The following is a 576716-nucleotide window of genomic DNA, read 5'->3' as shown; positions in this document are numbered from 1 at the left end:
TTGAAAATTCCAATCTGTCTTGACGCCCTGGAGTAATCGACCTTGTCTCACGTAGAACTTAGATAAGGTGCACATTAACACCCTGTAGGACATCAATTGAAAACTTCATGCAGTATCAACGTCCTGGAATAATTTGGACTCGTGTCATGTAATCAATTCATATAAACGCCCTGTTCGATATCTATTTTCCTTGTCTTACGACCTTGTCCAATGACCTTGGCTTACGTAAATCAGGTGCAACCTAATGCCCTGTATCCATTGAAAATTCCAAGCTGTATCAATGCCCTGGAGTAATTTGAGCTTATTTTATGTAGATCAGGTACATCGCAACGCCCTGTAGGACATCAATTAAAAATTCCAAGCTTTTGCAACGCCCTTGAGTAATTTGGCCTTATTTCACTTAGTTCAGAAACATCTTAACACTTTGTATAACATCAATCGACCAAGCTATATCAATGGTCTGAAGTAATTCTGTTTTATTCCATATAGATCTTTGCAAGATCTGGAGGATATTCACGCCCTGTTTAAAATCAATAGAAATTTCTTAGTAGTATCAACGCCTTGGAGTAGTTTGACTTTATCCTTTGAAGATCAGGTGCATCTCAACGCTCAACGTTAGTTCAGGAGCATCTTAACGCCCTTTGGAACATCAATTGAATATTCCAAACTGTATTACCGCCCTGGAGTAATTTGACCTTATTCTATGTAGATCTCAATGCTCTGTAGGTCATTACTTGAAAATTCCAAGCTCTATCAACATCCTGCAGTAATTTAACTTAAGTCCACATTAATGAATTGAATCGTAACGCCATGTAAAAATCAATCAAATTTTTCATTCTGTATCAACGCCCTGAAGTGATAATACTTTGTTTCACGTAGATCAGCTGCATCTTAACGCCCTGTAAAAAAAAACAATTAAATTTTGTTTGCTCTATGACCTTAACTAACGTATATCAAGTGGAGAGTAGTATTTGGTACTTTAGTTGCGTTGTCTGCTCTTGCGAGAACGAGCGATGCAATCAAGTTCACTGTTGATTGTGTATGCTGAGCAATTTATTTATTATATTGGTGAGTTCTTTCCGTTTTATTACGTTGTTTATAATATCTTTATTTTGTCTCATATTATATTTCCATACTATTTGTCAAACGATTTTGCTACTCTTCCTCGAATGTCGCTTCTGCGAATGACAGTTCCCCGAATGATCCTTTTCCTCGAATCCCATTTTTCCGAATGACCTGTCACTTCGAGAAGTGATGCAGTTCATGAAGGTGCAAGAATAGTTCTCAGTGACAGAGTGCTACCAGATGACTGGTTCGTTCACTACTCTGAAATGTAGGAAGTTGTGAAACGCGATATTCGGAGAACAGACATTCAAGGGACTGACGTTCGAGGAAACGACATTTGGGGAATCAATATGTAGGGCAAAGTAGCACAATCCCTTAATTAAATGGGCTGTATGCACTTTATTTCAAATATTCGGTATTATTAAAGAAATTGTTGGTTAAATTATCTTGAGAGATCCTTCGATAACAGCACGTGATTATTAAGAGGCCCAAGACCACTGTCGAAGTTTGATGAAACATGTTAATGTTTAAAGCTGAAAAAAATTTCAACTTATATGTTCTTAAGACAGTCAGTTCATACCCTTGTTTATTTTGGACCAATAATTTTCAAGTGAACTTTCATAATCAAGTATGCAAAAAGAGCAGCATTTTCGTGTTATTAAATTTGATAAAATTTTGTAATTGATACTTGACAATTCCAAGATTCACAAATATATCCAACGTAAAACTACAAAAGATAAAACCACAGCGAAATATATTGAAATCCAGAGCAATTGTTGATTTATTTTTCATTTTAATATCACTTCAAGAGCGATATTTTATTTTAATTTAAGCCAGCCGTAGCGGTAAACGCGCAGCTATTCAGCAAGACCAAGCAATTTTCCAATTATGTTTGCTATAAAATCCAATAATTCGAACAATAACGTTCATTTTTGTTATTGGATTCAAACTATTAATTATATTCGCGAGCTCTGATAGAATTTTGGTTGAAATGGATTCAGTTTACAGAAATCATAAATAGATTTTAACCCTTTTGAGTTCAGAAAATTATTGTGTAGTAACTCCAAAACTTTTTCATAATTATATTTTTAATCAATAAACCAAATTTTCATTCTAAACAACAGATAAATGTTAAGTTTTAACTTGTCTGTAAAAAGAATTTGAACTACGAACTTCGTTTTACAACAAAGTACCCTACACTACGCTGTACATAAGGACTGTTCATTTTATAAAGTGGACACCTTGTGCATGCTGTATCTTTCTTATTAATCAATGAAATTTCAATCGGTTTTTGCACATCGTTCGACCAGTATTGTACAATGTTGTGATAATAAAAATTCTCCAAAATAATTGAATAATGGAACAACGATTAGATCGGTCGATTTTTTGAGGTTATCAAAATCAATGATTGTAAGAAATTGGCTGGAAAATTCGATAATTTATATTTTCTATTTTCAAAAAAAGGCTTGTTCTTCGAAAGCATCATCAATCAGAAGCCTGATGGAAAAAATCAAGTTATTTTTGGAGCAACAATTTTACAGATATAATAAAATCAATTGTCCCGTATATTTTTAAAGATTTTTATTTTAAATTTGATGGGAATTGATATGAGTAGAATTTTTTTGTGTAAAAGTACGTCCTGACGGAAGTCCTAGTATAGTATTAATATGAAAAATAACTTACGCCTTCATAGAGTTACTTATCTAGTCCCCACGTCACATTCAAAGCACATCAGAAACACAATTGCTTTATTCTTAGAAGACCAATCAAAGTACATTGACAATCATCAAAACTGGCAACACTGCTGTAATGAAATCGGTTTTATTTTCCACATATTATTTTCATAATATGTTATTCTGAGATTACCAGTTGAAAAATTCGGAGAAAACTGTTTACAATTTGCTGTAGATCGATAAATATGCGTACATGATTTTAAAAGTATGAGACTTTTTAGTAAAACTACCATAAACAGTAAAATTTATACTTAAGACTGTGATTTAATCTCACGATTTAGCTTTCGTTTATACTAATATAGTTTCTTTAGTAATCCAAACTAGTTTTGAACACGCTTTTTACTGTTCTCTTTTGCTGGGAGTGAAAGGATGGTGTATCAGCAAATTTGGCCATAAATGGGTAAATCACTAAAGTTACCTAATGTCATAGAATGGTGGAATATAATTGATATTTTTAAAGCTTTACCTTTAGTAGAAAGGATACAAACATACAATTTGTTCATAAAAATAAGGATTTTTGTTTTGAGAAAAATAATGTTAAACTTTGACGGACAGCTTTTTTTAAGAGTTTTTGGAAAAACTATTTAGCTCTTCAACCAAAAGCATTTTCACAGATTTAATATTTTTATAGCATTTCAGAATAATAGGTCAACGATAAACAAAAAAAACTGATTACGATTTTATCAATAAATAAAAAAGATATAGCATAAACAAAGTGTCCACTTTATAAAATGAACAGTCCTTACCTCCACATAATTGATGTTATTTCAATTTTCAATAATCTTTGAATTCATATTCAATTTATACTCAAAATAGGACCCTATTTTTCAGTTTATTGATTATATGAGAAAAATATAAAATAACTGGAATGAGCAGAGAGCACTGATATACTTTTTACTAGAATATATCCTGTTGTTTTCATAATTTCAAAACACGTATGTGTTGCGGTTACGGCAATAATATATATTCTATAAATCTCTTCAATCTTGTTTGGTAGTAAAATGTAAAATAATAATAATAATTACGCGATGTTTTGATATGAACATTAACTATGGATAATGTACATTCATTCAGTAGCCAAACTGAGAGAAATAAATTAAATTTAAATTTTTCACAATTTTGTTTAAAAAGCGAAATGCAATGACAATATATTGTTTTAAAAGTAAAATGCCGAACATAAGAAAAAAATTAAATTTGAGGCGGACACAAAAGGTTTTCAAATAAACGGTTCGATGAGGTTTTTGGATTTGCACTCGATAATCCGTATTACATTGAGTGATAGGTTCTAAAAGACTGAGTTTATTTCATGGATTGAGATTAATTTTAAAGTAAACATCGTAATAGTCTTAGTTGTTAGACTCTAATAAATAGTCACAGGCATTGTTATGGTAGTTTCAATTGGTACAAAGAGTAAATAATTTTCACTTTTTACATTAGCAAATTTATCTACTGAATCATTTTAAGTCCATGTACTTGATATCTTCGTTCCTTATTTTAATAGAAATGGAATAAAAACTAAATACAGTCGCCTCTCCACATCTCGATATCGAAGGGACCATCGAGATAGGGAGAGATCGAGACAAAGAACACATTTTTGATGAATACTAGATTGAAAAACACTCCGTTGCCAAGAAAGTAATACACAAACAAACGTCATTTGGCGCTCCTAATTTGTTTTGAATTCCAAAACTTTGGTCTAGTAACCTTCGATATTGGTCATATCGACATACGGAGAGAAAATTGAGAACGAAAAATGAACAGAAACACATCGAGATATGGAGATATCGAGATAAGGAGGATATCGAGATATGGAGAGTGAAAATGTATGCAGACTGAAGGGACTTATGAAATCATCGACATAGGGAGAGATATCGAGATGTGGAGAGTCGACTGTACGTGCAAAAGCATATTAGTTTTCGTTTGTTAGGAATGTATATTGAAGTATTTGTGATATTTGTAATTTTTATATATATTAAATGTTGCTAAGGGTTTTTGGATTTCCGTTTATGATCTGTACAGACTAAAAGTCGAAACCCCATAGCAAATATAACCTCCGTCATAGTTGATCCCTATATACTAAAATATGTGTGATATTTCTTATGAGAAAACATCATAACGCCTGGAAACAGAAGCGCCCTCTGGGCTATAGTAACGCCCCCTTAAAAAAGGGACGACTAAGAAGCTCAAATTTTACGACGACAGGGCTGATCAACGAGAGTATACGAACCGGGACAATCGGCGAACACCACAGTGACGAAAAAGGACTAGCGATTGGAAGCTCGGTACGTGGAACTGTAAATCTCTCAACTTCATTGGAAGCACACGCATACTCGCCGACGTGCTGAAGGACTGCGGATTCGGCATCGTAGCGTTGCAGGAAGTGTGTTGGAAGGGATCAATGCACAGTGGTTTAAAACCCAAAAAACACGATCATCAGCTTTTTCAGTATCAAAGAGTGAAAATATTGCCATACTATATTCGGCAAAGTTACTGCATATGTTAAGCAGCAACTTTTGACATTTACAAATTTTTGACTTATTTACTCATAAGTTATATAAAATTTTTATTTTCTCTGTTTGTCATTAAAAGCATTTGGTGTCGTCGACAAAGTTGTTGGAATTGTTAAATGAAGAAAAGTTGTCGAAGACATTTTAACTCTATCTATTAAAATAAACGATGTATAGCAAATTTCATATAAAAACCACTTCAAAAGTACAAATACTCACTTAACTTTTTTCGTAGCGATTTTCATGGCTCACAATGTTCTAGGACTATGTTTATATTTTCAAAATACAAAACTTTGTTGAACATACCAAGACAATATCTTTATTTTTTCTTTGAGTTATAAGCATTTTATTGGGGAAAATTCACCTTTTTTATACTAATATATCTCGAAAAGTTGCAAAAAGTTGCAAACAAAATTACATGCATTAGAAAGGCCAACATCTGTACTTTGTTTTCCAGGTGGACTCACCCGTGTCTTCGCGTGTCTTTGTCACCTATGAATCAACTAAAGTGGGTTATATTGCTTTATATTTGCTGCAATCTGAACCGCTGTTTATCATTGTAATTAATGAACCTACAGCCTGCTTTGATTGCTCAGGAGCTATTTGACAAGGTGATTTCTGCAATCATTGAAAGCAATAAAATGCTATCTAAAAGGACATATTCTGCTAGCACATGATGTCATTACTGAAATACCATAAATAAGCATAAGCATAGCATAAGCATAGATGACCGTACAATTCGTAGTTGCTACTCCGTGATTGACCAGAACAATCGAAGTTGCACAGGGAATTAATGAATGGGGCTTGGGATTAGCTTACCATTCTTCAATGTGCACAAATCGAGAGCTCAAATTTAAAAGTCAATAACGGCGCCGGCCACGTCCTTACGGTCATCGGGGAAGGGAAGGAATGTTAGTGTGACTACCGTTGTTACTAGAGACCGAGATCACCTCTGCATCTCCACGGTTGTCATGGAGAGGATATTGGGTTAGTGGGATAAGGTAAAGATCTGGGAGTCACCAATGTTTGGTGATGCGATCCATGATATAATCACGCCTAACCGGATTCGCGAAATAATTCGATAATCGCATTAAACGCCGAACAAGTGTTCGTCACTCGCCCACGCAAGAGCAAGCGACGCGATCAATAGATCAAACACTACTAGCGATCCACGGCGCTTTTTCATTTCTCTGAGCGAACGACGCGCGACAAGTTTGATCCTGCCCCCATCGCCCGCCCCCGCAGGAGCAAGCGTCAAGGTCGAAGGATCAAACACTACTAACGAACCGATCACTTTTTCACCGCTTCACTACCGACGCGCGACATGTTTGATCCTGCCCCCATCACCCGCTCCCGCAGGAGCAAGTGTCAAGGTCGAAGGATCAAACACTACTAACGAACCGATCACTTTTCCACCGCTTCACTACCGACGCGCGACATGTTTGATCCTGCCCTCATCACCCACTCCCGCAGGAGCAAGTGTCAAGGTCGAAGGATCAAACACTACTAACGAACCGATCACTTTTCCACCGCTTCACTACCGACGCGCGACATGTTTGATCCTGCCCTCATCACCCACTCCCGCAGGAGCAAGTGTCAAGGTCGAAGGATCAAACACTACTAACGAACCGATCACTTTTCCACCGCTTCACTACCGACGCGCGACATGTTTGATCCTGCCCCCATCACCCGCTCCCGCAGGAGCAAGTGTCAAGGTCGAAGGATCAAACACTACTAACGAACCGATCACTTTTCCATCGCTTCACTACCGACGCGTGACATGTTTGATCCTGCCCTCATCACCCGCTCCCGCAGGAGCAAGTGTCAAGGTCGAAGGATCAAACACTACTAACGAACCGATCACTTTTCCACCGCTTCACTACCGACGCGCGACATGTTTGATCCTGCCCTCATCACCCGCTCCCGCAGGAGCAAGTGTCAAGGTCGAAGGATCAAACACTACTAACGAACCGATCACTTTTCCACCGCTTCACTACCGACGCGTGACATGTTTGATCCTGCCCTCATCACCCGCTCCCGCAGGAGCAAGTGTCAAGGTCGAAGGATCAAACACTACTAACGAACCGATCACTTTTCCACCGCTTCACTACCGACGCGTGACATGTTTGATCCTGCCCTCATCACCCGCTCCCGCAGGAGCAAGTGTCAAGGTCGAAGGATCAAACACTACTCGTCATTACTGAAATACCATAAATTTCCAAAAAAGTTATCTATTGTCTATTAGTATTTCGTTACGATTTGAAATTATCTCCACCATTTAGTTTATTTGGAGTTGTTCCACTAACATTCTTTTTCAATTAACAAGTCCGCTTATTTGCCATCCTACTTTTTAAAAATGTTACAATTAATACCGCAGCAAGCTTTAAACGGACACAATTAATATCCTTTGATCAGGTTTCAGATATTAAAAAATGACGTATTTCAGTGCCACTGAACTGTCTTTTAATGCTCATATAAGACATCGACAGAACCCAACCACATAAACTTCAGTAAAACCAACCACAAAAACTTCTGTAACGTGTGCTACAACAATGCTTACTAATTCTGCAAAACACATACCCCGTTGACTCCATACTTCCTTCAATTTAGAAGTTTGGAAGAATTGGCATAGCGTACATGGTCGTTGGAAGTTCTAAAACCCTATTTTATATTAAAAAAAAACAGACAAATAGTAGGAAATGCAAGAGTTTATCTTCTCAATCGCATGCTAGAGTCGTCGGATCTGGTGATGGTGACGAGCTTAAGAAAAGTGACATTGAAGTTTTCTTAGCTTTTAGTATCGAATAAAGTGTACATGAAGAAACTTGATTATTCAGGTGAGGAGGGAGCTGAGTGAATCAAATTTGGATGTTTATATTTAGTAGGTACACTTGAGTAAGAATAATTAATTGAATAATATGAATTTGTTTCGGCGATTGCATAGTACACATCGACACGTAAAGAAATTGTGCGGTAAGAACTACCATTAGAGGGGGATCACTTGAGCTCTCGCACCAGCAATTTTCCAGACTAGAAAAGCGCTTGATTTTACCATGTCTGTAGTCGAAATCAGATTGATGGAATTTATTCCTGTCAAATATACCAGTTTACTATTTACGTAGTATATTGTTCTGAAATACCATGGTCGTTTAAGGAATGGGCATAGTCAGCTATAATAGTAATATTTACCAAACATTTTTTTTCCCGTGTACATATGTAACGAATAAACTACCAAGATGAACAAAATAATAACTTTTTGTTCGAAACCCTCGAACTGTATGACGAGTTAAAGCTTTGAATGATGGTTATCTCAATTATGCGTAATTAAGCGCTAGTTATAAATAGTGCTCAGATACACATAATCAATACTTATAAATACAAATATTCAAATTTTCAACTGGTAGAAAAGTGGAAAAGACACGCGAAGACACGGATGAGTCCACTTGGAAAACATAGTACAGATGTTGGCCTTTCTAATGCATGTAATTTTGTTTGCAACTTTTTGCAACTTTTCGAGATATATTAGTGTAAAAAAGGTGAATTTCCCACAATAAAATGCTTTTAACTCATAGAAAAAATAAAGATATTGTCTTGGTATGTTCAGCAATGTTTTGTATTTTGAAAATATAAACATAGTCCTAGAACATTGTAAGCCATGAAAATCGCTACGAAAAAAGTTAAGTGAGTATTGGTACTTTTGAAGTGGTTTTTATATGAAAATCGCTATACATCGTTTATTTTAATAGATAGAGTTAAAGTGTCTTCGACAACTTTTCTTCATTTAACAATTCCAACAACTTTGTCGACGACACCAAATGTTTTTAACGACAAACAGAGAAAATAAAAATTTTATATAACTTATGAGTAAATTAGTCAAATATTTGTAAATGTCAAAAGTTGCTGCTTAACATATGCATTAACTTTGCCGAATATAGTATGGCAATATTTTCACTCTTTGATACTGAAAAAGCTGATGATCGTGTTTTTTGAGTTTTAAACCACTGTGCAATGGTGCGAACGTTTAGTGGTAACCATACTATCTACCAGAGCTGGGAACAGCTTTTATAGTGATGGGTGATATGCAGAGGCGCGTGATCGGGTGGTGCCCGATCAATGAGAGAATGTGCAAATTGAGGATCAATGGCCGATTCTTCAACTTCAGCATAATAAACGTGAACAGCCCTCACTGCGGAAGCACTGATGATAATAAAAACGCTTTTTACGCGCAGTTCGAACGCGAGTACGACAGCTGCCCAAGCCATGACGTCAAAATCATCATAGGAGATTTAAACGCTCAAGTTGGCCAGGAGGAGGAGTTCAGACCGACTAATGGAAAGTTCAGCGCCCACCGGCTGACGAACGAAAAAGGCCTACGACTAATTGATTTTGCCGCCTCCAAGAATATGGCCATTCGTAGCACCTACTTCCAGCACAGCCTTCCATACCGATACACCTGGAGATCACCACAGCAGACAGAATCACAAATCGACCACGTTCTGATTGATGGTCGGCACTTCTCCGACATTATCGACGTCAGGACGCTAACATCGACTCTGACCACTATCTGGTGATGGTCAAACTGCGCCCAAAACTCTCCGTCGTTAACAACGACGGCCGCCCCGGTATGACCTATTGCGGCTCAAGCAACCGGATGTCGCAGCGGCATACGCGCAGCACCTCGAGGCTGCATTACCGGAAGAGGGTGAGCTGGATGAAGCCCCTCTTGAGAACTGCTGAAGAACAGAAAAAGTAACCATCAACGATGCAACAATGCGTCGGGTACGTGAGACGGAGTCGACGGAACGGTTGGTTCGACGAGGAGTGCCAGGAGGTTTTGGAGGAGAAGAATGCAGCGCGGGCGGTCATGCTGCAGCAAGGGACCCGGCAGAACGTGGAACGCTATAGACGGAAACGGCAACAGCAGACCCGCCTCTTTCGGGAGAAAAAAACGCCGCCTGGAGGAGATGGAACAGCTGTGCCGGTCTCAAGAAACGCGTAAGTTCTATCAAAAGCTCAACGCATCCCGCAACGGCTTCGTGTCGCGAGCCGAAATGTGCTGTAATAAGGATGGGAGCATTCTGACGGACGAGCGTGAGGTGATCGAAAGGTGGAAACAGCACTTCGACGAACACCTGAATGGTGCTGAGAGCACAGGCAATAAAGGACGGGACAACGGAGGAAATGCCTTCGTCAGTACTGCGGAAGATGGAAACCAACCAGCCCCCACTTTGAGGGAGGTTAAAGATGCCATTCACCAGCTCAAGAACAATAAAACTGCTGGTAAGGATGGTATCGGAGCTGAACTCATAAAGATGGGCCCGGATATACTGGCCATTTGTTTGCACCGGCTGATAGGCACAATCTGGGAAACAGAACAGCTACCGGAGGAGTGGAAGGAAGGGGTAATATGCCCCATCTACAAGAAAGGCGACAAGTTAGATTGTGAGAACTTTCGAGCGATCAGCATTCTAAATGCGGCCTACAAAGTATTATCCAAGATCATCTTCCGTAGTCTGTTACCTATAGTAAACGAGTTCGTGGGAAGTTATCAAGCCGGCCGGTCGACAACGAACCAGATCTTAACTGTACGGCAATTCCTCCAAAAATGTCGTGAATACCAGGTCCCAACGCATCACCTTTTCATCGATTTCAAGGCGGCATACGACAGTATCGACCGCGTAGAGCTATGTAAAATCATGGACGAGAAAAGATTTCCCGGGAATCTCACGAGACTGATAAGAGTGACGATGGAAGGTGTGCAAAATTGTGTGAAGGTTTCAGGCGTTCAATATTGCGCTAGAAGGTGTTTTGCGGAGAGTCAGGCTCATACGATTTTTACGAGATACAGTCAATTTGTTTGCTTCGCGGATGATATGGACATCGTCGGCCGAACATTTGAAAAGGTGGCAGAACTGTACACCCGCCTGAAACGCGAGGCAGCAAAAGTTTGACTGGTGGTGAATACGACCAAGACAAAGTACATGCTAGCTGGTGGGGCCGAGCGCGACAGGGCTCGCCTAGGTAGCAGTATAATATCGATACGTTCGAGGTGGTCGACGAGTTCGTCTACCTTGGATCCTTGCTGACGGCTGAAAATAACGTTAGCCGTGAAATACGGAGGCGCATCATCAGTAGAAGTCGGGCCTACTATGGCCTCCAGAAGAAGCTGCGGTCAAAAAAGATTCACACCCGCACCAAATGTACCATGTACAAAACGCTCATAAGGCCGGTAGTCCTCTACGGGCACGAAACGTGGACGATGCTCGAGGAGGACATGCAAGCACTTGGAGTCTTCGAACGTCGGGTGCTTAAGACGATCTTCGGCGGTGTGCAGGAGAACGGTGTGTGGCGGCGAAGAATGAACCACGAGCTCGGCCAACTTTACGGCGAACCCAGTATCCAGAAGGTTGCCAAAGCTGTAAGGATACGATGGGCAGGATATATTACAAGAATTCCGAACAACAACCCTGCAAAGATGGTGTTCGATTCGGATTCGGTTGGCACAAGAAAGCGTGAAGCGCAGCGAGCTAGGTGGCCGGATCAAGTGCGTATCGATTTGGCGAGCGTGGGGCAGAACCGAGGATGGAGAGATGCGGCCACGGACCGAGTATTGTGGCGTGAAATATTTGATTCAGTTTTAGGGGCTCCTGGGGTAATATGCACTGCCGGGGCAAAACGCACCTTGTCAATTTCTCTGAAATAAACGAGTTTTGAGAGAAAAACCCTATGCGGATTGATGAAACGTTGCAAATTGTTGACACCCTGGGAATTTGGTTCATTTTAAACTACTTAACAGGGAGATAGAACAATAAAATCGAAAATCACGATTCTGATGTAACTTCTCCGATCATTTCACTTGTTGTTTCTTGGATCGCAGTTGCAAAGGTTTTATGTTCTGTAAGTCGATACCTCTTAAACTCGATGACCCCTTCAATATCGAGTTAAGTAGAGTTGACCGTATTTAATGTTGTGGTGTGTCATACACAGTCAGTGACAAAAGTTAGTAATCAAATGTTGTTTTTCCATACAAAATGCCCAAGTTTAGGGATCTGTGTCTCATCTTCTGGTTGGCTGAATTTACTGAAATTTGAATGAGGAACTACAAATAACATGAAGTTTCGTATATACTGAGCTCACTGAACTACAGTCATTCTCCGAGGAGTTTCAGGGGGTTGGTCAAAAAGAAAAGTAAGTAACCGAGAGATTTTTCGATTTAATTTAAAAACGATAAGTTTTAGTTGGTTAGTTTCTTCGGCAAAGTTGTTCACTTTCGAAAGTTATACAAACTTGCAAAGCACACCAACCACTTACAGCTCACCTTTTTAATTAAATCGAAAAATCTCTCGGTTACTTACTTTTCTCTTTGACTAACCCTCTGAAACTCCTCGGAAAGTGACTGAAATTTGGTGAGCTCAGTATACACAAAACTTTATTTTTTGTTATTTTTGTTAGAGATTGAGTTGAGATACAGATTCCTAAACTTGCGCATTTTGTACTGTGATTGACCATCGAACTATTCGCTTTTTACAATGGCTATAAAACGACAAGGGGTGATTTGACTTTGACATTTCTTGCCAACGTTTTTATAGTTTAGTCTTGATAGGCCATGATCTGAGTTTATTTATTGAACTGAGAAAAAAAATTCTCAATATTTGTTATGATTTTCTCCGTATTAGCACTTAACAATTAGGTTTAATTTTTAACTATGTATTTAAAGATTTTTATATCTTTTTTTTGTGTTTTAGGTGTCCAGATGGTGAAATATTTTCAGCAGAGGTTCAAAAGTTTACGAAAATGTGTGACTTGCCGCATTAAAAGTTGAATGATTATCTGGAATTGGGAGACAGTTGTAGAAGACTCATATGAGCTGAATTTGTCGGAGCATCCCTTTCAACTCTCATAAACAATTCCAAAAAGGATTATCTAGTCTACGAATTTTTAGTTCCAGTCATATGTTGCGATGATATTGACAAAAGATCAAACATAATTTTAGGAGGATAGTCACCTGACCAAACAGTAGAGACTTCGAAATATAGAGACAAATTATTTTTTAGACAGAATATCATTACAAATTTGTTTTTATTTCTGTGGATGCCCTATAAAATTTATTGAACATTTTAGCCTCAGGATCACCTACGAAACCCTTAAGGAGCTGTGGATTTTAGGGAGGTCTGAGATAACCAGACCTAACACACTTTAAGCTTCTGAGCGATTGAATAAAATTTGGCCCAGCGATGCTCTTTAAATCCTTTAGATCTTTTTCATAATCATCGGAAGGTTGAAAAAAGATTAACGGCTTGCCTTCCAGTCCGCAAAATTGGTGATTTTAAAAACGTTTGAGCATATAATTTGAAGTTCTGGTTACTAATATCGGACCAGTAACCGAAGCTAAAATATACAGATAAAAGATTGGGGTGATTCGTAATTATGGCAAGCTAAGCATAAAAAGCTGGATTGGCGGGATTAAAGATTGATAAAAGTAGTAAAAATCTTCCAAAGATCACGGTAAAGTATCTTATCAAATTGAAGAGTTTCTGGCGCAACTTTAACAGATTTTTTAAATGACTGTTAGTTGGCTTGTAAAAGCCCATGTGCTTTTTTTTTCAATAATCAAGTCAACTGGAGATTTTGATGCTTTGTAGATAATTAACCTATCTTAGGCAAATTTCTTGATGAAAACTTTGTGGATTCAAACAAAACCCTTGGGGATGATAAATTTTCCTAATTTTGTACAAATCTTTTGGAAAGATTCTCTTATAAATCTACATAATACACCTGTGAATAATTTTGACCAATACCTGGCGCCACTTCTTGCTGGAGCAAAAATTTTGTTTGATTTTGACAAATTATATCTAAAAAGTGCCTTATCGGATTCTTGTGAAAACGTACGATAGACAGATGATCTTAGCAAAATTCTTGAATTATATTTGAATCACAAACGTGACATTTGGATGTGCCTTCTAAGGAAGTGGTACTTTTAAGATACAAGGATATTTCATAATGAGATCTCTGGATGGCTTCAATGAACTTTCATTTCGAGAACATCAATTTTTATGGGTCCGCGGGATGATTGCAAAACTTCAAAGGGCTTCAAAAAGCAGTTTTGTGAAACACTCCACTTCCCATAACTCACGATTGAAATTTTTGTGCGAGATTGTCAATCACGCAACTCAGCAGTTAAAAAATCATGGATGAGTTATCTCATCTGATTCATTGTCTCGAATTTAGACAGTTTACTTATACAAAGAATGATTGCTTGTTATTCTGGTAGATTTAAACTTATCTTTTTTATTCAGGTATCAAATATAGGCTCAAGTGCCATCTCCTTCGCTATCCTGACCTTCTGTGCCTGTGTTCTGTGCGCTATTCAGGTGTTCGTCGTAGTGCTGCTAATACCTTTTGATCACCTCGTGTCCGTCCATCAAATGCTGCATGTACGCATTGGTGACATCCGGTTGTTTCAGCCGCCGTAGGTTGTACGAAGCAGGCGTCGGTACCGTACATCGTTAATGACGGATAGTTTTGGGCGCAGTTTCACCATCACCAGGTAGTGATCGGAGTCAATGTTAGCGCCACGATAGGTTCTAACGTCGGTTATGTCGGAGAAGTGCTGTACATCGATCAAAGCGTAATCGATTTGTGATTCTGTTTGGTGAGGTGATCTTCTGGTGTACCCATACGGAAGAGTGTGCTGGAAATAGGTGCTACGAACGGCCATATTCTTGGAGGCGGTGAAATCTATAAGGCGTAGACCATTCTCGTTCGTCAGCTGGTGGGAGCTAAACTTTCCAATCGTCTTTCTGAACTCCTCATCCTGGCCAACCCCTTCGTAACGCTTTTTATATTCTACAATTTTGGTATGGGCCGTAACATGGTGAGGACACCCACTCACTCCCTTCAGCGTTATGAACTTTGTGAATAAACCCTTTGAAGTTTAAGCGGTGCCGTGTTATTTACGTGACCATGGCAACGAGTGAATTCGGCACCGATCAAACGTCAAATTAGTGAACTCGTGCATCGGTCCATAGTTCATCTACTAATGTTATTTTTTTTTTTATTTTTACTAACGAGATTTTTAGCCCTGGGCTAGTTCATCTCGGGACCAAAGGCTTTACTTCCCTTCCGAAGGAAGTCGTCTCTATAACTTTTTACGTCATAAGTGACTATGTCGGAGATGGGATTCGATCCCAGATCCTCGGCGTCAGAGACTAATGTTATTTGAGGAGTTTTTCCAGTCACTCTGAAAAATCTCCACAAGAATCGTTATTCCATTATGTTTTATATTTTTTTTCCATTTTAGCTAGTATTTCTTTTTTGACAATGTAAAATATTTTCGCTGAAACGATTTTAGATTTTTTTCAGCCCTCCGTCAGCCTAACTTTCATTGATAATCTTTTTGAAGTTCCCACCAACAATTCAGAATTAATATAATATTTGTATATATAATTATAGAAGCCAAGCTTGGCACCAATTGAGTAAATCCATATGAATAAAAATGGAATGGTGTTCGTATGTTACGAGTTGACTTCCGAAGGGGTCAACGGTTATTTATAATTCTTTCACAGGCGCGTTCGTAAAAGATTTTGACGTGTTCAAGAGTATGAACAGTTGAGTAAATTCTCCGAGAAAATCCAAGAAACTGAAGAAAACAAAAAACCATGAGATAAGCCTTTGATGTTAAGCTGTTAATTAAAGAAAGTGTAATTCTGTCGAAAGAATTCCTACCAGTTGGTTGGATGACCTCATGCCTCCAGTCCACCAGGAAGGGCAAAGACTGGAGTGCACCAATTATAGAGAGATTATCTTGCTGAATTCGGCGTTCAAAATACAGTCACGCAACCTAAAAACGCTCGAGGAGTCTTCTGTCGCGAATACCAAGCTGGATTTCATGAGATCCGCTTGATGACGGTCCGGATGTTCTTCTTGCGGATGATTTTTGATAAATTACGTTAGAACAACTTGTAGACTGATCATCTGTTTATCTATTGTTGTCTTGGTTCAGTGTATATAAAAGAGCTGTGGTAGATAACGTCTGCATCTGTTTTTCGGGGAAACTAATTAGACTGATATTCAGAGTTGATTGATGTCACCATCAATGCTCAAAATTTGCTGATTTGTACAGGCTGACTGTGATACAAATCGGATCATTCCATATCACATCAACATCATGCTGTCTACTCCATCACCAGTGCATTGATGGCGATAGACTATGGATATCACTGATGGGTTAAGTTTAGTTTTAAATTAAGCAGATAAAATGACAATTTATCAGTACGATATTTTTGACAGTGTTGCAGATAGATTGAAACTATGTGTTGGTCAATGAAAAACATTACAGTCGCCTTTCCACATCTCGATATCGAAGGGACCATCGAGATAGGGAGAGATCGAGACAAAGAACTTTTTTCTTTATGAATACTAGATTGACAAACATTCCGTTGCCAAGAAAGTAATACACAAACAGACGTCTTTTTGCGCTCCCATTTTGTTTTGAATCCCAAAACTTTGGTCTAGTAACCTTCGATATTGGTCATATCGACATACCGTGGTGAATCAAAATCCGGATGGTATCAATATCCGGGCACTCGAATATTATTCATCAATTAAAGGCATAGTTGAATATTAAACTGCTTGAATATATTCATAATTTCAACTTGTAATAATGCTCATCATTTTACTATCGTTTATAATCTAGTTACCATTGCTAAATAAATAATATAAATAAATACAAAAATGTTCCTCCAGTTGAACGTCATTCTTCTACAGTGCAAGTTTATGTGCTTATAACTCACGCAAATATTCCAGGGCGTGTAATTGATGATAACTAATTTAAATTATATGTTGTGGCAGCTTTTCCATCATAAGAACGAATGAAGTGATAAATTTACAAACTGACAACACAACTGCCGTGAAAAAAATGTGGTAATTTACATTAATTGGCGTTAAAACCTGCTGTCCGGAATTATGTGCTAGTGATTTCAAATCCGGACAACGTACTGAAACCGTATGTTCTGTCTACGTGTGTGAATATTTGTAAAATAGCTGTATGTGGAAACTTGAAAAATAGTTATTCAAAGTATTATGAATCATCAGAATACTGTTTAATGCTCAAATAAACTTCGTGAATGTAGTTTCGTGGTTGCAGCTTGTACAAGCTACCATCAATCGGATACCGTCATTTTTATGAGAGGTAATTACGACCTAAATTCGCTTACACATAGCTCCATAAAATATTCTAGAGCCCATACATAGTTGAAATTCTTATGACTATTATATTCAATTGAATTGAGATATGTTTTTTGAATTTATTCACGAGTGTTCAATGGTAAAATGCTGCTGTCCGGATTTTGATTCAGTGATGTCCGGATTTAAAGCCAAAGCTTACTTCAGATGTCCGGATTTAGAGACAAGACATACTAAAATGTTTAATCGAATTTCATTACATTATAGTAGTTTTTACCATGAAATTCACCATTACTCCCAAGATATGATGTAAGACTGTTAGTAGCATAATTGTACTTAAACAAAATGTAAAGAAAACCTTATGAAAATAGTGTTTGAACATTTGGTCTTGCATAAGCGTCCGGGTATTGATGCATCACGGTACGGAGAGATAATTGAGAACGGAAAATCGACAGAAACACATCGAGATATACCGTGATGAATCAAAATCCGGACGGTACCAATTTCCGGACACTCTGGTAATATTCATTGATTAAAGCTAGATTTGAATGCAAATATGTTTGGGTTTTATTCAAATTATTTACTTTTACCATTGTAGAACATTGTACTATCATTTTAAATCTAGTTACCACTGCCAAAAAATTGATAAAAATAATAACAAATTAGTAGTTCCGGTGGAACGTCATTTCGTCGCGGTCCATGTAGAGTCAGGTTCGAAAATCGCGCAAGCAAAAACACGAACAATGTTTTGTTGCAGAAAAAGTGTGTGGGTCTTTTTTTATGCAGTGTTTTGAGCAAAATTGTTTACATGAAGCTTTTTTGACAGTTTGGTGACACGATTGTTGAAGATTAGGATGCAAATATGCATTTTACGGTGTGTTGAAAGATTGTCCGGGATTACGAGTCAGTGGTTTTAAATCCGGACATCAATTGGAAAGCCTAATTTCAACTAGTGAAAGTGATTTTTTGATGAGAAAATTAAAGAAGAATTGTAAAGCAATAAATAATAAGCGGTGTGAGTTATCGGAATACGATAAAATGTGAGATAAATTGTGTAAATCTTTCGTGATTGACACTCAAACCGCATGTACGTCAGTGCGAGTTGCAAGCGCTCCAGTTCAGGTAACCAAAACATTATTATTGCTTACGTGCAACATTGTAAGGGAAGTTCTAACATCAATTCTGTCGAAAAGCGATATTTTATGAGTTTGACATGATTTTCATAAGTGATATTCATGTTTTAACACAGATGTCCGGATTTTGATTCAACAGTGTCCGGATATAAAAACATCTTTTGCATCCGGTGTCCGGATTTAAAGACAAGGTGAGCATCAATATTTTAATAATTTTCTTGATAAAATCATGGTTGATACCGGATATTTCATCACTTTTACGAAGATTTGATTTGTAAGAATGTGTTGAACAATTACATTTTAAAAATATTTCAACAAAACATACATAAATAAGAGTTTAAACATGTGTACCGTCTTAAGCGTCCGGGTATTGATTCACCACGGTAGAGATATCGAGATAAGGATGATATCGAGATATGGAGAGTGAAAATATATGCAGACTGAAGGGACTTATAAAATCATCGGCATAGGGAGAGATATCGAGATGTAGAACATCGAGATGTGGAGAGTCGACTGTAATAGCATGGATAATGACCACGTGATCACTCATTCTGCAGTGAGATATCGCATCACTGCTGTTGCTTGTCAAATCAAAGTGATATTGATAGCTCGCAAGTGATATTGATAGTTTTAGTCCATCAGCCATCAGCTGATATGTTTGATATTAAGCAACTCTGCTGATATGTGCATACTGGATGGCTCAAAATTGAATTTTCGGATTGCAGATGACCATGAGTGCAGTGAAATGACGTGTTAGGGCTAAAATTAAAACCTTTAACAGATTAGGTTACAAGCTCAGGTATCGTACTTAATTTGTAGTTTAAATAAAATTTTCAATGAAAAAGTATTGTTAGAATGCGCTAATGAGTTTGATCTAATAAATTAATGGAAATAAAATGTATATGTATTGTAGTAGAATAAAATAAATATAATAAATAAATGTATATGTATTGTAGTAGAAATGTTTCACCCTTTATCTATTCCATCTAAACGCAAAAGCACATTCCCGGTGCATCATCAAATAGCACAACCGCCTTCCCGCCGAGCCATTTTTCCCGCTGCCCGTTCCATTTGTCAACTGTCCCAGTTAGCAGCAGCTGAACGCCACACCGCCGCGCCGACCGGGAGAAAACTAATCTCACTTCCTCTGCGTTCGCATGGCTCAAAAGTTGGTCACCACGGCCAACAGTTCAACGAACCCAAATGGGCACAGCGCCACAGCGATCCACATAATCCCGGGAGTCATCTCTTCGGTTATACAAGAAAACTTGTAATCGTACTGCCTTTCCGCGGAGTAGCAATGGCATTAAGGTGAAGATGAATCGAAGCCAAACCTCAAATTTTCAAGAGCACGGATCTGGAGAACCAAACATACGTTTAAGCTGAAAACTTAATCGATTGGTCACTCGCTGGTGGTGACCAATCGATTAAGTTTTCAGCTCAAACGGGTTTTCGGTTCTCCAGATCCGTGCTCTTGAAAATTTGAGGTTTGGCTTCGATTCTTCTTCACCTTAATCATGCCTTCTACCTTCTTTTCTTTCTCCCTCTCACTACGCTGGGGCTGCCTTCCCGCGCCGCCACGCTGCTCCCTTCCACCTCAAGCCATGGGCGTAGCCAGGATTCTCCTAGAGGAAGGGCGAGCGAGCTCTAATCTTTTCAGCAAATTTACATGAAGCGTTAAACTATGAAAAAAATGTCTACCTTATTTTCCTACCGTTGAAGCAAATTGAAGTTTTTAACGGCTCACTGTGTAGGCTGAGTATCGATTCTATTTAAGAGCGTGAATAATTCCAATGCAATTTTGCCCTGATCGGCTGTTGCACAGCCGGGATCATGCAGAATTCCTTGATGTACCCGACCGTTTGGTAAAATAAGTTTACCATGCAGTTCCTCCAAGACAGTTTCTCGAACACAGATTTCATAAACATTTCATCCAGTAAAAACTCCTGAATTTATCCAGATACCCCTTAACGAGCTTTTCGTCGTATTCCCGCAACACTCAGCCACTCGCCCTCTCTGGCCCCGCCCATGCCGCTGACGTAGCAGCAATAGCAGCAACATCGTTTTCCCACAACCTGTGCAATGGCGCTCCCGAAGCTTCCTCAGCGCTGCAGCAGAGCATTATCACCATTCCAATCTGCCTCCGGGAACGAACGAACTTTTCTTTCATCGGCGTTTTCGAGGTTAAGTGAGGTGTTTGTCCCAGATGTTGTTGTTTTGCAAAGTAGCTCAAAAGCAACTTCCACAACAATGAAAGCCCGCGCGTTCGAAAAGAAAGTTGGTCCCAAAAAACAAACTCGGAACGAGAGCTCTGAAATGCATTGCGTTCTTCAACCGATCGATCATCTTCATCGCCATGTGTGTGCGCGGCGGCGATGGAATTTGAAACGAATCTGGGCCTTCGGAGATTGGCCACGCTCGAAAGTGTATTTCTATCTGTTTCACTTTTCTCCACCCATCGCGGCAATTTTGGGTCAAAGTTCCATCATCTGCGGCGCGGTTGCAGCGATCGGAGAAGAGTCATCGCACTAGCCCCATCAGAAGTTTGTTGTGGTAGGTGGTGGGAATGACCCATCTCAACACAAGATGACGACGACGACGACGGGACATTCTATCGTTATCGCTTCACATTGCGCTTGTGTCGGGAACGATGTACTACCGTTCGATGCATAATTGTCCCATGTTTCAGAATATGCTACAGAGAAAAAGTATATCCCTTCTTCTTCTTGGCATAACGTCCTCACTGGGACAGAGCTTGCTTCTCAGCTTAGTGGACACTTCCACAGTTATTAACTGAGAGCTTTCTTTGCCATAGTTGCCATTTTTGCATTCGTATATCGTGTGGCAGGTACGAAGATGCTCTATGCCCTGGAAATCGAGAAAATTTCCTTTACGAAAAGATCCTCGACCAGCGGGATTCGAACCCACGACCCTCAGCATGGTCATGCTGAATAGCTGCGCGTTTACCGCTACGGCTATCTGGGCCCCACAACAACATGGCCTTCTAATGTATAAATAAATCTAAGGAGATTAAAAATCCATACTTGTACAGCATGTTTTACTTTGTCTCCATGGACATTACCATACGCCTAAGAAAGACCCTTAAGTGTGTCCTGCATGTAGGGCGGTGCCTTTTCTCAGTTGTAGCACCAAATTTTGACCAACTACTATTAGAGAAAACTTTAAAGTAGATGGAGTATGGTTTCTTTTGATGTTAAAGCATTATTTCCTAGTGTGCCAGTTAAAGAAGCCATAAACCTTTTGGAAGAATGGCTACTTAACCAACACAATGAGTCAAATTGGAAAAACAAAGTTCGGTATTACATCAAATTAACCCGACTTTGTATGGAAGAGAATTATTTTAGCTTCCGTGGTAATTTTTATAAACAGACAAAAGGTGCACCTATGGGTAATCCATTGTCTCCGTTTTTGAGCGAGTTGTTTATGGCCAATTTTGAAAGCATCTTGAAAAAGAAAGATTTGTTACTACAGCGGTGGTGGAGATATGTAGATGATGTGTTTAGCATTATCAAAAAGGATTATTTGCCAAACATTTTAGAAGTAATTAACAGTATCCACAAATATATAAAATTTACTCATGAAGAGAAAAAGGATAATAAACTACCTTTTTTGAATTTGCTAATTACTAGGGAATCGTTTCACTTTGAATTTGAAATTTACCGGAAACCAACTAATACTATGCGAGTTATTCCGAGTACTTCCAACCACACTTATCAACATAAAATGGCGGCTTTTCATCATATGATACATAGAATGCAAACCCTTCCTTTAAGTGAAACTGGAAAATTAAAAGAACTGGATTATATTTTTGAGACGGCTAGGCTTAACGGATATAGGAATAGTACAATACAAGCAGTAGTAGATAAGTGGGCAAGGGATAAATATAGGAAAAGTATGACAACACTTACTGCCGATAAAGAGGATTTAAAAAGAGTAGCGGTGAATTTTGATACCAAGATTACACAGCCTTTAGCTAAGAAATTTCGAAAATATGGTGTAGATTTGGTTTTCAGCAGTAGGAGTAGTCAGCTTAAATCTAGATTAGGATCAACAAAGGATAAAATTAATAAACTGAATAGAGCAGGAGTATATAAAATTTCATGCCCCCATTGTAATAAAATCTATATAGGACAAACAAAACGAACACTAGAAATAAGATTCAAAGAACATATTGCTGAGGTAAAAAAAGCGGGCAAGGAATTAGAAAAGGGATTAGCGTATGATTTTAAATCAAAAGTGGCTGAACATGTTTTCCAGGATGGACATCAAATGACAAGCGATAACATAGACATCGTACGAAGCGTATCTTCATCTTTCTTCAAACTAGACTTCGCTGAAAGTTTAGAAATTTACAAACAAAAGCCTTCACTACTTCTTAATAGGGATCAAGGAAACGGACAGTCAAGGCTGTTTAAGTTTGTACCTAAGAAATATAAACGAGCTTGAATACATAGGTAGATAGTTAGGGATTTGTTTAATTATTATTATCCCCCTTTTCAATTTTTGACCAAGACATGGCAGGTATACTCCTGTCGAAATTTTTCCTAGGTAGGTACTTATCTGGTGTTAGTATTTAAGGTAGAGAGATGCGACGATTTCTTCAGTGGATACGAGTAACTGACACTGAAGAAGACTGCAAGTGGTAGTCGAAATACGCGTATCTGTCAAAGATAAGCATTTAGGAGCGGAATTAAAAGGTACACGGTACTCCATCTACTTTAAAGTTTCTCTATTTGAGATTCTGCTCAGAGGATTCGAACATTCATTAAAGAGGGACAACTACTATTGTTTTAATCATTCATAAGATGTTGATGATAATGACCGAAACTTAGTCCTTTTTCCCTAGTAGGTAATTCTCTCTACAGCTCTCTCATTCATTGCTTGTACCAGAGTGGTTAAGTTCATCTTGATTAAAAGTTTGATGATTATTAGCTTAGCTTACCTTAGACTGACTACACATATCAATGGTTGCTATTCCGTGATTGATCGAAGTCAGTGAAAATGCACAAAGAATCAACTATAAGATCGGCTGGGGTTGGCCATAATCTTCTCCATTGTGCATAATTCAGTACCTCTGTTTATACATGGTCAATAACGGCGCCGGTCACGTCCTTGCAGTCAGGTGGGCTTGGGGGAAGGAATGTTAGTGTGTAACCTTTGCTATTTGGAGACCGTGTTTGCCTCTGCATCTCCACAAAGGTTACTGGGAGGGATGTTTGTTAATGGGAAGGATCGTTGGGTCACAGGATTCACTTTGATAAGCGATTAGACCATGATAAATAATGATTTGTGAGACATAAACATGCTCATATGTAAATATAATATTTTCATTTGATATGAACAATATCTATGTAGAGAAAAATTATGCCGACACTTGAGATGACGAACCTTTCAAAGTTTGTTGAATAAAGTGAACCTATCGGAAGTTTACACTTGAAGTGTCGAACCATTCAAAGTTTTTTTTTAATTACAAAAATAAAGATAAAAAGAAGAAGGTGTTTTGAATAAAAAAAATTAGAAATAAATAATTTATGAATCAGAGTTTATGTCGACACTCACAGTGACGAACCATTCTTTTATTTTTTTTTTTTTTTTTTGAAAAATCATATTTACGTCTCACCGTTGTGACGATTAAAGGTGCATTCATACATATTTTATAGATTAGAAACAGTAGCATGAAACGAACTCACCAATTGATCTGTCATCCTTGAGCAGCAACAATCCACTTTCAGCTTCACTCGTTTGTTCGGCTATATAAAAGCAGTCAGGGAAAATAGGCGCGCGACCCGTGAGGGAAAACAACTGACGACTGCTCGGGCTTTCTTGACGCACTGCCCAGGAGCAAGCGTCAACGTCGAAAGATCAAAAAGAACTAATCGAAAGCGGCACTTTTTTTTAAATTTCTTTATTAGTATCATTTTAAACATTACATTCATTTCTTATATCTAGGTGTTCTGTGTTATTAGACAACACTATCATCCTAATTTGGTAAAACAAATTTAAGATTTAATTAACATTTTGTTAACAACATATTACATTTCATTTGCCGTAGCAGTTCACATTTTTTACAGGTGAGTTGATTTCACCTGCTTATAATAGAAAAAAAAAGCTTTTAATATACGTTTTTTAATATACTTAACCTAACTTAACCTAAACATATAACGCATTAATCGTGGCAATAGAAGATTGTAACGATTTTTGCCTGAAAATATTTATTATTTTATTTGACATTTGTTCCAATGTTTCAACATTGGATATTCTATGTAACTCATTGGTACTATACCAGGGAGGAAGTCTCAGAATCATTTTCAAAATTTTATTTTGAATTCTCTGCAGAGCTTTCTTCCTGGTATTACAACAGCTAGTCCATATTGGTACAGCATACAACATGGCTGGCCTGAAAATTTGTTTGAATATCAAAAGCTTGTTCTTAAGACAAAGTTTTGATTTTCTATTAATAAGGGGATAGAGACATTTTACATATTTATTAAATTTGGCTTGAATGCCCTCAATGTGATTTTTGAAAGTTAAATTCTTATCTAGCATGAGCCCTAGATACTTAACTTCATCTGACCAATTTATTGGAACCCCTCTCATCGTGACAACATGTCTACTTGAAGGTTTCAAATAAAGAGCTTTTGGTTTATGTGGAATAATATTCCCAGTTGAGTTTTGGAAGCATTAGGAGAAATCTTCCATTTTTGCAAGTATGAAGAAAAATATCCAAACGTTTATGCAATCGACTACAGATGACACGCAGGCTTCGTCCTTTGGTGGAGAGGCCTGTGTCATCCGCAAACAAAAATTTTTGACATCCCTGAGGTAACTCAGATAAGTCAGATGTGAAAATATTGTATAATATTGGTCCCAAAATGCTGCCTTGGGGAACACCAGCTCTCTTCAGATCTGGAGTTCTGATAATTAACCTGAAGTGTACGATTTGACAGATAACTTTGAATTATTCTAACAATGTATGTTGGAAAATTAAAGTTTTTTAATTTTACAATCAAACCTTCATGCCAAACACTGTCGAATGCTTTTTCTATGTCTAGAAGAGCAAGACCAGTAGAATAGCCTTCAGATTTGTTGGAACGGATCAAATTTGTTACACGTAAAAGTTGATGAGTGGTCGAATGTCCATGGCGGAATCCGAACTGTTCATTGGCAAAAATTGAATTTTCGTTGATGTGGGCCATCATTCTGTTCAAAATAACCTTTTCAAAAAGTTTACTGATGGAGGAAAGCAAACTGATTGGACGATAGCTAGAAGCTTCTGCAGGATTTTTGTCTGGTTTTAAAATTGGAACAACCTTAGCATTTTTCCATTTGTCAGGAAAATATGCTAATTGAAAACATTTGTAAAATATATCAACTAAAAATGATCAGCTACTTTCTTGGAAGTTTCTTGATGAGGATGTAGAAAATTCCATCATCGTCAGGAGCTTTCATATTTTTGAATTTTTTAATAATTTCTCACTTCTTCCAAATCAGTGTCCCAGGCATTTTCGAAAACGTTCTCTTGATTGAGAATATTTTCGAACTCCTGAGTAACTTCATTTTCAATTGGACTAGTAAGTCCTAAATTAAAATTGTGCACACTTTCAAACTGCATAGCAAGTTTTTGAGCTTTTTCGCAATTAGTTAGTAATAATTTATTTTCCTCTTTCAATGCCGATATTGGCTTCTGAGGTTTTTTCAAGATTTTAGATAATTTCCAAAAGGGCTTAGAGCCAGGGTCCAATTGAGAAATTTTATTTTCAAAATTTTTGTTTCTTAATTTCTGCAAATCCTGCCATATAATTTTCATAGCAGGATCGCGAGTGCGTTGAAATTGCCTTCTCCTCACGTTTTTAAGACGGATCAAGAGTTTAAGATCATCGTCTATAATCACGGATTCAAATTTTGGAAATGCAATGCTCCGGGCTTCAACAATGGAATTTGTTAAAGTTTCAAGAGCATTGTCAATATCAAGTTCAGTTTCTTAAGAAATGTTAACATCAAGATTAGAGTCAACATACGTTTTATATATATTCCAGTCGGCTCGTAAATAATTGAAATTGGAGCTGATAGGATTAAGAATCGCTTCATGGGATATTTGAAATGTAACAGGGACATGATCAGAATCAAAATCAGCATGAGTAATCAGTTGGCTACAAAGATGACAAGAGTCGGTTAAGACCAAATCAATCGTATATGGATTTCTAGAAGAGGAAAAACATGTGGGGCTATCAGGGTATTGAATTGAGAAATATCCTGAAGAGCACTCATCAAATAAAATTCTGCCGTTGGAATTACTTTGAGAATTATTCCATGACCGATGTTTGGCATTAAAGTCACCAATGACAAAAAAAATGACTTATTGCGAGTCAATTTACGCAAGTCAGTTTGGAGCAAATTAACTTGCTGTCCAGAGCATTGAAAAGGCAAATAGGCAGCTATGAAAGTATATTTACCAAACTGTGTTTCAACAGAAACACCTAAAGTTTCAAAAACTTTAGTTTCAAATGATGAAAACAGTTGATGTTTTATACGCATATGAATGATGATTGCAACTCCTCCGCATGCCCCATCAAGTCGATCATTACGATAAACAAAATGCACGTTATTAACCGTAAGAAAATTAAACAACTCGTCCTCTTTACCATTCAGAGAACGAGCATTCCAATTTAAAATATTTAAATTATTATTTGGATCCATTAGAAAAACGTAATCCAATAACAATTTGATTTGTAAATTTTACACCTACTTGGACTGCTTCAGTCATAGTGGAGGCTTTGAACATTGCATCAATCATTAGATTCAATTGTTCAGTTAGAAAATTAAAATCAGAGGCAGACATGTCATGTGATTTCCTATTAGAATTTCCGGTAGACGAAGAAGCGGAGTTACCTGTGGTGGAAGGGTTTTTTTTTCCATTTGATTTGAAACAAGTAGAATGGGTACCCATGGATCGAGCAGGGGAGGAGTTCGAATTTCCTGCTACGATATCGGCAAAGGATTTACCGTGGGTAGATACATTCGAAATAGAAAGATTCGAACGGCTACCCGACGGATTAAAATTTGTTTGTGAATGAGCATGATTATGATCTTCCTGATGGGTATGATTCATGATCAAGCGATCGTTAACTGAAAAATGAGCGTTGTTCGATACTCTATCAGGCAAATTACGGAAACGACCGTTATCGTAACGGATATTATCTTTCATCTGCCTGGCACGAGCCTCAATGACCCTTTTGCGTGAAGGGCATTCCCAAAAGTTAGCTTTATGAGGGCCCTTGCAATTGGCGCATTCAAACTTTCTGGTATCTTCTTTCACAGGACAGACGTCCTTAGCGTGAGAAGAACCTCCGCAAATCATGCATTTAGCATCCATGCGACAATTTTTTGTATCATGACCCCACTTTTGGCACCGACGGCACTGAGTGGGGTTCTGGTAATTTCCTCCAGGTTTCTGCAAATGTTTCCACGTCACACGGACATCGAACATAAGTTTTGCTTTTTCTAAAGCTTCAATATTATTGAGTTCTTTTTTGTTAAAGTGAACTAAATAATATTCTTGAGAAAGCCCTTTCCGAACAATGCCAAATTGGGTTCTCTTTTTCATAATGATTACTTGGACTGGGGAAAATCCAAGTAAATCTTTTATTCCATTTTTGATCTCTTCAGGTGACTTATAGTCACTTGAGAGACCTTTCAAGACAACTTTGAACAAACGTTCAGTTTTGTCGTCATAAGTAAAAAATGTGTGCTTCTTCTCTTCAAGATGTCTGAGAAGAAGTTCACGATCTTTGAGAGTTTCCGGCAAAACGCGACAGTCTCCTTTCTTTGCGATTTGAAAGGAAACCTTGATTCCCCTAATGGAGTTCAAGATCTGCCTAAATCCCCCAAATTCGGAACAACTGACCACGATAAGCGGCACTCTTTGCTTCCTCACTTGAATCAAAGAGCCTGGGCTAGAGGCTGTTTCGATTTGGTGTTCGGAAAATTTGTCTAGAGCATCGAACTGATTGCTCATTTTGATACAATTATTCATTTCACCCTTGGAAGAAAGTTCGCATTCCGGGGAAGCGTCCTTTCTTCCATTCTTGCCACGTGTAGTGACAGTTTTAAAACCCACTTTTTTGAAAGGAAGTAATGAATTCAGAGATTTCACCCTTCCTTTTGTTAGTTGTTGATACCGTAACCCGGGGTATCATTGATCAGCGGGGTAACATTGATCGGAGCGACTCATCTCGTAAAAAGTTCGTATTATCATTTATTGATGGAACATTTCTAAATCATGAATGGTGCTTCTTTTTTATATACATGAGCTAATGAAAGTGAACATTTTTGCGAAAATCGCGTTTACCTTACGCGGAAATTTATTAACTTTTCGAAACAATGATTTCAATTAGTAAGGATGACACTACCGAAGATTCATATCTCACATTCGTTCTGCAAACGTTATGAGCAAGGAAAATGCGGTTCTTACTAAAAATGGCATCGCCGAAAACGATTCCCTTGTCAAAACTTTCATAATTCTGCTCAATAAGGCATCATTAACGAATTACTGTTAAGAACATAGAATTCCATTAGAAAATTGCCTACCTTTAGGCGTATTCCGTAGTTCGAGGTGTTTTTAATTTTAAAATAACTCAAAAAGTAAATGACTTGTAAGCGTTTGGCCTTCATATTCGGCTTCGGGGGCCTTGATTCAAGAAAGTAACGACATTTTCAATATTACCGAACGTTGTTTACATAGGTGATCAATGTTACCCCATATCAGCTAAATAAAAAAATCGCCTAAAACATTTTTTTAAACATGATTAAATCTTTCAAAAAAACAAATACAATATATAGTCACGAGCTATGGGTGGCAGTACTTGTTTTGAAAATATAAAATTTGCAACATTTGCATTTTCAAACGAAACATTCAAGAAATATTCAAAAAAATGATCAATGTTACCCCGGATTACGGTACCATGTTTAGTTAATAAACGAGAAAGACGTGACCTTCGAGAGGTTTTTTCCCTAGACGGTGTCCAAGAAGGATTACCACCGCTAGCTTTCGCCAACGGATTCAACGAAAAATCGAAGGCACGGGTCCAAACAAGGATCGTAAAGGGATCAATAGTAGAAAAAATAGTACTGAAAAGTACTGTTTTAGTAGCAGTGAAAAGTACCGTTTTTTAATTTTAGCACTGAAAAGTACTGTTTATGTAGCACTGAAAATTACTGTTTTATTGCTTTAGGTAGTTTTTAAGAAAACTTCCAAGAGCAGAGAGAATTCGTGTACGCACAGCACGAAGGTACGATGCGCACTGTCCGAAAGCGGCACTTTTTCACATGTTCACATGTTTGATCCTGCCCTCATCGCCGGCACCCGCAGGAGCAAGCGTCAAGGTCGAAGGATTAAACACAACTCTTGATTAAACGTTTGATGATTATTAATGATAAACCATGCTTAAAGCTTTTCAATTTGAATTGTTTTCTTTAATAATGAGCAAAGCCAATCATTTGAATGTTTATGGGTCTTTCGTTGCATACGTCAAGGCGTGTAAGCAGCATCCATTCATTACGTAGCGCTAAGATTCGAAAGGAAACCCTGACGTTTCCATTTTTTTTTTTTCAAAAAGATTTCATTAGGAAGTTCTTACCAAATGTTCGAACTGATTTCGCCCAAAATTTCCCCCAGAATTCTTTCGAAAAATTTAATATCTAATACTTCAATGATACCCTCGAGAATGAATTTAAGTACTTGGTTTGCAAAATTCATGTAGCTCAATATGTCGAAAGCTTGGTTTCAGAACAAATTTAGTGCTTCACTTTCACTTTGGAGAAATTTTTAGAGTATGAATAAGCAACTAATTGAATTGAAACACTTTAATTACCATAAAAAATACTTGGAATTACTAGTAGGGCGAGAATATTCCATTAAACTCTAATATGTATCATGATAATATTATCACAATATATAATCATTATATTAGGATTTACCGGGATTTGCTCGCCTTACTAATGATTCTTACTATACTCTTTTTTCATTTATAAAGTGTAGTGTAGAAAATTCAACTAGTTTTTCACCAATATGTTGACTACTTTCCTCTGGAAATGGACAAGCCACAACACAGCATGCTATTCAATAAGTTATTCAATAACGCTTGAAACATCCGTTTAAAATTATAAACGAATTCATAATTTTAATGTGTCGCAAGTACGTTTCACAAAGCCAATATATTGGCCACTAATTCCAGGAAACTGGATCTTGAACCAGAGCAATTAATCACGATTTGTGGTTAAAAACAGTGATAAATTTATTTGCCATTACGAAGTACAAAAGATATTTTATATACATAGGATTTTTTGTTAAAAATTAGTATTATTCATCATTATCTTGTCTAAGTGTAAATCTGTTGTTTGTATACTTAAAGCTGTTTGCTGCATATTTTGGGCATTAAATCATTAGTTAAAAACAATAATCAAATTACTTGAGATGCCTTAAACGCTTTTAGGTATCAAACTCTTCAAAATTTATTGGATTTCTTATTATTAAAAAAAAATTCAATCAAAATCAGCCCTTAGCATGATTTTTCGTTAAGTCATCAATTTTTTAATCAATTAACGCTCCTGTCTTGAGCCATCCTTCTTTAGACTCGGTCTGCAAAACAATGAAACTTGATAAACGGTTAGGTCATAAGTTTTAAGACTTGATATGAAAGTGGCTAATAAATCTTAGGGAGGCTACTCCAGCACTCCTTGCAATTATATATGGAAATAATGTTGTTCTGAAATCGTTAACCGCAATACCAAAATCAAGCAGCAATTCTGAATTTACGTAATTTCGTTAAAAAACGACTGCAAAACATTATATGTATTGAAATTGAAAATTTCGATAAAATTTGACATCAGGCACGCAAGGGTTAATCATAATCATTCATCATAATTACTAAGTATACTGAGTTTAATCATTAAAAAATTGACTCAATAAAACGTTAGTACTATGATTATACTTTGTCATACCATTGTTCATGTTTCAAACCGTTTCTCAACTAAACAGTGATACAAACATGACAGATAGATGGACACATGTTATGACAGACATTATTGACTAACAGACGAACAGATAAGCAAAGTACATGACAATGAACTAACTATCATGTAACGAAATTTAAGTTTTCCTATAAAAAAAAGGCAAAACACAGTTACCGAAACGTGGGACAGTAGAAAGACTGTCTAAATTAAGGATTGTAGACTGCAAGCCAGAAATTTCTTCAATATTTATAATTATTTTACGCATAATTCATTTAGACTTGGACTTAATCTTTAAAATTTAGCTTTAAAACATGGGTAATCCTTAATGACATACTTACTTGATACTTGATGGGCTACAATTCGCTAAGATGAATCATGCGCCGAATGGATGAGCCTTCTCCACTGGGCTCGGTCCTGGGCCAATCGCTTCCAGTCGCCCTGAACGTTAAGTGCGCTTAAGTCCTCCTCAACCGCAAAAAGCCATCGTGTGCGCGGCCTGCCACGAAGTCGGCGGTCTCGTCCGGGTTCTCTGTTGAATATAATCTTTGTTTGTCGTTCTTCTACGGGCAACGTGACCAGCCCAACGCAGCCTGCCGTGTTTTATGCGCTTGACAATATACACCTCTTTATACACTTGATTCATGCGATGCCGCCAGATGCCGTTTTCTAGTTTACCGCCGAGTATTGTTCGCAGCACTTTACGTTCAAACACCCCGAAAGCTCTCCGGTCGACTTCCTTCAATGTCCATGATTCATGGCCATATAGAACAACCGGAAGGATCAGTGTCTTGTATAACGCGAGTTTTGTTTTCGTTTGCAGGCTACGGAACTTCAGCTGGTTACGGACAGACATTTCCAAACACTGCACTGCACGACGAGCTTTTCTGTAACACACCACCAGGCGTACAAAATACAGCACTCAACCACAGACAAACAGACGTAACACTGACGAAATTTCCATCGACCACTCATTTAACGATCATTTCAAATTCTTTATGTTACAAATCTCACAACCAGAGGCGCGCGCATCGTTTTTCTTCGCGTTTGACGTTTCACACTAACGCCGTCTGCCGGTCTTGTTGCACGAAACACCTTTTCGTGCAACATGCTCACCAGATGATGATGGTGTAAACTGGGCGAAGGATTTTGAATAAATTTGTTCTAAGTGTTACGTCTGTTTGTCTGTGACTCAACTCTCGTGCATATGAACGAACACGAGACGCAGCAAGCGAGCAACCGGTGTCAGTGCTCGTGTTCATATTTGCCACCGTGCTTCATAATTCGGATAGCACCGAAGCCGAGTGTTACTGATTTTAGAAAACACTCGTGCTGTTTAACGCTCGGTGCTGCGCATTTCTAGTCGATGCTGAGTGGTGCTGGAAGGTGATTAATTTAGGTATAGAATGCGAAGGTTTTTACACAAAACCTACTGTTGGTAGGTAATCGAATCTTATAAATCGCGTTGTTCCATCTAAGATTATGATACATTTTGTTATTTTGTTATGCGTAGTCTTTATTTCGCATTGGGTAATTGATGTACGGTTTTATGGAGTTAGAAGGTCATTCAGTTCAAAGGTTCATTCAAGTTTAGATCACGGCTTGGTATACATTTATCATTGGATTAAATATGGACAATTCATCGACCACAACATTGATTTTTCGTATGGCCTTACTTGTAATGATCAATTTTTTTTTCATCGTTACCCTCTTTGCATTATAAAAAAAATTATGAAACTGATCCACTTTCGAAACATATTTTAGCATTTTACAATAGAGGGTCACCAATTCTTGTTTCATATGCAAAAAACATTGCGGAATTTTATTTTATTTCACAAAATTATAAGTGAAAAAGAGGATCAATGAAGAGATTCGATAGTCAGATAAGCTCTTATTAGAACAACATTTTCACATTGATTGTCTATTTCTTATATTAAAAGTTGATCAACAGGAGTAAAACAATGATTTTGTATTGAGAAAGTTATTGCACATGAATGGTAGATTTAGGTTTACTGTAAGTCAACTAACCAGGACAGATGATGCTGATTAGTTCAATTTGTGAGCCGCTTCTTATCTATATTCTTATTATTATTTTTATTATTTTTTCTCTCAAAAACTGTCAGGATTCTCATTGAATCTAGGACCTAACCTTTATAGAAAACATGGTCAGGATTCCGACAAAATGTAGTCAGTGTTCTCAACGAATCTTCAGCATTATTTGCATAGAGTTCAAGAAAATATTTTTCAAATCTTGGGCTTGACTCTGACTCATGAAGCATATTTTAAAGAATCCTGTGCAAGATGATCATAGATTCTAAGAAGGATTCTGCCTTTTTTAAAATTTCTTGAATACACATTTTTCATTGACTGACATTTGTTTGAAATGTTTGCTTTGATCGTGCTTTAAAATCAAATGAGAATGAATCCTGCAATGCTTGAAAATGACTCATGGAAAAGTTTTTTTTCCAAACATTACTAGTTGAACAAATATGCATTCAATCTTCTACTTTTATTGCCAATAATGATGACCGAAATAAATCAAAACATTTAGATCTTTGTTCATTTTAACATTGTAAATGTTTCAATAACTCTTTTAAGAAAATAATTTCAATACATCCAACTGAACGACATTATTTCATCCTATTTAACAAAAAAAAATGACGTGGTCTATATTAGTCGTGTACTGAATACACGTAGCACGAATAAAACACGTTTTTTGTACACAGCGTGAACGTGGAGCTTCTAGGGGTGGATTTGAGCACGACCGCTAAAAAATATTACCGCGCCGTAATAATACAACACTCAAAAAACCTCGTTCGTCATACCGTTTTGACTCATATTCCGAACACTTAAGGTCAGCAGTGACTTCAAATGCATCTGATAAGCATAAATTAGGCGATATTTGTGAAAATTTAAATTTCTTCACTATGTCTAACCCTTAGCTGTTGGGTGTACTGAAAAAAGTATTTATTTAGACTTGTTTACTATTGTTTTTACGTTAAAGTATGGAACAACATTTTGATTCAAATACCGAACACTGTGTTCATTCTGTCTCATATTCCGAACACCTTGTCTCAAATTCCGAACAGCACGAATAAATCTTATTCAAATGAATTATTTCGCAAATAAATTTATCTGAGCTAGTCTTACTGGTCTTGAACTAGAGAATCATCAATACTCCAGAGCTATACAATAGATTTGAAGACGTTAAAATTTAATTGCAATTGACAGCCATTTCGTAGTGATTTGATGACATATTTCAGCGAAACATTTCAACCAAGTCGCCATACAAAAACCGAGTGTTCGGAATATGAGTCTGTTCGGAATTTGAGACAAAACGGTACGTAGCTCGAGCGAAATGGATCAAACCCGGCCATGCGTTGTCATATGATTTCCTAAAACGGGAACCCAATAATTGCACAGCAATGAACTGGTTGGAGTGCTTTGCCGAATGAAGAAACGAACCGGCGTGCTTTCGATATTCGTCAACACTCGGGTTCGGTGCTGGTGACGAACGCAAACACCGACACCGTGGTTTGCTTGTTGCTTTGTGTGTTCATATGCAGCACTACACCAGAGTGTTGAAATCGAAGCACGCGTTGCTATGGTAGGGGAATTAGGGGCATAATGGACACGTTAAGTAAATGTTCGTTTTAAGACACTTAAATGGCAATGTTTTTAATTTACCCCCGGCTAGTTTTCAAGTTTGATGTTAGTACGACGTGCCACATTCATTCATAGTGATAAAAATCATATCATATGTCAGAAAAGCGAGATAGAAAAATGGGTCGAAAACAAGGCTGGTAAAAAGGTATCGGGGCGAAATGAACACCTGTATGAAATTTAGTTATTCCAACAAATTCAATGACTGTCAATCATTCCGATATGCAAAAGGACTCTCCCTCAATCATAATAGCTAAAAAGAACCTTTCTGGGTTCGTTACTTTGCTCAAAAATTAGATTCTTCCACCAATTTGGAACTGAGAAAAATTTTAAGTCAAATTTTAAAGAACAATTGAAGCAAAAAATATTTTTTTTTACCGTCAAGCATTTCAAATGCACTACAGATTTCATGCAGTGAATGAACTTTTGATGAAATATGTGTGTTATCAGATATTGAGAGGGTGTCCATTTCGCCCCGTATGTTCATTATGCCCCTAATCCCCCTAATCGATATACTCGCCACCCGTGCAGAACGGTTCGGTGTTTTTGCCATGTCTTGTTACGGAGCCCATAGAAAGCCCGACTCGCAGCTGCAATAGGGTGCCGGTGCCATTAGTGAACTACCTAAGCTATAAAAAATCATATCAAGATAACGACAAGCCTTAACTGAGATCTTTTGGCGTTAACAGAAAGATTTCAACCTCTACTATATGGGAAAAATATAAAAAGAGTGATAAAACTATTTTTTTAACATAAAATCGCTTGAGCCACTATTGGTACACGTGTTCCAGTAGTTGCGCTAGTGCTCCAATAGTAGACGTTCGGGAATGATACAAGGAATTTTGAACAAAATGATAAATTTTTACATAGGTTTAACATTTTTCCCTCGGAACAGCAACAAATATCTTTCGAATGAAGCATTAAGATCATCTCTAGGACTTTTCTTCATTTTTATACATCCATTTTAAAAACTGCTTCCATCCGTTGATCCACTACTGGAACACGACGGCAACTACTGGTGCAAGGGAGCAAATTTTTTGCGTAAACTTAATAATTTATATGATTTTTTGATAAAATAAAAAGCTGAAATTTGGCAAATCGAGTAAACTAGAGGTGATCTATCCATAAAAAATAGCACATGTCGTTTTTATCGAAAAATATACGTTTTATTCCATAGTCCAATCTACTGGTACATTACAACCATTGGTACCGGCACCCTACGTCTTTTCTCCTCGAGGGTAACATCATTATCGCATGTCACTAGTGTTCCAAGATACACAAATTCTTCCACCACTTCAAACTTTTCACCACCTAGCACCATTTCGCTACCACAAACACGTCCGGACCCACGTTGACCACCAGCTATCATGTACTTCGTTTTTGTGGTGTTGATCGTGAGCCCAATCCTCGCTGTCTCCCTCTTGAAAGGCACGAACGCCTCTTCCACTGCCCGACGGTCAATCCCGATGATGTCGATATCGTCTACAAAGCCAAGGAGCATATGAGAACGTGTGATATTGGTGCCGCTTCTCTGCACACCGGCTCTCCTGATAGCACCTTCGAGCGCTATGTTGAACAGCAAGTTAGAAAGAGCATCACCCTGTTTCAATCCATCTAAGGTTACGAACAATGACGAAATGTCGTCAACCACCCGAACACTTGATTTCGATCCATCAAGCGTTGCACGAATCAGTCTAATCAGCTTCGCCGGAAAGCCATGTTCGGACATAATTTGCCACAACTCGTTTCTCTTCACTGAATCGTACGCTGCTTTAAAATCTACAAACAGATGATGAGTCTGCAAGTTGTACTCCCGGAATTTATCTAGGATTTGACGCAGGGTAAACATTTGATCCGTTGTTGATCGGCCCTCTCGAAAACCAGCTTAGTATTCGCCGACAAAGGACTCCTCATACGGTCTCAATCTGTTGAACAGAATTCCAGACATGATTTTGTACGCCGAATTAAAGAGTGTTATCTCTCGGTAATTGGCGCACTCCAGTCGATGCCCTTTCTTGTACAGAGGGGAAATAAGACCTTCCAACCAACTAGTAGGCATTTGTTCTTCCTCCCATATCCTCAATATGATACGGTGAAGGAGTTCGTGCAGCTGCTCACTTCCGTGTTTGAGAAGTTCGGCCGGGAGCTCGTCCTTCCCAGCAGCCTTGTTGTTCTTCAGCCCATTGATAGCTTTTTTTACCTCATCTAGCATTGGAGGTTCCACAGCCTGTCCATCGTCATCGATTTGAATTCTGCTACCAGATCCACTTCCATTATCTCCGTTCAACAATGACTCGAAGTACTCTTTCCACCTGGCGGCCACCATTGTTCTGTCCGTCAGCAAGTTTCCTTCGCGGTCGTTGCACATGGTGGGAAACGGCGCTGTTTTTCTCCGCACACCATTTACGGACTCGTAGAACCGTCGCATGTTGTTCTGTTCCATAGCTTCTTGCGCCTGAGCAATTACTGCCTCTTCATGCTCCTTATTCTTTCTGCGATGGATCCGTTTTTCGGCTGCCCTTGCTTCCTTGTACCGCTCTCTGTTCTGACGGGTACCAGACTCCAGCATCCGACTTCTAGCCAAGTTCTTCTCGTTTGTCATTCTCTGGCACTCCTCGTCGAACCAACCGTTCTTTGGTCTCTGTTGAGCAGTGACAAAAGGGCGCCTATATTTTCAACTTTGGAAAACTATTCAGGTAGAAATCTTCGTCTTATTTTTCTTGGTTCTCACTGGGACAAATCAAGGCTCCCCCAGATCTAAGCGACTTTTTACGCTGCATGCACTGTATGGTAAGCGCGTCTAAGCCACAGCGACGCGATTACGCAGCGATTCGCGTCGTGTCAGTCAATATGGTTCCATAGAAGAGTGCTTGCAGCGACACAACAACGAAATCGCGACAATTTTTTGTCGCTGTCGCCGTAAAAAGTCTCGTAGATTTGGGGAGCCTTCGTGCTTTTCAGCTTGATGCTCAATGAACACTTTCACAGTTAATAACTGAGAGCTTTCTCAGTTCTTCTCTTTACCTAACTGGCAATTTTTGCATTTGTGTGACAAGCTCTATGATACTTTATGCCAAGGAAAGTCAAGAAAATGTCCATAATGATTCTGGGCCGTCCGGAAATCGATCCTTAACACCTCTTGTATGGCATTGCTTACTTGCTTCGGACGATACCACTTGCTGAAAAAAGCTTTTATTTCCATCACATTCAAGGCAAACGGTACTGTAACAGGGAAACGGGCCTAGTGTAGTGATTAGAACACATATATTTCATGTCAAGAACCTGGTATTGAATCCCATCCCCTCGAGAAAGTCATTTATGATCGTAAGGTTATAGAAACCACTTCTTTCCGAAGGGAAGTAAAACCGTTGGTCCCGAAATGAACTTAGCCCACGGCTAAAAACCTCGTAATTAATATTAAAACCAACACTCTTATTCCATACTACAAGTAGTAGCGAGAGAGATATACGAAGAAATTTAACAATGAGATTTTTTGATTTGGTATGCTTTTTATAGGGTTTCTGCACACGCCTTAATTTTGGTATTGTTTTCCAAAGGTATAGGGTAGATGTACCAATAGTGGAGGTACTGAGCACGATTGAACTTCGTTTAACGGCGTAAATTCAAGAAGCGCAATTAATGTACAAGCTAATGTTGTAACGGGAAGTAATGATCATTGACCTAATGAGAAAAATTATTTCATCGCAGTAACCCACGGCATGTCAATGAAAAATGATACCTCCACTTTTGGTACACTGTTCCTTTAGTTGCGGTATATTTTTAATTTGTGTTCCTTTAGTTGCGGTTTCCGTTGTTTTATTATGGAATCCTCCACTATAGAAACACTTTACCGCAACTATTGGTACAAATAAGCAAAGTTTTAGCAATTTTAGAGATATTTCATCAGTTTTAAAGCGATTTGTATGCTCTTTTTAACTATTCCGTGTATCAACAAGCCAATACGTCGATTGGCAGTGTCGGTGCTGTGGCTAATGGAATAAAATCAGTGAAAACGGCACTACCGCAACTATAGCAACACATGATAATCAGTCAAAAATGCTAAAAAGTAAAATGTGTCAATTATGCTCATAACTGCAGTGCGGTGGTCGAACTCGCACAGGAGTGAATAATCGTGCAATAAGGCGGCAATCGGGGTAAATCTACAAAAGGGCGACCGGACAGCAGGACGACTGCGGCGGCGGCGGCGGCGTCTTCTTTCCCGGCTGCGATGTCAGCATTTTGAGGTCATTATCACTGTTATCTACACGTTTCGTATTATTGTTTGCATCAGAGTGCAAACACAGAGTGCAATGAGCAGCGGGATCAGCTTCGGCGGTGACGACGAACTACTTCTTCGTACGTAAATACCGTTGAGAATTCTTTCGAAAAATCTGGAAATAGGACCGTTTCGCTACCGAGTATCATCGGTGCCACACGATATACTAATGCTAAAATGGCAATTTTGACAAACAAAGCTCTCGGTTAATAATTGTGGGAGTTCTTTTAGAAAAAGTAGTAAAATAAAAAGAAAAACAAAAGGAGGACGAATAAGAGGAAGAAGAACAAGAATCTATCAGCTTCAGAATCGTCAGTTCGTTATTGACTCCAAAATTGACCAAGCTAGTGCGAAAGCTATTTTCGAACCACTGCACCTTCATTAGAAGAATTAGAAATCTTTTTTTTTTATTAGTATCATTCCAAACATTACATTCATTATTTCTTATATCTAGGTGTTCTGTGTTATTAGGCAACACTATCATCCTAATTTGGCAAAACAAATCTAAGATTTTATTAACATTTGTTAACAACATATTACATTTCATTTGCCGTAGCAGTTCAGATTTTTTACAGGTGAGTTGATTTCACCTGCTCATAAGCGAAAAACAAAAGGTTTTGAATAAACTTAACCTAACTTAACCTAAACATATAACGCATTAATCGTGGCAATAGAAGATTGTAACGATTTTTGCCTGAAATTATTAATTATTTTATTTGACATTTGTTCCAATGTTTCAACATTGGATATTCTATGTAACTCATTGGTACTATACCAGGGAGGAAGCCTCAGAATCATTTTCAAAATGTTATTTTGAATTCTCTGCAGAGCTTTCTTCCTGGTATTACAACAGCTAGTCCATATTGGTACAGCATACAACATGGCTGGCCTGAAAATTTGTTTGAATATCAAAAGCTTGTTCATAAGACAAAGTTTTGATTTTCTATTAATGAGTGGATAGAGACATTTTACATATTTGTTACATTTGGCTTGAATGCCCTCAATGTGATTTTTGAAAGTTAATTTCTTATCTAGCATGAGCCCTAGATACTTAACTTCATCTGACCAATTTATTGGAACCCCTCTCATCGTGACAACATGTCTACTTGAAGGTTTCGAATAAAGAGCTTTTGGTTTATGTGGGAATATTATTAGTTGAGTTTTGGAAGCATTAGGAGAAATCTTCCATTTTTGCAAGTATGAAGAAAAAATATCCAAACTTTTTTGCAATCGACTACAGATGACACGCAGGCTTCGTCCTTTGTCGGAGAGGCCTGTGTCATCCGCAAACAAAGATTTTTGACATCCCTGAGGTAACTCAGGTACAACCCGGGAGCATCATGACAGCTGCAGTACAACGTCAATGTACCGAAAAATTTTGGTCCGTGGTACTGTCATACTCAACGAAATCATGGAGTGCGCTCAAAATAGGGCGTAGATTAGAATTACACTTGATGAAAACAAAAAAAAGTTTTCAATTTTTGTTTGGCATGTGTAATATCATTATAAACCAGTGGTCACCAAGTTGCGACCATCGGGAAGATTTTGTACGGTCTGCGAGCGAGTTTTCAATAGTGATGTGAAGTGGTCCGCATGCTGTTCCTTAAAGTAACCGATCCTATGATTTTGAAATTATTTTTGAATACCTAGTCATTCAAACCAAAGCAAATTAGTCCGCGTTTTTCTTTGTTAGATATTTATTATTATCAATCATTTATGGGAAATTGACTGTAGTTATCAGCTTGAAATCAGTCTGAGATCATTTCCGGCTTTTTATGAGTCGTTTGATATTGAACGGACCCAAGCCAAACGTCAAACCCTACCAGAAAGTGAGCTAACTTTTCGTGGCCATCACCGCTCGTAAAAAGCTGGATAGTTCATTCCGGCTTATTTGATTGAATAAAAGTGCCGCAAGCACAAAATTGCATGCAAAATTTCGAATAGAAAATATCAAGGAATGAAAAAAGTGTTGATTTTGAGAAGAAAAATGAAAATGTGCATAATACAAACTATAATAATGACGTTTCTGCTTATTCTACCTAGCGCCGCAATACGGACGATCGTTTTCAAATAAGTCTATATTGATGTTTATTAAATCTGGAATCGAAATTTCAGCATGCCAAAAGGTTTTAACATCAATTCAAATTTCCAGATTGCTAGGCTACGCATTTTGTTGGCATTCCTATGTTTTATGGACCTTAAAATTAAAGGAGGTATCCTACTCAGACAACCAGAAGTCGCATACAAGTTCACGTAATAACTCGTTTATTCATATGAATTACATCAAACCCGCAAAACACGTTGGATAAAATCGTCAGATTGATGAGTTTCCTCGCATAAAACGCTTTTTTTCTGAGTTCATTTGTACATTTTGTTACATCCCGTACACTCGTACAAGGCTGTCAATTCAACAAGTGTTACCATAAGTTAAGTCGCATAAGATCACAGGTTAGTTCGGTAGAAAATTTGTTCACTCGCACTGTATGCTATTATTCATCACATAGTATATGCACGTATATCGCCTCCACTTTTGTATGTAGAATGCCTTTTCGCGACATCTTATCAGTGAAATTTTGCACATAAAAAGCCTCCAAGTGATTTCGTTATACGTACATTTTGGTTGTCTGGGTAGTCTTGTAAGAGTTCCCGAAACCTTCCGAAATTTAAATTTAAATTAATGGTAATTCAATTTAAATTAATGTTAATCTAAATGGCCCTGAGAAAAGTTTTAAAGAACTCATCCAACTGTTCATAGAAACAATCGATGTGAGTAATTTTTATACGGTTTTGAGTAAATTAGTCACAAACTGTTATAAAATAAATCCCCTTTTTAACAATTTTTCGCTGTGTACAATATACATCCCTTCAATTTTGCATGCAATCAAATTGCGTTCAAAAACTAGGTAGTTTTTATTATTTCTCACAAGAATAAACATGAGAAAAATGATGCACCGTTTCATTCAATAAAGTACTCAAGACGTTTTTGTACCAGTGTAGAATCGACTCGTGGTTAAATCACTAATTTGTCTTTCCAAATAACGGAACGATGTCGTTGTGTTATGTTGTGAATCCTGGAATTCAACGATCTAAAAGTGAAAACACGAGACGAGTTGACCTAAAGTGGATTTCGACCGAGAAACACATAGGATTGTTAGAATAAGTTTATTCACTTTTCTAACTTGTCTGTTTGAATAAGTTCTCGAGAATTTTATACAATACAAGTCAGACATAGCGTGACAAGCTTCACAAGGTGAGGTCTCATGCATAAATTGTGACAAGTTGTCGTTAAAGTCCCAATAGGGTCCTAAAGCCCTGTCCCAATTTTAGTGCCAAACGCTTAAGTTTAGGTCAAAAATATATGTTTACTCAATTTTCTAATGTTTTCTAATGGTTTAAGTCCAAAAAACATTTTTTAAGTTTTTTTTTTTTAATTTTCTCACACCCCTTGGTTTAAACTCAAATTTTGGGTGTATTTTGTTTTCCGTGTCCCTTTCTAAATGTCAGAAAAGAACAACCCCGGTGTTAAAAAGTTGAACCCCTGTGGTATTTTTGTCGACTAAGCGAACGTCAAACATGATCTTAAGTGTCAAGGTTCATTTATGGATCCAATTTTTAAATTAAAGTTTCCATTAGTATATATCCGTTATTTGAGCGGGAAAAAATGCTAAAGTAGTTGCAGTAACATGCTCTTTCGTGTTATTAAATGAAAACAAGATTTCATTAAACATTATAGGACCCTATTTAGCGTGACACAATTTGTGTACCAAGCCTTTTTTAGCACATCAAGAGTATCCACAAATTCAGTTAGGCTGTATTGTAAGTATAACGCAGAATCGGGAAAAAACTAATCATCTAATTGCGGCCGATAATTTTACTCCGTCAAGCCATGAAACATGTTCGTTAAAAACAATTTACAGTCATCTCTCCCTTACTCGATATTGAAGGGACCATCGAATTAGGGAGGTATCGAGTTAAAGAACACAAAAGCAGTGCAACTGCGTTCCAAGGGACCATCGAGTTAGCCATGAAAACCAACTTTTACTATGGTTCTCTAATTCGATATCGAGATACGGAATATCGAGTAAGGGAGAGTTAACTGTACTACTTATTATCACTTTATAGAACAATACTCCTCATGAAATTATTTCCCAAAAATATAATACCAATAAGTCATTCAATCCTTACCGAATGAATTGATGCACCAAAGAACTAATGGTGCTGAAACTTGATGATTTTATTAAATTTATTTTCGTTGGAAGAAGAAAATATCGGACTCGCCCTTATTCAATATCATTCCATTCGTTGTTTTGCTTCCGTCAACAACGAAACAAAATCCCGATCTGCCATAGTGAAAAATCGTGCCGGCAGCGGTGGATGGCCCCATTGTTTACGTTGAAAGTACACGGAGAAAATGAAGTACTCAAAAGTGAGTTCATTCCACTCAATTCCGGGGGTTCGTGCGTTAACCCAATTTTGAGTTGATGGGGTAGAAGTTGTTTTCATTTGCAGCCATGCGAAAAAATACCTACTGGCTAAGTTCTTTCCACTCAACCGGCAGATCAAATAACTCAACTTCCAGTACTATGCCACTTACTCAAATTTGAGGTAACGCACAAAGGTTCGGTTTTTGGGTTGTTTGGCTCTTCGCTCTCTGACAACAATAGAAGGAGCGAATGAAATAGGGAGAGAAAAATAACTCAAAAGTAAGTTAAAAAAATACTCAAATATGGGTTTTCCGTTTTCTCCGTGTAGGTACGTGAAAATTGCGTTATCTGTCACTTCGCGGGGGGGGTTGCTCAGGTAAGTCAGAAGTGAAAATATTGTATAATATTGGTCCCAAAATACTGCCTTGAGGAACACCAGCTCTTACAGGAAGTCTTTCAGATCTGGAGTTCTGATAATTAACCTAAAGTGTACGATTTGACAGATAACTTTGAATTATTCTAACAATGTATGTTGGAAAATTAAAGTTTTTCAATTTTACGATCAAACCTTCATGCCAAACACTGTCGAATGCTTTTTCTATGTCTAGAAGAGCAAGACCAGTAGAGTAGCCTTCAGATTTGTTGGAACGGATCAAATTTGTTACACGTAAAAGTTGATGAGTGGTCGAATGTCCATGGCGGAATCCGAACTGTTCATTGGCAAAAATTGAATTTTCGTTGAAGTGGGCCATCATTCTGTTCAAAATAACCTTTTCAAAAAGTTTACTGATGGAGGAAAGCAAACTGATTGGACGATAGCTAGAAGCTTCTGCAGGATTTTTGTCTGGTTTTAAAATTGGAACAACCTTAGCATTTTTCCATTTGTCAGGAAAATATGCTAATTGATAACATTTGTTGAATATATCAACTAAAAATGATAAGCTACTTTCTGGAAGTTTCTTGATGAGGATGTCGAAAATTCCATCATCGCCAGGAGCTTTCATATTTTTGAATTTTTTAATAATAGTTCTCACATCTTCCAAATCAGTCTCCCAGGCATTTTCGAAAACGTTCTCTTGATTGAGAATAGTTTCGAACTCCTGAGTAACTTGATTTTCAATTGGACTAGTAAGTCCTAAATTAAAATTGTGCGCACTTTCAAACTGCATAGCAAGTTTTTGAGCTTTTTCACAATTAGTTAGTAATAATTTGTTTTCCTCTTTCAATGCCGGTATTGGCTTCTGACTTTTTTTCAAGATTTTAGATAATTTCCAAAAGGGCTTAGAGCCAGGGTCCAATTGAGAAATTTTATTTTCAAAATTTTTGTTTCTTAAATCTGCAAAACGTTTCTTGATTTCTTTCTGCAAATCCTGCCATATAATTTTCATAGCAGGATCACGAGTGCGTTGAAATTGCCTTCTCCTCACAGAATTAGAAATCTTCATCTCACAGTAATGCTCGTAGTAGATGGATGATAATTTATGCATGCACACTCGACCTATTACCGAACACTTGTTTTGTGGGCGACAAAACACTCAGGTAAACATAAATAAACACCTGCAAGTGTTTCGCACATTGCAACGTCAACAAAACATCGGCCCATCTCGATGTTTGCTTGTGGTTGCATTAGCTAATGCAAAGATTCTAGTCCCATCTCATTGTGGCGAAGGAGAAGTGGACCGACTTGCAGCAACCTGTAGCCCATAAAGTGTGGTTAGAATCAAATATTGACACATGGGAAGGTCGGTTACTGAACCATCGTCGTAAATCACAAAGGTATGCACACTAATCTGGTTGCGATGCCTCTGCGATGGGAGTTGATCACTGGCATAATTACTTCGCTAGAATTCCTATCAGAATCTCATTTGGCATCCGAGGGGGAATCGACCGAAGAACGCACAACAAACTTTGCCATTTAGCGGAGAAGCCGGTATTGGTATCAAAGCGCGGTTAGGCTCATTTGTTCAGGTTAATTTACATACAAGCCAGAATGGTGTTTCACCCTCCACCCCATCAACCACAAGCACCCGGTCAATATCGACCTGCAATCAACCCTCTCCGAGGTGGTGGAGGGTGGAAGAAGCCAATCAAGAAGAACAGCTAAAGGGGTTGATCACCACTGATGAAGACCGAAGATGGGTTCAGCCAGTCAATCAACCCGCTGCGAGAATTCCTTGTGCTCGATATTCTTGTTCTCCAATGAACCGGAATGGGGTAAATCGACCACCAACCTTATAACGGAGGTAATTAAATACCCAAAATGACGCATCCGCACATTGCTTTTTCAAAGAACGTAATAGCTTCGATCGGAATTCTTGTTTGCCCTAAGAATGAGTCACATTCCTTACTTTAACCTTCGCTCGCAACGATACCTTCTCCCCTTCAACCCATAAACTCCTGAATTATGTCACATTTATAGTACAGCCGTGACAACTCAATATACTATGAGAAAGTATCAACCTGCTAATTGCTGGGAATGATTTCAAAATAGTTCACTGGGCGTGAACGGGTTAAACCGCCTCACGCGCGTTCATAATTCTTTTCAACAAGTTCTATATGCGCAAAAACTACAAATGTTTCTTCTCTCCCCTTCGTATCTTTCACAATAAGTCCTGCCAAATTATCATCTCGTGTTCTCAGAACCTTCCACACCGCCTCGTTTCTTCTTTCCCACCGCCATTCTCTTCAAAACCATTCAATAACCGCGCCGGAAGGAGCGGCCCCCCTCTTATGTGGTGCGTTGTTTTGATACGATTCGTGAAGACGAACGCACGGCCTGGCCTGAGAGGGGCTCAATCATCTTCGACCACGTGCTTTTTCGGGGCCCACGTCAAATCGAGTTCTTGGCGCGAACGTTCTTGTTTTTACCTGCGCAAGCCAATTCACATTCTTCGGGCTCTAGAAGTTTATCTGGAGCAGGGATGCCAGGTTGGAAGATATGTTTTCCATTGGAAGATAATTAAGAGGAGCGGAAAACTTTTTCTCAAGTTCACTGGCTTAAACATTATTATTGAGTAGGCGATTGCAGCAACTCCTGTACAAGATTGGTTCCTTTCATGATCCTTCTACAGATTTTAAGAATGCATCAAATAGTTTGTACGAAGGTTTCTATAAACATTTTTAGATGGAGGATTCAGAAGTTATCCTGGGGATGCTCTCAGGGCTCCTACATGGTATTCGCTGAAATTTTTTTTCTGAAAATTTTGAAACTTGTCTAGAATTTAATAAAAAATATCCGGAAATGCAATTATCCTGAAATGAGTTCCATAAAGATAATTGTTTTCAAGCAAGTCAACCTTGGAATAATTTTAATTTTAAATTTACCATAAAATATACTAAATATCTGTCACAGGTATTATACAACACTCAGCCTGCAAAATCTCATATAAACTTTTCTTATTGTTGAAATGCTTTGAGAAATGCATTTATATTTTATATCTGTCTTTCGAGAACAAGTAGAGTTTATTAAGGAAGCCTTAGATGACATTTATAGAAAAAGTCAAATCATATAAGGTGCCGTCCATTAACCATTTAATCTTTTATGGAGGAAGGCATAGAGGTCCAGCCAAAGATCACGACCCATACAAATTTTAAGGTGTTCTTATGGACAAACAAACACTGGGAGAAAAGGTTCGGTGCCTTGAAACAAAAAACGAAATCGACGGTTCCTAATGTATTCTGACGCATTGACCAAATTCTTAGGAGGAAAACGCTATGATTAGATATGTTATTCAGGTCGGACTCGATTATCCGGGATTCGATTATCCGTAATTTTAGACTCGATTATCCAAAATGTATTTTTTTTATGTTCTTTTTTTTAATTTTTATGCATAAATCTGAGATAATTTGTTATTGCAATATGAAATATGAATGGTTTTGCAGTTTTGAACGTATTTAAGAAATAAAGGGTTGAAAAAGTGTTTTTTTTTTGTGTATTCTGATCAAAAAATTTTTTCTTGTAGAAAAAAATTCTGGATACGCCACCGCATCATATAATTAAAACAACAAAAAAGATAATATTTCAGTCGAAGATTTCAATTTTTTTTCTTAGTGATTCGATTATCTGGAGGATTCGATTATCCGGAGTGAAAAAAAAAGATACTCCAGATAATCGAGTCCGACCTGTATTATGTGTTATTATCAACCTTGGCCCAAGCTGTTGGAAAAAATAAATATTTTGTTGTTTTCATAGATTATACTGCTTTCTTTCAAAGATTGGCTGTTCTTTCTGATTGCGTTTAAAGAAGGGTCATTTTAACTAGTGTTATTTCTTTTATATTCTCAAAAAAAAAATAATGTTATTTGTAATGATGCTTTCATAGCATATTATGTCTTCTTTCAAATATTGACTGTTCTTCTTAGGTTTCTTATCTTCGTCCAATGAAGAATAATAAAACATGATTACAAAAAAGAAGTCTACTTCTGTTTTATACAGTTCTTTAGAAGATTTGCAACAAAACGTAATACCTACAAAATATCAAAGCCAGTGTGCACTAGGGTGACCCACATTGATCAGACTACAAAAGTCTTATGTTACATCCTCCAAATTTGTTTAGCTTCTGGAGGTCCCAGAAGCTACTTACTGTGAAATTTTGAGCGGAATCCATCGACTCTAAGGAGGGGCTAAACGGATTCCATTCTAATTTTCAGAGGAGCTTCTGGGGGTACAAATGATTTCCAATTAGGACGTAACTAACTTGAGATTTTTTCAAGTTGATTTTTCCAAATAAATATGGACCATCCTAATAGAAACATTATCATCGTCTTGTATTATTTCCATTTAAATGCTGTTGTAGGGGAAAAGTTCTAATATTGTACCAATTTTCGTTTTTTTTTTATACAAAGTAGGCCAAAATCGAATGGATGGGCCCTACACTATCGGTTTACCAGTTACCTGGCTTTAAGCAGTCTTAAAACTTTTTTTTTCTGAGGTGTGGCTATCTGGGGAACGTTCTGTTCTGAGGAATGAATTTATGGGCAATGGGTTTCTGGAAAACGTCGTACAATCTATTCAGATTCGCTCAAGAATACTCTTAGAGTAAATTAACAGTTAAGAAAATTCCAATAAAGCTCTCCTAAACAAAATGAATATGAAATTCTTGAATAAATTCCCAAAGCAACCGAAGGATATTTTTTGATGAATTGTTTGTTGTTTGGTAGAACTATAAAGGGCGAACACGAAATTATTGCGACACCGAAAATGCCATGTCAATTTCCATATAATGTTTAGAATCAAACCAAAATTTTAGGGTAGTTTTATACATATACATCGATTCGGACCACTACCTAGTGACGGTCAAAGTGCGCCAAACGACTCTCCGTTGGACAATTTGGAACGACTCAAGCTACCCAAAGTCGCAACTGATTACGCGCAAAGCCTTGAAGCAGCGTTGCCAGAAGAGGGAGAGCTCACCGAAGCCCCTCTTAAGGACTGCTGGAGTAGTCTCAAAGCAGCCATTAACAACGCAGCGGCAGGTGCCATTGAGTGATTCCAAGCAAGAGCACCAAAATTTGGTAAATTTTTTAATTCATTTTTTTCTATTGAGCTGAAACTTTGCACAGTTTTCCAAATCCATCTAAATCGTCATTTTCCGATATCAAATCTTCAAGTTGAGTCACGACTGAGTTTTCAAAAGGGTGTATGTGAAAATGGTTCAAAAATATTCAAAAAGCTGCACAGCAAAAACGGTTCGTTCGATTGTTAGACAACTAAAGAAACAAAGTTAGACAACTAAATAAAGATTCCAAAAAAAATACACACAGTAAAAAATTTTTTTTTTTTGCATTAAAAAACATAATTTTTGACACAAAAACTCAAATATCTCAAAACCCTATCGGAATACCAACATAATTTTTAGAGGGAAAACGGTCCATTATATTAGCTATCTACCATAAAAATTTGGTGATGGTAAACCAATAAACAAAAAAGTAATGACATTTCAAACATGTCACAATTTTCACATTTAGTAGAAAAAAAAAATTTTCGGTGTAAATTATTACGGGAACCGCAGTTTGTTGCTGATTTTATTGTTAAGGGCCTTGCGTGAATTAAACAAGTCGTTTTCATGTATTCATTAGTATTATGTATATTATATGTATAAATATTATGTATATGTATAAATATTATATGTATATGTATTTATCTATAAATTAAAATGAATTAACAGATTACACGAAAATAAAATTTTTTCAGGATATTTTTTTTTAGAGTATGATCGATGAGTTTCTAAATGTTATATATAAACTTTAAAAGTTTTGGATTTGGGTATGCGTTATGAGATCATGAAAACATTTTAATAATACTTATTTATTTATTTATTGTTATTCAATTTTTTTACAATATCGAACACTTTTGCATCATTATCAGTACAGTTCGAGTATAGTTTTGCTTTAATTTTATTTTCTGACAATGGAATGAAACATTGAAATTTTTGGGTTCCTTGGATCGTTTTCGCGTTATTATATTGCTCGCTGAGCTCTGATGCCGTTAATTCGTACTCTTCAGTAGTAGTAAAACAAAATGATAATTTTGTTAAATCTTCTTCTTTTCTGCGATTCGCCCAATCAAATAGTTCTTTTGCAGTTTTAATTGGATGCTCACGTTCTTTGGCTAAACTTGCTCTTGTGGCCATGCGCTTTATGGTTCCTCCAATAGCATCACAAGGACCTTTGCCATGTGACGTAGCAAAGAAATTCCATTCTGCATCAATTCCGTACTTTGATTTAAATTGACATAGGCTCGAAAAATTCTTACGGTTTTTGTACTGCGATGCTGCTCCATCAGACATGAAATATATCTTTCTGATTTCTTTATCCTTATCAACGCGTAAAAAGTTAATCATTTTGGCAATGAACAAATTTACAGATACTGAGTCGTGTCTTAAAACTTCGGAAATTACAATAAAACTAAAATGTTCAATTTGTGTACTTCCATTGAAATAAATAACGAATGGATGAATTGTAGCTTGTTGTACGTTCCAGTGATGGGACTGCACTTCATCTTGCAATACAAAGCTATAGTTTTCAGAAAAATCACAAATGACTAAAAATTCACCATCTTGTAATGTATTTTTCGTATTTTTTAAAAAGCGGGATTGCTCTGTTTTAATAAAGTCGTGAGGAATTAAACTTTCTAATTTCAAGCAAAAAAATGACACAAACTCATCTACAGGTTTTACAATAGTTTCTAGGTCACACCTATCCGTGGTCACCCATTGCTCAAATGATAACTGATCAATATAATTTTCTTCAAACTCAGCGAATAAAGTATTTTCCAATGATGAAGAATCTGGACAATCCGAACAAGATCGTAGATAGCAATTTGATGTTGTATTTTCACACAAAAGACTACCAGTTAACATTTTAATATCCTTTGATAAATTGATTCTTTTCAAACTATGTAAGATTAGGTTAATATTTTCGTGTGTTGTGCACACACAAACATTATGTGTTCCTGAATTGGATAGAAGCTTGCATTGCCTTGGACGAAGGCTTGCAAATGAGGAAAAACCTACCTTAATATTTTCGTTAATTTCCTTGAAGCGTGTATACGCTTCTTTCAAAGTAGTCATCATTAATCGTTTTTGGATTGCTTGACGCTTTCCATCTCTTTTTACAGATACATAATCTTTTTGGCCAGGCATAGCTCTACTTACTTCATCGTCTTCAAAATATTGAATTATTGTTTCTTTTGTCTCATCTGTTAATGAAGTACTCGACCTAGCATTTTTGGTTGCAAGACAGTTATTTTTGAATTGTTTTGCCTCTTTTGCTGTATTTCTATTGGTTTTGAACTCATCAATGGCGTCTTGAATAGACCACGAGCTTGGCAGCATCGACAAAATCAATAATTTTTCTTTCCTTGTCGTGGCTAGATTCGAGAAACTTTCCTTCATATTCATAATTACCTCATCGTAGTCTGTATTTTCCACATCCTCAGGTCCTAATTTGAAGAGGTTTCTTCGTACAGCTTCGTTGATTTCACGGTATTTTTTCTCGGGATAATTGACGTAACCCATCTTCGTCCATTTAATCGGAGTCACTTTTGTTCCAGCTATCCCTTCGTTGAAGCGTTCGATGTTGACCTTCTGGATGCACTCATCTTCTGATTGATTTGTTGAAACAGATGTCGCTGATGGTACCGTGGCAAGACTATCTGCACTTGGTACTTCTGGTAACTCCTCAGTTGTTGTCGGTGCATCTAGTAATTCCTCAGTTGTTGTTGTTTTCGAACTTCCTGTAACCTGATCCACCGATGATGTACAGATTGCCCGTTTGTCAACGTTTAAACGCAGGACGTACAAATGCGTAAATTTGTATTCAATGTAGACATTGGAGCATAACCAGCCGCTTTCAGTTTATCTATGGTGCTTTCGGTGAGATTTCGTAGCTCTTTCGAACACTTTTTTTCTGCAAACGGCCTGCAACAGTTGAGAAAGCGACTACTCATGTTGCTCGAAAGATTTTAATAAACAAAATCACTTTTAAGTTTTTACTGACTAGTTTGGTGTCGTTTGCTTGACTGAAGAAAAATTTTACAATTAAATCTTTTATAACCATAGTGATAGTATATTTTTAGCTTTTTCGTGAGTATGTTCATGGTATGTACCTATCATGTTTTTGATGTTGTTGAAGTTACTCGCTTTCTCCCAAATATGATTAACAAAGTCTATTCTCTACCAAGGCGAGTCTATACCCAGGTGTAATCAGATTTTAACTTTGTGGAGAAAACCAGCGCCGAGAAAACCGACCTGCTTTACGTATACTAGATCACCTGAGTATAGACCCGCCTTGTTCTCTACGAGGTAAACTTTTTGCAGGTAAACTAGTCGTATACCTGTATAGAATACTTTTTTTGTAGCTTTTGTCTTCAATATTAGATTTCTTATAGGTTTCTTTTATCAAAAGGTTTCAACACTATTGAGAGAATTTTTCTTCAGTTACGTACAATAAAAAATATGACACTATCAAGACTTTAGATCACAACACTGGATCGCGTCTAACTTTCTAATACAGTCACCCCACAGTTATGGATAGCACACAGATATGGATCAAAGTTGGTTTAAAACGGGAATATCTCATCAAAAAGAGTTGCAATTACGCAGAACACATTTTATTTACGTAAACCATAAATCTGTACAGCATCGCAATCAATTATAATATACTTAAGCATATTTTTTGCGTCCAAAGGAAATAAAATGTGAATCGTATTCCCAGAAGCATTGATTCATAACTGTGGGGCATTGAAAACCATACTACAGTTATGAATCAAAGATAAGACGATTCCGAAACAAACGCCAGAACGTATGCTTTCACTAGCACACCATTCGTTTACTTTGCAGATAAATTGCTGTTATAGTGTTCTGATCCATAATATGAGAAGATTTGATCCATAATAGGGATCCTCCTCTTCCACTGATCCACATCTGTGGGGTGGACATCGTTTGAAATTTCTATCAAAATCGACACTTTTTCGAAAATAACCGGGAATTTTGAGGTGTATTCTCAAAAACAACTATATTCCGCAGTGCCAGGCAGGTAATTTTCTTTTGTACAGCGTCACCATTTTTTTTAATCATAATTTGTTCTGAAAAATGACCCTTAGTTTATCCATAACCATAGATGCTATAATAGTTATGAATAATTAAATAAAATATCATGAAAACAACTTGTTAACCTCATGTGCTACCCTTAACAAAAAATTCAGCAACAAACTGCGGTCCTAAAAAAATTAAACAATGAAATAAAAAAAATTTTTCACCAAGTGTCAAATTTGTGAAATATTTGAAATGTCATAACTTTTTTGTTTATTGGCTTACCATCACCAAATTTTTATGGTAGATAGCTAATATAATGGACCGTTTTCCCTCAAAAAATTACGTTGGTATTCCGATAGGGTTTTGAGATATTTGAGTTTTTGTGACAAAAATGATGTTTTTTAATGCAAAAAAAAATTTACTGTGTGTATTTTTTTTTGGAATCTTTATTTGGTTGTCTAACTTTGTTTCTTTAGTTGTCTAACAATCGAACGAACCGTTTTTGCTGTGCAGCTTTTTGAATATTTTTGAACCATTTTCACATACACCCTTTTGAAAAGTTAGTCGTGACTCAACTTGAAGATTTGATATCGGAAAATGACGATTTAGATGGAACCGAAAAACTGTGCAAAGTTTCAGATATTTTTGAAGTGGTCGATCAGAATCAACTTGCATGCCTCCGTGGAATCCCTCCATTGGGTTCGTGGAAGGAAATCGACGGAACGGTTGGATCGACGAGGAGTGTCAGACGGTTTTGGACGAGAAGAATGCGATTATGTTGCAGCAAGGCACCCGTCAAAACGTGTAACGATACAAACAGAAGTGGAGACAGCAAACCCATCTATTCCGGGATAAAAAGCGCCGCCTGGAAGAGTTGGAGTGCAAAGAGATGGAGCAGCTGTATCGTTCTCAAGAAACACGTATGTTCTACAACAAACTCAATGCATCCCGCAAAGGCTTTGTGCCGCGAGCCGAAATGTGCCGGGATAAGGATGGAAGTATCCTGACGGACGAACGTGAGGCGATCGAAAGGTGGAAGCAGCACTACGATGAACACCTAAACGGCGCAGAGGAGGAAGATCAAGACAACAGGAGGAATGGCTTCATTAGTACGGCGGATGAGGGAGACGTGCCAACTCCCACAATAGTTGAAGTTAAGGATGCTATTAAACAGTTCAACAAAGCAGCTGAAAAGGAGGGTATTGGAGCGGAACTTATCAAAATGGGCCCGGACAGTTTGGCCACTTGTCTGCACCGATTGATAGCCAGAATCTGGGATACAGAGCAGCTACCGGAGGAGTGGAAGTAGCGAATAATATACCCAATATACAAAAAGGGTGACAAGTTAGAATGTGACAACTATCGAGCACTTACCATTCTTAAAGCAGCCTATAGAGTACTTTCCCAGATCATCTTCTGTAGTCTATCGCCACTGGCAAGTAGATTTGTGGGAAGTTATCAAGCCGGTTTTGTGGACGGGCAATCGACGACAGACCAAATTTTTATGTTGCGGCAGATCCTCCTGTCGCGAACATCAAGTCCCTACGCACCACCTATTCATCGATTTCAAATCGGCCATCGATGATAGATTATGGACGAGAATGGTTTTCCGGGAAACTGACTAGACTGATCAAGGCAACGATGGATAGCGTACAGTGCTGTGTGAAGATATCGGGTGCATTATCGGACCCGTTTGAAACACGCAAAGGACTTCGACAAGGCGATGGTCTTTCCTGCCTCCTGTTCAATATTGCGCTAGAAGGTGTTATGAAACGGGCGGGCTTCAACATGCGGGGCGCGATCTTCAATAAATCCAGCCAGTTCATCTGTTTTGCTGACGACGTGGACATTGTCGGATGAATGTTCCAAGTGGTTTCTGAACAGTATACCAGGCTGAAACGTGAAGCAGACCGGGTTGGATTGAAGTTAAATACGTCGAAGATGAAATATCTGCTAGCTGGAGGAACCGAGCGCGATAGAGCTCGCTGACGCGTGATGATCGACGGGGATGGGTTCGAGATGGTGGACGAATTTGTCTACCTCAGATAATTGATAACGTCGGATAACAACTGCAGCAAAGGAGGGGGGGAATAGGCTCAAGCGTTATGACTCATACAAAAAGTTGAAAATTTTCATACAAAGAGCGTTACGGAGGGGAGGAAGGGGGTCGAAAATTTCTTCGGAGCAAGTTTCACAGAAGGGTTCGTCCATTTTCAACTTACTCATTCTATTTACTATTTCCGCTTTTTGGAGCTTCAATAGATTTCGATGGCCTACATATCTGTAGCGCTTGTGCCACAAATCCTGCTTGCTGACTCCATCCGGTTGTCAAGACGGTACCAACGATTTCCACATCTTTTTCTGCAGCTTGCACTTGTACTAGTTGCCTTTAAGATTTCGGACATGTTGACTGCTTATGGCCAAAGGCTTCGTAACCATAGCACTTTCCAGCAAATCTCGGTTAAGCTTCACGGATGCCTTTCTTTTGCTTCTCGGTCCTTGCTGCCAGTACCGTCTCGTCGGAGCGACCGTTTCGCTTCTGTTTTTCAGCCAACAAACAACTTTTCACTGTTGCCAGGGTGAGCTATTTTTCTTCAAAATTTCTAGGACAAAAATGTTTATCTTCACTTTACTATTGAAAAAACAAACTAGTGCAGAACTAGGACAGGACGTGACAGCTCAACAAGGACTGCCCCGTTGTTTTTCAATCGATAACCTTGACGATACAAAAGCCAGTGCTACCAGTATCCTTTTTAAGCAAATCAGTTGAACAAAATCAAGTATCAAGGCTCACAATTTGGTTGTTTCTTGCATGCTTCATTCATTTAGCGCAATAGCGAATGCTAGTTTCTTTTTTAAAGTAGGTTAGATTCAAAACCGGCGTTATTTTTAGAGAAAATTGATACAATTTCTATTATACTGCACTCAATTAAGTATTTTTGATTTATTTTAGTATTGTAGTAGCACATGCGGTAAACCAAACATCGAATATAGATTGATTTGTAGCAAAAAGATTTCATGAAACATTTTCAAACTTCCAATAAAACTCTAACTTATGAACTAGCAACACGGCCGGGCTAGCAACAAAGTGCCCTGTTGCAATCCAACTCAACGATGTGGAAGTAGGCCTTTGCCAAAACGACCAATCAGAAGTGGTCTTTTTTGACAGGCAAATGGTTTCAAATTTGCACTTGTACCTGACAAGTCCTGTCCTAGCAAAATTTTAAATTGCCGTAGTGACGACGTCGTACGACGCTGGCAACACGATAAACAGTTGGCTCACCTGGTCCATCACCAGCGAACATCACAAAGCCAGCTTTATTCGCGCTGCTAGCCATCGTTTCCGGATTCTTCATAAAGTAAAGGGCTGTTTCTAAAAAAACAAACGGTTCCAACTGCCAAGAGGGTTTCAGATCCAAACAATTTTCCTATATTTGGTCTTCAGGGGTTAAAGTGAGACTGGGTCCATAACCTAAAACAATATATAGCTTCTAGGAAGGTTTATTGAGGAATGAACATTTTACAATGGACCAATGCACGAGTTCACTAAATTGACGTTTGAGCGGTGCCGAATTCACCCATTGCCATGGTCACGTAAATAACACGGCACCGCTCAAACGTCAAATAATGAACTCGTGCATTGATCCATTGGAACTTATATAGGTTGTCAGAACAAATCAACTGCTATTACGATGGGAGCTTTCTTAGTGTAGATCAATTGCTACTACGACAAGCTTCTTCAATTGAACCCGTTTCTCGTCTTTTTTTTTTCTCGCAGCAGAAATATTTGAACATTGAACTTGGAAAGTCAATGAAAAGGTTACTAGAAAAATGCTTGCAAAATTACTGGAATAGTACCAGAAGAATAAATAATGGCACATTAGAATACTGTTGAAAGGTTGTAAGGTCTCTGCAAGAATTCAAAAAATAGTAAAACTGCTAGAGATTTTTCGGAAGTAGTTCTTGAAGAAATCTCTAAAGAAATTTCTGAAGAAGTTCTTGGAGAAATACTAAGAGAATAGTTCGATCAATTGCAAGAAGTACATTTAAAAAAGAGAAAATTCTAAATAAATTTCTTTTAGGAGTGCTTTGAGGAATCCATTAACCGATTCTATGACATTTGTTCGAATAACACTTAGTAGAATGATTTTAAGTAGAAAGTACGTTTGGTCGAACGGACATTTGGTCGAAAAAAAATGTTTTAAGAAGTATATGACTTTTGGTCGAAAGGAAATTTAGTCGAATATAGATTATACAGCGTAACAAAAATGACATTTTTAGGATTAAATTATTTGTCTCTAGTAGATTTGGGGTCGCTGAATCTGGTGCCGTTTTCACAAATGTCCTTGCACGTCACAATTTTTAGCTACAGGTCGCCAAAGTTGTATAAAACACTGCACTGGTTTAATTGATGTTTACTTCTTCTTCTTCTGCTTCTTCTTTCTTCTTATTCTTCTTCTTCTTCTTGATATTAGGTCCTGCTTCTCAGCTTAATGGTTCAATGAGCCCTTCAACAGTTATTAACTGAGAGCTTTCTTTGCCAAACTTCCCATTTTCGCATTTGTATATCGTGTGGTACGATGATACTCTTATGCCCAAGGATGTCAAGGAAATGTCCATTACGAAAAGATCCTGGATCGACCGGGAATTCAACCCAGACACCTTCAGCATGGCTTTGCTTTGTAGCCGTGGACTCTTACCACTCGGCTAAGGAGGGCCGGTTTTATCATGCTCATTTTTCGACAAAATCTGAAATCCATAACATTCCTGATCATTCCAAAATTGAAAGTAATTGTAGGTTGCATAATTAATCCATCATAGAGAACAAGATGGTCTGGAGATTTCATTGTCTGAAACTGGTTGGGCAAGGGCAATCAAAATTGAATATATATTTTTTTTACGTTATGGAATATGTGAATGATTCCCAACCCCCATGATAGATAAACAAGTGTTTTCTACTGTTTCAAATGCACCAGACGTAGACAACCGGCTAGAGTATTGTTGAATACTAAAAATATTCAAACATCGAAAAGTAGATATTGCTGTTTGCATTTGAGACGCAAATCTTCCCTAATCTTCTTCCAAATGCGGTAACATAAAACAATCGAAGGACACTTAGCAACGATTGTATAAATCATCGCCGCCTTATTTGAAGATAAATTGGCCACTTCCCTTAGTGCCATTACCACGAATGATCAAACCCCGAATGGGTCATTACACCGAACGCCATTTCGTCGAAATCATAAGGTAATCTTTCATTAATTACACCATGCAAGGTTCGACCATTTCCAACCCCACTTCCGTCCCCTGAGGCATACTTTTTTGTACGAAGACTCCAAAAATTTCGTTTGGATCGCCATCCATCGCGGAAACACCCTCTTCTCTCTAGAAAGGTTACGTAATTTACGGACGTTCCCTAATATTACGGTATTGATGCGGAATAGAAGTTTAACAAATATTATATATTATTTTGTTCTGACTAGAGGGTGTCCTTCTGAGACGACTTTACTATACTGCCATTTCGAGACTAGTGCAGATAGGAATCTTATTTTCACACATTATATTCTTGCATTTATCAAGAGCTGATTTTGAGCGATTTTTTTCTCAATCTATTTGTCGATGTTGTTACATTTCTAGAAGCTCTTATTATTAGTTTTGCACAAATTGCCTTATATCTGAGCGACTTTATTGTAAGAAATTTGTGCTTGATTTTTTTGAAAATTATAAACTCAGGTATATGAAATTTAAATCCAAATTCAAAATCTGATGTCAGCTGTGGTACATTTTTAAGGACCTTATATATATACTAAAAAACATGTAAAAATCTAACATTTTTGTTGCTTTTTCAAAAATATAGATATTTGACATGAGTTGATCTGAAAAGAATAATTTTTATTCATATTGGTATCACCTGAAAACTATGATTTCGTGAAGCTATCTTATGTGAAGAGAAAAATTAGTAATTTTTTAGAAGTTTAACATTTTGTCAAATATTTTCTAGCAAAGCCAATCTAAGATACAATGTACTTGAATCCACCACATTGAAGGATTTTGATAAAAACATACATTACTAGACACGGGACTATTTCATACCTGCAAATACGCGAAATACCAATGTCCAGCCATTTACCACCCTAACTGGCATAACAACTTGGAAGAATAGCTGGCATATTGAAGAAGGTAAACTCCCTGATGAAATTTTCACTATTAGAATTTTGTGCATCGTTGGTAACCATCAGCTCACATCAGAGATGTTACGTTGGACCACTCTTATATTACAGTACCGTTCACAATATATCGATAAAAATTGAATTCAAAAGTATTTCAGAAATTCCTGCAAGGTTAACAAAAATAATTTCTTGGTGAAATTTCTAAAATATTTTCACGCAGATATTTCCAGAATATCATTCAAAAGATTCATCAGAAATTCCGTAAATAATTAACAGATTATGTTGTACAGAAATGCCTGTGGAATATATAGGATATCAGAAAAAAATATAATATTGATTTACTAGAGAAATTTCTTGAGAAATTGAATAAATAAATAACTACAGGTCGGACTCGATTATCCGGAGACTCGATTTTCCGGTGACTCGATTATCCGGGATTCGATTATCCGGAATTTTAGACTCGATTATCCGGAATTTATTTTTTGATGTTCTTGTTTTTCAATTTTTATGCATAAATTTGAGATAATTCGGTATTGAAATGTACAATATGAAAGGTTTTGCAGTTTTGAACCTATTTAAGAAAAGGGGATTTGAAAAAGTGTTTTTTTGTGTATGCTGGTCAAAAAAAATTGTTTCTTGTAAAGACCCCTGGTGATCCAAGAAATAATTTCTGGCTACGCCACCGCATCGTATAAATAAAACAACAAAAAAAAATATTTAAAATCTCTTATCGAAGATTTTTTTTTTTTTTTCTTATTGATTCGATTATCCGGAGTGAAAAAAAATCCATACTCCGGATAATTGAGTCCGACCTTTGTCTCCAAAAGCGCTTGAGAAATTTTTAGAAGAACAAACAAAATCACTTGAGAAAACTGTGAAAAATTTTAGAATAATAGAAGGTGTTTCGTTTAGAATTCCTGAATTAAGATTAACAAAAAAAGCTTTATTTTCTGGATCGACCCAAAACTTGGACTGTATTTAAATCTCACTCAGTAATCTAGTCAGAAAACCAAGCCCTTTTTGATTAATCATGTCGCAGAATGCATCGATTTCGACACAAGTGTTGAGCTGAGACGAGACTCGCGAAGACGGTCTTCTTTTTCTGTGATTGCTGAATTTTTTTCTTATCCCACTTTGTGTTTATACCAATTATGTGCATGCTGTTCAAATCCTCACATGAACCTCTCAGCAAAAAAAGATTGAGTTTGCATCACATCGAATCATAAATAGCCGTTTAAGTAAAATTTCATGCCAGCAAGCGTAGCAGACATTAGAAATAATTAATTTTCTGCTTAGATTTATCAGCAACTTTGGAAAAAACTGCTCCATCGACTGAGGTTTTCAATAACAGTTTACTTTGAACACAATACTTTTCACTTTTTCAACCATAAAAAAGGTGGGCTGCATTTGACGTTTCGTGAGGGGCATATGACGTTGATATTTTTCCTCTTTTCGAGTCTCTCTCAGGTGTTGAGTAGTCAAGTTAGGGAAGACACTGGAAGATATTTTCAGAGCAATTGGGTCCTAAAATGTTTAATGAATTCTCGTTTTTATTCAATAATACGAAAGAGCATGTTCTTGCAACTACTTTAGCAAGTTTTCCCGCTCAAATAACGGCTATTTCATTTTTTAACTTCAATTTTAAAAATGGTTCCTGTGGAATTCAGAAAATAAACCCGTAGATGATTGCCCAACGATGCCAATACTCACTATACGATGCAGATCGGCACGTCTTGTCGGGTCGGTAGTCCACAGGAGAAAGAGGACGAATTGTGCTACTGCGTGCATACGTTAGTGGTATGCGTGTTGGCAGTGCATGCCGACTCGGTTGGATAAACGTCAACTGGCAGCAAACCGAGCGGTACATTGTATAGCATACTATCTCCCATAATAGGGTATCCCACATCCCACTCCTTCTCTAAAAACATGCAATCCCGGGGAAACAACTTCAATTTGGCTAATAAAACCAAAATTTGAAACAACAAAAAAATTGCAAAAACCGAGAATGGAACCAATAACCTTGCGATTGATAGGCCCGTGCGTACACCACGCGCCTATCGACAACTTGGAATGCTGCTAAAACCATACATAGAGCGTTACTATTGCAATAATCGTTCCATCATTCATAAGGTAAAATTTCTAAAGTCCAGTTGACTGTGTGTATATGTTTTATAGATGTGTTTGTAGAAGCTCTGTAGCTCTTTCCGTCAGGTAGACTTAGGATTACTAGAAATGTTATTGTATAGAGCACATACTCAACACTAAAGCTTCTCTGCTTAAGTAACGTTGCAGCGCTTCCAAAAACAGATACCAGTAATTATCGAAATATTATCTATCAAATACACTCCTTCCAGCATTTCAGACTTATACTACTTTCCGCTTTTATTATTCTTGTCAACTCTTCAAAACTCGATAAACGTCGTTTGAAAAACTGCCAATGCGAGCAGCATAGAATATATTGTGTATTGCGATGATAGATGGCAGATTACACGAAGTCACAAATCAACCTAACTTTGCCTTCTTTTCACTCAAATCGGATCTACCGTGGGATAACCTAAATTTGGCCTATTCCATGGACATTAGATGCTGGGCCGGTGCATCTCTCTCTGTTTTTGACAACATTGCTGTTGCAAGAGAGGCAAAACAACACAACAGCGGATAAAAAAACAAATGCAATTTACTTAAATTTGAATTACAAGAACGATTTTTTCGTTTGATAGTCTGATTTCTCCGTGTAGGAAAGTTGCATATTGCACTTTCACATATACTCAGAAATGGATCACACCTTCACGTGCACATTTACCTGAGAAATTGCATACACGGAGACGGAATTCAACTCAATTTTGGGTTGTTTCAACGCAATTCCGTAGTTGAGCCCAATAACTCAATTTTGGCTAAATTTCCAAGATCCCCACTAGGTAGTTTGGCTTTAATTCCATTAGAAAAATATACTCAATTTTGGGTTGATTTAACGCAAAATTGAGTTCTTTCCACCCAAACATAAGAAAAGTTGCATTTACCCAAATTTGGCTTATTGGGCCAAAGTACCCGCATTGGGTAGATGCAGCTCTCTCTATTTTTGACAACATGCGTGTGGGAGAAAGAGAAACCGAGAGATTTTGGGTTGAAACTATAATTGATAAGTATATCAATTATAAATTTTGGGTAACGTAAACTCAAAAATTAGGTAAAAATATTTCTCCGTGTAGATTTTTCGAACCATAAGCCGAATAACATATGAAGATATGAATATAACATTGCCACAATTGATTATAGTCATTGAAGCTTTATCAAGTGACACAGTTACCTTATCAAATGATTTTCAACACATTTTTTTATAATCCAGGATTTAACGAACAGACTAGCAAAACAAACCCTGCCGAAAGCATACACGGAGCCACCAATCACTCCTCATCAAGCAAACTCTCCCTTTGTTTTTGATATTGCTACAACGTAGACAAAACTCGTTGACGTGAAACGATCTCATAGCATAAAGGTCTACAAGCAAACTGCCATGAACACCAACACACGATCCATCTCATTGACACAATTTAATTCAGTCTCGGGCCGAGACTCTCGGCTGCCGTTGTCCGACAACTTTGCCATCTTCAATATAACCATTTAGTCCTTACGCCTAAGTCATTTCGATTCCGCAATCTGCCCAAAATATTTTATTTCACCGACGTCAATATTTTGAAAACCATCCATAGTGGTTGTGTACATGTATGCGACCATGGTTATGGCGCTCAATGGTATAGGTGCCATGGTTGCGAAAGCCAGAGGAAAACAATATGCACTCTGTCTCGAAAACACCCAGAATTTGGGTGTTAATTTTTCGAACTGGGTAATATTTCCGTATTCGTTTTGACGAGTCTGGAAAACTAGTGCAAGTTTCTCTGGGGAAAACAAAAACAAATTGTGTATGACGAGTGTATGCGAGTGTTCCTGAACTCAAATATCACTAAGCTCTATAGGATTCCCACGTCCGAAAACTTCTCCACATATACACGCTTCTTCCCGTTTTTAAACGGTGCAATTAAGTTGCTTACGATGTGCAGCCTTAACCTACTTGAACAGCCTCTTATTCCACAGAACATCCGCTCTCGTGGATAACACAAAATCTCCACTGAGCATCCCGACACGTGGCAGATTCTTAATATAATGAAGTATTTTTCCGAGCGTCCCATCTCGTGAATCAAGCATTTCTAAATCTCTACTAGGCATCCCGCCTTGAGGTAGACTTTCCTTCTAGTCTTATGAACGTCCCATTTCGTGGCAGATTTCGAAATGCATTTCATTGAGTGTCCCACCTCGTGAACGAAGCACTTGAAATCTTCCACTGAGCATCCCACTCCGCGGTTGACTTTTTCTGTATTCCACCGAGCGTCCCGTCTCGTGAAAATTTCTTAGTCTGCATTATTCACCGAGCGTCCCGACTCGTGACAGTTTCCCTTATCTGCGATATTCACCGAGCGTCCCGTCTCGTGAAAGAAGCATTGAAGAACATAATTTTCATCAGCTTTAAAATTCCTAACAGCTACACGCCGTCTATCAAACAACACCGCTCTATTCGTAGGGAAAAAATATGCACGCTATCATCACTTGGCGCTCATCTTGCGCAAACAGAACAAAGCAAACACTTGAGCTTATTTTGTTTCGATGCAAAACACCAAGAAAAAAATAAATTGAACATTTTATCAAATGCGGCAAATATTTCCTACTTTTTCCATCGACGCCAGCCGCCACTGTCAAATATTCCACGCACACTTGCAGCACACAGTACTTTTTTCCGATTCTATTTTTTTTTTACCCAAGCCGGACATGTTGAGCAATCCTCAAATTGTTTATCCTCTCGATTCGCTTTAAATTATTAGCAGCAAACAATTTGCTGCTAACCTGGCAGGATCGCCATTGTGGAATTCAGAAAATAAACCCGTAGATGATTGCCCAACGATGCCAATACTCACTATACGATGCAGATCGGCACGTCTTGTCGGGTCGGTAGTCCACAGGAGAAAGAGGACGAATTGTGCTACTGCGTGCATACGTTAGTGGTATGCGTGTTGGCAGTGCATGCCGACTCGGTTGGATAAACGTCAACTGGCAGCAAACCGAGCGGTACATTGTATAGCATACTATCTCCCATAATAGGGTATCCCACAGTTCCAAATATCAACCTTGACACTTGTGATCTTGTTTGACATTCACTTTTTCGACAAAAATGCCACAGGGCATATCGTTTTAACACTGGGGTTGTTCCTATCTGACATTTCGGAAGGGACACGGAATACAAAATATACCCAGAATTCGAGTTTAAACCAAGGGGTGTGACAAAATCTCAAAAATCATAAAAAAAAATGTTTTTTGTACTTAAACCAATGTAAATCATTTGAAAATTGAGTAAACATGTGTTTCTGCCCTAAACTTAAGCGTTTGGTAATAAAATTGAGACAAGACTTTAGGACCCTATTGGGAAACACTCTAAAAACAATAACCTGGCATCCCTGCTCCAAAGGGGTGTTTTGAATATTTTGGCGCTACGAGTTCATTGATACCCATCACGCGGTGCCTCCCCTCGTATTCGGAGTACACTGAGAAAAATCTACACGTCAAGGTCGTGTGTTTTACTTATAGATTTGCGCAATGAGGAAAACCACATGATTTGAGTGTGGTAGCCATATGGATTTCATCATTGATTTCACGGTATAATAACATGTGTATCAACATTAGGTTGTCATGTGAAACAAACATGAATTTCCAAATATTAAATCATGAAACCCAACTGATTTGCTTATTGAATTCGAAATGTAGTAGCTTTAGATAGTCATGTGTGATAGACCATAAATGTCATGGGGCTGAAAGAAGAAATTTGGTAGAAAAACTTTTGCTCCCCAAAATATGGATCCGAGGCTCCTCTGCTTGTCGCAAGCTCTCTTGATATTTTTTTCAAACCCGTGAGCCAGCAACAAGCGGGGCGCCGCAAATCCATAATTTGGGAAGCTAGGGATAAGCATATTCCATTTTTTTCGAAACTGAAAGCCAGGAAAATCTGTTAGTGGAATCCGATTTTTCTACTAAACTATACATTATAATCAATGTTTTCTTATAGAAAGGTAGAATTCTCGTACATCGGTCAACTTCACTAATAAAAGAAAAATCGAATTCACAAATTTTCATCTAACACTTTCAGCTTCAATATTTGCTTCTTCTCTTTGGAAGCATGATGATGACTGTCGTTCGACACAAAGTCCAACCGAAATTCAGTTCACTATGCATCCCATGGGTTGATCACAAACAATTTAGAAGTTTTGAACATGGAAATCGATAGCATAGCTCATGGATTTCATCATAACAATCTCATTGCGCAAATCAATGAATCGACCAACTTGAACATGATGATTATGACACAAGATAACCATAAGCAAAACACACTGAATCCGTGTTGGAGTGATGATCTATGCGTCCATAGGTTGACACATACGAATCTGAAGAGAAAGCTTCGGGAACTTATGTGGAAAAAATATGGAATCCCTGTTGTCGGTTGATGAATCAATCCATGAAGCAAAACACAGGAATTTAATGTGTAACACACACGAAGTTTGCAAGAAAATCATAGCAAATCGATATGGACGTTCATGAATCGATCCATAATTTTAAACACACAGATCGAGCGTGTGGATTTTTATCAGTGTAGAAAAACACGCTCAAGGTCACGGCTATAAATCAATGACTCTTGCGCTGGATGGCGAAGGGGTGGGAACCAGAGGGGGCTTCCTAATCCTAAGACTTCTGAAACCCGGACCGGGAGGGGATGGTGATTAGATCAGTGTGATCGACCCATCACCATCATGGGCCGGAAAGCTGCCACCAGGGTGGGCAGGAAGGTAATGTTGGCAGAAGCGCGAGAATGACGAAGGGGACGATTATCATATTTTTTGCTGGTTCTTGAAGGAAGACATTTGTTGGAATTCTAAAAATTTGTTTTCGAATTTCGGGGTATGGGAAGAGCGTAAGAACAAGAAGAAGTGAACGCCATGGGAGGGATGGATTGTGGGTAAGGCGAGCTGCCGATTACGCGGGCTTTCAATCTTGAAATAGCAGGTAAATAATTGTGCTGGGTAAACGTTTTCTTATGCCTGACTGAGGAGCAATTTGGGCGCACGTTGCGATCGCTCAACGACCAGATCGGTGGTTATGAAGCATTCGAATGTAAACAAATAAACAAAAGCAACATTGTTATGCTGACCGACTGTGCTCATAGAGTTTCGTTCAAAGGTCACATATTTTGGTTGAGCAGCACGGAATAGAATAGAATTTTTGTATAGATCCCTGATTTTTTTTCTTCAGAATATAGCCTTTGTTTTCAAGAAAAGCGTGCTGTATTTTTGAAAAAAAAATTGAGCGAAGAAAATCAGCAAATGTTTAATTTTTGTACATTACTTATCTAAATTCCATGTCGACTCATGTAGTCTGATGGCTTAATTATATCGCCATTACTGGATATCGACTCATGAAAAGTGAGTACTGAAAATCAATCTAGGTTATTCGCAGAATTTACGGAAAATTTTCCAAGACTAAGGACTTTGCAAATCCCAGAACAAGACCTTCTATCAGGAACTGTATTGTCAAATACTTTGTTTTTGTTTTGTATTAAGTCCAGTGAATCAATTGTCACCCAACACGCAGCAACAAAGACATTGTCACCTCCTGCTCTTGTTGCAACAATTTTGTTCCGCAACATGAGATTATCATCACTTGAACAGAATATGAAAAAGATCGATCACCACGTGCGCAGAGATTGTGTGGGCTTCGCATTGCAATTTTCGAAAACTTTCTCCGTGTTGGTAAACATTGACACATTATCAAACAGCATCCATAAAACAAATGTTTAAAATAACTGATTAATCGCGTGTTGAAAAGGTTGCAACAATGTTGCGCTCTGTGATTGTCATGACAATTTTGCTTCTTATTGTGTCCTTATCCGCAACAGTTGCGACAAACGGTTGTGAACGAGCTTGCTTTGTTGTTTGTTTTTTGTCTATTTTGATGATAATTTGATTCACTGATTGAGTCTTTGTTTTCGAATTTCTCTCATTGATTTGGTTTAAATTAAAGGTAACATACCTAAATCTTTTGTGATATTTTATTTTTGATGTTCTTTTAAAGTTGCACTTACGAAATTTTGATGAAAAAAAGAATTTTACTCAAAGGAAAAGAAAATCAATTTGTATTGAAAAAAAAGTAGTGACAAAAAATGGTCTGGGGGTGTTTTTCATGGGGTGGTGTAGGAAGCCTCGTGAAAATCGACGGAATAATGACGGCAGATTCCTACATTAACATCTTGCGGGAAAATCTGGAGGTTTCGTTGATCCAGACGGGCCTTGAAGACAAATTCATATTTCTCTAGAACAACGACCCGAAGCATACTGGAAAGAAGACCAAGTCTTTCTTCCGGTCTTGTCGGATTAAACCGTTGTAATGGCCTCCACAAAGCCCAGACCTGAACCCCATCGAGAATTTGTGGGCGATTCTCGAAAAAACTGGTGTTATCAACAAAAATAATTATTTTGAAGCCTTGGAGCGCGCCTGGGAAGAACTAGATCCACAACACCTACAAAACCTGGTGAAAAGCATGCCGAGGCGCCTCCAGCAAGACCTAAAGGCCAAAGGAGAACACATTAACTATTAAATTTCTTTTTTATTTTTCTTAAATCATCTCTTCTGGGGCCAAGAAGGAAGTGGGCACTTTTTTTTCTCACTATTTTTTTTTCAATACAAATTGATTTTCTTTTTCTTTGATTAAAATTCGTTTTTTTATCAAAATTTCGTAAGTGCACCTTTAAGAGAACATCAAAAATAAAATATCAATAAATATTTAAGTGTGTTAACTTTAATTTGAACCAAATCAATTAGAGAAATTCGAATACTGATAAGGTGTGCACTTTATTTTGTCTATCAGTGTATTGTTATTTAGGTTGTTTTCTGTACTCTATATGCATATTAGGCTTTTATACTCTAAGAATCAGTCTCTGCAGTATAAATATGTAGTAAATAAAAAAATATAGAGATGATCTACATCTGGCACGGTAAATGGCTGGGCATGGCATACTATTGGTACCTCGCGTACCTGCAACAATAAAATAGACCCCTTTGTGTGGTCCTTAGCCTCCTGCCCAGGCATTGCAGAATCCGCTCTCATTTGAGTATGAGCCTCTGTACGTGCCATAAATTCTTTTGTTCTCATGACTTTTACTGTGCGCCGTGTGTTCGTGCTGTCTCGTTCTCTCTCACGGGCAACTTGAAAACAGAGCGCACAGTAAAAGTCAAACGTTTTATAGCATGCATAGGCTCATGAAGCACGATCAAAGCAAGCAAAGAAAAACATCCCATTTGTTGCGATCCACGATCGTCAATATATCGCAAGTTGTAACAAGTCTGATAAATGGAAGCAGCAAACGCGAGCCCCAAAGAGAGAGTGATTATAAAATCCATTTTTCTCGCTTGTTTACCGTGGGGGTAGGTGTTTTTCTTTACTGGCACGATAAACAATCCACGAACTTCCAATAGCAACAAATTTGGATGTAACGACAAACAAAAAATCAAGGCATAGCTGTGTTTGAACAATCAAAAGCTCTAACGATGAATATTGACGAAGAACATGTTATAACAAAAAAAAACATAAAACATCTAGGTTTGTATCGTAGGCTTCCATGTTTCATTAATCCTATTTGCGAATTTCCTAATTTTATTCCCTTGGGCCATGTAGATGCACGCAATGATTTTGTTTTCAGGCTCATTTTCAATATTACTTTGTATGATACAAAGTCCAACGTGCAAGTGTTCCTACTTCTAGATATAAGTTTCACTACATCGGTACAACACGAAAATGGTACATCTAGAGAACTTGATACCATCATAATTACATCGTCCTCCGTGGTACACTTTTATCGATGTTCGTCAGACACAGTTAGGAACTTTCATTTGTAGATGATCGCGGGAGCAAAAGCACAGACTGCTCTTGTTTGCATTTAGTAGAGATGTCTTCGTCAGTTTCATGAGTTCCATCTAGCAGAACACGCGATGGTACGGGCGTTGTGGCAGCAACATCTGGCTTGTCCGTCACTTATGCTCGGTTACAGACACTTTCCGATGTTTTAAGCATACGTATGCACACTATTTGACGACAAAAACCGATGGAGTAAAGCAGCGCGACTGAACAATACAGACGAAATGAGTGATATGAATAAAAAACGTTGAACTTTACTACACGTAGCATCTACTCAAAAACAAAATCCACAAAGTTTACTACACTTTTGGTATGAATAAAAAACTTTTCGAACATGTCGTACCGTAATTTCGGGTGAAATTGATCATTTTTCACGGTTTTTCTTGTCTAATTTCTAGAATGTTGGCAATGCCAAATAACTGAATGCAGAAAAACAAGTACGAAGGTGAGCCTCATTGGCTCAAGTACCGAAATTTTCTAACAAAAATAATTCTAGTGCTAAAAATATCTCTAAAATAAAAAAATCGGGTGTTGTCATTTCGGGGTGAAATTGATCACTTATCAATGCGATTATTGTTTGTTTTCAAAACAACTCTACATAATCAATTTGAGCTCCCTGAATCTGAATATGCTTGCTAAATTCTTAGCAATACAATATTTATAGAAATAATAAATAGTTAAATTTCAAGAATAACGCAGAAAACGCCTAAATGTATGCAATTTTCTATGGAATTTCATGATATCTAACAGAAATTTAATTATTTCAACTAAATAAGCGAATTGGTACGAGTTTTGGTTATGAAATCTGGTTTGAGGATATATCGTAAGTATCCTCACAAACTTTCAGGATTATACCATTTTCAAATCCTTGTCTAGAGCTAGAAGTTAATTGATGTTTGTCAATACTGCACCGTACACGATTTTGGAATTTTGCATTATTTTCATAGAAATGCACATTCTTCAACGCAAAAAACTTCACAACGCAAAATTTGACAATACTTACGACAAACAACGTTTATTCACTGAAGGTTACATTGATATTTGTGCTCCATCAGGAAGAAATAAAATCGAGTGACACGGTGATCAATTTCACCCTACTGATCAATTTCACCCGAATTTACGGTACTTACTACTTTCGAACATGAGCAGAAGCGTTGGGTAAATTTGACCAGAACATCGATGCTACTGAATCGATTCGAATTCAATATGGTGAATCGGTTCATCGATCAATCGAATCATTTTAATCGATGTTTTTGAATCGATTCAATTCTCAGGCTCATATAAAAATTTACAAAAAACAAGCTCTCAAAATTAGACCAAATGCAATTGTATTTGTATATATAATTCTTTCAATTAAATAACGATAAATAACTAAAAAATATACATTCAACGCTTTAAAACTAGGCTTGTGATTCATCAACTCATTCAAAAATTCTAATCAATTTCATGCTTGTGAATCGAAACAAAAATCGAATGAAGAAAATCGATTCACTCGATTTTGAGTGATCCTAACATCGATTCAAAAGATCGATTAATCGGAACGGAAAAATCGATGTTCGGAACATCAATTCAAAATCGCCCATCGCTAATGAGCAGTGACTGAAGCTGCACGATAAGAAATTTCCATTCAGAGAGCAGAGTGATTCTGCACGTAAAAAAACAATCTATTCAGAGTGACGCTTAAAATTAATACAATCATGCATATGAAGGAAATGCATGGAATCTAATCGATTACGCGACAATTTTCACAAAATCATGAAAGTGCTGTAATTTGACAAGATTTGTAGTGTAATTTTGCTATTAGTCTGGTATTCTCTTCATGTCTATGATTTTATGATGATGGTACATCAAAGAATTTTCCGGGTGGTTTTCGGTCTTCGCCAACGCCAGTGATTGATGATTTTTTTAATATTGGCTAAACATCTATGCAGAGATCTTGAGATTACAGCTATCAAATTAGGAACCACATATTTTCTAGCACCAGCACTGAGATTCTGGTGAAATTGCAGTAGAATTTGGATGCTCCCCGTGTGTTTTCTTAACAACATGTTGAATTCCGGAAGTTCTAAGTGTTTCTGTGATATTCTCGTTATATTGGTGGGTTTCTGATAGTATCCTTGAAATTTCTAGAACTTAGAATGTAGAGATTTGTTATGAGAATTGTAGTGATTCCATTGGTAGTCGTTAGAATTCAATGATCTCCCCTAAAATACCAGGATTCCTGTGAAATTATTAAAATTCTTATCGTTTTTTCTTATCGTCAAAAGGTTTATATTAAAGCTTTGCTTTGAAATTCCAAGGAAACTGGAGATCAACGGAATCTTAAAGCTTTTTACAATAATTACAAAGATTGATTTTCAGATTTACAAATATTCACTCAATAATTTGCAGGAATCCCACCGCAATCTCATAGATTCTTACAGAAATACCGTCTCAAAAATACCCACAGAATTCCAAGAGATAAATATCCGGAATCCCATTCCCACCCCAATTCTGAAGTTTTTACCAGATCTCTAATGTTTCCTAGAATGGTATTTAAACTTCCAGAATTATCATAAAAAATCCGACATCTCTACCGGAATCCCAAAGTTCCTACAATAATTCCGGAATTCCAAAGGAAATCTGAGAATCTAAGATGTCAGAAGTTACACGTAAAATTCAGAATAACATTATAAATATCTGAATTCCTACCGAAATCCTAAAATTCCTAGAAAATAACATAACTATCGTAATGCCAGAATTCACAAGAATATAACAAATTGCTACTGCCGGTAATCTTACCGGAATTTCAGAATTGGGGGGGGGGGGGGGTGAATGTTTTCGTAACCTCAGAATTCCTAAACAAAACTCAAAAATATCAAAACTCATATCGTTTTCCCATGATTTTTACTCAAAAGTAAATTATTCCATTCAATTCCGCAATCTTAAAGCATGTGTAGCAACCTCTGAAGCTAATTACCAGTAGTTTTGTAGTAAATGCTACCTTTATTCATAGCAATGCGTTGTTTGTAGTATGTTCGAAAGGTGTAGAAAGGAAAATGACGCAAACATGTTCCACTCGTGTTCCACATATAGCTTTTACTACCGAGAATGTAGTAAACTCAGCTTTACTACATTTTATTCATACGGCCCAATGAAAGCTGTTAGGAGCGGCTCACAACAGCGTCTGTTCCCCGTGTCTTGAGCAGCTGATCATCATCCGAGTGCCAGAGAAGGCCTCTAAGCTAATCTACGCACTATGGTCCTCCGAACATTTAGGGGGAACGATCCTCCTGACTGTGAAATGGTGAGCCGACAACTAGGAAGGAGCGTCCAGCATAGCTCTGGTCCTCACAAGTCCCTACCTTACGCTTCCACGGGTCAAACGATGACAAAGACCGCCAATTAAGGGTTGCGTACTTAGATTGTAGTGCAGTCTGGGCACAGGCATCGCTAAATCTTTCACGATTCTTAAATATAAGGTTTTAGCCTTCATTTGGCGTGTTCCCCAAAAAATTCACCAAGGGATCCCGAAAAAAAATTTTATTATAAATTTCTGTTCTTTACACACTAAGCTCTTACGGTGAATTTCACCGTAATCTCAACAGCTGAACAGTTCGGTGAAATAAAACACCGTAATTCCGTCGAAATTTTACGGATTCCGGTGATTTTTCACCGAATACTGTAAAAATTTACCGTACTCCGTTAATTTATTTCACCGAACTGTTCAGCTGTTGAGATTTTTACAGGAATCCGTAAAATAATTTAAGTGTGTAGAGTACATCATTTTCAAATGTAATCATTGTGAAAGATAGTTAGTCTGCAAAAAGAAACAAATATGCTCGCCCTATACCCCAAGCTTTAGCAAAAAGCTTCAAAAATTCTCTTTAAACATATTATTGAGGTACCTCGCAGTAAGTGACAATCCAAAGTATTGAAATTATTTTGAGGTTTGAACATAGAAATTAAAAAAAATAACAAGAGTATAATGGACGATATTTCCTTTTCAATCAAATTTAAAAAAATAATTCCATGCCATCGTGAAAGTGTATTTCTGACAACATAACAGCAAAAACGCAATAACAGCAGTAATTAAAACACACATCTAAATTAGTAAATCAAACAGCTTTGTGTATCATATTAATTGTGAAATGATGAAAATATCAACACAGCAGCATGCTTTATTGATGTGTAAAAATGATTTAAAAGATCTCTAAGTATTTCATATCAGGTCGTTTGCTGACATCTCAGTAAAAGTAACGTTCGAAGTCAGCGGTGCCCAAATGTTCGGCTTTAAATAAACTTAATAAGATAATAATAAACTTACTAACATATCAGCTAAAGACCGCTCGGCTGTGCGAATCTTGATAAAAGAATGAACATTAGTTAAACTTAACTGAGTGTGTACATTTACTGCACGAATAAGTGCCCTTCTTCTTCTTCTTCTTGCTGGCGTTACGTCCCCACTGGGACAGAGCCTGCTTCTCAGCTTAGTGTTCTTATGAGCACTTCCACAGTTATTCACTGAGAGCTTACTATGCCAATGACCATTTTTGCATGTGTATATCGTGTGGCAGGTACGAAGATACTCTATGCCCTGGGAAGTCGAGAAAATTTCCAACCCGAAAAGATCCTCGACCGGTGGGATTCGAACCCACGACCCTCAGCTTGGTCATGCTGAATAGCTGCGTGTTTACCGCTACGGCTATCTGGGGCCCCGGAATAAGTGCCCTATGGCTTATTATATCCACAAATTCACATAGGACAGTTGTCCATTACAACATGTAACCTTATATATCTTTGTTTTATCAGTTTTGATTTGAAATTTACGCTACCATCGAGCTTGATAGAAAAAAAATGCCTTTCACCATGGTTACGTTTGAAAATAATGTATTTTAAGAAACAAAATTTAAAATAAAAAAAAATGTTCGAGATCCCTCGGTGGATTTTTATGGGGAACATGTCAAATGAAAGCTTAAAAACTATCCGTCATCAATGATGTATGGTACCGACGCCCGCCCCGGTACAATCTCAAGCGGCTGAAACAACCGGATGTCGCCAATGCGTACGCGCAGCATCTTGAGGCAGCGTTGCCGGATGAAGGCGAGCTCGATAGGGCCCCTCTTGAGGACTGCTGGAGGACAGTCAAAGCAGCCACTAACGACGCTGCTGAAAGCATTGTCGGATATGTGGAACGGAGCTCAAGAAACGATTGGTTTGACGAGGAGTGCCAGGAGGTTTTAGAGGTACGTGGCAAAACGTGGAACGATACAGACTGAAGCGGAAACAGCAAACTCGCCTATTCCGGGACAAAAAGCGCCGCCTGGAAGAAGTGGAATGCCAAGAAATGGAGTTGCTGTACCGTTCTCAAGAAACGCGGAAGTTCTATCAGAAGCTCAACACATCCCGCAAAACCGCGAGCTGAGATGTGCCTGGATAAGGATGGGAGCATCTTGACGGACGGACGCGAGGTGATCGAAAGGTGGAAGCAGCACTACGATGAACACCTGAATGGCGCAGAGAACACAGGCATAGAAGGTCAGAACAGCGAAGGCGATGGCTACGTCAGCTCAGTGGACAACGGAAACCAACCAGCTCCCACGATGGGGGAAGTTAAGGATGCCATTCAACAGCTCAAGAACAACAAGGCCACTGGAAAGGATGGTATCGGAGCTGAACTCATCAAGATGGGCCCGGACAGGTTGGCCGCTTGTCTGCATCGGCTGATACTCAGAATCTGGGAAACGGTACAGCTACCGGAGGAGTGGAAGCAAGGTGTTATATGCCCTATCTCAAAAAAGGGCGACAAACTGGAGTGTGAGAATTATCGTGCAATCACCATCCTAAACGTCGCCTACGAAGTGCTATCCCAGATTCTCTTCCGTGGTCTATCACCTATAGCAAACGAGTTCGTGGGAAGTTATCAAGCAGGTTTCATCGACGGCCGCTCGACAACGGACCATATCTTTACCGTGCGGCAAATCCTCCAGAAATGCCGTGAGTACCAGGTCGCTACGCACCATTTGTTCATCGATTTCAAGGCGGCATACGATAGTATCGACCGCATAGAGCTATGGAAAATCATGGACGAGAACAGCTTTCCCGGGAAGCTCACAAGATTGATCAGAGCAACGATGGACGGTGTGCAAAACTGCGTGAAGATCTCGGGCGAACACTTCAGTTCGTTCGAGTCTCGGCGGGGACTACGACAGGGCGACGGACTTTCGTGCCTGTTGTTCAATATTGCGCTTGAAGGTGTCATGCGGAGAGCCGGACTTAACAGTCGAGGCACGATTTTCACGAGATACGGCCAATTTGTTTGCTTCACGGACGACATGGACATTATTGGGAGAAATTTTGAAACGGTGGCAGATTTGTTCACCCGCCTGAAACGCGAAGCAACAAGAGTCGGGCTAATGGTGAATGCGTCGAAAACAAAGTACATGCTGGTTGGCGGAACTGAGCGCGACAGGGCCCGCCTAGGAAGCAGTGTTACGATAGACGGGGATACCTTCGAGGTGGTGGACGAGTTCGTCTACCTCGGATCCTTGTTGACGGCTGACAACAATGTTAGTCGGGAAATACGAAGGCGCATCATCAGCGGAAGTCGTGCCTACTATGGTCTCCAGAAGAAACTGCGGTCAAGAAAGATTCACCCCCGCACCAAATGCACGATGTACAAAACTATCATAAGACCGGTAGTCCTCTATGGGCATGAGGCGTGGACTATGCTCGAGGAGGACTTGCAAGCTCTTGGGTTTTCGAACGCCGAGTGCTAAGGACGATCTTCGGCGACGTGCAGGAGAACGGCGTGTGGCGGCGAAGGATGAACCACGAGCTCGCTCAACTCTACGGCGAACCCAGTATCCAGAAGGTGGCCAAAGCTGGAAGGATACGATTGGCAGGACATGTTGCAAGAATGCCGGACACCAACCCTGCAAAGATGGTGTTCGCTTCGGATCCAGTTAGTACAAGAAGGCGTGCAGCACAGCGAGCTAGGTGGACGGATCAAGTGCGTATCGATCTGGCGAGCGTGTGGCAGAACCGAGGATGGAGAGATGCGGCCAGGAACCGAGTTTTGTGACGTGAAATTGTTGATTTAGTGTTATCTGTATAGAAGTTAACTAAATAAATGAAATGAATGATCAACATCTGCCAATGTCAAGTAAAGCGTTGGTTGGCACTCTTCATAAGCCAGCAACTTATCCTTGCGGCGATTGATCTCAAGACGCGGTGCGCCGACTTAAAGCTACACTGACCACGGAACGAATTTTGTTGGCGCCAGTCGGGAGTTAGCTAATCAAATAGCGGTAATGTACCAATAATTATCTGAGACGTTTGAAGATGCTAACACTCGCTGGTTCTTCATCCTGTTGATGAGTTTATGCAAATTAAAATTCTCTGTCCAAGAAAAATAAAACCGATTTACAAACGGCATGTTTCAATCCAATCCCATCCCCAAAACACCTTTATGCACCCCTTAAGTTTCACGCCGGCCATTTAAATCGCAAATGATCAAACCGCAATCTCCTCAGTCATCCCAAACAGGTCCGAGACCTTGAATTAAACAGATCTGATTGGGTGAATCGCCTTTTCTCTCTCTCCATCCCCCGTTCCACCGTCTTCTCACACGGAGGCGTCTCAACAGTTCGCCCACTCGCATCAACTCCCATCGGAAAGCGTAGCAAAAAAAAATGCACCCCTCGAGTCGGGCTATTCTTAATTTTCGATACTTTTCGCTTTATGAATGCACCACGGACCGTTTCAAGACGCAGACAATGCTGTCTCGAAAAAGTCAGAGTGCGTGATTCCAAAATGTTGCCGTCGAAGGTCTTCCAGTCCTCCAAGCGAGCTGAAAAGGGTTAACAACAATCGTCGAAAATCTCGATAATTTACCGCTACAGTTCTACGTTACGCTATGGAGGAGTCCACCGGTGGGTAGACTCGAAAAGGTCAGTCCCAAGAATTCGAGAGGGAGGCTGGCGCAACCTTTTACCACATTTGGGCCATGAGCCTCCCTTGATGACCACGTGACTGTCCCCCCCGGTTGGCATACAAAAGCCGAACTCGTCTACTGGACAACGCACTTCAGCTTGGACAGATACCGGCACCGTTTTTACGTGAAGGAAGCCGGTCTCTAGAGTGAATCATAAATAACAACCGCAAGGCAACGTGAAAGCCCAGCAGCTGCGTCGGCTTCTAGGGGAAGGCGGGGTAAGACGGTGAAAATGTATTTTTGACGTAGGACTACGTCTTTGTTTTCTATATTGGGGTGCACTTTAAAAGTACGGAAAATGAGACATGGTACGAAATTAGGGGAGATTTTGAACGTTAATAACTCAGTTGTTTATGAACCAATTATTACGATTTTAGTATTATTCGATCAGAAATGTATCTACGCATCGTTAGTAATATATCCGATAAGTGAATTTTGTTGTTTAACTATTGAAAATTTGATAAATGTTGACCCCTTTCTTATCCAACCAATCACGTTCGAGCATTTTTCGACGGTATCGCTCGTATCGCTTCCCACTATAAAAGCAAACGGGTCCCTGCTTCTTCCCTCAGTCTTTTTTTTGCGGTCGGACTGTGAACACGATCGGGCGAGTCATTCTCGCTTTGCTTTTGCACCCGCGTCACAGTTCAATTTGTGTTATCGAAAGAGGAAGACGCAAGATTGATTTGCGGCGGCGATGACGATGGCTTGGGCGCTTCTCCGAGCGGCGGACTACTGCCGCTCGGAGAAGCGTCCAAGCCATCGTCATCGCCGCCGCAAATTTCTTCGCGCTCCCAGATTTCGACTCGTGATAAATAAAGGCTAATCGAGCATCGGACTAGTGAAATCGTTCAAGATTTCAAGAGTGAGCATCGTTTCCAGATTTCGACTTGTGCCCGGGGATCCAATACCCGTTGCTGTTGTGCGCCATCCACGTCACGAACCATTCAACTGGTTCGTCGTATAAGCAAATTCCCCGTTTGACCATGGCAATCAACTGATAACATCCCGTAGTGCTATTTATCTGTAACCGTATCGAGGCTAAGAAAGCCATCGGCCCTTGTCAGGGCTATCAAATTTGTGGAAAAGAGTTGAAGGAATAATATTTCCGACCTTATTACATCTTATATTCCTCAATCAATCTCGCAGCTTCGTACAAAATTTAATTTGTCATGAATAATTGATGGCAAGACAATTTGAGACTATTCGTGGACGCTGCTGCTGTGCCGTCGGGGTGAGTGCTCAACATTTCACAACGATTGTAAACTAGAGTGGCATTTCCGACAGTGTCATCGATTTGCCATATTTTATGGGAGCACTTCGATTATGATAACAAAATTGCGACATGTTTAGAATGCTTTTGAAAAGAAATTCTTATTGAACAAGTTTCATAATTTTGGCACCATGGATCAGAAATTTACCTTCATATTAAAGAAAACTATTGATTATCAATAGCTAACTATAGAATATTTAGTAAATGTCAAGCATTCCTATTCATGTTTGATCAATCTCTCACGCATTATCTTTTTTCGCAATTTTCAAGTAATTCTTAGCCCAACACATTATTGGCACATACCCATTTTCCAGATCGGTCGACTAGAAGAGAAGAGCACGAATGGGAGGAGCATCATCTGCTTATCTAAGGGTTTAAAGCATGCTTCCTTCGCCGGATTAGGTTTCATTCCATTTTCGCTTTCGAGCTGGTAAGAGCTCCTCCGAACCTGCTTAGCGAGGAGCACCTCGTAACCTTGATTTTATGACTCAAAAGGCGAAACGAGAACCTAACCAACGTAAATGGTTACTCGTAGACAGTGACTTAAGCGCCACCTTCGGAAGAAGGGTCACTGTCACCGTTGAAATCCGGCTAGAGACTTTTCAAACAGGGCGGGTAGGTTTTCCCAAATACGTAGTAAACCTCAACCAATCGAATTCAAGTCAACCAATCAATTATACTCATCGAAACCTAATCGAACCATAATAATTAGCAACTATAAACGACTACTCGAAACTGCTAGATGATGAAATTCGAGTTAATGATGGAGACGCCTGGTCTTTCACGGTTGTTCGAAAGTAGACCGCTAAGTAGATGTAATTCAATTCAACATACTTACTTTTATCAAACCTAATTCTAAAAATATATCCAAAATAAATCAAATAGTTCTAACGAATTCATGTTCTAATGATTTAATTTCCGAAAGAGTGTGAAACAAAACTTATGAACTATTGGTACCTAACAACTATCTTTTTACAATATTTACAGGCCTTTTGAGCTCAAATCATGGAGTGCACTTAGGACAAGCTTACTTGGTCGCCAGAGGGCGTATGGCTCAGATGTCCAACGTAGGAAGCGCTTCAGGGACGGTGAGGGCTTGAAATACGGTCTTGGTTCCTATCGCCGTAGTCTAGGATGGCCGCACAGCGTATTCACGGGTTGTTTGGCGTCCCGGAATTATCATGCGGTGGAGTAGCTGCTTGCCACCTAGCGGCGACCGAGTGTCCCGACGGTATGGATCTTGGCAATCCAGTCCAAACACCCACGTTGAATGGGGTTGTCTCCTGTTCAACGTAAACTTGTAATGTCCGAGCACTCTTATCACTTTTTCAATAAAGTTCTTACCTTATAGTCCAACCGATTTTGCCTGACACTCTTATTTTGACGTGAATGAACCACAAACCGAAAAACTAGCCAAATAGATCTAAATTGGAAACTAATTAGAACTAGGTTTACTTTACTTTAATTATATTCGACTCACTGCACCGTATTTCAGATGTCACACGCGTGTACTTTGCTGTCGACACTTAGAACCACCTTTACTCAACAACGGTTTCCACCAGAATAAACTCAAATTTCATCGACAAGTCAATCCAACCCCCTTTAGGTGGAGCCAATGCCTATTGTTTTAATTATCTTAATTTTGATTGGTTCGATTTTGGTTTCCGGTTTTCTATTCAGATTGGTGTTGAATTTTCATTGGTGGAAAAGGGTTTCCTGTTTAAGGATTTCAAATTTCTCAAATTGTCGAGCTGAACTCGAGTCGAGCTGAGTGAAGTGCGCCTTTAGGTATGCAATCTGCAATCGTTTGAGTGATAGTTCTCAAACTCACCAGTAGGGAACCTATTCACATTGAACGGCAAGTTCAACATATGAGCCACATAATTAAGGACGGTATGCATCGTCTTGTCCGATATAACGGACAAATATAAAACACATATATTTTTGTTTTTAACATATAAACTGTGTTTACATTTATTACACAAATTCAACTCATGTAACGAAGACAATCGTTACAGCCGTTGAGCTGTTGATCAGCATCTGGTTTATGATATTTCGGCTCGTGATAAACTCATCTGTGGTGCAGTCAAAAATCAAGCCCGTTAGGCATAATTACTACTATTATTAGACAAATTGAGCGTTTGGCTTGTGGTATCGCTCAAGATTTCAAACTTAAGCTACGTTTTCAGATTTCGACTTCAGCCGTGTGATCTAATACCTGTTGCTGATGTGTGCCATCCACACCACGAAACATTCAACTGGTTCGTCTTATAAGCAGATAACTTTTACAAATTTCTACTCTTGCGTTGGGGATTCTTCGTTTAACCATGGCAATCAACTAATTAACCATGGCAATCAACTAATAACATCCTGTAGTGCGATTCATCTATGACAGCAACCGAGCTAACAAAGCCTTTGGCTCTCTTCAGTGCCACCAAACGTGTGTAAGAGAGTTAACAGAGTAATATTTCCGACTTTATGAAACAATATGAAGTCAAAACGAGCAACAAGAACGACATCAAATTCAGTTAAATTAATCATCGTGGTCCTACGTCACCAGTTCGTACAACCCCATAGGGATGTACCCTTATAGTTTTTTCTCGAAAGTTCACCCATTAGTTTGTTAAAGTAAAGCACCCCGGGGCAAGGGGAATCCGCGGAAAGTGGGACCTTCCGACATAGCTCATATAGTGAAAGTTTTTCAAAAGGATATTCTTCCAGAAAGTTGATGAATTGTGACAGGTTTCACGTATTGCATTAGCTCGCAAAAAATAATTGTGTTATCCGAATGAATGAGCTACAGTTTTATGTATTATTACAAGCTATTTATGATAAACACATTTTTGTAGGTCCCACTTACCCCGTAGTACCTCAGGCTATATGCTTCAATAAACAACAAGCTGCGTCGAGAAAAGGTTTATTGATTCTTGATCTTGGAAAATACATTTAATTGGTACTTCGGACGGTGGTCTTACCCCGTCTTCCCCTACGACTGTGGGCTGCGAATTTTGCGAACCTACGCAGCTGAAATCGCTTGAGAACCATCCCCTAAAGTACAACCCTGGCAACTGCGACCGAAAACCATAAGACGCGAATGGGTTTTGTGTTTTTTTTGTGCTCCATGCCATTTATTATGCTGCGTGAGTCGCTCATCGGACATCGAGCTCTGAGAGTGAAATAGGGCCAATGTCATTGGACACCGTACGATTCCTCCGGCACTTGTTGTGGGAGGGGTGTGGGGTAGAAGTACAACAGTACTACTCATCGCCACAGAGTTGTGGGGGCTGTGCTGGGGGAGGGTTACTGACGACGATGACTACAGTTGGGCCGGTGTGACCCACACAGAGAGTCGCGCCGATATTTACGTCATCCTATTATTTATAGATTTATTGATTATTTTTGCGCGTTTGCAGCCGGTGACCGGTTACGATTACTCCTTGAGTGGAAAAAGAGAATAAGACAACTTCGTGGGAATGGAAGAAGTTTATCTAAGCGCCATCAGCATACGCAAATGAGAGCCCTAATTGATCAATCCTTAATTGATGCTGATATTGAATGACTACAGTTATCCTTTTCCATAGGGCCGTCTATATACCACGTGAGCTTAAAACTCTGATTTTGGTCCCAAACTTTTAAATATGCTAACAAAATCTACAACTGGAACGTTCTGCGATGCTGAAAAGGCGTAGGAAGCTGAATCCTATCATTTTGAATCACATCGGCAGTGGGTTTTTTGAACGCTACAGAGTTTAAATTAGGCCACAATATGCGTCGTACTAAAGCGCTTCTTATTGCAAAGTTTCGAACAACTTGGCCGTTTTTTTTTTTGACGAATAAATTGAGCATTTGGTGTAGTACCTACCTTGATACCTTGATGGCTACAGCGTAGCGTCACGTCATTGCCGGGCGTATAGTAGAGCTCCATCTTCGTCGGTCTTGGGCGAAACTTCTCCAGTTGCCCCGATCATTTAGGGTCGCCAGGTCCTCTTCCACTGCGTACAGCCAGCGTACTCGTGGTCTTCCCCGAAGCCGCCGACCTCTACCTGGTTCCCTGCTGATTATTATGTTTGCAATTCTTTCTTCCGACATCCGCACTAAGTGACCAGCCCACTGAAGTCTGCCGTATTTTACACGATTGATAATATTCTCATCTTTGTACACTTGATACAACTCGTGATTCATGCGTCTGCGCCACACACCATTTTCGAGTTTCCCACCGAGTATTATCCGCAGTACTTTACGCTCGAAAACACCGAGAGCTTTCCGGTCTAACTCTTTCAACGTCCACGCTTCGTGCCCGAAGAGAGCCACCGGAAGAATCAATGTTTTATACAGGGCGAATTTTGTTTCGGTTTGCAAGCTGCGGGACCTAAGCTGGTTACGTAGTCCGTAAAAGGCCCTATTCGCAGCCGCAAAACGTCTTTTCACTTCGCGGGAAACGTCGTTGTCACATGTCACAAGTGTTCCAAGATCCACAACTTCAAACACATCCCCATCAAACACTACCGCAGCACCTACACTACCATGCCTGATTCTATCTCTACCTGCAACCATGTACTTCGTTTTGGTAGAAGTAATGGTCAGGCCTTTCCTTGCTGTCTCCCTCTTCAAAGGCACGAAGGCCTCTTCCACTGACCTGCGATCAATTCCAATTAGGTCAATATCATCCGCAATGCCAAGGAGCATGTGCGACCTTATGATAATAGTGCCATTTCTCTGCACGCCAGATCTCCTAATAGCACCCTCCAGTGCAACAGTAAATTGAACAGTAAATTCAAAAGTGCGTCTCCCTGCTTCAATCCGTCTAACGTCACGAACGAGGTTGACACCTCGTCTACGATCCGAACACTTGATTTCGAACCATCCAGCCTAGCACGTATCAGCCTAATTAGTTTCGCCGGAAAACCATTTTCAGACATTATCTGCCAAAGCTCATTTCTTTTCACTGAGTCGTACGCCGCCTTGAAATCAATAAACAGATGGTGAGTCTGCAAGTTATACTCCCGGAATTTGTCTAGGATCATTAGCAAGCTAAACATCTGGTCCGTTGTCGAACGGCCCTCACGAAAACCAGCTTGGTATTCGCCGACGAAGGACTCCTCGAGCGGTCGCAGTCTGTTGAACAGGATGGGCAACATGCGTTTGTACGCCGAATTCAGCAGGGCAATTCCTCAGTAATTGGCACACTCCAGTCTGTGCTCTTTCTTGTAGATAGGGCGGATGAGGCCATCCAACCAGCCGGCGGGCAATTCTTCGTCCTCCCATATCTTCAGAAGTACTCGGTGGATCGACTGGTAAAGCTGCTCGCTTCCGTGCTTGAGAATTTCGACCGGGACCTCGTCCTTCCCAGCAGCCTTACAGTTCTTCAGCTCGCTGATAGTCTTTTTAACCTCTCCTATGGTCGGTGGGTCCACAACTTGATTCCACCGTTCAACAATTATTGAAAGTGCTCCTTCCTCCTGGCAGAGACCGCCGTTTTATTGGTCAGCAAATTCCCTTCTCGATCATTGCACATGGCGGGCACTGGTACGGTATTGTGCCGCGCACCATTGACCGTTGCATAGAATCTCCGCATATCATTCCGGTTCATGCTTTCTTGGGCGTCAGCTACCACACTTTCTTCGTGCTGCCTTTTCTTTCTGCGGTGGATTCGCTTTTCGTCGGCTCTCGCTGCCTTGTTCCGCTCTCTGTTCTGTCGGGTACCGGCCACAAGCATACGGCTTCTGGCGACATTCTTCATGTCTGTCACTCACTGGCACTCTTCATCGAACCAGTGGTTTTGTCTTCGTCGTTGAACAGTGCCGATCACTTCCCGCGCCGTTGTTGTCACAGCTTCGTGGATAGGGTCCCACAGGCTGTCGACGTCTCCAGCAACGTTGACTCTTCCCAACTTCTCGTCTAGTTGCTGACGGTACTGCGCAGCTACCCCATCAGTCGACAAGCGTTGTATATTGAAGCGTAGCGGTCTGTGTGTTGCGGAACTCGTGACGCTGGATAACCGCGCCCGAATTTTAGCTACAACGAGATAATGATTCGAGTCGATATTAGGGCCTCGGAAGGTCCTGACATCAATGACATCTGAGAAATGTCGCCCATCAACCAGCACGTGGTCTATTTGGGATCAGGTATCGCCACTCGGGTTTCGCCAAGTGTGTTTGCGGATATTCTTTCGTGCGAAGTAGGTACTGCTGATTGCCATCCCTCTAGCAGCAGCGAAGGTTACTAGCCGCAGGCCATTATCATTGGTAACGGAATGAAGGCTTTCCGTTCCAATGACGGGTCGCCCAGACAACCAGAATGTACGCATAACGAAATCACCTTTTGCGTTATGCGATGTTTATATGCGCAAAGTTTCACGTAAAAGATGTTGCGTAAAGGCCTTATACGTACAAAAGTGGAGGCGATATACGTGCATATTTTATATGATGAAAAATAACATGCAATGCGAGTGTGTAAATTTTATTGCGAGTAAGTCTGTACTCTTATGCGACTTAATTTGTGATAACAAAATAGATTTGACAGCTGCTACGGATTGATCCAACTTACTTTGTACGAGTATACGGAACAAAACAAAATGTACGTATGAACTCATAAAATAGCGTTTTATGCGAGGAAACTCATCGGTCGAAAGATTTCATCCACCATGTAGTGCGAGTGTGATGAAATTTATGTAACTAAACGACTTTGTTCGTTAACTGTTATGCGACTTCTGGTTGTCTGGGCGGAAGAAATCTTCTTTCCCGATCTGCGCATTTGCGTCGCCGATAACTATCTTGACGTCTTGTTTTGGGCACTCTCCGTAGGCCTTATCCAGGCTCTCATACAATTCATCCTTCATGTCATCGGGCTTATCGTTCGTTGGCGCATATATGCTGATCAGACTGTAGTTGAAGAACTTACCCTTCATTCTCAACACACAGATGCGGTCGCTTACCGGTTTCCACCGAATAATTCGCTTCATCTGCTTCCCAATCACTATGAAGCCAACTCCACGTTCTGCTCTGTCGCCACCGCTGTAGTAGATGTGGTACTTGAATGTAGTGTTGGCGATGGGGTCCACCGCTCGGAATTCGCGTTCTCCGGTTCTCGGCCAGCGTATTTCCTGGATAGCTGCCACGTTCACGCCGACATTCCGCAGTTCACGAGCCAGGAGCCCAACACGCGCGGGTTTATTCAAAGTTCTCACGTTCCAAGATCCAACTGTCCAATCGTTGTCCTTTATTCGTTGCCGGGTTTGTTGCCGTAAAATCAATCCGTTTGCTCTACTCGACAGATTGATGAGCTTCCTCACATAAAACACTTCTTTTCTGAGTTCATTTGTACATTTTGTTTCGTCCCGTACACTCGTACAAAGTAAATCGAATCAATCCGTAGCAGCTGTCAAATCGACATTTGTTATCATAAGTTAAGTCGCATAAGATCACAGGTTAGTTCGGTGGAATATTTATACACTCGCATTGTATGCTATTATTCATCACATAATATATGCACGCATATCGCCTCCACTTTTGTACGTAGAAGGCCTTTTCGCGACATCTAATAAGTGAAATGTTGCACATACAAAGCCTCCAGGTGATTTCATTATACGTACATTTTGGTTGTCTAGGTAGTATACAAATGAATGTACAGTGATCAATGATGTTCACAATAGAAGGTTTAATTGGGCCTTCCTTAGCCGAGCGGTTAGAGTCCGCGGCTACAAAACCAAGCCATGCTGAAGATGTCTGGGTTCGATTCCCGGTCAGTCCAGGACCTTTTCGTGATGGAAATTTTCTTGACTTCCCTGGGCATAGAGTATCATCGTACCTGCCACACGATATACAAATGCGAAAATGGCAACTGTGGCAAACAAAGCTCTCAGTTAATAACTGTGGAAGTGTTCATAGGAAAACTAAGCTGAGGAGCAGGCTCTGTCCCAAAGAGGACGTTAATGCCAAGAAGAAGAAAAAGTATAAAAATATCTGGGAAAATTTCTGGAAGAAGCCCTGTATGAAGTATTTTAGAGGAATCTCTGAAAGATTTCTTGGAGTAATCGTTGAAGGAATCCCTGCAAGAGTATCTAGAGAAATTCCTGGAGTAATGGAATTGTATAGGAGATTGTCTAGAACATACGGTTGCGATCGAAAATTCTTCCTAAAACAAAACATTAGAGAAATTCATAAAGAAATGACTGGGATATTTCTTTAACGAATCACTGGAGACATTGCTACTGTAGAGATTTGGAGGAATTTATGGAAAAAATCCTGAAGGAATATCCGAATAAATCTCTGGCAAATCCTTGGAAGCATAACTCCAGAAATTTCACAATATATCTCTAGGAGAATTCTTGAAGGAATACCTGGAATTTTTTATGCGTAATGGGGACTGTTCACCTGAAAATCAAAGTAATCGCCTATTTAGATGCGTGGGAAATATCTTACAAGAAATGGTCAAGAAAATCATTTTTTTCATCGCAGTACGCAGTAGAGCAAAAATCTTATTTCAAATGGGGCTCGCTGTAGGAAATTTCTTGACCATTTCCGTCAAAGAGTTTTTACTTTTCATGAGCGAAACATAATAAGCTTTCAGTTAAAAGGAATTTTTAACGTATTTGGTGGAACTGTAGTACCTGGGAAAATTCCTGATGGTGTTCTGTATGAATACTTGGATGAATTTCAGATAGAGATATCGCAATAATTGAAACAGAAATCACTGGCGGATTTTTAGTAAACGTCCTGAATGAATGTCTGGAGAATCATTTGAAGGAATTTGAAAGAGCTTCTGTAAAAATCGCTGGAGAAATAATTAGAAAATAATATAAAAGAATTACAAAAAAATTGAGAGAATTCAGAGAAGACAAAGAATTCCAAAAACAGTCACTAGAAAAATTTCTTAAACATTTCCTGAAAGAATTTTGCCATTTCAATTTTTGTAAAAATATTCAGATGAGAATAAGTAATAATTTGTAGAGGAAACTCTTAAGAAATTTTACAAGAAATTTCTTGAAGAAAATCTTTGGAGGAATTTTGAGAATAATAAATAAAGTCAAGTTAAGAAACTCGAAGACATTAAAAAGCAAACCCATGGAACATTCCAGAAAAAGCCGTAGAATGTGAGAATTCTTTATGAAAAATGTTTAACTGGAAAACGTTTCTACAATCTTAATATCGAAATTATTTTGTTATGTTTGGTTGGATAAAAGAAGTTATAGAATTTATCAGAGGAATTACAGGAGGAATATCTGAAAAAATCGAAGGGATCTCTGAAGGATTACCTTGGATAAATTATTGTAGGAAATCTTGTATGCATCTTTAGAGGCATCTTTGGAGGAAACCTGGAAAATTTCTTCACTGCAGACATTTTGCTGGAAGAATCCCTAGAGGGCTTCGTGGCCTTGCGGTTTGCGGCGTCAGTCGTCTAGGCGTATTGTGCCACGGGGTGTGAGTTCGTTTCCCCCTCCAGTCGGTGAAAACTTTTCGTCAAACGAAAAAATTATCGCTGGGCTACTGGGTGTTTCATGTTGTCTGTTGTTCAATGTTAGTGATCGTTCAGTCTGTGCAGCTGAAGACGGTTTAAATTGTCTTTTATGCTATAATTTGACTTCATCTTTTTTTTTCACGTGGAAGTACAGAAAAATATTCATTCAGAAATTTATCACAGGATACTTTCAAAAATTCTTTATAATATTCCTTAAACTCGTCCAATGTTTTTAAAGGGTTATTCCTTCAAGATTTTTCCCGGCTTTCTTTCAGGAATCCTTCCATTTAGAAATTTCATTATAAATCGCACCAGGGATTTTTCTTCAATGCTTTTAGAGTAATTCATTCAAGTCTCGGCAAACAATTTTTACTAGATTAACTCCAGAAATTCATTATGGATCCTTTCGTGAATGCTTCCAAAGAATACCCCTCCACCCTTGATTTCGTTTGAAAATTGAATTGATAATCAAAAAAAAAATCATTGCGTCCCAGCTGGGATAGAGCCTGCTTCTTAGCAATTTTATGAAATATATCATCAAGCATTTCTCCTAGTACTATTCCAAAATACGGTAGGTGTAAAATTCGATTCCAATCATAGATATATCAGAAATAGGTAGCTAGTAGCGATGTAGAAGAAAAAACTAATAATTTATTGCTCATTTTAATTGAAGTTTAACATTGTTTGTTCATCACTAGTTAGGAGAATATTTGCGCTTATTCGACGAGTGGCGTGAGGTGAGAACTCTCGATCTCGTATAGCAAGGTGACAATACTCGACTCTTGTGAAGTGACTCGCCGTGCAAATCAATTATCATTTTCACTCGAGTCGAGTATTGTCGCTTTGCTATACAACACCGGCAACTCTCACCTCACGTCACTCATAATATAAAGCCATCAGTTTCAATATAAATAATATATTTTTTTTTCGCCTTTCCTTGTGCATTGGGGTCATTTTTGGCCAATCGGTACGGTAAATAAGCTGTAACTTTGTAGAGAAAAGAGATATAAATCTGAAATTTTCTGACTTCTCCTAACTTTTGAAAACGAACATTTTCGTGCTAAAAGAAGCTTTCAGCGACCTCTAGGAGCAGCGCTACAAAAAAAGTGACACATTATGCATTAAGGGTCAAAAATGACCCATGACTTTAAAACGCTCTCAAAAATCCATTTTTAAACCGATTTTCGTTCATTTAGCTTTATATGAAATTTATGGAACTCTAGAATGGAACTCTGGAAATTGTTTGTCAGTATGGCCATTTTGGGCACAAGGGCACAAGGGAACCTGGAACCTGTTTCAGAAGGAACTGGCGTATATCATATTCAGCAGTTCATACACATGCATATAACGACGGTTCAAATTTCATGGTTTTTCATTCCGATTTACAAGAGCACCAAGAGGACCAACATTTAGATTTGACCTGTATTTCGGAGTATTCCGGAACCGGTTCCGCTAGGGTGTGATGTGGACATTTTCAGACCATCATATAGTACCATCATGCGACGGCTCAAAATACATGATTTTTCATCCAGATGTAAATGGACACCATGCCATATACCTGGCGTTACGCACCTAGTGGAACAGAGCCTGCTTCTCAGCATTAACGGAGAGGTTTGCCATCTGACTATTTTTGCCAATGTATATCGCTTGGCAAGCACGATGATATTGTATGCCTGGGAAGTCGAAAAAATTTCCAACCCGGAAAGATCCTCGTTCGGTGGGAATCGAACCCATGCCCCTTAGTTTGGTCTAGCTGAGAAGCTGCGTGTTTACCGCTGGGCTTCCCAAACATAAAAGTATTATATTAGAATATCATTTCCGTTACGGCCAAATTAGAAAAAAATGATTATACAGTCAACTCAGCATAGGGTAGAAGTACCAATTATGGCTATAGCACCAATTATGGCAATAGTGGGAACAAAAAGAAATTTTTCTTATTGTTTCACTAGAATATAACGACTAATATTCACAGGAATGATAAATCTATTTGTATTTGATGGTAACTAAACCTTGATGAGATCATTCGTGCAATAAGCTTCGAGAAATGAACATTTGAAAATTTTGCCTCACACATACAACACCTTCTTAGCAGTTTGTTAAAGAACACCCGTTACGAAATTCATGTTTTCATCCGGAAAAACTGCTTCAGCCGATAAACGTATGTTGCCTAGTGAAAACAAATGAATAGATTTAGCTGGTGAGCAATCAAATCTACTGTTTTAAGTTGGAAATCGTGTTATTTCCACTATGTCGATAACTGGTACAAAGAGTGTATGAGAGCCCAATTATGGCTATACTTTGGAGGTGGTTTGTTTACATTTTTTGATCAGTGAAATAAAAGAAGTAAAGCTATTTTACGGGTGACTTCCACGACGGGACGGTTCGGTAAGGCATTATCTTCATATTTTGAACTCAATTACTAAGATTTTTTAATCACACGTTCGAAAACGTTCGTAAGCGGAAGATGCTAATTTCATGGTAGAAAGGGGTTTTCAGCGACACTCGTTTTTGATTTTTCCTTACTTTTTCGTTCAAATTAAGCGCTGGAAAGGTAATATGAGTTCATTAATGCTGTTTTGTATAATAATTTGCGTTTTCACTGCATTTAGACATATTTTCAAAAAATAATTTGCTCACATGAACCCATTGCAATAAATTGATTTAACATCTATTAAACACAATTTTTTTCGGAAAATTTTATGTGCAATCACTTCATTACATATTAGCGTTGCATTATCATTCGTTTTGGATGGCGTTTGAGTTCATTTCGTGCAATCATTCGATAGTCCATAATTGGTACACTTTTATGTCGAATGCTAGGAACACTATTGCCATAATTGGTACAAAGACAACGTTTTTTAAAACCAATTTTTAGAAGCTAAAAGTCAATTTAGTACTAAAACTGCTTATTTCAACTGTTTTGCAAGGCTTCAAACTAGTAATTAACATCAACAAGTCATGCTTACGTCTTAGAAACGCGGTTTAAACTTGATTTTGATACATCCAGTTGACATATTGCATCCATAATTGGTACATCTACCCTAACTGAATTTTGAACGGACCAGAGAATAAGGGAGGTATACAGTAAAAGCTAGAGTAACCTGACCACTGGATTACAACAGAGTTGAAACAGATTTTGTTATTCCGTTAGCGCGTTTTTCTAAAAGAGTATGTTATAATTTTTAATGATTAGTAGTTAAAATAATAAAAATTATAACACAATTTACTCTAAACTAATCTAAACTGAAACAAATTATGTTATAATTCAAACAAAAGTGTAACTCATTATGTTTCGAATCAAACCCAAATATAACTCATTTTTTTATTTTCCATTACTGAATTATAGCAAAATTTGTTATAAGCAATTGCTTTCACAAATTTTATGAAAAATGTGTTATAATTATGATCTAACACGTAACAAATTTGAAGCAGCTTTTGTTAGTATAACTGGTTTTGTTTTAATTATGTTTAAATTTCTTCCATGAATTCAAAGTACTTTTAGCAAAAATGAAACAAAATTTGATATTTGTAATAAATCTTGATATCATCGTGCTACAATATTGTTGTAATCCAATGGACGGTAGTAGATAAAATAACAAAAAATACAATACAATTTCCTATATACTAAACAAAATTGAAACAAAATATAATATAATTTAAACAAAAATGTAACTTATTATGTTTCAAATCAAACAAAAATATAATTCAGTTTGTCATTATTCATAACATAATTATAACAAAATTTGTTATGTTTTTTACATGAATAAAAACGCACATGTATATAACTTCCCTCAGATTTTTTATCACGTTTTGTTTTATAATTATGTTAGAAATTTAAACAAATTTGAAATAGCCTTTGTTATTATAACTGTTTTTGTTTTAATTATGTAAGGACATTGTTACAACTCAACGTGCATGAACATAAATGAAATAAAATTTGATATTTGTAACAAATCTTGATATAATTGTGATACAATTTTGTTGTAATCCACTGGTTGCATACTGTGCACGTGCTGCAGCCTTATGTGCAGGAGCCATAAGATCCGAGATAATCTCTACTGTAATCCTTACAGCGATTTTTCCATGGGTTCCACAAGCGGTTACCCTTAGATTTCTCCAAGAAACAAATTTTGTTCGCTACCAGACCGTTTCCGATAGGACTCCAGAAATATCAGCAATTCCATCAGGAATATTGCTAGAAGTTCCTCCAGGGATTTTTCCAAGGATTATTCCAGGAATTTCTGCAGGGATATTTGTACAGGGATTTCGCCAAGACATACTGCGGGAATGTCTCCAGTGGTTCCTCCATAGATTCCTCCAGTAAAATTTTAACTAGAATTTCTCAAGGAATTTCTCGAACGATTCCTCAGGGAACTTTTTCAGATATTACTTCTGGGGCACTCAGGCTTCTCAGACACCCATCTAGAATCACATAACAAGATTATGACATATTGTAATAAAAGCTGTTAAGTTAACAGAACCCGACTAGAGGCATGTAACAAAAATATAATAAAATTTTATCAGAATATGATATGCATATCATATTATGATATAATTTTATTACGCCCCGTTATCCACAGAACATAATAAAACAAAAATATAACATAATGTGTTTTATTTCCCTTTAAGATATTTTTTTGTTCATTTTTTACAACTTTATAACAAAATAAATTGATAGTTATGCATTTCAATACTATACAATATTATCGTATATCGAACAGTATTATAATTTTGATACTTTGTATCAAACATTATAACTTGATTTGATATGTTTTTGATAGAATCAAAACACATTTTGTTATGTTTATGTTACTATTCATACACTTTTTGTTATAATTTTAGTTATTTTAACAACATCCTGCATCAAGTTTGTAACAACCTATGTTCGAAAAAACCTTATAACATAATAACATGTGCTGATATAATTTTGTTATGTATCTTTAGTCGGGAAGTTCATATAACTTTGTCAAGATGGCTTTGTTCTTAACTTATCACATTTTTGTAGCAGATTAATTACATGAAATTTGTTATATTTATTATATTGCATGTGTAAGTTGGTTGTAAATAACAGGATTTTTTCAGGTAATCTTCCAGGAATTCCCCTTCAAATTTCTTTAGAGACTCGTTCTGGGCCTCCAAAAACTTCTCCGGGAAATTTTTCGAGAATCCTCTATAAATTCTTACATAGATTTACCCATGAATTCATCCAGAGATTTCATCAAAATAAATAATAATTCATCCTGAATTTCATCTGCGATTTTTTAAAGATTCCTCTAGGAATTCCTTTTTTCAAGAAGATGTTTGAAAGAAAAATCTTAGATGAGGTCCTGAAAAGATTCCTAGAGCAATCCCTGGAGAATCCTTAAAAAAAAATTCACAATCGAAACACGTTCCTGACGAAAAGTTTTCCTAACTGAAGCGGGAATCGAACCCGCACTCCTTGGTCGATGCGGATAAATGCGTTGTCATTCTAGAAAAAAATAGAGTAATCCCGTGAAGAATCCTCGGTTGAATTTCTGGAAAAATGTCTGAAGTAATTCTTGCAAGAGCCAATCGAGGGATTCTTAGAAGAATTCTCTAGAGGAATTTCCCTGTAACATAAAATATACTTTTTGGCTCCGCTATTTATTTTTTTATCGCCTTTTTTTATAATAAAGACTGCGTAAACGAAAAGCATATTTCATTAAAATGTGCAGTTGATTGTCTACCAGCCCATCCTTGGACAATTTCTAGAGGAAATCATTAAGAATTTTTTTAAAGCAATCCTTTGTGATATTCTTGATGAAAAAGCTGAAGAAATCCCTGCAGGAATCGCTGTAGAGGTTTTACTAGAGAAATCCCTGGATGAGCCTCTGGAAATACTCCTGTAAGAATTTCTAAAGGGCTTCTGGGGGATTTGTGGAGAATCCTTGGAGGTGTCCCACGACGAATGCTGGTAAAATTTGTAGAGAAATCCCTGGAGAAAACCCCTGTAGCCCCTGTTTTGACTCTTCTGGAAAAATCCCTTGAAAAATTCTTAAAGAAATACCAAAAGAAATCTTTGGAGGATACCATGAAGAGATTTACCAAAAAAAATCAATGTAGAGCGCAGAGACGAACCGGCCTTGGGCCGAAAGTCTCTTTAATAAAGAAATAAAAAAAAAATGTAGAGCATTTACTGGAGGAATATTTGTAGAGATTTTCGTAAGTAGTAGTTCTTAGCATAATGTATGACTAAATTCCTGCAGGAATTCATAGGAGAATCACTGAAGGAATTTCAAGAAGAACTCTTAGAGGAATCCCTGTTGGTGGTTCAGAACGAGTCCCAGTCAGTCTGGAGAAATTATTAAAATAATTGATGTCGCGATTTTCCTTGTGGCAACTCTGGGAGAATTCCTCCAAGAAATTCTTGAGGAATTTGTAAGTTGAGAAACACCTGTAATAAATCCTGGTAGAATCCCTGGAGTAATCCAGGGAGGAATCCCAGAAGAAATTTTCGGAATACTTCCTGGAAGCATCTTGAGAGGACTACTTGGAGATATCTTTGTATGTTTCCGTGGAGGAATCATCAGAGAAAATTCTGAAGAAATCACTAGATAAATATCTTGAGTAACCATTGAAACAAAATGTCCTAGTGTAACTCTTAGAGAAATTCCTGGGGAAACCTTTAAGATATGAACAATAAAATACTCTAACAATCCCTTCATAAAAAATATAATAAAAAACAAAGATTCTCTGCAAGAATCCTTGATTTTCTAGAGGAATCTCTGAAAGAAAACCAGAAAAAATCGCTTAAAAATTATCTGGAGAAATTCCGTAGCTTTCCTGAAAGAATTCCTGGAACAGATCTTGTAGGATTTCTGAGAGAAACTCCTGGAAGAATCCCAGGAAAAAAATACTTTAGTAATCACTAGAGACATTCTTGCAGAAACTCCTTGCGAAATCTCTAAAGGAATCCCTGTAAATGTCTTGGCTGTCTTGGTAGTGTTATTCGAACAACATGCCAAGCCGTTCCCATAGGGGACGTTAGCCAAAAAGAAGGACGTTTCAAGTACCGTAATTTCGGGTGAAATTGATCATTTTTCACGATTTTTCTAGTCTGTTTTCTATAATGTTAACAATGCCAAACAACTAAATGCAGGAAAACAAGTACGAAGGTGAACCTCATCGACTCATGTACCGAAATTTTCTAACAAATCTCATTTTAGTGTTAACAAATACCTCCAAAATAAAAAAATTAGAGGATTACATTTCGGGGTGAAATTGATCACTTGTCAATGCCATTATTGTTAGTTTCCAAAACAACTCTATATGATAAATTTGAGCTCCCTGAGTCCGAATATGCTTGTAAAGTTCTTAACAATGCAATATTTATATAAATAACGAAAAGTTAAATTTCAAGAATTACGCGGAAAACGCCTAAATGTATGCAATTTCCTAAGGAATTCAATGATATCTAACAGAAATTCAAATATTTCAACCACATGAGCTAATTGGTATAAGTTTTGGTGATGAAATCTCGTTTGGGGATATATCTCAAGCATCCTCACAAACTTTCAGGATTATACCATGTTCAAATGCTTGCTTATAAATAGAAGTTCATAGGTGTTTGTCAATACTGCACCGTGCATGATTTTGAAATTTTACGTTATTTTCATACTAATAAACATTCTTTAACGCAAAAAACTTCACAACACACAATTCGACAATAGTTACGACAAGCAACGTTCATTTACTGCATTTTACATTGATATTTGTGCTCGATTACGAATAAATAAAATCATGTGATACGATGATCAATTTCACCCTTCTGATCAATTACACCCGATTTTACGGTAATACTGTTCTATATGGTATGCCCTCTTCAACATCTAATCCAATTTCTCTCGCCGTTCGCTTACGGTACCTATCCATCTAGTATTCATTGCTTTCTTCTCCATGCTCCCTCTTACTTCAAGTAAAATAGACCGATATGCCGGTAACCAAATTAAATGCCTGTAAATATTGTTTGCAGGAATCCTAGGACGAATTGCTTATCGAATCCCTGGAGAGACTCCAGGAGGAATTGCTAAGATATTCAGCCTATCAAGAGCCCTATCAAAACTGGTCTAAAATGTATCATGAGAAACAATAGTTCTTCCTGGAGCAATCTCTGGCAAAAGCCCTAGTGAAGAAATTGCTGTAAAAATTGCGGTAGAGATTATTCGTGAAGGAATTTTTGAAATGATTCTTGGAGAATTCTCTGGAAGAACCTCTGGAGATGTTTAGAGAGTGATTCTTGAAGGAATATCTGAAGATTTTCCTAAAAGGATGTCTGGTGCCCTATTTGAGCAGGTCTCAAAATTGCGATTGATGTCAAAAGTTATAATAGTTATAAGTTAGAATTATGTCGAATGATTTCGATTCCTTATATTACATTTTTTTACTAATTTGGTAATATCGGAAATAAAATTCAAGTATGATAACTTTATGTTTAAGAGACCCATATAGCCTCAGCAGTAAACGCGCAGCTTTTCAGTAAGATAAAACTAATGGGCATGGGTTCGATTCCGACCGGTCGAGGATCCTTTCGGGTTGGAAATTTTTTCGACTTCCCAGGTATACAATATCATCATGCTTGCCAAGCGATATACATTGGCAAAAATAGTCAGATGGCAAACCTCTCCGTTCATAAATGCTGAGAAGCAGGCTCTGTTCAACTAGGTGCGTAACGCCAGGTATATGGCATGGTGTCCATTTACATCTGGATTAAAAATCATGTATTTTGAGCCGTCGCATGATGGTACTATATGATGGTCTGAAAATGTCCACATCACACCCTAGCGGAACCGGTTCCGGAATACTCCGAAATACCGGTCAAATCTAAATGTTGGTCCTCTTGGTGCTCTAGTAAATCGGAATGAAAAACCATGAAATTTGAACCGTCGTTATATACATGTGTATGAACTGCTAAATATGATATACGCCAGTTCCTTCTGAAACAGGTTCCAGGTTCCCTTGTGCCCTTGTGCCCAAAATGGCCATACTGACAAACAATTTCCAGGGTTTCATTCTAGAGTTCCATATCTTTCATATAAAGCTAAAAGAACGAAAATCGGTTTAAAAATGGATTTTTGAGAGCGTTTTAAAGTCATGGGTCATTTTTGACCCTTAATGCATAATGTGTAACTTTTTCTTAATGCATTAGGAAGGTTAAAATAACCATTGAATAATTCGACATTATGCATGTTGATGTTGTTTTTTAAGCTCCCACTAATATCTACCATAATATTTTCATAGCGAGATAATAATTCTAAACTAGTTTTAAGTAAAAGTCGTATTTCTCTTCCTTATCCATGGATTTCATCACCGACCAAAGGTGACTTTCAGATCGTTTTCCTTCCTCTCTAATCAACACCCTTCCTGCGGTGATTGTGGAAATGCAGAGGTATTCTCCGTCTCTAGAAGCAACAATCATTACACGCTGACATTCCATCTCCATCCCAACTGACTGTAAGAACTTGGCCGGCGTCGTTAATGATCAATAATAGAGTAAAGTGGGGCAAAAGTTCGAGTGGGGTAAGAGTTTCTTTTTAAGATTTCTAGCTCAATTCAAAACAAATCTTATAAATGTCACGGTGGTTCGAATACTATTCAAGTAAGAGACTTTCAATCCAAATATCATAAAAATCGATAGAGATTTGGAAAAGTTATGGGTATTTGTTGTTTTTCGACGTGAATACTGTAATATTTGGTCAAACTTTCGTTGCATGGAACCAATTGAAGATAAAATCTTTTTCAATATTTTATGTAAGGGTGTTTCTAGACCTATCATAAGGTTGCTTTGAGGTGTATTAGTTTTTGCATAAATGCTTGAAAACAATTTTTGGCCCATAGTGGGGCAAAAGTTCGAATCAGCGGGGCAAAAGTTCGACCTACGTATAAAATCACGGAAAAATTTGCAAATTGCCTAAAATCCACATATTATCTTCAAATTTAGTTAAATTAGCCTGATCGTGCGAAAACTGTCACCAAAATTTTACATTTCTACTTAGTTTTGCGAAAAACTGCTATTTTTGAGTATATTACAATCAACCCGGTTTTGGGTAATTTTTAGATGAAAATTTAGTGTGTATTTTTCGTCAAACTTAAGTTTACGGCTGGTGTAAAGTATGCCTGTCATAAAAGAATCGATATTTTGTGTTTTAACCAGCGAACTTTTGCCCCACACTAGATTCGAACTCTTGCCCCACCGGTGGGGCAAAAGTTCGAATAAGACAATCAATTTTGAAACTGTTATAACTAAAAATGGGTAAATTTTTTGACACAAGTTTGTTCAGCAAAATTATAGCCAATATGTTGAAGGTTCACTGTATGGTATTTGTTTTGTTTTAACTGCTATTGTTTTTCTGGAAACTTTGATTATACCACTAAGGTCGAACTTTTGCCCCACCTTACTCTATGAGATCTGCTAAAATTTGCACTTAATTTGGATCGAAGCGCGATTCTTACCAGTTCCGATCAACCACGGATTAGTAACCAAATAACCATTGACATGCACAGTAAGTATATTGCCGTGAATCGCAAGTCAGTCCCATCTGCATTTTCGTCAAAATTGAGTTGAGTTCAGTTTTCAACATATCTTCCAATGCCCTTTCAGCTGCACTAATGATACAATATAATTTGTTCGGAAAAATTAAGAAAAAACAGCAAGACAAATTGTCTCATAATGAAAAGTAATCGCATATCAGTCTCACTACAGATTTCCGTACCGTGTTACACAAAAAAGAACCGTTTTCTGATCTTTCTTCTATTTTTCACGAATAGATATCATAGTAAAAATCAAATTGTGAAAGTTTCATCAGGATTGGATTATGTTCAAATATTCTCTTCAGAACAAACCAATGAAGACGCATGATTGCTCAAATTTTAGGGTGCATTTTGATCATTTTGAAGACTGACATTCAACATTGATGTAGAACAAAAATGTTGAGGAAAAAAACCAAACAAAACTATAATTTTTCAAATATTTATCAAAAGCTCATAACACAGTAATGGTGAAATTTGATGTGAAACGGAGTAATCGTCATAAAAATCTTCCTCTGCTAGAATAATGATTTCTTTCACATCTATTTCCCGTAATGGACACAAACCATGTAAGCACTTCTTGTTTATTTTTTACAGTTACAAATAATTTCCCGTTTATTTGTTTATACTTCATATAATCATTTAAATAATTTATTTAAATAATAATAGTAATAATATTGTTTATGCATGCGCGGTACTGTCATATGCCGCTCAGTTTTGTTTTGACTTACGGTTTTCTTTCTTCACCGAACATTGATGTCCTTAATTTGTTATCCGCATTAGCTTCTCATTTAACATTTTGCTATTAGAGCATTGTTTTTTCATCGGGATATTTCTTTGCAATGGGGGCCGATTGTAACGCCAAGGTGTGTATGTATGAATTTTGCACTCCTATTTTGCCGGAATTCCGTCTCACATTTCCCTCTAATGCTTCGGTATATTATGGATTATAATTTGTAGTGTATTTTACTTATTTTTTCTGTTCTGTTTCGACATAGTTTTACCATTCATTTACTCGGTGGTAACTGTATCTATTTAAACTCTCACAATCAACATCGACCGTTTCTGAGGGGAGAAAACAAATCGGAACACAAAATAACGAGAATGTCTTAACAGTTTGCATGAGTATTCACAGCTTGTTGGAAAACTGGAAAGATTCGGAGAATTGAAATTGGAAGTTTAAGGAACAAAAGAACAATTGAACAGTGTATAAACTCAATTCGTTATAAATAGTCAACAGAAATGAAGAATTATAATTACGAACTGTTTCGCGGGGGAAATCTAGAATAATTACAACTGGGTTCTCGGAATTTACATCTTTTTTAAAAGGATACATTTACCATACCTTTCTATATCGTGTTTTCTAGTATTTTCTTCTTGGATTTGCAGCACTTTTCAGGGTATTGAAGCGTTTTCGTTTATATTATTATTTTTTGCATTGTTAGTTGTGTGTGAGTGTGTTTGAGGTTATGGCAGCTGATGGAAGAAAATGGCAACTCAACGGCGTTCGAATTTGAACTGAAATCTTCAACGGTATGCTGTTTGAGGCGTTTGGCAGTTGAACGGTATGTTTTTATCGTTTTCTTGTCAAAACCAATCGGGTGGATTATTAACGTTTGTGTGAAATTCGTGTTGGATAACTATCGAACAAAAGGGAAGGAGTTGTATGAAGTGTTAACATTAAGTAACAAGAAAAAAAAGTTGATAACATTGAAAAAGTTAAGCAGTATGTGTGTGTTGCAGTTATGAATGATTATTTGCGCATGTATATAGTTTACACCGGGATTTTGCCGCCTGAGCGCGTACAACAGCAATATATGCGTGTGTTTGTGTTATATAGTTGTGTTTGTATTGAATCGGTTTCATGATTTTTGTTCTATCCATAATCTCAAGCAGGTTTTTTTGTTTCAGCGATTTCCTTTCTTTATATATAGGTTTTATGTTAAGTTTATGCATAACGTAACGCTTTGTATTCTGTTTCACCCATCGACGGATGCGACCCGCGGTATTGTGGGTATTGTTGCAATTCAACTAATTTCCGCGACCGCCATTCGTCAACGAGTTGCTAGCCTACTGTGTGAGACACGAAGATATTATTTTTATTTGTTTTTTTTCTCGCCATCCGATTCAGACTATTCTAAAACACTGCTGGTGTGAGTAAACATTCATGCGGTTGTCAATTTTTGTTCCTGTTCCACGCTACACGCGATCCTATGGCCTGCGATTGTTTGCTTACGTGAAGTTTCTCTGATTGTATAAATATTTCTAGAAATCATATCTTCGCAACGTTTATATCAAATACAAAATATTTGCATTTATGTTTTGTTTATATTATTTGCTTTTTGTTTAATTTGCCTATAAACTGATGCATTGTTTGTCGATTTGTTGTATTACTTTTTCGTTAATTTGGTATTCTTTTTTTCTTTTGTCAGCGGGTTACGTGTATAATCAAGCTCATTTATAAACAATATACATTTATCTGGTCGTTTTGTTTTGGTTGTTGTGTTTGTATTCGCTAAACTGGAAGAATGCGACTTCGTGGACTGGAAATCTCCACTAGGTTCGAAGATTCCACTGCACTTTGCGTTAGAATGATGAGGCGTGAGGAATATTACTCTTAGTGTGGATTTAGTTAGAAGGAAAATACGGAAGGAGAAAGCGAATGTCGAAAAAACAGCGGCGACAGATGATAGTGGATTATAGATTTATCGATAGTGTTTGCTCAATAGCTAATGATGAATGATTTGTCTCAGCGAAGCTGCTTACGTATGGTTCCAGTTCTTAACCGATGATCACTTTTAATAGCAATGTAGGGCACTCAAATTATAATCTGTTGCTTCTGATGATGATTACTATGGTGAAAACTAATTTTCCTATTCCTCCGATCGACTTTGGAGCGAGACAAATTGGTTGATAGCTGACAGCAAGCTACCAGGTTTCTGACAAGAAGCATCCAGCTGACAGGAAGTTTTCAAGCTTCTGATCGGAATCTTCCAAGCTTCTGAAAGGCAGCTTCCGAAATTCTGACAGGAAGCTTCCAAATTTCTGACAAACAGCTTTCAAGCTTCTAAAAAAAAGCTATCAAGCTTCTGACAGGAAGCTTTCAAGCTTCTGAGAGGAAGCTTTTCAAGCTTCTGACAGAAAGCTTTCAAGCTTCTGACAAGAAGCTTTCAAGAAGATTTCAAGATTCTGGCAGGAAGATTTCAAGTTTCTGACAGGAAGCTTTAAAGTTTCTGACAGGAAGCTTTCAAGCTTCTGACAGGAAGCTTTCAAGCTTCTGACAGGAAGCTTTCAAGCTTCTGACAGGAAGCTTTCAAGCTTCTGACAGGAAGCTTTCAAGCTTCTGACAGGAAGCTTTCAAGCTTCTGACAGGAAGCTTTCAAGCTTCTGACAGGAAGCTTTCAAGCTTCTGACAGGAAGCTTTCAAGCTTCTGACAGGAAGCTTTCAAGCTTCTGACAGGAAGATTTCAAGCTTCTGACAGGAAGCTTTCAAGCTTCTGACAGGAAGCTTTCAAGCTTCTGACAGGAAGATTTCAAGCTTCTGACAGGAAGCTTTCAAGCTTCTGACAGGAAGCTTTCAAGCTTCTGACAAGAAGCTTTCAAGCTTCTGACAGGAAGCTTTCAAGCTTCTGACAGGAAGCTTTCAAGCTTCTGACAGGAAGCTTTCAAGCTTCTGACAGGAAGCTTTCAAGCTTCTGACAGGAAGCTTTCAAGCTTCTGACAGGAAGCTTTCAAGCTTCTGACAGGAAGCTTTCAAGCTTCTGACAGGAAGCTTTCAAGCTTCTGACAGGAAGCTTTCAAGCTTCTGACAGGAAGCTTTCAAGCTTCTGACAGGAAGCTTTCAAGCTTCTGACAGGAAGCTTTCAAGCTTCTGACAGGAAGCTTTCAAGCTTCTGACAGGAAGCTTTCAAGCTTCTGACAGGAAGCTTTCAAGCTTCTGACAGGAAGCTTTCAAGCTTCTGACAGGAAGCTTTCAAGCTTCTGACAGGAAGCTTTCAAGCTTCTGACAGAAAGCTTTCAAGCTTCTGACAGGAAGCTTTCAAGCTTCTGACAGGAAGCTTTCAAGCTTCTGACAGGAAGCTTTCAAGCTTCTGACAGGAAGCTTTCATGCTTCTAACAGGAAGCTTTCAAGCTTCTGACAGGAAGCTTTCAAGCTTCTGACAGGAAGCTTTCAAGCTTCTGACAGGAAGCTTTCAAGCTTCTGACAGGAAGCTTTCATGCTTCTAACAGGAAGCTTTCAAGCTTCTGACAGGAAGCTTTCAAGCTTCTGACAGGAAGCTTTCAAGCTTCTGGCAGGAAGCTTTCAAGCTTCTGACAGGAAACTTCCAAGCTTCTGACAAGAAGCTTTCAAGCTTCTGACAGAAAGCTTTCAAGCTTCTGATAGGAAGCTCCAAAACTTCTGACACGAAAATTCCAATTTTCTGACAGGAAGCCTTCTAAGCTTCTGACATGAAGCTCTCAAGCAACTGACAGGAAGCTTTCAAGCTTCTGATAGGAAGCTTTCAGGCATCCAACAGAAAGCTTCCAGATTCAAGTTTCTTACAGGTTTCAAGTTTCTAACAGGAAACTTTCAAACTTCTGACAGGAAGCTTCCAAGCTTCTGACAGGAAGCGTTCAAGCTTCTGATAGGAAGCTTTCAAGCTACTGACAGGAACCTTTCAAGTTTCTGACAGGAAGCTTCCAAGCCTTTGACAGGAAGCTTTCAAGCTTCTTACAGAAACATTCCTAGCTTCTGACAGGAAGCTGCTTAGCATCCGACTAGAAGCCGCCAATCTTCTGCTAAGAAGCTTCTAACAGGAATCTTCCAAGCTTCTGAAAGGCAGCTCCTAAAATTCTGACAGGAAGCTTCCAAGCTTCTTACAAACTGCTTTAAAGCTTCTGAAAAGAAGCTTTCAAACTGCTGAAAGGAAGCTTTCAAGCTTTTGAGAGGAAGTTTTCAAGCTTCTGAGAGGAGGCTTTCAAGCTTCTGAGAGGAAGTTTTCAAGCTTCTGACATGAAGCTTCCATGCTTCTGGCAGGAAGCTTTCAAGCTTCTGAAAAGAAGCTCTCAAGCAACTGACAGGAAGCTTTCAAGCTTCTGACAGGAAGCTTTCAAGCATCTTACAGAAAGCTTTCAAGCTTCTGACAGGAAGCTTTCAAGCTTCTGAAAAGAAGTTTCCAAGCTTCCGACAGGAAGCTTCTAAACTTCTGGCAGAAAACTTTCAAGCTTCTGACAGGAAAGTTCTAAGATTCTGACAGGAAGCTTCCAAACTTCTGAAAGGAAGATTCCAAGCTTCTGACAAGTAGGTTTTAAGATTCTGACAGGAAGCTTCCAAGCTTCTGACAGAAAGCTTCCAAGCTTCAGACAGAAAGCTTCCAAGCTTCTGACAAGAAGGTTCTAAGATTTTGAAAGGAAGCTTCCAATCTTTTGGTAGGAAGCTTCCAATCTTTTGACAGGAAGTTTCCAAGCTTTTAACAGAAAACTTCCAAGCTACTGACAGGAAGATTCTAAGATTCTAACAAAAAGCTTCCAAGTTTCTGACAAGAATTCCGAAAGGAAGCTTCGAAGCTTCTGACAGGAAGCTTCCAATTTTCTGACAGGAAGCTTTCAAACGGTTGTTAATCCGTCAAATATAAAAAATTTACACTTTTCTTAAACCAATTCAAATAGTGACTTGCAAATCAACCAAACTGTCCTCTAAGACGGACACCCCGCTCACTAAACTAAACTGGGAATGTATTTTGCGTCTATCGGCACGCTCCGAAAGTCGACCACCAGAACAAAAACCTGAAAGTTCAAAACCTTACAAATGATTCTCGAAACCGAAAACGTTCGCACAAACACACGGAGGGAAGTCCGCGCCTTCCCGAACCTCAAAAGGTACATATGTTCACTACAACTATGATACTTTTCCTTGCCGTGTTGCCATTCTGCGGCTAACAGTGCGTGTGTGTCTGTCACACGATGAACACCGAATTTTTTGTAGTGGTATTTTTCCTCAGCATCCCAAAACTGAAATCCTGCTTCTTCTCTTTTGTTTTCTCTCTGCCTCCTACGACCTAAGCCTAACGAGTCCTTAACAAGCTAATTTTTGGTATCATTTTCCGTGTATGTGACAGATTTCTTCTGCGTTTGTGGGGGTGGGGTGGGGCACGCAACTGCAATCGAAGTTTACTGGTCTAATATGGCAGACAGGTTGCTTAGCGATAGAGAATCGAGAAATCTCAAAATAATGACACACCGATATTTCAGTGCAGGGAAAATCAAGTGTCACGCCACCCCAACTGCACTGGGAACCCTATTTACACAAATTTAATAATAATAATAATATCTTATCAATCTGATGTGATATGGATCGTTATGTTTCATACCTTCTCACCGTTCAATTATAACACCAAGCGGATTTCCTTCTTTTGTAATAATTTCAATGCTTTAACGAACTCTCAAAAAACAGTTGCCAATTGATGCAGCAGAACTGGGGCCTGAGTTTAGCCGATATACATGTATATAAACCGCGATCCTTTAAAGCTTCAATCATAATACATAGATATAAGTTATGTGTGAGTTTACATTCTGTACACCGTGTACTCAACTTAGTTCCTCGATAACTACCTCTCGTTTAATAAGTTTATATGTACCTCTTTTAGCATTAATTATCATTTGTTTACTGCTTACTTTCGCTCTTAAATTTGTTTAAACCAATGACTAGAACGTTAATTTGATTTACAGTTTCAGTTTTTTTTAAATAAATTATAATACAATATGTAGTTAGTCCCACCATGTGAAATCGGTCCGACTGACTGATCCGCGGAGGATGACTGCGCCTAATGAGGCAGTGTTGCCTGCCCTACTAGAAAACACCCAAAGCTGGCTGGTAGTAGGCTGTGGTTGATGATGTGGGTGAGTGAGTGTATGCGCAGTGTAAGTGTAGGTGTCTGTGTGAATGTGGTTCTTTATCAAAAAACAGCTATTGCCCCGTTTTCACGCGAAATTTGAAGTGAAAAGGTCGGTGAGCGTGACTAGCGCTTTCAGCTATAACTTTACAATTTACGATTAAGCCAGAGTTATGTTAATAATTTCAGTAAATTTTGCTTACAATTACGCCACGATCATACGACGAGTATTTCTGGTATCAGTTATTGTGTTCTCTCATGTACTCCTCGCTTTCATCTAATTCTGGGATACGACGCTATACACACACTGTATTTCTCATTTGATGAATGGAAGTACGTTTACTCTTCTTGTTTTCCCTATACCTACAAATCTCAACTAGACGCTTTGTTTCTTTAATACATTTGCTTCTTCAAGCATTTCAAATTGATTTTCCGATTTTTCTGCGATCACTGCAAAGACGCTCGATTCAAATAATGGCCAAACACCGACACAACAACAGCTGGCTTCGGTTTTGCAATAGTAAAGTAACGGAGAAAGTTTATGAGATCAATCTATAATACAGAACCACCAGGGGGGTGGGGGCATTACTCCAACGGAAACGGGAAACTAACGGAGGTAGAACAACAACGGTTGAAACGATAAAGCATTTATTCCTGGGCTTAGGCGTACGACTCACTCAGGTGTTCGAAAAAATGCTCAAAGTTCGGATCGTTGATGCCGGGGATGCACGTCGGACTGCTGGCGGGGGATATCGCCACGTTCCGGTACTGCTGCTGAAACGTAGATAAAATGTCGCGAATCTTTGCAATGATCTCCTGCACTCAGGCATTCGATTCCTGTGGAGAGAAGGGAGAAAGAGGATCGAGGTTAGAACAAATATGTTGTTGTTCATTATATAACGCAAAAGTTGTAAGGATTCCATTCCACTATAAACAGAAGAAGCAATGTCAATGAATTCTTGATTTTCTTTTAAATAGTCATCAAAACATAAGAAATCTCAAAAGGGAAACAATAATTAGCTGATGGCACAAGACTGCTTGCGCTCGCAGGACCATTCAGGTGTTCTTTTTAGTGCTGCTTCTACCTTTCAATTGCCACATGTTTGTCTGCGCTGCATAGTTCTAATCCAGAAACTGTGAATTGCTTATTATTCCTTTCTTCCGCACGTTACGGCTCAACTGAGACAGAACCTGCCTCAAACTCAGTGGTCTTTGCGGCACTTCTACAGTTATTAGGTGTGCGCTTTTACTGTCAATTGACCATTTTTGCATTTTATATGGGTGGTTAACCCTCAGAGGCCCGAGACAGTCTTTTTTCAATGGGGTGACGCTCAGAAACTAATAAACTTAATGGAATGCGGTTTTCACTATGATCGATGGGATGAATTAGACTTGTATGCGAAGAATCATCCAGTTCCATTGGACCAGGAGACAAACATGGATGGAGCACAAATCTAGGTATACGATTGCTCCAACTTCATTAAATAACCTCAGCGTTGTTGTAAGAACATGCTTCTTGCCTGTATTGACACTTCGGCAAGAAAGTCAGTTAATGACCGGATCTTGACGTTACTTTCGATGAACCAGAAGACAAGCATTAATAATGTATAAAAATAGGTGCGCGTCTACACAAACTTCATCAAATCATCACAGCTCTGCTTTGCTGATTACTTTGCAACTCTATTGTCAAATAGGTACAGTACTTGTAAGAAATTTCACTTCATTTTATGATTTTTCTATGATTGTGTTGATATATGTTTTCTGATTCAGCAGAACTGATCTTGAAATCCAAACATCTGGCTGAAGCGTTAACACATGCAAGAAACATATTCTTGCTCAACGCTGAGATTATTTCATGAAGTTTGAGCAGTCACATGTCTAGTATTGCGTTTCATCCATATTTTTCTCCTTGTTCACCGAAAGTGACCTATCCGGATTTCGATTCATGCAAGAAAATAAACTAAATGTTGTCTTCTTGCATTGGTACGTTGGCCTAATTCATTCCGGAAAGGTGCCGCTAGGCGAAATTTGCCGAGATAAGTATGGAGGTGTCTTGACGGACGAACGTAAGGTGATTGAAAGGAGGAAGCAGAATTACGATGAACACTTGAGTCTCGCCAATGCAGAAGACGAAGGCAGCAGCAGGAATGACTTCATCGGTACGGCAAATTAGGGCGACTTGCCAACTCCCACAATAAGTGAAGTTAAGGGTCTTATCAAACAACTCAAGAGCAACATAGCAGCTGGGAAGAATGGTATTGGAGCGGAAATTGTTAAAATGGGCCTGGATAGGTTGGCTACTTGTCTGCACCGAATCATAGCCAGAATCTGGGGTACAGAACAGCTACTGAAGGAGTAGGAGGGTACAAAAAGGGTGATAATGAGCGAACTATCAAGTGGTCACTATTCTTATCGCAGCATATAAAATGCTTTCTCAGATCATCTTCCTCCGTCTAGCAAGCAAGCGGATTTGTGGGAAGTTAAGCCGATTTCGTAGACGGGCGATCGACAACGGATCAAATCATTATGTTGCTGCAGATCCTCCAAAAGTTTCGCGAATATCAAGTTCTTAAGTACCACCTATTTGTCGATTTTAAAGCGGCCTCTGATACCATCGACCGCGAAGATAGGGTACGATAAGAGGGGCAAGTTGTGAAAATGCCGGACAACAATCCCGTTAAAAAGGTGTTCACCTCAAATCCGGCCGGGAAAAGACGAAGAGGGGCGTAACGAGTTAGATGGTTTCACCAAGTAAAGCAAGATCTTGAAAGTGTTGGACGATCGATAAACTAAAGACTTGCAGCCATGGACCAAGTTTATTGGCGTAACTTTGTGGTGCAAGTCATGTCTTGAAGGACAAAGCGCCATCAAAAGAAAAAGTAAGCATTTCTACATCGTGTTACAAGCATGAAGACACTTCAAGCTCTCGAAAGTCGAGAAAATTTCCATTGCTAAAAGATCCTTCACCTGCGTTTGAACAACAGGGCCTGCTGAATAGCTTTACGTTTACGGCTAGGACTAATTGGACCCTGACAGAGTTGCGTTGAGCAAACTTTTTGGTCGACGGTGGCTCCATTTGAGTCATTTTGTTCGTTCTGGAAATATACTTCTGACATACAGACCTTCAATCAAGAGCTAACAACCAGTATCAATTGAGTTCGATGAGAGTTAGTTTCTAGAAATTCTAAAATTTGACAAACAAATTAAAAATTCACAACATCCGAGCAGAAAAAAAATGATAAACAAAATCCTAAGATGGTTGGAAGGTAGAAGCAGCACTCTAGTCAATACTTGAATAGCGTGGAGATAGAACACCAAGATGATAGGAGACATAGCTATATTGCTACGATGGACAAGGCCGATGTGCAGACCACACGTTATGTGCATTCAAGTATACTATCAAAAAGCTCAAGTACAATAAGGAAATTGGGTACTAATGTATTAAAGCGAAACTTATTATAATGGACATTTTTAAGTTAGCTACATGTCTGCACCGATAGTCAGTATTTGGGATACAGGCCAGCTGGCCCGGTAGCTACCGGTGTAGTGGAAAAAAGATGTAATATGCTCAATTCAACCGTCTCTCACCGCTAGAAGGATTTGTTGAAAGTTATCAATCTGGCTTTTTGGGCGGGCATTTGACATCAGATCAAATGTTTATGTTGCGAAACATCCAAAAGTGGCACGAGTATCAAGTTAATACACACAATCTTTCTATCAATTTCAAGACCCTATACGTATCAACCGTGAAGAGCTTTGGAAGATTATGGACAAATCGGTTCTCCCGGGAAATTGACAGGACTACGATAGATAATGTGCAGTATTGTGTGAAAATATCGAGTGACTCGACTTCCATGACGGCCTTTCGTGCTTTCTGTTCAACATTGAAGGTATTATGGAACGTGCTTTAACATGCAGGGTACTATATTCAATATATCCAACAGAGCTTGTAATGGCTGAACTGTGACAATTGACAGCAAATTCGAGGTTGTAGGCGAGTTGGTATACGACTAGAATTCATTGTAATTCTTCATGATTTATCGAAACGAGCTCACTGTAAACCATTAAGGACATTTTTGGTCACTTTGCACGTATTTCGGAAGTCTTCCAGACACCTGGTTACCCTCAAAAAGTTATAAAACATGGTATGCGATATATCTATCTTCAATATTTTACGAACGAAGTATGTTGGAGACTATTTCAATCGTTTTTTGTCCTGGTTCCTTCAGGATACAGGCCATACGCAAATACGTTTTTATAATTCATTTATCTTCAGGTATCAGATAACAGAAAGGCAACTCAAGTGGCACGTTCCTCTACAGATAGGAGATTAGTGCCATAGTATAGCCTATAGGATCATTCACCTGAAAGGGATGAGGAAGAAAAAGGAATCGGGTCAGGAAAATAATGAACACCCATGTAGGATGAAAGTTTCCAATAAGGAAACAAAGACGTTAAGAAATTTATCTGCACATTGAGCAAACTTATTTCTCATTTATGCATATATACTCCAAACAAAGTTGTTTAAAGTTGTTAGTTTTCAAATCAATAGCCAAATCAATTTTCTGTTTTAGCAGATTTTTTCTGCACATATGGTTTGCAAGAAACCTTTTGGAATCCGTAGTTCAATTTGAAATCATGTTTTCTAAGGAGATTGTAAGAACTATCATCAATATTGTGAATAATCAAACGATTATCTGCAGGCATAGCTATCGTTCTTAGCTTTCTCCATTGACAAATTCCTAATGTTAGATTTTGAAAATGTAGTTTCAATATCGCTTAAATTTTCATTTAAAATTAAAGGAATGATTGAGCATACCTTGTTTTGCTGGAAACCAAATGTTTCTATAAAAAACTTGCATCCATCCACCGCTTTCTCGTTTATTGCATTTAGCTTCTCTATTAACCATTCATTGCTTGCTTCGTTTCTTGTGAAAACCAGAGTTTCCCAAAGCGAAGCCCATAGCCATTAAAGCTAGGAATGAACTAGTTTGCTGGTGCCTGGTATAAAAAGTTATTTGAAATCAAACAGCAGTTCGTCTTTAAGCTCGTTTTTTCATGCTTATATGAAAGCGATTTTTTTTTCTTTATTATTGAGATTTTCAGCCCTAGGCTGGTTCATCTCATAACGATGAAAGCGATAATAATGAAATGACGAAGCATGACGACCATCTCCATATGTGCCAAAGTCCATTACAGCATCCATTGTGTTGACTTTGTCAGCCATATTGCATGGTATGGCAGCAGTGCTTCCAATGCCTTGCTCAATAATGGTTAATGAGGTCTTACCAACTTGTTTGGCATTTGCAGCAGAAGTTTGCAATATTGCTACCGCAACCTTATTATGAACGTCAGCAGCAGCAGCAGACAACGAAGCATTTGGACTAGCTTGATTTACAGCCATTTTTCCGAAAAAATCAATAATTTCCAGAAAGAGTGGAAAATAATAAAATCCAACTAACTTTGAAGGGAGTCAAGATGAGAAAGAAAGATCGATAGGTTCGACGTACTTTCTTAGGATCAAACCGATTGTAGTAGTGAGCAATTACAATTTTGGTCTCTGAAAAACGAGAAATATTCGCTGATATCACAAAAGTGATCATGTCATGCTTTAGCGCCCAATGCAAGTATATATTAGGGTATGTGTACTGTTCTTGATAAACTAGTCTCCTCTTTAATCAATAATAATGAATCATAAAAAAGAACGATTCAAAATGCAAAACTCACAAATTGGAAATTTGTCTAAAACAAGCTTCCAGTACTTCTCTACATAGACGAGCTGGAAATTTTCATGTGGCTACGGTAGAGTAGTCTCTACAGATGTGTGACTTCTCTGACTCTGGAAAATGACAAAAACAATCGTATAGTAGGGTAACTGTATCCAATTTGGACAAATTCAGCTCATTTTATTTGTTCAGCTCTAACGTTATGATACTTCCTACTTCAAATAGTTTTGAATGCTTCGTGTACCTCAAGAAACAAAACGATTTGAAATTTAAATGGGAATCTTATAATTTTAAAGCAGAACAGATGCTGAACAGCATCTGTCGTAAATTGGTGAGCATACCCTACAAGTCCCTCAACAAATAGTAAAGTTTACACTGCTTTTGGAGTTATGTGGAAACATTTCACTCTAATCATGTCCAGTGTTTGTGGATAATTTTGTTCTACAGGTGAGAATATAACAAATGTATCGTTGATATAAGGTAAAATTCCCTGCCTTTTTAGAACACATGTTGTTAAGCTCACATTCGTCAAAACGAGCGTAATAAATGAGAGATTCGCTATGTATCTGTTAGTGAATCTACAAACATTACTTTCAAAGTCGCTGGTAACTCAGAAAAGCGACCAACTTTTATGTGAGGTGAGACCGTGCTCACTATAGATGTACCTTTACAGTAAATAAAACTATAATATGCATTTATTTACACAGAGACACTTTTCCACAGAGAATCTCGTTGGATGATACATTACTTACGGCACAACCACTGTGGTGTGAATGATGAACAATCTAAAGGCAAGATGCCTGGAATGATTGTAGAAAATATGCTCCACATTTCTCTACGGAAATCATATCCATTCGTTAATATTGCTCTTTTCATATATTATGTATTTTAAGCGACAATATCGCATTGATTCTCAATCAAAATGATCGTGCATCGATTGAAACACGTTCACTACCCAACACATATCACCACTAATCTTAAATTTATTATTTTATAATTCAATGATCTTCAATTTTTTTAAGCATTTTGGTCATATTTGTTATGATCTAGAAGTCTTCTGGGTACCTTGCGATAGTGACTATGACACCAGGATTAAGTCACATCAATCTTCAAAGTTCTATAAATCAAGTAAGGTACCGCGGGGCAAGTGGGTAAATGGGGTAAGTGAAAACAATTGATATATTTTTTGGCGGCGTACAATCTCATTTCAATATTTTCAGTGGAAAAAAGTTGCGGAAAATAATTTCCTGTACCACTTCTTAGTTGTCCTCTGTGACAGTTTCAAACTGCAATAAAAAAAGTTTTAGAATTAATTCGACGTAGACCTAAAAATAACTAAATTTAAACACCGTCAATTTTTTTTATTAGGTAGGGCAAGTGAAAAGTTTATCATTAGAGATTGAATTTGTGTTTTCTCTTTAAGTAGCCATAAGTAAACATGGTTCGCAATTATCATAGAAAAAAAAACGTGCTGATAATTCAAGAAACACTATATTCAAGCGTTAAAAGCTATTAGAAATCATGGAACTTTTCTAAAAGATGTTGCCAAACATTGCAATATTAATATGTCTACTTCGGACAATTAAAAGGAAGACGTTGACTGAAAAGTTGCAATATTAGAGTACACACGGAAATCTCGTGGAATGTCTATGTAAAGCTAGTTCAAAACATAAAAATGGGGTATAGGTTTATCCACATAAAAAATATTCTAAATACGTTATTGAAGAATTCCGTTTGATTTCTCCCGAAGAGTTATCCGACGTCATATCCGACTTTATCGGAAACAAATAACGAGCGATGGAAATTCTACAGAGCAGAAATGCAATTGCTGTCCTCTAATGTAAGAACTAACATTGGAAATGTTGCAGTTATAATGTTGTCGAATCATTTCAACTAACATAGCTGAGCAGAAGAAAATTCAAGTGAAAAGAATAACATTTTCTTTGTTTACATGTTACTCGTTCATTGGGAAGCCTTAACAAATGTTAAAGCTAATAGAAATCGTGAATATAACTGTTTGTTTTTGAATTTATTGTTCAAAACGGTAAACTGCCCCAAAAGTGGGGCAAGTGAAAAGTAAGGAGACATTTTTCAAAAGCTTTTTCTGTATTTTTTTCTTCAATTGTTCATAAAAATCAATTTCACCATGCTGCTTATATTTGGTGGGAGTCAAGCTAAAAAATATACACGACCTCATTTGTTTCAATTTAAAGTCTCTACAATTTGAAGAATCTCAACTATGCGAATTTCATTACCCACTTGCCCCACGGTACCTTATGGCTGGAACTATCTAAAACATTTTTGGTCACATTGACCATATTCCAAAAGCCTTCAGGCCAACTGATCTCCATCGAAAAATAGTCATGAGAACAGGTATACGCTAACGACATATAAATCTTCAGGATTTTTTAACCACTTATGTTGAAGACCAAGCCTTTTTGGAAATATTCCGGAAGTTGATTAAATTTTTCATAAAGATTGATGTGTCGCAAGCCTCATATCTGTTTCGTTTATGGGCACTTCCCTAAAATAACCAGGTGCATGATGAGGATTTCCGGAATGTGGCCAATGTGACTAATTAAACGAGACACAGACTCTCATCATGTGTAGTGGATCATGTTTGTTACAGGAAGCGATAAGTGAGAGACACTCTCAACTTTCTCAGAATTCAACCCCTGTCCCTTCCATGACAACTGTGGAAATGCAGAGGTATACTCGGTCTCTAATATCAAAAATTGTCTAATGGATCATTGAAGGTAGTTTTTGCCAGTGCTCACCGTATCAAAACAAAGGCGCCACTTTATAAGGGATCTAACATTGTGACAGCATTGCTGTTCTGTCAAACACACAAGGCTGCGGTGGTGCTATCTATGCTTTCCATACCAGCCGTTTTGGTTATTTTATGATCCATTAACATTCCTTCCCTTCCTCGAATGTGGCCAGCGCCATCATTTACTTTCAAATTTTGAGCAACCTATTTGTGCACATTGAGAATGGTAAGCTTATCCTCATCCTCATCCCCATTCATTAAATCTCTGTGCAAATTCGATTCTTCAGGTCAATAACGAAGTAGCAACTACGAATTGTATGATTATCTATTTTTGCTCATGCTCGAATACGACCGTTACAATACGTATCTGAGCGTCGCGAGGTTGATGGACCAAGTGGAGTAAGACCTAGGGACCGTATGTCATTCGGGAAACTGGATACAAAAAGCACTGAATCGATTGGATCGGAGAAATATTATAAAACGTCTTAAAGGACGTTGAACGTGCAACAAAATCTTACACACTTACTTTCAAATTGTCAAAATAGTGCATGATCTGTTCGTAGTCCATATCTAGATCGTCCAATCCGAGGCTTTCCCCTGGGCCCAGCTCACTGTCCGGCGTGTTCGCGAACATGGGATTGCCCACGACCGTCGGCTTGTTGTGCTTCGGTGGCAGCGGAGGTTTCGGTATTTTGGACTGCTGATTGTTCGTCTGCTGCTGCTGCTCATCGGGAGGCGTCACAAAGCCGCCATTATCGTCCGAGCTGGACTCCAGCGTCTTGACGCCACTGCTGCACTCTTCCCCTCGGGAGCGTCGCTTCTCGCTGACCGGCAACGGTGCAATCTCCGCGGTCGTTTCCACCGTGGTCGGTGCGCCTTCTTTAATACTACTTCCGGCCACGGGATTTCCGCTGCCGATGGCAACCACCGTTGCCTTACTCCTGCCGCTACTGGACTGATTGTTGATGGTGTCGAACTTGAATGCCGACTTTTGGGCGCACTGCTGCACCAAGCGCTCGGCCATGTGCAGGTCGTCGGATTGAGCTCTGCTACCGGATGGCGCCACTATCGCCGACGGCGGATGATGATGGAACTGCTGCTGATGCTGTTGTTGTTGCTGTTGAGGAACTACCGAGAATCCCATGTTTTCGAAAGAATGTGGCGATTTTGTGGACTGCCGAACGATCGGCTGCACCGAATACTGAGGAATACTGTTGTTGAACAGCGCTGCGTTGATTTGCTGCTGGGTGAAGTTCAAGTTACGGGGCGGTTGATTGCCGTGGAGTTGTGCTTCAAATGCTGGGTTAGTGGTTGAGCAGCTGCTGTTGCGGATGAAGCGGGGATGAAGTCTGGGCCTCGGGTTGCGCATCTGGATGATCGGTTCTTGTGACTGGAATGAAAGGGATCGTTAGACCTAAAGGTGATCTTGGAGGGAAAAGTCGACGGTTGTCCAACAAAACCAGTTCCCCGAATGCAATTGCATAATTAAACAATTGCTAAAATTAATCGAAATCGAAATTCGAGGAAATATTGGTGAACCGAAACCTAATCTTACCCTGTTTGCTACGTTGGCCGTCACTCCCATGTTCCTGTGTGGAGGAACTGGTGGACGATAGTCGACTCCATCTATAATTGGAATTCCATGTGGTGGAAGTGGAGGAGCCTTCTCGTCTTCACTGTAATGATAAAGTTTAGAATTAATTTCTCATGATGAAAGGATTTACGTCTAAAAGGACTTACTTTACTATTCGACTTCTGCGATCGCGCTTGTTGTAGGTACAGGAATTCACGACACCGATTTGTCCCTCTCCACCAGCACCGGATGGCAGCTGGATGTGATTCGGGTTGTCGAAGCTGTTGACCTGGACGATACTTTCCTCGGCGTCTCCATACTTTGAGCTCATTGGATTGTTGATTATGTGCATTCGTGAATCTGAAATAAAGGAACTGTCTCATAGTATCAATTGTTCAAAATGCTTCACATGAATCCAAACCTCTCTGATTTCCACTCATTTCCTGCCCATTAGTCGACCGATCCATCGTGGCCCTTCCCAGCCACACCCAATCGTGTGCATTCGTCGTAGACTCCGTGCCCTTGCCACCCAGCACCGAAGCATTTCCCATTCCGTCCCGGACGCTGGCCTCTCCCGTAACGTCGATCGTGACCGGTCGGAACTTGGAAGCGTACACAACACAAGAAATGACGAACACTCCAATAGCCAAGCAGAACGCCGCCAACAAAACGTACATCCCAATCTCCAGCGAGGTGGCGTCTGCGTAGACCATGCTCTTGCCGTTGACGTACCCTGGGATACCTCCCCGATGCTGCCGGGAAGGTTGCAGTGCGGCCGGTTCCTGGCTGTTGTCGTCCTTGAGCGCGACACCTATCAAAATATCATCCAGTTTACCACTTAGTTCGCGCCCTTGGTATTTGCGGTCTCGGCCAGCTATACCGTCGTTCTGCACCGTGTCCGGCCGGGTGCCGATGTCCGACGAGCTGAAGTCCACCTGTACCGAGGCAAGGGCGCTCACCAGTGGTCCCACCGAAGATTTCATGCCCTGGAAGCAGAATGGGGAGAGTTGGTTCAGTGACTGGCGTAGAGGTTTGAGGGTCGAATGAAACGAATTGAAAATTGGAAGGAAGCAGATACGGAAATCAGTTTTACATGAACTTAGCAGATGCGTTGGTGGAATGGTGATCAAGCTATGTCAAGGTATCAATAAGAATGACTGGGATTTTTTTCTTAAATGATTTTGAAGCTTTTATGAGAGGGAAAACGATCGAAACTACCGGGAAATTAAGTGCCGAAATAAGCGTACGCTTTGATAAAAAAGTAATTTGGTATAAATTTACTTTACCTTTTCTATGTTAAAAAGTGTTATATGTAATGGGCTTAAGTAACTTATGAAACGTTTAAAACAAGTTGGTTGAAGTTTCAGCATCCTTTTGCTTAGTAGTTATGAATAGCGTACTACCCATAAGTAAAACGACATTTTCAGGAAAATCTCCAGATATTCCTACCAGAATTCCACGCGAAATATCTGCAGAGACCATTTTAGAGATTTCTCCAGGAGCTGACTCGGAGATTTCTCCAGTGATTTTAAAAAAAATTGATTCCAAAATAATCTCCTCCGTAATCCCTACATCCCTAAACATTTTTTTCAGGGATACCACTTGGGATTTTGCCAAATATTCCTCCAGGAAGAACTTATAACCGCTACCAGATTTTTAACACCAGTCAACAATTCCTCCAGGAGTTCTTCTAGGAATTCTACAAGGAATTTCTCCAATGATTATTCCATGGATTTCTGCTGGAAAACTCTACAGAGTTTCCTATAGAGATTTTGAAAGGAGTTTCAGCAGTAAGGCTCCATTGATTCCTTCAAACATTCTTCCAGGAAAATCTTTTCTGTGATTCTTCCATGAATTTCCGCATGGATTTCTCCAAGATCTGTTCTAGTAATACTCCGGAGTTTTTCCGCATATTTCTTCACAGATTTTTCAAGCGATTACTTCTGGTATTTGTTCAAATATTTTTCTACAAAATCTTCCAAAGGCTCCACCAAAGCTTCTTTCAGAAAAATCTCTGTAAGGATTTTTGTCAAATGTTTTCACGGATTTCCGCAGGAATTACACTAGGACTTGACCTGATTACTCCAAAAATTTCTGGATACATGTATCCCCAAGTAGCCATCGCAAGATTCTTCACGGAATTATTCTGAAGATAAAATCAAGGGATTACATCAGGGATTCTACTAGGGATTCCTCATGGGAGTTCTAAAGAATTTCCTTCAGGAATTCACCCAGGGACAAAACCAGGAAAATCGCTACAAAAATTACTTCAAGGAATAGTCATATTAGTTTCCCAGGGATTGCTACAGAGACTTATACTCGGCCATTAAAAATTCTCCGGGGATTCCTCAGAGAGTTCCTCCCATTAATTCCTCCAGGAATAACATCAGAAATTATCCATAGAATATATTCATTACAAATTACAGGGTGATAATCTCTACATGGATTCCTCCAGTAAAATCTTCATGTAGATCCTAAAATCAGTCCATTGATTTTTCCAAAGAATTCTCTTGGAATTTATCTATGGATTATTCCAAGGAATTCTTCAGGAAAACCTCTTCAGGGATTTATCTTGAGATTCCTCCAGCTAAATCTCTACAATGATTATTCCTGGGACACCTACAAGGATTTTCTAGAGATTCCACCATGGATTCTTTCAGAGATGCCTCCAGGGAGTCCTTAAGAAAATGTCTCAGATAATACTTAAAAGATTCCTTCAGTAATTTACCCAGGTAACCCTTCATTATTTTCTTGAGCAATTTACTCAGAGTTTCCTACAGGATTTAAAAGGAGATTTCTCCAGGGAGTTTTCTAGGAAAATCTCAACAGTGATTCCTGCAGAGATTTCCTCACCACTTTCTTCAAGAATTTCTCCAAGGATAACTTAAACAAAATCCCTCTAAAAATTGTACTCCTCGGATTTCTCCATGGATTATTCCAAGGATTTCTTCAGGAAATCCTCTATAGGGCTTTATCTTAAGATTCCTCCAGCTAAATCTCTACAGTGATTCTTCCTGGGATACCTCCAAGGATTTTCCAGGTATTCCTTCAGTGAGCCCTTCAGTAAATATCTCAGATAATACTTAAAAGATTCCTCCAGTAATATACCCAGGTTACCCTTCAGTGATTCCTTCAGCAATTTATCCAGATAATACTACAGAGTTGCCTACAAGGGTTACTCCACAGACTCGTCCAGGGAGTTTTCCAGGAAAATCTCGACAGGGATTCCTGCAGAGATTTCTTCAAAAATTGTTCCAGGGAATTCTTCTGGAACTAGTGTGGTGCTTCCTTCAAAGGGCAAATAGCCCCCTGGAAGCATTAACGTGTAGTGTCTTTTAAAAAAAAAACTCCTCCAGAGATATTCTCGGGTATCCCTCTGTAGGCTCTTGCAAGAATTTCTCCATGGATTTAACCGGGAAATCCTGTAGAGATTACTCTAGATTTTTTTAGAGGTTCTTCTATGGATAGCTTCAGGAATCTTTCCAGGATTTTTTTTTCCAGAAAATTATCCAGGGAGTACTCCAAAAATTTCTTCAAGGAAGGTATTTCTAGAGGATTTTATGTAAAATTTCGTGAAATAATCCCGGAGGAATTTTTGGAGACCCGGAACGAAACTCTGTAGATATTTCAGGGGGATTCATGAGAGAATCATGGCATTAATTTTTAGAAAAAAAAACTTGGAGGAATCCCCGGAGGATTTTTTGGACGCTCAGAACGAATCTTTGAAAAAAATTACCTGAAAAATCATTACAAAAATTAATGCAGCGATTTTTCTGAAGAGAGAATTCTTGAAGAACCCTCGTGAGAAATTCTTACAGGAAATCGTAAAGTTATATCTTGAAGAATACATGGAAAAAAATATGGTAGGATCATTGGACCGATCCCTGGAAAAATACTTGAAGAAATCTCAAGATTAATTACTAGAAGAATAGGTGAGGAAACCCCAGCAATTATTCATAGGAGAGTTTTTTTTTTGGAAAATTCATGGCATATATATCTGAAGTAATCCTTGATAAGTACTCCTTAAAGATTTTAACCTGGAGAAATCTTTTGATGAATCTTTGGAGCAATATCTGGAGGAATCCTCGGTGTAATCTCTGGAAGAATTTTTGGAAAATCTCCCGGAGAAATCATTGGGGAAATTCCTTGAGAAATCTCAGTGAAGATTTGATTGGAGGGATTTCTAGAAACATTTCTACAGGACTTCTCAAAAATTGGTCGTTAAATCGCTATATACATCCTTATATAACACTGTTTCTCAACCATGGTAGGCGCGAAAAAACGGCTCGCCGGGAGGTGCTCATTTTAGCGACCTTTTCACATGGTCAGGGGTTCATGGACCACCTGTTGAGAAACGTGGCTATAGAAAGAAACAGAAAAATATAAGAAATTACTTCACGAATTCCTCAAGAAACTCCTAAAGAATTTACTTCATAGATTCTCTTAGAGACATTATCCGGAAAATCTTTACATGAATTACTCCAAGGATTTCTCAGAATGATTCTCCTGGGATTCCACAGGAACTGCTCCAGAGATTCGTACTTGGCCTCTAAAAAATCCTCCAGGGATTACGTCAAGAGTTCCTCTAGAAATTGCTCCAGATATTCTCTAATAAATTCCTCCAGGAATAACATCAGAAAATATTCTAAGAATTTCTAAGATTTTTCCATGGATTATTCCAGGGATTTCTACAGAAAAATCTTTGCAGGGATTCATCTTGGGATTCCTGCAGCAAACATTCTTCAGTGGAATTGCTGGAAAAAATCGTGGAGGAATCCCCGGAGGATTTTTTGGCCACCCACAAAAAAATATCTGGAGAAATAACATGAAAAAAAAATCTTGGAAAATGTATTGCAGTGATTTACCCGGAGGTAGTATTGGGCAGCAACTCTTGAAGAAACCTCGCGAAGAATTTCATTCTTATAGGAAATCGTTAAGTTATTTCTTGTAGAATTCTTTAAAAAAATTCTGATGCAATCTCTGGAGGAATTCCTGGTATAATCCTTGGAAAAATCTCTGAAGAAATCTCAGGAATAATTACTGGAAGAATCTGGAGAGGAATAGCTCAGGAATCCCAGCAATCATCCATGGAGGATTTTTTGGAGAAATCACTGCATATATATCTGATGTAATCCTTGATAGGTACTCCTTGAAGAATTTATCCTGCAGAAATCGTTTTCCTGGGAAAAAATTCTTGAATCTTTGAAGCAATGTCTGGTCCCAGCTGTTCTTCTTCGTCGGTTATTACGACTTGATCGCCAGGCTCCAACGGCTTAACTTTTTCGAACCACTTCGACCTTCTAGTCAACATAGGCAAGTACTCAAACACCCATCTGTGCCGAAATTCGTCCACTATGTTCTTAGTGACTGTCCAACTGTCTCGGAGGCTAATTGACTGATCTGTACGCTGTTTGGCTCCTCTCGAACCGTACCACAAGAAGTGGTTCAGAGTAAGCGCCTCTTGAACGGCTACTTCCAAAGGTACGTAAGTCAGCAGGCGAGAGTTTATGATTCCACAATTCGCTTCCATGGTAAAGAACGTTGAAATGCCGCTTTGCGCGAGATATTCGGCATTTCTTCTGACAGCAGGCGATTTGCTACCACATAACTGGTACCATTGTCGGAGAAGACCTCTGGCTGAGCACATCGTCGGATGACGAATTGCCTAAAGGTCATAACGCATGACTTAGTTGACAGACTGTGTGCCAACTCTAGCTGAACAGCTCGTACTGTGAGGCAGGTAAACAGACATATGCACCGTTTGACAATACTGCGACCGACTGTCACTTCGAAGTGACCCGTGAAATCAACGCCAACATATGTGAATGGACGAATAAAAGAAGTAAATCTGACTTTTGAAGGTAGACCTATCAACGGCGGCGTCGGAGCTGCTTACAGTACTGACAACTGCGACAAACGCACCAAACTACACTGCGCAATCTCGCAACAGCTGACGCAGTTTGTTGCAATCTGTTTAACTGTTAGCGTTAGTACTTCGTTTCGTGGGAAATGCCTGGAGCGTTCTGAATTCACTCAGGCCGACACACTAGCGTCCGGCCAGAGAAGTTGTGCAGTATGGCAGAGGAGGAATAGAGAACGTAGGTGGAAGACGAAGCGTTTCGACAAGGATCTTTTCGTCTAAACACTCCGAGCAGTAAGAAGCGTTGGCAGCACCCTACGTGTAGCCTGCTTAAGAGCCAGAAAACGCGTGCAGAAAGCTAGATCCGAAGCCAGCATGGAAAAGCGTAAAGTGACTTACTGACTGGCCAGAGCCGTGTTCAAACGGGAAATAGCGACGAGTAAATCGAACTGTTACAAGGAGTTGCGCAGGGAAGCTGACGGAAATGCCTGGTACTACGCATATCGAGTAGTGATGGCGAAGATTAAGAGCCCAGTAATACCAGCTGTAATGTGCCACGACAAACTGAATATGATAGTGGACTGCCTCTTTCCTACACTACTCCCACCGTACGCTGACGTAGATGAAGAAAATGCCGGTATCCAAGTCTCTAACGTCGAGCCGATAACGGTTGCGGAAGGATTGAAGGACAGAATGCGAGTCCCCGAAAGTGTAAAGTTTTACAAAGCTACATTCAGAACTGGGTACTGTTTTACGACAAAAGTGCTAACCTTGACACTGTCCAATGGAGTCGAGATCGTCGGGTTTACAGATGGCGTCTTTCATGCGATAACTGACGAGATAGCCGGAGGAGGTGGAAATGCTAACGGTGGAATCGCTGGGCACCATTGAATTGTGGATGACTGGAGTCAAGCTGCAGTTGGCTCATTACAAAACGGAGGTGGTGCCATTCAGCAGTTCGAGATCAACATTGTCACTGCCGAATGGAGTCGATATCGTCGGGTTCGCAGATGACGTCGTTCTTGGGATAACTGGCGAGACTGCGGAGGAGATGGAGATGCTGACGGCGGAATCGCTAGACACCATTGAATCGTGGATGACTTGAGTCAAGCTGCAGTTGGCTCATCATAAAACGGAGGTGGTGCTGGTCAGCAACTGCAAAGCGGTTCAGCAGTTGGAGATCAATGTCGGAGGACACGCAATCCCATCGAAACGCTCTCTAAAGCACCTTGGAGTAATGGTCGACGACAGGCTAAACTTCAACAGCCACGTAGATTATGCCTGCGAAAAGGCAACGAAAGCAGCTAACTCTGTAGCTAGGATCATGCCCAAACATTGGAGGAACAAGAAGCAGTACGAGGCGTCTTCTGGCGACCAAATCATCGTCCATACGGAGTCCCGGCTTGGGCTGCAGCGTTGACAACTATACTCAATCGAGAGAAGCTTACGTACGTTCCGGCTCATGGCTATACGGGTGACGAGTGCCTACCGCACTACATCGTCGGAAGCAGTGTGCGTTATCGCCGGAATGAACCCCATCTGATCACTTTGGCTGGGGACATAACATGCTACCAGCAAAAAGACACCAGGAATGTGAGGAATCCCATCAGATTGGATACAATGGCCAAGTGGCAGCAGGAGTGGGATAACTCAGAGAAAAGAAGGTGGACCCACAGGCTCATGCCTAACGTGTTGGTGTGGACGACCAGAAAACACGGAGAAGTGCTTTTTCCTTACCCAGTTTTTGTCAGGCCTTGGATGCTTCCGGAAATATTTGCACAGATTCGGACACGCAAAGTCACCACATTGTTCGCCCTGTCCAACTAACGAGGAGACCTCAGAGCATGTTATATTCGACTGCTCTCTATCCAGGGATATACGAAGCGACATGATGCTAAATCCGGACAACATCGTACAGAACATGTGCCAGCATGAAAACACTTGGAATGCGGTAAACAGGGGCATAACCCATATTATGTCGTTGCTGCAAAGGAGATGTTGTAAAGACCAGAGAGCTGCGGGTCGCGATCGGAGTAGGTAAGATCATTCTTTGGGAACTGGACCGAGTAGAGCGGGCGTAGCGTAGTATCGGTAATAAGTCGTCGGGGCAACTGCAAACCGGAAGTCATCGTCCAACCGGAATCGCAGAACCGACCCTGGCACTTGGCCGACCAAATCCGAGTCGGAGTAGGCTAAGTCCACCATCGGGAACTAGTTGAGTAGATCGTGTTGTTGCACTGGCAAATGATCGTCGGGTGCCTGTGAACCGGAAGCTTCCCACCACCGGAATTGCAGGAACGACCCCGGCATCTGCTCGGATAGCACCGGTTCGGGAGATCTTCCGCCACCGGGAAAATCTTCGTCGGACTAGGATAGATCCACCGCCGGCGACTATTCTGAGTATTACGTAGCATACCACCGGTTTGATTCGTCGGAGCGCAAGTGAACCGGAAGCCATCCTCTAATCGGCATCACTGGACCACTCCACCAGCCAGAATCGAAGCATGAAGAAGCCGGAGCTAGGCTAGCTCCATCGTCAGGGACTGACCGATTTGGGTCGTCGGGGCGTCAGTAAACAGGAAGTCAACCTCCAACCGGAATCGCTGGACCGACCTCGGCATCCAACTGGTCAACCAGGAGAGCTCGAACAGCAGCATCGGAAAACGAGTCGTCGTAGAGCAACGAAGTGCTCATGAGCGTCTAGTATAAGTTCAACAAGGCTTTGACGCGAGGCCAGTGCAGGGAAAGTATGCGTCGTCACACAAAAAGCTGTCCAAAGCCTCAAATTCCAAACCGTCAATTGGGCAAATCACAGAGACACAGTCACACAGTCCTGGTGAACAGCGTTTTTGACGACGTTAAGCTCCAACAACGAACTACGTAGCAGAACAACTAGGGACTGAGATTGACGATGAAGTTTCATGATGTAGTTTCGAGGGAGATCGAGGAACAAGAGCAGTAGGGAAAGTTTTGTAGTGGTTAAGCACGCCTAACGTTAGTCCCATACAGCGCCAACACATACAAGGCCAGGCTTTTGAAGCTTTTTTTGGTACCCGACTATGAATAAAATAAATCGTGAAGACATGGATCTAAATATCGTTAACCTGCTGCGGCCCGAAGTCTCTGAAGAAACAGCGCTGAACGTACACATCGTTGATCCTCCTCCGATACTGTTCAATCCATCTACCCACAGCACGTGTAACAGCTCTGCAATTGGTTTGTCCCAGTCTGTTCCCAGTTGCGCCAAATCTCCTGCATCAGAATACAGTTTGACGTTTGTCAGAACAGCACAACTGGTATCAACAACCTCTTCAACTGCTTGCTGGCTAAACGTAAAAGTGTCTTCTGCTGGACTACACACCATGCCCAGGACACGTTCGTGTGTTCGGTCTTTGTCCAGGAGCTGTGGCTTACTAGTCGATGAACTCGATTCGGTCTTGTACTTCCTGTTCGTTGGACACTGTATTTTTGAATTGGAAACCCGCCGCTGCATGGATTTGTTGCACTTGTTCTACTAGTGTTACTGGCTCTTCAACGGAATCAACGATGTCGAGAAAATTATCTACGTAATGGTTCTTGGTTACTGCTACTACTACCCTAGGATACTGAATTCTGACGCATTCCAGTTTATTACGAACTGCGCTTGTATGGAGAGTTTGTAGCACCAAACATCGCAACGTTCATCACTTACACCTGAACATCTTCGTCAGGACTTGTCATCCACAAAAAGGAGATCAGGCCCCTTAAGCAGCATATCGTTGAAGCAGACCCCTCACGCTTTTGCAGCCGCATCCCAAACCATACGGGTTTTATATGGTTTAACGGCGACAGTGGTTTCACCACCTCTTCGCCGTCAACAGTGTTGCCGATAACACAAGGGATTCTCAGCAGATTTTAAGGATTCTCAGAGGATCCCAAGAGAATTTCAGGAGTACTCAGAGGAATGCTTGTGTTACACAGAGGTTCTACGGGGTGCTAGAAGGATTGCTAGGGCCATCCAAATCTTTTTAGGAAGTTTCCCATAAGGATCCTATGAGTTTGAAAAGAATAGAATTTTTGGAAAATATAGGTTAGTATGCACAGATATTTTTTTTTAATAGCGGTGCAATTTTCGCAGAACCTTGGGCAAGTTATTCACAACTTCTCAATCAAAAATCTCACACAACTCTTGAAAGGACGTATGTTTTTTTTCCTAATCATGAGAGGAAATTCCATGGAGTCTTTATAGGAATTAACTAATATCCACATCAACTCTTGCAGATTTCTAGGTGGAATTCTAACTTGGAAACTCACCGCTTGAAGCTTCTAAAAATTCTTTCGAAATATCCTCGAAATAAATGGATGCGATTTAAAAACTCCTGGGAAACTATGAAAACGCCTTTGAACACTTCCATGAAACTTTAGCAATCTCAGGTATCCCTGGGAAGTATCTGAGAAATTTAGTCACACCTTGCAAACCTATTGAAGCGGTGTGGGTATCCTTGGAAACTTGTCGAGAATCCCAAATAAAAAAAAATCCTTTAGAGAGGTAATCCTCATAAGGAATTGCTGTGGACTTCCTAAAATCGCTTCAAATTTCTGCAGATAACTCGACAACGGATGCAATCCGCCAAGAATTCCAGACATTTGGACAATCCTGAAACTGGAAGGTCGAAAAAAGAAGTATCCAAAGCGGAATATTCTGAATCAGTAAACCCTGCTCATTAAATATTGCTTTGGGGATAAGTTCTGATTCAAAATGAAAGACTTTTCTAAACTATTTGAAGATGACTTGAAATGAACAACCAACTTCTAGAGAAATGCGTTGAGACGGATTCGACTTTATGAGCCCATTCATGCTTTAGTATTACACCATTGCACTATGGGCCAGGGACGCAATCTGGCGGGACAAAATTAATAACTCGGTAACGAAGCGTCTCCGGTATTTGGGGTCTTTGGCAAAGTTTTTTGTTTTAACGAGGACCATCTACTGACATAAACGGATAGTTCGTAAATCGTCCGCATAGGTGGCGCCACAATCTAACTTTTTACTTTGACGTTCTAGAGACTTGGCATGTTCGACAAAGTTGTTCATTTTGATAAAATAAACAACTCTCTCAAAGACGTCAAAATTCCACAGCCTACTGTTTTCGAGTTATTGGCGAAATTAGAGAGAATTAGTGAAAAACCATTTTTTTCACTGAATTTGACATTTTTTCTAAGAACCATGTCATGTAATATTTTTTGCTGATAAATATACAACAAACGCAAGCTCTGGTGGAAAAAAAAAGAAATAATACGACGCATAAACCTAAGAAATTATGAAAAAACTTGAAAAATAGAACAATTTTTAAACCTTAATATCTCCAAAAGCGCAAAAAATCGCAAGCTCAAATTTTCAGGCAACATAAAGGATTACTTCATGAAACGGATGTCAAAATTCCAGAGAGGTATATTTTGGTGTTTTTGAGATTTTTTAATTTTTTTACGGTTTCCTTTCCATTACGCAAATATCTAAGTGTATGTTTAAATTATCGGAAAAATATATTTTATTATTTCATGAAATTATTATACCTGCTCACAGTACAAGCTGGCTTTGGATTTCATCTCGAATTCGTTGTCACAGTTTTCCGGAAGCTCAAAGTTTAAGCTAATCCGGTGATTAAACACATATTTAAGGTTACACAATCTAACAGTTCTCAAAATCGAAGGAATCTCCAAATTGATACCTTTGATCTGTATCCTCTGTTTCGAAACATCCAAGAATCAACGCTCTTTCCGCTTTTAAATAAATCTTCAAGCTCCGGACAAGAGATCGTGCGATCTGAAATTTTAGTATTTAGAGATATCGACATGAATATGCTTTAAAATTTGATTTTCCGTGTTAAAAGTAACACATTCACAAAATAAATTGCTCGCCTCGAACCATGATGACAACAATTAACTGACACATGATCAAGTCTTTCATGGCATACTATATCATTAAAATTATTGAAGAAAAACAATTATGTACCCAGTTTTAATCTACACTTTCATCTGCATTACTTGATATCAACTCAAGGCACTGCTCTTAAACTGAATTTCATGGCTACTATGATGGCTTTTTCAAACAGTTTTCTGAAAGTTTTTGTTCCACGACTCGTTATTTCTTGAAGTCGATCGTCCCTTCAGATTCCTCATGGAAATTAACTGTATTGGATAAATATAATCATTGTAAAAAAAATGATAGATCTCAAAAATACCAAAATATACCTCTCTGGAATTTTGACATCCGTTTCATCAAGTATTGCTCTATGTTGCCTGAAAATTTGAGCTTGCGATTTTTTGCGCTTTTGGAGATATTAAGGTGCAAAAAATGCTCTATTTTTCAGTTTTTTTCATAATTTCTTAATTTTATGCGCCGTATTATTAAAAATTTTTCCACCAGAGCTTGCGTTTGTTATATATTTATCAGCAAAAAATATTATATGACATGGTTCTTAGGAAAAATGTCAAATTCGGTGAAAAAACTCGTTTTTTCACTAATTTTCTCTAATTTCCCCAATAACTCGAAAACAGTAGGCTGTGGAATTTTGACGTCTTCGAGAGAGTTGTTTATTTTATCAAAATGAACAACTTTGCCGAACATGCCAAGTCTCTAGAACGTCAAAGTAAAAAGTTAGATTGTGGCGCTACCTATGCGGACGATTTACGAACTATCCGTTTATGTCAGTAGATGGTCCTCGTTGTAACAAAAAACTTTGCCGAAGACAGCAAATACCGGAAACGCTTTGTTACCGAGTTATTAATTTTGTCCCGCCAGATTGCGTCCCTGTCCCATAGTGCATTGATGTTGGATCTAGTTTCGATGGAGAATTTTACTCCTAAACATCAGCCAATCGTTCTGAAATGATCCTAGAATAGATGCTACGCCAACAACATGTCAACCTACCTGCTTCGATACCGGAATATTCCGCCGCAGTCGACACTCCTCGGAGAGCAACAGCGTCACCCTCAGCAAATCACCATTCCCCTCACCGACGGCTATTACTCGGGGGTGATGCGAGGCCAGCATGGGCGCAAAGGCAACTACTTCGGTGTCCAGGCTTTCCACCAGCAAGAAGTAATCGTCTACGGAAATGTCCCTGTAATGAAAGGGTAGGTGTGAATCTTCAATCCCATGGTTCAAAGGAAGTCGCAACTTACCTCAAAGGTGTTCTCGAACCATCGGAAAATTCCAAATCGATATCTAGTAGCCCCTCTTGGTACTGAGCAGTTAGCTTCCGGGTAACCGAGGTCTCCGCGATGTATCCATTCTCAATGGCGTTATCGCTGCTGATTGATAGCTGCAGGCCGGAAACAACTCGCACCAAAAGTCGAGTTATGCTAACCTTATCGCTTCCGACGCGCACTTCCCGTGCTCCAATGACTCTTCCAGTTATTGGTGAAAGAACCTAAAATGATCCCAATCATTGAACTTCATGGGTTTGTCCAAATATTCGATGCATACCTGAACATCTGTCCGGCCCATGGCTCTTCCCTGCAGCGTTCTACCCCTCAGAGTTGCAATCTTCGGGTCGGCCACCCGAAGCAACGGTTGCACCAGGTCCGTCACCCTCAAACCCGTACGCCGCGAAATCAGGTAACTCACTCGTCCCGAATCTTGATCCACGGCCAGGAACCTAGCGTACACCTCCACCGGACTTTGCTGATACCGAGCACGGCAGACGCTCCTCTCCGGAGATACTCCGTTGACGAAATCTTCATTGTGATGACCCCAGCCGTACGCTCGCTTGCGGCGACGCATTTTTCCGTTTGCACTTCTGTAATAAACCCCTCGATTAAACTGCTTGTTCCAAAAACTTTCCTCAATTCCGCTACCAACTTACACATTGTGATCCTCCGGAATCTTCCAGCCCTTGATCTGCGACAGGCGGAAATCAGCGACGGAGACCTCCAGCGGGAACTCCGGCATCCACACCGTGAACTTCGCCAATCCGGAGTAGGTGCCGTACTTGACCAGAACCGAAGCATTCGATGACCCACGGGCTTCCGAACCGTCCACGTAGACGGAACTACACGAGGAGGAAACCTGTTGAGGATGAGGAACGATAGGATTTGTCTAGTGGAATGCAATTCGTATTGGAGATGGACGACTACCTTTATGACGCTTTCATCTTCAGCTTGACAGGAGCTTTGCAATGTGACGTCCGCAACCTTCCCCGCTTGCGAAACGATGAAGACCTTCATGGCCTGCGATACCTGACGGCCAGTAAGGACGGCCGTATTCATCAGCTCCCAGTTCTGCAAAAAACAAACCGTCGATTAATCGATTCTCATTGCGTTCAAAGTGATGCAACATTACCTTCGCAATCGGAAGCACTGCCTGGATGTCGTCCTTCTGGATCTCCAGCTTGGCCACGATCTTCTTGCGGCCTTCCTCGTGCGGAGCACCGGACGCTTCGGCTGACAGTTCCTTGACCTTGGGTCCGTCGTGCACGTAGCTCACCGACCACACTATCCGCCCTCCGTCGTGATGATCTTTGGTATCGTTCGCCACTTCCAGCAGCCAGGAGAATACTTCCATTACTCTGTAGGAATATAAAATTGTCATTAGAAATCTTCGATAGAATAATTGAGTTGACAAGTTACTTGTTAGAGCTCGTGTCATCGAACGAGTTGACCGGGCTGTCCGGGTCCTGATCCTTACGGAAGGCCGTCACTCTCGCCACGGTATGCTTGGTGTTTTCCTTCTCCACCGAGACGTTCCAGTCATCCGAAGAAGCGCTGGCTCCCAGGATTCGCATGCCAGCCTTGACGCGAGCCCTGTGAATGGAAATTTGGTTTTAAAAACGTGATTAAATGGTTTGAGTTAGTCGTGGACTTGGACTTGGACTTGGACTTGGACTTGGACTTGGACTTGGACTTGGACTTGGACTTGGACTTGGACTTGGACTTGGACTTGGACTTGGACTTGGACTTGGACTTGGACTTGGACTTGGACTTGGACTTGGACTTGGACTTGGACTTGGACTTGGACTTGGACTTGGACTTGGACTTGGACTTGGACTTGGACTTGGACTTGGACTTGGACTTGGACTTGGACTTGGACTTGGACTTGGACTTGGACTTGGACTTGGACTTGGACTTGGACTTGGACTTGGACTTGGACTTGGACTTGGACTTGGACTTGGACTTGGACTTGGACTTGGACTTGGACTTGGACTTGGACTTGGACTTGGACTTGGACTTGGACAGGACTCTGAGCAAATTCTAAAAAAAAAACTGGTCAACATTCTGCGTGAACCCTGCTCACGATTCTGAGCAAATCCTGCTCAGGACTCTGAGCAAATTCTGCTCAGGATTCTGAAAAAATCCTGCTTATTGTTCTGAATCCTGTTCATGACTCTGAGCGAATCGTGCTCAGGATTTTGAGCACATCTTGCTCAGGATTCTGAGCGAATCCTGAGCCGGATTCTGAGCGAATCCTGCTCCGGATTCTGAACAAATCTTACTCATGATTCTAAGCACATCCTGCTTAGGATTCTGAGATTATGTGGTTCAGGATTCTGCTCATTATTCTGAGTAAATCCTGCTCAGGATTCTGAGTGAATCCTGCTCAAGATTATGAGTAAATCCTGCTCAGGATTTTGAGCGAATCATGCTCAGGATTCTGAGCGAATCCTGCTCAGGATTCTGAGCGAATCCTGCTCAGGATTCTGAACGAATCCTGCTCAGGATTCTGAGCGAATCCTGCTCAGGATTCTGAGCGAATCCTGCTCAGGATTCTGAGCGAATTCTGCTCAAGTTTTGAGTGAATCCTGCTTAGGATTCTGAGCATATCTTGCTGAGGATTCTTAGCAAATCTTGCTGAGGATTCTGAGCAAATCTTGCTGAGGATGCTGAGCTTATCTGGCTCAGGATCTGAGTGAATCCTGCTCAGCATTCTATGCAAATCCTGCTCAAGATTCTGAGCTTATCTGGTTTAGGATTCTGAGTGAATCCTGGTTAGCATTCTAAACAAATCTTGTTCAGGATTCTGAGCAAATCTTGCTCAGGATTCTGAGCTTATCTGGTTCAGGATTCTGAGTGAGTCCTGCTCATTGTTCTGAATAAATCCTGCTCAGGATTCTGAGTGAATCCTGCTCAGGATTCTGAGTAAATCCTGCTCAGGATTTTGAGCAAATCCTGCTCAGGATTTTGAGCAAATCCTGCTCAGGATTCTGAGTGAATTCTGCTCAGGATTCTGAGCAAATTCTGTTCAAGTTTCGAGCGAATCCTGCTTAGGATTCTGAGCAAATCTTGCTGAGGATTTTGAGCATATCTTGCTTAGGATTCTGAGCGAATCTTGCTCAAGATTCTGAGCTTATCTGGCTCTGGATTCTGAGTGAATCCTGCTCCGGATTCTGAACAAATCTTGCTCAGGATTCTAAGCAAATCCTGCTTAGGATTCTGAGCTTATCTGGTTCAGGATTCTGAGTGAGTCCTGCTCATTATTCTGAGTAAATCCTGCTCAGGATTCTGAGTGAATCCTGCTCAAGATTCTGATTAAATCTTGCTCAGGATTTTGAGCAAATCCTGTTCAGGATTCTGAGCGAATTCTGCTCAGGATTCTGAGCGAATTCTGCTCAAGTTTCGAGCGAATCCTGCTTAGGATTCTGAGCAAATCTTGCTGAGGATTCTGAGTGAATCCTGCTCAGCATTCTTAGCAAATCCTGCTCAAGATTCTGAGCTTATCTGGCTTAGGATTCTGAGTGAATCCTGCTCAGGATTCTAAACCAATCTTGTTCAGGATTCTGAGCAAATTTTGCTCAGGATTCTGAGCTTATCTGGCTCAGGATTCTGAGCAAAACATGCTCAGGATTCTGCGCTTATAAGGTTCAGGATTCTGAGTGAGTCCTGCTCAGGATTCTGAACAAATCCTGCTTATGATTCTGACCATATCTTGCTCAGGATTCTGAGCGAATGCTACTCAAGATTCTGAGCAAATCCTGCTCAGGACTCTGAGCGAATTCTGCTCAGGACTCTGAGCGAATTCTGCTCAGGACTCTGAGCGAATTCTGCTCAGGATTCTGAAAAAATCCTGCTTATTGCTCTGAGCGAATCCTGCTCATGACTCTGAGCGAATCGTGCTCAGGGTTTTGAGCATATCTTGCTCATGATTCTGAGTGAATCTTGCTCAAGATTCTGAGCTTATCTGGCTCTGGATTCTGAAAGAATCCTGCTCAGGATTCTGAGTGAATCCTGCTCAGGATTCTGAGTGAATCCTGCTCAGGAATTTGAGCGAATCCTGCTACGGATTCTAAACAAATCCTGCTCAGGATTCGGAGCGAATTCTGCTCAAGTTTTGAGCGAATCCTGCTCAGGATTCTGAACAAATCTTGCTCAGGATTCTGAGCTTATCTGGCTCAGTATTCTGAGTGAATCCTGCTCAGGATTCAGAACAAATTTTGTTCAGGATTCTGAGCAAATTTTGCTCAGGATTCAGAGCAAATCTTGCGCAGGATTCTGAGCTTATCTGGCTCAAGATTCTAAGCAAATTCTCTCAGGATTCTGCGCTTATAAGATTCAGGATTCTGACCGAATCCTGCTCAGGATTCTGAACGAATTCTGCTCAGGATTCTGAAAAAATCCTGCTTTTTGCTCTGAGCGAATCCTGCTCATGACTCTGAGCGAATCGTGCTCAGGGTTTTGAGCATATCTTGCTCATGATTCTGAGTGAATCTTGCTCAAGATTCTGAGCTTATCTGGCTCTGGATTCTGAAAGAATCCTGCTCAGGATTCTGAGTGAATTCTGCTCAGGAATTTGAGCGAATCCTGCTACGGATTCTAAACAAATCCTGCTCAGGATTCGGAGCGAATTCTGCTCAAGTTTTGAGCGAATCCTGCTCAGGATTCTGAACAAATCATGCTCAGGATTCTGAGCTTATCTGGCTCAGTATTCTGAGTGAATCCTGCTCAGGATTCAGAACAAATTTTGTTCAGGATTCTGAGCAAATTTTGCTCAGGATTCAGAGCAAATCTTGCGCAGGATTCTGAGCTTATCTGGCTCAAGATTTTAAGCAAATCCTCTCAGGATTCTGCGCTTATAAGATTCAGGATTCTGAACGAATCCTACTCAGGATTCTGAATAAATTCTGCTCAAGTGTCTGAACGAATCCTGATCATTATTCTGACCGAATCCTGCTCAGGATTCTGAGTAAATCTTGCTCAGGATTCTGAGCAAATCTTGCTTAGGATTCTGAGCTTATCTTGCTCAGGATTCTGAGTGAATCCTGCTCAGGATTCAGAACAAATCCTGCTCAAGATTCTGAGCTAATTCTGCCCAAGATTCTGAACAAACCCTGCTCAGGATTCTAATCGAAACTTGCTCAGGTTTCTGAGCTTATTTGGCTCAGGTTGCTGAGCTTATTTTGCTCAGGGTTCTGAGCGAATCCTGCTCAGAATTCTGAGCGAATGCTGCTCAAGATTCTGAGTGAATCCAGTTCAGGATTCTGAGCAAATCCTGCTCAGGATTCTGAGCACATCCTGCTCAGGATTCTGAACAAATCCTGTTCAGGATTTTGAGCTTATCTGGCTCAGTATTCTGAGTGAATACTGCTCAGCATTCTTTGCAAATCATGCTCAGGATTCTGAGCAAATTCTGCTCAAGGTTCTGAGCGAATTCTGCTCAAGATTCAGAGCAAATTCTGCTCAGGTTTCTTAGCGAATTCTGCTCAGGATTCTGAGCGAATCCTGCTGAGGATTCTGATCGAAACTTGCTCAGGTTTCTGAACTTATTTGGCTCAGGTTGCTGAGCTTATTTTGCTCAGGGTTCTGAGCGAATCCTGCTCAGGATTCTGAGCGAATGCTGCTCAAGATTCTGAGTGAATCCAGTTCAGGATTCTGAGTGAACCCTGCTCAGGTTTCTGAGCAAATCTTGCTCAGGATTCTGAGGTTATTTGGCTCTGGATTCTGAGCGAATTCAAAAAAAAAATCTTGCTTATCCTGGGTTCTGAGCTTATCTGGCTCAGGATTCTGAATGAAACCTGTTCAGCATTCTCAGCAAATCCTGTTCAGGATTCTGAGCTTATCTGGCTCAGGACTCTGAGTGAATCCTTTTCAGGGTTCTGAGCAAATTCCTTTAAGGAGGACTTGGACTTGAACTTGGAATGATCATGAAATAAATTCTCTAAAGAATTTGGAATCTTGGGACAGCATAGCTTCAAATTGTATTGACTTTGACCACATACTAACCTCACAATGAACACGGCAACGTTCTGTCCCGGTTCCGGATGCAGGAACACCGGAACGTGGATTTTCGACAACGGATACAGCGGTTGCTGCGGGACCATCATCGTGAGCGTTTCGTCGGCGCGGAGTTCCTTGTACGGCATCAGTGATTGCACCAGCGGCACCTTGGCGAACGGAGTCAGCGGTTGGATCTGGACCTTGGGTTCGCACAGTTCCGGACTTCTCGCCGGTGGTTCAAACACACTGTACGACACCTGGACCAAGCGTTGCGGTGTCTTCTGGATGGCTGCCGGACGTCCGTCCTTTTCTGGCGGTGGCAGAGGAGGCCACCAGTTCGAGGGGATCACTACTTCGGCCACGCAGACTCCATCTTCACCTTCGGGCATGCAACGCCCTTTTAGGGGTGTCTTGTTGCCTATCGACGCATGCAGTAGGACGCAGATCTTCTGTCGCTGGAGGTGTCCACCGGGGTCTGCTCCGGCGTGAAAGAGTACCCTTAGGACAGGCGAATCACGTGGTATGCTATTCTTGACGAGATGTGCCGAGATGTCCAGGTGTAGATTCGACTGCTGCAGATCCATCAACGCTGCTGTGGTGTTCTGCGTGGAGTCCGACGAGGACTCCAGAACATCCGGAACGATGTACCTCGCTGGGACGGTTTGTTTGGTGGAAAACGGGCCATAGCTGGCACGAATCGACACCGGTTGACTGGTTTGAACTACCGTGAACCTGTCTATCGATAAGACGGAATCGGAGCCTAGCCGCCCTTTGTTCGTGTTCGCCGCCACCGAACTTTGGCGCGGGGAATGCTTGAGGAAGAAGCCACTGTCTGGCGTCTCGAAATGGACTTCCACTGCGTACGCCGTGCCTGTGATGGGACGGAGAAAAGATATAGAATATCATTAGCTAGATATACGATTCGGAGTTATCAGTGCAAGTGCGAGTTAAATTGATGTCAAGTCATGCGACACAGCTCATTATCTTATCGCAACGTGGAATGAGCCCATCAGCAAGATTCAGTTTCTGGATGTTTATTTTTAATTTCACTTCCCTCGCGACTTGTTCTTGTTGAGAGCGCACTTCAGGCGCTTTATTGTCTGTTTACTAATTACGGGCCGCTGATAAGAGAGAATCATCGCCGGAGGAAGTAACACGAGATTCCAGGGGAACGAAAATGCATCTCACAATGGGCGTAGTCAGAATTTCTGTTTTAAAAGATTATCCTAGAATTCTTTTGAAATTAGGTCTTCAAATCTACATGCGTAACTAGTGATCTTCAGAAGGTTTATAAACAAATGTTATGCCAATATAGGCTCACGACAAAATATTCTGTCCGGTTTTGAGTTCAACGACCGTCTAAGGTCATACAAGGATTACATGGAAAGTTTGTCAGGGCTACACCTATTAAGCGCCCCTCTTGCCCTTTTGGGCTACACCCATGCATCTCACCCAGTCACACGCAATTGCCAATCAACGAGCTCTTTGCTTATTTTCAAACACAAATCGAGCTCATTTCCGCTGATCTTTTACCCCGAGCAGAATGAAAGAAACTACTGTTGGTGTGTCGCCCGACATCATCATCTGCACGAGAGGCGCCGCACAATATGAGCTCAAAGCCAAAATCAAAGTCCGCAGGAAAAGAAAAATGCACCCAAATTCGAGACCGCCAACCTCGAACGGAGATGCTCGGAATTCTTTTCGCACATTGCAATTGGATGATGAATCTGCCGCCCGAAGTCATGGCGTGCGTTGGTGGTGTTGATCCCATGCACTGGTATGTCGCTGCTTCCCACATGCTTTGAAAGAGATACCAATCTTAACCGTACATGAGCTGAGCACAGATGCACGCACGCACGATTGAGGGGAAAAAATGGTACATGGCAGGCGGAGTCGTAATGGCACTGAACTCTGCACAGTGTCCCAGTTCATGTAGTGATGAGTCAAAGGTGCTTATTGTATTTTATAAAAGTACATGACCAAGCGTTTTTATTCAGACGTTCCTATTAGTTGTAAAAAGTTTATTACCCAAAAAGATAAAATGATTTCTCTTTTCAAATCTTGTTCTGAATTGGCTATGAAATCGATTGAAGATATGGTTCTGTAAAGACCAAAATGGTATTATGAAACTTTAAAGTGCCTACATAACATCTTTGAATGGTTTTGAAGAAGCTCTGGTAAGATTTACGATTGGCTTAGAATGGATGGACAATGACTTTGCAATGGCATTGACATTGGTTTTGTTATGGTCAAGGAATTACCTTTGAATTTTTATAGGTTTGGTTTGTGCCTCACATCATTTTTTACCAATTACCAATTACCTCCCAGTTGCAATTTACATGGACAATAAACGTGAATACCATCAGTGGCTAAAGCTTTCACATTGCATGGTGGAAGCAGTATTATGTTAAACATTTGAATGAGGCTGATAATAACAGATTCAACTGAAATGCAGTCACAGGCACTCAAGCGGTTTTCGAGATTTTCAAAGGATTTCTGGAGGTGTATTTCATATACAAAAGTATTTTCTGGGGTACCCTTGGCATTCTTAAGCTTTTTAAAAGGTATGTAATAGAGATTCGCAGGTTTTCAGAAGAAAGACGTCATTAGTTTTATAGTAACGTTCAAATTCTATAAGTTCCATCGGCATCGTTTGCTACTTGTTGCGTAAATGTTAACGGAGAAATAATTGCAGAATATTTAAAACCGACTTGAAATGGAATAAAAACCATTTTATCCAGAGTACGCTTCCTTAAGCATAAGGTCATTCAATTGAAGTTCACCATCCGTTTATTGATCGCCTTGTGGCCTTCAACTTGCGTGACCAGCCACTGCGGCGTGACATCGCGTTCCTAAAGGTCTACCACTTCGGCTTTCCCACAGCTCCTGCGTAGGTAGGTAGGTTGGTAATTAACCAGCAGGTTCATTTGTTGGCTTTCCACAGCAGGAAGCCACTGAAAAGCCACCAAGATGCGCACAGTATGATGGCGCCTCAGAAATTGGATGCTGCCAATTGGTGTCGCCATGCTTCGCAGGATTTTGTTCTCAAGCGGCGACGACGACGCGACGGAGTGGCAAACCGCAAAATGTGTTTCCCTCAGGGCAAAACATCGCCAAATTTGCACTGCGCCACGCGCTTTGTCCGAAGGGGATTTATATGCAACTTTGATTTTCTTTCACAGGATCATGTGAAGCAAGTTAGTAAAACAGCAAAATATTCTACCTTTTTAAGAAATTGTCTTATGAAGTGTTTAGATATCCACCCAAGTAACCACTAGCCCACTAATACGATTCTACCCCATTACCCCGAATGCCATTTCCCCGAATGCTATCACCCAGAATTACACTAGGGGTGGGACAGCCTACTGATCTTGAGCTAGATCACGAGTTGCTTTTGAGCAACTCTGAGTAACTCGATTTGCTCGGCTGCTTATAAGCATAGCAACCATAATTTTATTATTTTATTATTTGGGCTAGTGTAAGTGGAGCTCACGAAGCTTCAACTCTAATTATTTTAATTAGGATTTTCCCAGACAGAAGTTGGGGAATGATGCTACGATTCTGTTCAATTGTCGTGATGATTTCGCCATTGAACCATCTACTGAAGCACTTTCCTAGAATTGTAACGTTCATCTTGAAGTATCAATAGAAAAACAAATGCCTTGCAGTAGATTTGTTTATACAGCTGAAAAAAAAATTGGGGCAAATATACAAGTCACTTCAGAACTAATGATCTCGTATCTTTCGAAGCTTTTAACAATACGATAAAACGAAATAGCGCTTTATTCAAAACAATCATCGATATGAGCAGCGTTTATCAAATGACAAAAAACATCTCTACACGACATTTGTTGAAATCAGATTCAAAGTCGTAGCATATTTGATAATAGGAATGTTTTTCATACATTGATCACTTAGATTTGCTAGCTGAGCAAATGTGAGTAGGGGAAGACGGGGTAAGAGCGCCCGCCGGGGTAAGACAGACCACCTTCAGTTTGGCATGAAAAGGGCGATTTTCTTGAAAGTTCACCAAGCACTTTGCATAAACACAAGATTTTTGACATTTCAAAGCATTCAGGGTGATACCAACATATTTTTCTTCATAACAAATGTCAAAAACAAAGTTTTTGCTTGTAGATACTGAATTTGATCTAATTTTAACAGATGCTCACTTAAGGGTTTCGGAAGGGATTTTTTTGTCAAAACATAACAAATTAACCATCCATGCTTCAACATAAATGTGAAATATGCTTCAGTGAAGTGAAATATGAATTGTAAATTTTTAGCTTTGAAATAAGGCTCTACTTATGAAAATTGCGCAAAAACCGACCACTGTTGATGGGGTAAGACCGCCACCCCTAATTTATACCAAATATAATGTCTAAACCATTTTAAAAGTTGTAACTACGTTGTACATTACAATTCAAGTTAAATAAAATCAATTTTGTTAAAAATACAAACTAAATTCGCATATTTTTCAAAAATATGGGTGTCTTAAGGTAATGATAAGTATATATCTAAGTTTTTTGAATTGATTAACTCTAAAAATGATTCGATATCCACTTCAATCAATGTTGAATTAATAAAACAATATACTTTTTAAAATAACAGGGAACTGATATAATTTTTCGCAAAATTGTGAACGAAAATCGAGGTGATTGCTTTTATCCCGTGGGTGGTCGGTTTTACCCCGTCGCTAAAAATAATCGTGATAAGAAATCACTTTTTCAAGCTTCAAGAAATAAATAAATTTTTACAAATACAAAGCCTGTGATATGTTTTGATCATGCCCAAGGCTTCAAAAAAAGACATGCTGCATCGAAAAAGGATTCATTGATTCTTGATTTTGACATGTGAATTAAATTGCTTAGGCGGGCGGTCTTACCCCGTCTTCCCCTACCTCAAATCTGCTTGATGCGTATAGCCTGCTCAGAGCAAAGCTGTCCTCCTCCTAGGAATTACGTTACCCCGAATTCCATCACCCGGAATGCTATTTCCTCGAATTTAAAATTATCTTGACATGATGATATTGATGACATTTCCCCATGATATTCGAATTCGGGGTATTGTTATTGGGGGTGATGGGTCGTTCGGGGTTTTGAAATTCGGGGTAGTGACGTTCGGGTTAATGACGTTCGGGGTAATGGGGTAGAATCCACTAATACGCCTTTTTAGCCTTATAAAGCTATTATATGGCTAATATAGGACATGTCAGTTGTATGACAGCACTAAAATAGCACGCAGGGCGAATTTAAGTACTATTTGGTTTCTTGGGCATAGTATCTTATAAATGGAAAACAACAAATATTTCACCAGGCTCTTTTTAAATCCTAAAACAAAATTTCAGGAAGATATTAACCCAGGTGAGCAATAAGCCACCAGATACACAGTGGTACCGACAAAAACTACCGGGGGAATTTCGGTACGCGAACGGTGAAATAAAACAAGACACAAAGTGCGTTTGCTCGTCGCGGCGGTCGGTTTATTACTAATCAACATATGAACAACAAACAACATACATACGAATCACAGGGTCGGCGCAGGGCAATGATGATAAACATCGTCAACATAAAACAGGCTGGTCCTAAATTATAAAACTTTGAAGCTTTCTGAAACTTAGAAAGCTATAACAGAAGTAGGGTGTCTGATCAAGTGGTAATGTGTGTCCAATAATAGTTATAGTGAGGTTTAAGTATGCTAGGGGCAATTTTACGATGGCCTTTTTCAAAATAAAATGAATGTATAAAAAATCTTGGTATTTTTTAGGAAATAGTAGAAAACAGTAAAGTAAATGTTATCATAGTAAGCCAAGAATTTTCATTTGAATAAACCATACTTCTGTCTGTAACGTTAATCATAATCAGACGTGTTTCAATTCGATCTTAGAACCTTTTATGCTAGATCAAGAGCGCTACGTGGACAGACTACTGGAGTGATTCAACATGACTGAATGCATAACTGTGTCAACGCCCATGGACCAACATTTGGTGGCGTGGATTCCTCGGCGAGATGTTCCAAATAGATCTCACGGTATCTATCTTCTGTAACAACCAAAGCACAAAAGGAGAAAGAATATTCGCCTCGAATTAAACATATCGACTTGAGGCACCACTTTATAACAGAGCAACTCTAGAAAAATGCGATCTCGTTACATTACATCAAATCCGAGCTTCAGGAGGCGGACATTCTCACCAAACCCGTTCCTGGTAGACGTTTTGCAATGAGTTTAGGAGTTAATTAAATTCAAGGTTTAGATGGGGATGTTATCATAGTAAGCCATGTATTTTAGTTTTTAATAAATCATCATTCTGCCTGCAACGTTAATCATAGTCATACGTATTTCATTTTGATCTTAAAACCTTTAGTGACGACTATTTCCATCGTTCTTAATTGCTTACGGTTGGTGTCAGCGGCCAAAAGTACAGACAGCAATCTTTCGAGCATTCAGTTTCTCTCACTGGCCATCGAGTGGCGAAACTGATGTTTGTATTCTGTTCACTGATCGCGCTGCGCTCGGTTTTCTATTTTTCAAATATCCATTGCGTTGGAAAGCATGGATAAGTGGTACACTGAACCAAAGCGCCAGACTTATACTGAATAATTTGCAATTCACATGGCTGCAAATCTTCCTTTTCCTTATTTTGAATAAAATTGAAGGTTGTTTTACATACAAACGTATCGACCGTGATAATTATATTTTGAATTTATTTATCGGCATATCGGTCTACTTTGCTCGAAGTAAGAGGGAGCATGGAGAAGAAAGCAAAAGCCGTTCCCTTACGGTACCTATCCATCTAGTATTCATCGCTTTCTTCTCCATGCTCCCTCTTACTTCGAGCAAAATAGACTGACTGTGATACATGTTTTTTTTTAATTAATATATTAATTATACAAATAAAATAATAAAATAACAGGAGATAGAATGTGCATTAATTGATTCCTGTTTCTTCAAAAGTGATCCATAATTTACTTGTTTAAATTTCCATATTGCTGTGTTGTCAATGATTGTTGTTTATTCGTTGTTGAAAGGAATTTATTTTAAATGTTTAATGTTTTTATCTTTTCAATTTAAATCTTCCTTTCAAACAAGCTTTATTTGGCACACAAGCATTTTTAAAGTAGGGTAAGATCCCGCAGTACCGGAAGCAAATTTTTAAATATAAATTCGAATTTGGCATTGAAGTTATTTGAGCACAAAATGGGCCAATCTTGAAAGGTTACCTCCAATACTGGACACAATCTAAAAACGTCTTGAATCCTTCAAGTTTTCTTTTTTCAATGTTTTCATTTGCAATTGAAATAGCATTTGCAATATTTACATAAATCATTTGGGTCCTACTAAGCCTGCAAGAAGGCCATCCAATTACCTCTTCATATTTCATAAAATACAATACCTTTCACGATATTGTTCTGAACTATTATTCCTTTCATTTTTGTTGCATGTTTGTTTGATCCTTCGACCTTGTTGCTTGCTCCTGGTCACGTTTTCAACTTATAGATCACTTACCGAGGTGAATTCAGACCATGTAACTTTTGAACCCTCCTCATTAACAAACTCCTTCATGAACCAGAGTTGGGAAAAGTCATGAGATTCACGCTACAGTAGCCAAACAAAGCAAATCACAGTCAGCGAGCCAGTGAAGCTCACGTCTATGGCTGCTTTAGGCCAAATGTCTTGAAAATAGCAAACACCCGTTGCAAAGGGTAACCCAAAATTACTACAAAATTACAAACCTATTACTATTACCATTCTCAGCCCTGCCTGTAACAACCATGGAGAAGCAGAAGTGATCTCGGTCTCTAGTAACAATGAATGTTACACTCATAATCCTTCCTTTTTCCGATGACAGTAAAGGCATGGCCGGAGCTGTTTTTTGACTTTACAATTTTTGGAGATCTCGAAAATGTACATTGAAGATGGCATGCTACTCCTCAATTTCATCTTTTGGTTCCTTGTACAATTTCGATTATTCTGATGAATTACGGAGTAGCAACTTCGAATTGTACATGATCGTATGTCTATGCTTATCATTTAAATATATTTCAAAATGCATTTATACTTTCAAGTTGAAATATTCGATCATGCTTGGGCAGGCATTGCAGAATTAATTCTCAATCGATTTCAAAGCACGATTAAAGCAAGCGAAGAAAAACATCGCATATGTATCGGTCTATAATCAACAGTGAATCGCAAGTTGTAACAAGTGCAATAATTAGCGGCTGTACAAGAGAGCCCCACGGAGAGGGCGATGATAAACCCACTTTTCTCTCTTATTTATCATTTGGGGTATGTGTTTTACTTTAATGACATGATAAATAATCCACAAAAATCCTATAGCAATAGTAACCCCCAAGTTTGGAGCTTGTTTAGATGGGTTTTATCATGCACGATGTAATCAAAGCAGTAGCAATAGACGATAAACAGACTCTTATGATGTACCGTTTTGATTCATATTACGGACACTTAAGGCCTCAGTGAAGTACCGTTTTGATTCATATTACGGACACTTAAGGACTCAAGGAAATATAACCCAGCATAGAGCATACAAAACAAATCATTCTGTATGATTCCTTAGCGCTATCGAGCGTCGGAAGCCCCTTACTTTCGAACGGTGGGCGAAGAATACGCTTCCACAACTTCAATAATTTTAAATAAATGAAAATGTGTGGCCTTTTAATGATTCTTATTCCGGACGATTCCTCACTTTTGCCTCATATTCCGGACACTTTGAATCGTATTCCGGACAGCTCATGATAATCATTAATGGAACAGTCAAATCAGCAATCGAAATCGTTAAACCACCAAATAGACATCTAAGGTAGTTGGGCATTATAAATTTTCAAAGATATTTATGGAAAAAGTTTACTAAAACGAGCCTTGAAATTGAGAACTTTTGAACAGCAAAAATTGAAACATTTCGCGTGAAATGTTTCCCATACAAAGTAGAGTGTTCGGAATTTGAAGCTGTCCGTAATATGAATCAAAACGGTATAACCCAGCTTGGACCATACAAAATAAATCATTCTGTATGATTTTTTAGCGTTATCGAGCGTCGGAAGCCCTTAACTTTCGGATGGTGGGTAAAGAATTCGCGTCCGCAACTTGAATAATTTTAAATAAATCAAAACGTGTGGCCTTTTCATGATTCTTATTCCGGACGCTCCCTCACTTTTGCCTCATATTCCGGACGCTTTGATTCGAATTACGGACAGCTCATGATAATCATTAATGGAACAGTCAAATCATCAATTGAAATCGTTCAACCGCTTAAGAGACGTCTAAAGTAGTTGGGCATTATAAATTTGCAATGATATTTATGGAAAAAATCTAATAAAACGAGCCTCGAAAATGAGAACTTTTGGATGGCGAAAACTGAATCATTTCGTGTGAAATGTTTCCCATACAAACGAGAGTGTCCGGAATTTGAAGCTGTCCGTAATATGAATCAAAACGGTACTGCGAATCATGATTGTTACAGAGAGTAATAAGTAAGAGATATTTTTTTCCAGGTTTCAACCTTTGGTCCTCCTTACTATTTTTTTTCACTTAGTGGGCTGCTTGGGCATGTCAGGAGTTAATCATCAATATTAACCTCCTTTTCCCGAGCAGCCTAGATAGCCGCGTAGTGTCGGTAGCGGTTGTTTCAACTGGCTAAGAATTAACACTACGGACTGCCTGTTCCGGTGGTAAAAGTCCACCTCACAGGTGACCCCTAATTTATGGTGTGATGCGTACCGTGCCTAGGAATGAATGGTTTGGGGGGTCTGAATAAAACCTAACCGCTAACGGAGCCTGTGGGGTACCAGGGCGCCCTCCACAGTATTGAGTCCTTCCTGTGCTACCCGGAGCAATGGTGCAGGTGACCTTGTGTTTCTCCGAGATAATCGGCTGCCCCCCAAGCAGCACAGTTTGTTTCAACGAAGAATAAAATAATCTCTTGAAACTAATCCAAGTTGTCAATGGTTGAAAATATGACTTTCAATTGGACTGAATAGCAACGCAAAAAGCGCAAGAGGTGGAGTCTGTTTGCAACATATTTAAGTTATATCGAAATTGCTTATTTGTGGCAAAATACCTTAGAGAAAAAAAAAATGAAAATAAAAATATGAACGAGAACCAAACTTTCGACCTCAAGATCACCAAACTTCTCCTCTACTCACTACTCCACCAGCTCTTCGAACAATTGCTTCGCCAATGCACTATAAAAGCGACCACATGGCCCATTAAGCAAAGCTTGTTGCTTATAAGTTTACTGCATCCTTCGGAATACAAGTTCATTACTGTCGAAATTAGACCACGCCTGAAATAATCTAAACTTTTTGCAAAAACTTCCGCGCAACATATGAGAAACACCATTCAAACAAACAAACTGTTGCTAGACCATGTTTTCGTTGTTAGAGGATACGTAAGGTGCAATTCAACCATATTGCAACTCGATTCAAACAAACAAACTTCTAGCTGTCATACACGTAGTTTAGTGCAACTTGGTCGCAACTGGGATGAATCTTCTTGAGTTGTGGGTATGGAAACGAAAATTGAATGCAAGTTGCGGATGCTTTAAATGAAAGTAATTTGAAACATAACATTAAAACCGGCATTTTGGGAGAAGTTTCAAGAGTTTGTTTGAAAAGTTGCTGGAAACATCTTGACAAACTTGACTTCATTGCTATTTTCAAAGGACATTTGCAGCAAATCTTGTCGTTTGAAAAATGTTGAACGTCAAACAAGAAGTGAAATGCATGTTCATTGGAACGGAAATGAAACTTAATGAGCCTTGATATTGATATGCAACTGAACTAGAACCATGTAGGTTACAGATGCTTTTATTGATACGCGATTGAAACCATTTTTGAAAATCATCTCTTTGGAAGATGTTTCGTGTGCTACTTGGGCCTTCTTCAGTCTCTATCCTGAGGCTTAATAAGGGTGGGATTATGAATATGTTGACATTTAATTTAAATTATCACCTTTATGGATTCGGATTACGCGTTTTACACAGTGTATTATGTGCTGTTTCGCCTTTGGCGACTTTAAATAGATACCGATCTGGTTTTTTCGTTGCTGGTCTTTTTCATGCTGAGATTGCAAAAAGCTTAATCCTGCCTAGTTTGGGTAGTGGCTACGGTTATGTTAGCTCAGATCAATCTTCAGCATAAAAGAACAGCAACGATCAATCTTTGCAGACTCATGCAAAATGGTGCAGCCCAAGTGGCGCTAGTTCAAGAACCCTACTTTCGTAGAGGGAACTTCTATCTAGGTAACCTAGTGGACCCAGTTTTTGCTACTTTCAGCAAACTTGAAATGGCAAACTCGCGCTCCATGCCCCGCGCATGCGTGCTCGTTAATAAAGCAATTGTTGCTACACTCATTTCTGAGTTAACTACCAGAGATGTATGAGCTGTCACAATCGATGTTTTTGTAGGTGACCTCAACAGTAAATACGTCTATTGTTCGGTATATTTACCACATGATGATCCATCCCCAACGGATGACTTCAAACGAGTTGTCGTACACTGCGTAACAAAAAGCCTTCCGCTGATTGTGGGCAGTGATGCCAATGCTCATCACATCATCTGGGGCAGCTCAGATATCAATTTGAGAGGCTCCGTCTGATGGAATACTTAAGTAGTACAGACCTTGGATTACTTAACATAGGCAATCGCCCAACCTTCATGGTTTCTAATAGGGAAGAAGTGTTAGACATAACGCTCTGCTCGAATAGAATCAGTCACGAGTTGACTAATTGGCATGTATCAGATAAGGAATCATTATCTGATCATCGCTACATCTTCTTTGAACATTCAAATGTAACTGCGCAGACTTTGCGTTTTAGAAATCCCCGGTCAACAAACTGGGAACTCTATATTGAATTGATTGCGACCAAATTTCATGGATATTCTCCGTCCATTGAAAATCCAAGTGATCTGGATGATGCCGTTGATACTACAACATCCTACATTATGGAAGCTTTTGAAGAAGCATGTCCTCTGCGGTCTGTAAAGACTACAAGTCCTCATGGTGGAATTTCGATCTGACTAGACTCAGGAAACAATGTAGAAGGAGTTGGAACAGACGCCGTTCAGCTGGATCAGAGTCGTTCAAGTCGGCTCGCAAGGCTTACAAGAAGGCTCTCCGTTCTGCTGAACGATTCGGCTGGAAAAACCTTTGTACAAATGTTTCCTTACCTAATGGTGACTTTACTTCTTCCGATGAAGAAGTTTTAGAATGTTTATTCAATACACACTTCCCCGGATGTGTGGACATAGCATCTACGGATGAACCAAATGTCTTTTCATGTAGTTACGAGTCTCTGGCCTCGGCTCGCAGTATGGTAACTAATGAATCGATTCAATGGGCACTTAATAGTTTTGCTCCTTTCAAATCTCCAGGAGCGGATGGGATTTATCCTATTCTGCTCCAAAAAGGATTTGAGTTTATCAAACATGTTTTGAAAAAGCTACTTGTAAGCAGTTTTGCTACCGGGTACATTCCGTGCGTCGTATGCAGAAGCGAAGAGTTTTAGACCAATCAGTCTGACCTCTTTTCTTCTGAAATGTCTGGAACGCATTATCGATCTTCACATCCGTGATGTTTATTTGGCAAACATGCCTCTTCATGTGAATCAACATGCCTACCAATCTGGAAAGTCCACTGTGACTCTTTTACACAAAGTTGTATACAATATCGAGAAAGCATTCACTCAGAAGCAATCCTGCTTGGGTGTTTTCTTGGATATTGAGGGTGCCTTTGATAACGTGTCTTTCGATGCTATATTGGAAGCCGCACGAAACCATGGGCTACCTACAATGATTACCGATTGGATTCATCAAATGCTCAAAAATCGACATCTCTTCTCGACATTGCGTCAAGCAGCGATTCGAAAATTGAGTGTTTGCGGATGCCCCCAAGGGGGAGTCTTGTCACCACTTTTGTGGAATCTCGTAGCAGATACGCTATTGAGGCAACTCAATAATTGCGGTTTTCCAACTTATGGATTTGCCGACGACTATCTAGCTCTGATAGTTGGTATGTGCATAAGCATCCTATTCGACCTGATGCAAAGTGCTCTTCAGGTAGTCGAGAGTTGGTGTCGCCAATATGGCCTTTCGGTTAACCCGAATAAAACATCTATTGTTCTTTTTACGGAAAGACGAAAGCGCGATGGAATTCGACCTTTACGTCTTTGAGATTAATGTGACTGATCAAGTAAAGTATGTCGGAGTCATCCTAGATTCCAAACTTTCATGGACAGCGCACATTGATTTCAGAGTCAAAAAAGCTTGCATGGCCTTCGGTCAATGCCGGCGAACCTTTGGTAAAACTTGGGGCCTCAAACCCAAATATATCAAATGGATTTACACAACAGTTGTTCGACCAATATTGGCATATGGATGTCTTGTGTGGTGGCAAAAGGGCGAAGTGAGAACAATCCAATCAAAATTGGGCCATTTCTAAAGGATGTGCTTGATGGTGATGTCTGGTGCGTTCTCTACAACTCCCACAGCAGCGCTTGAGGCTATTTTCGACGTTGCGCCACTACACATATATCTTAAACAAGAAGCACTTGCCCTTACCGTTTATGAGTACTGAATCTACTGGAGAAAAATCCAGTGGATCGTAGATCTACACACACTTCGTTGTTTCCACTTTTGGTGAATTGGGACAAAATTGTCCTTGCTCCAAGTGATCTCACAATTGCTTGTCACTTTCCTTACAGGACATTTACCACACAATTCTCTTCACGGGAAGAGTGGACGTCTGGCTATTTGGAAAGAAGTATATCAAACAATATAGTATGTTACACTGATGGCTCCCTTCTTGAAGGTAGAGCTGGTGCAGGAGTATATTCTCGTGAGCTAAGGCTGAATCAATTTTACTCACTTGGTAGAAACTGCAACGTTTTTCAGGCGGAAATATTTGCTCTTTTGTGTGGAGTGCAATCAGCACTTCAACAACGCGTAATGGGTAAAATCATATACTTCTGTTCAGATAGTCAGGTTGCTATAAAAGCTCTTGCTTCGGCCAACTTAAGGTCGAAGCTTATTATCGCATGTCGAACTCAAATTGAGGAACTGAATTCAGTCAACTCTGTAAACCTTGTATGGGTACCTGGCCATTCTTCCATCGCTGGAAATGAATTGGCTGATGAGCTAGCTCGCGATGGAGCATCGCATGACTTCATTGGCCCTGAGCCGGCTATTCCAATTTCGAAGTGCTGGGTGAAGCTTAAGATAAACTCTTGGGCGGCAACTCAGCACAAGCAATATTGGAATAGTTCGGAGTCATGTCGTCAAACAAAATTGTACATTATTGAGCCATCTCCAAGGGTGGCAAAGTATTTAACAAATCTGTCAAAGCAGAATTGCAGTCTCTTGGTCAGAGCGTTGACAGGCCACTGCCGACTCAACTATCACATGGCAAACATTCAGCGTGCTGACTCATTTGTGTGTGATAGTTGTGACTCCGATTATGGAACTTCGTATCACCTGATATGTAACTGTCCAGTTTTTTTCGCAAATGCGATTCCAATTACTTGGTAAACACTTATTAAGTGAAACTGAATTCAGAAGCCTGAATCTTCAGGACATTCTGTTATTCTTAACCCGCTGTGGTTATGAGCTATAGGCTCTCTTTGCGCTCATGCGTTTTGCAGTGCCCTTTTTAGGGCGCTGTTCGAACCCATTGTGGTATGGAGCTACATGCTCTCATTTCGCTTCCCTCTTCAAGGGACCCCACTCCTATTTCCTCCCATCTTTCCCTTCCCTTTCCTCTCCCATCGGGTAGATGATGAAATAGGCTCAAATATGGCGATGGCACAAATCTCCCAACTGGTGGGGAACGTGCCTTTGGAGCCGACCTTCTGATACCTGATACTTTGGTCCTCCTCACTATTTTTCTTTCACTTGTCAGCCTACTTTGATCTCGCTAGAATGGTGATCATTATCATCATGAATTCCGTCATCACGATCAGCATTACATCATCATCATTAAAGTTTTCAATTTGTTATAGATTTTGAGCCAAAAAAGGGTAAAATATTCATGGTTTTCTTTGGATATTAAATATTTAAAAAAATAAGTCCAAGGTAGAATATTTTGCGATTATCACTAGCTTGTGTCCTATGATCAAAAGCAACTTCATGTGAAAGATAATTTGAAGTATATGAAAGTTGCATAATAACCACCTTTGGACAAAGCGTGCCTCAGTCAACGGGGGTGCAAAAAGAGTCCTTGCAAGCAGCGCGCGGGCTAACAACGGGTTGCTTCGAAGGATGGCGGTGGAGTCGGCGGGGAAAAACAACATCGCAAGTTATTGTTTTTGATGACGTACGCAATATGGTGCGAGCAAATATAAGAAGCATAATATCCATTAATTCCCGCCGTTCCAAGCGCGGTGGCGAAGTGGCCCCGACCAACAATGAAGAATTAATGCACGGAACGGTGGGTGGGTCGGGGCGCCAATGATTTGACTTTTTCGTGCAAGCAAAACTGTACGGAATGGTGAAGAATTCATGCTAAATATAGAATTAAAGTTTTGGACACCACGGTTCAAATTGTGAACAGCTCAAATAAATCATGTTCAAATCAATTATTTTACGGTTCTAATATCATACTTAACCCCTTTTAGATTCTTGGTTGGATTTATTGGCCACAAAGGTGGTAATCCTTTCTAAACACCATATTGGGAAAACTCATTTAGAAGGGTTCTTTTAGTCCAACACTTCTTCTCCAGGACCAGGAGTTGAATTCCTAGAAAATTGAGAATATCTTTTACTTATCACTCTCTGTAACAATCATGATCCCCCACACATCATGCAGACTCTCATGATTTATCCACTGTTACAGCTATGATTGTATCGGGGGGATAACACTACATGATAGAACCCATCTAAACAAGTTCCAAACCTTGGGGCACTATTGCTATAGATTGTTTGGGGATTATTTATCATGCCAGTAAAGTAAACACCTATTCCCAATGGTAAATAAGCAAGAAAAAGGGTTTCATTATCGCTCTCTCTCTTTGGGGCTGTCTTTCGCAGCTGTTATTTATCAGACTTGTAACAACTTGCGAAACATTGCCGATCATGAACCGATACAGATGCGATGTGTTTCTTGGCTTGTTTTGATCGTGCTTCGGAATTAATTGAGAACGAATTCTGCAATACTTGTCTATGCGCTGGGAAGTCGGGAAAATGTCCAGCCCGAATAGATCCTCCACAGGTGGGGTTTGACCCCGGACCCTCTGCTTGGTCTTGTTGAATAATTGCTCGATTATCGCTACGACGATCTGGGCCCACTGGACAATACTAAGCATATCTATGCGTCCTGAAGTTTGTGAAAATTGTTGAGAAATCGACAAATAATTGATTTGTTAATCCAGAAGAAACCAATTTTGCGTAACCTTATTTTAGGGAGTACCGATTTTTGCGTGCCATGTTTTTAAAGCATCACTGCTAGGTGCATCAATCCGAGCTGTATTTGCACACCTCCTCCACGTATTTTAGTCCACGCTTCTACCCGGTTGTTTGTTTGTTTGTTTTCGAAACACTCTCCCGTATATGGAGCGTATTGTTTTCTGGATCCGGTTCTTTTTTCCAACCGTATTTTTGTTGCCTCAGGATTATCCTTCAACCGTGTGATTGAAATGGTGGCGAACCGACAGGACTCAACTCACAAGTTGCCGCAGGATATCGAAAAAGGGGTGCCGGACGAGAGGGGACCATTTATCCGCGAATTGTATATATGGGTACTCGAGAAGTCAGATTAAGTGATTTTGGCGAACACGTCGATACCTCGGATGGTGGGTGGGTGAGAGCATTTTGCACCGTTTTGCATTTCCTGCGGTTGCTCTCAGAGAGGATTGAAAACGGGAAACACGCGTCATGAGGCCAATTATGATGGTTATTAATATTGTGATTGAGCCTTCGTTGATTTATTCCGCCGTTTGACACTTGTGCATTGTGTGATCTCGGGATTGCTTCCTGTTTGTCGTTAATGAAGCCAATCTTTTCGAATGTTAGGGTAGGGTATATGAAATGACATTGAACATTTTTATTATTGATAATGGTAATTGAAAATCCTTCTGAAGCATGCACTAGCGAGACTCAATTTGAAATGTATGCAGAATGAAGGGACCGAAGAAATCATCGACATAGGGAGGCATATCGAGATATAGAACATGTGGAGAGTCGACTGGTTACCATTTAATTCCACTAGAGTTTGTATCCTTTGACAAATACGCGTAAGGCCGTCTTCATTGTTGTCTGCAAGACTCGACTTGCAGAATTCCCTTTTTTGTAGAAACCTAAAATTTAAGAGCTCTTGACAGATCTTAAATTTTAAGTTAGGTACTACGAAATACACAACAACGATTATCTAAAATGATACAGCCCAAGTGGCACTAGTTCATGAACCTTACTTTCGTAAACATGAAATGGCAAACTCAACCTTCATGGTATCTACTACAGAGCACGGCTTAAAAATTAACAAGGCAGGCTCTTTACTGATGTAAATATCAAGTTTGATTGTAAACATGTGACGTCACTCCTATCGTACCATATACTAGGGTTTTGGTACTGGGAGTACCGGAACCGAGAATACCGGTACTACCGACTATTTTTTGTACCGAAATACCGGTACTGGAAAGCATTGAGTACTGGTGTTTTCGGTACCGTAATCCGGGGGCAAATTGATCACTGGGGTGAATTTTATCAGGTCGATACCGAATAGCATTTCCTTTCAAGGATGCTTAATGCTTCGTTGCCATCACAGACATTTCATGTTTTCTAGTTTAAAGATGTCTAATGATAATCATTAAGCTATTTCATTTTTATTAAGGTCAGTTTTGCATAGAAATATTCACTTTTTTCGAAGGTGTTAGCAATACTGTTGGAAATGTTGGTACTAAACAATCCGTTGGTGCTAAGCCTACATGCTGACTTTGAGTGTTAAAAATGTTGTGTAAGCTTCAGTGTGAACTGCTGAACTCATTTTTGAAATCGTAAAGCATCTAGTTCATTTATTTGAGGCTCAATCGCGTTTAACGCTTTACGGAGCCGAAATTCATTTTTTGTATTGTTTACAAATCATTCACTTTTTTGTACTAAGATTAGTATGGGAAGGAGCCAGGGTACTCGTGGCAACTCGAGGTTAATGGTCACATTTTTTGGAAGGAAGGACATGGTGAGGATTGGGTTTAGGGTTTTCTGCAGCACATCCGGGAGGTATATCGTGGTATCGCGATTAACGTGTAGTGGCGTTGGTACCAATTTCTTGCCGGTATTCGTCTGCCGGATGGCCAGGATCCTCAATCCAACATACAAGGGACAAAACACAGAAAAAAAAAACTGGAGAAGAGAACACAGAGGAATTAAACTTTTATACTGGACAAGCGAAGAAAATCGTAAATTGCGACCATATAAATAAGATCGCGGGTGCCCAACACATCTCTAACTGGAACATAGGGTTGTCTACCTCGGGCCGCAAGGGTATCCAAAAGTTGCGCTCTGGAGGCGTCCATATCCGGGCATTTCCAAACTACATGATCGATGTCATCATAACCGGAACCACACCTGTTACAAATATTGCTCAGCGCGAGGTTAATTCTGTGCAAATGTGTACCTAGCGAGTAATGGTTGGACATAAGTCTTGACATCACGCGAATGAAATCTCGACTTACATCCAAACCTTTCCACCACGCTCGCAAGGAAACTTTAGGAATTATGGAGTGTAACCACCGTCCCAGTTGGCCATTTAGCCAATCGCTTTGCCAACCGTGAAGAGAACTTTGACGTACTAAATGAAAAAATTCATCGTGTGAAATTCTTCTATCATAAATCTCACCTTCCTCAGCGCCCACCTTTGCGAGAGAGTCCGCCTTCTCATTGCCATAAATTAAGCAATGTGAGGGGACCCATACAAAGGTAATCTTATATGATCTTTCGACCAGTGCACACATCTGCTCTCTTATTTTTGTAAGAAAGTAAGATGCATGCTTTACAGGTTTCATCGATCGAAGTGCCTCAATAGAACTGAGGCTATCCGAAAAGATGAAGAAGTGGTCTGCGGGCAAAATACGTGGAATTGTTATACATCGAAGTTGATCTGGGATTCCATGAATAGCTTGTTTCATGGACAGATCGTATTCAACAGAGGAACTGTCATTGGTGAAGTGTACACGTGGAGCGTTATAACATGGAAGACTTATGTCAGATGACATGTAGTAGAGATAAACTCTCATGAATTTTGACCGAGTATTCAGTTTGAGCATTTCTTCGAAGTTTTCGATAACGAGTGTGTTGCTCACCCCACACTTAATAAGTATTCTTAGCGAGAGCTCCCAGAATCGGTTCTGTAGTGGTAAAACCCCTGCCAGCACCTCCAGGCTCGCATTGTGAGTCGAATGCATACAACCTAAGGCGATACGCAAACAACGATATTGAATTCGTTCCAATTTAATAAGGTGGCTGTTTGCTGCTGAGAGAAAACAGAAAGAGCCATACTCTAGAACAGAGAGAATTGTTGTTTTATAGAGTTTTATGAGGTCTTCCGGGTGAGCACCCCACCATGTTCCGGTAATTGTTCGTAGAAAATTGATCCTTTGTTGGCATTTTTCCGTTAAATACCTAGTATGGGTTCGCCAAGTGCCTTTTGAATCAAACCAGACCCCAAGGTATTTTGAAGTCAAAGACTGGTCGATGTCTGTTCCCAATAGCTTAAGCTTTAGTTGGGCTGGATTCCGCTTCCTAGAAAATACAACCAGTTGAGTTTTTTGCGGCGCAAACTCGATCCCTAAATTTCTAGCCCAAGTGGATAGATTATCAAGGGAATTTTGCAATGGTCTTTGCAAGATTTCCGCTCGTGGGCCCTTCATAGAGACCACAGCATCATCTGCAAGTTGTCTAAGCGTGCATGGTTCTTCCAAACAGTTGTCAATATCTTTAACATAAAAATTATAAAGCAAGGGACTTAGACATGAGCCTTGGGGAAGACCCATATAGCTAATTCTGGAAGTTGTCAGTTGACCGAGAGTGAAGCACATGTGTTTTTCTGACAACAAATTGTACAAGAAATTATTTAACATTCCAGGTAGTCCACTATTGTGCAGGCTTTCTGACAATATTTCTATGGAAACTGAATCAAAAGCGCCCTTAATGTCCAAGAAAACCGAAGCCAATTGCTCCTTGTCTGCAAAGGCTAGTTGAATATCTGATGAAAGCAACGCTAGACAATCGTTTGTTCCTTTGCCCTTGCGAAAGCCAAATTGTGTACTGGAAAGCATGTTGTTTGATTCGACCCAGTGATCGAGTCGGGATAGGATCATTTTTTCTAACAATTTCCTTAAACATGATAACATAGCGATCGGGCGGTACGAATTATGATCAGACGCTGGTTTCCCAGGCTTTTGAATAGCTATTACTTTGACCTGTCTCCATTCAGGTGGAACAATGTTGTGCTCCATGAATGAGTTGAACAAGTCAAGCAACCGTCTTTTAGCGATATCGGGGAGATTTTTAAGAAGATTGAACTTAATCATATCGCGTCCCGGAGAGGAGTTGTTTGATGAAAGAAGAGCCATAGAAAATTCCAGCATAGTGAATGGTCTGTCCAACGCATCGTCTCTCTGGGTTTCCCAAAAAGGCGGATGAGCTGGAACTGAGTCTGGACAGACCTTTTTTGCGAAGTTGAATATCCAACGATTGGAGTATTCGTCACTCTCATTTGAGGATGAGCGGTTTCGCATGTTGCGAGCCACTCTCCAAAGCGTCGTCATTGAAGTTTCTCGTGAGAGGCCATCGATGAAACGTCGCCAATAGGTACGCTTCTTCGCTTTAATAAGATTCTTCAGTCTTTTTTCGAGCTTCGAGTACTCTAAATAAAGTTCTGAGGTACCATATCTACGAAAAGCTTTAAAGGCATTAGATTTTTCTCGATACAACTGAGTGCATTCATCATCCCAACCAGGTGTGGCTGGTCGTCTTTTGAAGGATGCACTTGGAACTCGTTGCTTTTGGGATTCTAATGCACTTTTATAAATCAATTCTGTTAGGAATCGATACTCATCCAACGGTGGGAGAGTGTTGAATGATTCGATACCGAAAGTTACCGCTGATGCAAATTTTTGCCAATCTATATTCCTAGTGAGGTCAAAAGGAACCTGAATTGACTGTTCTGACCTTTCACAATTATTTTTGATAGAGGTTATTATGGGCAAGTGATCACTACTAGAGATGGTCGGGTCTCGGGTTTCCAAACCCGAAACCCGGCCCGAACCCGAACCCGACGGGTTCGGGTCGGGTTCGGGTTTGAAAATTTGAAATTTTTCGGGTTCGGGTTCGGGTCGGGTTTGGAGGCTACAAAACTATCGGGTACGGGTCGGGTTCGGGCTTACAAAAAGTCGGGTTTGAGTTGGGTTTAGGTCGGGTTTGGTGAGAATTGTGAACAGAGTAACAACCTAAAAGCTTCCCTATGCATCAGAAACGATGAATTTACCATCTTTTCAAACTCGGGTTTTATTCGGGTTTTTCTTACAAAAAAATTTCGGGTTTCGGGTCGGGTTCGGGTTTACACAGCAAACATTTTTCGGGTTCGGGTCGGGTCCGGGTTTGCTTTTCAATGTTTGTCTCGGGTTCGGGTCGGGTCCGGGTTTGAAGAAATAAAATAAGTCGGGTACGGGTCGGGTTCGGGTTTGAAAAATGTGAAACCCGACCATCTCTAATCACTACCATGGGGATCATCGATAACCTTCCACATGCAATCGAATGATAGTGAACTTGAACCCAGAGACAGGTCAAGGCGGCTTTCTTTGCCGTCGGATGAAATACGTGTCACTTCACCTGTGTTCAAAATGTTCAAGTTGAAATCGTCGCATAAGTCATAGAAAATAGCCGCTCTATAATCATCATAAGATTCGCCCCATCCAGTACCATGGGAGTTCATATCACCCAGTATTAAATTCGGGAATGAGAGCATGGAAACTGCATTCCAAAGATGACGGCGGTTTATTGAAACTCTTGGAGGAATATAAACAGAAGCTACGCAAAGATCTTTACCCTTTACGTTTATTTGGCAAGCAACGATTTCTATGCCTGGATGAGTCGGAATGGGGATTCTGTAGAATGAATGGCACTTTTTGATCCCTAAAAGCACACCCCCGTAATTATCATCTCGATCCTGGCGTATAATGTTAAAGTCGTAGAAGTTAAGATCATCTTCAGAAGAAAGCCATGTTTCACAGAGTGCAAATATATCACAATCGGAATTGTGAAGCAAAAACTTAAATGTGTCTAATTTAGGTTTTAGACTATGACAGTTCCACTGTAGCACTGTGATCATATCTTGTACCTCGCATGATGAATTAGCCATCGAAAGATATGATCGAAGCAAGGAGGGGCCACGAGATAGTCAATTCCCTGAGATATCCTTCTATTGCGGGGAGAAAAAGATCGAGTATGCCTCTGAATGAGTCTGAAACTCCGAGAGCATTACATATGCGATCCACAAGGGCCGTAAAAGTTATCAGTCCTCGCTTAGCCCGGGCCGTTTTCGAGGAAGAGCGAGGGACTTCAGTAGCATTTCTTTTGCTTTCTTGTCTAGAGCTTCTTTTCGAAGTGTATTTTATCTGTGGAGGCGGGGGCGGCAGATCTTTGCTGCAACACGGAACGGAAGCATCAAAGACCTGTTTCTTCGGGTTTTTCAAATTTGCCCCACCTCCTTTGGAATTAGGCACACTTCTGAGGGAAGATTTCAATACCTTACGGCGCAGTCCCGGAGAAGATGGAGACTTTCTTTTACCGGGTGCGTGTACCTCCGAAGAATCTCCCCCATCGGTTTCGTCGTCGTTCGCTTCATCGGAAGACAACTCTTGAAAAGAGTTACCAACTGGGATGGCTGATGAAGACTCTTTTGCAGGCGGATTCAAAGCTTTCACCATTTCCGCATACGTCTTCTTGGAGCGCTTCACAATTGAGCGACTCTCATTTCGAATGCGCTTTTTGTATGCCGGGCATTTCTGCAAGTCATGCAGATCCTTGCTACAGTAGCTGCATTTTTCAGCTTCCAGTGTGCAAGCATCTTCTGAATGAGCTTGGTTGCATTTGCCACAACGGGGCTTGTTGTCGCAAAAGCTAGCACTGTGGCCAAGCTGCTTGCAGTTGGTACAATTGAATACCTTCGGCACGTAAAGACGCACTGGGTAAAAAACACTATCAATGCAAACAAATTTCGGGAGGACGGAACCAGGAAAAGTCACTCGAAACGAGGCTGACGGCGAAAAAACTTTCTTATTTCCTTCCATGGAAACTGATTGCAATTGTTTGCAATCCAGTATAGCCACATCAGGAATTGACCGGTTATCAAAAACACCTTTGCCAGTCTTAATGTCTTCACATGTCAGACTCGCGTCGATGATTTTCCCTTCCACCTCGACTTCTCGTGCCGGAATATAGGTAAAGTATTCCACAGCAAAAGCCTCATGCTGAGCAATCTCGTTCGCTGCTTTGTAACTAGGTGCAGTTACACGCAGCTTGGATTGCTTCACTTGGTGAATAACGGTCCCTGGATATTTACGCGTCAGCTCTCGAGAGATCGAGAGCACATTCAAAATCTTATTTTTGCGCCGGAAATAGACAACCCAAGGCCCAGCCGAAGACGGTTGGTAAAACCGCGTTCGAGCAACGAGATCTTTTGGAGGCGTATTGCCTCCATCCGAATCGTCCATGCGGGATAAAAATCAACCGCAACCAAATAAAAAAAAAATAATAAAAATAATAATAAAAAAAAAAACAAAAAAAAAATATGCAGAAAAAAAAATTAACCTATCAGTGGACTATTTTGTACACACCTCCCCTAAATGAGCAAAGCAAAATTACAAAGAAAAAAAAAAAAAGAAAAAGAAAAAAAAAACTTAACCAATCAGTGGGCTATTTTGTACCCAACTCCCCAATTCGGTCGAAAGAATCGCACCGGGAGAGAGACAGAGGAGAAGCGAAAACAACCTTGAACTCAGCACTGTTTGTTCGGAGAAGTAAAAGCAATTCAATAGATATCCAAATTGATACTTATCCGTATACAGCAGCTCGTCCACGCACCGTAGGTAGCAGAACGACCGATTTGCCTTCTGCCTTGTTGATGCTCTTGGTGCGGGGAGAAAAAAATCAATCACCGTTGATGCAGTTGGTGATGACTTTCCTTATGGTGGAACGATGCTAGTTTCACTAGCTCGCTTCCTTCGCGAAGCGCGATCGCCTAAGCACACAATTGCACTAATTTAATATTGATTGTGAGCACAAATTGAACCAAAAACCCACGCGGGCGGTGGGAGAAAAAGGCCTAAAATACTTTGCAAGAGTGCCGTGCGATGAGACCGGGAATCAGTCAACCGACTCGTACAAGCGCTAAGCAAGGAATGAAATCGTAAAGCATAACATGAATAGTTTGTTGTTCCTAAAACCGTTTATTGTTGACTAACTTGCTTATTTCGAGGGAAATTGCCTACATTTAGGCGTTTTATGCAGATTTACAAAGTTTAATTTTTCAATAAAATGATGATACACACGAGTTGTAAGAATTTTGACATCATTATCAGATTCAGGAGACCTGAATTTAGTAGATAGGAAAATTTTACATTCTATAATATGCATTATTATATAGTGATCAATTTCGCCCCAATTTGTCATTTTCAATTTTTGATATTAAAACTAATTCTATGAAACGTTAAATTTTATTTCATGAAAAATTGATTACATAAACTGATAGAGATCGATGAAATACTGATTTAACCGAAATAAAATTGATAATTTTAGAATTCCAAAGGAAAACCTGACGAAAAGTTGTGAAATAGTGATCAATTTGCCCCCGGATTACGGTACTGATGAAAAGTCTAATAATTGTTTGATTCATTTGTTTTGTTCGTTTTGCTGACGAATAAATTGAATTGTAAATTTCCAACGTGAGGAAATAAATATTCACACGTCTGTTTATATGGCAGTTTAGCAGAAGCACGCACCTTACATGCAACGCACAATCTAACAGTGTACTTTACATGTGCGTTATGTGTTAGTTTGTGGGAGAATATTTCGGTGGGACAAAATTGTTTAGGTGTGAGTCTATTGGAGGGCAAAATCCTCAATATATTTCTTCACAATAAATGGTACGAAAGTTTGGTAAAGTTCGTTTTTGGTGCATTTCTTAAATCGACGAAGGAACGTATTACATAATAGCTTATTCTAATTATAATATATTAATTACTAAGTATGATTTATCTCCGTACATTAAAACTTTAGAAACACGCTCATTGTTTTCGTCTTGTTTCCGCTAAAACTTCACTCTTAAAAAAATAGAAATTTACATTTGACGTAATTCATTCTGCCATTAATAATTTTACGACGCAACCGGATTAACAACACAATTTTACGTTGCTTTTGATTCAAAGACCATTATCGTGAAACGAAATTTGATTTCAAATACGTGTAGATTGAGTATTACGTTCAACAATTTATTCTTATGAAAACGTATAACATTTGTGTCAGTTTCTTAGTGTCACATGCTGCATTCCGTAAAATATAAACGTGAGACTGGATTTCTCATTTTTAAAGACGTACATTTACATGATCTATGATTCGGCATCATGTAAATCATTGAGTTTGTTTTCTAACATGGCCGGTCCAGTACGTCGCGATTTTTCTCGTCTGTGTCGATGTGAAAAATTATAAAAAATTAAGGAACATTGAAGGCTGCCGAGACAATTAATGGATAAATCATAAAAGTTGTGAGAAATAGTCGTCACTGGAGTGATTATTCGCTGTTATAAAGTGCAGTTGTGATTGTGTAGCGCTGGGATCTGCCGGTATGAAAAAAGTGTTTTGTTCGCGTGGGCTGATTGTTGCCTCCAAATGGGGAAGCATCTTTTTCGGGAAGTGATTATGTAATGCAATTACGCGTTTTAGTTATCCCGATCCATTACCACTTATCACATCACGAAGAAATGTCGTTTCATTCTTGTGTGAATTTAGCTCTTGTGGATAGTGAAGGAAATCAAAAATATGTTGTAACTGCTGCAGGCAATGTGCGCCAAATAACCATGATTATTGGCTCCTGCAAGTGTTTGGTGTGTTTTAATGGCTGATCATCAAAAGAAACAATGTGGTAAGAGTTTTTTGAGCAATTTTTTATCCAGGTAACATAAATTGACCCATTAATGAATTCTTGAAAAGCATGACAGCAAGGTTACAAAAAAATTACACGTCATGATGTAAAAGTCGGTCATAGTGACTTTTACGTCCCGACGTGTAATTTTTTTTGGTTTTTTGTTGCCATGTAATTTTAAGAATAGATGTAATTTCGTGTCAGAAGGTTCGCTTCTTTTATGTGCATCTAAAAGCACGTAAAATTCAATGAAATTTCGGAAGAGTGTTGTTTTGAAAGCAGGTTCTATCGATCAGTGGCTTATATTTCGTGAATCATTACACAGTCATGGATGGTTTGTGCATATCATGCGTATTTCTCCTCGGAAAGCCACACACATGATCAATCTTATATGAACTGCGTTTTTCTTGTTAGCCGTTTTTTTGGTATTTTACATATGTGTATAGCTTTCCAGGGAGAAATACGCATGATACGGACAAACCATCCATGACTTTGTAATGATTCCCCAAATATAAGCCAGCGATCGATAGAACCTGCTTGATCGCCAATCAGTATTAGGGCACTTGAAACCTACATTCTTTTGGCTGTCTTGGTAGTGTTATTCGAACAACACGCCAAGCCGTTCCCATAGGGGACGTTAGCCACAAGGAAAGACATTTCAAGTACATAATACTGTTTCATATGGTATGCCCTATTCAACATCTTATCCAATTTTGCTCGCCATACACTTACGGTACCTATCCATCTAGTTTCTGCTTTCTTCTTCTTGCTCTCTACTACTTTGACCGAAACAGATAGATATGCCGTTGAACAAATTAAATATAACTATAACGATCGATACCTTTGTTTGTAAAATAACAAAAAACGGCTTATAACATAAACGCACTTCATACTTGTATAAAAACATTGCGGATGAAGTAATTGATTGAAAATGATTCAGGTTTAAAGATTTTTAGATTTTCAAATACAAATAAAGCTGCTGATGGTGAATTTCAAGCTTTCTAGACAACTAGGCACAAATATAAGGAAAGGTTTCAGGCATTTGAAGCATTTAAAAGTGTTTCAATTATGATCAAGATTGATAGAAATGGCTCGGATTATTTCATGAATTAAGTACAAGTCTGTTCTGAGCGAAATATGTGTTGACATTCCACGATTCATGGGCAACAATTCGTGCAACATGGCAATTAAACATTGAGCTTGAGCACGCTCAAATTTCCAACGTGAGGAAATAAATATTCACACGTCTGTTTATATGGCAATTTAGCAGAAGCACGCACCTTGCATGCAATGCACAATCCAACAGTGTACGTTACACGTGCGTTATGTGTTGGTTTTGTTAGCTACGATGCCATCCAATATATGGCAAACATGGTGGGAGAATATTTTGATGGGACAATTTTGTTTAGGTGTGAGTCTATTGGAGGGCAAAATCCTCAATATTTCATGAGTTTTGAAGTTAGAACGGTTAATTTATTATTATTTAAGGACTATATATTGCTAGTGTGATGGTTCATAAAAATGAAGAATGAGATTCAGCAAACTTGTATTTATTGACGAACTCAAAAAAATTGCAATTTTTTATCCATTACTGTATGCTTTATACTAATTACAAAAAAAAATCTCCCAGTACCGGTATTTTACCGGTACAGTCGGTACTGAGAGTTAAAGTACCGTAGAACCGGTACTCGTCAAAAGGGGTCGGTACCATATACCTTCCGGACTACTATCATCTCCAACTACATCGTCAGATGAACATCTCAAGTCAGAGTTTCCGGTAAACTGTCGAGTCCCTACTCAATTCCAGCCGGAGTGCCACAAGGCACTATGTTTGGTCCGATCCTGTACAACCTGTACACTTCGGACATCCCACCGCTTCCAGCCAGAGGCTCCCTATCGTTATTCGCTGATGATTCAGCGATTAGCTACACCAGGCGGGTCATCAGAGCACTAGTCAACAAACTCCAGACAGAACTTGATGCCTACTTTGAATACCTGAAAAATTGAAAGATCCGAGTGAACGCCACCAAGACCCAAGTCATTGTTTTCCTGCATAGGAATACGGATCGCCTCAAGCCGAACTGGAAAATAAAAGTGCTTGACAACGAAGTGGACTTGGTCGACGTGGTGAGATACCTGGGTCTTCTGATGGACAGGGTGCTCAAAAGCACATTTATGCTGAAAAGGCTGTACCCAATGATCAATGGCCGATTGAAAATCTACAGCACCAACAAATTGGCTATCTTCAAGCAGGTAGTCCTTCCAAAGTTGCTGTACGGCTCCCCGGTATGGATGGGATGTATCCAGACCCACATTAGAAAGCTACAAACATGAAGATGATCCTGAAGCTCCCAATGCACACAAGGACGTCCGAGGTCCATCGACTAGAGAATCTCGACCCGATTGCGAAAAGTGTCAAGCCTTTTATTGCTTTAAACTATATTGGCAGAGCCGTTCGATCTAAATGGCCATTCATTACGAACATCTATGTCTAACATGGGTTCTCTGTACATTACTAAGGTAATGAAAAGAATTGTTTGAGAAACTTTGGAGACATAATATGTATATATTATATTTATTATCTTTTTGAAGTTGAACATTTCATATGGGAAAATGGCTTCGGTGCTTTTATGTCCAATACTGTAGCTAAGAAGTCAAAATATCGTTTTCTAACGTCAAAAAAGTTTTGGACACAGCAAGGTATATGTCGCTATAGATTATTAAGCCCCGAACAAAAACGGAACCAAAAAACAACAACAAAAACTAATAATACCGTCGTTGGGGGTGACAATGGGTCAAAAAGGGATATGTGCGATTTATTTTTTGAATAACTATCGCAATTTAACTCCAATAAACTTCAAATTTGGTGTGTATGTACTTTAATGGTACATTAACAACTGTTCAAAAAATTAAAGACAAATATTTATTCACAGCGGCACCACGAGTGAATGAAAAATGACCCAATCTCACCCCATAGAGGGGGTGACATTGGGTCACTGTGATTGAAATAACTTGTTTTTGAGAATATGATTTCAAAACCATTCACAACTGAAAAATATTAATAAAAAACGATGCAAACAAGACAAAAAGATATCTAAGATGTTTCACAAGTATGATAAACCCACTTAAAAAAAAGATTATACTGAAAATTGAAGAGCTATGAGAAAAAATAAGTAAACCCAACATTTATCGTCAAGTTTACATAAATTTTCTTGGTGTTTCCCTCAAATTGTCTTCAAAGTCTCATCCCAATTGCTATAAAGCCCATTCAGTTTTCCCAAAGGTGTACTGAAACAGTAATTATTTTAAACCTTCGCAAATAGTTAAATTTCGGTGCGACATTCCACGATCTATAAATTTCAGGTAGAAGTTGACGTCATAATCCCAGTATTTCAGCGATCCAACTCATGTGTACTTCCGTGAGATGTTTCTGTAATATGAAAACACTGATAAATAATCAAATTGAGAAAAAAACACCCTTTTGATAAAAAATTAACGATGTTGCTGCGTACGAAACACAGTTGCTGGTTTGAGAAGTTGTCAAAATGCGTTGTATTGTTATTCAATGCACGGAATACTTAAGTAGACTTGTTTGATGTTTCAGAGATGCTGTATTTAAAAAAGAATAAACACATCTTAATGAAAAAAGAGAACACCCGGTACCGTAAAATGTAAAAAAAAAGTGGACTTGGAATTTCATTTACAATCGTTCTTACTTGACCCAATCTCACCCCCATTTTCAATGTTTTAGACATCGTACCGAAAAAAATGATTTTTTTGTGGGAAAATCAAACAGATTCCGGAAAATACCTGTGATGTGTAATGAAAAGACTTTCAACATTCTACTAATACAACGATAGAGGCTAGAGTACATGCGTGATACTTTGTACATGAGAAATTTAATGTTGTAAATTTTATCTAGTTTCAACACGCAGTAAACAAAAACTACTATTTCTAAAAATGTATATTGTTATGAATTATGTGTAATAATATGTCCCCTAACATATGAATTATTAATTTTAGTAATATCAGCGTTATTAGCTGAAATATTTCACAAAACATATCTTTCCGTTTTGACCCAATCTCACCCCCTAGACCCATTGTCACCCCCATCGACGGTATAAATATTTAAATATTAAAAAAGACGCACCCTCGTCAGCCAAAGGCTGCACAGACTGAACGATCACGAACATTAGGCAACGGACAACACAGACCCAGTAGCCCAGTGATGAATTTTTCGTTTGACGAAAAGTTTCCACCGACTAGGGCGGGAATCGAACCCACGCTTCGTGGCACAATACGCCCAAACGACTGACGCCGCTAATCGCGAGACCACGAAGCCCACTATTTATCCAGCTTTCATAGATTTATACAAAGTATTATGTAATGCATGACCATCAGCTATAAGATTTAAAACTACTCTAAAACCTCAATTTACGAAGTCTTTTTTTACGCTACCTCAATTTTAGTCACTTTTTTTACGAAGTAAACTCAATTTTAGTCACTTTTTTTACGAAGTAAACTCAATTTAAGTCACTTTTTTTACGCAGTGCGTAAATTGAGTTTTGACAATTCTGTGGGAAATTATTGACCTCCGGTTGGGGAAAACCGTTGGAAACCCATACAATATGAGTATTTTTGGAATGGGCACGATGAGGGGATGACGAGCCGAGTGTCCAAAAGTGTCGCTTCTGTCGGCTGTTGTTTCTGAAAACGCTCTTCGAATTATTTGATTTTCTGTATAAATGTACATGTAGAATCCTCTAAGCCCTTGTGAAAGTACGGTTTTTGTAAAGCTGCATCATCGTTACGAATTAAATCCTGCTAAGTGACTGTCGTTTTCGTGATAAGACTGGAAATATTTTGTTCGACCTGCATCGCCATGGATTGTAAAAAGTGCCACCTCCTCGTCAACACAAAAGATCAGCAGTACGTTTACTGCAATGGTCTGTGCGCTGCAGTTCATCATGCTCAGGGATTCCAGGTGATTTTTTTCAATGTCTTCCAATTGCACGGAAAAATGTCTTCCAATGTCTTCTACTTTAAACTTTTCAATTATCATGGTAACTCAAGGGCAGCATAAACGGTAATCAATTTTTTGGTCCAAATTTACTCCAAATATGTCAAAATTATTTGGACCAGCAAAAATAAAACAAACCGCTCGCGGATGCACCGGTGTTGTATTTTTCTGATCAATTTCAAACGTGATCAAAAACAAACATGTTGTTGATGCTTGGAAAAGCAAAATTCAAGCTGAATCCCTGGAGGAATTTCCGTAGAAATTAACGTAACCAGCGGAGCAATGCGCATTAAATATATCGCGAAAATTACAAAGGAGTACCTGGCAAAGTTCATTCATCCTATTATTGTCTTTATTAACGAGGCTTTCAGCCCGTGGTAGTTCAATCATCCTGAAATTTCAGGCGGACTTAGAAATTATTGACGTTTTGTATATTGGAACTCCTGGTGGAACTTATCGTTTCCGGATGAACTATGACCTAGGAGACGAACTTAGGAATTCTTGATGGAACTTCCGATAACAAGGGAACGGAAGCCTCAAAAATTTTTGGAGTATCTCCTAGAGAAATTTATGGAAGAACTCCCGGGGAGATTCTGGAAAATTCCTAGAAGTATTCCAGTAGAAACACCTAGCGGAATACCAGCACGAACTTCGGTAGAATTCTTGGTGGAGCTGCCAGTGGGATTATTGGAGCAACTAACAGAGAAATTCCTGATTGAAGTATGGTGGAATTCCTGGAGGAACTCCAGTTTAATTTTGGAAGGAACTTGTAAGGAATTTTCGGTGGAGCTCCTAAGGAATTTCAAAGGAGTAGCTGGATAAACTCCAAAGAAATTCCCGGAAGAATTTCGAGGCAATCGCAGCGGAGCTCCAAAAAAATTCCAGGCGGAGTTCTGAACGAAATCCCAGGGGGTATTGCTATTGGAATTCTCCTGAGGAATTCATGGATAAAATACCCGGAGAAGTTCTTGGGTGATATCTTCGAATAAATCTTTGAAATTCCTGGAGGAAATCAGCGGAAGAATTTCTGGAGGGAATGCTGAAGGAATTTCTTAATAAAAGCCCCTGAAGATATGCTGGAGAAAGTCACCGGAGGAGTTCTTGGGGATATCTCAGGAGAAATCTTTGAAATCTACGATAGAATTCCTGGACTTGATCCCCGGAAGAATTGCTATTGGAATTCCCATGAGGAATTCATGGATAAAATACCCGGAGGAGTTCTTGGGTGATATCTTCGAAAAAATCTTTAAAATTCCCGGAGGAAATCAGCGGAGAAATTTCTGGAGGGAATGCCGAAGGAATTTCTTAATAAAAGCCCCTGAAGATATGCTGGAGAAAGTCACCGGAGGATCTTGGGGATATCTCTGGAGAAATCTTTGAAATCTACGGTAGAATTCCTGGACTTGATCCCCGGAGAAAATGCTATTGAAAATCCATTGATGAGCTAAACTGCCCATAACTGCATATTTGTAACATTCGACAAAAGTGGGCATTGAGTAAATGGAACACCAAGTCTGCATTTTATGGCAGTATGGGAAGAAACTAAAATTTCAAAAAATTATCAGGAACTCAAAAGTGCTTATTTGCGGCTGAAAATTGGTACAGCTCATGTTGTATATTGGGTGAACAGTATATAAATTTCTTTGCTACTACATCACAAGGCTCTTGCATAATCTCAATGTGACTGTTATGCGGTTACAATTAGGGGCGGTCCATTAATTATGTAAGGGTTTATGGGGGGAGGGGGGGTGGTCTGAGATTACTTACGCGCCATACAATTTATTTTAAATTTTCATACAAAAAATCTTACCATGGGGGGAGGGGGGGTTGAAAAACACCGAAAATTGTCTTACGTAATTAATGGATCGCCCCTTACCAATGTGACAAAACAACTTGGTATTTTTTTCGAATTCTCTAGAACAAAATCACAGATTTTAATAAGTTGGTCGAAAGTATACATCATTTGATGACTCTCCACGGTATTAACTCGAAATTGTCAAAAATGTCGAATGTGACTGATATGCAGTTATGGGCAGTATAGGGCTATATACCCGAAGGAATTCCTAGATGCTATCTCTTGAGGAAGTCCCTGGAGAAAATCCCCGGAGAAATTCCTTATGAAAATCCCCAGAAAAATAACTGGAGGAAATCTCGGGATAAATCTTCTGCAAGAATCTCAGAAGGAATTTTTAGAAATAATCTCCGAAGAAATTTATTAATGAATTGCTGAACAAAATCCCCGAAGGAATTTTAATTGGAAATCCCCTGAAGAATTCCTGGAGAACATTCCCGGAGCAGATCTTGGTGGACATCGCCGGAGGAAATCTTGGTAGGAATTTCTGGAAAAAAAATCTCCGGAGAAATTCCTGGTGCAAATCTCCGGAGAAATTCCTGGAGGAAATGCCCGCATAAATTCTCCTAAAAATTCCCTAAGGAATTCCTGGAAGATTTTCATAATGAAATCCACAGAGAGGAACTTTAAACAAAATCCTGGAGAAACTCCGCAGGAATTACCGTCTAGAGCAATCCACAAAGAAACTCTTTAATTTTTTTTTTGAGGAAATCTGGAGGATTACCCAGAGGAAATGTAGAGAATTTTCTGAAGTATCTTCAGGATAGTTCGTAGTGAAACTGCGGAGGATTTTCAAAGAACTACTAGAGGAACTCGGAATAATTCCTGTAGAATTCCGAAAAAATATCTAGGAGAAAATCCGAAGAAATTCCCGATGGAGCTCCAAAAGAATTCCCAGATGAAATTTAAAGCAACTCCCGGAGGAACTTCAGAAAAATTCAATGAAGAACTCCGAAAAAATTCCATGAGGAACTCTGAAGAAATCTATGGAGGGTCTCCAAAGGAGGAAAGAAGGAATTCCTAGAGGAACTGGAAAGTAAATTCTGAAGGAACTACGAAAAAATTCTGAAGACATCTCCGATGGTGCAAATCCCCAGAGGAATTCCTAGAGGAAATTTCCGGATAAATTTTCTGAAAAAAAAACCTTGAGGGAATTTTATGAGAAAACATTCTGATGAATTGCTTTTGGAATTCATGACAAAAATCGCCGGAGGAATTCTTAAAGAAATCCCCGGAAGAATCCTTGAAATCTCCAAAGGAATAACTGGAGGAAATCCTGGAGATAATTCTCGGAGGAATTCCTGGACGTGATCTCAACAGGAAAATCTGGAGGAAATATCCGGGGGAATCCTTGGAGGAAATCACCGGAAGAATTACTGGACGAAATCCCCGGAAAAAATCTCCGGAGGAATTTCTTTTTCTAGAGGAGTTCTTGGGAGATTTCCCCCGTGGCATTCCTGGAGGAAATCTCTGAAAGGAATTCTCGGAGGAATTCCTGGAGGAAATCCCTAGGGGGTTAATTTCTGGAGGAGATCTTTGGAGGAATTCTTGGAAGAAATCTCCGGAGAAACGCTCTGAAAAAAATATTCTTGACGAAATCCTCAGAGGAAGCCGTAAACAAAATCCCAGGATGTATAAATTGCTGGAGGAAATCTTTGAAAAAAAATTCTAAACTGAATCCCTGGAGGAACTTTTGAAGAAAATCTACAAAGGTTTTTTGGGGGGGAAATCCCTGGACGAATGCTGGGAAAAAATCTCCGCATGAATCTCTGGAGAAAATCCCCGAAGAAATTCCTTGAGGAAATTCCCAGAGGAGTTCTTGAGGGAAAACCCCGTAGAAATTCATGGGAAAAATCCTCAGAGTCAGAGGTAATCTTGGACGAAGTTCTAGGAGAAAATGCTATTGAAAATCCACTGGGGAGTTCTAGCTGGATATCTCCGAAGGAATTCCTGGAGGAGATCCCCTGAGGAAGTCTCTGGAGGAAATTCTCTTAAGAATTCCTGTAAGAATTCCCCGGAGGAATTCCTGGAGGAAATCTCCGGAGAAATTACAGGTAAAAATGCTCAGGCCTGTGTTGGTAGCAAAGATCATAGCTTTAAGCCAATCTTACTCCATTAGAGAAGCTAAGTAGAACACAGAACGCTTCGATGCTTACTGACTTTAAAATGGCTTGCTCAATTTTCACCACCTAATAAAATTTCAATCTTGTCGCTCTCTTACGACGCCTATCCACCTAGTCATTTCCATTATTTGCAAAAATCTGCTATAGGCTCCCTTTACCTTTGAGTCCGGAGGTTATGAATTATTCTTAAAATTTCTTCAGATTTTTTGAAGGTTTCAATACTTCTTGATATTTTTCATTGTTTTTTTTTCTCAAGATTTCAAGGATTAGGTAGCCGGATCCTATTCTTGGCACTTTTGATTCACTTCGGCAGTGGGGTTTTTTAAAAGCTTCTGAGCTCATATACGGCCACAATTGTCTTAAACGCGATGATGCGTTGTATTGTTATTCAATGCACGGAATACTCAAGTAGACTTGTTTGATGTTTCAGAGATGCTGTATTTAGAAAGAATAAACACATCTTAATGCAAAAAGAGAACACCCGGCACCGTAAAATGTAAAAAAGTGGACTTGAAATTTAATTTACTATCGTTCTTGCTTGACCCAATCTCACCCCCATTATCAATGTTTTAGACATCGTACCGAAAAAAATGATTTTTTTTGTGGGAAAATCAAACAGATTCCGGAAAATACCTGTGATGTGTAATGAAAAGACTTTTAACATTCTACTAATACAACGATAGAGGCTAGAATACACGCGCGATACTTTGTACATGAGAAATTTAATGTTGTAAATTTTATCTAGTTTCAACATGCAAGTTTATTGATGTAGTAAACAAAAACTGCTATTTCTAAAAATGCATATTGTTATGAATTATGTGTAATAATATGTTCCCTAACATATGAATTATTAATTTTAGTAATATCAGCGTTATTAGCTGAAATATTTCACAAAACATATTTTTCCGTTTTGACCCAATCTCACCCCCTAGACCCATTGTCACCCCCATCGACGGTATATTTCAACTTTTAGAAAAACTCATGTTTTTGAAAAAAAAAATCTTGTTTAGATTTTGAAATAGTTATTTTTTAGAGAAATCTTTGGAATATGAATTATTATTTTGGTGAACTACAAGAAATCTCCAAGAACTTTTGCATAGTCAAATTATTCTGTTAAAATGCATGTTGAAGAGAATGTTCAAAAAATTAAGACACTTCTAATTAGCACACTTGTTTATTTTTGCATTACCCAAGATGTGTGTTTTCAATCAGCAATAAACTTCATGGAATAAAATTTCAATTTCAAAGTACTTTTTATTACACCTTCACTTCTGGTTGTTAAGGATTTATCTAGGACTTCCCATGTGAATATCAGCTATGTACTCTAGGATTCGTTCCCAAGCATCTCGTTCCCAAATTCTCTGTATTCCATTGAGCTATTTATCCGAGTATTTTGGTAAGGCTTTCTAGCAAGATGATACTTCCATGATATTTTACAAAATCGATAAAGAAATGATGTACAAATTCTTAAAAAAAAGAAACTTTCAAAAATTTCTCCAGACAGTTTTAAGAACTTGCAAAAAGATTTCTGCGGATTTTTCACTAAAAATTGTTTCAATTAGTTTCAGCCCAATGTTTATAGAATCCTCCACTCCTTTGAAACATACCTAAGAGTATTCTTAAACAAATCTGAAATAATGTCATTGAAATTTACTAAGGATATTTTTTGCAGATATTGTTTGAAATATTATTAAGTCGAGTCTAGTACACTGAAGACGGCCTTACAGTTGAGGTCGAAATACGCGTATCTGTCAAAGGATACAAACTCTAGTGGAATTAAATGGTATAGTACTAAGTTCGATTTTTTCATCTACTTAATTATCAAACAATTGTAGAAGGAATTCTGAAGAAGTTTCCGGAGAAACCAGTGGAAAAAACCTTGACAGATATCCCGAAAGTCTCTGGGATAATTTTAGAAGCAAAGATTGTAGCAATCTCAGGAAAAATCATATAAAAATCTGTATATTTTTTATGAATTCGTAAAATAAATACACGAGAATCACTGAAACAGATTTTAGAAATAAAAAAAACATTGTAGGAATCCCTGAATACCTTTGATTAATCTCTGGAATAATATTTAAATGCAATACTAGAATGTTTTTCCAAATCTCTGTAAGAGTTTATAGAAGAAACTCTGGAAGAATCCTTGACTGAATTCTCAGATCAATATCCAAATAAATCAATGGAATATTTTCAATGGAATTCGGAGAGGGATAGCTGAAGATGGAGTAAGGCGTGCAAAAATCTTATAGAGGCGATTCTGTATTTTCCAACTCACATGTTTTTTTTTTTAATCTAGGAATTGTAAAAATGCCAATAATTTAAAATTGTCTTTCAAATGTCTTCACAAATTCTGAAAAGTCTTCCAAAAATCTTCCGTCTTCCAAATGTCTTCCACACTACTCAAATGTCTTCCAATGGAAGACATGTCTTCCAACCTGGCATCCCTGATCATGCTACTTGTGTTGGGCTGAATACAGTTCAACTTGCTGCTGTATCACCGCCAAACAGGAATAGTTTTTGGCTGTGTGACGAATGTCTAGCTGAATTCGTTCGATGGAGGAAAGAACGGTGTGCAACGGAATCGGTATCAATAGCATCAGTACCCGATTCAGAGCCGAAATGCGTACTCGAACGTGACGTAGAAGAGCTGAAGTCCAAAGTTGAAACCATCCTCACGATGCTTTCTGTACATGCGGATTCTGTGGTTCAACACTCGACTCCAACTTCGTCGATGGTATTTGATGACACAGCTAAAGGATCGAATCTAAGCCGTGAAACGTCATATGCACCAGGTCGGCTATCGGAATCAACTGGTCGAGATGAGAATTTCAATTTGCTGCTTACTAATATCGATGCAACTGTTTCGGAAGAAGATGTTCAACGCATGGTTTGTCGATGTTTAGGAGTACGAGATAACGAGTGCAACAACGTTAAGCAACTGGTTCCGCGATGGGCCGACTGTAGTACGTTGGATTTCGCCTCGTTCAAGATTGTTCTAGACCGGAAATGGAAGCCTACCGCGATGATGTCATCTACTTGGCCTAAAAATATTAAATTTCGTGAATTCAAGAGAAGACTTTGTACATGGAAACCTGGCACTGTGTAATTTTGCTTCAAAACTGAACTTAATGTGATTTTTTATGATTATGTTGATATGTTTAGCTTCCTGTTTTGTTTTGTTATCTGTTTCGATGTATATTGAAAAGTTATATTTGATGTTGTCTGTTATTAGAATAGTACATTCAATTAGACTTATAAGAAGTCCGTTGAATTAAATACCAATAAAGAAATAAAGAAAATCGATGTCCGACGCCATTTTGGAATCCAAGATGGCGACCTACGTTTGGAGAATATTGTTGACGAAAATCGATGCCTGACGCCATTTTTAAATTCAATTCTCCAAAACCTCAATCAACGAAGTCTGTTTTTACGCAAATTCAATTGACGTCACTTGTTTAACGAAGTAAATTCATGAACATCAGTACATTGATCCATTTGCTTATATTAAGGGGAAGTAGGCCATCATTGAAATCTGTACTGGGCATCGATGATTGTGGCCAATCCGTCTCACGATTGCGAATTCAAGAAAATCACTAGGTTTTGCACTGACATTGCTGAAAATGTATCAGCATACTTTCTATATGTAAGCGCAAGTAGAGATACTTTAATGAATCAATAATACTTAAGATGACTAAGTTTTACCACTTTGAAATTGCAATCTGCAAAATCAACAAGGCTACCAAAATGAATGACGGGCTACTTAGCCTTAAGAGTTTAGATTTTATGCAATAAATAAGTATCATCAATGTACAACTACTTAAGTTTGTAGATACTCAGGCCTATATATCGTGGAGTCCTCGGAAGTACAAAAACATCGACATAACTCAATACAACACTTCGTTTGCTAATATGGACAGTAAGATCCCTTTGCAATATTGAAGAACTATCTATTGTTGATTGGTTACGCTTGTATATCCTAATGCCCATATTCGATAGAGATCTTAGAGGACCAAGGACATCCGCACACATTTATACAATACAGTCAGTACAATGTCCCGATGTTGTCAGCCCCATGCTGCATTTAGGGTTGATAAAATTGGGAAAGAGCTTAAATCGGGAAAAAAATTTTCGACAGGTTTCAAGTTTTATTTTAACTTTAGGACTTAGCTCTATGATTTCGTTATTATAAACATTTTTTCTTACTCCCATTTTCTATGAACCGTAATCCAAGGTAACATTGATGAGTTTCTTGGATAATCATTCAACATTTCAAAATTTCTGTCTTCAGATGATTGTATAAACGTGGCCAAGGTCATAATTTACTTTATGCACCCAATATTGCCAGTATAGACGTGTTTGCCATGATAAAATTAATATAAATTTTAGGCTAACAAAATCGGGCAAAAAAGGATGCTAAAATCGGGGGTAGACAAAATCGGAGGCTGACAAAATCGGGTCATTAATGTACACCGTTTACCCACAGGAATGGTAAGGGGCCTTTGGAGCATTTGAAAACTATTTTCTAATCACTTATTATGGCCGTAGATCCAAAGGCTTTTTTTCAATGGAGTCCTTGGAGCACCAAAAGCATCCGTATAAATCAATAAAATATTTCGTTGTCTTATATGAATGGTTAAGAGACTGTGCTACATTAAAAAATTACCCATAGACCATTGATTACGTTTGTAGATTCAAAGGCCTATATTTAATGGAGTCCTTGGAGGACCTAGGATATCTGTACAAATTATAACAATACTGATTTTACTGCTACATATAAATAAGGACCTTTGCCATATCAAAAAAAGCATCTATTGATAATTGGTTACACTTGTAGATCCTAAGACCTATATTCGATATAGATCTTGGAAGACCTAGGACATCCACACAAGTTAATACAATACACTGTTTGCTCATATGAATGGTTAGGGGCCTGTGGAGTATTTGAAAACTAACCTCTAATCTCCTATTACGGTCGTAGATCCCAAGGTCTATATTCAATGGAGTCCTTGAAGGACCTAGGACATTGGCACAAATTATTATAATACACCGTTTACTCACATGAATGGTTAGGGTCCTGTGGACTACTTGAAAACTAACCTCTAATCTCCTATTACGGTCATAGATCCCAAGGCCTATATTCAATGGAGTCCTTGGACGACTTAGGACATCGGCACAAATTATAAAAATACTCATTTTACTACTATGAATAGATAAGGACCTGTGCCATATCAAAAAAAAACATCAAAGGAACGCTAAATATGCCAGTACATTGCAGGTACACTGTTAAAAATAATGAAGATTACACGTCATGTAAACTTCGATTATGCGATATAAACATGACGTCATGTAAATTTAAGTCTGAAATCATGTAAAAATGTGTGATATGTCATGTAACCACTCAGGATTCTGCTGGATTACATGATATATAATTGAAGTTTACATGACATATCATGTAAATGTCTATGATATTCCACGCTCCAATTATGTGCATTATATATCTCAGAAATTTACACGTTTCGTTCGAACTGTGTATATATTCCAGGAAGTTTTTGGATGGACTAGAACACTTGTTGTACTCACTTTATTACCAAAACTTGAATCTGACAATACAAATGCTTCTTAGAAATATAACAATCTTCTGTGAGATATTCTTCTACATAAACATGATAAATTGATCTCCGTTAACTCATGTAGAGTCATATACCCAAACTCCAAAGAGTTCTTGGAAGACCTTAACTTGCACACATTTTGGCCTGATTTAGAACCCAATGTATTAATAATATGTTAATGGTTCAAAAAGAGCATATATTTTCTAAATAATATAAATTAATTTCATACAAGTAGACTCTAAACGGCGTAACCTCGTTTTACGCATTGATTCAATTTACGCACCAACTCAATTTACGCACCCGCGATCTAGTTCGTAAATTGAGGTTATAGTGTATTCGGAATCTCTCATGGAACAGTTATGACCAAATTTGTGAAACGTAGAACGAATTAGATTTTAAAATACAATCACTTCCAGTTGAAAACGTTCCAAACCATAATAAGTAGCTCGATGTTTGATTCTCGTAGAATAATACCTGAACCTATTTTCCTCGCATGGGCACGACTCTGAACCAGCGTTCAACCACTAACCAACTGCAAAAAAGTATGCTAACAATGTGGCTTTTCTTTTTGCGAAGCCCCCACCCAGCACCCACAATCGCATGCTGTATATTTGTTCGTCCTGAGTATATGTCTCATGCCTGCAGGGTGGACTCGTGGTCTGCATGTGCCACAGAAGAACTTACTTTTTTCAAAAGAACGTCCAGCGAGAAACAACCACCCTCGAAACGCGCTGCTGGCAAAGAATGGCACCGAATGGGAAGGGGATACCAACTAGAATTAGCCCTAGAGGTGCTTGGACAAATTGAGGTTATGCGGACGACGACTAGAACGAACGAAGAAGATGGGGGTGCTCGGATTACCAAACCGCAAGTTTTGCCTCTGAATGGGACAGGATATTTCCGTGTCTCCACCCACTGCACTGACCGGCGGCATTCCACCCGAAAACGACGAAACCACCGGCGTAGTTGGCCAAGAGTGTGGCTTTGCTTCTATTCTTCGGAGCTCGAAGCAAGCAGCGGAAAATCTGCTCGGAAAAATTGAGCATTAGGGTGTCATTCAAAAATTGTTTAGAATTGATAATTGTTTGCTGTCACGTCTGTTTGTCTGTGCTCAGTCCTAGAACGTAAAATATTGTTTTGTAGAAGAAATCTACTTTCTAAAAAAATAGTTGCGGTTCCATCGGATCAATTTATGACAAATGGATATTTTTGAAGAAAATTATCATTTTTCGATGCATTGTACATAAGTACTATTGAGCATGGTACCGCACTCCGTACAGTGCAGTGCGTGCATATGACCAGCCAACTTTGATCCGATAGTAGAAACCAGCCCTGTCGTCGTAAAATTTGAGCTACTTAATCGTCACTTTTTGAAGGGGGGCGTCTTGATAGCCTAGAGGGCGCTTCTATTCCTTGATGTTTATGAGGGCGTTTCGCCATAAAAGTGTCACAAATACTTAAATATAGATAAATAAGGAAAAAAATAGCTTGTTAACACAACTTTCCACCCGAGGAACTTTAATTGCATTTCGAAGAAACAGTTCCAGTTAACAGATATGTCTTGCATACAACAAAAATTAATCTTGAGTGAGTTGTATGTTCTCGGATTTTTACATGAAATTTTAAGGTTACCCTATAAATTCTTCGAAAACCCTCATCGTCGATCGTACCATTGTTCAGATCCAGATTAAATTGCCAACAAGTTACTCGAAAAATGATAGAGAGATGTTCAGAAGCTTATTCAGTGATTATTTCAGAATTATCTTTAGATTTCTCCAAAAACTTACAAATTTCATGAATTTTGCAAAAATTGTGGAGTTTTCCTGCAATATCACCACTAATTTCACCAACAATTTCTTCAGCACCGGTTGCTCGAGACAACCCAGAACTTGTATGGATACGATTGTTTTGGAAATCTAATGCGCAGAATAAAGGCTACTTGATGAGATTAATGCATTTAAACTACTCTAGTTTCGTGAAATTTAGGTCAACTAGTTATCATCCCTAGCCCTGTCCAGAAATATTGGAAACAAATGATCAAATACTCTTCTTCTTTATGGTATTAAGTCCCAACTGGGACAAAGCCTGCTTCTCAGCTGAGCACTTTTACAGCTTTTAATTGAGATTTTTTTTTGCCGGTGAAAATTTTTCCATGTGTATATCGTGTGGTAAGCACGAAGACACTCTATATCCTGGGAAGTCGGTGAAATTGCCAACCCGAAAAGATCCTCAACCGGTGGGATTTGAACCCACGACTCTCAGATTGGTCTTGTTGAAAAGCTGCGCGTTTACCGCTATGGCTATCTGGGTTCTATCAAGTATTACTAGCTGTTTTTCCAAACATCATACCGGAAATTTTCAAAGATTTCGCCTAGGATTTCGCTCTAGGACTACGTCTCGTTTAGGGAAGCCCTAGATAAAATTTCATAAATTTCATTTACTCACCCGAGATTTTTTTCAAGCACATCTCCGAAAATTACTCAGCGAATACTTCAGTAGCTCGGAAGGTATTTTCCAGAGAAATTGAACCATTTGCTTTGGATTTTATATGAATGTTACTGAGGAATTTTAAAATGGAATTTACGGAAGAAATTCTTCACATGATTTTTGAGGAGGTTTTTTTTTTTGAATAAAATTATTTTTGGAAAAGTACATTGAGGAAACTGTGACATAATTCTAAGAAAAACATTTATACCATTTTTTGACAGAACTCCTAAATAAAAATTCATGAATTTTTGTATGAATAATTCGAAAATTTTCGATTTGACACTTATTGAGGATTGACATAATAACAGATAAAAGATCTAAAGATAACATCAAAATTTTATTTCTGGCCATTCGGAGCCATTGCAAATTTTGATATTTGCACATCTAATGAATTGCTTGCTGTTATTGGTTAGACCTTACAAAAGCTATATATGATGAGCTAATGGTATTCCAGGGGTAAATTTTAGATATATGTTTTAGATCTTTATCTCTTTTCTCTACCGTTTTGATTTCTATTACGGACACTTAAGGCCTCAGTGAAGTATAACTCATCAAAAGAATATAAAAAAAAAACATCATAAATCATCTGTTTGATAAATTCGCGTCATCGACCCTTCAAAACGCTTAACTTTAGAATTGTGGGTGAAGATTTCAATTCAACAACATAAACAATTTCAAATAAATAAAAATACCGTTTTGATTCATATTACGGACACTTAAGGCTTCAATGAAGTACAACTAATTGAAACACATATAAATTGAATCGTTCTGTACAAAACTTTATCGTGATCAGGCCTTACAAACACTTAAATTTCAAATGGTGGGTGAAGATTCAAATTCCACATCTTTAATTCACTTTAATTAATAAAAATGATCGGCCTCTTCATGATTTTTATTCCGGACACAACCACACTTTTGCTTCATATTCCGGACACTTCGATTCGAATTCCGGACAGTTCTTATAAAACACAATTAGAATAGTCGAGTCATTAATTAAACGTATTTAGCCGTTAGAGAGACGTCAAAACTAGTTAAACATTGTAAAATTTCATGGATTGCTATGTAAAATGTTTATAAAAATCATCTTTTAAATTGGGAACTTTTTGATGGCACATTTTGAAACATTTCGAGTGAAATCTTTCCCATACAAAGTAGAGTGTCCGGAATTTGAGGCTGTCCGGGATTCGAATCAAAACGGTATGTGGACTCTTCATGATTCTTATTCCAGACACTTCCTAACTTTTGCCCCATATTCCGGCCAATTTGATTCGAATTCAGGACAGCTCATGTGAACAAGAAAAAGAAATCGTCAAACTACTAGAGAGGCGTCTCAAGCAGCTGGGAATTATACATTTGTATAGATATCTATAAATAATTCTTATTAAAACGAGCGTGGTTAGTGAGAACTTGAGTTTTACAAAAATTGAAATATTTCACGTGAAATGTTTCCCATATAAAGTAGAGTGGCCGTAATTTGAAGCCCACCTGAGCACAAGGATATTTCCCATAATTCCACTCGTAATTTGTTAATCATTGTACCATTTAAGCAGTTTAATGTATCGTCATGTCCAACATTTTTTTTTCATGTGCAACCTGTGTTCAAGCATAAGAAAAATTGGGGTAATTATAAAGCATATCATTGAATATCAATTTTATTTTTCAAAATTAGAATTTTGTTCGGCTTCGATAGAACTTACGTAAAAATAATTAAAAACATGTACGACACCGGGAAAAAATGAACGAGTAGGGTAAGATGAAATGGTCAAATATTTCATTTAAAATTAATAGTGATGCGAAATTTGACTAGAGTAACATTATTAATAAATGAAGCAAATTTTGAGTATTGACAAACCTTCCCTGATTTATTACCATTATATTCAAAACTTTGCATTTAATCTTGCCCAACCGTTTTAATTTGCCCCGATTTGCCTTATACTACAAAAAGTAAATTTTACCAGCACTTTAAATGCAATTTAATCATGAAATAGACTTTAGAAATCACCTGGATACTATTTCTGGATCCAATTTTAGCACACAGTGTTAAAATAAATGTTAATTGTGGCAAAAAAACAAACTTAATAATACGAAAATTTCTTTTAATGTCCTATAGGGCGTTGACATGCTTATGGCCTTCTAAAGATCTACGTGTGATAAGGTCAAACAATACAGAGCGCAGATACAGCTAGAAAAATAGGATTGCTGTCCTACAAGGCAACATAATGTTCATTTACTCGATAATATTTATATTTATATTTATGCCCTGGTGAATGCAGCTAGAAAATTCCGAATAATGTAGTACAGGGCATTACCATACTCATGACCTCGTAAAGATCTACGTGAGATAAAGTTAAATCACTTCGGAGCGCTAGAATATTTAGCCTGATGTCCTACAGGGCGTTAAAATGCTCGTGACTTCGCAAAAATCTAAGTGAGATAAGGTCGAAATTCTTCAGGGCGTAGATACAACTAGGATATTTCGATGGAAGTCACACAGGGCGTTAAGATGCTTATAACCTCGAAATCTACTTGAGATAAGGGCAAAATTCACAAGGGCGTTGATATCGCTAGAAAATTTAATCTGACACAAAGCATTCTATAACTTCACAACAATCTACGTGAGATATGGTCAAAGATCACTAGGGCGTTTATTCAGCTCGAAAATTTCGATTAATGTCCTGTAGGACTACATGCTCATGACATCACAAAAATCAACGTGTGATAAAAACAAACACTTCAAGACGCTGATACAGCTAGAAAATTTAGATTGATGTCGTATAGGGCGTTAAAATGCTCATAACTTCAAAAAATCTATGTGAGATAAGATCAAAACTCACCAGGACGTTGAAGCAGCTAGAAAATTTCGATTATAATTATACAGGGCGTACATGTTAATGCCATCGCAATGATCTAGATAAGATAAGCTAATTAAAGGCCCCTGAAACAGCAGAGGAAATTTTGGATAGAGTCCTACAGGACGTCAAAATGCTCTTGCTTTCGCAAAAATTTCTACGTGAAGTGAAATCAAAATTCATCAGGGCGAAGATACTGCAAGGAAATTTGGATGGAAGTCATACAGGGCATTAACATGCTCATGATCTCGCAAAAATCAATGTTCGATAAGATCAAAATTCACCAGGGCGTTGATATAACTAGGACATTTTAATGGAAATCATACAGAGAGTTAACATGTTCTACGTAAGATTAACAAAAATCTACGTAAGATGAGGTTAAATCATTCCAGGGCGCTGAAACAGCAGGGAAATTTCGATTAATGTCTTCCAGAGCATTTACATGCTCATGATTTTCCAAAATCCACATGCGATAAAATTCACCAAGGCGTAAGCGTACACAGCAAGAAAATTTAGATTTCGTTAAGACCTACGTGAGTTAAGATTACATCGTTCCAGGGCGATAAGGTTTATCACTCCAGGGCGTTGTTACAGCTAGGAAATTTCGGTTAATGTCAAACAATTCGTTAATTTATTTATGAACTCGCAAGGTTCTACGTGAGACAAGAGCAAACTACTCCAGGACGCTGATACAGTTAGGAAATTTGAATTGATTTCCTAGTGACCTCGTAAAAAATTACGTAGGATGAGCCCAAAATTCACCAGGGCGTTGGTAAAATTTGATTGATTTGTTACAGGGTATTAACATATTCATGACCTTGCAAAAATACACGTGATATAAGGGCGCTACTACAGGACGCCGATGCAGCTAGAAAATTTCGTATAATAGTCTACTGGACTTTTAAGTTCTCATGACTTCGCGAAAATCTACGTAAACTAAAGTCAAAATTTACCAGGGCGTTGACACAGCGAGAAAATTTATGTTGGTTTCCTATAGGGCGTTAACATTCATGACCTCGCAGAGATTTATGTGAGATAAGGTCAAAATGCTACAGGGCGCTAATACAGTTAAGAAATTTTGATTGATGTTCTACAGGGCGTTTATACGCTTATGACTTCGCAGAGATCTACGTCAGATAAGTTCAAATTACACTAGGGCGTTGATACAGCTAAAAATTTCGGTTGATGTCATGAAGGGCGTTAAGCAGCAAATATTCTTGCAAATATGTCAAAACTTTTATTTTTTTATGAATTTGAGCGAAATTTGTAAAAAAAAGTCTGAGAAAGCTTCTTAGTCGTCGACTAAGCGCGACTAAGCAGGACGACAGGGTTGGTAGAAACACCATGGGTTAATCGGTTGGACGCAGGTGCTGATGGACAGCCATTCGCCGACCAAAATGCGGACTATCAACGTTAATTAACCGATCTCATTTACATATTTGGAAGATTATTTTGGCAAGCTTGCCGATTCTCCGCACTGACGATGATTTCGATGATGATGATGATGATGATGATGATGATGATGATGATGGGTCGAGCCATGGGTAGCTACGCTGCTTTAACCGCCACCAACGAGACGACCACAACAAACAGATAGATTGTTTGATGAACCAGACGAGCGAGGGGCTGGTTGCTCATAATTTAGCATAATTTATCAGATATTTTGGCTCGCTAGGGGAGGTGGGGGGTAGTCACTTCAAAAGATCTGGCGATTGCCCGAATAACACTTTCACAGATGAGGTCAGACGATAATCGAGCGCAATGGGTGAGGGGATTGTTTTAATAACCAATCAATTACTGTGGGGCTTTATTATATTGATGAAACGTTTGGTGTTCCATTGTTTTTGGGGAAACTTTGTGACGTCAATCGAATTGTTCTATTTCTGAAATAGTTTCTATGGAAGAAGAGGTAATATAGACCATTGAAAAAGTGGAATAAATTCAGGAAGATAACTAGATTTGATCTCCAATTCGGTTCTGATTGTTTATGTGTTTGAAACTTGATTAACGTCATTGAGCATAAATCGTTTTTATTTATGTCATATGAGAACTACCATGTTAAGCATATTAAATTTGTACTGAAATGCTTGACTGATTTTTGAAAATATTTTCTAATCAAACTTATAAAGAATTTCTCGTAGAGACTCACAAAGAACTTCCAATCGTTCTTACAGGAGGTATTCCAGCCAAAGTTTCATCAGTGATTCAAAATTTGAAAATGTTTCAAAATTCAATCTCCCGTATCTTCCTTACTATCCTTAACATAGTGTTCTGTGAAATTTTCAGCTTTCTGAATGGTGATTTGAAGATGGCCCAAAAATGACGTAGGTTTAAATGGAAATTCCTGATAAATTTTAAAAAATGTTCCAAACTGTTTTGTACTTGAGCAAACTTCATAGTGAAAACCACCCTCATTCTAACAGAACCAACACAAATTTGAGTGTAATTCTTCTTTACATTCCTTAGGAAGTTTTTGGAAGAATGACTTCTATGAGAATGGATTTTACTCCTGCAAGTTTGGAAATTAGTGTTCGTTACCTCCTATGTCATCATTCCTGATGACTCCAGAATAGAACTTGAAGCTAATGTACCATCTTTCCATTCCAATAATGTCCCCCGCAAATACCCTTCCATCACACAAAAGTATCACCACCATCGTCGTCCTCAATGAACTCATCTAACGCTTGCACAATGGTCGGGCTCCATATAAAGGAGCGGCCAAAACTACCAAAACACTTTTTTGAGATTTTTATGATTTTTATCATTTTAAAATATACCTCATGTATCATATTATTATGATTCTTTATTGAAATTGAGCTAAAATTTAAATTTCTCTGACTTACATGACGTCAAACTGACTGAAGTCAAAAAATTGAAAAATGTTGCAATAAAATAAAGTACAAAATTCATATTTAGGGATTGCAATATTTTCCCAAAGTTATACACTATCTCAAAGCTTATGGTTCAACACTTTTATCAAGCATGAGGATGGAAAAAAATATTTGGTTGAAGTTTTTATACCGTTCAATATTACACTTTGGTAATTTTGATGATTTTGAACATGAAAAACAACTCTTGTCGCGTCATGTCGCCGCCATTTCGAATATTGCACTTTAAAATGCATCCTTGGATCTTACAAAAAACGTTTAAATTTTTTGCAGAAATTTGCTGATTTGCAAGTTAGAGCTATTTGAATAATTCAATATTTTCATACATTTTGACGATATTTTTCATACAAAGTTGATATGAAATATATTTAACCACTCTTCATACATATTTTGATCAAACTCGTTAAAATACAAACAAAATTTGTGCTTTCAGCCAAATTTGATTGCATTTCTAATAAAAAAAAAAGCTTTTTAAAAAAGTTACGTAATATGTGAATAATCCCTTCTGAAACAATAAAAACGCCAAATAACATATTCAGATTACATATTTCATCGATTAAAGCGATAAAACTAGTTTTGGCCAAACTTCGTTTTTTTCCGACCATTGTGGCTTGTGACAATTTCACACCCGGTGAACCATCCAAAGCACCACCCCACTTCCACCTTTCCAGATTGTTTCATTTCAAAAAGTGCAAAGATCCAGCTATTCACCTTTTTTGTGCCTTCTCCGCTATATTGCGTCACAAAGTTCCCTTCCTTTCGAAAACACCGAGAGCCAAGTTCTTTCTTTTTATTGCTGCGGCGCGGTGGCGGCGACAGAAGTGATCCCGAAACTCTTTTCATTTCATTCTACTTCGGAGGCGACATGATGCTCGCTCGGCAGCGAACATTTGTTCGGGACAACTACAATTAGAGAGGAAAGGATACAACCGCGGCACAGTGGTTCTGATTAAGGAAAAGAATGGCTGTAAAAGTGAAAAAAAAACTACATTGTTGAAAAAATCCCAAGTTATCAATTTGCACACTTCAGGTTGATAATAAGAACTCCAAGTCTGAAAGACTTCCTATAAGAGCTGATGATCCTCCATTCTGGACCAATATTAAATAATATTTTCACATTTGACCTATCTGAGTTACCACAGGGTTGTCAAAAATCTTTATTTTCGGATGACACAGGCCTCTCTGCCAAAGAACGAAGCCTGCGCGTCATCTGTGGTAGATTGCAAAAATGTTTGGATAGTGTTTCTTCATACTTGCAAAAATGGAAGATTTCTCCTAAGGCTTCCAAAACTCAACTTATAATACCAAAAGCTCTTTATTTGAAACCTTCAAATAGACATGTTGTCACGATGAGAGGGGTTTCTATAAATTTTTCAGATGAAGTTAAGCATCTAGGGCTCATTCGGTTTTTGCCAACATTTGCGAAAACCTGCACCTCTGTGAACCACCACCAAGTGCGCGGCTCTGTAACTGATGCTCAAGAGGGCGGTGGTGACGACGGTTGGCGAAGGTGAAAGGACTCAACTTTGGAGCGAATAAGAAACTTGTTCAAACACAATAACCGCCGGTGACGGACGGATCGGTAGTGTGTGTGTGTGTGGGGAAGGTGCAAAACAAAAGGCTGAAAACTGTGTAAAAGCTCTGCCGCGTCCCCCATCATCGGCAGCAGTGCTTTTGGGGAGGGTGGGATGTCGTGTACTCAAAGCTATGGGTTACATATGTTTGAACAACTTGAAAATAAATGAAATAATTCCACAATGTCCATGCTTATATTTTCAATTGCCAATGAATGATATTGAGGATCTCCATTAGTCTTGTGATAATATTCGCCAAAGCCATGCGTAGGTTTGATTCCCGGTAGGTCCAAAATCTTTTTGTAATGGAAATTTCCATGACTTCCGGGACACAAAGTATTGTCGTGCATGTCACTACGAAAATGGCAACTTTGAAAAATAAAACATTCAGTTAATAACTATGGAAGTGCTTATAGAACACTGAGCTAAGAAGCAGGTTCTGTCCCAGTGTAAAGTTACAGTGCTTTCAGATTAGATAGGGAACGCCTTGTGTATCACGACACCTTCATTATGGGAGCCTTTTTTTAACGCTTTTAATTACTTGATAGAAATGCTATAGAAAAATCAGCATGAAACGAGCTCACCAAATTGTGTCATAGGATGGAAAATTATCCATGAATCCTTCCAGCCCTGTATTTGGAAAGTCGCACTCATCTGAAGTACTTGCGATCACTCTGACATACCTGGAAAGAGATAAACATGAAATCGATTAGTATACCAATTATGAGAATCTTCATTGAATGTATCTCAAAATCATGAAATATTTTGCGTTTAGAGATTTTAGGTAAGTAAAATAGCACTTTATGATGCTGACATCAGCTGATGACGCATATAATGACAAAGGCTACACTCTTAAAAATAATGGAAATTACTGTGGACGTAATTCATAGATCACTGAATGACACATGATGTAAATGATAAAACGACACAAAAATGTGTTTTTGTTTTATGTGCATCCAAAAGACGTAAAATCACATGATTTTTTCGGAGTGTGTACCTAAGGCATTTTTCCTAGTATTCGCCCCTGATCACGTTCAATATTTATAAGTGAAGAACCTTTCTGCCACTATCTCAAGTATAGACATCATTGTCGACATCTTGAATGTCATCACCTCGAATTCCAGTTTCCCGAATTACCCATAACCCCGATGGACATCAACTAGATTTCTTTCAGCACATTCTACATTCGGATTAGGATGTTCCATTTGGTCATGTATTAAAAACATAGCTTTAGGGAGAACAATTTCAATAAAAAGAGCTAAATTTTAAATGTTTGTGGAAAAATCATATTGTTGGTAGTTTTTGTCAAATACCGTCAAGCTACCATTCACCGTGCATTTAAGAAAAATCTGGTCTTCAAAAAATTATTTAACTTTTCTAAATAATTCAAAGCGTACTAGAATACCACAACGAAGCGTACATTTATACCATAATTCAGGGAAAAATCTAAAACTAGTGATGCATAACATAAAATTACTCAAAAATTATGTTTGAAAATGTCATGTTAGGGTCGCCTCGTACCGTTCTATGTCACCATTTACCGTGCACACTAGTGCACCATTCACCGTGCGTATAGTTTTCGTCATGATTTAATTTTGTATCTTGAAGAAACGTTGTTGATGGAGCAACTATATTGCTAGTAGTATGCACACTCATTTTTAAGAGTATTCAAATCTTCATTTACAATAAAAACCATAAAAAGTTTAAAAAATGGATAAATAACTATTTTTTCATTAAAATCGTTATAGGAAGTTTGACTGTATTGTCCAAACAATTCCATATTCACTCAAAAACTAAATATGAAGTAGTTTATTGACAACATAACAATAAATCTAATACTACCGAATAATTCAATGCCTTCTATACTAATGCACGGTAATAGGAACCATTTATATTGAAAAGGATCCATTCACCGTGCATTTGGGTTTCGACTGAAATACAATAAAAAATTCTAATTTGCATAAAATCTTATTGCTCTTACAATGCAATACATCTTACTAATAGTATCCACAGTGAAAACTTGTTGAAATTTCGATAAATTACATACGCTATCGTTAAAATGAAAAATGTGAATTTTTGACGTTTCTACTAAGAGTGTTGAAAAATCTCATTATCAAACAGAATTCACATGATTTTGACTACATAAACTAGGTTTTTCAAAATGCTTTGTGACGAAACCTACTTCATTTCATTAGTTTTATCTTATTTTGCTGACAAAAGAATAATTTGTGAAAATTGTATGAATATTCTGTAGGAATTTGTATATGTGCACGGTGAATGGAGGCCGCACGGTGACTGGTGACTTAACGGTAACTGAGTCATAACTGTTTTGTTCACATTGCTTAGAAGCAATCAAAATATTTTTATACAGTATCTATGGGGTTAATGGTCAAGCAAAAATGGAGCAACGTGGAAAATTATAAAGAAAACAACCAGTGATATTAATTGTATACAGATTTGATGTTCTACAAACTTTACATTTATTCAATTTTGAAGAAAATGGTGCTCTACTATTTGAAGTTGGTTGAAAAATAACAAATTTGACATAGACTTCACAGAAGGTCAATTTTTTAACTTGAAAATCAGCTATCAAATCAATTCGGAAACCTTCTAAACTTTTATATGTTTATATTTTGAAAATTTATTGGCTTTTATCGGTGAATGCAATACTGTACTCAGAGTGAAAGGGAGTAACGAAAGTAATGAAATGACAAGATGGATAGAATCGCAAGCGAGCGACGAGAGAAATGAATAGAAGTTGAAAATTTGTTTTTAACAGAGGGCCATATGTGTGAACAACACAATCGAAACGACAAATCGTTGCCTAACGTCCTGGTCTTGAACGGCTAGATGTTGTAGTGTTGGTCACTACTAACACTAGACAGGCAAAAATTTGTCGCCTCGACCTGTTAACTATATTGTTCGGCGTATATAACAGTTCTATCGATCGTTGGCATATTTTCGGAGATTGATACGAAATTGATATTAAAGTCATGCGGTGATTAAACCTTATAAATGTTTTATATGTTTAGTCCGAACTTTGAGGTTTATTTTTTTTGTATGTGATTTGAGCATTATGGTTTCCTATCTTGGATGCCCTACTCAAGGTCTTCAGTAATGGATATTTCCCTAATAAGAATTCTGAGGAAATTCATATATTAACTGCAACAAGTAAAATGTACAATAAAGTTTAACGAACAAGAAGGCAAATTTACTAAAAACAAAATCTTAGATGATAAAAAGCGGGAATTTTTCACTGAAAAAAGGCTTAATTCAAAACAGATCTTTCAAGGAATTTCAACCAGGATAAGTTTTCTTCGGATGGATGGCAGGAATTTAACATGGTGTAAAAAGTCCAAAAAAATGTAACCATGTTTTCCTTTATATCAAAAATACATTCTATTTTTGATCTTGAGCGGTTCCACAGAAAATGACGACTTTTTTCCCAAATTTCATTTTTATATTTTTTGATTTGGATGAAATTTTGCACATGCTTTCTTTATGCCCAAAAATACCTTTTTGCATCATCGGCTCGCCATTTTGACTCTAGCCTTACTTTTGAGAAGGGCCTAAGAAAAAAATCCGTAATAATTTTCAAAAAATTATAACTTAGAAACGGTATGTCCGATCAGTTTGGAGTCTTCCGCAAAGTTTTAGATTATTGTTGAGACTATCTGGAAAAAATATACACTGTAAAAAAAATGTTGTATTTTTTATATATCGAAAATAAAGCTTAAAAATCAATTTTCTCAAAAATCGTATTTTTGATTTTTTTTTTTATTTTTTTATATGTTAACTAGTGGTCCCGGCAAACTTCGTCTTGCCATCAAGTAGGCTGTTGAAAAACGCTAAGGGTCGTCCCATACAAAATGACAGTTCCGTGCACTCTCGTTTTTTAAACTTTCCCGGTGAATATCCTGGGATTTTAATACACACAAACACGTCGGAACCCTTGACGAACCAAACGGAGAAAGAATCATTCAAATGCGTTGACCCGTTCGTAAGCCATTTCATGACATACAAACACCACTCCATTTTTATTTATATAGAAGTAGACAAAAAATGAAGTCTTTTGCACAGTGGGTCAAGATGGAGAAATCATGGACAATTTTTTTTTTTAAAAAGGTTGATTTTTCAATATGGTCTAAATAAACTTTTTGAATGCTTTTCGACCCGATTTTATGAAAGTGCGCAAAATTTTCAACAAAAATGGTTTATGAGAAAATTTTGCTAATTGCTACCGAAACATTTGAAAAGTTTATTATGACCATTTTCAACAAATTCACCTTTTTTTTTAAATCATAACTTTTTTGTCCATGATTTCTCCATCTTGACCCACTGTGGAAAAGACTTCATTTTTTGTCTACTTTAACATATAAAAAAATAAAAAAAAATAAAAAAATACGATTTTTGAGATATATAAAAATTTACAACATTTTTTTTTACAGTGTATATTTATTTCCAGATAGTCCCAACAATGACCTAAAACTTTGCGGAACACTCCAAACTGATCGGACAAACCGTTTCTAAGTTATATTATAATGACCGAAAATTGAAAATTATATCAGAATTTTGTATTAAAATCGCTGTATCTTTAAAACGGTAAAAGTTAGCCTGATTTTTCCGTATACCTTTTTTGTTGTAAATTTTGCGCACTTTCATAAAATCGAGTTGAAAAATATTTAAAAAGTTTATTATGACCATTTTCAAAAATTCACCTGTTTTCAAAAAATCATAACTTTTTTGTCCATGACAAATTTGAAACCGAATTTTAACGAAAGTTTTTAAAACTCCCTTAGAGATTCCTTGAAAAATTCAAATCAAATCCCCATAAATATCGTAGGGTGGCTTCAGAGCTTTTGCTGCAAATCCCTTCTAAGAAAGTAAAATAATATTCATAAAGAAATTTGGAAGGATCTTCTTTAATACATTTTTTTTAGAAATAGAAAAAAAAAATCTGAATCAACCTCTAGAAGAATTTCTGAAGATGTAATCGCTGGAGCCTCAATAATTTTCATCAAGATTCATTGCTATGCGTAAAAGCAAAAAGGGGCCTTAGATACTGTTTTGCGCATGAAAGAGACTTTCGACACTTTTATTCACCTTTGTTCGCGTTTTAGGAGAGTGCATCATGGAAATCCAAGCAGTCATGTTGCGTCCTGCTGGGCAGTGCGTCGTGGAAGTCCAAGAAATCGTGTTCTTGTCGTGTGTGATTCATGATGTGTGAGTGTGACCAGATGATATACGTGTTCAGTCGAGGATAGATTACCAACTGGTGAGCTCGTTTCATGCTTCCAATAACGCATATCGTCGCAACGTAACATAAGTGTAATTTTCAAACAAACTATGGACGGTTCATCACTTCAAGTGTCGGCATTAACCCTTATTTTTATTTTATATAGTTTTATTATACACAGCTTCTATTCTCTTTTATTACTAAAAATAACCTTTGAAAAGTTCGATATTTTGAATGTCGACGTATTTTTTCAAACTTCTAGGATTACATTTTCATTGCAAGACAAAAATGCAAAACTAGTTTTAAGTAAAAATCGTATTTTTCCTCCCTAACAATGTATTTTACAATCCAAACCCACGTTGTTCTCGGAAAAATTACTTTTCTAAAGCATTTAATAAACACTACTCTTATCAATATACTGGATGATATAGGGGCCCCTACCCATTACCAATTCAGGTCCCATCCAAACCTGATTTGCCTTGCCTCTATATATTGTAGGGTGCTAGATACTCAATTTCTAATACTATGAGAAATTTCTACCAAGATTTCGGGGCCCCTAAGAGCCCGGGGCCCGGTGTGGACCGCACCCACTGCACACGCCTAGCTGCGCTACTGTCTGCAAAGGTCTCCAAGGGAGTTTCTACCTGTTTCAACATGTTGTTGTTTCACCTTCCTTCGCACGGAGATTTTGTTTTTAATAGACTCCTACAGTTCTACCATAATAATTAAAAGTAATTCCTCCAAAAAACTGTACATTCTGCAAGTAGGACGAATTGATTTCTGCATCAATCTGCTCGTCTTTGGAGTTCATATAATGCCTTCAGTAAAAATTCAATCCTCCAATCAATGTCCATTATAAAAAACGAAGAAAAAAGAACAAGATTTTTTGTAGTCAATCTTACAAATCCTACATGAGCTTTACTGTATGGTATATCGTCAGAAATTTTGTCAAAAAGTTTCAGTTCTACAGTGAATTCTTGAATATTTCGACAGTTATTTCATTCAAGTCAAAATTATCCAGAAAAATCTGATATAAAAAGGGTATGATAGATGATTCATAGAGTAATTTTAAAATAAATCATTTAAAAAGTATTGAGGTATTGCTGAAGTCATGTTAAAAAAATGGAGACTTCATAGTTCTTTAGATGTTTGTTTGAATGAAAGAAACCCGGGATTACTATGATCCCAGGGTGATTCATCCTTAGTTGTCAGTTAAAATGAGATATTTGATATTTTATTAGCACTCGTCCCAGAAACTCGCACTCACACTCATTGACAGCGGTTTAAGTGAAGATCAAAACCCCACGAGTTAAGAGAGTTGACCTAACCGCATCGCTGTGCGAAAGGGTAATCAACCTTTAGGTCGAAGGGATCAAAATATGACAAACTTCGGGTTTTCAAAAAAAAATCCTATCAAAGATAAAAGAATCTGAATCGCGACGAAAACGTGAAGAGCGCGCAGTGAAAATGTAAAAAGAGGGGTCAAGTAAAATTTGATAAAAAATGTTATAGTGTGTCTAATGCTCTTGCGTTTTTTATAGTTAAAAGTCCAAAAGCATAAGCATAAGCATTGATGACCGTACAATTCGTAGTTGCTACTCCGTGATTGACTGGAATAATCATAATTGTACAGGGAACCAACAGCTGCAGCTTGGGAGTAACATAACATCTTCAATGTACAATTCCGAGAACTCCAAACTAGTAATGTCAATAACGGCGCCGGCCACGTCCTTACGGTCATCAGGGAAGGGAAGGAATGATAGTGTGACGAGAACTCACCATACCCTGCAATCTGCTAGGTATCCGCCAGTATCAACCGGCCCATCCGTGCCAATACTCGATTCCACAGACCTGGTTTTCCAGGTCACCGTACATCAACCCGTTAGAGAACCTGCCATCCCCGAACAACCGCAAATGTTGAAAAACCTCACTAAATAATATGCCCCTGTGTAGGCGAATAAAATGATAGTACTATAAGATGATATTTTGGTAGTTAGCCATTTTTAAGAACGCAAGCCCTACATTATACACCCTTTTGAATTCGGATCGTTTTCTGTGCCCAGAAAGGGGTATCCATGCCTAGATCTGGCTAGTCCGCTTGCATTTGATCCACTTTGGTCATTGGAAGTTCGGAATTGACATTTGATATTCAGAACCCAGCTACTGCTTAGGTGAGTGCCGAAGGAGTGTTGTAAGCATCTGTGACGTTGTTAATAAGAATAAACGACCCCGTGCTCGACATAATTTCCCACTCACAATTATCCCACTGAGCAGCCGAGGGGCTACTATCCTTGAACAAAACGCTCAAGATATTTTTTAGTATTTTCGCGGAAGGGCTTCTGAAAGAACAGTTGAACGTATTCCGGTAGAAACCTTAAATAAATGTTTTGATTTTTCAAATTCTCTTAGCTAGGCTTTTTGAAAAAAAAATTGAAATATTACTTTCCAGAGAGTTTTGAAAAAATAAGGGGAGTGGCATCAAATTGATTTTTGAATAAATCTGTATAGGGAGCCGGATCCTATTCTTGGCATTTTTGAATCACTTCGGCAGTGGGTTTTTTTGAAAGATACTGAGCTCATATTCGGCCACAATATGCGTAGTATTGAAGTGCTTCTTATTGCAAAGTTTCAGACCATTCGGTTGAGAAAAAACCCTCATGCCAAAGTTAATCATGGAAGTGCCCAAGTAGCTCTGCACCCTAAACACTTTGAGGATTTTTATGCAATTTGTTACAGATTATTCGAGAATCTTTCGGGAAAGATCAAGCTCAATGAATCTTCAGGAAAAATCTTTTGTGAAATAACTAGTAATCCCAAAAGATATTTTCCGTGGGAATCCCAGGGGAACTCAGTGAAAACTGTTAAAGGTGTTTTGTGTTAGGACACACTATTATTCTAATTTGGTAAAACTAAAATAAGCTTTTATTAACATTTTGTCAACAACATATTACATTTCATTAGCGTAGAAGTTCAGAATTTTTACAGGTCAGTTGATTTCACCTACTAAGAGAGAAAAAACGCTTCCAATTTACTTAACCTAAATATATAACGCATTAATCGTGGCAAAAGAAGATTGCAACGATTTTTGCCTGAAATCATATGAAATTTGTTCCAACATTGGATATTATATGTAACTCACTAGTATTAAACCAGGGAGGAAGCTTCAGAATCATGTTTGAAATTTCATTTTGAATCCTCTGCAGAGCATTCTTCCTGGTATTACAACAGCTAGTCCATATTGGTACAGCATACCTACAACATGGCTGACCTGAAAATTTGTTTGAAGATCGAGAGCTAGTTCTTAAGATAAAGTTTCAATTTTCTGTGAATCTGTCTGGATACAGACATTTCTACTTCTACTTCTTCTTCTTGGCATTAACGTTCTCTCTGGGACAGAGCCTGCTTCTCAACTTAGTGTTCCTATGAGCACTGTCACAGTTATTAACTGAGAGCTTTTTTTGTCAAACTTGCCATTTTTGTATGCCTATGCCCAGGGAAATCAAGGAAATTTCCATTACGAAAAGATACTGGACCGACTGGGAATCGAACCCATGTCTACCTTCAGCATGGCATTGCGTTGTAGCCGCGAACTCTAACCACTCGGCTTATGAAGGGCCCCATTATTAGTTGAGTTCAAATAGCATAAGTGTAAATTTATGTGCAAACAAAGCGCAATTTGAGCCACCCTCCCCAACATGATCACAGCGGTGTCGTGGCAGCATAACTATGTCTCTCCACACATATAGATGTATGTTTTCTTTTCATACACACGTGCATAAAAAGAGATTCAATAGTTTCGAGCAAGCATAAGAAAAAATCACCAGCCGCAGTTCGCGAAGAAAGGGAACTGAGCCGCGATGATGGCAGAGAAGAGAGGATACGATCCAGAAACAGGTTCCTTTCTTCTTCCCCGTGGATGGTCGCGATTTTGTTGATTCGGTTTTTTTCTTCCCTTCCCTTGTTTTCGGCTGCCAAGGCTCAATTGCTCCGAAAAAAGCGGAGTTTGCCCGAATTAAGAAATAAGAAGATTATATCGCACAACTTTTTCCGTACGCTTGGTCCTTCCCCGGGAAACGGGAGGGCGGCGGACGGCGGAAGAACCCATATTAAACGTACCCTTCTCTCCATGGCCGCCTTGAGCCGAGGTCCAAGGTGCGGGCGCTTCAGGGAACACACATTTCTCTCGTTCGCTGCAGCCTCGGCCCCGACGACTTCGGAGAGCCCAGTGGAAGATCCAATCAGTTAAGATAATGGATACGGACACTCGGCGTTCTGCGTTCGGTTCTCCTTTTGTTCCTCGGGGCTTCGGTTTTTTTCCTTCCATTCTGTTCGGTAGGTCATCTTGTTTTTGTCTGTTCACTACTCCGGATTCTCCATTTCAGTTAGTTTGTTGGGAGCAAAAGGGTTCGTTAATTAAATTCACTTTGACCGGCTTCTCGGAAACGCATCCAGCAGCTGTTTGAACTCTCAATTTAACACGATCTCTGGAAAGGCACGAAAGGAGCGAAATGGTCGGTGAACTGAAACCGTTTGCTCACGTTCCGAAGCACAGGATTTTGCCATAGGCGCCATCGGCTAACAGCTCTGGGCTGCACGCGGCGGCGGGTGAGCTTTGAAAGCGGAGAACATTATTATTACGTCTGCAACAAGAGATGGTGGGGTCTACCCTTTCTTCCCCCTTCTGGGGGAGGGGTTGGGGGTGACAGAGATGCCAGACATTTGAATGAAAGATATTCGGAAGACATTTCAGAATTTGTGAAGACTTTTGAAATACAACGTTTTCCAACTCCTAGATTAAACCAATGGGTAGATGATTTCAAAAACTTTTCTAAAAATACCTTCAATGGTTCAGATTTCTGCAATGATTTATCTACGTAAGCATTCCACGGATTTTATCAGGAAAACGCCATGGAACCTATCTGATTCTTCAAGGATTTATCAAATATCTTGCATTTCTTTAGAAATTTCAATTTTTTCGCTTTTAACAATCATTTTGATTCCTCAAAAGAATCATCTAGCATTTTCAATAAAGATTTGTCCTGAAATTGTCGTCAGTAGGTATGTCTTCCAGAAAATTTCCTGCCAATGCGTCTGAAAGTTCCTGCTAATATGAAACAGTTAACTCTCCCTTACTCGAGATTCCGTATCTCTATATCGAGTTAGAAAACCATAGCAAGGGTTGGTTTTCATGGCTAACTCGGTGGTCCCTCATATCATAGTCGCACTGGTTTTGTGTTCTGTAACTCGATACCTTCCTAACTCGGTGGTCCCTCCAATATCAAGTTATGGAGAGTTGACTGTAAAATAAATTTCTTCGAAGTTTCCTACTGTTACGTCCCATAGCAAGCCCCTCGACTGGTCACACTGTCCGAATCGTGTGAGTGATCAGCAGAGCCCGATGACATTGTACAGTATAAAAGGAGAACACAAAAAAGGAAGAACTATATGTCAGATGATAATGATTTGCAAAAGAAAAGGTTGAAGTGAATTGAGAAGAATTGATGCTAGAATTGATTTATTATAATTATTGAAGTGCCTATTGATTACATATTATTATTAACAGATAAATACGATTCGTATTCGGTAAGATGATTTAATTGAACTTTTCTTTGTTGCATAATTAACGTGGCCATGAACTATATTTAGAGTTAGCAAGTTGCAAACATTTGCCCACATTGGATTTAGCTTTTTCGAAGATTACTAGGAGATATAAGCCCAAGAGTAAGTCAGATAGTTAGTATCCCTAAAATTAATAATAATTGAAATTAATTAACTAAACTGAATTCAATTTAACTAGGCAAAATCTAATTGCCATAAGGATCGTGCCGTACGCAACGGAGAAGTGTATCACCTAACCTGTTTTTCGCGGTAGAACACCAAAATTGTAAGCACAAGATAAATGTAACTTACTTGAATGTAACCACTAATATAATCAAAATATATTGCAGCTTAAAGCGGTTAACTTCCAAGACTGAGTTTCGCTAAAAAGATTAATGATCTTCTGAACACCTACAAAGGTTTTTTTTAATTGTCTCGAATTTCTTCAAGACTTTTCCACTGTTTTCTCTCAGAGTTATTGTGCTATATCCAGGTTAACTACAGATGATGTTTTAGAACTTTTTCCTAAGAATTTCTGCTTTTCATAATTATTTTGTTTGGAAATATTTGAAAGAGTATCTTCAAGAATATCCGTAAAAACTGATCCTTGTTACTAATATTTCTTCAAGTGGTGTGAGAGAAAGTTGTAAATCTAGATAAATCTACAACTTTCCTGAGGGCGGCATACCGATAAGTTTAAAATCTTGTAAGTTACAGGCGAATTTCAAGTTTTTTAAGTGTATTTTTGAAGAGAATTTTCTCAATGTACAAAAATGACGTTCTCGCAGTTTTTGCAGCAAAAATTCTCTTATGACTAATGACATTTCGAATGCCGCTAAAACAAATTTTATCGAACCAATTCCTTGAGTTTTTCAATTAAATTTGCTTGTAACTTCAAAATTACAAGAACTACAAACTTGCAAAGTTAAAATTGCAATTTATAATGTACAACTCTTCCAATTTATTCCTGTACAACTCTTCCGGTGGTCTTCGCGATAAACTGAAAACAAAAAAGTTAGATCAAAATAACTGGTTTCTCGGGTCCACCCTAAGTTGAAACTTTCAGAATCAACTTACTTAGCTCAAATGAAGAGTTGGATCAAACATGTCTTCGACAAATAACATTTTCTAAAAGTTTGCAGAAGAACGCATCCACAAAATTTCATCAAACAAAAAAGTTTGAGTCATAATACTTAAATAAGGCCCACACTATTCAATTTTTTTTCTCCGAATATGCAAAACTGAATTACGAATAACTTCTCGGGTCCACCCTAAGTTGAAACTTTCAGAATCAACTTACTTAGCTCAAATGAAGAGTTGGATCAAACATGTCTTCGACAAATAACATTTTCTAAAAGTTTGCAGAAGAACGCATCCACAAAATTTCATCAAACAAAAAAGTTTGAGTCATAATACTTAAATAAGGCCCACACTATTCAATTTTTTTTCTCCGAATATGCAAAACTGAATTACGAATAACTTCTCTGGAGGCATCGTACGTCTAAAATCGACAAGAACAGAGAAAACACTTTTTTGCTGCTAAAATGTCGATTTGGACCATTGTGCAGTGCGCGCTTTACTCTGTCTAGTACTGCACAGTATGGCCTATGAAAAAGCGAAAATTGTTTTAACGTAAATTTAGCATACAAAAGCGTCATTTTCATAGTTTTCGTTAGTGAATATAATTTCTGGTTATTGTAGTATATACTGACATACCTGCGCTATAAGGACAATTTTTGTCATTTTTATTAACTATCCTAAATTATGTTCTTAAGCAGAAAAGTTGTTTTGTTCTATAAAAGTCGAAAAAAGTATTATACTATTTGTCGCATAACCTGGTGGTAAAATCTCTACCTTAAACAATCACATTTATATACAGCCATTCCATGAAAAACCGATCTAGTGGGTCATCGAATTCCGTCAAAATTTGCTATTTTGTTCCTTATCCGAAATAAGGATACACGTAATTTTGGATTTTTTAATTAGGGAGACCATTTCCGAAATAGAGTGTCCAGAAAAATGGCGATTTTGCTTAATTTTTATTAAAAAAAAAAAATTATAACTTTTGAACCGTTCGACCGATTTTCAATGTTTTTGAACGAAATGAAAGCTTCACAAAAATTGTTTTTTAACATGAAAAAAATCAATAATTTTCTGTTTTTTCGTGTTTTGAAGGCCTCGGGACCAAAGGGGCTGTTGCTGTTCTCAGTGAAAAGTTGAAATCTTAAGCTTTCATTCCATAGAAAAAGATTGGAAATCGGTTGAGCTGTTCAAAAGTCATGATTTTTTTTTTAATAAAAACTCCAATGCGCTGAGACCTACAGTGTGTGCCGATGATAAATGACGGATTTGTTATTTTCAAAAAAATATATTTAAAAAACTAAAAGTCATACATCGCTGGAAATTTGACAGTAAACGTAAAATTAACTGAACTTTCAAGAAAAAATGAGAACAGCAATAGCCCCTTTGGTCCCGAGGCCTTCAAAACAGGAAAAAACGGAAATTATTGATTTTTTTTTTCACGTAAAAAACAATTTTCATAATTTTTTTTTATTTTTCCTGAAAAGTCGAAATCTTTAGCTTTCAATTTGTCCAAAAAGATTGAAAATCAGTCGAACGGTTCAAAAGATATATATTTTTTTAAATAAAAATTAAGCAAAATCGCGATTTTCTGGTCACCCTATTTCGGAAATGGTCACCCTAATAAAAAAATCCAAAAACACGAGTATCCTTATTTCGGATAAGGAACAAAATAGCAAATTTTCACGGAATTCGGTAACCCACTAGATCGGTTTTTCATGGAATGGCTGTATATTAATAACTAGTGGTCCCGGCAAATTTTGTCTTACCATCAAGTAGGATGTATTAACACGTCATGTAATCCCCATACAAAATAACACGTGAGTCTTCTACCGTTTTCCCGATCATTCCTGACTATCCCGAACTTTTCATTATTATCTCTTGTCCAGTGCAACAGTAAAAAGCTCACGTCAACCCATTGATCCGTTCCCAAGCTATCTCGTGACATACAAACACCACTGCATTTTTATTTATATAGATAGATAGATATTAGTATTTTTTTTTGTATCAAAGGATGGAGGAGTTCCTAGACAAGGTTTTTTCATAGTCACAATAAAATATTTTGCCATGGTCATGATTTTGGGAATATTAACGTCTTTATGCTTTGATTTTTTGTTAAGGTTCAATAAAAATAAATACAGTGGTCTTAAAGAGTTTTTTTTTAAGTTTTCTTGGTAAGACAAGTGAGATGAATACTAGCTTATAGGTTTTTTTTATCAGAATAGAGCCACGTATCACATTTATAAGAAAGTTCAACAATGGCTCTCCAGAAAGAATAATTTATTCTTAAATACAGTCAACTCTCCACATCTCGATATCTCTCCCTATGTCGATGATTTCTTCGGTCCTTCTATTCTGCATACAATGTTCCTCTTCATATCTCTATATCCTCTTTATCTCGATATCTCCATAGCTCAATGAGCTCTTGTTGATTTTTATTCGCAATTTTCTCTTCGTTTGTCGATATGCCCAATATCAAAGGATACTAGACCCGATTTTCTTAATTTTGAATGCGGTAAATGACGTCTTCTTGTTTATTTTTTTTATTCTTTCTGGCTACGGGTCGATTTTCAATCTAGTATTCATTAAAATATGTTCTTTACCCTCATATTTCCCTATCTAGATGATCCCTTTGATATCCAGATGTGTTTAATTTTCCAGCTGTCCGAAGCAAAAAACAACATCCAAACAGATTAAATATAAAGTCAAATAATGAATGACATTTTTGTTTCATTTCCATTTGCCATATAAAAACTTCAATAATACATGATATGACGATTTTTGCATTTTTATGGGCCATACTGTATTTCTTGGTACTTATTGAGGAATACATTTACATAATTTTTTTAAGAAATTCCTCAGAAATCTTTCTCAAGGAAAATTTGAAGATTGCTTGGAGGTTTATTTTGAAATTTTATAAGGAAAGCCCACAGCTAAATAGGAGTATCTGAAAGAAAAAATATTTTTGGGGAAATCTTTACCAAAATTTTCCCATAAATTGTCAGAAAAATTGATGAAAAATCACAAATCACAATGAGAAATGTCTAAAAGAGAAACTCTGTCCTCTAGCTTCGTCACATATCTAAATGTGTGCCAAAATTCTGTCAAAATACCCCTAAGTATGTGCCAGAGATTATGCCAGCAAATTTATAAGATTGAGTTATCAAATACAGGGTGTCCACAAATTATCCGTACAAACTTTGAAGACATGGCTCTATACAATCAAGCACAATCAATTCAATATTCTCGCATGGTTTTAAACATTGGCCTATTATATTCTTAAGAAGTAAGTTTGACACATTTCCGATTTAAAATATTTGCGAAACCAAACCAAATGTATTGAGGTGTCTTAAAAGGAGCTGTTTTTTTTAGCTTTATGACGGAAGAGAAATGTCCATAGAACTCACTGAATTTGAACCGTAAAATTTTCTATTTCCAGTCTAACTTGAAGCCACTGAACTGCAGGTAACTTCAAAAAATAATAGGACATTTGGATTCATCTCTTTTAGATTTTAGGGATAACACATCTGCAGTATGACTAGCGGCCCTCAGGAAAAACGTCTCCGAAAAATTTAAATGTGCCTATCTCAGTAACAAAAAATCATTTCGAAATTATTTGAAGTTGTATTTTGTGCTAACATATAGATGTATTATGAAAGGTACATGGACATTGATTTTTTATTGTTTTCAATGCGAGATCGTGTTTCGAATATTTTGCTGTTCGGATAATTTGCGGACACCCTGTATAAATAAATCTATTGAAGAATTCTTCCACCAGTTCTCTCAGCAATGTTTGAAGGAAATTCTTTCGAGACCGTAAGCAATTTATGCAATACATTTGTTGGTACTGTCTTCAATAATTCCTCTGGATGTTTAAAAAAAAACCTTTTAAATTTTTTTTATTAATTCTTGTTAGAACCATCAAGAATATTTTTCAAGACATTTTTTTAGTCGAGCACTAGAAATTGAAGAAGTTTGTTGGTCGCAGACGAAATAGGCCTGTTTGTCACAAGATTACCAACATAATAGAGTTTAGCGGTACTTGCTCGCCTTACTAATGATTTTTAGTAGTTTCTCTGTTTTTGAAAAGTGAAGTGAAGTGTTAAATTTCAATTGGTTTTCCTTTGTAAATATTTCAAGCATTCGCCAAGAATTCTTCCTGAAATAAAACCAACAATTTCACTAGACAATATCAGTTTTACAAAAACTCATGCATGCACTAGCGACTACTCCATGATTTATTCAGCGACATCTGGAATAATTTTCCTAGGTTTTCTGAACAATTCCAATAAAAATTTTGAATTTATGAAGCATTTTGTTTTTCAAAAACACTAAGTGGTAAACTTACATAAGACGGAAACCCACTGTAACAAAACATGAAGCAATATTCTTTTAAGAATAAATCTTGAATTCATTGAGTAATTTCCAATGAATTTTGTAAAAAAATCCACCTGTTCTACGTTAGGCATTTCCACATTTCTGTTGAAGTCAATCAGCATTTTTTAAAGAATTCGAAAAGAACTTTCATCGAAAACACCTTTAAGTATTGCTCTAGAGGTTCTTATAGAAATTTCTCCATAGATTGTTCTAACTAGATGCTGCTTCCTGAATTCTTCAAAGCATTATTCTAAAAGTTATTTCAAAACTTTTATTATAGAATCATCGTATTCCCAAGCATTTCTTGACATCTCTTAAAATTACTTCAGGAATCTTCAGAGAATTTTGACGAAAATGAAGAAAAATTGTAATTAATTTGAATGTCGATGTTTTTTCTTAATCTTCTATCAATATATTTTTGCCGCGAGACAAAAATGCAAAACCAGTTTCAAGAAAAAGTAGTATTTTTTCTCCTTTTCTATGGATCGCATCACCGAAAAAAAGTGACTCCCAGATCTATTTCCTACCTCACTGATAAACATCCTTCCCGTGGTGATTGTGGAGATGCAGAGGTTACCAGTTCCGATAAATCACGGAGTAGCAACCATTGACATGTGCAGTCAGTCTATGCTATGCTTCATCATTTAAAATTGCTGAAATGATTCCTGTAAAGAGCCTTTTGCACTTTAAATAGTTATCTATGAATCCCTGGAGGTTTTCTGAATACCTTGACAAATTAGAGAAATGTCAATAATATTTCAAGAGAATTCAAAACCAATAAAATTATTACAATCACTATTTTCTGCTCTAGGTGACTGTTTCAGGATTCTAGAAGAATTTCGATGCAATAGTTCAGGAAACACTGGAACGATTAGTTCAGAAATCCCTTGATGATGTCCTGGTGTAGTTGCTGATGTAAAAATGAAAAAGCCCCCAAAAAAACGTGCTTTACTTTCTGACGTAAACTAAACAGGAATGGAATCCATAAATACATTTGAACAAAAACCTCCGAAGTATTTCCTTGGGAAGGAATTATTGGAGAAATTCTTGTTGAAATTCATCGCAGAATCTTAGATGGTTAACCTAGAATAGAAATACTGAGGAAATATGATCACCGAAAATTCATTTTAATTCAGATGCTTCTCAAATTTTCAGGCATTAAACTGCCGTGAATCGCAAGTCAGTCCCATTTGTAAGAAGTAGGCATTGAGAAAATGGGGTGTGAAGTTCCCAAACTCGTTTTCCATACGAATATACAAAAATATCCAAAGGATTTAAACATGTTCAAATCATAATGAACTTTCACAGTTTGCTTTTCACTACGATATCTTTCTGAGCAAATTATAAAAATGATCAAAACACGGTTCATATTAGTGTAACACGGTGCGGAAATCTGTAGTGGGACTAATATGCGGTTATTTTTCTTATGGGACAATTTGATTTGCTGTTTTTCCTACTTTTTCCGAGCAAATTTTTTTATCCCATGAGAGCAGCTAAAAGAGCATTGGAAGATATGTTGATAATTGAACTCAACTCAATTTTGACGAAAATGCAGATGGGACTGACTTGCGATTCACGGCTGAAAACAACTATATATTAGCTATGTTTAAGCATAATTTATTTATTGAAATTCCTCCCCCAAGCTGAATGCTCGTAAATTTCTCTTAACAATGCTCATGAAATCTTGGGCGAGGCTTTGCCCATCTTTCTTACAGAATTTCTCCCAATTTTTCTTCAAAGCTTCATCGGTTTTGAATGATTTTCGCTTTTCTTAAACTTCTTCTTCATTATCGCCCAAAACTTTCTGATCGGACGAAGTTCTGGTGTATTTGGCGGGTTCTCTTCGTACCAATCCATTACAGGCTTGGCGTAATGGCACGAAGCGCGGTCCGACCAGAACAGCTTGTGACCACGGTGAGAGCGGAGGAAGCGCTTCTGCAAGTATTCCTCTCGATAAATCTGCCCGTTTATGGTGATGGTTGCAACGAACAGATTGCTGTACCATCCGTACTTGCAGTTCGCCTGCCACAACAGGTACTTCCTCACGAATTTGTCCATCTTTCTCTTCCGGAACTTTTCCGGAACCTCCATGCGGGACGCACCGACAAAAAACTCGAGGCCGGGGATCTATTTGGTGTCCGCCTTGATGTATGTCTCGTCGTCCATTACAAGACAGCCTGACTTGACCCAGCCACTCACGGTACAGTTTTCGCGCACGCAATTTGGCCACCGTACTTTGCAGGTCAGTCTGGATTGCCACCTTCCTGACTTTCACGCTTCATGGTCTGCTGGACGAACCACTTCGACGAATGGACCTTTTTGGCCACGTCTCGAGTGGAAAGGTTCGGGTTATTCTTAAAGTACTGCCTTATCTTCCGCGCCTCCTCTGGATATTACGTTTTCGGCCGCTTGCGCCGCTCGATGGTCTTCGTCTCATGGAACATCTTCACAACGCGGGACACGGTTGAAAAGTAGATTCCAATCCTTTTGCAAATCCATCTGTGACAAGCATTATCGATCATCGCAGCCAATACTTGCTGGCGTAGCTCTTCTTGTTTCGAATGCATCTTGAAAATTACTTGACAGATCGCGATATTTTGTACACATAAACATAACACTCTGAACTAATATTACCCATAATTTCATTAATTTTCACCCACGTTATAAAAAGTTACAACGAAAACAAAGCGTCGCACTTTTTCCGAGTCCAATCTTTACGTGAAAAATTACGGAGGATATTCCTAGAAAATCCACAGGACTGAAACGGCTGTCATCCACGAACAACTGGAGTGAAGCCAAAAATTTGGTGCTGGAGAAGGTGCTGATTTGACAACTCGCCGCAAAAAGTTAAATTAGGCACTAGACATACGCGATTAACAATCGAAGTGAATGCGATATTCTCATATATTTTACTTTTTGGGAGTTTAAATTGTATTTGATTGCACAATTGACCGTGATTATAAGATCATTCAGCCAGGTATAGTGTTTGTCACAAAATCAACGTTGATTTTACGTACGCGTTTTTGCTCATGCAACATGTCGCTTACGCACGGAGTTTATTATGCACAAAGCTTCAATTTGTTTACTTCAGCACTAGCGCCGCGCTCAAAGTTGCTGACTTCAAGAACTAGTGCTTTCTTCAGGGGGTTGAGAAAATCAAGACGACTAATTGTGACAGTAAATTTATGTGCATCTGAAAGACATAAAATAGCTGATATTTTTGATTATTTTAGTTTCTTCGCAAAATTTAATTGAAAACAAACACATCTATTATATCCAACATTGCTAGCAAAATCTTTAATATTGAGCACGAAACGTCTTCTCTTAAAGAACGTTGCATGCAAAACGGCTCGGTTTACACGATTTCCACGCTGAAAATTCAATCATAAATAATGCACATCAAATGACAATCCGTCGGTTCATCCATGTGCATTATATATGACAGAATATTCAGCGTAGAATCATGTAAATCGAGCAATCTTGTTTGCAATTGCACTTTCTAGATGCAAGAAAGCATGCAATATTAGCGAATGCTGGATAGAAGATCATGAAATGTTTCAGGTTCACTCACTCGCATCCCGACTAAGGGTACATAACAAAATTATATCAGCATATGTTATTATGTTATAAGTTTTTTTCGAACATAGGTTGTTACAAACTTGATGCAGGATGTTGTTAAAATAACTAAAATTATAACAAAAAGTGTATGAATAGTAACATAAACATAACAAAATGTGTTTTAATTCTATCAAAAACATATCAAACCAAGTTATAATGTTTGATACAAAGTATCAAAATTATAATACTGTTCGATATACGATAATATTGTATATTATTGAAATGCATAACTATATTTTTATTTTGTTATAAAGTTGTTAAAAATTAACAAAAAAATATCTTATAGGCAAATAAAACACATTATGTTATATTTTTGTTTTATTATGTTCTATGGATAACGGAGCCTAACAAAATTATATCATAATATGATATGCAAATCATATTCTGATAAAATTTTATTATATTTTTGTTACAAGCCTCTAGTCGGGATTCGAATGCATTGAGACAGTTTACATTATGTATTGTTGCATATTCAGTTATAATTCGTTTTACATGATTATCATAAAAGTTTACGTGTCACGTAAATTTTAGATTCTTTTGCTGTGCAGGATTAACTAAAGAGAGCTTAAAACTTCTCATAATTTGACTTAAATTAGTATGGTAGTTGACCTGAAAACTATAAGGGAGAGAGACATTTTTCCTAGTAAAAAAAGACATCGAAGTAAGTAAACTGGCATCCATGATCGGTGAGCCTCTTTGTTGTAAGTAAATGATAGACCCAGTGAATATCCCCGCCAGAAAGTCACCATTTAGTAGGGACGAATACCGTTGTTGGTTCGTTGTAAAGTTTAATGGGTCGGGGGGAACGCCTGGGAGGTCTGCTGTTGAAGCCAGCACCTCTAGATGAATAGTGAGAACACGAGAACATATCTTTCATTCTTCAATTGGCAGAGTGTGTGATGCATCACTCGGCTTGTCGACAGCGTCGCATAGCTTTTATTGAGGCTTGATGCATCTTATGTGGCGAGAGACAAAAGCAGCCTTCCGTCAGCAGGAGCATTGAGAGACAATGATGTTTTGTGCTGCGGTTTAGCAGAATGATGAAAGAAGCTGACAGGACAGGAATGTGTCCGTCGCTGCCCCGGACGGAGACAGACTACGGCGACGGCTAGATGGCGACAGCAGACGGCGGACACGCTCCACCGGTAGCTAAGGGTGGACCGCTTTTGTTTGCGACGTACAATGCCAAATGAACGTCTGGGCGGAGAAATTGGTGCGTTGTAAGGGAGCAAGCTCGGATAACAAGCAAATTAGGGCCGGCTGGTCGTTTAGTCTGATGGATGGTGACACGTCTTAGGGAACAATTAATTTCAATCTGATGATGGCGATGGGCGATGTTCGCTTTTGTAGAATATTTAGCTTATTGATAGAAGGAAAATTGAAAGGAATTGGGGTTGAAAACATTTGTTCCATTATAGGTACTTGATTTTTCGCTGAACATAATACAACAGATTCTGACGAGCATCATATTCAAAATTCTGAACTCTGCTCGAAGAGAATCCTACTCAGGATTCTGAAGAGAACGCTGCTCAGGCTTCTGAAGGAAATCTTGCATTGGATTTTGAAGAATATCTTGCCAAGGGATTCTGAAGAAAACACTGGACTCTAATTCTATTCAGAATTATGAAGACAATCCTGTTCAAGATTCTGAGGAGAATCCTGTTCAGGATTCTTCAGATAATCCTATTCAGGATTCTAAAGAGAAATCTGTTCAGAAATTTGAAGGGAATCCTGGTCAGGATTCTGAAGAAAATCGGCGGATGCTCTAGAGGTTCCAGTTCAGGCTGAAGAGAATCCTGTTCAGGATTTTGAAAAGTATCCTGTTTAGGATTCTGAAGAGAATCCTGTTCAGGATTCTGAAGCGAACCCTGTTCAGGGTTCTGTAGAGAATCCGGTTCAAGATTCTGTAGAGAATCCTGTTCAGGATTTTAAAAAGAATCCTGTCCAGGATTCTGAAAATAATCGTGCTCAGGATTCTGAGGAGAACCCTGTTCAGGATTCTGAGTAGAACCCTGTTCAGAATTCTTTTCAGGATTATGATGAAAATCCTGTTCAAGATTTTGAGGAGAATCCTGTTCAGGATTCTTTAGATAATCCTGTTCAGGATTCTGAAGAGAATCCCGATCAGAATTCTGAAAGGAATCATGTTCAGGTTTCTGAAGGGAATATGTTCAGGATTCTAAATAGAATTCTGCTCTGAATTGTGAAGACAGTCCTGCTCAGCATTCTGAAGAGAGTCCTTCTTAGGATTCTGAAGAGAATAGTTCTCACAATTCTGAAAAGAATCTTGTTCAGGATTCTGAAGAAAATCCTGCTCAGGATTCTGAAGAGAATCCTGTCCAGTATTTTGAAAATAATCCTGTCCATTTTGCTGAAGAGAATCCTACTCAGGAATCTGAGGAGAATACTACTTAGGACTCTGAAGAGAATCTGTCTCAACAGTCAACAGTCAGTTAAGTCAACACTGTCACCAATGGCGTAGCTAAGATTTTTTTCCTGGAGAGGGCCTAGGGGGGGCCTAGAAAGTTCTTGATTTACCGATTTTCGCAAATTTCGTAGTTTGCGAAAATTTGCGTTGATTTTATCTGATTGTGTTTTTGTCTCATATCAGCTATTATCTCTGAATATCAGTAATGCTTGTAAATTACAATTTTCATTGCGGAAAATTCGACACGAATGCCACACGTATGGTAAAGTGTCCTAATTTTTTTTCTATCTTTATTAACGAGATTTTTAGCCCTGGGCTAGTTCATCTCGGGACCAACGGCTTAACTTCCCTTCCGAACGAAGTCGTCACTATAACTGCTTGCGTCATAAGTGACTAATGTCGGGGATGGGATTCGATCCCAGGTCCTCGGCGTGAGTGTTCTAACCACTACACCAGGTCCGTCCCCCTGTGTCCTAAATAAATATTAATAATAATAATAATAATAATAATAATTACGAAAAATATCAATTATTTGTCTAATCCAGTAATAAAATCCTTCAAGAATGTTTCCAAAGAACTCACGAAGAATATCTTGAAGTTCTTGCACAAACTTTTCAAGTATCGGGGATCTCTTCATGAACTATTTCCGTACTTTTCCAGCGCAAGATCGCCTTTACCAGTTTTCACTCAGTTTTTGCTGGGACTCCCACGGAAAAAGTAGTTATTATTGAACAGATTTTTCACGGAGTTTCTTTAGGCTTTATAATCTGGAATTTTTCGAAGAAACTGTATCAAATTGCTCAAAAGAAGACATCAGAATTTTAAACATTTCTCCATGAAGCTAAACTACGTACTTATCACACATAAATTTTAATTGTTGAAAATATCATTAAGTTGTTCATTAATAATGTATTGAGGATATTTTGGAAATATTTAGGATTTCTCCAAGAAATATTACAATAAATACTACCAAAATTGTGTTAAAAATTTCTCTGAAATTCTTAAAGTCAGGGTGTCGCTAACCTGGAAAAACTTGGAAAGTCAGGGAATGTCAAGGAATCCAAATTTTGACCGGGAAAGTCAGGGAATTTCATTACAGGTCAGGGAATCTATCAATACTATATTACAACATCAAACGAGTTGATTATCTGCAAATTATTGAATACGATAAATTTGTTGGACGAAATGGGTAATCAATCTTAGCTATTAACCATTGATAAAGCGCTGTTATGTATGGAAAAGTAAACTATATATTACTATCTATAAAAAAAATCCTCGGAATTTCGAATTTTGAAAATGTGATGAATAAGGTTCCAAGCGCTACTTTAGGATTTTCATTAGGAGCTTTCCTATACTGATATTTTGAAGATACTCTTAGAAGAATCGATTATTGAATTCTTGGAGCAGTTCCTCGCAGCATTGCTGGAGGCACGACAAGATTTTATTAGAACAAAAATAAATCCCTGAATGATTTTTTAAAGCATCTTTAGATGAATTCTTCAGGGAAGAAAACCAAGGCATAATTCATATGGAAATTCCAAAATTTTTATTAAAATAAATAAATTGTAACAAATCTTCGCGAAGAATTATTTGAAGTACCTATTCGAAAAAAAAAATGAATTCATTTTGAGTGAAAAAAAAATGAGACTCTCTCTGAAAAAAATCTTCCTAAGTATTCTTGAAGAAATATTCGCATTAGTTTATGGAGGAATAAAGTAAGATTTTCTGTAATAGTTTATGAAATAGCATCTTCTTATATTAAACAAATACATGTAGAGAAAAACATTGAGAATTTGAAATCTTGAAGATTTTAACTGAGTAATATTTTTATTTCGTCTTTAAACCAAATTCAGTACTCTGAAATGTTTCTGAAAAATTACTGGAAGGTCGGGGAAAGTCAGTGAATTTTATTTTCCATATTGAGTTGACACCCTGTAGAGGATTGTTTGAAAAATTCACAGCAAAAATTATTGATTCTCTCTTGATTTCTCCTAATATTCCACAAGGTTTTCATAAATAATGAAATAAGATTTAACTGGGAAAATGTTCTTAGTGATTTCTCAGAGAAGTTTTCAACAAATCTATCTGCATTTTTTCAAAGAAAATTGTCTAAGTTTTTCTTTAGATTTATCTAAAAATCAATTTGATATTAATCCCCGAATTCCTTACCCATATTTTTTCAATTCAATCATTTCAAATTTTTTGATTGAATGGGTTTAGCTATTCTTTCATAAACTCTTCCATGCAAATATTCAAAAAATATTCGAGAAATTTGTTCAGAGATTTCTCTTTTTTTATTATTAAAGTTCAAATTGAATTTGGAAAAATATTGAACTCTTATCGGGAAACTCAAGAACTAATCGTAGAATTTTTAGAACTTTCTTACATCCTGACGATGTTACTCACAGAAAAAGCTTTGGCGTTTTTTGTAGGATTAACTACAAAAAATCTTGTTAATTTTTATCGTCTTTATAATAGACAATGGTTTATGTTAAAACAGATGGAATTTTTATGAAGGTGTTTGTATCTTACATTTTAGAAAATGTTTCGCATGAACTCCGAAGCTTTAATATGGCAGATTAATCTAAAAACTTTTAACTATTAGGCGGCATCCACAAATTACGCAACGCTCGAAAGGGGAGGGGGTAGGCTCGAGCGTTACGACTCATACAAAAAATTTAAAATTTCCATACAAAAAACGTTACGGAGGGGGGGGGTCGAAAGTTTCCAATTTTAGCGTTACGTAATAAATGGATGCCGCCTTATGGTAGAACTGTAGAAGTTGAAGGTGAAAATATTGGCGGTTTTTATCAAGAACTCTGCTAAAAATGTTTTATAACAAAATTCATAATTTAAAACTTGGTGTAAATTTTTGCATTACTTTGAAAATTCGTTGAGGAATTCCTGATGGATTTTCAGAAATCAGGAGCCATACGTATAAGAACTCTGAAAAATTTTAAAACTCCTGGAATTCATTTTTCTCCTTTAGATTCTTTAAAATGTTGCTTTTTGGAGTACGAATTTTTGTACGAAGATGCCTAAGAATACGTCATGTGAAGGAAGGAGAAACAACAAAATGTTTAATCGAAACAACCAAAGATAAGTGATTTTCAATATTTTTTCTGAGGTGAATCAATGGGCTGGATAAATAAACAATAAACTGTAGGATAATTGAAATCGCTCAAATCATATTGAAAAAAAAATCTCAAGGAGCTCCATCAGAATCTTCATAATTAAGCCAAAAAGCCTCTAGGAATTCCGCCTTGAAAATTTACGAGAATTCCAGAATATGTATATTTTTTGCCGAATTTATAAAACAATTTCTGAAACATTGCACAGTGGTCCAGGAATCAGTTTTACGCGGAAAGATGCATTTTGAGCTTTAGAATGGAACATTAGGCAAAAACGGTCTTTTACAAAGTTGTTTGTATTAGTTTGGCGCTTTGTTTGATGTTATAGAAAATTAGGGAGAACCACATTTTCTTAGAAATTGTGTAACTAACTTTCTCATTTGTAGAAATTATATTACACATGCTTTAGCAAAGTTGTAGACCATTCAATTTCAAGCAACTTTGCCAAAAAAGTTTTTTTGTATCTCTTAAATTGACCGATTTAGAGCTATTTTCCTACGATGACATAGGGTGGTCCGAACAAAACTGGTTTTCTGGCTCTAGAGTTTTCAATTCAAATTTCTCATCAAAGTAGTCTATGAAACACTTTTAGAGCTTTGAAAAATGCGTAATTTGGTGAGTGAAGAAACTCGCTATCTCCTTCCGTTTGGGAGTTATTGTTGTTTTTCTCTCAAAAACATGCCTACTTTGATTGTGAATACCTCTGGTTGGGGCAAACATAAAAAAATATCTTTTAACGGCATTCAGACACAAAATAAAATTGTATATTATATCCAAAAATTACAGATGTGTTATGTTTGTAACTCAAATAAAATACCCTGAAAAACAAAGGATTTTAGGCAGAAAAGATTCAATAACTTTTGAACTAAAATAGATATCAACAATATTTTTGCATGAAAATTTCCGTTTTGTTAAGTTCTAAAAGTCGTTCATAGACGGCTTTGACGAGAAATCTGAAATAAGAAAGATAGGGCTCTAAAACTATTTTGAAGATTTTCATAGTATGTATTTCTTTATTAATTTGCATTTTGAGCATGAAAATGTAATTTTAGACAAAAATGATCTTCTACAAAATTGTTTCTAAAAATGTGAGCTTTCATACTGAGTCATTTAAAACTAGGGTGGTCCACAATATCACACAAATTATATAATCAACTTTTTTATTTGCAATATGCTGGTATATACTCTTTGACAAAGCGATAGAACTTGAAATTTTGATCAACTTTGCCTTAAAAAAGTTTTTCTGTAGCTCAAAACTTGACCAATCTAGAGCATTTTTTCCTAATCATCGCAGGGTGGTCCAACAAAAATAAGTTTTTCAACTCTAGTTTTTTTAATATTAGTTTCTCGTCAAAGTCGTCTATGAACGACTTTTAGAACTTAACAAAACGCAAATTTTAATGCAAAAAGATTGTCGATATCTATTTTAGTTCAAAAGTTATTGAAGCTTTTCTGCCTAAAATCCTTTGTTTTTCAGGGTACCTCATAAGAGTTACAAAAATAACACATATGTAATTTTTTGATACAATATACAATTTTATTTTGTCTTTTGAATGCCGTCGAAAGATATTTTTTATGTTTGCCCCAACCAGAGATATTTACAATCAAATTAGGCATGTTTTTGAGAGAAAAACAACAACAACTCCCAAACGGAAGGAGATAACGAGTTTCTTCGTTCACCAAATTACGCATTTTTCAAAGCTCTAAAAGTGTTTCATAGACTACTTTGATGAGAAATTTGAATTGAAAACTCTAGAGCCAGAAAACCAGTTTTGTTCGGACCACCCTATGCCATCGTAGGAAAATAGCTCTAAATCGGTCAATTTAAGAGATACAAAAAAACTTTTTTATGGCAAAGTTGCTTGAAATTGAATGGTCTACAACTTTGCTAAAGCATGTGTAATATAATTTCTACAAATAAGAAAGTTAGTTACACAATTCCTATGAAAATGTGGTCCACCCTAATTTTCAATAACGTCAAATAAAGGACTTTACTAATACAAACAACTTTGTAGAAGACCGCTTTTGTCTAATGTTCCATTCTAAAGCTCAAAATGCATCTTTCCGCGTAAAACTGATTCCTGGACCATAGTGCATTGTTTTAAGGAAAATCTTCACAAATTTCTTCATGAATTTCTTAATTAATCCCTGTCCAGTTATTTTGCTAAATTGCTAATATGCCTGGGATTTTTCAATAAATTTCTTCTGGAGATTCGAAGCCAAAAGACATTCCAAAAATACTTTTCGTATAAAATTCCTGTAGAATCTAGGGATTTGAAGTAGAATTTACAAAAAAAAAACAAAGGAGAATTTGTAACGCAATTTACAATGCATTTCAAAAATATTTCTGAAGGACTTATAATGAACTTTGCGAAAAAGTTTTCAATAACTTTTTTGGGAAAACTAGGGTCATTTACGGCTTCGGCACCATTGGACTATTATCGGCAACCAAATTTCAAATGCCAGATACACAGATTTTTTTTCTTCAAAACACATCAATGAAAATATTCAGATGTTTCTTTGTTTTGTCAGCTTCCCGTTGACGAGATTGCCGAGACTGGACGAACAATTTCACCATAGATACCATCAATTCAAATGAACACGCCTCAAAGTGCGACTGATTTGGAGATTTGCCTACAGTTCTTATGGAAAATCTGCCGAAGAGAATATTTAAGGCTGCCGACATTAGTCACACGGATATTGGTTTTTCGAAGCGTTATAAATAAGTTTCCAAGAAGGTTTTAACAACTCTTTCGGTGTGAATTGATAGAGGATTGAGCAGCGCATACATGTAAACAGGCAAACACGTAATTTGTCTGCTGATGTTCGAGAAAATTGCAAAAGAAGCGCGACATCGGTTTGGACTGCCAAGAATACGTCCCTATATGAAGGAATTTGACAGAATCAACGATTATTTAGAAAAAAAAATGTTAGGGCAAAGTTTGAACTTTTTCAAGGTTTAGCAATTTTAGCAAATCTCAATATTATTTGACTACTTTCTAATAGATTTGAAGCAAAAGGTATTAACCACTCTTCGATATACATTAACGAATTTGATCACTAAAATTCTTGAGACTGTGACTTGGTAAAACGTAGTTTAGAGATAAATTAAAAAGTTCATTCATACGAAATTATTTGAAAAAAATGAAGCGAAAACAGAGAAAGAACATAGTGCTGGAATAAAAAATTATGACCGATTTTTTTACCTTTTTTTTTTTTTTGAAGCCTTAGGTAAGTTCAAAATTCTTTGAAGAAATATGTTTTGAATAAGGCCTTGTTTTTCACCAATAATTGCAGCTATTTTACGTGTTAAAAGTTCTTTTAGTAATTTTGCCTATTTATTTCTTTGCCGAGACCTTTTTCATCATGAATATCTTCAAAGAAATCTTATGGGGACAATCATCAACACCGGACACCTCGATCAGGGCACCCTCCATGAACACAGGAAATCGTAATTCAGTTAAAAGGCTACACTATGCTAGGACATTTGAAATAGTATGGTTTGCCCTACTCAGAAAATACGAAATTAACAAACCGATTTTCTAGGATACTGACGCTTTTTAGTATCACAGTATTTTGAAACGGAGATGTCGATCGACAGCAGGACGATTAATTTTTCGATGGTCGCACAATTCAACAAATTCAGAACCGCCACACTAATGCTGTGAACGACAAGCTAGGTTTTCCCACTATTATTGAACAAAACAAAAGAATGTAACTAAAGAAGAATGTTTATCAATAGATTCAGAAGATTTTACTTCACTTTAGAATTATGAAAACTTTTTTTTTTCATATATATTTTCATTCAAAATTCTGGAGGGGGCCTGGAAGACTCTGGGGGGGGGGCTGGCCCCCCTGCCCCCCCCCCCTATTCCTACGCCAATGACTGTCACTAAAATCGACTGGCCACCACAAAACATAAAACAATTGATATCGACTTCGGCGTGCATGTGAACCCCTCTGGATCGACCCCTTTACTCGTGCTTAAATTACACAGATCAACCAGAACGAAGAACAGACCGATCCGGGCGTGTTATTCGTATGCGCTACAATCAACACTTAATTCTCATGTAATTAATTTCCAGCGATTAGGGATGGGATCGAATTCGAGTTGTAGCTGCTATACTGAACTGACGAAGACGAACAAAATGGTGAAGCGTGAAGAACGTCTGCGCCGCTTTCCTCGCTCTCCGCGGAGTTCAGTGCGGTACTTGACTTTTGATATTTTTCGGCGGACGCAAAACGGGTTCTTCAAGAGGGTTCCGTCGTCGTTTGTGTAATATAGAGTAAGGTGGGGCAAAAGATTGACCTTAGTGGAGTTATCATTACTTTCAGAAAAAAAATTATAAAAGTTCGAAGGATACAAGGCATAGCATAGCATAGACTGACCGTACATTTCGATAATTGCTTCTCCATGATTGATCGGAACCGGTAAGGATTGCACTTCGATCCAAATAAATAATGAATGGCACTTTTCAGCTTTAGCAGATCTCATATAACTGATTAATAACAGAGATGGCCAAGTCCTTACAGACAGTTGGGATGGGGAAGGAATGTTTGTGTGTAATGATTGTAGCTTCTAAAAACCGAGAATACCACTGCATCTCCACATACGACTCTAACCTAAAACTAGATTTGCATTTTTATCTCGTGGTGGTTATCTCTATAAAAATGTGTAATCATAAGCATGAGACGAGCTCAACAGTTTGCAGTCCCTCATCGACTTAAGGCTTGCGATACACTGCACAACAGAACGCGTGGAACTAAACGAAAAAAAACTGATCGTATATTTCTGAAATTTATGCAAAATTTTTTGGTGTATGTCATCGCGTCAGATGACATTCATTCCTGCACAGTTTTTTTTTGAGTTGCTCAATGTTCAAAGAACAAAAAAAAGCATAACTTTTCCAAATTTTGAATTTCAATAGCATTCGAACCCCCATTACATTTATAACATTTGTTTTGAGTTGAGGCAAGAAATCCAAAATGGAATCTTTTGCTCTCTTTTACCTTACGGTTCTTCTCGTTTAGGGATATGAATGGGATTAAAACTCGCGGAGGCACAGGCAGGAAGAAAGCGCAAAATATATATATATATCGAACACATATTTCATGGAGTGTGCAGCGAGGGCGAATGGGAATTGATGTGTGGCACTAAATTAGATCGATTCTTTTCGGTGCTCTCGGCCCGTCACGTCGAGTGAGCGTTAATTTTTTTTTCATTCAACTACACCCAAAAGAGGTTGCCGCTTTCAACGAGGAGACGAAAACGGACGGCTTGAAGTTAAGTGAGTGAGTGAGTGGGATTCGACGAAATAAAAATTAAACTGAAGTGGGTGAGGAAAAACACTTGGAAAATCCGAGTGCTCGGAAGAGACCTATGCATGACCGAAGTGTGTAAATACAGCATTAATAAATGCGACTCAAGTGCGGCTTTTAGCGACGCGTTCAACACACAGGAATGACGAAAAACTGTCGCTGGAATTGCACAGAACGAAAAAATCAGGGCACGACATTTGGGTAATATTATGACGGGCAGACAAAGGAGGGAAGTTGGCGACCATTTGGATGCAGTCAAGTGACACAAATCGTCTAAAGAAGTTGCCAAATCACTGCGTGTTTCGAGTGCTTGTAGAGTTATACACATGGGCGTATCCAGGAGAGCAGCGGAGTCGCCCCCTCTTAGATCGATGGAAAATAAATTTTAAATAAACTTGTTTATTTTGAAATTCAAATTTATTTCTTATTTTTAATTTCACTAGCATTATGTCATGCAGATACAGCAGAACTACACAAGTTATTTTTTAATAAATCCATCAAGGAAATTCCCTAAGTTGTCCCTTAGCACTGTTTCCTGTTTTTTTCTGGTTTCGATTTTTTTCATTTTTTTGTCACAGAGTTTTCAGTGATTTGAATTATCTGAAAAAATCCTTCAATAGTCAGTCTGGTAATACCTGTATTATTTTTTCTTCATTTGTCTTTGCAAAAATTAATTCGAACCACATTAACATTTTTTTTATATTTTCTTTCAGGTATTAGTCTAGAAATTCTCTAGCAAAATTTCAAGGAAAAAATTCTCGAACTTGGCCGGTATTTCCACGAAATCTCTGATAGTAGGGAGGGGGACGGACCTGGTGTAGTGGTTAGAACACACGCCTCTCACGCCGAGGACCTGGGATCGAGTCCCATCCCCGAGATAGTCACTAAAAAATTCAGTGACGACTTCCTTCGGAAGGGAAGTAAAGCCGTTGGTCCCGAGATGAACTAGCCCAGGGCTAAAAATCTCGTTAATAAAGATAGAAAAAAAAAACTTATTATGATTTCAAGGTATCTCTTTAGATCCAGTGCCACAAAAAATTGATTGTGAGAAGGGCTTTTAATCTTGAGGTTTATGCTATTTGAGAAGATATTTTATAATTAAAAAACACGCATGGAAAGCCAACTGAAATTGCAAACAACGGTTCAAACAAGATCACAATAAATTAGTATGATACCTTTCAATCAAACTTCTGTGTTGTTCCTTAAATAAATTGTATGTTTTTCAGCAATGAGAAAGGCCCATAAGAAAAACAATTTTCAATAGCAATCATTACCATTTTTGTTGCAGTAGGTCGCCATAGCATAATTTTGTCTCATGTTACGGAACTGGCAATTCAGAAGATTGAGCCTGAAGGACAACGTGTTTTGCTTTCATAGTAAATATTTTTGGACAAAATATGAAATTTTCGGTACTTTGAGGTGAAGATGATTCGAAGGCAAACCTCTAATTGGCTTGTTTAGGGGTATCCGGCGCGGTAAATGGCTGGGCATGGCGTACCATTGGTACCTCGCGTACCTGCAGGAATAAAATAGACCCGGTGCTTAGCCTCTTGCCAGCAATTCCTATCCCTACCTCCTCGTGGTACTGGCCGGGGTACGAGTAACCTTGGAGAAGATCGGGTAACCAACCCCCGGTGGGAACTTTTGCCTTTGCAAACCTGGAGCGTCTGTACTCCATGTTAGGAGCGGCTCACAACAGCGTCTGTTCCCCATGTCAGGGGCGGCTGATCATCGTCCGAGTGCCAGAGAAGGACTCTAAGCTAAACTGCGCACTATGGCCCTCCGAACATTTAGGGGGAATGGTCCTCCGGAAATCTAGGGGGTTGGTGTCAGGCCCTGCAAGCCAACCGTAAAAACACATCAGCACAGGACCGTCAACGAGAGAATACGGACTGGAACAATCGGCAAAGACCACAGCGACGAAAATGGACTAGCAATTGGAAACTCGGTACGTGGAACTGCAAATCTCTCAACTTCATTGGAAGTACTCGCATACTCTCCGATGTACTGAAGACCCGCGGTTTCGACATCGTAGCGCTGCCGGAGGTGTGCTGGACAGGAGCATTGGTGCGAACGTTTAGAGGTAATCATACCATCTACCAGAGGTGCGGCAACACACGCGAGCTGGGAACAGCTTTCATAATGATGGGTGGTATGCAAAGGCGCGTGATCGGGTGGTGGCCGATCAATGAACGAATGTGCAAGTTAAGAATCAAAAGCCGATTCTTTAACTTCAGCATAATCAACGTGCATAGCCCTCACTCCGGAAGCACTGATGATGACAAGGACGCATTTTACGCGCAGCTCGAACGCGAGTACGACAGCTGCCCAAGCCACGACGTCAAGATCATCATAGGAGATTTGAACGCTCAGGTTGGCCAGGAGGACGAGTTCAGACCGACGATTGGAAAGTTCAGCGCCCACCGGCTGACGAACGAAAACGGCCTACGACTAATTGATTTTGCCGCCTCCAAGAATATGGCCATTCGTAGCTACTATTTTCAGCACAGCCTCCCGTATCGGTACACCTGGAGATCACCTCACGTCAGAACCTATCGTGGCGCTAACATTGACTCCGACCACTACCTGGTGATGGTGAAACTGCGCCCAAAAATATCCGTCATCAATGATGTACGGTACCGACGCCCGCCCCGGTACAATCTCGAGCGGCTGAAACAACCGGATGTCACCAATGCGTACGTTGAGGCACGTTGCCGGATGAGGGCGAGCTCGATAGGGCCCCTTTTGAGGACTGCTGGAGGACAGTCAAAGCAGCCATTAACGACGCTGCCGAAAGCATTGTCGGATATGTGGAACGGAGCTCAAGAAACGATTGGTTCGACGAGGAGTGCCAGGAGGTTTTAGAGGAGAAAAATGCAGCGCGGGCTGCAATACTGCAGCATGGTACACGGCAAAACGTGGAACGATACAGACTGAAGCGGAAACAGCAAACACGCCTATTTCGGGACAAAAAGCGCCGCCCGGAAGAGGTGGAATGCCAAGAGATGGAGTTGCTGTACCGTTCTCAAGAAACGCGGAAGTTTTATCAGAAGCTCAACACATCCCGCAAAGGCTTCGTGCCGCGAGCTGAGATATGCCGGGATAAGGATGGGAGCATCTTGACGGACGGACGCGAGGGGATCGAAAAGTGGAAGCAGCACTACGATGAACACCTGAATGGCGCAGAGAACACAGGCACAGATGGTCAGGACAACGAAGGCAATGGCTACGTCAGCACAGCGGACAGCGGAAACCAACCAGCTCCCACGATGGGGGAAGTTAAGGATGCCATTCAACAGCTCAAGAACAACAAGGCCGCTGGCAAGGATGGTATCGGAGCCGAACTCATCAAGATGGGCCCGGACAGGTTGGCCGCTTGTCTGCATCGGCTGATAGTCAGAATCAGGGAAATGGAACAACTACCGGAGGAGTGGAAGCAAGGCGTTATATGCCCTATCTACAAAAAGGGCGACAAACTGGAGTGTGAAAATTATCGTGCAACGCCGCCTACAAAGTGCTATCCCAGATTCTCTTCCGTCGTCTATCACCTATAGCAAACGAGTTCGTGGGAAGTTATCAAGCAGGTTTCATTGACGGCCGCTCGACAACGGACCAGATCTTTTCCGTGCTGCAAATCCTCCAGAAATGCCGTGAGTACCAGGTCCCTACGTACTATTTGTTCATCGATTTCAAGGCGGCATACGATAGTATCGACCGCGTAGAGCTATGGAAAATCTAGACGAGAACAGCTTTCCCGGGAAGCTCACAAGATTGATCAGAGCAACGATGGACGGTGTGCAAAACTGCGTGAAGCCCAGGCGAACACTCCAGTTCGTTCGAGTCTCGGCGGGGACTAAGACAGGGCGATGGACTTTCGTACCTGTTGTTCAATATTGCGCTTGAAGGTGCGGAGAGCCGGACTTAATAGTCGAGGGACGATTTTCACGAGATCCGGACAATTTGTTTGCTTCGCGGACGACATGGACATTAACGGTGGCAGATTTGTTCACCCGCCTAAAACGCGAAGCAACAAGAGTCGGACTAATGGTGAATGCGTCGAAAACAAAGTACATGCTGGTAGGCGGAACTGAGCGCGACAGGACCCGCCTAGGAAGCAGTGTTACGATAGACGGAGATACCTTCGAGGTGGTGGACGAGTTCGTCTACCTCGGATCCTTGTTGACGGCTGATAACAATGTTAGTCGGGAAATACGAAGGCGCATAATCAGCGGAAGTCGTGCCTACTATGGGCTCCAGAAGAAACTGCGGTCAAGAAAGATTCACCCCCGCACCAAATGTACGATGTACAAAACGCTCATAAGACCGGTAGTCCTCTATGGGCATGAGGCGTGGACTATGCTCGAGGAGGACTTGCAAGCTCTTGGGGTTTTCGAACGCCGAGTGCTAAGGACGATCTTCGGCGGCGTGCAGGAGAACGGCGTGTGGAGGCGAAGGATGGACCACGAGCTCGCTCAACTCTACGGCGAACCCAGTATCGTGAAGGTAGCTAAAGCTGGAAGGATACGCTGGGCAGGGCATGTTGCAAGAATGCCGGACAACAACCCTGTAAAGATGGTGTTCGCCACGAATCCGGTCGGAACAAGAAGGCGTGGGGCGCAGCGAGCTAGGTGGATTGACCAGGTACACCAGGACCTGGAGAGCGTGGGTCACAGTCGAGGATGGAGAGAAGCGGCCATGAACCGAGGGAATTGGCGAAATATTGTTGGCGAGGCTTTATCAAGATAATTGATGTAAAGCCAAATAAAGCAAGGGGTATCCAGTTTTTTATAATGTCAAAATTGAGTTATCGAAGTCCAATAAAATTTGGTTTTGCTTAGAAAAATGTGCTCTTTCGATCCTGTAACTTTATCATCGCTAAACAACCCAATTTTCAAGAAAACAAATCTAGAGAACGGAATGTCCATTTGAGATGAAAACATGATCGATTAGTCACCACCAGCAAGTCACCAATCGATCAAGGTTCAGTTAAAGGTGTTTGGAATCAACTTCTAAGATTGCACTCAAACTTCAAAGGCACAAATCCCGCGAAGGAAGCATCCAACAACTGTGCATTTTTTATTTTGGCTTCGTACATTATCAGAAAGCTTAAAACAAGAAGGTCACATTATATCCAGACACAAAAGCTCGAATAGCAGAACGAATGTAGAACTGTATGATGGAAGTATGAATATTAGAGGAACAATTGAATTGAAGAGATACATTTTTTAACATTTTTCTGGTTATTTTGCTAAGGAAGCTGCCGATGAAACTGGAGAGCGCTTTGACATACTCGAGTACGTGACCAAGAAGTTAGGATTTAATGATGCTGAGGGCGTGAAATCGGTGAAAATGAGTTGAAATATGCGGTTTTTAGCTGTACGAAGAAAAAGACCCCAAGTCCAGACGCTATAAATTATGAGTTGCAAAACACTTCGATTTGTCAAAAAACAAAAAAAAAATGATATGCTGAATCTTTTTAATGGATAATTGCATGGCGATGTTTCTGAATTTTGTGGAGGATATATAACATTAATACCAAAATCGGATTGTTAAAAAAAAGACTCATTCTTTCGACCTATAAGCCTTCTCAATTGCGATTACAAAATTTCCGCAAAAATCATTGCTAGTCGCATACAGCAGGTAACAGGAAAAGTAGTGGGTGAAGGACAAACAGCATGCGTTGCCAGCAAATCTTGCATAGAAAACCTCGATCAGTTAAGACCGATAATAGCAAAAGGGAATGGATCGAAGAGATTCAAAGCTTCAATTTTTAGTTTGGACATGGAAAAAAGCTTTCGACAATGTTCACCATGGTAGATTATGGCTAGTTTTGAAAGGATACAATTTCCCGGATCGTTTGATAGGTTGTTGGAAAAATTTGTACCTTCTTGCCTCTTCAAGTGTGCTGTTCAATAGCCACTTGAGAAAAAAGTTCAAAATTGAAAAATCTGTTCGACAAGGTAGCCCTCTGTCTATGATATTATTTGTTCTGTATCTGGAGCCGTTTATAAGAAAAGTTTATCAACCAGTGACAGGAATTTTTATTGACGATAATTTCATTCAAATTCTTATCTACGCAAATGATGTTACGATTATCATTCGTTCAGATTCAGAATTTAAAACTGTATTGAGCCTAGCTGAGGATTACAAAAGAAAGTATGGAAATCATCAGATATCAGCTTTTACGAGAATTGATAATATTGCATTAGGTCGACAGAATATAAAAGAAGTAAAGCAATTAAAAATTGATAGGCGTAACTTCTACTCAAAATTGGATAGATTTGGCAAAAGTTAATTTTAGTCGGTTGATCAATAGTTGCAAATGTTCACTAGGTGCATTAGGAGTTAGAAATCTCAATTTTGTTTAAAAATCTTTGATAATTATACTGAGTAAACTCTGGTATGTTGGCCTAATTTTACCACCGGATAGAGATCATATAGAAGTTCTATTAGAGAAAATAATCATTTTCTTTTAAATTGCCACAAATTGCCTTGAGTAACACACGACTGCATTAATATCGCCATGCAATATAAAACCATAGACTATTTAAATACGGCTTCATTAATGTACGATTCTTTAATAGACGGATTTCACGCCAACTCGACACGCGATTGGCAGCACCCCTTCAAAATTCAATGAAACTTTCTGGATGTCAAAAGTATGTGAAACTTAGATACTTTGCATACTTTGTAATTTCAAAATCGATCTAGACTAAAAAAAAAGGGTCAAAGTTTTTTTTTACTTTTTTTATAAACCCGTATAACTCGAAAACGGTAAGACCTACACAAAAGTGTTGTATGGGGGACTGTCGTGAAATTTCCTGAAGTTTTAGAAAAAAATATTGAAAAAATAAAAACACATTTTCTACACCGAAAAAACAATGATTCAAAATTTTAAAGTCGATTTATAAAAAACGGCTATTTCAGATTTTGATCATCCTTAAGCAAAAAGTTTCGTAATTGAATTTACTACAAGTCGTCAATACATTGCAAATTGGGCATATTTTAGGGAAAAAAGTTTTTCTAACAACGAATTTTTAAGTCCAAATTTTTTTTTTTTTTTTTTTTTATTTCGCTTTAAATAGTCTAGTATGCTCATATTTTGAAGTGATAAATGAGTTTTAATCACAAAATAGATTATATTTGTTTTATTGGGAGTAGTTAAAAGAAATAAAACGGAATTATACAGAGTTTTTTTTAATTAAATACAATTGATCTCGCACCAAACCGCTTATGAGAAAATGAACTCCGTCTAACAATCCGATGGGTTTTTAATGGTTGGAAAGATATCACAATAATATTTTATTTCTTATTTGGTCAAAGCCAATCTTAACAGGTGTCTAGAAAAAGTCAATATTATGCTTATAAAAAAAAGTCGTGGTTTTTTTTTATCATGCATCATTATTTTTATTATTGCTATATATCCTAAAAAGTAGTATCTGCACATGAATATTTACATTATTTTTGGGCTTTACTGAATAAATTGAATATTTTTGGTTCATCCTCTGAATTGGTATACCGTTTGGCTGCAATTTGTGTATCACTAATAGGCATAAAACAATGATATTTTTGGGTACCAGGGACAGTTTTAACCTTATCAAACAATTCCATCAATTCCTCTGACATTTTAACATACTGTTCATTAGATATATAACAGAAATTTAATTTGGTGATACATGTATTAGTTTGTTTCACTGCCCAGTCGAATAGTTCTCGCGGAGTTGCGATTGTGTTTCCATAGTCTTTTGCAAGACTTGCTCTTTTTGCCATTCGCTTGAGAGTGCCACCAATAGCGTCACAGGGGCCTTTGCCGTGGGATGTGGCAAAAAAGTGCCATTCTGCTTCCAATCCATATATTTTCATAAGCTGGCAAAATTTTTTTTAATAATGAGCTGCAGCTTCATCTGACATAAAAATAACTTTTGAGAAATTTATTTTTTGTTTAACAAAATTTATCAATTTTGAAATAAATAGCTGAATTGCTACTGTATCAGGGGTCAACACTTCTGATATTATAATAAAACTAACGTTTTCCAAGGTATTATCTTTTTTATGGTAAATCCCGAATGGGTGTATCGTTGCTTGGGAATTATTCCAGTGATATCCTTGAGCAGCGTTTTGTATGATAAAACTATAATTTTCAGAAAAGTCGCTAATTACCAGTATTTCACCTTGTTTTAAGGAGCTTTTTTTTGTTTCGTAGAAAAGAAGACTGTTCTTTGCAAATAAAATCATGAGTTATTAGCTTATCAACTTTCTCCACGAAATACGTAACAAATTCTTCAACAGGCTTCATTATAGTTTCTAAATTACAGCGATCGGTGGTGAGCCATTGCTGAAAAACAACATCTTCTTTGTCGCTTTCCTCTAAAAGCGAGATTAGTTCTCCTGTAATATTTTCTTTGGAATTACACTTTTCACATTCTCGAAAAAAAAAACAATCAGTCGTTCTTACTAAAACATCGCATAACAGTTTTTCACAAATTTCTGCCTGAGAGACAATTCCTAAACTGTTAAGCATTAATTTAACATTTTCGTGGTATGTGCACACACATACATTGTGAATTCCTGTGCTATCGAGAAGCCTACAATGTTTAGGCCTCAACATAGTAAACAAAGTAAAACCAATTTCTACATTTTGGCATCTTTCTTCAAAAATCATGTACGCCTCTTTCAGAGACATCATCAATAGACGCTTTTGAACTTGTTCTTTACTACCATTTCGGTACTCAGAAACGAAGTCATTGGCTCCTGGCATAGGCCTACTAATATCCATAGATTGCCTTCATTTAAAAAACATAATCACTGTATAATTCCGTTTTTTAACTATTCTCAATAAAAAATACAATTTATTTCTGATTCAAACTCATTTATCACTTGAAAACACGATCATATTTGACGGTTTAGAACAAAATTTTGAAAAAAAATTCAGTTTTGGACTTGAAAAATTCGTTGTTAGAAAAACTTTTTTCCCTTAGATATGCCCATTTTGCAATGTATGGACGACTTTTAGTAAATTTAATTACGAAACTTTTTGCTTAAGGATGATCAAAATCTGAAATGGCCATTTTTTTTAAATCGACTCTTAAGTTTTGAATCATATATTTTTTCAGTGTAGAAAATGTGTTTTTATTTTTCCAACATTTTTTTTCTAAAACGTCAGGAAATTTCACGACAGCCCCCCATACAACACTTTTTTGTAGGTCTTACCATTTTCGAGTTATACGGGTTTATAAAAAAAGTAAAAAAAAACTTTGGGACTTAAAAAATTCGATGTTAGAAAAACTTTTTTCCCTAAAATATGCCCAATTTGCAATGTATGGACGACTTTTAGTAAATTTAATTACGAAACTTTTGCTTTGATCATCCTTAATCAAAATCTGAAATGGCCATTTTTTTTAAATCGACTCTTAAGTTTTGAATCATATATTTTTTCAGTGTTGAAAATGTGTTTTTATTTTTTCAATATTTTTCTCTAAATCGTCAGGAAATTTCACGACAGTCCCCCATACAACACTTTTTTGTAGGTCTTACCGTTTTCGAGTTATACGGGTTTATAAAAAAAAGGAAAAAAAAACTTTGACCCTTTCCAAATGTTAGTCTAGATCGATTTTGAAAAACCAAAGTATGTAAAGTATCTTAGTTTCACATAGTCTTCACACCCAGAAAGTTTCATTGAATTCTGAAGGGGTGCTGCCAATCCCTTTGTCGAGTTGGCGTGAAATCCGTCAATAGCGAAACAAGAACATGTTCCAAAAATTCTTTTGAAATTTCCAAATTATGATTGGCAAAATGTCTGGGAAAATTTTAGTAAAAATTATTTTAGTTCAGAAGCTGAATGACATTTTTCCAAATAATGAAAAATTGTGCATCCTTTCATTCCTTTTTTGAATGATTAACATTTTCTGAATAATTTTCATTTATCCATTTTGTTCAGACATCATTCAAATTTAAATCCTATCAATACCTTCGCAGAAGTCTGTTAGAGATTCACTCAAATATACCACTTGTTTTACTTCTAGTTAGTTCTTTCCTAGCAGTTTCGTTAAGAATTTTCACAAAAATTCCTGAAAGAAGTTCTTTTTTTAGCTTATAGAGCAAAAAACTACAGCTTATAATAAAATTATATATAAGCTTACAGCAGTTGCTCTTAGGTCCACTTATATATTTGTCTAAGCATTTTGCACGAATATCCAATCCAATGGAACGCTTTATGGCATTCACTTCAGAAAATCAACAAGAATTTTTAACAGGATGGCTCATGAATATATTTGCTAGTTGTACTTTTTCTAGATTGCTCGAGAAACTATTCAAGGCCTCAGATCTATGAGTTTCTCAGAGGAATTTCTGAGATAATCAACAACTCAACAGTTTGAGCTAAAACAAGATTTTTTTTTAAATTATTTTGAAAAACCCTCAAGAATCGTCAAGACATTAAGTTAAGTTTTCCAATAATATATTTAGATTATATTTTCGATGTTTTTTTTTACAAGGATTGCTACACAGAAGTACAGAAGTTTTCTGTCTTATTTTTTTAGAGGATTTGAAGCAATATTGCGGATATTTTTTTCAAAAATGATTGCTGTGATTTATTCAGATCATTTTATTTTTTTATTTAGAGTTTCACAAACAAAAATTGGACAGAATTTCTTCTAAGGCTATATTGGGAAAAGACCAAGAGAATGAAATTTCTCTAAACATTTCTTCTTGGGTTTAATAAATTCTTCTTTACAAATAACTGCGAAAAGAAATTCAAGGCGAAATTTCAGAGAAAAGTTATCCTGGAAGAGTCATTAGTGTTATTTGTAGAAGAATGCTTTTTGCAATACATAAAAACCTGGGAGAATCCTTGAAGCATTTTGTGGAGGAATCTATTTTTTTCCCTAAACGGTCAAACTCAATATTTTTTATGTTTTTTAGAGCCAAATCTCAACAAAAATACATAGATAAGGAGTGTCTTAAGTTCCTAGAAGAATTTATGAAAGATTGCGTTGAAGATCAAGTCAGTAATTTATTTCAATAATATCTGTCCAAGCATTTTCAGGCTTTTCAGCATTTTCAAGGCTTTTCAGGATTAAGGCTTAATTTTTTCTAAAACTCAATGCAGGGATTTTTTTTCCTCTAAAGATAAATTAGTTATTAGTTAGCAGAAGAGGGAAATTCATCATTTTTTTTTTACTAAGTAAAATCGCCATTTCAGAAATTACTGTTAAGAATTCTATAAGAAACTCATGCAAATAATATCCTGAAGAAACCATTACTGGATTTTTGTGAAGGATACTTTATGCAATCAAAAAGCAAAACAAATCCTAGAATAATCCTTGAAGTGTTTAATGGAAGTTTTCATAAATCCATTTGTTTAATAATTTTTGGTATAATTCTTGAAAGATCTGATTTTTTATGCTTGCATATGCTTATGAACGCAAGACCTAGACAATTCCAATAAATTAACTTATGTGTAAATCATTACGAAAAAAAACATCCCTCATTAAAAATAGCAATTAATGCTCTTGTTGGCCTACCTGCACCTTCTAATATTTCTGCTTGATGAAATTAGGGTTCTTTAAAGTCCTTAAAGCAAGTCTGCTGTATATTGACATAAAATCCAGAGAAATTCCCGAATGGATTTATGAAACTCTGGACAGAATACCTTCAGACATTCTGGAGTTATTATTGGATAGAGCTCTGGATGAATTTCTTCTGGAGATCCATTTAATCATCGATCAAATTGTTAGTTATTGCTTTTAAAGTTCAGATTTCACTAAATTTGATAAAACCGCATTTCGAATCAACTCTAAATCAAAGGACATATTTAATGTATATAAAAATTCCGAGTAGTTACACAAATAAGATGCGGAAAGCCTGGCTTATGCATTCAAAAACTCAGACGTCATAAAACCAGAACATCAAATTGAGGTTACGAGTTCGATTTAAAGAAACAGCACACACGCGAATAATTGACTGCTTGACTGACTGAATGACGAAGGGTCGTGGGTGGATTGTGTTACGCAGCAGCTTGAACGCAGGCACGCACAAAACGAGAGCGATCCTCCTCACACAGTAGGCCGACAGTGGCAGTAGCAACGGTCAAAGCGTACTCAGGGGTATGACTTCGCCGCAGGCCTACTGAGTTACTGGGCTGTGAATTCGAAGGGGAATGGAAATGGTGCGTCCACCCATCCGACCACCATTGCTGAGCGGGCCCTGTGACGACAACTACGTGCTTGGACGAATCGTCACAGTAGGTGTCCACGGGGGATGAGTTTGTGCGTATCGCAGTCCAATATTTCGGATGATAGCGCGACTCCGTCCACCCTATTTGGGAATATACTGTTTCGGCGCAGGATGGTTTCCGTCTCGCAAGTGCCATTTCGGAGCGTGATATCTACCGCTGGATAAAGTTGTGTGCCGAGCTTTAATGAAGGCTGGCAAGTTTTCCCCAACCAACGGGGAAGAATGTTGATCTTGTAAAATTTTTAGTATTTTGGTAATGTTGTGTTGGTAGTTACTGCTATGTCATACATAAACACTTAAATTTTAAACTGAAAAGAACAACTATCAATGCATCTTCTGCGAATGCTAGGATGCATTTGTCCTTTCAATCTCTAACATAACTGATGTCTACGGATTAGCTATGGCCCTGACGGCAGGGAAAGATTCCAAAAACAATCCATGAAAATATTCTCCTCAAAATACTGGGGAGGATTTATCTCAGAAATTGATGAAGAATGCTAAGCGATCTGAATCTTGCCATCTAAATACTTCCTAATGATATCAAGCATTTTTCTTAGAATCCAGATCAGAATACTTCCTGCAAAACAATCAAATAATCTCTTCAAAATACTGAACAGAATTCGCCTCACAATCCTTATATGCACTCCCCTAAACATCCTAACAAGAAAGCTTCTATAACCTCCTAGATTCTTTAAAAGTTTTTCAGTACTCTGAAGAATTCTACTCAGAATCCTGATAAGATTATCCTCAGAATCCTGGGAGAGATTCTCCTCAGAATCCTGAGAAACATTATCCCCAGAATCCTGAGAAACATTATCCCCAGAATATGAGAAAGATTCTCCTCAGAACCCTGAGAAGAATCTCCTCAGAATCCCGAAAAGGATTCTCGTCAGAATCCTGAAAAGGATCTCCTCAGAATCCTGAAAAGGATTCTCCCCAGAAACCTGAGAAGAGTTCTCCTCAGAAACCTGAGAAACATTATCCCCAGAATCCTGAGAAACATTATCCTCAGAATATGAGAAAGATTCTCCTCAAAACCCTGAGAAGAATCTCCTCAGAATCCTGAGAAGAATCTACTCAGAATCCTGCATAGGATACCCCTCGGAATCGTGAGAAAGATGCTCCTCAGAATCCTGAACAGGATCTCCTTAGAATTCTCAAAATAATCTCCTCATAATCCTGAGAAAGACTATCCCCAGAATAAAAGAAAAAGATTCTCCTCAGAATACTGAGAAGAAAATCTTCAGAATCCTGAGAAGGATACCCCTCGGAATCATGAGAAAGATGCTCCTCAGAATCCAGAGAAGGATTCTCCTCAGAAACCTGAAAAGGATTCTCATCAGAATCCTTAAAAGGATTCTCCTCAGAATCCTTAAAAGGATTCTCCTCAGAATCCTTAAAAGGATTCTCCTCAGAATCCTGAGAAATATTATCTCCAGAATATGAAAAAGATTCTCCTCAGAATCCTAAGAAGAATCTCCTCAGAATCCTGAGGAGATCATGAGAAAGATGCTCTTCAGAATCCTGAGAAGGGTCTCCTCAGAATTCTGAAAAGGAGCTCCTTAGAATCCTGAGAAGAATTCTCGTCAGAATCCTGAGAAGGATTGTCCTCAGAAACCTGAAAAGGATTCTCCTCAGAATCCTTAAAAGGATTCTCCACAGAATCCTGAGAAAGATTATCCTCAGAATATGAAAAAGATTCTCCTCAGAATCCTGAGAAGAATCTTCTTATAATCCTGAGTAGGATACCCCTTGGAATCATGAGAATAATGCTTCTCAAAATCCCGAGAAGGATTCTCCTCAAAATCCTGAGAGGGATTCTCCTCAGAATCCTGAAAAGGAATCTCCTCAGAATCCTGAGAAGGGTTCTCTTCAGAATCCTGAGAAGGAATCTCCTCAGAATCCTGAAAAGGATTCTCCTCAGAATCCTGAAAAGGATTTTCTCCAGAAACCTGAGAAGGATTCTCCTCAGAAACATGAGAAACATTATCCCCAAAATCCTGAGAAACATTATCCCCAGAATATGAGAAAGATTCTCCTCAGAACCCTGAGAAGAATCTCCTCAGAATCCTGCATAGGATACCCCTCGGAATCGTGAGAAAGATGCTCCTCAGAATCATGAACAGGATCTCCTCAGAATTCTCAAAATAATCTCCTCATAATCCTGAGAAGGATTCTCATCAGAATCCTGAGAAGGATTCTTCTCAGAATCCTGAGAAGGTTTCTTCTCAGAATTCTGAAACATATTATTGTCTCCTTAATGCCCAAAAGTTCCGATTCTCCTCCGAATCCTGAGAAGGATTATCCTTGAATTGTGCTCAGAATCCTAAGAAAGATTTTTCTCAGAACCCTGAGAAGGATTCTTCTCAGAATCCTGAAACACGTTATTGTCTAAATCCTAAGAAGGATTCTTTCCAGAATCCTGAAACGGATTTTTCTCTAAATCCTAAGAAGGATTCTCCTCAGAATCTTGTGAAGAATTCTCCTCAGAATCCTGAGAAGCATTCTCCTCAGAATCTTGAGAAAAATTCTCCTCAGAATCCTGAGAAGGATTCTCCTCAGAATCCTGAGAAACTTTATCCCAAGAATATGAGAAAGGTTCTCCTCAGAATCCTGAGAAGAATCTCCTCAGAATCCTGCATAATATACCCCTCGGAATCGTGAGAAAGATGCTCTTCAGAATCCTGAACAGGATCTCCTCAGAATTCGAAAAAGGATCTCCTCAGAATCCTGAGAAGGATTCTCGTCAGAATCCTGAGAAGGATTCTCGTCAGAATCCTGAGAAGGATTCTCGTCAGAATCCTGAGAAGGATTCTCCTCAGAAACCTGAAAAGGATTCTCTTCAGAATCCTGAGAAAGATTATCCCCAGAATATAAAAAAGATTCTTCTCAGAATCCTGAGAAGAATCTCCTCAGAGTCCTGAGTAGGATACCCCTCAGAATCATGAGAAATATGCTCCTCAGAATCCTGAGAAGGATTCTCCTCAGAAACCTGAAAAGGATTCTCCTCAGAATCCTTAAAAGGATTCTCCTCAGAGTCCTTAAAAGGATTCTCCTCAGAATCCTGAGAAATATTATCCCAAGAATATGAAAAATATTCTCCTCAGAATCCTAAGAAGAATCCCCTCAGAATCCTGAGGAGATCATGAGAAAGATGCTCTTCAGAATCCTGAAAAGGAGCTCCATAGAATCCTGAGAAGGATTCTCCTTAGAATCCTGAGAAGGATTCTCGTCAGAATCCTGAGAAGGATTGTCCTCAGAAACCTGAAAAGGATTCTCCTCAGAATCCTTAAAAGGATTTTCCACAGAATCCTGAGAAAAATTATCCTCAGAATATGAAAAAGATTCTCCTCAGAATCCTGAGAAGAATCTTCTTATAATCCTGAGTAGGATACCCTTCGGAATCATGAGAATAATGCTTCTCATAATCCCGAGAAGCATTCTCCTCAGAATCCTGAGAAAGATTCTCCTCAAAATCCCGAGAGGGATTCTCCTCAGAATCCTGAAAAGGAATGTCCTCAGAATTCTGAGAAGGGTTCTCTTCAGAATCCTGAAAAGGAATCTCCTCAGAATCCTGAGAAGGATCTTCTCAGAATCCTGAAAAGGATTCTCCTCAGAATCCTGAAAAGGATTCTCCTCAGAATCCTGAAAAGGATTTTCTCCAGAAACCTGAGAAGGATTCTCCTCAGAAACATGAGAAACATTATCCCCAAAATCCTGAGAAACATTATCCCCAGAATATGAGAAAGAATCTCCTCAGAACCCTGAGAAAAATCTCCTCAGAATCCTGAGAAGAATCTCCTCAGAATCCTGCATAGGATACCCCTCGGAATCGTGAGAAAGATGCTCCTCAGAATCCTGAACAGGATCTCCTCGGAATTCTCAAAATAATCTCCTCAGAATCCTGAGAAGAATTCTCATCAGAATCCTGAGAAGGATTCTTCTCAGAATCCTGAGAAGTTTTCTTCTCAGAATCCTGAAACATATTATTGTCTCCTTAATGCCCAAAAGTTCCGATTCTCCTCCGAATCCTGAAAAGGATTATCCTTGGATTGTGCTCAGAATCCTAAGAAAGATTTTTCTCAGAACCCTGAGAAGGATTCTTCTCAGAATCTTGAAACACGTTATTGTCTAAATCCTAAGAAGGATTCTTTTCAGAATCCTGAAACGGATTTTTCTCTAAATCCTGAGAAGGATTCTCCTCAGAATCTTGTGAAGAATTCTCCTCAGAATCCTGAGAAGGATTCTCCTCAGAATCCTGAGAAACTTTATCCCAAGTGTGATATCCTATCGTTACATATGAAATATCTACCTTCTATATGCACTGAATATTTATAAATACCGTCGATGGGGGTGACAATGGGTCTAAGGGGTGAGATTGGGTCAAAACGGAAAAATATGTTTTGTGAAATATTTCAGCTAATAACGCTGATATTACTAAAATAAATAATACATATGTTAGGGAACATATTATAACACATAATTCATAACAATAAACATTTTTAGAAATAGTAGTTTTTGTGTACTACATCAATAAACTTGCATGTTGAAACTAGATAAAATTTACAACATTAAATTTCTCCTGTACAAAGTATCACGCATGTACTCTAGCCTCTATCGTTGTATTAGTAAAATGTTGAAAGTCTTTTCATTACACCTCACAGGTATTTTCCGGAATCTGTTTGATTTTCCCACAAAAAAATAATTTTTTTCGGTACGATGTCTTAAACATTGAAAATGGGGGTGAGATTGGGTCAAGCAAGAACGATAGAAAATGAAATTCCAAGTCCACTTTTTTGACATTTAACGGTGCCGGGTGTTCTATTTTTTCATTAAGATGTGTTAATTCCTTCTAAATACAGCATCTCATAAACATCAAACAAGTCTACTTGGGTAGGGGGACGGACCTGGTGTAGTGGTTAGAACACACGCCTCTCACGCCGAGGACCTTGGATCGAATCCCATCCCCGAGATAGTCACTAAAAATTTTTCAGTGACGACTTCCTTCGGAAGGGAAGTAAAGCCGTTGGTCCCGAGATGAACTAGCCCAGGGCTAAAAATCTCGTTAATAAAGATAGAAAAAAAAAAAAAAAAGTCTACTTGGGTATTCCGTGTATTAAATAACAATACAACGCATTTTGACAACTTCTCAAACCAGCAACTGTGTTTCATGCGCAGCAACATCGTAAATTTTTATCAAAAGGGTGTTTTTTTCTATATTTGATTATTTATCAGTGTTTTCATATTACAGAAACATCTCACGGAAGTACAAATGAGTTGGAACGCTGAAATACTGGGATTATGACGTCAACTTCTGCCTGAAATTTATTGATCGTGGAATGTCGCACCGAAATTTAACTATTTGCGAAGGTTTAAAATAATCACTGTTTCAGTACACCTTTGGGGAAACTGGATGGGCTTTATAGCAATGGAGATGAGACTTTGAAGACAGTTTGAGGGAAAACCCAAGAAAATTTATGTAAACTTGACGATAAATGTTGGGTTTACATATTTTTTCTCATAGCTCTTCAATTTTCAGTATAATCTTTCTTTTAAGTGGGTTTATCATACTTGTGAAACATCTTAGATATCTTTTTGTCTTGTTTGCATCGTTTTTTGTCAATATTTTTCAGTTGTGAAAGGTTTTGAAATCATATTCTCAAAAACAAGTTATTTCAATTGCAGTGACCCAATGTCACCCCCTCTATGGGGTGAGATTGGGTCATTTTTCATTCACTTGTTGTGCCGCTGTGAATAAATATTTTTCTTTAATTTTTTGAACAGTTGTTATTGTACCATCAAAGTACATACACACCAAATTTGAAGTTTATTGGAGTTAAATTGCGATAGTTATTCAAAAAATAAATCGCACATATCCCTTTTTGACCCATTGTCACCCCCAACGACGGTACACTTATATTTGCAACAGCTACAAGCGTGCTTGCGTATACCTCCAGACTCTCGACTCGACTCTCTGGTTTATTCCAAGACTAATACACATCAGGATACCACATCCTCCCCTTTCAAAAATGTTTGAAAACTACTCATTGCTAATGAGAATGTCAAAAATGGACCACAAACATTCTGCATAATACTGTAACAAGTGACTTTGACCTTAAACCTCTTCACACTTCTCCCTGAAGCAAGAAAAAAAAAGGTTGTATAACCTTATTGCATAGATGTAATGATCATTCAATATGAATAGTTTTAACATAAGCTTATTTGGACTTAATATATGAACTATTGCATAATTTGCAGTTTTTGACAATCTTTGTCATACTCATATTTAAATATAATAGACCGGATCTCATCATACTAGTTACTTCCATCCAAAAAGAACCTCACTGGCAGCACTTTGTTTCAAATCATAAATCTTTAAAAACAAGGTAATGACCGTCCTCGGACCATACGAATCTATGAAAAAAATAGGCTGTGAGCGTGATGTAATTATAATTGGGTAACATGTTGATTGCGCAAAGAGATTCATCATGAACATTTTTACAAAATGGCAAAAACTGCTTATGCAATGCAATTTTTCCACATAATTTCCACACTTCCCGTTGAAATTCCATCCAAAGAGTTGACACCTAAAGTGGCTTTGTGAATAGGAAGGGATATTCGGAAATTCCATAACTTTCACAAATAACGCAGAAAAATCAATGTTGTTGCCTTTCGATTGTTTTCGGGCTTTTGGGCATAGTATTTATAGTAAAAAAAAGTGGCATCACACAAAAATATATACTGCACTTGTAGTGTAGTAGCACTTCACGATTTAAAAAGCATTGCTATGTTAATTCCATAAATGCTGCTTCAACAAATTATTTTTTTTTTGTTTATTTATTTATTTACTTGTTCATATCAATGTAGCATAAGGGAAATTTCTTTCAAAGCGCTACAATTAGCTATTATTTGAAGGAATACATTTAACTTAAAAATTATATTTCTGATATTCCGTAGTTATTAATTTTGTTGGATCCACCTATTGAACCATTGGACGCATTCTTACTGAAAGCTTTTGAAAGTATTTATATATTTATAAATTAATCTTGGAAAACAATTGTTATTTCTTCGATAGTTAGTAAAACTCACGTTACCAAGGCCACGTGATAACGCATTCGTAATCTCAAACACGTGTCGGGAAAATTGTATGCTTTTATGGGTTCTGCTTAACGCTCATGCTTCGCTTCAAAAAGTTCACTGTAGATGTGCCCTAACAAAACATCGCAGGCAACCTAAGCAGCATGCACCGCATGCACATATCTGTGCAAGTGTAACCATCCGTTTATTTGTTGCAAAAACATCGACATGATTGCTCTCACACAACGTCGCGTCGCTTGCACACTTTTCGATATGATCTGTCAGTGCCAGTGCTCTTCCCATTGAGGTCCCCAAGCAAACTGCCACGAATACCAACGCACAATCAATCTTACACGAGTCGATTTCCTCAGATTAAAACGTATCGGTGTTTGTTTGCCGTCATTGAGCTTTCGGTCAACTTCAGTCCTACAGTGATTGTTTTGCAGCAATTCTGTTTATATTTGTATTCTCACAGCAAGCAAAAGCAATGTTGTGACAGTTCTCACAGCAAACAAAGAAAATTTTGTCAACATTGCACTACTACGCAGGCAACTGGATTGGTCTATGCCCTGCGTCAATCTAACGAATGCAGCGAACACACACACACGGTATTCATGTGGTACACAACCAAACACAACCGAAAATTAACCGCACATCTTATCGACAATGAGCATGATAAAACGATTCATCGTATAGCTGATCTGTGGTAACTTCCCATCTCCACAACTAAGTTCACCATACATAACATTCTTCCGATAACGGGATCTAAAACAGACTATAGCCCTCTTCTGCGTGTCAGTAACAATTCCAATACCTATAGAGGTCCCCAAGCAAACTGCCACGAACACCAACGCACAATCAATCTTACATAAGTCGATTTCCTCAGAATGAATACGTATCGATGTTTGTTTGACGTTATTGAGCTTTCGGTCAACGGCAGGCCAACAAGGAAGTGGTTGTTTTGCAGCAATTCTGTTTATATTTGGATTCTCACAGCAAACAAAAGCAATGTTGTGACAGTTCTCACAGCAAACAAAGAAAATTTTGTCAACATTGCACTACTACGCAGGCAACTGGATTGGTCTATTCATGATTCTCAACGCGAGTGGAGTGGCAGTCATTGACAGGAGAGGAGGAACGAAGTGCACCAAATCTGACGATGTATACATATAAAGATGATATAAAAACGAACACCGCTGTACGAATACGAAAGATTTCAGGTGTATAAAGTTGTGCGCTGCTGTGTGCGTTAGAATAGTGCTGCCAGAACTTCAAAAAAACTATAAACTGTGTAATTTGAAATGACATTTCTGTTCAGCTCGCCTTATCAGTTTGTTATAACTCTTGACGAGAAACAATGGCGATTAACTCAGTTTTATGCCAATTTAGCCTGAGAAATATTCATTTTATTTATTTCCTTTTTCCTCCTCTATTCTGGTATCAAGTTGTATACAGAAATTAATCTTTATTTTTACATACATTCAATCTTATATCCGCTCATCTCGAACCAGTATTTTGTACTTTGGCACTTTCATATTTAGCTCAAATCACCTTTATCTTCACATGGCCTTGGGCTATACCCGATTCAATTGTTTAAGTAAACGGTAATCAAATCAACAATTTATTAAAACGCATATTTTCCATGCCTAGCTGTATTGGCCTTGAGCCATGCTCGTCTCAATAGATATGTTGGTCATGGGCTTCACCCGACTCAACTTTTTAAACTGCTTGGCAATGAGCTAATACTCTACTCAAGCTTTTTTTTTTTTATAGATTATTGTATTGGCCATGAGCTATACTCGACTCAATACATTTGTTGGCCTTGGGCTTTACCCGACGCAACAATTATACTGCTTGGCAATGAGCTGAAACTCTACTCAAGCGTCACGTTTGTCTGTTTACACTCAACTCAACACATCTGTTGGTCATGGGCTTCACCCGACGCAACTTTAAAATATTAGCACGAAATAATATAAAAACATAACTGGCAACTCGGTCGCATGGTCACTTTACCTTTACTGTCGATGATTTCAACACATTTCACTTCACATCCACCTCACACACACTAATTAGATCAATAACGACGTAATTTTTTCACATTCCAATAATTTTAGATTTCAATTTGATAAAGTTAAGGCTTGTTTAATTTTACAACTAATGCCATTATCATGGCAGGATCGCCAATGTGATATCCTATCGTTACATATGAAATATCTACCTTCTATATGCACTGAATATTTATAAATACACTTATATTTGCAACAGCTACAAGCGTGCTTGCGTATACCTCCGGACTCTCGACTCGACTCTCTGGTTTATTCCAAGACTAATACACATCAGGATACCACTCCAAGAATATGAGAAAGATTCTCCTCAGAATCCTGAGAAGAATCTCCTCAGAATCCTGCATAATATACCCCTCGGAATCGTGAGAAAGATGCTCTTCAGAATCCTGAACAGGATCTCCTCAGAATTCGAAAAAGGATCTCCTCAGAATCCTGAGAAGGATTCTCGTCTGAATCCTGAGAAGGATTCTCGTCAGAATCCTGAGAAGGATTCTCGTCAGAATCCTGAGAAGGATTCTCGTCAGAATCCTGAGAAAGATTATCCCCAGAATATAAAAAAGATTCTTCTCAGAATCCTGAGAAAAATCTCCTCAGAATCCTGAGTTGGATACCCCTCGGAATCATAAGAAAGATGCTCCTCAGAATCCTGAGAAGGATCTCCTCGGAATTCTGAAAAGGACCTCCTCAGAATCTTGAGAAGGATTCTCCTCAGAATTTTGAGAAGGATTCTCCTCCGAATTCTGAGAAGGATTATCCTTGGATTGTGCTCAGAATTCTGAGAAGGATTCTTCTCAGAATCCTGAGAAGGATTCTCCTCAGAATCCTGAAACATATTATTGTCTGAATCCTAAGAACGATTCTTTCCAGAATCCTGAAACGGATTTTTCTCTGAATCCTGAGAAGGATTCTCCTCAGAAACTTGCGAAGAATTCTCCTCAGAATCCTGAGAAGGATTCTGTTCAGAATCCTGAGAAGCATTCTCCTCAGAACCCTGAACAGGATTCTTCTCAAAATCGTGAGAAGGATTCTCCTCAGAAACCTGAAAAGGATTCTCCTCAGAATCCTGAGAAAGATTATCCTTGGATTGTGCTCAGAATCCTGAGAAGGATTCTTCTCATAATCCTGAGAAGGATTCTTCTCAGAATCCTGAGAAGTATTCTTTTCAGAATCTGGAGAAGTATTCTTCTCAGAATCTTGAAACATATAATTGTCTAAATCTTGAGAAGGATTTTTTTCAGAATCCTGAAACCGATTTTTCTCAGAATCCTGAGAAGGATTCTCCTTAGAATCTTGTGAAGAATTCTCCTCAGAATCCTGAGAAGGATTATCCTTGGATTGTGCTCAGAATCCTGAGGAGGATTCTTCTCAGAATCCTGAAACATATTATTTTCTAAATCCTGAGAAGGATTCTTTTCAGAATCCTGAAACGGATTTTTCTCTGAATCCTGAGAAGGATTCTCCTCAGAATCTTGTGAAGAATTCTAATCAGAATCCTGAGAAGGATCCTCCTCAGAATTCTGAGAAGGATTCTCCTCAGAATCCTGAACAGGATTCTCCTCAAAATCCTGAGAAGGATTCTCCTCAGAAACCTGAAAAGGATTCTTTTCAGAATCCTGAGAAAGATTATCCTTGGATTGTGCTCAGAATCCCGAGAAGGATTCTTCTCATAATCCTGAGAAGGATTCTTCTCAGAATCCTGAGAAGTATTCTTCTCAGAATCTTGAGAAGTATTCTTCTCAGAATCCTGAAACATATAATTGTCTGAATCTTGAGAAGGATTTTTTTCAGAATCCTGAAACCGATTTTTCTCAGAATCCTGAGAAGGATTCTCCTTAGAATCTTGTGAAGAATTCTCCTCAGAATCCTGAGAAGGATTCTCCTCAGAATCCTGAGCATGATCCTTCTCAGAATCCTGAGAAACATTCTCCTAATAATTCTGAGAAAGACTCTTCTCATAATCCTGAGAAGGATTCTCCTCAAAAGGAAACTTAAAATCCTGCGAAGGATTTTTCTTCAAAATCCTTTGGACAAAAAATGTGCATTTGATTTCGAGAGGCGCCAAAGAATCATTTCCTAAACCACTCGCAGGTGTTTCAAAGTTATTTCGCCGTGAAAGTATCCTTCCTGTTTTCATTCTGTGAGCCAAGCCTCAACATCTTACTGGCTGGCAGAATTATGCCAAATGAAGTTTATTAATTACATTAACTCCCGCTGAGACGGATGGAGTTTCGTCCGTTCGCCATCCACTTAATGTCTTAATTTTACGCTGAAAAATGCAAGCAGCTGCCGAGGGAGCACTTTTCTTTCGGGGCCCAAATCCGATTATGGCTTGTGCTGAAAATTTCCTTCCTTCGAGCAAACCATACAGAGGGGGGTCTCTCTGTGTAAGACGTTACGCACCGATCAGGGCCGTGAAATGAAGCCACGTCACCACACCGCCGCAACCGGAAGCTTCATTTCGCCCTCATATTTACCGACTCTTAAGCACACAAAGTAATAGAGCTTTTAGTCGTTTTTGTTTCCAGCTCGCGGGTACATTCGTTTTATTTTTGCTTCCGCTACTAAGCTCGCATTCTTGAAGATAATTGTCAAAATAAAATCAAAATTATCCTTGAGCCGTTTCATTGTCCTTCGGGTTTACGTAACACAATGGCTTCCAGAGAAAAGCGGAGGAGTATATCTAAGTGAGATCCACGTGGAACGTGGAAAGACGATCGGAGGCGGCTTTCATCAACGAGCGTCAGATAGAGAAGGCGGAATGGAAAATCTACAACAGCCAATAAAATACGAGAAAAGTGCCTCTCTCTATTTTCCACAGCCACCCACCCAGAATTTGCTAGATACCGGGTGAGGTGCTACTATGTTTCAAAATGAGATTAGGGCGTCGAGACCTTGAAGTGGAAACGTGTATACCCCAACAAGCGATGGGTAGCCAATTTCCACGGCTTTCGTTGAAAAAAGAGACTTACTGCAAGATTGAAAAGAGCAGGAGTTTTCAGACTTTTTGGCTCGAGGAGCACTTTTTAAAATTGAATTTATGCGCGGATCACCTGTGCTTCATCGCAACACTTATTTGAAATCCCGATTTTTTGGCATGTATGAAACAATTATGTAATTACAGCAAAAATCGCAAAATAGGGTTTATGTTAGTAACATTTTCTATGAATTTATATTTTTTATATGAACTCAGGAAATTTGTTCTTTTCGATTTAGCAAGCTAATCACTAAATTGTTACATTGCAGCATCAATATTAAACTTTACAATCAACTATCCATAGCACGGTATTGGAGGGTCAATTAAGTTGAAAACCTCTGGAGGGCATAGTACCATATACCAACGAAATCAGAACGCGGCAACCTTTCCCGAACGTAAGAACGAAGCAACGGCACCATTTCCAACGATTCCAATAAAATGAAAAGCTGTAAATCTCTAGTTTTAAAACAGTGTCTTTTCGCCTCCGTGATTCTTGTTGAGGGAAAATAGCCCGTCTGCTGCTTTTCCCATTTGTTTGGTTTGTATTTTAGTGAGTGTAGATGCCTCTTTTTTTTCTTTCCACACTTTTTACGAACTATGCTTCCGCTTCGAGGGAAAAGATAAATGTGGTTTCTTGAAGCGTAAATTTGGTCGGTGATTTAACATTCTAACAGAAGAATGGAGCAATCGGCAATTAAGTCAAAATACTTCACACGTGGAAACATAAAATACTTTATAAAGTTAAATCATAATGCATCTTTCCTGTCCGGCTACGGGCGACTCAATCATACTTCTTTAAATTTTTCGCCGAACGTGCTCTCAGATTCTCGCCAGGTATTAAACTCTAGCCAGGCACGATTCTGCCTTATAGCAGAGGATATAAAATTCGAGGAAAGTACGTCGGGCTTCCAAACCGTGAATCTTGAAGCGCGATCGGTCTGGAACGTGCCGCTTACCTCTTAAATTGTGCATTCGGTGAAAGAAAGCAACACCAAACGACACGCGCCATCGTTAAAGAGGAACAAGCTAGAGTAGAAGTAGGGGAGCTGGGGGCAAGAAGGACACCTTATGATTTATAGGTTCAAATCATGGTTGATTAGCATTTTTTTAAGATTATTCCAGTGTAGGGGCAAGCTCAGCTCTTGTTCTAAATGATGTTATCGAGAGATTTCAAAAACATAAGAAACACATGATGATTTGAGATTTTTGAAAAAGTCCCTTCTTATGAGGTTTTTAAACGAGGCACGGGGCAAGTGTGCCACTCGTATGGGGCAAGAAGATCACCAGAGCAAAATGTCACAAATTTTGTATATTATTATTACCCTGCCTAAAGGATAAATTGTAGAGTAAGTAAAGATAAAAACTGAAGGATAAAAGTTGACTTAAAGTTAAAAAGTAATTTTACGAAATTAATTTGGTTTTCATCTTATTTGACTGTAACAATAATAGTAAAAATTTTCAGAAAGCATTTTGAATGTCCAAGATGATTTATTTCGATTTAATTTAGTAGGAAACATTGATTGAATGCAATATTTAAAAAGAAAAATAAAAGTTCATTTGATTTTATATGAGAAAATTGCAGTGTCCCTCTTGCCCCATAAGACAAACTGTTATTATATATGTAAAATTTAATGTCAAATGGACTTTTTCGAAAAAAATTCCTCACAGCTATATTAAACAATTGAAAATCATCAATACTGTGCGGAAAAGTCAATATGTTTTGTATTTATTGAGAGTCAAACCTTGTTTTCAGTCTTAAATTCTTATAATATTTCGCATATTTTGCGTTGGTGAGTTAGACATTTTTCAAATTTTTTGTACTTAACATTTTTAACTGTAATATTTACAGTACTCAATTTATACTTATCCTGCGTTAAACATCAAAAAATTGATTTGAACTACGTGAAATTAGAAGTGGCACTCTTGCCCTGGGTGTTCTTCTTGCCCCATGTCCCCCTACCAGTTATAGCTATACAATTAACTTTCCCTAACTCGATATTCCGTATCTCGATATCGAGTTAGAGAACCATGGTAAAAGTTGGTTATCATGGCTACCTAGATGGTCCCTTGAATCGCATTTGCACTAGTTTTGTGTTCTATAACTCACGGTGCCCCGACAGACCGTTATTATGTAAAAAAATGTCCATCAAATCTGAGTACAGGGCTCGATTCTTGAGGTCATTCTGCATCCCTGGGCTAATTTTTAAAAAAATCCCTAGGAGGAATCTCGAGAAATCTTGATTTGAAGTTTTTGACTAAAACTTCCCATATCAACCATATTGAAATTACGCAATAGCACTAAAAAACCTACAAAAACGTTCAAAAAAGTTGGCCAAACTGATTGCATCTAGTATATAATTGTTACTATTGTTATAATTATAAATATTTGCACCTGACTTAACTTACCAGAGTAGCTTAAGTATGTTTTTACATGGCTCAAACCAGTAAGCTTAGTTAACTAGATTCAAATCTAAGAAAAAAATGTCAATATGATATTGATGTTTTGTTCAATAAACGTGAATCATTCAATGCTGAATATTATTTATTTACAACTTATGTTTCGACTTTCACACTAAGTGACCAGCCCACTTAAGTCTGCCGTATTTATTTTGCCCAATAAAATTTGCTTCTTTGTTCATCTGGTACTACTCTTGATTTTTACGTCTAGTTTTCCACCATGTATTGCCCTTAGAATATTACATACCTGTTTCACATTTTCAGCCACAACAAGATTTTTACTACACGGAAAACATGATTGTTTTATGTCACAAGTGTTCGAAGATTATCTAAGTCATCAACAACTTCAAACAAATCCCGAATAAGTATTACCTAACTATCAACATCATTAGGACTTCCATTATGTGTATTTGCAACCATTTACTTCGTTTTAATAGAATTCATTGTCAATCTTTTTATTGATTTCTAGGACACGTCCGACCCAGTAACGAAAATCTAGCTGTGGCAGCTGTGACATGGACTTAAAAAAGAAGGTTTATCTTAAGGTGACGATTAATCGAAGCCAAACCTCAAATTTTCAAGAGCACGGATCTGGAGAACCAAACATCCGTTTAAGTTGAAAACTTAATCGATTGGTCACTCGCTGGTGGTGACCAATCGATTAAGTTTTCAGCTCAAACTGGTGTTCGGTTCTCCAGATCCGTGCTCTTGAAAATTTGAGGTTTGGCTTCGATTCATCTTCACCTTAACATGAACAGCTGATTAAGCTGATAAATACAACTAAGTGTAAGAATTGTAGACGAGGTGTCTGCCTTTTTTTTTGTAAAATTACATGCAATGAAAAGGAGATGAGTTTTCGAATTTACTGTTCAGTAATGCGTTTTGTCCCATATACTTCTTGATGATTTCATTGAAATCGAGCACAATGCAGTAGAGCAGGGTTTCACTATTTTATGACGGACAACTAGGATAAGCTTGTCTTCTTCTTCTTTTCTGGCGTCACGTCCCAACTGGAACAAAGCCTGCTTCTCAGATTAGTGTTCTTATGAGCACTTCCACAGTTATTAATTGAGAGCTTTCTTTGCCAATTGACCATTTTTGCATGTGTTTATCGTGTGGCAGGTACGAAGATACTCTATGCCCTGGGAATCGAGAAAATTTCCTTTACGAAAAGATCCTCGACCAGCGGGACTCGAACCCACGACCCTCAGCATGGTCATGCTGAATAGCTGCGCGTATACCGCTACGGCTATCTGGACCCCTGCATAAATCGCTTTTTTTAAGTTCTTTTGTACATTTCGTACGTAGCAGCTGTCAAATCAACATTTGTTATCATAAGTTGAGTCGCATAAGATCGCAGGTTAGTTCGGTTGAAAATTTATACACTTGCATTGTATGCTGCTATTATTCATCACATAATATATGCACGTATATCGCCTTCACTATTGTACGTAGAACGCCTTTTCGCGACATCTTATAAGTGAAATTTTGCACATGCAAAGCCTCCGGGTGATTTCGTTATACGTACATTTTGGTTGTCTGGGTTGCAATTCTTTATCGTACAACACTGAATGGTTTTTCGAAAATTAAATCATTTTTCATTATTAATGCAAAGAGAGTAACGATGAATGCAAGCACAGATAACAGACGTTGAAGTCCGATTGTAAAACTGTGTAATATAATTAATGGTTATTTTGAATGGCAACAAAGTAGCAACATCGTGGTGGCGCTGTCATCGCTAAGTTCCCATGACGATGTCAGTGGTGAATATGAAATATTTCAAGAAACTGATATTCACCATTTTCTGACGCAATTCGCTGTGTGGCGGCGCTAGTGATAGCAAGGAGTTTCAATTTGAATATTTACACAGGTTATCAGAAAATCTTTGTTCTAGCATATACATCTGTTATCTGTGATACAAACATGCCCAAATGAAACATTATTGTCAATTTGCTCTGTATAAAACGCTAATTCTTGGCTCTCTAACCATATTTAAGAACAGGAGCGAATACTATAAAGCGACTAAAATAGACAAACTTCAATGAGATGATCATTAAGTGCGAATGCCGGAATAAAAAGTAAAATCATTCAGGTGGGGGTCAGCGGCTCCGTAAAAGACATCCGCTTAAGTACCAGCAACCAAATCTTTCCAGGTTTTAAACAAACGTTTGATACTTTCTCTAATCGACTATAACAGTAATCATATGTCAAACACTTCAAATCAAGATATCTCGAGATTCCTCCTAGGGATTTTTTAAAAATTGGCCCAGAGATGCAAAATAACCTCAGGAATCGAGCCCTGTACTCAGATTTGATGGACAATTTCTTTACATAATAACGGTCTGACGGGGCACCATGTAACTCGATACCTCCCTAACTCGATGGTCCCTTCAATATCAAGTTATGGAGAGTTGACTGTTGTACTGATTTTCCAATATTTGGTTTAAGTTATTGTTCCTCTAGAATACAACGGCTATTGTTCACAGGAATGATAAAACTATTGGTTTCTGATGCTAATTAGGACTTGATAAGAACATTCGTAAATGTAATAAAGATGAATGTTTCAGCGATACTCGTTGTTTTACTTTTAAATATTTTTTCCCAGAAAATAACAAACCAGCATGGTAATGTTTATTCATTTTTAAAAGTTTATGTGCTCCCATGGACGCATTGCGATAAATTAAACACAATATTTCTGGCTACGGTTACCATCCGTCGTGATTTAGCAGGACATGTCCTGATTTCGAGCTTCTTTTGAAGTGTTCTGATTTATTTTTCGTATTTCAAGTTTAGTCCTGCTTAGTGAACGATGTGAGATGTCAGAGATATTTTTGAATTAGGAAAAGCAATCCTAATACCAGAATTTCCAAATGGCATCTATCCAAATATCCATGTTGAGCTTTCTGGTACAGAAACCGACTTCGACTGCATAGAAAGTTTGAGATGCGTTTTATCGGTTTCTCTTATACCTAATATTTATAGAAACCATGGCCGAAACTACCAAATTGAACCAGGAGAGCACGACCGACTAGCATCTCACACTCCATGAGTTTCTAGAAAGATCCTTAACGAATGTCACTAAGAATCGTGTTGAAAAAATTGTCAGTTTTCAGTTAAGATCTTTTCCAAATCTCTCCTAAAAACTTTAGTTGATTTTTCGTAGGACTCTTCAAGAATTTCTAGTAAGATCTTTGCCGATTATTACGAGATCTCAATAAAAACTTAACGGAAGCTTCTTTCTGAAACTTCTATCAAAATTCTTAGCAGATTCTTTGTGAAACACTGATTCAAAGAATCCTAGCGGCATTTCCTAGAATGATTTGTAATAAATCTCCGAAAAGACTACAAGTGGATTATGAATGTTTTTTTTTAAGATTCTAATAAATATATTTATGACATTCTTAGGCTGATTTTTGACAATTTTGTAATTTCCTAGCGAGAATGACGGGGTTGGTGGTCTGATGGCTACCGCTTCTGCTTCATAAGCAGAAGGTCATGGGTTCAATCCCAGGCCCGTCCCTTTCCTCGTACTTTGTAGTTGTATATTTCTCACTTGCTTCTGTCTTCCATTCTAAATCTATCACACTCAAACTATTCGTTCATAGCAAACGTTCCCTAACGGTGTCCGGCCATTTGGCCGAATGCCGTTTGGCCGAAAGCCGTTTGGCCGAATCACGAACAAAAAAAATAAATTGCTACAACGCTGCTGTGTAGGATTCATACATGTGGCCCGATAACTGAAAAGCTATTTACTTTGTTGATTTTTATGATTTGACAGAACGTCATGTTTGTCACTACAAACGAGCTCCAAGAGAATGATAAATATGTTGATGCTTTCGACTGATTATAGTTAACACCGGGGGATTTTTCGGCTTCCAGTCTAGTGATAGCGATTGAAACGTAACGTAACGTCGGGCGTAGAAAAAACATTACGTTTTAATCGCTATCACTAGACTGAAAGCCGAAAAATCCCCCGGTGAGAATGATAAAGTCGACCCATTAGCTCAGGACGAAGTTGCGATGTCACACATCGCGTAAACCTCAAGTCTCTGATGTGATGGTTGATTCGCTTCTGGATTACCAACGGTGTAATAAGGTTTCAAGTACTTTTAATGATCTCATCAGAAGTTTTTCCTTCATTTAAACATAGGCTATTCTTTCGAGTTATACTATTTTCATCACTATCGGCAATAATTTAGCTTATATTTCAATTGGCAATTTTACCTTATTTAAACCATTGGCAGTTCTTTGTAGTTGTACTGATAAAATGAATACATGCGTTCCAGTTGCTTAAATTTCCATAAGAGATTTTTCCTTCTTTTGATCATAGGCTGTTCTTTCGAGAGAAAAGTTTTTTTTCATAGTTGTTGGAGTTAAGGCTAATAATACATCTTAATCAAAACATATTTTTTAGGCTCAAGGGTTAGGTCAACTGTCACTCTCCTTCAATATTATTATTGCAACATGTGAACTGAACTCTGCACCGTTGCCAAACGATTCGGTGAACACCTACGTTAAAGAAGCACATTGTTCCTCCGTTGTGAAAAGAAAAAGCCAGGACTTGTGGTTGTTATAACTATGACATATATTACTTAGTACGATTCTAGGGATCGAGGCAACCCGATCCAACAGAAGGACGAATAAGTCTTAAACCGTTTTTTTACTGTCTAAGCTGACTACAAACGCGATGCGAAAACCTCTGCTGGTAGCTACTACCTCCATCAGAGAAGTAAATAATTGCTTACATTTAGGATGTTCTTCTTTAAGCACTTACTCTTTCTTAAAATAACACTAAAAAGCTGATTATTTGTATATCAATGATTATTTATCCTTCTCTATGAATAAGCAGAATAAATTCTTTGAAATTCTGCTTTTGAAATTTATTTAAAATTCATGCTAACTGTAGTTCACTTTTGTTTCCAATTTCGGCCAAACGGCATTCGGCCAAACGGCATTCGGCCAAACGGTATTCGGCCAAATGGCGTTCGGCCAAATGACCCGGAACCCAAACCTCTCTGCAATGCCTTTCCCCCAATCCATACACTCCGCATGAACTGGCGTAGATGCAGTCGGACTCCACGGTCTACAGTGGGCTAGTATAAGTGCAACATCATTTCCTCCCCCTTCCCTACATTGGTCTGCATTCTGACGTGGCAGGCGACATTGAAGCCTAAAAATAGAAGATCACCAGCACTTATACACTGAGGGTGTCTGTTAGTCCTAAGCAGTCATTCGATTGGTTCCTTGTGTAAGTGCAGCTGATCTGGCGATACTGGAGTAGCATCCACGGGCGGCCAATCAAGCTCAAGCTCAAGCAAGCTCTTTGTAATATCCTAGCACGATCATGATCAGACACCAAACAGAATTCTATATCATAGTGTCTCCTGAAAAGTGAACATTTATTGTCTACCAAAAGGCTAGTTATATTAACCCCTCTACCGGCAGCTTAATTTTTTACCGCAAAATTCAAATTCAAATAGTTATATTTTTTTTGTTTTTCAATATTTTTGCACCATTTTTTCACAAGTTCTCAAACATCTTTTCTAGTTTAGGAATCCGTGTCGATATTCATTATTGGTGATCAGGTTTTAAAGTTATTCCGATATTCCTTGGGGGACCGACATTTTCCATATAAAATGTCTTTGGCGGCCATTTTGTTTTTGATCAATTTATCAAAAAAATAAAATATGGGCTATATAATGCCAGGTAATAAGGAGCTTCTCTGAAAAAATCATACAAATCGGTTCAGTATTCTTGGAGATATCTGAAAATTACGATATGATGTTTTTTGAAGTTTTTAAGATCTTTATTTGGCCAGCGTGGTTCCAGAAACTTAAATGGTCATTACTTAAAGACGGCTGCACGAAATTGCTTCATTTTTTCACAACATACTCCCATTAATGTATTGTTTCGAAGAGTGAATATTCGAATATGATTAAAATTCTGTAGCCTGAGAAATTAACGGGGGGTTCTAGTTACGGGTCGGTCCCCCAAGGAATTTTGGAATATCTTCAAAACCAGATGACCAATGATCAATATCGACACAGATCCTTAAACTAGAAGAGTTTTTTGCGAGCTTGTGAAAAAATGGTGCAAAAATATTAAAAAACAAAAAAGTTATAACGATTTGAATTTGAATTTTGCGGGAAAAATGAAGCTGCTGGTAACCCCTCTACCGACAGCTTCATTTTTTCCCGCAAACTAATACTCAAACCCTCAAATTAGAAGTTTATTCAGATTGTTGTAATCACTGCTACTGGAATATAAAGCATGTTAATATTTTTTGACAAAATGGAATTTTCATAGGAAATTTGTGAGAACTGCAAAATGTCCTGATTTTGAATCTACAACATTTGGTCACCCTATTTCTGGCACATGTTATAAGTAATCACTTCTTTTCTGATGAGGTTTACATTATCATTCACTCTGGATGGCATTCGATTTCATCTCGTGCAATCGGTACACTTTAAAAGTGAATGCCAGCAACACTATTACCATGATTAATACAAAGACAACAGCTTTTAACCCCAATTTTTAGAAGCTTCAGGTCAATAAAATTCTAAAATTGTTTAATTCATTTGTTTCGTAAAACGTCAGACAGGTTATAAACATCACTAAGTCATGCTAAGTCCATACTGCTGACTTTGTGGATCCATAATGGGTACACCTACCCTACTTTTCGACTCCATTGTGGTGCATTCTAATTTGTCTGCGGTGGCAGCGGCGGAACACTCGAATCGAAACGAGATTAGGGTTTCGTTCCACTTCGTCGTAAGCGCTAATATTCGTCGTATCAAAGTTGAAATGTGCCACTACAGCGGATATTCAAACTTACCTGCAACATAGATTCATTTTCCAAATGTATTTTTGTGAAAGCTGTCATAGTTTGTACACTTGAACACCAAAAATGCAATAAAACTAATGTATTTCGTTAAATAACTTCAGTTCAATTATCCACTTTGCACTTTTTCACCGAACTCGCTTAGACGAATACGATTTGAGATAAATGCTTAACGATCGACACCAGTCACTATGCTACAAGTTTCTTTCCACCCCCCTGTGTGACTTACTTCGCCGGGCACTTATTTTCACGATGGAAAACCTTTGTACTTCTTCACTGAAGGATTTCATTCCAATCACACGCCGTTAAAGTTCTCTAATTCACGAAATTTTATGCAACTTCCTCACCTTCCTCCTTGTTTACATTGAGAATGTAAACAAAGTTCAATCCGTCGTACTGATAAAAAAAAGCTTGTGTGCATCAATGTGTGCGCGATGCTTGACGTAAAAATACGGTTCCTTTGATTGTGTTGTTTTCGCTGCACTGTGTGCAAATGCCATAATTGTACGGTCAAAAGGAATTGTGTTCATATGTTTGATGACGAACAATGAATTTCAAAGGAAATAAGTATATTCCATCATGCTGAAGGAATGGAGGGAGATGCCCGTAGATCTATATATTCTAGTAAAACATTTTGTTACATCGTTGATATGTTGTATTTTGACCACTCATTATATCACAATGAGCCGTAAGTTGTGAGACGGATCTGGAAACTTATTGCGACAGAAATGAAAACGGTACGACGGATTGAGAACACGGCAAGATGCATTTTCTTTGCATTATTTCCAAAAATAGATCAAGATTTTTCAAAATCTTACTGTACAATGCTGAAGCCGTTTTGAGAATGAATTGTTTGGCATCGGTTTGTATCAGCATCATTCACTGTAATACTGGGAAAATTGCAGGTCCCACTGATCAATGCTTAATACGATAGATACTAGCACATCACCCTAGTATTATTTCGGGTAAAACTCATCCTTCGTGTCCAACCGATTGTTTAGACCGATCGAAAAGATCGGCTGTAACGCATTGATAGTGCCCAGATTGGTAACACTTGTTAAAGAGACCATGGAGGAAGGCTAAGTCGCATAACTATGAAATATGACAGGTGTTAGTACCGTTTGGAAATGATCAAAATTACCCTTAGTAAGGACTTAGGGTCTTTTTCTACCCATTTAAAAGTTTTGATTGCAATTTGAAATTTTATGACAATATCATTTTTGCGGAAACAAAAATTTTGGATGACCCCAAGGAGGGTTTTCAGAAAAAAAAGTTACGAATTGTGAATTGGGATCGTTTCCGACCCGAAAATTCAATCAGCTCGCAAACATCAGTGTGTTGGCCGATTTCAGCTCTGTTGGATTTGAATGAAAGGCACACATGTCTAGTTTCAGAACTCTTCCAGGAGATTCGGAGTTGGTAACAGTGGCCACCGGAAACCCGCTACAATTGAAAAAATCTCTTTAGTTCACATACGGTTGAATAGGTATTCATGTGGACTGTGAATAGAGATACTCAAACTATGTCAGCATTCATACCCGGATCCGGAAACCCGGAACATCCAAAAAGTAAATTTCCATCGCATTTTTGTAAATGTAATTCAGATTGGTACTATTCGGTTGATGGATATTTTGGCATTAAATTTCTCTGTAATAATGGACCAATTAACGGCGCCCATCCCCTGAAAAAATCGGTCGAGTGTGGTCCATGCGGAACCGGTTCCTGGAGTCCCGGAAGGTGGACAATTCGATGAAATTACTCGGATTTTTGCCCCAAGACAAAATTAAGTGTGTCCAATTCTTTACGATTTGTTACGTTTGGATGTAATTTGCCAAAAAAGATGAATGGATGGTTATTCTGATGATGCGACGGCTCAATCTTCAAGATTTTGAATACCTGTGACTTTTCTAGTTCAATTATAGATGAATAACCACTCGGATTTATTGTGACCACCGAGATAACTCAGGAATGACCACCAGTGGTGCAAAACGGTGAACAGAGTGTTCATGCACAACAGAATAATGCTACCGCATCGTTGATCCCTTTTGTGCGATTGCGTTCTTGCGTTCTTGCTTTCTTTGCTCACGATCGCCTGAACACAAATACTGTAGAGGGCATAGCATCATTTTATTTTGAATGCATTCGCGCATCCGATTCCCTGTCTTATTTCCACAATAACAACAAAAATCGATTAATGTTCTAAGTACTGTCGTATATAAGTTTGTAATATATCTATTATAATCAGAATCCACCCAATTAATTAGATAAATAGCTACGAACGGAAAAAAGAACGACCGTGAGCAAACTCTGCTCGTACAGCAATCACGCGTTTTTTTACATTTGTTTTGTTCTGCTTCTCCGATGTAAGAATCTATGATCACATCGGTCACTGTTGGTTCGTGAGCGTGTGAGCGTGGATCCTGCTTCATATTGGTTCATTTTGAAAAAACGACATGATGCTTTCCACCACTGATGACCACCGGATATATCCGTATTGTAAGATATTTTAGTTTTTGTACCAAAATTAGGCATGTGATGGCGCAATCGCCATGATTTGGAATACCTGTGACTCTTCTAGTTTAATTATATATGTATGATCATTTCGATTCTCTTTGATCACCGAAATAACCCAGGAATGACCACCGGAGATATCCGTATTGTGGGATATTTCAGTGTTTGTCCCAAACTATTCAGGTGACGACTCAATATTCATGATTTTGTATACATGTGACTTTTTAAGTTCAATTATAGATATATGACCATTATGGTTCTTCTTAACCATCGAAACTATCTAGAAATGACCACCGGAACTACCAGTATTGTAGGACATATCAGTTTTTGTACGATGGCTCAATCTTCGTGGATTTTTGAGCATGTAATAATGAATTTTATGTCACGTCTTACGTAATAATGAATTTTATGTCACACGTTTACTTCGCTCCGCGTTTTTTTTTCTATTCAGCTGGTGAAAATTAGATTCGGCGGATGGTGCTATGTGACGTGCAAATGCTCTATGTAAACATGTAAACATGAAAGTAATAATAGTGTTTTTTTTTTCTGAGAATATATTTGAAGACGATTTGTGAAGTTTTATTTTTTTTTTACTTTTATTCGATTTGCTTGCTTTTTTATAGAGAGTGCTCTGTGCTGTCTTCAGCAATTGGATTCGTTTCGCGTGACTCGTTTGTTTTTTTCTCCTGTGAGTGTTGAGCGTGTTGATTCAAAAATTGAACATAGTTCGTTGATGCTCGGTTCGAGATTGATTATGAACTTTTTTGTCGGTTTTACCTGCGGTGCGTGCATTTTGATGGGCAGTGCCAAGTTACGGCTCACGCAAATTCGAAAAATGAATTTGGTGAGTCTGTTCTGATCAGTAGCGCATGATCGCCATGCGTAAATTTTAACCATTTGTCGGCCAGAACGTCTACCGAACGTATTCTACGGCACTATCCTTTCCATCAACATTCCACAACATCCCGTAACACCTATGAGAGGTCGTAAAGTTCTATACATCTTTCTTAAGTAGGTGTTCAATCAATCATCCTTTCCCATTCCCCAGCTTTCGCAAGGACGTGGCCAGGACAGCTCTCAATTCTTGGAGGACGCGTCAATCGTGCCTAAGAGTTAGAGGTTAGTTCCAGATTTCTGACTTTAGTAACGGACGGGAAGGAGGCAACCCTCATGCAATGACCTAGGACTATACCATCTACGAATGGATCTATAAAATAACCCAAAACGTCCGCTATGAAATGCACAGATAGCGCCACCGTAGTCTTGTGTGTTTGGCAGAACAGTAATGCTGTCACAATGTAAAATCCCATATACGGTGGCGCCCAGTGCTGTAAACATTGGACACTTTGTCGTCTGATACGATGAAATTTGTATAAATCATAAGTTTTGCAAAGAATTCAGACATCGGATCATAAACAACATGGTTAGTTTGATCTTGTCTGTTATGTCGAATGTGACTCACATACAGTGAAAGCAGAACAAAAACAAACAAAACCATAACGCTTCCCAGCGAAGCTATCGTGGTCAGTGTCAATTGACATTTTTCTTTTCGACATTCGTTTGATCGCTCGTGTTGTGAATGTTTAAGGGAAGCGCTGCCGAATATCAGAGAAAACGTGTCAACTACCGTGATTGCTTACAACACTGGTGACGCCACTGTTTTTATGCGGTGAGTGCCAAATGACCTTCAATGATCCAATTGTGCGAAATGCTTAATGCTAATGCTAATGTGATCCATCTCACATAATAATGGGAGAATAGTCACTCTGGTACTTTGAGACCACTGAATTAACCCAGTATTTATCACCGGAAAATCCATATAGATGGACACATTAGCTTTTTTTTACCAAAACCAGACAATCGACAATTCAATTGAGATTTAATGAATGGGGCTTGGGATGAGCTAACCGTGCACAAATCAAGAGTTCAAAGTTTAAAAGTAAATAACGGCACCGGCCACGTCCTTACGGTCATCGGAGAAAGGAAGGAATGTTGCTGGAGACAGGATATACCTCTGCACCTCCAACGTTGTCACGGAAAGGATATTGGGTGAGTGAGATAAGGTAAGGATCTAGGAGTCACCCTAGGTTGATAGCTTAGGAGTAGCTATCCATCTTTAATGTACACTTTCGAGAACTCCAAACATTGAAAGTCAATAACGGCGCCGGCCACGTCCATACGGCCATCGAGGAAGGGAAGGAATGTTAGTGTGACTTTCATTGTTACTAAGGACCGAGATCACCTCTGCATCTCCATGGTTGTTATGGGAAGGAGTTTTGTTAATGGGGAGGGATCATAGCTGCATGATCAGGATTCACCTTAGTAAGTGATGCGGTTCATGCAACCTCAGTTCAAAAATCACCTATTAGTACTCTAAAGACGACGTGAACATACGATAAGTGGATATTTTTAGCGTCGAACCATTCAGAGGTTATTTTTATTATGATAAAAATCAGGTGAATGTTTTAAATATTAATTTACAAGAATCTAAGTCGACACTTACAGTGACAAACTGTTTGAATTTTGTTGAATCAATTCATTTAAGTAACATTCCCGCCGCTGTCATAATAATATGTTGTAGTTTTAAAATAGAAGCATAAAAGGAGCTGACCAAATTGATTCAGCATCTGTAAACTACTTTAATCAGCATGCCCATTTAACAAAAGCAAAATATCACTCGGGCGATACGAAAACCTAAACTTGATTGCACTCCGAATGCGTGCAAAATAAAACGAGAAAAAAACTTTGGCAACGACGCAAAAAAAAAGATTTTTCTGGTGAGGACGAAACAAAGCCATAACTCAAACTATCAAGAGCACAAATCTAGAGAATCAGACAGCGGTTCAAGCTGAAAACCAGCGAGTAACCAATCGATAAAGACTTCAGCCTGATCCGCTATCCGGCTCTCTAGACCCGTTCTCCTGTAAATCTGAGGTATGGCTTCGATGCACCTACACCTTCTGCTTGGGCTTTAACTCAGCAGAACTCGTGCAGTGCAAAACGACTTTTTTTTCGCTATGGACACTTTTTTCAAAAACTGCACCAGCCGAATCGAAAATTTGCAGAGACGATAAAAACGTGATAAATTAATTTTCAATACATCCGTTCGCGCGCGCTGCCTACTGCGATCATATTCAACGTTTTTTTCCACATATATTCGAAAAACAGAAACAAAATATTTGCTTCTCCTTCTAAAATTTGAAAAAGTTGAATTGATATTTTAGAGAAATCGTAAAGAACTGGTGGTTTCTTAAACCTCTTAAATAAATCCATACAAATTCCTGTAAAATATCCTGACGGTATCTACAAGTTTTCACCTTGCAGTTTTTTTTGTAATGTTCTTTCTTTCAGAAACACTCAAAACAATTTCTTCACAGTCCTTGCTAGAACTTTTCTATGTCATCTTCTTGAGATCTCTATAGAAAGTCCTCCAGAAAACCTACAAAACTTGTCCCATGAATTTTCAAAATTATTCTGCCATATCTTCTCATATGATTTCTTTTTATCATTTATCAAGGTTTTTCTACATTGATTCCTCTAGATATTCGTCTTTGGATTTCTCCATGGATGTTGCTCGGAATACATTAAGAAAAGAATGTCATAAATACTTCTAATGTTTTCTGAAATGTTTCCGATAGTTTTCCAGGATATTTTTCTGAAGCTTCTTGCTTGATTTCTCCCATTATTGCTCCATTGAATTTTCGAATGAGACTTTCTAAACAAACAAGATTTTACAAATATCCTTGCAGGAATCAACAAGCTTCCTGCAGAAGTTTTTAGAAGGTATTTCTTCAACTATTCCTACCACAGAAACGCAATCAGTTTCTCTAGAAACATGTAAATTTATGTAAGAAAAACTTTTTGAGTGAGCTATAGATATTCCTGCTATATTTGCTCCAACGTTTTTACAACAATATTCCTACGATGATTCGCCTTCAGTGATTTCCACAGCGGTTGCTGCCCAATGCCCCATTTTTTTCGAAGAATTCCCCTGAAGTATTCTCCCAAGAAAATTTTGAGTCTTATTTCAGGAAAGGCATTTCTATCGGATTTTCTCTAGAAAAATCACCAAGTATCTCCCTAAGTTTTTATAGGCATTCCAATTCAAGTTTCTTCAAGAATGTGGAATTTCCACACTCGTTACCAACTCTAGATTCGAAAGTACGTTAGAAACGAGTAGCATTTGAAACTTTGTTACCGAGAACCACGTTCCTAAAAATATAGCGTTATCGCAAGCATTAGCATAGTGACGGTATGCTTCGTAGATTGAATACTAACAAAATTTACGTTCCATTTGATAATCCCATCAATACTGCTTTCAGGGACAAGGCTAGGAATTAAACCTGGAATCATTCTTGAATACGTACACCAAAAGCATAAATATCGCTATTCCTGGCCATGCCCATCATTACCGTAACTTGGGAATGGGAGAAGGAAATGTTGGTGCAGCACTTACTAAACAAAAGGCTTCCGACTCAGCGACTCCCTAATAAGTGCAACGAAGTTAGATGTTGGAAATGGTAAGAGGTCAGGAATTGCCTGTGAAGCTGACCTAATGTTGCATGGTCCTTGAAAGCTGTTTGAGAAATTTTCATTTGGATTGCTGATAAAACTCATTTGAGAATCCTAGCAGTTATTCTATCAAATGGTATCACCATTAAATCATCATGAAAATCGAAATCTAGGGCTTGAACCTCCTGGTAGAATCTCCACTAAGATTTTCCAATGAGTATCACCAGAAATTCATAGGTAAGTATATTGCACAGGTTTTAAAACTCTTTAACGTAATCGAAAATAAGCAATAATTCCAAAAAAGTAGATTTGAGTATTGTACCTTTTAATTCCGCTCTAATTGCTTATCTTTTGACAGATACGCGTATTTCGACAAGCGCTAGTAGCCTTCATCATTGTCCTGAAGAAGAAGTATGAGTAATTAACGTGGAATTCAAAGAAACACTACTCAAATACGGTCTTAAGAAGTGGAGTTCTCTGAAATTTTCTTAAATGTTTGTAGTGCTTGAGTTTAATTCTTAGTAAATGAAAAGTGTAAGATTTTTTTGGGTGAACACAGAAAAAGTTAACTCGTGGGATTCAATTAGAAGTAATTAATAATGGTACTCATGACAACACTTTTCAGAGGGAAAAATTTAATAAATCGAAGAACTGCTGTATATCATAAAGTAAAAAGAGAGCTCTGCGTAAAGCAGTCCTGTTCCTTACCAAGGCATTTCGTTTTTCTGTCCGAAATCAGAACTTTTATGTTACTACTTACGTTCAGTCGATCATTGAATGTAGATTATTGCTTATAAGTGTGAACAAATTTTGGATTTACCTGAAAAGAGAAAAATAAAAAAAAGAATATTAAAATTTCATCATAACTTGGGGGAATATCTGGTGATCAACTATCAATTATATTTTCAATACAATCTGTAAATTTTTGAAAAAATCCTAAAGGCAAAAATTGCAGTAACAGTACGACATATGCATAACGAAAAGAAAATACTTTCATTCCTAGGAGTATCAAGAATCGAAATCAAAGAAAGTCAACATCAAAGGCCGTTTGAGAATCACCAAAAACTGCCATAGTCCTCATTACAATCCTCACAACAGCAGTGCAACCCCAAATCAAACGAACTATCCATAAATTATGTTTCCCAGCAGGAAACCCTTCTTTTTATGTTCGATAGCAAAACTCCGCTCCAACAAACCAATAGAATCCATCTGCCAACCGGGGACAGAATGGATTACAAATGACACCAAGCTGAATTCTTCTGCCGATCAGTTTGCCCCGAGGTGCCATCCCGGGTGTGGCCACTCAATGACTTACCGATTTGTAGGGTGAATTGTGTTTTCTCGGATTGGTTTCAATTCCACTGTCTGCTCTAGCAAAATTGAGTATGGATTTCTTGAAAAAAATGACGTCTGAGTGATTATTTCAGTGAACGTTCCAAAGTAAATTTTAGATAAGCATATATCTATATAAATAAAAATGGAATGTTGTTTGTATGTCACGAAATAACTTACGATCGGGTCTATGGATTTGGATGATTCTTTCTCCACCTTATTTGACAAGTGTTCCGACGTGTTTGTGTGTATATAAAACCAAGGATATTCACCAGGAAAGTCGAAAAAACGAAAATGAACGGAACTGTCATTTTGTATGGGGTGATTCAAGTCGTTTTCCAACAGCCTACTTGATGGCAAGACGAAGTTTGCCGGGACCACTAGTATATATATATATATATTTTTTTTTTTTTTTCAAAAAACTTGTTGATTCTTTTTTTTATTTGTAAGGTACAAATGAAAGACGTGAACCTATTTTTGAAGAAACATTTACAATTTAACTTGTTATTGTTATTGTTATCATTCAAACTTTGTAATCATTTTAAAAGGCAAGTTTATACAATTGTTTTTTTTTTTTTTTTTTGAAAAACCAGAAATAAATGCTAATGAAAAATTATCATCATAATCGAAGCTACTTTTAAATTATTTGTAGCTAAATATTATTAATTTTTATTGAGCAATATCTTGAACGTTCCTACGTACAAAGCAGACCACTCACCCCACACCTAATTTCCATAGTTTCAATTCGATTTTATTACATTCTTATGGCACCCGGCCCTGTCAGCACTCGCTGTCAGTATGCGAATCGCGCGATATCCCTTCGCGTGCCTTCGTTTCTTGTTAGAAAGGGATATTTTCTTTGACATGTCACCCCTTTTTCGTCCCATCACCTCCCACTACTGCTGGTAGAAATTCAATAATAGATTTTATTTCAGCTTTTTTTTTTCTCTCCAGAAACTCACCCTCACCCCTTACTGGTGAATTCCAGTCGGAGTGCGGTTAAACGTCTGAACCCAGATGTCCTATTTTTTGCTCTGTCCCTCGATGACGAAATCCGTCAATTCGAAATGGGGGCAGGAAGGTGGCCCATTTTTGTATGCGTAAAATCGAACTGTGAAATTCCTAAGTCATACTCCCTATTCAGTTATTTTTTAGGTTTATTCAGTTGGTCCTTCAGAAGCGTGAAAGTAGGCGGAATCGGTCAACTCTAAGGGGAAGCTAGACGAGCTAGTAGATTCTAAGGTGAAAATTGACCAAATGTGTCTCCTTCAAATCTCACCTTTGACCATGTAGATAATAGCATAGCATAGACTGACTGTACATGTCTACGGTTGCTACTCCGTGATTGATCGGTTAAAATTTGCCCTTCGACACAAATGAATATGAGATGGTGCTAACTGCTTATTTTCGAAGTGCAAATTTCAGTACCTCTCATATTATTGATCGATAGTGGCACTGGCCATTATGGGATGGGGATGGAAATGTTAATGTATGATGATTAATGCTAATAGAGACCGAGAATACCTCTGCATCTCCAAAATCACCATGCGAAGGGTTTGGATTTGTGAGGAAGGAAAAAGATCTGGAAGTCGGTGATGCGATCCATGGAATAGGAAGAAAAATACGACTCTTACTTAAAACTAGTTTTCATTTTTAATCATGCTGTGAAAATATAATGATAGATATTGGTAGAAGATTAAAAAAAATACGTCGGCATTCATTATGTCGAACTATAAAAAGGTTATTTTTAGTATTGACGAAAAAAGAAAGGTATGCGTAAATTGCAATAATATGAACCAGAAATCATGGCTAAAGTCCACATTCGTAGTGACAAACGATCCATAGTTTGTTGAAAATTACATGAACGTAACGTTGCTAGGATAAAATGTGTTATCAAAAGCATGAATCGAGCTCACCAGTTGGTAATCTATCCTCAACTGAACACGAATATCTTTTTCCACTTGCACAACGCGAATCGGACACGATTGATTTCATCGCTCACACAACAGGATTATGCAACGGAATCGAAAGACCACACACTACAAAGTAACAAATTTAGAGGCATAACATACGATTTTTGAAGTTCTAATATTGAGCCAGAACAAATTTGAAATTTTACTTTTGTCTCCCCCCCCCTTCAAAATTTTCAAAAAGTCAGAAGGGGAAAATAAATAAATTATCTTATTTTCAGTGTTGATTTTCATTATTTTCCGTGTTTTTTGCTAGTTTTGTTTTTCGTCTTTACTGTATTACATGAGATAACATGTGTTATTGGATTACAAGTCCTCAATTTGTTTGTTTTACTGTAACAGTGTGGCCTATGAAAATAGATTTTTTAATGATTTACATGGATTCTTCTTCTTCTTGGCATTATGTCCCCACTGGAACAGAGCCTGCTTCTCATCTTAGTGTTCTTATGGAGCACTTCCACAGTTATTAACTGAGAGCTTTCAGTGCCAAAGTTGCCACGATGACCCTTAACGCCCAGGGAAGTCAAAGAAATTCCATAACGAAAAGACCGGGAATATAACATACATGTTGGATCAAATTGAAATAATCTAAATATGATTTCAAGTTGCATATAAGTGCAACATTTTCGCAGTCTTCTTAAAATTGTTTATAGCTAGAGTACAATTTGAAAGCCGTTTAATGAAAAATGTTATGCGATCGATATTAAGAATAAAAAAATGTCGTGTTTATTATTCAAACATTTTGATTTGACGGATATATGATTTGAAAAATGATGACTTTTCCTGAATTTCCATTTTATTATTTTTTGTCCCCACCACCCCCCTTGACACATTTTGGTGGAAGGTGACAAAAGAAGATTTTAAGATTTGTTCCGGCCTTATGGACCACCCTAGGAAGCAGCCTAGCTGTGGGTAGCGAAATCTATTGCGTCTTTTTCCTATTACTTTTTTTTTCTCTTAAGCTGTCGATTCGATTGAACTCGCCCCGTGTTTGCCTGCCCACGGGGTAAGGATCTCATTTTTCTTTTTAGTTTCCGCAATTCACCACCGAAGAACGGGCGGCGGCGGCGGCGGCGGCAGTCAGTCAGCCAGTCAACGCCAGTGAAAAGGGGAAATGAAGCAAATGATTGAATGAAGAATTTCCTCCGGTTGCTGCGCTCTCTCTCTCTCGTTTCCTGACGGAAAATAATGATGATTCCTTTTTCATCCAAGTAGGTAGTACTCGTTTGGGATTGGAAGTCGATTCCGGGGCGAGGAAAAATCGTTCTACTGGTTGCACAGTGGTAATGCGCCATAACCCAAAAAAACTTTAAAACAAATATTTTTTTTTCGCTAGACCATAGTCAATCTAACACATTACATTTCTAATAAAACTATACAGTCAACTCTCCCTAACTCGATATTAAAGGGACCATCGAGTTAGGGAGGTATCGACTTACAGAACACAAAACCAGTGCAACTGCGATCCAAGGGACCATCGAGTTACAATGAAATCCAACTTTAAGTATGGTTCTCTAACTCGATATCGAGATACGGAATATCGAGTAAGGGAGAGTTAACTGTAATTTTAAAGTTAAACTTGTAATTACGCTATCAGTGTCAGCTTTTTTATTGTTTCATTCAATGTTTTATTGCAAACAGATTTTTTATGTCAATTGGTAAAAATGATATATGGTCAAAATATACCGAGATATTGATATTACGAATTTTTGCCTATTTCTATGAATATCATCAAAAAATGCTGTTAAACAATCGTGTGCAATCGTCATTGATCCTTTGTATGAAGGCGCGCCACTGTGCAGCGGCACAAACATGCCATTTTTGGTGCAGCATCTACCATATTTCCTCCCTCCCTAATGGACTGTGGACAGAGGGATACACGCACGGGATTGTTCGGAACTCCTTCTTTTGCGCCGCGCCAAAGACGTATCCACCACTCGGGATGAGTGGGATCTAAACGATGGCTAATGAGACACATCCGGCGCGTCGTCAACGCGAACAAGCAGGGATGCCAGTTTTTTTCACGTTCTTCTATATGAACTGGAAAAAAATATACACCCAACCTCTTTTTACGACAGTTATCGGGGGGTCGTAAAAAAAATCAGGGTTATAATTATGTGTTTGAAAAATGCAACATCTAGATGCGGAAATACTGATTCGAGATATTCGGCAAAGTTGAAGCATGGGTTGAGAACTTTCCAAAATGGCCGATCAAGTTTTCATATTTTGGTAATAGATGGCAACACTGCTCGATTGTTATCAAAACAGCCAATTTTATGGGGGTGTGATATGCAAGTACCAAAAAATTTAAAGGATAACGATATCGAATGTTCACCAAAGTTGAAGGAAGTGTTGCATGCCATACAGTCGGCCGAATCACAAATGTTCATGTGGCTGGAAACACTGTTTAAGAAGAATAAAGAAAATATCGAAACCATAAAACTTGATGCTGAGCAACATTACAATACTCTTCAACTTTAATCCAGTTTTTCATGAAGGGTTCAAAATTTGGTCGTAGCTGGCAACACTGCTTAAGTGAAATTGCGCCACCAGGCAGTGTGCATGCAACTATTGTTTTGCGGATATCTCAGGATCCTGACCACTTAGAGAGATGGCGTCTTCGGCAAAGTTGTTCAGTAGCTCAAGGACTATCATTATTCTAGATAAGAGATTTGAGGTTTTGTTTTGCGGATATCTCAGAATCCTGACCACTTAGAAACATGGCGCCTTCGGCAAAGTTGTTCAGTAGCTCAAGTGCCATCATTATAAAAGCCATGAGATTCAAAATGTTGCCACCAGGTGGCGCTAGTGAACATGAAACTTTTGTTTGCGGTTATCTCAGGATCCTGACCACTAAGGAAGATGGAGTCTTAGGTAAACTTGTTAAGTAGCTCAACTTTGCCTAAGACGCCATGTCTATGTAGTCAGGATCCTGGTATATCCGTAAAACAAAAGTTCTATGCTCATAAGCGCCGCCTGGTGGCAAAATTTTAAATCTCATAGCTTTCATAATGATAATCCTTGAGCTGATGAACAACTTTGCCAAAGACACCTCCTTTCTGAATAGTCATAATCCAGAGCTATCCTCAAAACAAAAATTAATGCTCACTAGCGCCGCCTGGTGGCGGAATTTTGAATCTCATAGCTTTTATAATGATAGTCCTTGAGCTACTGAACAACTCTGCCGAAGGCGCCATGTTTCCAAGTGGTCAGGATTCTGAGATATCCACAAAACAAAAGTTTCAGGCTCACCAGCGCCGCCTGATGGCAAAATCACGAATCTCTTAGCTAGAATAATGATAGTCCTTGAGCTACTGAACAACTTTGTCGAAGACGCCATCTCTGTCAGGATGGTCAGGATCCTGAGATCCTGCTGATGCAGCAAGTTCAGGCTGAAGAAACATTGATGCTTGTGGAGATGTGGCGGAGACGTGAACTCATGAAGAAAAAGTTCGAGCTGCTGGCGGAAATCGCCAAAGTACGAAGCTGCTCTGTCCCCGGTGCTAAAGTGTCCGACCCACTAATCAAGGTAAAAGGTTGGGTACAGGAGCCAGTAAATCGCAGGATGAAAATCTATATGCGCACGAGGAGCGATTCGCTCCGAGAGAACGTTCACAGTACGACTTCGATGTGCGGCTACAGGGACGAGGAAAATATTATTCGTCTCCGGAATTGCTTGAAGGATGCTTAATTTTATTAATGTCACTTTAACCTGATTGCCGTAGCAAGAGTTTGAAGGATGAAGCCTTTGCAGCTGTACGAAGTTTCCTCATCGATGGTCCTGAAAGCGATAAGCGTTTTGACGCTCAGATTCGGTAAACCACACATGGTAATCGAGATAAGGTTCTAGCTGTGCCACCGATTCAATCGAGAAGCTAGTCGACTATGCCCTGGCCCTGCAGAATTAGTGTTCTACGATCGAGGCCTGTGACGGAAAGAGTAATGAGAGATGTTACCCTAATGTTAGTGTGTAAGCCTTGGCCCCTCGCCAATGACTCTTCTCTGATTGGATCTTTTCGATCGCAGAAGATGCATGCATCGTGGCGAACACCCGAAAGCCGAGCAGCTACATACGAACATGAAGCACGCAGTAAACGTCAAGGGCAAGTGTTCGTAAACGCTCATCAGCAATCGCGAGTGATCAGATGGCAGCTGGAAACTGGATGCACAACGCTTCCAATCAGAAAATATTCCAGAAGAAGTCGATTAGCTGTCCTCTATGCAAGGGAACGTGTCCAAAGGTGTGCTGCGGTACGTGAATTCAGATTATGTCGTAGATGCTTGCGTCAGCACGGAGGCAACTGCAATGTGCTGTGTCAATGCACTATGGTCCAGGAATCAGTTTTACGCGGAAAGATGCATTCTGAGCTTTAGAATGAAACATTAGACAAAAACGGTCTTATACAAAATTGTTTGTATTATTTGAGCCCTTTGTTTGGTTTTATTGAAAATTAGGGTGGACCACATTTTCATAGAAATGATTAAACTAACTTTCTTATTTGTAGAAATTATATTATACATGCTTCAGCAAAGTTGTAGACCATTCAATTTCAAGCAACTTTGCCAAAAAAAGTTTTTTTGTTTCTCTTAAATTGACCGATTTAGAGATTTTTTCCTACGGTGACATAGGGTGGTCCGAACAAAACTGGTTTTCTGGCTCTAGAGTTTTCAATTCAAGTTTCTCATCAAAGTGGTCTATGAAACACTTTTAGAGCTTTAAAAAATGCGTAATTTGGTGAGTGAAGAAACTCGCTATCTCCTTTCGTTTAGGAGTTATTGTTGTTTTTCTTTCAAAAACATGCCTACTTTGATTGTGAATTTCTCTGATTGGGGCAAACATAAAAATATCTTTTGACGGCGTTCAAAAGACAAAATAAAGTTGTATATTATATCAAAAAATTACAGATGTGTTATTTTTGTAACTCTAATAAAACGTCTTGAAAGTCAAACATTTTTTATCACAAAAACTTTAATAACTTTTGAACTACAATAGATATCAACAATATTTTTGCATGAAAATTTGCGTTTTGTTAAGTTCTAAAAGTCGTTCATAGACGACTTTGACGAGAAAATAATATTAAAAAAACTAGAGTTAAAAAACTTATTTTTGTTGGACCACCCTGCGATGATTAGGAAAAATGCTCTAGATTGGTCAAATTTTGAGCTACAGAAAAACTTTTTTTGGCAAAGTTGATCAAAATTTCAAGTTCTACCGCTTTGCCTAAGAGCATATACCAGTATTTTTGCAAATAAAAAAGTTAATTATAAGATATGTGTGATATTGTGGACTACCCTTGTTTCAAATGACACGGTATGAAAGCTTACATTTTTAGAAACAATTTTGTAGAAGATCATTTTTGTCTAAAATTTCATTTTCATGCTCAAAATGCAAAATAATAAAGAAATACATACCATGAAAATCTTCAAAATAGTTTTAGAGCCCCATCTTTCTTATTTCAGATTTCTCGTCAAAGCGGTCTATGAACGACTTTAAGAACTTAACAAAACGCAAATTTTCATGCAAAAATATTGATGATATCTATTTTAGTTCAAAAGTTATTAAAGTTTTTCTGCTTAAAAACCTTTGTTTTTCAAGGCATTTTATTAGAGTTACAAAAATAACACATCTGTCATTTTTTGATATGATGTACAATATTATTTAGTCTTTTGAATGCCGTCTGAAGATATTTTTATGTTTGCCCCAATCAGAGATATTCACAATCAAAGTAGGCATGTTTTTGAGAGAAAAACAACAATAACTCCTAAACGAAAGGAGATAGCGAGTTTCTTCACTCACCAAATTACGCATTTTTTAAAGCTCTAAAAGTGTTTCATAGACCACATTGATGAGAAATTTGAATTGAAAACACTAGAGCCAGAAAACCATTTTTTTCGGACCACCCTATGTCACTGCAGGAAAAAAGCTCTAAATCGGTCAATTTAAGAGATACAAAAAAACTTTTTTTGGCGAAGTTGCTTGAAATTGAATGGTCTATAACTTTGCTGAAGCATATATAATATAATTTCTACAAATAAGAAAGTTAGTTACACAATTTCTATGAAAATGTGGTCCACCCTAATTTTCAATAACACCAAACAAAGGGCTTAACTAATATAAACAACTTTGTAGAAGACCGTTTTTGTCTAATGTTTCATTCTAAAGCTCAAAATGCATCTTTCCGCGTAAAATTGATTCCTGGACCACTGTGCAATGGTTGTGCAATAGTGGTTTTCACGCCCGATGGTATGGGTGCCCTAGTGTAGATGTAGTTGTGAACCTTAGAGGAAAACATTATGCACTCTGTCTCGAAAAACACCCAGAATCCGTGTATAAATTTTTCAAACTAGGTAATATTTCCATATGCATTTTGATGAGTCTGGAAAGCGTGTGCAAGTTTCTTTGAGGAAAACATAAACAAACTGTGTATGACGAGCGTATGCTAGTCTACGTGTGTTCAAATGTCACTAAGCTCTATTAAGCTCAATTCACTTCTACATAGAAATCTTGATGCATCGAGTGATTCAGCGGTTAGTGCAAACCAAACAGAAACTAAAAAAGAGCACAGTGTGAATACGTACCAAGTAAATGCTGGTCTGGAGCTATTCCGCTATCTCCCCGTAACATTTTGACCGCAAGCGAAGTTTTAATGCTACGCAAATAGCCAATGGGTTGGAGCTGGTTGGTAATACACTACCGGTGTGTTTGAAGTAGACAGGAGAAACTCATCGATTCGAGGAAAAGTCAAGACGGGTGGATGTTGGAATCTTCGGTATGAATGGTAAAAGGTTCAATTTAAGCGGAGTGCGAACGGTTGAGGCACTTGAGCTGCCGTATCAAAGTTTGAACGTTGATGTCCTAAAGAGCAAGTATCAGCACCTGAATGATGTTCCAGTCGAATCGTATTATCGAGTGCGTCCCAGCGAGTGATCGCTGTTATCGACACGAGACTAGCGGACAGCATATTCAAGTCTTTATCGCTGTGTCTCAATGCTTCGTTTGGTGTGGCTCTCGTAACGTTCTGTGTTGGCTACGCTCTGACCACCGACGCTATAGCCAGTATGTTGCAGCGAGAGTAAGTGAAATCCTAGATACTTCGGATGTCACCGAACGAACTGGATCAAATCAGAGTGGAACGTCGCTGATGATGGCAAAAAAAATGGACGGGTCAGGTGCAGCTAAAAACTTATGATCGCTGATTTCAAGTTCCAAGGACCAGCATTCCTGCAGCAACCGGAACGAGAGTGACTAGCGTCGCCTTATAGTATGGAAACGACGTGTGAAGAGATTAAGTCAAATGTTCTAGTGCATTTACACAGTAAGGATGCGTAAACAGCTGTTGAAGCAGCTCACAATTCCAGCTGGAGGCGATTGACTAAAGTTACGGCATACGATCATTCGTGGTTAACCTACGAGCCAAGAAACAAGGATAATTGTCAACTTATTGTCAAGTGATGAACTGCGATTGGCTCAGTTATACCATTTTCTGAAGATATAACGTCAAGCTAAAAAAAACGGGAAGTAATCAGTAAATACAAGTGAAAGCAGTAATCGCATCCACAAAAGGAGTCCATTCTTGAATGAAGATAGTGTTATACGAATGAACGACAGGGTTTCTACTTACCTTACCCACCCGGTAATTAACCTTGTGCTTGCGGAATAATCCACGAAAGATATCATCATCGGAATTATGCTACAGTGACTAACGAAGTTCGTCGACGATATTGTATGCCAAGGCTTTGCCAAACGCTCCGCCAGATGAGATGCAGCTGCGTGTGGTGTCGCAACCGTGATGCAAAACCACCAGAATCCAAAAGTTTTCCCACGTAGGCATTTATTATTATGGGCCAATTGAATTGTGGGTCGAAAAGTCGATAAGCGTTGAGGGGTCATACTGACGTGTCTGACAATTCAGGCCCTTCATATTGAGGTCGCTATTACTTTTACCACAAGCTCATTCATGATGGTGTTGAACAATTTCATCGTACGTCGGGAAACTCCTTGCTTATATAGCGATAGAGGTACAAATTTTGATGGTGTGTCAAAAGAACTTCGTGAAGCTCTTCCTTATGGACAGTGACGAAATTGCAAAGGAGTTCACAACACAAACGATGTCCTGGCAATTCAATCCAACGGCCAGAACGGGCTGTCGAACATGCAATTGCATATGCAGCTTCCAAAAAGGAAGGTCCACTGTGGACGCCATCCAAACTGTTGTGAAACCCATAGAGACAGCTCAGAAGCAAAAAAGATAGGAGACCGTTACTACGCGGTGATCACACTAGACGTGAAGAAAACTTTCAACTGCGCTAGCTGGATTCGTTACATAGTATGAGAGAACCTGAGTACATCTGCCGGATTCTCAAGAGCTATCTTCAGAAAACACAGGTTCGGCCACACAAGGTCGTCCTGTCCTGAGTACATCAACACGGAGTACATGTATGTTTTACATGCTCGCGGTTCGATCTGGAATGAGAGGAGATAAAAGCCATTCTTTGTGACGACGTAAACGTTGTTGAAGTCATCCAACGGATGTGCAACTACGCGGATAAGTGGAATGTGGTGAACAGAACAGTGACACAGATAATACAGACACAGATACAGCGAAAGTGGAGAGTAGAGCAGCGACATGAAGCGTAGAGATCAGTCCTTGGCTCCAGGTAGTCGGAGCGCCAACGAACCGGAAGTCATCCTCAAACCGGAATCGTCGGATCGTCCTCGGTACAAATTTTAGTCATTCTTGAATCAATTCCTCCATATGTACCTCTAATAATTTCTTCAGGGATTTGCAGATTTTTTCCAGAAATCTCAATAATTTTGTTTTGCATTTCTTCAGGTTTTCTAAGAATTTTTTTTCGCGATTTGATTCAAAATATATAAAACAATTCCAAACCAAAATTTTTCGGTAAAAAATTCATTAGAGTTCACTTTGTCAATTTCTTCGAGAATTTCGTTTGTATTACTAGAGATACTACTTAGATATCTCAGGAAATCCTCCGAACATACCTCTGGAAATTTAATAAACCTTTGTTCCAAAAATTGTGTGGTGTTGTAATAAATTTCTAAAAAGTTCTACGTCGGTTTGCTACATTTTCTTCAATGTGCAATGGAAGACACATCCTGCAACTTGGCATCCCTGCAAACAAGCGTTCAGTTCTGCCCCGCGTCGGTCTCCGTAACGTGTTCGGGGGCGGACAGACAATGACATCACTCGAGCTGCTGCCGTTTGCCACCAGTAGACCCAGACGTCCCAAGTAGTGGCGGGGGATTGGCACCCGGAGCGGGGGCAAAGCTGTGACAAATCATCCATTAAGCGTCTTCCCCGGGGTGACAATGAAGGGGCATGTGCGATCACGGAACGATCAACGATTGTGGACACATTTATTGTGCCGCGAAAACGAATGTGGTGAATGTGTTAAAGTCATCAGCTTGGATAAATCTGCGCTGCGGCGGCGTGGGAAACGTGAACCCCGAAACTGCACTCTCAAGTGTGACCATGACGGAGACGGCAACGACGGTGCAATCAAAGAAGGCGGCTGCTCGTTGATTCACTGCGAAGCGAACCAGACTCCTACTACGATCCAATCGACTGGTTCAGAAACATCAAAGCACAAATTTTATGGATGCAAATCAAAGCAAACAAGTTGGCAAAGGCCGCAAGCGTTCTGCATCTCTACTCTTCCATCGCCAGAAATCAATAAACGGCATTAATCGTAATATTTCCCCCTCGTAAAAAAAATCTCCAAAAAGAAATTAGCCGATAAACTCCCCGTGGTGCGGCAACCCATCGAGTAGCTGACGAATTACCCCGTTCGATGTTTGAATCAAATCACCTTCGGGGGCTCTGATCGAACTGTTGGCGTGGCTACCATGGTTAGCCTGCTGTTCCAAAGATCGACGGCCTCAAGCGCCAGATACCTAGAGCTACCGCGTGTTATTTGATGGTCCAATGTCAGAGCGAGTTCCACTGCGATAATCTTCCTCCAATCCAATCGCACCGCTGCTGTCCCTGTTGGGGAACTCATTGGTTAGAGCAGGTATGTGTAGGATAGGGTGATCCATATTGTTAAAATGGCTAAATCTTAAGTTAGACCCATTATATCCGTTCATTTGGACCCACAGAAGCTACTGTTAAAGTTTGAGTGGAATACGTCAACTCTAAGGTGGGAATAAACAAGCTTGAAGTTTGTATGGAAAAAACGACAAAATAAATATATGAGAGAAACTTTTGCTACTACACTTGTTGCAGTATCTTATTTATTGGTAGGAGAATCTTCGAGACATTGACAAAAGAATTGCATTGCAAAATGTAGTTGAAACTGTTTTCTCATTTATTTGGACTATCTTCATACATACTTCAAGAATGTTTAGCCCCTCTCAGAATTGCTAGATTTGCTGGAACTTTCACAGTGACTTCAGGATTCAAAAGAACAAATTTCGGGAGTGAAGACTTAAGATTTTGACAGTTTGATTTCTTTCATACAAAAATGAACCACCCTAGTATAGGTACATCTAGTTAAACTAGCAAATCAACCGGGTACCGACTGACCGAGAGGCCGATAGACATAGCTCTAATACTGCTGTTGAATATCAGAGAGGCTGCGGGAACGTGGATGTTTGTTGCGAATTGGCAACTGGCTTTTGCCAAACAGGTTCCATTCAATCGGTTTGTTGGACCATTGCGCGGGTTTACCTTCACTTGGGCTGTATAAAAGAATTACAGTTGCTAAGTGTTTCTACAAAAGTCGTTATTATAATTATTGTTTAATACATGTAGGTATGTTGTATGTCCAGTAGACATTTCAAGTTTCCGTAGAATCATTTGGAATCGAACGAAGTTGAAAGGTTGTGAATGTTACAACACAATGCGAATGTGATATTAAATAAGCGTAAATATTTCGAAAATATGTCCTTAATCGTAACCCATCCATAACAAACTAAATTCATTTTCATATTTAACCACAGATAACAGACGTTCAGGCCAGATTACAAAACTTTGTAAGACAATAATCAGTCATTTTAAATAGTAGAAGCATTAGCATTCTATAATGTTAGTTTGCCATGCTCTGATAGCTTGAGTACAGGGTCTATAAATGTCAAATCAATTTTTCTACCCAAGATAAAACATTCTCTATAACATGGCACTAAGGAACAATCGATAATTTCAATAGTAAGAAATAATAAAATAATTCTGTTTTGTGATAACAGCGCCACTAGCGTTCGCATGTAGCAAGAGTATGTCAATGGTGAATATGGAACATTTCATGATACTTATAGTTACCCATTAGCAGTGTTGTGAAAAACTCAATTTCTCACAACTCACGCTTGAGATTTTTCATGCGTGAGCTGTCAATCATGCAACTCAGCAGTCAAAAAATGATGGATGAGTTGGCTCACCTTTTTAACTCATTGTCTCGAATTTCCACAGTTTACTCACACACGGCAATAATTTCTTGATAGTCTGGTAAAATTATAGTAATCCTTTCTAACGTAAACAACAACATTCGGGTTTCACGAGGTTTTGCCGGGTTTTACGACTGATTATTTTTTTTACGGTTTGAGTTGATTGAGTTGATTTTGCATCAAAATCTCAAGCGTGAGATTTGCGAAGCAGATCTCTAATGAGTTTGCTCTCACGGGAGAGCGTATTGATTGAGACTTTGAGTGTAAGTCTATCAACACTGCCCAGTAGCGCAACTTGAACTCAAATATAGAGGGGGCTTAACACATTCGATTAAAAAAAATCTCTTAGCAAGGAAGGTGCATACTTAGCATGAGAGTTAAAGTTTTTAAGGAGGGGCTTGAACTTTTCTAGGGAGGGCCCTAGAGGAGCCCAAGCCATTGTATTTATTTACCACTGACTGACGCAATATACTGTGTGGTTTGAATCTTAACACAGGTTTTCAGAAGCTTTTTTTTTTTGCTCCATTCAAATAAATTTATCTGCGCGAGTACTACTGACCTTGAACTAGAGAATGATTAAAATTTCCTAAGTATAAACTATATTGAAAGACATTAAAATTGAACGACTGACATTTTCTGGCAATTTGATGACCTATTTCAGCGAAACATTTTGCCCAAATTGCCATACAAAAACCTGGGAGAGGAGACAGCTCACTGACAGCTGGCATGTTTTCTAGCCTTCTTTGACTTCTTTTTTCAATTCTTGGGAAGTGCACAACGGCCAGATGAACTTATTTTGGTCAAAATCATATTTACTTCATATAGTTCACTATGAAAAAGGGAATCATGCACAAATTACGTCACGCTCCAAGGGGGGAGGGGGTCGAGCCAAGCGTGACAAGCCTTACAAAATTTTTGGATTTTTGTGCTACCTTCCCCCGAATGTCGTTTCCCCAGTTCTCAGAATGCCAGTTCCCTAAATATCCCGTTTCCCCGATTAGCCCATTTCCCCGAAAAGTTTGAGCACTCATATTTGTCGTAACTTTAAACATTTTAGAGTGGTGAATGAACTGGCATTCGAAAAACTCACATTCGGATAAACGACATCCGGAGAACAGTGGCTCAATCACTTCAATGATTCTGATCGCAATGTTTGATGTCTTTGCTGTGAGAAGATTTTTTTGCGATACTGCCTAAAACATTTTAAACAAAAAATAATCTGCTCTCGTATATAGGCTATTTTTGCATTATGCTGCAGTAATAGATCTTTGGATAAGAGCTTTTAATATTTTGCAAATTAATTTTCCCTTCTATTATCAAGTGTTTTCATCAAGTGTTACGTCCAAACTGAGAAAGAGCTTGCAGCGAAATATTCTATTAGCGTTCCCTTCATTAAAAACTGCGAACTTTCTTTGCCAATTTACTATTTTCAAATATGTATATCGCAACAAGCTCGAAGATACTCTATGTTCTTGGATGTAGAGAAAACTATTATTCCGAAAAGATCTTGCACCAGACCCGTCACGAGTTTTATTCAGTAATGCTCTTTAATGTCACAACAATTTTTAACATTCATAGCTTGGAAAATCCCTGAGCGAACACCACGCTTGTTGAGAACCTACCTCGGTAGTGTTGATCTCGGTAAAAGCTACAAAAATGCCAATATTAATTCTCATCATTATGCCAAATGGCCATTATGTCAAAAGACTTTATGTCAAACGGGGTACAATCTGCGGTAGGACCCTAATAGGATGATCTTCTATTTGAACCAGCAGATAATCAGAATTTGGGAGACGGAACAGCTACTAAGGGATGCGTCCCATTCAGTAGACAGAGCATGTTCCATCTACAAAAAGGCGACAATCTGAGACTTAGAAACCATTGTGAAAGCCAAATTCCTAAATTATTATTGTCTTCCGAATCACTACATCACTACAAATGAAGTCTTAGGGAGCTACCAAGCTATCAATTAAACTTTGAGATCTACCATGTTTATAGATAACTAGTGGTCCCGGCAAACTTCGTCTTGCCATCAAGTAGGCTGTTATAAAGTGTTATGTAATCCCGCATACAAAATGACACATAAGTGTTCTCCTATTATCCCGATTATCCCGAAGACTTTTCTATTTTTTTCCTGGCGCGAACCCGGCCCATCCCATGTCGAGTGCAACCGTGAAGAACTTAAGTCAATGTGTTCATTCGTTCTCAATCCATTTCGTGACATACAAACACCACTTCATTTTTATTTATATAGATAGATAATGCGACGTAGGTAGCATCTACCGGATAGAACTATAGAAAAGCATGCATGCAGATCTTCTTTAAGAAAATCTCCAGCGATTCCTTCAGGAATTCTTCTTGGACATCAAAACATGAGATATTTAAGCTGAATTCAGATATATGTACCAACTAAGAAACGAACTGTACTTGCCTAGTTTAGAAGAACTGTCATCATTGCAAATTCAAGCCTCGCGTCAACCGGCGTCGCAGAATTCCATGAAGATTACATCCCATTGCTGTCCTGGAACTAGTAGTAACAACCTGCCTGTTCGACATTCCCCTTTCAGTCGGAAACGGACCCTAGTCCCAGATCATCACTGCCACAACCGCAGCTTATAGCAAATGGGCTCGACCTCGATTTCTTATTCTCATAGAACGAATAAACCTTCTTCTGTATGAACAGGGAGCTCTCTAGCTATAGAATCTCCACCTAACTACGGCACGGCCATCGCATCATCAGCACAGCATCAGTGCACAACTCACAGAGAGCAACGAGGGGGACCACAAGGCTAATGCAAATGCACATATATCCGAATATCGTTATCTTTTCTCGCTGCTTCAGAGAGTAGAAAATTACGAGGAAAAGAGTTTCCTGCCCCAGTGCCGCAGAGACCCCAGAGAAAGAGGCACTTCCTTTTGCACATACAGTGAGAGGCAAAATAAAGTGCCCACCTTACCAGTTTTCGAATTTCTCTCATTGATTTGGTTCAAATTAAAGTTAACACACCTAAATCTTTTGTGATATTTTATTTTTGATGTTCTTTTAAAGTTGCACTTACGAAATTTTGATTAAAAAAAGAATTTTACTTAAAGAAAAAGAAAATCAATTTGTATTGAAAAAAAAGTAGTGACAAAAATAAGTGCCCACTTCCTTCTTGGCCCCAGAAAAGATGATTTAAGAAAAATAAAAAGCAATTTAATAGTTAATGTGTCCTCCTTTGGCCTTAAGGACTTGCTGGAGGCTCTTCGGCATGCTTTTCACCAGGTTTTGTAGGTGTTGTGGATCTAGTTCTTCCCAGGCGCGCTCCAAGGCTTCAAAATAATTATTTTTGTTGGTAACACCAGTTTTTTCAACCCTAGCATCGAGAATCGCCCACAAATTCTCGATGGGGGTGTTTTTCATGGAGTGGAGTAGAAAACCTCGTGAAAATCGACGGAATAATGATGGCAGATTCCTACATTAACATCTTGCTGGAAAATCTGGAGGTTTCGCTGATCCAGACGGGCCTTGAAGAGAAATTCATATTTCTCTAGAACAACGACCCGAAGCATACTGGAAAGAAGACCAAGTCTTTTTTCCGGTCTTGTCGGATTAAACCGCTGGAATGGCCTCCACAAAGCCCAGACCTCAACCCCATCGAGAATTTGTGGGCGATTCTCGATGCCAGGGTTGAAAAAACTGGTGTTACCAACAAAAATAATTATTTTGAAGCCTTGGAGCGCGCCTGGGAAGAACTAGATCCACAACACCTACAAAACCTGGTGAAAAGCATGCCGAAGAGCCTCCAGCAAGTCCTTAAGGCCAAAGGAGGACACATTAACTATTAAATTGCTTTTTATTTTTCTTAAATCATCTTTTCTGGGGCCAAGAAGGAAGTGGGCACTTATTTTTGTCACTACTTTTTTTTCAATACAAATTGATTTTCTTTTTCTTTAAGTAAAATTCTTTTTTTTATCAAAATTTCGTAAGTGCAACTTTAAAAGAACATCAAAAATAAAATATCACAAAAGATTTAGGTGTGTTAACTTTAATTTGAACCAAATCAATGAGAGAAATTCGAAAACTGGTAAGGTGGGCACTTTATTTTGCCTCTCACTGTATCTGTACGTATGTATGCGTATTAGACTAGTTCATTTTATAGAAAAATTCCACAGATTCTCCATGTGACATCAAAATATTAACACATTTATCGAAGCGTCTTAGATCAAAACAAATTCTGCTAATTAGGTGTATTTAGAGCAGGCACTGCCAATATCATTCTCAACTGATTTCAAAGTACGATCAAAGTAAGCGAAGAAAAACATCGCATCTGTATCAGACATCATGTATACGCGCTTTATATCAGGAGCTTGAGATCAGCTTGCCATGAGCGCACAAAAATATCCGCGCGCTCGAGCACGTGCTATGGTGAGACACATTATTTTAGATCTCATGTAGCAATGTAATGGCTCAAACGATCACATATGCACTGGCTCATGCGCCGTCTCATGAGAAAATCTCAATGTGACAGCGCATTTGTGACTCGCAGGCAAAAGATTCAGAAGCAAGGAAAAGTGGTTAAACCATGGATTAAACCGCCCGCAAGCAGTTTGAATGGGCCTTGGACAGGACTGACATTTTCATTCAACGCGGTTGGGATTCTAGCACTTGTGCTTACCATTGAAGTAGCATAGTCATAGACCGAAGCTGTATGCTTCCGTGGAGTTAATGTACTAGGCAAACATAACTGCATGAAAGTACTCCTAGTAAATAGCTCCCAGTAAGCGCGTAAGCGCATGTGACGAGTATCACGAGATGTCTCATGAGACTCGCACACTAAGATATATTTTGTACGTATCTGCATCTCGTGCCTCACATAATCTGTGAGATGCGATATGTAATATCACATGGCACACTAGCTCATTTAGGTATACATGAGAAATACGACACTCTGATCTGTATTGGTCCATGATAATGTTTCACAAGCTGTCTTCTTCTTCTTGACATTAACGTCCCCACTGGAGGATGATACTCTATGCCTATGGAAGTCTATGTAGTTTCCATTACGAAAAGATCCTGGACAGACCGGGAATCGAACCCAGACATCTTCAGCATGGCTTTGCTTTGTAGCCGCGGACTCTAACCACTCGGCTAAGGAAGGCCACAAGTTGTAACAAGCTTGATAAAGAGCAGCGGAGGAGATCCCCAAATAGAGAGAGCGATGATAAAATCCATTTTTCTCGCTTATTTACCATTGGGGGTAGGTGTTTTACCTTACTGATAAACGATTCCCGATAATCTTGGAACTTGTTAAGATGGGCTTTATCATGCACGTTATTCTCCCGATATAATCAGATCAGACGATAAACAGACTCTCATTATGTGCAACGGATCATGATTGTTACATAAAACGATTAGGGAGTGAAACTCTCAATTATCTCAGAATTAAAACCCTGATTCAGAAGTGTATCAAAAATCGATTTGATGATTGATGGCCACCACTAAAACTTTACCAAATTGATCTATTTTTTGACAGCATACTTATTTTGATAAATAAATTCAGAATTTGTCGTAAACAGGTCTAATGTGCATGTATGAGTGTGTCTATATGGCGAAAAGTCAAAGCAATCGGCAACATACCGCAAAATTCGAGTCGCGCTCGAGAAGAAAGCCAAGAAAGCGATCCCGAAGAGCTCCGTTTTTTTTTTCTTCTGGTCTTTCGAGGATAAAGGGCCTTCTTGCCGTTTGGATGCTTGAACTCTGAAGAGACACAGTGAAACACATCTTCACAAGTAAGGGAGACAAGTGCAGAGCAGAGTGGAAATTGTGAAGCCGACTGACTCTGTATGTTGCAGGCTGCTGCTGCTGCTGTTGGGAATAAAATATGACATGTATATTTTTTCTGGTTGAGAATGCGGCACTTCTTATACGGCGGTGCCGATATGCGCTTCCAAGGCCCGGGAAGACGAGAAAAATTCGTGAGCAGTCTGGAGCGGCGGCGTTCTTTTGGCTCTTCTGTCGACACCATATCACAGTCAGCGAGTGTGGGTGAAATGAAGCGAACCGAAAGGGATATCATAAAGATGTCTTTTATCCGTCGACACGAGCTAAGTTTATTTTTTTGAAAAATCACATTATGTGTATCGGCTCCACGGTTCGAAACTGTAAGCCTCCAAGTATAATCGAAATTTATACTCAGGAGGAGACGCCGAAAAGGCCATCAATGGAGAAGCGAACTTTGTTCAACCGATTCTGCTTGAAGTAATGCCACATTTGTAAGGTTTTTCACTGCAATGGAAGCGCATCCTACCGTGCGAGGCCATACAGAAAGATAGTTAGGTATCATGGGACTCCAGAAACTAGGCTGCACCGAGCACAGAGCTATAGAATGGGGACGGAGAGATGAATTTTAAAGTTTTCCGCTCGCTAGTTTGTGGCTGAACCGTGCCATTCTATGTTCCACCGAGGGAAACCCCATCCGGCTCCAGTGTCGACCTAAATTCCTCTGAAGTGAGCTTTACTTCTTTTGTGCATGGGTCCGTGCGGGTAGATATGCGAGAAGCGTCATCATTGAACTCCTTTCAAAAAAGACAAGCATCTTCGACATTAGCACCAGCTGCAAACATTCATCCCATCCGCGTCGCCATCATCATCATCTTCGCATCTTCTCAGAGTTCTGCTCCGAAAGACACACCAAGTGCAAAGTAGTTCGATGCGATTGTCGATGGTCGTCGTCGTCGCACATAGGTTCGATTTTCAGAAAAGCTGCAAAAAAGCCAATTACCCAACATTTTTGAGTTGAAAAATTAAGTGAAACATTCATCTACAATATCAGTTCGATAGGAAGACATACAAAAATACATTCAATTCATTGTCCCAAGGATCCAATCATATGACTTTAGTAAATTTTGGAGTTGCTGAAGCTGACGCTGCTGTCAGAAAGGATCCAGCACGTCACAATTTTGAGCTACAAAAATTACTAAGCTGCGTAAAATACCATATTAATCATGTTTACATGATATTTAAACTATGGTTTATCAACATTTTGGAAATCTAACCTACCAAGCAGGCAGAATTGGAATTTATCTCTCATGTGCTATATGTTTTGGTTAAACTTGCAAGATTAAATATCGTTCAAATCGTTTTTTTTTTCAACATGCTTGTAGTTCCATACAAAATTCTTCGGTTCTTTTATATGGCAAGATACAAACCTTTTCTAAAGCATCAAAATTAACTTTTTTTTTCTATTTTTTATCGTAATAAGCTATTTTTTGTCACGCCAATCTGTCATGCAACGACTCACATTTCAGCACTGAATTATGCAGTGTAGTAAGAGGCAATACGCAACTGATCTCTGTTACGTAATGACCATTACGAAACACTTTTTCATTACGCAATTGTTTTGAGTTGCGTAATTAGTCATAACACATTTTTTTTAATTACGAGATAATGGTGAACGCATCTGTATATGATTTCTGATACCCTCAAATGGCCTTTTACGAAATTGCAAATGCAAATGTTGTACGCAACTCGTTACAGAACTCGATTTTTACAGCACTCGTCGCAGTTACCAACTCGGCAAATACGACTCGTGCTGTAAAAATCGCTATTCGGCAACTTGTTGCGTGAACTACAATTTCGCAATTTCTCACCGTAATAGGCTGTTTTTCTTCACGCCAATCTGTCATGAAACGGCCTACTATCTATCCTGCACTGAACTATGCAGTGCGATAATAATTATTACGAAATTGCAGAACTATGCTGAATGCATCCCGATATGAATTTTAATACCATCAAATGGCTTCTACGAAATTGCAAAAAATCTTGTACGCAATTCGTTGCAGAACTCGAATTTGCAGTACTCGTCGTGATTATTCAATTCGACAAGCTTCGTTGGATAAATTTACGACTAGTGCTGTAAAAATCAACATTCTGCAACTTGTTGCCGACACAGCTATTTGAGCATTGAAATGTAAATTTGTAAATAAAGTATTCTAAATAAGCAAATAAATCGTCAAACAAGCTAGTACTCTTGCATGCAAGTTTACTGAAATCGTTCACAGATGTAATTTCAAAAGCCAATATCTCAAAAACTACACGTGCTGTGATAGATTAGGAAACAGCAATAAATTCAGGAAGCCTAGGTTTTTTTTCAGGAGGGGACCTAGAGGGCTAGTCAATTCTGGTTTTTCAATAGTAATGTCGGTCACAAAAAAAATAATTAACGGTTTAAAAAGCCTGAGCTAGCATGAGTTTTTTCGTTGCGTCGCCGTTTTATTTTTCGCGTTTTCCAAGTTTGCCGGGCAGTGTGGTTTGAAGAGCCCGAGCAAATTTTTTTTTTGTAGTGTCACCAGATTGTTGCGTTGAGTGAGTGAAGCTGAGAGTGGGTTGTGTCTGCTCAGTCAAGGATGAATGATCAATTGGTGAGCTCGTTTCATGCTTTTTTTTAAATCTGTAAAATCTGTACGACTTCACATTTGATCGTTCAGCGGTGAGACATAAATATGATTTTTCAACAAACTATGAATGGTTCGTCACTTCAAGTTTCGGCTTCATTTTCTTCTACTGGGAAATTTTTCATGTTGATTAAAGATGTTATATTTGGAGACATGTTTATATCTTACACATAATTGTTTATTATGGTCTAATCGCTTATCAAAGTTAATCCTGTGACCCAATGATCGTTCCCATTAACAAACATCCGTACTAGTAGAAGATGCAGAGGCAAACACGGTCTCCAAATAGTAAAGGTTACACACTAACATTCCTTTTCCCAATCTCACCTGACTACAAGGACGTGGCCAGCGCCGTTATTGACACTGTATAAAAAAGAGCCACTGAATCATGCACACTGAGGAATTATGGCCAATCCCAGCCAAACTTGTAGTTGATTCTTTGCGCATCTTCACTGACTGCTTAGTCTAAGCTAAGCTAAGCTAAGTAATGTCGGTCACAATCTTAACGATTTTCAAAAAATTCATAGTCTGCATATATTTGAATTGATTAAATTTGTGAGTAGTTTTGTCTTTTATCGCTCCTTATTAGTGATATTAATAAACTTTAATTTTAATCACAGAACATACTTATTTATTGTCTAATTCATTAAAAAATATCCTTCAATAATTCTTCCAAATAACATACGAGATATATCACAAGTGATTTTTTCACGGACTTTTCAGGTACTTAAGAGATTCCCACGGGTATTTCTTCATGGATTATTTCCGTACTTATTCAGAGCTTTCTTCAAGAACTCTTTCAAAACTTTTCACTGAGTTCTTGAGTTTTCCTGGACTGTCAAGATTAATGTTTTTTCAAAATATTTTTTTTTCTTAAATTTTTTTAAGGCTTTGGGATTTTACCAGAAAATTTCTCGAAGAATCTGATTCTACCCCATTACCCCGAATGCCATCACCCCGAATTCACGGGGCAATGTCATTCAAGATGAACTCTATGACACCCCCACTACTCCCATTAGCCATTACCCCGAATTGGGTCACTACTCCGAACGTCATTACCCCGAATGCATAATATTTCGTGACTAATTCTGAAAAGGATGAGAGGAGATAATTGTACGGTTCCTTATGAGTATTAAATAATTTCGACTTAACGATGCATTTTTCAAATATTAGGAGATAAAAAAGGCACTAGTGTTACACGAGAGTGGGTGGTGTAAATAAATAAATAAATAGCTGAAATATGAAAGCAGGAAAAATATATGATGCAAATTTTACGCATTAATAAGTTTACATTAGAGACGCATACATGAATGGTCAATCTTTTATAACAGTATGTTCAACATTTTTTGCACGCAAAACAAGATACTGCACTGTATTCCATACTATTCGGGGTAATGGATTTCGAAGTAGTGACCCGTTTGGGGTAGTGCCGTTCGGGGTAATGGGATAGAGCATTCAAGGTGATTGAACATTCGGGGTAATGAAATTCGGAGTGATGGTAGGGCAGTGGCATTCTGGAAGATGGCATACGGGTTAATAGGTTTCGAGGTAATGGGGTAAAATCCTCCAAACTCTATAAAAAATATTTTGAAATTTCTTTAAAAAAAAAGCCATTTAAAAATAAATCGAACATTCCTGTAGAGTTTCAATCAGAATACGTTCAACTGTTTCGAAACTTTTCCACGAAAATACTCAAAAAAATTCCTAGCAATTCGTTAGAGGATCTCTTAAGATAATTATATTATTGTTTCCCCTGGGATTCTCGTTCTAGGGTTCTTCCGAAAAAAAAAACAGCAGAGATTCATCCGAGTATTTTCCAGAGATTGTTTCTTCAAGCTGCATCAACGACTCTTCTATGGATTTATTAAAGATATTTTACAATAAATTCACTATAATATGATTTTCCGTGAGATAATCCCGGCATTCTCCCATAAATAACAGCATGAATTCTATCCATTCTCCATGTTTGGTTCATAAACTACTTTAGCAATACCTCAATATTTTAAAGGCATTTTTTACACGTGAGTCTGCAAATCACTCCATACCCACATTCAATATATATCAGATATCTAGAGTAACACCTCCAAAAAATGAAATAAAAATAATGTTGTCTAATTACAGCGTGAATTGAATTCGGATTAAATACTTCATTCTTGTCGGAAAATTCAAGAATTGACCGTAGAATTTCAGAAACTTTTCGACGAAATTCTTAACGATATACCTCACAGAAAAACTTATATGATTTTTTTTTATTCGTCTCTAATAAACGACCATGATTGGCGTTGAAACAGATTAATTTTTACTGAAGGTATTGCAGTAATTTCTCGATTATATCACGGATCAAAAAAAATTGGCGTGATATATCGAAGCGTGATATAATGAAAATGTATCCAGTCACATAGAGTGAACACTGTCGACAGTGACTACAGTCGAGTCGTTTTTGATCGACTCGACTTATAAAACAGGGGCCTAAAACGAACCGTGATAAAATCGAGATACTACTGTAGCATCGAACTTCTTGCAAAATGTTTTGCATCAACTCTGAAGCAGTCTTCCCAAACGAACGCTGAACACGTTGGTTCAGGCGGTTTCGTACTCTCCTTGTACTCTTATCTCGTGTGCAAACCGAAACGCTCGAACCTGAACCTAAACCCAAACATGTGTAAAGTGAACATAGGTACGAACGCCGGCCCATTTGTACCTCGATTGCAACCGCGGTTCAAAGTTTGGTGCAAATCTTCGGTTGCATCCGAGGTTCAGAACGATGACACAAAACGGACAGACAGAAAACAGTTGAAATCCACGCTTATCAATTTCTACTGATCGTGTCTTGTTGTAAGATATAGAAAAATCCTTGTATTTTTTTATAAAGTTACCGCTAAACGTTAATTGAAGTATTGATCTAAGTTGATCTAAAACATTTATTCAATCCTCAAGGGTCTTGCGATTTGAACCATGAAGTTCCATATATGATCGTAGAAATTTATCCGCGTGGATTTTAACCGTTCCCTGTCTGTCTGCTTTGTTCCATTATTTGAACCTAAGTTTGTACCGAAGTACATATGTACCGGGTTCGGTTTTACCTTGGACAGACATCTGATACATATACCATTGTACAAGTTGTCAAGAAAATTATTCCAAGGCTATCTTGATTGAAGACAATTATCAGTATGGAACCCATTTCAAGATAATTGTACCATGGTACGTATATCACAAGTGTGTCATAAATATTTGATACACTGGTACAGAGACGAAGCGCGTTTGCGATTCAACAGAAGCTGCAAGGTTCAAACCAAAGTTGCACATCGGTTCTGTTCATGGGAAGACTGATTTCAACCCGTCGACCAACAATCAATCAGCGAGCGTACCTATTGAAGAGCATCACAACTACCATCACTGCGGCCAATCAGTCTTGTTTCGGAATATCCAAGTAACCCTGCATTGAGCAGATGGCTCCATAAAAGCATTCACCTTATCGGACGAAGGATCGTCTACCACATTGATCGAACGAAGTCTGACAGAGGAGTTGAACGTGCCGGGACCGACAGTTCCACTTAGCTTGACATGGACAGGCAACATGTCGCGCTCGGAGTATGGTTCACAAATGGTGATTCTCGAGGTGTCGGAAGCTGAGCAGCAAAATCGATATTCGCTAAAGATTGTTAAACTATACGGTTTAAAGAACTTCCGAAACGGTTTCTGCATTTAAAAGGTCTACCGATACGAAGCAACGAAAGCGCTAAGCCCAGATTGCTGATAGGTCTCATAGCTGTGACGCTGGCGGTTCCACGGATCGTCAATATAGGGACTGCTGGTCCAGTTGCTTCGAAAACATTATTGGGATGGACATTTCATGGATGCCTTTCTAGTACAAGCGATTCGGAGACGGAGCAACTGAATTTCAACGTTTGTGAGTGTGAGGGCCCAAAGTCCCGTACCAAGGCTATATAAACGCTGAAGATAACGACCAGAAACCTCTTCATCAGATGGAGCCAGAGAGTGATAAGAGACTACGAAACCTTTTGGAACATACATCAGTTCAAATAGGCGAACGGTTCAAAACCGGTTTATTTTGAAAGCACAACACCATTAAAATACCGGACAATTATGCGATCTTTAATAAGGATTTTAAGAAAGATTCTTACAAATGTAGGTATTTATAAATATCTTGATAATTCCCTTTCCAGTTATTTTGCTAAGTGCTTCTCCACAGTTTCCTTTATACTGATTTCGGGAGCACAAATTTCACAAATTTCCTATGAGGATTCGAAGGCAAGAGACATTTCAAAAATACTTTTAACAGATGTGTTTTGATTATTCAGTGGATTTGAAATAGAATTTCCTGAAAAAAGAACCATAGAAGAATTCATGATCCCATTTGTGATGTATTTTGTAAATACTTTTGAAGGACTTTTGATATACTTTGCGAAGGAATCTGTAGTTTTTTTTTTTTGGAAAATTGGAGGAATTTATAGGAAAATTTCTAACAGAACTTGCAGCGAAAATTTTTAGGAGGAATTGCGAGGGAAATGTTTGGACTTTTAAAAGGTTAAGTATTTTTTCTTTAATTAAAAAAAAAATCTTGGGATTCGAAGCCAAGAGACACTTCAAAAACACTTTTCAAAGATATTTTGTGGTTAATCCGTAAATTTAAAGTAGAATTTCCTGAAAGAAAGAACAATAGAAGAATATCTGACGAAATTTATGATGTACTAGTGGTTCCGGCAAACTTCGTTTTGCCATCAAGTAGGCTGTTGGAAAACTCGTTTGATCGTTCCATACGAAATGACAGTTCCGTTCACGCACGTTTCTCCAGCTTTCCCGGTGAATATCCTGGGATTTGTATACACACCAACACGTCGGAACCCTTAAAGAATAAAACGGAGTAAGAATCATTCAAATCCGTTGACTCGTTCGTAAGCCATTTCGTGACATACAAACACCATTCCATTTTTATTTATATAGATAGATTAGGGAAATATTTCTGACGGACTTTGCCAAAGAATCTAAAAAATCTAATTTTTTAAGGAGAACTATTTCAAGGAATCCACAGGGAAATTTCTAGAAAAGGTTGCAATGAAATATCCTAGGAGGAATTGCGAGGAAAATCTATGAACTTTAAAAGGTTAAGTAAATTTTAGTGGAATCCGAAATCAATTTGTGGATAAAGAGTAAACGTAGAAGGAATAGTTGTACTCCAGGAAAAATTCAGGTTAAAAGTGTGAACAAATCTCGCAATATTGGTTTACTAATTTCCAAGATATTCATAGCAAAAATTCTGAAGCCACCCTACAATTTCCTAAAAGAATTTGATTATACTACATTCGTCAAGAAATATCGTAGTGTGACTTCAAAAATTTTGTTACAAATCTGTTGTAAATTAATCAAATGTTCATCAATTTCTTCATGATTTAGAACATAATATTTTATTTTTGAAAACATGTATTTTAGAGTTCAGGCGATAAGTTTATTCTTGCGAGATCACTTTAAAAATGGAGCAAAATCAATGAAAGAATTTAAAGATTCGGCTAGGAAAAAATGCGACACATTGTTTTGGGTGTAACTTTTTATCGCATGGGTAAAATCAATGAAATTTTGGGTAATACTAGTTAAGAGTGTTATGTTTATGTGTGCAAGTGTCAAGTAGTTTTCAAGATGTATTTGAAACAAGTAGAGCTACGTCAGCAAATCTTGGGCGCGATGATCGATAATCCTGGTCAGTCGCACGGATGGATCGGCAAAAGGCTTGGAATCCACCATTCTACCGTGTCCCGCGTTGTGAAGATGTTCCAGGAGACCATCGAGACCACCGAGCGACGCGCCGGAAGCGGCCGAAAATCGAAACGGAATACCCAGAGAAAGCGCGGAAGATAAAGCAATACTTTAAGAATAACCCGAACCTTTCCACCGGATACGTGGCCAAAAAGGTCAATTCGTCGAAGTGGTTCGTCCAGCAGACCATGAAGCGAGCTGGACTACGTGTATTTAGGGTCAGGAAGACGCCAAACCGGACTGACAAGCAAAACACGGTGGCCAAATTGCGTGCGCGGAAGCTGTACCGTGAGTGGCTGGTCAAGCAAGGCCGTCTCGTCATGGACGACGAGACATACATCAAAGCGGACACCTAACAAATCCCCGGCATCGAGTTTTTTGTCGGTACGTCCCGCATGGAGGCTCCGGAAAAGTTTCGGAAGAGAAAGGTGGACAAACACGCTGTTCTGGCCGGATCTCGCTTTGTGCCATTACGCCAAGCCTGTAATGGATGGGTACGAAGCCAAGGGCGTTAATGTGCCCCCGAAGGAGGCGAACCCGCCAAATGCACCAGAACTTCGTCCGATCGAAAAGTTTTGGACGATAATGAAGAAGAAGTTAAAGAAAAGCAAAAAAATATGGTCGATTTTGTTGAATTTATGGTTTTTTTTGGATGATTCTTAGAGGTTCTGGCTCCCATGTCCCCCTATTCTTAAGCCAATGGTGTTTTGGAGCTTGAGACATAAAAATGTTCCACATTGATTGTAGCTATGTCAAATAATAAGAGGACATCGATTATGAAAGAAGCCTTTTACGGTTAAATTTGTTTAATGTTGAGATCCATACACATTTTAAGGAACAATAGTTCCGTTAAATATTTGTTCGACGAAATTATAAATATGGTAACCATGCCCAACATTAGATCTGCGATCCTAAAACATGTTTCACAACCATGTCATGATATGAAAAACTTGTAAAATATCAAGAATACGTGATTTGCAATGATTCTCAAAATCTGGACCACTGTGAATTATCGTTCGTTCCACAACTGGGCCAAATGCTGCTGCTGATGCACCCAAAGATTCCTCCCCATTCATCGCACTAAACGACACTCGAAACCGCTCGGAACATGCGACGGAGGGGAAATCAGAGTTCAATGGTAATTAATTTATTGCTTGTGCGAGGAACTTTTCGGAAATTTCAAATGAACGGCTGCTTTTTCACCTCGTTCGGTGGCTTGCTGATGCTGGAAGAAGGGTGCTGCTGCACTGTGCTTTGAGAATGCGCCTCTCCAGAGAAAAGCGCCAGCAGCAGATAGTTTGGCGTTTAAATTGGATGTTTGGTTGATTCATGGCACGAATATTAGATTTAGGGAATAATTGGTGCTGTGCAGCTGTTCTAGGAACTACACTTTAACGATGGAAATTTCTTTCCAAATGTTATATAGTAAGTGATTTAGATCTTCAGGAATTGTTCGACCATTGAACCACACAGTTGTTCATATTTCTATGAAGAAGGAAAGGTGCGCACATCAGTTCATAGCTTTTCAGATAGCCAAGTTGCTAATAAAGCCCTTGCTTTGGCCAACTAAAAGCATAAGTTCGTCATTGCATGTAGAACTTAAATTAAGGAACTGAATTCAGTTGATCTATATGGCTGCTAGAAAGGATGAGATGCCAAACGAGGTCTTCAAAAATGAAAGTGATCAGCTACATTGATTTACCAGGTACTTTACAAAGTGAGAGGACGAAGAACTGAATCCGCTTTGCCAGGGCAGTTTTGATCCATTACAACGGACCTGTGCACCTTGTGATCATTGTCTTAGATAATTTCTAGTGTGAAGCTTGCAGACTCATCATCCGTTTATTGATTTTATGCAGCGTACGATTCAATGAAAATAAATGAGGTGTGGCGGTAATATCCAAACATGGTTTTCCACAGAAAAAAAACTAATGATGATGATACATGCTACGCTAGATAAATCAAAATCAAGTGTTCGAATTGCAGACGAGTTGTGTGACTTGTTCTGGAGATCCAATTCTCGTCTAACTGGCATCACGATTATTACCGAGTATTAGCCTCCAGCGGTAAAAAAAAGAGTTTATTCCGCAAAATTTATACATTACCTCAATCTGAATGATACCGATCCGGGATGAGAAGCCTTGAATAGAATCACTCTCGGCACAAACGCCCTGGCAAAGAGACATAAACCAGGCAGCCATCATCATCGTCAACATCAGATAACCTTTTTTCCTTTGAGATTCCCTCCGGGACACTATCCGGCCAACGTACAACCACCGGAATTGAGCACCACCGAAGGGCAAAAACAACCTCATCGCACCGAAAATCTCACATGAATGTAAATTGCAAGAAATGAAACGTCCTGTTCGCTTCTGACATCTTCGGCCGGGTTGATAGACGCCCAAACCATCTTTTTTTCTTCGTTCTGTGTCATCTCGAGGCCCAGTTATCCAATGAAGAGTACTCTTCATTGCGCGACTCTTCGCATACTCCTCCGAGGACGCTCGTCATGGGAACATGCAACTGAATGAATGTAAATCAAAATTTATGCAAAATGAAACGCAAACAGAGGACTGCTTTTCATCTTCCGTCATTTCCACACGGACACAAACCCCTCGACGGGAAAATGACTTCCTCCAGTGTTGCGCACAGTGGTTTCGCCAGAAGTACGCATTTTGCTCCAGTCGTTTAGAGAGAATCTCATTCCGAGTAAGGGAAGATGGGGTAGTATGCACACACTAAGGGAAAGTAATTTTGAACTGCGAATTTCTTCGAAAACTTCATTCTAGTTAGTTTTGCAGGGTGGTCTAACAAATAAGCAAAAACAAAGTACTGTCGTGGTTTAAACCATTAGATCTCAGAAATTGATTTAAAAAATATGAAACAAAACAACAACGATTTTTAAAACAATTGGGTAAAATGCAACAAATTTTGAAACGCGCCTATATGTTTTTGTCTTCATTTTAAATTTTTATTCTTTTTTATTTAAAGAACGAAAAAAAAAATTTTTCGTTTTCAGCTTTGACATAATAAGAGATATCGTATGGAAAGATCAAATTGGTATAAACCATCTCTTATCCTGGAAATAATATCATGGCGCGTCTTACACCTAATTCCCCTAGAGGTGGGTAATATGCTCGGCTCCAATGATGTTGGTTTTGCGTTTTGGTCGGTGGTTTTCCACTCGTCATGTGCACATCTGATTCGTCTATGAGGATGTCGATTTTTCTCCGGCCCCCGAGAGTGACAGATGTGTGCTTGTTTTGGTGTGAATGTCTAGTCCAGAATTCAACAGCCTATGTCAGAGGATGGTCGGCCATTTGGCATAAAATCAACACAATGGTCGTTGGGCATAAGGTTGTTTGCTCGATTAGCATAACATCGTTTGGCGTAATGAAAGTTTGGCATGCTAGGTGTTTGGAATAATGGGCATCTGGCATAATAGCCATTTCACATAATGCTCGTTTGGCATAATGATTTCTGTCAAAATTCTACTAAACACACGTGATTGCCAGTGGCAGTAAAGCGTGTTCATGATGGAACGCAAATGGATCGCAAGATTGCAAGATTATTAACTTGAGCGGTTTTGGAACAGCACTCGTCTCCAATAAACAGTCATCAACGACATAAGCGCGGGAAGGCCGCCAGGCCGGCTAACAGTGTCGCCGTCAGCGGTAATAAAAATCCCCGAAAATTTCATTTCGCGTGCCGAGTGGCAAGCGTAAATAAATATCCGATGAATTATTGAAACGTTAACTGGCTTTAAAACCATTTTACATGCTCTTTCCCGCCGTGTCGTCGGCTCGCGAACAGTTTGTTGAAAAACAATGTTTTAAGACTTCTCGCACCGCCCACCCGGGCGCTTGCATTTCTTTAACCGTCGTCACACGAAGTCGGAAATCTGCTCAGTCCATTTGGAGTGTCTTTTCTTGGCGGTTGGGAAACGAAAACACACGTGTATTAATCGACTGTTTTGACACGTGCGTAAATTATTGCCACCGGGGAGCGGTGCAGCTATTGGTTCTAACATGACAATCTCAGGATTGCGACGCTAGTGACTACACTTTTACGTAGCGTTGTGCAACATCTCGAGAGTAATCGGAGCGGATGACCACATGAATGGTTTGTGTTAAGGTGAATTTAGACATATTCAAACTAGGAATCAGAAAATTGAAGCACCGTTTTGATTCATTTTACGGACACTTAAGGCCTCAACGAAGTATAACTCATCAAGAAGCATATAAAATGAATCATTCTGTATGATTCCTACGCGTAATTGAACCTTAAAAACACTTGGCATTCGAATGGTGGGTGAACCCAAGTAACCAATTAATACTCTAATTCGCCCTCCGTGCCAATATAGTGCTATTATAAAGCTGACACGCCCTATAATAGCCGTATAATAGCCCTATAAGGCCAAAAAGGCGAATTAGCGGCATTGGCGTAGGAACAGGGGGGGCCAGGGGAGCCAGCCCCCCCCAGAACCATCCAGGCCGCCCCTACAATTTTAGATGGAAACATATGTAAAAATAAAAAAAAAATAACTGACATGCAGAAAAATCTTCTGAATCAATTTACATGACTCTTATTATTGACAAATAACTCTTCAGTAGCTACGTTCTTTTACTTTGAACAGTGAGAACAGTAGTGGAAAAAACTCGCTTGTCGTACACAACATCAACGTGACGGTTCTGACCTCGGCGAATCGTACGGCAACCGAAAGATTTACCATCCGGCTGTCGCTCGATTAGTTACCGCTGGAACCAGCTTGTTGTTGTGTGCGATACGCGATTTCTTTTACTTTTCTGTTGCAAAAATATCGTGGTACAAAATAGCGTCAATATTCGAAATTCGATTCCAAAAACTCATAGTATTCACTGCATTATGCTCGAGGTGTCTGGTGATGATAATTTCCCTAATAAGAACTAGCTATAAAAATCCATAAATTAACAACAACTCGTAAAATGTCCGACTTTGACTAAAAAATTGGCAAAATTACTAAGGAAATTTCATAGACAAAAGATAATGGGATTAATTTTATGGCTAAGCCCTAAGGAATTCATGAAGGAATTCATGACAATTTTTTTCAAAAAAATCAATCTGGCTACATTTTCTTCAGATGGATGGCAAATATTTAATCTGATGTGAAAAAGTCCAACAAAATCTACCAATGTTATTGGACCAATGAATTATTTATTTGATTTTGATGAATTCTTTAGAGTAATTTCGCATGAATAAACTGAAATTCTATACTACATTTTTACAAAGAAAAGTATTATGTTTTAAATTTGAGTTTCCAACTGATTCGTAGCAAAATGTGTTGAGCCAACCTTCAATATTCCTGAAAGAATTTCAATATAAAAAAATTCTCAACGAATGCTACATTTCTCTTGGAAATAAGTCAAATAATTTTGTGAGATTCGTTCATACTTTCAACGTGAATTCTTCATGGAGGACAACCATTTCTTCTATTATTTCTTTTTATTAAAAAAATGATTCCGGAATATGCTCCTGGAGTCATCTAAAACTAAACTTATTATTTCAAAACTTAAAAGTTTTCCCTCGCATTTCTTCCAAAAATTCATTGATTATGTCAAGCCTTATACTGAGATATTTCACCGAAAGTTGTTCTATAAATTTATCTGTGAATTTCTTCGAATAGTTTTCCATTAAATTTCATTACAAATTCTTTCACGAAGATCATCAAAAGTCCTTCGAAAATATTTCCTAAATACGTCACAAATTTCTCCAGAAATTTTTCTTTTTCTTTTCAAATTCTACTTCAAATCGTCGGATTATGCAAGAATTATCTTCAAAAAGTATTTTTTGCCTTCGAATCTTTAGTGAAAACCCCTGTAATACTTTTGCTTCCCAAACCAGCAAAGCGATTACGGAATCTGTGGAAAAGCATCCGGCAAATTAACTGGAAAAAAGGAACATATTCTGGGATTGAAGTCTTGTGCAATTCAAGGGCGGATTTCCTAGAAGCTTACTAGCAGAACTCTGGAAATAAAGAAATTCTGCTAGATTTCAAGAATAAATTCCGAAGAAGTTTATGATGAAACTTCTTGAGATATTGTTTTTTTTTTTACATTTCATTAGAGAGGTTTTTATTCATACTGTAATCATTCATCTCTAGAGAAAGGATAATAAATAATCATTTATCTTTCGTTATCTTCCTGCTTGAACATTTTGCTGGTAAAAATCTTTTCTTATTACAAAAAGCAACACAAAAATTGCACAATTCTTATACTTATGGTTCCTGAAAGTTAATCATGTCCTGAAAAAGGCCCATTGGTAATTCCTCAACAAATTTTTAAAGCAATGCAAATTTTCCTCTAACATTCCAATTTAGTAAAATCTTACATATTCGACCATTATTTTAAAATGCTACCATAAGACATCTTTGGTAATATTCTTAAAAAATACCGCCAATATTTTCACGCTAAACTTCTACAGTTCTACTACAATATTTAAAAAGAGTCCCTCCAAAAAAGTTTGTTTGAAATATCTGCATGTAAGAAAAAATTGGTTCCTAGTTCAATCTATTCGCCACAGTATCATGAAACATCGGAATTCATGCAAAATATTATTTAAGGTGTTTGGTACAAATACCTTCAGCAAAAATTCCATCCAATCATTGTCCAATATAAGAAAAAAAAACATAGAAAAGAAACAAGATTTTTGTAGTAAAACCTATCTATCCAACACATATCTTTAGAAGTTCTTCCTTATTTTTTTGTATGTGTTACTCTAGGACCGGTGATTAGTAAACTGATTTGTAAAGGTTTCTCCCAAAAATATTGAGGTATTCATGGAGTAGTTTGAGTCCAGAAATTGGGAGTGGATGGATTTCTAGATGTAGAATCCTGAGACACATATTCGGAAAAAATACAAGGTGATTTATAGAACCTTAATACCTGATGGAATTTCTGGAGATTTGTTTAGGGAATTCAAGGATAAATTGCAAAATCCTATAGTAAATCTGTTAAAAAGTATTTTTAAAAATCCTCCGAAGAATCACTTAAAAGGAAAAAATTTAAAGAAAGAAATCTTTGGAAATTAATGAGATGAATGGTAATTTTTTTCGGAAGAATCCTAGGACGATTAGCCTGTGGCTGAAAGCCTAACTAATAAATAAATTAAAAAATCCTAGGACGACATCCCTGTGTTTCCTCAATATAATTCTTTGGAGAAATCCCTGAATAAATTGTTCAGGTAACCCTTGAGTATTTTCACGGAAAAGTTTTTGAAAAAAAAAACAGCTGAACGTTTTTCGTTGTAACTGTATAGTTTTAAAATATTATTTCTAAGAGAGTTCTGAAAGAATGCAGGAAGCAACATTAAATTGATTCCAAGAGAAATCTAAAAAAACACCTAGAGAATTTTCTGCTAAAAATGTGGATAGATCTGCGGGAACTTCTTTGAGAAATCGCTAAAAACATTTTTTGAATCTTGTCTGATTGATTATGAAATATTAAGAGTAATTCTTAGAGTAACACCTGAAAAAATCATTTAAAGTTTTATTTTTGTAAGAAGTCTTGGATAATTTTTGGTGCGAATATTTCAAGTAACCTTGAAGAACTACAGAGAGATAAAATATTTGTTGAATGAATCTGAAGAGAAAATATAGGAAGAAACTCAAATAAAAGTAGGGAAAACTGTTGGTGAACTCTCTAAAAAAAATTGGAATGTATTCTTCCTTGGTGATCTTGAAGATAGTTGTGGCGAAGTTCCTAGAATTTCTTAGGAAACCTCTGTTATTCCAGAAAATCATAAACAATCTACTCATGAACAATTGGATAATATTTCTAACTAACAATTGCAATTTGGATGTCTAAACATCCCTTTCTAAAACAATTTCTAAAACATTATCTGGTGGTATTTTTCAAGATTTTTTTTTTCAAGCAATTCAATAGCGATTCTTCGAGATTTTTTAATAAGCTAAGAAAGCGTAAATTAATATAAGGAAAAATGTATTGAATAATAACTACTGATCCCAGAAATGATTTGCCGTGGGAACCCCAAGAGGAACTCCGTGAAAACTGCTTAAGGATTTTTTGGAGAAAGCACTGAAAAAGTATGGAAATAATTCATGAAAATGAATTTCTTTAAATCACATGGTTGAATACCTCCAAAGTTCATGGAAGAATCACAAGGGTTATCGTAATCTCTTAGGAAAACATCATGAAGGTAGTTTTACTGAATTAGACAGAAAAAGGGATATGTTTGAAGTAAAATTTGTAATTTACAAATATCAATGATTTGCAGCAATGTCAGACAAAATATCAAACATATAAAATCTATGCAATCATCGATTTTTGTGAAAATAATGATTATTATGGCCGACATCACTTCTGTAAACCAAGAATTTGCTAGGCTCCCCCTAGGCCCCCTCCAGAAAAAAATCCAAAAACGGTAGAATCATCTCATCTTTGCCTTCCAGAGGAGTTTCTATCAAACCTGCTTATCGTTGATTCATTACTATTTTCAATGTCCCAGAGTTATGAATCATCGCTTCTAGGAATGGATGACATTTTATTTAATACAGACGGAAAAAAATATGCTAGAGCACGTCATACTTCATTGCGATGCTGTAGAGGGACTGCTGCATAACGCGCCACCTAAAGAAGGAAGCAATTTAAGCTACGACAAATTTAATTATACGCTCTTTTTTCAATTATGATCTGATAGACAAACATGTTTTCTATCAAATAGTAAAAACAACCATCCATTTTAAAATTTCTAGAGAAAACAAATCAATTTAAAAAAGCTTTATTTTTTGTGGGGTAAAACGAGCCAAGTGAGCACGGCGTTAAGGGTCATTCTCATTACGCCGTGCCGGGTCCGGGCTGGGGCCGGGAAGTTTGCATTTCGCGACGGGACTTTTTCGCTCAGTTGACACTGCGACCGGGCGTGCACCGGCTTTTGATGGTGCGAGATAGCACGCACACTACGACGCAACTGTCAGATGACTCTGTTTATGTTCAAATCTATAATTTATATTTATTTTGGACTTCTTGGAATAATATTGAAAAAATTTGAAAATAAAAGAAATAAGGATGGTATTTATAGGATTCCGGAGCATTTTGTCTATTTGTTTGTTAATGCATTGCAGTGGCAAGCAAAGGTATACGTTTTCGATCTGGTTAGAAGTTTGGAGATGTTGAACGACCTTAATAGCTATACATACATTGCTCATCAAAACTACCAGTTGGTGGCAATTTATGCCCAGGTCAGTAAAAAATAGCCGAAGTCAATCTGAGTTTCTTACGGTATGCAACTCCAGTAGTACAACTCCTCCAAAAAATCTCCAATGAAACTTCCAGAAATTTGTCTCGCGCTTTTTGCCGGTGTTCCAGAAGGGGATTCACAGGAAATATCTTCACGAAGCCCTAAAAATTCTTACCATTTTTATGAATATCATCCTTCCATTATTTTTTTAATATATTCCTTTAGAAATCTTTCCTCTTCTAGAACTTCTCAGAGACTTTTTTCAAGAATATTGCATATAAAACACAACTTTATAAATCGATCCAAAAATCCTTGCAAAGATTCCTTCAATAACAAACCAAAGATTTTATCAAAATAAATTTTCAAGTGTGTTTTGTTTCAAATATTTATTTATGAAATAACACCGACATGAAATACCTTAAAAATACATCAAGAAATTATATCAGTCTTGGTATTTATTGATGAATTACATGCTGACTTGCCGGAATTATTCTAGGAAAACTGCCACAGTTCATATTCACAATATTCCTCCGGTATTTTTCTTTTTTTTTTCAAATATTTCTGAATTGAATAAAGGATTTACTTGAATGATTCATCCATAGATTATCACATACATTCCAATTCCAAATAATTCCTCAAGTTAGTTCAGAATTTCTTTTTGGAAAATTTTAGGGAGTACTTCTGGAACATTTTGAAGCGTTCGTCAATGAACCCTTTTTGAGAATTTGCGTTATAATACATTGAAATTCTAAAGGAGAATCCTTATAAAAATGGCCTGTAAGTTAATTTTTTAAACTAATTTTCGAAGAATTTCTTCGAGGGTTCGTTTAAGTAAACATTTTAAATTTTCAAAGCGTTGTGTACGCACAGGCCTGTAGATCATAAGATTCTTGGTTCGATTCCAGGTTAGCCATGAAAACTTTTATGTTTTTAAACATAAGTTTGTCAAGATGGTTGCCTTCTGGGCTGAGTGTTGATATGCTTTCGAAAAATTTAAGGAGAAATTCCTTGCAACAAATGCTGTCAGTACCATAGTTGTTTTTTAAGACATTCTTGTTGGAATTTCTATCGAACAATCTAAAGCAGTTCTGGTGATATGTTTAGAGAAAAATTGCTTTCATTTAAGGAATTTATCTTTATCATTTATCTGGAAGGTTTTGGAAGAAATTTTGTGAGGCATTCCTGAAGATGCTCGTAGAATTATTGATGCTTGAGACTTGCAAAAAATCCATTGAAAAAATTCGAAATTTTTTTTCGATCGACCCTAGAATCATTTCAGAAAGAATATTTGCAAAAAAAAATATCTTTTTAATCAAATCCGTTGCTGGTGGAATTGAAACATTTTTTTAAATATCTTTTCAGGTTTTGCAATCTTTCAATTATGATTTTTTCGAGCTGCTCTTGGATTGAATCTTGAAGTGGATAAACTTTTGACTTTTTTCTGGTTGTGTCCTAGAAACAAATCTTAGTTGAGTTCTTCGAGGTATCCTAATAAGACTGAAGTCAATTTAAGCAAATCTCTTGATGAAATTCCTCCAAGCACTCATCCACGGATTCATACAAAAAATCTTCCGCTCACTACTCCAGAGATTTTCTATTGATATGTCTAAGAGTATTTTTCCGAATTCCTTTCCAGGGAATCTATCATTTATTCTTCCAAGGATTCTACAGAAGTTTGTATAGGAATTCATCTTGAGGTTTTTCAGCATTTCGATTAGAATATTTTTCCGCGTTTCCCTCAGAGATTCCTCCATTTTTTCCTTCCGTAAATTTATCCGGGAATTTCTCCAGATTTTCCTCCGGGTATGCAAGAGTTTTTTAGGGAGTCCTTCAGGATTTCATCCAAGGATTCCATATAGCAACCCTCTAGGATACTTTAAAGGAATTCCTAAAGAAATATGTGGAGGAATGCCTGGGGAAGTTCCCTGAGGAATATCTTTAAGAATTTGTGGATGAATCCCTGTTTGAGTCGTTGGAAGGATTTCTTCTAGAATTCCTACAGGAGTTTCTTTACGGATTCCTCCAGTGTTTTGGAAGAATTCCTGAAGGAATTAGTGAAGAGGCTCCCGAAAGAGAGTTCCTGTTGGAATTATTGATGGAACCCCTAAGGGAATCCTTGAAAAAATTACATGGAAGAATCCCTGAAGGAACTCGTGGAGGAATCCCTGAAAGAAATCCTGGTGGAATCCCTGAAGTAGCTCCTGTAGGAATTTTTGAAGAAACTTCTGGAGAAATCTAAAAGGCATCCCTGAAGGAACTGTTGGAGGTATTCCTGAAGAAACTTCAGGAAGAACTCCTAGCGGAACTCCTGGACGAACCCATAAAGCAAAATCTCTGGAGGAATTCGTTAAGGAATTCATTAAGGAATGCTAGGACGAACTTCTGAAGAAACTCCTTAGGGATCTCTAGATGCCCCGCCTCTTCAGCTCCTGAAAGAACTCCTAGAGGAATTCCTGAAAGGACTAAGACCGGAGCATTGTTAGAAGGAACTCCTGGAGGAATTTCTAGAGGAACTCTTGGAGCAATTCCTGGAAAAACTTTTGGGGGAATTTCTGAAGGAACTACTGGAACAATTGTTGAAGGAACTTCTACAAAAATTTCTGGGAGAATTCCTGAAGGGACTCCTGGAGAAATTCTTGAAAAAACACGTGGAAGAAGTTCAGAAAACACTTCTGTAGGAATTGCTGAACAAACTTCTGGAGTAATTCCCAAAGATACTATTGGAGGAATTCCTGAAGGAAGTTCTGAAGGAGTTCCTGAAGGTATTTCTAAAGGAGATTTTTTTTTTCCAGTGTCGGGGACATATTACCACTGCGACCATTTATTTGATCTTTTGTGGTGCTCTCCTAGAGGAATTTCTGAAGGCACTGTTGGATGATTTCCTGAAGGAACTGCTGGAGGAATTCTTGGAGGAATTCTGGAGCAACTTCTGGATGGATTCCAGGATTAACTCCTGGAGGAATATCTGAACGAACTTCTGGAGGAATTCTTGAAGGTACTCTTGGCGGAAACCCTGAAAGAACTCCTGGAGTAACTCTCTAAAGAACTCCGGGAAGAATATCTGAACGAATTTTTGGAGGAATTCCTGAAGATACTCTTGATGGAATTCCTGAAGGAACTTCTGGAAAAATTCCAGAAGTAACTTCTGGAGGAATTCCTGAAAGAACTCATGGAAGAATATTTGGAGGAATATTTGGCGGAATACCTTAAGAACCCCAGAAGAAATCCCTGGTAAAACTCCAGACGGAATCACTGAAGATTTTCATGGAGGAATTCCTGAAGGAGCTACTGAAGGACTACATGGAGGAGTTCCTGGACCAACTCTTACAAAAACTCCTGAAAGAATTCCTTGATGAAGTCCTGAAGGAACTTCTGGAGGAATACCTGAAAGAAATCCTTGAGGAATTCCAGAAAGAAACTCGTGGAGGAATTCCTGAAAGAAATCCCGGTGGAATCCCTGAAGTAGCTCCTGTAGGAATCTTTGAAGAAACTTCTGGAGAAATCTAAAAGGCATCCCTGAAGGAACTGTTGGAGATATTCCTGAAGAAACTCCAGGAAGAACTCCTAGCGGAACTCCTGGACGAATCCATAAAGCAAAATCTCTGGAGGAATTCGTTATGGAATTCATTAAGGAATGCTAGGAGGAACTCCTGGAGAAATTCCTTAGGGATCTCTAGATGCCCCGCCCCTTTAGCTCCTGAAAGAACTCCAGGAGGAATTCCTAAAGGGACTAAAGGAGCATTGCTAGAAGGAACTCCTGGAGGAATTTCTAGAGGAACTCCTGGAGCAATTCCTGGAAAAACTTTTGGAGGAATTTCTGAAGGAACTACTGGAACAATTGTTGAAAGAACTTCTACAGAAATTTCTGGAAGAATTCCTGAAGGGACTCCTGGAGAAATTCTTGAAAAAACACGTGGAAGAAATCCAGAAAACACTTATGTAGGAATTGCTGAACAAACTTCTGGAGTAATTCCTAAAGATACTATTGAAGGAATTCCTGAAGGAAGTTCTGAAGGAGTTCCTGAAGGTATTTCTAAAGGAGATACTCCTAGAGGAATTTCTGAAGGCACTGTGGGATGAATTCTTGAAGGAATTCTTGAGCAACTTCTGGATGGATTCCAGGATTAACCCCAATGGAGGAATATCTGAACGAACTTCTGGAGGATTTCTTGAAGATACTCTTGGCGGAAACCCTAAAAGAACTCCAGGAGTAACTCTCTAAGGAACTCCGGGAAGAATATCTGAACGAACTTCTTGAGGAATTCCTGGAGATACTCATGGTGGAATTCCTGAAGGAACTTCTGCAAAAACTCCAGAAATAACTTTTGGAGGAATTCCTGAACGAACTCATGGAAGAATATTTGGAGAAGAAATCATCCCTGGAAAAACTCCTGGCGGAATCCCCGAAGAATTTCATGGAGGAATTCCTGAAGGAACTACTGGAGGACTACATGGAGGAGTTCCTAGACCAACTCATACAAAAACTCCTGAAAGAATTCCTGGATGAGTTCCTGAAGGAACTTCTGGAGGAATACCTGAAGGAACTCCTGGAGGAAATCCTGAAGGAACGCCTGGAAGAATTCCTGGATATTCTTCAGGAGGAATTCCTCAAGGATCTCCCAAAGGTATTCTTGAAAGAAAGCTTGAGGAATTCATGAAAAAAAACTCCTGGAAGAATTCCTGAAGCAACATGTGTAGGAAATTCTGAAGGAACTTCTGGAAGAATTCTTGAAGGAACTTTTGGAGGAATCCTTAGGAAACTCCTGAAGGAATTTCTAAAGGAACGCCACGAGTAATTCCTGAAGAATTTTTTTAGAGGAACTCTTAAAGAAACCCCTGGAGGAACTCCTGAAAAAAATCTGAAGGAACTCTCTGAGAAAATCCTGAAATAATATTCGAAGCAACTCCTGAAGTAGCTTCTGGTGGTATTCTTATTCCTGAAGGTATTGCTGAAGGAAGTCCTGGAAGAATTCCTGAAGAAACTCATGGAGGAATTTCTGAACGAACTTCTGGAGGAATTTCTAAAGAAACTTCTGGAGGAATTCCTGAAGGAGCTTTTGGAGTAATTCTTGATGGAAACTCTGGATGAATTTCTGAAGGAACTCTTGGAGGAATTCCTTAATAAACTCAAAAGCAATTCCTGGAGGATTATCTAGAGCAATCCCTTAAAGATCTTGTAGAAGAATTCCTGAAGTAACTTCTTCAGGAACATTTGGAAGAATTCCTGGAGTTATCCCTGGAGGAATTCCTGAAAAAAAAACTCCTGGAAGAATTCCTGAAGAAACATCTATAGGAAATTCTGAAGGAACTTCTGGAAGAATTCTTGAAGGAACTTTTGGAGGAATCCTTAGGAAACTCCTGGAGGAATTTCTAAAGGAACGCCACGAGTAATTCCTGAAGAATTTTTTTCAGAGGAACTCTTAAAGAAACCCCTGAAGGAATTCCTGAAAAAAATTCTGAAGGAACTCTCTAAGAAATTCCTGAAAAATTATTCGAAGCAACTCCTGAAGGAGCTTCTGTAGGTATACCTGAAGGAATTGCTGAAGGAACTCCTGGAAGAATTCCTGAAGAAACTCATGGAGGAATTTCTGAAGAAACTTCTGGTGGAATTCCTGAAAGAATTTCTGAAGGAGCTTTTGGAGTAATTCTTGATGGAAACTCTGGATGAATTTCTGAAGGAACTCTTGGAGGAAATCCTTAATATACTCATGAAGCAATTCCTGAAAGATTATCTGGAGCAATCCCTCAAAGATCTTCTGGAAGAATTTCTGAAGTAACTTCTTCAGGAATATTTGGAAGAATTCCTGGAGTTATCCCTGGAGGAATTCCTGAAAAAAAAATCTGAAGGAACTCTCTAAGATTCCTGAAAAATTATCTGAATCAATTTCTGAAGGAGCTTCTGTAGGTATACCTGAAGGAATTGCTGAAGGAACTCCTGGAAGAATTCCTGAAGAAACTCATGGAGGAATTTCTGAAGAAACTTCTGGAGGAATTCCTGAAAGCATTTCTGAAGGAGCTTTTGGAGTAATTCTTGATGGAAACCCTGGATGAATTTCTGAAAGAACTCTGAAAGGAATTCCTTAATATACTCATAGAGCAATTCCTGACGGATTATCTGGAGCAATCCCTGAAAGATCTTCTGGAAGAATTCCTGAAGTAACTTCTTCAGGAATATTCCCTGGAGCAATTCCTGAAAAAAACTCCTGGAAGAATTCCTAAAGAAACATCTGGAGGAAATTCTGAAGGAACTCCTGGAAGAACTCTTGAAAGAACTTTTGGAGGAATCCTTAGGAAACTCCTGAAGGAATTTCAAAAAGAATGCCACGAGTAATTCCTGAAGAATTTTTTAGAGCAACTCCTAAAGAAAACCCCTGGAGAAATTCTTGAAAAAACTCTGAAGGAACTTTCTGAGAAATTCCTGAAAAATTATTCAAAACAACTCCTGAAGGAGCTTCTGTAGGTATACCTGAAGGAATTGCTGAAGGAACTCCTGGAAGAATTCCTGGAGAAACTCATGGAGGAATTTCTGAAGAAACTTCTGGAGGAATTCCTGAAAGAATTTCTGAAGAAGCTTTAGGGGTAATTCTTGATGGAAACTCTGGATGAATTTCTGGAGGAACTCTTGAAGGAATTCCGTAATAAACTCATAAAGCAATTCCTGGAGGATTATATAGAGCTATCCCTGAAAGATCTTGTGGAAGAATTCCTGAAGTAACTTCTTCAGGAACATTTGGAAGAATTCCTGGAGTTATCCCTGGAGGAATTCCTGAAAAAAAAACTCCTGGAAGAATTCTTGAATGAACATCTGTAGGAAATTCTGAAGGAACTCTTGGAAGAATTCTTGAAGGAACTTTTGGAGGAATCCTTAGGAAACTCCTGAAGGAATTCCTAAAGGAACGCCACGAGTACTTCCTGAAGATTTTTTTTTTTAGAGGAATTCTTAAAGAAACCCCTGGAAAAATTCTTGAAAAAAATCTGAAGGAACTCTCTGAGAAATTTCTGAAATATTATTCGAAGCAACTCTTGAAGGAGCTTCTGTAGGTATACCTGAAGGAATTGCTGAAGAAACTCCTGGAAAAATTCCTGAAGAAACTCATGGAGGAATATCTGAAGGAACTTCTGGAGGAATTCCTGAAAGAATTTCTGAAGGAGCTTTCGGAGTAATTCTTGATGGAAACCCTGGATGAATTTTTGAAGAAACTCTTGGAGGAAATCCTTAATATACTCATGAAGCAATTCCTGAAGGATTATCTGGAGCAATCCCTGAAAGATCTTCTGGAAGAATTTCTGAAGTTATTTCTTCAGGAATATTTGAAAGAATTCCTGGAGTTATCCCTGTAGGAATTCCTGAAAAAAAAACTCCTGATAGAATTCCTGAAGGAACATCTGGAGGAAATTCTGAAGGAACTCCTGAAGAAATTCTTTAATAAACTTTTGGAGGAATCCTTAGGAAACTCCTAGAGGATTCATCTGGTTGGTTCCTTGTGTAAATGCAGCTGATCTGGCGATACTGGAGTAGCAACCACGGGCGGCCAATAAAGCTCAAGCTCAAGCTCAATCCTTAGGAAACTCCTGGAGGAATTTCTAAAGGAACGCCACGAGTAATTTCTGAAGAATTTTTTTAGAGCAACTCCTGAGAAATTCCTGAAAAATTATTCAAAACAAATCCTGAAGGAGCTTCTGGAGGTATACCTGAAGGAATTGCTGAAGAAACTTCTGGAAGAATTCCTGAAGAAACTCATGGAGGAATTTCTGAAGGAACTTCTGGAAGAATTCCTGAAAGAATTTCTGCAGGAGCTTCTAGAGTAATTTCAGAAGCAATTCCTGGAGGAATTCTTGAAGGAAACCCTGGAGGAATTTCTGAACGAACTCTTGGAGGAATTTTTAATATACTCATAAAGCATTCCTGAAGGAACTTCTGGAAGAATTTCTGAAGGAACCTCCAAAGGAACTCCTGGAAGAATTCCTGACCGAATTTCTGCAGGAATGCCTGAAGAATGGAATTGGTGGAATCCCTAAAAAGCTCCTAAAGGAACTCCTGGATCAAATCGTGAAGGATTTTCTAGAGGAGCTCCTGAAGGAACTCCTGGAGGAATTCCTGAAAGATTTCCTTGAGGAATGTCTGAAGGAAATCCTGGAGGAATTCCTGACGGAACTCCTAGAGGAATTCCTGAAGGAAATCCTTGAGGAATTCCAGAAAGAAACTCGTGGAGGAATTCCTGAAGGAACTCCTGGAGCTATTTCTGGAGGAACTCCTAGAGGAATTCATGAAGGTACTCCTAGAAGAATTCCTGAAAGAACTTCTGGAGGAATTCCTGAAGGAGCTTTTGAAGGAATTCCTTTAAAAACTCCTGGATGAATTCCTGAACGAACTTCTGGAGGAATTATTGAAGAATTACTTTAGGAATCCCTAAGAAGCTCATGGGAAATTCCTAAAGGAAATGCGAAGTAATGCCTGAACGATTTTCTAGAAGAACTCCTGAAATATTTCTTGAAGTTACCTCTGGAGGAATTCCCGAAGAGCCTCCTGGAGGAATATTTGGAGGAAATCCTGGACGAATACCTGGAGAAACACCTGGAGTAATCCCTGGAGAAACTTCTAGAAATATCTTGGAGGAACTCCTGGACGAATTTCTGAAAGAATTCCTGGAGAATTCGTGAAGAAACACTTGGAGGAATACCTGGAATGCATTCTTCTAACCACTGTATATGTGTTCGAAGCAATCTATCTCAGAGTTCACTATCCTGTGCAGTTTTTGATCGTCAGCATACATACGTTTGCTCGACTCGAGATAGGTGCACAGGTCAATGACAAAGGTGAGGCCCTTGAGGCACACCCGATGTCGTGCGAAACGATTCTGATTTGTGGCATCCTATTTTCACGAACGATATTCTTTCCGATAAATACGAGCGGAGCCTTTGAACAATCCATACCGGAAAACCTAGATGATCGAGTTTCTTCAATGCTACTTCATGCGGAACTTTGTCAAATGCTTTCGAAAAATCGATATAGATTTAGTCGATTTGTAACCGTTTTCCCAAGCTTCATTTCAGTGTGCTTATATATGACATGAGATCAGAATTCTTAAAAAATATATCAGCATCCTCAGAATATCAGCGATTTCTAAAAAAATGACTTCTTCCTGAAGCCATTTATTTCATAAAATATTTTGTTTTTTTTTTAATTTTTAAGGAATGCTGATGATTTCAGCAGAAGCCAATTGCCAAAGCAAGTCGTAAATTTATGTTTGGAGTCTGAATTTTTCACGATTGATGACTTTTGGAGAAAACTGCATATTCCAATAGGAAACTGCAGACTCGACAAGAAATCTGTGATAGCTCAGATGGAAAATCTGGATGAACTTTGAAATGAGAAATTCTCAGAAATAATTAACCAGGAGATTTTATTAAGACTGTTTCCAAGATTCCTGTCAAGAATTATTGCTGGAACTTCTCTAGAATCCCTTTAAAAGATTTTCTTTGAATTACTTGAGGAACGCTGAATTACTTGATAATGCTGTAAGGAGTCCTCCCGAAAGTCATATAGCATCTAAGCTTTGCTTCGGGAAAACCTCAACGGATTGCTTACTGTATGTCGACAAGGATTCCACCAATGATCCTACTGTTCACTGTTGCTAGGATTACTGCATTAATTTATCCAGATCTAATCTTCCTGTTCATCGGCAACTAAATATCGGCTTGGAATATACAAATCGTCTGACCTTGCCAGAATCTTACTTCCTCTAATAACCTTCTGATAATCTTATAGCGTCAGATTGCGATTCCAGTTTCCCCAACACGAATCTCGCTTCGACGACCTCCCTGGCAGTTTGTTGTTTTGTTTCTCTCACTTTCGATCACCCCCCAAACGTTAGGCCGCGCCGTATTCGAAAATCAATTCGCAATGTGTCAAACAAAATGCTAATGGACTTTCATCCGCCTGCAACAATCTGCCATATCGTTCGTTGCGCGACCCATAAATCAACCGGCGGAAAGACGCGACGCGGCGTGGCCAGATTTATGGATGCTGATGGCCCCCCGACCACAAAGCGGGAAGAAATATTATCATGCCCTAGCAAAAGGCTAACGAACACTAGTTCATCCACAAACAGCCAATTAAGAAGAAACTTACAATTGTTGTGATAATTGGTATAATTGGAATAATTAAAAATCAGCATTGATAAATGAAACGAAACTGAAAATAAGCACCAATTTTTTTCCAAAGTAACACCTAAAATAATATATATAAGAATCAGTTTCTACAGTCTTAATTTGTTATATTTTTTTAGTGTAGTGCTTTTCATTATTTCAAATTTTCAAGTTCTTAGTTTCAAGTTCCATTATAAATCTTACGGTTATTTAGTGCTGATTACTGTATTTTTAATATATTAAAACTTTTAGTGCTTATTTTACATTTTGAGTGCAAAATTTTAATATTCATTGTTCGTTTGTAATTTTTCTATGTATAATTATTTTGTTGGCTTCTTTTTTATGAAAGAAGTGTTCCCCTTCTTTAAATACTTGTTAGTTTAGCTGCCCACAAAACGATCAGCGTTCTTTTCTTCCCTCCATTGCACATTATGGGCGTCATCGTCGTCTCTCGACGACTTTGCGGCTCGCAGATAAAGACAAGAATATTGATTAAATTTTTATGTTTTTTACCATAAATCTCTCCATTCATCCCAATTGGAAAGCGGATGTTTGGACGAGGTATCGCGTAACGCGTCCGAGATTAACGGCCCATCAACGAGAGATCTCCATACCTACCGAGAGTCGATCGAATTTTAATCGCTTCATCCGTGATTGGGAAACCGCAGGTCACATCCAACTCCATGGGGACAGCTCGTCCGAAGTGGCCCACAGTTGTAAAATTTAATTAATTTTCTCCTGATCGTGTAACGGCATGTCAGTGTGACGACGACGAAATAGAGAACCGACACTCGACGGAAACTTTCTTTTCCCTGACGCCGTTTGTATTGGCAGTATATTTCCCGGGCGATGTCATCGTTGGAAAAGCCATTAAAGACGAATGTCGAACAAAAAAGTGATTTAGAGCATCGGAGGATTTGATTTGTGGGGCAGCTGGATGTAACGGTTGCTACATGGCAGCCAACTTGGCAATACTGTGTGAAAAGCGATACATGTTCTGTGAAAATTGAAAAAATGTGACCTTTGATTTGAATTCCAACAACATTTACAATTCGAAACAATGCTTCATGATTTTGACAGAAACTTACTCATATGAAAAGTCATTGGATCAAAAGTTTGTACTAGTGAATCTCTAGAGAAATATAATTATCTCATCAGAAGATTCACTGGAATCTTTCCTGAAGATTGATTGAAATCTCGTCTAGAGATTCATTGAGTATCCTGAGAATCATTGATGGAGTTTTTTGATATATTCTCTAGCTGAAAATAAATTCAAAAAACTTGCATCAAGAAAAAATCTTTCAACTCATATGAACAAAATATGTCATGTAAAGACACAATATCCTAGAAGATCTCACGTGGACTCGTATAAACGCATGACAATGCCCTCTGCGTATAATGGTGAATTATGAACTACAATGACAAATTGAACGCAAATCCCCTTCAGAATTCGCTGCGCCTGCAGTGGATCGGAAAGTTTTAACAATGGTGCCAAGTTCAGCAGTTTATCAAGAATAGAATTCACCCATAACCCCTACCCCACCCAGCAAGGAGCAAGCAAAACGACCGAGAACGTGACAGAATAGGATATTGAACCGCTTTGCGTGAGATAAATGGGGCCCCGCTGCGAAATGTTGTTATCAGTTCTCCCAGGAGAGGGAACCGAGCAAAAGCAGAAGACGAAGGCAACATGACAATGCATCCAGCCTCCGCTCCCTATTGGTTTGCAACACGGCTGCCTTCTTGAATACGTAAGCAGATGATAGGCCCTGTGAAAGGAAAGCACAACATTTTTCTATCATGAACGTGAGCACTAATACCATTCGATACATTTTCCCATGTTCGTTCAACATTGGGTTGCGCCCGCTTCCGCTTTGGAACTGGAAATGGTTCACGACCGACGCACAGTGGTTCAATGTGGAACAAATATTGGCATACAATCTCAAAGTTTTCTTGATATAGAAAAAGCATTCAACAGTGTTTGGCATGAAGACAAGATTGACAACATACATTAATAGAATAATCCAAAATTATCTGTCAAATCGTACACTTCAGGTTAATTATCGGAGCTCCAAGTCTGAAAGACTTCCTGTAAGAGCTGGTGTTCTTCAAGGCAGTATTTTGGGATCAATATTATACAATATATTCGCATCTGACTTACCTGAGTTACTTCAGGGATGTCGAAAATCTTTGTTTGCGGATGACACAAGGACGAAGCCTGCGTGTCATCTGTAGTTGCAAAAAAGTTTGGATATTTTTTCTTCATACTTGCAAAAATGGAAGATTTCTCCTGATGCTTCTTAAACTCAAATTAAAATATTCCCGCATAAATCAAAAACTCTTTGTTTGAAACCTTCAAGTAGACATGTTGTCACGATGAGACGGGTTCTAATAAACTGGTCAGATGAAGTGAAATATCTAGGGTTTATGCTAGATAAAAGTTTAACTTTATGAAACCTTATAGAGAATTATTCAAGCTAGAAATGTCACAGATATATAAAATGTCAAAATTATTCGAAATGTGGCCACTTTCTTGAGCGCCGAAATCCCCGGGATATGCCGATATGTTGCCAATACCTATAGTAGTCATTGGAATGTTTTCTATTGAACTTGTTTTGCAAAATCATGAAGTTTGATGTGTCACAAGGAAGGTTTCAGAATTATTCTAAAAGTGGTCACCTTCCTGGAGATGCCGTCCTCCTGTACCAGGGATTCCTAGGTATCCTGGATCAATAATGTGCCCTCTAGATGGTTAGAATGAATCAGAAATTATGTTTGACCGATTTCAGTTTAGTCGGAAAATCAAAACCAAATTTATTATGATTTTTTGTTGTTGTCATGTTCATATAATCAAGTTTAGTTGAAATTATGTCTTATGGTCCGCCCTGCAGAAAAAGGAGGACGTTCAAGGAATCATCCCGGGCAGCTTCACTCTTCCCTTTGAGGTAGTTTCAAAAAGTTCGCAATTCGGTTGGCTAGTTTCTGAGAACGAGTCATTAAATGTCTCGTCCCGTCCCGGGCTTTTGAGGGTTAACTGGACGTGTAGTAAATCTAGATCAACTTCAATATCGACAAGCAAAAAATTTGTTTCTGATATTTGTTGTGAAAAATTTTAAATAAGTATCAACCAAAATGCTTCGGAATGACAAAAATCTTGTGCTTAAGTAAAGGTCTTGGTGAAGTTTTAGGAAATCCACCATTTTTATGCCAAACTGGTGACGGTCCGTCTTTGCCCGGGGGCGCTCTTACTCTGTCTTCCTCTACAGGATTACAATCCTGTTTCGCAATTCAGTTTTTGAGATTATTTCATTTTCATAGTCGTCGTTCAAAACTGATTCCAAAACCATTTTTTTTGTATAAATTTTGAACCCCTGAACTATTAAAAAAAGTATTTGAAAATTATGAAGAAATTTGAGGAATTGGAGCTTAGACTACATAGCATAGGCAAACTGCAAACTAGACTAAAAAAGTTGATCCATGTTCGTTCAGACAACCTAGTAATCATCCTAGAACTGTGCACAGCAACGCGGAACTACTCAAATCTGAGTTGTTTCAACGCAAAACGGTAGTTGAGCCCAATAACCCAGATTTGGTTCAATTTTCAAGGCCTCCATTAGGTACTTTGCCTTTGAAGCCATAAGAAAAATTTACTTAAATTTGGTTTGATTCAACGCAAAATTGAATTCATTCAACCCAAACTTGAGAATAATGCATTTACCCAAATTTGGCTTAGGCGGCATCCACAAATTACGTAAAACTCTAGGGGGAGGGGGGAGTAGGCTCAAGCGTTACGGCCCATACAAAAATTTGAAATTTTTCATACAAAAAGCGTTACGGAGGGGGGGAGGGAGTCAAAAATTTCCAATATTAGCGTTACGTAATAAATGGACGCCGCCTTATTGGGCCGAACTACCTCCATTGAGTAAGTGCAGCTCTCTCTGTTTTTGACAACATTGGTGGGGAAGATAGAGAATACCGAGAGATTTTGGGTTGAGAGAATAATCGATATATTTAATTATGAGTACAGTCAACTCAAAAATTAGGTTAACTGTTTTTTCCGTGTGGCCTTCTTTGCAATTTGTAAACAAACTGTGCACGGTAAAACGAAATCACTCAAATTTGTGGTAAAACTGTCAATGAGCCAAATTTTATTTTTGTGATTTTTATTGATTTATGTCTGGTACGCTGTTCATAAGTACTGTACAAAAGGATAGGTCAAGAAACGATCAAGGAATGTTTCCGCTACCGAAATTATTTGAGCTCTACGCTGCTGAGCAGTAGATCTAGTTTTATAACGTCGGTAACGCCTGTCGTGCAAATCAAATGGAGCTGTCATTTCTCCATAAAGAAAAATGTGTCGCTTAATTATTCCGCAAGTAAAAGTGACATTTTGCTTATACTGGATCAGCCGTCAAAATTACTTTGATAAAAAGGAGAAATTTTACTTGAATGCTATACTTTCCCAGTTCATACTTCGCTGTAGATGCGTAAGAAGTCTGGAAAATATTGGTTTAAACGTGACATCAGTATAGCTTTTCACTCAAAAGAACCGTAAAAACGGAGCATAGAATAAGTCAGGCAACATCAAAGAACTATCAAAAGAAAATAAAAGGTTCGAAAAGATTACACTAATCTATAGTTTTCCAAATTTAATCTTGCATGGCTGCATTGCATACAGGATTTTTCACTCGTTTTTTTCCGCTATTTTTTTTGCATCTAAAGTATGCATGATATATTATTTCGCATACACACTTAAAAAAATCGCAGTATCCTGTGAAATAAATCTCCGAATTTGAACTGTAAACAATAAAAATACAGATTTTCCTGTGAGATGTACTATTTCACCGACAAAATCCGTGAAATCAACTATATTACCGAAGAAAATCGGTGAAATCTACTATTTTAACGGAAAAAATCCGTGAAACAAACAATTTTACTGTAACCCTGTGAAATACTAACGAACAGTTCGGTAAAAGCATTGTTTTCACCGAACTTCTGTGAAATCGTGTGACAGCCGCTCTGGCAGGCATGAGCTTCCTTTTGTTTCAGAAATTTCACCGTAATCCGTATTTTTTTTAAGTGTGTACGATAGCCATTCAATAGAATTCTATCACATTGTTTTTCCAGTGCTCTTACTTTCACTTCCATGATTGCCCTTCTTTCATTATCAAGCAAAAAAATAGAAAAATATTTAGATCCTATTCTTGGCACTTTTGATCACTTCGGCAGTCGGGTTTTTCGAAAGCTTCTTCTTCTTCTTTTTGGCTTTACGTCCCCACTGGGACAGAGCCTGCTTCTCAGCTTAGTGTTCTTATGAGCACTTCCACAGTTATTAACTGAGAGCTTACTATGCCAATGACCATTTTTGCATGTGTATATCGTGTGGCAGGTACGAAGATACTCTATGCCCTGGGAAGTCGAGAAAATTTCCAACCCGAAAACATCCTCGACCAGTGGGATTCGAACCCACGACCCTCAGCTTGGTCTTGCTGAATAGCTGCGCGTTTACCGCTACGGCTATCTGGGCCCCTACTCGAAAGCTACTGAGCTCATATTTAGCTACAATATGCGTCGCATTGAAGTGCTTCTTGTTGCAATGATTCGGCCGAGAAAAACCCCCCATGCCAAAGTGAATTATGGAAGTGCCCAAGTAGCTCTGCACCTTATCTTCAAACGGACAAAAGAAAATGAAACTTATGAAAAAGTTCCACGTCTTCTCGGTGAGAATCAAACTTACGACTCTCATACTGAGTTCGATAGCATTGTTTTGTAATGCTTACATGTTTTGTAATGCTAACAGCACACACTTATTGGGCTACGCTCGATTCTCAGCTTTCTCAAACTTGGAACAAGCTCATGGAAGAATAAGGTAACGACTGTTTCTTTCGTTCTTAAACGCTAACAGTTGGCGCCAGCGGCAAAAAGTACAGGCAACAACCTTTCGAACATTCAGTTTCTTTCACTGGCCGCCGAGCGATGACACTAGTCCAGTTGTTAATTACACCTATCGTTTGTCTGGTGAGTTGTACGCTTACTGTCAATGATGATGTCACGCTACACGATAAGTGTTCATCTGCAACAACCAGACAGTTCACCAATCCACCGCGAGGTGGATCGTGCTGAGTTGTTGAGTTGAAGGAGAGCGAAAGAAGGAAGGCACAAAAGTCTGTTTGACAGCTCTGCAGAAAGCGCGTGCGCACGGACAGAGCGCGTGCGCACGGAAAGAGCGCGTGCGCACGGAAAGAGCGCCAGTTCGGCTCGATTTGCAATGATCGGTTATTATTATTATTTTTTCGCTATTGGATATTCTATGGCTCCACTTATTTTGAAACATATTGCCGTGTACAATAGTAGACAACACAACTAATTTAATTAAAATAATTTGAAATTATAATTAGTACATATACAAAAGGGGAAGAACGTTTAGGCTGGTTGTGCATTACGATAAAATCTCTTAACATAAGCAATGCTTGTTGTTGGTTCTTGTGAAAGGATCAACATGTTCGGCTTAACGAATCTTATTTTAAATATCGAATAACACCACATGCAATTGAACAAAAAGGATGTGATTACAATAGACTTTTGATATTTTCAAATCTGAACCACCGCAAAAAAAAAATATTGGGAATCAAAATTCTCCTGAGAGGGATGATGTGGGGGAGGCTCATTCTAATTAATATTGTCGTTCAATTATGGGGATAAATTAAAATTGTTATTGTTCTATACATACTTATTTATTATAATTACCTGTAAATATTGATACAGCACAATTCAAGTATTTAAATATCAAATAGCAAACATAGATATGGTCGGTGTTCAGACAGACTGATCCAAGTGTTTTTTTCAATCGAGTAAGAAAAATGTACCCCAAACATGTGAAACATAAAAATATTATAGATATTTACTGTAATTTACTGTAATGTATCTATTTGATGATACATTTGTATCAAAATAACATGGAAGATATAAAATTGATGGAGTTCTTTACGTATCCCTAGAGCTCCAAAATTCATCTAGTCTGGTCTGTCTAAACACCGACCATATGATTCTCAAAAACTCATGAGAATGGTATTTTACTCTTTGAACTGTTATTTAATTTGGATGTGTTTAAAAGATTTATAAATTTAATTTATTATTGATGTTACGAGCTATGTCTGTAGTTAAACTTAATGCTACACAAGAAATATATTTGAATCAAAGTATTTTTATATATAAATCATATGAAAAAAAATGTTCCAGAAAGTACTCTAGAATTCTTTGGGAGCGTCTCCCGGGATTCTTCCTTAAATCATTCATGAATCCTTCAAATCCTCTCTGGGATTGTTCTGCTGAAAATCTTGAGATTATTTCTGAATTTTCTTCCAGATATCGCTTTGGGATTCATCCAAAAAAAAACGTTACCATTCCGGTATTACTTCTGAGATTCTTTCGGATATCCCATTGCGATTATTCTGGACATCTTTTTGGATTTTTTTGCAGAACTCTGTATGTGATTTTGCGTGTATCTCCTTAAGGATTACTTTTGAAATCCAGGAAATTAAATTCTTTGAAATTCTTGAAAATTGTTTTCGAAATACTATGGAAGATTTTACCATAAATCCTGATGCAATCCATTTGGATATTTAAAGAGGATTTTATCAAAAAATGTACGACTCTACTAGAAATTCTTCGAGAATTCCTCCGAAAATAACTCTAGATTTTTATCCGGAAATACTTCTGGTATTCTTATGAGAATGCCTCTGGTATTCTTCCAAAAATGACTTGAGATGCTTTCGGAAATCTTTCTGAAATTCTTCAAGAAATTCCACTGAGATTTTTACGCCAATATCTTTGAAATACTCCTGGGACTCTTACAAAAATCCTGTTGGAGTTTTTTTTTCGGATATCCTTCTATTCTAAATTTTTCAATAAATTTTGCTGGGATTGTGCTGTAATCCAAAAATACGACTGTCATTCTTCCGGATATCATTCAAGAATTCCACCGGAAGTTTTCGTGAGATTCAACCGAAAATCGTTCTGGTATTTTTCAGAAATTCCATTGAGATTCTTAAAAATATCCTTCTGAAAAATTTTCTGAGAATTGTTTTGGGATTATAGAAGGATTTCCAGAAGAATTCCAAGGCGATTCACAGAAACATCACTTCTGTATGAAGGATTATTGTTAATATCTGAAATAATCCCATGAGAATTCTAAATCCAAATTACAGTGATATTCAAAAGAATCCCAGAAGTTATTTCGCAAGAACCCCTGAAAGATTTAAAGGATATTCACAGACATCCAGAAGATTTCATGAATATTTTCCAGAATAATTCCGATGTCCAGATGAACTGCAGAAAGATTCATGGAATAATTTCAAACGGGATTTTCGGAATCATTTGAAAGTAACTTTTAGAAGATCCTCAGAAAAAGAAATCAGTAATCAAAGTAATCGAAAAAATCTCATTATTTCAAGCAATGCTCGTTGGTTCATGTCGAAGGATCAACATGTTCGGCTTAACGAATCTTATTTTAAATATTGAATGACACCACATACAATTAAACTAGTATGTGATTACAATTCTGAATCACCGCAAAAAAAAATATTTAGAATCACAATCCTTCTGAGAGGGATGATGTGGTGGATGCACATTCTAATTAAAATTGTCGTTCAATTATGGCGATAAATTAAAATTGTTATTGTTCCATAAATACTTATTTATTATAATTACTTGTAAATATTGATACAGCATATAAAAAGACATTGGTCCAGAAATTACTCCAGAATTCTATGGAATTTCCCTCCTGGGATTCTTCCTTAAATCACTTATGAATCCTTCAAAACCTCTCTGGGATTGTTCTGGAAATCTAAAGATTATTTCTGATTTTTCTCTAAGTTCTTCTGGAAATCACAGAATACTTACAGATATCGCTTTTGAACTCATCTAAAAAACATCGTTAGCATTCCGGTACTATATCTGAGATTCTTTCGGATATCCTTTGTGATTCTTCTGGACATCTTATTGGAATATTTGCATAAATCTGTATGTGAGTTTGCGTTTATCTCCTTAAGGATTACTTTTGAAATCCTGGAAATCAAATTCGAATCGAAATTCTCGAAGATTCTTTCGGAAATTCAATGGAAGATTCTAACAAAAATCCTGATGCAATTCTTCTGGATATTTTTAGAGGATTTTGCCAAAAAATGTACTACGACTCTACTACAAATTCGTCGAAAATTCCTCCGAAAATAACTCTGGCCTTTTTCCGGAAATACTTCTGGGATTATTATGAGAATACCTCTGGTATTCTTCCGGAAATCACCTGAGATGCTTTCGGAATCCCTTTAGAATACTTTCGAGGATGCTTCCGAAAATCTTTCTGAAATTATTCTAGAAATGCCACTGAGATTTTTACGTCCATATTCTTGAAATTTGTCTGGGACTCTTCCAAAAATCCTGTAGGAAATCTTCCAGATATCTTTCTAGCATTCTTTCGGGAAGCCTTCTGGGATACTTTCGAAAATCTTTCTGAGGATCCTTCAAATCCTTCTGTTAAGGATTCTTGCAGAAATTCTTCCCGAATTACCTCTAGACTCTGGGAGTTTCCTGAATTTTTCAAGAAAACTGTTATTATTTCGACTATCTCTCTAGGATTCTTTCGGAAATTCTTCTACAATACCCCCAGATTTCTTTCTGTTATCCTGCTGGAGGACTTCAAAACATCTTTCAAAGATTCTTCCAGAAATTTTACTGGAATTTTTCAAGAAATTGTTTTGTGGGATTCAACCGTAAATTGTCCTGGTATTTTGTTTAAATACATTGAGATTCTTAGGGAAAAATATACAGGATTCTTAAAATATCCTTCTGAAAATTCTTCTGGAAATTGCTTTGGAATTAAAGGAGGATTTCCGGAAGAATCCCAGGTTGATTTACAGAAGAACCACAGAGAAATCACTAAAATATTATCAGGGAGATTTCTAAAGGAATTATTTTAAGGATTCTCGTAAATTCCTGAAACAATCTCAGGAGAATTTCGAATGGATTTTGAATGTTTTTTTACAGTGATATCCAAAAGAATCCCAGAAGTTATTTCGCAAGAACCCCTGACGATTCAATGAAATTCAATGAAAAGTCACAGACATTTCATGAATATTTTCCAGAATAATTACGATGTCCAGAAGAGCTTCAGAAAGATTTACGGAATAATTTCAGATGGAATTTCCAGAACCATTTAAAAGTCACTTTCAAAAGATGCTCAGAAAAAAAAATCAGTAATCAAAGAATCTCATAGGTATTTTTTTAAAGTCTCAGTGACTGTCCGGTAGTTTTCTTGGAGGATTTCCATTTGAAGTCAAGAGGGATTTTCAGAAAATTCTGCCAAGGATTTAAGAAAATTTTCAAGGAAAATCAATGATAAATCACGAAAAAAAATCAAAAACACTTCCTTATGAATTTCCAGAAGAATCACAGAGTTTTTTTTTTCTCAAAAAATCTTAGAAAAAAATTCTAAAGAATCACGAAGGAATTTTCGGAATAATTCTGGATATACAAAATTATCTCAGGCAGAAACAATAAAATCAATAGCAATAAATCTGTAAGAATATAAGAAGGATTTCTGTAAGAATATAAGGAGGATTTACAAACAATTACAGAGGAATTTTCGGATGATTTCCATAAATAAAGATTTAAAAAAATCCCCGTCATCTGGAAGATTCTTAGCAGGATTTTCGGAAGTATTCCACAGGGATTTCTGGGAGAATTCCATTGGGATTTACAAAAGAATTCCAGAAGAATTTCCGAAAGAATCCCAAGAATTTGCACGGAAGAAAGTGAAGTGAAATAATAGATTTTTTTGATTATAGTCTCAGGCGTCTTTCCGAGAGTATTCTAGAATAATAGGTATAATCTAAGACATTTTTCGGAAAGAATCTCAAAGGGATTTTGAAGAACTTTCAAAGAGTTTCACGGAAGAAATACTGAAGAATTACGAGGAAAATATCAGAATTTAAATAATAATTTCGATTGGATTTCCAGAAGAAATCCCGAGAAATTTTGTGAGAATCCCGAACCCAGATTTTTAAAATAGATTCCATTACACTGGAAAGCAATCATTAAATCATTTTCGGCAGAATTCCAGAATTTTACGGCAGAATTCCAGAATTTTACAGCAGAATCCTGAAAGGATTTCCATAATAACCCAAGATGGGTTTCTGGGATAGTCCAATAGGAAGTCCCAAGGAGGTTATTGGAAAAATCAGAGCGATCAAAGAAATAACTACATATAATAATTTCAGAAGGGTTTCTGAAAGAATCTCAGTGAATTTTCAAGATGTCCTCTAGCAACACAGTAATATATACTAATATTTACAACTCAATACTTAATTATAAATTGCGTTAAGGTGATTATAGAACAAAGCCACACCTCAAATTTTCAAAAGCACAAGACTTGAGAACCAAACAGCTCTCACCGTTGAAAATTTATCCCATTAGTCACCACCAGCAAGCAAGCAGATTGATTGGTTTTCAACGCAAACTGTTGTCAGATTCTCCAGTCTTGTGCCCTTGTTTGGCTTCGTTTTATAATCACCTTAAGCTGAGTGTACGCCATCCAGTTTGGGGGCGGATTGACGGTATCGAAGTAGATTAAAAACAATTATAGGAGAACGTGTGGAAAATACATATGAACTGCGCAGAATACATCAGACCGATTTAGCATTGCTGCGCACTTCTAAAAGCATTTTATTTTTATTAAAATGTTTGATAATAGTAGAACGACAATGATCATCAGTTGATTTTCCGCTACTGTTTTTTTTAAATCACAATTGTTATTTCTTTCCGTGCACGCGCTCGGGAAATGAATCTGGCCATGGTGCAACAACCGCGCTACATTCGATGAATCCTATGCGACAAAAATTGTCGGCGCTATCCGTCAAATTCGCTCACCAAAGCTATTTTGGTGACTTTAACATCACAGCTACTGTATTCCTCCCACTGATCGCTGGATTCTCAAATTTCTCAAACTTTCAACACAAGCGCATGGACGAATGGTAGTCGGAGAACTGTCAAAACGTATGGAAAATAATGAAAAACGTAAATTACTTGCAATTAGGAACCTGGATCAAAAAAGTAGTGATAAGAAATCAAGTGTAAAGCGAAAACATAACTTTTTGTGTTTAGTTCATCTTCCGTGGTGTTTTCTTTGCTTCAGGATTTCGTTTTTACTACCACTGAAAAAGAGCGATCTATTGCTTTTTCAGTTTTGAATATCGCCCTATTGTAGTCGAAAACTGACAAAACGTATTAGAAATAACTATAACGTTCATTACTTGAAATTAAGAAACCGTACCAAAGAAGTAATGATTTGAAATGAAGCGTAGATTGAATAGATAATATTGTCTGTTTAGTTAATCTTCCGTGATGATTTCCTTATTAAATGATTTCATTTTACCACTCAAAAGACCCATATGTTGCCTGTCAAGTTTCGAATACCATCCTATCAACATGCTCGGAAACCAAAACAAGTTGTGCATTTGACTAGGGTGACAATCTCCTGGAGATTCAAAATCAGGACATTTTGCAATATTCACATCATTTTTGTAAGTTCCATTTCGTCCAAAGTACTAGACATAATTTATATTCCAAACAGTAGCGATTTTGCTACGATCTCAAATAGCGATCTTATTAGAAATTTCACAAAGAAGCTTCCGTTATATTTCCGTTAGGATCTTATGAGAGTTCACTAAGGATTTCGTCAGAAAACCATGAAGGTTCCCAGGTACGTTATAAATTTGACAACATGTTCTTTCACTATCACTCATACTTGCTAACCCTTCTATCTTCCCTCTGCCATTCTCTTTCCACCACCCAGAAGAATGTCGCGGAGAAATGCTGGGATGCAGGCAAACAATGTTTTTTTGTCATTCCGACTTCTAGATGAGCCCCGTTCAATTGTCTGCTTCAAAAATAACCCTTGTTGCAAAGTCAATCTAGAGAAATCCAGATTGGAACTAGAAATGGATGGCAAGCTGAAGCTTGCTGCAATTTGAACAAGTTCTTGGCACCCACGTATCGGGAATTTTGTCAGCTTCACGTACGTATTTTTGACATTCCGCAAATCGACTGTACTTTGTAAACAATCAACATGGAAGCCGAAAGAAGGGAAAAAAATGTGCACAGTTTTTTGGAAAATCCATTGTGGCCTGCATCTAGGCTAGCTAAACAGCTGAAATTGCCCAAAAATACCGTATGGCGCGTTATCAAACAGTATAAGGAAACATTGACGACGATTCGGAAGCCTCAAGCCAATCATCATAGTGGAACTGTCGACCGGAAACTGCGAGGTGAGATTTTCAAGACGATTAAGAGGAACCCCAATGTGTCGGACCGTGATTTGGCCAGAAAATTCGGTGCTGCCCATAGTACCGTGAGGAAAACTCGACTCCGTGAAGGAATCAAGTCGTATCGAGCTAGCCAACACTCAAATCGGACCATAAAACAGAATAGTGTGGCCAAAATCCGTGCTTGGAAGCTATACGATTAAGTTCGACGGGTGTCTTCTGATGGACGATGAAACCTATGTCAAGGCTGACTTCGGGCAAATCCTAGGTCAAAAATTTTACTTGGCAACGGCTCGGGGGGATGTTCCAGCCAAATTTAAATTTAAACCCCATGGGGCTGTACAAAAAAGTCTGTCTCTCTCTCTTACCCACCTTCATGAAATTAGTAAACAACAAGGCCAGTAAATGTCAAAATCTCATGCAAAACCAAAACAGTGTAGAGCCCCATAAATACAAGTTTCCTGTATGAATCCAAATTACCCTTCCCATGAACACGTTTTCCATGGGTACTACGATTGAAACAAACCCAATAGTTTATAAAACGATTAATTATCATTTTATATGAATTGTTTCAACTTACACCTTCAAATGTAATTAAAGGTATATATCAAACATTTCCAATAAAGGAAAAATACTCTATATGAAATTTTTGTTCTAAGCTTACGAAAGAACGTGAGCTTATCGCAATCATTCGAAGGCTACAATAGTTTTGAGATACTTTTTGTAGCAAATTGCATGATTTCTAAGAAGTTCATTTTGAATAAATTCATTGAATTTTTGTATTCAATTCAGATGTACTTTACATATCAACGAGCAACTCTAAGGAAGATACCAATATGGATTAAGCACTTTTCAAACTTGTAAATGTACAATTATGGCAGCAAATATAAATGTTCATGGAAAATGAAGTCCACGGTCTACTTAAAGAGTTCTATAGAATTCAGTCTGTTATAGGGTAAGTGTTCCTATAGTCGTGGGTGTTCCTATAGTTGCGGTAGTGCCGTTTTCACTGATTATATTGCATTAGCCACAGAACCGACACTGCCAATCGACGTATTGGCTTGTTGATACACGGAATAGTTGAAAAAAGCGTTCAAATTGCTTTAAAACTGATGAATTATCACTAAATTGCTAAAACTTTTCTTACTTGTACCAATAGTTGCGGTAAAGTGTTCCTATTGTGGAGGATCCCATAAGAAAACAACGGATACCGCAACTATAGGAACACAAATTAAAAATATACCGCAACTAAAGGAACACTTTCACTGACATGCCGTGGATTACTGCGATGAAATCATTTTTCTCATTAAGTCAATGGTCGTTACTTCACGTTACAACAGTAACATGTACATTAATAGCGTTTTTTTTCAATTTAGGCTGTTAAATGAAGTTCAATTGTGCTTACTACCTCCACTATTGGTACATCTACCCTAAACTAGTATTAAACTTTGAATTTAAACTACAAGTGTGTAAAACAAATCGAGACAATTATTTGGAGAAAACTTTTGCCACTTTTGAACCATTGTGCGTCGTCATTTTCTCCGACGCATTGTCTCCTGCTGCTGGATGTGACTCGCAGAATATGTGCTGTGTTTGATGGCTCTTTACATGCCGGTCGCTATCATGACATGGCATTGCCATCATAAAACAGTTTTTTTTTGTTATAGTGTTGCGTGATTTTTCCCTCTTTCTCTCTCGGGAGATGTGCACTGCAGGAAAATCGCGCGGTGGCCACGTGCATAAAAGTCACACACAAGTCACCGAACGGTTGTTGGTGGCATAAATGGCGTCCTGATGTAATAAATTGGTGTGTGGTTATGCTGCGGGGCGAGGGGCGGAAGGAAAACCAAGTGAGCCACTGAATGAATCAGAAATTATTGACGCACAACCCGAGCAGATGGAAATTGCTACAGAATACCAAACTATGGTGTATTCATGCAAGATAATTTACAATACTTACTACCTGAAAAAGGTAAGAAAGAGCCCTGCTTAAGGTGAAGGTGCATCGAGGCCAAACCTCAAATTTTCAAGAGCACAAATCTAGAGTACTAAACATCCGTTCAAGCTGAAAACTTAATCGATTGGTCACCACTAGCGTGTAACCAATCGATTAAGTTTTCAGCTCGAACCGCTGTCTGGATCTCTAGATTTGTGCTCTTGAAAATTAGAGGTTTGACTTAAGAGCTAAACAATCTCAAATAATATCTCAAGCATATAGTGCAAACATCAAACTAATGATTGGATCCACTATGATACCAAAATCTGATATGCATAGATAGGTGCAAGTTATTTGTTCCTGCTCGGGAATCAACGGAAACCGAGCTGTGGATGGATGGGTTGCGGAAAATGAGCGAACATGCTGTCGGAACAAAAGTGGCTGAGATGTTCCTCTATAGACAGAGCCGCGCCGCCCCGTCGTCATCGTTGGGTTCCTTATGGCAAAACGTGGAGCCTTTACGGTTCGTTGGAAATGTTCGCCATTCGTGCCGAAGTGCGGTGTCTGAGTGGAATACGAATTGAAGATTGGTTGCGGTATATATGTTGTGGGATTGTTCTTTCCCTTTGGGTTGCTATTTATCGCGGTGGAAAGGCTTTTCGTAGGATTATGCAATATTTGAGTCGAAATATCGTTACATTGTTATTGTTCAACATCAAGGCATAACATGTTAAGTGGAATAAAGCCTTATTAACAGTTCGCTGTTCCCATCAGCTCTTCCATTTTGAGATTTTTTTCTCAGGAATCTCATCTAGAAATTTTCAGAAATCTCGTCTAGAGATTCTCTGGAATCTCGTCCAGAGATTTTCTGGAATCTCGTCAAGAGATTCGTTGGAATCTCGTTTATAGATTTGTTGGAATCTCGTCTAGAGATTCCGTTGGAATCTCTGCTAGAGATTCCGTTGGAATCTCGTCTAGAGATTCCGTTGGAATCTCGCCTAGAGATTCCGTTGGAATCTCGTCTAGAGATTCCGTTGGAATCTCGTTTAGAGATTCCGTTGAAATCTCGTCTAGAGATTCCGTTGGAATCTCGTGTAGAGTTTCCGTTGGAATCTCGTCTAGAGATTCCGTTGGAATCTCGTCTAGAGATTCCGTTGGAATCTCGTCTAGAGATTCCGTTGGAATCTCGTCTAGAGATTCCGTTGGAATCTCGTCTAGAGATTCCGTTGGAATCTCATCTAGAGATTCGTTGGAATCTCGTCTAGAGATTCGTTGGAATCTCGTCTAGAGATTCGTTGGAATCTCGTCTAGAGATTCGTTGGAATCTCGTCTAGAGATTCGTTGGAATCTCGTCTAGAGATTCGTTGGAATCTCGTCTAGAGATTCGTTGGAATCTCGTCTAGAGATTCGTTGGAATCTCGTCTAGAGATTCGTTGGAATCTCGTCTAGAGATTCCGTTGGAATCTCGTCTAGAGATTCGTTGGAATCTCGTCTAGAGATTCGTTGGTTTCTCGTCTAGAGATTCCGTTGGAATCTTGTCTAGAGATTCCGTTGGAATCTTGTCTAGAGATTCCGTTGGAATCTCGTCTAGAGATTCCGTTGGAATCTCGTCTAGAGATTCGTTGGAATCTCGTCTAGAGATTCGTTGGAATCTCGTCAGGAGATTCGATGGAATCTCATCTAGAGATTTGTTGGAACCTCGTCAGGAGACTCGTTGGAATCTCGTCAGGAGACTCGTTGGAATCTCGTCAGGAGATTCGTTGGAATCTCGTCTAGAGATTCGTTGGAATCTCGTCTAGAGATTCGTTGGAATCTCGTCTAGAGATTCGTTGGAATCTCGTCTAGAGATTCGTTGGAATCTCGTCTAGAGATTCGTTGGAATCTCGTCTAGAGATTCGTTGGAATCTCGTCTAGAGATTCGTTGGAATCTCGTCTAGAGATTCGTTGGAATCTCGTCAAGAGATTCGTTGGAATCTCGTCAAGGGATTCGTTGGAATCTCGTCAAGAGATTCGTTGGAATCTCGTCTAGAGATTCGTTGAAATCTCGTCAGGAGATTCGTTGGAATCTTATGTAGAGATTCGTTGGAATCTTATGTAGAGATTCGTTGGAATCTCATCTAGAGATTCGTTGGAATCTTGTCTACAGATTCGTTGGAATCTCATCTAGAGATTCGTTGGAATCTTGTCTACAGATTCGTTGGAATCTCGTCTAGAGATTCGTTGGAATCTCGTCTAGAGATTCGTTGGAATCTCGTCTTGAGATTCGTTGGAATCTCGTCTAGAGATTCGTTGGAATCTCGTCTAGAGATTCGTTGGAATCTCGTCTAGAGATTCGTTGGAATCTCGTCTAGAGATTCGTTGGAATCTCGTCTAGAGATTCGTTGGAATCTCGTCTAGAGATTCGTTGGAATCTCATCTAGAGATTCGTTGGAATCTCGTCTAGAGATTCGTTGGAATCTCGTCTAGACATTCGTTGGAATCTCGTCAGGAGATTCGATGGAATCTCGTCTAGAGATTCGTTGGAATCTCATCTAGAGATTCGTTGGAATCTCGTCTAGAGATTCGTTGGAATCTCGTCTAGAGATTCCGTTGGAATCTCGTCTAGAGATTCCGTTGGAATCTCGTCTAGAGATTCCGTTGGAATCTCGTCTAGAGATTCCGTTGGAATCTCGTCTAGAGATTCCGTTGGAATCTCGTCTAGAGATTCGTTGAAATCTCGTCTAGAGATTCGTTGGAATCTCGTCTATAGATTTGTTGGAATCTCGTCTACAGATTCGTTGGAATCTCGTCTAGAGATTCGATGGCATCTCGTCTAGAGGTTCGTTGGAATCTCGTCTAGAGATTCCGTTGGAATCTCGTCTAGAGATTCCGTTGGAATCTCGTCTAGAGATTCCGTTGGAATCTCGTCTAGAGATTCCGTTGGAATCTCGTCTAGAGATTCCGTTGGAATCTCGTCTAGAGATTCCGTTGGAATCTCGTCTAGAGATTCCGTTGGAATCTCGTCTAGAGATTCCGTTGGAATCTCGTCTAGAGATTCGTTGAATTCTCGTCTAGAGATTCGTTGGAATCTCGTCTATAGATTTGTTGGAATCTCGTCTACAGATTCGTTGGAATCTCGTCTAGAGATTCGTTGGAATCTCGTCTACAGATTCGTGGGAATCTCGTCTAGAGATTCCGTTGGAATCTCGTCTAGAGATTCCGTTGGAATCTCGTCTAGAGATTCCGTTGGAATCTCGTCTAGAGATTCCGTTGGAATCTCGTCTAGAGATTCCGTTGGAATCTCGTCTAGAGATTCCGTTGGAATCTCGTATAGAGATTCCGTTGGAATCTCGTCTAGAGATTCCGTTGGAATCTCGTCTAGAGATTCCGTTGGAATCTCGTCTAGAGATTCGTTGGAATCCCATCTATCAATTCGTTGCAATCTTGTCTACAGATTCGTTGGAATCTCGTCTAGAGATTCGTTGGAATCTCGTCTAGAGATTCTGTTGGAATCTCGTCTAGAGATTCTGTTGGAATCTCGTCTAGAGATTCCGTTGGAATCTCGTCTAGAGATTTGTTGGATTCTCGTCTAGAGATTCTTTGGAATCTCGACTTTAAATTCGTTGGAATCTCGTCAGGAGATTCGTTGGAATCTCATCTAGAGATTTTTGGAATATCGTCTACAGATTCGTTGAAATCTCGTCTACAGATTCGTTGGAATCTCGTCTAAAGATTCGTTGGAATCTCGTCTATAGATTCGTTGAAATCTCGTTTAGAGATTCGTTGAAATCTCGTTTAGAGATACTTTGAAATCTCGTCTAGAGATTCCATTGGAATCTCGTCAAGAGATTCGTTGGAATCTCGTCAGGAGATTCGTTGGAATCTCGTCAAGAGATTCGTTGGAATCTCGTCAAGAGATTCGTTGGAATCTCGTCTAGAGAATCGTTGGAATCTCGTCAGGAGATTCGTTGGGATCTTATGTAGAGATTCATTGGAATCTCATCTAGAGATTCGTTTGAATGTTGTCTACAGATTCGTTGGAATCTCGTCTAGAGATTCCGTTCGAATCTTGTCTAGAGATTCCGTTGGAATCTTGTCTAGAGATTCCGTTGGAATCTCGTCTATAGATTCCGTTGGAATCTCGTCTAGAGATTCCGTTGGAACCTCGTCTAGAGATTCGTTGGAATCCCATCTATCAATTCGTTGCAATCTTGTCTACAGATTCGTTGGAATCTTGTCTAGAGATTCCGTTGGAATCTCGTCTATAGATTCCGTTGGAATCTCGTCTAGAGATTCCGTTGGAATCTCGTCTAGAGATTCCGTTGGAATCTCGTCTAGAGATTCCGTTGGAATCTCGTCTAGAGATTCGTTGGAATCCCATCTATCAATTCGTTGCAATCTTGTCTACAGATTCGTTGGAATCTTGTCTAGAGATTCCGTTGGAATCTCGTCTATAGATTCCGTTGGAATCTCGTCTAGAGATTCCGTTGGAATCTCGTCTAGAGATTCCGTTGGAATCTCGTCTAGAGATTCCGTTGGAATCTCGTCTAGAGATTCCGTTGGAATCTCGTCTAGAGATTCCGTTGGAATCTCGTCTAGAGATTCCGTTGGAATCTCGTCTAGAGATTCCGTTGGAACCTCGTCTAGAGATTCCGTTGGAATCTCGTCTAGAGATTCGTTGGAATCTTATGTAGAGATTCGTTGGAATCTCATCTAGAGATTCGTTGGAATGTTGTCTACAGATTCGTTGGAATTTCGTCTAGAGATTCGTTGGAATCTTGTCTAGAGATTCCGTTGGAATCTCGTCTAGAGATTCCGTGTGAATCTCGTCTAGAGATTCCATTGGAATCTCGTCTAGAGATTCCGTGTGAATCTCGTCTAGAGATTCCGTTGTAATCTCGTCTAGAGAGTTCGTAGGAATCTCGTCTAGAGATTCCGTTGGAATCTCGTCTATAGATTCCGTTGGAATCTTGTCTAAAGATTCCGTTGGAATTTCGTCTAGAGATTCGTTGGAACGTCTAGAGATTCGTTGGAATCTCGTCAGGAGATTCGTTGGAATCTCGTCAGGAGATTCGTTGGGATCTTATGTAGAGATTCATTGGAATCTCATCTAGAGATTCGTTTGAATGTTGTCTACAGATTCGTTGGAATCTCGTCTAGAGATTCCGTTCGAATCTTGTCTAGAGATTCCGTTGGAATCTTGTCTAAAGATTCCGTTGGAATCTCGTCTATAGATTCCGTTGGAATCTCGTCTAGAGATTCCGTTGGAACCTCGTCTAGAGATTCCGTTGGAATCTCGTCTAGAGATTCCGTTGGAATCTCGTCTAGAGATTCCGTTGAAATCTCGTCTAGAGATTCCGTTGGAATCTCGTCTAGAGATTCGTTGAAACCTCGTCTAGAGATTCGTTTGAATCTCGTCAGGAGATTCGTTGGAATCTCGTCTAGAGATTCATTGGAATCTCGTCTAGAGATTCGTTGGAATCTTATGTAGAGATTCGTTGGAATCTCATCTAGAGATTCGTTGGAATGTTGTCTACAGATTCGTTGGAATTTCGTCTAGAGATTCGTTGGAATCTTGTCTAGAGATTCCGTTGGAATCTCGTCTAGAGATTCCGTGTGAATCTCGTCTAGAGATTCCATTGGAATCTCGTCTAGAGATTCCGTGTGAATCTCGTCTAGAGATTCCGTTGTAATCTCGTCTAGAGAGTTCGTTGGAATCTCGTCTAGAGATTCCGTTGGAATCTGGTCTATAGATTCCGTTGGAATCTTGTCTAAAGATTCCGTTGGAATTTCGTCTAGAGATTCGTTGGAACGTCTAGAGATTCGTTGGAATCTCGTCAGGAGATTCGTTGGAATCTCGTCAAGAGATTCGTTGGAATCTCGTCTAGAGATTCGTTGGAATGTTGTCTACAGATTCGTTGGAATCCCGTCTAAAGATTTATTAGAATTTCGTCTAGAGATTTGTTGGAATCTCGTCTAGAGATTTGTTGGAATCTCGTCTAGAGATTCGTTGGAATCTCGTATAGAGATTCGTTGGAATCTCGTCTAGAGATTCGTTGGAATCTCGTCTAGAGATTCGTTGGAATCTCGTCTAGAGATTCGTTGGAATCTCGTCTAGAGATTCGTTGGAATCTCGTATAGAGATTCGTTGGAATCTCGTATAGAGATTCGTTGGAATCTCGTCTAGAGATTCGTTGGAATCTCGTCTAGAGATTCGTTGGAATCTCGTCTAGAGATTCGTTGGAATCTCGTCTAGAGATTCGTTGGAATCTCGTCTAGAGATTCGTTGGAATCTCGTCTAGAGATTCGTTGGAATCTCGTCAGGAGATTCGTTGGAATCTCAACTAGAGATTCGTTGGAATCTCATCTAGAGATTCGTTGGAATGTTGTCTACAGATTCGTTGGAATCTCGTCTAAAGATTCGTTAGAATCTCGTCTAGAGATTTGTTGGAATCTCGTCTAGAGATTCGTTGGAATCTCGTCTACAGATTCGTTGGAATCTCGTCTACAGACTAGAAGACTAGAATACTAAAAGACGAGATGACTAGAGCCCTAGAAGTCTAGAATACTAAAATACTAGAAGACTAGAAGAGTAGAAAAGTAGAAAACTAGGAGAAAAAAGCCTGAGCGACTGAAAGATAAGGAAAACAGGAAACTTGAAGAGCAGAAAATAGAATACAGCAGAAAATTGAATTGATAATGGTACAATACAGTTCAAAATATGTAATAATTTTTTTTTTTTTTTTGAAATTATTCTTAAAACTGCACCTCGGAACAAATGCTATACAGTTCTAACATCTACCTGCACTGAGTCTGCAACCTATCAGAACATCACAAGGACGAACAGCCAAAAAGGAGCGCTCCGCATTTCTACAGCGTCTACGTTTGGTATCAAACATATGCTACATAAATAAATACATAAATAATAATGGCGGTAGCTGATGCTATACCACTCAGCCGGAAATAGGCAATTGAGGAGATCGCTTCGTTCGAATTTCGATCAAATATTTACTGTATCGATTATGTTGCCTCCAATAATATCGGAGCAAGGTTGTTTTCTCATCTCGCTCCTTTCTTCTCCTAAATGAATTCTTCTTCGCACCAGAAGCAACCTCGTGCGGAGCTGAATCAACCTGAAAAGACACAAACCCCACGGGGAGACGTCGGAAGTTGTTTGCAGTTTGCCCAATTCGTGGAAATCCATTCCGCCAAGATGTGCTTTGTCTTCTATCATCTCTCGGCGGCCAATGAAATTATTACAAAGAAGGATAGAAAAGCTCCCAAGCGGACCGGTATAAGATTCCCAATATCAGCAAGAATATGATGAGATGTCTTCTTCTTGAGAAAAAGAAATGTCTGATTCGTCAAAGCCGACCCAAACTAGAGAAAACCCCCAACGGGGACAATGTTTGCCAACCGAAGCAGAAAACTGATGCCGATGGCAGTGGGTAGAGAGAGAGAGAGAAAAAAATAAAGCAAAACACACAAAGACACTTTGCTCGATCTCAGGAAATAGGATTCCATCTTTGCCACTACATTTGAAATGAAAATGAAACCGCAAAAGTAGGTCCCTCGTTTCGCTCGGTTGCCAGGGCTGGCCGTTCTATCCATCGCAATCTGACCATCCCATAGGGCGGGCCCAGATAGACTTAGCGGTAAGCGCGCAGCTGTTAAGCAAGACTAAACGTGGGTTCGAATCCCACCAGATGAAGGTTTTTTCGGATTGGTATTTTTGACGACTTCTCAGGGCATAGAGTATCTTCGTACCTGCTACACGATATATACATGCAAAATCGGTAGATTGGCAAAGAAAGCTCTCAGTTCACTAAGCTGAGAAGCAGGCTCTGTCCCTATTGGAGCGTAACACCAGACAGAGAACGAGAGGTGATATTGATGCTTTTGTAAACCTGACGGCAGAGTCGACCTATCCATTCAAAGGGAAATCACCTATCACTTGCAGTAGCAATGTCCATTCGGTGAAACGGCCCTGACTTGTGCACCGTGTGCACACAGTAGCAGGCGTTGATTCGTAGATGTTTATCTACACGGAGTCCCGTTACCATTGGTGACCCCGTCCCGGATAAACAACGACCGTGTGAGGCCTCACACAGAATGTTTTACAATTTAATAATTTAGAATCCGACGAAAAGTCCTTTGATGTTGGAGCTTCCTTCATGCGTTACAGAAATCGCGCTGAAATCGATGGGTAAACAATTTTCGATGGAAGGTACGTGGGATGGCAGTTGCTTACACGTGTGGGATACCGAACATCCGCCCGCTCGTTGGCGGTTTTTTTCAATCACTTACTCAATCATTGAGTGATGAGGAAGTCGGTGGTTGGAGGAAGAGTGATTTTTTTTTCTCGAGTAGTGTTGATTAACGCTGAGCATAACCGTGATTGAAAAGTAAATTGGCAGATTAACTTGTGATTAAAGTCTTTTAATCTTCTACACTTCAAGTTTTCTAGTCTTCTAGTCTTCTTGTCTTCTAATCTTCTAGTCTTCTATATATCTAGTTTTCTAATTTTTCAGTCTTTAAGTCTTCAAGACTTCAAATCTTTTAAAATTCTAGTCTTCTAGTCTTCTAGTCTTCTAGTCTTCTAATCTTCTAGTCTTCTAGTCTCCTAGTCTTCTATACTTCTAGTCTTCTAGTCTTCTAGTCTTCTAGTCTTCTAGTCTTCTAGTCTTCTAGTCATCTAGTCTTCTAGTATTCTAGTCTTCTAGTCTTCTAGTCTTCTAGTCTTCTTGTCTTCTAATCTTTTAGTCTTTTAGCCTACTTTCAGTCTTTCAGTCTTCAAGTCTTCAAAACTTCTAGTCTTCTAGTCTTCTAGTCTTCTGGTCTTCTAGTATTCTAGTCTTCTAGTCTACTAGTCTTCTAATCTTGTATTTAACTAGTTTTCTAAGTTTTCAGTCTTCATGTCTTCAAGACTTCTAATCTTATAATCTTATAGCCTTCTAGTATTCTGATCTTCTGGTCTTCTAGTTTTCTAGTCTTCTAGTTTTCTAGTCTTCTAGTCTTCTAGTCTTCCGGTCTTCTGGTCGTCTGGTCTTCTAGTCTTCTAGTCTTCTAATCTTCTAGTCTTCTAATCTTGTATTTATCTAGTTTTCTAAGTTTTCAGTCTTCATATCTTCAAGACTTCTAATCTTATAATCTTCTAGCCTTCTAGTCTTCTGATCTTCTGGTTTTCTAGTTTTCTGTCTTCTAGTCTTCTAGTCATCTACTCTTCTAATCGTCTAGTCTATTGGTCTTCTGGTTTTCTGGTCTTCTAGTCTCCTGGACTTTTAGACTTCTAGTCTTCTAGTCTTCTTGTCTTCTTGTCTTCTTGTCTTCTTGTCTTCATGTCTTCTTGTCTTCTTGTCTTCTAGTCTTTAAGTTTTCTAGTCTTCTAGTCTTCTATTTATCCAGTTTTCTAATTTTTCAGTCTTCAAGTCTTCGAAACTTCTAGTCTTCTAGTCTTCTTATCTCCTAGTCTTTTAGTCTTCCGGTCTTCCGGTCTTCTGGTCGTCTGGTATTCTAGTCTTCTAGTCTTCTAGTCTTCTAGTCTTCTAGGCTTCTAGTCTTTTAGTCTTCTAATCTTCTAGCTTTCTTTTTATCTAGTTTTCTAATTTTTCAGTCTTCAAGTCTTCAAGACTTCTAATCTTATAATCTTATAGCCTTCTAGTATTCTGATCTTCTGGTCTTCTAGTTTTCTAGTCTTCTAGTTTTCTAGTCTTCTAGTCTTCTAGTCTTCCGGTCTTCTGGTCGTCTGGTCTTCTAGTCTTCTAGTCTTCTAATCTTCTAGTCTTCTAATCTTGTATTTATCTAGTTTTCTAAGTTTTCAGTCTTCATATCTTCAAGACTTCTAATCTTATAATCTTCTAGCCTTCTAGTCTTCTGATCTTCTGGTTTTCTAGTTTTCTGTCTTCTAGTCTTCTAGTCATCTACTCTTCTAATCGTCTAGTCTATTGGTCTTCTGGTTTTCTGGTCTTCTAGTCTCCTGGACTTTTAGACTTCTAGTCTTCTAGTCTTCTTGTCTTCTTGTCTTCTTGTCTTCTTGTCTTCATGTCTTCTTGTCTTCTTGTCTTCTAGTCTTTAAGTTTTCTAGTCTTCTAGTCTTCTATTTATCCATTTTTCTAATTTTTCAGTCTTCAAGTCTTCGAAACTTCTAGTCTTCTAGTCTTCTTATCTCCTAGTCTTTTAGTCTTCCGGTCTTCCGGTCTTCTGGTCGTCTGGTATTCTAGTCTTCTAGTCTTCTAGTCTTCTAGTCTTCTAGTCTTCTAGTCTTCTAGTCTTCAAGTCTTCTAGTCTTCTAGTCTTCTAGTCTTCTAGTCTTTTAGTCTTCTAGTCTTCTAGTCTTCTAGTCTTCTAGTCTTCTAGTCTTCTAGTCTTCTAGTCTTCTAGTCTTCTAGTCTTCTAGTCTTCTAGTCTTCTAGTCTTCTAGTCTTCTAGTCTTATAGTCTTCTTTTCTTCTTGTCTTCTAATTTTTAAGTTTTCTAGTCTTCTAGTCTTCTATTTATCCAGTTTTCTAATTTTTCAGTCTTCAAGTCTTCGAAACTTCTAGTCTTCTAGTCTTCTTATCTCCTAGTGTTTTAGTCTTCCGGTTTTCTAGTCTTCCGGTCTTCTGGTCGTCTGGTATTCTAGTCTTCTAGTCTTCTAGGCTTCTAGTCTCTTAGTCTTCTAATTTTCTAGCCTTCTTTTTATCTAGTTTTCTAATTTTACAGTCTTCAAGTCTTCAAGACTTCTAATCTTTTAATCTTCAAGTCTTCTAGTCGTCTGATCTTCTGGTCTTCTAGTCTTCCAGTCTTCTAGCCATCTACTCTTCTAGTCTTCTAGTCTTCTAGTCTTCTAGTCTTCTAGTCTTCTAGTCTTCTAGTCTTCTCGTCTTCTAGTCTTCTAGTCTTCTAGTCTTCTTCTTCTTCGCATTTACGTCCCCACTGGGACAGAGCCTGTTTCTCAGTTTCTCTTTCTTAGTGTTCTTATGAGCAATTCCACAGTTACCAAAGTTACCATTTTCGCATCTCTTCAAGCATTATTCAAAATATTAATTGCTCCATGACATTTCTTCCAAGGCATTTTTCGTTCTGGGCTTCCAAAAAAGCATCCAAGGATTCCTCTAAGAGTTTCTCTTGGAGTTCTTTCAGAGATTCTCCCCTGAATTCCTGCCGAAATTTCATCAGAAATTATCCTAACAATTTCTCCAGGAATTACATTAGGAAAATGCATACACAAATTCCTCCAGTAAAATCTTTACATCAATTCTTTTGGAACATCTCTTCATGGATCCGAAGATTTCACCTGATATTTCTACAAAAAAATTCAATGAATTCCTCTAGGGTTAATTCCAGGGTTTTCTTCAGTAAAATCTCTACATGGAGTTTTCTCGGGATTTATATAGGGATTTCACCAGCAAAATCTCTACAGTGATGCTTCCTAGGGTACCTCCAAGGATTCTCCAAGGATTCCTCCAGAGATGCCTTCAGGAGTCTTTCGGTAATTAACTAAGAAAATCCTTCCTACAGGAGTTTCTTCAGAGACTAACTCTAGCAAAATCTCCAAAGAGATCCCCGCAGAGATTTCTCCAGTATTTTTTTTTCTCATGAATTCCTCCGAGGCTTCAGAAAATATCTAATGGTTTCTTCTAGAAATTAAAAAAAAACGTTGGGAAAATGAAGCATGCGTAGCCGAAAAGCTTGTTTTATGTTCCAAGGATTTCTTCAGGAATTTTCACTCCATAGGCACATGCAAGCGTTTCTCCAGGATTCTTTCCATAAATTTCACCGATAATTCCTCTAAAGATTACTCTAGATTTTTTCAAGAGGTTCCTTCAGAGATTGCTCCAGGAATTCCTCCGGGTACTTATCCATTTCTCAAAAACCTTCTTCAGGAAAGAAGTTGCAGGAAGAATTTCAGGGTTGAAACATGAAGGACTTCTGAATCTCTGTAAGAATTTATAGAGGATTTCTTAGAGGAATCCCCGGAGGATTTTTTGCAGATCCAGAACGAATCTCTGGAGAAATTTATAAGGGAATCTCTGATGGATTACCTGAAAAAAATTATAAGAATAATTTATGTATTGAATTTCCTTGGAGAATTCCTAAAGGAAACTCTTGAGGAATCGCTATAGGAATTAATGAAGTTATTTCCAGAGGAAACCTCAGATCAATTTTCGGTGGAATCTCCGGAAGGATTCCTGAGGCGATCTCTGAAGAATACGTCAGAAATAATTCCTAGAAAAGTTTCGAGAGGACAAGGGGAAGAGCATCAATTTTCGACCAATCACTAATTTTCAACCCATTCATACGGTTTTGGCCTACTTTGTATGAAAATCCGAAAATTGGCACAGAATTCTTGTAAGTCGATAAATAGTGCACTTCCCCTACTTAAAGAATTTCTGGAGAAATATCTAAAGTAATCTATTTAAAAACTGTCGTAGTGTAACCTGGAGGAAGCCTAAAGAACATCTCTGCAAAAATCCTTATAGAGATTTTCCTAGAGGAATTCTTATGTGTTTCTGGAATAATTTTTGAAATCGCTGAAGGCATTTTGGCAGAAACTTCTGGCAAAATCGTTATAGGAATCCCTGTAGAAATACATATTCTTGCAAAAATACCTGGAATAATTCTTGGAGGAATCCCAGGAGGAACTCCTGGCAAAATTCCTGAACGAGTTGCTGGAAGTATTTATGAAGCCCTATCGGAACCGGTCTAGAAAATCTGGTACCGAACAAAAGTTCTTCCTGGAGGTATCTAATAGGTTTCGGAAGGAATCGATAAAACATTCAATAAACGATATCCTGGGGGAAATTCTAAAAATCATGCAGTTCTCGTGTTTCCGACGAAATTTCCTAACGATTTCCCCGACATTTTTATCAGGTCATTCCTGAAGACAATTCTTAGCAATCTTGCACTGATGTTTGCAAGGGTTTTTGAAGGAATTCAAAGGAGAATTTCGAATTAATATCTGGAAGTTAAGAAAGATTTGTTGAGCACGGTAAAAAGAAGCAAGGTATTATACTCCGAAAAAAGGGCATTTGGCAGTGACGTCATTCCTATCGCAAACTCGAACGAGTGCAAAAGAAAACAAGGCCTGCTCTCCTTCACTATCCTCAAGGTCTCATGCTTGACGATAAGAATGACGACACATGAGCAACCACCGAACATGACGATTTTTTTTTAATTTAATTTTCGTATTTTTTGAACCGCCTGAAAATTTGCATACAGATTCTTTATAACCAAAAATGCCATTATGCACTTTCAGACCGCCATTTTGAACCTCGCCTTATTTTTGAGAAGGGCGTATCGGAAAATGCATGGCAAATCTTTAAAAAAACTGTAACTTGAAAACGGTTTGTCCGATCGATTTGAGATCTTCTACAAAGTTGTAGGTATTGCTAAGGACTATATGGAGAAAAATATGCACGGTAAAAAAAGTTACAGATTATTTTTATTTCAGAAACTAAATTTTAAAATCGATATTCTCCAGAAACGTAGTTTCGATTTTTTTATTTTTGGATATGTTTTAGGGGACAACTTATGTGATTTATTGCACAATCTTTCAAAATGGAAGGATTATGGACAAAAAAGTTAAAAATTTTTAAAAAATTACAGATTTTGAAAAAAAAATTGAAATAGAGGAAAACAATAATTTTTATGTAATTATTTGAAAGTACAGAAAAATTGCAATCGAAAAGTACTCAAGTAAATTTTTTCTAGGTTGCATCAATTTCGAGATATACTCATCTATATAAATTAAAATGGAATGGTGTTTGTATGTCACGAAATGGCTTACGAACGGGTACGCGGATTTGGATGATTCTTTCTCCATTTTGTTCGTCAAGGGTTCCGACGTGTTTGTGTGTATAAAAGTTCCAGGACACTCACCGGGAAAGACGGAAAAACGAGAGTGAACGGAACTGTCATTTAGAATGGGACGATTCGGAGCGGTTTTCATCAGCCTACTTGATGGCAAGACGAAGTTTGCCGGGACCACTAGTATTTATATAAAATTTTCAAATAAAAAAAGTAAAATAGGCCTTTTCAAACAAAATTCGTGTTTCTCCATTCCAGAAATACTTTATTTTGATTGAGTGAATCGTAGCTGAATTGTTTATTGTTTGATCAAAACATTTATGCTAAAGTATTGAAAAGAGAGCACGGTAAAAAATATAAACGATATTTTCAAATGAAAATTTGAAGCTAATAGTTCTTAAAAACCGCAACATTGATGTTTTTAATTTTTGGATATATTTTGCGGTTGTTGTAGTTATTGTTTAGGACTATTTGGAAAAAAATATGCACGGTAAAAAAATAATGACAAATTTTATATAAATATGAGTATATCTCGAAATTGATGCAACCTAGAAAAAAATTACTTAAGTACTTTTCGATTGCAATTTTTCTGTACTTTCAAATAATCACATTAGAAATTATTGTTTTCCTCTATTTCGATTTTTTTTTCAAAATCTGTAATTTTTTAAAAAATCATAACTTTTTTGTCCATAATTCTTCCATTTTGAAACATTGTGCAATAAATCACATAAGTTGTCCCCTAAAACATATCCAAAAATAAAAAAAATCGAAACTACGTTTCTGGAGAAAATCATTTTAAAATTTAGTTTCTGAAATAAAAATAATCTGTAATTTTTTTTACCGTGCATATTTTTCTCCATATAGTCCTAAACAATACCTACAACTTTGTAGAAGATCTCAAATCGATCGGACAAACCGTTTTCAAGTTACAGTTTTTTAAAGATTTGCCATGCATTTTCCGATACGCCCTTCTCAAAAATAAGGCGAGGTTCAAAATGGCGGTCTGAAAGTGCATAATGGCATTTTTGGTTATAAAGAATCTGTATGCAAATTTTCAGGCTATTCAAAAAATACAAAAATAATCGGGTTTGCGAAACGGCGTGGAACCGCTCACATGTTTTGATGGAAAATCGTAGTTTACACGTGGGAATGGCTTCCTTGATGTGTCTAGTCATGGAATCAAAGACGTGTTTGTTCGAACCTAGGACAAGACATGTCAGGTCGAAGTACAAAAATGAAACCAATTGCCTGTCAAAAAAGACCACTTCTCATTGGTCGGTTTGGCAAAGGCCTACTTTTACATCGTTGAGTTGGATTACAACAGGGCACTTTGTTGCTAACCTGGCCGTGTTGCTAGTTCATGAGTTAGAGTTTTTATCAAAAGTTTGGAAATTTTTCATGAATTTTTTTTTTCAAATCCATTTATATTCGATTTTAAGTTTACCGCATGTGCTCTTACAATGCAAAAATAATTAAAAAAAAATGCATAAATGAAAGCAAAATAATGGAAATTGTGTCAAGGTTCACTAAAAATCTCGCCGATTTTGAATATAAACCTGAGTTTTAAATAAGCTAACATTCTCCATTGCACTGTTTGAATGAAGCGTGCAAGAAACAACAACATTATGAGTCTTTATTTTTGAATGTGTTCACAAGATTTACTTAAAAAGGATACTGGTAGCACTGGCTTTTGTATCGTCAAGGTTGTCGACTGAAAAACAACGGAACAGTCTTAGTTGAGCTGTCACGTCAAAGTGTGTAATACATGGGCGAACAGTTCGTACTTACAGAACCTCGAACAGTTCGCGCGAATATTGAACGAATAGTTTTGAGCGAACGTTCTTGCATTGCGCGCGTGGTGTAATCAAGGCTTTATGCCTACTGTCAGGACTGTTGTCCACTTCTGTCAAGACTACTTCCAAGCCTTCAGTGACCGGCAAAAAAAAGATCCACCCCAAGCATATATCGAAATCTGCACAAACTTGTGATATTTTTTAAACTTATCATAATTTCAATTAATGTAAAAGTCACATATACCTCCAAACTTCATTTCAGAATAATAACATTATTGATTTTGTTTTCAAAAAATAAAAAATAATTGTGATTACATGGCTTTCTCAGTCTAGGGAAATCAAAACGGAAAGATAAAAATAACAACACGTAACATCAAAACAGTAAAATCCTTGCTAAAACCGGTAAAAGATCCAATACTCCAAAGTGAACAACATAACATCATCTATAGGATACCATGCAACAACTGTGACAATGTTTACATCGGTATGACAACCAATCATCTGAAAAAACGAATCAGTGGACATAAATCTGACATCAATAGGATTGCCAATACCCCTACAGACAGCAATATACACGCAAAAACAGCCCTCATATAACATATTATAGATCATCACCACACATTCAATCTTGACAGTACAACAATAGTAGATCGTACTCTAAGATCGTCAGCGCTACCAATGTTAGAGATGTGCCACATACACAACACACCCAAAACTGTAAATTTCCGTACAGACGTAGATGGCCTCAATACAGCTTACGCCGGAATATTGCACACTATCAAAAGAGCTAACTCTCTCAGAGAGCAAGCTACCAACAACTCACAGCATAGTAGCACAGAAACTCTCGAACAGTTAGAACAGTAACATTACGCCATCTTCAAAATAACAGTTTAACAGTGTCTCGTAGATCAGTGTAGTGCATGGCATTTTTAATAGTGAAAAAGTGTCCCAAATCCGTTCACCCAAACCAAATGAATAGTATTGTAAGTCTCATCGTACATGTCCCGAGTAATCAATGTTAACATACGCAATTTTTATAGGAATACAAGAAGCCCCCCCTTAAACATAACGACAATAAGCTTAAAAATGAAAAACGGTAGACAGTGTAGGTGTAAATTTAATTATGTTGTGTGTTTTATGTTGTAAAAATAAGTTTTTTCTATTTTAGTTTACCCTTGATAAAGGCCAAATACAGAGTGCCGAAACGTTGGGCAAAACAAAACTTTCCGTTTTGATTTCCCTAGACTGAGAAAGCCATATAATCACAGTTAAAATCCTTCCAGTCAAGTATCCTAGATAAAAAATAATAAGTTTACTCCTTACTTAGTTTTTTTTAGTATGACAGAAAAAAAGATCCACTACCGTAAAATTAATTTTTCGTGTAATTTACGTTGATGAGCCCCCGGTTTTGACACTTCATTGTTTTTGTTTGTCGACAACATAAATTGTAGAGCTCTTAAGTCAGTGGTCACCAAACTGTGGCCCGCGGGCCGCATGCGGCCCACAGAGGAGTTTTGAGTGGCCCTCGAACTGATTTTGAAAATTAGTGTAATGTGGCCCGTATGATGTGATTTAATGATGACATGGTTTAAAACAATAAGATATTGAAATCTTGGCAATATTAATAGTGATCTTGCATATTAAACAATTGAATAATTATTAGGAATCGAAATAATTTGGAATTTGGGTTGAAATCTCAGAACTCAGAAGCACAGATAACTTCAAAGCTTTTTCAAAATCCTATTTAAAGCATTCTTTTCATATTTTTTTATGATTCGTGGATAGATTTTGTTGGTTGACAGTAGTTAATTCGAATTCATCTGAATTGATTGACATCAAGGAAGTTGTATTTAAATGGCGTTCTTAATAATACCATAATAAAAGTTGATTTTAATTTTTATGTGGTTTTTTGTTTTGCAGTTTCTTGCTTATACAAACGTTTCGATCACAGCCGATATCAAGTTTATACAAAAAAAACGGGGATTCTGAATCTTAGAAATTCCTTCTAATGAAGTCAATGTATTAACTCCCAGATCATTCTGATTTTTTGTCGTGGATTTTCCTAACACTTGAATATTAATGCTGAATAATTTGAACTAGCTGATTTTATCAAACAAAACTTATTCCTGAAATGAACTGCCGAGTATCATAAATTGAAATTCATGGAATTTTGTCATTTCTTAACTGAATCTCAGTCAAACTTCATAAATTGTCAAATTTCTTCAATTTTCGGAAATTTCAGTTTTTTTTTCTGAAAATCAAATTTGAACTCTTCATAGCTTTCTCAAATTCATAATGTTCAAAATTTCTGGAACGGCAGTGAAACCACATTTTACAGATTTTTGTATGATTTAGGGATGCTTCTTGTAGTTTCAAAGTAGCATATTTGAATTCATCTTTATTATTGATTGACAGCAAAAAAGTAGTAACGTGTAGGAGTGTTTTTCGTCGTGTTTTGATAAATCGATATATTCTCTCATTCTCGATATTTTTTAAATGCTTTGAGAAATAACATGCTCATTATATATGCGGCCCGCGATAAGTTCTGTTAGCACCACAGTGGCCCGCACAATCATTTGGGCTGAGGATCACTGTCTTAAGTCAACTGCAAGTGTTCAAAAGAATTGGTTTTGAAGCTGTGGAAGCTGTGGAAAAATGGGCGGAGGCAAAATTTCAATGCAGATCCGAAACCTTATTTTGCGTGATGCTAAGCGCAACTTATCACAACGAAAAATAGCGGAGAAGTTTGAAGTGAGCCGTGGCGCAGTGCAAAAGATAATACTGAAGCACCAAAAGTTCGGAAGTGTTGCTGATCGAACGGAAAGAGGATCAAAACGCAAGAGCAGTGCGCGAACCGACGACCTGATCATCCGGCAAATCAAGAAAGATCCACGCACAACCGTGCGTGCGATTAAGGAAAGGCTAGATTTGACGATTTCCGAACGTACTATTCGACGACGCATGGCAGAACGGGAATTGAAGAGCTATTTTGCTAAAAAGCGACCAATGATCAGCAAGGTCAACAAACATAAACGACTCCTCTTCGCCAGAAACCACATCAACAAGCCCCTGGAGTTCTGGAAGCATGTCATCTGGTCAGACGAGTCAAAGTTTGAGCTCTTCAACAAGAAACGGCGACTAAGAATTTGGCGGAAGAGCGATGAGGGGCTCCAGGATAGACATCTCCAACCAACAATGAAGCATGGCGGTGGAAACATTATGGTTTGGGGCTGTTTCTCGTGGTTTAGCGTGGGAAACTTGGCTCAAATCAACGGCATTATGACGGCAGAAGGGTACATCGACATATTGTGTGAGAATCTGGAGGAATCGATGCTTAAAATGGGACTGGAGAATAATAACACCTTCCAGCAAGACAACGACCACAAACACACGGTGAAAAAAACACGAGCATTCTTCCGGTCAACCCGCATCAAATGCATGGAATGGCCACCCCAGAGCCCCGATTTGAATACCATTGAAAATCTCTGGGCAATATTTGACAACAAGGTGGATAAAACTGGTGTTACAAATAAACAGGCGTATTTTGCAGCCCTGCAAAAGGCTTGGGACGATTTAGACCAACAGCACCTCCGAAACCTCGTCGAAAGCATGCCAAAGCGTCTTCAGTTGGTGATTGAGGCCAAAGGAGATCATATTGAGTACTAATGATTTGTTTCGATTTTTTTGTTATTGTTTTGTGAAAAAACATGAAGTGGATATTTTTTTCTGTCATACTCAAAAACCTAAGTATAAAGCGATATGATTTTTTTAATTTTCTTTTTAATAAAAATCGATGATGTTTCTATGACAAAATGAAGTTTGGAAGTTTACTTTTCTGTTACATAAACTGAAATAAAAATAAGTTTCAAAAAAATCACAAGTTTGAAGCAATTTTCTTATAAACTGAGAGTGGATCTTTTTCTGTGCCGGTCACTGAAGCCTATCTCAAATAGGCTTTTCTCTGCTCCAAAAAGAAGAAATAAAAATAAATAAATAAAATAAGACATTTGTCAAGGCTTCGGTAAAGAATCTACCCTATCATTTCGATTGCCCATAATTTCATATTCCCGAAAAGCCCATAATCATGAGTCCCTTTAACATCCGGAACAATGTCATTCAAGCTCATTGTACAGGATTGTCATTCAGAGTAACAGCATTCGGGGTCACAGTATTCGAAGCAATGGCTTCAAATTTAACGTAAGATTCTTCAGATCGACACTTACGCTTTGATAACGGAATCTTGCATTGATACCAGTTTCAGCATCAAACTTCAATCCACAGTTTACCTTAACCATTCATACTTTGTATTCTCGATGAAATGAGTCCACAGTTACATACCTGAAATGAAACAAATACAAAAAAATGATTATTGCAACCGTCATAAAAAAAATCAATTATTACAGAAATAACACTTCAAAACCCCATTCCACTGGCCACATTTTATGTCGAAATACTTCCCCCAAAAAATCACTCAGCAATAATAAGCCTGCGTCAAAGTTTCGCCATCCGTTCTGGCCAAAACGATAACCATCATCCATCAGCACCGGGCCCCAAAATTCTACAAACGGCCGAAAATAAAAACGTTGACCTACGCGTAGATATGCAAAACCATTTGTTCTCCAACTGGAAACAACCAACTGCCGCAGCATAATGCCTTTCCACATTTAACTTTACGACACAATAGAAATTTCATCGCAATGAACACATCATCTGACTTTGGGCAATCAAACAACGCATTTGCTTGGTACTTCCATTGGGTCGTTTGGGAGAGAAAAATGAACCGAACGGGCATTTGTTTGACACGCAATGGTATCGAGCAAAAAACACTCACTCCATGCCTAATTTTACTCATTAGAAAGTACCCGCTCTTCTGATGGTATAGTAGACCATGGAATACACCGAAAAACGGTTTCGTTGTTTTGCAACGAAGCCTCCTTTGTGAAACCTTCAATGGAGCCCACGCTCCATCCTGCTGTTGCAGTTCACCTTTCATTCAACTTTGACGGCTCCCGTTGAACCAATGAAAACTTTTAAGAAGCCAATTCGGTTGAGTTTACGTCCCTTCGTCGGCGAATTGTTTCACCTTTCAATGGAAACCGATATGCGAAAAACGATACTACTTCCGTCGTCTTCCAAGCATTTCAACTAAAAACGACACAGGGCAAACACGTGGCCAAAATTTTGAATTTGAAAAAATCAACATCGATATCGAGTTAGAGAACCATAATAAGAGTTGGTTTTCATGGCTACCTCGATGGTCCCTTGGATCATTGACTTTAGGTTATGAAACTTGATGGTCACTTAAATATCGAGTTATGGAGAGTTGACTGTATATTTTTTTCCATGATGAGTTTTGTAAAAAATGATATAAATTTTGAGCTGCACTTTTAAGTTCACAAAAACAATTTTGGCCATGATTGATCCAAAATACTCCTGTGTGCAACGTGTCAAGAAACCTCACCTAGCGACGACGACAACGAAAGCGGTAAGAAAATTCAATTAATTCCACTGGAAGAGTTTCAATCCACCCAATGAAAGTGAAATTTAATACAATGTATTAATCAATTATCCGTCTGTCTTTCCGGCTGGGGCGCGAGGAAACGCCACGTGAATTTTAGGGCGGACGTACGTATGTGCCAATCCTCCGACCCCTTCACGGGTGAGTTTTGGAGTTTTTCCTTCGTCAAAACGAAAGCCGAACAAATGGGGAGAAAATCCCTGTTTTGGGGCGGATTAGTAGACATAGTAAAAACATACCCCCGTCGGGTCGTCGGGTAACTTTTGACCTCACAGTGTTTCGAGAGCTTTCTGCCGGAATTACACAGTGAATATCAAATTATGTAGCTCATTAGGGTGTTTATTGTCTCTAAACCTTCGGACGAAACGAAAACACCCAGGCGGAAAAGTTGTTCTGCTCATTGAGCGTTAAAAAGTGTACAAAAAGCCCCGACAATGCTCGGATTATGGAAACCGCAGTCATTTTTGAATGAATTAGCAGGGATTAGGGTTCGCTTGAATGAGCTTTTGTCATCTAATTTGCATCGCTTTGATTTCACTGGAAAAATGTTAATTTTCGACTCACGTTTGCCGCGCTCCATCTGGTATTGAAAACGATTTGCTTCAATTGAGGGATTTTCCTTGGAAATACCTACTCCAATGTCAATTTCAAACTTCGGCCTCCGAAAGCGGATATTATTCAATTGATGGAATTATATTTTGGTTCCGTCCAAATAGTTTAGCCTACGCAATTTCGCAGCACGATGCTATGCCATTTTGGTACGGAAATGGTAAAATAAATAGCCACCGGCGCGACTAATGGTAGGAGCTTTATGGAGAAAGCGTGGGTAGGTATTAGAAATAGGCCCAGTATCAATATCGTCGAGACGATGGAGACCGAAACATATTTGTGGGATTGCTTGAAGCTATTTTTTTCACTAAGTTCTAAATCAAGAATTCCTAGCAGAATACCTTCTTCAAAAATAACAATTCTGAGAATATGTCATAATTGTAGAGCAATTAATCTGCGTTTTTTTATCATACTCATATCCAAAATTAAATTGTTCAATTTTCTAGTTTTTCTATGATTTATATCTAGTCTTTTCAGACATTTAAAGTTCTTCTCTCATCTTCTTATGTGCTTTGACAAGTATTCTGGTCCTATGATTTTCCAAGCTACGGGTTCTTCTACTGGTTGTTGTTTTCGTATCCTGTTTTTTTTGCCTTCTGCATATCTAACTGAGTGGTTTCCATAACTTCTCAAATAACGTCGTGTATTTCGTGATTTCGTGATTCGCTGTTCGAATGCTTTAATCTTTGGTCTAATATTTTTATCTGGTTTTCTATTATATTTTCTGTTTATTTCTAGTCTCAAACTTCATACTTTCGATGTTCAGAGAGACCAGACTACATAGTGTTTTGGCCTTATAAAGAAAATTTAGGTAATTAGAAGCAGGTGTAGGTGACAAAAACCTAGTTTTGAGAAAATCGACTTCATATTTTTTTTTTCATTCCCAAAAATTGTATGAGAGGCAAAATACCAATATATTATTCTTTTTTATCGGACGGAAAATTTACCTCAAAATACCGTTGACAAACTTAAAAACCTTAGAATTTTAACTCAAAACCGACGAAAATGTCACTTACACACCTTTGCGTTTGAGATCCCTAATTCAAGGATTAGTTCAATACAAATATCTTATCAAATAGATAAGTTTAAATATTACAGCATATGAGGCAAATATTTTGTTATTCTGAATGCTGTTATTTAATACAATTTCCTTTATTCAATAAAAACACGTGCTCATGTTATAAAATTTCCAGGGCTTGTCATTCTCCATTTTTTTTCTTCGTTTTATGTATATCTAGCCTTCTAGTCTTTTGGTCTTCCAATTCTTTTGGTATTCGTTTCGTCGAACCTTCATCTTGGGATCATATGTTAAGGTCCAGAGGAATATGAGATCCCAAGTAAAGGTTCTCAAAGATTTAAATTTTTGGTCTCCTGGAACTGTGGTCGTTTGATCTCCTGTATATTAGGATTTAATATCTTTTGAACTGCTTTTCTGATTTTAATTTTCATGTTTACGTTTCTATAAACCAACTGCCTTATTGTTTTCTCTTCATTTATATATTTCAATTGTTTCATCAGTATATCCTCACGTTGTATTTTATTCATCAAAATGTCTTTTGCTCTTTTGATCAACTTTTCTTCTATATTAATTTCGACTATTCTGGTACTCCAGCGTTCATCGTAAAAATCCAATTGAAAATCTTCTCGGAATATTCTCCGGAACCTTCCCAGACTCCACTCAGGATTTCCCACACAATCCTGTCGGGGTTTTCCTAAAAATCATCAAAATCCAATCAGAATTCTTCTCACAATCTTCTCAGAGTTCACCACAGAATCCATGCTTCTCAGAATCCTTTCAAATTTCTCATCAGAAACGCCTCAGGATTTTCCTCAGGATCGCATCAGGATCCTATCAGGATTCTCAATTGAATGCTTTGAATAAGAATGCAGTCAGGATTTTTTTTCAGAATCATCTAAGGATTTTTGTCAGAACCCTCTAAGGATTCTCTTCAGAACCCTTCAGGGATTCTGTTCAGCTTATTCTCAAAATTCGCTCATGATTTTCATCGAAATCTGCTCAGAACCCTCCTCAGAAAACTCTCAGGATTTTTCCAGAATCCTCTCAGGATAATCCTCATAATTCTCTCAGGATTCTACTTAGAATCCTCACAGGATTCTTCTTAGAATCCTCACAGGATTCTCCTCAGAATGCTCTCAGGATTCGTCTCAGAATCCTCTCAGGATTCTCATTGGAATCTCTCTCAGGATTTTTCTCAGAATCCTCTCACAATTCTCTTCAGAATCCACTTAGTATTCCCCTCAGATTCCTCTAAGGATTGACCTCAGAATCCTTTCGGGAGTCCTCTCAGAATCCTCTTAGGTTTGACCTCATATTCCTCTAAGGATTCTTATCAGAATCCTCTCAGGATTCTCCTCAGATTCCTCATAGGATTCTCTTCAGAAACCTCTCAAGATTCTCTTTAGAATCCTCTCAGGATTCTTTTCATAATTCTCTTTGAAATCCTTTCAGGATTTTCTTCACAATCGTCTCAAAATTCTCTTCACAATCCTCTCAGGATTCCTCCTAGAATCCTCTAGGGATTTTCCTCAGAATCCTCCAAGGGTTTTCTTCAGGATCCTCGGAGAATTTTGTTCAGAATCCTCTCAGGTTTTTTTTTATGAATTCGTATCAGAATACTCTCAGGATTGTTTTCAGAATCCTCTCTGGAATGTCTTCAGAATCCTCTCAGGATAAGCATTCTCTCAAGATTCCTTTCAGAATTCTCTCAATATTCTCAAGATGCTCTGATGACTCTCCTTTCAGAACTCTCTCAATATTCTCAACATGCTTTGATGACTCATACTATTCTCAGAATTCTCTTCAAAATCCTCTCAAAATTCTCTTCAAAATCCTCTCAAGATTCTCCTCAGATTCCTCTCAAGATTCGTATCAGAATTCTCTCAGGATTCGTCTCAGAATCCTCTCAGGATAAGCCTCAGAATTCTCTCGGAATTTTTTTCAGAATCCTCTCAGGATTCTCCTCAAAATCTTCCTCGAAAATTTCCTCAGAATCACTCTCAGGATTTTGCTCATAATGCTCTTCAGAATCTCTCTCAGAATTTTCCTCGGAATCCTTACAGGGTTCTCCTCAGAATCCTCTCAGGATACGTCTCAGAATCCTTTCGGAAGCCCCCCAAGAATCCTTTCAGGTTTGACCTCAGAATCCTCACAGGATTCTCCTCAGAATCCTCTCTGGATTATCTTCAGAAACCTCTAAGGATTCTCTTCAGAATCCTCTGAGAATTCTTTTTAGAATCCGCTCAGAATGCTGTTCGGATTCCTCTCAGGATTTTCCTCAGAATCTTCTCAGAATTCTCTTCACAATCCTCTCAAGATTCCCCTCAGAATCCTCTTGGGATTTTACTCAGAATCCTCTCGGGAATCCCCTCAGAAACCACTCAGGTTTTTCCTCAGAATACTCTCAGCATTTCAGGATTTGCTTCAGGATTCTCTTCAGAATCTCCTCAGGATTCTCTTTAGATTCCTGTCAGGATTCTACTCAGAATCCTTTCAGAATTATCCTCAAAATCCTCTCAGGATTAGCCACAGAATCCTCTCAGGATTGTCTACAGAATACTCTCAGGATTCGCTTCAGAATCCTCTCAGGATTCTTTTCAGAATCCTCTCTAGGGATTTTCCTTAGATGCCTCTCAGAAATCTCTTCAGAATCCTCTCAGGATTCTCAGCGGGATCCCCTCAGGATTCTCTTAAGAATTCTCTCAGGATTCTCTTCCAAATCCTCTCATGATTCTCTTCAGAACCCTCTTCAGGATTCTCTTCAGAATCCTATCAGGATTCTCTTCATAATCGTCTCAGAATTCTCTTCAGAATCGCCTCAGTTTTCTCCTCAGAATTGTCTAAGGGATCTAATCAGAATCCTCTCAGAATTCTCCTCTAAATCCTCTCAAAAATCTCTTCAGAATCCTCTCAGGCTTCTCTGCAAAATCCTCTCAGATTGCGTCAGAATCCGCTCAGGATTCTCTTCAGAATCGTTTTAGGTTTCTTTTCAGAATTTTGTAAGAATTATCTTCAGAATCCTCTCAGGATTTTCCTCAAAATTCTCTCAGGATTATTCTCAGAATCCTCTCTGGTTTCGCCTCAAAATCCTCTCAGGATTGCGCTCATAATCCTCTCAGGAGTCGCCTCAGAATTCTATAAGGATTCGCTTTAAAATTCTCTGAGGGTTCGCCTCAGAATCCTTTCAGCATTCGCCACAGGATCAAGTTATTCTTCAAAATTCAATTTTGGGTTCAGGAACTCCAGTGTGAATCCTGGAATTTCAGTGTGTAACTACTGATAATAATGTAGATCGTGGGAATGTCGTATGGATCGTAGAATTTCAGTAAAGATCCTGGGATTCCAGTGTGGATCGCAGAATTTCAGTATGGATCTTGGGACTCCAGTATGTGTAGGTTCTCGTATTTCGGTGTGGCTCCTTTTATTCCAGTGTAGATTCTGTGATTTTAATGTATATCGTAGGCTTTCAGAGTGGACACTGGGACTATGATGTTGATCGTAGAATGACAGTGTAAATCTTGGTATTCCAGTGTAAAACCTTAGATTCCAGTGGGATACTGATATTCGAGTGTGGATTCAAGGATTTTAGTATGGGTCCCAGGAACAAAGTGTGTATTCTGGGATTCCAGCGTGGATTTCAGCGAGAACCAGGGGTCCCAGTGGGGATCCTTGTGTTACGGTATGGATTCGGGAACTCCAGTATGAATCCTAATATTGTAGCGTTGATCGTGAAATGCTAGTGTGGATCCTGGAATTTCAGTGTGGATGTTGCGAATCCAGTATGAATTCTGATATTTCAGTGTGGATCCTAGGGTTTTCAGTGTGGATCCTGGGATTCCAGAGTAGATACTGGGATTCCAGTGAGGATCCTAGAATTTCAATATGGATCCGAAAAAGTCAATGAGGATTCTTGAATACTAGTGTAGATACTAGGTTTCTAGTGTGGATCCTAGAATTTCAGTATGGATCTTGGGTATCTAGTGTGGGTCCTGGGGTTTTAGTATGGATCCTGTGAATCCATTGTGAATTCTGGAACTCCAGCGTAGATCATGGGACTGCAGTATGTTTCCCGGAATCCACACTGGATCCTGGAACTCTAGTGTGGATCATGGGACTCTAGTGTAAATCATGGGATTCCATTGCGGATGTTGTGGTTCCACTTTGAATTTTAGAATTCCAGTGTGGTTTTGGAATTTTGGCGTCAATCTTGAGTTTCCAGAGTTAATTTTAGGATTCCAGTGTTATTCCTGGAATTCCAGTGTGGATTCTGCTATTTCAGTGTGGATTCTGGCATTTCAGTGTGGATACTGGGATTGTAGTGTGGATACTAAGATTTCGATGTGAATTCCAGTGAAGATCTTTGGATTCCACTGTAGATCCTGGGATTTCAGTATGGATCCCGGGAATCCAGTATGGATTCTGAGATTCGAGTGGGAATGCTGAGAATGCTTTTTGGATTGCAATGTGGATCCTGATGTTGCAGGCTCCGATTTTAGGTTTGCAGTGATGCTTCTTGGATTTAAGGTGTGAGTTGTGTTACTGCATTGTAGATCCTAGGCTTGTAATGTGGATATTAGGTTTCAAGTGTAATTTGTTTTATAGCAGTGTAGATCCTACGGCTATTGTATGGTATTTTAGGATTCACGTGTGGATCCTAGGGTTCTATTTATTTATTTGGGATTCCTGCGATTACTCGTGAATTTCTAGTGTTGATTTTAAGATTTCAGTGTGGATCCTCGCATTCCAGTGAGTTATCTGATATTTTAGTGTGGATGCTGGTATTCCAGTGGGAATGATTAAATTAAAAGATCTTTGGACTCCTTTGAGAATCCTGGCCTTTCAGCGGCAATACTGTGAGAATAATGTTGAATCACTGGTCAAATATTGAGGAAATCCTGCGGAATTAGAGAGAAAATCATTTGACAATACAATGGGAATCTTACTGGAATCCTGGGATTCTTGTATCGTGTGGAAATCATTTGGATATTTTGAGAGGACCCGGTGTGAGTTTGAAAAGAGTCCTGTAAGAGTTACACGTAAACAATTAAAATTCCTGAGAGAATACTTTGGAAACACTTTGGGAATCATGTAAGAATCCCATTAAATCATGTGAGAATTCTCTGGGAACTTTTGAGAAACCTTTGGGAATTCCGAGGAAGCCATGGCCCCCGGGCCCACACATTTTAGGGGCCCCCATAAAATACGACAGAATTGATCATTTTTTATCATTGAAGAATCACTATAAAAAGCGATGAATGGTGCCAACTTTTGAACTCACATCAAAAGCTTTCAATTTAAAATTAGAGTGTAATCCTTTGGCTTGCAATCCAACTAATTTTTAGGCTTATTTGTAGTGTGCAGTATATTAACCGTATTGTTTAAGATCTAAAAGTATCGGCTTTTGCTTGTTTCTAAGACTTTTATTTAGAATTCTTTTACATAAATATGCAAATTTATTTTGAAGTATTCAAGTATTTTACATAAAAGTTGAATCCATAATTACAAGGAATGTATAAATAATAAAAAACAAATTCACTAGCGCCATTTTTAACTTGCGTAGAAAATTGCGTCACGTTTAATGTCTGGTCTGGTTTTGGAATTAAATTCTTGTGCAAAACTGAATTATCATCATGAACCACAAATTTTGAGTGTTATTGAAAGTTGATTACTTTCAATTAACATTTTGATTTTTTTTACAAATTAAATTTTAATTGGTCTAAATTACCCTTGTATTTCTATTTATCCGGGGTAAGTTGGACCTGCCAAAACCAACAATGGAAATATAAAATATATCCACAAGATTCAATCTCTATCATTCTGACTAGAATTTAAATATTCAAACAAACAATATTTTGAAAAATGATTCTTCAACTATTACGCATTATTTGAAAGGGATGAGTGTAAATAAGGTGTCTCTTCATACCATAAACAACATTGTGATGTTTTCAAAATATAATTTTCAAATTTAACAAAAACGAAGTTGAAGCTTTTGGTGAATTAAAATAATGATATGAATTCTTCTGTTCAGTCATACTTTACTTGAAAAATTCTTATTTTTAGGTACTGTTAACAGTTATTTCAACAAATAAATTGTTTTCCGACAAACATAACAGAAATAACAGGGCATTTTTATAATTGCTGTCGTAATTTATAGTTTTCCAATTCTATTATTAATAAAAAAAAAACTCATAAAAGTGAATTTTTAACATTTCATGCTCCTCTTAACGCTATTCAATAGACATTGAAGCTAAACTTAAGTATGATATGCATTTCATCTTTTTTTACTTTCTTCCAAAAACGTTACCAATATGGAATGTTGAGATTGATTATTCAGTTTATTGGTAACCATAAATATTTTGAGGTTAATTAATAAATTAAATCGAACCCACTTGTTTCGAGAAGCGGGGTAACTGATTCTTCAAACTATCTTCTACAGTTTCAATATTTCAAAGCCATAACTTTACATTTAAGCACACAGCTAAAAATATATTGTAAATTTAAGTTTATTTTCATGCACATATTTGGGGCATCAAAATAAACCTAAATTTCAACGACCAATCCATTATTTTTCAATTGAATTCACTTTATATTTACACAATCATGTAATATTAAACCATTTTAAGTTGAAAATTGAATGTATATTCATTTATATTTACATGATGCTGTATCAACACACGAATTTGATTTATTTTAAAAGTAGACTTCAGTTTACATCACATTGAAAATTAAATTTTTTTTTCTGTGCAAGCATCAGCATAGTGCCTTAAGGTGACTGAACTATTTGAAAAATATAAGTATTGAACAATTTGTCTGAACTGCTATTTTTAGTTTCCACTTGTACCCCGGCATCACTGTTATCCAGAACATTAAGTTTTAAATTTATTAGAAAAATTACCAAAGTGAACAGAAAAAAGGCCCCCACAAGACTCTGGCCCCAGGGTCCCCACATTTGTAAATCCGGACCTGACTGCGGGTATTGTGAGAATCCTATGGAAATCCTCTTTGGTTTCTATGAGCATCCTAGGGAAATTCCAATGGAAGTTCTGTGGGAATGCGGGTATACTGTGATAATTTGGGCGTTAATGGGTTGTTCTATAGTGCTTCTGGTCTATTTCTTCATTGATCAGAAGATCAGTATATCAGTAAATAAAGGTTTTAAATCTCCTGGTAACTTTAAATGGATTTTCCAATAATCAGCTAGATATATTCTTCTTAATTCTGGTCTTCTGATAATTTGGATTCCTGTCTAAGAGTAAGGAAAGTTGTTAATTCACTGATTTTCATTCATAATTCCTGATATTCTCATTTATCGATCTTCTTATTTACTGAGTATCTGACTATCTGATTCGGCCCTTCTATTCTTCTGGCTTTCAATTTTTTGAACTTTTGCGGATATTCTAATGGCGGGGAATGAGAAGGGTACTATAGAATATAATGTCGGGCATAGTGTGCTGGACAGCGAATCTGCTGGGCTACCCAGCGCATCTCACCCGACGTAGCTCTGACACATTTTTCGCGAGTCGAAAATTTCGGTTTTCAACTATGTGAATATTTGTGGATTGCTTTGATGAAGTTCAGAGGTTACGATGATGTATGTTTTTTTAAGACTTGGTTTGGTTGCTGTAAAAAGTGAATTTATGTTCAAAGATTTGTTATGAGGTCAAATACATCCAGGCAATGCATAAACTGTCCTAGAGTAGGGTAGGGTAAATAAATTCCACCGAGAAGGTGAAACAATTCCCCTGAGCGGGAATGAGTAATGTGTAATAAGGAATGAGGAATGTAGAATGAGAAATGAGGAATGCGGAGCTAGGAAAGAGATATCAGGAGTGAGGAGTGGAAAGTGAAAGAAGGAGGAATGATGAGTAGAGAATGAGGAATGAGAAGCGAGGAGTGAAGAGTGATGCGTGAGAAATGAGGTGTGAGGAATAAGAACTGAAGAGTGAGGAATGAGGAGTAAACAATAGGGAATAAGAAACGAAGAATGAGGTAATGAGGAATGATGAATTAGGAGTGAGAACTGAGGAATGAAGAGTGAATAAATGATTAGTGAAAAAGTGAGGAATGAAGAGTGAGGAATGAGGAATGAAGTATGGAGAGTGAGAAGTTAGGAATTTAGAAAGAGGAGTGCGAAATGATACGTGTGGAGTGAGGAATGGTGATTTTGATTATGATGATGATGAGGAATGAGGAGTGAGTAGCTAGATATGAGGAGTGAGGAATGAAGAGTGAGGAGATAGAAATGTGGAATCACTCTGAGTGAGAAATGAGGAATGAGGAGCGAGGAATAAAGAATGATGATGATGATAATGCTGATGATGGTGTAGAAACAAAATTTTAAGAATATATGAATGTTATCTTCAGTATGAAAGAACTCAAAGCAACATGGGTTGATTGCAAAATAATATGATTTTTTTTCATTGAAAGATAAAGGAAGAAACAATCTTACTATAAATAAGAGTAGATCAGGAAGAGAATGTAGGGAAGGAGAGGGGTACTAAAGAATATATCAAACAAGCAGAAGAGCACAAAGTTCCAGTAACAATGAAAAACTATTGAAATGGGAAGGGACAAATGATACGTCCGTCTTGTAAAGTGTTTCGAGCGATGAAGTTGTGCTGGAATTGCTACTGGTAGAATTCGGCAGACCCAGCCATTAGATAGGCTTGAGCCGGTTGCTCCCTCCGGACACTACACTAATCATCTCTAATCCTCTGGCACATAACATATGTGGAACTCCGAAGGGAAAGCGAGTTGAAAAGTTGTACCCACTTCCTGCTGCTGGCAAGTGGTATATCTTGTTTAGAAGACATCGAACTGTCATTACCAAGAGTAAACAAAAAACATATGATTCGATCAGTAGACCAGTTGCTGCGAAGATTACAGACATTAAGATCAGGGGACGGTCGACAACGTTGGAAAGCAATGTCTGAAGATAAAACATATTTATTTTTTCATAAAATGTAATTTTTTTCTGCCATTCTATTTATTATTCATGTTTCATAACCACTGAATGTGATTGTTTCGAAAATATTATTTCCTATCAAAAAACATCCTGTTTCATAACGAGAAAAAGCTCTTGCTTTCGAAAATCCTTCACCTAAAGAATATAATTCTAGCATAGCAACATAGATATCTAATACTAAATTATCTCGAATACGAGTGGTGTAAGTCTCATTCTAAAGTTCTCGCATACTCTGAGATAACGCCCTAAAAGCCATTGGTAGCCAAGTGTGTAGCTCGTTGTTTATGAGCAAATGGAAGAATAAGCATCCAAACCAACATTACGGGCAGGTAGATAATGATCCTTTCTTCCCCATAGCATTGTTAAATAACATGAAAATCCATTCAAATGCTCAGAGACAACGAGCTACACACATGGTTACCAATGCATTGCAATGGCTTTAGGGCGAGATCAGAAGTTATGCGAGAGTTGTACCATAAATAGTTCTTTTCATTCCCTTCGTTGCCACTCTGGATATATGTTATCTTTGGTTCATTTCAATACAATGCCACATTGGGCCAGACCACAAAATTAGATGAAAAAAAAATATTTTGATTATGAAGATGATTTTTAGAACACTTAGGCAAAAATGTTACATATGATGAGGACTACATTTTGACATTAAGTGACATAAGGGTGGTCCAACAAAATACGGAAATATTTTTGCAACTTTTATGCTTTGCAATTTAACGCTTCTATAAAGTTGATCTTTGTTTAATTTTGAACAACTTTGCCCAAGACGCTAATTTTGTAAGTCTACTGTAGCCTCCCTACTGAAAGCTTCCTATGCAGTTTTCAATGATGCAGGGTAGGGTTGTCCATGAAAAATTGATATTTTGCTCATATCTTTTTTATTTTGAATTCTATCAAAATTACGTCCTCTACAAAGATTTAGAACTAGTTGAAACGCGTATTTTGGTGAAATAATTAAGTGATTATATTCATTCGTTTATGAGTTATGACCATTTTTATTCAATAAAGTTTTGTGTGAAATGGAGTAGGCATTGCAATATTCACAGAAAAACCGCAGCAGCAAAACAAATCTAGTGAGAGCTATCGACATTTCAATCAACAATCTTCAATTATCGCCTACTAAGAATAAACTATAAAATTGATAGCCAAGGAATGTCAAAGTCAAATCACCCCCCTTTGTTTTATAGCTAGCGTAAAAAGCTGGACTGTTCTGATAAAATTCATTGTTGTTTCAATATTTTTTTTTATTACAACAAATCGAAAACACTTATTGAAAACAACAAAAATATGTATTATTTTGGATAGCTGTCAATTCTCTGCGTGTTGAACATTACTGTAAAGTTCTAAACATAATTTGGTTGAAAACTTTTAAACTGAATATTTTTTAGCATACTATACTTATGTATATAATGTTTAGATTCATATTCCGAACACTTGCGGCTTAGGCTGAAATTAAATGCAACTAATAGGCAAAAATCAGCCTGAATTGGCGATAAAAATATTAATATATCTCCATTTATTGTAAGTTTTTCTTAAAAGTATTGAAAAATATTTTGTTTCCATTGTCAATCACTGTGATTATTCTGCCGATATTCCGAACAGCACTAATAAATCCTATTCATATAAATAATTTAGCGTACAAATTACTCTAAGCTGGTTTATCTGACATCGAGCTAGAAAGTCATTACTACTCCCAGGGTATAAAATAGGTTCAAACACAATAAATTTGAGTTGCAATTGACTTCCACTTCCTGGGAACTGGATGACATATATTAGTGAATAGGGGCCCAGATAGCCGTAGCGGTAAACGCGCAGCTATTCAGCATGACCATGCTGAGGGTCGTAGGTTCGAATCCCACTGGTCGAGGATCTTTTCGTATAGGAAATTTTCTCGATTCCCAGGGCATAGAGTATCATCGTACCTGCCACACGATATACACATGCAAAAATGGTCAATCGGCAAAGAAAGCTCTCAGTTAATAACTGTGGAAGTGCTCATAAGAACACTAATCTGAGAAGCAGGCTTTGTCCCAGTTGGGACGTAATGCCAGAAAGAAGAAGAAGATATTAGTGAAATATTTCAACCACCACGCCATACAAAATCCGCGTGTTCGGAATATAATCCCTCTTTTTTAATCATCAATGAAAACGTTTTGATTCGTTGTACATTTCCAATGAATATGCTGTGTATGGCTGAAAGTGATCAAATTTTATAAAAAAAGAATTAGACTGTGAAATTACAATGCTTTTTGGTTTTGTATAAAAAATTACTTTGCAATTAATAAGCATGTGCTTGAGCTTGAATCAGTTTACATTACAGAGAACAAACGTTCAGCTTCATTGAACAACATGTGTAAATGCTTGTAGATACCATTTCATAGTATGTCGTTATGTCATAGATATGTACTCTGATTATTTTGCTTATTCCATTTAATACATTTCATATATATTATTACTGATTCATTAAAACAATTGTCGTAAATACAAAGGTGCATTCGATCTCTATTACAAAAGGTTTGTGTTTATAAAAGAAAAATATAAACATATATATTCGATTGAGAAGGTTTCCGATGGTTTTGACTTTGTTTTTGTCAGCACTCAACAATATTTCAGCTAAAATCATGAACTTTCTGTAAAATATGTTCGTTTTCTCATCAAAATTGAATTCTGTTTGATCCTTCGATCTTGACGCTTGTCCCTGCGGGGGCGGGCGATGAAGACAGGATCAAACATATCGCGCGTCGGTCGAGTAGTGAAATGAAAAAGCGTCGCGGATTGTTAAAAGTGTTTGATCTATTGATCGTGTCGCTTGCTGTTGCGTGGGCGAGTGATGAACACTTGGTCGGCATACAATGCGTTTATCGAATTATAAGTTCATTTTCTCATCAAAATTATACGGCATATCCTCCAATATTCTCCAGTAATACAATATACCATTTGAACCTCTAAGTTATACCTTTCAGATCCTGTGCAAATTGGATCCCCGTTGTTGTCGATATTGACGTTTGAAAAATATGATTTTTTTTTTTAATAAAACTGGTCATATTTCATAAACAAATAAAAAGAATCACTTAACTCTTTCACCAAAATGCGCGTTTCAACTAGTTCTAAAACTTTGTAGAAGACGTAATTTTGATAGAATTTGAAGTTAAAAAGTTATGGGAAAAATATCAATTTTTCATGGACAACCCTACCCTGCAACATTGAAAGCGCCATAGCAAGGGCAATAGTAGCCATAGTGGCGTCTTGGGCAAAGTTGTTCAAAATTTAACAGAGAACAACTTTATAGAACAGTTAAAAGCACTAGCTTGAAAAGCATAAAAGTTGGAAAAAATATTTCTTCACTGAATGTTAAAATGTAGTCCTCATCATATGTAACATTTTTGCCGAAGACAGTTTTGTTCTAAAGAATCATCTTCATAATCAATTTTTTTTTCTCCTAATTTTGCTGTCTGGTCCAATGCGCCATGTGTATTGGTGTGTATGCGATTGATGTATTGGTGGTATAAAACTTTTGACATTCCGATGTCCTTATACCAGCTTGCAAATATTAAAGTGGGTGCCACTTTTTGAGCTCGAGTTCCACTTATGTTATGTGTTTATAGTCTTTCTTTGTACAACTTTCTCATGTTAAGGTTTTCTGACTTTTTGTTATTTGTTTTTTAGTCATCTGGTCTATCGTTTTTTCTGGCATTCTACATCGGAAATAATCGTTATAATAGTGGTAAACTAAATAAAATGATATTTTGCAATATCTACGAAATACTTTTTTACTGCAATGCTAATAATAATGTCAAAGCCTTGCTGTAGATGTCTGAACAGAACTGTCAAATTATGGCATCCAGCAATGTATGTCAAGTTGCTTCATTTATGTCAATCGATGACTGCCGAAACATTCACGATATCTGCGTCGTCTTTCGATGAATTGCACTTGCACAATCCTCGAAAAAATTGTTTCCTATCCAGATGGTCAATTTCCATGAACTTAACGTTCCCTATTTTCCAATTTTGTTAATTTGAAAATGAAAATTCATTAGGGGAAGGACCACCGTATCGTACCGAAGCCCCTTGAATACACTCATTTAAACATGGCAAATCCTATTGTAATTCTCTGATCATCGTGTCCCCTACCCAACTCCGGAACGATGGTCGGTTACAACAGTTGGGTTACCAGAAGTGGCAGAGAAACGCGTAGCAGCCAATTGTTTCCCCGGTTGTGTTTACGCTGTTGATAGATTTTTCTGGTTTCAAAATAAACATCGGAAAGTGGTGTTTGCTCTCTGTCTGGTTGCTGGTGGGAAACGCGCGACAACGGATCGTCACTATAAATGTTAACCACCGAGAAAAACGATTTCTCTCCGGTCCCCCATTATTGTCACACTCCGAACCCTAAGTTGATTTCGTTAGGCAATCTCTTCTACAAAGATTTACCATAAGCGCAAGCTGTTCCCTACATTGCCAAGCTCCGAGTTGTAAAACCGAAGAAATTCCATTCAAACTTCGCTGTGCTTAGCAAGCGGTGCGGGACCGTGCCATGTCATGCTGAGTTCTATCGTTGTCTTCCTCATGTATGGGTCTCGGCTAGGTGAATTATGTTTACAAGTTTCTGCCCTGGTTCCCCCTTTCCCGCATCTTCTCACTCATCTGTCAGCCAGTGCACGTTTGGGCGTTTTCGTTTTCAATTTCAAACCTTGTCGGACTTTTTTTTTTCGAACTCGTGGCTGTAGGAAACTTTGAAAAGGTTTCCTCCTTCTGAAGCCTAATTTTGCTTGTTTTGGACGATTGGTTTGCTGAAAGGCTGTTATGTCGTTACGAAAAGTCCAGAGTAGTAAACTTAGAGAAAAACTGACTTACTAATCAGATTGATGCTTTACCTAGATGAATTTCCGAGCATCGAATCGAAGCAGGCTCTTCGATTCAAGTGAGTAAACAAAGAGTTTCATCAATCGAAGTCATTTTTTTCCGAATTTGTAGGATTTAAGCAGAAGATCTATGTTTCCTTCAAAATCGCAAAGGAATAAAATTACTGCGTTTTACTTTCCTCCATCAGTAAAATATTCGAAAATGTAATTTTGAACAGAAATATGGTCTACATCAACGAAATTCAATTTTTGCGAATGAAATCAATTTTTGCTAATGGATTTCGTTATGGACATTCAGGTACTCATTCACTTATACGTGTAACGAATATCTGAAGGCTATTCAGCTAGTTTTGCTTCTCTAGACATTGAAAAAGTATTCGAAAGTGTTTGCAGTTAACTTTTAATTTCTAATAAAGATTCCGCTAAGTGAATTACTCTCAGCTTTTCAAGTCTCCCATCCAGCAAACCACCTTCGCTCGATCCTTTTATCGAAAAGGTCGACGGCACCAGCTGCAGAAAAGCTGAGTTTGTTTTCCTTCTACACAAACCCTGATTCTGCTTCTTGGAGTTGCCTTTGTTTTTTATCTGTGTGTGTGTGTGTTATTAGGATCTTTATTAATAGGCATTAGAAGGGTATCGAACACTAGCCGGGCAGGTAGGTAGATTGCCGTATCGCTTCTTCGAAAATAAGATATGAGTGTGGGATCGGGTGAAACTTGAACCGTATGGACTTTTTTGCTCTATAATAGGGCTAGGCTCCAAGTCACGATAGCCAAAGTAGGGTTTCGGTATCCCTTTCACTGATTGGCCGGTCGCATTTTGCAGGGGTTTCGAATTTTGTAGAGCAGCAATTCATCCGTCAAATTAAGGCTTTATTGGATTAGCCTCGACAACTGGTTCACGTTGAATCCAACCAACCGCTTAGTTCCTAGATTTCAATCCAGTTTCCAAATCTGAAGTTTGCCGAATGGCAAAGGTTTCCTGTCGGACGAGAGAACGGGTCAAACTATTGTGTTGTAGGCGCTCTAATCTCAGGGGCCTACGAAGGTCTCAGCATGGGGCAAGCGGCTCGTTATAAAGCGAATCGAAAGTTCCACGACCAAACTGTCGGACCGGGTAATGCCTCGTAGATATGTAAAAAGCATCCCATATGCCAAAGCGGTACGGTGCCCAAAGCTCAAACGTAGGAGGTGCACTTGCGGTTAAACTCTCTCTTCATACTGCTAAGGGGCTGTCCATTAATTACGTAAGGGTTTATGGGGGGAGGGGGGGGTTTGAGAATTCTTACCCGTCATACAATCTATTTTTAATTTTCATACAAAAAATCTTACCATGGGGGGAGGGGGGGGGGTCGAAAAACCTCGAAAATTGTCTTACGTAATTAATGGACCGCCCCTAAGCAGTCCAAGGCAATTGCTGCGCACAAGAAGCCCGTACATTTTACGTTGCTTCCAATGTGCAACGCCTCTTCAGAAGAAGACGACATTTGAAATGTTTCATTAGGGTGGGTCGTTTTCATATAAGTAAAAAATAGTTTAACTATAAAATTCCTGCTCAGTATATCTTTCCGTATTTCGAGTAACAAGACTTCTAAATTGTATCTAGAGTGTTGCAAACTACATTTCTCGCGCGAGAATTCCTGGAGCAATTCCCGGAAGACGGGCTTCCTCGAAAGGCAATCTTCCTAGAGGAACCCCCGCATAATTGACTTCGTGGAGGAATCCCAGAAGGCGGAATTCTTGGAGTAATCCCCGCAAGGCGGACTTCATGGAGATATCTCCGAAAGGCGGACTTCCTAAAGGATTCTCTGGAATTCGGACTTCCAGGAAGAATCCACGGAAGGCGAACTTCCTGGAGAAATTCCCGGAAGGTGGTCTTTTTGGAAGAATCCTCGAAAGGTGGAGTTCCTGGAAGAATCCACGGAAATTGAAGACTTCAAGAAGGATCCCTCGAATGTAGACTTCCTGGAGGAATCCCTAGAAGATGAATTTCATAGAGAAACCCCCGGATTTTCTAGAGGAAACACTTCTACTCTAAAGGCGGACCTTCTAGAGGAATCCTCTGCAAGAGGATGTATGCACTTTCTGATGGAATCCCCGGAAGGCGGACTTCATGGAGAAATCTGCGGAAGTTAGACTTCCAGGTGAAATCTCCAAAAGGCAGACTTCCTGGAGAAATCTCTAGAAGACGGACTATCTGCAGGAATCCCCGAAAGGCAGACTTCCTGAAGAAAGGCCCGGAAGGCGGTTTTCTTGGGAGAATCATCGAAATGCAGAGTTCCTGGAAGAATCCCTAAAAGAATCCACCGAAAATGGACTTGCTGGAGGAATACTCAGCAGATTGAATTCATGGAGAAATCTCCGGAAGGTGGACTTTCTAGAGGAATACTCGGAAAGTGGACTTATGGACTTCATGGAGGAATTCCTGGAAGACGGTCGTTTTGGAGGAATCCTTGAAAGGCGGAGCTCCTGGAAGAATCCCTGGAAAACGGACTGCCTAGAAAAAACTTCAGGAACACTCGGAAAGTGGAATTCCTCGAGGAATACTTCGGAAGTGGACTTAAAAGAGACATCCTTGGAAGGATGACTTTCTGGAGGAATCTCTGAAGGGCGGACTTTCTGCAGAAATCTTTGAAAGGCGTACTTCCTGGAGGAATCACCGGAAGGAGGAATTCCCTGGAAATTGACCGGAAAGCAGCCTTCTTGGAAGAATCGTCGAAATGCGATTCCTGGAGGAATCTCCAGCAGATGAACTTCATGGAGAAATCCCCGGAAGGCGAACTTCCTAGAGCAATACTCGGAAGGTGGACTTCTTAGGGAAATCATCCGAAAGTGGACTTATGAATTTCATGGAAGAATCCCCGGAAACTGGGCTTCATGGAGGAATCCCCGAAAGGCGAATTTCCTGGAGAAATGCCCGAAAAACGATCTTCTTAGAAAAATCCTCGACAGGTGAAGTTCCTGGAAGAATCCCTAGTATAATCCCTCCAAAACTGACTTTCTGGAGGAATCCGAAGGCGTGGGCGATTCCCTGGAAAACGAACTTCCTTGACTCCCCCGAATGTGGACTTCCTAGAAAAATCCTCAGAAGATGAACTTCATGGAGAAGTGAACTTTTAGTCTTCCTGAAGGTATCTCCGGAAAACGGACATTAAGGAGAACTACCCGGAAGGTTGACTTTCTGGACGAATCTCCAAAAGGCGGGCTTCCTGGAGTAATCTTTGGAAAGCGAAATTCCTGGAGGAATCTTTGGAGGGCGGACTTCCCTGGAAACTTCCCGAAAGGCAGTCTTCTTAGAAGAATCCTCGAAAGGCGGAATTCCTGGAAGAATCCCTGGAAATATAAGACTTCCTGGAAGGATCTTCCGAATGTGAACTTCCTGGTGGAATCTCCAGAAGATGGATTTCATGGAGAAATCCCCGGATTTTCTAGAGGAATGCTCTAGAGCAGGACTTCCTAGAGGAATTCTCCGGAAGTGGACTTATGGTCTTCCTAAAAGAATCTCCGGAAAACGGACTTTAAGGAAAAGTCCCCGGAAGGTTGAGTTTCTGGAGGAAACTCCTAAAGGCGGACTTCTTGGAATACTTTTTGGAAGGCTGGAGGAATCCTCGGAAGGCGGACTTCCCTGGGAATTTCCCGGAAGGCGGTCTTCTTAGAAGAATCCTCGAGAGTCGTATTTTCTGGAAAAATCCTTATAAGAATCCCTCGAAAATGGACTTCCTGGAGGAAACCCCAGCAGATGGACAAACTTCCTAGAGGAACACTCCGAATGTAGACTTATAGACACCATGGAGAAATCTCTGGAAGGCGGACTTCCTGGAGACCAAGAAGAATCTTCCTGGGGGATTCCCAGAATATGGATATTATGAAGAAATCCGCGATCGGCAGACTTTCTAGAGGGATCCTTGGAAAGAGGTACACTTCATAGAGAAATGCAAAGAAAGGAATACTCACAAGTTGGACTTCCTGCGGACAAGGAAAAGGCTTCCGATGGTGTAGACTATCCCCATCAGAATTCTGTCGAGAGTCTTAAACGAGATTCTGACCAGAGTTCAAAACGGGAATATGACCAGAATCCTGAACGGGATTCTGAGCAGAATTCTCTACGGAAGTATGACCAGAATCCTAGACGTGAACTGGAACCCTTGAAGAAGCTATGACCAGAATCCTGAGAAATATTCTGATCCGAATCCTTAAAGACATTATGAAAAGAATCCTGAAAAAAAAACTGAGAAGAACCATTAGGGGGATTCTGATCAAAATCCTGAGAGGGTTTCTGACAAAAAAAAAACTTTAGAAAGCTTTCAATCGGAATCCTTTCTAACCAGACACCTGAGGTGGATTCCGACCAGAATCCTGAAAGAAATTTTCACCAGAAATCTGAAAGGTAGTCTAAAGATACAAGATTCCTGAACCAAATTCCCACGAGATTTATGAGCGGGATTCAGACGAGAAACATTACAAATCATAGAAGGTATTCTGACGAGAATCCAGACAAATTTCCGATTCTCTTGAAAGAGATTATTGAGAGAATCCTGGAGACGATTCAAAAGACAATCCTGAAAAGGATTCTCAAGACAATCCCAAACAAGATTCTGAAGCAAATCCTGCAAAGGATTCTTAAGAGAATCCTAAAAAAGGTTCTGAAGAGAATCCTGAAAAAGGTTCTGAAGAGAATCCTGAAAAAGATTCTGAAACGAATCCTGAAAAGGATTCTGGAACGAATCCTATACAGGATTCTAGAAGATTCTGAAGAGAATTTTTAACAGGATTCTGATGCGGATTCTGAACAAGATTCTATAGCGAATCATGAACAGAATTCTGAAGCGAATCCTGAAAAAAATTCTGAAGTAAATCCTGAACAGGGTTCTGAAGCGAACCCTAAAAAGGAATCTGAATAGAATCCTGAAAAAGGTTCTGAAGAGAATCCTGAAAAGGATTCTGAAACGAATCCTGAAGAGAATCCTGAATGGGATTTCGAAGAGAATCCTGAACAGGATTCTGAAAAAACACTTAACAGGATTTCAAAGAGAATCTTGAACAGGTTTCCGAAGAGAATCCTGAACAGGATTCCGAAGAGAATCCTGAACAGAATTCCGAAGAGAATCCTGAACAGGATTCTGAAGAGAATCCTGAACAGGATTCCGAAGAGAATCCTGAACAGGATTCCGAAGAGAATCCTGAACAGGATTCCGAAGAGAATCCTGAACAGGATTCTGAAGAGAATCCTGAACAGGATTCTGAAGAGAATCCTGAACAGGGTTCTGTTTAAAATACTGAACAGGATTCTGAATAAAATACTGAGCAGGATTTCAAAGAGAATCTTGAACAGAATTCCGAAGAGAATCCTGAACAGGATTCCGAAAAGAATCTTGAACAAGATTCTGAAGAGAATCCTGAAAAAAATTCTGAAGAAAATCCTGAACAGGGTTCTGAAGCGGACCCTAAAAAGGAATCTGAATAGAATCCTGAAAAAGGTTCTGAAGAGAATCCTAAAAAGGATTCTGAAACGAATCCTGAAAGGGATTCTGAAACGAATCCTGAAGAGGATTCTGAAGAGAATCCTAAATGGGATTCTGAAGAGAATCCTGAATGGGATTTCGAAAAGAATCCTGAACAGGATTCTGAAAAAAACACTTAACAGGATTTCAAAGAGAATCTTGAACAGGATTCCGAAGAGAATCCTGAACAGAATTCCGAAAAGAATCCTGAACAGGATTCCGAAGAGAATCCTGAACAGGATTCTGAAGAGAATCCTGAACAGGATTCTGAAGAGAATCCTGAACAGGGTTCTGTTTAAAATACTGAACAGGATTTCAAAGAGAATCTTGAACAGGATTCCGAAGCGAATCCTGAACAGGATTCCGAAAAGAATCCTGGACAGGATTCCGAAAAGAATCCTGTACATGATTCTGAAGAGAATCCTGAACAGGATTCTGAAGAGAATCCAGACAATCCTGAACAAGGATTTTGAAGAGAATCCTGAAAAGGATTCTGAAGAGAATCCTGAAAAGGATTCTGAAACGAATCCTGAAGAGAATCCTGAATGGGATTTCGAAGAGAATCCTGAACAGGATTCTGAAAAAACACTTAACAGGATTTCAAAGAGAATCTTGAACAGGTTTCCGAAGAGAATCCTGAACAGGATTCCGAAGAGAATCCTGAACAGAATTCCGAAGAGAATCCTGAACAGGATTCTGAAGAGAATCCTGAACAGGATTCCGAAGAGAATCCTGAACAGGATTCCGAAGAGAATCCTGAACAGGATTCCGAAGAGAATCCTGAACAGGATTCTGAAGAGAATCCTGAACAGGATTCTGAAGAGAATCCTGAACAGGATTCTGAAGAGAATCCTGAACAGGGTTCTGTTTAAAATACTGAACAGGATTCTGAATAAAATACTGAGCAGGATTTCAAAGAGAATCTTGAACAGAATTCCGAAGAGAATCCTGAACAGGATTCCGAAAAGAATCTTGAACAAGATTCTGAAGAGAATCCTGAAAAAAATTCTGAAGAAAATCCTGAACAGGGTTCTGAAGCGGACCCTAAAAAGGAATCTGAATAGAATCCTGAAAAAGGTTCTGAAGAGAATCCTAAAAAGGATTCTGAAACGAATCCTGAAAGGGATTCTGAAACGAATCCTGAAGAGGATTCTGAAGAGAATCCTAAATGGGATTCTGAAGAGAATCCTGAATGGGATTTCGAAAAGAATCCTGAACAGGATTCTGAAAAAAACACTTAACAGGATTTCAAAGAGAATCTTGAACAGGATTCCGAAGAGAATCCTGAACAAAATTCCGAAAAGAATCCTGAACAGGATTCCGAAGAGAATCCTGAACAGGATTCTGAAGAGAATCCTGAACAGGATTCTGAAGAGAATCCTGAACAGGGTTCTGTTTAAAATACTGAACAGGATTTCAAAGAGAATCTTGAACAGGATTCCGAAGCGAATCCTGAACAGGATTCCGAAAAGAATCCTGGACAGGATTCCGAAAAGAATCCTGTACATGATTCTGAAGAGAATCCTGAACAGGATTCTGAAGAGAATCCAGACAATCCTGAACAAGGATTTTGAAGAGAATCCTGAAAAGGATTCTGAAGAGAATCCTGAAAAGGATTCTGAAACGAATCCTGAAGAGAATCCTGAATGGGATTTCGAAGAGAATCCTGAACAGGATTCTGAAAAAACACTTAACAGGATTTCAAAGAGAATCTTGAACAGGTTTCCGAAGAGAATCCTGAACAGGATTCCGAAGAGAATCCTGAACAGAATTCCGAAGAGAATCCTGAACAGGATTCTGAAGAGAATCCTGAACAGGATTCCGAAGAGAATCCTGAACAGGATTCCGAAGAGAATCCTGAACAGGATTCCGAAGAGAATCCTGAACAGGATTCTGAAGAGAATCCTGAACAGGGTTCTGTTTAAAATACTGAACAGGATTCTGAATAAAATACTGAGCAGGATTTCAAAGAGAATCTTGAACAGAATTCCGAAGAGAATCCTGAACAGGATTCCGAAAAGAATCTTGAACAAGATTCTGAAGAGAATCCTGAAAAAAATTCTGAAGAAAATCCTGAACAGGGTTCTGAAGCGGACCCTAAAAAGGAATCTGAATAGAATCCTGAAAAAGGTTCTGAAGAGAATCCTAAAAAGGATTCTGAAACGAATCCTGAAAGGGATTCTGAAACGAATCCTGAAGAGGATTCTGAAGAGAATCCTAAATGGGATTCTGAAGAGAATCCTGAACAGGATTCTGAAGAGAATCCTGAACAGGGTTCTGTTTAAAATACTGAACAGGATTTCAAAGAGAATCTTGAACAGGATTCCGAAGCGAATCCTGAACAGGATTCCGAAAAGAATCCTGGACAGGATTCCGAAAAGAATCCTGTACATGATTCTGAAGAGAATCCTGAACAGGATTCTGAAGAGAATCCAGACAATCCTGAACAAGGATTTTGAAGAGAATCCTGAAAAGGATTCTGAAGAGAATCCTGAAAAGGATTCTGAAACGAATCCTGAAGAGAATCCTGAATGGGATTTCGAAGAGAATCCTGAACAGGATTCTGAAAAAACACTTAACAGGATTTCAAAGAGAATCTTGAACAGGTTTCCGAAGAGAATCCTGAACAGGATTCCGAAGAGAATCCTGAACAGAATTCCGAAGAGAATCCTGAACAGGATTCTGAAGAGAATCCTGAACAGGATTCCGAAGAGAATCCTGAACAGGATTCCGAAGAGAATCCTGAACAGGATTCCGAAGAGAATCCTGAACAGGATTCTGAAGAGAATCCTGAACAGGGTTCTGTTTAAAATACTGAACAGGATTCTGAATAAAATACTGAGCAGGATTTCAAAGAGAATCTTGAACAGAATTCCGAAGAGAATCCTGAACAGGATTCCGAAAAGAATCTTGAACAAGATTCTGAAGAGAATCCTGAAAAAAATTCTGAAGAAAATCCTGAACAGGGTTCTGAAGCGGACCCTAAAAAGGAATCTGAATAGAATCCTGAAAAAGGTTCTGAAGAGAATCCTAAAAAGGATTCTGAAACGAATCCTGAAAGGGATTCTGAAACGAATCCTGAAGAGGATTCTGAAGAGAATCCTAAATGGGATTCTGAAGAGAATCCTGAATGGGATTTCGAAAAGAATCCTGAACAGGATTCTGAAAAAAACACTTAACAGGATTTCAAAGAGAATCTTGAACAGGATTCCGAAGAGAATCCTGAACAGAATTCCGAAAAGAATCCTGAACAGGATTCCGAAGAGAATCCTGAACAGGATTCTGAAGAGAATCCTGAACAGGATTCTGAAGAGAATCCTGAACAGGGTTCTGTTTAAAATACTGAACAGGATTTCAAAGAGAATCTTGAACAGGATTCCGAAGCGAATCCTGAACAGGATTCCGAAAAGAATCCTGTACATGATTCTGAAGAGAATCCTGAACAGGATTCTGAAGAGAATCCAGACAATCCTGAACAAGGATTTTGAAGAGAATCCTGAAAAGGATTCTGAAGAGAATCCTGAAAAGGATTCTGAAACGAATCCTGAAGAGAATCCTGAATGGGATTTCGAAGAGAATCCTGAACAGGATTCTGAAAAAACACTTAACAGGATTTCAAAGAGAATCTTGAACAGGTTTCCGAAGAGAATCCTGAACAGGATTCCGAAGAGAATCCTGAACAGAATTCCGAAGAGAATCCTGAACAGGATTCTGAAGAGAATCCTGAACAGGATTCCGAAGAGAATCCTGAACAGGATTCCGAAGAGAATCCTGAACAGGATTCCGAAGAGAATCCTGAACAGGATTCTGAAGAGAATCCTGAACAGGGTTCTGTTTAAAATACTGAACAGGATTCTGAATAAAATACTGAGCAGGATTTCAAAGAGAATCTTGAACAGAATTCCGAAGAGAATCCTGAACAGGATTCCGAAAAGAATCTTGAACAAGATTCTGAAGAGAATCCTGAAAAAAATTCTGAAGAAAATCCTGAACAGGGTTCTGAAGCGGACCCTAAAAAGGAATCTGAATAGAATCCTGAAAAAGGTTCTGAAGAGAATCCTAAAAAGGATTCTGAAACGAATCCTGAAAGGGATTCTGAAACGAATCCTGAAGAGGATTCTGAAGAGAATCCTAAATGGGATTCTGAAGAGAATCCTGAATGGGATTTCGAAAAGAATCCTGAACAGGATTCTGAAAAAAACACTTAACAGGATTTCAAAGAGAATCTTGAACAGGATTCCGAAGAGAATCCTGAACAGAATTCCGAAAAGAATCCTGAACAGGATTCCGAAGAGAATCCTGAACAGGATTCTGAAGAGAATCCTGAACAGGATTCTGAAGAGAATCCTGAACAGGGTTCTGTTTAAAATACTGAACAGGATTTCAAAGAGAATCTTGAACAGGATTCCGAAGCGAATCCTGAACAGGATTCCGAAAAGAATCCTGGACAGGATTCCGAAAAGAATCCTGTACATGATTCTGAAGAGAATCCTGAACAGGATTCTGAAGAGAATCCAGACAATCCTGAACAAGGATTTTGAAGAGAATCCTGAAAAGGATTCTGAAGAGAATCCTGAAAAGGATTCTGAAGAGAATTCTGAAAAGGATTTGTGATTTTCTGATTTTCTGATTTTCTGATTTTCTGATTTTTTGATTTTCTGATTTTCTGATTTTCTGATTTTCTGATTTTCTGATTTTCTGATTTTCTGATTTTCTGATTTTCTGATTTTCTGATTTTCTGATTTTCTGATTTTCTGATTTTCTGATTTTCTGATTTTCTGATTTTCTGATTTTCTGATTTTCTGATTTTCTGATTTTCTGATTTTCTGATTTTCTGATTTTCTGATTTTCCTCTCATTCATTTTCGTTCTTTTTCTTTCCACTCGTATCTATTACCTTCTGTTTCTCATGTATCGTACCTTTAACGTATGATTTGTAATCTTTTTTTTTTAAATTACTTGGCTTTTATCGCTTTTTTTAGTCTTTTCATTATTTATTTCGCCTACATATTCGTTGAGAATGCTTCATATATAAAAAAAAACAATTATTTGAAAATAGTCCACCCTACATCTTCCCCTCTAGATTACTCAAAGGCGACCTGCTACCCTTACGATATTTTTGCTACTGCAACAGTGACCAAAGCATTTATAGACCTGACCATTGCCGGTACGGTGCTTGAAGGCTACACTCTTATAAATGCTACTCCGGTGTTCCATTTTTTCCATTCATTCGAGGCGTCCCCAGTCCCAATATATGCATTTGACTTGGTCGCCTTTGCCAACTGGCTGCTGCTGCTGCTGCTGGTGCAAATAATAGAGCACAAGTGCGGAGAAAATACATCTTTCGTAATTTGAATGTATGTTACGAGTGTTCGTCGTACAGATGCATCATTCTGTATTGGTCAGCAAAATAAACAGGTATTTAAAGATGGAAAACACTCTGAGTTTTATCAAAAAGTGGAATAAAAAAATCAATATTTTGAATATTTTTAATAGTTAAAAAAAGTCAGAATGAAAAATCAATAAAAAAAGCAAGAATAAATTGGAAAGTAGAAATAACAAACCAATCGATATTGCTATCAAAAAAATGTAAGACTTACTTAGTAAGCAATACAAACGTATAACATAACATTAAAAATAATATTAATGCTACACAATTTAAAATATTTTGAGAATAAACTTAATAAGCACTAAATGAAACTAAACATTGAAAAAAAAAATAAAAAACATCAATGAAAAATAAATATAAGTCAAGAGATAATAAAAATATTCAATAAAAATTGTTCTTTTTTTCTTTGATATATTCCTAATGATGTTGTGCTATGTTCAGTTTTTTCTTGAGAAGTATTTTTGTTGCTGATTTTCGTTATTTTATTGCGATTTTTTCGACAAAAAGTTCTTTAATGCTATTTTGAAACGTTTAATTACTAATTCACACTCAATTATTGCTTGTTTAGAATTATTGTATTGGCTTTTTCTGGACAAACTAGAGATGCTGATCTTTTTCCTAGGTCAATATAATATTTTTCCCTTCTGTTCCGTTTACTCATGCAGAACTGTGGCGACAAAGATGACGATGATGATGATGACTACGAGCACAGAACGATTCGAATAAAACTCTCCAGATCGTTTCAGAACTTCAACTGCCATCATTTGGTGAGTAGAGTATTTTGGTGGGGAACAGTTGACGCAAACATGCGGTGCACGGAATGGCACTTGCATCGATTCTGTCTGATCTAACAGTGCAATGGGATAATTGACATATTTCCGTGAATGATTCGGAGTTCGATTTGGCACCAATAATGCCATCGAATAGAATATGATACAGTGATTGACGATGGGGGAGATGCAGACAGTTGTTGGTGGGTTGGCTATTTCGATCTGGAAGCGATTGCATTTTAGCTCATGTGCATGAAATTCGGTTTGAATCGTTCGAAATTAATTTTATCGATATCATACTGGGTGTTCAACGAGTCATTTTTTTTTCATTCTCTAATGCGTTGCTTGTTGCAGATGTTTGCTCATTATGACATGCCAACATATATTTGAACTTAATCAACATAATAAATCAACGTTTGAAGCGATGCTATGAATATTAAGTTCTAATATAATTTCGAATTTTAAGTACAGTATTACCTAACTTCAGGAGCAGCTGAGGAGAGGATTTTACTGAGAACCCTTAAAGGATTCTGATTAGAATCCTGAGAGGATTCTGATGAAAATCCTGAAACGATTCTAATGAGCGTCCTGAGAGGATCTTTTATGAATTCTGATGACAATCCTGAAAGGATTCTGATGAGAATCCTGAGAGTATGCGGATGAGAATCCTTAGAGGATTCTGATGATAATCCTGAGAAGATTCTGGTGAAAATCCTGAGAAGATTCGGGTGAGAATCGTGAGAGGATTCTGAGAATGATGAGGTTCTTATGAGCATCTTTTGAAAATTTTAGTAAAAATCCTAAGAGGATTCTGGTGAGAATCCTGAGAGGATTCTGATGATAACTTTGAGAGGATTTTGATGAGAATCCTGAGAAGATTCTGATGAGAATCCTGAAATGATTCTGATGAGAATCTTGACAGGTTTATGTTGAGATTCCCGAGAGGTTTCTGTTGAAAATCCTGAGAAGATTCTGATGAGAATCCTGAGAGAGTTCTGATGAGAACTCTGAAAGGATTCTTATGAGAACCCTGAGAAGATTCTGATGAGATTCCTGAGGGGATTCTGATGAGAGACCTGAGACGATTTTGTTGAGAACCTTGTGAGGATTCAGATGAGAATTCTGAGAGGATTTTGATGAGAAACCTGAAAGAATTCTTATGATAATTCTGAAAGAGAACCTTGAGAGGATTCTGATGATAATCCTGATAGGATTCTGATGAAAATTCTGAGATGATTCTGATGAGAATCCTAGGATGATTGTGGTAAGAATTATGAGAGGATTCTGATAATAATCCTGAGAGGTTTCTGATGAGAATCCTGAGAGAATGCGGATGAGAATCCTTAGAGCATTCTGAAGAAAATCTTAAGAAGATTCTGGTAAGAATCCTGAGAAGATTTTGGTAAGAATCATGAGAGGACTCTGATGAGAATCTGAGATCCTGAGAATGATGAGATTCTGATGAGCATCTTTTGAGAATTTTGGTAAAAATCCTAAGAGGATGCTGGTGAGAAACCTGAGAGGATTCAGATGATAACCTTAAGAGGATTTTGATGAGAATCCTGAGAGGGTCCTGATAAATAGTCTGAGAGGATTCCTGCAAGAATCATGAGAGGATTCTGATAAGAATTCTGAGAGGATTCTAATAAGAACTCTGAGAGGATTCTAATAAGAACTCTGAGAGGATTCTTATGAGCATCCCGAGAGGATTGTGATGAGCGTCCTGAGAGGATACTGATGAGAATCTTTAAAGGATACTGATGACAATCCTGAGAGGATTCTGATAAGAACTCTGAGAGGATTGTGATGAGAATTCTGAGATGATTTTGATGAGAACTCTGAGAGGATTGTGATGAGAATTTTAAGATGATTCTGATGAGAACTCTGAGAGGATTCTGATGAGAATCCTGAGAGGATTCTGATGAGAACTCTGAGAGGATTCTGATGAGAATTCTGAGAGTATACGGATGAGAATCCTTAGAGCATTCTGAAGAAAATCTTAAGAAGATTCTGGTAAGAATCCTGAGAAGATGTTGGTAAGAATCATGAGAGGACTCTGATGAGAATCTGAGATCCTGAGAATGATGAGATTCTGATGAGCATCTTTTGAGAATTTTGGTAAAAATCCTAAGAGGATGCTGGTGAGAAACCTGAGAGGATTCAGATGATAACCTTAAGAAGATTTTGATGAGAATCCTGAGAGGGTCCTAAAAAATAGTCTGAGAGGATTCTTGCAAGAATCATGAGAGGATTCTGATAAGAATTCTGAGAAAATTCTAATGATTGTGATGAGCGTCCTTAGAGGATACTGATGTGAATCCTGAGAGGATTCTGATAAAAATCCTGAGAGGATTCTGATAAGAACTCTGAGAGGATTTTGATGAGAATTCTGAGATGATTTGGATGAGAACTCTGAGAGGATTCTGATGAGAACTCTGAGAGGATTGTGATGAGAATTCTAAGATGATTTTGATGAGAACTCTGAGAGGATTCTGATGAGAAATCTGAGAGGATTCGGATGAGAATTCTGAGAGAATTCTGATGAAAATCCTGAGAGGATTCTGATGACAATCCTGAGAGCATTCTGATGAAAATTCTGAGATGATTCTGATGAAAATCCTGAGAGAATGCGGGTGATAACCCTTAGAGCATTCTGATGCAAATCCTAATAAGATCCTGGTGAGGATTCTGAGAAAATTTTAATGAGAATCATGAGAGGATTCTGATGAGAATCTGAGATCCTGAGAATGATGAGATTCTGATGAGTATCTTTAGAGAATTCTGGTAAAAATCCTCAGAGGTTTCCGGCGAGAATCCTGAGAGGTATTTGACGAGAATCCTGAGAATATTCTGAGTAGATTTCTGAGAGGAAATTCTGAAGAGAATACTGCTAAGATTCTAATGAAAATCCAGATCAGATTCTGTTGATAAGCAAGTAACAGGATTCTGTCGAGATTCGAAGAACTGTATTCTACCTAGAGTCGAAGAATATAATTTTATCGAGAATCCTGAACACGTTTTTGCAGAAAACTCTAAGCAAGATTCTGCAGTAAAATATTAACATGACTTTTCAGAGAATCTTTAACAGGATTCTTCCGATACTTGTGAACATTATTCAGCTGAAAATCCGTACCAGGGCTCTCACATGAATTTGAACTTTTAGGAATTTGAAGTTTCGATACGTTTCGAAGGGCAACTGAAGCTGCTTTCAAGCCAAACGAGTATGATACACGGAAAAGATAAACCTAGGTTTTGAGCCTACCATACCAAGGGTCTTTTCAGGCTGCAGATTTGCTCGACTTTCTAAGGCATAGAGTATTTTCATGCTTGCTTTATGATATAGGCATGCAAAAATGGGCAATTAATCAAGAATGTTTTAAAATAATAACTGTGGAGGTACTCATGAGGACACTAAACTGAGAAGCAAACCCTGTCTCAATGAGAATAAGCACAATTCATTGAATCTTTTATAGTATTAAAAATGTATAATAAAATTAACCACATCGTGGAAGCAAATTTAAGAAAAAAAAACAGAACTCAAGAGGGAATACGCATATAAAGGAAAACAATATGTAGAGTTATACTATAAAAAGACTCGAACTCCGGCTTCAAGAATTAAAGGAAAGCTTGGAACTTAACACTAGACATCGGACTAGCATGCTCCATTGATACAGTTGAGAAACATTTTCCACGAAAAGTTTTCATCAGGACAGTGTTGGCAACTACTATAATAATATTTTATTCAACACTGTACAAAACTCACTCTGCATGGAAATAACCATCACTCAGCTTTCTCTAACATTCAAATTTTCCGTTTACACTAGGTTCTGATCGTGTTCAGAAAAACTTGTACCTAACTGAACATTCACATTTGCTATCTCGATGTGGTTAGAATTCATTGAAATTTGTTTGAGTCTAGTGGAAGAGTGTTGCCATCTAACGATAGAATTATGAATCCATTTATGACAGGTCTATAAGGTCCATAACTACATGTTTCTCCACTACTTTACAGAACATAATCGATAATCAATTTCTGTTACCCTGGCAAGACGTTCGTTAACTTTAATTTAGGTCGTAAAAAAGGGGAAGTAAGCGAAACAATCGTAAAAAAAAACCATCGTTCTTGGTTGAAGTTGAAGTGTGTTATGGAATAAGATATAGAGAACTCGACTGCTCTTGGGTTGATCTTTGACACCAAAAATCCATTCCTTAGAGTATTCACGGATAGTCTTCCAGTCGCCCCACAGTCTGCGTCTTCTCGCCATCGCATAGTGTCGCTTTACGATTCGCCCTTTTTTACGACGAACGCCTCACATTGACATGGAACTGGGTCAGTACACGCGCGATAATGGTAGCGAGAGAACGCTATTCGCATCCAACAAAAAAGATTGCCTCCCAACAGCTCCTCTATGGTGTTTACATTGGTAATTAAACGTGCTGCCATCACATCAAGTCGCACTCACTTCCGCCCTAGCCCTGTGCCCATGTATATGACGACAATAGCAGTCGGTCATCGGACATAGAGGACAAGAGGCGACCAAACTTGGCGGATGCGTAAGTGAGAGAGCAGAGCAGTGCACAGTGGTTCCATTTGTGCTACGAAGCGGCCATAAATCATTACATATAATTTTGGATAAAAATCACTATCATTTTGGATCCTGAAGATGAATCAAAATTGCATGGTTACTATGATGGTTCCTTCAAACATCTCTCAAAGGCATTTCTATTCTTTGATTCGATATTTCCATGAGTCGATGGTCTCTGCAAATAGCGAGTCATGGAAGTTCAACGGTATTTCTAAACAACATTAGAATCTAATCCATCATTCACGGCATTACTACAAGAAATCATCAGAAACGAGTAAAACATGTATGTTCCTCTTCATGCTCATTCTGATCATGGAAGCAAAACGTACGTCGCGAGAAATGTCAAATGTTTACAACACTGGTTCCTACATTCTTGAAATCAACGAAAAGATAAAGGAGTGAAAAACAAGACATTTTTCCAATTTTTGACCTACGGCCACTACCATTGTGCAGTGGATCCAATCGATATGTGTCACCCCGGATCGCTCGCCTCTGATGGCTCTGGGGACTGTTGATTGATTGATTGGCCATTGGCGACCTAATGGCGGCGCGTAGCCATGAGAGTACTGTCTCTAATTGAGTGTTTGCTCGGTCCGTCATTCGAAACGGCATTTTAGCAGACACAAGTACTCTTAGGCACTAATCTTCAGCCTACCGCGCCACTCAATGTCGTATTCCCCCCTCCCTGAGCACAATGTGACAGTTCACGGCTTTGGCAATCGATTACTTCAGAGCTCTGAAGCTAGCCTTTCCCAAAACGAACGACTTTCATAACTGTAGAAATGTAGGTACGATCTCGAGGGGCCCAAACAGCTGTAGCGGTAAACACGCAGCTATTCAGCAAGACCAAGCTGATGGTCGTGGGTTCGAATCCCACCGATCGAGAATCTTTATGGGCTGGAAATTTCTCGACATCCCACACGATATACGAATACAAAAGTGGTCAATTGGCAAAGGAAGCTCTCAGTTAATATCTGTGGAAGTGCTCATGAGAAAACTGAGACGCAGGCACTGTCCCAGTTGGGACGTAACACAAGAAATAAGAAAAGCTACGATCTCGATACGACCCCGGCTGCCCCGAAGCGCTGTAAATTTGTGTCACATTTTGGCACAAATGGCTGATTTATGTCCCTTCCGTCTATTTATTGCTGAGCTGCTTGGGAGCACGATTCCTTCCCACGTTCGAAAAAAACTCCCTCTACCCGAACAATTCAATCACGTTATCTCTATCCTCCCCTTCCAAATGGCGCACTGGAAACAAATCTAGGGAAATATTTTTAGAAAATACTTTACATTCTTCGATTCCGGCCAGGCGTTACCAGCGCGCAAATATTCATGCAATTTTCGCAAAACCCTGCAGAATCACAGCGCCGGGATATGTATATATTTCGATTGCAACCTCCCCTGCCCCCACCCTCTGGGGATGGAACCCGAACCGGAAATGGGGATGGTGGGCACCTTGCTGCTGCAGTCAGCCAGCTGCTGCAATACAACACCGAACCGGTCAGGGAACAACAACGCCGTCGTCCGCCCTCTATGGCTTGGGAGGGACATCGCACAAATGGCAGCACAAAACAAAATTCCATAATCTCGAAATGGAAGAGCTCTGCAGTGTACGGATATGGTGCTTCAGCGGCGTAGAACTGCAGGGGTTTTAAATGGAACTAATGTTGATTATTGTATCGAAATCAGCAATCAGTTCGATGATTTAGACAATATTTTCCGAACATCAAACCGAAGCAGCCTCTAGCCCAGGCTCTTTGATTCAAGTGAGGAAACAAAGAGAGCCGCCAAGCGTGGTCAGTTGTTCCGAATTTGGAGGATTTAGGCAGGAGGTCTTGAACTCCATTATGGGAATCAAGGTTTCCTTCCAAATCGCAAAGAAAGGAGACTGTCGCGTTTTACCGGAAACTCTTAAAGATCGCGAACTTGTGCGAATGTTCTCAAACATTTTGAAGAGATGAAGCACATTTTTTTTACTTATGACGACAAAACTGAAAGTTTGTTCAAAGTTGTCTTGAAAAGTCTCTCAAGTGACTATAGGTCACCTGAAATGGAATAAAAGGTTTTCTTGAATTTTCCCCACTCCAAGTAATCATTATGAAAAAGAGAACCCAATCTGGCATTGTTCGGAAAGGACTTTCTCAAGAATATTATTTAGTTCACTTTAACAAAAAAGAACTAAATAATATTAAAGCTTTAGAAATAGGGGATTTTTTTTTATTTCCGTACGGGTTTGGGCCGAAAGGTCTCAGATTTTCATGAAACTTTTTCCACAGGCAGAGCTCATCAATATATGAATAAAAAAAATTGAGAAAAATTCAGGGTTTCCTATTTTCCCGGAAAACTCAGTTGGAAATTTTTTGTTTTCCCCTGACACTACTTACTTTGAAAAATCATAACTCAATTTTTGAAATTTTTGAAATGGTATTTTTTCATTTTTGAGTTATGGCCAATTTTGTAAAAAAAATGTGCAAATGTGCCATTTTGAGCCTTTTCTTTGAAAAATCATAACTCAAGAAAGAAGCATCATAGAAACAAAGTTTTTTATGAAAATGAAAGCAAATTTTCTCAGGAATAAAAAATAAAGTAATTGGAAACAGTTTTCCACAAAATTTTCCACCGTTGAGAAAATTCGTAAAGAAAAGCCGGAAAAACTATGTTCCAATTAGTGGAAAACATTCAAAAATATATTTTGGAGAAGGTAATTTCATAAGCTCTAATCGCTGAAATTTTTGAAATGGTATTATTTTTCGTTTTTGAGTTATGACCAATTTTGTAAAAAAATTTGAGCACTTTCTTTGAAAAATCATAGCTCAAGAAAAAAGCATCGTAGAAACAAAGTTTTCAATGAAAATGAAAGCAAATTTTCTAAGGAATAGAAAAAAAATGTTAACTGGAAAAAGTTTTCCACAAAATTTTCCACCTTTGGGAAAATTCGTAATGAAAAGCCGGGAAAACTATGTTCCAACTCGTGTAAGATTTTCAAAGAAATATTTTTGAGAACAGAATTTTATAAATTTCAATCACTGAAATTTTCAAGATGTATTACTTTTTAACTAGCTTACCAAGCGTGGCTAGCCACGCTCTAACAAAATTTGAAAGCGGAAAGCTATGCATAATCTTTCAAAGATTGATAATGTTTATGTTTAATTTTAAAATGACAATATGAACTAATAAATTTCTCTGTTCATAACTGTGAAAGTGCTCTATAAATAATTAGCTGAGAAACACACTCCGTCCCAGTGGAGCTGTAACGTTAGAAGTAAAGGATAATAGTTATAATTTAACTAACGTGACCCGACATTGACATGCAGCGTTGGCAACCGTCCAGATTTGTCTGGAATATTCCAGATTTTTGAGGCTCCATTTTACAAAAATCTGGAAGATCCAGTGAAAATTTGTGATGAATTTGTAAGGTTTTGTAAATAATTTGTAAGGCTCTTCATATACGACATATTAGATCCAGACTTTTCCAGACAAATTTTCAAAATCTTCCAGACTTTTGAAAGATTGACCTGGCATCCCTGTTGACATGCACGATACTAATGACCGCCAAATCGCCTAAATTTATGCTCTGACCATACTCTATTGAGCACGTGACCTTAATGCTGTTGTAATGTTCTAATTTGGAATAATGACAGCTCTAATGCTGTTGTAGTGTTTCTTCAGCTGTGAAACATTTCGAATTAGAAAGAATGACATTCTCGAATATAAGCCATTTTACGAGACAGTCGGTTGACGTTTTCTGGCGGGCCGCTCATTATTATTGTTTTAAAAACTAGCATGATATGTGAATGGTGCTGATAATGTTTTTGTTGGTGATGACATTTTCGTCTCTTTCTGGCTATTTTTCTACGCGGTTACATGTCTGAGGTTACCAGTAAATAAAATAAATTCTTCCCTGCATGCTGATTTTAATTTTACTGGGGAAGATTGAAAAGCGAGTTGCACGCCATTAATGAATGAGCTCCTCCCAAATGTGGCGCTAGAAGAAACGTAAATAAATGGGCCCGCCAGCAAGTTTCAAAGCTGGTAAACAAATAAAAAAACATATGATTCGAAACGTCTCATAAAATGGCTTATTGTACTGAATAGCTGTTGCAGAGTTCCATAATTTATTGTTGTCTTTCAAAATCATAGTTGTAATGACACATGAAAATATCGACTCATAGAACAGGAATGCTTTGAAAAGCTGTTATGGGGGACCATCATAGTAATCATGGACTTTTGTTTTTAGTTTCACTGTAAAAACTCGATTTGGCGAACAATAATCTGATTAATGTGTATTTTGCTTTTCCAAATGTCAAACTCGTGTTTATAAGTTAGAACTGTTGAAACATTATTAACCCCATCCCAATCAAGTTCGCCCCAATTTGCTGCTGCACTGATCAGTGAACAACACGTTTAATCGAAGGTTCACAAAACTGAGAACGATTCAAGCAAAATCGAGCGTTTCAACCAACACATCATGTGTGTAATATCAACACATTCTGAAAAACTGCACTTATGTTGATTTCTATCGCTTTACAATATGAAGCTTTTCAATGCAACATGAAATTTTTGAAAAATAACCATAAACTGAATATGATAGCACAAAATTGATTTCGCAGCATCAGTGAAAATTACAAATACCTAGATATATTAATCCAGAAAAGCTCGATTTTGTTTAACTTTCTATTAAGAGAGAAGTTCCCAAAAATGAAAACAACTATGAAAAATTCTAGAACATTCTACGAATGAAGAAGAAATGTGTTCCATGAAACTAGAATTTTCTGTCAAATAACTGTTGTAGTGTTCTACAATTTGAAATTGTACGTTTCTAGCAATCAATTTTACTGTTGTAGTGCTCTAAAATTGCTGTTGTAGCGCTCAGTGAAATATTCCAAAGCGTGACTGACAGACAATTCTGGGATTTTATATATATGATTCCTGCGTTTGACCATAGTTTTGTGAAAAATGCCCAGATTTCTCGTACAAGTCTTTTCGTTCAAAAATCATAATTGATTTTCCTGACTAAACTATTGAAAAATGGGTAAATATCGAGGCATGTCTTATCTTCCATAGAAAAGCACATTTTTCTTGCTGTTATAGGGTTTTGACGTTTTGAAGTTTTCATGTACCGTAAAACGGGGTAACTTTGATAGTTTTTTCGAGGAAAACTTGAATATTTATGCATGCCGTTTCAAAGAATTTTAATTCATATTTTTAAAACAAGTACTGGTATCTTCTTCTTCTTTCTGGCGGTACGTCCCCACTGGGACAGAGCCTGCTTCTCAGCTTAGTGTTCTTATGAGCATTTCCACAGTTATTAACTGAGAGCTTACTATGCCAATGACCATTTTTGCATGCGTATATCGTGTGGCAGGTACGAAAATACTCTATGCCCTGGGAAGTCGAGAAAATTTCCAAACCGAAAAGATCCTCGACCGGTGGGATTCGAACCCACGACCCTCAGCTTGGTCTTGCTGAATAGCTGCGCGTTTACCGCTACGGCTATTTGGGCCCCTAAGTACTGGTATCCTAACTATCGATTCCAGTTGATAGATTTCCAAAAGATTTATTCATAATGGATATATAATTTTCCATATAATCGAAAGTCGGTTTTCTGTTTTGGGGTAACTTTGATAATGGAGCATCACTCGAACAAAATTGAATGAATTACAGAACATTTGTAGGGCGTTGCATATCTTTAGGCGTTTAACGCTATATGGAAATTTCAAACTTAGATTCCAAAAATGGTCCCAGTTTGTAAAAATAGTATTCGCTAAGAGTTTTGAGACCGAATTCGAGTTCTACTATAACTAGGCTATCAAGTATAAGTGACGAATTCATTATGACTTCATCAAATAGTGATCGTAGAACAGATTGTTTGAGAGCATTTCAAAATTGCTAAAATCTTATAAATTTTCCATATATGCATATAAATCCTCAAATGTACTTGATTCCAACAAAAATAGCTTTAACATGAAGTGTCATACTTATACTCTTTACTTTTCCATTCGTTTTGCTTAACAGATTAACAGGAACTTTGTTATTTCGTTTAGTATGTTGAGAGTCTCGCATTATCAAAGTTACCCGCATTATCAAAGTTACCCCGTTTTACGGTACCGTAATTTCGGGTGAAACTGATCATTTTTCATGTTTTTTCTTGTCTGTTTTCAATAATGTTGAAATGCCAAACCACTGAATGCAAGAAAACAAGTACGACGGTCAGCCTTTTATGGCTCATGTGCCAAAATTTTCTAACAAGTTTGTTTTTAATGCTAAGAATCATCCCTTAAATAAAAAATCGGGGAATCCTAGTTCGGGGTTAATTGATCACATGTTAAAGCGATTATTGTTATTCTTTGAAACGACTCTACATAATGAATATGAGCTCCCTGAATCCGAATATGCTTGCTGAATTCTTAATTATGCCAGAGCGTTAATGATTAACGGGTCGCAATGATTGATTAAGTGATTAATGATTACATTCAATTTTATCATGATTAATGATTATGATCATTGATTAAAATTTCTTAAGTCATGATTAATGATTGTGATTGATTTTTAAGCCAGAGTATGATTAATGATTATGAATGATGATTAAATTACAATTTTAGATGATTAATGATTATGATTAATGATTAAACTCAGTATGATTAGTGATTATGAATAATGATTATGATTAACCCTTACATGCCTAATGTCAAATTCGATCAAAATTTTCTATTTCAAAACAATAGTTTTTTTTTAATTATCATTTATCGTATTTATATTGTGAGCTCACTGTGAGCTTGCACTATACAAATCTCATCCAACAAGTCGTTGGCGAGTAGTGTGTGATTATTGAGATGAAATCGAGTTCAGGTTAACTTCTGCATCCGTGAGTCCTCTCGTGGTGTATGGATAACGCACCCTATCTAGTGAACAGGGAGTCGTGAGTTCGATTCTCACCAAGAAGACGTGTAATTTTATCGCAAATTTCACATCATTTTTTTCATTTAATCCATATGCGAAGTATATGTAATGTTGTTTTTCAAAATTTTGTTTTTCAGTCGTCTTCTAACGAAATTCCGTAAATATTAGGATTGCAGTTTGTCTTTGAAACTGCGGGCATCGATTCGTAAATTACGATAGTTCCGAATTCATGATGAGAGCTATTTGATTCAGTTTTTTTTAATCATAAGTGTACCGATAAATTTTAAAGAGTATGATCATTCGTTGCATACTTAAAGGTTTTTTGGGCATCTCGTGTCATTTAATTATTGTTTTTATGATTAATCTTTGATTAATCATTAATCATTCAATAACGAATGATTAAATACCCGAAAATATGCACTAAACGACTTAAAGTATGCAACCAGTTGGTTATATACTAACACTAGAAAATGATGAATATTACTCATGATTAACAAACAATCATATATAAAAATCTTCTGAGCTTTGCTATGGCAAATTAATCACAGTTTTCAATCACAAATCGTGATTAATTGCTCTGATTCAAGAGCCAGTATCCTGGAGGTAGTGGTCAATATATCGGCTCTGTGGAGCGTAGCTTGCTACATATCCAACTTCATGAATTATTAAGCTTTAAGCGGAAGTTTCAGACGTTAATGATAAACTTGAATATATGCCGGGTTGTTAAGGTGAAGTTGCATCGAAGCCAAACCTCAAATTTTCAAGAACACAAATCTAGAGAAACGGACAGCTGTTTGAGCTAAAAACTTAATCGGTTGGTCACTCGTTGGTGGTGACCCATCAATTAAATTTTCCGCTGTAACGGCTGTTTAGTTCTCTAGATTTAAGCTTTTGAAAATTTGAGGTTTGGCTTCGATGCATCTTCACGTTAAGGATTGTCGATTTCCCGGGAAAAGTATTCACAATATTGGTGTTGTATAAATCATTAGTAAGGCGAGCAAACCCCGGTATACTCTAATATACTGCTAATCATGTGATTATATTATAATTATACATAAAGTTTAATGGTATTTGCTCGCCTTTCTAGTGATTTTCAGTATTCTTTTTGTAAAGCGAAATGTTAAAATTCAATAAGTTGTTTATTCATACTCCGAAAATTCCTCCAAAATGAAAGTGAAGCACTATATAGGTAGTTCTGAAATCTAGCTTTCCATGTATTAGACTTCATGAATTTTACAAACCAAGCCATTGAATTAATTCTCAAGGGAATTATTGAAATATTTGATATCGAACTTTTCGAAAGAATTGGCTTGTTCAGAAGTATCCAGTTTTTTTTTGTATTTTCTGAATCTACATTAAAGTTTGAACCAGAACCCAAAATTTCAAAATTGTTCGTGCCCTGAAACTATTTTAATAACGCGTTCGATATTAGTATGGGAATAACTTTTGAATCACCCCCGGCAAATTTAGTTTCGCGCGAGCTGTCATTGTTTAAATTAAAATATCTACGGATTGAAATCTTTTTTGATATACTTGATATACTTAGAAAATGTGATCTTTCGAACAGGCTACGAAACACTGCAAATATTTCATCACTAAACAACCCAATTCTTGGAGAAGTTTTGAGCGAAATCAGTTTGAACATTTTGAAGGTATTTCCTAACGAGATCTTTATGAAAAACTTGGATAAATATTTTTTCAAACAATGTTTTAAAGAAATTTCCTTGATTTGAATCAAAATTTTTTAGTAAAAATGGTTCGCGATTAATAATATTGCTGTAACGAAGTTCAAAAGATTTTATATCAGATTTATTGCTAATCAAGGGAAAAATTCATCATTACATAATGTATACCTTGTCTGTTGCATACTTCAAGGCGTTTAGAGCATACTTTTGGGCATTAATTCATTAGCTTTTGCATGACTAATCAATGATTATTAATAAAAGAATAATTAAATGGCATCTTCCTAAGGCACCGTCCACAAATCACGTAATGCTCGAAGGGAGAGGGGGAGGCTCATACGGTGTGACTCAATCAGAATTTTGAAAATGTTCATACAAAAAGCATTTTTCCAGGGTTCAATAACTCAATTTTTAGCGCTACATAATGAATGGATGCTACTTACACGCCTTGAAGTGTGTAACAAATGAGCCATAAACATGAAAATGAATGGCTTTACTCATTATAGAAGAAAACTGCTACATTCAGTGAATTTCTGCAGGCGATGTTAGATTGCAAACATCAAAAGTGAACAAAAACAGCGAGGAAGTATTGACAGAAATACCACCTACTAGGGGAAAAGGACTAATTTTTGATCTTGAAAATGTTATGCCAATTTTCGGATTTTCATATAAAGTATACAATAATCTTATGAACGGCCAAAAATCTAGTGCTAGGTTGAAATGTTGTGATCTGCCCCTATAAACAGCAATTCACAAGCTCACAAACAACTCACAAGCTTCCAACCGCGTCTTCGGATTCGGATCATATACAACTAAGAAATGCACCGTCTTACATGGAGGAAATATTTAAGGGTCTTCGGATACAAAGCAAAGCCATGCTGTACCTGGTTGGATTTCGACGTTCCATGGGCATAAACTCTCATTGTTCGTGCCACAAGATATAAGAAATGTAAAATTTATTTATACATTAGAAGGCAATGCTGTAAAATTTGTTAAATTTTGTTCAATGATTGATTGATGATTGATTAAATGTTTGACTTATGATTAAGATTATGATTACTGAATAAAATTAACGATCTTTATGATTATGATTAATGATTAATGATTAAAACATAAAATTGCAATGATTATGATTAGTGATTAATAATCAACTTTCGATTTTTTGTGATTAATGATCAACATTTTTGATTAATCATAATCATTAATCATTAATCATGATTAAATTTATGATTAATCATTAACTCTCTGAATTATGCAATATTTAAAGGAATGAAGAATACGTAGTTAATTTCAAGAATTGTAATGAAAACGCCTAAATGTAGGCAATGTCCTAAAAAAATCCCTGATACCGTAATTTCGGGTGAAATTGATCATTTTTCACTGTTTTCTTGGTAAGCTTCGTAAAATTTTATCAATACCATACAACTAAATGCAGGAAAACAAGTACGACGGTGAACCTCGTTGGCGCATGTACTGAAATTTTCTAAAAAATGTGATGGTAATGCCAAAAATCAGCTCTAATATTCAAAATCGGGGAATCCCATTTCGGGGTGAAATTGATCACTTGTCAATGTGATTATTGTTTGTTTTGAAATTAACTTTAGATACTTAATTTAGGCCACCTGAATTCAAATATGCTTGCCAAATTCTTAAAGGGACAATATTTATGGAAACAATCAATAATTAAATTTCAAGCATACCGCGAAAAACGCCTAAATGTAGGCAATTTCCAACGGATTTCTCTACTTTGTAGAAGAAAATCAAATTTTTCAACAAAACGAACAAATTGGTAAGAGTTTTGATAGTAAAATCTGTTTTGGAAATATATTATTAGCATCCTTACAAACTTTCAGGTTTACACCATGTCCAAATCCTTGTTTAGAACTACAAGTTTATGGATGTCTATCAATTTCACACCAAACAGGATTCTAGAATTTTACATTATTTTTATTGAAATAAACATTCTGTAACACAAAAAACTTCACTATACACAAATATACATTATTTAAGACAAACACCGTTCATTTACTATAGGTAACAATGCATTTGGTGCACTATTAGTAAGAAATAAAATCGCGTGACACGGTGATCAATTTCACCCTACTGATCAATTACACCCGAATTTACGGTATCTAACAGAAATTTTAATTATTTCAACCGTATGAGTTAATTGGTAGATATTTTACGGCCTGGCGCTGGAATGACAAATGTAAATGTAGAGGCACACCACGACGAAGCAGAAGAAGTTCTTTATGGCGTAGAACTTCTTCGAGTATCAAAAGGAGATCATACCAATCATCGTGACAGACAACTTCAACATCGATATGAGCAAACAAAAGAACATGGAGTTCACTGACTTCATGGAGAAGTATCTTAACCTCAAACTGGCTTCGGAACCCACTAAAACAACCAATCTTAGTGAATCATTCGTGGATCTAACGTTCAACTGGAATATTTGTTTTGAGAGCACGAGTTTCCGCTAATGCTTCTTCTTCCATCGACCAATTCTATCGGTGTTGAAGTGTTAACTGAACCAACCAAATAATAACACACAATGTCCATAATCCGGCTTGATAGAAACTCCTCTCCGATGCAAAGAGGAGGCGATTTTGCCGTTTTTCTGAGGAGAAAAAATTGTACTCAAATTTTTAACACAGATCCTCGAAAGATTCGAATGAGAGTGCAAAAAAAATGCGAGGATTTTTTTGGTACTCTCTCTATGCTTGTGATGCTCACCTTTACTCACGCTTCAAAAGCATTCTTTTTTTATGGAATTTTACTCCGGTGTGTTTTGTGCTACATCTTCCTCGCTCAATTTTCGTTGCCTCTCTGCTTAGCATTTTTTCGCTCCCTCGCAAAGAGGCAAAGGCAGCACGCTGCACTAGAGTATGTCACCTCACAGTGCGCATCGTACCTTCGTGCTGTGCGTACACGAATTCTCTCTGCTCTTGGAAGTTTTCTTAAAAACTACCTAAAGCAATAAATCAGTACTTTTCAGTGCTACATAAACAGTACTTTTCAGTGCTAAAATTAAAAACGGTACTTTTCAGGGCTACTAAAACAGTACTTTTCAGTACTACTTTTTCTACTATTGATCCCTTTTCGATCCTTGTTTGGACCCGTGCCTTCGATTTTTCGTTGGACCCGTTGGCGAAAGCTAGCGGTGGTAATCCTTCTTGGACACCGTCTTGGGAAAAAACCTTTCGAAGGTCACGTCTTCTTTCGTTTATTAACTAAACATGGTATCAACAACTAACAAAAGGAAGGGTGAATCTCTGAATTCACTACTTCCTTCCAAAAAAGTGGGTTTTAAAACTGTCACTACACGTGGCAAGAATGGAAGAAAGGACGCTTCCCCGGAATGCGAACTTTCTTCCAAGGGTGAAATGAATAATTGTATCGAAATGAGCAATCAGTTCGATGCTCTAGACAAATTTTCCGAACACCAAATCGAAGCAGCCTCTAGCCCAGGCTCTTTGATTCAAGTGAGGAAGCAAAGAGTGCCGCCTATCGTGGTCAGTTGTTCCGAATTTGCGGGATTTAGGCAGGAGATCTTGAACTCCATTAGGGGAATCAAGGTTTCCTTCCAAATCGCAAAGAAAGGAGACTGTCGCGTTTTGCCGGAATCTCTTAAAGATCGTGAACTTCTTCTCAGATATCTTGAAGAGAAGAAGCACAAATTTTTTACTTATGACGACAAAACTGAACGTTTGTTCAAAGTTGTCTTGAAAGGTCTCTCAAGTGACTATAAGTCACCTGAAGAGATCAAAAATGGAATAAATGATTTACTTGGATTTTCCCCAGTCCAAGTAATCATTATGAAAAAGAGAACCCAATCTGGCTTTGTTCGGAAAGGACTTTCTCAAGAATTTTATTTAGTTCACTTTAACAAAAAAGAACTAAATAATATTAAAGCTTTAGAAAAAGCAAAACTTATGTTCGATGTCCGTGTGACATGGGAACATTTCCAGAAACCTGGAGGAAATTACCAGAACCCCACTCAGTGCCGTCGGTGCCAAAAGTGGGGTCATGGTACAAAAAATTGTCGCATGGATGCTAAATGCATGATTTGCGGAGGTTCTTCTCACGCCAAGAACGTCTGTCCAGTGAAGGAAGATACCACCAAGTTTATATGCTCGAATTGCGGGGGCAATCATAAGTCAAATTTTTGGGATAACCCTTCACACAGGAGAGTTGTTGAGGCTCGTGCCAGGCAGATGAAAGATAATATCCGTTACGATAACGATCGTTTCCGGAATTTTCCTGGTAGAGTATCTAACAATATTTATTTTTCAGTTAACGATCGCTTGATTAGGAATCATACCCATCAGGAAGATCATAATCATGCTCATTCACAAACTAACTTTAATCCGCCGGGTAGCCGTTCGAATCTTTTAATTTCGAATGTATCTACCCATGGTAAACCCTTTGCCGATATCGTAGCAAAGCCTATTCGTACTATGAGTACCCATTCTACTTGTTTCAAATCAAATGGAAACAACCCAACCGCCACAGGTAACACCTACTCCACCTCTTCGTCTACCGAAAATTCTAACGGGAAATCATCAAATGTACCCACTTCAAGTGATATGTCTGCCTCTGATTTTAATTTTCTAACTGAACAATTGAAGCTAATGATTGGTGCATTGTTCAAAGCCACCACTATGACTGAAGCAGTCCAAGTAGGTGTAACATTTTCTAATCAAATTGTTATTGGATTACGTTTTTCCAATGAATCTAAATAATAATTTAAATATTTTAAATTGGAATGCTCGTTCTTTGAATGGAAAAGAGGATGAGCTGTTTAATTTTCTTACAGCTAATAACGTGCATATAGCAGTTATTACTGAAACGTATTTGAAACCTAGATCTAAACTCAAAAGGAATCCTAACTTTTTAGTTTATCGTAATGATCGACTTGATGGGGCATGTGGGGGAGTTGCAATCATCATTCATAGGCGTATAAAACATCAACTGTTTCCGTCATATGAAACTAAAGTTTTTGAAACTTTAGGTGATTCAGTTGAAACACAGCTTGGTAAATAGGGTAAGTGTACCAGTTATGGACAACTTTAATGTCTTCAAATTTTGGAAATTTTTGTGTGTTATAGCAGTTAGATTTAAGATAAATCTTGATGTTGAAGCATTCAAAAATATTTAAAATGCGAAAGTTATCAAAATGTCACATATGACCAAATAGGGAACCACTATGGCCATAACTGGTACACTTTCCCTATACTTTCATAGCTGCCTATTTGCCTTTTCAATGCTCTGGACAGCAAGTAAATTTGCTCCAAACTGGCTTGCGAAAATTGACTCGCAATAAGTCAAAAAAAAAATTTGTCATTGGTAACTTTAATGCCAAACATCGGTCATGGAATAATTCTCAAAGTAATTCCAACGGCAGAATTTTATTTGATGAGTGCTTTTCAAGATATTTCTCAATTCTATACCCTGATAGCCCTACGTGTTTTTCCTCCTCTAGAAATCCTCCAACAATTGATTTGGTCTTAACCGGTGGTAGGTCATTTGGCATAAAGTCGTTTGACATAAAGCCGTTTGGCATAAAGTCGTTTGGCATAATGGTCATTTGGCATAAAGTCGTTTGGCATAATAGTCGTTTGGCATAATTAGTCTAAAACCAATAATTTCTTAAAATGACATTCGTCTTTACGTTTCAATTGAATCTTTCTGATGGCATCAGGCTTGTTGTGCTCTTGAATAAACTAAAGCATATTGGGAAAGTTATTGCCAATAGTTTTTTTTTATTTATCCAGAAATAACCGTTCTTTCAAATATTAATTCTTTTTTTGAGTTCCGCTATTGGAATAGATTTTTGCACAGATTTTAGCACAAATTTGCCCTTCTTTCAAACATTTTATTTATTTTTTCTAAATATGATGTAACCATAATTATAGGCATAAAAACTAATTTGAAATGTAAATAAATTTCACCTTCTTTTATACATAGGCTGTTCTTTGAAGTCATATTTAATTAATTGGCGGCTCTTTCGAGTTTTACCGTCCTCAGCATTTTTGCCAACATGTGTATAGCCGAAAATGACAGAATACCTCCTTGTTTTGATTGCTTATCGTTCTTTCTCGTTCACCATCCTGCCACTGAAGGCTATTATAGCACATTTTTAAACTGCACCACTTTTTGAGGAAAAGGGTTATTCGGGGAACCGGCATTTGGAGAAATGACATTCAGGGAAAAGTAGCAAAATCGCTTCGATGATTCTGAGCGCAATTATAATTCGTTTTATTATGCCGCAATAATATCTGGCGTCGAATCTTCTATTGGTTTAACCATTAATTTTGCCTTCTTTTAAGAATAAGCTGTTCTTTATATTTATACTGTTTTAATTTTTTTTATTTAGTTAAGCTAAATGTTTACCATTTGTATTCTTTGTTATGTATCAATTCTTGCAAGACGTGCTGTTGCAGTGATAGTTACTTTAGAACCTGCCAATATTCGTCATTTTTTTTTTTTGCAAACACGAGATCTCCTTTTGCGATATGCTAGGGATGTTCCGATACTTCCGATATATCAGAATATCGATATTTTGCCTTCGATATTCGATATTTTGGTATCGATATTTCCTATTCAATATATCGGTGATATCGATATTTCCTTCCGATATATCGTACATTAATATAAAGAAAGCAATTGTAAAGTTTTCTCCATACATATTTTATTTTTTGTATTTAAAAAAGTAGTTACCGTTCGTATTGTACTATAATGTACCTCAACAGAGGATGTTTATGTCCATATCGGCCGACTTGATAGAAACTCCTCTGCGATGCAAAGAGGAGGCGGTTTTGCCGTTTTTCTGAGGAGTGAAAATTGAACTCAAAATTTTCAACACATATCCTCTAGCGATTCAAGTGAGAGTGTAAAAAAAATGCGAGGAATTTTTCAGGTACCTACTCTCTATCTCTTGTTGCGATGCTCACCATCACTCACACTTCAAACGAACTTTTGAGTCTGCCGCCCAAACAAGGCAGTCCTCGGGGAGTTGTCAGAGCACCCTTTTTCGATGGAATTTTACTCTGTTGTGTTTTGTGCTGCATCTTCCTCGCTCATTTTTTGTCGCCTCTCTGCTTGGCATTTTTTCGCTCCCTCACAAAGAGACAAAGGCAGCACGCTGCTCTAGAGTATTTCATCGAACTCTAATGATGTTGAGGAGAATTATCAAGCCTGCATATCGGTTAAAATACCAATAATCTTGAATATCCGAAGATTTTTATTGACTCTTGGGAAACTAAATGCAGGTCACTAAGCGATATAGGATTTTTTTCCATTCAAATCTATCATATAGGGGGGTCGGTAGCCTTGAGGTAACGCTTTCGCTTCATAAGCGGAAGTCATGGGTTCAATTCCCAGCCCCTCTACAAAAAAACCGTCCATCCACCAGAAGACGCCACACGGAGGACCGTGCTTTGGGGAGCACATCCATCCTCCGTCAGTATCAGATGGTGAATGAGACAAACTGACCCACTTCGCAGGCAGCTAGCCTCAAACGACTCAGGAACACGGCAAAACGAACCACCGCAAGAGCAATGGACTATGGCTTATGGAAATCGATTGGACTAACAGCAGAGCACTCTCCTACCTGCTCGGTGTGAGAGCAAAAGAGTAAAAGAAAGTGAAAGCAGATGTAAATATAGATTAGTTAAAAATAGATCTGTATCGGTAAAGAAGATACAGATCAACTGATTCCGGCACAGTACTAGCCACGAGCACGGAATGCCTTAAAAAAAACAAATCTATCATATGATATTACGATATATCGATATTTTGAATCAATATATCGATGGTATCGATACTTTGATTCGATAATCGTATCGAATCAAATATCGATACTTCACAATATCGGAACGTCCCTAAGATATGCTGGTAAAAAATATTATTTCAATGACAAATTTATCCTTCTTTCGATAATAGACAGTGTTTTTGATGTCAACTTTCAAAAATAAAATTTATATTAAATCGTTCAGAAGTTTTGCCACGAATATTTTGTTTTTCAAAAATGTGTTGTTCGTTTGAGTTGTTTTTAAAAGATATTTTGCGTTAGAGCCTTAAACATTTTAAACGAAAAATAACCTGCTCTCGTACTTAGGCTATTTTTGCAGTATGCTGCAATAATAGATCTATTGATAAGAGCTTACAATATTTTGAAAATAAATTTTCCCTTCTTTTACCCAGTACTTTTCATCAAGTGTTACTTCCAAACTGGGACAAAGCTTGATCTGCAGAGATATATTCTATGCGCGTTCCCTTTATTAATAACTGCGAACTTTCTTTGTCAATTTACTATTTTCAAATATGAATATCGCAACAAGCTCAACGATACTCTATGTTCTGGGATGTTGAGAAAATGATTATTCCAAAACGATCTTCATCCAGACCCGTCTTGAGTTTTATTTGGTTATTCTCTCTACAATTTTTGACATTCATAGCTTGGAATATCCCTGAACGACCACCACGCTTATTGAGAGCCTACGAATGGTCGATGGTGTTGATCTCGGCAAAAGCTTCGAAAATGCCGATATTCATTCTAAGTCAATCATTATGCCAAATGACCATTATGCCAAATGGCCATCATGCCAAACAACCATTATGCCAAACGACGTTATGCCAAACAGCTTTATGCCAAACGACCTTATGCCAAACGACTTTATGCCAAACGGGGTACAGTCGTCTTAACCGACTCTAGTCATCTTTGTAGCCAATTAGTTACTCATGCTGATTTTGATTCTGATCATGTCCCTGTTAGGGACTTAGAACTCAGGACTTAGAAAATATACTCAATCAAGAGAACGTTTTCGAAAATTCACGGGAGACTGATTTGGATGAAGTGAGAACTACTGTTAAAAAATTCAAAAATATGAAAGCTCCTGGCGATGATCAAATTTTCTACATTTTCATCAAGAAATTTCCAGAAATCCAGAAATCATGCTTAGTTGATATATTTAACAAATGTTTTCGATTGGCATATTTTCCTGGAAAATGGAAAAATGCTAAGGTTGTACCAATTTTAAAACCAGACAAAAATCCTGCAGAAGCTTCTAGCTATCGTCCAATCAGTTTGCTCCTCCATTAGTAAACTTTTTGAGAAGGTCATTTTGAACAGAATGATGGTCCACATGGACATTCGACCACTCATCAACTCTTACGTGTAACAAATTTGATCCGTTCCAACAAATCTGAAGGTCATTCTACTGATGTTGCTCTTCTAGACATAGAAAAAGCATTCGACAGTGTTTGGCATGAAGGTTTGATCGTAAAATTAAAAAAAACTTTAATTTTCCAACATGCATTGTTAGAATAATTCAAAGTTATCTGTCAAATCGTACACTTCAGGTTAATTATCAGAACTCCAGATTTGAAAAACTTCCTGTAAGAGCTGGTGTTCCTCAAGGCAGCATTTCGGGACCAATATTATACAATATTTTTACATCTGGATGTCAAAAATCTTTATTTGCGGATGACACAGGCCTCTCCGCCAAAGGACGAAGCCTGCGTGTCATCTGTAGTCGATTGCAAAAAAGTTTGGATATTTTTTCTTCATACTCGCAAAAATGGAAGATTTCTCCTAATGCTTCCAAAACTCAACTAATAATATTCCCACATAAACCAAAAGCTCTTTATTTGAAACCTTCAAGTAGACAGGTTTCACGATGAGATGGGTTCCAATAAATTGGTCAGATGAAGGTAAGTATCTAGGGCTCATGCTCATAAGAATTTAACTTTCAAAAATCACATTGAGGGCATTCAAGCCAAATGTAACAAACATGTAAAATGTCTCTATCCACTTATTAATAGAAAATCAAAACTTTGTCTTAAGAACAAGCTTTTGATATTCAAACAAATTTTCAGGCCCGCTATGTTGTATGCTGTACCAATATGAACTAGCTGTTGTAATACCAGGAAGAAAGCTCTGCAGAGAATTCAAAATAAAATTTTGAAAATGATTGTGAGGCTTCCTTCCTGGTATAGTACCAATGAGTTACATAGAATATCCAATGTTGAAACATTGGAACAAATGTCAAATAAAATAATTAATAATTTTAGATAAAAATCGTTGCACGTTTAATGCGTTATATACTTAGGTTAAGTTAGGTTAAGTAAATTGAAGAAAACCCCCTTCCTCATCACCCTAAACCACGCCCCTGTCGATCCACAAGACTGCCACCAGGCACTCCAGGAGCTGCAAGTGCGGATGTGGGTGGCGTTAGGATTGGCTCCGAGTGGATTGCTGCTCGCACTGCACACAAATAAGCAAATGCAAAAATGCAGTAGCTGGAATAAACAATTAGTTATCGGAAGGTCCGAGAGTTATGGCAACGGCTGCTGGCTGGCTGGCTGGCTGGCGGCACAATACGGGTATGGTGCCGCATAGTGCTTTGTGATACGTGATCGTCAGTATTTTGGTAGCGCTCATAAATTGGGATTCAGTCAAAATCCGTCCGATGATGAGCTTCGACGAACGAAACGTGTACTACACTTCAGTACAAAAGTTTGGAGTCACGGATAAAAAAACATACATAAGTGTGTTTTCCATATCTCTGTGATTACATATCTAATTGAAACTCTCTATAGCTCATTTGTAAGGCAATGAGCGATACTTGTTTCGTAGGTATTTTGACAGCAACATGTTTTGAGTTTAGGTTACAAAATGTTAACTTGTTCTTGCGACTTTTTTTAGAATTGTACTGAAAAAGCATATTTTTTTCAGCATCGAATCAACCAAAAAATTTAAATCAGTACAGAATTACTACCGTAATTTCGAAATCTTTGGAGAGCATTTGCATAATTTAAACGGAGAAATCTTCAAACTTTGAATTCAATTTCATAACACAAAAACTATAGAATAAATGTCGTGTGACACAATTACATTTTCATAAATCATAAGTTTTGCATAATTTTAAATAATATCCGACCATAACTAACAAGAATAGTTTAGTCTTTCTTGTTATATTGAATGTAACATACAACAAAACTGAACCGCTTTCTAGGGACGCCATCGTGGTTAGCTACATTCAATTGAAATTTTTCTTTCAAACGTTCATTTGACCACTCATGTTGCGAATGCTGACGGTAAAGGCTGTCGAATGTCAACGATAACCGTGATTGCTGACAACACCGGACAAAGTATATGTATGTTTTTTTAGGGGTGATCTCAAATTTTTGCACGAGAGTGTGTGTAGCGTACGTGCTTCTATCGGAGTTAGCATGGCGGTCAAACATTATCTGTGGTATTCATGTTGGCGTGGTGCATAATTGTTCGGATCGGCCCTCCCCTCGTTAAAGCTGATGCAGTGTTGCAGTAAATCGAAGGTAAACCACCAGTGTATAGAATGTTTGGGGTTAACTATCATCGATTGGAAGAGGGCTTTGGTTGAATTGGTTTCGATGGTTTATAACGGGAAATAATTACGCATTGTTGTTCGTTTTTGGTAAATGCAGCGTTCATATAACAATTAACATGCACTGTGGACCTACTTATAAAGGCTTCGAATAGATTCCCTGTACACAATTCACGCTTAAAGTATGGAACAGCTTCACAGAGTATGGTAAAAACTATTTCAATCATACCAGGCCCAAACAATTTCAGAATTACCGGAGATCAAAAGTGACTATTGGGCTCGGTGAAGCGATTCCATACTACTTCCACACCCGGGTAGTTACTGAGCCTTTGCAGTTTACTAAAAATCGTTGAACTCAAGACACATCCCAGTAAACACAAAATCGTATAAGATAGCGCATAAGAGTACAAATGTGGAGGCGATATACGTACATGCGCCATAAGGCTGCATGCAAGATGTGCGTATATCGCCTCCACATTTGTACTCTTATATCTCATCATTTACGATGGTGTGTTTACTGGGATAATTAAAAGTGTGCACAGTAGTCTGTGAAGGTTTGTTACCCGCAAAGATTTACGAAAGTTTGAAATGATTCGTAAAGTATCGTATCGTATCGTATTCGTAAAAAAAACAACGAAGGTCTACGAAAGACTGCGAATGGTCTGCCAAGATCTTCAAAAGTTTCTTGAAGTCTGCAAAGGTATAAGAAGGACTATTACGGTTTGTAAAAGTCTAGAAGGTTCCCAAAGGACTTTGAACGTCCTCTTTGGGTTCTCGCAGGTCTGCAAAGGCATGCAAAGGTCTGGTAGGTCCACGAAAGTGTATGAAGTGAAGAACAAATCTCTGTAGAGGTACACGATTTTTGAGTGAAATTCATCTGCAAAGATATACCAAGGACAAGAAACATCCGCAAACTTCTTGCATGGAACAGTGGAGTCAAAAATGTGACTTGATTCCACAATTTGAGCAGGTAATGAGTTCCGTTTACGGGTTTAAATACATTGGAATAAGTCTGAATATGTTCCTGGATGCGGAAGTGGCTCTGAATTAACCTGAGGAAAATTCCTAGTGAAATTTCTGAAGCGTTTTGTCCATGTCTATCTACACAATTTCTGAAAGTATCCTGCTACCTTAATTATTCTAGAGACTCCATCAGATTTATTGATTATAAAAGCATATTAAATAACTTACTAAACTTTACCAAGGCAATTACTACAAAATCATCTATTACATCTAGAGATGGGCAAAACGGCTTAATGTAGTGAACAGATCCGATCCGAATCGCTCATTTTAGTGAACCGGATCTTTTGAACGGTTCAGAGGCTCAGCGACTAGCAAAGGAAGAGCGAACTAAACCGAGCGAACTGAAAGAGCGGTTCACTCTCTGTTGCACACAGCTTGATCCATCTGACATGCCAATCGAGCCCTCTGTCACCATAAAAGATATTGTCTCCATCCTTGTCGATGGCCTGATATTGCGCGACATGCGTCGTACCATTCGTATCTTTCGCTCTCTCATTATTCGTACACTCTTCCTCTACCTGAACCAAAAGGAAGAAGCAAAATGTGCTTTACCAGTCAAGTCGGCACATTTTCTCTCTTTCATCTGCCTGTATGCAAGAAAGCGGGACAGATTAGTAACAACTGTTGTTTGGCTGTGTATGCTGAGAGTGTGGAGCTGCAGCAAATTATGTTTGCGTGTGTGCCGTGGCGCGCAAAGCAAGGCACGTGTCAAGCGTTATAATAAAGCCGAAGTAGATTGGGTGAATTATTTTTCCTGGTCACTTTTTGTCCGATCCGTGCTGATCAAATGAGCTGACTCTCGCCAAAAAAGAGCTACGGATCATTCGTTCTTTTTAGTGATCCGGATCTTTTGAAAAGCTACAACTCTTTTTGCCCATCTCTAATTATATCTGTCTTTCCATTGTTCGAAAAACTAGTCCTTGAATTCCAATGGTGGCACCTTTAGAAATGTCTCAATAATACTTTAAAATATTTCTCTTTAATTCCTCCAGGTGTAAAATAATTCCTCAAGAGATTACATTGTGGAAAAAGATTTTGTCTAAAGCATAAAAATACCGCTATTCCCATAAATTGCTAAATCTATTGCCACTTTCAAAAATGTAATATCCCGTCTAATATTTGATATTTGATTGTTGAAAAAGGAATTTTGTTTTATCAATTCCAGTAAAATTGCATGCAAATTTAACAGCTTGTACGCTGATTTATGTGTTAAATGTACTACAAAAATCAGTATTTAGGTGCTATAGAATACGAATCAAATAAGTTAGTGCTTTAAGAAAGTGTTGCATCGTAATTGAAAATGTGGCATGCTGTATCGAATTACCGGACGCTTTGAAAGCCAGTCACTCGTCTGCTTTTTAACGGAAAAGAGCTCTTAAATATTTTATAAATTCTGGTTTTTATTCAATAAGACGATTTGTTCATTAAACGTTGTAATTAGTTAGATATAAAAGAACCTATTTTTATATCTAACTAATTACAACTTTTTTTTCAGTAATGGTTCTGATACATCAGATAAATTTAAAATTAATTTTTATGTACTCATTACCATCTTCTTCTTCTTGGCATGATGTCCTCACTGGGATAGAGCCTGCTTCTCAGCTTAGTGTTCAATGAGCACTTCCACAGTTATTAACTGAGAGCTTTCTTTGCCCAAGTTGCCATTTTCGCATTCGTATATCGTATGGAAAGTACGATGATACTCTATGCCCAGGGAAGTCAAGGAAATTTCCATTACGAAAAGATCCTGGACCGACCGGGAATTGAACCCAGACACCTTCAGCATGGCTTTGCTTTGCAGCCACGGACGCTAACCACTCGGCTAAGGAAGGGTACTCATTACCATATGTTATTTATAATTGTCGAATTGAGCTCATCTTCCTTTACACCCTACCCTACTAACACAAACACCAGAGGCAGGATCCGCCATGAATCCTTGTAGTGATGATGATTTGCATTGGTGTTAGTGAGCACTGACAATTTTCCCTTCTTAGGTTTTTATTGTAGTAAATCACGACTTTCCAAAAAATCTCTTGATGAAAAAAACCTTGGAAAAAAAGGGTGAAAACGTTTCCAACTTCTGATAGATACTACACTGGTTTTCGAAACAGCCTTCCTAGTTTCTGAGAGTAACTCTTGAACTCCATCAAACAAAACAACCTTTTCTAGCTTCTGAGAGTATTTCTTCAGATTCTGATAGCCTTTTTCAAGCTTCCATGGAAGGAGATTTAGCTTTCAATATTTTCCCTACCAGCGGCTCAAATCTTTTTGGCTTGTTGTAGTGTAGTGTAGATCTAGTCACCACTGATAAAAAATTCATGTTATTGAAAATTTGAAAATAGGATCGAGCTTTTCAAATTTCTGAAACAAGCTTCTCCAGCTTCCCATAAAATCTAAAACAGCTTCTGCAAGAATCTCTCCATCTTCTCTTACAAACTTTTATAAGGAGGCTCAATTTATTGTAGAAACTCTTTTAGCTTCTGGTAGAAGAGTTTTTGGTATAAGATGAACTCATTTCTTATGATACCAACTCTTCTTGCTTCTGATAGAGCTCTTCTAACCTAGTAACCAGAAGTCGCAAAAGGATGTGCGTAAAAATCGTTTATGTATCAAATTTTCAAAGCAGTGCCTATTACGAAAAAATACGAAAACAAACAAAACCGTAACGTTCCCTAGCGAAGCTATTGGGGTCAGGCTTGATAATACTCCTCAACATCATCAGAGTTTGGTGATGGGCACAAAACACAACAGAGTAAAATTCCATCAAAAAAGAATGCCATCACAATTCCCCGAGGACTGCCTTGTTCGGACGGGACACTCAAGAGTTCTTTTGAAGCGTGAGTAAAGATGAGCATCGCAATAAGAGAGAGAGTACCAGAAAATAACCTCGCATTTGTTACACTCTAACTCAAAACGCTTGAGGATCTGTGTAAAAAAGTTTGAGTTCAGTTTTTACTCTTCAGAAAAACGGCAAAATCTTCTTCTATCAAGCCTGATCATGGATTTCATTTGTCATTTTGCTTTCGGACATTCGTTTTATCGCTCGCTGCCGAATATCAGGAATATAAAACAACAGTGATTTATAGTTAGCATGCATTTGTAATGAATTTCGAAGCTGAAGTTATTCAGCTTATTCTTAAATAAGGGGTTAAGTGTTAATTCAAGAAACTGTCGGTGCTGAAAGAAGAACATCCCAAATGTAAGCAAATATTCACTTCTCTGCTAGCGGTAATAGCTGCTAGCATTTTCGCACTGTGTAGTCAGCTTTTGACAGTAACTAAAACGGTTCACAACTTATAAGTCCTTCTGCAGGACCGGTTTGCTTCCATCCCTCGAATCGTACTAAGTAAATTATCTCATACTTCTAGTAACCACAAATTTTGGCTTCTTCTTTTCACAACGGAGAAACAAAAAGCTGATTGACGTAATTGTTCACCGTGTGAATCTGTTTACTGCTATACGCAATCAACGAATCAGTGCTCACTTCAAACGTTGCAATTTTAATCTTGGAGGAGAATGACACCTCACCTAAGTTAACCCTTATGCTACAAAAAATGGTTTGAATAAGAATCTTTATGAATGTTTAATGAGCATGAATTCCAAGAACTATGTTTTTTTTTCGGCGTATGGAGGAGAATAATGAACCACGAGCTTGCGCAACTCTACGCTGAACCCAGTTACACGAAAGTCACCAAAGCTGGAAGGGTACGATGGGCGGGACATGTTGTGAGAATGCCGGACAACAATCCCGCAAAAATGGTGTTCAACTCAAATCCGGCCGGTACAAGACGAAGGAGAGCGCAACGAGTTAGGTGGTTTGACCAAGTGGAGCAGGATCTTGGAAGTGTGAGGCGATCGAGGAATTGGAGGTTAGCAGCCATGGACCGAGTTAGTTGGCGTAACATTGTGGCGCAGGTCATGTCTTGAAGGACGTAGACCAGCAAAAGTAAAGTAGAGTAAAGTGGGGCAAAAGTTCGAGTGGGGTAAGAGTTTCTTTTTGAGATTTCTATCTCAATTCAAAACAAATCTTTTAAATGTCATGGTGGTTCGAATGCTATTCAAATAAGAGACTTTCACTCCAAATATCATAAAAATCGATTGAGATCTTGAAAAGTTATGGCGATTTGTTGTTTTTCGACGTGAATATTGTAATTTTTGGTCAAAATTTCGTTGCATGGAACCAATTGAAGATAAAATCTTTTCCAATATTTTATGTAAGGGCGTTTCTAGGCCTATCATAAGGTTGCTTTGAGGTGTATTAGTTTTTGCATAATTGCTTGAAAAAAAATTTTGGCCCATAGTGAGGCAAAAGTTCGACTCATGTATAAAATCACGAAAAAAAATTGCAAATTGCCTAAAATCCACATATTATCTTCAAATTTAGTTAAATTTGTCTGATCGTGTTAAAATTGTCACCAAAATTTTACATTTCCACTTTGTTTTGCGAAAAACTGCTATTTTTGAGTATATTACAATTAACCCGGTTTTGGGAAATTTTTTGATGAAAATTTAGTGTGTATTTTTCGGCAAACTTAAGTTTACTGCTGATGTAAAGTGTGCCTGTGATAAGAGGATCGAAATTTTGTGTTTTAGCCAGCGAACTTTTGCCCTCCACTAGATTCGAACTCTTGCCCCACCGGTGGGGCAAAAGTTGGAATAAGACAATCAATTTTGAAACACAAGTTTGTTCAGCAAAATTATAGCCAATATGTTGAAGGTTCACTGTATGGTATTTATTTTGTTTTAACTGCTATTGTTGTCCTGGAAACTTTGATTATACCACTAAGGTTGAACTTTTGCCCCACCTTACTCTAAGTATGTTTTTTTTTCTATGAAGAACGGTCTATGATCAAAAGTCAATAATTAATTAGTTTTTCAATTTTTGGGTCACAAATAAGAATTCTACACATTTTGCACACACGGCACGTTGAAGCCATTTGATATTTTTTGTTCGTAATTCGGCCAAACGGCATTCGGCTAAATGGCCAGACACCATCATATAATGAAACAGGAGATTCAGTTCTTTGAACCCCGTTTGGCATAAGGCCATTTGTAAATTTTGGATCAAAGCAATAGTTATGAAGACAGTATATCACAAAAAACAGCCTATCTTAAAAATAAGTTAAATTTATTCTAATTTAAATTAACTGTTTTAACGCCTATAATTAATGTTACATCAATTTCGAAAGAACATCCTATGTTTAAAATTGGGATGAATTTGGAGAGAAAGCGCGGCATACAATAATAATTGAAATTTGAAATAAGACTGATCTCTAGTCAAATAATGGAACTAATTGCAATGTTTTCTCTATTGTCAGTCATGACACTGTATACTTAATGAGATTTAGCATGCCTGAGTTCATGCTAGAGAATAGAATTGTGAGTTAAGGTATCTTTTTTGTACCAATTTATTCCAAAGCAGACCTGAAATCCTCAGTGGAAGAGAGAAACGTGGAAATAAATATCATCTTAAAAAATCTTTGGTTTCAAACTAATTATGCCAAGGGGCCCTTATGTTAAACGACTTTATGCCAAACGGCCTTTATACCAAAAGGCCGTGTAATTTTTTTTTTATTGATTACGTAAAAACCCAAAAAAAAGACTGTACATACATTCTGGTTCTCTAGGTAAAATAAATCTGACATTGGTAAAGCCGAAAATGGCTTCCCCATTCCTTGGAAGAAATTCCAGACACCGGTAAAATTATATAAATTTTTTATATCAGAATTCCTGGAAAAACTTGAGGTTTTGAATTTGGAACGATGATAAAAAAAAGCTTAAAACATGGATTTCTTTATATTGAATATAATATATTCAGGGAAAGTAAGAAAAAGTGAGTTTTATTAGCAAAAATTCAGTAATAATAAAAGTTTGGCTAAAAGTTTAGCAACTAGATTTTGATGGCTAAGAATAAATACACAGTAATCGGGCTCAAAATCGGTAATAATCAATTACTTCATTAGATCCTTCAGTGTCAAAATACCAGACGACATTATTTTGATTTTCAATTTTCTAGATTTTGCTCTATTACTACATAAGCATAAGCCGTAGTTCGTCTGTTCTCGCATTCGAAAAGCTTTAGGCGTAAAAGGTTGAGAAAAACAGCCAAACATTTTTGAGCGAGTCTGATTCATAAATCTACATCTTTTGATTACAAAACATACCGAAAGGCGAACACATTTCCAATAAAACTTTTTGAATCCTCAAGAAGAAACAAAAGTTTGGAAGAAAACATATAACTGCTATCCATAAACTTTTAACAAATTGTTACCCTAAATGGGCCAAATACCACAGAGAATACTTTCTCATAATATACTCTTTACGTCGAATGTTCCATATTCAAATCGGTCCAAGTTGTCAAACAAAGCATGGGTGGGTAGGCGACTTGCTGACCAAACCAGGTAGGCCTTGGAATGTCCCATGTCATGCCGGCGTGGGTGCATAAATATATATATACAGTCGGGTCTCCTATTAAACGCATTCCTATAACGTGCACTCCTATTACGCTCACTCCTATAAGACACACCAGGACGTTATAGGAGACCCAGGGCTTATGGGATTTCATCACTTTGGGGGTGTCGTTGAATATCTCGTATGCCAAAAGAGATAGTACAGTACTGTCTTCGGCGAAGTTTCAGTACTAAGTACGATCTACCTTTAGGAGTTGAGGATCATCCTTTTAGTTGAGAACTTGGCCGGTAGGGGCGCTTTTTCTGATTTGCACTATATGAACCATGAGGGATAAGAATGCAAAATTTTGTAACATATGATATCTCTGAATCCTGATGTTTTGGAAGGTTGGTAACTTCGGAAGAGTTGTTCAGTAACTCAAGGGCTGACATGTGGCTGACATTCTAGTACTGAATTACGCCACCAGGCGGCGCTAGTGGGCATGGAATTTTTGTTTTGCGCATAGCTCAGTAGCCTGACCACTTAGAAAGATGGCGTCTTCGGCAAAGTTGCTCAGTATCACAAGGGCTAACATTATTTGAGCCGAAAGTTTCGAAATTTTGCCACTAGGCGGCGCTAGTGAGCGAAGAATTTTTGTTTTGCGCATAGCTCAGTAGCCTGACCACTTAGAACGATGGCGTCTTCGGCAAAGTTGCTCAGTATCACAAGGGCTAACATTATTTGAGCCGAAAGTTTCGAAATTTTGCCACTAGGCGGCGCTAGTGAGCCAAGAATTTTTGTTTTGCGCATAGCTCAGTAGCCTGACCACTTAGAACGATGGCGTCTTCGGCAAAGTTGCTCTGTATCACAAGGGCTAACATTATTTGAGCCGAAAGTTTCGAAATTTTGCCACTAGGCGGCGCTAGTGAGCCAAGAATTTTTGATTTGCGCATAGCTCAGTAGCCTGACCACTTAGAAAGATGGCGTCTTCGGCAAAGTTGCTTAGTATCACAAGGGCTAACATTATTTGAGCCGAAAGTTTCAAAATTTTGCCACTAGGCGGCGCTAGTGAGCAAGAATTTTTGATTTGCGATTAGCTCAGTTGCCTGACCACTTAGAAAGATGGCGTCTTCGGCAATGTTGCTCAGTATCACAAGGGCTAACATTATTTGAGCCTAAAGTTTCGAAATTTTGCCACTAGGCGGCGCTAGTGAGCGAAGAATTTTTGTTTTGCGCATAGCTCAGTAGCCTGACCACTTAGAACGATGGCGTCTTCGGCAAAGTTGCTCTAGTGAGCCAAGAATTTTTGATTTGCGCATAGCTCAGTTGCCTGACCACTTAGAAAGATGGCGTCTTCGGCAAAGTTGCTCTGTATCACAAGGGCTAACATTATTTGAGCCGAAAAAATCGAAATTATGCCACTAGGCGGCGCTAGTGAGCGAAGAATTTTTGATTTGCGCATAGCTCAGTAGCCTGACCACTTAGAAATATGGCATTTTCGGCAAAGTTGCTCTGTATCACAAGGGCTAACATTATTTGAGCCAAAAGTTTCGAAATTTTGCCACTAGGCACCGCTAGTGAGCAAAGAATTTTTGTTTCGTGGATAGCTCAGTAGCCTGACCACTTAGAAAGATGGCGTCTTCGACAAAGTTGCTCTGTATCACAAGGGCTAACATTATTTGAGCCGAAAGTTTCAAAATTTTGCCACTAGGCGGCGCTAGTGAGCAAGAATTTTTGTTTTGCGCATAGCTCAGTAGCCTGACCACTTAGAAAGATGGCGTCTTCGTCAAAGTTGCTCTGTATCACAAGGGCTAACATTATTTGAGCCGAAAATTTCGACATTTTGCCACTAGGCGGCGCTAGTGAGCAAAATTTTTTTTTGCACATAGCTCAGTAGCCTGACCACTAAGAAAGATGGCGTCTTCGGCAAAGTTGCTCAGTATCACAAAGGCTAACATTATTTGGGCCGAAAGTTTCGAAATTTTGCCACAAGGCGGCGCTAGTGAGCATGGAATTTTTGTTTTGCAGATAGCTCAGTGGTCTGACCACTTAGAACGATGGCGTCTTCGGCAAAGTTGCTCAGTATCACAAGGGCTAACATTATATGAGCCGAAAGTTTCGAGATTTTATACATACGTAGAAATCGGGAGAAAAAGTTTTTTATTATAAGATTGAATTATCGTTATGAAAAAGAAGGTTTATATTTTAAAAATATTCAAACAAGAGTGTCGTGTAACTAAAAGATAAGGCCAGTCATTGTTATCTCATTAAGATTGTTAGCGAATGGATTTCCCAATTTATTAGTAATGACTGAAATTCCAACCTAACTTCATTTCTATCCATACATACCTTGGAAAATGTCTAAGAAATGAAGTTCATGCAATGACGAAATAAAAATAAACATACATATTTTTTCTCTGGTTTATATGAAAAGCTAACGATCACATATTTGAGTAGTAAACGGATCCTCACTCATTCTCATATCATATTATTGATCAAAAATTCTCCCAATCCGTCGAAAATACTAGGATACTAGCCATACTTTTATCCGATTATAAAAGTAATGTATATATTTTTCTCCAGGCACTTTAACTTAAACGTGACAATGCGAAGAAAATCGATAGCCTAGTGTCATATTGAACAACTTTGGTCAGGCTACTGAGCTATCCACAAAACAAAAATCTTCGCTCACTAGCGCCGCCTAGTGGAAAAATTTCGAAACTTTCGGCTCAAATAATGTTAGCCCTTGTGATACTAAGCAACTTTGCCGAAGACGCCATCTTTCTAATTGGTCGGGCTACTGAGCTATGCGCAAAACAAAAATTCTTGGCTCACTAGCGCCGCCTCGTGGCAAAATTTCGAAACTTTCGGCTCACATAATGTTAGCCCTTGTGATACAGAGCAACTTTGCCGAAGATGCCAACTTTCTAAGTGGTCAGACTACTGAGCTATCCACGAATTAAAAATTCCTTGCTCACTAGCGTCGCCTAGTGGCAAAATTTCGAAACTTTCGGCTCAAATAATGTTAGCCCTTGTGATACTGAGCAACTTTGCCGAAGACGCCATCTTTCTAAGTGGTCGGGCTACTGAGCTATGCACAAAATAAAAATTCTTTGCTCACTAGCGCCGCCTCGTGGCAAAATTTCGAAACTTTCGGCTCACATAATGTTAGCCCTTGTGATACAGAGCAACTTTGCCGAAGATGCCAACTTTCTAAGTGGTCAGACTACTGAGCTATCCACGAATTAAAAATTCCTTGCTCACTAGCGTCGCCTAGTGGCAAAATTTCGAAACTTTCGGCTCAAATAATGTTAGCCCTTGTGATACTGAGCAACTTTGCCGAAGACGCCATCGTTCTAAGTGGTCAGGCAACTGAGCAATGCGCAAAACAAAAATTCCTTGCTTACTAGCGCCGCCTAATGGCAAAATTTCGAAACATTCGGCTCAAACAATGTTAGCCCTTGTGATACTGAGCAACTTTGCTGAAGACGCCATCTTTGTAAGTGGGCAGACTACTGAGCTATGCACAAAACAAAAATTCTTTGCTCACTAGCGCCGCCTCGTGGCAAAATTTTGAAACTTTCGGCTCAAATAATGTTAGCCCTTGTGATACTGAGCAACTTTGCCGAAGTTGCCAACTTTCTAAATGGTCAGGCTACTGAGCTATCCACGAAATACAAATTCCTTGCTCACTAGCGGTGCCTAGTGGCAAAATTTCGAAACTTTCGGCTCAAATAATGTTAGCCCTTGTGATACTGAGCAACTTTGCCGAAGACGCCATCTTTCTAAGTGGTCGGGCTACTGAGCTATGCACAAAATAAAAATTCTTTGCTCACTAGCGCCGCCTCGTGGCAAAATTTCGAAACTTTCGGCTCAAATAATGTTAGCCCTTGTGATACTGAGCAACTTTGCCGAAGTTGCCAACTTTCTAAATGGTCAGGCTACTGAGCTATCCACGAAATACAAATTCCTTGCTCACTAGCGGTGTCTAGTGGCAAAATTTCGAAACTTTCGGCTCAAATAATGTTAGCCCTTGTGATACTGAGCAACTTTGCCGAAGACGCCATCTTTCTAAGTGGTCGGGCTACTGAGCTATGCACAAAATAAAAATTCTTTGCTCACTAGCGCCGCCTCGTGGCAAAATTTCGAAACTTTCGGCTCACATAATGTTAGCCCTTGTGATACTGAGCAACTTTGCCGAAGATGCCAACTTTCTAAGTGGTCAGACTACTGAGCTATCCACGAATTAAAAATTCCTTGCTCACTAGCGTCGCCTAGTGGCAAAATTTCGAAACTTTCGGCTCAAATAATATTAGCCCTTGTGATACTGAGCATTTTTGCCGAAGACGCCATCGTTCTAAGTGGTCAGGCAACTGAGCAATGCGCAAAATAAAAATTCCTTGCTTACTAGCGCCGCCTAATGGCAAAATTTCGAAACATTCGGCTCAAACAATGTTAGCCCTTGTGATACTGAGCAACTTTGCTGAAGACGCCATCTTTGTAAGTGGGCAGACTACTGAGCTATGCGCAAAACAAAAATTCTTTGCTCACTAGCGCCGCCTAGTGGCAAAATTTCGAAACTTTCGGCTCAAATAATGTTAGCCCTTGTGATACAGAGCAACTTTGCCGAAGACGCCATCGTTCTAAGTGGTCAGGCTACTGAGCTATGCGCAAAACAAAAATTCTTGGCTCACTAGCGCCGCCTAGTGGCATAATTTCGATTTTTTCGGCTCAAATAATGTTAGCCCTTGTGATACAGAGCATTTTTGCCGAAGACGCCATCGTTCTAAGTGGTCAGGCTACTGAGCTAATCGCAAAACAAAAATTCTTTGCTCACTAGCGCCGCCTAGTCGCAAAATTTCGATTTTTTCGGCTCAAATAATGTTAGACCTTGTGATACAGAGCAACTTTGCCGAAGACGCCATCGTTCTAAGTGGTCAGGCTACTGAGCTATGCGCAAAACAAAAATTCCATGCCCGCTAGTGCCGCCTGGTGGCGTAATTCCGTATTAGAATGGCCACCACATGTCAGCCCTTGTGCTACTGAACAACTCTTCCGAAGTTACCAACCTTCTAAAACATCAGGATTCAGAGATATCATATGTTACAAAATTTTGCATTCTTATCCCTCATGGTTCATATAGTGCAAATCAGAAAAAGCGCCCCTACCGGCCAAGTTCTCAACTAAAAGGATGATCCTCAACTCCTAAAGGTAGATCGTACTTAGTACTGAAACTTCGCCGAAGACAGTACTGTACTATCTCTTTTGGCATACGAGATATTCAACGACACCCCCAAAGTGATGAAATCCCATAAGCCCTGGGTCTCCTATAACGTAGATTCCTATTACGCCCCCCAACCATGTGTCTAATAGGAGACCTGACTGTATGTAGATGCGAGGACATCGAATATCAAAGCAGGCTTCTCACATTCTTCGGCGCATTGCCAGCACAGCACCAAACTTCCAACCGCACGGCTTTAGGGTAGAGGCATTTTCCGTGCCCTTTTTTTCCCACACGACAGCCCAGTTTTCCCAGTCCAGTGGCTGCGTGACTGAAATTATGTGAATTCCCGTGCGGGTGCGTTAGGGTGGGTCATAATGATCGAACTGCAAAAATCTCTAGAGTTATACTCCTCAAATTTGTTCTTTTGGACTCCTAGAAGCACTCACTCGATATTTCGTATCTCGATATCGGGTTAAAGAACCAGCGCAAAAGTTGGTTTTCATGGCTACCTCGATAGTCCCTTGAACCGCATTTGCACTGGTCTTGTGTTCTATAACTCTCTAGCTTGATAGTTCCTTCAGTATCAAGTTATGGAGAGTTGTCTGCATATAAATTTTAGTGGAACTCGTCAACTCTAGAGAAGCTATGGCGAAAATCAGACAAATATATAAGAAAACGATTTGAATTACATTTTTGATCATATATGGCTCTGTATTCGAAGAGAAGAGACTGCAAAAAACCGAAAGTCCTTCAGTATGGAATGTCGAAAATTTAAGTGGAACCGTTTCTTCCATATATTTGATCGATTTCTTCATTCAAATTTTAAGCTCATTTAGCCCCCCTTAGAGTTAATGAATTCCGCTCAAATTTTCACAGTAGCTTCTGGTGGTCCAAGAAACAAATTAGGTTGTTGTATATTATCGTTTTTACAGTTTAATTCTTCTCATATAAAAATGGACCACCTTAGTGTGCATGCACGGCCGTGTGTTTGTCTGTGTGTACAAAGGGACATTGAAGCGGTCCGCGTTATAAATAAGTGGAGTAATTATCATAATCCCGTGTAATAGTTACCACACAATTTATTTATAAGAGCATACTCTGCACCGCGACCGACCGTCCTTTTGTCGTACTCGACGTCGTCGTCACGGTGGCCACGCGGCATGGTGCCTTCCTACCTATTACTGGCTGGCCCAAGAGCGGAACGATTCAAGTGCTCACTCCCGCGCTATTGCTGCTCGCCCCGTGCTCTATTTATATGACTTTATTATTTATTCCGCGGCCGTAAAATGCATTCGGTGCACACGGCATTCTGCTGCCTGCCGGCGCACAATGGGATGTAATGCATCAAGAAACGGTATCTCATGCTCTTACTCTTACTCGATAACTCATTTATCGAAACGAATCCTGCAAACAAACAACCTTTCCGAACCCATATCCAATTTCGCAGTATTTTCTTGTGGAAGTGCAGAGGACTTGTCGACTTCCTTAAAGTAAGTTACACGTTAACATCCCCAAATTGACCTGCATTCGGACGGACGCCACCGGTGCCGTTATTGTTTCTCATGATAAGATCACCAGTACTTACACATTCAGAATGCTACTAATCCCTAGTAGCATCTGTTGGTTCCCTGTGTAAGTACAGCTGTTCTTGCAATAACGGAGTAGTCAAGTCGAGTTTTTGGTCCACATTTTTTCCCACCGTGTGGCGGGTGGCGACAGAATGCATTTTCGGCGACGTCATGGCCGGCATGCTGCGCGAGCGGGGGTGTGGACTTCAGGCTGCTGTAACACGCGTCGGTGATTTGTTTTGGTGAAATTTTGAAGAGCTTCGTTTATGATTCAGTGGCGGGCAATTTAAGCGTATCGTCGCAACAGTTGGGATCGGGGCGTATTTTCTGGTCCAATATGTGTCGTCAGTGTAATATGGGCACGTTCCGCAGGCGGCAGCAGTGCCAGCGGTTTTACGGTCTAGATGCGCTACAGCGTGACGGTATTCGAAATGTCTGGATGCATAGCGCCGATGTATTGGGAGCTTAATTTTCATGGCTGTGCGTTGTCCATTAGCGATGGACAATGGAATTCTGATTAGGTATTCACCGGAGGGTAGGTTTGATTGGAATTCAGTGAACTTTATATAGAATCGCATACAGTTTCAGTTCAATAGCCTAATTGCTACAAATTATTATCGACCGCGCCAGTGTCTCATAATCTAATCTACCTAGCAACAGATCCAAATATAAATTTCGTTCACATCTGAATTGAATTATATATACATCAGTTCCTTCACATTTTATCAAGAAAACTCGTTATGGAGAACTACTTAAAATCAGCAACCAGAGCAATCGAAGTTGCACAGAGATGTATTGGATGCGGCTTGGGATTATGCACATTGGTCCCAGAGCCATATCTAGGAAGACAAAAATGATTGCGCCTAAACCGTCAATTTTAGATATATGGTGTCTTCGGCAAAGTTTCTCCATATTTTTCAGACATTTTTTTCAGAGATGTGAAATTAGGGTGGCCCACATGGTTTACGAGATCAGTACATAAACTTTTTTGCTGACGCATTTAGGACTACACAATGTTCTACAATGTTTTAGAACAACCAATTTGGAGCAACTTTGCCGAAGAACCCAAATTTCTATCTCTTATGGTTTGCGAGTTATGATTTTTTTTTAACAAAAAAGTTAGGGTGGTACTGAAAACTCAGTTTTTTCTTGATAACTTTTTATACCATCATTTCTCGCAAAAACTTTGTTCCGAGCACTTTTAGAAGTTTTGATTGCGCAACTTTTTGCCGAAGAAACTACTGTTCTATCTCTTATGGTTACAGAGTTATCAGAAATTTTCTTCGAAAAAATGGTTGTTTTCAAATGCCGATATCTCAGAAAGGCGCAAACGAATTTTCTATCTTTTGTCAGCATTAGAAAGATTATTTCTTTCTCTGTTTATGGTGAAAAAACTGTGAGGACGTTTTTTGTTTGAAAAGATTGACAAAATTTTGAAAATGATATGTTTTTAACCGAAAATTGTCTATAACTTGAAAAATATTCGAGATAGCTCTTTGGTGCCTTCAGCAAAAATGTGCAAAATTGAATGTTCTGATTGTGCTTCATACAAGGTATTCATGAAAAATCAACGCTTACACATATATTCACCATAAACCAAATTTTATATGGTAAAGAAAGCGAAAAAAGAAATATTTGCTAGAACAATCGAAATAACTGTATATATGTCATTTAAAATTGAATACACATTTTTTGATATCGATCGTAGTAAGCGGAATCTAAGGAGTTGAAAAAAGTAAAATTATTTGCTGAAGCAGTTTTCAAGTGATCAAGGCCCACCTTCTGGTTCGTTACCTTAGACAGATATTTGGGATTTATATCTGGCTCATGTTCAAGATTCATGCGTTCTTCAACAGGCGAATGCTACCCTGACTACTTCGTTGTGGCAGATTTATTGGATTTCATTTAATTGAATGGGATAAGTTGGATGCCCAGAAAGAATAATTGCAGATACTTCTATATTTCTATGGGAGGGTATCACGGGAAGTAAGGTTTGGTAATTTGAAGGAATTCTTCAAAGTATACGTTTTGTTATCGTTTGGGGTTGATAATATAATGAACGGAACCGGTATTGAACGCATGACCTTCTGCTTAGTAAGCCGAAGCGGTAGCAATTTATAACCAACCACGGCATAGGTTAGCTGGACAAACATTGGGTGATATGAATAAAAAACTTTGAACTTTACTACATGTAGCATCTACTCAAAAACAAAATCCACAAAGTTTACTACACTTTTGGAATGAATAAAAAACTTTTCGAACATGTAGTGCTCACTACTTTCGAACATGAGCAGTAACTGAAGTTGCACGTTAAGAAATTTCCATTCAGAGTGCAGAGTGATTCTGCACGTAAAGAATAATCTATTCAGAGTGACGCTTAAAATTAATACAATCATGCATATGAAGAAAATGCATGGAATCTAATCGATTACGCGACAATTTGCACAAATCATGAAGGTGCTGTTATTTGACAAGATTTGTAGTGTAATTTTGCGATTAGTCTGGTATTCTCTCTATGTCTATGATTTTATGATGATGGTACATCAAAGAATTTTCTGGGTGATTTTCGGCCTTCGCCAACGCCGATGATTTTTTAAATACTAGCTGAACATTTATGAAGAGATCTTGAGATTACAGTTATCAAATTAGGAACCACATATTTTCTAGCACCAGTACTGAGATTCTGGTGAAATTGCGGTAGAATTTTGATGCTCCCCGTGTGTTTTCTTAACAGCATGTTGAATTCCGATGTTCTAAGTGTTTCTGTGATATTCTCGTTATTTTCGTGGGGTTTCTGATAGTATCCTTGGAATGTCTAGAACTTAGAATGTAGAGATTTTTATGAGAATTGTAGTGATTCCATTGGTAGTCGTTAGTATTCAATGAGGATCTCCCCTAAAACACCAGGGTTCCCTTTAAAATTATTAAAATTCTTAACGATTCCACAAAAAATCCCATTGAAATCTATAAAATATTTACCGACATTCAAAACGTTTATATTAAAGTTTTACTTTGAAATTCCAACGACACTGGAAATAAACGGAATCTTAAAGGTTTTTACAATAATTACAAAGATTGATTTTCGGAATTACAAATATTCTCACAATAATTCGCAGGAAACCCACCGCAATCTCATAGATTCTTACAGAAATATCGTCTCAAAGATACCCACAGAATTCCAAGAGATTAATATTCGGAATCCCATTCCCACCCCAATTCTAGAGTTTTTGCCAGATTCCTAATATTTCCGCAATATTCCTAGAATGGTATTTAAATTTTCAGAATTATCATAAAAAATCCGACATCCCTATCGGAATCCCAAAGTTTCTACAGGAGTTCCGGAATTCAAAAGGAAATCTGAGATGTCAGAATTTACACGTAAAATTCAGAATTACTTTATCAATATCTGAATTCCTACCGACATCCTAAAATTCCTAGAAAATAACATAATTATCGTAATCAGTGTTGATAGACTCACACTCAAAATCTCAATCAATAGGCTCTCCCGTGAAAGCAAACTCATTAGAGATCCGCTTCGCAAATCTCACGCTTGAGATTTTGATGCAAAATCAACTCAATCAACTCAAACCGTAAAAAATGATTAAGTCGCAAAACCCGGCAAAAACTCGTGAAACCCGAATGTTGTTTTTTACGTTAGAAAGGATTACTATATTGCTGTGTGCGTTTGAAATGCAAATATCAAATGCGGGAACACCAAATGCGGTAAGATTTTAAACAAGGAAGGCGAAGTCAAAATTTGATTTTCTTTGCTAGGTTGGCGGTGATATGCATCATGGTTGCTAAGTATCCTTTGGTTACATTGTGTTACCGCATTTGAAGCTCAGTTGGACTGGATTTGCACGTCAAACGCAAACAGCAATAATTTTACCAGACTAACAAGAAATTATTGCCGTGTGTGAGTAAACTGTGGAAATACGAGACAATGAGTCAAAAAGGTGAGCCAACTCATCCATGATTTTTTAACTGCTGAGTTACATGATTCTCAACTCACGCATGAAAAATCTCAAGCGTGAATTGTGAGAAATTGAGTTTTTCACAACACTGATCGTAATGCCAGAATTCACACGGATATTACAAATTGCTACTGCCGGTAATCTTACCGGAATCTCAGAATTGGCGGAGCGAAAGTTTTCGTAACCTCAGAATTCCTTTGCAAAACTCAAAATACCTTCCGATATATCAAAACTCATATCGTTTTCCCATGATTTTTACTCAAAAGTAAATTATTCTATTCAATTCCGCAAACTCAAAGCATGTGTAGCAACCTCTGAAGCTAACTACCAGTAGCTTTGTAGTAAATGCTACCTTTATTCATAGCAATGCGTTGTTTGTAGTATGTTCGAAAGGTGTAGAAAGGAAAATGACACAAACATGTTCCACTCGTGTTCCACATATAGCGTTTACTACCGAGAATGTAGTAAACTCAACTTTACTACATTTTATTCATACGGCCCATTATGTCGCGTGAAATAACAAGACACCGTTTATGGATTAATGTTCCATGGATCACTGTTAAAACTGCTTCAGCAACTAACTTTCCCTAACTCCAAACATTTCCCTTACTGTGATCGATCTTATTTCATTACATATATTTTCAATTTAAAATGACTTTACATACAGTGATTCCGGTTGTTCCAGCAAATATCTCTTTTTCGCTTTTTTTTACCATCCAAAATTTGGTTTATGGTGAATATATCATAAAACAATGATTTTTTTTATGAATACTTTGTATGAAGCACTTTCAGAACATTCAATTTTGCACATTTTTGCTGAAGGCACCAAAGAGCTATCTCGACTATTTTTCGAGTTATGGACAATTTTCGGTTGAAAACATATCATTTTCAAAATTCTATCAATCTTTTCAAACAAAAAACGTCCTCACAGTTTTTTCACCATAAACAGAGAAAGAAATAATCTTTCTAATGCCGACAAAAGATTGAAAATCCGTTTGCGCCTTTCGGAGATACCGGCATTTGAAAACAACCATTTTTTCGAAGAAAATTTCTGATATCTCTGTAACCATAGGAGATAGAACAGTAGTTTCTTCGGCAAAAAGTTGCGCAATCAAAACTTCTAAAAGTGCTCGGAACAAAGTTTTTGCGAGAAATTATCGCATAAAAAGTTATCAAGAAAAAAATGATTTTTCAGTACCACCCTAACTTTTTTGTTAACAAAAAATCATAACTCGCGAACCATAAGAGATAGAAATTTGGGTTCTTCGGCAAAGTTGCTCCAAATCGGTTTTTCTAAAACATTGTAGAACATTGTGTAGTCCTAAATGCGTCAGCAAAAAAGTTTATGTGCTGATCTCGTAAACCATGTGGGCCACCCTAATTTCACATCTCTGAAAAAAATGTCTGAAAAATATGGAGAAACTTTGCCGAAGACACCATATATCTAAAATTGACGGTTTAGGCGCAATCATTTTTGTCTTCCTAGATATGGCTTTGGGACCAATGTGCAATGTGCACAAATCGAGAGCTCAAATTTTAAAAGTCAATAACGGCGCCGGACACGTCCTTACGGTCTTCGGGGAAAGGAAGGACAACCGTTGTTACTAGAGACCGAGATCACCTCTGCATCTCCACAGTTGTCATGGAAAGCATATTGGGTTAATGGGATAAGGTAGAGATCTGGGAGTCACCAATGTTTGGTGATGCGATCCATGTTCTAATCCCGCCTAACCGGATTCGCGATATAATTTGATAATCGCATTATACGCCGAACAAGTGTTCATCACTCGCCCTTGCAAGAGCAAGCGACGTGATCAATAGATCAAACATTGCTAACAATCCGCTGCGCTTTTCTATTTCACTACGCGAACGACGCACGACAACTTAGATCCTGCCCTCATCACCCGCCCCCACAGGAGCAAGCGACGAGGTCGAAGGATCAAACACTACTCATTCAGTCAGAAATATCTCGGAAATACACAAACTTTCGCATATTACACCACTTAGCTTAATGTCAGAAAATTTTGCACGGCACGTTCGCTCCTTGAAGCTCCTATTGATGACCCATTCAATATCGGGTTTGTATCTATCAATAGTAGTTACGATTACATACCTGAAAAGAAAAGAGAGAAAAAATGTTATTGAAACAGCCAATTCATACTTTTGCATTACAAATATAAAACAGAGCGGAATTAAATGATATAGTACTAAATTCGGCTTTCGTTTACTTATAGGAAGATTTTCCAGTTATTTAGGTACATAACCTTTCTATGCTTCTGATACGAATGAATTGATTCATATAGAATGATGCATTACCAAAGTAATACAAACCAAAATGTTGAATGGGAAAATTCTACAGCTTTCAAAAGAAAATTTTACTCCTGTGCTCTGTGCAATGTATACATTCTCAGATTCTCTGTAATGGTTTTTCAATTTGTCATACAAGTTTGACCGACTTCAGATAGAAGCCATCTAGCTTTTTACAACTTCTGGAAGATGCTCAACCTGCAAAACCATTCGTTATCTTGAAAATATTCTTCGCCACCTTCTAAAAGTAGCTTTCCTAGTTTCTCGGAGTAGCTGCTGAGAGAAATCATTCCACATTTCAAAGATTTTTCACGCTCTTTAAAAATATTAACCTTTACGTTGCCGGCCTCCGACAAGGCATTTTCAAACAGCTGCCATTTCGTCAATTTCCATTCGATTTTTTTTAAACTACCCTCAGTTTACTTTAAAAAGGTTTCAGTTATTTGTCTTAAATGGAAAATTCTGTATTCGGAACCATGCCGGAGATATTCCGGGTTGTACTGGGGTCACGAGGGTGCCAAATTCGGGAAATGTGATAATTTTTTAATTTATTGCAGCTACAACACTAAGGTTTTTATGTAAAACGTGAAATAATGGTCGATTGTCATCATTTCAACATAATTTGAATAAGTGGACCGTTCCGGAACATCGTAGCCGGTTCCGCCAGGGCCAGTTTGGGGACATTTCCGTTTCATGTCCAAAACATTCCGTGCGACGTCTCAATCTTCATGAATTCGGGAGGACATGTCAATAAAGGAAGAATAAACTAAATTTCAATAGATTTGGCCACTTTCGAGCACCTCACACAGATTCCGCCAGGGCCTCTTTGAGGACATTTCCGTTTTTTGTCGGAAACATACCGTGCGACGTATCAATCTTCGTGAATTCGAGAGAACATGTCAATGAAAGAAGAAAAACTGCGGTACAAACAGATGTGGCCACTCCAGATCCTGGCACAGGTTCCACGAGGGCCTCTTTGGGGACATTTCCGTTTTTTTTCAAAAATATACCGTGCGACGTCTCTTCTTGAATTAGAAAGAACATGTAAATAAAGGAAGAAAAAAAAATCTCGCTATAAACAGATGTGGCCACTCCAGATGTCCTGGCACAGGTTCCACGAGGGCTTCTTGGAGCACATTTCCGTTTTATGTCCAAAAACATACCGTGCGCCTTCTCAATCTTCATGAATTCTGAAAAACTTGTCAATACATAAAAAATAAACACTGTAATGGAAGATTTGGCCACTTAAGAGCTTCCGTAACTGGTTCCTCGAGAACCTCTTTGAAGACATTTCTGCTTTTTGTCCAAAACATAGCGTGCGACGTCTAAATCTGTTTGATTTGGAGGGTACATGTCAATAGAAAAAGAATCAACTTATTATCAACTGATGTGGCCATTCCATAGCTCCAAGCACAAGTTTCGCAAGGGCATTCTTGGGGACATTTCTGTTTTATACCCAAAGCAAACCGTGTGACGTGAAAATTTTCGTGAATTCGAAAAAACATGTCAATTAATAAAGTATGAACAAAGTATCAACTAATTAGGTCACTCCTAAGCACCTGGTACTGGTTCCGCCAAGGCCTTTTAGGGGACATTTCAGTTTCATGTCCAAAACCTATTGTGCAACGTATTGGATATTTGGATATAAAACAGAAATGTCCCCAAGGATACCTGTGCTTGGATCTATGGAGTGGCCACATCAGTTGATAATAAGTTGATTCTTTTTCTATTGACATGTACTCTCCAATTCACAAAGATTGAGACGTCGCACGCTATTTTTTGGACAAAAAGCAGAAATGTACTCAAAGAGGTCTTCGTGAACCAGTGCCAGAAGCCCTTAAATGACCAAATCTTCCATCACCGTGTTTATTTTTCATGTATTGACAAGTTCTTCCGAATTCATGAAGATTGAGACGTCGCACGGTATGTTTTGGACATGAAACGGGAATGTCCCAAAACTGGCCCTGGTGGAACCGGCTACGATGTTCCGGAACGGTCCACTTATTCAAATTATGTTGAAATGATGACAATCGACCATTATTTCACGTTTTACATAAAAATTTTAGTGTTGTAGCTGAAATAAATACAAAAATAATCACATTTCCCAAATTTGACACCCTCGTGACTCCAGTACAACCTGGATTATCTCCAGCATGGTTCCGAATACAGAACTTTCCATTTATGACAAATAACTGAAACATTTTTAAAGTGAACTGAGGGTAGTTTCAAAAAAAATCGAATGGAAATTGACGAAATGGCAGCTGTTGGAAAATGCCTTGTCGGAGGCCGGTAACGTAAAGGTTAATGAAGCTCTTTCAGCTTCCGACAGAGCAGATGAAAGTCCCCTAGAGACGGGGAAACCTATCTAAACCTGGCAAAGCTTGTATCAGAAACCAGAAGAGTTTTTTCATGTATTTCAAAATCTTCAAGAGTTTTTTTTTATAAAATTGGAAAGTTTTATAAACTGGAAAGCTTCTTCAAGATGTTTGGAGCGTTTCTTAATAAGTGGATTAATTTCCCAGAAGTTGTAAGAATATATTTAAAAAAAATTAGACGAGCTTCTCCTTGAAGCTGGAAAAGCTTAAAAAGAAGCCATAATAGCTTCTCACGAAAATAATAGTAACTTCTCCACGGAACTCTCCCAGCTTTTTTCCGGAAGCATGAAAAACTTGTCCTCGAAATAAGAAGTATTTCTGCTGTAAAGTAGTAGATTTTAAACTACAAATTGAAAGAACTTTTCCCAGAAGAAGGAAAATCTTCTCATACAATGAAGAAGAGCAGAAAAAGCCTCTACAAAAATGCATAAAAGTATTGTTCTATGCGTTCAACGTGCAAATCTTGTCTAACAGGGCTTCAAATGCAGTAACACAAAGTAATCAAAGGATACTTAGCAACCATAATATACATATGTTTCCGCCAACCTAGCAAATAAAATAAATTTTTGACTTCGCCTTCCTCGTGAAAAATCTTGTTGTTCTCGTAATTGATATTTGCGTTTCAAACGCACACAGTATCCCCAGAAGACAGAAAAAAATCTCATATGTAAATCACACGCACAATCAACTTCTGTTGAAAGTTGGGAAAACCTCTATCCAGCTTTTTACGCTAGCATGCCATAAATTTTGAATCGCTCCTTTCTGACATGAGCCTCTGTATTGTTCGTTTTGTTGAGGAATAGATTCTCATGCACATTTTGAACGTGGAAAAATAAATACTCACACGTCAGTTTCTATGGCACTTTAATAGAAGCACGCAACTTGCATTCAATGTACAATCCAACATAATGCGTTACATGTGCGTTACTTGTTGGTTTTGTTAGCTACGACGCCATCCAATATATGGCAAACATGGTGGGAGAATATTTTGGTGTGACAAAATTGTTTGGGTGTGAGTCTATTAGAGGGCAAAATCCTCAATACCTACCATAAATTATTTTGTTGTTTTGACTTTTACTGTGCGCCGTGTGCACCAACACACGGCGCACAGTAAAAGTGTCGAGACAGCCCTTTTCGCATTCTCACAACTGCATCAAATAGTTCGTGATGGCTGTTTTAGTGTGAATATTTGAAAAGCATTTCAGTTAGAGAATCGTTGGAAAACCTTCAGAAAAAATGCTTCCGCAGAGCTTATTGATGTTAAACTTTTTCTGTTTTGAAACTGTTGTAATCCTAGACTCTTCCAACTTGTTTTTATTACAATTGTAACTAGCGATTAACCAAATTATCAAGTCTGTGGCAGAGCGAAGTATAGTAGGTGCCAAGGAGAATGTGTTCATTGGTTGTTGGTTTAAAAATATGCAATATAAAACAAACTCTCATATCTATAAGAAAACTTATGATATAAAGAATTGAAGAATCGCAGTAAGCCGTGCTACGAACGGTTGTGTTTTTTCTCGTTTGTGAAACTCTGATGGATTATGATGGGGAATAATATTAGTTATAATTTATGATAAATCAATTATCAAAACAAATGTAGCTTGCGAAACTTTTAAAAATAATACAATAGAGACAGTTAAACCAAAGTTTGCACCTTTAGCGAAGCAGAGAGTGAGTGAGGAGTGTGTTGAATCGTCGGACACGTTTTAGGAGACTGCAAGAATCTGGTGAGTTCGTTCTTTTATAATAGAAACCAGAACTTATTTAGAATGTTACGATTATTTTCGCGTTCCAAAGTGCGTCATGTTTTGTTTACAACGCTGACGGTGCTTTGTAAGTTTTTCTTGATTGATTGGCCACCTTAAGGCCTTTTGGTGCGTCATCACAAAATGGCTTCTTCCAAAATCATTAACATATTGTTATGATAGTATTGGTATTTGCAACATCGATGAAATATAACTGCTTATCACCTGATTTAATGGATAATTTATGCGAAGAAAAATGCTTCAGGTGGTATTTCAATATTTAATCAACACTTTCAGATACAGCATTATCAATTTAGCGACAATATACATGAGATTTATATTCTCAAAAAAAAATCTCCGATTTCATGCCGCATTTCATTGCCTCACACAACTACACTGGTAAATAGTAGGTGCCTACCTTTTCGATTGTAATTCAGCGGCAAGCATTTGTGTTTTGGATTCCACATTGCGTTCACTACACTTCCACTAAACAAATCTTTTATTCACTTTCCTTAAAGGAACACATTTCCACCGGGATTTCAATATTTATAAAGTTTTATCAACCGCATCACTCAAAACTATTATGGCGATGGTTTTCACTTGTTGCGAATCGACGCCGCCACCGCACACTGAGACAAGCCTGTGTTTATAGTCTAAAATATCCAACTTTTTTCTGTTGTATTAATTTTCAGTGCAGACAGGTTGGGCAAAGCATAGAAACTTGAAACTCATACGTTGTTTGTTTTTCGATTCTCTCAAATTACAGAAACCATCTCTACGAAGCATAAAATCATACCAAGTGTTTATCAATTTGGACCACCCAAAATAATTGAAAAGCTCCACAGTGCGATGCATCGGGATGCGTCGAGACGCGTCTATCGTGTGTGCACAATCATCGCGATCGTTGAGCGCAGTGATGTCAGAGTTGTTATCTGTAAAATCATAGCATTTAATGTGGATTGATCACAAAAATCATTAAAATTTTATGAAATCAGTGATCTTGTGATGGAAAACTATTTGCAAAATGATAAGTTTTTATAATTTGCAGCAATTGTTCCGGAAACAAGCATATAACAATTGCTAGAAAAATCTGTCACCAATCACCTGGCAACACCGTCATCCCTTGTAAACATAAACCGTACCGATGCATAACAAAAATATGCGATAAATCCAATAAAAAACAGAGAAATTCCGTTGCCCTTTATTAAATTGTATTTTTTTTCTTTTGATATGTACGATTGAACAGTTGATTTTGATTTCCAATACTCGTAAATCTACTAAATTTCCCATGTGTTTACATAAAAATATGCTTAACACAAATGTTATATTTTTTGTTTGTTTGTTTTGAAAATATACATGGAAAGGCGACACTACTACTGTTACATCAATGATGATTCTAATGATTCTTTGAGTTACACGCCGCTTCACCTTAAAGAAAAGTCGATAAAAGTGCTGAAAATATTGCGGAATCTTCGGATTTTTTATGATTTCCAACAATTTTTTGATCAATACACTAGATCCGCATGATTTCCATTGTCTTACAAAAACTCACATATAAATAAATAATTTTTCAAAAATTATAATTTTCTGAGTAGTTTTTTTTTAAAGATGGGGTGATATGGGGGAGATAATTGTATTTTTTTTTTTTTTTTTTTTGTTGGAACAGTAAGATATTGTTCCAAAAAGCACTTAAGAAGTGTCTTAAATTAGTTATAAATAGGCTAATTGAGTTGGAAGAGCTATGCGCCTTTATCAACCGTATTATTGAATTAAAATTAATGATCCTACAAACGATTGCTTAGATAAAAACTAGATTGGTACCTAACGTGTTTGCCATAATAGAGCACTATTAAATGTAAGTAACACAATATTGTACAAGGCATAAATAATTATGAAGAAATATTTTCAATTTGAAGCAAATTACAATAAAGTCGCTATCAGGATTAGTGCGAAGTTTGTCTCTGCCAACAATTTTGTATGGGGAAAGGCATCTAACTTCAAATTTCTCGTAAATGAAGCCGTAAATATTTAGTAGGCGTGATAGTCATTATCATCACGTACAACCGGCACCAATTTTTTTTTTCAAAAGTAGTTCCCAATTTTGAGAAATAATTCGTTAGATGCTTTTCGCCATACAAATATTTTTCGCGTTACCTTTTTGCGATTTTTCGTGCATAGACACTAGCGCATGTGCGTTATTTCCCTTTTCCCCCATTGGTCTGCATCCTGACGTGGCAGGCGCCATTGTTGCCTCTAAATAGAATATCATCAGAACTTATACACTGAGTGTGTCTGTTAGTCCCAAGCAGTCATCTTATGGGTTCCTTGTGTAAGTGCAGCTGATCTGGCGATACTGGAGAAGCAACCACGCGCGACCAATCAAGCTCAAGATTAAGTTCAAAACATTTTTCTAGCTTATGAAAGAAGTGCTTCCGGATTATGAGAGATACGAAGGTACAGTACTGGACAGAATAAAGTACGCATTGGACGTTGTACCATACAAAATGTGACCATTTGGAGGTCTAAATCTCGGCTTCTAGGAGTCCGATTGATCTGAAATTTTAGCACAGCTTTAATATAAGATGAATTTTACTCAACTGAAAAATCACAACAGTTGAAACACCAATTTTGAAATTATTGCAAATTTCTTATTTTGTGAAAAATGGCATCAATTTGTTTGGAAATATTTTAAAAACAATCAATTTTATTTTAAAATCTTGTTCTACAAGCTTGTGTGTCTTATCAAACTTCACAATTTCGGGGACCACGACTTTGGTAAACATTGGCTTTGCAAGACGCTGTTGAGCCCAATTCAACTCGATCACACTCACCAATACCACTATCAGGAAGAGCTAACAACAATCTTTCGGATAGTGGTGTCAGTTTGCGTGGGCAGGTTCAAAAGGGCTCAACAGCAACGTTTCTTAAAAAAGGCTCAAGACCTCTTGGGCCCTTTTCAAATGTTTGTCCAGATTCAATCTTTGTGGTCAAAGTTGAAATTTGCGATAACTGAACTTGATTATGAAAACTTTTGATTTTTAGGTTTAGCAAATTTGAAGTTAATTTAAAGCTGTGGTAATTTTTTTAGGTCGATCAGACTTCTAGAAGCCGAGGTATAAACAAAACACTCAATTTCACATGCTCACTAACGTCACTCAGCCGAAGGATAACGAATCAATCTGTTTGCCGAACGGATTTCTTTGACTGTCTGAACAACTTTACCCTGAGGAGTGCGGTCTCCAACATTTTGGTCATTCAATTTGAACACATGTTTTTCTACCAGTGCTAACTATTGTTTGTTTGCTTGTCTCACAGGAAACCATTTTCAAGATGCACTCCTAAAATACTTCACACAAAGCTTCTGCAGTTTGATGCAGGTAATAAGTTCAATAAATCAGCTGAATTAGATAGTTTCTGATCGTATGTTAGTTAAAAATTTGTTTCACAAAAGTTCTGAAAAACTTACGCATCAATAAGACCAAGTCAACGTTTTTTTCAACAGTTGATAGTTTTTGTGTCACCTAAAATGTATAGTAGTTTTTAGCGTAACGAACTAATGACCGCAAACTCCTAGGCACACTCGGATCATTTTGATGTGAATTTTTGCTTGACAGCAGCCTGCGCCACCTGATGGAACAATTACGAACTAAACTGTTTGCCGTTCGGTTGTCATTGACCTTCTGAACAACTTTGCCAAAAAATTGATCATTATTTCTTGTCAAAAATATGAGTTTCTCTCTCATAAAGTATAGAATACTCATTTAAACATGATCAATTGCGCTAGATTAAAACTTTCCATATCATCCGGTTCAAAAGATAAAATTTGTTTCAAATATAGGGGGATCTCAGTACCGGACACTTAAGCCACTAAATTTATAATTCGAAAAATATTGATTTTATGGGCTCGTGTTACCCATTTATGATGTAGAATGTGTAGAATGATTTGAATGCTTATTGTTTTAAATGCAATGTTCTCGGTAATATGGAAGAAATTTCTCAAAAAAGTAGCGGATAGTGCGTGTCAGTGGATATAGGAATGAATTTTCATGGTGTATAGTGAAAAATTGTGAAATTATGGTATTTTTCGAGATGTTTGATCGATTTTGTAATGGCTTGGCCGATGTGAAGTTAAAAAAAACCTGGCGTAGTCATTGTATTGGTGTTGTCGTGTGGGTGGAGTGAAGTGAGGGGTTTTTTCATCTGAAGCTTGAATGACGTTGTTTTAATGGGGTTCAATGGTGTTGAATGAATTGTTGTCAGTTGGCATGTAAAGCATTTAAAATATTTTATAATAAAGTTGTTCAATTCAAGAATTTATATAAAATTATGTGGTAGAAGTGCGCATAGAATTTACTGGAAGCCATGGGTACCTCAGATCAATAAGCGTGTGTGCGTGAAACTTAGCGCATCGAGCATTATGTTGTCATGACAACGACGAAATGTGGTGTTAGAAGAGGTTAGAAGTGGAACAACCTAAAGCTGTAGGCCGACGACATAGTAACGCGGCGCGTTCATCGTGTGATTTGCATATAAGCGACGAGTGACGCTATATGTGACACTGTAACGCCTTGTTGAATTGCGTGGGTCGTAGTTACATTACAGGATATCCGGAATAAAAAAATTGCAAAATAAGTATTTTGTAGTTTTAGATCTACATTTCCTACTATTAAGGGACTGACAATTAATTACGTAACACATTTTTTCGGATTTGTGAACCCCTTTTTGTATGAAAATAAACAAAAATCATTATATGGCGCGTGAGAAATCTCAATCTTATTAAATCTGTCCGAAACTGAGGGACTGGCGGTGCGTAACGAAAATTGTAATTTGTCCATATTTAGTTCATTTATTGTAAAAAATACATTCATACTATCAAATAAGGATTATGTTCGATCATTCTTGCGTGATTCAAAGTATTTTTTTTTTTTTTTTTCATATTCAAAATAATTACTAAATAGGCTCAAAATTAAGAGAACACGTAAATTTTTTAAAGATTTTCAAACTTTTCTACTTTTTTAAAAAGGCATGCATATTTCAAGGATGTGTTATTCAACGCAAACATCAGTCTACATAATAGCTTTCTTTTCTACTAATAAACCATCTTGATTGGACCGTGATTTCTCAATGTTTCGATTTTGTCCGATATTGGGTGCTGTCCGGCACTGGGGGATCTCCCCCTACCTACTTGTGCCACATAGCGGCAAAATTAGGAACCAAACGGTTTTTGTTTCGGAAGTCTAGCTCGCTGCGCCCCACGCCTTCTTGTTCCGACCGGATTCGTAGCGAACACCACCTTTACAGGGTTGTTGTCCGGCATTCTTGCAACATTCCCTGCCCAGCGTATCCTTCCAGCGTGTAAAACTAGTTTAGAATGCTCAATTTCATATGCTCACAAGCGCCACCTAGCGGCAAAATTTTGAACCAAATTATCTGTCTTTCGATTTCCTTGACTTTATATTCAATTTTGCCGAAAACTCGAACTTTCTATCTTGTGTGGCCTGAACATTGTCATTCAAAGATGTACCAAAACCATATTGTAAAATTTCTACAGATATGTCGTCATAAAATCCCAAAATTACTTTGATAGGGATTTGGAAACTAGCATTTTGGCCTGAGGATAACCTATCACTTTCCAGAAGAAACTAGGGTGTTTCACCACAATTTACATGACAGACCAAACACAAAAAAAAAAAAGATGAACCCAACCATTTAGTCTACACAAAGATCTTCCAATAAGTTTCCACAGTAGTCTTCACAAATGAGGTTCTTTAACATCTTTTGATACAAATGCTTAGAGGATCTTTTCAGCTTCCAGGAAAATCTTTTACAATATTCGAGAGCAATTTTATAATATATCAAATCAATATAAAAATTTTCAACGTTCAGTAGAAGAACTTGCAGTTGTAGAGCAAAGCTCATCTAGCGACCGAGATTTTGGATTTAAATTTGTAGTATTCCAGTTGCTTTGAGAAGCTATCTCAGCTTCTCTGAAAAGTTTTCTATACTCAATGATTTTCTAGGTTCTGTGAGATGATTTAGGAGACCTAGTTAGTAGAGTAGTTCATCATGTGATGGATTTTTTATTATCCCTCTTTCAATATCTGGAAAACCCTCGAACCATCTGGAACGAGCGTTTCAGCTTATGATTGAAGCTCTTCCAACATCTTGGACAGCTGTTTCACCTTATATCAAAAGCTCTACCAGCTTCTAGAAAAAACTCTCTCAGAGTATTGAAGCCTTCCTTCCTACGAGCTTCTAAAAGCAAATTTTCCAGCTTATAATAAAAGCTCTTTCAGTATCTGAAAAAATTTTCATCCAGTATCTGAGAGAAGCTTTTCCAGCTTCAAGAATAAGCTATTCCATCGATTGATTGCAAGTCTTCCAAGAGTGGCAACTTCTTATAATGATCCAAGCTTAAACAGCTTCTGAAGCAAACTTATCCTTACAAGAATGAGTTATTCAAGTTATTAGAAAAACAAACTTTTTTAATCCATGGAGAAAGCTTCCGCCGTTTCTGAAAGGAAGCCTTCTGAAGAAACCATTTCCAGATTCTGGAGGAAGCTTTTCCAGCTTTTGAGTAAGAAGTTTTCCAGTTTCTGGTAGCAAATTTGAAGTACAAGATGTCTTTGGCAAATCATATGGACCAAGTTTTCCACGTAATACATATATGTACAAGAGCTGTAAAAAGTGCACCTAAAGGCCAACCTTCTCTTGAAAGATAAAATGCTATTCATTGGAGCTTATAATGGTGCTCATAGAATTAGGAAAGCTATTTTCTGGAAACTGCAAGATGTTTTATCAAAAAGCTAGTACACAATCCAAAGCTGAAAAAGCACATTTTAGATGCTAGCAGCACTTTTGGCAGTAGAAAAGTTTGTTCCATAATTTACAAAAGGCTTCCTTCTAAAGGCTGGAAATAGAATCAGCTTCTCCTAGAAAATAGAAGAGTTTTTCATATAACCACCTAAACATTTAAAACCCTTCTAGAAGCTGTAAAACAAGGAAGGGTGAATATCCAGCTATTTCCAAACTGTGGTTAGAATTTCAATCGATGCATCCGAAGCTGAGATGCAAGCATCAAATACTGTAAAATCTACAGTAGATTAAGTGAAAGGATCCAAAGAATCGATAAATACAACTTTCCAAAGCTGTCATTAGACTATGAAGATGTCACCGAATCTTTATTGGTGCCAAAAACAATGCATGTCTTAATATTGTATTTTGACCACAAGCTACTTATGTCTGCAAACATTCATATGATTCACTCTATAATTTCGTTAATTCTCAACAATCCAAAAGCAGCATTTACAAAACCAGCCAATTGAGCTCATAAAACAATTAAGCGTCCTTAGATGGTACAATCGTCTCGGACCGGTTTTTCTTTTTTGCATTTTCGCTCAACATGATTTGTATCAGCAAAACGCGCCGTTCAGAGTACTAAGTAATTATGTCTGCTTAGACACCATTCCGGCAATTGCCACTGCAGCAGACACATGCTTAAATTCCAGATAAACGTCGCTGACATGTTTATGATCAAACTGCATAATGACATTGCCACCCCACACACGATTCTCAACAAGCGTATTTCTTTTTCTCTCGCGTCTCCTTACGTTGTATCAACAGACGACGCGATGTAGGAGAAGGTGGTTCAAAATGCCAACTCAAGATCGATCGTATTTAAGGTGAAACTCCTTTGAATCCACTTATAACTGTATAAAAGTAGTGGTACACAAAAAATATTCCCCTATTTGTTGGTAATAGTGAAATTATAATTGATAAGACGTTGTTGCCAGTAATCGCTACTTCAATTTGAGTCTTTTCCCGTTCGACTAAATAAGATTGCTTGATGTCGTACGTAACCATCAACGTATCTGACCGCCCTGCAAACGAGCAGCCGGCGTAAAATTAGAAAAATAAAAAAAGCGAAATGCTGCGATCAAGTGATTGTTTTTAGCACGGTTTGGTGAAATTTTAAGTTGTTTTCATCAGAAATCAACCAGTAATCGTTCTTTAATTACCAAGTAGTGAAAGTAAACTGTGTTGAAGGTTCTACGTTTAGCGAAAGTGGTAAAATTCGGCGAAAAGTGTTCTTCGTTCGCAGGCGGATAAGTGTAAACAATTGTAGCAAAGTTAAACGTCCGTGATGAAAATTAGGACGGTTCAAGAAATTTCTACCAGCTACTAGTGTTAAAACTACGGAAATCGTAAGGTAATAGTGTTCTGATGTCTCGTTAGCAATTTGGGAGCGAACTTAGTGTAGGTAAGTGAAATATTTTGAGAAATAATGTGGACTTTCAGAAATGTGTTTGTATATGTGAGGAAGCCATTTTCACTGCCATGGCAGGGATTCCTTCCTATATGTCCTTAACAGAGGTATAACAAGGCTATACCGTTGTCCGGGGTAACATTGATCAGTTTTTAGGATATTTCTTGAATATTTCATCCAAAAATGTAAATGATGTGAGCTTTATATTTTTAAAACAAGTATTGCCACCCATAGCTTGTGACCATATAATGTAGTTTGTTTTTTGAAAGATTTAAGCATGTTTACAAATATGTTTTATGTGATTTTTTCATTTAGCTGATATGGGGTAACATTGATCACCCATGTAAACAACGTTCGGTAATATTGGAAATGTCGTTACTTACATAAATCATGGCCCCTGAAGCCGAATATGATGTCGAAACGCTTACATCTCATTTAGTTTTTGAGTTATTTTAAAATTAAAAACACCTCGAAAAGAGGAATACGCCCAAAGGTAGGCAATTTCCTAAGGGAATTCTACATTCTTAACAGTAATTTGTTAATGTTGCCTAATTGAACATACTTATAACATTTTTGACAACGGAATCGTTTTTGGCGATGCCATTTTTAGTGAGAACCGTATTTTCCTTGCTCATATCGCTTGCAGAACTTATGTGAGATATGAATCTTTGGTAGTGTCATCCTTAACCATTGAAATCATTGTATCACAAACTTGACAAATTTACGCATAAAGTTAACGCAATATTTGCAAAAATCTTAATTTTTAATAGCTTATAAGTATAAGAAAAAGAAGCAACATTCATGCTTTGGAAATGTTTCATCAACGTAATACCAACTTATTACGAGATGAGCCTTCCTTAGCCGAGTGGTTAGAGTCCGCAGCATCAAAGCAAAGCCATGCTAAAGGTGTCTGGGTTCGATTCCCGGTCGGTCCAGGATCTTTTCATAATGGATATTTCCTTTACTTCCCTGGGCATAGAGTATAATCGTACCTGCCACACGATATACGAATGTGAAAATGGCAAGTTTGGCAAAGAAAGCTCTCAGTTAATAACTGTGGAAGTGCTCATAAGAACACTAAGCTGAGAAGCAGGTTCTGCCCCAGTGAGGACGTTAATGCCATGAAGAAGAAGAGGAGGTACTTTAAATACTATATTATTTTATTAAAATTGAAACCGGGTCATTATATCCCATATGTGCTTTATCAACTACTTTACCCTACCAAGAGACCTCAGTACCTCTACTAACACGCTCTTGCTCAGATAAATCGCCACCAGTCAGTGCGCGCTAGGGTGCCAATGAAAATCGATTTTTCGAATTTCAAAAAAAGGTAGTGCTCAAAAGTTTTGTCTTCTCGAAAAAAGTCCCCATGCAAAATTTGAGCTCAATCGGACTTCATTAAGTGGACCCCCAAAGCGGTCAAAGTTTGGCTTTTTTGACCCATGAAAATTCTCCAAAGGGGGGGGTACATGAAATTTCCAAAATCGTATTTTTTTTTTTTGATGCCAGATGTCTTAGAAATGCATGAAACGTCGAGATCTGGCGTTATCTGAAAAATTTTTTTTTTTTTAAAAATCGACCTTTTGGGACTTAGTAAATTTTTGAGTTGGGGGAGTGAATTGAATTTGAAATGAACGATTTGAATTCAATTGCTGAGAAATTCAAGGCAATAGTATTGAAACATATCATTGTTGGCCACTGAAAGCATATTATATGTGATATTTAATTAGGGTGGTTCATTTACTTTCCATTAGGGTGGTCCTTTTTGTAAAAAAATAAAATAAAATAAAAAATATAATTTTAATTGAATATTGAAGACAATAGTATTGAAACATTTCTCACATTATCGTAAGCCATTTTCTACATTTAACATGTGGTGTTTTATTAGGGTGGTTCACTTATTTTCCATTAGGGTCGAAAAATCATAATTTGAATGGGATATTAAAAACGATAGTATTTTATCACCTCTTTCATCATCGTAGGGCATTTTCTTCATTAGATTCGTGATATTTTATTAGGGTGGCTCACTTATTTTCCATTGGTGTTTGCCGAAAATTAAAAAAAAAATCAAGAAATTTTGAATTTGATCCTTTTTTTTAGCACAATAGTATTTTAACACCTCTTTTATAATCGTAGGCCATTGTCTTCATTTTTATTTAGAGAGGCTTTAAATTCCTCTGAATTCATGCGCCTCTAGTTCCATTTGATATGCGACATCATCGTAGGACACTGTTAACATATTTCATTAGGAAGTTTCTCTCATTTTCCATTAGGGTGCATCATTTTTCGTATAGTTTGAAACGATGATTTCTCGCAAAAGTCTCGTCCACTTTCCTTAATTATGGTGTCATTGTAAAAATTTCAACCTCAATATCTACAGACCGAAAGATTATGGTGTGGACTACTACATAATATTTGTGTATTGTTCGACGAAAAATGTAAAGGTAACTTAGTTAACAACAAAAGAGTTTTCTAGAAAGCCTCTCATTGTTAGAAAGGTCCTTTTGAAAAGTTTTGCGTGATTTTCATTCGGAATGCAACATTTCACTAAGCTGAACCAGTTCGGAGTCCTCGTCTCATACAAAATCCAATTGCTACATCGTGATTTCAGATGCACTCATCTCAGAGATCAAGCATTGAGCTTCAGTGACCTTTCCAATTCTGTTTTGCAAATTCCGAAGAAAATTCCAGAGAAAATTCTGAAGGAAATTCTAGAGGAAATACCGAAGGAAATTCCAAAGAAAATTCCAACGGAAATTCCAGAGGGAATTACGAAGGAAATTCCAGTGGAAATTCTGAAGGAAATTCCAGTGGAAATTCCGAAAGAAATTCCAGAGAAAATTTCGAAGTAAATTCCAGACGAAATTTCTCAGGAAATTGCAGAGGAAATTCCAGAGGAAATTCCGAAGGAAATTCCAGAGGATATTCCGAAGGAAATACCAGAGAAAATTCCGAAGGAAATTCCAGAGAAAATTCCGAAGGAAGTATCGAAGGAAATTCCAGAGGAAACGAAAATTATAGAGGAACTTCCGATGAAAATTCCAAAGGAAACGCCGAAGACAATTCCGTAGAAAACTGCAATGATAAATTATAATAGAAACTCTGCAAAAAATTCCGAAGGAAATTCCATATGAAATTAAGAAGGAAATTCAATAGGGAACTCAGACGGAAATTCCAAAGGAAATTCCATATGAAATTCCGAATTTAATCCTAAGGAAAATTCCAAAGGGAGCTGCAAAATAAATTCCATAGAAAATTCAAAAGGAAATCCCATTAAAATAAATCTGAATGGATTTTTAAAGGATATTCCGAAGCAAATTCCAAAAAATACTCGGACGAAAATTGTGCAGAAAATTCCAAATGAAATTCCGAAGCCAGCTCTAAAAGAAATTGCAATCGAAATTCCATAAGAAATTTCAAAGGAACTTCCGAAGCGAATTTCAAAGGAAATTCCGAAGGCAATTCCAGAAGAAATTCCGAAGAAAATTCCAAAGGAAACGCCGAAGAAAATTTTGAAGAAGTGAAGAAGGAAATTCCGAAAGTAATTCCAAAGAAATCCAAAATAACTTCCTAAAGCAACTTACTAAAAGAAATTCCAAAGGAAATTCTGAAGTAAATGAGATATAAAGTTCCGAAGAATACGAAGGAATTTTAAATGATACTCCTAAGAAAATTCCGAAAAACAATTTCAAGGAAATTCCAGAGTAAATTCCGAGAAAATTCAACGGAAATTCCAATGAAAATTACGTAGAACAGCCCAAAGGAAAATTCCGTAAAAAATTCCAATCAAAACTTCTAAATAAAATTCCGAATTCCAAAGGCTATTCCTGAAGAAATTCCGAGGAAACTCTATAAAAAATTTGGAAGTAAACTTCAAACGAAATTCCGAAAGAAATTTCAAAGAGAATTTTGAAGGAAGTAATAAAGACATTCCAAAGGAAATTCTGAAGAAAATTTGATTTGATTTGATTTGAGCCTTAGAGAAAACTGCAAAGGAATTTTAAAGGATACTCCTAAGGAAATATTCAAGCATATTCATAAGGGAATTTCTAAGGAAATTCCAAAGAAAATTCCAAAGCAAATCCCGAAGCAAATTCCAATGAAAAAAGAAAGTTGAAAGGAAATTTCGTAGAAAATTTCTAAGGAATTTTCTATGGAATATCCAAAGCAAATTTGTAAGGAAATTCTCAAGAAAATTCTGTAGAAATTCCAAAGAAAATTGTAAAGTAAATTTCTAAGAATATTCCGAATTAAATTTCAAAGGTCCAAAAGAAATCCCTAATGAAATATGTTAACAGTGTCCTACGATGATGTCGCATATCAAATGGAACTAGAGGTGCATGAATTCAGAGGAATTTAAAGCCTCTCTAAACAAAAATGAAGACAATGGCCTACGATTATAAAAGAGGTGTTAAAATACTATTGTGCTAAAAAAAGAATCAAATTCAAAATTTCTTGATTTTTTTTTTAATTTTCGGCAAACACCAATGGAAAATAAGTGAGCCACCCTAATAAAATATCACGAATCTAATGAAGGAAATGCCCTACGATGATGAAAGAGGTGATAAAATACTATTGTTTTTAATATCCCACTCAAATTATGATTTTTCGACAGAAAGGCCCACCCTAATCGATAATAAGTGAACCACCCTAATAAAACACCATAGCTTACGAAAATGTGAGTGATGTTCCAATACTATTGTCTTCAATATTCAATTAAAATTATATTTTTTATTTTTTTTTTTTATTTTTTTTTTACAAAAAGGACCACCCTAATGGAAATTAAATGAACCACCCTAATGAAATATCACATATAATATGCTTTCAGTGGCCAACAATGATATGTTTCAATACTATTGCCTTGAATTCCTCAGCAATTGAATTCAAATCGTTCATTTCAAATTCAATTCACTCCCCAACTCAAAAATTTACTAAGTCCCAAAAGGTCGATTTTTTCAAAAAAAAAATTTTTCAGATAACACCAGATCTCGACGTTTCATGCATTTCTAAGACATCTGGCATCAAAAAAAAAATTTCGATTTCGGAAATTTCATGTACCCCCCCTTTGGAGAATTTTCATGGGTCAAAAAAGCCAAACTTTGACCGCTTTGGGGGTCCACTTAATGAAGTCCGATTGAGCTCAAATTTTGCATGGGGACTTTTTTCGAGGAGACAAAACTTTTGAGCACTACCTTTTTTTGAAATTCGATGACAAAATTTTTCCCATACATTCCATTGGCACCCTAGTGCGCGCTTATAAATACCTCTATATGTCTAGTCTTAGCAACCCGTTCGTTCGCCAGCCCAGACCTCTCCATAGCGAGCAAGCGAGCATAGCAAGCCGTTTTGTGTTTGCTGCGTCGCGAGGTCTGATCTTCCGTGCCGAGACAACAAGCGCCTGCTTAGGTGCACATTATTAAAAATGTTTTTATTAACCCGCCGAGGAGGTATGCGCCGTTCCATTATGGTTTTATGCTAAATTTGATAATTAGATCATAGATTGCTTGATAATGCATGGCTGTCGCGCGGAAAACATTTTAATATGCTTGCACAACAAGCGCCATTAAGAGGGGCTTAGCTGTACAGTTGAGTCGCGAGGGCTTCATCATTACGCGAAGGCAGCACTCCCGGAGAAAGGAGTTTCTGACTAAGCAGCCCGACTAGCGCGTTAATCACTTCACGCTCCGGCTCGGACCCCTTGTTCACGCTCAACGTGCGGAGATTTTCGGGACCTGATTAACGACGTCCACTGGACGGAGTTTCGTGTTTCAACAAATCGCCGGTTTTTGTTTTCGCCCGAAATGTTAAGCTCGCGACACGATTTCCGATGGCCAGAGATACCTACCTACTAGCATAAAGGGAAAGGAGATTAAATGAAAGATCAGCGCATGGTTGATTAGGGGCTTCGGCAAGCAGGTCAGGCTATCTCTAGTTCCAATCGGTTGTTACAACATCATCAGCCCCGTGTTAGCATAATGAAATTCGAGCATCGATCCACCCAGAAGCAGTTGCGTTCATTGGAGTATCTAGGAGTATCTGGAGGGAGCATATAGGGGCCCAGCATCACTAGAACAAGGGTGAAAAATCCGGTAGCCCAATCATGGTTCTCATAGCTTTCTAAGTTTTCGTATTTCTAAGGAATTATAATTTTTTATGGAAGCCAAAAAACTACCGTTTCGTCTCATAGTTGTTTTGAAAATTGTGCGTTTGCTAAAACGAAAAAGACAGTTTTCTTCCAAATGAACAACAAATCTAGAAAAATAAAAACATGTTTTCCGATATGTTGACACATCGGAAAAAACGGCATTCAAAATTTTGACAAATGCTCCATTCTTACTAGAGTATTGAGCTAATGTGAATCAGTGACAAAAGTTTGTCCGTCAACTGCCACTATTAGTAGTTTTAATAACACAATGTAACATTTTCGAGGTGTTCGAATGTGAACAAGATTCTGTCTTCAGATCCTGAAAGTACATACTAGTAAACCTCCAAACAAACAAAACCCTATTTGGGTTTTGAGATATTAGTTCAAAGTTTGGACTTACGCCCTTATCTTTTTTTTCAGCTTTATTTTTCCTCAATACGGCTATATCTCACAAACTATTAAGAATTTCTCATACTCGGTAAGTAGGCCTTGACCGGGTTAAACGGTTTTTTCTTCGCTTGTCAATTTTTTTCATCTTTTTCAGATTCCAATTACGACCGAGGCTTTGATTGATCGATTTTGTGGACTTGCGTCGTAGATTCGATTCAAGAGTTGCTGCTTACTTGGATTATTTGATTCAAGAGTTGTTGTTCTCTGGGATTGCTTGATTCAAGAATTGTAGTTCATTCATATTCCCAAGTCTTTCACCGTTCATTCAAGTTCGTTGTTATTTGCGTTGCTGTTTCGTTTATTTGAAGACAGCTAAGTATATTTTTTATTTATTTCTCTTTCTCTTACTCCTGCTCCAAAGAATAATTCTGACCTTTTTTCTATTGTTGAGTTTCCATTATGGAAACGGATGAGGGAGAGGGGGGATCCAAAGAAAATGTTCAGATTAATGAATCCTCTTCATTGAACAAACCTTTTCGAGTGAAGGTTTATCCGTCCAGTTTTCCTGGACCATTTGTAGTCTTTTTTCGAAAAAAAGAAAAACCCATTAATGTTCTTTTGATCTCATCTGAGATTTATAAATTGTACAAATCAGTGAAAGAAATTAAAAAAATTTCACTTGATAAGTTACGAGTAATTTTTGGATCCAGAGATGAAGCCAACGCTCTTCTGGAATCTAAATTGTTTTTCAATTCCTATCGCGTTTATGCTCCTTATGATGCTTGCGAAATCAATGGAATTATTTATGACGAATCTTTAGATTGCGAAGATATCAGATCTCATGGTTCAGGAATTTTTAAGAACAAATCCATTTCCCCTGTTAAGGTTTTGGATTGTGTTCGATTATCAAAATTATTATTTGTTGGGAATGACTCGAAGTATGTTCATTCAAACTGCATCAAAATTACGTTCTCTGGTTCCGTTCTTCCAGATTACGTAATGGTTGATAATGTCAAATTTCGCGTGAGACTTTATCATCCAAAGCTCATGCATTGTAACAAGTGTCTTCTTTTTGGGCACACTTCTAGTTTTTGCTCCAACAAACAGAAGTGTTCGAAATGTGGGGAACCTCATTCATCTTCTGAATGTAACAAAACATCAGATTTATGTATTTATTGTAAACGAAAGCACAATTCATTGAAAGAATGTGTTGTTTACATTGATCATCAATCAAAATTCAATCAAAAAGTTAAACATAAAAATCTTTTGTCTTATGCTGAAATCATGAAATCATCTGATAATTTTTCAGCTCCCAATACATTTGAGATTTTGCCAGATGATGATGGCATTGAATCATCGGAAAATTTAAATTATTTTGCTTATAAACCTCCCAGCAAAAGAAAAAAAATTTCAAACAAATCTATTAACGCTCATAATAATGTATCTGAACCTCAACCATCTACATCTTATAATGTAAATTTCCCTCCCCTCAGTGCATCAGTTCCTTCTAATAATATTCCCGGTTTCCAAAGAATTGACGCTGAACAAACATCCAACAGAAACGATCAAAAATCGAACAATACTACTAGTGACAAAGAAAATGAAAATTCAAATAATTCAATTTTGAAAATTTTAGAAGAAATTGTAGAATTTTTGGGATTAAGTGATTTTTGGAAGAAAATCATTAAATTTATTTTACCATTTTTGGCTACCCTTTTGGATAAATTAAATTCGTTTGTTCCCCTCTTTTCTTCTCTATTCTCGTTTTAATGGCTTCGATCAATTCCAATAAATTGCATATTTTACAATGGAATTGTCGAAGTATTGTTCCTAAAATTGATAGATTGAAAGTATTACTAACCAATTTTGATGTAGATGTGTTCTGTTTAAATGAAACTTGATTAGGGACAGCTAACTTTTTTCGTATTCCAAAATTCAATGTAATTCGGAAAGATAGAGATTCATCATTTGGAGGTGTTTTAATTGGAATTCGTGATAATATTAAATTCAAATATTTGGATATTTCTATTCAAACGCAGCTAGAATACGTTGCAGTTTCTATCAAAAAGGGTAGATTTGAGTTTTCAATTATTTGTTTTTATATTCCTCCAAATGCAAGTTTTTCTTTGTCACAAATTAAAAGTGTTTTAAATGAAGTTCCTACTCCGTTTTATATTTTAGGAGATTTCAATGCACATAATTTTTCCTGGGGTAGTGAAAAGACTGATGGTAGAGGTTCTTTGATTATGGATATGATTGATGATTTAAATTTAAATATTCTCAATGATGGATCGATTACAAGGATTGCTGTACCTCCAAATAATCATTCATGTATTGATTTATCTTTGTGTTCAAATAATTTGTCAATGCAATCCTCTTGGAAAACCATTGATGATCCAAATGGTAGTGATCATCTACCTATTTTAATTTATATATATACTTCTGAACAAAATGAAATTTTTAATGAACCATGTGCTCCTGATCTTTGTAAAAATGTTAATTGGGTGAAATTTTCAGACCTTATTTCTATTTCATTGATTAACGTTATAAATTCAGATTCTCCAGTTGACAATAACGACAATTTTTCAAAATTGTTAATTGATTGTTTGCAAAAATCTCAATATAATAAATTAACTAACGGTACTGTTAGAAAAAATCGGCCATCTTTTTGGTGGGATCATGAGTGTTCCGTTTCATTAATAAACAAATCAGAAGCCTTTAAATTATTTCGCAGATCTGGCTCCAGAAATCATTATTTTTTATATTGTAAAGCTGAAGCTCAATTCATAAGGCTTACTAAATTCAATAAGAGAAATTATTGGAAAAATTTTGTTGAAAATTTGGACAGTGAAACTTCGCTATCCACTTTGTGGTCCGTAGCACGTAATTTAAGAAATTATAATTCTTCTGTTCCTCCTATTTTAGAATATTCGGACAAATGGATTGATGATTTTTCGACAAAAATATGTTCTGATTTCGTTCCTCCGTTCATTAATTTTAAAACAACATCATTCAATTATTATCCTGAACTTTGTGATCCATTTTCATTGGCCGAATTAAACATGGCTTTATCAATAACCAAAAATACTGCTCCGGGTATTGATAACATTAAATTCATTGTTCTCAAAAACTTACCAGAGGAAGCCAAAATTCATTTACTTTCGATTTATAATTCCTTCTTATGTCAAAATATTATCCCTCTTGAATGGCGTTTCATCAAAGTTATTAGTATTGTCAAGCCTGGTAAAGATCCCTCATTCGCTGATAGTAGAAGACCTATCAGTTTATTGTCATATTTGCGTAAATTATTAGAACGTATGATTTTGAATCGCCTTGAATTGTGGGCTGAGGACAACAATATTTTTTCATCTTCTCAATTTGGATTTAGAAGAGGTCGCGGCACCCGTGACTGTATTGCACTTTTGACTTCACAAATTCAACTTTCATTCAATAAAAAACAGGATGTTATTTCAACTTTCCTTAATGTTTCTGGAGCGTATGATTCTGTTTTAATTGATTTATTGTATAATAAAATGCATAATTTGAAAATTCCAAACTTGATATCAAATTTTTTATGTAATTTATTTTCTTTCAAAATTATTAAATTTTATCATGATGGAATGTCCAAACAAATTCGTTATAGTTATTTTGGTCTTCCACAGGGATCTTGTATTAGTCCTTTCTTGTACAATTTATTTACAAGTGACATTGCTTCCATTATTCCTAATGGATGTTATTTATTACAATTTTCTGATGATAATGTTATTTCAATCAGTGGCAAAAACAGAGAGATCATTAGACATTTTATGCAATGTGCTTTAGATATTATTGATATGTGGGCTCATGAAAATGGTTTTTCTTTCTCGGTTCAAAAAACGAAATATATTGTTTTCTCAAGAAAACATTCTTCTACAATTATAAACTTATATCTTAATGGCCTTGAAATTGAAAAAGTTGATATATACAAATATCTTGGCATATGGTTTGATTATAAATTAAATTGGAACACTCACATTACATTTATCCAAAAAGTTTGTGCCAAAAGAATTAATTTTCTTCGTACAATTACAGGTACTTGGTGGGGAGCGAATCCTTCTGATTTAATAACACTTTATAAAACGACTATTCGTTCAGTTATGGAATATGGTTGTTTTTCATTTGATAGTGCTGTACAAACATATTTTGTCAAACTTGAAAAAAATACAACTTTGTTGCTTGAGAATTTGTTTAAAGCTTATGAATTCAACACATACTCAATCAATTGAAGTTCTTGCCGGAGTAGTGCCACTTAAGATTCGCTTTCAAGAATTAAATTGCAAATTTGTGATGAATTGTTTCTCAAACAATCATCCTATTATCAATATTTTGAAATCATTATTTGAAATTAATCCTTCGAGCAGAATATTAGATTTATTCATTCATTGCTCTAATGAACAAATTGAAACAATTCCTTTAAATGCTTTTTATAATTCAAAAATTACAATTCACTCATACCAACCTATCATTGACTTCACCTTGTTGCATGAATTTAAACAAGTTCCAAAAATTCAACATACTTATTTTGCGAATTTTTTATTTGAGCGTAAATTTATTGAAGTCACACCTGCGCAAATTTATTATACGGATGGTTCTTTGATTCAAGATGTTGCGGGATTTGGTGTATACAATTTATTGTCGGGTCATTTTTTTAAATTACAATCTCCTTGTTCCATTTTGTCGGCAGAACTGGTTGCTCTATATTTTGCGTGCAACTTGATCAAAGATTGTACACTAAATATTTATTTCATTTGTTCTGATAGTTTAAGCTGTCTACAGGCATTGGATACGATAAATTTCAATTTTAAAACTCATCATATTATATTTATGATAAAAACATTATTATTTGATCTTAGTTCTAAGGGATTTAGTATTAAATTTGTATGGGTTCCTGCTCATTGTAAGATTTGTGGAAATGAACAGGCGGATTCATTAGCTAAATTTGGCGTTCATCGGGGAATAACCTACAATCGTCACATATTATCATTTGAATATTATCCAAAACTGAAAGTAAAATCTCTTTTGGATTGGCAAATTTGTTGGAACTCTAGAGATAAAGGGCGATGGTGTCATTTGCCCAAAAGTTAGTAATTATCCATGGTTCAAAAATATATCAGCAAGTAGAAATTTCATTTGCTCTTTTTCAAGGTTGATGTCAAATCATTATATTTGCAACAGCCATTTGTATCAACATCAAAGATTCTAATCTATGCGATTGTGGAGAATCTTATGAGGATATTGATCATATTGTATTTCAATGTCGCAAATTCATATTACCGAGGAAAAAATTAATCAACAACATAGTAAATTTGAACCATCCTATTCCCATATCTGTTCGTGACATACTTGGTATTAAATGCTATCCCGTATTGAAAATTTTATTTGAGTTTCTAAAAGAGATCTCATATTTTGTTTGATACTTGTTGTCGTTTTTATACATTTATTTTCAGATGTCAAGAATGATTCGATTCTGATGGACCCTCTCCCTCGCCGACTTTTGATGATACTCTTCACTTAATATCGGATTGATGTTCATATTCCACGATTATGGCTCTGTTATGGTCTGTTGCCGTGTGAGCCTCTAGTTTTAAGTTTGATTTGTAACGTTTCTTGAAAAGATAAAGAGGTTTTGTGCCTCTTTGAGAAAGATTTCAAAAAAGAAATCACTCAAAGGGGTTTTTCCCTCTTTCAAAATTTTATGTTAAAATAAATAAATAAATAAATTAAGAATTTCTGATGCATCGGACGAAAAGTTCTTTACCAAAAAAGCGCAACTTTCGAGAAAATGTCGTGGCGGAAAAAAAATTAGGGGGGAAGAATCCTGGGGGGGGGGGGGGGGCAATCCCCCCACTTTCCTACGCCATTGGTTACTCTCAATGTAAATGGAGGGACGAGGTGAATAATGGCATCCACTCACGGCCTCGGTATACAGGTGAAAGATACCTGTCTGCGTGCATAGGCCGATTGGATCGTAACTTATGACCATCGATGATTGTTGATGGCGGTTCGGTCCTACTCGAAAAAGATTGCCGGCGATAGAGAAAATGGCATGAACAAATATCCCGCTATCAAAAGATGGCTACCCAACCTCCGAAAACACATATAGAAAAAAGTTCGTGAGATGATTGCCACTTGTAGGATGGATATTGGAAAATATTTTAGTCAGACAGCAGCATAAGAATGCATGTTGTTAATAAAGACCGTCACATTGTTTGACAGACAGCTTGGATGTCGCTCTCCTCCCAAGCACTTATCAACAACGGCTACATCGACATCACTGGGTAGTTTCTCGTGACTATGTGACTGGCTACTGCCCCCAAACCACATCGAATCCAGGCCATGTGCCAAAGCAGGAGAGTGGAGCCAAATGGCGGGTGGAATGGTTTCATCTGTGGATGGGACACGAAATGGTTCGTGTCTGGCCATCCACAACGTGCTCGTCGTATTGATTGTGTAAAATATTATTTTCCTCTCTTCAAATTGACGTTTTTTCGAACGACGTGATTGCCAACAACGATCGGATTTTACTTTTGCTAAAATATTGAGTTCATCGGATTCCAACTGCTGGCTTGGAGGTGTCGTTAGTTTCGGGATGGCAATTTCAATTGATATGACAATAGGTTTTAGCTTGCGATTCTAGAGAAATAAAGATTTGACACAAAATCATGATATTTCAACTAACCTGATTTGACAGGCTTTTTTCTATAGGCATGTGTTGGACAAGCTTAAAATGTTAGACAACTTTGATAGATTTGCAATAGAATTGGAATTGGAGATTCTTTAGAAAGCTTTTCCAGCTTCTTAAAGGAAGTTTTTCCAGTTTCTGGAAAAAAAACATTTCCAGGTTTCAGAAGGAATTTTTTCAGCTTCTGGAAGAAAGCTTTTCCAGCTTCTGGATGCAAGCTTCTCCAGCTCCTGGAGGGAGACTTATCCATCTTCTGAAATGGAGATTTTCCAGATTTTTTAAGCTTTTCCAGCTTCTGAAAGGCAAAACATTTTTGGAAGGAAATTTTTTCAGCTTCTGGAAGAAATCTTTTCCTGATCCTAGAAGAAAGCTTCTACAGATCCTAGAAGAAAGCTTTTCCAGCTTCTCGAACGAAGCTTTTCCAGGTTATGTAAGGAAGCTTTTCCAGCTTCTGGAAGAAAGCTTTTCTAGTTTCTAGAAGGAAGTTTTTCCAGCTTCTGGAAGGAAACTTTCCGAACTTTTGGAATGAAGATTTTCTTTCAGCTTCTTTAACGAAGCTTTTCCAGCTCCTGAAAGGAAACATTTTTTGAAGCTTCTAGAAGGAAGCTTTTCCAGCTTCTGGAAGGAAGCTTTTCCAGCTTCTGAGTATGAGCTTTACTAGCTTCTAGAGGGAAACTTTGCCAGCTCCTGTAAGAAAGCTTTGCCAGCTCCTGGAAGGAAGATTTTCCAGATTCTGCAAGGACGCTTTTCTAGCTTCAGGAAGGAAGCTTTTCCAGCTTATGAAAGAAAGATTAACCAGCTTCTGGAAGAAAGCTTTCCTAGCATCTGAAAGGAAGCTTTCTCAGATGCTAAAGAAACTTTTTCAGCTTTTAGAAAGAAGCTTTTTCTACTTCTGGATAAAAGTGAGGAGTAAGTTTTTCCAGCATCTAGAAGGAAGTTTTTCAAGCTTCCGGAAGGTAGCATTTCTAGCTACTCGAAGAAATTTTTCAAGCTCCTGGAAAGAACCTTTTTCAACTTCAGGAAAAAAAGTTTTTTTCAGTTTCTAGAAGAAAGCTTCTATAGCTCCTGGAAGCTTATAAATGGAATATTTTCACACTCTTGAAGAAAGCTTTTACAGCTTCTGAGAGAAAGCTTTTCCAGCTTCTAGAAGGAAGCTTTTCCGGTTTCTCGAAGGAAGCTTATCCAGTTTCTGGAAGCAAGCTTTTCCAGTTTCTGGAAGAAAGCTTTCCCAGCTCTTGGAAAAATGCTTTCCCAGCTTATGGAAGGAAACTTGCCCAGATTCGAGAAGGAAGCTTTTCCTGCTTCTGGCTGAAAGCTATCCCAGCTCTTGGAAATATGCTTTCCAAGCTTCTGGAAAGAAGCTTTCCCAACTTATGGAATGAAGCTTTCTTAGCTTCTGGAAAGAAGCCTACCCAGCTTCTGGAAGGAAGCTTTTCGAGCTTCTGGGAGAATACTTTCCCAGCTTCTGGAAGGAATCTTTCCTAGCTTCTGGAAGAAAGCTTTCCCAGTTTCTGGAGGGAGACTTGTCCATCTTCTGAAATAAAGATTTTCCAGATTTTTTAAGGAAGCCTTTCCAGCTTCTGAAAGGCAAAACATTTCTTGCTTTTGGAAGGACATTTTTTCAGCTTCTGGAAGAAATAATTTTTAACTTTTGGAATTAAGATTTTCTTTCAGCTTCTTTAATGAAGCTTTTCCAGCTCCTGAAAGGAGCTTTTTTAAGGATATTGCTTCCGCTTCTAGAAGAAGCTTTTCCAGCTTCTGAGTATGAGCTTTACTAGCATCTAGAGGGAAACTTTGCCAGCTCCTGTAAGAAAGCTTTGCCAGCTCCTGGAAGGAAGATTTTCCAGCTTCTAAAAGGAAGCTTTCCCAGATTCTGAAGGAAGCATTTCCAGCTTTCATTTTCTGGAAGGATGCATTTTCAGCTTCCGGAAGGAAGCTTTTCCAGCTTATGGAAGAAAGATTAATCAGCTTCTGGAAGAAAGCTTTCCTAGCATCTGAAAGGAAGCTTTCTCAGATGCTAAAGAAACTTTTTTAGCTTTAAAAAGTAGCTTTTTCTACTTCTGGATAGAAGTTTTCCAGTTTTTGGGAGGAAGTTTTTCCAGCATCTTGAAGGAAGTTTTGCCAGCTTCCAGAAGGTAGCATTTCTAGCTACTCGAAGAATTTTTTCAAGCTCCTGGAGAAAAGCATTTCCAACTTCAGGAAAAAAAGTTGTTTCAGTTCCCAGTTTTCCACATTCTCGAAAGAAGCTTTTCCAGTTTCTGGAAGGAAGCTTTTCCAGCTCTTGGAAAGCAGCTCTCCAAGCTTCTGGAAAAATGCTTTCCCAGCTTATGGAAGGAAGGAAACTTGCCCAGCTTCTGGAAGGAAGCTTTTCCTGCTTCTGGCAGAAAGCTATCCCAGCTTCTAGAAGAAAGCTTTCACAGCTTCTGGAAGGTAGCTTTCCCAGCCTGTGGAAGAAAGTTTTCCCAGATTCTGGAACGAAGCTTTCCCAGCTTCTGGAAGGAGGTTTTCCAGCCTCTGGAAGGAAGCTTTACCAGCTTTTAGAAAGTAGCTTTTCCAGCTTCTGGATGAGGAAGCTTTTCCTAATTCTGGATGGAACCTTTTCCAGCTTCTGGATGGAAACTTTTCCACCTTCTCAAAGGAACCACTTCCAGCTTCCAGAGAAGAGCTCACCCAGATTCTGAAAAACAGCTTTTCCAGCTTCTGGATGGAAGCTTTTCCAGCTTCTGGAAGGATGCTCTCCTAGCTTCTGGAACGAGTTTCCAGCTTGTGGAAGAAAGCCTTTCCAGGTCAGATTTTCCAACCTCCAAGGGAGCTTTCCAACTTCTGGAAAGATGCTTTTCCAGCTTCTTGAAGAGAGCTTTTCCAGCTTCAGTAAGGAAGCTTTTCCAGCTTCTGGAACGAAACTCTTTTAGAAGCTTTGCCCAGCTTCTGTACGAGAATTACACTACTTTACCAAGCATCGTGTTGTAGGTTATGGCCTTCAGTCTATTATACTCAAAAACGGATTTTAAGTTTTCATCCGACGTTTCGGACACATTTATTGTTCCTTTTTTCAAGGAGTTAACTGTGTTCCGTTTACTCGTTAACTTGCCCACAGCATAGGCAGCATAAGTCAACATAGAATTTTGCCCGTTTTGGTCTTAACACGATCCGGGTCGCAGAACTTCGATAAAGTTGCCTGTTTATCGCCACTTTTATTCTTATTGTGTTACAATTAGAATTACAATAAGAATAAAATAATAAAAATAAAATAATTCTTATTATTATTATTATTATTATTTATTACACACGTAGCATAAGATTTACATCTTTTGAACGCTACAACGTTTTTTTGCATGAAGTGCGTCACAGAAATATTCAAACTACTTTCTACCATTTTTCTTTTCTATAACGATTATTTTACTAACAACTAACTATTTGAAGTGAACCTTGCATTGCTTCTTAAATGTAAACATTGAATTTAACTCCTTAATGACATTAGGCAGAGAATTCCATATAATGACACCTCTTACAAAAAAGAACCTGCGTACAAAGTTGTGAGATGTGCAGGAATTAAAAAGTTTCTTATTCTATTACTACGAAACGGTTGTAACTTAGAGTGTAGGTAAGAGGGCTGTTTCGTTATAATTATCTTATGTAATAAAAGACATATACGTGTTTTAAAGAAACTAAAAAAAGAGTAACCTAACAATGTATGTTGCAGGTGTGTAACATGATCTTGGCAATAGAGATTATAAACAAAACGAACACATGAATTTAATGCAACTTTCAATCGTTCTTGAGTGTTAGAGGACACATTGAAAAAGAGAAAGTCACATGAAATAAAATAGGGTAAAATGAACGTTATAAATAGTTTCAGCTTTACATTTGTGCTTAATAAACTAGCTTTAGTATAAAGAGATCGCAATGAACCGTAAATTTTACCACACTGACCTAACACATAACTATCCCATTTGAAGTTATTCCCTACAGTAAAACCTAAGCTGGTTGCACGATCTACAAATTCAATAGTTTCGTTACCTATTTTAATTTCTGGATATTCGACCTGAATGTAGCGAGAAATCAATAAAGCATTAGTTTTCTTCGCATTAAGTTTAAGCAAATTTCTCTCCGACCACACTCGGATACATTCCAAATCCTCATTGATTTTGTTTGCGACCATATTTAGATCGGATTTGTTACAGTTCAAATAAAGCTGGACGTCGTCCGCAAACAAATGAACTTGACATAATCGGGGGAAGATCATTAATATATAAGCTGAATAAAATGGGACCTAGGACAGAACCTTGTGGCACACCTGATGAAACATCTAGAAAAGATGACAACATATCATTTGAAAAAACAGCTTGCTTACGATTTTTTAAATAAGATGAAATCAAATCGACAGCGTCCTTATAAAAATAAAAATTGTGTTGGAGCTTTTTACAGAGTAAAGAATGCGAAATAGTGTCAAATGCTTTTGAAAAATCTAACAATATCATTATTACACTATTTCCCCTATCTAGAACAAGTCCAATGTCATCACAAATTTTTATCATGGCAGTTTTTACACTATGGCCAGGCCTATAACCAGACTGACATTTTGAAAGTAAATGATTCTCATGAATATAAGCGCATATTTGTTTTTTGAGAATGCGTTCAAATGCCTTGGATAACGCGCTTAGAATGCTAATAGGGCGGAGATTGTCCAGCGAGCTACAGTTGTTCTTTTTCTTAATTGGAATTATTTTTGACAACTTCCATGCCCTCGGAAAAACTGATTTGGTGATGATACAATTATATAAATACGTGATTGGATGCACCAACAGCGGTAGAACGAATTTGATAAATTTAATCGGTATGTCATCCAGTCCAACAGCATTTGAATTAATATCGAAGATAGCATTGATAACATCATACTCTTGTATATTACTAAATCGAAAGCCATTTGAAACGAATGATTCAGATTGAACAGTATCACTAGACGACGTTGAGAAATGTTTGTGGAGTGACCAGTTGATTTCATCTGCGGTAAAATTATTCTCCACATTCAAAGAGCGTGTCGTAAATCCTAGCTCCTTCAGTTTATTCCACAGTTGCTTCGAAGGCAAGTCTGTATTCAATTGACAGTTAAAGAAATCACGTTTTGCTTTTGTTACTAAAGTATTCGTAACATTTCTCAGTCGCTTGAAGTTTTGAAAATCGTTATAACTTTTTGTAATTTTCCATTTTTTGTATGCACGATCTCGATCTACCATAGATTTCTGGATTTGTGCGTTAAACCATGGATTACTTCTGCCTTTTGGATTTTTTAATTTTCGTAGGGGTATACAGCATTCATAAAGAGTTTTTACATTAAGATTGAACAAACTAATAAGAGTATCAGGATTGTCAGCGTCATAAAAACTTACCCAGTCAAGTTGATTAAACTGTTCAATGACTCGATTCGGATTAACATTCTTATAGTCACGATAGTAAACATCTTGTTCTGATTGAACTGTCGTTAAATCAAGGAACACAAACATCAGATCATGGTGAGAAATATTTGGAACGCTGACTTGACCGAACTTGAGAATACTGTTGTTATTATTGGTCATAACTAAGTCTAACTGGGAACAGCCTTGTGAATAAAAAAAGGTCGGCTCAATTCCAACGTTCATCAAACCCAGAACATCCAGTGTCTCTAACAAACGTTCAGACTTTGTATTCTTTTTTAAAAGATTAGTGTTGAAATCTCCTGATACTAAGATTTCATCGTAATTTGAACCATATTCAGATATTTTTTCAAACAAAACATCCGAACAATCCAATTCAGGATGATTGTAGAACAGACCTATTAAAATCTTCCTATTTTGAATATGAGCTTCAATGAACATGAATTTAATTGTATGGCCATTGATCGTCACATAAGAAGTGTCTAGAGTTCTAAATTTGAAGCACTTTTTAATGTAGATCAGCAAACCGCCTCCTGTTCTACCAATCCGATCACTTCTTATTGAGTTATAGCCAGCAATTTCAACTAAGCTAGTATCGATTCTACTGTTCAACCAAGTCTCACACACACATGCAACATCCACATTAGACACATTCATTATCTGTCGCAATTCATCAAATTTGATCATATTTCTAGCACACAAGCTCTGAACATTGAGACACATAACAGATAACTTTTCAGCCACAAATGCAGATCTCAAGACTATACCAGATACACAAATATTCGTAGAGGTGTTCAAATCGGTTTGTTCAGCCATTATCCATGAATGAAATATTTAAGCAGCAATGCAAGGTATCAAAACTAAAACTCAAAAACATTAATCAAACATAGCTACAGTGACGCAAACAAGAACTCAAAAAGTACACACAATATTCAAAATATTTTTTCAGCAATAACATTCTTCTTGAACAAATACATTTTTAGAATCATTTGGATAATCATCCCTACATTCGGATAGCATTCTTCAGCACAGCAGTCAACAGCAACAGCAGCATCCTCGCAACAGCATCCCAACAGCATACAGGTCCAGATAACTTTTAGGAGAGGAAACATAGGATAATTTTGGGAATGGATTGGAAGGACAGAGAGCGTTCATTAGGAGAGGGTGCAAACTATCGAATGACTTTTAGGAGAGGAATCATGGGATTGTTATAGGATGGATTGGAAGGAGAGTGAGTGTAGCGAAGGAAAGGTTATAGTTGTTGAAGTACTTGTACCAGATGACTCTCCGACGAAATCAGGATAGCATTTGCTCCGGCAGATCTCTTGACGAATATTTCCCCGTTTTTCGAGAAGACAGAATGCAACTTTCCTTCTTTTTTCACCAAGAGTGCCTTAGCCTTGATTGCTCTCGCAAGAGGTGTAAGATTTTCATTGATGAAAATCCTGTCGTTGCTCTTAAAACCAATTTGGTCCAGCGCGAGTGATCTTGCCTTCAGATACTTGTGGTAAAAATCGCTTCGTTGGTTGGTGATTGCGAACTGGAGCAGAATTTTGTAGCTCTTCCCAACATTCATCGTTTGTTTTGAGAGACGACGTATATCAACGAGTGGTACAGAGGTATATCCGAGTTGATTGCACCATGTTTCAAAATAGTTCGTGAGGATCTCATCCTTGATGTACGGCACACCACTCACGATCAAGTCGTTCGTATACTGAGAACGACTTAGGGCTGACGTAGTGGATTGGATAGCATCACTGTTTGTAGCCACCGCTGAGATCACTTATGGATTTATCTAATTGAGAGCGCATAATATCCAGTTCGGTCTTGATCTCAGTTTTTACGCTCACCATTCCTTCGTTGATCCTCTTCACCAGTTCCTCCTTCGTAGTGTCGAGTTTGGACGAAATCCACTGGGCAAGCTGAGAGACGGACATATCCTCACTACTGGTTGCAGCCTCATCTTGATTGGCTCGCCGAGTGCTCAGATCTCGTTTGGTACTCATTATCGATGAATTACACCGTAAACGATAACGATAAAACCGCTAAGTCAACCGATCCAAACTTTTGATGACACCAATCAACACAGCAATTTTTTTACTTTCAGTTTTTAAGCTTGTCAACTGATATTGGCACAAGATATCACTTCTGCATTTTAAATGATAGTTTTGAAGTAAATATGCACTACACTGGGGATTTAATTTACGATATTATTGCACTTTTTGAGCATTTCTTTGCGTCAGCACTTAGCTTCTATGACTACTCCATATACCAGTGTTGCCAATTATATACAATAAGAATAAAAGTGGCGATAAACAGGCAACTTTATCGAAGTTCTGCGACCCGGATCGTTTTTTTCGGATTCTACGCCCGTGTTAAGACCAGAACGGGCAAAATTCTATGTTGACTTATGCTGCCTATGCTGTGGGCAAGTTAACGAGAAAACGGAACACAATTAACTCCTTGAAAAAGGCACAATAAATGTGTCCGAAACGTCGGATGAAAACTTAAAATCCGTTTTTGAGTATAATAGACTGAAGGCCATAACCTACAACATAATCATCACAGTCGTATCCCTGAGAAAATTACCAAGCATCTGGAAGCTTTTCCATGCTTTTGGAAGATACCACCGCTTTCCTTTTCTGTAAGCAGCTTTACCTCAGGGAAAAGCTATTTCAACCTTCGGAAGTAGCTTTGCCCAGCTTCTGTATGTAGCTTCATCCAGCTCTAGAAACTTCCCCTTCCCCTTCATTTTATAATAAGAAGTTTTTCAAGTTTAGGGAACATGCTTATCTAGTTCCTGATAGAAGCATTCTCAGCTTCTGAGGAAAGTCTTCATCATGATTGTTCGGCCCTAAACTAATTTTACCTTGTTTTGAGAGAAATTTACTCAGTCATTAAAAGGAATTCTTTTTGCTTTAAGAATAATGCCTTTTATCTTGTGAGATGAGCTTTTCCACCTTGTGAAATCTCATCTCTTAGTAGAGATGGGCTGCAAAATGGTGAGTCGACAATCAGGAAGGAGCGTCCAACACAGTTCTGGTCCTCACAAGTTCCTACCTCGCGCTTCCACGGGTCAAATGATGACAAAGACCGCCAGCTAAGGGTTGCGTACTTAGCTGGTAGTGCAGCCTGGGCACTGTTGTCCTTCTGACATCAGCTAGAGTGAGGAGGTGCGTTCTGAGCGTCTGTACACCAGGAGGTGCGGCTCAAACAGCGTCTGTTCTGGTATCCAGCGGCTGAGTACGAAACGCTGTATCACGTCAGCTACACCTAAGATGGCAGTCCCATCAACGTGATGTAGGTAGCGCGACCCCGGTAAGGTAGCATACCGAATTCATTATCCACCACGAAAAATGGAGAAAGAAGAAGAAACGAACGTTATTTTCGGCAACCGACCTGGCAACGAAATAAGGACTATGATTGGAAACGGTACCTGGAACGTCAGGACCTTAAATGAACCTGGACGAGTGAGCCTTTTGGCTCGTGAATTGCGAAAAGTTGGCGTGTGCGTGGCTGCTATTCAGGAAGTGCGTTGGCTAAGATCTGGAGAACGTGAATTCAGAGCGGTAGATCCCGTCGCTAACACCGCTTTCAAATACAACATCTATTACAGCGGTGGCGATAAAGCTGAACACGGAGTCGGTTTCATAGTGATCGGGAAGCAGATGAAGCGCGTTATTAGGTGGAGGCCGATCAACGAGCGGATCTGCGTATTGAGGATTCGGGGCAAGTTCTTCAACTACAGCCTGATCAACGTATATGCACCGACTAACGACAAATCCGATGACGTGAAGGACGCGTTTTACGAATGTCTAGACAAGACCTATGGAGAATGCCCAAAACACGACGTGAAAATTGTCATCGGCGACGCTAATGCGCAGGTCGGAAAAGAGGACTTCTTCCGCCCTATCATTGGTAAAGAGAGCCTTCACTCTGTTACCAACGACAACGGCCTACGTTTAGTGAACTTTGCTGCCACCAGGGGGATGGCCATCAGTAGCACTTACTTTGCACGCAAGGATATCCGCAAGCACACTTGGCAACACCCAAATGGCGAACTTTGCAACCAAATCGACCATGTTCTGGTAGACGGCCGACATTTTTCCGACGTCATCGATGTTAGAACTTTCAGGGGTCCTAATATCGACTCAGACCACTATCTCGTTGTAAGCAAAATTCGAGCGCGATTATCAACCGTCTCGAGTTCTAGAAATCGACAATCGTTGCGTTTCAATATCCAACGCCTGTCAGCAGATGGTGTAGCAGCGGACTACCATCAAAAGCTCGACGAGCGGATTAGCGAAATCGACGAAAGCGTCAACCTCAGCGATCTGTGGGAGTCAGTCCACGGAGCAGTGAGCACAGTAGCGCGAGAAGTGGTAGGTACTGCTCAACGAAGACCAAGGAACGGTTGGTTCGACGAGGAGTGCCAGAGAATGACGAACGAGAAGAACATGGCTAGAAGCCGGATGCTGGTGTCTGGTACCCGTCAGAGCAGAGAGCGGTACAAGGAAGCAAGGGCAGCCGAAAAACGGATCCATCGCAGAAAGAAAAAGGAGCATGAAGAGGCAGTAATTGCTCAGGCGCAAGAAGCTATGGAAGAGAACAACATGCGACGGTTCTACGAGTCCGTAAATGGTGTGCGGAGAAAAACAGCGCCGTCTCCCGCCATGTGCAACGACCGCGAAGGAAACTTGCTGACGGATAAGACAATGGTGGCCGCCAGGTGGAAAGAGTACTTTGAGTCATTGTTGAATGGAAATAATGGAAGTGGATCTGGTAGCAGAATTCAAATCGATGACGATGGACAGGCTGTGGACCCTCCAACGCTAGATGAGGTAAAAAAAGCTATCAATGGGCTGAAGAACAACAAGGCTGCTGGGAAGGACGAGCTCCCGGCCGAACTTCTCAAACACGGAAGCGAGCAGCTGCACGAACTCCTTCACCGTATCATATCGAGGATATGGGAGGAAGAACAAATGCCTACTAGTTGGTTGGAAGGTCTCATTTCCCCTTTGTACAAGAAAGGGCATCGACTGGAGTGCGCCAATTACCGAGGGATAACACTCCTTAATTCGGCGTACAAAATCATGTCTGGAGTTCTGTTCAACAGATTGAGACCGTATGAGGAGTCCTTTGTCGGCGAATACAAAGCTGGTTTTCGAGAGGGCCGATCAACGACGGATCAAATGTTTACCCTGCGTCAAATCCTAGATAAATTCCGGGAGTACAACTTGCAGACTCATCATCTGTTTGTAGATTTCAAAGCAGCGTACGATTCAGTGAAGAGAAACGAGTTGTGGCAAATTATGTCCGAACATGGCTTTCCGGCGAAGCTGATTAGACTGATTCGTGCAACGCTTGATGGATCAAAATCAAGTGTGCGGATGGTGGACGAGATTTCATCATCGTTCGTAACCTTAGATGGATTGAAACAGGGTGACGCTCTTTCTAACTTGCTGTTTAACATAGCGCTCGAAGGTGCTATCAGGAGAGGCGGTGTGCAGAGAAGCGGTACCATTATCACACGTTCTCATATGCTCCTTGGCTTCGCGGACGATATCGACATCATCGGGATTGACCGTCGGGCAGTGGAAGAGGTGTTCGTGCCTTTCAAGAGGGAGACAGCGAGAATCGGGCTCACGATCAACACCACAAAAACGAAGTACATGATAGCTGGTGGTCAACGTGGGTCCGGACGTGTTAGTGGTAGCGAAATGGTGCTAGGTGGTGATAAGTTTGAAGTGGTGGAAGAATTTGTGTATCTTGGAACACTAGTGACATGCGATAATGATGTTACCCGCGAGGTGAAAAGACGTATTGCAGCTGCGAGTCGGGCTTTCTACGGGCTCCGTAACCAGCTGAAGTCCCGTAGCCTGCAAACGAAAACAAAACTCGCGTTATACAAGACACTGATCCTTCCGGTTGTCCTTTATGGCCATGAATCATGGACATTGAAGGAAGTCGACCGGAGAGCTTTCGGGGTGTTTGAACGTAAAGTGCTGCGAACAATACTCGGCGGTAAACTAGAAAACGGCATCTGGCGGCGTCGCATGAATCACGAGTTGTACCAAGTGTATAAAGAGGTGGATATTGTCAAGCGCATAAAACACGGCAGGCTGCGTTGGGCTGGTCACGTTGCCCGTATGCCGGAAGAACGACAAGCAAAGATAATATTCAACAGAGAACCCGGACGAGGCCGCCGACTTCGTGGTAGGCCGCGCACACGATGGCTTTTTGCGGTTGAGGAGGACTTAAGGGCACTTAACGTTCAGGGCGACTGGAAGCGATTGGCCCAGGACCGAGCCCAGTGGAGAAGACTCATCCATTCGGCACAGATTCATCGTAGCGAATTGTAGCCCATCAAGTATCAAGTAAGTAGAGATATTCCAGTTTCTTCCCGAGGAGAACCTCTTCAAACTTTGGTTATAGACAAACTTTGGAACACTTTCAATTTGTTTGGAGTTGTGATAGATTATCTTTCAGATTTTGACAAAAAGCTGTTTTAAATGCGGATATAATGCTAAATTCTCATTTCGTGTTTATTTTTTGTTCGACAGAAAAATTACTAAAGGAATTCTCTCCAGCACATCCAAACAGTTTTTAGATAAGGTTTCAATCCACTTCGTCACAAGTGCTACCATTCGTCGTGTCAAACTCAACATGTCCTACTACGACGGATATTCAAACTTACCTCACACATTGATTAAATTTCGAAGTGTAATTTTGTGAAAACTGTCAAAAAATAAATGTACGAGAGAACAATAATGAAAACTTTAAACTTTAGCAGAGAAAAAGGGAAATTTGAGCGATCATTTTGCCTGTCATAATATATACAAGTTTTGTATGCTTATCAAATAGTTTTATGCAACATAATGCATTTATAGGGCTTCTGAGCGGTGAATGTGCAGATTGTAGGTGTGTAGGCCCTTATAATGCTTTTGTGATGCAAATAAGCATTACAAATGTTGATTAAAAGTAAAATAAGTTGGAGAGCAGTTATATCACACCCCCTGCAGTGGAGATGTCTGAGGTACGCAATTAAGATTGTAATTATGTTGATACCCAGATATGGAATAAAAAAGAGGTGCTGACTTGGTAGCAAATCAGTCAGTAATCTGCGGTTGGTGGTAGCCTTAATATTTTTATAGTTTTACAAACAAATTACATGGTTACATGAGTATTGCAATGTATCTAGAAGTATCTAGAAAGTGCAATGCGAAGAGCTAGGGTATGAACTTCAACAGAACCAGTCAAATTCTTTGCTTAAGCATTATAATTAGCATTAGCATTAACCATTTCGCACAAATTCGTAGGTGGTTCAGTCCTAGACCATTGTATGAGGGTTGCCTCCTTCCCGTCCGTTACCAAAGTCAGAAATTTGGGACTAACCTCTAACTCTTGGACAAGATTGACGCATCCTCCAATAATCGAGAGCTGTCTTGGCCACGTCCTTGCGAAAGCTGGGGAATGGGAAAGGATTATTGATTGAACACCTACTTAAGAAAGATGCAGAGAACTCTACGACCTCTCATAGATGTTACGGGATGTTGTGGAATGTTGATGGAAAGGGTAGTACCATAGGATACGCAGAACCAGTCAATTTATTTGCTTTTTGTATTACATGAAGATCGTGATCAAGGTTTTAGTTGACTTTGTGAGATGTACTAGACGCATCCATTGAAAATATCCTTGGTGAAATGGCATACTGTACGAATCCTTCAAATAATGTCCAGAGACAATCCCTGAAAATGTACATCATGAGAAAATACAAGGAAAGGTACTAACGACTAGTCGCATCCCTGCGTCCTGCGATAAAAATCAGCTAAACACAAATTTAGCAATTAATTAACGAAACAAACAAAAACGCAAACTTCGCTTCCCCCCGCCTCCCGGCTCGAAACAAATCTGATGAAGAGCGTCTACATTCCGATGAATGGACCGGACTGGACCCGGAAAATCCTAGCAACTCGGTTCGCCAATCATTATCCTCCGTCCCTCCGGTTTCGGAACTTCTTTGTCTGAGCGGTGTTTGCCCTGAACTTCATCATCATCAACCGCTCAAAGTACACACATGCATCGCCAACAACCACCACTACTCGTTTATGCGCGCCCCTTTCCGGCCGGGAAAAGAAGGGTTGACCGGTGAACTTCTGGCCCCCAGGACTGGATTAATTAATTGGCTCGACTGTGGGCTCCGATGTACAAGGAAGGTAGGTACCGTAATGCGAGGTCATATTGATTATTGTGGCGGTTCGGTTCAAAAAAGCATTAATAAATACAAGTAAAATCACAAAAATATTAAATTTAGAATGATTACTACTCGCTTATGAAGCGAATGCGTAACCTCAAAGCTACATACCCCCCCCCCCATTCCTATTTTTTTTTAATCATGAAACCATTTTTACTCGAAAGGTTTGCCTTTTTCAAAGGAAATTGCCTACACGGGTAGAAATCGGAATCCAAAATCATGATTATGCACGCGGATTTCATGATTCCAGTGTGTTTTCATCTTATGAAAATACACCATGATTTGGGCTCACGATATCATGAGTCAGATTGTCGTTACGCGACACAAGTTGCAGCTGAGTGCTCGAAATCATGCATCGAATGCTCGAAAATCATGACTCGCGCATCCGTTTCGGATCTATTTATAATTCTGTCAGTCAAACCAATAAAATGAAAACAAAATAAACAAAACTTGCTAGAGCAAGATTCGAATCAAGAACCTTCTGATTGAGAGCCACGTACTTTACCACAGTACCAATCTATCGTGATGAATGATGGGTGATCGTTGCGAATTACTTGAAGCAAAGTGCACCGCTCTATGTTGTCGCTCTTGATGTTACGTTTATGAAGAATCATGATTTGACTCCTGGAACCATGATTTGTCGTCCTGATATCATGGCCTTATCAATTTATGAATTTCATGACTTGTAAATCATGGTGTGGGAATCAGATTTTTATCCGTGTACATTTCGGCGTTTTCCAAAGTTTAAATTTGCAATTAAAGAGTCAAAAACATGAGTTGTAAGAATGTTGACATTATCTTGATTAAGGAGACCCAAATTTAGGAGATGTCATTCACAACTTTTAACATTCAAGCTTATTTAATGACATATTACATGTGATATATTCAAAAATCCATTATGTACTCTGGTAGAGTTCAAGGAAGTACTGATTTTTTTTAATAAATTTGAAAATACCTTTAGAGGAATATAACCATCAAAGTTTTACAAATTTTCAAAATCGTTTTTTATTGTCTGTAGATTTTCATAAGGATTTCATTATAATTGAGCGAAAACCTAGTTTTTTTTTATTTCGATGATTGCTGATGATTGAAAGGATTCTTGAGCCTTAATACCTGAAATTGTAAAATACAGATCAATTTACCCTTGCTTTACGGTACCGGACACGAGACACGGTGACGATGATGAGAGATTATCCCAGGGCTCCGACCAGACTACTGGATGATGATGGGGCTCAAGGATGCTCCAAGGGTGAGTGTGTTAGGGTAAATATCAACACAAAAACGTGATTCAATGAAGACGTACTTTCCAAGTGCTGTTTACACAGGCCGGAGGATCCCAACTGGATAGAGAGGGTGCAGGAGTACCAACCAAAAAGGGGGTTGATAAGGATCGGTCCGGTTTGTGTTTGAATTTGCTTTGGGAAGAGCAGGTGCTCTCATTCGCAATTTTAAACTTGACATTCATGTGTTGAGCCAGCCAGCACTTGCCCCCCAATTTCGAAGCAGTGTTGCCTTATTTTTTATGATGCTCTGCTTCGTAGTGCTTCGTAGTAGGTGATGGGAATTTAGGAACCCGTTTAGCACCGAGCCGAGTCAACAATCATAAACATTAATAACAAGGTGGTAAACTGGTTGGAGCGAGTTGATGCACACATGCAAAAAGGCCATTAGCACTAGTAGTCTTTGCGAGGTGGTTCGAATGCAGGGAAGTCTGGCAGAAAACACTGCCTTGAAATGATTTATTAGTTCTGCATAATGAAATTGTATGTTCACCATATTCATTGTTGGTTATTTAAAGCAATCAAGCTTAATTCCGTTCCGTTCAAAGCTTTTCTCAGAAGCTGGACAATGTTCTCTCAAAAGCTGGGAAAGCTATTCTCAGAAGCTGGAAAAGTTTCTCCCAGAAGCGGAGAAAGCTTCTCCCAGAAGCTGAGAAAGCTTCTCCCAGAAACTGAGAGAGCTACTCTCAGAAGCTGAGAAAGCTTCGCTCAGAAGCTGGGAAAGCTTCTCTCAGAAGCTGGGAAAGCTTCTCTCAGAAGCTGGGAAAGCTTCTCTCAGAAGCTGGGAAAGCTTCTCTCAGAAGCTGGGAAAGCTTCTCTCAGAAGCTGGGAAAGCTTCTCTCAGAAGCTCGGAAAGCTTCTCTCAGAAGCTGGGAAAGCTTCTCTCAGAAGCTGGGAAAGCTTCTCTCAGAAGCTGGGAAAGCTTCTCTCAGAAGCTCGGAAAGCTTCTCTCAGAAGCTGGGAAAGCTTCTCGCAAAAGCTTGGAAAGCTTCTCTCAGAAGCTGGGAAAGCTTTTCTCAAAAACTGGGAGAGCTTCGCTCAGAAGCTGGGAAAGCTTCTCTCAGAAGCTGGGAAAGCTTCTCTCAGAAGCTCGGAAAGTTTCTCTCAGAAGCTGGGAAAGCTTCTCTCAGAAGCTGGGAAAGCTTCTCTCAGGAGCTCGGAAAGCTTCTCTCAGAAGCTGGGAAAGCTTCTCGCAAAAGCTAGGAAAACTTCTCTCAGAAGCTCGGAAAGCTTCTCTCAGAAGCTGGGAAAGCTTTTCTCAAAAACTGGGAGAGCTTTTCTCGGAAGCTAGGAACGCTTCTCTCAGAAGCTGGGAAAGCTTCTCTCAGAAGCTGAGAAAGCTTCTCTCAGAAACTGGAAAAGCTTCTCGCAGAAGCAGGATTACTTTTCAAATCCTGTTCTGGATTCTTTTCAGAATCCTGCTCAGAGTTTCTTTCAGAATCCTATTCAGGATTCCTTTAAGAAAGTTATTCAGGATTCCTTTCAGAATCCTTTTCAAGGTTTCCTTTCAGAATATTGTTAAGGATTCATTTCAGAATCCTATCCGGGATTCCTTCTAGAATCATGTTCACGATTGAATCAAATCTCACACAACTTTCATTAAAAGTGCGCAATTTGCTTTTTTTAAACCACTATGCAGTCCGTGGAGACTCTTTCGCTATCGGGGAGACTAGGGTATTAGCCGACATCAACGGACGGACCCGGCGACTGTATGGCATTCCGGGTTATCTGCATAATTAAATTCATCTATGTACGCGAATGGCGAGTGTCCCCGCTTTCGGTATCGCACACCGTATACTGTGTGCTGGAATGCATGTGACGACTTGAACCACTGCCGAAGAGCCCGGGCCGCATTTGCGAGATACAGGTGCCACCATATTTTATTTTTATAATAAACGCCGTTTCCATTCTTCGTCGCCGTGTTTTGTCAGAGCCATTTATCTTTTTTTCCGCCACACTGAGTTCGCTCATTCACTGGGTGTCCCTGGAGTGGTCACCTTTTTTTTTGTGCTGCCCTGAGGAAGTTGGCGGAATGAAGGGTGGAGGGTACAAGTGTCGAGGCCGATTCCCCCCAGAGACCCGCGAGAGGCTAAATTGAATACGTGCTTTGATTGTTTTGTCTGTGCCCCTTGATTGGAGTTGTCGCTGAGAGTTGCACTTGCGACAACCTGTATGCGGTGATTGAGCAGACCCCGAGGAATACACGCAGAATCATCCTGTGGCGAAGCGGCGGGAACGAAGGCAGCCTATTTTTAGCACTGGTAAGGATTGAAAATACTCCATTGAAAAAAAGGTTGATCCATAATAACAGCAGTTATTCACTAATGCAATAAAGGATGATATCAATTGTACCGGTTTAATAACAAAATGTCTGCATGGAATTGAAAAATTTTACCAGAATTTGACTACGATTCATACAAATTTTAAAATTCTTGGTGATTCTTAAATTCCAAAAAAATGACCACGTGATTTATGGACAGTCCCTTGACAGTAAATGGTATCTGTCCCACATCAAACTGCAGCACGAAAAAAACTTTGAACCCGAATTAATCATTGGGTTTTAGAGTGTATTGTTTACGCAATATTTTTATCGCTGAAAGTGTAAAATTAGCGTAGCGAATTGATCTTGCGCAAGAACCTGGAAAATCCTCAGCTCTTTCATCGGGACATCGGAAACCAACTCGAAATCGTGCAGACAAACAGTTTACTACGTAACTCTGAGCATCGAACGGAAGGAGAAATGCGATCAAAATTGATGTTCTATCTAGCTTTTTACGCTAGCATGCCATAAAATTTGAATCACCCCCTTCTGACAAGTCTTGCCCACACTATAATTTTCTTTATGGAAAAATCAAAGCAAGCTTGGTGCTGTAAGAAATTGTCATGGAAACGTCAAAAGTCTTCATTCTTGGTTTTGAAAATAGAAAAAAATGTTTCTTGTTTAATTATTTCATTATTTATCATTATTTTAGGTCAATGAAAAGCGTTTGGAAGCAGCAACTTGGAGAACAGGTTTCCTTTTATCATGAAGAATCTGCATGGCTCTACAAGCTGGACAAAAAACAAGATGTTAAAACGTTTTCTTCAGCGTGACCACTGAGAAACGGATTTTTCATTTCTACTGAACGCTCTTGTACTTTGATAAAGTGTTCAGAGGATATTATAAGTTCAAAAGGTTAGCGACATTTTATCGTGCACCCCCGCTAATTTGAACAGTACCTCATGCAAACCATCGGGGTTCATTTTTAATTTGAACATCTAGTCACCCTAGAAACGTGTTTCTGGATACCTTTTCCACTGTTTTGTTTTGATTCTGCGTTCCGTTTCACAGCGTTCCATCTCACTTCACTCCGTTCCATGAGCTAAATGACGTTTGAACCATTTTTAATCTGAACGATGTGCAAATTAGCGGGGTAAAGATTAAAAAGTGTTCAGATTAAATGTGGTCAAACCACACCGGTACTCGAAAATAGACTATAAAAAGTTAAAGGCGCAGATTGCCAAGTCTTCGACCGATTTCCTTGTGTTCTACGTCGGTGTTCTGCTGGTTTTCAAACTATGCCATGCTATGGGAATAACCTTTTTTTTCTCCCACACTTTTAAGAATCATTCGATTGCACGCAATTAATCGAAAATAATACTAAAAATACAATCTATTTCCATAGACTAGCCTCTTCTTAATCATGTGATATGTCTTGCTTATGCTAAGAGTCGGAAGGGGTAAGACTTGGTGTCGAATGAGGTGTCAACACTCGACACGCTGTTATTTAGTTTATATTAGTCATTTCACATTATTCGAGGTGATAGCAATTCGTTCCCGATTTTCAGAAAAACCCTGTGCATTTGAAAAAGCCTTCCAGCATGTTCCCATTGGGCCACCAACCATGTACGGCTCATATCCATGGATGCTCCCATATTGGCTCATACTAGGTATTTTAGAGAATTCAACCATGATGCAGATCTTATCGTATACATATATTGCGCATTCCGAAGTTTTTAGGATGCTGTCATTGTATTCCTAAAAATAAAACAAAATAGTTACCAAAAAAAAATAAAACGTTGGAAAAATAGAAATCGAAGCTCCTGTAGGTAACTACAATGATGTACAAACAAATGTAAATAGTGAAAATTTTTGACAGTTCAATCAACAGTCTTAAATAGCAGCCTACTGAGATCAAGCTATAAAACTTGTGGACAACAAATGTCAAATATAATTCACCCCCTGTAGTTTTATAGCTACCGTAAAAAGCTGGATTAGTGATCAAGATAACAAACGTGTTGTGAATATATTTAAGTGGACCAGGGACGTGGCTAAATTTAATATTTAATCTAATTGATTCGATTTAAGGTGAAAGTTCATTGACGTACGTAAACATAATGTTGCCACCCACTCGAGCCACCCGCTAAAGCACCCTCACGAATCACCCAACAAGGCAAAGAACAATGTTATGTGCGTCGGCCAAAAATAAATTATCATGTTCCATGTATACCTCCACCCACAGAATTATGTAGGCAGTATTACTAACGCACGTTTCATACAATGGTATTAATGTCGATATGAATTCATCAACAACTTCAAAAAAGCTCAAAATCACAATTTATTTCATTTGGTAGTGAAAACATGTTTTTTGACCAAAATTATAATCATTTTTCACACCATGCGTGTGTTGTTTACTTTTTTTGGCAGATTTATCCTCTCTTCTCTCGCTTCTCACGGATGGAGAAAGTTGCCATCAGTATGCATTTGAATCCTACAGTCAATTATACTGTATAATATATTATATTCATTTTTGCTGTTAAATTACGTCGTACATTGTTTTCCTCACGCATAAAAATGTTTTGCAACACTTGTGACATTGTACACCTTTTGAGTATTATGAAATTGTAAAATACATGGTTGTAGCAAGTGTATCAATATCCGAACAATTTTGATTCCAAACATAAAAATTGACATCACTTCCAATCAGTGAGAGCGACGCTTCCGATTCATAAAAAATGTTGACTCAGTGAATTCGCGTTCCGGTGCTGTTTTCGAGCACAAATTGATGAATATAAGTGATCTATTGCTCCCAGGAGCATCGTGCGTGAAAAATCAAAGTGTTTCAAGTATCCCATTAGATTTTTGAATTGCCACGGTGAGTAGAAATACGATTAAAAGTGAGTTTTAGAACGGGCACCGAAAAGCCAGCAAACAATATTTCGGTGCGTGAAAAAGAAGTGATTCGGTAGTGCGTGGTATTTAACAACACAAATCACAACAATAACTACGTGTTTGCATTCAAAAACTGGTGATTTGTGAAAAACACATTATGGAATACTTTCAGCTAAGAAACCACCCCTCTACAATAAGGTTAGTAACTTCAATTAATCATTTTTTTGTGATCGCTCTCGAAAACACAGTGAAAAGCGTAGGAGGAGGGTGCAGAATGTGAAGGGGGAGTGAGGTGCCTTATTAGAGGCCATTTTGGTACTCAAGGAGATATGTCCTTAAGCCCCAACCACAATGTAAACGGCAGCACGGTACAACGGAAAAACGGCAAGCCCATCTTGATCTACACTCTACTTGTCAAATTCATGTTGAATCTGATTGAGTCTGCATTGATCAAAATATTGATTGCAATATCATTCAAGTCGGTGTTGCCGTTTTGCCGTTCTTGCCGTAATGCCGTTGCATAAGGCTATCCATAAATACTTTTCGTAATACTGGCTTGTTTTCTTGGCTTCTTTGATTTCTTCTTCTTATGTTTGGGTTGTGTACAATGGCTCGGAGAGCAAAAACTGGGTCAAAACCATGATCACATCTTATTTGTTTCAAAAAGATCATAAAATTTTAAAAATTCAATAGCAATTTGAGTCCAATCGACAATATTTAAATAATCAACGATTTTATATGCGAGAGCACAGGAAAACAACCTGAATTTTAGATCACATCCAGTTTTAGTTTGACCAAATTTTGACGGTTTTTCACGCTCTGCCCTTCGAATGTGCGGTTTTCCAGTGACAGTTGATGACAGGTTTCCTTGACTTTTGGGAGCTCGCAATCTAAGCCAGCTGTCTCCTCTCTCTCAGGACAAATCATGCGAGTGTTATCGGAGCTTTACATTTTCCTTTGGAATCGAAAGTCACTCCGATCGCGAAACGTCAAAAGCACATGGTAAACAAAAAAACCAGCTGATCGCAGCTGTCTCATGGATTGCTTTATGGTCCTTTTTACAAGACATTTTAAATCAGCTGATTCAGAAGGTTTTTGACAGTTCTTCTTCGGAATTGACAGACCCGTGTATGCACCACTCTTTGGCAGATGAGCATTTGACGTTTCGCTTGACCAAAATTGACGTTTCGTTCAAAATTGACAACTACTGGCACCGTTGTTTTTAAATTTTATTAAAGAGTGAATGAGAGAGAATTCCGCCGTGAAATTAACTACAGGCTTCCATGTAAAGACCGTTATTAAAAAAAAATGGGACACGTTGCGCATGCAACATCTTTACAACAACCGCAATCGTTTGACTAATATTGTGTGATGTTGTAGAAATAAAATAGCCACAAAAACAATTTAATTCTATAGGAATAAACAAGAAGCAATTTGAGAAGAGGCTTGTGCTTCAATAGCATAAACGGTAAAAGCCTCAAAAGTGAATTTTATGATTTTTGTAGCATCAGTTATTTAAAAATAATAAAAACAATTTGAATCCATTTTAAGAGGACAAATGAATTAAATTAATATGATCAGAGTTTTTTGATTCAAAGTGCATCCTTACGTAGATAATAATACACTAAAGTTTTTACACGTTTTTTTTTACACTTTCTGTACACGGTTTTCGGTACGGATTTCAGAATTTATACGGTTTTTTCCACGGATTCCGGAATTAACATGTTTTGGTTCTTTATTACACGGATTTCAAAATTACAACGGTTTCTTTTACACGGATTTCGGAGTTCAAGCGGTATATTTTTCCATGGATTCCGAAATTAACTTTATTTATTTTTTATTTTTTTGCTCGGATTTTCTTTACACGGCACGTAATCCCCGTGTAAAAAAGAACCTCAGTGTAAAGTCCTGATATGAAAAACAACTCACGCTTTCAAAGCGTGGCTGGTTTATCCACGTTATATTAAAGGCGAAATAAGAACATGGAGAAATAAAGCCTCATTTCTAGATTTCCTGCCAAAACACAATGGAAAATCTTGAGAAGTGTGCATGACTGTTAAAATCAATTCGCATTTTTCTTCTGTATTTTTTCCCCTTTTTTTATTATGAAACATTATTTCAAAAACTATGGGTTTATTCTGTGTTGTCTAGAAGCCCCGGCAAACTACGTCTTGACATCAAGTGGTTGTTGAAAAATGCCATAAAACATCTCATACAAAATTCCAGTTCCGTCCACTCTCGTTTTTCGATTCCTGAGCTTTTCATACACACAAACACATCAGAGCAATTTAGGAAAGAACTGCTAAAATCATATAGTACGTTTTCGAGCCAACTGGCATATAAACACATTTCCATGTTTATATTGATAGATTTTAAAATTATTTAGTGGTAGGGAAAGTGTACCAGTTATGGCCATAGTAGTTCCCTATTTGGCCATATGCAAAATTTGGATAACTTTTACATTTTTAATCTTTTTGAACTTTTTAACATCAAGATTTATCCTTTACTTTACTGCTAAAACACAAAAGATTTTTCGAAATGTGAAGGCATTCAAGATATCACGTATGGCGAAATAGGGAACCACTATGGCCATAACTGGTACACCTACCCTACAGTTTTTCACTTCAAATTAGAAAATTTGTGGTCTCACCGATGCCACTGATATAATTTATGAAGTGACTTTGTTTATATATGGAACATAATATAAATTCTAATGGTATATAACTTCATTTATCATGGAGCACTTTTAGATTTTGTTTGGGGCATTTTCTTTTTCTTATAGTCGCAAAAACCTTTTGTCGGAAGCAACCCTATAGCGACGGAATTGATTAAAAATTCATTCATTCAAACGTTTTGCGACGACTTTGCAGGCCAGCTCCAGTTGCCCCGTGGACCGGACCCGCGATTGTTGTTCGGCCGCTCCCCGTGAACGAGAGGAAGGAACACGAAACCGACGACACCGAACAAGACCCGGAGTCGGTATACGGTGCTCTATGTGCTCGCGAGCTCTTCCTGTGTCTTTCACTTAGTATTAGTTTTAGACTCGCGTTTTTTTTTTTTCACTTTAAGCATGCTTTGGACCCCCACGTGAAGATTGCCGGGTGCTCCCCATGCTGACTGACGGAGCCAAAGTTGTGCCTTTCTGGCATGTACATGTTTAAAATTTTCATCATGCTTTCGCTCCTTCAGTTCTCGTTTTCTTTCTGTACATCGGACCATACCGAAACGCTCGCTACCTCATCTGCACGCCACACGCAGACCTTCGAACGACCGGTCCGAGTTGCATGTGCCGCTACATACACTTAACTAGCCATGCTGATGGTGGTCCGCCAAAAGCCGAAAGCGCCCAGGGAAGGTGAATGCGGCAGCCACCAGTCGGCATCAACAGATTTGGATTTGGAACTTGTGCCGCGCCGCACTCTTTGACTCTCACCGTCTCTCACACAGGGCAGGGCTGAATAAGCCGCCGAGTCACTCTGACTGGTGCGCCCAACACGGACCCCATCGCGATAGCTTTCTGCCGACTCGTTCAGCGAGACCAGTGCCAATTCGGGTCGGGAGCATTGTTTTGCATTCTAATGCTGGGCGGAGTACCCATCGACTGTTTTGGCTTCTGTGCGCCTGCCGTCTGGAGCGAACGGAAAAAATATGCTCCTTTTATGGTTAGCTACACTGAAAATCGATTCCATGTGCCTTTCTGGCATACGGAATTGATGCGGTCCGTAACACAATGTTTGCTGCTGGGCGGCGCGCGAGGAAGCGTGTAATTTGCTCCATCCCCAAGAAGGGCGGCGTGGCGTGTAGCGAGGTATCAAGTTGCAGAAGGTTCTGTTTTAGGTCAGGCTACTTTGCTGGGGGAGGTGGTTGTGAGCACGAAACGTGTTCTTTGGCATGCTTTGATCCCATAAGATGAACGAAAATTGCTGGTTTCTAAGTCTAGTCAGCTTTCAACACCTTAGCGATATGATAGAGCTTTCCAGTGGCAACTATGATAGGGTCTTTTTAACTATGCTCCCATCGATTTCATGGCTGGTATACTAAAGAGATCTTTGATTGCTATCCCCATTCCAGTATGCCAAATGGTGCACCCAAAATCACTCGTTTCAAAATTATCTCCAAATGGTAGGCCTGCTTCTATAATGTTTAGAAGCATTCAATCAGATGTTACAAGGAACCTCAGCTGGGTCAAAAACCGAATGCAAAACGGGTTAACCCAATATAGGGCTGCTCAATGACTTCTGAGCGTTATATCAGCCGTATATCGCAGCGTTGTTCCAATATACAGCTTATTTGTAACCTGAGGGCAATCCGTCCGAACTCGACTTACATCAATCATTGTTTTCTATCCTGTGCTTCCATACGGAACATCAGAATTTTATTCACAGAGCTGTTAATCAAAAACAAGCTATTTCAATATGGAAACCAAATTATTCATATCTCTGTGCTTGTATTCCTCGGGATCAGCTAGATTGCATGGAATGAAACAAATAACTTATGTGACATTCAACAGAAGCATTCAGGGACGGCAGCATTTTTTTTTCCTCCACCAGACCAGCAAACCCAGAATCGGTACATTCCATCACGGCCTGATACTTTCTGCCGAGGTCATACCGTACCGCGGAGGACTGGTGAGTGGAGGCGTCGACGGAGGCCAGACCACTGAACGTGTGCATCCGACCAAAAAACGTGGCCGTGATACGACGGGAAATATTTGTTTTATTTTCCCCGTGTAAACTCTTGGTTGCTCCCCACAGTTCCATTCGATTCAATCGAACGTGTAGATGTCATCGATTCCGTCCGAATTTCCGAGTTACGATCCAACGGCGCACGGCGGAATGGCGTGCTAGGAATAAATTAGTGCTGCATCCTGACCCTAGTCAGCTGCTTGCCACATCATTTTCCTGAATCAATGCCTACTACCATTTGTAATGTTCTTTTTATTTCCAATGATATGTTGATGGACTTTCATTGCCACTCTCTTCGGGGCTTACATAATGTTGTGATGGAGAAGTCCATAAAATCACATTCCATCGATCATGCGGGAGGAAATAAAAATAAAAGAACAACGCAAAGGTCACGAGCCGACAGGAAGCACCTGCCCCTCGCGGCGACAACAACGGCCGATTCGAGTGTCACTAATGGTAATGGATCCTGGAATCGCGTGTCTGGCATAGCCAAACGCCCCCCTGAGGGGGATGGGGCTCTTCGGTAGACTATGGGTGTGAAATCGAAATTCCGCGACAAAAGTGCAAACAACTTGTTTCAATAAATCATCTGAGATGGATTTCTCATTATAGAATTCTGTTCTTCTTGTTCTTCTTCTCTTTCTTATGCTTTTATTCTTATTTATCTGCTTATTATTCTGCTTCTTCTTATTATGTCCCCATTTGTGACAAAGCCTACTTCTCAGCACAGTGTTCTAAAAACACTTCCACAGTTATAAACTGACAGTTTTCTTTGCATAAGTTGCCATTTTTGGATTTGAATATCATGTGGCAGGCACGATAATACTTTATGCTCAGGGAAGTCAAGAATGTTTCCATTACGAAATGATTCCGAATCGAACGGCAATTGAACATATACACCTTGAACATGGCTCACCTGGAATTCCTCATGGGATTCTATCAGGAGTTCCTACAGGGATTCCATCAGTGATTCCTCTGAGAATCAGGAGTTCTTCTTCTTCTTGGTGTTAAGTCCTCACTGGGACAGAGCCTGCTTCTCGGCTTAGAGTGCAATGAGCATTTCCACAGTTATTAACTGAGAGCTTTCTTTGCCAAAGTTGCCATTTTCAAATTCATATATCGTGTGGCAGGTACGATGATACTCTATGCCCAGGGAAGTCAAGGAAATTTCCATTACGAAAAGATCCTGGACCGACCGGAAATTTAAACCAGAAACCTTCAGCAAAGGTTTTGCTTTGTAGCCGCAGACTCTGATCACACGGCTAACGAAGGCCTCTAGAATCAGGAGTTATTGTAGGGAAATAAACACGATTACATCCAGGCATTCCTTCAGGAGAACTTCTAAAGATTCAATCATAAATTTCACGTAGGTTTCTTTCAGCAGTTCCTTCAGGGTTTTTATCAGGACTAGCTCTAGGGATTCCATCGGAAGTTCCTCTCCGGATTCCATCGGAAGTTCCTCTAGGAATTCCATCAAGAATTCTTCTGGGGGTTTCATCAGATGTTCGTCTAGGGATTCCATCAGGAATACTTCGAAATTCCGTCTGGAATTCCTCCAGATATTCGATCAGGTGTTCTTTCAGGTATTGCACCTGGAACTCAACTAGGGATTTCATCAGAAGTTTCTCCTGGGATTCTATCAGGAGATATTTCAGAGATTCTACCTGGAATTCCTCCATGGACTCCGTCCATCGTTGCTCTAGGGATTCTATCAGGAGTTCTTCTCGGGATTTTAACAGAAATTCCTCCAATGATTCCATCCAGAGTTCCTTCAAGAATATCTTTACAAATTTTTCCAAGGATTCATTCAGGAGTTCCCCCAGGAATTTCATCAGGAGTTCCTGTAGTGATTCTATCGAGAGTACCTTTAGGGCTTCTGGAGATTTCATCAGGAGTGGAAAGTCAAAATGCGTTTTGATCCTCCAGGGATTCCATCAAGAGTTCCTTCTGAAATTTCACTCGGAAATCTTCAAGAGATCAAATCAGATGTTCCTCGAGAAATTCCATCAATGTTTCTTCTAGAAATAGCAGGAGTTCCTCTAGAGAATCTCAGGAGTTCTAACCGGAAACTTATCAGGAATTCTTCCAGGTATTTTATCAGGAGTCCCTTCAATGATTAGGAGTTCCTTGAAGAATATCTATAGATAGGAGTTCTTCCAAGGATTCCATCAGGAGTTCCTATAGGGATACTATCTGGAATACCTTAGGGCTTCCATTGGAGTTCTTCTGGGGATTGCATCAGGAGTTTCTCCAGAGTTCTATCAGAAATTCCACCTGAATTGCATCCAAAGATTCAATCAGGATTTCCTCTAGAGATCATATCAGGAATTCCTTCAGGAATTTCATCAAGACTCCTTCTAGGGATATCATAAGGAATTCTTCTAGGGATTCTTACAGGAGTTCCATCGGAGATTCCTCCAGGGATTACATCAGAAGTTCATTTATGGATTTATGGAGTTTCTCTAGGGATTACATTAGGAGTCCTTCTAGGGATTGTATCAGGAGTTCCTCCAATGATTTCATCAGAAGTACCTTCAAGAATATTATGAGTTTTGTAGGAATTCCTTTCAGAGATCCTTCAGTAAGTTTACCTGGTATTGCTACAGGAATTCTATCAAAAGTTTCTCTGGGGATTCTATCATAAATTAAACCATGGATTACGATTTCATCAGGCGTTTTTCAATAGATTCCATAAGAAGTTTCACAGGGATTCCATCAGAAGTTCTTCCATGGATTCCTTTTGAAATACTTCTAAGATTCCATTACAAAATCCTCCTGGGATTCCATCACGAACAGCTTCTGGGATTCCCTCAGAAGTTCTGTTAGAAATTCTATCAGGAATTCTTCTAAAGCTTCCTTCAGGAATACCTCTATGGTTACTCTAGTTTCCATCAGGCTATTTGCTATGGATTCCTCCCGGAATTTATGAATGGATTGTATCAGAATTTTCCTTCAGGGGTTTTTTTTTGAGAGAATTCTTCAAGGGATTCGTCCAAGAATTCTTCAAATGAGTCCTCCCGGAATTGATCAAGAGATGCCTCAAGGAATTAATATCTCCTAGAATCGTCATGGGTTATCAGGAATTGAATGAGATTTTACCAGAAATTTCATATAAGGATTCTATCACCGGAATTACTGTAGAAATTCCTTCCGGAATATCTCATGAAATTTCTCGCGGAACATCTCCAGGGATTCTTGGGCGGTTTCAGGATTTCATCCAGCAATTTTACCAAAAATGTCTCATAAAGATTTCCCAAGTAATTTGGGAACCCCCCAGTACATCCTCCAGTGACTCTATGAGGAGTTCCTCCTAGGATTCAAAAAAGGATCTACTTCAGGGATTCCTCTGAGAATTCCTTCATTGATTCCATCAAGAATTCCTTCAAAAATTCCGCTAGGATTATCTCTAAGGATTCCAACTATAAATCCTCCAGGGATTTCTCTAAGGATACCATCAGATGTTCATCCATGGATTGCATCTGGAATTTGCCCAGGTAATTTTTCCATGATTTCCTTCAGGAAAATCTGGAAGGATTTCAGCTGAAATTCTCATGGGGATTTCACTAAGAATTCTTTCAGAAACTTCCGCCAGAAATCCGCCAAAGGTTCCATCAAGATAATCTCTAATGATCTTTTAAAAATTCCATCAGTAGTTTCTTCAAAGACTTCATCAGTAATGTCTCTTATTATTTCACCATTTTTAAATGAATTTCGTCAGGAGTTCTTCTAAGGTAAACACTGGGAATGTCACCATGGGAATGTTTAGCTAGAATTTCCACCAGAAAAATCTACCACAGCTTCGTCAGAAGTTCTACCAGAAAATACTTCAATGGTTTGACTAGGATTTCCCTTCTTAGAATTTTTTAGGTTTATCAGAAATTCCTCCAGGGTATTAACCAAATAAATTCCACAAGCTAACAAGATTTTTTTTCTGAAAAAACCACCAATATTTCCGCGAGATAATCGACTAGGAATTCGACGAAGGGTTGAACTAGAAATTCTTCCCTTTTCTACTCTAGGTATTCCATTAGGAAGGCGGCTACTAAATTCCAAAAGATTATTCTTCCAGGGATTCCACTGATATTTACTCAGAGGGTTAAACAAAGCATTTCTTTAAATGTCTTCAGGTTAAATCTCTTGAGGATTTTTTTTTTTTTTGAAAAATTCGTGAACAATTTACTGTGAAATCCTTGAAGGAATCATCAGAGAATTCCCTGGAGAAGTTTACTGACTAATCTCTCTAAGAATTTCTTGAAATATTCCTGGTGGAATCGCGGGAAAAACCTTATAGAATATAAATAGAAATTCTTGACGTTTAGCTGGAGGAATTCCTGGAAATCATTGGAGGATATTTTGGTGGAATTCTTGTAAGAAGCATTGGATGAATCACTGATTAAATCCTTTGGAAAGTTTTTGCATAAACCCTGTAGAAAAAATAAAGAATCACTCAAGAAATTCCTTTTGGAATTTCTGAAGCAACTGCTGGTAGAATTTAAGGAGATGTCCTGAAAAAAGTTCTGGTGAAATCCTTGTAGGAATTTTTGTGCTATATTTATTGAGAAGTATCTGAAAGAATTCGTTATGTGATTCCCGAATAATGATAGAACCCTTGGATGTAACTTTTAGTGGAATTCCATAAGGAATCTTTGAAGAATTTATTATATCAATCTCTGGAAGAATTCTTGGAGCCAGCCTTGGACCAAACTCTGAAATTAGTGATTTCTCTTGAGGACTTTGTTGATCTTTGAAGGAATCAGGGGAGAAAATCCTGAATAATTAGTAGAGAAACCTTTGAAGCAATCTCTGGAAGAGAGCCATCTGCCTTAAGAATTTTCTCCGGAGGAATTTCTGGGTAAATATGTGGATAAATTTCAAGACGAATTGTTGATAAAATTACCGGTAGAATCCCAGGAAAAAATCCATAGTACAAAAGTTCTGCCCCTCCTCACTACGATTATTGCGGTAGAAATATTCACCCCCAAAGCCACAGAAATCGAAAATAATAACAATCAAATATTCACTTGCTGATAGCATTCATACATGAGAAGAAATTATGGTGTTGCTGCAACGAACTTTGATAGTCGGTCAAACGGTTGCAGCAACATAACTTGGTTTGACTAACTTGGGGGCGGAGTCAATGTTGGTCAAACCGTCTGAGCGTGTGTGGGGTGCATAACTTAGGATAGATACTTAGGAACTTAGGAACACTCCGATATCGGTTCCAGTAGGCCTTAAATGTGACTTTTATTGACTTTTCGGTACCAGAGTATTGTGACGAATCGAAATTCAAAATTCCATATTGTATTAAAGAGGCATGGTGGCATAAGTCCAATAGATTCGGTTTCGGTAGAGCTCGTATGGGACACTTTTTAAACCGGCTATATTGGTACCTTGCGACAGCTTAAACAACACGTTTCCACAAAGAAGAGATCTGACATAGTACCAGTAGTCAAGGATGATACCACACCCGTATATTTGTCTTCTTCTTCTTCTTCCTTTTCTTCTTTTTCTTCTTCTTCTTCTTTCAGACGTTACTTCCCAATTTATTGTTGTCATAAAGCATACTATTCTAACAAGAGCACCATGTAGCACTTGTAAGAGCACCATGACGAGGAGCTTTTAAGTTGTTGTCAGGATATTTTGGTTGGATACATGCAAGCTTGACAGAAACTCCTATGCGATGCAAAAATGGAGCAATTTCGAGGTTTTTTGAGGAGTAATAATAAAACTCAAAATTCACAACACGAATCCTCAAACGATTCGATATATCTTATATCTCTTATGAGAGTGCATCGAAATGCAAGGATTTTTTCTGGTACTCTCTATCTATTGCTTTTTAATTTTATTATAGAAATACTGAAAAATTAAGAGATGCGCCAACGATTTTGTGCTGTACGGTGGGTGTCACGGATTGGAATACAATGTTTTGTAGTATATGCTACTATTGGACATGGTCACATTTACCGCACTGCTCAGTGATTTTCACCAGATTGTAGTAAATTTAACAGATTTTTGTATTTGGTTGAAAATAGTTGGTGCAGTTCTTGATTCCACCATGGACTCGGTAGATGATACAGTTAACTCTCCCTTACTCGATATTCCGTATCTCGATATCGAGTTAGAGAACCATAGTAGAAGTTGGTTTTCATGGCTAACTCGATGGTCCTTTGGTTCGCAGTTGCATTGGTTTTGTGTTCTGTAACTCGATACCTCCCTAACTCGATGGTCCCTTCAATATCGAGTAAAGGAGAGTTAACTGTACAACAAAATTTATTTGCGTGTTTGCTCACTCTTACTCACAGTTTAAAAGAACTCTTGAGTGACCCATCCGAACAAAACAGGCCTCGCGGAGTTGTGATGTCACTTTTTTTATGGAATTTTCCTCCGTTGTGTTTTGTGTCGCATCTTCCTCACTCATTTTCGTTGCACCTCTGCTTAGTAGTTTTTGGCTCCCTTATAAAGAGGCGAAGACAGCTGCTCTAGAGTACGCTATCGAACTCTCGTAATGTTGAGGAGTATTATCAAGCCTGGATACATGAATACCGAAATGAAACCACTTAAAGGATAAAACGGCTTTAAAGCTTTGTTTTAACTTTAAATAGAGACCAATGAATGATGCAATGGGTTGTAAAATGGTGAATTGACAACCAGGAAGGAACGTTCAACATAGCTCTGGTCCTCGCAAGCCCCGCTTCCACTGGTCAAACGATGACAAAGACCATCAGCTAAGGGTTGCATCAAAGAACCATCTTTGGTTGCATACTTAGCTGGTAGTGCAACCTGGGCACTGTTGTCTAAACTACTAAAACACACAGAATGATTAAAAATTTGAAAATAACCAAATTATCACATATGATGAAATAGGGAACCATTATGTCCATAGTACCAGTTATGGTACCCTATGTACAAATGAGAGATTCTCTCTTCTCTCGCGCTCTTTCGATTATAACAGTGGAATACTAAAGCTTTTGGGAAGTTTTTCACTATAGATCTAAAGGCAATTTCCTTGACTAGCGTTCCATACAAAAAACGCAACAGAAGGGGTTAATGTGACTCAGTTATTGATTGAAGAGAAAGTAAACAAAGAGAGCCTCTCAATGTTAGATAGGTCTTCACACGCTAAGCCTGCTCAACGCAACGCATGTGTTAAAACTACACAGAATGAGGCAACCAATGCAGGACTGGCTGACTGAGTGAAAATTCTGTGTAAGTCGCACTCATGCTGCGTGTAGCCGATGTGTTGGCCTTCGACTGTGCGGGGATCGATGGAAACAGAACTGTCAATCATCTCCCGGGCGGCAGCAAACAGTTGGCCGTTGGTAAGATGGGGAGTTTTCTGGGATTTTTTCTAGCGAAAAGCCGGAAGATGGTCGCAAATGTGGAAGTTTTTTCCCCATTTGCTTCCGCTTCGGCTATTCGGATGAAAAACTTGAATGTTTTTTCAATGTTTTCAGAAAGCAAACAAAAAAGGAAGCGAATTCCGCATTCCAAGCGTTCCTTCTCTTTGTGCATTTCACTCATTCGGTTTGTTTACTACCGTTTGCACAAAACTGTGTACAGCCCCCTTTGCACAGAATCTGTGCTGCATGAAGAGAGGCCGATTTTGTGTACTCGGCACTCATTTTTGAGCAGATGAAGTTTAGCGTGTATAGATCTGAACGATCAACGCTCCGTCATCGTAATCATCGTCATCATCGAAACTTCAAAAGCAGTTTTTCTGTTCAAAACTGAAAATTATTCGATGAAAATGTGTTCACTGTGTTTCGGTTGGAGAATAACATACAGTGAACACATTTTCCTGTAAACAATCTTGATTTTGAACGAAAAAACTGCTTTTGAAAATTCCGAAATCAATGACGGATCCTGCCCCCTGAAGGCAATTTCCTTGACTAGCGTTCCATACAAAAAACGCAACAGAAGAGGTTAATGTGACTCAGTTATTGATTGAAGAGAAAGTAAACAAAGAGAGCCTCTCAATGTTAGATAGGTCTTCACGCTAAGCCTGCTCAACGCAGCGCATGTGTTAAAACTACACAGAATGAGGCAACCAATGCAGGACTGTAAGTCGCACTCATGCTGTGTGTAGCCGATGTGTTGGCCTTCGGCTGTGCGGGGATCGATGGAAACGGAACTGTCAATCATATCCCGCGTGGCAGCAAACAGTTGGCCGTTGGTAAAATGGGGAGTTTTCTGGGATTTTTTCTAGCGAAAAGCCGGAAGATGGTCGCAAAAGTGGAAGTTTTTTCCCCATTTGCTTCCGCTTCGGCTGTTCGGATGAAAAAATCTCTAAAAACTTTAAAACTTGAATGTTTTTTCAATGTTTTCAGAAGCAAAACAAAAATGGAAGCGAATTCCGCATTCCAAGCGTTCCTCCTCTGTGCGCATTTCACTCATTCGGTTTGTTTACTACCGTTACTATGCTGCATGAAGAGAGGCCGATTTTGTGTACTTGGCACTCATTTTTTAGCGTGGCAAGTTTAGCGTGTTTCTGAAACGTTGTGCGAGTATTGTTTAAAAACTTTAATTAGTTAAACGCAAAAATACAGTGAAATATCAATGAATATGTTCAATAAATAATTGTCAAATAAATCTTTACAGTTATGGCATCCTTTTCACATTTTCAATGCATTTTAAAGTATTCTAATAGACTTCAGGTTGTATCTTTAAAATATTATGAAACCCATGAATATATCTTTGCAGATTGATTGCGTATTTCGCAATATGAAATATAAGTGAATTTTGATGGAAAATACGACAATTTACTATATTTTGCTAATATTCACAATCAAATTCGTAATTCACTGGTTATAAGCAGATGAAAACTCAGTTTGACGGTGACCTTGATCGGCAATGTGTAAGGCCCCATAATCAATGGTATTAGTGATTAGAAACGCTTAAATACATCAAAATTTATTCTCGATAACTCGGTTTAATTTTGAAATTCATACGTATCTACCTAAATGTGCGGGGCCCATAACCGTATCTGAAACTGATTTGGAGGTATGTTACAGACCTCACCGTATTTCATTTCAATTATAATTTAGAATAGAAATCAGTAACCATCTTCGGGCACGGTGTCTTTGTGGAGTAGCTTTATTACAAAAAAATAGGTAAGTCTGAAATTTCGAACTAAAAACAATTAAACTTTGCTCTTTCATTTGCGACTAAAATCAAAATAATCGGTCGGGGGGTCTGGAACATTTTTTTTTTATTTTGTGTGAAGTATTCATGAATATGTGTTTTTTTACCGACACACATTGCGTTGAACATAGATACGGGACAAACTGCAAGATCAAATCATTTGAACACCTTGGCTTGGAAGGTAAAGTTGTTCTTGCTCAAAAGAGCTGTAATAAGCATATATGACGTATGATATACGCATAATTGCAAAACTGTCTCAAACGTCATTTTAGTTATTTTCCACGAAAAACCTTAAAAATCGTACTTAAATTGGTCATAATGATATAAGAAGTTATTAGAAAATATTGTTAATAGGTAAAGATGCATCGATATCAAACCTCGAATTTTCAAGAGCTTGTTTGTAGATTTGTATCTTGAGAACCTGACAACCTTTTGCGTTGAACATTTTATTGATTAGTCGCCACCAGCGAGTGACCAGTGAGTTACCGGTTGTCTGCTTCTCTAGACTTGTGCTTTTGAAAATTCGAGGTTTGGCTTCTATGTATATTCACCCTTAATACCATTGATAACCGAGTGTGTAGCTCGTTGTTATTAAGCAGATAAACGGACCAAAATAAATACTGTCACCGCTGGGAGACAGAGGAGGATCTTCTCTTCGTCGTAGCATTGTGAAATAAAGTGTAAATCTATTCGTTTGCTCAGTAATAACAAGCTACGGCTTTTAGGACGAGATCATAAATTATGCGAGATTTCTCTTTTTACTCGTTACAAAAGTGACTTATCCGCCTTTCAAACAACACAATTTGAGTTATTCGAATTAACTAGTAGAGGGCTTCGCATGTGATAAACCTGGTTATAAGGCATGTAATATACTTGCCCCATGGTGCTGAAAAGTACGCTAATTTGGATGGTATTTGAGAAATTTCAAATCTTATATTTTTATGTTACTTTCTTTATGGCACAGTGCTTATGAAAAGATCAGAAACTTACATCATAAGGCTAAAATGGGGTTTGGGATTTTTGTACTTGTTTGCAGTACTATAACCCCATATTAACCCCTCTACCGGCAGCTTCATTTTTTCAAAATATTCAAATCGCGATAACTGTTTTGTTTCTCAATATTTTTGAAGAAAAAATTCCACAACTTCTCAAAAAACTCTCTTATTTTCAGAATCTGTATTGGTTTTGAGCATTGATCATCTATATTCGGAGATATTCCAAAATTCCTTGGGGGACCGACGCATAGCCATAACTCTCATAATTATCTCTGGCCACAGATTTTTTCTCATATTCGGTTATTCGCTTTTCAAAACTAAACTTTGATGAAAGTCTATTGTGAAGAAATTAAATAAATCAGTGTAACTGTTTTTGAGCAATGAGCTTTTATGTTTTTGGTACCACTCTAGCCGTAACGAGATCTTGAAAACTTCTTAAAACATCATATTGAAATTTTATATGGGAAGTGTCGGTCCCCCAAGGAACACCGAAACATTTTTAAAACAAGTTGACCAATGGTCAATACCGACATAGATTCCAAAAATAGAAGAGTTTTTTGAGAAGTTGTGATAAAATGGTGGAAAAATATTCAGAAACAAAAAAGTTATCGCGATTCAAATATATTTTTGTGCTGAAAAAATGAAGCTGCCGGTAGAGAGGTTAAGCTAAATAATAGCAAACAAACTCATGATATCTCTTCTGCTATCTGTCGAATTGAATTTCTCTCTTCAGCAAATTTCTTTATTATGGTTTCAAGAATGAGCTTTTACTTTGGGATAATAAGCTTGTACTTACATCACAGTACAAGCGTGTTTGGAACATACCTCAAAATTTCTTCATAGTAATTTCCATATAAACCTACATTGTCTTTGGGCCACCTTAAATCACCACCTAGAAAGCTGAAAATTTCACAGAACACTATTTTCATAGTAAGGATAGTAAGGAACATATGTGAGATTGAATTCTCAAACACTTTTTAATTTTGAACCGCCCCAATGTACATAAACACATAAATAAGCAAATTCAAACATAAGTGCAAGTCTCTCGAAATCAAAAAAAAAAAAAAATACTCTGGACCCCCCGACCGATTATTTTGGTTTTAGCAGCAAATGAACGCGAGAAACCTAGACTTTATTGTGAAGAAGTTTCAGACTTACCTATTTTTTTGTAATAAACTTGTTCTACGAAACACACCGTGCGGGACATGGTTTGTACATATTCAAGGCTGGTAGAAGATCTCTTTTTAGAGGCTTAGCCTCTATTTTAATGCAAGGCTTTATTTTTAAAGGCTCTATTTTTAAGAGATCCTAAAAATAGAGCCTTTTTTTAGAGAAAATTTTTTCACTGGTTCTTTAGGAATTTCTTTTCAGATTCCTCGAGTAAAAACTTCATAAATTCTTATAGTGAAAATTTTTCGATAACGCAGAAGAATTATACATAATATTTTATTTTATATGCTTTCTGATGAGTTATACTTCACTGAGGCCTTAAGTGTCCGTAATATGAATCAGAACGGTATAGGAGATCTTCCCTAGCTTCATAAAGGAGCTCTTTAAAAAATACTATACTGTTCATTTGCATTTGAGGATTTTTAATAGAATTCCTTAGAAAATTCCTATGCCAGTTTTTCACGTTTGCCATACAGGACTTTTTACAGCAATACTTCTATATAACATAACTCGATTTTTATATTCGTTACGTTACATCGAGGTTACGTTATATCGAAGCAAGTTTTTTCGTATCCAAATTTCGTTCAACATGTATACTTTTATTGGAAAATGGATCATGAATTGATGTTATAGACCTAGAAAGCATTTTCAGTCTTTCTTGATATTTTTGCGTATTTTTTTATTTTTCTTTTAATTTTCTTTTTTTTATTGTTACGTCTCTATTGCTGCAATATTTGAAGAAATGTATTCCAGAAATATCTTTAGAAGAATCCTTGAACACATTCATAAATGAGATCTTTCAAAAAACCTTTAAAAGGTCATGTTGAGCCGTCCATTAGGGTCGATGTATCAATAACCGCATAGCTAAGAACAAAAATTCGTATAAAATCGAAAAATAACGCTAGCGTCATTATTTTTACTTCATCTGAAAGCTTTTTATCTTGGTTTTATGGGAAAAATATGAAAACTACGGAAACTCAAACGTTTGTATTTATTATCGCGTGTGCCACTATAGGAATACATGTGCCTATAGTAGCACTATTTCTAATTTCTGTTCCTATAGCAGCACTAGGATGACGTCGTTGGCAGAATACTTATCAAAACAGTATTTTCACAAAACTTCTATATTTTTCCTACAAAATCCACACTTTGTAGGAAAAATATTTCGAAAAAGCTTTCGTTTGATGTAAAACAAGTTCTTAATTCATCAATTATTTCGTAAAATAAATAAATAGTTTCTCTCAGTAGTGCTACTTTAGGAACAATAGGTTTACTATAGGCGCAAGGGAGCTCAAATTTTAAGCAAAACTAATTATTTCGATCATTTTTTGAACAAATTCAATCTGTGTATCAATGGTACTTAGATAAATAGCTCCTGACCTTCATGTCAAAAAATGTTTTGAAAAGTTTTATATCAAAATGGCCGTAAAAAGCCACTAGTATGACTATAGGGGACTGTCCACTAAGAGAACACCGACACTAGGCAATTATCGGACTTGAAGAATTTTGTTATGAGGAACTCTTGAAATAAATCCTTTTGTTATTTCTTGACAGAATTTTAGAATAAATTCCCCAAGAATTCTTTAAAAACCGTATCAGTAAATTGATGAAGGAATCACTAGAAAACTCCATTCAAAGAAGAACTAACGTTGAGAGATTTTCCATGGAAAAGTTTCAGAATGAATACGTTGTGAGAGTATCGGCATTATTCCAGGAGAATTCTCTGGGGGATCTGGAGATCTTGATAAGTTTTTGGATGAATTCCCGAATATATTTTGAAATCCAAAATATCAGTAGGATATTCTAGACGAAAACTTTAAAGATTACTTGGAGAACCTACTGAAAAAAATCCTAAAGAACTTTCTTAAGAAATTCCTGATGGAATCAAATGGAAGGATTTCGTAATTAATTTCCTGACGATATTTCGAGAAGATTGTTTTTTAGGTTTTAGGACGAATACCTGTACGAGTTTTTAGAATAATTGCTGGGGCATTTCAAGAATCATTACTGGACAGTTCTTCGAAAGAGTCGCTGTAAGAATTCATGATAAACTGCTGGAATAATTTATGAATTTCTATACTCCGGAAAAATTAAAGTATCGTAGGCAGAATGGTTTGAAGAATTTATAGCTGAATCTTCTTTATATCCTGGAGAAATCACTTGGTGAAATTCTTGATCAAAGGCATATAAGAATTCATAGATATAAAAAGAAACTATTGGAGAAATTTAAAATCCTTGAATTTAAAATCCCTAGAATCCGGAATTCTTTGGAAACAGTTCTTGGAAATATTTTGGATAAAATCCTGGAGGAATTTAATTACAATTTTCTTATTAAATTTCTCAAGAAATCCTTGGGACGGGAATCCGTTAAGTCAATACTGATCAAATGTTTCTAGAAACTCTTGGAGCAATCACTGAAATCGCTTTGAAAAAAAAAAATCTGGTGGAATCCCTGGAATTATTTTTGAGGAATATCTCAGAAGCTTTTATGCATGAATATCATGAGGATTAACTAGTGGAATTCCTACAAGATCACTGTCGCAATAAAAAAAAATCTCTAAGAACTCTATATTCTTTAATTCCCGAAGTAATCTTAGGGACAATCTCTGGAGTAATTCCTGAAGGAATTCACTGGTTAAAATCTGAACGATAATTTGAAAAAAAGTTCTAGAAAATCCTTTGAGAAAAATATTTTTGAAATCATAAAGATATTGTAAACGGGAATCTTGGTAGAAGTTATGAGAAAACGTAAAATCATTGTAAACATTCCTGGAGTACTTATTTTCTTGAACAATTTCTGGAAGGTTTTTTGAAGAAATTTATGCTGGCATCTCTAAGGTAACTAAGAATTCTACATTGGATTTTTTAGGGTTTATTAATTTTTAGGAAGTTCGTGAAAATCACAAAATGAACTATTGAGAAAATCTTTGGTGTTCATTTTGTAATTAGTTAGCATAATTTAAGGCTTTTCTGCCTTCAAGAATTTCAAAATCGAACAAAACACAAAATTCGGGAAATGTCAACATTACGCTAGAATTTCCGATTTAAGCTGTATATAGATCATTGCTTTCCAGAGCTACTCCACCAGCTAATGTATCAACTTACATGGCAATTCACTGGAAGTCCTCTCGATAATTTTAAGTAAACTAATGTATTTTTGAACAAGAATTAAAAAAGAAGAACTGTAAGCTCATTAACTGACATTTATATCATTTAACGACTACAGCAACATTATCAACATATCAACATAATTCTATAAAAGCTATTTGGTCATCGTTTATTTCAACAGTTGATTTCACATTAGCGTTCGCATTTGAACGGCGGTCACAATACTTTCTTGAGGGCCCCTAAATGGAACACCGCACCGGGCCCCAAAAACCCTAGCTACGCCACTGTCTGTGCTGCATGAAGAGAGGCCGATTTTGTGTACTCGGCACTCATTTTTGAGCGTGGCAAGTTTAGCGTGTTTCTGAAACGTTGCGCGAGTATTGTTTAAAAAACTTTGATTAGTTAAACGCAAAAATACAGTGAAATATCAATGAATATGTTTAATAAATAATTGTCAGGGGACGGACCTGGTGTAGTGGTTAGAACACTCGTCTCTCACGCCGAGGTCCTGGGATCGAATCCCATCCCCGACAAAGTCACTAAAAATCTTCGGTGACGATGACGGAAGGGAAGTAAAGCCGTTGGTCCCGAGATGAACTAGCCCAGGGCTAAAAATCTCGTTGATAAAGATAAAAAAAAAATAATTGTCGAATAAATCTTTACAGTCATGGCATCCTTTTCACATTTTCAATGCATTTTAAAGTATTCTAAGAGTCTTCAGGTTGTATCTTTAAAATAATATGAAACCCATGAATATATCTTTGCAGATTGATTGCGTATTTCGCAATATGAAATATAAGTTAATTTTGATGGAAAATACGACAATTTACTTTATTTTGCTAATATTCACAAGCAAATTCGTAATTCACAATTATTTCCAATTCAATTCAAGATGTATCCAAACATGGCTTTCTCGTTTGAATAAAAGTTTGTTTTACAATTTAAATTCAAATTTTGTCCATTCCGAAAGCGCTTGGAATTTGGCCATGCAGTTTTGATCGTTGGCCCATAGTGACTGGTGAGGTGATGATGGAATAATAATTTTCTCCGCACACATTTCTCGCGCCTTGACCGGTCGATCGGTCACACGAGGTGTCGACATGTGTGTATATTTCCCCGTGCATGGGCGCGCAAGCGTTTTCCCTTGTTTCCAGCTCGATGATTAATGATTATTTTCATTTTTTCTCCATAAGCCTCCAAGTGCCGTCCGACGACATGCCCCCGGTCGCTGGCTGGTGAGAAGTGTATCGAAAAGAAATTAGTTACATTCACGATTCTTGTCCTCCAAGCCTAATGTATCCTTTTGTACCGAAATTGATAACAATCTTAGAACTTCAATATAGGGCAAGAAGATTTTTTTTAATTAATTTACCTACTATCTTTATTTTAAATTTTTACAAAACCTCTCGTAACGTTTCAAAAGGACCTATCTAACATTGAAAGGCTCTCTTTGTTTACTTTCTCTTTAATCAATAATTGAGTCACATTAACCTTTTCTGTTTTTTGTATGAAACGCTAGTCAAATAAATTGCCTTTCGATCTACAGAGAAAAATTTCAAAAAAAAAAGCTTTAGTATTCCACTATTATAATCGAAAGAACGCGACAGTGGAGATAATCTCTCATTTGTCCATAGGTCTTTCAGTAATGTTCAGCAAGAAATGCATTTTTTAATATTTTTGGGCAAGAAAATTAGAAAAATATAAATTATGTTGAAAATTATTTTTACTTAATGAACCACAACAGAAATATTTCATAATTTCGACAGTAGTATCCAAAACCAAGTGCTGGTCTGCAAAGCTCAAACACATTTTATTCATATTTGAGGCACTGCTGTAAACAACTAAAACAGTTGAAAGTTCAGTTTTTGCCAGTCCAGGCTTGAAAGGTGTGTTAGGAATCATTTCCAATTTCATGCATTATGTTTTGTTTTTATTTTGTTTTGATAAAATCAATTTTGTCATATGATTGTAAACTTATTTTAGAATACAAGAGCGTATCTTACTTAAAAAAATCAACCAACCTTCTACAGTTCTTGCAATTGGTAACTTATTTTAAGAAGGTAAGTGCTAATTGTTTAAGGATTTTGCCAATTCTTTTGAAAGGCTTCAAAATACTGTGACAAATAATGGAAAAGAACATTGTGGTATTGTATTAAGAGAATGTACATATAACTTAGAACTCAGTTGAAAATTTTGCTAAATACTTCTCGATACAGTCCTTATAACTTTAGGCACCGCCCACAGCTCTACCGTGGATCCAGTGGAGACCCCATTCAGTTCCAATGTCAACTCGAAGCGAAGAGTGGTGTGAGAGTCGTGATTTTGGTCTATGTTCCTGTTGTCTGACCCTGGGTAGAACGAGGAGCGGGGGAATCCAGAAGAGACCATCATGTCGAACTCTATTGAGTGGTAATGCTGCGTGACAATCGTAGGCTGCCAGGTTCGTTCGAATGCTGATGCGGCACATGTGTGTGTGGAGCGACAAGTGCCAGGTCCCATCACTCTAGGAAGCACTCTTCGGAAATGAAAAGAATCATTTGATTGATGGTCTATAAATTGGCTGTAGTGGCTTCTTTTGTTTCTGGAAACGAGTGCACAACCCGAGCGGTTGCTTTTCTACATACCGGTGACTTGACGTATATTCGCGAAATGGTCATGCAAAAAATGGTTTATTTAAACATCTGGCTGTGCCCAATGAAAAAAAAAGTTACGTTGTCTTTTCTCTGTGATCATATTTATTGACCCCAAATCGGGATACGAAGAGAGAAGCGTAGAATCAAATGTCACCTTTCAAGAAATGTCATTATGCCAAACAACCAGGCATTGCAAAGTTCGTTCTCAATTGATTTCGAAGCACGATCAAAGCAAGCTTTGCATTTGCACTTTTATTTAAAACGCTCTTGACGTTTTCCCGCTCTGTGATCTTGCACTTTGCGCAGTCTGCCAGTGGTTTGCTCTTGCATGTTGAGAAGACTGCCTTTTTATCTTCCTCCGCTTCTCTATCTCCTTCCGTCGTTCATCCTTTTCTTCTCTTCTCGCTTCCTTCTCTTCCTGGCTTCCTCCGGCGTCGGAGCTTGTCACCAGTACCGGTTGGGGAGACGTCCGCATTGATGGTGCTCCGACTACCGGCGGCTATCGCAGGGGAGATCTTCGTCTTCATTCTTCGTCAAGCTTCGAGTTGCGCCACGGCGACCCGATGCCAAGCACTGCTCTCTGCCTCTCGTTTTGTTGCTCTTCCCGTCAGTTTCTCTGCAAGATAGACGTTGTCTCCATCATCGTATTGTTCGCCAGATTCCAAAGGTTAGGCTCGCTCACCGTTTTATCTGCATTGAAGTCCTGTCAAACTGCAGCCGCCGCTGCGCTTGGTTCCATGTTGAACCTTGGGAAATCGAAGACAACAGGCTCCGGTGTTTCCTCTCTCTCTCTCTCTCACTACAAATGGGACAGCACGGCGACAGCGCGTTGCCGAACTGATGCAAATACTGTTCAAAGCAAACCGTGACCTGATAGGAACTGTGTCAGGTGGAAGTACACTTTGCCACGCTCCCTATTTACCCAGATCGACACATTTCGGATGAGTCCGTGGGTCTATCTACCTTTCTCAGAGGCTTCATGCTACCACTTGACCTGCAATCCGGTCCTCGCCAATTTCCTCACTTGTTTATTGCTTCTCCACTGATAAGATTCGATGTCGTCTCCCAGGGTGATGAAAATCGGAATCATCCCGGTGATCACACATACTGCCTCCGACGATATTGTTCTGTATGCGCTTGTGCTACTCTCATGGCCATGAGCCGGAACGTGCTGTTGAGCTTGTCCCGATTGCGCTTGGTTTGCAGTGCTGCACCCCAGGCCGGAACTCCGTATCTCAGTATCGACGATGATACGCTAGCCAGAAGACGCCTCCTACTGCTTTTCGGATCATGAGTGTTCGGCATGGTCCTTGTAAGTGCATTGGTCGCCTTTGCCGCCTACTCACATGCAAAGTCAACGTTGAAGTTTAGCCGATCGTCTATCATCACGCCCAGGTGTCTGAGCTCTGAGCAACCGCTATAGAACGCGTTCTTAACGTCTATCGTAACTACGGTGCAGTAACGATGTCCTCTTCGTTTTGCGTCGATGCCTTCTCGGCCTTCTCTAGGACCGTCCGAGTTGAGTATACCGTCAACTTTCCCTTCCGGAATCCGAACTGCCATTCCGATAGTCCGTTCTCGCTCTCCGTACATTTAGCCACCTTGTTTAGGATGACCCGTTCCAAGAGTTTGCCCAGTGTATAGTGTAACATCACCAGCTTCTGGATCTTCCATATATCTGGGAAGTGACTTTCGTCCAGGCATTTCTGCATCATCTTCCGGAACGTATTCGGGTACGCTATAAACGCCGCCTTAAGTGCCACATTAGGTATTCCATCCGGTCCGGGGGCCTTTTCCACCTTCAATGCTTTCGCCGCTGCTACATTGCGTCATTGGAGACCTGACGATCTTGGGCGTTTGCTTCTTCCTCGTCGACATACGGTGTGGGTGGCCACGGTGTCCGATTATGCGTTGGGAAGAGACCCTCGACAATAACCCGCAGCTTTTCAGCACACGTTCAACTGGTCCCCCCAAGGGTTGGCGTCAGCTGTTCGACACTGCTCCTTGTACCACTCGGACTTGCACAGCGTTATCTCGCGTTTGAATGCAGCTCTGGCTGCATGGAATACGACCTTTCGCTCCTCTTTGTTTTCTACGTTCCTTGCTCTCTGGTACCGCTTCCTTGCTTTAAGGTAAGCAGAGCGAAGGGCGTTGAGTGCCTCGTTCCACAAGTACGCGGGAAGTCGATCATTGCGGGAGTTCCGTTTTCATGGCATCGTTGTATCACATGCCCTTGCAATCGCTGTTGTCAGTCATACTGCATCCAAGTTCAGGACATCGCTGTTGGTGCGATGTGCCTCGACGAAGAGATCTTTGTCGAAAGCCTTCGTTTTGCACTGTTGGTCGCCAATTGTGTTCCTCTGCACTGCCGCAATATTCCGCTGGTCAATCCTGTAACGGTAGAGCCTTCAGTAGGTTGCAACCTCTGGCATTGATTACCCTGCTACCCTTATCGACGGCCTATGCATTGAAATCATCTATAATCAGCACTGCTTTTCGAACAACTAGCTCAGCTCGTCGGTCAACTCCTCCAACATAGGACTAAATATTTCGAGCGTCCATCTTGGAGGTGCGTAGTGGCTGTAAAAGTAGATTGCGTTGATTTTGGCGATCACGAACCTCGCGTTTGAGCTGGCAACCACTTCCTGGATTGGTTACTTGTATCGCCGCTGCGCTTTTGCTATCCGCCAACCAATTGGCGTCGCACTTAGTTTCTGTTGTCGACTGCCACAACAGTTGTTGTACGGTGTCGCAGTGATTCAGGTTGATCGGCGTTACCTCCGTGAGCAGCGATCATCTCTTGCTACGCACGGCAATTGAAGCTGCCCATCGAATGGATGTTTCCTTCTTCCGGTGAACAGAGCAAGCACCTTGCTCGATTCTTGCCGTCTTTACCGAAGTGACCTCTTTCTCCACATTTACTGCACAGTTTGGTTCTGTCCGTACCTTTACAGCTCGCCGCCGGGTGTCCGAAGTCCATGCACTTGAAGCATCGCATTGGTGGCATATCTGCTTGTGTGATGAGTTCCAGTGGACATATCGACCAGACAATTCTCATCTTGCCGAATCGTCGCTGACAGTGTGCCGTCGTATGACTTCCTCAGACGGATTGTCATGGTCTCCTCTCTAAGGCTGTATTGCTTACGCAGTTCCTCACTTAACTCGTCTACAGTTGCTTCCTGAGTAAGTGCTCTTACGTCCACCTCGTTCGCCAAAGATTTCGCTACTAGCCCCTGATAGGCCGAGCCTTTGATCGCTGACTCACTCTTCGTCTCAAACAGCATTTCCCCTTTCTGGGTGCGCTAACCACGTTTTCTCTGAGGTCCTTCAGGTTCGGATCGTCCATAACTTCTCGTTGTTTGGTCGTTTACCTTAACAAGTATGGCATCCCCTTTCGACCACTCACGCTGCGGGCGTCTTTTCGCTTTCATCTTCCCGTTCTTTTTCTTGACTACCTTCTCCATATGTTTCTTTTTTATCTTTGGCGATGACGACGGTTTGCCATCCGTCATCGTTCCCGTCCTTTTCCGGCACACCTTTTCTATGTTCTAACGTGATGATATTTTTTGCATGCAGTGTTTTTAAATGTTGAACTAGTTTTTCGGTAGCGTACTTCTTTCTGACTTAATCATTTGTTTTGCAAAACGGGGTTGCAATTCAATGAACGAATTTTCATGGAAAATGATGATTTTCTTGTGAAAATGTAAACAGAGGAAACAAAACATTTTTCAGTTGAACATCCACTGAATTACCACTTGGATCTTTGATTGCACACAATAACCTGATGACAAAATGAAGTAAAAATAGATGAAACGAGCTCACCAATTCAGTCGTCCGTAGAGTAATTAACCGTGAATAAAAGTATTTTACAATTAAAAATTGGCTAGATCTTAAGCATTCCATTTGCCCTCAAAATTGATGACATTTTATCCGTTCATGAGTTGTGATCACAATAACATACCTGAAAAGAGACAAACAAAATATCGATTATTGCTCAAATTTTATGAAATAATCTACAAAAAAAAACACGAAGTAGGTTTAAAAGGCTTAACGTAAACCATCCGCAATTATACGTCGCATAGTATTCCACAGTATAAAGAGTATTGTAGCTAAAAGGTTCATTTATATGTTTATTGTCGTCAATTATTCAATAGCAATTCAGGAATTCCCGGCCCAATGGTAAACTTGGCATGTAACAATCGGAACAAGCTAAATTCGTTCAAACCTGCTATCGATTTTGGACCTAGAAATCCAAGCAACATTTTCTAGCCTATTTTGTTCTAGACAGATTCTGGTTAAGAAATCTAATGTTTCAGATTCTTTTAGTTTTATAATGGTTCTAAGATCCTAATATTCAAGATTTAAAAATCTCTTATAGCCTGTTTGATTTAAAATTGTTTCTTGTGTAGAGACGTAATTGCTAGTGACGTAAGTTAACGTGCTTTTTGTTGAGAAATATTAACTTCAAGAGATTTTATGAAGACTCCCAAGCAAAGGAGTGAAGAAGTCTGAGGTGTTTGCCATTCCACTCTCAAATGTAAGAAATTTCCTAACTTGTCATTAATTTAGAAAATTATACCACTACCTTCAGATCTCTAATTTTGGCCTTTCATATGTGAGCCCAGAGAAAGTTACACAGTTACGAACAGGATGTAATTTCCCCGATCAAATCTGGAAAGTAAATTACCGTGCACGTTCCGAAGCCCTGTTAATCAACTGCACTACCACCTTCTGAACCACTTTCAGCCTAATTCAAACCCGAACCGTTCCCATTTAAATATCTGAAATACACCGGAACCGAATCGAAACTTTCAGCAGGTAGTAACTCTCACACGCTATGGCCGCTGTCAGGACTAGGAGCAATAAAAATGAATTAGCCGGAGATTTATGAGCCACACACGCAATCGTATGCCCCCGTACCATACCAACATACATATAACCTCGTGGTTCAATATGGTCGGTCCAACCAAAGCCGAATCCAGGAGAAACGACCTTATCCGACCTGCACCCACACCCGGAAAAAGGGGGCGAATCGATTTACATGAAATTGCTCCTATAAATCTGCAAGCCGCCCGATCGTTTATGGGGAGGACGAGGTAATATGCGCCCCTCAAGGAAAAACTCAATTTTTACTGTGAATTTCGACGAAGACTGACTGTAACCAGAGTTGCACAATATCAGTCATATCAGCTGATGGACTAAAACTATCAATATCAGTTCCGAACTATCAATATCACTTTGATCTGACAACCAAGAGCGGTGATGCGACATCGCACTCTAGATCACAATCACTGCAGAATGAGTGAACACGTGGTAATTACCCACGCTCATAATGTTTTTCAGTGACCAACACACAGTTTTAATCCGTCAGCAGCACTATCTAGAATATTGTACCGATAAATTGCCATTTTAATTGCTTTATTTATGGCTAAACTTGACCCATCAGTGATATCCATAGTCTATCGCCATCAATGCACTGGTGATGGAGTAGACAGCATGATGTTGATGTGATACGGAATGATTCGAAATGTATCGCAGTCGGCCTGTACAAATCAGCAAATTTCAAGCGTTGATAGTGACAGCAAGCAACTCTGACTGTAACATGTCAATGATTGCTACTCCGGGATTGATCGGAACTGGTAAGAATTGCACTCCGATCCAGCCCTCGTATTATTGATCAATAACGGCGCCGGCCAAGTCCTTAGAGTCAGTTAGGAAAGAGAAGGAATGGTAGTGTGTAATGATTGTTGCTTCTAGAGACCGAAAATACCTCTGCATGTCGACAATCACCACGGGAAGGGAGTTGGTTAGTGAGGGAGGAAGAAGCTCTGTGAAACGTTAGCTATGAGCATTGTTTTTTGATCTAAAATGGAAAACTTTCCAAAAACTTTAGTATTATACTGTTATAATCAAAAGAGAGCGAGAGAGGAGAGAATCTCTCATTGTTAAATAGGTCCTTTTGAAAATTTATTCGAGAATTTGATTAAGTTTTTTTCAATCTTGGATATATAGTGCAGGCGCGTTTACACCTGATTCCCCGATATTGGGGCCCACGTTCGCCGAATCCGAGGTGCCGATTGCTGCCGCCATCGTATCCGCAAAGCGGTCCCGGTCCACCAGAGAGCCGCTCGAAATGGGTCCCATCCATCCAGCCGGAATACCTCGTGTACTAATCGTGCATTTGGTACGGCATTTCTCAATTTGCCTTTCTTCGTTATCCTTTTGCCTAAATCAAACGCGCGAGAAATTGAATTTCCGTATAAATATGGTAATGGCGCCGGCAAGGTGATAGGGGCGGCGCCTTCGTGGTCGGAAGGACTTTGGGACGAGGGCCGCCTGATTGTATCCTTCGCGAGATGCTCCAGATTGTCGAGAGAATTCTCGAACCAACACGCGGAGGAGTAGTAAGAAAAAAATCAGGGCCATAATTTCAAATTAATGTTTCGATACCACCGTCTATTTTTAATCATAGCTAAAAATACTCCGCATGATGTGGTTACTTGCATTGAGGAGTTGTCAGAAACATTGAATGTTACGAAACCATTTCCCATTACGCAACTGTTTTGCAGAAGTGCTCGTCTAAAACCATTGTATGGTCAATATTAGTCATGATTGCCCCAAATTCTCCGGTGTGCATAAGGCGAGAATACTTTCCCAAGATGGTGAAACAATTGCCCGGAGACGCGCTGCTCCGAAAGCGAGTGTGTAATTTATTTCGATGAAGTTTGTTTTTATCCCTGGGTCAATTTTCGCTTCTTTCGGGGGTATTTACATTTTTATAACTTGAAGAAACTTTTCTTGTCGGTGGTTACTCAACGCACATGGGGCTCACACCGATTGGAAGTGTCTTCGGTTTTCCTCCTTTGGGCGCTGTTTTCCCTGTACAAGCGCCAGCAGACTGGATCGAAGTTGGCTGGTTGTTTTTCGGAAATAAATTTCTCAAGCTTTGTCACTTTCCTACTGCTTTAAATCAAAGTATGTCAAGAAAGAAAAAGGCTTCTCGGGTAACGCTTCAAAGCACCGTCATACCGGTGAAAAACGAGCTTTTCTTCTAGATTCTCCTGCCCAGCAGCCAGCAAGCTTATGTCCTCATCGATCATTGAAATGGCACTTTTTCTGGCCATTTCGGACCAATTGTGTGCAGTAATCGCATTACTATTGGCATTTTAGCCCACCAATGGGAATGCAATCAATATTAATTTAGGAAGATCTCTTTCCTCGATGTTTTTCTGCTGGTCAACTTTCTTTCTATGCTATGGGAAAATGAAGCCTTCTGTGGTGCGCAATCATCCGCACACAACTAGGAATGGGGAAGATGTGTAAAGAAGAAAAATTGCTTCATTTTTCGTCCCCGGCAGACGAAACCGTCATCATCATGGTCATCGAAGAGGATGGGTCAATGTGGTGTAACATTGCCGAAGGGCCCAATATTCAAGATTGCTGGTAGACCGAAGTTGGGATCAGACAATTAAGTACTCATGGAAAGAAGTCCAGAAAATCGAGAATATGTCGAAGTAGAGTCTTTTCTAATGTTACGCTACATTTCTATGTTTCGTATGTGTACGGCAAGACAGACGTTCCAAACAAATAGTGGCTTCCCAAATAAAGCTTACTTGAACAAATTTGTAACAACGGGAACCCCGCTGGTTGATCATTTTCTGCTTTCAGGTTCTCCATTTGAGTTCGACATGCGATCCATTGGCGTAGCTAGGATTTTTTCCTGAAGGGGGCCTAGGGGGGGCCTAGCAAATTTGTTGACTTACCGAAGTAATGTCGCTCGCAATAATCACAAATTTTGTAGTTTGCATGAATTTTATATATTTGTGATTTTATCTCACATCCTGTATATCGTTACTTGTAAATTTCAATTTTCATTACGGAAAATATTCGATGCCTAATCCTGGATTAATAATCCAGTAAAAAATCCTTCAAGAATTCTTCCAAACAACTCAAGAGGAATATCTCTTTGTAATTCTTGCAGGAACTTTTCAGATATCGGGGATCTCTACATGAATTATTTCCAAGCCTTTTCAGTACATTCTCCCAGAACGCCGTTTTTTTTTCAGAAATCAAGAGTAATTTAAAAAGTTTAACATCATAATACAATACCTATTGGGAAGTTATTTGGTTACACAGAATATGACGTTTCTGTCTTCACATATTATGAAATCAGAGACATGTGTTTTAAAGGCCGGACACTTATATGGAAGTTTTATGCTTAATTTTGGACCCCTGGAAAACACTGATTTTGTCAATAAAAATGCATAAAACAATAATCAATTCATATGAAGCAGAAAAACAAATGTTATATCTTCAGTCTATGGTATTGGTTTGAATTTTCATCAACTGGTTCACTTGTACGAGTTAACTGAATTTAGTATCCGGGCATAGAGGACACCTATAATTTTTTGCAAATTTTTACAAAAAGTGTGACAGCTTTCAAAAACATATTGTGACGGTTTAACGAGCCACATTATTCCTCTTGTTCAATCGTAGATCTTTCAATTAGTAACAAAATTCACGCCAAAAGTAATGTACTTTTAGAACTATGAATTTTCAACGAAAAGTGTCCGAGCATTCTGGGATTACTCAGTTTTCACTAAGTTCCTGCTGAAACTCCCACGGAAAATCATTTCCGGGATTAGAAGTTATTATTTAACAGATTTTTTCTTGGAGTTTCTTTAGGCTTTCTAATCTTACCATAACTTTTTTTCGAAGAATCTGTATCAATTTGCTCTTGGAGAATTCCAAATTTTGAACATTTCTCCATGAAGGTAAACTACGTACTTATTACACATAAAATTTAATTTTTTGATTGAAAATATAATTCAGTTGTTCACTAATAATTTGTTGAGGATTTTCTGGATATATTGAGGATTACTCCAGAGAATAGTACAATAATACAACCAAAACTGTCTTCAGGATCACCAATACTGGACTTTTTCCACAAACTCATCAGAGAGTGCACTTAAAGGTTTTTCAAACTTTGCCTTCGTGATTCTTCCTAAAGTTTCTCTTCAGATTCATTCACCAAATCTTTCAGAAAATCTCTCATAAAATCCCTCAGAAATTCTTAAAGGTTTGCTTGAAAAATTCGCAGCAAATATTATCCAGGACTTCCTGCAAAAAAAAGTTGGATGATTAATTCAAGATTATAATTTTCTACCAGATTTTCATAAGACTCAATTTGGAAAATGTCCTTAGTGATTTGTCAGCGAAGTTTTCCACAAATCTATCTGCTTTATTTTCACAGAAAATTTAGGATTTGTCTGAAAATCACTTTGAAAATGATCCCCGAATTCCTTCAAAATCTCTCTCGCAGACTCCTCTCTAATATTTTAAAATTTGTTCAATCACGCTTACCTTTTTTTTAAATTCAATCTTTCCAAAATTTTTGGCGGAATACGTTCAGCTCTTCTTTCAAAAACTCTTCCGTAAAAATACTCCAAAAATTCCCGGGAAATTTATTCAGAGAAGAAGAATTATATTATTGCTTCTCCTAGGATGTTATCGATTTTTTCGAAAAATTCACCAGAGATCCTCCCAAGAATTTTCCAAAGATTTTCTATTTTAAACAGCATTATCGATTCTTCTGGAAATTTCAAAAATGTTTTTTTAATAGATTTACTAAAGGATTTTAAAATTCATTCTTGAACATCTTAAAATATATTCTCCAGAAATTCCATAAGGTATATATCTGAAAATATATTTTCATTTTTCGAAAATTACTCCATATTTTTCTCCGAATGTTTATTCAAGGATTCTTCTATGAAGAATATCTGAAATCCATCCACTTTCCATATTTGGCTCAAAAACTTCTCCATAAATGCCTCAAAATCCTTACAAATTGCTCTACGAATCTTTTCATTGACTTCTATTTTTTTTTAATTGAAGTTCAAATTGAATTTGGAATAAAATCGGAATTCTTGTCGGGAATTTCATGAGTTCACCATAGAATTTTTGATACTTTTTGGTGAAATTCCTGACGATGTACCTCACAGAAAAAGCTTTTGAGGTTTCTTATGTAAGATTAACTACAAAAAATCTTGTTCATTTTTATCGTCTTTTGTAATGGGCAATGATGTTAAAACGGATGGAATTTTTACTAACATGTTAGAAAATGTTTTGCATGAACTCCGAAACTTCATGGTAGTATGGCTAACTGATAAATCTGAAAATTATTTTTTTCTACTTGCAGAAATTCCAAACAAACTTCTTTGAGGGAATATTTTTAAATTTAGAGGAAATTTGTGCATTACATGGAAAATTCGTTGAGGAATTCCTGATGGACTTAAAGAAATCAGGAACCATACGTATAAAAATCCTGATTTTATTCAATACTCCTAGAATTATTTTTTTTCCTTTGGATACTTTAAAATGTTGCTTTTGGAGAAAGATTTTTAACAAAGTTTCTCGAGAAAGCGTCATGCCAAAGAAGGAGAAACAACAAAATGTTAAAGCAGATAGAAACAACAGATGGATAACAAAACAACCATAGATAAATGATTATCTATATTTCTTCTTCTGGAGATGAATAACTGCAGGATAATTGAAACCTCTCTAATGAATTAAAAAATAAATTTCTCTAGCAGCTCCATCAGATTCTTCTTTAGAAATTATTCTTGAAATCCAGAAGAATTTCTTCTTTGACTTCTGGATTCCCCATAATTCTACCAAAAAGCCTTTAAGAATTCCGACTTGGAATTACACAAGAATTCAATTCCAGAATATGGATTTTTTGCAGAATTATAAAGGTATTCCTAAAGTAATGTTTCAAGGAATATCTTTATAATTTTTAAATTATTCCCTGCCTAGTTATTATTCTACATGTTTCTCCACAGATTTACTTTACCGCTATGCTTATTTTGGAAGCAAAAGTATTCCTGGGAGTTTTCAATAATTTTTTTCTTAAGTTTCGAAGCAAAAAGGCATTCCAAAAATACTTTTTTGTAGATAATTCCTATATAATCCGAGGATTTGAAGAAGAATTTACAGAAAAAAAAGGAGAATTTGTGACGCAATTTACTATGTATTTTTAAAATATTTCTGAAGAACTTTTGGTGAACTTTGCGATAAAGTTTTTAATAACATTTTTGGAAAAACTATATGAAGAAGTTTGACAGAATCAATGATTTTTTTTTTTTTGAAAATTGGCTAAGGCAAAGTTTGAACTTTTGAAAGGTTAAGTATAAATATTTTAGTTGAATCCGGGAACACATTTCGGGATCAACTTGAACATGAAAAAAATTCACAATATTATTTGACTAATTTCTAAGAGGTCTAAGGCCACTCTTTGATATACCTTAACGAATTTGATTAAACCAAAATTCTTGAGAGTGTACATTTTTTTCTAGGTAAAACGTAGTATAGAACTTAAGCAATTGAATTAAATTCAAGAAATTATTAAATAAAATCAAAGCGAAAGCAAAGAAGAACATATTGTTGGATTAAAAAACCATGGCCGAGCCTTAAACAGGTTGAAATTCCTTGAAGATATGTGTTATGAATAAGGTTTTATTTTTTGTCAATAATTGCAGCTATCTTATATCTAAGAAGTTCCTTTAGTAATTTTGCCTATTTATTTATATGCCGTCAGCTTTAATATCTATTAATTTTGTTGAGTTGTATTAATTTTATATGAGTTGTAATTATGTATGGACCCTACAAGTTGTAATTATTCAGGGCACCTTCAAGAACATAAGAAATCATATTGCAGGTCTAATGCTGCTCTATGCTCAAACATTTGAAATAATATTTTTTGTACTATTCAAAAAATACGAATTAAAGGAACTGCATTTCCTGCATACTGACTGTCTTTAGTATCACAGTATTTTTTTTTTTTTCAACGAAGTTGTCGAGTGACAGCCGGACGATTAATCTTTCGATGGTCGCACGTTTCACCGAAGACAGAACCGTCACACTGATGCTGTGTATGACAAGCGAGGTTTTCCCACTATTGTTTAACAGAATAAAAGAACGTAACTACTGAATATTTGTCAATAGTATCAGAAGTAGAGTTTTCAATCCCGGGAACATTTCCCGGGAAATGAGATTTCCCGGGTTTCCCGTTTCCCGGGAAATAATTTTGTGCTTCCCGGGTTTCCCGTATTTCCCGGGAAGCTCTATAAAGAAATTGATCATCTATATTTAAATAAAAACCATCGTTCAATTTACTCCATTTATTGCGCTGATTTTCGTAATCGTAATCTTCTCGTAATAGTTATCGAAAAATGCATATGTTTCTAACGATTTTTTTTGCCTAGAATGTTTATATACTACAAAACATAAAGAATATTTACTTGATTAAGGATTTCTGAATTCATTGCCGTTTTCGAAAATATAATAGCACGTATAGTTTTTGAAATATTGGCTGTTGCAAATGCAAAATTTGACATTATCAGCCAACTTGCATGCAAGTTTGTGAACTTGTAAGGCAATTCATTTGCTTAATATATCACAGAATTCAAACTTTATGTGTATAACAATACTTCCCATGTAGCACACATGTTATACATGAGGTAAAATAACTATTATACGTCTAAATCTAGCTATATATCAGTTTATATGCCCCAATTATAACATGTGTGTTACTTGTGTTATAAGCAAAGTTCATAATACCATCTCAAAAGTTAGTTTTTGGTGTTATAGAAAAGTATTGTATTTTTCCATATAAGAGAAACGAAGAGTTTTGTATAAAGACTGCAAGCATATTGAAAAAATCGATTTAATCTAAATTGTATCGTGCAATTTCAATATAATTATATCTGAAATGAAAGCTGAAGTCCTATTTTGCATGCTTGGTGGAATAGATCACAAAAAAGTTTGATGAATCATATCTTGAATTTCATGGAAACATCAATTAAACCTGTGCTTTATACAACTTTGGCAAAGTGTAGCTAAAATGTGTGACGTGCAGGGACATATATGAGACCGGTATTAGATTCAGCGACCCCAAATCCACTAAAGACGCATAATTTAATGTTAAAGACACGCAAAAATGTCATTTTTGTTACGCTGTGTAACAGTCTCAATTTTCAACGAAAGATTAGTTGGTTTTTGATTTATTGTTCTAAAAGATTGATTTAATGTTGGTAAATATTTTTTTAACTTTATACGATTTGTCTAGAATGACCTCCACATGGATTTTTGCTTAAATTTATAAAGCTTTTTGTTTTGAATCCTAGCATAAAACGAAGCCAAAAGTTTTTGTTTTTTGAGAAATATAAACAAATTACTTATGAAAAAAATAAATAACCGGACACATTTACTGGCCTAAATTATAACATACATGTGCGTGGATAATTCAAAAACACTCCATCCAATTAGCTTGATTTTCACGAATTTCCCGGGATCCCGGGAATTCCCGGGAAATTAAAATTTTCATTCCCGTTTCCCGGGAAGTCAAATCCCGGGAAAATTGAAAACTCTAATCAGAAGATTTTTCTTCACTCTAGAATTATATAGGGTCGGTGTTCCCTTAGTGGACAGTCCCCTATAGTCGCACTAGTAGCTTTTTACGGCCGTTTTGCTATAAACCTTCTCAAAACATTTTTTGACATGAAGGTCAGGAGCTATATATCTAAGTACCATTGATACACAGCTTGATTTTGCTCAAAAAATGATCTAAATAATTAGTTTTGCTTAAAATTTGAGCTCCCTTGCGCCTATAGTAAACCTATTGTCCTGTTCCTGTTGTTGGCTGTCGCTCGACAACAATTGACAAGTACTACTGAGAGAAACTATTTTTTATCTAATCTAATCTAATCTAATCTAAGCGCTTGCACAGCCAATATTGATAAGCATCCTGGAAATACTTGAATTTCTTCTAGTATTTTCTTGTCAGCATTAATATTTGCATCATATCAATGATATGACACAAATACTAAAATGGCCAGGCCCACTGTGCAGACTTGGTTTTGAAGATAATTCAAAAGATCACGGCGATCACATTATCCACTTATGAATAATATGATGAACGTAAACATTTGAATTTTATTAAGGAAGAAACGGGGACAACCGTACCAACCGTCTCATTCTAGGGGGTAAAAGTTTAAATCGTTGGGAGTGGCGTTGCTAAGAAAGTTAATGCGCACTCCATTGTTGCTGGTTGCTGGTGCTCTTTTTCCAGGGATGGGACACAGGTATTTCTTCCTTATGTCCTGGCTCGGAAGCCTAGGCTAAAGCGCCGTTACTCGCTCTCTGTAACGAAAAGAAAATGTTAAGATTGATTTCCCCACCCCTTTCCTTTTATTGCAAAATGAATCAAACCACAACAATATTCGCAAATCGTAGATGGATAAGTAGTTCGTTTATGGATTGTGACAACAGCAACTGTTTAGTCTGGCTGGATCAAGTATTTTATGTAGAAAAAAAAGTGTAACTGCTTACATTGTCAGCTTTGCAGCTTGCAAACCACACAAATGAAACGTTTTAAATAATAAAAGAATAAATATGAAAGATCTCACCAAATTAGGAGTTGTCAAATGGCTGTATTCGGCTCAGCATCACACGCATTGGGACCTTGAGAGCCCCATCGGCTTAAAAAGACGGATAATCACTTCAAGGTTTACATTATTTGTCAGCTTTACAGCTTTATATCTCACACACTAATCCCAAATTCAAACTGTTAACTCAAGACGATTCTAAACTATGTAGCCGGTTGCACTTCCGATCAACTCGCGGTACTAACAAACAACTTAAGTGACAAAAAATCATTTCTTCAAGCACTATTTGTAAATTACAAATGGAAGGACCGTTAACCGCACTCATCAAAACATTAATAGGTTTTGTAAAACTCTACATTTGAATCGGTCGTTTCGCGATTCTGCAAGCCGAAACGGAAATTTAATCGGAGCGAAAAAACGCGACAGAAAATTTAAAACACGTCAGCTTGCACGCGTGGCTTGCTGCGATCTTCACTGAGAGAAACTATTTTTTATTTCCCAAAATAATTGATGAAATAAGAACTTTTTTACATCAAACGAAAGCTTTTGATCCACACTTTGTAGGAAAAATATAAAAGTTTTGTAAAAATACGGTTTTGATAAGTATTTTGCCAACGCCGTGATGCTAGTGCTACTATAGGAACAGAAATTAGAAATAGTGCTACTACAGGCACATGTATTCCTATAGTGGCACACGCGATAATAAATGCAAACATTTGAGTTTTCGTAGTTTTCATATTTTTCCCACAAAACCAAGATAAAAAGCTTTCAGATGATGAAAAAATAATGACGAATTTTTGTTCTTAGCTATGCGGCTATTGGTACATCGACCCTAAATATTTTTATTTTATTTTAATATATATTATCATCCAAAATTCTGGAGGGGGCCTGGATGACTTTGGGGGAGCCTGGCTCCCCTGGCCCCCCCCCTGTTCCTACGGCAATGGCGATAACTTTATTCAACCAAGAAATTTAATAACACCCTCATAATCTCATCAGAAGTATATCGCTTTATCAATCACGTGGTGTCAAATGAATGTGAACAATATTAAGTTCATGGTCGTAAGGATCCGAAAAGCCCTTGTATCGGTCATGAAAGAATACGATACGGTAGTATTGAGTAAGAGTCGACACATCTGAACAGGCTTGATAATACTCCTCAACATCACCAGAGTTTGGTAACATGCTCTAGATTAGCATGCTGCTTTTGTGTCTTACTACCAGAGAGATATAAAATACCAAAGGTATGGAAGGCACTTCACAGCAGGATCACACTCGTAGGCTGGAAGGATCAGAAGAAGAAAGAAAAGATTCTTAGCAAAAACCTCGAAAGATGGAAGGTAACTCGTCAAGGCCAACGATACACAGCGTTTCTCAAAAGGGTCAGAGAGGACCGTTCAGCTAAGGTATTTGATCGAGAACGTTGTACGCTAGACGTAAGATATTCAAAAATCAATTGAAGGATTATTGACAACTCGACGATCCAGAATCTCTGGATAAGGAAGTTAAGAACTAAGCTTCACGTCCGGAGACTGTGATTACGTGCAAGAATCTAGAGGCGGTCGCCTCATGAGGAGTTCAAAAAGTGATCCGGTTAAGGACAGACAAACAACTATTTGGCGACGGCTTCGTGATCGACAAAAACATTGGAGTCCTTAGTAATAATGCATCTCCTATGTGGATAGTGGAACAGTTCAGCCACTTCAGATCAGTTCTGATGGACTAGTTTACCGACAAGATCGATAACCATCGCTAAGACTGTAAAGGCTTGGGCAGTGATCAGAGGAAGCAGCACTGTAGACTGTGCAATGAAGACTTCGTTAGCACAACAAGTGGGTTCATCATCAACTTCACGTTGTTCAGTTCATCAACTGGAGAGTTGGAGAGAAGTATATTTAAAGCGACCACCAGTCTATCCACTACCACATCGCAGCAATAATGGGAAGCATGACTTGTGACTCACAATTACTGTGCACGTGCTGTAGCCTTAGGTGCAGGAGCCTCATTGCTTGCAAGCACACGGGAGCGCTGTACATTGTGAGACCTTTTTTAGTGCGCCTCATTTTTCTTGAGATGTGTGTCACTGCGGTCTCATGCGCTCCGTCACATGTGCTATTTAAAATCCAGCACAATAATTCAAATGATTACAAAAGTTTTCAACGAATATTGAAATTGTAACTCTTGAATCGTAAGTCTTCGACCATATCATGTAGGCCATCTAGACACCTGCATAATAAGGCGAAAATAGTTGTAGAGGCTTTTCGTTACTAAGCAGTTGTTTCACAACTTGGATACACATGGCGAGTCGTAGCGCCGAGCAGCGCATGAGACGAGTCACCACGAGAGCATATCACCTAGCACGCGCTTTTAGAATTTTCGTGAGCCTCCGTCTAGCGCAGCACACTAGGATTCCGATCAGCTGAGAGACGGTTTGGTTGGAAGCTCGTCAGTACATTTATGTGCTCCTGAGAAATATGTAACTCTACTTGTGAGCAAGAGTGGAAGCCTTCAACAAGGAACTTCGGCTGTAAAGCGGTGCCCAGAACATCGACGGCTCCTAACTAACAAGAATAATGGTGACGGCTCGAAATGCCTAAATGCTGGTAAAATTGAAACCAAACAACAGGCGGCCTCAGCACGCTACACAGTGCTCAGAAAGCACGGACGGAGATGGATAGAAGAGAGTGCAAGACAACTTTCCAAAAAACTAAGGCCGCATTCAAACGGGAGATCAAAATTAGTAAGTCAAATTTCTATGAAGAGCTGTACCTAGATATAGACACCAATTCTTAGGGTAACGTGTACCGAATCATTATGGAAGAGATTAAGTATTTTCCAACGGCAGCTAAGATATGTCCAGATAAGCTAAATGCATAGACATGATGAATACACATTCAACTGTGTAAACTGAAAGTCCATCCATACATAACATCTACGGCGAATACTTGCAATACTTGCAAATTGTACAGGTCGAAATGCAGCATTCTGTCCAGAAAGCCTCCATTCCCACAGTGTGCTACTCCTTGTCTGAGCCTGAAAACAAAGCTAGAGATGGATTCGCACTTTGGATGCACAATTGCCCAGAATTTAATGCTCTCTACGTACTTATCCTTTGCTTGGTCGAAGTGTTGAACTAACGTCGCACGTGTTTCATTGAATGTAAGTGTTTCTGAATGCCTTGGGCTCACTAGAAACTGTATTGGATTATTAAGCACCGTAGCGATGTGTACACGAGCATGGTGTCCGTATTGAGCAACAAGGATATTGTTCAACTGTAACGCCGACTCAAAACGTCGAAAATAGTTCGATATGGTGGCGTTGTCCGAGGGTCGGTATTCGGAAACAGAAAAAGAGGGCGACTTTGGCTATGACGCTGCAGATTTAGCAGCGGGACTCACTTATGCGCCAGCCACTGATTCAATGGAGGATTTGAGGACATTGGTTAAGGGCAACTTCAGCGGTGGTCCAAATCGCTTGTTTGGATTAAATTGTTGGACCATGTTAAAAATTGGAGCTTACAGTTTTATGGTCTATTCCAAATCTGATTTGACACACGTTTGTTTACCAGACCCGATGTTTTTCCCAGAGATAGGTAGTCTAGGAAGTGAAGGTGCAAAAGTTAAAGATGATTCAAGAAGGAAAGCGATCATCAGGTTATTTCTTCGAGGAATCTTTTAGAAATTCATGCAGGAATTCGTCCAAGGATTCCACCACGAATTGCTACGTGAAAAAATCTGAAGATTCCTCAACGAAGTCCTACATAAATTTTCAGAAGCTCTTCTACGAATTCTACCGAAGTTTCTCCGATGTATCTAACAGGATTTCCACCGAAAATTCTTCCTTGAATTTCCTCCAGAAGTTCCTCCGGAGATTTCTTTCAGGAATTCATCCTGGGATATGCAGAAGAAATTGCTCCGAGGAATCCCTCCCGGAAGCCCTACAGGTATTTCCATCACAAATTTCTCCGTGGATTTCGTCCAGAAATTTCTTCGGGGATTCGCTCCAAGAATTTCTCCAAGGATTTCCTCCAGGAATTCCTCCGAGGATTTCATCCTGGGTTTTCTCTGGGGATTTCCTCCATGAACTATTCCGGGAAATTACTCCACGAATTCTTCCAGGGATTAACCCCTTGAATTCCAGCTGGAAATTTTCTCTAGGAAGTCCTCCACTGATTTTCTCCATAAATTCCTTCGGGGATTTTTTCAGAGAGTTTACCCGGAGATTTCCCACAGAAATTTGTCTGAGGATTTGCACCAGATTTCTTAAAGCGATTCCTCCGGAAATTTCAAGGATTCATCCGGAGATATCCCCCAAGAACACCTCCTGGGATTTTCTCCAGAAATTCCTTCGTGGATTTCGTCCAGGAATTTCTCTAAAGATTTCCACCGGGAATTCTCCCGGGGATTTTCTACAGAAATTTATCCGGAGATTATTACCAAGAATCCCTCTGAGGTTTTCCTCTTAAGAAATCCTCCGGAGATTACTACTCCAATTTCTCAGAGGATTTACAGAAGTAATTCCTACGGGGATTAATTAAGGAATTCCTACGGGATTTTTATCAGATAATTCATCCAGAAATTTCCTCTCGGAATTTATTTGGAATTTGCACCAGGAATTTCTCTGGAGATTTTCTCCAGGAATTCCTTAGGAGATTTCCTCCAGGAATTCCTCCGAGAATGTCCTTCATAAATTTCTTCGGGAATTTCAAGGATTCCTCCGAAGATTATTCCCAAGAACTGCTCAGGAGATTTGCTCGAGGAATTCTTCAGGGTAATTCATCCATGATTTCCTCTTGGGATTTCGTCCAGAAATTCTTCCGGAGATTTCTTCCGGGGATTTATCAAAAAATTCCTCCGTAGATTTCCCTCAAGAACATGTTTTCCTCCAGAAATTTCTTCGGGGATTTCGTCTAGGAATTTCTCTGGAGATTTCCACCAGAAATTCCTCCGAAGATTATTATCAAGAATCTCTCCGAGGATTTCCCAGAATTCCTCCGAAGATTTTCTCCATCAATTTCTCAGCGGGTTTTCAAAAGTAATTCCTGCGGAGATTTCGTTCACGAATTTCTCTAGAATTTGCACCAAGAATTTCTCTGTGAATTTCCTTCAGGAATTCCTTAGGAGATTTCCTCCAGGAATCGCTCCGGGAATTTCAAGGATTCCCCTGGCATATCCCCAAAGAACTACTTTTTTCCAAGAATTCCTCAGGGAATTTCTAATCGCAAATGAGATGGTTTATTTATGGTTCTGTTCGAGATGAACCACTGCGACCAGTTTTCTTTGATAATTTGTGGTATAACCGTGTCCTTTGTTTAGTGCATGTCGTCCTACTCCATTACTATTAAGAAATAATGAAGTAGTAGATGAAAAAACATCGTCGAGTCTAGTACACGACACTGAAGACGGCCTTACAGTTGAGGTCGAAATACGCGTATCTGTCAAAGGATACAAACTCTAGTGGAATTAAATGGTATAGTACTAAATTCGGTTTTTTCATCTAATTATAGGTATTCTACTGAACAGCTCGAAGATTTATTATCAATGAAGTAGTAGTTTTTTATACAATTATAATTCATTGAGGGAGTTAGAAGTAAAGGGGTGTAAGTGATAAAAATCTACTTTTGAGAAAAGCGAGTTTTAAGTTTTTCATGCCAATCTTCTATGAATTGTGTTATTTTCTCTTATGGACGCACCTAAAAATGCCGTTGGAAAGCTTAGAAACTGTAAAATGTTTAGGTATATTTAGCTAAACTAAAAACCGTCCAAAATGTCACTTACAACCCCTTTCCGGTTTGGCCTCTCAATTCCTCTGGAGATTTTCTCAGGAATTTCTCCGTAGATTTCCTCCGGAGATTTCATTGATTCTTCCGGAGAAATCCTCCAAGAACTCCTCCGGGGATTTTCTCCAGAAATTATTCCAGGGCTTTCCTCCAGGAATTCCTCCGGAGGTTACCTCCAACAATTCTTCCGGGGATTTTTTTTCCAAGTATCCCTTTAAGAAGTTCCCACAAGAATTCATGCGGGGATTTCGTTGAGGAAGTCCTCTGGAGATTTGGTCCACAAATTCTTTCGGGGATTTCTACAGAAGAATTCATCGAGAAATATCCGGAGATATCCCCCATTTGCCTTCCTTAGGTGAGTGGTTAGAGTCCGCGGCTGCAAAAGCAAAGCCATGCTGAAGGTGTCTGGGTTCGATTCCCGGTCGGTCCAGGATCTTTTCGTAATGGAAATTTCCTTGACATCCCTGGGCATAGAGTATCATCGTACCTGCCAAACGATTATACAAATGAGAAAATGGCAACTTAGGCATAGAAAGCTCTCAGTTAATAACTGTGGAAGTGCCCAAAAGAACACTAAGCTGAGTAGCCGGCTCTATCCCAGTGGGGACGTTAATGCCAGAAGAAGAAGATACCCCATGAACTCCTTCGAGGTTTTTCTCCAGAAATTCCTCTTGGGATTTCGTACAGAAATTTATCGGGGACTTTCCTCGAAGAATTCCTCCGGAGATTTCCTCCTGAAGTACGAATACATTAATAAGTGTCATTAATAAGGTTTCCTCCAGAAATTCTTCCGGGAATTTCGTCGAGGAATTCCTCCAGAAACTCCTCTGACGATTTGTTCCAGAAGTTTTTTTCCAAGAATTCCTCCGGGGGATGTCTTCCAAGAAATCCTCTGGGGATATTCTACAGTAATTCCTCCAGTGATTTTCTCCAAAAATTGCTCCAGGGATTTCCTCCTGAAATTTCTTCAGGAATTTATTTCAGAAATTGTGTTGAGGTTACTCTTGTAACACCTTTAGATTTCATCCAGCAATTCCTTTGGAGCTCCACCGAGAATTCGTTAAGATTTCCTCCATAGTTTCTCAGGAGTGGCTCAAGCAATTACCTTGGAATTCCTACAGGAACGCCTCCGGAACTCCTCAAACAATCGCTCCGGAATCCTTCACCGAATCATACGAAGTTCCTCTTGGATTTGTTTTAGGAATTCTTCCGCAATTCCACCAGGACTTCTTTCAGTGCTCCTCTAGAAATTTCTTCAGGAATTATTTCGATTTTTTTTCCAGGAATTCCTTTAGATTTCTACCATGGATCGTACAGAAATCTGTCGGAGTTTCTTCTCCAGAGTTCCATCGGGATTTCCCCAATAGTTCCTAAATGATTTTTTCCGGAGTTTCTCCAAAAAATACTCCGCAGTTACTCAAATCCTTCGGAGTTCATCCTAGAATTCCTTTGGAGGTCCTCTAGGAATTGCTTCAGAGTTCCTTCGGGAAGTCCTTTGGAGCTCCAACTTCAGATAATTCCTTCAGATTTTCATCATGATTCTTCCAGCAACTCCTAAGGAGATCCTCCGAGAATTCTTCCGGTGTTCTTCCTGGCGTTTCTTCTACACAGTTCGAACGAAACGTGTGAATTTCTGAGACATATAATGCACATAATTGGAGCGTGGAGTATCATGGATAACATGATATAACACATTTTTACATGATTTCAGACTTAAATTTACATGACGTCGTGTTTACATCGCATATATGATGTTTACATAACGTGTAATCTTCATTATCTTTAACTATGTGTCATCTTTAACTATGTAGAATTGCTTCATATTTCCTCCGGGAGTTGATGTGGGAGTTCCTCCGAAGATTCTCAGGAGGTTCACCGGGAGTTTGTCAGCGATTCTTCCTGAAAAGTCTCTGGAACTCCACCGAGAATTCCTTCGAAGCTCTATCGGGAATTCCTTTGAAGTTCATCCGAGTACCTTCTGCTAATTCTTTCCACTATTTGTTTATTTTTGTTGATCACATTAGAAATGGATCGAAAAAATACAACAACAACCAGTGCATGCGCGTGCGGTTTGGGGTATTATTACTGGTCTATTTAAATTTGGACCAAAAAATGGAACACCGGTGAAGTTGCCCTATCATCTGGGCCCATTAGCTCTTCGTTAGCCATCTTGATTTTCGCAAAACCGAAACAAACGTAGAGTAACACGACCTGAAAACTTGCCTCTATATCCAACTTCTGACACCAATATTTCAGGATCTTGGGGTAGAGAAGGCAGTCGCGATTACTTGTAGAACTCTTTATTCAAAGAACAGTTGATTGAGACAAAAAACTAATTAAAAGCTAGTTATGTATATGAAAGACAGCACCTACACACCGAAAGTCTTCCTTCACCGAAATTACAGAACTAACCTTGGCACCAGAACAACCAGTAACAAATAAACGATTTCGAGAGAATACTTAGGAACAAACTATCGATTTCGAGAGAACTTTTATCTCTGGAGGTGTTTTTCTTATGTGACCAGGTTCACCACTGGAAACCAATTCGAGTAGTTCGCGAACCACATCAAAGCAAATAACCATCTGATAACATCGCCGACACCAACATCATCGAATTCGTCGCCGTAGACTATTTCGAGAAGTTCGAAGTATACTACTGGCTTGAGACGTCAAAGAATCAGAAGCCATAAGTTGCTAATTTTCCTTTATACTGAAGATAATCTAGAGTTATTATAACCGTAGCCATCATTCAATCTGAACGCTTTGAAAACAGATCGCTCTCGATTGAGAGTCACCAAGGGCAAAAAATCACAGAATATACTGTAATCGTAAAGGATGATTGATAAAGTAAACTAAAATCATATAAGGGGTCCAGAGAGCCGTTCGTTAAACGCAGTGCTATTCAGTAAGACCAGGCTGAGGGTCTCAGATGGCACGTATTGTCGGAGAGAAGAAGAAAAACCTATTCGAAACCCTACCAAACCCTGATACTGAAAGTGAAGACGTCGCTTATTTTAGAGACACACAAGGTCGGCTACATCATTGATCCTGTTAACGCAGGCAGGGCACAATACTGGCTCTTACCTATATCCTACAAACTTTGTTAACGATTAGTCTTCTATTCTACCCATTTAAGACGAAGTAGGCCGTCATTGAAATTTGTACGCGTCGTTGATGATTGTTGCTAATTCATCTCACGATTTCGTATCAAAGAAAATCAGTTGGTTTTGCACTGACACAGCTGAAAAAGTATCAGCATACTTTATGCATGTTAGCGCGCACAGTGATACTTTTTCAAGCCAATATCCCTTTCGGGACGGACCATATTTGAGTGATTATTTCAAAATTTACCTTATAAACTCATCATCTCGTAGAACAAAACTTTCTTTATTTTGGCTATTCTATCAACCCATGAACTTTTTATGGTCAAATTCAGACCAGCACAATTGTGCTGGCCCGTCCCCAAAGCGGTCGATGTTCGAAAATTTTTTTTTTTTATTTCTTTTAGAAAATTGTTCCAGTTATGCCTTTTTAAAAAATTTTGGGCCCTTATTTTTTTGATTCGTTATTAGGGTGCTCTTTCGGGGAATAGGGTGACCCAAAAATTATTTAAATATTTGTTAATGCACATTAAAATTTAAAATAATGTACTCTAATTTATATGTTTTTTTTTACAAATAGATCGAAAACAATGTACGAGAGATGAAAATACTTACTATTCTCTCTGAGATTCAAAGCATTACGTGATGATGACGTTTATCGCTATAATTCAAGAGCTAGTCTACGTCATATAAAAATGGGTAAACAAACATGTTTGAATAACTTGAAAACTAATTGTCTCAACCAAACCATCTTGGTTTTGCTATGTCTGTTTATATCCTCAAAAATTATATGGGATTTTTTCTCAAAAATAATTTACGGAATAAAAATTACAAATAAAAAAAATAATAATAAACCTTCGAATTGTTTAGTGGAATATCTATACATAAATGAAAACCGAATTTAGTACTATACCATTTAATTCCACTAGAGTTTGTATCCTTTGACAGATACGCGTAATTTGTCCTTCATTATAAGGCCGTTATCAAAGTCATGTACAAGACTCGAAAATTTAATTTATTTTTTAAGAAACCCCCTCCAACCTCATTCACTCACTTTATCTAACATATACACTATCACTTTTAAAATCACATACCCCTTTTTTAAATGATACTTAAACGATGTTTTTGGAACTGATATATTTTCAGTAACAGGAATCATTCATTTTATTCCTAGAATTTAAATGGAAACGCCGCATTCAGTCTGTGTAAGCAGCTTCCCTAAAAATTCATGTAAATATACGTGATATGTGCACGACAGCTTGGACGTTAATAAACAAGAATGACGCATGCAAATGCAAATAATTATCATCAAATTTCTTCTTCTTTCTGACCTTACAGAAGCCTGCTTCTCAACTTCTCATGAGCACTTCCACAGTTAAGAAACACAGAAAGAACTGAGACGGATAGCTTTCACATTACAAGGAATTTGAAAACCCTTTCAAAAACAAATTGTCAAAATCAGGTCATTAACCATATTAAAGCATGAATTTGCTTTTTGAAATTTTTACATATATTCCAACTATTTGACAAATAACATAAAACAATCATTTTTTTTCGAGTGTATTAAAATTTTTGGAACTCATCATATTTAAAAATTAAGACACTGGCAATACTTTTAATTAGACAATCCATAAGACAGCTGCAATCAGCAGGGTTTTTGGTTTGCCATGAGTTTTATAAGTTTCGTAATCGGTGTGACCGTTAGATTACAAAGGAAACTTTAAAGCTCTTAGGGACGATTCAAATATGACGTCCATTGTTTTTCGGGATTTCTAGACCCCGTCTCCCCCCTCTGGTACGCTTTTTCCAATACCTAATTCATGCACTGCCACACTTTCATTGACCCCCCTCCCCTCTCCCCTAAATGATGAACGTCATTTTTGAATGACCCCTGATCATACTCGTAAGTTTTGTTTTCCCTTTCGTTTCGGTTGAATGGGCACTTTTGGCTGTCACCGTGGAAAGTTTCCTGGAAAGCATTATGTACGATTATGACCTTCAAAGGGAGCATCACACGAATCAACGGACTAGCATGCTACACCAAATGACACAGTCGTAATACGTTCATGACGAAAAAAAATACTGCAGCGGAAATTGAACCTACACTTCTCACGGCGTGTATATGGGAAAGGTTTATCACAAAAAAAAATAGGCATCGCTAAATCTTTCACCATTCGAAAATATAGGTTTTTAGCTTTCATTTGACGTGTTCCCCAAAAAAATCCACCGAGGGATCTCGAACATTTTTTTTTTTATTTAAAATTTTTGTTCTTTAGAGTACATTATTTTTAAATGTAATCATTGCAAAAGACAGCTTCGTTGGATAAAAGTTTTATTTCCATATTAAAGTTCATAAAATAAATATACATACATATTGAGTTATTTTTGTAAAAAACAATTGAGTTTCATTTTGTAAAAAACAAAACTGTCCTATGTGATTTTGAGGATTTATTGAGCTATAGGACACTTATTCGATTAGATATGTTGTAAGTTCGACTGTTCACTTATTCATACTGTGGAAGTATATCTAACCGAGCACTGTTTCTTTTCATGGTTAGAATACATTAAATTTATTCTTCTTCTGTCTGGCATTACACCTCTGCTGGGACATAGCCTGCTTCCCAGCTTAGAGTTCGTTGAATACTTAGATATTGATTGAGAATTTTCTTTGCCAATCAATCGTTAAAGATTAAAAGTAGAATGGATCAACATTACAACGGCCTACGCAAGTAAATGGAATATGCTTAAACGCCCTGTTACCCAAGCCTTAGCAAAAAGCTTAAAAATCCTCATTAAGAATATTATCCAGGCACCCGGAGTAAATGACACTACACAGACTTTTTTTATAGTATTGAAGTTATTTTGATGTTTTTAGCTTGGAATTTCAAAATTTAAAAAGAATATAGTGGAAGATATTTCCTGTTAAATCAAATCATAAAAATAATTCTACCGTGAAAGTGGTTTTCTGACAAGCAGAACAACAATAATACAATTTTCACAATTACTGTAATAATTAAAACACGTAAGTAGCTTACAAACAAGAAAGTTTTACCATTTTATACTCCTTTTAGATTGATATCATATTCATATAATATATGTTTTCAACATGAGATATGGTTAATTATGTGTTTATTAGCAACGGTATGTGTTATGAGGAAGAATAAAAAGTTCAATTTCATGTGCCCACTTGCTCCGTAGAGTTGAGTAACTGCAATTTACAGTAGATTTTTATGACTTTATTCTAAGGGTTTCAATATCTCGAAAGGATACCTTCCCATTCGTGCGGACATCAGCGAATACAGGGTGCAACTTTTGCAATTTTTTGGGCTATTTCATGAAAGCAACATAAACTTAAGTCAGGAGGAGTCAAATTAGGATCTCCAAATTCAAATCATGTGTCCCTTTTTTATGTCAGATGTCCATGGAATTTCCGTTGCAGAGACATAATGAACAAACTTCCAAAGACATCGAATTTATCGACTGTTTCGTACTGGTTGAAAAAAAAAATGACTCAATGATTCTTTTGGTCTGGTCCAAACTGTTAGTACTTACTTGGTCATGGAATGGCGTCTCTTGAATCTTGAATAGATTTTCTGTTCCTCAAATGTAGCATTTTTGCTTATTTATGAAGCCAGATTGTGCCTGTTGACCACGATATTTTCAAGGATTTAACAGTTGAGTTAACACAACTGCAAGACTATTTTCAATTCAAAGAGTCACTATTTTGGCATGTTGTTTTTTTTTCATATCATATTAATTGTGAAAAAAAATGACAATATTAACCCAGCAGCAAGTGATATTGATTTGTAAAAATAGTTCAAAAGAGCTCTATTTCGTATCAATCGTTTGGCAGCGTCCATTTATTACGTAACGCTAAGATCGGAAATTTTTGACCACCTCACCCCATCCCCCTCCGTAACGTTTTTTGTATGGAAAAATTAAACGCTATTCCCCCTTCCCCCTAGAGCGTTACGTAGTTTGTGGAATTTTCAGGATGGTTGATTAGATCTCATCGGTCGAGTATATTTTTCTTACACACAATATAAAAAAATAAAACAATCATGATAGGCGAATCAAATTCTTAGTTAATGAGTAACCGAATAACTCTTATTTGAGAACTTGGCTTTGTCTCAATAGGGGTGTAATTCCAGAAAGAAGGAAAATAAAATTAATCTTTTCTAAATATGAACAGAAACAGTTATACACTAGAATCAAATACACACTTAAATCCGAATGGCGATCTCAGCTGTGAAAATCTCGGTAAAAGGTCGTTTGTTGACATCTTAGTAAAAGTGACGTTTGGTAACGGCACCCAAAGGTGATGTTATAAGTATACTTGATGTAAGGCTGACATATCAGTTAAAATTAATTTGCTTACCGCTCAGCTGTGCGGATCTTGGTAAAAGAATGAAAAATAGTTGAACTCAACTGAGTGTGTCCTCCACTGTACGAGTAAGTGTCGTATCCCCAAGATCACATAGGACAGTTACGTCTATTACAATATGTAATCTTATCTATCTATGTTATATCAACTTTCATTTGAAATTTGGGCTACCATCGAGCTTGAGAGAAAAAAAAAACTGGCTTTTACCATAATTATATTTGAAAATATTGTACTTCAAGGAACAAAAAATTAAAATAAAAAAAGTGTTCGGGATCCCTCGGTGGATTTTTTTGGGGAACCCGTCAAATGAAAGCTAAAAACCTATATTTTCGAATGCTGAAAGATTTAGCGATGCCTATTTTTTTGTGATAATATTGTTCTACCAGACACGCCGTGTTCCTTGATCGATACAGCTAGTTGCAAATTTAAGATTTGGAAGTATATTTTTTTAGGTCTTCTTTTACCTTAAAAAAACGATATTTTCTTTTTTATATGAACGGATAATATAGACTCCAGAACTTCATACATTATTTCCCAGTTTAAAACGCATTTCGTCTTCAACATAATAAACAACATTTTTGCAAGTAATACCAGCATGGGCTGCATACATCAATAGTATGACATTTAAAAGACTCTGCAGTTCAGAAACAAATAGTAAGTAAAGGTTTTCAGCTCCAGTTGTCCAACTTCATAAATATTAATGTAGATATTGAACCACCATGCATCGTAGAACATCAGAATGGATTATCGATTGAACATAGAATTTACAAATTATCAAAGCAAGGGGGCATTCAAATATTACGTCCATTGTTTTTAAGTCTATCTATATCCTTCCCATGTTAACGTTTTTTTTTTCCAAGCATCTAGTAGGTACATGCACTGTCACACTTTCGTACACCCCGCTCCCCTGAATAATTGACGTAATTTTTGAACGTTCCCCAAAATTTTTACTGTTTCTCAAACTTTGCTATTGGAGATTTAAATGTGAATTAAATGTGATTCCCAATCTATTTCATATATGGACTTATAAAAAAAGGTTTTAAACCAAAGCTATAAGTTTCTGTTACATAGTTTTTGTGCGGTACATAATTTTTATGATTCGTATGTAATCATTCATGTTTTAATGCAATATTATGCACTATTGTGGACATTAGAACCAGATTCAGCCACTTAACTTGATCAAATACTGAAAATGAAAATTGGTAGTCCACAACGAATATCGACCGGGTAAGTGCCGGCTGGTCCCACTTTGTCCCTCCAGAAATCTTTGCTGTGTGAATCAATTCACATTTGGTTTTCACCATTTCAAAGAATGACTCTTTCACTCTCGATTCGTTTTTGTGCATACCTAGAAAAAACGAATAGTTCAAAAGTTGCGACAGATAAAACTTTTTCAATTCTTACGGTGTTTGTTTACATTTCTTTACCCTGAGCTGGTGTTTTCTAAACACGATGTAAACAAAAGCTTTTGTGCTTAATTACAAGTATCAATGATAATTCAATGATCGAAATCAAAAAAGTTTAGTAAAACAATGATTTATTGGCTAAAAGAATCATTCAATGTCATGGGTGCCGAACAGCACAATTGTGCTGGTTCATCCCGAAAGGGATATAAACCATCTGAGTTTTATCACTTTGAAATGCAAGCTGAAAAGTGATCATTGTTGCCAAAACGAATGACGGGCTACTTAGCCTTTAACTGTTCATCGTCAAGCTCGATTAGCAAAAAGTTGCATCAGATAGGCTTTTACCATTGGCGTAAATACGGGGGGGGGGGGGCTAGGGGGGTCTTAGACCCCCCTAGAAAAGTTCAAGCCCCCCCTAGAAAATGTTTACTCTCATGCTAAGCATACGCTTTACTTAAGGGATTTTTTCGATCAGAAGGGTCAAGCCCCCTCTAGATTTGAGTTCAAGTTACGCTAATGGCTTTTACCAACGGAAGTGACGATCCGTAATGTTATTCTTATTCAATTTAAACAACAGTTGTTATTGATACTACTCACTAATCTAGATTGATCAGGAAAAAAAGCTTACATTGTAATGCCCGCTCTCGCTTCTAGTCGGAAAAACATGTCAACAGCATTTGTCATGCATCTCGACGTTTTCCATTATTGAACCTAAACTCGAACTCTCAATTTAAAAGCTTTACCTAGGCTACATAAAATATACATCCAGTTAACATGTCACCATCATCAGGGGCAACCCACAACGCACCGCCACCACTACTAAAAAGTCATCCTGTGTCACACGCTTAGGCCAATCTATTATACCGTGGGAAGCAATGTGCACACGTAGACGTACGTGGACAAGTGTCTGTATGTGTAACTTTGTCGCCCCCGTTTGTCGGCATTGAGGTTTTCTAGACCGCCCTCCAACCAAACCCCTCCCAACAGGCTCTCGCTCTACAATAAAAACCAAACGAATAGGAGATCTGTCAGGGAGAAAAAGGCTTTCCCAGTGCAGCTTTCTGCCCACGACCCACAAACCACCCACACATCCTCTCACACACAGACACACAATATGCGGACCACTTTGCGATGGTTGAACCACTCTAAATAGCATGCATGGGCAAAAAAGCTCAGTTGATTGCATGGAAAATCCATACAAAACGACAACTCAAACCTATATGCAAAGCGCACGGACCAGCAGCAGCAGCGAAAATACTGTTCGGAATCCGGCAGGACGTGCTCTCAGTAAAGCCCTTTCGTAAACTGGGAGGGTCACACAGGAGTAACAGGACTACTGTCATGGCCAAAATGTTTAAAGACGTTCAAACCTTCAAGTAGACATGTTGTGACGATGAGAAGGGTTCCAATAAATTGGTCACATGAAGTTGAGTATCTATAACTTATGCTAGATAAAAATGTAACTTTCAAATCACATTGAGGGCATTCAAACCAAATGTGCCAAATGTATTCATCCACTGTTTAACAGAAAATCAAAACTTGGTCTGAAGAACAAGTTTCTGATCTTCAAACAAATATTCACGCCGGCCATGTTGGATTCTGTACAAATATGGACTAGCTGTTGTAATACCAGAAAGAAAGCTCTGCAAGGGATTCAAAATAAAGTTTTGAAAATGATTCGGAAGCTTTCTGGTAAAGTACCAATGAGTTACATAAAGTATCCAATGTTGAAGCATTGGAACAAATGTCATTAGTAAAATTATTATCAATTTTAGACAAAAATCTTTGCAATTTTCTATTCCCACGATTGATAAGTTATATATTCAGCGTAAGTTAGGTTAAGTTAATTGAAAGCGACCTGCTACGGCAAATGAAATGTACAGTCAACTCTCCATAACTCTATATTGAAGGGACCATCGAGTTAAGGAGGTATCGAGTTACAGAACATAAAATCAGTGCAATTGCGATCCGAGGGACCATCGAGGTAGCCATGAAAACCAACTTTTACTATGGTTCTCTAACTCGATATCGAGATACGAAATATCGAGTAAAGGAGAGTTTACTGTATTGTTAAAAAATGTTTATTAAGGCTTAATTTAGATTTAAAAATTAGGATGGTTGTTTTGTCCAACACAGAACACCTAGATACAAGAAATGAATGTAATGTTTAAAATGATATTAATAAAGGAACTAAATAAAATATAGTGGGATCAAAAATTTCAATTTTGACAATTTGAGACTATAACCTCCAATTCGGCTCAGTTACTCCTCTGTGGGGTGGTTGGTTGGTCTAATGGAAAAACGGCTCCTTCAGCGCGCATCCCCGTGTGCCTTTGCACCGCCGCCGTCGACAATCAAGTGGTCTTTGGTGGTTCAATACTCGTTATTGTGCACCTCCGGAGAGGTTCACACGTATTCTACCCGGTTCGCCGGATGCCGAATGGCCATGCCAACCTGATATGGCCCAGCATTGGCCTTCGAGAAGCATTTTTCAGCATCGAGTCGTTTAATTCCCAATGCTGGCCATCGACAGACTGGCTGATATGGTTGTTGTTGGTCTGGCAAGATGGTGGCTCAATCCACTGGACCAGTTTTTCACTCACCGGAGGAAGCTGGAGAGAGAGCTGTTGGAATGATTGTTGGTGCAAAACGTGATGTGAAAAACCGACTATGCTGGCCACAATCAACCGATCCCGGCCCCGGTACAGTTCGAGTTCGAATTGTTCGTTTTTGAGTAAATTTTGAAAATAATTTATTAAATAAGGGCGCCTCTTGTCACAATCTCAAATGAAATTGCTTAAGGCGAAGTAGGCCGTCATTGAAATTTGTACGCGTCGTTGATGATTGTTGCTAATTTATCTCACGATTTTAAATTGAAGAAAATCAGTTGGTTTTGCACTGACACAGCTGAAAAAGTATCAGTACGACAGAGTTTTATCACTTTGAAATTGCAAGCTGAAAAGTCATCACGGCTGCCAAATCGAATGACGGGCTACTTAGCCTTAAGGTGAAGATGAATCAAAGCCCCAAGAGCATAAATCTGGAGCACCAAACACCCGTTTGAGATGAAACCATAATCGATTGGTCGCCACCAGTTAGTGGCCTATCTATTGAGTTTTCAGCTTAAACGCATGTTTGGTTCTCTAAATTTGTGCTCTTGAAAATTTGAAGTTTGGCTTCAATTCATCTTCACCTTAACAAAACAATGTAGAATTTAAACAATTCATGAATCGCTTTCAATGACTGTTTTGTGTTTTTGATGATTCTCATACATAATTTTAAAATTTACCATTTGAGTTTGTATAGTTACTTGCTAAATCTCTTATTGAATTTCATTGTATTTATAATAGCCGTTTAAGGTGAAGCGGCGTGTAACTCAAAGAATCATTAGAATCATCATTGATGTAATAGTAGTAGTGTCGCCTTTCCATGTATATTTTCAAAACAAACAAACAAAAAATATAACATTTTTGTTAAGCATATTTTTATGTAAACACATGGGAAATTCAGTAGATTTACGAGTATTGGAAATCAAAATCAACTGTTCAATCGTACATATCAAAAGAAAACATTACAATTTAATGAAGGGCAACGGAATTTCTCTGTTTTTGGTTGGATTTATCGCATATTTTTGTTATGCATCGGTACGGTTTATGTTTGCAAGGGATGATGGTGTTGCCAGGTGATTGGTGACAGATTTTTCTAGCAATTGTTATATGCTTGTTTTCGGAACATTTGCTGCATATTATAAAAACTTATTATTTTGCAAATAGTTTTCCATCACAAGATCACTGATTTAATAAAATTTTAATGATTTTTGTGATCAATCCACATTAAATGCTATGATTTTACAGATAGCAACTCTGACATCACTGCGCTCAACGATCGCGATGATTGTGCACACACGATAGACGCGTCCCGACGCATCCCGACGCATCGCACTGTGGAGCTTTTCAATTATTTTGGGTGGTCCAAATTGATAAACATTTGGTATGATTTTATGACTTGTAGAGATGGTTTCTGTAATTTGAGAAAATCGAAAAACAAACAACGTATGAGTTTCAAGTTTCTATGCTTTACCCAACCTTTCCGCACTGAAAATTATTACAACAGAAAAAGTTGGATATTTTAGACTATAAACACAGGCATGTCTCAGTGTGCGGTGGCGGCGTCGATTCGCAGCAAGTGAAAACCATCGCCATAATAGTTTTGAGTGATGCGGTTGGTAAAACTTTATAAATATTTGATTCGCGTTTGAAATGTGTTCCTTTAAGGAAAGTGAATGAAAGATTTGTTTAGTGGAAGTGTAGTGAACGCAATATGAAATCCAAAAAACAGATGCTTGCTGCAGAATTACAATGGAAAAAGGTAAGCACCTTCTATTTACAAGTGTAGTTGTGTGAGGCAATGAAATGCGGCATGAAATCGGAGATCAGCAAGATTTCGGAGATTTTTTATGAGAATATAAATCTCATGTATATTGTCGCTAAATTGATAATGCTGTATCTGAAAGTGTTGATTAAATATTGAAATACCACCTGAAGCATTTTTCTTCGCATAAATTATTCATTAAATCAGGTGATAAGCAGTTATATTCCATCGATGTTGTAAATACCAGAGAATTTGTTTATAATAGAGAAGCGCGAATTCTGAAACCAAAGGTTCCAATTGAACCGTCAAACGTGGTCCCAATCGAGCAAAATCAATGAGATTCAAAAAGACGTTATGCAAAAGAGACGATGGCTGTGTGTTAGTGAAAAGCGATTCGTAAGTGACGTCATTGATAAGCTTGGTTTCTTATGGCGACTGGCAGGATGACACGCACACTTAAATATTGTTTGAATGACCTCAATTATTGACAGTCATTGCAAATGTTGTTTATAAACAAAGTCAAAATCCTCTCCGCGTTTCTCTAGTATAATCATATTCTGTGGTAAATACCAATACCATCATAACAATATGTTAATGATTTTGGAAGAAGCCAATATCACAAAATATGACGCACCAAAAAGCCTTAAAGTGGTTTAAGCATAAATAAGTCTGTGGTATTCATTTGGAGGTTCATATTGAGAAGAAATAAGGAAACATTCAAATAAACTTGATCAGGATTGTAATGACTTTTAGAAAACACAAAACAAAAATTGTATTGAGCTATTGCGTAACATTATTGGTTTTGTTCAAAAACAATCTTACTAAATCACAGGTTGAATTCTCATAAAACTCTGAAAGAAACTTCACATGTTTCACAGAGTATGGTACATTATTATCACAAAAAATCCTGAACAAGTCTTCCACATGATGTAAGGTGAGTTTTGGGCGGATTTCTTTTGTAAAATTCTGTACAATAGGTTTAGATTTTTTGAATACAGGTAAAATATTTGAAAAAAAAAATGTACCTTGTACATTGTGCCTGTTTTAAAGCGCTTTTTATTATTTAATGAACATCTTGGCATTGCGTCCTCACTGAGACAGAGCTTGCTTCTCAGCTTAGTGTTCAATAAGTATTTCCTTAGTTATTAATTGAAAGTTTTCTTTGTCAAAGTTGCCATATTCGCATTCGTATATCGTGTGGCAGGTACGGTGATACGTTATGCCCAGGGAAGTCAAGGAAATCTGCATTACGAACGATCAACCGGGAATCAAACCCAGACATCTTCAGCATGGCATTGCTTTGAAGCCTCGAACTCTAACAACTCGGCTAAGGAAGGCCCTTATAACAATTTTCTATGATTGCACTGAAAAATTTTAAAAAAAAAGCTTTTTCATTTTTTTAACCTTATTCAAAGCGTTTAACGAATTTATTTGAAAATTATGTCAAAATAAAAAAAAAGTTGGGTAGGGACATGGGTAGGGCCTTTTCTCATTCGAAATCAATTTTAACAGTAGTTATACAGTAAATCTAGCTGTATGTACACCGTTTATATGCATGCTTTACAGCTTAAGCTGAATGGTTACCTGAGATGTTTTAAGAAAACATAGATCATATACAAACTTTTATAATGAAAACCAAACTAATTTAGGGACGGCCAAGGGAAGGTTTGCCAAGGGCGCAGTGAGGCCACGCTACGGCTCTGACTACAACACACAAAAATTTTCAAAATTTGAAGACATTAATGTAATCACGTATGGCGAAATAGGGAACCACTATATCCATAACTGGTACACTTACCCTAGCTATGATTTGTGTGTGCTATCTTTTGCGCCAGATGCAACAATGTTGCCTGTTCAGAAGATCAATGGGCACTGTTGAAGAATATCCAATTGGATATAAATCAATAACTAATTACTAAGTCGTCCGATTTGAAAACGGTCTTCTGCAAAGTTGTAGCTGACGAGTATCTAACAGTATCAGTGTAACCCTCAAGAGCATATGGGCAAACACTATGACCGATTAAATGAATTGCTTGCTATTCCCATAGTAATTCCCATGCAAACTTTGAAGGGTTTGTGCAGTCATAGTTATCATCCAAATGAGCTCAAATTTTGAGAGGACAATCAGAATTTGATTTAGGATCGAATGAGCAGTGTGGAACAAAAACGTTTTTTTTAAACCACTCTAATACCCAACTAACAAAAATCATTAAAGAACCCTTGGGAACCTCTGAAAACTCTTAGGAATCCGATAGGAAACCCCCTTGAAAACTCATTTGATATTACTTGAAATCATCCAAAAATCCTTTCTTAATAAATGAATGAATAAATAAATATAAAACTAAGGATTCTTTCAGGTAAAACAGAAAACATTTATAGATTTCATTGGAACAATTTATAGAATACTGGGTACTCCAAAAACTGCTTAGAAATTCCCAAAAATCGCGTATTAAACATTGGTTACTTTGCAAACTTTTAGAAAATTTATTTAGAAACTTTGTAAGCTCTTCGGTAAAAAAAAGTCTCTAGTTGAATTGATAGAATTTTTTCAATAGTTATTTTCACACATGAATTCAATTGAACAATGAATTCTACCAATTCTACAATGATGCAATATTTGATCCCATCGCCGATCCACAAAATTACACTTGGTTAGAACTAAGATAAAAGATATTGCAGGTTGCTTTGAAATATGGATTTTCGTTGCACTTTGTTGATCACACCTATTTTCTTGCTCGGAGGCGGTTGCCGATAATCATTTAACAAATTCATTTGAAAACAAACTTTTTCAATGCAATTAATGAAAAAGATAACATAACTGGCAACCTTGCTTGCCCAACAAATCAGCGAAAGGCGAAGGCAACGGTGGTAGGTCATTTGTCATAAAGTCGTCTGGCATAAAGCCGTTTGGCATAAAGTCGTTTGGCATAATGGTCATTTGGCATAAAGTCGTTTGGCATAACGGTCGTTTGGCATAATGGTCGTTTGGCATAATAGCCGTTTGGCATAATGAGTCTGAAACCAAGAAATTCTCATTTTTTCGTTTTTACCTTTCTATTGAATCTTTCTGATGACATCAGGCTTGTTTTGGAGTCAATTGATACTAAATGACACTTTATTCAACAATCATTCACTCCTGAATAAATTAGGAAAGTTATTGTCAATAGTATTTTATTATTTATCCAGAAATTACCCTTCTTTCAAAAATTAATTCTTCACACTCAGATTTTTTCACGAACTCGGCTGTGCGAATCTCAGTTTCCCGATTTTAAGCGAGACTCAGCTAACAAATTGTCCGGTTGCTTAGCAACGCAGCATGATTTACTGAACTCGTCTCTTATTTGCTGAGATCCCAGGAAATTTGTTTGCCGATTACTCGGTTGTGCAGATTTCGGTTAAAATTAGACGAGATTCGGCATTTTAAACTAAGTGTGTTCTTTTGAGTTACGCTATTGGAACAAATTTTTGCACTGAAAATTTTTATATATTAGGCACAAATTTACCCTTCTTGTTTTTTTTTAAATATGATGCAACCATAATTATAGGTATGAAAATTGTTGATTTAAAATTTCAATAAATTTCTCCTTCTTTTATGTATAGGCTGTTCTTTGGAGCTATATTTTTTAAGTATTTTTTTGTTTCTAACTGACAAAAGGGCGGCAATCGAAAACATTGATCTGCTCAAATTATCAGCGAAAAGAGAAATCGATTACTGCAGTTACTTCGATGGGTTGTGCTACTTTTCCCCAAATGTCGGTTCCCCGAATGCCAGTTCCCCGAATATCCCGTTTCCCCGACTAGCCCACTTCCCCGAAAAGTTTTTAGCACTCATAATTGTCGTAACATTATACATTTCATGGTGGTGAACGAACTGATCATCTAATAAGCACCCTTCTTTATTTAATTGGCGGTTCTTTCGAGTTTTACCGTCCTCAGCATTTTTACCAACATGTGTATTGCCGAGAATAACAGAATACTTCCTTCTTTTGAATGTTTATCGTTATTTCTTGTCACCACTTTTCGGGGAAACCAATCATTCGAGGAAATGGTATTCGGAGAAAAGTAGCACAACCACTTCGATGATTCTGTACGCACTTGTTTATGTCTTTTCGTTTTATTATGCCGAAATATTTTTTTGCGTCCATTCTTCTAATGGATTATTATAAAACTTGCCTTCTTTTAAAAATAGGCTGTTCTTTATATATATACTGTTTTAAATTTTATTATTTAGTAAACCTAAATGGAGCATAGCGTATCATCGTACCTGCCACACGATATATGAATGCAAAAATGGCAACATTGGCAAAGAAAGCTCTCAGTGAATAACTGTGGAAGTGCTCATAAGAACACTAAGCTGAGTAGCAGGCTCTGTCCCAATGATGACGTAATACCAAAAAGAAGAAGAAGAAGAAACTCCATCAAATCCACCAGAAATCCGTGGAGATCTTAATTCCAATAAAATTTCTGGACATATTCTTAGGAATCCTGCAATCAAGCTTATGGAGGCTACTGTAAGCATTTAAGGAAACTTGCTAACTGGCTCCATAGTCCGACCTTGTCAGATATCCATCTAGAATCAGAAATAACAACATCAACCTCTTATTGATAGAGGTACGTTAAAAATATTATATCATTATTCGTATGGTTTAACTTATTTTAAATGTTTTAGTGGCCCCTGAGTGGTTGTCACGGCATCCTAGGGGTCCACCGCGGTTCGACTAAGTCGAGTCTAGTACACGACATTGAAGACGGCCTTACAGTTGAGGTCGAAATACGCGTATCTGTCAAAGGATACAAACTCTAGTGGAATTAAATGGTATAGTACTAAATTCGGTTTTTCATCTACTTATAGGTATTCTACTAAACAGCTCGAAGATTTATTATCTTTTTTTTTCTTTATCTCAGTCTGTTGTACATTCAAAAACGTCATTTTAATGACTCATAGTTGATTTTCCTAGACATAGTGTGAAACAATATATCATGAATCTTATGAAAAGAGGAACAAAGGTAAGACAGGCATGGAAATTATCCGTTCGGGCAATTGTTAGTCTCTTACCAATTTTTTGTAGCTTTGGAATTGTTATCTCAATTGCCTCTCAATTGCTAAAAAATAGTTCATATAAATAATACAAGAAATGCAATCTATAATCTGACAAAATGGGGAATTGAGGTAAAGTAGGCATTGAAACTACAACAGTATACCATTCCAAATGATAGCTTTGCACCATCTTGGCCTGTGAAAGATTGAAAACCGCAATTTTAATAGCACATTATCAAATTCCTTAAACATAATACGATAGATTTGATAAAAAAAAACCTGAAGAAATGTGGAATTTGGGTAAAATGGGCATACTTACAATTTCTATTGGCGGTATAATCTTTCATTTTTTTAATCTCAGTCTGTTGTTTATTAGAAAACGTAATTCCAATAGCTTATAACTGGTTCCCTTAGACAGAGAACGAAAAATTAAATCATGAATCTGATAAAAGGGGGAATATAGGTGAAACGGGCATGTGAATTATCCATGTGGGCAGTTTTTCATATTTCCTCTATATTCTCAGACTGTTGCAGCTTTGGAATCGTTATTAAAAATAATTACTAAACAGTTTCCACGAATAATACCAAAGATGCTATTTAGAACCTGATGAAATGGGGAATATAGGTAAAATAATTGTCATATTCGTGTGCTCTGTGGCTTGTCTTCCACTCGATTACACAAATTATCGTTGCTTCGAAATTGTTGTTTTAATAGTTTGAAATTGTTTTGCCTACACATATAATAAATTTTATTACCAAAAACCTGATAAAATGTGGAATTTGGGTAAAATGGACATAATATCAATTTGTGCGGTCTGTTTAGCTTTTTGCACATGATTTCTCAGATTTTTGTTGTGTCAGAAACGTTATTGCAATAGTTTATAATCAGTTCCCTTGAACATTAGACGTTGAATTTCATGAAAAACCTACAAAAAATGGGGAATTTGGGCAAAATGGGCATGATAACGATCCGTGCGGTCATCGAAACCACTTCCATTCGATTCATTTTTTTATAAAAATGACTAGTTTTCTCATATTGTACGCGTTGCGTTTACAAGATACAGAATTCTTCGTCGGTTTACTACCTTTTTTCCCACTGTGCACCGGTTGGGAAACCCTACATTAGCATTAAGCAAGTCGCTCAAGTTTATAGACTATTACTTGAGGATTGACGTTACTGGAGACATACATTTGAAACTGATATCTGACTCTTAGAAAAAAAAAATGCTTTTTTTCAACAATCAAGAGCTATTTTGGACACGTCCTAACGGTAGCTAGGGACGAGTGAAGCTGGTACGTAGCTGAAAAGAAAAAGTAGCGCCTACGCGATTAGTGTATTGAGCTGGAATTATTCCATAGGATCTTTGTCCTCCTGACTACGACACTTTCCTTGCATCAAATAAGCTCAAATTGGCTACGTAGACATAGACCGCAGAAACCCGGATTGGAATGCAAGATCTTTTTTTTTTTTTCTAAGTCACTATAATGTACATAAATAGGGGGAGATCCTCCAGTACCGGACAGTACTCAATACCGGACACCGTCGAAACATTGGGAAATTATGGTCCAATCATGATGGTGTATTAGAAGAAAAGGAAGCTATTATAGAGAGTAATGGTTGCAAAGTATAACACATCCTTGAAATACGCCTTTTTTAAAAAAAACAGAGATTTATGAAAATCGATGAAAAAATTACGTATCGCCTTAAATTTGAACTTATTTAATGATGATTTTGAATATAGAAATATAATTTGGATCTCGTAAGCATAATGGAAAACCATCATAATTTGAATGTAGAAATGTATTATGTACCATATTTGAACTAAATATGGTCATATTGATCTAGCACCTCCTGTCCCCCAATTCCACACATCTTGATTTGTTACACGATATCTTTGTAATTTTTCCACCAGTGTCTCCAAAAACATTCATTTTTCATGGATTCTATCAATCGATTGTGATACCATACAAATGCAATAAAAATGAGAAGTTTCAAAACTCAGAACAATACGTAAAATGTACCAAGTTTTATCATACCGTTTTGATTCATATAACGGACAGCTTTTAGTTCCGGACACTCTACTTTGTATGGGAAACATTTCACACGAAATGCATCAATTTTTACCGTTCGAAAGTTCTCAATTTCGTGGCTCGTTTTAATAAGCTATTTTGATAAATATCTATGCAAATTTATAATGCACAACTGCCTTAGACGTCTCTTTAGTGGTTTAACAATTTCATTTGATGATTTGACTTTTCTATTAATGATTTTCATTAGATGTCCGGAATTCGAATCAAAGTGTCCGGAATATGAGGCAAAAGTGAGGACTCGTCCGGAATAAGAATCATCAAAAGGCTATGCATTTCGATTTATTTAAAATTATTCAAGTTGCGGAAGCGTATTATTTACCCACGATTTGAAAGTTAAGGGCTTCCGACACTCGATAACGCTGAGGAATCATACAGAATGATTTCTCGCGGAACATTACTAAAGGACCTATGTACAAATGAGAGATTCTCTCCTCTCCCGTTCTCTTTCGATTATAACAGTGGAATACTAAATATTTTGGGAACTTTTTCACTATAGATCGAAAGTCAATTTCCTTGACTAGCGTTTCATACAAAAAACGCAACAGATGAGGTTAATATGACTCAGTTATTAATGAAAGAGAAAGTAAACAAAGAGAGCCTCTCAATGTTAGATAGGTCCTTTAGTAATGTTCCGCGAGATTTATTTTGAATGTTCTATGCTGTGCTATACTTCACTGAGGCCTTAAGTGTCCGTAATATGAATCAAAACGGTACATGAAAAAGGTTTTTTAATAAACAATCTGCTGAATCACTAAAACTTAAATTACTCTTGTGAATGTAGCAAATGCATTGACTTTGAAATTTAATACTATTCCTAGAGTAAAACATTCAATGATCTACAAGTTTCCAGAATTCGAGGTATTTCCAGATCGTGTCCGGTATTGGGTGCCACCTTTAAAGATTGGTAAATTCGGTACTATAATACATCATCAAAATGCAGTGTCAAAATTCATACTATATTTTCAAATTTATTTTTGAACGCAGCTGGGTACTGTCCGGTACTGGGGGATCTCCCCCTATATCTCAAGCATATATGTAATGCTCTTTCTCCTGCAAGCCCCCTGTGTACCACTCTGCTATCCGCTAATGATGACAGAAAGGAACCGCCCGGCCTGGTCCGGATTCTATGCTAGAAGTAAACATAAGGGCGCGCAAACATTCCACAGCTCCTGCAGTTTACCCCGCCGGAGGCGACGATAGTTATGATCACTATCACGCGCTCGCAGAGGGAGAAAAGACTTTTCCGAAACGTACATCAGTCCTACATTTTCCAGTTTTTTTTTCTCGATTCGTAACGCAAGATTCTGTCCGGCCCAATCAGGGCTGTAGCCTTGGGTTTCACACTCAATGCTCGGAAGATGTTCACATTCCTTCTGTTGGATACCCCCCAGGGAAATTTGTGCTGATTACAGACCTACCGCACATGGATGGATGCAGAAAACCACCAAGAACGTGCCCTCGAGCATCCAGAAGAATAAGTCCTTTTCCCAGCATGATGATTATATTATGATGTCGCAGTGTGTTATTCCGCAGAAAAGGAAAGCATACACGTGTGTGTCTTAAGTCAATATCACCACATCGTCGTCGTCGTCGTAACCAGTCGGAAAGCATACACACAACACAACATCATCGAGGTTTGTAGGTTCAGTGGGCAAACACTTCCTACTCTTATGTGGTGCTGCTGAGAGCTGACTGGCTAACACAAGAGATCATCACCGTGCACCAGTCAGTCAGTCAGCCAGCAAACATGCACTGCACTGACGTATTCGTTTTTTTCCACATCCACTACTTGTCATAATAGCTAAAGTTGCAGTTAATCTTTCTCTTCCTTGGTCCTAGAGCTGGTGCTAGACTGAGCTGCTGTGAACACGTCTTGGAGCGGAATGAATGTGTGAATAGAATCGACACAGCAGCAGCAGCATCTAGCTCTACCCAGTTTGCACACGAAACGAACTCAGGTAAAAACTCATCAGAGAGAAGCATAGAGTTGCATATGAAATACTAACGGAGCTACGTGTCGAGATGGGAAGGAAACTTTGGTCTAGCCTTGCTTGCACGTAGCAACCAATGTATGAACCCCAACCTCACCGCTTTGTGCACACAGCAGTCACGGAGTATGGAAATCGTTTCGATGCTTTGGACACCGCCGCTCACTGACTACAAAAGTTGGACATGATCAAGGGAGCTGCAGAAACATGATAACTCCGAGGAAGGCTGATGTTGATTTTCTGTCAAGATAGAGACTCCACCCCTTCAACCTAGCTCCCCTCCCCTCTTGGGACCGAAGCGTTGAGTCAATGAATGGCCTAAAATGTTTGAGCATTTCATTTGTATGCTTCAACGCGCTTGCTTCGTCGCGGCGGCTTCTGACCTACTCCGCAGACGACAGAGATGTCGACCGGTTGTTCGTTTGGACGGCTCCCAACTTTAACCCTATCAGGACGACCTTTTTCAGCAAACTTATATCGTAAGGATTTTAGTTTTTCTGTTTAGATGTATTGTGAAAAAATATTTTCCATTCTAAGAGTTTTTAAGCGAATAGCACTGCGAAACATTATTTTATCTCGAGCACCAAAATATCGTTCTTATTTTGACTTTGAGTAGCTCAATCCAATGCATTTTACGATTTCATTCAACTTGCAAGCAAATTTGCCAGCTTGTTTGGCGTTTTATCTGCTTCATTTACTACAGAATTCAAATTTATGTGTTAAAAATACTATCATCAAGGTAATACTTTCATAATACTTTCGAAGCTCAAAAGATTTTTTTTTGCAATTCCGTTGTTAATCAATCAACTTTTCATTGAAACTTTTCCTACCAAAACAAACAGTGCTGAAAAGTAGCAATTTTTAGTACTGTTTTGGTAGACGTCAATCAGTCTCTCCATGCCATTTGTGTTATTCTGCGCGAGTGAGTCGAGACGTCGTTCTCACCACAGGTGACGTGAGGAGAATATTCAAATGGGAGGGGATCGATACCTCACCAACTTGTCTCGCCTTGCATGCCGCACAGCATAAGCACAATTGCATCAGATTCTTGGGTATCTTGTACGATTGGCGTGTCGGTGTCGTACGGCGAGCCTCGTTGGATAAATGTACAACTCGTGCTGAAAAAATCACCATTTTTCAACTTGTTGCTTAAATAACTATTGTATGCCTTAGAAAGGTTTTGTGCCTAGCCATATAAAAATAATTTTAAAAAAATATGGGGACTGCAGGAATGTCGAGGAATCGAAATAAAATTCACCCATGCGATTTCAATCAAAATATATCCTTCTTATTCTTCTTGGCATTACGTCCTCACTGGGACAGAGCCTGCTTCTCAGCTTAATGTTCATAGGGCACTTCCACAGTTATTAAATGAGATCTTACTTTGCCAAAGTTGCCATTTTGGCATTCGTATATCGTGTGGCAGGTACGTTGATACTCTATGCCCAGGAAGGTCAAGGAATTTTGCCTTACGAAAAGATCCTGTACCGACTGGAAATCGGTCGCGTGGCTTTGCTCTTCAGCGAGGTTTTGCTTTGTAGCCGTGGACTCTAATCACTCGACTAAGAAAGGTCCCTATAAAGGGCGAACACGAAATTATTGCGACACATTCAACAGGGCATAACTTTTCTACCATTGGGTAAAAATCAACCAAATTTTGCACACTTTCTCATTGATGTGTATTGTTTACATGCTGTCAAACTCGAAGTCGTGTTTTTCGATTCAACGAAAATGGAGGTGAACCAACGCGAGTCGAGAGAACAAGCCCATTAAACATTTGACAGTTCAACAGCCGACGACATTGGTTGAAAAATCGGTCTATTGTTGCACCGACGCTTATGGAAGGGATGATATGAAGGGATCAACCGAATATCACCCGATTTAATAGGGTGGGCTGACGTAATCCTACTAAATAGGTATATTAATCGGTATTTTAAGTAAAATTCAAGCAAGTTGACCTATTAAGCACCAGATTTCATCGGTTACCCGATTTAATCTGGCAATTAGTCGATTTATCGCTGTGTTAAACTTCCATAAACGTCGGTACAACAAACGACCGATCTTTTTTATTAATTTAGTCGGCTATTGAACTGTCAAATAATAAATGGGGAAATTCTTTCCAAACACCTGGAATTTCCTGACCTGTCGCACCGGCAGTTGGGAAAAATGTTGAACATTCACCATTCAACCGTCTCCAGAGAGTTGAAGCAGGGGTGGTATACGCAACGAGGTGCGCATACCGTTCATGTTTTGTGGGTGTATTCGTTTGGCTCACAACGCTGCTAGGCATCCCGCTGTTTGAGTGTTGAAATGCATCAGCATTTGCTGCCTGGCATGGCCCGCGTTTCGACCTGTGCTGTTTGGGTCGGCCCGCGTGAGAGATGATGCTGTTTGGGCCGGCCCGCCCGAGAGATGATTGTTGAGCGAGCTTCGTTTGTAGTTGACAGCCGTACACCCACCCTGGTTGAAGTGGTTCCATGATCGGTTGACGTTGGACCACGGCAAAGGAGCTGGAAGAAAACCGGGATTGGAGAACAAAAAGACGGAGGGAAAGGTGAAACGGATGATTAAAGCAAATCCCAACGTCTCAAGCCGTGATTTGGCTAAAAAGATCGGCATGTCGCAGAGCTACGTCCAAAATGCAAAGAAGAGAGCTGGACTACATACATACAAGGTACATAACTTCGCAAACCGCGATGAGCGGCAACAATCGACGGCTTAAACTCGGGCACGGAAGCTCTACGAGAAGATGCTGACAAAATATGGCTGCTGTGTGATGGACGACGAAACGTATTTAAAAGCCGATTTTAAGCAAATTCCGGGGTTGGAGTTTTTCACCGGCAAGAGCAAGTTCGATGTGGACGACAAATTACAGAAGAAGAAAATGTCGAAGTTCGCCTCCAAATATCTCATTTGGCAGGCTATCTGCTCTTGCGGACTGAGGAGTGAGCCTTTCGTGACAAAGGGCACAGTAAATGGCGAGATCTACAAATCTGAGTGCCTCGAGAAGCGCCTTTTGCCGTTCTTGCAGCAGCACGACAAAGCTCCGCTATTTTGGCCAGATTTGGCATCATGTCACTATTCTAAAAGTGTCCTGGAATGGTATGAGGCCAATTCTGTCCATTTTGTTCCAAAGGACATGAATCCGCCAAACTGTCCGGAGCTGCTCTCGGTGGAGCAGTACTGGGCAATAATGAAGCGGAAACTTCGGAAGAGCAAGAAGACATTCAAAGACGAGAAGGACATGTTAAGAAAATGGAAAAAAAAACTGAGAGACTGGTAATGGATGACACTGTAAAGACTTTGATGGAGGGCATCAAGCGAAAATGCCTTCAATTTTACACTCAAGGCTCCATAGATTAACTTTTCTTTTGATTTTTGAAGTAAATTATAATGTATAAAACTACTATAAAACTACCCTAAAATTTTGGTTTGATTCGAAATATTATAAGAAAATTGGCATGACATTTTCGGTGTCGTAATAATTTCGTGTTCGCCATTTATCCTACATGGAAGTTTAAGTCCTATACTGCATACTTGATGGACCATATCACTTAAAAGTTTGATAAATCATAGTTTAAATTTTATGTGAATAATAATAAAACCAGTATATGGGACGACTTCACGGATTCTAACGAGTAAAACAGCGTGTTCTAATTCTAGATAAAAACTAATCTATTTGGTTGGGGATTTTCCCTTATATAGTTCAAGAAACAATACATTCTAGATTTGAATACATCATAGTTCCATATTTGAATAGTTCAATAGAGTTGTAATGCAAGTGAATACATTTTGTGATCAGGCTGCTTGTCTCAATGTGCCTTGCGAGTAAATCGCAAAGTGTTGCATGGAAGATGTTGCAAGGGATGCGCTACTTGTAGTGTTGATGATGCTACATTACCCTCCTTCTAGAACAGACGACAGTCAACGAAATCGGTGCGGAATTCTGACTCGTCTCCCAGAACGAGTTACTGTTGTCGGTTGATCGAGCGAAGTTGTTGATGTCGAACGATTAGAGGGAGGTTGTGGTTGCTGTTGCTCCTCGATCGTGTAGGCAGGTTTCAGTCGATCTATCGAAATATTCACAGACCGACCATTGATGTTTAGCTTGAAGTGCTTATCGGATCGGCAGAGCACTGGATAAGGGCCATCATATGGTGGTGATAGTGATGGTCTAATCGAATCGTTGCGGACGAAAACATTCTTGCACGACCTGAGGTCGGGATGAACAAACACTTTACCTCTATTATGCCATGCCGTATTGGGTGGATGTATCTTTCGCATAGCATCTCGCAGAGTGTTGGCGAACTCGGATGTCGTGATATTGCGAGAGTTTTCACCAAAGAACTCACAAGGAATCCGAAGCGTCGTTCCATAAACCATTTCAGCCGGCGAAGCTCTGATATCTTCTTTGTGGATGGTTCTCAAACCAAGCAAGATCATCGGGAGGTGCTCGGTCCAGCGATCAGCGTTGTGGCAGAGAAGAGCGGCTTTGAGCGTTCGGTGCCATCTCTCGATGATACCATTAGATTGGGGATGATATGGTGTTGTACGGAGGTGAGTGATCCCAAACGTACGTAGCAATTCAGCAAAGAGAGTCGATTCGAACTGACGTCCTTGATCAGATGTGATTCGTTTGGGTACGCCAAAGCGAGAAATCCACCCAGTCACTAAAGCTTGTGCGATGGTAGGTGCAGTCATATCAGGAACAGGTATCGCCTCTGGCCAACGGGAAAACCTATCAACGATGGTGAGGCAATAACGATTCCCATTACTCGGCGGAAAGGGTCCAACAATGTCAATATTGATATGACAAAACCTTTCGTCAGGCACTGAATATCGTTCAAGTGGTGAATGTGTGTGACGAGTCACTTTGGAACGCTGACATTGTTCACATTGCTTTGCGTAGGCAATGCTATCTTTCCGTATACTTGGCCAAACGAATCTTTGAGTCATCAGCTTGGCCGTCGCGCGAGTACCTGGATGTGAGAGATTGTGGGTTGCTTGAAGAAATTGGTCTCGGAACCTTTTTGTTATAAAAGGTCTGATGCGATCTCCAGAACTATCACAGTACAATTGCTTTGCAGTCCCCGGCATAGTGAATTTTTTGAGATTCAACGATGTTTTCAATTTACCTTCCAGTATTGTTGTCAACTCGTCGTCGGTCTCTTGATCGGTAGCGAGTGCATGAAAGTCAACCGTTGGGATGGCATGGACAGCAAGAATGCGAGAGAGCAAATCTGCGGTGAAATTCTCTTTACCTGCTACATGACGGATATCGGTAGTGATTTGACCGATGTAGTCCAACTGTCGTGCTTGACGATCCGAAGCTTTTTCAAGATTTTGTTGGAAAGCGAACACGATCGGCTTATGATCGGTGTATATGTGACAATTTCGTCCCTCTAACATATATTTGAAGTGCCGTACTGCTAGATACATTGCCGTTAACTCTCGGTCATACGTACTGTATTTCAGTTGTGCCTTGTCGAACCTTTTGGAGAAAAAACCGAGTGGTTGAACATGACCGTTAATGACTTGATGTAGTACAGCTCCGGCAGCTGTATTGGATGCGTCCACCCACAAAGACAACTCGGCATTTCTAGCAGGGTGAGCGAGTAGAGCAGCATTTGCTAGTTGTAGTTTGCATTGTTCAAATGCCGACACAGTCGAATCCGTCCACTCTAGTAGAGATCGATCGTTGCGTTTATTTCCAGAGGTCATGTCGAGTAATGGTATTTGTGCCACTACGGCATTCGGGATGAACCTTCTGTAGAAATTGATAACAGCGAGAAAACTTTTGAGCTCCTTCACTGTAGTTGGACGTCGAAAATTGCGTACTGCTTCGACACGGTCGGGCAGCGGGCTTATTCCGTCAGGAGAAACTGAGTGACCGACGAAAGTTAATTCAGTCTTTCCAAACTCACACTTTGCTACGTTGATCGCTAGGTTGTGCTCTTCCAGTCGCTTGAACAATTGTCGAAGATGATCTCGATGCTCTTCTGGCGACGATGAAGCAATAAAGATGTCATCGATGTATGGGTACACGAAATCCAGTTCGCGTACCACCTCGTGGATTAGTCGCTGGAAGGTTTGAGCAGCGTTTCGCAGGCCGAACGTCATCTGGGTGAACTCGAATAATCCAAACGGAGTGGTGATTGCAGTCTTCGGGATGTCTTCAGGGTGTATGGGCACCTGATGGAATGCCTTTTGAAGATCAATTTTTGAGAAGATACTTTTTCCATGCAGAATACTGGTGAAATCCTGCAGGTAAGGAAGAGGATATCTATCAGGAACAGTTTGAGCGTTGAGTGCACGGTAATCTCCACAGGGCCGCCAAGTACCGTCCGCCTTCTTCACCATGTGCAGAGGACTGGCCCAACTACTTGACGATGGCCGACAGATTCCCAACTTCATCAAGTTTTCGAACTCAGTACGTGCAGCCATAAGTTTATCAGGAGCAAGTCGTCTTGGTCGAGCAAAAGTAGGCTGGCCAGTAGTTTCGATACGATGAACTATAGAGGATTTACTTACTGTGCCAGGCGGTGCTAGCTGTGTGATAGATGGAAAATCGTTCAGCAGTTCCGCAAATGGTGATGTTTTGCTAAACGTTTTGATGGAGAAATGTCTCGTTGGTGTCAGCACTGCCATTGTTTCGAGTTTTGTAGTATTGTCGATGAGGCGATGTCGCTTCAGATCTATCAACAAATCATAATGGCTAACGAAATCTGCGCCGATTATGCCTGTTGTCACATCAGCTATGAGGAAGCTCCATAGAAATTCTCGACGAAGCCCAAGGCTGACTTTTAGTAGTGCTTCTCCATATACTTTGATTGGGGTTCCATTTGCGGCGAACAATCTTATTGTAGTTGGTTTGACACGAACTAAATTAGAATCTTTTGGTATTACAGACACATCAGCTCCCGTGTCGATGAGGAAGCTCCTGTTTGTAATCGTGTCTGCAATTTTCAGGCGAAAAATGGTTGCTGAGGAAGATAATTCACCGTTTTCCAACGCAGAATCAGCCATTTGGCGTCATTGTTGATTGGATTTTGATGGCTGATCGAATGAGCACGGTTTTCGACATTGGCGTGCATTTGCTCCAAAAGTACGATGATACCAGCACATATCGTACGAAGATTCAGAACCGTACCGTAGGTCTGGTCTGCTTCTGCTACGAGAACGAGATCGATCTCTTCCGCTTCTTCTGGATTGAAACACTTGCTCGAACCTTTTAGTTAGTTGGGCGATTTCCCGTTGCAGATCTTCAATACTGCTCACGGCTGGCTTTTCCGTTCCAGCTATTGGCGCTGAAGACGAAGGTGTAACGATGGCGTGAATGTTACGGAATCCCATTGCGTCGATGATTGCGTCGGCGATGTTTGTTTTTTCGCTTGCATCACCTTTAGACGCAATTACAGCTGCTTGAGCATGCGGTGGAAGTCTGGAAGTCCACAGGTCGAGAAGCACGGGTTCACCCAACGAGTTACCGGCCACACGCATCATTTCACTGTATAACTGGCTGGGTTTCATATCACCGAGAGGCATATCGGAAAGCACTCGCTGTAGACGTTTTTGCTGGCTGTCTGCAAAATGCTCAATAAGCTTCTTCTTCACGTACGGATACTTCTCAGAAGCCGGTGTGGCATCTATAATGGATCGTAGCTCCGTCAACTTTTCCGGTGGCACCTGAGCCATGACGATATTGTACTTCTTAGTATCGTGTTGATTGCCCAGTCCTGAGGCGGCAAACCAGAACTCCAAAGACAGAAAGTAAGAGTCGATGTTGGAAGCTGACATCACCGGCGGATTTAGTCGTGGCATGTTAATTGTGTCCACATTGGCGGTTTCAAACTGCAGCATACCGCTGGTTCCGGGTTGCACAGGTAATGTTTTATCGTCTTCCATTTCGCGCACACGGGGTCACCAACTATGGGACGACTTCACGGATTCTAACGAGTAAAACAGCGTGTTCTAATTCTAGATAAAAACTAATCTATTTGGTTGGGGATTTTCCCTTATATAGTTCAAGAAACAATACATTCTAGATTTGAATACATCATAGTTCCATATTTGAATAGTTCAATAGAGTTGTAATGCAAGTGAATACATTTTGTGATCAGGCTGCTTGTCTCAATGTGCCTTGCGAGTAAATCGCAAAGTGTTGCATGGAAGATGTTGCAAGGGATGCGCTACTTGTAGTGTTGATGATGCTACAAGTATTTTATACAACTTTAGCGACCTGTAGATCAAAATTGCTGGATCATTTCTAAGAGCGCTGTCAGATTCGGCAAATTTTCTGGAGACACATGATTTGATCCTTGAGACACGTTATATTTTTTTATATTTGTTACGCTGTAAAATCAAAATATTGTAGGTTCAGAAGGATTCGAGAAAAAATGCGATGCAATATATTGTAGAGCTTTTAAAATCATGTTTAAAATGTTTTGCATTTTTTCTATTGCTGTGTCTACTATAAGTTGAAAGAAAGAACACTGCTTCTAACTACTATTAAACCATTCCGATATGTTTTGAATTAGATCGAAAAACTGGTAAAATTATCGAAAAAACCTATGATGGTTCATCGATACCATTGATACATACACCTTGCTTGATGCTTCGGTTTGACAGTTCGTAATAAAGTCAGCTAATTCTCGCGGAACATTACTTAAGGACCTATCTAACATTGAGAGGCTCTCTTTGTTTACTTTCTCTTTCATTAACAACTGAAATTATCTTATCATCAGGAATTTCCCTGAAGATTATTTTGGATGTTTTTCAAGGAAGTCCTAGGTACTCCGGGATTTTTTGCGATGATTTTTCCATCGATTTCCTCAGAGTATCCTCAAAGGTCTACGTGTAGAATATCTCTAAGCAATCTTTGTAAGATCTCCTAGAGTAATAACTGCAGAACTCGGTTGAAGGATTAGAAGAGAATATCTGGAGAAACTCCTAACATAGTCTTCGAAAAAAAGTCGAGGTAATCCCTGAGGAAATCTCCTACTAGAGATAGTTACGTTGGAGTGCTCAAGTATTTCCTGGAGACAACCTTCTAAGCATGCTTTGTAAAATCGCTGGAAGAATTTCTGGAGAATTATTTGGATTTTGAGGATTTGGATTATTTGGATTTTGAGATATATCGATGTCAAATTGTAGTCTACTCGAACCTTATATAGAGCGTTTCTTATTATGTGGCTTCTATGTACAATTGTTGGTTTTACCGCATTATAAAGGGCCATACTGTAATCAAAAATTATTGAGTATTTTTCTTAAGAAGATTCTTGAGGAATACATTTTGGTTTGGGGTCGATAGATATTTTTGTTGTAAAATGATATCATATAAATCACAGCTGTTGTACAAAGTACAACAGCGCACAGCAAAAAATTCTCAAATTTACATGGCACGTAATTTTCTATGATAATCATGTAAAACGAGTTGCAACTGAACATTCAACGATAATTAATGTAAACTGTCTCATTGCATTCGATAATGCTTGCAAACTTGAGTGAAACTGAAACATTTCATGACCTTCTATCCAACATTCGCCAATGTTGCATGCTTTCTTGCATCTTGAAAGTGAAATTGCAAACAAGAATTCTCGGTTTACATGATTCTACGCTGAATATTCTGTCAAAAATAATGCACATGGATGGATCGACGGCTTGTCATTCCATGTGCATTATTTATGATTGAATTTTCAGCGTGAAAATCATGTAAACCGTGCCGTTTTGCATGCAACATTCTTCGAGAGAAGACGTTTCGCGTTCAATATTAAGGATTTTGGTAACAATGTTGTATATAATAGATGTGTTTATAGGTTTTATCATTGAATAATACATGAGAAATGGCTTTGCATGATTGAGGCTAATATTACGTTACGTGTAAATCTAAGATTTTTTTGTGAGACGGCTTGATGCAAACTAGTAGCTCTAAATCTAGCTCTATCTTATGTGCGATTTTTTTAAATCAGTGTTACTTATGAAGTCTGATTCAATATGGACCCTTGCTTAGGACATAATTCGAGTTCATGTTGATTTTGTAATAACTAGACCCACATAGACTAATGGAACATGGGTATATCCAACTAATACCTCGTTGTAGAGCAAACCATGGGCGCGTTTCTTGATCTAGTACATCGTTGTTTCTGTCTAAGAGTCTAAGTCTAAGATATCTTGAGTAAAAAAAATCAATCTTGGGAGTAATACACTGGATACCTATGCCGAGAACATCATAAAAGCCCCAGTTGATCTAGTAATTAAAATAACTAGAGATTCAAGGTGATTTGAAGATCCTATAACTAGATTGACAGTGCTACACATGGACTCACACAACTTAGTTGGATATGTACTTCTAAAAAAGAATCAGTAGATCATCCTGAACTCGCAGATCATTTGACGAACCTAGAACATCTGATGTTTGGATGTCTGAACTTTCTAGATATAGTAAAAATTGTGTACCAATATTAGTCCTTAATTTCATACTTCCAAGTATAGGAGCCACTCAATATCACCCATCAGCCCTGAAAGGGTTGAGACATTCCGTTTCGAGAGTTATAGGAAACAATAATGACTTTTAACAAGTTTTCCACATTATACCACCACCCGAAAGGGTTCCAACTCGGGGCTACGCAGAGTTACAATCCGTTTTCAATGATTTCACATCACGTTTTGCGACTTTGTCGACCTACCTCCGAGAGATTTGTCCAGTTTCCAGTCAACCAATCAGTGTGCGCAGCGGCTTGTCCTCCAACTAGACTCCCTCGGCAATGTCCGTCGTCGGTCCGATTGAGAGGATGAGATTTGCACTCGTTATCTAATGCCCATGCCATTGGGGAGATAGCTGCACACAGTTCCCAGCTTCACATTTATCATTGGGGCTGTCTGAGTTGGCCCCTTTGCCACTACTACTGCAGCCTCCAGGGCAGGGTGAAACGAATTTTCAGCGAACTAAAGTAAATTTCCATGTACTTGAAAATGTGCCGGCAGCGGTTCGACATCGACTCAGACAGGTACGGAGCAGAGGGGCAGATGAAAAACAGTTTGCCCCTTGGGAGACCAAAGCAGCAACTAGCGAGTGGCCTTCTTCTTCTCCGTCTGTAGCTCGTTGCCGAATTGTCGGTGAAACCGAAACATCCAGACTAGGAGACTAGTTCGGGCGATGAGTGTGCAAAAGTTTAAATTGAAACGGTGTCGAGTGCATCGCCAAAGTGCAGGAGAGATGATTTGCCTCCCAGCAAGCATTCAAGCAGCCGATCACCACTGACTGACTGACTGACGGGATGCACTGTGCGCTCTCTCGAACAACAGGCAAGCGCAAGCATTTGAGTTCGCCTCTCGGGGAGGAAAAATGCAAGCCGCCCAGGGTGGTACTTGCTTACCGGTAATGGATTGGTTTATGGAGCTGTTAAATTTTATGATCTGGGAAATGATGCTGAAGTGGCAAGTTTAGTAGAACATTGCGAAGAAAAATGGTCAAGTAAACGGCAGTTTGATTCGTTCGATTAGAATACGAACTGCTACTGATTGCGGTTCGTTCGCTATTGCAGTCATCAATCGTTCCAGGTTTCTGAAGGGAAAATGTCTGATATATGGACGACTATTTATGTTTTAAGTTTTTATGTTAAAGTTGTGCATTGGAGTCTCAGTTTGCTCAATAGATCGGAGATTCGTAAATTTAAACATCAGCTCACAAAATGGTTTGCCATTTGAAGTCTGTCCACCTAAATTACTTTGAGGAACTATTCCTCTTTGGAGTAAAATAGAACTAAAAGATTTTCGTGAAGCTAAGGCATTTGATTCTACACAGGCAATTAAGATTTATTTTGTATTGAGGGGATCGGAAGCATAAAGTTATTATTTATTTATTTAGTTGGTGTTACATCAATTAATTTGATAAAACCTCGTTAACGATGTTACGCCAATTTACTCGGTCCATGGCTGTGTCTCTCCAACTTCGATTTTGGCCCACGTTCTCCAGATCTTGTTGCACCTGATCAAGCCACCTCGCTCGCTGTGCTCCCCGTCTTCTTGTGCCAACCGGATTCGACGCGAACACCATCTTTGCAGGATTGTTGTCCGGTAGTCTTGAAACATACACTGCCCAGCGCACCCTTCCGGATTTCACAACCTTCTGGATATTGGGCTCGCCGTAGAGTCTAGCGAACTCGTGGTTCATTCTCCGCCGCCATACACCGTTATCCTGCACTCCACGAAAGATCATCCTAAGCACCTTTCGTTCGAATACTCCAAGTGCTTGCAGGTCCTCTTCCAGCATGGTCCATGCATCATAACCATAGAGGGCCACCGGTCTTATAAGCGTTTTGTACATGGTACATTTGGTGCGGGGGTGAATCTTTCTCGACCGCAGCTTCTTCTGGAGCCCATAGTAGGCGCGACTTCCACTGATGATGCGTCTTCGTATTTCACGACTAACGTTGTTATCAGCCGTTAAGGCTAAGTAGCCCGTCATTCGTTTTGGCAACAGTGATGACTTTTCAGCTTGCATTTCAAAGTGATAAAACTCAGTCTTGATAGTTTATATTGACTTGAAAATGTATCACCATACGCGTTAACATGCATAAAGTATGCTGATACTTTTTCAGCTGTGTCAGTGCAAAACCAACTAATTTTCTTTGATTCGAAATCGTGAGATGAATTGGCAACAATTATCAACGGTGCGTACAAATTTAAATGACGGCCTACTTCGCCTTAACAAGGATCCGAGGTAGACAAACTCATCAACAACCTCAAAAGTAGTAGTTTATTGGAATACCAGTTTATAGATGACTTCTTCAAAACACTTCGTCAACATGCAATATGTTTCAGAAATACATTTGAAAAGTATAAATTCATGAAAAGTTTCACAAATATAAACATTTTTCAAACATATTTTCATCAAGTTTTCAAACCACAACAACAAAAAAGCCCCAAGTGGCCCAACTTTTCTTTCTTCGCGACAATGAAACTTATGTTCTTGGCTAGTCGTATACAAAAAATTAGCTGCCACCATCTGCCGCTTCATGAGTTATCCTGGATTTTGTAAAACACTATTTTTAGACTGTTTTTACCAAAAATATAATTAAATCTGAAAATTTTGCTAGTGAACGATGTAAATTTACTTTGTTATAGTTAAGCTTCTAATACTTGATGACAAAAAATGTTTTAATATTTTTTTTATGAAAAAATGGTCAAAATCGATTTTTTAACTGTTTTTACTAAATTGTCATATATCGTAATCCACGTCAGTGATAGAGTGTAAGTGTCTTCCGAAGAAATGTCAAAAATGCCTCAATGAACAACTTTGCAGAAGAAAGTTTTTTGCTAAGACGCTCCTATCAAAAGATAAAACTGATCTAAATCAATTTTCACTTATCTAGATCAAATCTGAATGTGTCAAAATATAGTACAAGTTATTCCAAAACACTTTGTCGAGGACACCAAACCTCTAGGATGCATAACTAGAGTACTAGAGGTTTTGGCCGTCGAAAACAGCGATCTGCCCCAGTGTGCGGGCTCTGTGGCGCTCGGTTCCGCCTATCAGTACGTACTTTGTTTTGGAGTATAGGTGACAAAACATGATCTTGAGTTTTAAAGTTTTAACCAAGCAAGTTAAAAAACTTCTCTTAGCCTACTGCTGTTTTTGAAGATTTTCTCAAAGTAAATGGCATCCGATCTAAAATTGTCCCAAATTTTAAGGGGCACATTATGAAAACGTTTCCGGAATTATTCTGGGTTCCGTACGGGTCGAAACTGCTGAAATACAGAAGTCCTAATTACTAACTTCAATTTGAAATCAACTCGAAAACGATAAGTTTTTTGTGGTTTGTTTGTTTTGCAAATTTGTGTAACAACTGAAAACTGAATAACTTTGTTGATACCAACCACCAAGAACCTACTTTTTTGAAATAGGTTAAAATATTAAGGTTAAAGATCCCCATAATTAAGCTCTTTGTATGTAAAACAGCATTTTTGGCACTGTACATTCCTGAGCAGTGTTGTAAGCAATCATACAAACTTTTTCACCCGTTTTTTTTTTTTTCAAGGTAGTAGAATTAAAAAATGGAAACTCCTAGAAGAAAAGTGTTGTTTAGATAACTTGTAGATAATTGTCTAATTTTTTGAATAAACATACTGAAAAAATCTCATTTGTGGCCTTACTGGAAAAAAAAGATTTTCAAAATTCGAAGACGATTTAAAATAATGGTCTTTTTCATTTTAATGAAATTTAGACTCAATATATGTGATTATTTTAACTACCAACCGTCCATACATCGCGAGATGGGCAGTTTTAAGGAAAACATTTTTCTAACAAAAACATTTTCTTGAATTAAATGAAAAAAATTGGCGTGTCATTTTCAAACAAAACTAAACTAGTGGAAGTCACAATTATCTCATCAGTTATCTTTAAGTTATCGAGAATTCCATTGTGGCATACACTGATGGCAAAATGAGTTTCAAAATATAAAGTAGATTTAAAAATATGGCCATTCTTATTATTGAAATTTTGTCTCGAGATAGGTATCTATAGGGGGGGGGGGGGGGGGAAATAGGGCGATCTTCAAAACTGGAAAGGCAATAGATGGCTCTTTTTCAATAGTAGTAAAAACGAAATCCTAAAGCAAAAAAAAGCATCACGGAAAAAGCCCTAAACACAAAAAATTTATCTATTAACATTACGCTTGATTTCTAATCATTACTTTTTCCATCCAGTTTCTGAATTGCATGTATATTACGTTTTTCATTATTTTCCATACGTTTTGACAGTTCTCGACTACCATTCTTCCATGCGCTTGTGTTGGAAGTTTGAGAAATTTGAGAAACGAGCGTACACGGTGAAAATCGAATATACTTAATAGCTTAATGTATAATATTCCGTTAAATTTTTTCATATCAATCCATTGCGATGCTTATCAAAAATGCACTGGATGATTATGTTTTATCCATTGGAATGAATATCGGACGTTTATTTCCTCATGTGCATAGGCGTTACTGATTGCTAATCTTGGGAGTTTATTGAAAAATTCATTGCAGTTTCCAGCAACAAGCAACGACACGTTTGCTTTAAATTTTTGAGCTCTAACAAAAACTTGGATCATACTAAAGGAATCTTACTAAGGTAAACTAGAAACTTAATTCTATAATACAATGTTTCAATACATTTCATATTTTTCAGCAGATGAAATGGAATTAGGTCATGGCAGCAGGAGTTGTGGACGGCCAAAGATGATCTGCAGGAATCATAAGCACTATTTCATGGACATTCTGCTGGGTAAATCGGTTTCTGCATGCCGCTATGATGCAACGAAAAGGGACTCATTGAACCACCAAACTGCACAAGAAAACCGGCAGACCCAAACTAGGAGCCGGTGTTTAGGAACAGTGGAAAAGATGCCCGTTCATGACGGCAAACAACCAGTAAACGTCTATCAATTACCTGCAAGATTTGGTGTTCGGTCTGCAGCTATTTCACATTCTCGTTCAAGAAAAAGAAACTTATTCTAACCCTGATTTAAAATATAGATTATAAATAAATATTAATTCATTGTAGAACATATTTTTCTTTTTGTATACAAAAACAAAAATAACTTATAGTTTTAAGCAATTTAAATGATAAGCATTAATAATGCATTGGAATAATAATGGCGAAATATGCATGCGCTACTATAAAAGACGTTTATACTAGCAAAGCATATTACATGTAAATTCATCGCATGGGGTAAATAGACCAAATATGATTTTAGTATGACTTGTACGCTATTTAGCATATATTTTTTTAAGCGTGTAGCGCGATCAGTGAGTGCAATGCAAACTTCAGCGTCGCCGCTCGGCGGCCATTGAGAGAAACTGCCAGTTGGAAAGGTTGTTATCGGTTTGCCGCTGGCGCCAACTGTTAGCATTTTAGATCGAAGAAAGCAGTCGTTACTCTATTGTATTTAGTACCAGCTACCCATACATCGCGAGATGGGAATTTTAAAGGAAAAGTTTCACTAACAAAAACTTTTTCTAGTCTTAAATGTTTTTTTATCGTGTAATTTTGACTCGCTTAGAGAGTTTTATTGGAATCTGAGATAATTAAGACCTTCACTTTTTTAGTTTTGTTTAAAAATGACACTAAACAAAAAAATATGTATTTAATTCATGAGACAAAATTTCATCAAAATAAAATATAGCCATTTTTTGAATCGATTTAATTTTGAAAATATTTTTTTTCAGTGTAGGTTATAAATTAGATTTTTTTAAGTGTTTTTATCTAAAAATAAACAATCGTCTACAAGTCAACAATACAACACAATTTTGTAGGAGTTGCCGATTACATTATTCTGGTTCAAAATCTGGTGAAAAAGTTGGGCTCTTTTCAAATGATAGTCCCGATAAGTTTTGTAAAAATTAAGTTTGCAAAGTGGTTTATTTAGTCAAGGTCTAAACATCCAGAAAATGTTCCATCCAGAAATCGAACCATGAACCCTACCAGAAAGACTTGTTAGCAGGCTTGATAATACTCCTCAACATCAACAGAGTTCGATGACGTATTCTAGAGCTCAGTATTCTACCCTTGCTTCTTTAGGAGGGAGCGAAAAAATGCTAAGCAAAGAGGCAACGACACACAGTGCGTTGAATGTATGGAGATGCGGGACAAAAATCAAAACTGGAAGATCAAGCCATTTGAGCACCCTGGTATGGAAGGAAAAGTTGTTTCTGTTCAAAAGAGCTACAATTTGCATAAATGACATATAATATAGGCATAATCGCATAACTGTCCCAAGCGCCAATTTCATAATTTTCCAAGAAAAACCTTGCAATTTATACTTTTATTACTCATAATGTTATAAGCAGTTATAAGCAAATATGTCTCTTCTCGCTCGTAGCTGCAAAAGTGACTTATGCGCCCCCAATTAAAAAAAAGATTTTTTTTTTCAATTTTTCGGTTTTTTATATCAAATTTGAATAAAATCTTAGAAACCACATTTTAGATATATTATTTTAAGCATAAACTTGCTCTGGTGTAATGTAAGGTTGAGCCGAGACCACATAGCGTTGCAAGATTTTCGGATTTTTTATCACAAACAACTCATTTTCATACTTGTGCTGGTTAAGGAGTATACCTAAAAATAGTCAAAAATCTCGATTAGTTGCAGGGAGTTGCAGGTGTATCTTTCAGACCCCTAAGAGGACACTCTAAGAAACATGTCTGTGTATGATTTGGGGTGGAACTCGGTGGAATTTTTTTTTGAATCAATAATCAAAGTTATATGTTAGTATTTCATAAGTTTGATTTCATAGCCAACTCAACGTGCCGATTTCTCATATTCAAAGTAAAACTTGGTGTTCTTATCACATCAAATATACTTTACCAATTTTCAGCCATGTTCTCTTTTAGATTTTGATTGAATATTTTGGTTTCAACACTCTCCGTGCTAGTTGAAAGGATTGCTGTAAATATGCGATAAAATCTAGTTTTTCTGCTACTCCGACAACTGTCACTTTCGACGCTTGTTGTGATAGTTTTAGTGCTTTATATAGCTTATAAATACATGATTCAATAACGGATTCTATCTATAAACACTTGTGGATACTTGTTATCCGCCGGATAAAATAATTTGAAATTTGATTTTTGTCTATGGAGCAACGCACTGTGCGACAGCGAACAGAGTAAAAATTCCATCAAAACAGAGTGGCATCATAACTCCCCGAGGACTGTCTTGTTCGGGAGGCACACTCAAGAGTTCTTTTGAAATGTGAGTAAAGGTGAGCATCGCAACAAGAGAGAGAGAGAGAGAGAGAGAGAGAGAGAGAGAGAGAGAGAGAGAGAGAGAGAGAGAGGAGAGAGAGAGAGAGAGAGAGAGAGAGAGAGAGAGAGAGAGAGAGAGGAGAGAGAGAGAGAGAGAGAGAGAGAGAGAGAGAGAGAGAGAGAGAGAGAGAGAGAGAGAGAGAGAGAGAGAGAGAGAGAGAGAGAGAGAGAGAGAGAGAGAGAGAGAGGAGAGAGAGAGAGAGAGAGAAGAGAGAGAGAGAGAGAGAGAGAGAGAGAGAGAGAGAGAGAGAGAGAGAGAGAGAGAGGAGAGAGAGAGAGAGAGAGGAGAGAGAGAGAGAGAGAAGAGAGAGAGAGAGAGATGAGAGAGAGAGAGAGAGAGAGAAGAGAGAGAGAGGAGAGAGAGAGAGAGAGAGAGAGAGAGAGAGAGAGAGAAGAGAGAGAGAGAGAGAGAGAGACGAGAGAGAGAGAGAGAGAGAGAGAGAGAGAGAGAGAGAGAGAGAGAGAGAGAGAGAGAGAGAGAGAGAGAGAGAGAGAGAGAGAGAGAGAGAGAGAGAGAGAGAGAAAGAGAAGAGAGAGAGCAGAGGAGAGAGAGAGAAGAGAGAGAGAGAGAGAGAGAGAGAGAGAGAGAGAGAGAGAGAAGAGAGAGAGAGAAGAGAGAGAGAGAGAGAGAGAGAGAGAGAGAGAGAGAGAGAGAGAGAGAGAGAGAGAGAGTAAATGAAAAAATCTTCACATTTTTTTGCACTCACACTCGAATCGCTAGAGGGTATGTGTTAAAAATTTTGAATTCTGTTTTTTCTCCTCAGAAAAACGGCAAAATCGCCTCATCTTTGCATCGCAGAGGAAGATTCTATCATGCCTGCTTGTTGGCATTTAGGCATTTCACGGCAAAATTCTCTCTCTTTCGCTCTTCAACAAAACCTGAAAACAATGGTGCCAGTACCTGTCAACTTCGACAGGTACTGGCCCTGTTGTATTCAGATTTCCTGAAGGAGGGAGAGAGAGCGAATTTTTGATGACGTCACCGTGCAATGAGCATTAGAACAGTTAAAACCTGGGAGGGATGCACAGATACTACACACGAAATATTGAACAACGTTTGTTTGAACTGCAAGATAACTCCAGCTTGCCAACAACAATCAAGGCAACTTTGGAGAAAATCGCTAGTTTTCTTTTGTTGTGTACTTTCGATCTTTCCTGACAAACATGGAAAAAGGGCCGCAGTTTTCTATGCACTAAATGTTCATTTTCATTGGAAAAAGTAAAACGATGCGTTTCTCAATGCTTTATATTCAATCAAATTGAAAGGTTCTCACGTGACATTACTTGCATTGTGTGCATGAATTGATTTTCATTCGATTTGTGTCACTTTTGATGAAATGCGAAAATGTGTTTAAATCAGTTACGCGCTTTTTCCATGTTAGTCCAATTTTTGAGATCCAATTTTCCGGCTCACTATGACGTGCATAAATTTTGTATTGGTTTCTCCCTCCCAGGTTAAAACATACAAAATACAGAATTTTTCCGTTTTTGTCACGTACCGATTTCTTCCACAAATTATTCCGGTTTTTTTTTATCAAAACACAAAAATTGAAATTTTTGTATTATTGCTTACAATGTCTATTTAAGACTTATTTTGACGCAAGGTAACCAAATGGCTCGGTAATTTAGTTGGTAAAGCGCTCATCTTGCATACAAGAGTCTCTGGATCCTCGTGGTCAACTGTTTCGTATTCTTAGGGCCCTACTTTATAAGTCGAGTCGACCATAAACGACTCGACTGGAGTCACTGTCGACAAAAATTTTTGCTCGGCTCGGCTCTGTCACTCGAGTTTATCGACAGTTGTCTCTATGTAACTGGATTACTAAAGGCGTATTCACAAGACGTTTCAAATCAGCTGATCGGGATGCTCTTTGAAAGTTCTCCTATGGAGATGACGGACCTGTCACATGAAAAGGCCTATGGGAGTCGACGGGTGACATCTGAAATATGCATGCTTACTTTGATTGACAATGACTACAGACGAGTCACATGAATTTGCTCGATTTACAAAATAGACCCCTTAGTCCAGCAATTATTGTTTGTACACTAGGACACTGAGGGATCCTAAAATATCCTCAATGGTACGGCACTGGGACAAGTTGGTCGGGTGCCTTTTTTTCGGTACGTACGGCTTTTCATAAAACCGTACAACACGCTCGTGCATGCTGTTTCGACGCCTTCTTCGATTGAACTGATAGCACCCGAGCGAAAAGAAACATGCCACCCATTTTCAGAGAGTGCAGAGAATAATTTTCCTGGAGAGAAAAATAATACGCTCTTCACTTTAATTACAGAAATGCATTTAAATCATTCTCAATTTGTACTGAACGAACACCCGTTAGACTTCCAACATTTTTCAGTTGAAAAATTATCTTAGTCACGATTTGAATACAGCAAAATGTTTATTTTTAACAATATATATTTGATATAATTTTGAGTGATCAAAACCATGTCTCAGTACTGAGATAATATCGGTTCAATGTAACTTGGAAGTAATTGGTAAACATATACACAAGAACAGAATTACACGCACGCTTCGAAGTCGCCTTTCCACTTCTTAATTAGTAATGTAATACATAGTCGACCATGGAACAGGATGACGACGCCTCCGTAGTCTGTGTCCTGACACATGCGTTCACATTTCCCACCATCATCAGGAACACGCAAAATGCGATGGAACCAACGTTAGAGCACCGACATTGGCGAACATTATTAAAAACTTTCACACATCCTACAAGCCATCCTTAGCACGAGTATAACATCCTTCTTGGTCGTCGTCGTTGGACTTGTAGGTGTGAGCGACCAGAGATAGACATCTCGACCAGTGCGGTAAAATGACAGCAAAATGAGCAGCGTGATCCTACGGAAAATGAGTTTCTCATTGGTACAAGAAGTCGGAAAGAGTTCGTTAGATACATCCTCCCTCCGCCACAAGCTTACATACCCCCACCCAAGAGCATGTCCTCGCAAGGGCGAAAAAGGATTATTAAGGTTTCTGTTACTCGATGTCGTTCGCTGTTATCCTACCTTTTCGCATTCTGGTCGCAGAGCAGAACGACGATGGACATTAATTTGAGAGTTAATAAAGCGATTTTCGTTTCCGTTTTTCAACCTTCCTGGCAGGGTTGATAATGGGATTCCTATTTTTTTTTTCCTGCTCCGGTTCCGGGCAGGTTAAGCACCTTGAAGCGGCCCAATTAGGGCGCACTCGACCGGGCCCCTTTTTTGTGATTACGAGTACGAAGGATGCGATTCAGTTCCGTAATTTGAGAAATTTTGTAAAACGTCATTCAAACGGCGCTCGGTAAAGTCACCAGGTCCCAGAAGTCGAGGTAAAACAGACATTAATTTAGCTATATCTTACTTTACCGCAGAGCGTATCTCCGTTTTTATTACCCCATTATGATGAAGTATATCGATGCGTGGAAGCAATTTTCCGTATCATGCGGAAGTATCATAATCACCTGGCAATGGAGCCACACACACGCGAGCGGTTTTATCTCGCATCCTCCATGCAATCGTAAAAAGCTGTCCCAATAAAGCTAAACTTTGGCGATAATCAAGACCCTGAACATGTCGAATTTATCGCTTCATTTATCGGCTGCCATGCGTCTCCATCGTGATAGTGGTTATAAAAAAAAAGTGCGGAAAAGCTACAAATTGGCACGGTTTCAAATCACTTTCGCCAAAAATACCCCAACTGAGCAATGGATGGTAACCGATGCCAAGTTTGTTACGTTATAAACTCTCGTTTACTGCAGCTTGCGCTTTCTGCCCAAGAAGGGACCAACCATGAGGATGTTTTTCGATCGATACAAAAAGCTTCCAGAAAATGGAAAACCCGTTGTTGCCGAGTGGCAAGTATAGCTAGAAGCACTAGACTTCTCAGAATCCTTGGCTCGGGATAAATGTTGTAGCTGTCATGGCCATCTGATTCCTGGTGGCACTCATGGGTGTGGTCAGATGAGGGCATGGGGACCGATGCTTCCCCCCCCTGGCCGATGAAATAAACGGTTTTGCTACAGAATCTAATCTGCTAATTAATTTTCTCCAAAATGTTCAACATCGTTTATACTAATAATATAATTGCGTCATAATTGCGTCAATGATTCCATTAAGTATTCGTCCTAAGATTTCCTCACAGGAATTCTTTTACACATAGTTTAGTACATTTTTCAGATATTTCCTCTTAAACTCGTTCAGGAATTACACATTCTTGATTGAATGGAACCTGGGGCTCGCCGCAAAATGCGTCTTCAGAAACCGTTCAGAAATCTTCCAAGAATTCTGTTATAGATTACGACGAAAACTTATCTAATTATCGTTACAAACATTGTTCCAAAAATCACATTTGCTTTCAGAGTTTCACAGCAAATAAACCATGAAGTTTACAAAGGTACTTAAGAAAAACCGGGTTAGTTCATCTAAACAAGAAAATATCATACAGGTCGGACAGATCTTCTAAGGACAACTTTTGACTTTGTCAAAGCGTTTAGCAAAAAGATTGCTTAGAGATTCTAGAAAGTAGTTTGATAAATCCATCAGGAATACCTTCGAAGATTGTTGCAGGATTGCTTCATGGAACATAAAAAAAAACAAAGATTAGACCATAAATTTTACTAAGGATTGCTTCAAGCGCAGGGAGTCCCAAGAGATCTCTACAGGGATTTCTTCAAGAAGGTTTTGAATTCCTCTAATCATTAAACCTCAGATTCATTCAGTTTCTTACATAACCTTAAGATTTTCGGTATTACTTAAAATTTCTCTAGAAATATGACAGAATAATTCAAATAATGTGTAATTTCTATCCATTTATTCCGTTTATAAGTTTCCAGTTGTTTCACCAGACATGTTTCCAAGAATGTTTAAAAACTCTGACAAGAACTTAATAAAAACGACCAGAAATTCTTACGGAAATTTCTTAAATCAACCGGAGTTTTCTCTAAGAGTATATTAGCATAATATTAAAATTCCTCCAATAATTAATCTTCGAATTTGTTCAGTTACTAAACTTAAGTAGATTTCAGGTTTTACTTGAAATTTCTCCCGAAATGTCTTGTTTTTTTTTTCATAAATTACTCCAACGTTTCACAAGACATTTTATCATGAATGATTACACGGATAGAAAATCCATATTTGAATATGTTTTGACTTATTTTTGAGTTCATTTCATTCATTCCTCAGCCAGAGGGCAGAGAGTAAAACACCCCGTAAGCCGAACCTTAGTGCGTTGCCTCGAAATTGAGTTAGTGACAAAGTGGGGGACGGACCTGGTGTAGTGGTTAGAACACTCGCCTCTCATGCCGAGGACCTGGGATCGAATCCCATCCCCGACATAGTCACTTATGACGTAAAAAGTTATAGTGACGATTTCCTTCGGAAGGGAAGTAAAGCCGTTGGTCCCGAGATGAACTAGCCCAGGGCTAAAAATCTCGTTAATAAAGTCAAACCAACCAACTTAGTGACAAAGTGCTGAACGTTGAGTGCCGGTTTAGTGACAAAAAAAAACAGTAGGTATTTTTTCGCCTAGCAATAAATAAAAACAACTTCATCCTCATTGACTCACAATTAAGTACACGCACGAACCCACCGAGTTGAGTTGATTTTCAACAAGATTTTTTTTTCAGTCATATAATTCAAAGGACTATTATTTGTCTAATTATATAATTTGTCGAATTGAATTAATCCAGTAGTTTTAAGGGATTCCTCCAATAGGTTTTAAGATTTTTTTTAAATTTCAAACAGAAATTCCTATAAGAGTACTTTTGAAACCGTTTGCCAGATTCTTCAAAGAATTCATTCAGTAATTGCTTTGAGTTATACCTAAACTGCAGCTTACCTAAAAATGCCACCGAGAAAGACTGCAAGATTTTCTCTGAAGAATCCTGAGAAAGTTCGTCTAACAATAGACCAATGCACGAGTTCACTAATTTGACGTTTGAGCGGTGCCAAATTCACTCGTTGCCATAGTCACGTAAATAACACGGCACCGCTCAAACGTCAACGAGTGAACGCGTGCATCTGTCCATTACTTCTCGGACGATACAAATATTGTACCCCATTTGGCATAAAGTCGTTTGGCATAAGGTCGTTTGGCATAAAGCCGTTTGGAATAAAGTCGTTTTGGCATAATGGTCGTCCCAGACAACCAAAATGTACGTATAACGAAATCACCTGGAGGCTTTATATGTGCAAAATTTCACTTATTAGATATCGCGAAAAGGCCTTCTACGTGCAAAAGTGGAGGCGATATGCGTGCATATATTATGTGATGAATAATAACATACAATGCGAGTGTATAAATATTCTACCGAATCAACCTGTGATCTTTTGCGACTTAGCTTATGATAACAAATGTTGATTTGACAGCTGCTACGGATTGATGCGACTTGCTTTGTACGAGTGTACGAGACGAAACAAAATGTATAAATGAACTCAGAAAAGAAGTGTTTTATGCGAGGAAACTCATCAAACTGACGAGTTTATCCACGGTGTTTTGCGGGTTTGATGTAATTAGTATGAATAAACGAGTTGTAACGTGAACTTTCATGCGATTTCTGGTTGTCTGGGGTTTGGCATAATGGCCGTTTGGCATAATGATTGATTTAGAATCAATATCAGCATTTTTTTAAGCTTTTACCGAGATCAACACCACCGAGCCTATAGCAAAAATGTTTGCTATGTCCTCAACAAGTGTTCGTTTAGAGATTTTCCAAGCTATGAATGTCAAAAATTGTTGTGACATTAGAGAGCATTACTAAATAAAACTCGTGACGGGTCTGATGGAAGATCTTCTGGGAATAATAATTTTCTCTACATCATATTTACATATTTGAAAATAGAAAATTGGCAAAGGAAGTTTCCAGATATTAATAAAGGGAACGCTCATAGAATATTTCGGTGCAGATCAAGCTCTGTCCCAGTTAGGACTTAACACTTGATGAAAATTACTTGATAAAAGAAGGGAAAATTTATTTGCAAAGTACTAGAAGCTCTAATCCAAAGATCTATTACTGCAGCATAATGCAAAAATAACCTATGAACGAGAGCAGATTATTTTTCGTTTAAAATGTTTAAGGCTCTAATGCAAAAAAAATCTTCTCACAGCATAACTTAACTGAACAACACATTTTTAAAAGAAAATATTAGTGGCAAAACTTTTCAACGATTCAATAAAAATTTTAATTTCGGAAGTGTTGATGTACACACAGTCTTTTATCGAAAGAAGGGAAAATCTGTGATTGAGATAATATTTTTCCAGCATATCTCGAAAAGAGATCATACGTTTGCAAAAAATATGTTGAATATTGGCAGATTCTAAAGTTATTATCATTATAACAGCATGTCTTGTAAGAATTGATAAAACAGCTAAATATAAAAATGGTTAACATTTACCTGTACGAAATAGTAGTTTTAAACAGTGTAAATATAAAGAACAGCCTATGTTTAAAAGAAGGCAATATTTATAATTAAACTAGTTGGAGATTGGACGCCCAAATTTATAAATAAATAAAACGAAAAGACATCAAAAATTGCGTTCAGAATCATCGAAGTGATTGTGCTACTTTTCCCTGAATGTCTTTTCTCCGAATGTCGGTTCCCCGAATTCCAGTTCCTCGAATGGCGCTCTACCCCGAATGCCATTTCCCTGAAAAATGGTGCAGAAAGAACGATAAGCAATCAGAAGAAGGAATTATTCTGCCATTCTCGGCTCAATGTTGGCAAAAATGGTGAGGACGTTAATACTCGAAAGAACCGCCAATTAAATAAAGAAGGGTGCATATTAGATGAGTAGTTCGTTTACCACCCTGAAATGTATAAAGTTACGACAGTTATGAGTGCTAAAACTTTTCGGGGAAATGGGCTAATCGGGGAAACGGGATATTTGGTGAACTGGCGTTCGGGGAAAAGTAGCACATCCCATCGAAGCAACTACAGCTATCGATTTCTCTAATCGCTGATAACTTCAGCAGACCAATGTTATCGAATGCCGCCCTTTTGTCAGTTGGAAACAATTAAATATTTAAAAAATATAGCTTCAAAGAACAGCCTATGTATAAAAGAAGGAGTAATTTATACCTACAATTATGGTTACATCATATTTAAAAAAAAAAACAGAGAACGTATTTTTTTGCGAAATATATCAAAATCTTCAGTGCAAAAAATAATTCCAATACGAAACTCAAAAGAAGAATTAATATCTGAATGAAGGGTAATTTCCGGATAAATAATAAAATACTATTGGCAATAACTTTCCTAATATGCTTTAGTTTATTCAAGAGCATATGATTGTGGAATAAAGTATCATTTTGTGTCAATTGACTCCAAAACAAGTCATCTTATAAAAATCTTGGTTTCAGACTCATTATGCCAAACGACTATTATACCAAACGACCATTATGCCAAAAGACCATTATGCCAAACGACTTTATGCCAAACGGCTTTATGCCAAACGACTTTATGCCAAATGACCTACCACCCGATACAAATAGTTACATCAGGAATTATAACAAGGGGCCACTCATGAATTATGTAAGATTTGTGATTTCTTATGCGCCATACTTTTTTTTTTATTCATACGAAGGTAATGACAGCCCCCAATGATTATTCCTAAAAGAATTCCTAATCAAATTCCTGAAGGAGTTTTTAAAAGAATTTCTAACTCTAATTAAAAGAAAAAAAAAGACAGTTGGATTTTTTTATATCCAAAGAAACATTCTTAGGGTATCTCAAAAAACAAGTTTAATTAATTCAAGAAGACTTGAAAAATAAAATAAATTTATTTCCTGGAAAACAAAAACTTTGACAGTATCCTTTGTATAATCCCGAACCCCGGGTGAAATTTCAAGGAAATTTTTGAGGAATGTCTGTGTTATAAGTGGAATCAAGAGACAAAAATAAGTGGAGTGCTTAAAACATATCTTGACCATTTTTGAAATCCTTGCGAATAATCTGTATAAAGCTCATAAGTTCATGCTTGCTTTTTTGAAGGCAATAGGGTTTCGATCTACTTCGCATGCGTTTTTTTCCTCGTATTAAACTTGAAATGTTCCAATACGGCGGATATTTAAATTTACCTAAAATAGATATCAATTTTCCAAGTGTAATTTTGTGAAAGCTGTTATGGTTCGTCTACTGGTACATAATAAATGTAATGAGACTACTGTATTTCGATAAATAACTTCAGTTCGATTATCATGATTGATCGATCACAATGGATTGTGCTTATATGTTTGGGCTGTATTTGATGGCACCAATGAATTTTAAAGGAAATCCACACATTTCATCATGCTGTAGGAATTGAGATCTAAATATTCTAGTAGACCATTTTTATTATAACGTTGAAGCGTTGTACTTTGACCATTCACTATATCACAGTGAGCCGTTAGTGAATTTGAATTGAATTACTTTTTATTGAAGGGATTTTCTGTCGTGGGCAGGTTCATCCCCAGTGAACCGTTAGCTGTGAGACGAATCAAAACTGATTGTGACCAAAATGGAAATGGATACGACGAATATAGGCAACAGTAACAAATAATTGCATTGCATTATTTCCAACGATCATGAATTATCAAAATCTTGTTGCACAATACGAAAGCCTTCTAGGGAAAGAATTGTTTGGCAACGATTTGTATCAGCATCATTCACTGCAAAACAGTGAAAATTGTAGGTACTTACTGGTCAAAGCTTGATACGATTGAAATCACATCATCCTATTGAAAGTTGAATAAATTGATCTGCTGGTTGAGTGAACCAGGAGGTATTTTTCGCATGACAGCAAATAACAACTACTCCATCCCTATCAACTCAAAATTAGGTTAACGCACAACCCGCCGAATTGAGTTGAATGAACTCACGTTTGAGTATTTCATTTTTTCCGTGTAAGAATTCTTACTGAAGTTTCACTAAGGACTCTTCAATAAAATCATCTAGATATTCTTACGGAAAAAATCCAAAACCTAATGTAGATTTTTTGCCGAGGAGTTCCTTTTCTGGTAGTCTCAAAATAATAAGAATATCTTGATTTTTAACTAGCATTCTAAAAAAAAGTATGTCCAAAATTTTATGCATAGATTTATTGGAAAAATCCAATGTTTTAAGGGATTCCTTCAATATTCAAAGAAAATGGCGCATCGGGTGACCAGAACATTTAGTTCGGAATCTCGCCACCCGACAGGATGCGCAGAAAATTTTAACTAAGTAGATGAAAAAACCGAATTTAGTACTATACCATTTAATTCCACTAGAGTTTGTATCCTTCGACAGATACGCGTATTTCGACCTCAACTGTAAGGCCGTCTTCAGTGTCGTGTACTAGACTCGACTACACGACACTGAAGACGGCCTTACAGTTGAGGTCGAAATATGCGTATCTGTCAAAGGATAGAGCCGAGATTCCGAACTAAATGTTCTGGTCATCGGGTGCGCCCTATTTTTTGGATTTTTTTTTCGAAGACACCATGCCAATAAAAACACGTTTTCACAAGCTACTGAATTTTGAACATTCGTCCCACTATGCAGTAGTTGCTTTGGGTTTTACTGCAGTGGCTGATCTAATAATACCTCCTTGAAATCCTCCAAGATTCACTCTGAGGAGTCCTGGAGATGTTCATCAAACAATTTCTCGGACTCTATAAATAGTTACCGTTACTTTCGATTTCGGGGACTTCTTTAAATACAGTCAAATCTCCATGAGTCGATATCAGAAGGGACCATCGACTTATGGAAATATCGAGTCATGCAACAGAAAAGCTGTGGAAATCAGTATGAGGGGACTTGGGAGGGAAGCACAGATACTATACACGAAATATGACACAACTCTTTTCCGAATTAAGGGCGTAATAAGGGTGTAAGTCGTATGATGGATTTCTCCTCATCGATCCTCTCTTCTGCGAATGAAGGTGACAAGATGCAAATTTTTTAGCAGTTTTTCAGTTCAGGATGCTAGGCACCGATCTTGCATCCTGAGAAGAAAAATTCCCAAAAAACTTGCATCTTGTCACCTTTATTCACAGAAAAGAGGATCGATGAAGAGAAATCGATCATGTGACTTATGCCCTTATTCTAGCACACGCTTGATATTCGATCAAATTAAAAGATGCTATCGTGGCATTGCTTTTGGGTGCGCAGGAATTGATTTTCAACCGATTGTTGTCAACTTTGTTGAAATGCAAAAATATGTTTTGATCAATGAAAAAGCGCGTGCTTTTGTCATGTTTTTCCATTCTCCATTCTGGACAGTTCGTGACAGTTCGTTCTCCATTCCGACAGTTCGTGACAGCAGAATCTCGGCTCACTATGACGTACGCAAATTTTGTATCGGTTTCTCCCTCCCAGGAGGGTACCATCACAATACTATGTTTTTAGTATGGTTCCAAGAATCGATATCGAGTCACGGAACATCGACAAATGGAGGTTTCAATGTATTCACGTTTTGAATGTAAGTGCAGCATAAATTTTACTCCGATCAATTTTGTGTCTTTAGCACTTTAGCACTTATACTTAGTAGGCTGTACTTCAAATGAAATTTCTTTTTAGTTATAGGAATTAATGTTCTACACAGTGATGCATTTTGAACTGAACGCGAGCCAAAAGTGAACGGATCCCGAGCCAAATTTGCACGAGAACGCAGTAGTCAATGAACTTGCGAGCAAGAGCATGTCGTTCCTCAAGAACGGCTCGTTCAGTTGGCAATTATGATCGGAGCTCTCGCTTGGGAAACAATTGAGTGAATCACCGTAAACTTCCATGAAGGGAACAAACATACAGCTCTTGATATTATGCATATAAAAAAAAAAGCTCTGGCATAATTTTTTGTCGTAAACCAGTCAAGATTTATTGGGTTCAGTTTTTGGCTCGCACGGGTTCATATTTTTGAACTGAACAAGCCTACTTGATTGCTGCGTTCAACAAATTGAACTAGAACGCGAACTGAACGCGTTCAAATGCATCACTGGTTCTACAGACTGATCACATGTCGTGCAAATAACTCTGAGAATCAGAACGAATGAGGAATAACATGTTTTGTTGAAAAGTGTTACACATGTAACATTTTTTATAGCTTTATAAGGCTGATACAAATATTAATTTTCTTTTATGTCCGAGACCACTTGGAAGGTACGAGGGGGGAATAAAAATAAAAAAGGAACAAAAAAAATAAAAATGGGAACAAATTTTATTTTTTCGAATTTTTATTTTTAACGATACTTGTTAAACTTTTTTCAATCGTCATCTGGATCATTCTTTTACCTGATTTTTATTTTAAAAATTTAAAAAACCTAACTGATGTCAAAAAAAATTGTGAATCTTTTTTTTTCTCCCCTTCAAAATTTTCGGATTTTTGAAGGGGGAGGGGGGTGACATAAAAGAAAATTAATATTTGTATCAGCCTAATTTTTTAAATTGTGTTTATCAATGAAAAATATCCAAAAACATCACAATGGATGATAATCATCATAAGTTTGAAAATAATGAGAAAAAAAAAATCATTTTACCACCGAATTGTTTTGATTTCTAAAAGTATCCAACGAATGACACATTTTTTGCGATAATAATGACATTTTTAACAACTACCGAAAAGCTAAACATTACATATAATTTGCAATTGGATTAGATGGACAAATTGATGTGAAGATTTGCGAAAAAGTTACACGTCTTCTCAGTGAGAATCGAACTCACGACTCCCCGATCTCTAGTTGGGGCGCGTTAACCACTACGCCATGAGAGGACTCATGAACGCAGAAGTTAACCTGAATTCGATTTCAGCTCAATAATCACGTGGTCCTCTTTCGCAAAGTGCACCTCTTTCGGAAGAATTAGATGCCCATCCAAACACAACGCTTTCTATATATATCCAATGCCTAGCCCGAGAGCGCATTGTTTTTTAGGTATAGGAATAGCACACTACACTAGCCAGCAACTGCGCTGGCTGAGGTTTCTATTGTGTGGGCTTCCAATCCAATTGCAAATTATATGTAATGTTTAGCTTTTCGGTAGTTGTTAAACTTCCACTCGGCTGGTTGGCCGTAAACCACGATTCATAATTAAAACAAGTATTTATCGAGCAACGGACTCATGTTCCGTAACCGGTCGTTTGAGAACGTCGCGACCCATTGGAAGCCCACACAATAGAAACCTCAGCCAACGCAGTTGCTGGCTAGTGTAGTGTGCTATTCCTATACCTAAAAAACAATGCGCTCTCGGGCTAGGCATTGGATATATATAGAAAGCGTTGTGTTTGGATGGGCATCTAATTCTTCTGAAAGAGGTGCACTTTGCGAAAGAGGACCACGTGATTATTGAGCTGAAATCGAATTCAGGTTAACTTCTGCGTTCATGAGTCCTCTCATGGCGTAGTGGTTAACGCGCCCCAACTGGAGATCGGGGAGTCGTGAGTTCGATTCTCACTGAGAAGACGTGTAACTTTTTCGCAAATCTTCACATCAATTTGTCCATCTAATCCAATTGCAAATTATATGTAATGTTTAGCTTTTCGGTAGTTGTTAAACTTCCACTCGGCTGGTTGGCCGTAAACCACGATTCATAATTAAAACAAGTAATGACATTTTTATTTCTGAATGGATTCACCTCATATTTTGCCCATTTTTTGCTTTGCGTGTATCACTGGTGTGACAAGCTAAAGCGAGGGTTGGCCCATCTCGCCATATTTTTTCTCATTTGTTACGTACATATACAACTTATATACATGCAAGAATCATCGAAATCTATCCATAATTTTTAGAGTTACAAATCATCATAGCTGAAGAATATCGAAATATTTGACACTTGAGTTGCAGAACGCAAAACCAATTGCACTGCGATTCAAGGGACCATCGAGGTAGCCATGAAACCCAATTTTCACTATGGTTCTCTAACTCGATATCTAGTAAAGGAGAGTTAACTATATGAAAACATCCTTAGGATATTCCAAGAAAAAAATAATGATTTTTAATTTTAATAATAATTCCAATACATCATAGTTATAATCAAGGAAGCGTCGTAAGAATTTATAATAGATAATTCTTGGAGGCACTGTATGCTGAATTCAATTCCATATATTATTATACAGTCATGTACCAGGACCACATATAGATCCCGTGTCCCGAATAGGCTTGTTTATAAGAACCATCAGACCTTTTCCAATAAAAAATGGTCTAAGCCCTTACCTGAAAATCAGCCTAGAAATACATCTAGGCCTTATTTCAGAATCTCCAAGAAGTCAGAATCATCATATGGAAGTGTGATGATGATGTCAAAAATGCTTATTTCATCTTTACTTTTGTAGACGTCCCCCCAACCTGACGGAAATCCTGTCTCCGCCTATGGTTGCACTGTTACATTTTCCCCGGAGATGCCCGTCACAAATCGAGAATTGATTACCAAAACTAGGCAACTACCGCTTCTCAATTATTCAAAATTCAACGGATACCTGCCATGTTCCACGTTTAGGCAGGACCATACCTACCCATACCTCATAGAGTAGCTAGTGGTTGGCGTGGCAAGGTTCTGTTTTTCCCGGCAAATTGCCACCGTGTGGGAATATACAGTGCATCCCAGTCAGTGAACTGGGTTTTCCTTTCCCAAATCCATGGCTGCCGCCATGTGACTTTTCCGTTTTTCGTGCTTGGCAACGTTCGCGAACCAGAATTTTGACCGTCTCCGTCACTGGTGTTGTAAAGTTGCAAATTATGTATATGCACTCGGTTCTGTCGTTTGCCACACTCTGGCTTTCTTTGTAAACGTATGCTTGGAGCAGAAAAAGAGCACCGCCCTCCATCATAGCTGCCCCGAGCAGGCCAGAACCATTTCCGTATATTCTACTGGCGCATAATGGCTCGGGCCAACAAACTTCTCATGCCGTCCGCTGTCTGCTTCCTGGTTCTAATGGTAGCTTAAGACAGGCCGCCATTCTGTAACCGAACGACGACTCTGCAGAAGTTACATCGCGGCTCTATGGGGCTGTTCTCGAGCTGCCTGCAAATCTTCAGGGAGAATAAGTGTAGAACAAGCAAACGTGCACGACAGGGTATTTCTCCAAATGTATTATACAGCTCAAATTTCAGAGCTTGATGGGGAAATAAGTGGATGTGTGGTACAACATAAATAACTTTCAATACCTAATTATATAGGGGAATGCAGAATTACCGTAAAAAAGCCGTTGATGGATCTACCAACTTATCTTTTTCCTATTTCTTCCTGTATGCATTATATTTCAACTGAGTTATACTTTGTATCTACATCTTGTACCTAAAGAACAGACTGAAGTTAAGAATTGTACAAACGTATACTTTACGGAATTCATTCGATTTTGTTCGAAATATACTTATTCAAATTCCAAAAAACGGTTCATTAATGGTAAATTCAATGTCAAAATATGATTTCCAATAGATATCTATTCGAAGATATCATTTTCTAAGTATTATTAAAAACTTTAATGGTGTTTGTCATGTTTGATTTGACTGAAAGCACTTTTGAAGGTGATTTTTTCTTTAAATTCTGTACCTAATTTAATAAAATCATATTCACGTTCTATATTATAAATGTTAAGGTGAAGATGAATCGCAGCCAAACCTCAAATTTTCTAGAGCACAAAAACTGGAGAACCAAACATCCGTTTAAGGTGAAAACTTAATCGACTGGTCACTAACTGGTGGTGACCAATCGAATAAGTTTTCATCTCAAATGGGTGTTCGATTCTCCAGATTTGCGCTCTTGAAAATTTGAGGTTTGACTTCGATTTATCTTCACCTTAATTTAACATTCTCCAATAGTGTTCTAACTGCAATAATGCCAAACAATAGTTAAGTTGTGAATTTTTATGTGTTTATTTACCCTCTATCTATGTGTTTATTTACCCCAATACCAAAAACCAACTTTCGAATGTATGAAAATTTATTGGTGCATTCAAAATGAATCTCTCTGCAATCTTCTATCTATTATTTTATCTGAACCACTTTGTAAAACACCAAGAAGAACGTTATCCTCGTGTTAAGGATTGCTTGTAGGATGTGTGAAAGTTTTTAATAATGTTCGCCAATGTCGGTGCTGACGTTAGAGCTTCATCGCATTTTCCGTGTTCCTGTTGGTTGTCGTCCGACCCAACGATGATGGTGGGAAATGTGAACGCATGTATCAGAACACAGACTAAGGACGGCGGCGTCGTCATACTGTTTCACATGGTCCCATGGCTAAGTATTACATTACTAATTAATAAGTGGAAAGTGCGAGTTCGGAGCGTGCGTTTCAGATTCTAGGTACCGTAATTTCGGGTGAAATTGATCACTTTTAAAGGTTTTTCTTGTCTAATTTCTATAATGTTGACAATGCCAAACAACTGAATGCAGGAAAACAAGTATGTAGGTGAGCCTCATTGACTCAAGTACCGAAATTTTCCAACAAATGTAATTTTAGTGCTAAAAAATATGTCCAAAATAAAAAATCGGGAGATCTCATTTCGGGGTGAAATTGATCACTTATCAATGCCATTATAGTTAGTTTTCAAAACAACTTTACATAATAAATTTGAGCTCCCTGAATTCGAATATGCTTGCTAAATTCTTAACAATACAATATTTATAGAAATAATGAATGTTTAAATTTCAAGAATAACGCAGAAAACGCCTAAATGTATGCAATTTCCTAAGGAATGTCTTGATATATTACAGAAATTCAATTATTTCAACCAAATCAACGAATTGGTACGAGTTTTGGTTATGAAATCTAGTTTGGGGATATATCTTTAGTATCCTCACAAACTGTCAGAATTATACCATGTCCAAATCCTTGTCTAGAACTAGAAGTTTATTGATGTTTGTCAACACTGCACCGTACAAGATTTTGAAATTTTACATTATTTTCATATAAATAAACATTTTTGAACGCAAAAAACTTCACAACACACAATTTGGACATACTTACGACAAACAACGTTCATTCACTGCATGTTACATTGATATTTGTGCTCCATTAGGAAGAAATAAAATCGAGTGACACAGTGATCAATTTCACCCTACTGATCAATTTAACCCGAATTCACGGTACCTATACCATGACTTGGTTTCCGACAGACCAATACTGAAACAATGTTATCTCAGATCTCTGGTCCTTTTCAGTATATAATCTAATTTTTAGTAGTAACATCCTAGGCGCAATTAGCTCAGCATTTTTAAGGTTCATTGAATCCTGGTGAGCGGTTCTTCTTTTTCTTCTTTTTCTACTTCTTGGGATTACGTCCTCACTAGGACAGAACCTGCTACTCAACTTAGTGTTCTTATGAACACTTCCACAGTTATCAACTGAGAGCTTTCTTTGCCAATGTTGCCATTTTCGCATTCGTATATCGTATGGCAGGTACGATTATAGAGTAAAGTGGGGCAAAAGTTTCTTTTAAAGATTTCTAGCTCAATTTAAAACAAAACTTATAAATGTCATGGTGGTTCGAATGCTATTCAAGTAAAAGACTTTCGCTTCAAATATCATAAAAATCGATTGGGATTTGAAAAAGCTATGGCTATTTGTTGTTTTTCGACGTGAATATTGTAATTTTTGGTCAAACTTCCATGGCAGTGATTCAATTGAAGATAAAATCTTTTTTGATATATTATGTAACGGCGTTTCTAGGCCTATAACAAAAATGTTTGAAGTTGTATTAGTTTTTGCATAAATGCTTGGAAACAGTTTTTGGCCCATAGTGGGGAAAAAGTTCGAATCAGCGGGGCAAAAGTTCGACCCATATATAATCTCACGGAAAAGTTTGCAAATTGCCTGAAATCACCATATTATCTTGAAATTTTGCTAAATTTGACTGCTTGTGCGAAAAATGTCACCAAAATTTTACATTACCACTTAGTTTTGCGAAAAACTGCTGTTTTTGAGTATATTACAGTTAACCCTGTTTTGGGCAATTTATTTATGAAAATTGAGTGTGTATTTTCCGGCAAACTTAAGTTTACGGCTAGTGTAAAGTATGCCTGTCATAAAACGATCGATATTTTGTGTTTTAGCCAGCTAACTTTTGCCCCACACTAGATTCGAACTCTTACCCCACCGGTGGGGCAAAAGTTCGTTTAAGACAATCAATTTTGAAACTGTTATAACTAAAAATGGGTAATTATTTTGACACAAGTTTGTCCAGCAAAATTATAGCCAATATGTTGAAGGTTTACTGTATGGTATTTGTTTTGTTTCAACTGCTATTGTTTTCTAGGAAACTTTGATTATATCACTAAGGTCGAACTTACGAACCTTACTCTACTCTATGCCCAGGGAAGTCAAGGAAATTCCCGTTACGAAAAGATCCTGGATCGACCGGGAATCGAACCCAGACACCTTCAGCATGGCATTGCTTTGTAGCCGCAGATTCTAACCACTCGGCTAAGGAAGGCCCCAAGTGGTAAGTGGTTCTTCCCAGTATATTTTTTCAAAAAGCATAAAGTGAGGCAAAATTTCGGCTGCACAAAAGTCTATTTTTACCTTGTTAACACTCTGCATCCTATACTGTCTTTGAAGAACTTGTTTGTTGGCCTGATATTAAAAAAAAATACATTATATTTCGAGTTTTATTCACCATGTGGCACTGTAGCATGATCAAATGCCACTTTTAGCGGCTACTGAAATGTTGATTACTTTTAGTAGTGACAAACTTACCGTCTTGGAAATAGTTAGCCAGCGCTAATTGAAAAAGCTGCAGCTAGACCACGACTTCATTTTGTGTAACAATGCGTTAGTCTTAAGACTCTTTTCACACCTGACCCTTTAGTTCGTCTAACAAACTCTATTATCGTATATAAAGCGTAGGTGTAAATCCCCCTCCTGTGACAATCATAGAGATGCAGAGGTGATCTCGGTCTTTAGTAACAGTGATTGTCACACTAACATTCCTTCCCCGATGACCGTAAGGACGTGGCCGGCGCCGTTATTGACTTTTTGAAAATTGAACTCTCGAATTGTGCACAATGGTTCGCTAGTCTCAAGCCCCATTCATTGGTTCTCTGTGCAATTTCGATTGTGCTGGTCAATCACGGAGTAGCAACTACGAATTGTACGGTCATCTATGCTTATGCTTATGCTTATGCTTATTTTACCTCGATTTTATGGAAACCCAAATTTCTTGTTTTATTTTATAATGTTTAACCAATTCTAATCACGCGTTTTGTAAAGAAAACATTTTTAAGAGGTTTTCTATTGAGTGCGCTAAGCTAATAAAGTGGTGGGATCCAGCTTGTTACAAAAAAAACAATAAATGTACAAAAAACCTCTTGTAAGATCCGAAGGTTTAGGATAAACCTGTGACTTACTTCGCCGGGCACTTATTTTCGCTATGGAAAACCTTCGTACTTCTTCACTGAAGGATTTCATACCAATCACACGTCGTAAAACTTTTATATTTAATTTACGAAATTTTATGAAATTTCCTCAACGACCGCGTATAATTGAGAACGATAACAAAGTTCAATCCGTCCTACTAAGAAAAAAAAAGCTTGTGCGCATCAATGTGTGCGCGATGGTCAGTGTAAAAAACGGTTCCTTTGATTGTATTGTTTTCGCTGCACTGTGAGCAGCTGTCATGATTGTTCGGTTAAAAGGAATCGTGTTTATATGTTTGAGCTGAGTTTTGATGGCGAATAATGAATTTTCAAGGAAATTAATATATTTCGTCATGCTGAAGGAATGGAGGAAGATACCAGTAGAAGTAGAAGTATAATGTCCACTGAAGAACCTAAAATTTCAAAAATTACCAAGAACTCAAAAGTGTTTGTACAACTAATATTGCATATTGGGTAAATGGTCAGAAAAAAACTGATAAAAATTCCATTGCTACTACATTCCAAACTCATGCATAATCTCAATGTGACTGTTTTGCGGATATATTTAGCAAAACAACTTGGTATTTTTTTTTTTTCGAATTTTCTAGAACAATCTCACAGATTTCAGTAAGTTGATTGAAAGTATTCATCATTTAATAACTCTCCCGGCATTAACTTGAAATTGTCAAAAAAAAAAGTCAAATGTAACAAATATGCAGTTATGGGCAGAATCACTGTGAGATAATTTCACACTGTAGTCTCATTTGACGGTAATACTACAGGATGTAAATTACTGGGTACAACGTTCATAAATTTTCGTGCTTCAATTTCAACATAATGTATATTTTGGATAGGATTTCTCAAATAAAAATAAAAAATAAAAATATGACGATTTAAAAACTTGAATCTAGGGCATCTTTAGCAGCGCTAAATGAGTAAAATTGGATCATGATGAGCAAACAGACTAATCTTTTGAGCAGCAAATCGAAGCAACCTCTAGTCCAGGCTCAAGTGAGGAAGTCACGGCATAAAACAAAACAAGGCAGGGTCTTTACTGATGTAAATATCAAGTTTGATTGTAAACATGTGACGTCACTCCTATCATACACTGAGGCAAAAAAACTTAGGTTTTCCATAAATCATTACCGTGAATTCGGGTTAAATTGATCAGTAGGGTGAAATTGATCACTGTGTCACTCGATTTTATTTCTTCCTAATGGAGCACAAATATCAATGTAACATGCAGTGAATGAACGTTGTTTGTCGTAAGTATGTCCAAATTGTGTGTTGTGAAGTTTTTTGCGTTCAAAAATGTTTATTTATATGAAAATAATGTAAAATTTCAAAATCTTGTACGGTGCAGTGTTGACAAACATCAATAAACTTCTAGTTCTAGACAAGGATTTGGACATGGTATAATTCTGACAGTTTGTGAGGATACTAAAGATATATCCCCAAACTAGATTTCATAACCAAAACTCGTACCAATTCGTTGATTTGGTTGAAATAATTGAATTTCTGTAATATATCAAGACATTCCTTAGGAAATTGCATACATTTAGGCGTTTTCTGCGTTATTCTTGAAATTTAAACATTCATTATTTCTATAAATATTGTATTGTTAAGAATTTAGCAAGCATATTCGAATTCAGGGAGCTCAAATTTATTATGTAAAGTTGTTTTGAAAACTAACTATAATGGCATTGATAAGTGATCAATTTCACCCCGAAATGAGATCTCCCGATTTTTTATTTTGGACATATTTTTTAGCACTAAAATTACATTTGTTGGAAAATTTCGGTACTTGAGTCAATGAGGCTCACCTACATACTTGTTTTCCTGCATTCAGTTGTTTGGCATTGTCAACATTATAGAAATTAGACAAGAAAAACCTTTAAAAGTGATCAATTTCACCCGAAATTACGGTACTTATGAACCAGCCAAATTATGGTTTCATTGAACGCTTAAGGGATCGTTAAAATATTACGTAACGCAATCTCTGTGGGCAACGAGTTCATCAGTCGGTAATCATTTTTTGATGTTACATCTTTCTGATAAAATTAGATTTCTTGATTTGCATACAACTAAACATAAGTTAAAACAATATCAAAGTATTGAATTTTAGCAAATATACTTAACGATGCAACTTAAATATCTAAGGATAAATACAGCTTAACAAGATCACTACCGCGAAACTTTCACACGAACGTCATATGTTTTAGCACAATGTATAACTTGCATATATTTTGAATGTTTCAAATGCCATATATGTGCTACAAATAGAAGGTATTTAATACTATCATACTGGACACAAATAAAAACTAATGATTTTGGTAATTTGAGCAGTGTACATATGTGCAAATTGACATGAATTGAAGGAAGCTATTTTCTTGAGTGTAGCCAATGCTTCTTCTTCTTCCACACCTTGGTATGTATTCTAATTGAGCACAAACGTTCGTCACAAAATCCTTCACTAAAATGACTCCCATTAACGCAGCAAACCTGCCAGTCGTATTCGCGTTTGTTGTCACGCTGTCATGTGCGCACGCTCAAAAGAATCCATACACGCTCAAATAATTGTTACACACTCAAACACAAGTAAGAAGTACTAATGAGTAATGCTTATTGAACATATTTCATCAACTCTAGTTACTAATACTAATCTTTAAAAAAAAACTAAAGTAATTCATAAAGAAATGTATTAAAACAGGCCAGATGCTTGGAAGAAACACTCGAAAAATCCCTGGAGTGATTCTAGAATGAATTTCCGCAGAAATTCCAGAAGGAATCATTGACATTATAATCTCTTAGAGAAGTCCTTGAAAGAATAGTTTTAGAGAATACCTAGATGAGTTATTTCTGCTTATACTATTTGTCCTTTGATCAGTTTTAGTCAATTTTTATGTGGCCAAGCAAACGTGATACTTTCTTCTGAAGAAAGGAGTTTTATGAAGAAATTATTTGTGTTAAAGTTTTAAGCTTGATATAAGTATATTAGCGTATAAGAACATGCGAATAGAATTAAATTTACTGCTTCTAGGAGGAATCCTTGATGAAAATTTTGTAAGCATAGCTGGAAAAAATGCTGGAAGAATCTATTGAGAATTTAGAACCTGAAAACATTTGGAAAAATCCCCGCATAAATTCTTGAAGGAAGTTCTAGAAATATCTTTAGATGATTCCTTGAGCAGTTACACAATTTATGGCACCCTAACTGGAGAGATTCCTTGATTCCCTGGATGAATTTTTAGAGGAACAAATGGTTTACTGGAAGAATTATTGGAGTGATTCTTAAATAAATCCTTGGGGAAATCCCTGAGGATATTTCTAAAAAAATCTCTGAAGAAATTATCGTCAAATTTCAAGAAGATTCCCTTCATGATTTTTTGAAGCAATTTCCGGAGAAATTCCGTGACTAATAACTGGATTGTTTTCTACAGGGACCGCTGCACGAACAAGTTGGAAAACCTGGTTATAGTTCATGGAGGTATTTATAGAAAACTTCCAGCTAGAATCCCGGAATAAAATCTGAATGGGTTCTACGAGTAACTTCAATAGAATTTATATAGCAATCCTTCAAAAAATCCTCAATTAATTCCTGATCAAATACTCAGAGGCACTTTTATTATTAAACCTCCCTTTTCTTGGCATTACGACCCCACTACGACAGAGTCTTTTAGCTTAGTGATCACCACAGGTATTAACTGAGGGCTTTATTTGCATAAGTTTCCATTTTCGCGTTCCTATGTAGTATTGCAGGCTCAATGATACTCTACGCCCAGGACAGTCAAGGAAGTGCTTTACAAAAAGGTCATCGACCGATCGGGAATCGAATCAAAACACCTTCAGCGTGGGTTTGCTTTATAGCAGTGATTCCCAAAGTGGGTGAATTCGCCCCCCGGGGGGCGATTTTCAAGCCTAGGGGGGCGAAAATTTGTTAAACTAAATTTGGGGGGCGATAAAGCCAGAAAGGGGGCGAAAGTGTATGAGTATGAGAAAAATTGAAAACAATGACTCATGGCATTTGTGGAAGACGCTAATTTTAGTATTATACTCTTATGCAATTGAATAGTATTAATTCCACATCTCTCTTTGTTTATACTTCTAAGCTTGTTCATTTTTCAAGCATGCTAGGCAAAATTTAATGTTTGAAACAAAATAATTGTGTATTGCATTCATTTGTTGTACCTTATATGGAATATAAAATATGAATCCACAACAAAGAGCTTCCTGAAAATTGGCGTAGATCTGGATAATGTGTTGTCACAGTTTTTTAGTACAAACTATATGCGAAACAAATATGAGGATTTGGTGCTAATGCTTTTATTATTGGTTTTTCACGCACACTACTTATTTTGAAATTTCAAAAGAAAGAAAGAAAAAATCTGAGTTCTCCCGAATTTTTGGAGAATAATATCTTTTTATATTATGTTGCAGTGAAATACAAGTGGTACAGTTTTCTGGATTTTAATAAAGGTATTTTTTAAGTACGAAAATGGATGAAAAATCGTCTTCAGGCTCATCAAACAATAATATAAAATTTTTGAAACTTATTTCAACAATTTCTGAAATATCTGACGTTTTAAAATGAAACATTAGCAAATCTATATATAAGGTTTGTAAAAACAGGTAGTGGAAACCCAATTCATAAGCCAGTAATGAACGCAATTATAAATTAATTAATTATGGATATGCAATCCGAGGATAATTTAGACTACCCTGACCGGACCAAGTGTTACTAAGTAATTTCAGAAAAAGTGGAACCCTAAGCATTCATACCAACAACATACTATAAGAATACTACAATACAAACAGGTGTGCTCATAAATATAGCAGTGAAAGCCAATTTTCGTACAAAATGCTAAACAAAATAAAACACCGACCATTTATGCTTTTATATAAAAAACAGTGCTAATATTATGATCACATTTAATATACCCCATCAGTAAATTTGATAATTTGATCAATTTTTGGTTCACTTATGATAAGATGTAGATCAGAATCTCAACACAGTGTTGCGGTTATTTAATACAAAAATATAAATTACATATCAGGGGGCGATTTTTAAATATAGTGCCCTCAAGGGGGCGAAAGTCCAAAAACTTTGGGAAACACTGCTTTATAGCCACGGACTTTACCACTAGGCTAAGGAAGGGCTCAAGAAGGTCCTAGAAGAATTTTAATGGATTCTTTGCAAGATCCACACTTATAATGTAGCATAAACATCTGTTCCATGATTGCTGTGATTTCCTAATCTAATGGAAAACTATGCGGCACATGAAAGTGTAGTGAACTCTCAAAAATTATATCAACATATTCCTCAAAAGATTCATAGCTGACTTTTGTTGAGGAAATGTTTTTGGAAGATTTCCTAGGAAACTTTCAACGAAGTTCTAGGAAAGTCTTACAAAAGATACTAAGATCTTCAAAAAATAAAAATGGATATTTTACATAATCAATGTAAGACTCCATATACACATGCAAAAACGGTAAACTGGCAAAGAAAGCTCTCAGTTAAAGACTGTGGAAGTGCTCATAAGAACACTAAGCTGAAAAGCTATGTCCCAGCAGAGATGTAACGCCAGAGAAAAGAAGTATGATAAATATACGATTTAAACGCATGACTGCTTTTAGATACTACATAAGATAGCTACGACTTTGCTGAAGAGTGTTTTCCAATCGGACGTCTTAGTAGTTACTTAAATGTAACGAAAGTACATACTCAAAGGGAGAAAGGAAGGTCCTTTTGCAACCTAACTGATAAATGATGGATATCGTAAAACCGAACGTGAGACTCTTAAACTTCAAAAGTCGTCTCTTCATTTGTTTTTCTCGTGCTTTTTAATTGGAACATCTTTCTGAACTATTCCTGTTGGTTATCGTCGTTTATTTCTATGATATAATCTCAAGAAGGAGCAAACATTGTTACTCTCCCGTAGATTTTCTTACCTCTAAGTGGAAAATGAGTTTACTAGAAGTTTAAAAAAGTTTCCAATACTAGTACGAATAGGCAATCAGCTCGATTCGATCAAACCATCAAATTTAGCTCCTGAACAAGGATATGAATGGTGTAATGCTATTGTCAAAGAATTAGCAGAGTTAAATTACATGATGAATGAATGTTCGCATTCTGAAATAATTACCGCCACACAAAAGGGCCTTGTTAGAGCTGCAGCAGAGCAGTTCGCAGTTCAAAGGAACCATTAATTAATCCGTCAAATGCCTCGGTCGGTAATGACTACGGTTATGCTGCGAAGTGTACATCCCACACAGTCGTACAACTCCTCCGTATAGCTATAGGTATCTACATACTCCCTTTGACTGCCATGTTCGAGTTGCATAACAAAACCACTATGTTTGTACGCACATACAGAAATAGTTCCGCACGTTCCATCGCTCTCGGCCACCCATAGCCCATACCGACGTGCATGTGCGTGCCCACACGTACAAATGAATTTATGGAACGATCTCACCACTTTGGCATGCTCGTTTAAGGAGTCTGTGCTTTTAGGTCAACCCCGCTGCAATGAAAGGACAAAATGCATTTCTTTGGAATATTTACCGATAATTAGCAGCAACGTAATCCGGAAATCCATGTTTTGCTCCCAATTTGGTGTAACTTCTCGCGCTTGGATCTCGTAGTTATGCTCTCTCTCTGCTGGATGGTGTCTGTCCTTCTTGCTCCTTGCGCTGACTTCGGTATGCTGTCAGCCTAGCAGCCGTAATACCGTAAAAATCGCCCGGAGGCAGGATGGAAAAAAGTCAGAAAGCGAATGGCGTTTCAAAGACCGAAACCAGGAGCGAGTATGGGAAAAACACACCCCTCGCCCTCGAAGGAAGGTGCCACTTCTTCCTCTGCTCTCGCCTTGTGTGAAAATGTATTTTTGATGAGAAGCGAATTGTTTTTATCGATTTTTTTGCTGCCGCTGCTGCTGTCTTCGTTTAGACTCAGTTGACTCTCGCTCTCGATTTGCTTTCTCGCGTTCGGTACACTGTAACATACAAGCTGCACATCGGAGGCACCGTGCCAGGCCAGATTCGCTGCGGAATTTTGCCCGATAATTTCTTCCACGGCAGGCAATCAATATCCTCCGAATGAGAAGGCAGTTCACTCGACGCCGAAGAACCGACCCTTCAGTCCCATCCTTGCCTGGCCAAGATAGATTGCGAAAGCCCAACCCATTAGCCCGAACTTTCCGAGCGATATCTCGAACATTAGAAGTTTGGTCGCGTCTTCACGGTGGAATCCCACCCACTCAGACTGGCGCCTGCTTTACTACCGAACCCGTTCTTCTCACTCAATTTTCCACCAAGTTAGCCACCTGGCCCAGGACTACATTCCTATCGAGAAGTAGTACCATTCTGCTAACTTTCCACATATTTATGCTTCTGATATCGCAACTTCTTCTTGCAGCAATACACGCTCGACTTGCACCTTCTTCACCTCTCTACACCTTACAACCAGGTATTCATAGTAGGCTGATAAACTTCACTATTCTTCCTTCTCCACTTGCACCTTTCTTCCTGCGTCTACTTCGCACACCCGCCTTGCACAAGCAGCCTGCTTGCTTAGCTCACTATTTGCCCTCTCGCCACTAAAACTGGAAATTATTTCACTCTCTTCCAAACATCTGAATCTTTAATCACTTTATTCACGACTACGGTGGCAGCTCGTTTTTCGTGCCATGTATGTTGCCCTTCTTCACATTCCCAAGCCCCACCAAAACGATCAAATGGATGTCACTACTCTTACGAGCCTACACAGAACCGTTATCCTTGGACTGCCTGATTGCTTCTAATCCTAGAGATAACACCTATACGTATGCTCTTCTTGGCCTAACATTTCTCAAAGGGCTCAGGCTCTGTCACTGTGGCAAGCACTATCCTTGTACTACTTCTTCTTCTGCCACCGTTCCGAAAAGGAATCGTGACAATCGGAATATTGGAACCGAAGAACGAGCGAATGGTGGCGTAGGGTGGTATGTTATTATGCTCGCCACCCCTTCTTCCCACAGCAAGACCCAAAAAGCCAACTCACACTCCTCGCTCCTCTATATCTGCTGTATATCTGAGGATATGTAACGCACGCGGGCCGCAAAACTGCAGCACGTTCACTAGCGACGACGTTCCCAACTCGACTGAGAACGGGAATTTCTTGGCTCTTGGTGCTGCTCTCTCAGTGCTTCGATTCCGATGGCCGCGACCATCACACCTATAAGGCCCATTGGGTGAGTATAGAATATGTTGTGTTGGCGGTGGCGACTGACAGCATTTGCCTAATGTGTGCCCATACTTACTCACGCGCACGCGATGATGATGGTCGCGCGTCCGGAGAGCGAGCGGGAGTTTAGCATAACATACACAGAGGCGAATCCTTGCTCGCGCGAGTCGCCACTTGGTCATCTCTCTTAGCGATGCTGCTGCAATACCCGTGTGGTTGTGCGGTTCCTGCAAAGTGGCAGAGCATGGGATTCTATGGACCATATTGTTATGCTGGATGCAACTTAGGCTGTGCTGAACACAGTGTGTCTGAGCGCATCAGAGCGCTATTTCAACAGGAATGAGATAGGTTCACTTTCGATTTATTAACTGCGTTAATCGTTACCATGTCTTCTCTTTCTTATTCACTATCTTCTTCCTTGTCTTGTATTCTTCTTTGTCTTCTTTTCTATCTTCTTGTCTGTCTTCTTCTCTTTCCTTTTCTTTGTCTTCTTCTCTGTTTTCTTCTCTGTATACTTTTCTGTTTTCTTGTTTATCTGCTTATCTGTCTTCTACACTGTGTCATCTCAGTCTTCTTCTCTGTCTTCTCGATCTTCTCTGTTTTTCTATCTTCTTCTTTATTTTGTTATCTGCCTTCTTTTTCTTAGTCTCCTTCTCTGTATTTTTCTCTGTATTCTTCTATTTCTTCTTCTGTGCCTTTTTCTCTGTCTTCTTCGTAGTCTTCTTCTCAGTCTTCTTCTCTATCTTCTTATCTGTCTTTTTTTCTCTATATTCTTCTCTGTCTCCTTTTTTGACTTCTTCTCTGTCTTATTATTTGTCTTCTCTGTTTTTTCTGTCTGCTCTGTTTACTTTGTCTTCTCTGTCTTCTTCTTTGTCTTCTTCTCTGTCTTCTCGGTCTCCTCTGTCTTCTCTATCTACTCTGTCATCTTCTGTCTTTACTTTGTCTTCTTCTTTGCCTTCTGTTTTATCTACTTCTCTGTCTTCTTCTGTGTCTTATTCTGTGTCTTCTTTCCTGTATACTTCTGTCTTCTTCTCTGTCGTCTATTCTGTCTACTTTTCCTTCTACTTCTGTCATTTTCTATATCTTTTTCTATGTCTTGTTCTATGTTTTCTTTTCCGTCTCCGCCTCTGTTTTGCTCTCTGTATTCTTCCCCGTTTCCTTTTCTGTTATCTTATCTGTATACTTCTGTCTTCGTTTCTGTTTTCTTCTCTGTCTTTTTATTTGTCTTCTTCTCTGCCTTCTTATTTGTTATATTATCTGTATTTTACTCTATCTATTTCTGTGTCTTCTTCTATGACTTTTTCTGTCTTCTGTGTCTTTTTCTGTGCCTTCTTCTCTGCCTTCTTCTCTGTATTCTTTTCTGTCTTCTTATTTGTTTTCTTCTCTGCCTTCTTTTGGGTCTTCTTCACTGTCTCCTTTTCTGTATTGCTCTCTGTATTCTTCTCCGTGTTCTTCTCTGTCATATTTTCTGTCTTCTTCTTTGTCTTCTTCTGTGTCTTCTTTTCTGTCTTCTTATCTGCCTTCTTCTTTGTCTTATTCTTTGTTGTCTTCTTATCTGTCATCTTTTTGTTTTCTTCTCTCTATTTTTCTCTGTCGTCTTCTCTTTTTTTTTGTCTGAAGCAGACAGTAGTGCTTCATTGTCTTTTTATGTGTCTTCTTCTCTGTCATTTTATGTTTCAACTTCTCTATCATCTTCTGTGCCTTCTCTATCTACTCAATTTTTCTTTTCTCTGTCTGCTCTCTGTTTTCTGCTCTGTGTTCTTCTTTGTATTTATTTCTGTCCTCTTTTCTATATTTTTCATTGTCATGTTATTTGTCTTCTTCTTTGTTTTTTATCTGTCTTCCTCTCTGTCTGCTTGTGTTCTTTTGTGTCTTCTTTTCTGTATTTTCCTCTGTCTTTTTATTTATCTCCTTCTGTGTCTTCTTCTCTTAGTTCTTCTCAGTCTTCTTCTGTGTTTTCTTTTCTGTCTTTCTCTGTGTCTATTTCTGTATCTTCTTCTGTGCCTTCTTCTCTGTCTTCTTCTGTGTTTGATTCTCCAACATCTTTTCTGTCTTTACCACTGTCTTCTTTGGTATCTTCCTCTCTGTGCTGTATTTTCCTCTTTGCCTTCGTCTCTGTTTTTTTTTTCTTGTCTTCTCTGCCTTCTCCTTTGTCTTCTTCTTTGTCTTCTACTCTGTGTTCTTCTCTGTTTGGCTATTTGTGTTGTTTTTTTTTTTTTTAAATAGGCACTCCGTGCTCGTGGCCACTACTGTGCCGGACTCAGTTGATCTGTAGCTTCTTTATCGATACAAATCTATTTTCAACTTATCTATATTTACATCTAGTTTCACTCTCTCCTACTCTTTTACTCTCACACCAAGCAGGTAGGAGAGAGCTCTGCTATTAGTGAGGCTAGCTGCCTGCGAAGAGGGTCAGTTTGTCTCAGTCACCATCTGATACTGACGGAGGATGGATGTGCTCCCCAAAGCACGGTCCTCCGTGAGGCGTCTTCTGGTGACTGGACGGGTTTTTTGTGGAGGGGCTGGGAATCGAACCCATGACCTTCTGCTTATGAAGCGAAAACGTAACCTCAAGGCTACAGACCCCCCCATTTGTGTTGTTCTCGGTCTTGTTCTTTGTCTTCTTATTCTTCTTTGTATTCTACTTTATCTTCTTTTCAGTTTCCTTCTTTTTCTTCTTCTCTGTCTTATCTATCATCTTCTCTGTCTTCATCTTTGTATTTTTTCTGTCGTGTTCTCTGTCTCCTTTCTGTATTCTTCTCTGTGTTCTTCTCGGTCTTGTTTTGTCTTCTTCTGTGCCTTCTTCTATGTCGTCTTCTCTACCTTAGTATTTGTTTTCTTCTTTGTCTTTCTTCTGTGTATTCGTCACTGTCTTCTTATGCGTCTTTTTATCTGTCTTCTTTTCTGCCTTCTTTTATATATTTTCTCTAACTTCTTATGTGTATTTTTCTGTGTCTTCTTCTGTGTGCTCTTCTCTGACTTCTTTGTCTTCTTTTTTGTCTTCTTCTCTGTCATTTTGTATGTATTTTCACCTATCTTTTTACCTGTCTTCAAACCTGTCTTCTTACCTATCTTCCTATATGTATTCTTACCTTCTTACCTTACCTTCTTATCTGTCTTCAGACCTATCTTCCTACATGTCTTCTAACCTGCCTTCTGATCTGTTTTCTAACATGTCTTCTTACCTATCTTCCTACATGTCTTCTTATCTGTTTTCTTATTTGTCTTCTTACCTGTCTTCTCTGTCTTCTCTGTCTTCTCTGTCTTCTCTGTCTTCTCTGTCTTCTCTGTCTTCTCTGTCTTCTCTGTATTCTCTGTCTAATCCTATATTTTGTTTGATTTTCGACTGTTTAGTTATGAGAGAATTGTCTGTTTTATGTCTCATTTATTGTGCTTCTCTTTCTGTTATCTACTTGTTTCTTTGTCCCTTTTCTATCAATCTCCCGTCTATCTGTTGCCTTTCTGGTAGTGTTCTCTGTCCTCTTCTTTGTATTCTTCTATGTGTTCTGCTCGGTCTTCTTTTGTCTTCTTCTGTACCTTTTTCTTTGTCGTCTTATCTACCTAAGTATTTGTCTTCTTTTTGTCTTTCTTCTGTGTATTCGTCACTGTCTTCTTATGCGTCCTTTTATCTCTCTTCTTCTGTGTCTTCTTCTCTGCCTTTTTTTATATATTTTCTCTATCTTCTTATGTGTTTTTTTCTGTGTCTTCTTCTGTGTTCTTCTCTGACTTCTTTGTCTTCTTTTTTGTCTGCTTCTCTATCATTTTCTATGTATTTTCAGCTATCTTTATACCTGTCTTTATACTAGTCTTCTTACCTGTCTACTTATCTGTCTTCTCACCTATCTTCCTACATGTCTTTTTACCTGCTTCTTATCTGTCTTCTTACCTGTCTTCTTACCTATCTTCCTACATGTCTTCTTATCTGTTTTCTTATTTGTCTTCTTACCTGTCTTCTTACATGTTTTTTCTGTCCTCTCTGTCCTCTCTGTCTTCTCTGTCTTCTCTGTCTTCTCTGTATTCTCTGTCTTCTTACCTGTCTTCTTACATATCTTCCTACATGTCTTCTTATCTGTTTTCTTATTTGTCTTCTTACATGTCTTTTCTGTCCTCTCTGTCCTCTCTGTCTTCTCTGTCTTCTCTGTCTTCTCTGTCTTCTCTGTCTTCTCTGTCTTCTCTGTCTTCTCTGTCTTCTCTGTCTTCTCTGTCTTCTCTGTCTTCTCTGTCTCTGTCTTCTCTGTCTTCTCTGTCTTCTCTGTCTTCTCTGTCTTCTCTGTCTTCTCTGTCTTCTCTGTCTTCTCTGTCTTCTCTGTCTTCTCTGTCTTCTCTGTCTTCTCTGTCTTCTCTGTCTTCTCTGTCTTCTCTGTCTTCTCTGTCTTCTCTGTCTTCTCTGTCTTCTCTGTCTTCTCTGTCTTCTCTGTCTTCTCTGTCTTCTCTGTCTTCTCTGTCTTCTCTGTCTTCTCTGTCTTCTCTGTCTTCTCTGTCTTCTCTGTCTTCTCTGTCTTCTCTGTCTTCTCTGTCTTCTCTGTCTTCTCTGTCTTCTCTGTCTTCTCTGTCTTCTCTGTTTTCTCTACCTTCTGTGTCTTCTCTGTCTTCTCTGTCTTCTCTGTCTTCTCTGTCTTCCCTGTCTTCCCTGTCTTCTCTGTCGTCTCTGCCTCCTCTGTTTTCTCTGTCTAATCCTATATTTTGTTTGATTTACGGCTGTTTAGTTATGTGTGTTTTGTCTGTTTTATGTCTCATTTATTTTGCTTCTCTTTCTGTTATCTGCTTGTTTCATTGTACCTTTTTCTATCAATAGGGTCCTAAAGCCCTGTCGCAATTTTAGTGCCAAACGCTTGAGTTTAGGCCAAAAAATGTTTACTCAATTTTTTAATGTATTTTGTTTTCCGTGTCCCTTCCGAAATGTCAGTTAGGAACAACCCCAGTGTTAAAACTAAAACCCCTGTGGTGCTTTTGTCGACTAAGCGAACGTCAAACATGATCAAAAGTGTCAAGGTTCATTTAGGGACCCAATTTTTAAATTAAAGTTTAAACATGATACAGCCGTTATTTGAACGGGAAAAATTGCTAAAGTAGTTACAGTAATATGCTCTTTCGTGTTGTTAAATAAAAACAAGATTTCATTAAAAATTTTAGGACCCAATTCCCCGTCAATCTGTTGCCTTTCTGGAAGGATTTCTATCTATACTTTGTCTATTTCATGTGAGGTCCATTTTCTGTCTGTTTTCTAACTTTTCTGTATAGTCATTCCATTTGTCTAGTTTCACTTTCGTCTGTTTCGATCTGTTTTCTATTCACTTTAATTTTGATTCCTACCTACTTTCTCTCTTTTTCTTTTTGTTTCAATTTGTGTTTCGTCTTATTTTGTGTGTTATATTGCCTGTTTTGTGTCTGTTCTCTGTTTTTTGCTTGTCCTATTTCCATCTATTTCATGTCATTTGTGTTCGTTGTATTTCATTTGCTTCAGTTTTGATTTCTCTTCTTGTGTATTTTCTTCATATTTTTTCTTTTTGTTTTCTTTATCATTGAGATTTTCAGCCCGAGGTTGATTGGTTTCGTAGTTCTGTATGAGTTTGTGTTCTTTTCATTTGCATTTTATCTGTTCTTTATCTTATTCTGTAGGATTTTTTGGTTGCCTTCCGGCTTTTTCATATTGGAAGTCATTCTATACTTGATTTTCAGGTCTACTTTTGAATTTTGTGTCTGTTTCAATTTTTCTGTTTGGTTTTGTTAGTTTTCTTTTTTTCTACATTTTCTATTTCTTGTCTTTTTTCTGTTTGTTTGACGTCTGTTCAATATCTGTTTATGCCAACTTACTTTACTTACTGTTTGTCTATTTTTGTCGGTTTTCTGTAAGTTTTCGTCGATCTTTTGGTTAGTTTCCGGTTAGTTTTATTCTTGTTTTTGCTCATTATTGTAACTACAGTCAATTCTTGATGATTCGACATACCGTACCTCGATATCGATTTATAAGACCATTGTAAAAGTAGGTAAAAGTATAAGTCATGGCTACCTCGATGGTCCCTTGAACCGCAGTGGCACTGATATTGAGTTCTATGACTCGATGTCTACATAACTCGAAAGTCCATTTAATGTTGAGTTATACAGAGTTGACTGTACTTTCTATTTGTGACGTGCCTATTATATGTCTGATTAACCCATACTTTTGTAATTTTAATTTTTTTTTCTCCGATTTTATTCCTTCTCTTTTTATGTTTTTTGACAATATACATTTTTTTTCTCAATATACAATATTTTTAGAGATAATTGGCTATCTGTTTCTGTTGATTTTTTTAATAGGTTTCTGCTTCATTCAATTCTTCTTGTTACCATTATCTGTTTGTTTCTGTCTATTTGCGGATTCGTTTTTGTATGTTTTCTGTCTTTTTGATGTAGGTATGTGATAATTTTGTGTGTTAGTTTTAGTATTCTACCTCCTTACGCACTTGTTACCATTGTTTTTAAGTCACCTTTTTCTGTTCTTTGACTGTATAATGTGAGACAGAACAGATTGTATATTCTCTGCCAAAATACATATTTGTGTTGATTTTTTTCACTTTTTGTTAGATTTCTACCTAATTCCTTTCTTCTTATAGCCATTATATGTCTGTCCTGACTATTTGCAGTTTTTTTTTGTTAGTTAGTTAGGCAGAGAGGAGACAGCTCACTGACAACTGGCTTGTTTTCTTGGCTTCTTTGATTTCTTCATCTCATATTTGGGATGTGCACAATGGTTCGGAGAGCACAAACTGGGTCAGAACCATTTTCATATTTCATTTGTTATCAAAGAGATAATAAAATTTAAAAAAAAAAATCATTAGCAATTTGAGTCCAATCGACAATATTTAAATAATCAACTATTGTATATGCTAGAGCACCGGAAAACGACCTGAATTTTCAATCAAACCCAGTTTAAGTTTGGCCAAATTTGGACGCTTTTTCACGCTCTGCCCTTTGAATGTACGGTTTTCCAGTGACAGTTGATGACAGGTTCCCTTGACTTTTGGGAGCTCGCAATCTAAGCCAGCTGTCTCCTCTCTCTCAGTTTGATATATGTGATATTTTTGTCTGTCAGATTTACAGTATGGCCCATGAAAAAATGCGAAAATCGTCATATCATGTTTAATAATAGTTTTTACATAGAAAATGTGAATGAAACATAAATATTATTCATAACTTGTATTGTTTAATCAATTTAGACTCAGTTTCTTGCTTTAGAATTGATTTTTATCTGTTACTTTCACCTTACCAGAGAGGAATCGGAAGCATACCTTCAAATTTTATCATGCGGACGTCGAGTTCAATATCTGTTTGATGAAAGCTTCTAAAACATCAACGATGGCGTGAGATTCTTCACAGACCTTGTCTCCACCATACGCCCATATCAAATGATAGAATTGGTTCATACTTGGGTCATTGGAGACTTAAACAGATTTTCGAAAAAATGGCTCATTTTGGAGAGCTTTCATTGAACCTTCATATAAGTGTGATAAGCGGCTCCGTTTTGCTCAAAACTTATGAGCTAGTATTGATATAAGTTGTATCTAACCGAAGGAACAAATCTCATCCTCCAAAAATCTGTTATGT

General features: G+C 38.2%; 1 protein-coding gene and 1 non-coding gene across 4 annotated transcripts; one reads left to right on the top strand and one right to left on the bottom strand.

Annotated features, from left to right (window-relative positions):
- Nucleotides 1-104981: 104981 nt before the first annotated feature.
- LOC5565596 (transmembrane protein 132C) lies at nucleotides 104982-569062 on the bottom strand. Of its 3 annotated transcripts, XM_021838116.1 has the most exons (15): nucleotides 567474-569062; nucleotides 134970-135834; nucleotides 130386-130559; nucleotides 130099-130324; nucleotides 129894-130037; nucleotides 129623-129825; nucleotides 129244-129556; nucleotides 128940-129187; nucleotides 128686-128878; nucleotides 116796-116901; nucleotides 116337-116726; nucleotides 116083-116275; nucleotides 115898-116018; nucleotides 114869-115732; nucleotides 104982-106683 (listed from the first exon to the last, which is right to left on the bottom strand). In XM_021838116.1, exons 1-15 carry the CDS (start codon nucleotides 567505-567507, stop codon nucleotides 106669-106671), a joined length of 4089 nt encoding a protein of 1362 aa, XP_021693808.1. In that variant the 5' UTR covers nucleotides 567508-569062; the 3' UTR covers nucleotides 104982-106668. The 3 variants fall into 3 exon arrangements, with proteins under 3 accessions (XP_021693808.1, XP_021693805.1, XP_021693806.1); XM_021838113.1 differs by having other exon boundaries at nucleotides 116337-116901; XM_021838114.1 differs by having other exon boundaries at nucleotides 116337-116901; nucleotides 129244-129553.
- On the top strand, nucleotides 554949-555022 carry Trnas-gga. Its single transcript has one exon. It is a non-coding gene; the product is annotated as a tRNA-Ser (tRNA).
- Nucleotides 569063-576716: the final 7654 nt, after the last annotated feature.

Source organism: Aedes aegypti, chromosome 1 (assembly GCF_002204515.2).
Source record: "Aedes aegypti strain LVP_AGWG chromosome 1, AaegL5.0 Primary Assembly, whole genome shotgun sequence".
NCBI classification, from domain to species: domain Eukaryota; kingdom Metazoa; phylum Arthropoda; class Insecta; order Diptera; family Culicidae; genus Aedes; species Aedes aegypti.
Note: the sequence above shows the minus strand (reverse complement) of the source record. Positions and strands in the feature narration are given on the sequence as shown.

Bases quoted from the DNA above. Each gene is read 5' to 3' on its own strand.
- LOC5565596 (XM_021838113.1), bottom strand. From the start codon at position 567,507: ATGGATTTCCGGATTACGTTGCTGCTAATTATCG. The intron at 135,835-567,473 runs GTAAATATTCCA...GTCCCATCACAG, and splicing joins TACGTTGCTGCTAATTATCG to GCACGGCGTACGCAGTGGAA. The intron at 115,733-115,897 runs GTAAGATTAGGT...CTTTCATTCCAG, and splicing joins CGGCCAACGTAGCAAACAGG to TCACAAGAACCGATCATCCA.